Consider the following 576716-nt stretch of genomic DNA (forward strand, 5'->3'; position numbering starts at 1 on the left):
CCCAGGTTTTCTGCACCAACCCCTGGAAAGGTGGTCGAGGAATTGCTCCGTGCATCCCAAGCCTAAGAGCCTTTGCGATGGACTTTACAATTCAAGCCTGAGGAGTCACCAGCCTACAACCCTGAGCCAGAAACCTCTTGAGATTGGTTCTGGTTCTCCTTCTGACTCTTGTAAGCTGGATCCCTACTCTCTGTGTTACACTATAACTGCCAGTAGTGGCCACCCCTACCTAAAGTACCACTTCACCCAAAAGACAGGCAAAATAATTTTCTGCTGGTGGAAGCACAAATCAGGTGAAAGCAAAAATTCCAACTGGTCCAGAAAGGGAGGCCAGCTAGTCTCATACTATATCCAAGAGTGGGGGAGCTGGGGTACATAGTCTCCCAGTATCCAAATGCCAGCTTTGATGCTTGCATGCAACAGGCTTTGCAGTTCCCCCTGTAGCCCTGCTTGCATAATACAGCAGGTGGGCTGCACTTTTGGAATAGAAACAAAATTGTTGCATTATTTGTGATTTGTCTACTATGGAAATGAAGCCCATTAGAGTTCTCTTATATTATCTTTTTGATTTCATAGAGATAAAACGGCAGGCTCCGCAATCATGAGGGCCCAAACTTTTGTGCAGCTCCAGCTTACTGTAGCTGTTTCTGGCATCAGAATGGAAGAGAAAGAAATATAGAAACCAATGACAGGCTAAGTGCTTTCTGCTGCATACCAGCACATTGAGAAGATTGATTCAAATGTCAGAGCAGTAAGATACTCAACTGTTAATGCTGAAGAACACTTAAGAAGGAGGTTTATGTTCGGATAACTCTCTGTAGCCACTCCACTGTGCTTGCCAAGTCACCTCAATTAAATATACCCAGCTCTCCACAACCAGCAGAACTGTGAGTTCCAGAAATGTATAGTTTAGCATCTAGGGGCTATGACAACTAATTATGACAAATAATAATTGGATTTTATTTTAGTCACTGTTCACATATTCTTTAGCCTGGCATCGTTTGTGGAAAATCAGCCAGACCTTGGAGCATGCTCAGGGTTAACTTATCTACACAGACTTTTAGCCACAAGGTGGTAGTGACATGAACCTGTCCAACAGACTGAATGGTGATTGAGGGATCTGTTGCTGCACAGATCCACCAACCTCTGGTCCCAAGCACATGCCATGAGATCAAATAATGCAACCATATTTCTGAAGCTACACAAGTGTGGTCTGGTCAATGCCTGAAGAACTCCTAGGACCACTACCATGGAAGAAGGTGGAATACAATAAAAAATAAATGAAGAATTTCACTGGCAACTTTTAAGAAGCTTGGCCATGGAAAAAGCTGTCTCAAGGAAAGCTGCAGCGAAAAGACTGACTGCTAGTGGGGGATTCCCACAGGTTTCTTTTTCTTCTTAGTCACCATGATCTCAGAGGCCTTAGCCTAGTTCCTTAAGGTATGCACTTGGGAGAGAATTGCTTCTCAGCATTGTCGGTCTATTCTGTATTCCTGTGGTAAAATGGAGACTCAGTTAACTGGGGCTGGCCTCGGGAGGGTTTCTTGATTTGCTTTTAACTCACTCAAATCTTTCAACGATTTCCAACATGGGCCCGGTGGAATTCTTCACTGGAGGAGACTTGATATGCTGACTCGGTCTGTACGTTAAAAGTCTACAATCATGTCTTGTTCATTTAGTGTTTGCGCTTAAATTCACGAGCTGTGCCTGCTTGTGCATTCTGATGTTTGTGTTTAAGGACAAAGAAACTGTCAGAGTGTTTTTGCTCTGGCTGCTATTATTGCGATTTGAGCCGTGCCTCGTAATAGCACTTATGAAAGACCAAATCTGAAATCTGTCTCTTAACATTGTTTTCCCGTGCGCTCCATGTGCACAGGTCTATTTTTTCCCATCAGCCTCTCATCATGACTGCTGATTCACTGAGCACCTTTCTGCTCGCAGATAAATCTTTTATTTATGAAACTGAGCACTGAACCATTTGTCTGAGAGGAAAAGTACAGGCACGCTCAATGTGTAAACTTAGCAACAAATTGAAGAAAAAAGGGCCATTCAGATTTTTGTGCTTGCTAACATGGAAAGGGAGAAATATGGTCTCTAGGAAATAGAAACCAATCCTATTTTCTCTTCTGTATGTTTGCAGCCATATGTGGGGGGGGGGGGAGGAAGGAGCTACTGAAATACATATTCGGGTTTGCCAATGATGACAGCAAATATGTGGTCAATGGAGGAAAAGTAAGCCAGTAGTCCTCAACAGAAGATATAGCAATCCCAGAAAACTCTAGGCACCACTAGAGCTTGTCCATGTCATTTCCTAAACCTGAAAGGAATCTGGAGTTCTATAAGTCCCCAATGCTCCATTTCCCAAATAGCAACATAAAGAGGATATGTTTAAACAGTCTGTTTTCTGAATGAAGCAGTTAAACTGTGTGCACTGCTCTTGATAGTTATGCGTATGATGGCTTGCCATGGATTTGGGTGTGTGGTCTTCCCTCTGCCTCAGTGTATTTTGAGACTATCCTAAAGAAGCCTTTTGCCTACTATACAGTTCAGAAGGAACAAAGGTGTAATAAAGACTCACCTTGCCCAGCCCCACTGGGCAGGAACTAAGTAGTGTTCCTTACAACTCTTTGTATACTGCAGTAGTGACAAGCATCACGCTTCTGCAGTGGTGGACTTTCCCCACCCCGCTCCTAGGGCAAAGGTTCACAATGCCACCCCCCACAAGAAACTGCCCCCTGAACACAACACAACACAACACAACACAACACAACACAACACAACACAACACAACACAACACAACACAACACAACACAACACAACACAACACAACACAACACAACACAACACAACACAACACAACACAACACAACACAACATTTGCCCCCTTTGCCCAGTGTTAGGTCCACTGCTGTGCTTCTGAAAGCAGTGCCTTAAATACCACCCTATGATGGAAAAGGGAGTGGGGTCTAGACATCTCTGTTAAGCAGAGTTTAAAAGCAGAAGACCCTTTTTCCTGAAGTAATTCACTAACCCTGCCCTCTCCCCTTCATGGAAAAGTAAGAATTAGGGCTGTTTTACTTTAAATATCAACTGTAAGATTTCTTCTCTCTTGACCTGGAGTGATTGAGCCTGTAAGTGGGAACTTTAAAGCATCTGTGAGGCTAAATGGGGAAGAGGGAGGGGTGAGTTATGTTACTTATAAAATCTCCCCCAGCTAGTAAGGGAGGAGCCAAGTTTTCCTGGGTTCTGTTGAGTCTCTTGTTGGGTGTAACTTAGATTGTATTGAGGAGAAAGATCTACTAGATGAGAACTAATGTTTTCTTATTAGTCTTTTATGCTGTGTTTGTATGTCATATTGTTATTCTGCACCTTCTTGATACTATGTGCTTAAAGTCATTGTATGGAAATAAATTACCCTTCTGTTACTGATGTTGGAATACTTTAGGTTCATTTGGGTCCTATTGTTAGTATCTGGAAGTTGGAGACCCTTACAACCACATGGTTGCCTGTTGTAGCAGAAGGGGGCAGACAGTGTGTGTAATATCCCCCCCCCCCCTTAGATTGCTGCTGGGGATAAAACAGGAACAGAGGCAGAAAGCAGTTTCAAAGAAAATATGGACTCACAGTTTAAAGGACATCCCTTTTGTAGTTGACATTGATCCTAAACTTGAAGAATAGAGTGTATGTTCCCTGTCCCCTTTGCATCTGTGTGATAGTCCTTGTCATGTGGGCCAGGTAAGCAGCACATAGAGGACATGTCTCTCTCACTGCAAGGGAGAAGGAGAAAGGAAGTCAGAGACACAACTCCCACAGATTAAAAAGGGACAAAGAGCTTGGGGAGGTAGTCTTTTAACCCTTGAGACAATACACTGCTCTCTCTGGTGTCCCATAGGCTGTGTAGTAGCTATTTTCCAACACCCAGACAATATCTGTATCACCTTCAGTTAGCTGCAGGAAAAGAATGGAGCGATCTAAGGACAGAAAAGACAACAGGATAACTCTTTTGTCTTTACTCTGACCATGGGAAATGCAACATTCTCAGGGTTCTAGCCAAGTCCCATCAAAGCCTTGTCAGAAGTGATGGTAGCTGTGAGAAAACCGTTTCTAGATTGCCTCAGCCCCAAAGGCCATCTCATTCAGAATCCTGTTTCCCTCAGTGGCCCACCAGCGAACTCTGGGAAGCTCTACCACATCTCCCACCAGAAGGAAATGAAGCCATCTTACTCTCCAGCTGTTGTTCCTGTGAAACTGGTAGAGACAAATAGCTGCTGAATCTGGAGATAGCACATATCATGACTAGCTTTTCTTATTTGAAAAGTGTCATTACCTTGTGTTGCACATTTGCATGTAGTGTGCATTTTGAACCACACTCCTTCCATCAGGCTGGAATCTTCTTGAATTTCTTGACTGATTCTTCTTAAAATCCCCTCCATAGTATTGTATGATACAGTTCTTGTGTCTACCCTAGCTGGTGAGTGAATAGTTTTAAAAAATATTGTCCAACTCGCTTCTGTCAGCCCTTTCCTTTGCATTTTTCTTTTCACATTTCCCCAGTAAGAAGCAAGCTTTAAATGTCTGTAATTTCACTTCAAGTAATAGCTTTGCATGCCCTGGGATATTCTGAAGACTTAATTGCTATAACAGAGGCACAGAGCTCAATAGGGTATCCTATCATCACATTTCAGTTTCTGGGGAAGGGGTTGAGTATTTCTGTACCTTTATCACAATGGGATATCTCTTTACTTTCCACCCTACTTTGCTTTACATAAAAGTTATTCCCATCTCTAGGCCTCTGTAGAGATTTATTTGGCAAGTGCCACAGATTGCAACCTTCTGTTCATTAGCACCTATGAAGGTGAGAGAAAATATCTTGGTACTGTAATGGCTGAGGATTTCAGCCTTCTTTCAGTGTGGGTACTTTGCACAACAAACCCGCCCACTCACCCCCTACTCTTTTAACTTCTGCAGCCTTTTCTGAGAGAGAAATTCTGCATTCATTATTTCCATGCTACTGGCCAGTGAAAAGATCTCATTACAGATGAGGTTACAGCCAAATGAGAGGGGAACATCCACTCTCTGTCTTTCCCCATAACCCCCAGCTGTAATAAGATCCTTTCATAGGCTGGGAGTACAAAAGTGATGAGGCAATGAGCCTTTTGTCTTTCCCACTCTTCTCTGTAAGACGAAGGATGCTGTGAATCTCTCCCATCAAGCCTGGAGCACGGCAAGCGAACAGCAATTCTGAACTTCACTAGAGAACTTCTTCTATTTTGTCATTGATGTTTTCTTTCTGAGGATGTGCAAAGTTATTCTCTGTTATGCAGTTTCTAATTCTTGACGATCAAGCATGCAGCCCCTTATCCTGTGTTGTACAGTGACTCTTAATGATGACCTAATTGACCCATCAGGCTGAATACAAACACATATATATTCCTCCTGAGTGTTTGGCAAAACAGGCAAAACAGAATTAATTGGTTTAGAACAGGAATGGGCAAATATTTTGGCAGGAGGGCCACATCATTTCTCTGACACTGAGATAGGAGAAAAAACCATTTCAAATTTGAATAAATTTACATAAATACATTAGAGATGGACTTTATATGAATGAATGAATTTTGCTGAGCTTATTCACATGAGAACTATAATACAGGCATGTAGAACCACATGAGAACTATGAACTGTGTGTCACACACCTCTTACACAGTGAAAACATACAGACTAAGCCCAAAACACATGGTTGTTCAGAGGCAGTGGGGGGGGGGAGGATTAAAATAATGCCCAGGGAAAAGCAGAAAACACAAGGAGACATGAATTGATGCACTTGGGACAATTATGGATGTGCTGTAGCCAGACATGCAGACCAAGCCAGAAAACCGAAGGGGGGTATAAATAACTCCTGAGCACACACCTGCAGCCTGAGCACACACCTCCAATATAAAGCACAGTCACGGGCCAGTGCAGGTTCCAACAGTCTCCAATGGGCCATAGGCTGGGGATCATGAAGACTGGGGGCTGCCTGCGGGCCAAATTGGGGGTCCCTGAGGACTGCAAATGGCCCGTGGACTGGAATTTGCCCACCCCAGTTTAGAATAAAGATACCTAAACATATTGTGAAAAATCTGGAGGTCACTATTTTAAGGTCAGTGACATGAATTGGTCCATGTTTCGGATAGTACAACTGAGCACCTTATCTGTTTGATGGTTTCAGTAGATTTTCATTGACTGTTTTCAGTGAATGGTAGCCATTTCCTAAATGCATAGTCATTCATACTGCAAGCTTGTTCCAGGTAGGCTTCACTCCCAGGTAGCCTTGCCAGCTGTTGAATTAACTCCTGTAACAGTGCCTTTAACAGCAGTTATAATTGCTGGCCCACTCCAATGCTCTCTTCACACTGGCAAAAAATGCATTCCGCCAGCACAGGTTATTGAAAAGCAGCCATAAAGTACGCTCTGGTATCTCACTGAGTAGTGCACTGCCCAAGTGCCAGTGGGAAGGCTGGAGCCTTCTAGCATGTGTCACCCAACTGCTGAACACCTGTTGGAGCAGGTAAGCCAGTAGGGGTAGGCAGGAGGCTACTGAAAAAACTCCACAGTCAGGGAATTAGAGGACAGGTCCTCTCATAGATTGAGAACTGGTTGAAGACCAGGAAACAGAGAGTGGGTATCAATGGGCAATTTTCACAATTTTCAGAAGTGAAAAGCGGTGTGCCCCAAGGATCTGTCCTGGGACCAGTGCTCTTCAACCTCTTCATAAATGACCTGGAGACAGGGTTGAGCAGTGAGGTGGCAAAATTTGCAGAAAACACCAAAGTTTTTCAAGTGGTGAAGACCAGAAGTGATTGTGAGGAGCTCCAGAAGGATCTCTCCAGACTGGCAGAATGGGCAGCAAAATGGCAGATGCGCTTCAATGTCAGTAAGTGTAAGGTCATGCACATTGGGCCAAAAAATCAAAACTTTACATATAGGCTGATGGGTTCTGAGCTGCCTGTGACAGATCAGGAGAGAGATCTTGGGGTGGTGGTGGACAGGACGATGAAAGTGTCGACCCAATGTGCGGCAGCAGTAAAGAAGGCCAATTCTTTGCTTGGGATCATTAGAAAAGGTATTGAGAACAAAACGGCTAATATTATAATGCCGTTGTACAAATCAATGGTAAGGCCACACCTGGAGTATTGTGTCCAGTTCTGGTCGCCGCATCTCAAAAAAGACATAGTGGCAGGGCTTTTTTTCTAATGGAACGCGGGGGAACGGAGTTCTGGCACCTTTTTGCAGGGGCCTCTCCCCTTCAGAGGCATTCCAGGAGGGAGGGAGCAAAACAGAGGCATTCACTGGGTGAGTGCTGGGGGGTGCAGGGAGAGCGGGCGCCTGGCCCCTGCCAACCGCACAATGACCCCCTCCTGCCCCCATCTCCAAGCTCTCGCCTGAGTCCAGCCCGCCCCCCCTCCCCCTGCGCTCTGCTTCCCTGCGCAGCTTCCAAGCCAGTGGAGGGTGCGGGGGACACGCTCCGACACTGAGGAGGAGGATGGATAGCCAGCCAGCCAGCCAGGGAGACAGGCTGTGGCACCCACGGAATGCCCAGGTGGAGGAGGAGGGGAAGGAAGCTGGCTGGTGCAGCCCCCCTCCTGTGCCAATCTGCAGCAGGAGCCTAGGCATGTCTACTCAGAAGTATCATTGTGCTCAATGGGGCTTGCTCCTGGGAAAGGGTGCATAGCCTTGCAGCCTGAGAGCCCAAGCCTATGCATGTCTACTCAGAAGTAAGTTCCACTGTGTTCAGTGGGGCTTACTCCCGGGAAAGTGTCATAACCTTGCAGCCTGAGCAGACAGGCAGAGGAAGGGCTCTGAGGCTGCAGTCCTCTCCACACTTTCCTGGGAGGAAGCCCCACTGCCTCTAATGGGACTGACCTCTGAGTAGACAGGCACAGGATTGGGCCCTGAGGCTGCCATCCTATCCACAGAAAGCCCCATTCACTAAAGTGGACTTCTGAGTAGACATGCATAGGATTGGGCTCTTAGACTGCAATCCTAGGCACTTTCCTGGGAGTAAGCTCCATTGACTAGAATGAGACTTACTTCAGAGTAGACATACCTAGGCTTGGGCTCTTAATCCTGGCAGAGATATATATCTGCACCCATTTTCACATGCTAAGGGCAGGCGAAAAGGGATTCTACGTGGGTGGGGCCGCTGTGAGATACAGGAAGCTGGACTAGATACAGGAAGTTGGACTAGATGGGCCTATGGCCTGATCCAGTGGGGCTGTTCTTATGTTCTTAACAAGGTAGTAACAGGGATGGGGGATTGTGGAATGGTGGAAAGGGAAGGCAGTGAGGCAAGGGATGGGTGAATTGGGCCTGGGAAGGGGGTGGGTTCAGTGACAGTTACACCTTCTGTATTCTGATGTCCTTCCTGGGGGATTCACCTGCATGCTGGCACATGTCTGAGTTGACCCATAGCAGCTGCTGGGTATTACCCCAGGGAAGGGGAACAAATGTTCCCTTACTCCAAGGAGGCCTCCAGAGGCCAACACTTTCCTGAGGGATTCCCACTGACTTTCCCTGCTGAAGCCTCCAGATCCCCCCACTGGACACACTACACCTGTTTTTGGTGTGGCTGCACTAGCTGGGGAGGGGGGATAGAACTGGTAATCCTCCTTAGAATTGCCTATACTCTTTGAATCCCAGAAAAAGGTATGGTTTACAGCACAGCTTTTGTTCTGTTTTCTTTTGTTTGGCTCACAAGACTCAACTTCCAGGTATATGTTCATCTGCTCATCTCTACACAGATCCCTTCTCCCTTTATGGTGAGAACATGGTCCTTTTTTCCTGCTCACCTTCTGCAGAGGCAGCTTCTTATTGCTTTCCTGGTCAACTATTTTACCAGTGGATTTTATTACATGGATACTTGAATATATTCCTCACGCTCCTGTTCCAGGAGATTAAAAATAGTAATAATAAAGTCAGCCACAAGGGTAACAAAAGCTCCAGTAAAACTTCCTTTTTTCTACATAACTGTTAAAAGCACAAGAGTATATCTCCATTTGTGTTTTGTGTTAGGAAATCACTGCTTGAAAATGACTTGGTATATTAGCTGCTTTGAAATTGAGGCTATTCCTATTCCACTTTCCTGAAAGTAAGCCTCATTGAACATAATGGGACATACTTCTGAGTAAGCATGTCTAGGGTTGGGCTGTAAATTGTATTAATGGTGTGCAAGAAACAAGAATTTTTTTTTCATTACACAATATGTTTACATCATTTAAAGACTGGTTTGGTTTGGTACTTATAAAATAAATAAAAATTTGTAATTTTTTGTTTCATTTAATTACTCTTTTTTTGTTTCATTTCTTGCAATTTTCCCCCCATTTCCCTTACCTTTCACCCCATATTTCTTGCTTTGTGCTGGTTGCTATTGCGTATGGTATCATGACGGGCAGCTGAAGTCCTCTATTGAGCCAATTTGTGGTAGCCACCATTTTATTTTCCCTATATGCCCTATATGTAGCATCAATCCAGGCCAGGGCACTGCAGGGAGAAAATGGAAGCTGCCTATTGGAGTCATGTTTTTGTGGTAGATTCCATTTTGTTTTCTCACAATGCCCTGATCTAATGCTGCAGTTGTTACTTACTGGAATATAAATGCCACAAAATTGCATCCATTTTTCCCCCTGCAGTTCCTTGAACCAATGCTGGATCTGATGCATTGCGAGAAAATAAAATGGTGCAGCTGGCACCTATACAGTCTACTTTCCCTGGACAAGTTGAGCATTCCCCACTTCCAAATGTGTGACAAAATGAATGGAAATGAACCCTTTTACTTAGTACCTGTTCATTGCACATCACATTCACTTCATAATAAAATGGAAAATTAATCAATGCACATCCATAGTTTGTATGAAGAAAATCTGATTAGGACCACAGTCCTCAGGATAATTAGTAATAAGATCCATTGAAAGTCAGTTATTTCTGAGTAAACATACTTAAGAACATACATACAGTAAGATAAAAAAAAATGTAAATTATTTTATTTCAACGGAAGCACCACTTTTTATTTTACACTTTTGATTAGTCTACTCTTAACTGTTTTCTCTCTCCTTGAGATGGTGTGCGCTGCTGCATTTTAAGAATGTGCAAGAATAGCATGTGCCAAAGTACACTGTCCCCTTAGGCTTCCACATTCTTTTTCTACAGTTTCTTGAAATGCAAATAAAACACATCAATCATGTACAGGCAATTATTTGACAGTTCCTGTAAAGCACAAAATGTACTTCCAACCATTCTTTAAAAAATCGTACTGAAAACAATTACACAAAGCACACATCATTTACAGTTTGGTCCATGAAAATGTACCAGAAACTCACTGCTTGTTTCACTGCTAGTCTATTCTACTGAGGATTTGGTGGGATGTGGAATTTAATGGTAGAGGTCCAGTAGAAGGAAGCCTCTCCTCTTTAGTTTCCAGGCAGGATGTAATAACAGCAGCCAGCAAATGTTACATCAACACTTCTTGCCAGCTCTGACCCTGCTGTACTATACTACAGGACCATGTGGCTTCAGAGAGGTTAGCCTGTAGAGCAGCATCCAGGAGCCCTTCTGTAGCTTTGTCTATCAGCACAGTCTGTGACTGGATTTTTCAATTGTACGGGGACAACGCACTTTTTAAACGGCAAGTGACACATTGCTAAACAACATTTGAAAAGGTATTTTTTGTTGCGACATTGGCTAAGACTGCAATCCTATCCACTCTTACCTGGGAATAAGCCCCATTGACTATAAAGGGGCTTATTACTGAGTAGACATGCATAGGACCGGGCTCTAAAGCTCCAAGGACAGCTTAATTCACAAAACAGGTTCATTATTATTTTACAGGGATGTGGATACTTCTGTAATTCTCACCCAAATCGCTCCCATGATTGTGGACTTCCAAATTATCTGGTATTGTTTCCAAAGCAGTGAGTCCCTGGGTTCTTAGAGCTCCTACCACCATCTTAGGACAGTGGTTTTCAACCAGTGATATGCATACCATGAGTGGTACACCGGGCAGTGTTGGGTGGTACACGTAGCACCCACTGCCTGGCAGTGAGATCGCGAAGGGAGCTTCCAACAGTGATAGGAAGCTAGAGCTGGTGGGCAGAACTCTAGTGCATGGTATTTGAGTGCACAAAAAAGCTCTTCTGCTAGCCCCGAGTCTCTTACTAACCTTGGAAGCTCCCGTTCAGTCTCCGAACCCGGAAGTACCTGGCGATGATATAACTGCCAGGTACTTCTGGTGGTACTTCCAAGAATAGCGCAATTCTACATCGGGGGAGCAGTGTTGAGAAACGCTGATTTAGGGGCTTCTTTCTGCCAAGCAAGTCAGTGCAGAACAGGACACAGACAACAGTGCTACGTTTCTGATGCACGTGTCTGTGTTACTGTTCTTAAGTAGTTGTTTATTATTGCATCAATAAGATGGATTGTCTAACATAAAAACAAAGATGAGACTCAACTATGGAAAAATAATTCTGCAGTAGATGTCAATAAGCTGAACTCCATCAGCTTCAGAAGAAGTTACTGGCTGAAGCTCACTGAGAAGCTAGAGATAAATACATATCAAAACAGATTCACTGGTGCCCTTGTCAACACTACTGGGAGAAAAGGTAAAGAGTAAAAATCAGTTTGCAAGAGGGTTCTGTTACAAGAAAATGAAACTGGATAATGGCCACTTGCTGCATCAGCATTTCCCCCTTCTTTTTTTTCTTCTCTCTTTATATTTACCACCCCCCCCCCCCCCCAGTAAGTAAGCCTTCTTCCTTGACTTTGGTCATTATCATACTTTGAGAGGCAGTTATTCTGGGGAGTGTTGGCTGTGGGTGAGCCCTGTTTGCTTAACGGGTGACTGGAGGTGCATGAAATGGAGCAGATGCTTGTAGAAATGGGTGTGGCAATGGGTGGTGAGGCATCTGGTGAGTGTTACTGCAGTGGTTGCCCTCTTCAGAAACAAAAGGCCAAGCTGCTGCAGTCTGTCTACTAGGGCCACTGCTCTTGCTTGAGCACCAGGTTTTCAATCAGCCTACTCTGTCCTCTCCATCACATCATGAGTTTTCACCTAGGCAATGCATTTGTGACTATGGGGTTTGGGAGGACAGGGAATTGATGAGTGGCCCAGACTCTTATTTTTTCCACCTTATGCCAGGTCTTAGCTGGGCTAGGTGGAATGCCTTCTCTCATCCTTAATGGGTTTATTAGACTTGTGGCCAGGTCTGGCAGGAGTCTTCCACCTTTTCCCCCAGTCCCCACAGAACTAATCTTACAGTGAAATTGCCCTTCCACTGGGTGGGTATCTCATCCAGCAATCAAGGGAAAAAAATGGAGGTGTGAGTGCATCAATATATTTAGGCTGCTCCATTAGGAGCTTGAGACTTTTCAGGGCTGATAAGCTAAGGAGGGATCAGGAAACAGCTTGAAAGTGGATGATTGACTGCAGCTGGGCTATCTGGCTCTCAGGGTCTACCATACACATGGGTCTTGTCTTGCAGGTTTGTACTAGCAAGGCCACATCCCTTCACATGGTCTTTCGTGGTAATTCTGGATTGTCTTATGTGGACACTTTTGACATGTCTGTGCAATCTCATGGTGGGCCATAACATCAGCTGTGCACTTGGGTTTGCACTTCTGGTTATAGTTCTTACATAATTTCAGTGGGATGTCTTTCTGATGGGCAGAACAGCTCCTAGAGGCTAAGTTCCAGGTTCATGGGTGGAATGGGTGTTGGGGTGCACTTCAAGGGATGCTGGTGTTACACAAATGGTCAAGTGAGTGGATTCACTGGGCATCACTGCAGATCTTACATTTATGGAATTGTTTTCCATTGTGGTTGCTGTCCACATTTGGGGAAAGAGTTCAGGAATTCAATAGTGCATTTTTAGTATGATAACCATGCTGTTATCTTTGTTGTCAACCAACAAATATCTAGATCTGCAAGAGTAATGAAGATAGTCAAGGTCTTTGCACAGCACTTCAGTGGCCAGGCACGGTTCAAGTTTGCAAAATGGAATTGCCAATGAAGAGGTGCCAATTTTTCAAGAATTGGTACCATTTGCACATCTAGACCAGGAAGTGCCAGCTCAGTGGCTCTGGAGCCTTGGCTCACTAAGACACATAGAGATGTTTGGGAGTCCTTAGCACCCAGCCAGCTGTACAAGGAAAGTGCAGGAATTGTGTGCATTTCTATGTTGGTTTTGGGGGAAATTGTTGGTTCCTCCTGTGCACCTGATGCAATTTCTGGTCAACTGAAGGGAGCAGGTAAACTGTGGGTATGCTGGTTATCTGGAAGTGCTTGCTTTCTATTCTAAGGTTTTTTAGATTCATCAGGTGATTTCATGGTGAGGAGGATGCCTGAAGAGTGGGCCAGTGGTTACAAAAACCCACGGTGGATAATGTCCTGGTGCTCTACAGATATTAGCAAGTCTGTATGAGATCTTTGGTGCACTTAATTCTTCTGACCATGAGATTGCACTGTTTGAGGCAGCAGCTCTGGTTGCATGCTTCGGACTTTTCAACCTGGGGACTACCTCAGTAGGAGCAAGCAAGACACCTCTGATTCTGCTTTTCAAGTCAATTACCTCACTTCGGTGCTGGGTGGGATGGTTGGAACTTTGATTACAGCATTCAAAGATGGATCAGCAGGTTCATGCAAAAATTCCAGGTTCAATTCCTGGAAAATCCAATTTAAAAGTCTCCCAAGGAGCAACTGAAAAGAACTTCTGCCTGAGACTCAGGTTAGTTACTGCTGGTCCAAAGAGACAGCATATGGTTTGGTGGACAATGATCTGATTCACTTTATAGCTCTTCTGGCTAACAGCCCAATACAATTGGGCTGATCTGCTGAGAGGGTGAGTGTTCTGCCAGCACTGTAAGAGACTGCCTTGCAGCAGTTGCAAAAGCCTCTCCAGCACTCCATGAAGCAAGTCTGCTGGAAGGGAAGCTGGAGCAGCCCTGCACATGGTGATGGATTGCTGAAGGCCTGCCAACCCAGATACGCCATTGGGGGGCGGGCAGAATGGGGTGGCAATGGGGGGTGGGGAGAATGGCAGTTCAGGTCTAAGAAGGGGATAGGTTTGGTCATATCTGCCAAACACAAACCCCCTTCCCGGACTCAATTCCCCAACCTAGATTCATGCTGACTTGTGTCAGTGATTTCATTGATGCAGGTCAGAGTAGACCTGGCCGGATTGGAGGCTTATGTCCAGATAAGGGAACAATTTTTCCCTTACCCAGAGGAGACCTCCCCCCCTTGCAGGATGAGCGCAAGCCTGTTTGCTGCAATTACATTGGGAGAAGGATAGAATTGGGCTGTATGAATTAATATTGTAATGTCACTCCAGTTCTGGAAAAGATCATTCTGCATTATGATACAAACCTACACCAAAAATAATTACAATTGGCTGTTACAATTAATTAATAATAATTAGATATAATTAAAAAAAAACCCATTACAGTAAAAACTCAAACTCCTGATGCAATGGAATGGAAAATTTCCCTGGAAATATATGAAACCACACACTTCATATGTCTACCACTTAGGGCTCTTGGAGAAAGAAATGGGTACAAACGTTACAAGGAAGTACATGTTATGGCAGATTTCTCTGAACATTGAGACTCTGTTAGACTCTATTAGACTTGTTATAAAAAAAAATGTTAAATGAATGGTAGGTCAAGCACTGCAGTTTTGTTAATTTGTCATGAAGCCGAAAAGTGTGGCACCAGTTCGAAAACCTGCCATGCTTTCAGTAAATGTCCTTACTAGACATGGATGTCATATTCACATCCTTGCACAATTTCAACCTTCAGATTCACAACTACTCTCACAACATCCACAATATTTTGCGTCTTGAATTAAATCATTTTTATACTCACTGGTTTCAACCAGCCCTGTTATTTTTTGCAATATTTTCATTAGTCTGGAACCAGAGCATCTTTGGTCTCACGCACCAAAACAAAACAAAAACCTACAAACATATGTGAGAATGACTGTGCACCTTTGCAACTGTAATCAACCCTAGGGTGCAATGTGTGTGAGAGAAAAATGCATATAAAAACAACAGACGGCTGAAGGGAGGCATTCATAAGAATGAAAGAATTGCAGGGCAAACAGACATGGCCAGATCTCAAATAGGCAGATGGATTGACTGGGAACCGATTCCCTGATTCCAGCCTAGAGCCAGATCCAGCTTAGAAGTAGTACTAAAATCCAGGCATATGCAAAAATGACAATTCTGTAGAGTTGACTAGGGAAAGGTGTGGAAATGGGACAATAGGTGATATGGATGGGATTGACCAGTCAGGATTGACCAAATACTTATTTGGAATTCACACAGGGCTCACATAGAGGAAGAGATTGAACGGTATTGCAGGGGAAAAAAGTCAATTTTTTGAAACCAGTTGCAAGTGTTCTACCATAAAAAAAAGACTTTGAGAAAAGCTCAGAGCTACTGGTGAGTAAAAACCCTGTCTCATGCTGTGACTAACCTTTTATTTCACACAAGGGACTCTCCACCAAAGGCCACTGTCAAACCAAGTTGTAGCATTCATCTTCAGTAGCGTATTCCCTTCTGCTTGGGATTTAAAGGAAGCTGCTTTAGTTGCTGGTATATTATGCCACTAGGTGGGGGCAAACCAAAGGTCAGCCTATGCAGGGACTTCCTTTTCCCTTTTATGGTATGGTATTGTGTCCACATGGAGATTCCCTATTGTACAAACACATCGAAGAGGAAGTGCTTGCATCCATATAGTGGCTGCCATATACGGTCCACATCAAAGACTAACAAATAAAACACAACTGAGAGACATTCTTTCCCCCTACTGTAAATATGATACTTTATAATTGTTATGAGGAAACATTTTTGACAGCATATCATCATCCAGTTAGCTCCAAAAACAAGCAATTAAAAAATAAGAAAACAACCATTTGCAATACTTCCAGTTCCATTAGTAACTTTGAAGGCACTTATGCCTCTCTCTTCTACACATTATTAATATGTGGTACTAGAGAATAGCATCAACTCTCCTTTTGTGATTCATTCCCTTCCTGCACCATTTAAATACAGTAAATAGATTAGCATGTAAATCCAGACTCTAATATTAGTGTTCCCCTTCCCCAACTGATGAATGAATAGTCATTAGGGAATTTGATATTATCTGCATAAAGTCAGCTTTACAACGAATAGGACTTTATGTTTGTGAATACCATATGCAGAAATTTCGCAAGACACAGCTAATTATTTAGCCCATTTGGTTTTCTTTTGTGTTTTATTTAACTAAATATTTATATGCCCCTTTTTTCACTTTGCTGTCCTTGAAGTAGCTCATGACTATAAGATTCCTTAAAAAAAATCAGAGAACAGCCTTAGAACTAACAGTATAATCATAAAGTAATAAAAACAGAGAAAAGCAGCAGCAGAAAATTAAAGATTTAGGGCCCAATCCTAGCCAACTTTCCAGCTCCAGTGCAGCTGCAATGCAGCCCCGAGGTAAGGGAACAAATGTTCCCATACCTTGAGGAGGCCTCTGTGACTGCCTCCCCACCACAGGATGCAGTGCAGGCCCCATTGGCACAGCTGCACCAGCACTGGAAAATTGGATAGGACTGGGCCCTTAAAAAGATACTGCACAAACCAGCAATAAATAAGAAAAGCAGTAAAAATAGCAAGCACTGATTAAAATGACGGCACATAAACTAATCCTTGAACGCAATTAGTGAATAACAGCATGCTCCAAACTCCAGCTTCACAGCCCAGTGCTAAAGCTGGCAGCTCTGCCAGGTGCAGTGGCACAAAAATGGCTAGTGCTGCATCCAGCAGCACCACCGAGGCTGCCAGAGGTCTCCTTGGGGGAAGCCCCACAGTGGTGCTTCTCAGGTCCGCAGCAGCTATTTTGACAGTGCAGACTTGAGAGAAAACGCTGGTCGCACCCCATGCCACTCTTGCCCCAGTTCCTCCCCTGCACCCCGAGGCCCTCACCATTGCCTGGAGCTCTTACCTAACTCCTGGCAGTGTCCAGCCAGCGCTGAGCTCAGTGCCGACTGGTGCTGGGTCAGCGACGGAGCTGACTCCACACAGGGTGTCGTGGACATGTGTTATGGCCCATTTGTGACACCCAGCGCTGGCGCTGGAGTTCAGCACGAGTGCTGCACTCTTTAGGATTGGGTCCTCAGCCACCACAGCAGCCGCTGCACCAGCCAAAGATGTCACAACATGCCATAAAAATGTTTGCCATCCCTGGAGAGTATGCTGCACCAGTGGGGAGGCTGCTGCACTGGCTGCACTGGCCAAAGCTGGTGTTTGGATCATCTGGAATGAAGGATATTTTTTTCAGCAATACATCAAAAATTATACTCTTTGACTGATTTGTTCTTCCATCATCAGCACAGAGATGGCTACCTACTGTGGTTATTCTGAAATGTGTACATTCCCTTGCACTCCAAATATTGCTGTGCATTCATCATTTACAATAATTTTATCTCTGATACTAGTCATATGTTAAGCAGTGACATATTGGGAAATAGCTGTGCATCACGCCCCTCTGTACATACAATTACTGTTTTATTTTTAGATCAGTACTAGATGCTGAAACGTATGTATACTGTCATACCCATTCATTGTATTGATTAGCAATCAGCAGTTCCGGTGAGCCTTTTTTATACATACATCATAGCTACGCAAAAGATGCTTTTTTGAGTGAAAAAGATGTCAGCAGTGAGAAACGGAACAGGTTTTTTTGCATCAGGTCATAACGTGCAACATTTCAAGCTGCATTCAATATTGAATTCAATATTCATTCATATGCATTCGTAAAGGCAAACAATAATGTGCAAAACCTTTCAAACCTTGATCAGAATCATGTCCACATGGAAGCTTTAGGGCTACCTGAAGTGAGCCTGCCTCCTCTGCTGATGCCACCATCCCCTTGGCCATCTGGCTGCTTGGTAGAGCAACAAGGTAGGCATGAAAAGGCAGAGTGTGCCAATCCTGCCTCTAGCCTTGCCCCCTTGCACTGACTCTAGTGCAGTGGGTTCCTCCACATACGTCAATCTGTCCTGTTTTACACAAGTCTGGCACAGAGGAAGGGAGGCCATGCCAGAGCTGCAGGCAAGAGGCAGGATCAGGGATGGAATCACTTTTTTCCTCCTCTTTCTGCCTGCCTGGCTGCTTTACCAGGCACCCCTCACAGTCTGCCACTCCCTCCAACTCACTGCTCAATGTGACTGGTTCAGGCAGCTTATGGGCTGGCCAGCTCTGGTCTGAATCATGGAGAAAAGGAAAACCACTAGACACACAACAAAATATTGCTGGGGCCCATCTTATGGTTCATAAGGACTATACAAGCAGGGTTAGGCAAATACTCCCTGGCAAATGCTGGTCCCCTCGCCTGGTGACTACCTGGTCCTACCTGCTTCCCTTACCTGGTGTCTTACCTAGTCACATGCCAACTCCTCCTACTCCCCAGACCGGAAAACAAAGTGTTGAGGAGAGTGGTGGTTTAGAGCAACAAGCGTCTCTCTAGCACACCATTTCCCTCTCCTCCGCGAAACCCCTTCCGTTCTACCCCCTTTTCCAATCCAATGTACAGGAAGAGGCAAAGAAGCAGTAGAGGCAAGTGTGTGAATGGAGGTGGACTCCTTCTGCCATCTCTGAGCCCAAGCCTCTGTATGCCTTCTCCGAAGTAAGTCCCATTTTAATCAGTGGAGCTTACTCCCAGGTAAGTGTGGATAGGATTGCAGCATTAGGCAACTGCCTCATGAATGGACCAGCCCTGCACATAAGTCTCCCTGTAGAGATCTGTACACATGATATTGGGAAATACTAGCATAGGAGTGCTGGTACTATTGTGGTACAGATGGTGGGTAGACTGAAGTCTAGTAATCACTTGAGCAAAAACAGATATACCTTGTGTTACTGCTGGATCATTTTAACCTGGGTCAATGAGCTTCTTGCAGTAGCTCTTTAAATTCTGAGTTTAAAAAGACCCTCCTAAATATGGTGCAACATTTTTTTTGTTACAGGTATTAAAAAAAATACTTTTACCACTCACGAATGTCAAAACATGGCTGTTGAATAACACTTGACATTAAAGTGATACAAGTGTGGCATTAGATGAGCTTCAGATAACTGTAATAGTCTAGTTTTGGTGGGTGGATACTCAATGAAGTACACACAATTTCCTCAGATGATACTTGGTGGAAATGGTGAAGAGTAAGATATGTTTAAAAATTATTCGATGAAACAAGATTCAAATGAGATCATGAAATTTTCTCCACACCAGTTAAAGCACAGGGGGTGCATTTTGTCATCATTCCACAATATGTTGCTATCTTGAGCGAAGGGGTGGTGTTTTGGTTTTTCTTTATAAAGGGAAAAAAGTTAGGTGACAGAAATGTATAGTACTTTGACAGAAGGCCTGAGGCATCTACAGATCCTGACTGCTGCACGGATTATGGATTTATTTCTGCTCAGGGAAAATTTATTGCATATATAAAAAGTGGCGATATGCCAAGACCAAAGGATTTTTAGGTGCCATTTTCCATGCAATTTATCGTTTTGTATTGAAGAATGCTTTTTTCAGTCTCAAAGGCTGAGGGGGCTATGGTTACCAAATAAATATTGTTTCTGGAGAACTTGTGCAGCAGAAAAACTTGAGGTAGCTTTATAAGTGTTTTGCTCAATTAAAAATTTAGACATGATTACTTGAAATAGCTCAAAGGTTAAGTTATAAATCAGTACTTGGGTCAGTGCCTTACTGGAGTTAGGTTACACTGCATGTGTGTTGGGGAAAAGAGGATATTTATAACCAGTAGGACTGAGCTGTTAGTAAGATCTAAATGTCTTCCTGTATGGGAAAAATCAATATTTGTCTGGGCACCGTCCAATGAACACTCGAGACAACACACGTGGGAGAAAGGGCCACTTTATTAGCACTTTAATGCAGAAAAAGGCTGAGACCTGCAGTTGCAGGGGCAGCAAAACGCCTGTGTAGTGCGGAGGCGGGACCACTGGGCGGCCCTAGAACCAACTCTGTCCCCCAGGCAGGATGTGCACCCAACTCCAAGCTGCGCCCCGTTCTTTGGCAACACAGCCCATCCAGGTCTGTCCCTTAAGGGGAAGGCAGCCGGACCGCAGGCTGTGCCACCTCGAACCACTGAGCCTCTGAGGAGAACCCCTGTGGTCCCGGCCAGGGCCCCAGTCAATGCCCTCGTGCCGCTGAGCCCCTGAGGATGGCTACTGGGTTCTGCCCTGCCTATGCTGCCTGAAGGTGTACTCCAAAGTCCCAAGCACGCCTCTAACGCACCACCTGCCTGCATAAAGTGACCAATTATATTTATAGGGGCGCATCCCTGTACCCATGGCAGTCTGGGGTAGGCGAAAAAACTGCCTACCATCCTCCAATCTTGCCAGGCAGCAAAAAATTCCTACCCGGCCCCAAATGGCAACCAGCACAACTCAGACTGCGTAATGGGTGGGTGGGTGGGTGTCCACTTGGTGCCCACAAGCAAAGAAGGAAGAGGAGCTGTTGCTGTGTCCTTAAATTACCTCTGATCCCACCAGCCACAGCCCTCTGCCAATCCCCTCATGGAGATTAAGTTTCTCTTCTTCTAATGCCATTTTTTCCATTTTTCCTTTGAATTTTTTCATTTCTTTCAATTTTCTATTAGAAAGTGGAGGATGAGATTTCTTAGAACACAAATGCTCAAATATAACAAAGATGTTGTGACTATTATATAAGGAAAGGTACGCTGTTCTGCAGAATTGCTATGCATAAAATAATGACATTTTTACTGTATTGCAATACAAATGGTTCACCTTGTTGGTGTCCTCAGGAATCCAGGCTGTTCCAGGTTTGCAACTCAAGCTCAGTTTGGATTTTAAGTTTTCTATGAAACATGTACTGCAAAATGTTTCTTTGTCCATATGTACCTCGGCTGTCAGCTTGTTAAAATTCTGATTGAGAGTGCAGTGATACAATCAGGGCTGGCCTATCCATAAGGCTGACTAAAGCGGTCACCTCAGGCAGCAGATTGGCAAGGGACACACACCTTTGTCCACCCACTGTCCTCACACTGTTCAGTGTACCAAATATTCTTACTAGAGAGAGCAGAAAAAGTTACCATGAAGCTTGGCACTAGTGAAAGCTATTTTAGCACAACTGCTAAGAACCTGAGCAGGACTGGGACACAGTTTCCTCGTACCTGAAGGGGTACATAAGATACCTCCCCCTTTACCTGGTGGTGCTCTATGGTCTTCAACCTATTTCATTCTTGTAAGTTGCCGTGATCCAACAACTGAAGCTTCATGACCCCACTGGATCCCAACCCCAAGATTGAAGAACACTGCGCTGGTACATTATGTGGATAGGATTGGGTCGTAAGAGTCCCTCAGTCTTTTCCTCTGTAATTTGAACACTGACTCACTGCCCAATCCTGAACTGCCCGGTGCACGTGGTGCCAAAAATGACTGCTGCGGCATCCTAAGCGCAATCCAAGGAGCACGAGCATCCCCTTCCCCCGGGTAAGACACATAGCCCCACAATGGGGCTACTCAATTCTACAGCAACCCGTAGAATCTACGGCAATGCTATACTCGTAGAATCAAGAGCCTCCGTGTCAGGCAGATGGCCCAAAGCAGAGGCTCAGGATCCAGTGGAGTGGAGCTCCACCAGTCCCACCTCCCTCCCACCAGCTCCCTCCCCCAGCACGCCTTCTCCTTGCTGGTGCTAGTGCCTTACAAACATACCTTTGGCACATTTGCAACAGTGCTCGCCGGCAGTAAGCTGGCGTGCACTGGTTAGGACTGGGCCCTCAATCTGTTTGTCAGAACATCTGTCTACTCAGTGGTATTCAGTAACATATGCACCAAATAGTTAGAACTTTGTGAACTTAATCTTTAATACTAACAATGTTTTAAGACTTGCAGGATTTGATATTGTATCAATGGTTACAAATACTTGCCTGCCTAATTTGGGTGTTTATAGCATTGAATCTAATACCAAACACAGACAACTTCACATTCATAGCAACAGCTGATTTCCCCCCCCCCCCCTTAATAATAGCAGAGTCCATCAGAATATTCATTTTTTACTGCTCTTATGCTTCTGGCTAAGTCAAGGGTCAGCTTTCAACAGAAAACAGAAGAAGACTGGAGAGCAGTGAAACTGCCAAGAATCACAGTGAACAAGAGAATTTGCTATAGAATGGCATGATGCATTTAGACAGAGAATTGGGTCAAGATAACATGTAGGTTTAAAGAATGTGAACAGGGAATTCAGTGGACCTTCAACTGAAATTTAGAAATGTTCATCCATTTTCAGGAATGATTCCTGAACATTGTAAAGAAGAAAATACATTACTGGGGTATCGGCTGTCATTGAAAAAATAAAGATATGCTTCTCAGATTTAGAATGGAGGCTTCTATGATAAAACTACTCCTTATTATGAGACCCACTTGTCCTTTCTTTCATGTGTGTTTTGGTTTAAAATAATGTTACAGTCTTGAGACATTTTTTTCTTTTACCATAGTAGATAAATTGGTGGTAAAAATTTGAAAGGATTTTCAACCCTGACTTTGTAGCCTGCATGAATCAATTGAGAAGTTCACCTAAAACCCATGTATATTGCTAGGATCAATGAGGTGCTATAGTGAAAAGTTAAAGTGTTTTTCCTTGTTACTGACACCTGCAAAAATGGAAGAAATGTGTGCTTATGGTTTTAGGTTATTTTTTATCTCTGTTCTCTGATTTATTATATTGTGATGGTAGAACACAGTAGCACTTACTTCCAAGTAAATATATATAAAAGATAATGCTGTTGGGGTTGTCCTCAAGTGTAAGACCATAGGGTGTTACGGGCTTTAGTCTGTGTGTCCAGAAATGTTTTCTTCCTTCCAATTCCCCAAGATTTGATGGTTTTTCAACAAGAACTACTTCTAAGCCAGAGAGAGTGTGGACATCAGAATTAAAATGTCTACCCAGCTCTTTTCTTTGCTGTTATTGCTGATTCATGATTCTTGAAATGTGCTTGAAGGTCTATTGCTGTTTTGCCAGCATACTAAATGTGGCATTGATAATGTATAAGACATGGTGAACTTGCAGTTGTTGTTCTATTTTGTAAAAAATGTTGTACCAGTTGTTGCGCTTTGGCAAGTGACCAGTTTCCTATGATAAGTGCAGGTGATGCAGCATCTGGATTCACTGAGGTATGATCCAGGATTGGTGATGGATGGTTTAATTTCAGTTTAAGATTAGGAGACTGGTGGAAGGTGATGAGAGGTTCACTGATGGCTATAGCATGGTACGATGAGTTGGCTACCAAAGTGAATCACACATAGAGGACATCCCATCTTTAGAAGATGCTACTTACTTCATGTTGGTCTTGTAACCCAGGTGGAGTCTCGTTATTCGAGAGGGTTCTGTTCCCAGAACACACGTGGATAGCAAAAAATGCACTAAAACAAATCCATTTAAAAACAATGTCCTTTTGCTCAGCAATTTAAAAACAGCCTTGCTGACCTTTTTTAATGCACGCAGAGGTAATCCCTCCATTCCCCGGGAGCCCAGCACTTGGAAAGAATGGAGGAGGTGATAAATGACTTGCATTCTTTCATGTGCTCAGGGGGAAGGGGAGGGTCACTTGCCTAGGAGTGAAGCTGTTCCAGGTGCCTAGAGGGAGAATGATTGATGGATTGTCTACTGGCTGCCCTCTCCCGCATTAACAAGGCTTTTCTTTTTTCCCCTTTGATTTAAAGGGCCCTTCTCATCACATTGAGATAAAACAGTGGATGAAAAATCCTTGGATACTTAGGTTATACCTGTATTTATCCTTGTCATTGTACATAACATTGAATTTTTAGAATCAAGCTGCAGGCTATGTTCCCTTTTAAATGAAGCAGGTAGCAGGTACTCCAGACCAAGTAAATGGGAGCATCCATTGGTTTACAGTATAGATCTTGTTTTGCTCTGTTGTGAAGAGATTTCAAGGATGGGGTTTTGTGATTTCTCCATATGAATTTAATAACTAGATCGAAAGGGTTGATATACTTCTTAAATTGTCCCAAGCTTTCTTTGCCACTAACCCAGATTACAAAGACACCATCAATAAAATTTCACAGAAGCGGTTTTTTAAGAATTATCCAACTTGCCCATGAACCAATTGGCATAAAATGGAGCCATGCATATGCATGAAGCCACAGCTGTGCTTTATAAACAAACTTTTCTCTGGGCAGGAATAATGTTATTACTTATATAAAGGTACTCAGACAACAAAATCTGTCTAAAACGTATATCACAGCAGCAGGCTGCTCCTCTATTCTATGCCCGTGAGCTTCAGTGTTCTGCCCAAGCCCTGAAAGAGATGCTAGGAGCCCTGCAAGCAGCCATGGCAAGCAAACAAGGAACAGCTGTCAGCACAGAAGCTAACAGTGGTCTTTAAGTGGCTGGGGAGCATACAGAACGGGCAGGAGAAAGACAGGAGAGAGCGCAGGACAGGCAGAAGGAGAAAGACCCAGAAAAGAAGGGAAGCTGGCAGAAGCGGTCAGAAGGGAAGAGGTGAAAACACTAGAAAGAATGAGGCAAAGAGGAAGGGTGGACTGGAGAAGGACTGGAAGAGGGAACACTAGGAGAGAAGTAAAGGAGAACGTGAAAAGGAAGGAAGAGGGGAAATGTCCAGAACTCAAAGCCCTTCCTCAGGCAGTGAAAGAAGCCTGCATTGCTCAGGAGCCATTCTATGGTGGAAGGCTCTTGGTGGAAATGGAGGTTATTTATTTATTAATTGGCAGTGTCACCTGGGCTCAGCCCCGGTGGCCAGGCGTTCCTCAGGAGAAGGGGTCTCCTCATGGGTAGGGGCCTCCTCTGGGGGGGGGACTGGGCCCCCAGGCGGGACATCTCCCTGGGAGTAGGGCCCAGGGCCTCCTGGGAGCAGCAAACAGCCACATGGCCGGAAAGGGTGGGGCCGGCCAAGCCAGAGGCTGGCTTCATAAGGGGCCTAGGTAACCTGGGGAGAGGTCACTCCTCTCCAGGCAGCAGTAGTGCTGGAGGGAAGGCCAGAGGTGGTAGCAACCCTGGCCTTATTTGGATGATCCAGGACCCGAAAGGGATTTTGACTGCCTCAGCCATTGAGAGAGTGAGCCGGGACTGGGAGCTCCCAGACCCGGGACCCGCCTGGGCCCCTGGGGTGACCTCAGGAGATGCGAGGTTACAGACACGAGGACTCACAGTTAACTCTCCCCAATGGTGGCCAGCTGATCGAGGTGCAAACACTGAGGTACCTGGGGTCCTCCTGAGGACATCTGGGCTGACCCCAGACACCAGTACTGCAGCGCCCGGGAACCCATATCCCTGGGCAACAGGCACCAGCTGGAGAGCTCTGCCTGGAACCTCAAGGGGTCGGGAAGGGTCAGGGAACGATCCTATCGTGTGCCGTCGGCACATGTCTATGTAAGCCAAAAAGGGCCTGTGACATAACAGGGCCCATGAATGTCAAATGGTTGACTCAAGTAAACGGCCTGTGCAAAACGGCCATGTCTGTCTCTCGTTCTTCTCTCCATCGACAACAGCTCTTCATCGACAGGGTAAGCCCCCCCGTGCTCGGTCACTCACCAAGGAGCGGGGTCTCTGCCCGCCATGGACATTACAGGCAGCTAGGCTAGACAGCCCTTTCAGTCACATAAGAACATAAGAACATAAGAACAGCCCCACTGGATCAGGCCATAGGCCCATCTAGTCCAGCTTCCTGTATCTCACAGCGGCCCACCAAATGCCCCAGGGAGCACACCTGATAACAAGAGACCTCATCCTGGTGCTCTCCCCTACATCTGGCATTCTGACTTAACCCATTCCTAAAATCAGGAGGTTGCGCATACACATCATGGCTTGTACCCCATAATGGATTTTTCCTCCAGAAACTCATCCAATCCCCTTTTAAAGGCGTCTAGGCTAGACGCCAGCACCACATCCTGTGGCAAGGAATTCCACAGACCGACCACGCGCTGAGTAAAGAAATATTTTCTTTTGTCTGTCCTAACCCTCCCAACACTCAATTTTAGTGGATGTCCCCTGGTTCTGGTATTATGTGAGAGTGTAAAGAGCATCTCCCTATCCACTCTGTCCATCCCCTGCATAATTTTGTATGTCTCAATCATGTCCCCCCTCAAGCGTCTCTTTTCTAGGCTGAAGAGGCCCAAACGCCGTAGCCTTTCCTCATAAGGAAGGTGCCCCAGCCCCGTAATCATCTTAGTCGCTCTCTTTTGCACCTTTTCCATTTCCACTATGTCTTTTTTGAGATGCGGCGACCAGAACTGGACACAATACTCCAGGTGTGGCCTTACCATCGATTTGTACAACGGCATTATAATACTAACCGTTTTGTTCTCAATACCCTTCCTAATGATCCCAAGCATAGAATTGGCCTTCTTCACTGGGTCGACACTTTCATCAACCTGTCCACCACCACCCCAAGATCTCTCTCCTGATCTGTCACAGACAGCTCAGAACCCATCAGCCTATATCTAAAGTTTTGATTTTTTGCCCCAATGTGCATGACTTTACACTTACTGACATTGAAGCGCATCTGCCATTTTGCTGCCCATTCTGCTGCCCAGTCACACACCTCATGCGCCATCCCTTCCTTGTTCTTGATCCAACAGAAGAGCTATCTGACTGATAGCAAACTGACAGCAGTAATTCCTGCATCATCACAACATGATGAGCTTCTTTGAACAATATTCTGAAGCCACCATTGGTCCCTTGCAATTAAGGATGTGCATGCTTGCAGTACACACAGGACATTTAGCAGTGTGTGTAGAGGGGTTAATTGTTCAAACAGCCCCCCCCCCCAATTAAGAAAAATGGCCTAGATGTGAGGGGAGGATCAGGCAGCCCAATCCAAACTTGTGCTGGAACAGGCAGGCCGAGTGGCCTGCGCTGTATACAGCACAAGGTACATAATGGCTGGAGAGAAACTCAGGATGAGGTGATATTTCCCCTCATCTTGTTTTGTGCTCCAGAAATGGAGCCACCTCCTTTCTAAACTCTTGCCACACTCTCCCACCCTCAACGCTGAACTTGTGCAATCCAAGCGCTCCATTTGGATTGTGCTCTTAATTAAATGGAATAGTTGGATAGAACATTCATTCAAACTCACCCTATGTGAGGAATTGTGGGGGGGGGGGGAACAGGGGAGGTGGCAACTAAAATTTTGCTGATCCACTAAAAAAGAAATGAAAGCCAAGCTTAAGCCTTGCTTAAGTTCTCAAAACTGGGCTGGTCCTGGACTACTGTGAGCACAATATGCATTTTAAACAGAAGCAGCAGTAGTAGATTCATGTTGAAGATTTGAGAGAGTAATCCAGGAATGTATCGACTTGTCTCTTATTAAAGTTATTGTAGTCACCATTTAATTAATCTATATAGCACCATCAATAAAAGATCAAGCTGCAGAAGAAGGGCTTTTATTTCCTGTAGCAATTCTGCTGCATTGTATTAGCAGATTTTCCTCTGAAAAGCAGTGTGCTGCTAAGATCCATTCTGAAATGTAAAAGAAAGCTCTATATATAGGCTTAAAATGGAGGGAGGTTCAAAGGGAAAATAACATCAGAGTTTTTGCTATGACATGTACGGCAAGAATCACCCCATACCTGCCAGGGGCACCAAAAGGGTTTCTAGAGATTACGCCTGGTCAGGGCTTCAATTTTTATCTTATTCAAGAGGCAGCAAATGCTAAAAAGCAAGAAACGCCAGTGTGATATGCAAGGTACCCAATATGCAATAGCAATGCTATTCCCTGCAGCGCACAAGGTTACCTTATGAGGCCTCCTAGACAAACGATGTAATGCTAAAGATTGTATGATTTCTGTGAAGATCAGAACCTGGCATGTTACAACAATAGACCCTTACTTGTTTGAGAAGATGAGCAATTCACTCATGATTTTATATGAGCAAACAGACACCCTTCTCACAAACCGTACATACTTGAGTATTTCATGGGTAAGTTAAGGGGAGAGGTTGAGCCAAAATCATGGAATTATCTATGTGACCCTCGAATACATGGGGGGGGGGTGAAACTTAGGGGAGTGTGAAATTCTTTTAAAACGACTTACCAGGAATTGCTCTGAGGCAGCAGCAAAAAGCCAAAAAGAAAAAAAAAGAATCATTTTTTATTCTTCTCCAAACAAGAAGGAAGATGAAGGTGTATAGAACTGAACTTCAATAGCAGCAGCCCTCATACAGACTATAAGGGCCTAATCCGACCCAATTTTCCAATGCCAGTGTAGCTGTGCCAATGGGGCATGCACTGCATCCTGTGGTGGGGAGGCAGTCACACAGGCCTCCTCAAGGTATGGGAACATTAGTTCCCTTACCCAGGGGCTGCATTGTGGCTGCACAGGTGCTAGAAAGTTGGATAGGATTGGACCCCAAGTCCCCTAAGCACCTTCTCTTCCTGTTTGGAGAAAAAGCTAAAATGGCTAGCCTTTTCTGTTTGCTTTCTGTTGCTGTCTCAGAACAATTACTGGTAAGTAAAATTGCTCCTTCCCCCCTCACCCCCTGCATCCTGCTTCTCAGCCCAGTCCCACCCCCACCTCACCAGGCAGCTGCTACCAGAAGCTTCATATTGACCCGTAAGTCGACCAATGTTTTCAGGACTAAATTTAAGGCATAATTTTTTTACTTATATTATACACAAGTATATATAGTACACAAGTATATATATATATATCCCCTGGGAGCTGGGGATCAGAATAGGCCCTCGGTTTGGCTGTACTTGTCGTAAGAGGCGACTAAACAGCCACCGGGTAGATGGGACTCGTCAGCATGGGAAGGCAGCTCATCTGAGAGAAGGAAAACTCTGATCCCAAACCTCCACTGTCTTGTGGCTACATCCAGTTATGGAAAAGGCTTCAGGAGTCAATCTCGAGGCAAAATCCGGAGCCGGAGTCCCTGAGGCAGTTCATGGCTGAACACAATCACGTTCTGGCAACTCCTGCGACGCTGCTGGAACCAACCATATTGGCTTCTGCCTTTCCATTGGACCATTTCAGCGACGTGGAGAGGGGGGATTTGCTGCATGGCTAACAGCCTATCCTCCATACCTACTTTACCCAGGCTTCACGCACTGGAGAGGACACTCTGTTCCAGAGCCACCATTCTGAGCGTGACACCATGGTCTTCCAAGACTGAAGGATGCCAACAATATATAGTAAATATGTTATTGGCTAACACAGAATTTCCTCCCTCAATCTGAGGATTATTTAAGGGGAAACATTTCCCCTTACCCTGTGTCGCACTGCAGCAGCCCCAATGGATCTAATTGGACTTGTGCCACCTGACAAGGTGGCACACATCCAAGCAGCCTGGGACTGCCCTGGGCTGCCTGGGAACGAGGTCATGATCTGGCATAACTGCTGGGTCCTGGCCCCACCTCCTGCTCCCCGCCTGCCCGCATCAGCTGATGCAACTTAGCCTCTCACCAGGGACCGCGGCGGTGTGGGGAGGCCAGCACACGGCCTGTCTCCCAGAAGAGTGGTGCAAAAGTGCTTTATGGTACTTTTGCGACATTCCCAGACCGGCACAAGGGGCTTGCGTCAGCTTGAGTACTTCTCACGATTGTGTCCTAGGTTATACAGAACACTGATTGATAATGGTACATGCTAGTATAATTACTTATTGTTGCTGCATAAGAAAGTCAAAACCTTATTGTGATGCTTACTATATTCTTTAACTATCATTGCCATTTAAAAGAATATGTATTCCAGGGATACAATGAGGTGGGTGAATTAACATTCAACCTGCAACCTCCATGATTGTTCTGCTTCCTCTAAAGTATTGAACATGTAGCTTTAACCTGAATCACTTTATTGCGCTTAAATTATCACAGCATTTCCCGTCAGATAATAGCAATTGGAATAACTACCAGGAGAACAATCTGGAAACTATATCCTGCTATTTAAGCTGTCATTGTCTGTCTCATGTGTTTCTTTAATGAGGCTAAACTGTATAGGCAAGGAAAGCAAAATAAGTGAATGAGAGAACAATTTTGAATACTGGGGTGGGAAGTTGATTTGGCTTTACATTTCACAACCTTTGGAGCCACCTCCTGTGAAAGAATCTCCGACACACACTGGATATAGAAAAAGTAGCTTCCTCGAGATAGAGCTACTTTGCACTTTGAGATCCCATATGGCTGTTTCAATATGTCAGCTTAAGCCTAGTTAATCTCTTTATAATCAGGCTTCATCCTCCTGAGCAGTTAGTTAAAGAAAATGGTGTAGATCACGGTTGGGTTTTGCTTCCCCAGAGGCAGATGTTCTGTGTCGCAGTTTCTGAAACACAAATGAATGTGCACTCCAAAGATGCAGGTGTTGAAGGAGTGGATGTAAGTCATTTGTATTTATGCCTTACAGAATTCTTGGTGGACTATCACAAATCTCCCCATTTATATCACTTTCCTCTGCTGACTGAACTAATTAAAGAGGATCATCCGTGAGGAACTTGTGTAGATGGGGTAGGGCTATATTCTGATCAGACTATATTAGCTTCATCACAGCTTGTTTTATGACCCTTCATGTGGTGAATGTACATAAGTATATTCACTAATATGTCTCCTTAAGGTGGAAATTAAAGCACCATTGTCAGGTTGCTCCCAGCAACTGTAGGAGGCGGGGCAGATTTGCTGTCACCCTTCTATGAATGTAGTATGAAGCTGTGGACTGGAGCTGTACCACCCACTCAGCCAGTGAGGGAGGCACATGCAGAGAACCATGGTATGTGTTGGTACCAGCTCTTATGTCTCATGTCTCTTATGTGGCAACTGTTTAGAGGCGTTTCCCAGGAATCCCCAAAATAAACACATAAAACAGAATTATGGATTATAATTGGACCATATTTATTCATTCAATGCTAATCAACAAGATACTGTCAAAACCCCTGTAGCAGATCTCCCAAACGCTCCCCCCCTTTAGCACAGACACCTACCCTGGAGCAGAAAGCAAGCAACTGTTGATTCTGCCTTTGAGTGTTCCCACCCTGAGAATTGTCTTTTGATGATCCCCACCACCCAACATCACCCCCTGAAGGGATCAAGGGAGCTGAATGGTACTGCCTCTCCCAAGCCAGAAAACTTTTGAGGTCTATTTTTTTAATCCAAACCCAGAGGGTTACCAGCAGGGTTGGGAACTCAACTCAGATGACTCAGTCCTGAGTCATGAAAATGTGCATTTTTTGCTGATTCATGGACTCATGAGTCACATACGTGGAAGACTCGGAAAAACACTTGAGTCAGGAGCCCCCTGACTCACACTCATCCCCGTGGGTGCAGACTTGTGTTTGCCTGTATCTGGGTATGCTTGCTCACTGTCTTCGCAAGGTGAAAAACCTCATGGGACCATCATTCCAACCAAGCAAGCAGCAGGGAAGTTCCAGCCAGAAGGCAAAGAAGGGTTAATGCATCTGGGAGGGGGGCAGGAGTGAGTTTTTTTTGCCCATCTCTGATAGGAAGGAACCAATGATCATTGGACAAAGGATGGGTGTATCAATTTTCAAATTGTCAATGAAAATATCTGTTTTCATTGGCTGAGGGAAAGCAGGAGAAACAGATTCTTGCCTTATGATTGGCTGGAGAAGCCCAGAGAGGGGAGGGAGGAGGGAGAAAGTTCTTTTCCCCATCTCTGATAGGAAGGAAGGAGCCCACAATCATTGGATGCAGGATGGGAGGTTTGATATTTTCTTTGGCTAAGGGGGGGGGCAGGAGGATGAGCCCAAGTGGGTTCTTGCCTTAGGAATGGTTGGAGGGGGGAAAAGGGGGAAGGCGGTTCGTAGCAATCACAATTTCCAACCTTGTGGCTCCTTTTGACTCCCTTGTTACATGGGAAGGGGAACCCTCATTGAGTGACTGTCTGAAATGGGACCACTTCTGATCAGAGCTGCAATAGATTGGATTGTCCAGGTAAGCCTTGCAGCTGCTGGGTGTAACTCTCCTCCCTCTTGCTGCTTCTGTCCCACCTCTTCCATCCTGTTTACAGATGGGTGGGGACAGCAGGGGAGTATTAAAGGAGAACCCCCCCTCCACACACACACACACAGCAGCAGCAGCCCTGTCTTTTTCCACAGCAAGCTTTTTAAAGGGGGTGGGGCAACTCGAATCCAATGAAGTCACAAAAGGGTGACTCAGCAACTCAGAAAGTGCCATTATGACTTCGTTACAGGGGGGTGGTGACTCTAGACTTGACTCAAGTCAAGTTGCACTGGACCTTCCCATCCCTGGTGACCAGCCAGCATCTCCAAGTAAAAACATCTCTGGAGATCAGTCCTAGATCCTCCATGGAGTCTTGCTCAGGCTGCACACCAAAATTCTCTACTCCTGCTCCCTTTCCCACATTACACCTGCCACACAGGGCAGGGCTAGTCTGGAGCTTAGCACCACCATACAAGCTGTTAATTGGCCACAAATGCCCCTCTGCCTGCTCCCTTAAATACATGTCAGTACCCCCAATGCAGAGAAATGGACAACATCTAGCTATGAGACAGCTGTATTCTCAGCACCTCTGACAGAGTTTGGCCTCATACTGTCAGCAGATTGATGAAGGACACACCTAACCAACTTTACAACACTGACATAGCTGTGCCAATGTGGCGTGCACACATTGGCGTGGGGAGGTAGTCAAAGGGTCCTCCTCAAGCTAAGGGCATGTTTATTGCCTTACCTTGGGGGCTGAATTGCTGCTAAGTCAGTGCTGGAAAGTTGGTTAGGATTGCACCCAAAGTCAGCAATGTCAGGTTGAAGGCAGTATATGGCAGCAACCTGGAAGCACCAGATAGTAGCAATTCAGCAGATGAGGATAAAGGTTGAGGGACCTCTCTTTAGTATCTTCTTTAGCTTGCCAGTATGGCCTCATACTTGGACAAGGGCCTAGGACAGAGAGCTACCTGCAGTGTAAACCTGGTGTGCTTTAAACTGTCCTAACTTGCACTGCTTATTGTAGCTGGTTTTTTTAAAAAAAAAATTCTCTTTTTACTTTATTTTTTCTTTCTTTTGTGTGGTAGTGGATTTGCTTTTGTCTATTTTCTTTTAATTCACCAATTAAGAAGACAAAAAAATAGGATCAAGGTCTGATTCAGACCTCCCCCACTAGGCACATATTTAGATGCATGAAGCCCTTCTTTAAGCATAACTGTTCTAACTTGGGAGAACCATTGATGGGGTAAGGGGCACCCATAGTAGTAGCACACGGAGCAGGTATGTAGCAGTATGTATGTAGCAGATATGTAGCATACCTGTATGCTACAGTATGTAGCAGGTATGTAGCAGCACTGGGTAGATGAGACTCGTCAGCCTGGGAAGGCAGCTCATCTGAGAGAAGGAAAACTCTGATCCCAAACCTCCACTGCCTTGTGGCTACATACAATTATGGAAAAGGCTTCAGGAGTCAACCTCGAGGCAAAATCTGGAGCCGGAGTCCCTGAGGCAGTTCATGGCTGAACACAGTCACATTCTGGCAACTCCTGCGACGCCGCTGGAACCAACCGTATTGGCCTCTGCCTTTCCATTGGACCATTTCAGGGATGTGGAGAGGGGAGATTTGCTGCATGGGTAACAGCCTATCCTCCATACCTACTTTACCCTGGCTTCGCGCACTGGAGAGGACACTCTGTTCCAGAACCACCATTCAGAGCGTGACACCATAGTCTTCCGAGACTGAAGGATGCCAACAACAAATTATGTAGCAATGGGAAGGAAAGATATGACTTTGGCATTAACTCAGGGGTGGCCAACCTATCAACTTTAGGCCTCCAACCTTTAACAATTGTATAGAAGAGGCCATTTCACAGGTGCAGCTTGTCAGCTCACAGACCACAAGCTGCACCTGCTGACATTCCTGTCTCTACACAATTATTAAAGGTTCAGGAGCCCTAAATTTGAAAGGTTGGCCATGCTTGCATTAGCCATGCTTGCATAACCTGCCTGAACCATTGGTACAAGCTATAGGGTAGTATTCAATGTACAAGGGTCACCCAGAAAGTAATGCACCACATTTTTTTCTCAGCCTACAGTAATGGTACGAATGTGAAACTTTAGATATACATTATTTGCATTTTCAGGAGTACACACACAAATTTTTGGTTTTTTCAGACAGATAGCGTAGCTGCAGCAGTGTTTTGAAATGGCGTCTGTAAGTGATGTACGTTACAAGCAGCATGTCGTCATTGAATTTCTCACTGCGGAGAAAGAAACTGTTGGGAACATTCACAAACGTCTGTGTACAGTTTATGGAGAATCTGCAGTCGACAGAAGTACGGTTAGTCACTGGACACAGAGGGTGAGGCCATTAGAAGGCGGTTCAGCAGAGCTCCAAGATTTGCAGCGTTCGGGGCGGCCATCCACAGCTGTCACACCTGACAAGACGCAGCTTGCTGATGTGCTCATTCGCGAGGACCGACGCATAACGACTAGGCAGTTGGCGCTGAAGCTGTCAATCAGCAAAGGAAGTGTGGATGCAATCATCCGTGCTCTTGATTACTCAAAAGTGTGTGCACGATGGGTTCCGCGCTGTCTTACGGTGGACCACAAATCTCTCAGAAAAAACATTTCTTCTGAGTTGCTGAAACGTTTTGAAGATGAGGGGGAAGCGTTCTTGTCCAGGATTGTGACAGGTGATGAAACCTGGGTTCACCATTTTGAGCCCGAAACAAAACAACAGTCGATGGAATGGCGTCATCCTCAATCTCCACAGAAGAAAAAATTCAAAGCAACTGCTTCTGCCGGTAAGGTCATGATCACTGTGTTTTGGGACTGTGAGGGCGTCATACTCATTGATGTGATGCCAAGAGGCAGCACCATTAATTCTGAAGCTTATGTGAAGACATTAACCAAACTCAAGAAGCGCTTCCAGTCACTTCGGCGCCATAACAACCCAGGTGAATGTTTGATTCAACATGATAACACTCGGCCTCACACAAGTTTGAGGACTTCGGAACACATCACTAAACAGGGTTGGACTGTGTTACCCCATCCACCCTACAGCCCTGACCTAGCTCCCTCAGACTTCCACTTGTTTGGGCCATTAAAGGATGCCATTCGCGGAAGACATTTTGAGGATGACGAAGAGGTGATTCGCACAGTGCAGAAATGGCTTCGTGACCAGAACAAGGAGTGGTACCAACAGGGCATACATGCCCTTGTGTCTCGCTGGAGGAAGGCCATAGAACTGGACGGAGATTATGTGGAAAAATAGGGAGTGTAGAAGAAACATCATTCTTTCTTGTGTGTAAGTTTCATTGTGTTCAATAAATAATAGTTGAAGAAAAAAAAATGTGGTGCATTACTTTCTGGGCGACCCTCGTACCTTCAGGAAGGAGGGTGGAAGGTGCCACAAAGGGTAAAATGAAGCACTTTACCCCCGAGTCCCCAATACCCATGTAACTATTTGCGAGATTATTTGTTTAAGGCTAGGTCTGAGGTTAAGTTATTTCAAGCTCTTCTGCCCTTATGGATAATCATATATTAACAAATAAATTAGTATTTGCATTGGGTTAACTTTTAATTTGCATTTATATACTTTTTAAAAAATCCTTACCTCTTGATCTTTACGGTGACTTCATGCAAATTCCAATCCATACATACGTAATGGGGGTGAACGCATTGCAAATGCTGATTTATCCACTATGGCAAATGTTTGGAAAAATCTTTCCGGGCAGCTGTGATGCCTTCTGAATGATTTAGTTTATATTTATGTTGTATTTATGCTGCTGTTTATGCTGTGTGATACGATGGATCCTGTCGTACATTTTTTTTCTGTTAAAGAGGTCTGTCAAGCAAAATATAAGCTGTGATTTATGAGGATTCCAGACTTTAGCAGTGGGTTGCCAAGATGAATGTATCATGCAGAGTTTAAAAAAAAATACTCTGTTGTATCCTAGCTTCGATTTTCATGAACAGATGACACTTCCGCTCTGCCTGCTCAAAAGGGGGGGATTTTTGCCTATGTCTCTTTCTCCCCCTACGTTTCTTTCCATCTTTCTGAAGAGGTCCCTCAATCCTGAGAGATGCCTTTTGGGAGCCACAGGGGACTGATGATGGAAGGAATGGGTGGGAAAGTCACTATGTGAGAGATTTCTTTCAGGTATGGAAGGATTAGCATGACGCCTTCTGTAAGTGAAGTTTAATTTAGGATAGGATGGATGAGGCAAGTTCTCAGATGGAATTTTGCAATTCGAAATCTACTTAGAAACATTCGAAAATCTCAAGAGTATTCTAGTTTATCTTGTTGGGTTATTAGAAGCAAGGTTAAAGAATCACCTGTGATATACTGGTCCTTCTGTTCTTAGGCAATCGCTGCAGTGTTGCAAGGAAGAAGCCTTATATTATTAAGGCTTGTTTATATGAGTTGTTTTTGGCAGATCAGAATAATGAAGACCTTTGAAAAACACTGAAATATGTTGGCAAAATAAATTACTATTTTCTAGCACTCACTGGTGATCTACCTCTTTTTTTGGTTTCTTTAGCTCCCCCCCCCCCATTCTACCCTGTTCCTTCTTTCCATACAAAATATGGTGAGAGAGGAACACATGTCACTATGTTGATTCCTCTTGGACATGCACCATACTGCTGTCATGCACATGCTAGGGAATTAAAAAAACATAATTCTGACTCAGCAAAGCATCTTGCCTAAGAGGAGCCTCTAGAGTAGATTTTAATGGAAATCTTCCTTCAATCTCTAGCTCAGTGATTTTCAGTCTTTTTCATCGTGTGGCACACTGTCAAGGCACTAAAATTGTCAAGGCACACAATCAGGTTTTTGACAACTGAGAAGGCTCACCATGCTGCCAGTGGGGGTCTCGCATCCCCACTGGCCACACTAATAAATGATCTTCCCCCAAATTCCTGTGGCACACCTGTGGACCACTCACGGCACGCTAGCCTGCCACAGCACAGTAGTTGAAAATGGCTGCTCTAGCTTAACTTATTTTTTTCAGCCCACGGGTGTACACATTTGGTCCCTGCTGCGTATATGCAACGTTAGACAGAAATAGCTTAAGGCAGTGGTTCTCAAACTTTTAATACTGGGACACATTTTTTAGAATGAGAATCTGTCAGGACCATGATGTCATGACTGGAAATGACATCAAGCAGGACAATTTTTCAACCATCCTAGGCTGCAATCCTACCCACACTTACCCAGGAGTAAGTCCCATTTACTATCATTATTCAAAGCATATACATAGCAGCCTGTTAAAAGTACAGATCTGTAACATTTCCCCAGGTATGCAGTCACATACCATGGTAGCATCAAGTCTAATATATTAAAAATAAAATATTGAAATGAATGGGGACCCACCTGAAAGTTTGAGACCCAACCCACAGTTTGAGAAACACTGACTTAAGGTTTGTACCACCAGCCTTTGCTCCTCTCAATGCACACTTTATTGTTCATGTATTCATTGCCACTGTGTTCTGGCAGTGGCTTTCTATGATACGCAAGAGATCTATGCCATATATCACTCTGTTCACAGTCTAGAGTGTTTACTAGGTGGAATCTGTTCTAGCCAGCCTTCTGGTTCTAATGTGTAAACCAGACCTCAGAAATGGTACTGCAGACAGGGTTGATATTAATTAAACTCAAGATGGAGTATTCAAGTAAGATCACAGGATAATAACCCTGAAATCTAAAAATGCCCAGTACCCAAAGCCTTTAGAATATTAAATAGAAATGTAAAAACACTCTCTTTCTCCTTCTTTCACAACACACAACCAAGAGATACAACTTGAAAACAACTAATTAACCCTTGTGTAGGATTAAAAACAAAAACAAATGAAAAGCAAAGGACAAGTGTGAAATTAACTTTGTGGATAAGGCAGAGAAAGTACAATAGAATATAATTAGCATCTCTTGCAATTTAGTCACACCACTAATTAATATTATCCAAATACCATTGAAGAAAAAAAAGCCATCTGTGAGACTTCTCTTTGACTACATTTCACTCACAGCTTTGGCTATGTTCAGTTGTCTGAACCTTGACTGCTTTGAAATCATTCTCATTTTTTTTTCCTCAAGTGGGATTCCATCCACTGTTTTCTCCTCCAACTGCTATGCATTTCTCATCTTAGAGCCCATGTATGCACAGAAAAGGTGACAGGAAATTTGTGATTGGATCCTACCTGTTTTTTAAAGGGTAAATGCAGTGGCGTCACTAGGGTTTGCGTCACTCGGTGCGGGAGGCCAGCGCATCACCCCCCATAATGGACCTCCTCCCATGCAATGACCCTGAGGAGTGGATGTGGTGATGCATCATTGCCCCACCCCCCACATCATTAAAATTGCACCTTTAAATTACAATATCATACACACTGCCTAATGTACACATTTCTGGAACTGAACTTGATTCAGCTTCAACAGGTTTATTCTACTGGCTTCAATAGAGAACACGTTTATTCTATACACACATATTCTGGTTCTCAATGCTTTCTGTGTGAAATCATACTATAAGCAATGTTCAACGTAAGCTGAAGAGTCACCACAGGATGTCACATGGAGAATCACAGAAATCAGAGTTGGGACCTTCAAGAGCATCAAGTTCAACCCTCTGCCAGTGCAGAGTGTCCACAGCTACAGCATTCCAGATAGAGGCTAACCTCTGCTTAAAGACACACTGGGTCACTCTTTTCTAAAGTTTCCAAAACTACAGCAGTTCTCAGCTCCAGGAGATCTGAGTTCCTGTTTCATTATTTCCCTACCAATAGTACTAGCTTGAATAGCATCACTCCTTGTTCTTCCCTAGCTCTGCCCTCAACAAAACAGAAATCAAAACATCTTGAATAATTCCCAGTTTTGCAATTGGAGCACAGTATGCAAATCCTGCGAAATATATATGCAATTGTGCAAATGCTGCTCTGTGATATACCCTACAACAACTTCCAGTGCTCAGTTTCAATCAAAGGAGGAGACTGCAATCCCACACATCCTTACTTGGGAGTAAGTTCAGTTGAATACACAGAGGCTAACTCCTAAGTAAGCATGGATAGAATTGCATTGTAACCCTTGTAGTACTGCCCTGATCCTGATCCTGCTGGGATGCAATATTACAGAGGCAGGCATTTCCAGGCTTCCCCCCCCCCTTCTCCAGCTTCTGACTCTCTTGCAACCCTATCTACAGATATCCCCCCTTTTGTTCTGTTCTATCTATCTGGGGTGGGAAAGAACAGTGGGGGGGGGGAGAGGGAAAGGAAGTTTTAAAATGTAGAAAATGTTGGAGAAGGCAGTAATCTTCAAAATATACAGAGTGAGGGACAAAGGGAAGGGAAGAAGCCCAAGGATGAGGTAAATTTGCTGTTGGTTTTGCAAATGTCTCCCCTCCCAGACACAGCATCAGGGCTACAACTAGCTCAGTCCTTTGCTCCAACCTTCATGCAGTTGGTGAGCAACAGGGGATCTCCACCTCCCCTTCTACTTTTGCAGAGCATGATTTCAGATTTCCAGTGGCTGCCTTTTTTTGGGCAACAAACTTTTTTGCCCCTCTCCATGATCAATGGTGGGGGGAGGAAATCCTCCCCTCCCATTCATCACTGTCCTTGTCCTCTCTCTGGGCTGCTGAATGCAGCCTGCAGTCGGGGTGCATCCAGCCACCCAGAAAAAGGGTAGTTTCAACCCCCCCCCCCCAAACAGGGGTCAAAGGCAGAACTGAACCCTCCCTTCCAAACAGGCAATTCACTGGGTGTGCAGAAAGCAGGCTTTGTTTTTAAAGGGACAGCAGCCCTTCCATGCTTTCCTGGGAGTAAGCCCCATTGACAGAACCAGGGGACATCCACTAAAATTGAGTGTTGGGCGGGTTAGGACAGACAAAAGAAAATATTTCTTTACTCAGCGCGTGGTTGGTCTGTGGAACTCCTTGCCACAGGATGTGGTGCTGGCGTCTAGCCTAGACGCCTTTAAAAGGGGATTGGACGAGTTTCTGGAGGAAAAATCCATTATGGGGTACAAGCCATGATGTGTATGCGCAACCTCCTGATTTTAGGAATGGGTTAAGTCAGAATGCCAGATGTAGGGGAGGGCACCAGGATGAGGTCTCTTGTTATCTGGTGTGCTCCCTGGGGCATTTGGTGGGCCGCTGTGAGATACAGGAAGCTGGACTAGATGGGCCTATGGCCTGATCCAGTGGGGCTGTTCTTATGTTCTTATGTTCTTATGTTCTTATGTTCTTATGACTGTGATGGGACTGACTTCTGAGTAGACATACAGAGGATTGGGCTGGGAGGGCTGCTGTCCCTTTAAAAACAAAGCCTGCTTCTTGCAAGCAGGTGTAGTTGCAAAAAGCAGTCATTTGCAAAGACAAAGCAAATGCCAGGCAGGCTAGAGGAGCCTGTTTCCCTGCAGGCAGCAGTAACTCCCCTTACCTGGCGCACAAAGAGGAGCAGGGAACGTGCAAACCCCCATTGGTGCTGCGGGGCTCCCTGGCTGTTCGGGAGAGGGCTGGGAGGAAAGAGAGGAGCGTGATGCCCCAGCAACCTCCACCCTTCCTTTGCACACATTGCCCGCAGGTGTGAGGCTTGCACATGCATGCAGCGCCTCAGAAACCTCCGAACTCAGGCAGGAGGCTTCTGCAGCATCACACACACTTGCGAGGCTGGACTTCAGAGTGGGAGGTTCCTTTGGGGGGGGTAATTGGCGCGTCACCCTCCCCCAGCGAGTCACCTGGTGTGGCCTGCACCCCCCGCACCCCCTTAGAGATGCCACTGGGTGAATGAAGCTGTGGAAGGGCCAGTTCAGATCAGGTCAGGTCACCACCTCTCTCTCTGGGGGAAGGAGGGCTTTAATTAGGTCTCTCCCCCCCCCTGCTGTTTTCCTGATCTAAACAGTCCACGTGGAGCTCCGATTTGCCCAATGGGTCAAGATATACAGTCTATCTATTTCTCTACGAATGTAACAGCAAGGTAGTGATATACTAGTTCATTATCATTGAGAAATATCTGGTGTCTACCTTGTGCATTAAAGAGTGAATAACTGTGATATATTTTCCGAAAGGCTCATTCTTCTAAATCAAGCACGTGTTACTGCTAATACTACTACATTTATTTAGTATGAACAGTGTGGTATGCACAAGACGTATGAGTGATATTCCAAATACAACCCAGACAAAAGTGAATAGAAATGGGTCTTGCAGAGTGCTCCCAGCATATTTGCTGTCTGAACTGGGGCAGATTTGCTGCCTCTGCTAGCTGCAACTTCCCCCTTTTTATGTAGCATATACGTAGTATATACGTACATACCCCAATTTGGCTGCACTTGCTGCAGCTCCTCTTTCAGCCCAATCCTATGTAAGACTGGGCCAGCACAAGGGGTGTGTGATGACATTGGAACAGTGTTCTGCAGGTGTAAAATAGTTGTTGATCGCTGAAGGTCTGCTGCTGGATGTCACTGCCATTGTTGGAGCCAGTAAAGCAGCATGGGGGGATGGGTTGGAGAGAGATGGAAGGGGGTGGGGAGGGGAAGAATAGGGTGGAGATGGGGGCAGGGAGGAGGATAGATGAAAGTGGGGAAGAGGGTAGTTATCAGCGGCAGCAGCGCCACCGATATACTATCTCCCTTCCTAGCCCTGATCCATCTTCCTGAGTCCACTCAGACTTGTATATATAGCTGATGCAGATCTGGGTAGACCCAGTAGGGTGGCAAGGGCTTACCTTGGGGCAAATATTCCCTTATCTTGAGTAAGTGTTTGCAGCCCAAAACTGCCCCGCAGGATGCCGCATACTCCCCATTGGCACAGCTACATCACTTCATGGGGAGTTAGGTAGGATGGGACTGTTTGCCTGCCCAGCTGCTTAGGGAAAAAAGCCCGATGGGTAAGGAGATAGGGGCAAGGTGGAGTGCTGTGAGCACAGCTATCATGGGTGATCAGAATAGAATCACCTAAGCTGCTGCAGCAGCTTCTTGCAGCAACTCCACCACAACCATTTCCAGTAGCAGAACTGGAGGATCCCGATCACCCAATTAAAGAGGTGGTCGGAGTTTGTTTGGCCTGGCCTGGACACGAGAGTCCAGCCCCTCCCCAAGGGGGAGGTGAAGGGGGCGTGGTCTGGCAGCCACGGCAAACCTTTTAAAAGGGGACAAGACCCAGCCCTCTTCCTCCTTGTGCATGTGGGCACCGTGGGAATACCCGCCCGCCCGCCCTAGAGGCAGTCTGAGTTTAACTGGTCACCGTTTGGGGCCGGGTAGGAATTTTTTGCTGCCTGCCAAGATTGGCCGAGAGGCAGGCAGTTTTTTCACCTACCCCAGACTCTTATGGGCCTGGGGGTTACATCCCCCCCTGTTTGCAAACTGCCATTGGTCACTTTAAGAGGGCAGGTGGTGCGGGTTAGGAGGCGTGAATGGGACTTCCCGCACATTTAGATGTATGAAGTTGGTCTCTCATCTCTTAGACCTCTTATTATTACACTTTTGTAGGAACAATGATTAAGAATATCAATACAGTTCATGGTAATACTGTTAAGTAATAGAGTATTGATCCAATGTTTTCATAATTGCTTCATTTGTAGAAACCGTGCAGTACAAACAATATGTGATATGATCCCATTTTGTCTATTAACACCTTGCTCAAGAGAGATTAATGGTCAGTCTGATGCCCTTAATTCAAAAACCCTAGTTTATTAAAACTAGGTTATGCTGTATCATCCTGATGTGAACCCTGTCAGAAGAACTGAGAATGCTAAAGCTAAGGTAATATGTTCTTTTCAACACATAACACTGCATGAAATGAAAGCATACAGGTGCTTCCTAAAATCAATTATCATTCTGAAAATGTTTTCTGCAAGACAGAACAACATTCGTATTTCTATGGAGTTTCAGATTATATTGCTAGCATGACTTGGTTGACTTGGCAAGTCGTCCCTGTTGCCCAAACGGCAACACCACCACCACATAGGAAATGTCTGACAAAGAAACAGGCAGTTTAGTTCAGATTATATCATCTGAACAGGCCCCATTGCCACATGACAAGACTGTGATTGCACCATGAGCACTCTTGTCCCAACTTGGTTTAAACTGCCCCTGCAGACCATTCCCATAGGTCTTTTGATGATGACGTCAAGGGGTGCTCCAGTTCATTCTCCTTCCCAGTTGTCATTCCCTGCCTCTCAAGAAGGCTGAGCCAGATCCCATGGAGAGAGAGAGAGAGAGAGAGAGAGAGAGAGAGAAGTGGGTAGTCTGGCCTACCATTTTAGGGCCCAGACCTATCCAACTTACCAGTGCTGATGCAGCCACAATGCAGCCCCGAGGTAAGGGAATAAATGTTCTCTTACCTTGAGTAGGCCTCTGTGACTGCTCCCCCCCATGCAGGATGCAGTGCATGTCCACCATTGGCATGGCTGCGTTAGCGCAGAAGAATTGGATAGGATTGGGCCCGTATCCTCTTCAGCAGTCTTCAAGCAATTTAGCATGTAATGGACTCTGTCAAGCTGGGAATAAGGAGGAAGGGATTTAACTTTAGAACTCAGCCTTCCCCTGACCAAGGCTTTTGGTTAAATCTTACATTCTGAAATGTATGGGGCAGCCAGGCTTGACGATGGAGGCATGGCTATAATGGGGATGTCATGAAGAGCTCTTCAGTATTTACCATAACACTGCTACCAACAAGTAATCAACAGTACTGTCAGGCCTGGGACACGGGGACCCCCAGGGTCACAGGAGGTGGCAGCAGCAGGGCACCTCAGACTGGCAAGCAAGGGGGGAACAGCGAGCCCTGGAGCTTTGAGCTGTCTGCTGGAGGTCCGTCCAGTCGGTCAAGGACTGGCTTGGTCCCCCACGGTCCCAGCGCCGGGCTCAGGAACAGGTGAAGTTTACCACTGAGTGCCCAGCCGCAGCTTGCCATGGCTTGCTTCCAGGAGTCTGCAGGCCAATCCCCTCTGGCCTTGCTACTGCCCCCCCAGTCGGTGTGAGGGTGTGCCCGTGGCCACCCCACGGCCCTATTTCCCCTGCCAGCCTCAGGGGCTGAGGCAGGCTCTCTCCTCCCGCTGCTGTGGCTACTCGGCCTGGAGACTTGCTCCTGGGTGGCTCTACTCTCAGGTAAGTCAGGGGAACCCTGACAAGTAAATTGAAGAAGTATGACAACTGCCATCCTGCAGTACAGGTTGACTGTGTTTACTGCTGACTCGGATGAGTCAAACAGACTAATAGTGTGCAGGACTGCAGCCCAACAGCCCAATCCTGAATGGGTCTACTCAAAAGTAAATCCCATTATGTCCAATGGGGCTTGCTCCCAGGAAAGTGTGCATAGGATTGTAGCCCAAGACAATACAATTAATATTAGAGTATGTTTCTGACACCCATAAATGGATAGTCCAAGGAGTAGTTCTTTTGTGAAGCAGGACTGGCATATGTCACAAGGCTAGAGTGTAGCACAGACATGCTAATCATGTCTACTTGCTGCTGTGTCTTGTTTTCTCCATCCAATGAAACCTCTTTGCCTTGTTACTGGTTCCTGACTGCTGCGTGGTCCCTCTGGTGTTGGGAACCTGTTGGTCAATGAACCATTTTGTACTTACTTTTCTAAGCATCCCTTCTCTGTTGGCAACCTTCAGTCTCGAAAGACTATGGTATCACGCTCTGAATGGTGGTTCTGGCACAGCGTCTAGTGTGGCTGAAAAGGCCGATTCAGGAGTGACAATCCCTTCCACACTGGGAGCAAGTGTAGTGTGTCCCTGGTCTGTCTCCCTGGCTATGGGCCTTCCTTCTTTGCCTCTTTGCCTCAGCCTGTTGGCCAAGTGTCTCTTCAAACTGGGAAAGGCCATGCTGCACAGCCTGCCTCCAAGCAGGCCGCTCAGAGGCCAGGGTTTCCCACTTGTTGAGGTCCACTCCTAAGGCCTTCAGATCCCTCTTGCAGATGTCCTTGTATCGCAGATGTGTATCGCAGCATGAACTGGAGGTTGTCCATGACTTTGTGTATCTTGGCTCAATGATCTCCGACACCCTTTCTCTCAATACCGAGCTAAACAAGCGCATTGGTAAAGCAGCCACCACAAAGAGAGTCTGGTCCAACAAGAAGCTGACGGAACATACCAAGATCCAGGTCTACAGAGCTTGCGTCCTGAGTACACTTCTGTACTACAGCGAGTCATGGACTCTTCGCTCACAACAGGAGAGGAAACTGAATGCATTCCACATGCGCTGCCTCCAACGCATTCTCGGCATCACCTGGCAGGACAAAGTTCCTAACAACACAGTCCTGGAACGAGCTGTAATCCCTAGCATGTATGCACTGCTGAAACAGAGATGCCTGCGTTGGCTCGGTCATGTCGTGAGAATGGATGATGGCCGGATCCCAAAGGATCTCCTCTATGGAGAACTCGTGCAAGGAAAGCGCCCTACAGGTAGACCACAGCTGCGAAGCATCCCTTATAAGTGGTCTAAAAGAATATTGAGGCTTTAGTACCACATGCACAGGATCAAGTGAAAAGAAATAAATTCTATACTTCATACAAATAAGAACTGAAAAGCCTACTTCTAGATTTTCTTTTGTTGAACAAGGAAAATACAGATTGGTCTCTACTGTTTCTGCTTCTTCTTCCTAAACTTTGTTTGGACTTCAGCTTTCTTGCTTTCAGGTTTGATCCTCCCTAAGCCACAAGATTCAGGCTCTCCTTTATTTTTGTAAAGGGTTTTTGCATAATTGGGGTCTTTCATCTCACAAACCAGCCTCCACTATACTGTTTTTGCTTGGACTTAAAAGGTAAGTGTCTCTCCTTGGGAAATTGAAACATAGCACTGAATGTAGCTTGTGTCTAGAGGGAGTGGGTGGACTGTTTTCTATTTGCTGTTTCCATGATGCATGACCCCACAGGAAATCTCCTGTTCCAAGTGGGAGAGTGGGTGAGAACAATATTGTGTGCCAAGAGAGATCCTGTTTCCATTGACAATGAATAATGCCACTGGAGAAATTTGTCCTTTAATTTCAAGCATCTCACTCTCAACTGTGACATATGTTTGCAAAGCCCAATGATGTTTCTTTTATGGAACAGCTCCTTCAATGATGGCAAGAGTCTTTGCTTCAGTGCTGAGGCATAACACAAGCCAGGCATTACCCAATAGCCGTGCTGTCACAAACAGATGAGAACTTTGCATCAAACTGTAGAGGATATCACAGCACTTATGAATGATGGCTAAATACAGTAGAGAGAAAATATGGAACGAAACCATCACTTAGAAAGCATTAGAGGTTAGCATTTAATTTAGCAATTCAAAATTCTAGTATACATTCCATTGCTTGACTGAAACTCTGTAGAGTGAATTGTGTTTTTAAATGGATAATCAACACCTACCTATATTTTATCCAGTATTTTATCTTTACTGTAAACCATTCAGCTGACTGTGTTCAATTTAAAAATGCCAATATGTGATTAATACTAGGCCATATATTTCCAACAGAAGCTCCCTGGTGGGAAGAGTGCATTGCTTGATGTCTCAAATGAAGCACCATATTATTTTACATAACACTGAAACAAATGGGCTTTGATTTACTGGCGGTTCTTAATGACAAATTTGAGATTTGCTTTCCAGCTAAATAGTAAGTTCTGTGCCCGCTGGTTAAAAGGAGCTGTAATGATTAATGGGGAAAGGTTTATGAGGGCTAAATGTGATGAACACAAAAAGAGGGGCTGACAACCGCCTGATGCTCTGCAGTCATAATTTCCAATTATTCCCTCACTTTTAATTATTTGTCATCTTCATCTTTTCTGACTGTTTGCTAGATTCTTCCATCACTCGGCACCCTGTACCCTTACACTTTGCCTCTCCTGTGATGGAATGTGCCACAAAACAGAATAGTTGGTCGTTAGCAAGAATAATCATTTATCTTATTACAGTGTCCGGCCATCTCCCATTAGTCAGTAATAATGATTGGCAGTGCAATTTCTTGGCAATAAAACCAATTAATATGCAGCTCCTTGCTGGCAGTGGAGGTGGTTCACTAGCTTCCAAACTTATTCATTCCTGTTTATTGGTAGCCATAAAAACAAGTGCATGAACCAGACTGCAATTCACAATTCGTGTGCAATTTAAAATGCATGCATGTACCAATGTGTAGGGAAATGGCAATGGAAGTGGCAGCTGTATTGGCTGCGTTCAGTTGGAAAAGACTAAGGGTGCAATCCAGAGCACCCCTTTGGCTGGCACAAGTCCCTTGAGCAGGCTGAAGTGTGACACGAATGTGCCGTAAAGCACTTTTGCACCACTCTTGGAGTAGACAGGCTAGCCTCCCTGTGCTGATTTGAAGCCCAGAGCCCGGTAAGTTTGCACTGGCTGAGCTCAGATGGTGTAGGAGTCTGGGGAGGCCTTTCGGGGTGGGGGGGAGGGTGGCAGTGGGTGTTCCTGGGGTGGGCGGGCAGTGAGTGGGAGGCTGGGTCAGGATCTGGCACTTATGCCAGATCGTAGCCCCATTCCTGGGCAGCCTAGGGCAGATCCAGGCTGCTCGGATTTGTGCCACTGATTTCAGTGGCACAGATTTGTACAGCCCCATTGGGGCTGCTGTGGCTCTCCCTGGAGTAAGGGGAAAAGTTTCCCCTTTCCTTGGGCTGAGCCTAAGACAACCCCAAAACTTGCACTGGATACGACACAGGTCCATTGGCCTGTCTGTTCCAGTGCAAGTTAGGATTGCACTGTAAAAAACATAGAAATCAAATATGATCCTTGTACAGGCAGGAATATTTCTGACAGCCTTCCCACTAGATATTTTGTAGTAGAAAAGCTGCAGCCCACAATTTGAACATGGTATATCAACAAGAAGAGATGATTATATGATTTCAAAGTACTTTGAGAAATATAGTCTGGGTCTTGAGAAAGAGAAATCTTACTCATCAAGCTAACCTTACAATAATTCAACACTAACATAAACTTAGCACATTACAGTGCCATTCCATTTATCTGAACAGTCTCTGTGACATCTGAAACATTCAGATAATCAGAGGAACCGGATCGATGGGAATATTTTCATGGTGTTACACAGGCATGGAACTACACAGGGGACGCACTAAACTCCTAAGGCCAGGCATTTCAGATGTGAACAGATTCCATTTTTTAAGTCCTCCACCACTAGGGGATAAATTAGCAGGAAAAGAAGTGGAAAGGTTTATAAGTTATGGGAAGGAAATACCACGCAAGCATGAACTTGAGGTTTTCGATGAATGCTGAACAGGAAGCCCAATTCTTCTCTTCACAAGGTCTAAAGCAATGCACAATGAATGCATAGAAGGAACGAGGGATTGAGTCTGTTCTCCTGCCATGCCTGCTCTCCATGCATTCAGGTTGTATGCGCATGAGCACATTGGCTCTGTGGGTGCAGAAGTGATTAATTCATGCAAGCTGGGGGAAAGAACAGTGGGTGCAATCCAGCTCCCTCACTGGGTATTCATTATTTATGGTCTCGGGCAGTGTGAGAAGGGCTAAAAAGATTTGGGAGTTCACAGGATGAGATGAATTAGTTGAGACAATTCAAAATTACTCTCACAACAATTATCAAAGGCACTTCTGTTTTATATTGTTTAAGAAATAAAGTGGTATGACTCACTATTGCCCTTGATTCCTGAACCATGAAAAGGTAAATATGAGACATTTCATAGGAAACTTTTGTTTTTTGAAAGTATTAACCATTTCTGAAATGCAATATGTTGGAAAACCCATATTGAACACATGTGCTCTTTCTTCATGTCACCTGAATTCTCCATATGCCCACCATATTCCACAAAACCACTTATGAAAACTTAAGAGCTTGATAAGCTTGAGCAAGTTTGCTAAAGACCCAGTCTTATCCTCGAGGTATCTGGCAAATCTTGGCATATAGCAGTACAACAACAACTCTGCTGGTGTTGAAGTTTGTCTACTGATGGAAGCTCACAGCAAGTCAGCACAACAGAAAAAACCAGAGCCAGGATGGTATAGTAGATCAGGAGTCCTGGAAGATCAAACCCTTCCCCCTTAGCCATGAAGCTTCCTAGGTGAACTTGAGCCAGTCACTACTTCTCAGCCTCACCTACGTCAGAGGGTTGTTATGAGGACAAAAGGAGGAGAGGAGCTAAACTCCCTGGAAGCAGGGCAGTCTAAAAATGTGAAAAATAAATAAAATTAAAATGTCATGACAATATAGCGTACAGTGCAATCCTAACTTGCACTGGAGTAGGCAAGCCGGTAGGCCTGTGCTGCATCCAACCCAAGTTTGGTGCTAGAATTGGCTCAACCCAAGTCAAGGGGAAAACTCCCCCATTACCCTGTGTCATGCTGTATGGGCCCTCCCCCACCCTGAAACACCGTCCTCCTGTCTCCTCCCTGCCTCTTCCCCGCCCTTTTCAGACCCTTGTGTCGCAAACTCACCTTCCCTGGGGCCCAAGATGGCCGGCAAAGTCCCTTGTGCCGGCCAAACTGCCTCCAGGGTGGTGCAAAAGTGCTTGATGGCACTTTTGTGACACTCCTGGGCCGATGCAAGGGACTTGCACTGGCCCAACTGCATTCTAGGATTGTGCCCTTAGACATTATATAAATTATATATTATATAATAGAGGAACTGTTATGTAAATTATATAATAGAGTAATGTAAATTATATATTATGTAAATTATATAACAGAGGAACTAGCCTCACAAAAGCTTTGCTTTGAATGGGAGATTCTAAAAAGGGGGTCAGTTTTTCCTAAGATGATTACGGGGCTGGGGCACCTTCCGTATGAGGAAAGGCTATGGCGTTTGGGCCTCTTCAGTCTAGAAAAGAGGTGCCTCAGGGGGGACATGATTGAGACATACAAAATTATGCATGGGAAGGATCAAGTGGATAGAGAGAAGCACTTTACACTCTCACATAACACCAGAACCAGGGGACATTCACTAAAATTAAGTGTTGGGAGAGTTAGGACAGACAAAAGAAAATATTTCTTTACTCAGCTTGTGGTTGATCTGTGGAACTCCTTACCAAAGGATGTGGTGATGGCATCTGGCCTGGATGCCTTTAAAAGGGGATTGGACAAGTTTCTGGAGGAAAAATCCATTACGGGTTACAAGCCATGATGTGTATGTGCAACTTCCTGATTTTAGAAATGGGCTATGTCAGATGCAAGGGAGGGCACCAGGATGCAAGTCTCTTGTTATCAGGTGTGCTCCCTGGGGCATTTGGTGGGCCGCTGTGAGATACAGGAAGCTGGACTAGATGGACCTATGTCCTGATCCAGTGGGGCTGTTCTTATGTTCTTATGTTCTCTTACATTTAGTCTGGGAAGTTGGTCAAGTTCCAGTCAGATCATGGAAGCTCAGTTGCAAGTTCAGTTGGCACTCTGAGAAAACTGCCATCGAGAATCCCGATCGCCCACTTATAGCAGGGAGATCACAGTTTGTATGACCTGACCAGAACACACGAGCCCCTTCCCATGAGGAGATTGGCGGAGGGCTGTGGCTGGTGGGAACAGGGGTAATTTAAGGACACAGCAACAGCTCCTCTTCCTTCTTTGCTCGTGGGCACCAAGCAGACACCCACCCACCCACCCACCCATTACGCAGTCTGAGTTGTGCTGGTCGCCGTTTGGAGCAGGGTAGGAATTTTTTGCTGCCTGGCAAGACTGGACGATGGTAGGCAGTTTTTTCGCCTACCCCAGACTGCCATGGGTACGGGGATGTGCCCCTATAAATATAATTGGTCACTTTATGCTGGCAGGTGGTGCGGTAGAGGCGTGCTTGGGACTTTGGAGTGCACCTTCAGACAGCATAGGCAGGGCAGAACCCAATAGCCATCCTCAGTGGCTCAGCGGCACAAGGGCATTGACTGGGGCCAGTTTCACAGGACTGATTAATTTCATGCAATCTGGCTAGTGCTGACCAGAGCCATTGTTTGCTCTAATTTTAGGGAAGGTCTGAGTTTGAGATCCTGTATTATGTAGATTTCACACAAGCTATTACATTCATCAATCATGAATACTGTAGCAAAGGCTTTATTCTGGAAGCGCTCTCAAATGGAGCATTTTGACAATCACACAGCACACATTCAATGTCATGAACAGTCAGTTACCTGTAATATGGTTTCTTCTACTTGAATAAATAACTATGCATTAACGGGGGGGGGGGGGAAATGAATAAATAAAGAGCACCAAAACACAAGCTTATAACTAAAGCAAGTTATTTTCTATGCAGTTGTGGAATTTGTGCTGTGCGAATAACCATTCCCAGAACAATTTTGAGCACAAAAGATCTATTCATGCGAATAAGTGTGAAGGGCTAGCACAAAGAGGAATAAACATGGACCAGATAATCAGCCATTCAGAATTCAAGCAACTGTTCACAAATACTGATATGTACAGAAGTTGTAGACTGCGGTTCAAAGAGATTTGTTGCAATGTTTGCTACAGTATCTGCCACCAACCTCCCCAAGAGCGGAACTCTGCATCTCTAGCAAGTTTTACATCCAGTGGGATTCAAATACATTCATTCATTACCCATTATAAAATGTTTTTTTGAAATATAGCTCCAAATTCAATCTTCCAAGTTTCAAACAAAATCTTCCAAGTTCCTAACAGGAATGTCAAAATATAAAGGGCACAATCTAACCAAAGTAAAGCACTTTTTAATCTAGATTTAATTAGGCAGTCCACACAGACATCAATGAAACTTTTTTTTTAAAAAAAGCAGATTTTGGCAGGTTTGTGCGCAATATGTTTATGCAATCTTCAAAGACAGAATTGTCATTGTGTGCTCAGCAATAATCTTAATGGCTTGACTCCCAAGCACTGTGAGAAGAGAACAGCTTGCAGACTGAAGTTTTCTATTCTCGCCTCACTTCATCTCCCCTCCCACCATTCAATAGACCTACTCCAATGAAGTAGAATGTGCTGGAGGTGAGAGTGGGCTGGGGAGCTGGTAGGAAAAGATCCTCCTACAGCTTGTTTTATCTGGAATTCAGAGCCCAATCCTATGCAGGATGGAGCACAGAGTGCTAAGTCATCGGCCATTGGCTCCAGGTCTATAGCTGGAGCTGCCTACACCTGCTGAAGCAGGTTGTGTATGGCGTGCTATAATTTCCAGTGACCCACTCTATAGAAGCTCACTTCGATTGGAAGAAAAACCTTCAATCCATTGAAAAGAATTACAGTCAAGTGTGATGCATTAATCCAAAGGTTCCCAAACTGGGACATGCCCCAGCCAGGGAAACTCTGCAGCTACCCCCTCAAGGGGCAGGGCGACAGGGACTGCAGCAACACGATCAGGATGATCACACTGCTGCTGGGAAGAGGGTTTTCCAACTTATCTGGGTGACTCTATGGCTCTCTGGAGGGACTCCCTCTGTAGCTTCCTCCTGGCGGTTTCAAACAGCTCTGAAAAAACAAAAAAACAAAAATCATATCATGTTTTTGATTGCGTTGCCACCAGAGGGGTACTAAACTTAGAGTATAAAGGTAGTAGTATACTGGCATATAATTGCAGTAGTATCTTTGCAAAACTTTGTAATGGCAGCTAGAGTAGGAACAGAAGTTATTATTCTTAACAGTATTTATTATTAACAGTATTTATATACTGCTTTTCAGCAAAAAAAGTTCACAAAGCGGTTTACAGAGAAAAATCAAATAACGAATGGCTCCCTGTCCCAAAAGGGCTCACAATCTAAAAGATGCAAAACACCAGCAGACAGCCACTAGAAAAGACACTGCTGGGGTGAGGCGGGCCAGCTACTCTCCCCTTGCTGAAAAGAGAAGCACCCACTTGAAAAAGTGCCTCTTACCCAGTTAGCAGGGGCTTACCCAGTTAGCAGGGGCTTAATAAAAAATTATATAGCTTTAAGGGTGCAATCCTATGTGCACTTCTCTGGGAGTAAGTTCCATTGAACTTGTATAGACCAGTGGTTCTCAAACTTTTTAGCATCAGGACCCACCTAAAAAAAAAGTTTCATTCTACCAACTGCTCAAGCCTCTGTGACTACGATGGTTGGGCAACAGTGCTCCCCTCCCAAGTAGCAGCTTGTTTAATCAGCTTGATGCAAATAGCCTAATCTATTGGGTTGTGGCCTACTGATGGACTACAGACCCACAGTTTGAGAATCACCGGTGTGGACAATTTTGAACTGGGGACCAATGGTTTGACTCAGTATACAGCACAGTTGCATATTTATATGTGTGTACGTGTGCAATAAAAATGCGAACACACCCATGTGCTTGACACAGAACGCAATCCACACTGTGTACTTGGCCAGTGCAGGTTCCCTGCGTTGGTCCAGGAGCGTCGCAAACGTGCCATAAAGTACATTTGCACTTCTTTGGGAGCTGGCAAAACTGGTGCAAGGATGTGTGCCAGTCTGCCAGTGCCGAATCTAGACCTGAATCCAGACCCAGAGGTGGTCATACAGGCCAAGGCAGGCACAGGGGATAGGAAAGAGTGGTGGAAGGGCGGAATGGAGGCAGGGAGGGGGCATTTTTGGACAGGGGAGAGTGTACCAAGAGGTGAATCAGGCCAGTTGGGGGCAGGATTGACTGCTGCAGCACAGTTTGAATCCTAACCCCCACTCCTAGTCCTTGCAGCCTTACACAGGCTGTTTGGATTTGTGCCAGCAAAATTGCTAACACAGACCCAAGTAGACCCATAGGGGTGGCTGGAGTGCTACACAGGGAAAGGAAGAAAATATCTCGTTACCCAGAGTTGCCCTCTGGCCAGCACCTACCTTGCACTGGATACAGCACAGGCAGTTCAGCCTGCCTTTTCCAGTGCAAGTTAGGACTGGGCTGAGAAACAAGCACACATTTCTGGCAATTGGAATATATTTAGAAGATGTTAGACATCACTTCAATAGATTCATGGGGTGACAAATATTTATCACACCATTGAAGCAGAAATTTTTCTTAATTCTGGCATCACTCAGTAGACAGTGAGGTCCATTGAATTCAAAGGGGGTATAATTCTGTATAGATGTGTAGAATTGTGTGGCAAACCAATTTTGAAAGCAACATTACAGTACAGGACTGCTCAGTTTCCATCCAGTGCTTAACAGCATTATTCTGTCTTCCACAGCAATTTTCAGCTACAATGCCATTGTACATTGGTGTGCCATGAATGATCTGCAGGTGTGCCACAAGAGTTTATGGGAGGGTCTTTGATTAGTAGGGTCACTGAGGGATGTGAGCCACCAGCCAGCAGTGAGGTGTTCCTTGTCAAATGTCAAAAAACAACTGATGGTGTGCCTTGACAATTTTAGTGCTTTCTCAGTGTTGAAAATTGCTGGTCCAGAGCATGACTATCACTGTGAGATTTTTTTTTTTTAAAAAAAAGTTGACAATTGCTGGTTTACCAGATGACATGACATGACTTGATGGTGGCCACATATCTCAAATCTTCATAAAATCACTCCTTAATCATCCAAAAATTTCATCTTTTTTTCCTATCCGACACTCCCTCCCTTTTCATTGATTTATGTACACAAGCGTGCCCTGTTAATATGAAGAAAGAAACAGATATTATCTGCTCCCGATCGATTTGGTACTGAAGTTGTCTTCATTTTAATGCTTAATTTTTTTCCCATTAGTTCAATAGCACACACAGTTCCCTCCAGGCAAGGCTTCCAGAAACAATGTTTTCGTTTTCCAGGACTGTGGATTTTTAGCTTATGTAGATTATTAGCAAAAGGTTCCCAAATGGATCATGAAATGTGCTGCAAGAAAATGACAAATTTGAAGGCAAACTGCTCAAGTCTAAAACAAAGGTTTGACCAGCACCTGGAATAGAAATGTTATATTCAATACCCAGAGGCTTTATTTGTAATATGAGTGAATTCAAGAAACCACATAGGGTGGTCATCCAGGAGTAATCATCAAGAAAAAAAATAGGGATGTTAGTTTTGGCTTACATAAAAAAAGCGCTGCTGGATCAGGCCAAAGGTTCATCAAGAGCAGCATCCTGGTTCCCACAATGGCCCATTGCATAGCCCAAAAGCAGGAGATGTTGCTTATAAATGTGAATTCCATGTCAATTTCTTACCTACAGCCCCTTCCTTTTCTTTAATTTTCTGGTTAATTTTTTTTTGCGCATTCTAGTTCCAATAAGGCAGACAAGGGCAACCCAATCCTGAGCTGCCCGGCACGCAGGGCTGCTGCTGCATCCAGCGCACCCCAGGCAGCCACCACCACCTCCTCAGGAGAAGGGGACTTTCATCCCCTTGCGCCAGGTAAAGTGAGTAGCCCCACAATGGGGCTACTCAATTATACGACAACCCAAGGATTGGCGTAGCGTTCAGAGCCTCCGTGTTGGGCGGACAGCCCAACACGAAGTCTCAGGATCTGGTGGAGTAAAGCTCCACAGTCCCGCCTCCCTTCCGTCCCACTACCTCCTCCCAGCACACCTCCTCCCTGCCCTCTCCCCATCTTCCCTCCACCTCCCCCCACCCCGGAACGCCTCCTCTCCGCCTTCTCCTGCACCCCCACCTACCTTTCCATTGCCAAGTGGTCCACAAGACCATTGAGCAGTGAAGCTCCAGTGCTCTGCTAGTGGTAGCTCAGTACCAGCCAGTGGTGGGCTAGCACTGGCACTCCTCCAGCACTAGGACCTGCAAACGTGCCTTACGGCAGCAGTGAGCTGGTGCAAGCTGAGTAGAATTGGGCCCTAAATCCAGTAACACTGTTCACTCAATTATTGTTCAGACCATTTGTTTAGCTCAGTGTGTGGGGACACCACATTGCAGGCTATATAAGCACAGCACTTGTTGCAATCTTTAGGGCCTAGGTCCAACACAGAAGAAAATTGCCCAAAGCACAAAAATCTGAATGGACCTCAACAGGTGGGAAACCCTGGCCTCTGAGTGGCCCGCTTGGAGGCAGGCTGTGCAGCATGGCCTTTCCCAGTTTGAAGAGACACTTGGCCAACAGGCTGAGGCAAAGAGGCAAAGAAGGAAGGCCCATAGCCAGGAAGACAGACCAGGGACACACTACACTTGCTCCCAGTGTGGAAGGGATTGTCACTCCTGAATCGGCCTTTTCAGCCACACTAGATGCTGTGCCAGAACCACCATCCAGAGCACGATACCATAGTCTTTCGAGACTGAAGGTTGCCAACAATATGTTGCAATCTTCTTCATGTGTGCTACTGAGCTCATCAAGCAATGCTTGACATGCAAGTGCTTTTTCAGGTATGGGAGTCCAACAAGCCCAAATTATGCTACTTGCTGGGATTTTCAAACATTTTTCCCACCAAGGATGTGATGCAATGGAGCTGATCCAGCAGGATCAGATATGGAGCCAAGAAGCTTGTAATGTTCTGGAGAACATGGCCAGCTCAGCCTCAGAGCAACCTGATATGGCTTGAGTCAGTGGCGGATGACAGGGAAGTGAGGGGGCAGTGGATTTTGGGGTGCACTTCAGCCCAAGTTTGCCTCTGCCTCTCTCCAGCTAACCACAGACCTAAACTGTATTCATCTGCTCCTCATTCAGTAAAACCAAATGAGAATAGGATCATTCATTTCCTTCCATGCCCTTCGTACTTCCACAGGGTTTAAAGTGAACACATCCTTCTAAATGCAGTGTAAAGAAGAAGAGCTTCATTATTGTTCTTCTTGCTCCACACTTGCATGGCTTTAAAGTTTTAAAGGAAGAGTTCCCTTTAAACCCAAGTGGACGGAGCAAATGGAGAGGCAGAAAAGCGCTCCTTCCTTATACAGTGTTGAAAGTTGAAAGAAGATGTGTGCGAGAACAGAGCATGGCAAGGAGATAAGAGGTTCTTTTTGGGGGGGGGGGGGCTGTGCACCCCAGTGCGGGTGGCAGCAGAAGTAATGGATATCATTGGACAATGGACCCAGTTCAGGGTGACCAGATGACACAACCTCAAGAGAGGACAATGTAGGACATCCAAGAAAAATGCAGGGCATGACAAAATAAAAGCTAAAAACACTTATATATTGATTTCCTTAATTTAACCACTATATTACTTATTATTAAATTTAAAATTATATTGCATATCATTTATTAATGACAAGAAAACTCTGCACTGCCTGCTCACAGGGAAAAGGACATTCAAGTTCTTTTCCAGGACATGGGGCTAAAAAAGAGGACATGTCCTGGAAAAAGAGGATGTCTGGTCACCCTGACCCAGTTGGTCCAGCTCTACTAGTGAAGCAATAGAAATACTCATGAGTCACACACCCACTGTAATATGTGCCTTGCCAGAGCTATTAACTGCCTTCTATTCCACTCACTCATTGAACAGTACTGGACAATGCAAAAGGGCTGTACAAGAACTGCAAGTCACATGTTGGCATTGCTGATAAAATGTTGGTCCCTGGCACTTTATCAAGTTTTGTAGGCATTTGTGCATGCATTGCTTGACTGAGAAAGTCAGTCTAAGCAATATGATGGAAATCAAGCATGAACAAGCCCGCCGGTTTGGAGCCCAACTCCCATCCATCCCCCAAGTGGCTGTGACACCCAGTGCAAATTATTTTTTCTAAGTTCCTTTTGATAAAACTTTCCCAGCATTATAGCTAAATGTCTCATTGATGTTACTCGCTTTGCAACATTCCTCAGAGGTAAAGGCTAACAGCCCAATCCTACCTAAATTCCTCCTGCTGATTCAGCTTTGCCAGTGGAGCATGTGCTGCATCCTATGGTGGTGGGGTTGTCACAGAAGTCTCCTCAACATTTGTTCCCTTACCCAGGAGTAAGCCCTCACTGCTCCACTGTAGCTGCTCTACATCTGTTCTACAGCTGTTGCTTTTGGCCACTTTTTGAAATCCTCTCTGCCTGATGTGCTGAATTGAACATATAATGCTCTTTCCATGCACATTGATTAGATACACACACAGTTACCTACGTACTATAAATTGTTAATTGGACCTCTGGCAGTAGAAACTGTTGACTCTGTTGTCATTCCAACATTCTAGAAACCTTACAGAGCCAGCAAATGATGCATAATGAGAGCTTCAGTTTGGGGATTAAAGATTGCTTCACTTGGCAAGGCTAAGATTACATTTCCTGTACTGCAAAAGTGGGCATCATCTATTCACTAATTTAAGTGATCCTTAGCGGCATTTGTGCTGATACAGAATCTGACAGTTTATCAGAGCCTTCAGTCAACTGACAGTTTAAAATCCTTTATTCACTGCTAGCAGAATGAATGGTTGCCATTCTCTTTGTGTGATTCTGCACACCACATGTGATCTTTGTAGCTTGAGATATCTGGCTATGTAAGAACACTGAAATGAGGCTGGCTCTAGGGTTTTATTGCCCAAGGCAAACTATAAATACTTGGCATCCCTCCAGCCACTTCCATATTGCTAAGACACCCTGTTGTCCTAAGTGAATACCTGCTTTTTCTTGTGGGTATTGCTGCTGAGGATCTCTCATAGCCATAGAAAACATGTAACACTTAAGTAAGATTTGACTGATGGGTAAAAAAAAAAAAAAAGGTGAACATTCTTTTGTGACCTCCTTTCATGAAAGTGTTCTCCTTTCATAGACTCTAAATAATTCTTCTCTCCATGTTCTCTCATAAAGGGGTTTGAATGGTGCTGAGAGAGACCCTGTTAGTAGATCCACAAAATTTTCCAAATTTCCAAAATGAGGGCGATCAGGGGTGGCCCAAAGATGAGATGACTCTTTCAGCTTGCATCAAGCTGCAAATTACAGTGAGTGGCAAAAAGACTGAGGATGCTTTTCATCCCAAGTAGTCCACTGCAAATGACGATGCTCCCAGTATATCCTGCAATTCCTGTTGTGTTTAAAAAAAACTGGGGAGAGGGAGAAAGGGAAAGAGGCAGAGACAGATTCACTGCCTTCCATGCAGTGGCATGGGGTGTGTGCTGCAGAGCTGGCACTGAGTGGCAGGTCACCTTCCACCCTCCCTGTAGAAGATTAACAGCCTAATCCTATCAAAAATCCTACCCTGCCAATTCAGCATCCTGGTGCTGTCTCCTGCAGGGGAGGGAAAGAGGGAATCTTACTGGTCTTCTCTAAGTAACTCCTAAACTTCATCCTCGAATGTTAAAAACTGTATACTATTTCTAGAAGAAAAGTCCATCACAGGTTACAAGCTGTAATGGGTATGTGCAACCTCCTGATTTTAAAAACAGGCTGCCTCAGAATGCCGGGTGCAAGGGTGTGACAATAGGATGCAGGTATTTTGTGGTCTTGTGTGTTCCCTGAGGTATCTGGTGGGCCACTGTGAGATAGAGGAAGCTGGACTAGATGGGCCTTTGGTCTGATCCAGTTGGACTCTTCTTATTTTCTTTTTATTGAGCCTTTGGGAACTTGAGTATGTAATAAAAGATTAATTAAAAGAGTTGGATATGAAATAACTAGGAACTGCCTATCTGTTCACATCACAGCAAACTTCAGGACCTTGTTGTTTACCCTAACTCCAGATTGTTTATGGACAAGTTACAAAGCACTAGTCCTACACAGATCCTTAAGTGAGGTCCCTTGAAGATCTGTCTTGAGACAGGTGCTATTTAACCTGTCCATAAATAGTCTGGAGTTAGGGATAAATTGTGAAGTTGCCAAGTTTACGGATGACACCAAACTATTCAGGGTGGTTAAAACCAAAGCAGATTATGAAGCGTTCATGAAAGATCTTTCCAGAATGAATGAATGGGCAACCAAATAGCAAATGTGGTTCAGTGTAGACAAATGTAAAATGATGCATGTCACAGCAAAAAAATCCCAGTTTCATAAATACATTGATGGCATCTGCGCTGTTAGTAATGAACTAGGAAAGAGATGTTAGGGTCATGGTAATAGTTCGATAAAAATGTTGAGTATGTATGCCAGCAGTGAAGAAAGCAAATTCTAAGCTAGGAGTAATTAGGAGTGGAATAAGAATCTATTGCTTCTATATAAATCTGTGGTGCAGCCACGTTTGGAATATTGTATGCAGTTTTGGTCTCCACACCTCAAAAAAGATACTGTAGAACTGGAAAAGGTGCCAAAAAGTGCAACCAAAATGATCAAAGGGCTAGAACAGCTTCCTAATGAGGTAATGCTACAACACTTAAGGACTTTTTAGCTTGGGAAAAGAGTGACTGTGGCAACATGACCCCACCGTCCTACGTGATACAGCAGTGCTGTCAGAGTGTGTCCTGCAACCAATGGTGAGGATGTGACTAGACAGCCAGGGGTGTTGGGGAATAGCAATACGGAGTACTACCAGCAGTAGAAGGAGCATCTGGTTCTTTGAACCAATACTTATCTAGTCCTTTTAATGGTCATTGCAAAGGGTGTGTCCTTGGCTGATTTTCTCTTTGTGTATATACAGCTTCCTTTTTGCTGACCTTTGTTGTACTGCAGATATGTGTTTCATAGTCTCTGGTTTTAATTACTGTTTTTATTATTATTGCATGCATCCAGGGGCAGCTTCTTAGGGCTCCTGGTTTTTTCAGCGTTGAGAACCTTGATGTGAGTGTCTGTGTGACCTTACATCAGATTGTAAGTAAACTTCCTTTCAGTCTTAACCTTTAAGTTTATTTTTGTGCCTTGGTTTGCAAGCAGCCTGGGCAAAAGAGTAATTCTTTTGGCTGATAACACACACATTTTGCTTTCTTAAACATTACACCAATTCCTGGGTATATTTGGGGTGCGGATTCAAAAAATGGCATCCATTTTGCCCTATCACATCTAGTTTTGGAGACACGGCATAGCCTCTTTAGTGAATGGTTCAAGCAGCTTCCTCATGAGGAAGCCTACACCATGGCTTCCTCATGAAGAAGCTGCTTGAACCATTCACTAAAGAGGCTATGCCATGTCTCCAAAACTAGACGTGATAGGGCAAAACAGATGCCATTTTTGGAATCGGCACCCCAAATGCATATCAAACCACCATAAAGTTTGGGAAAAACTTTTCTGACCCTCAATTTTGTAGGCCTGTGTAACCTTTTGCCCTGTTCTAACAAGGGAGGTAAGTAAAACTATTTCTTATTTACCAACAGATAGGCTGCCTAGCCACCAATGGGTCTCCTCACCCCCTTCCCCAACCCACTGCTGCCTTACTGCTCCAATGGCCACTGTGTGATCTGGTGATGGATGGGGGGTGCTGTCACCTCTTGCAAAAGTTCTCCTAAAATGGCCACAGAGTGCTCCCCATGCTGTTCGTGGCCATTTTGTACTCTGTACTACTGTTGCAGAGTGCTCCAGCTGGCAGCCCAATGTAGCCTGTTATTCCTATGACATCTCAAACTTTGCAAAAATGGCAGAAATTAATGATAGATTTTCTATAGCAATCCTATATAAGAAAACAAAGTGAAGATAGAAGAATGTAATAAAGAGGGATTGAGCTTCCTGTATATAGTGGTCTACTCTGCAGCAACTTGAATTAAAATAATTGTTCCAAGGTTGGACATGAATAAGAAACCTTTTTATATTGATCCAAGGAAGATTGTGTTGATGTGCCTTTGGACATTTTGCCTTGGAATTATAACAATTAATGGTAAGAAATTAAAAATGTGTTAAGATTTAATCCTATTATTTGGCCAGTATTAGGGAACTGGAATAAATTGGGTGGTCTATGCATACCATCCAAGTCCTTAATTTGACTTCCTTTGTGTATCACTGAATATTTAAATGTGCTAGTGACATAGTATAGAAATAACACAAGTTTACTAGATTAAAAATATTATGAAGGGGGGTAAATTTCTGATCTGTCAAGAAACAGTGTTTAAATTAGGTGGAGTTAATTTTCATTGGTTTCAATATTACCAATTGGTAAGTTTAATAGCTTCATGTTTTAGGAATAGGAGCTTAGCAAGAGGGTTATCAAAGGCTGAGTGGCTGATTTACAATATCAGAACATTTAAGGGACTGTTATTTATTATCTGTCATAGGAGTTAAAGAGGTAAACTTTAAAATTAGTGTAGGAATAAGTTAAAGTATAATATTACTAACTGTATTTGGTGAGAAATATTTCTTAAGATCCAGTCACCTCATCTTGTTTAAACTTATGTGACAAGCTGTGCAAGATTCTTCTTCAACAGTATTTAACAGTATTATGGCTTGTAAGAATATCTAAAAACAGTTCTGATGCTATTGGAAATGTTCAGAACTGACTGCAACATTTTTGCACTTTTGGTGGGAGTATGAAACTGTTAAGAAGTTCTGGGCAGAAGTGACTAAGATAATTAGTGAAATGATTGGTGATCACTATGTCACCATGGAATATTTTGTTACATTATATGGGGAATGCAATGCAGTCAAAACACAAGAGTCTTGTTAGCAGCCTATTAAGTGCCTTAAGAATTATAATCACCACTAAATGATGGAGCTGCAAGCTCTAGCAGTTAAACCTTTGTTATCAGAAGCATGACAACTGCTATTCTGATCAAGTTACTAGCACTTGTACAAGTGTGCCAGGATGCTGGGCAAACATTTTGAGTTATTCTGAGGACATTTATATATTTTATGAATAACAAGTATCCAGATGATTATTTACAAATATAGGCCTTTGCACAGATTGAATGCCCAATCCTATCCCCTGTCATTGGCACTGATGGCAGCTGCGCTAACTGGTGGGTGACTGATTGTGCTGATTAGTGGTTAGAGCAATCAGATAGCCAGCAGGAGGTAAGTAAAAAATTTGCTTTTTACTTACCCCCCACCCCCAAGAAGCTGCCTGATTGCCTATGAATCTCCTCAGACATATGCCAGCCATTTTGCTGGCCTATGTCTTGAGGAGAGAAATGGTGCATGGTGGCTTGAGAAAGAGGGAATAAGGTCTGGCGCACTCCAGTGCTGCTGAGATCCACCCCCTCTCTCATCTTCCACATCCGCAATATGTCTCTGTCCATGACCTTGAGGCTGCCATAGGTTCTGCAGGTCATTTTGGGGGTAGAATGGGTTGGGGTGGGCTGCATTTCAGGCTATCCCCACACAGCGTGTCAGATATGGTGTGGGTAGAAATTAGGCATAGGGATTGGTGCACATCCTGAGGAAGTGGGCTGCAGAAAGGGGGGTCACTGAAGTGGTCCTTATGAGGCTGTGCAGCTTAGAGATGCTGGTTGGGAGCCCTTTGTTCAAGAATTGTAAAGTCAACCTCAGAGACACCTCAGCCTAAATCTTTCTTGATAGCTTTGATGGGGTTGGCTTATAAACTGTGATCAGTGAGGCAATAATCAGTATAGACCCAGAATAGAAATGCTGACGGGGGGGGGGGGGGAAGGAATAGACATTAGCTGACTATCTCCCCAAACTAGGGAACTAACACTAAAAGGGGTGGAATTATAGATAGAACAAGACAACTGCAAGTTTTGTGTACTGTGTATGATCTCAATAAATTGTGGCCTGGTTTAAGCCCAGGTTGCTTAACTTGTGCTTTATTGGGGGGGGGGGGGGGAGTATGCAGGCAATAGAAGATTATGGGCTTTTGCATACCTCTTAGGTAACTACATGCACCTAATAAAGGTTTGCCAATTTTGTCGAAAGCCCCTTCACCACATCTAGTCTTCTTCCTTTAGAAGGTCTTCTGCAGGACTGCGAAGAACTGTAGCACCAAGGGAGAGGGATTGAAAAATCATGGGGTATACATGAAACATCCACAGGTGGGTTTTTTTGGGTTGTTTTTTTTTTGGAAGCCAGCTTATGGCTTCCATTTCTTTTCAGATCTTACTGAGAGACACAATATTGAAGCCATCTAAAACAGTACGGGATTGCCACTTATAACTTTAATGAAGAAAGCAGGATTTTTCAAAATCACGGTTCACTTTAATGCAAGTTTCATGGCATAAAAAATAGGTTTTTCTGCCAGAAGTAATTCTAAATCATTGGCCATCACACTAAAAGACGACTAAACACACATTTTAAATCAGTGGAGGAAACAATCTTCCAAGCAGGCAGTGGAAAGGAAGTGAGTATTCAAGGCTTTGCAATTGACTCCAACTAGAATTTATGAGAAATTATGAGCGTGTATAGCAATGTTTCTCTTAGAAAATGGAAGCTAGGCAGAGCAGTCATTTGTCTGAACACCTTATGGCTGCATAAAACAGTAAAGACTCTTGCCAGTGACTGGCAGCAAGCATCAAGGCTCAATCAGAAACTGAGTGGATACTTTCCGTAATTGCCGAAGGGCACATCTTGTAGGCTGCCTGACAACTCTGTGGAAAGCAGATGGCAAAAGCATTTGCAGCCTGAGTAGTAGCAGAAAAAAACATAAACTGAGGCTAATGGTCTTCTCCCTAAACAACCGTGCACTAATCCATCCAAGTTATTATATAGTGATTAGCTAATTAACTGCACTCAAACCCATTCTCTCAAATGCATTCTCAGTGCATCCTGGCTTACCTTAAAAGCCCACATGGTATTCACAGATGTACCCTTCTTCATTTCTTCTGTCAGTACCCACATGGTGGAACTGAAGACTCACTGCTTCTTTGCATCATCATTTCATTGTTACAGGCAACTCTTAGAGAGGCCAAGCAAAATTTTCTTTAAACAATGTTTACCTGTTCAAAATTTAGAGAAGTATGTTCACATTCAACTTCTCATTCATTTTTTTTAATTAATGGCAATGTATCATAGTATCTAAAGCTTTGTCAGTCATGTGCTTCTTAGTAATACCTCAACCCACAGGAGCATGCTTTATATAATCAAATGTTCTGAAAAATGTCAGGTCTGGTCTGCAGGTTTCTTGAGATTCAAACCCCTAGCTATAGCACAAGGGTGGTTCGCTCGTGCACATACATAACATCACTTCATTCCACAACACTTGATGACTTTTTTGCAGCTGAATGTGTGAACTGACTCACTTGAAAGCATTCTGACGGGCAGCCCAGTCCTGAGCTGCCCATCGTGCCAGGACTGCCATGGCGCCGAAACTGCTGCCTAGCGTCCTGTGCACAACAGGGCAGCCTGTTTTTGTCCACTTCCCCTCGGTAAGGGAAGTAGCCTCTTATGAGGCTACTATATTCTGTGGCAACCCTTGGACTGCCGCAGAATCTAGAGCCTCTGTGTCAGGCCCACAGCCTGTCACAGAGGCTCTGAATGTGGCGGAGCAGAGCTCTGCTGGTCCCACCTCCCTCCTGCCCTGCTCCCTCCCCCTGACATGCCCCCTCCCCACCCCAGAACACCTCCTCTCCACCTCCCCTCATGCCCCCACCCACCTCTTTGTTGCCCTACATTCCATTTGACCACTCAGCAGCAGAGCACTGGTGATCTACTGATGGTAGCCCAGTGCTGACTGGCGCTGAGCTACCTCCAGCACTGGGCTGGCATTGAAGGCCACGAACATGCTTTACGACAAGTTTGCAACACTCTCTGCCAGCGAAGCGCTACCAGTACAAGCTCATGATTCGGCTGAGTTACTATTAAGAATATTTATATACTGCTTTTCAACTGAAAAGTATACAAAACAGTTTACACAGCAACATAAATTGCCCCAAAAAGGATGCACAAATCAGTGAGCCACTAGAGATGATGCTATGCTGGGATGAAGTGGGACCAAGTTGTTGAGAGGTGCTGTGTAAAGTCTGTTTAAGATGTTTCATCTGGGGTGGCACATTCACACAGGCGCAAGTAGAACACTTGACACTGCAGATCAAGTTACAAATGTAGATGCTGAATCAGTTCCTGGTGGAGAAAAAACAAATTGGTGTTTCCACTTGTTGAGACACTTTCTGCGAAGACAACATTTGTTAAGAAACCAAACAATAACAATAAATCATAAACTAACAGACCAATCCTATGGGCTGCCCTATGAAAGTACATGGTTTTGTGATTGTGGTGGCAGCATTGGAGGAGTCCTGCTTTGGCCAGTGGACCAGCCGGTGTTGGTAAATCAGCATGGAGGAGGGCATATGGTAACGAGGATCGCGCCCTACAGAGAGGGTAGAACTCAAGGGCAAACATGCATACCGAATACAATCCCCCTTGGTTTGGCCCATGCTGCCTACTGACTCTCCTTGGACTTAAGCTAGATATAGGGCATCTCAACAAGACCTCATGATTCTCCCCCCCCCCACCCCGACATGGCTGCATTGGTGCAAGTGGCTGGATATAGGATTGGGCCATAAGTGATAAATCAGTAAGGTGTATATGTATACAGTGCATTTGAATTTTAAATAGACTAGGCTGTACTCTTAAATGGAAGGTGGTAGCAGAGACATTTTTATCTCACCTTTCTCCAACATAGAACTCATACATGAGCAACATACATGAGGTTCCCAGTCACCCATACCAACACTGACAGCGCCTAGATCTGCTTAACTTCAATAACATAGATGCATCATATGCCTTCATATATACTAGAGACATTAAGCTAGTAGACACCAAGCTCCATACAGGAATTTTTCACAAGTGAATGCTTCTCCTTTGGCCTATACAAATCACTGAATTATCTTCATGACAGTCATTCATGTTACATTCATTCTTGTCATTCAGCACATACTTCCTTGGGAATAAGTCCCACTGGATATAACTGACCTTACTCCTGATTTGACATGCATAATGTGTTTTAAAAATGATGATAGGTTATTTAAATATTTTCCAATAAATGTACTATGTTGTATAGGAAAAATGATTTTTGAGCATCACATATATATATAATAAACGCCCTCCAAGAAAACAAATTGCAATTAAACTCAAAAGGAATCATAATTTTTTACAACATTTACTGTTTAAGTAACCTTTTGTGAAGAAACTCAGAGGTCACCCTTGTGGAAACTTTCAGGGAAAGCAGATGTCACCAGAAATCATTTTAATGGAGCCTCATCTTCACATCCTATTGATTTATCTGTTAAGTATGAAGGAAAATCAATATGTAGAATAATTGTCAGTCTTTTAAACATTTATGCCAGTGAAGAAAATCCTATCAAGTACTAGCAGGCATCTCTGGTAAGAAAAAAACAAACACACACAACAATTGCAATTACTAGGTGTTAAATAATTTTTGTTCCTTTGTGTTACAGAGTTTCTCAATTCTTACTTAAGCTGGCTTGACCAGGGAGTTATAAACGATAATGTACCATGCAATCCTGCCTTGCACTGGAACAGGCAGGCCAGGAGGCCTGCACTGAATCCAGCGCAAGATAGGGCCCTGAAGTGGCTCAGTCGAGGTAAGGGGAAGCTCTTCTCCTTATCCCTGGTAAGCCACTGCAGCCTCAATGGGTCTCCTCAGACTTGTGCCACCTCCTGAGGTGGCATAATTCCTAGGAGAGTAGCATGGCTTGAAGCTGCTCCATGCTGCTCAGGAATGGGGGTTGGAATCCAGCATAAGAGCTGGGTTCCAGCCCTGCCTCCAGCTCCCTGCCTGCCTGCCCCCAAGACTGCCCTCCACCTGCCCTTCCCCTGCCCTGGAACACCTCTCTCATGCTTCCTCCCCGGCCGACAAGGCTCCACATGCCTGCCTGCCTGCCCCCAAGACTGCCCTCCACCTGCCCTTCCCCTGCCCTGGAACACCTCTCTCATGCTTCCTCCCCGGCCGGCAAGGCTCCCTCCTCAAGTTGGCACGGGAATGCATTCAGCCTCCGCAGGCTGGCGTGTGTTTATATGCTGGCCCAGATGACTCATGAGGAGGCACAAATGTGCTTTACGGAACGTTTACAACCCTCCTGGGCCGGTGCAAGGGACTTGCGCTGGCCAAACACCAGGTCAGGATTGTGCCCTTAGAATCTGTTCTCGTAAAGAAAAAGAGAAGCAAAATAATTGTGAGTGATTTCTTTTTCTTTTTTTTAACTTAAGTGGAAACCAGACTCTAATTTGCCAATGTTCCCATTGGGAGTAGAGGGGGTCAGACATTGTGGAACTGGGAAAAGAGAGGGGAGGGGTACAGCAGCATAGTGAATGTAGATAGCCCCTAGAACAGCCATTCTCAATGGGGGCCGTATTGCCCCCTGGAAAGCCCTGCTGCATTTGATGGAGCCACAAAATGAAAACTGTAAGAAAGGGAATTTTAGGTTTATCTATGCATGTTGTATCCTTGTTTGATGGGGGATCCTGGAACATCAGAAAAGCTCCTATGGGGCTGTAGCCAAAAATAAAAAAAGATTGAGAATGGCTGCCCTCGAGCATGGGACTTTCCTTAGGAGTCACATAATCCCTTGCATGCCTCATCCTTTTCCCAGCATCACAAGAAGCACACTGTAAGTGAATGTGGGTTGAAACTGTTTCACCCAATTCTGTTCATTTGGGCATTTAAATAAATGAGTTCATTGTGCTTTCCACATATTGTCCCTATAGGCAAGTTGATTCAATATCTATGGTTTATTGCAGGGGTGCCCAAACCCCGGCCCTGGGGCCACTTGCGGCCCTCGAGGCCTCTCAATGCGGCCCTCAGGGAGCCTCCAGTCTCCAATGAGCCTCTGGCCCTCCGGAGATTTGTTGAAGCCCGCACTGGCCCAATGCAACTTCTCCCAGCGTGAGGGCGACTGTTTGACCTCTCGTGTGAGCTGTGGAATCCACTGCTTGCTCTTTCACATCTGTGATGCAGCAGCGGTAGCAAAGGAAAGGCCAGCCTTGCTTTGTGCAAGGCCTTTTATAGGCATTGAGCTATTGCAAGACCTTCATTCATTCATATAAGTCCATCTTTAATATATTCATTTATGTAAACTTATGTAAATTTATTCAAATTTTCAATGTAAATTAATTCTTCCCCCCCCCCCCAGCACAGAGAGCTGATGTGGCCCTCCTGCCAAAAACTTTGGACACCCCTGGTTTATTGTAATGGTTATTGGTACTTGGTTATAGATTAAATGAGTAAAAACTCACAAAAGAGCTTTCCTCGGAGAATTTAATGGCACATGATCTGAACTGATCCTATGAAAGGGTGAGAGTAGCCAGCATTGACCTGCATCAGTCTCCGTCCCACACCATGTCCTTCTGAACCTTTGGACTGCAGCATAAAGTAGTGATGGATGAACCAAACTTGGCTTGATTTGGAATTGGATTTGATTCCATAAGCTTTCTCAGCAGGCTTTCAGCAAACATTCATTTTTCTTCTACATGATATGGTTGGCATGTACACTGTGCTTCATCGTATTGCTGCCTGGGAAAATGTAGTTTTGTTCCACCTATTCATGCACCTCCCCCACAGCATCAGTCGTAGCAAAGTCACTTGGAAAGCCAACTCCTTCCTTCTCTGAAACAATGACCTGGAAACATTTAGAGTTGAACAGCAAACACAGTAAACATTTATTAAGTCACCTTAAAGAGAATTAAACCAAGGAGCAAGGATACACACCAAACAAAAGCATGCTTGGTTGAATGGATTTGTTATGTAGTGCACGATAATTAACACCAGTTTTATCAAAAGCAAATGGTTAGCATTAAATAACTTCTGTATATGCTTTTCCTTTTTTAAAATAGCATCTAGTGCAGTTATTCAGAAAGTGTCAGGTAAACAAAGTTTGCCTGCCCACCCTACTCCTTCTGTTCCATACTTGTTGAGAATTTTTCCGTCATTAAGAATGTTGCCTGGTCCAGTGTTTCTCAAACTGTGGGACCCACTGGGTGAGTCGTGAACCAATTTTAGGTGGGTCCCCATTCATTTCAATATTTTATTTTTCATATGTTAGGCTTGATGCTACTATGGTATGTAACTGCATTTGAGGAAATGTTACAGATCTGTACTTTTAACAGGCTACTATAAAGATGCTTTTAACCATGAGGGTAAATGGGAAAGTGTGGGTAGGATTGCAGCTTAGGATTGCTAAAAATTTTCCTGCTGGATGATGTCACTACCGGTCATGACATCACTTCCACTGGGTCAGACAGATTCTCATTTTTAAAAGTGGGTCCCGGTGCTAATGTGTGAGAACCACTAATCTGGTCTATACATGCAGCCTGTATTATACTTGTTACAAATGCAGCAGAATGAGCTGGTAGCATTTTCAACATTTTGAGGTGCTAGACTGAGCTGCACCAATCTGGGCTGCAGGTTACTTGAGGGTGTCTGGAGTCAGCTAGGTTGGGTGCTAAGGGTTCATGTTTCTCCCTTGTACACTGGCTCTCTGTGAACTCTTTGTACTGGTAGCATCCAAGATACCATGGAGGGGGGTACCATGGAAGTCCAGTGAAAGCAAAGTTCTATTTAATCCTGAAATAACATTTTTGACCTCATATTATCCTACAGGAAGTGACTGGCTTACTATATTTTTCCACTACAGTCCTTCCTCTAATCTGGGTGAGAACCCAGGCTGAAGACAGATGGAAAGGAAAATATTGAAGGAAAGATCTTTTGATATACATATATTAAATGGTGTTAACCTCAGGTGCCTCTGATCATCAAGGTAATAAAATGGGCAATGTGGAAAAAACATGACAGATTTTTCTCTGTTCTCTCTATCTAAAACTCTAAAGTTCAATTACTCTCATCTGGCAGATGAAACAGCTTGCTAATTTCAAATTAGAATTTCAACATGAAGGACAGAGCTTCCTTGAGGCTTCCCAAACTGTATTACTATGAAATTTAAATCTTCCTGCACCTTCTCATCTTTGCAAATCTAATCATGTGTTTCTGCCAGTACTTCTTAGTATCACACACATCAAAGAAACCCTTGTTGTTGCCACTCTTTGCTACTCCAAGTGTGCACAGACTTGCACCTTTAAATTTAAGTTTATGATTCTTTTAGTGGAGCAGTGCATCTAGCATCTAACAGCTACAGTCTAACATCAAATGATTGCTAACTATCTGCATTTCCTGTATTTCTTCAGGAATACATTGCTCTCATAACATACAGGTGTGTGCCACTTAACGACAAGGATATGTTCTCCAGTCCCTGTTGTAATGTGGTTAGGTTGTTAAGCGAACATTCCACCCAATCTAGTGCCTTTGTTTTGTAAACAGATACTCTGCTGCAGGTTATGGGAGCCTTGATTGCCTCATTAAGAGCCTCTTTGTTGTACTTTGACCACCATCATATATGTGGACCGTCGTTATGCAGCCCGTTGTTAAGTGGCGCAAGCCTGTATACCAAAACAAAACTGTGCAGAGAAGGTTTCATCATATCCAGTTAATATACTAACTGCCTCTTTATGCATGCATGCATTGAATAACAGTGTGATCCAATGCAAGTCATCTTAAAGGAAGTCACATTGAATTTAATGGGACTTAGGTCCCAATCCTATCCAATTTTCCAGTGTCGGTGCTGCTGTGCCTATGGGGTATGCGCTGCTTCCTGTGTTGGGGGTGCAGTCACAGAGGCCTCCTCAAGGTATGGGAACATTTGTTCCCTTACCTCAGGGCTACATTGAGCCTGCACTGGTGCTGGAAAGTTGGATAGGATTGAGCCCTTACTCTCTGTTAAATGTTCAGGACTACTCCCTAAGATATGTGTTATTTGCTATGATTATAAATTTTAAAAAAGCACTTTAAAAATATGAAGCTGGATACAAAAGTTTTTTTTAATTTGAAAGGCAATGTTTTGATTAAATACCTACTTTTGCTTCTAGTGTATCTTATTTTATATCTTTATTCAATTATGGCTTTAATATTTGTCTCCTTGGGCAACTTTTGGTGAAAAATAGAGATATTGAATGGATTTTATTGTCTGAATGTTTATAACAGTCGGTTTGATTTTTTTTTTATCTAAATGGGTCTGTAACGTATTGAAAATAAAGCATAACAAACTAATCAATGACACCAAATTTTAAAAAGTTAAAATAAAAAAACTTTAATAACCCCAAAATACCGTCAGTCAGCATAATCCATGAAGGCAAATACCATTGATCCTGTTACGGAAGGAACAAAGTGGGGATTGAGCTTCATAATGTCATAGCACTATGCAACAGCTCCCTGTCTGTCCTGATAGAGCGGGAATGCAGAGCAGGGCCCCCACAGATTAAGTATGTGATTCATTCTTTAAAAGAAGGCAGGCCATGAGGTACACAGAGAGTAGCATACCAAGGGTGGGTGTGGGCGCAGTCCGCCCCGAACGTAAAAAAATATATATACTTACCTTCAAGTAAGCCCTTGCTGCCTGTTGGTCTCTTCAGACATACCCAACCAAAGTAGGGGCAGGGAGGTTTGTGAAAGCAGGGATAAAGCAGGGAAAGCAGAGAGCCAGGGTGGTGTAGTGGTCTGGGTATTGGACTTAGACCTGGAAGTTTAATTCTCCCCTTAGCTACAAAGCTTCCTGGGTGACCTTGGGCCAGTCACTTTCTCTCAGTCTCACCTACCTCACAGGGTTGTTGTGAGGACAAAAGGAGGGGAGCAGCCGTGTACACTGCCCTGACTCTTTGGATGAAGGGTGGTATAAAAATGTGAAAAATAAATAAATAAATAAATGACATCTGGCATGCACCACTGCTGCTCAATCCACGACCTCTGGCCTTCTCTTTGCCCTGGTTCCTCTTCCCTCCCTGCCTAGAAATGCCCCCTTCCTTCCCACCCCCTTTCCCTGCCAGCCTGCAGCCCGCATCCACTGCTGACATACCGATGCTGGGAGCTCCAGGGAGGCCCGTTGCCTGCCTACTGTTTGTGGCAGCAGCCAGGTTGCACTCTGTAGCACATTGCATTTTGTGACTGCTGTGAAGTACACTGAGCCACAGCAGACTCATAAGATTGGGCCATACACGTGAAGGAATCCTGCTGAGTCACTTTTCATTTGGGTGAACATTTTCTTCTGCACTTATTAATGCAGATGCCACTTTATCAGAACAGCTGTTCAAAGCAACTTAAAAAATTATTCTTATTTTTTATCAAAATAAGATAAATTATTGCCATAAAAGATTAAATAAAACATGAATTTAAAAGCAGAGAATATGACAAATGACAACATCCAAGAAAAGGCGGTAGTTAACCTAAGGGTAAGCCCACATTATAAAAGTAACCATACTGTTTCCCTAAAAGGGGCCTTGAGTTGTGGGGGTTGCACAGCAAGTGCGGGTTTGGCCAGGCAACCCCCATAAATGAGACAATGTCAGCTTTGGGGGTAAACAGGTCATGTTTATTGAATTATCACCACAGTAAGGACCATTTTGCAGCAGATCCTAAGTACATAAATTCTTCACCCATTTTAGTGCAGGCACCTACCCAAGGGGAATGCCTCTCCTTCGGGCATCTCCACCCTGACTCCAAGCTGTGTCACCAGCTTCCCAGTGCAACCCCTGGAATGAGAGTTGAGGCAATATTGCCTATAAGGGTTTGCAGTGCGTTGGACACTTGGGGTCTACGCATGGCAGGGTGGGGCATCTTCTGGCTTTCAGTGATGACTTCATGTGCTATTGTCAACTTTGGTTTAGCCGAGTTCAGAACTGGTCACCGTTCTGAGTGCAAGTCCATGTGGGTATGCAGTTTATTAGAAACAATGGGTTAAGGCAGCCAAATTGCTCAGGTTATCTGATGTCAGTCAGCCTTTGATGTGTCACCAACCTGCATCTCCAAGCCAGACAACTTCATGAGATTGGTTCTGGGTTTTCCTCAGACTCTTGCTTATGTCAGGGTGCACACCAGATCCTTAATCCTACCCCCTGTCCCACACTATACCTGCCAGTTGTGACTATCCTGGATTACCTATTGACTGAGTCAGACTGAGATTAGCACTCCCCACTCCCCCCCCCCCCCGCCAACAGCCAATCAAGCAGAAAGCAAACAATTCCTACCTGGGACCACAGTGACCAGCTACTCTGAAACTATCTTACCAGGCGGGTGGGTTGGGGATGCGATGCTGCTCAGAACTGAACTGCCAGGAAAGGGTCAACATTTTATGCAGCAATCTTGAGCACCAGTCCAGTTCCTACCAGGCCAACCTGACTTTTGCAGGGTCAGGCTGAGAAAAGGATACCTCTGCCCATAACAGACAGGCAGTGGAGCAGCATACAGCACAGTAGACCTTAGTAGGATGAACATAGCTATGGCATACCAGAATAGAAAGCTGACTGTCTCACATCCCCCAGATCTAACCTCTTTGCAAAGAGGATCAACGTAAGAGAGGTGACCGCCTCCATACAGGGTCATCTCTCTGAGACAAAGAGGTCCACTTTTCTCCTCCATAAGGCATTAGGGAAACACAAGGCATTTTCTTCCACTTCCCATTAGTGAAAGTGGGTGTGCTGATAGTGTAGTTATACCTTCAAAGCAAACTTGCACTCAGAGCGCTTCTCTTGTAATTGTTGGATTTCAGATACATATAATCACCATTAATTCTCCAGTCTTTTCCTTACTTCACAACAGGCCACTCAAACTCCTTGCTTACATCTAAAGTGAGACATATTCAAAGACTCCTCAGGCAAAGGCTGCAGAGGGAACTCAAATGATGTGTCAAATTACAATTGATAGATTTAAATGATAAATTACCATATAATCTTAACTGATAGTAATAAATTGGGTTTAACAATGTGAAATTATAGTCAAATCCACTTTTGCAGATAATTCACAAGACAAAGGATAACACCTTGAAGAGAACTTTTATACCAAGCTGTCACATCTATCACGCTGGCCATTATTCTTGGCAAGGGGAGCATAGAACATTTTCTCTTCAAAATGCTATTGAAATACGAGATACCTTCTTGTTTTGCATAGCAATCATCTTCACTTAGACCTAATGAACTCAGATGTATCTGTGTAGCTGTAATAAAAATCTTCTGAAGTATTTTTGAAGCTCTGTGTCCCCTTTGGGACAGAACCCAAAGGCACTGCGAGGCCGGTGTGGCTCTTGTAGGCCTTCCCTGGTGTGGTGCTCCAGGAGGCTGACACAACGCAGCCCAGAGGGTGGCGCCATCACCACCAGAGTCTTCAGTCCTTACCACGTTGTTGGTGACAAGGCCCAGAGTGGTGAGTGGAGATCCATTCTCAGATATTTTTCCATGCACTGGGAAGGGCCCTGCCACCCTCCCTTGCCTCCAACTGGCTCCAAATCAGGGCATTTCAGAAGTGGTTGGGGTGACAAAATGTCAGCCCTGAACTTCCAGAATGGTGGGCCTCTGCAACTAAAGCTCCCTACTTGAGTACTGCGCAGCCCAGCAACACCACTAGCCAAACCCTGTTCTGGGACAGCTCTTCATTCCTTTGAACTGTGTCTTGCATTTTGGTCCTCTGGATTTCCTCACTATTTCTGTTATTTGCAATGTTTCTTCATTCATTTTAATAGACTATTTTATTGCCTGCTTGAACTCGGTTCCTTGAACATGCTTCCCCAGCCCACTCAGCCCTATTTGTTTTGGTTTTGTGCAAGTGAGTTTCCCTCAGATTTTGGAAATCCCTTTAAACTCCAGGAGGGAGGGATCTGCGATGTCCCTGTCTGGTTGTTCCTGCATTCTGGAGGTGGCAGTCAAGATCTAACAAAGGTAATCCAGCTTGGAGAGGGAAGGGATAGGAAGCTGTCACTAACCTCTAGATGTTGAGCCTGTTTTACCTTCTTGCACCACAGAAGCTCTCTAAAGACCCAGTCCTGAAGCCACCCAGGGCTCCAGTAGCACCAAAATGGCAATGGCAGGATCCTGTGGACACCTCGGCTACTACTGGAGTCTTCTTGGGAGAAGCAAGGGTTCACTCCCTTCCTCCAGGCAGACAGCAGCTGGCAGCAATGGGTCCTCTCAGCTCTGTGCCCATGTTTTAAGGGGTGCAGAGTCGAGGAGGCCTGTCTCGGGCTGCCCAGCTCTCAGGGACGGGATTGGTTTCAGGATGCAGCAGCAGATGCTGCCACCATCTCCATCCCCCTTGCAGACCTGATCCTTCCCTCCCTCCCTCAGTTCCTCCCTCCCCATGCCTTCTCTCTGCCCTTTTCTCATCAAAAAACTGCACCACCACACAGCAGTCTTGCTTACCTCTGCCAGCAATGCAGCAACCTCTTTGTGGTGCTAAGGCTTAGTGCCGACTGGTGCTGGCCCAGTGCCAGTGCTCACACCTTGCTGGGTAACATGAACGTGCTTTATGGCGTGTTCACAGTACCCAGAGCCAGCGCTGAGGCTCAGTGCTGGCTTCAAGTTTGGGCAGCTCAGCGTAATCATATCCCCTCCCAGTTTCTCAGTAGAGAGGAGCTTTCATCTATACACCCTCTCTATATCATGCATAAATTTTTAGGTCTCAATCATGTGCCCCCTTTAATCAACGTTTTTTTTCCCAAATTAAAACACCCTAAACATAGTGAACCCTTGATTTTACAGATCTTGATTTAACTGACTTTGGAAACAATGGATGTTTTCTGCATCCAGTTTTTGCAATCGGTTGAAAGAAAATTATGATTTGAAGACCATAGCCCATTTTCTCACAGCCGTTCTGTAAACCTCAGTCTAATTTTTAAGTAAGTGGATTGTGATCTGTGTAACTAAGTTTACATAATCACAAATGTTTTAAACAGATGCTCAGCTCTGCCTAAAAAAAAAAAATCTATATATTACAGGATGTTTGCTTGTTGACTCACAGGAATGAAAATCAGCATTAAAAGAGAAAAAAGAATAAGATTTTTAAATCCATATTTGTGAGTTGAAAATCTGAAGTTAATGTTCATTTTAAGATACAGCTATCAAGGGTCAGTTACCTGACAACAATCATACAGTGCAGACTTTTCCCCCTATCTTATCAAGGAATGAGTCTTATGTTGCAAATCTTCTGCATACTTACTTGAAAATTAGACCACTGAAAAAAGAATGACGCTTCCCAGAAAGTTTGCATAGGATTGAAATTTATGATGCATCAACAGTGCAATACTGTATATGGCTACTCAGAAGTAGGTCCAACTGTGTGCTTACTCCAAGGAAGGTGTGCATAGGGAATGGGCGCAAAGCCTTATGGCCCAATTTTATTCGCACCTAGTGCCACCAGAATGAGCGTTCTGGAGGCACACTACTCTGGCAGTTGCAAAATGTGATACACCAGAGCATGTCTGCTGGCTGCTACCAAAAGCAGTGAGTGGCCAGTTCTGCATGCCAGCAAGCATTGGATTCCCACCAGGCAAGACTCCATATGAGGTGGGGGGAGGCAGGGGAAAGGTAGAATGGGGTGGAGGTAGGTGCAATCGGGTGGTGACAGAGATGGGGGGAAAGGGCAGATTGGAACAGGGAAGAGGGTGGGTTAAAGCAGCAGCAGTGTCCACCAAATCCAAGCACCCTTCCCAAGCTCAATCCTCCTTTATGGGTGCATGTGGACATGTGCCAGCAATATCTCTGGTGCAGGCTGAACTGACCCACCAGGCTGGCAGGAGCTTACCCTAGGGAAAGGGAACAAATATTCCTTTGCCCCATGAAGTCCTCTGGGCCGAAAGTCCCTACAGGATGAAGTGGCATTTGGACTGCTGCATCACCATGCAGGGAGTTACTGTGGGATGGGCTGTTAGTCCAAGTTAAGATTGTATAGGATTGCCTAAAGCTGCAATTCTATAACACTCCTAGGAGTAAGTTCCATTCAATTCATTGGAGCGTATTTCTGACTAGACGTGCATAGGATTGCATTGTAAGATACCCAAAGCTTACATTTACTTTGACAGCGTTAGAATTAAACCCAGGAATTCCATGATTTACGAAGGTGCACATTCCATCACTGGTCTGTATGTTATGTGTCTTTGATCCACCAATATACGTATTTATACTATAGCCTATATTAAATTTAAAACTACGGTTTCAAATTGAAATTATACATGAGATGTGTTCTCTCCCCTACAGATCACTTACAGCCCAATCCTAATCCCCCTCCCCCCCACCACCACCAATGCAATGTATCTGGCTATGCCAATGTATCTGGCAGGGAGGAGCAGTCTGGAAGTCTCCAGAAGGTAAGGGAACTTTTGTTGGGATACCCCCATGCGTCTCCTCAGATCTGTGTCAGCTATTTTACTGGTACAGAACCCAAAACAGTAAGGGAGAAGAAATGGGGGAAGGAATTAGGATCCTGGAACATGCTGGGACCACCAGCATCCACCCCTCCCTCTCCTATTCTGCCTCCTACCCACACCCTCCCTGGCCAGACATTCCCCTATTCCTCTCCATCCCCACCTTGTTCCGCCCACCCCTTGCACTGGCTTACCTGAACTTCTGTTGGTAGCTGGCTCAGTTGACCGGGCCACTAACACCCCCACCATTTGCAACGGCAGTTCCAGAATGGCAGGCGACAGTGTACTGGATCTGCTGCCATATAGCCATTTACTACAGTGGAATTGCTCTTCTGCTGTCATAAAGCCCACTTGAGACTTGACTGTTAGAAAGCAAAAACATTTCCATATTTGAATAAAACAGTATAAGAAAGACTGGGAGGGGGGAGGAAATGCATGCCTAAATATCAACAGTGCTTGTTGTTGTACTCAGAATATCTGTGTACTTTGAACATTTATACCTACAATACTCTTTGTGAAATGCTTCATTTGTAACTGTTTTTATCTAATTTTAATGGAAGCGGACAAAGTTATGAGTACTGTATTTCTCTTAACTACAAACTGGGGCTGTGAACTTGAGGGATAAAAATGCAGCTTAGCTGTACTCCTGCCACAAGGAACGAAGTCCCAAGAATAGCCACAGCTGAGGATATCTGAGCACCAGAATGGGCAAGGTCATGGTGGAGCGTCCTTCAGCCCAAGCATCAGTGCCAGCAGTGAATGAATAAGGATGACATTGATTGCCTTGGAACTGGAAGGCAGACAAAAGCTCCATTCTCTAGAGTGAGACGAGGTAGGAAGAGAAGAGGGAGAATGACCAATATTTCTTACTAAAATAAGAAATATTCCTTCTGCAGCCAGAGGTCAGCTACTGCAAGGCAAGTAAGTGGAGGACAAAGATTGCACCTGAAAGCTAGTAAGCTCCCTGCAGATATTCCTTGTCCCATCTGATCTGAAGCTCAGATTTGCTTGTATTCACTTTAGATATCTTAAATTACTTCTGAAATAGCAGGTAAAAGGAGATATTCAAATTAGCAATGGTCATATATACAGGCTTCTTTTTCTTTGGCATAGAAGCAATTACTGTACATACAAATACCTAAATAAGGGTATATAGGATACATAATGTCAGGTCAGAAGCACATTCCCTTATCAAATAAAGTTGTCTGCCTAGTGCAGGTCTCAATTATTTTACTAAATAAATTTTGTCATAAAGCATTTGCCTGCAGGTTAATGAGCAGACTCAGAGTTATTAGAAACCTTCAATATCGGTGAATACAGAGATGGTTTTGAATAGAACTCATTTCTGAATGTATACTATTAAGCATCTAGCCCTGTCTAATGAATCTTTATACCTAAATTTTTAAATGCCTAGAACAATTTTTTTTTAATGTGCTGCACATTAGGGTTGCCATCACTGTTAAAGGAGGAAAACACACAGGTGAATGTATTAAATAATGCAAATATATGTACACAGAATTACTTTTTTCTCAGGCTGAGGCTGGATGCTTTTAAAAAGGCACTCTGAAGCAATCAGCTGAGAAGTCCGCTCTGTTCCCCTTTCAGAAACCTTCTGAAAAACCTGGATAGCTTCTTCTGCCAATAAAATGAATTAAATAGAAAATGATGGATTTGTCCCTCTGCAATTGTACCCACCCAATACATGAAGTTTAATGGGCCAGAGAGAAAGTGCTCCCATGCTGTTTTTCCAGTCCACCTAAAGATTAAGTTGCAGCTAATATGTCATGTCTTCTTTCACATATTCTTTCATTACACCTAGGATTAAAGTTCTGTCACCTGATTAAAGTTGAGTTAACTGTATGAGTTTTACAGCTCAGTCTTATCTTTTTCCCCACCATAACATGCAACAACAATAAAGCAGGATGTGCTGCATGATATGGTGGTGGTGGGGAACTGATTGGGTGACTTGGGAGAGTTCGTAAGACCCGTGATCATTCCTTTGAAATTCCACCAGCTCTTTAGCTGGCACAAGTCCAAGGAGACAAAGGGGGTGTGTCAGCAGGCTCCAGAGGTGATTGCACCTGGCTCAAATCACTCATGCTGGGCGTCACTACCTACAACATGCCCCAAGCCTCCCCTTTTCTGCCCCATTTCACCCACTCCCTCCAACTTACCAATACTGGTGGGACCTCTCCTTGCTGTCACCACACACAGGATCCTCTGTGTAACATGCACTCCATCACCAGAATTCTAGCTCCAGTGGTGGAGCACATGGTTAGGATTCAGTCATCAATGCATTACTTCAACAATCTCTATTTGAATATGCATATGAATAAAACAATAGACCTGAAATAAAAGACATTCTTTCTTTGATTTTAGATAATGTATACATGTTGCAGCAGGCACCATATCAGATGAGGCATTTCTACCTATTTGTGCATGTCATCTGTTTTTTAAATAAGTATTTGTATTAAAAATACGGAACATTGTGACATGTCCAATTAATCTTGGCTATTCTTTAATTTATCAAATGGTTCTATTTTATTAACATATTAGCTGCCAAAACATTGAAATCCTAATAATATTAGATAGGAGTATCTAATACTCCTAATAATACTGTCTAATAATATTAGATAGGAGTATCGATGATGCCTCCTCTCCTTTGTACATACAGGTACAAAGTACGCTGTTAAAATTCTTCATCTTATCACCCCAAAGGCAGAAAAGTATCTCCAAGTTATTTGACTGTCAAACAAATGACTTCAGATGGTGATTTTTGGTCTCTTTCCTCTGACTCACTACTCCCCAACATGTTATTTTCAAACATTACCAACATGGCTTCGGGATAAATTCAGCATGGCAGCACACAACGCTAATTATGTGCAATGTGCATTCAGTAAACATATGTTAAAAAGAAGGCAATCAAGTAGAATAACTGCATATACTACACAGTCTGGTATTTATTTGCATATATATGTTGATAAAACAGCCCCAGCTCCAAGATGCTGGGCCCTCTCAAGAGCACTGATGAAATACAATGCATAAAGGAGAATGAAAGGAACAAAGATGAGTTGATATTAGTGGCATTTTATGAACTGTAGCCCTGTAACTATCTGAGAGGCCAATCCTATGTAAGACTACTCAGAAGTAAGTCCCATTTTAGCCAGTGAGACTTACTTCCAGAGAGAGAGGAAAAGAGTGAGTGGAAGCCCTCTCTTATAAGGGGTTGGGAGACAGTGCCTATGTGCTGAGCTGGATGGTAGCTTGATTGCTAACACAAAGCTTTGTGCTTGGTGTAATGCTTTCAGTTATCAGCAAAATTCAATCAGGGGGTCAATGGCTAGCTTCCTAAAAGGGGGAACTTAACAAAGACTGTGGAAAAAATACAGGATGTAGGTACAATACAATGAATCAGCAACACCAAAATCATGGAAGGCAATTCAAGTTTGCATACAGTAGTGTAGGAGATGCTTAAACAGTGATTGAATTAAGTCACAAGACTTCCTTGCATAATGTGTGACTATGGGGGGTGGTGGTTGTGTAACCATGAGCTTGTGGCTTGACCAGAGTCCTGGAAATGTGGCCTGTATGCTGGGAGAACAGTTTAGCTCTCATGATATTATAGTCCATAATAGCATAACCATATAGAGAGAAAATCACAGCTAAAAGGCATAAAGGGGGATTTCCACATAACAGCAAGATCACACACCCCCAAGTGCACAGACCAGTAGAATTTCTCTTCAACCTCACCTCTGTCCAGAGTTGGCCCAAGCATGAGGACACCTGAAATGTTCACGTGGAGCAGTACCCTTGAATGGGCAGTGAATGGACAGTAACAGCAATGAGCGGGAGATGCTGTTTGGTTCAGCTGGCACCTGCACATTGCTGTTGCTGCCTGGAATGGTTCTGACAATGAGTGGGAGAGGCCACTTACATAGCACACTGTGGTGCCTGCATTATTTACCATTTTGTTCCTCCTCTAGCTACACTACTGTTTGCACCTACCTATTGGGACTTTGTCATGATTGGCTCTTGCTGGTTTGTGCCCATTAGAATTGACTTTGCATTCAAATGGAAAAGAACATGTTTTGCTTGCAGTTGTTTTGTTATGCACTCTGAATAGGGTCATATGGAGATGAGAAAGAGAGTGAAAAGAGATGGAGAAAGATATAAAGAAAGACCTTAAGATCAAATGATCTATTCTAGGAGTCTATTTTTGGAAGATTCACAGTTTCAAAGTAATGCTGTTCTTTCATATTACAAGTGTTCCACAGCGAGTGATTCTAAACACAGCTTCATTTGACAAATAACACCCAGCAGAAACACAAACTACTGAAAAGGGAGAAGAGAAAACATAAATTCACGCTGCCACTGTTTTGATTTCAGAGTGGCACCATGAGGAATTGGATGTGGACCCACTAGATTGCTTGAGACTAACATTAATATTTAGTTGATGCTTTCTTTGCAATGCTCTGCTCTAACTCAACCCAGCAGGATTTATTGCAGATGAAGTGAGCTGCATTAAGGATAGATTTTCAGCATTATACTCCTATTGATTTGCCCTCCATTGGCAAGCCTAAATTGGATCCTTAGCATTGCCTTAAAAATGCATTTTGTGACTTAATTATATTAGTGGGAAACATCAAATTATAGGCCACTTCTTTTCATTGCTTAGAAAGGGGGGAAAAAAGCACTGCTAGTGAAATTAAAGTGTAACTGTTCAGAATAAAGGAATAAAAATATGATGGAGCAGAGTGAAAATTGTTATCTGTCCTCAGATGAAGTCAAAATTCACTACATTAATGTTAGATCACAGAGTAATTTTATTTGCCTGTAACAAATCAAGTAAAATGTTTAGGTACCAGCAGACTGCTTTCTGCTGGAACAAACTTCTAACACAAGCTTGTGACACATGCTTCACAAATAATTCCAAGTGTTGTCATTACTCTTTTGGAACAGTTTGCCTATCAAAAATTCCTCCAAGAGTGTCAGAATGCAATGCACAACACAGACTGTCCTATCTAATGGTCCAATCCTAAGGACGTGATATGCCAGCAGAACATGCATTCCGCCAGCATAGTATGCATTCCGACTGTTGCAAACATGACTCAGCCAGACAGCATGGCCTGGCCACCACCAGAAGCAGTGAGCACCTGGCATCCTCGTGGCAAAAGACCACAGATACCCACAGTTGCAGGTAAGTGTGGATCTCCTTGGCACTAGTGCATGTCAGATCCTATCCCCAATTTCCCAGCCCAACATGCCCTGTGCCTCTCCTCAAACCAGCAAAATAGCTAACGTAGCTCTGAGGAGACCCACTGATGGCCAGACAGCCATACCGTGCAACACACACTCCAGCAGCACAGCTACATCTCATAGGATGGTGGAAGATAGGTTGATAGCATCAGTATCAAGAGCCACTCCATCAGTCTTGCAGAAGATCTTTTTAAAAAAAAAATTACTAAACATATTGTTATCAGCATCAATGATACTATCAATGGAGTCACAGCTAGTGAGGGGCCGGGACAATGTCTGGGTGATAATTATTAAGTTACACAACACTTGGGACTCAGAAAGATTCAGCTGCATCCAAAGAGATCAGACACACAATGCTCAACTAGGTTTTGCATTCTGCTTGTCCACCCTTCTCATTCCTGTGTCCCTTTGTGAGATATTTTACTTAAGACTCCGTAGAAAAAGTAATTGGAGAGCTGTCTGTGATTGAGAGCCCAGCAGGTACGTAAATTTTATAAAGCAATATTTCCCCTTTTTGGATACTTTTAAAAGGCAAAAATCTAATAGCAGTTTTTCACCCTGCTGCATCTCCCTTTTGTTGTCTTGTAAAATCTTGCTGGATAAAGTTAATACCTTAAGCACACAAAAGTAGACTCGGAAAGGATATCAGCAGTGAAATTTCAAAACTGGGAAACAACAACTGGCCTTACAGTAATACAGAAGAAAAAGTATTTAATAGGCAGGTGCCAAAACTACCCCGTTCCTTTGCCCAATGGCATCCAGGCAGCAGGTGCAAAGTACTTCTTTTCCTTCCCTTTAATAATAATAACAATATTTATATACCGCTTTTCAACAAAAAGTTCACGAAGTGGTTCCCCTTGGTTCACTCAATTTGAAAATAGAGGGACACAGCGATAGGAGAAGTGGAGGAGGGTAGAGTGGAACAGGAAGTGGTCTCCCTACCAACTCCCTTTTCCTCTACTTGCTGTTCTGCCGAGTTGCCATTCCTTCTCACATTTGAAGGAGAGGACTTGCTCTCTTTCCCCTTTTTGATGCCAGGTAGTGGTGGTGTTGACTACGATTGCATGACAAGCCCTTTTTATTTAATGCATGCAGCTTAGCACACGTGTATACCTTTGTATTTGATGAGGGTGCCTTCCAGGGGAGCATATCCCATGACAGTAGAGAGATTTTAAGCCATTTCTGCCTAACGTTGCATACACACAACAGGGACCAAATGTGTACACCTGCGGGCCAGGCAAAAATGGGTAAAAGCAGGACAGATAACAAGAGTCCTCAGATCCCATGGTCCAAGTGGAAGGCCACACTTAATCAGAGCAATTGCCGTCACCCACTCGATCAGGCTGACTTGGAGGAAGCTTTGCCCGACTTCTGGAAAATTCCATGACTGACCATACCTTGCTTGCACAGCATATTTGATCCTGTGAACCAAAGCCGAGTCCTGGGAGCTTCCTGAGATGGAGTAAAAAGAGACATTAGCAACACAAAAGAAGGGTCCCCAACTCCAGATGCCCTTCACTAGCTACACAGCCAGATTCAATCAAGGAGCCCTGCTAACTACTGCACTCTTAGCATCATGCAAAACAATAGCATCACCCATTTAGAGCCATGGATAAGCCGTCCAGGGCCATGAAGCCACAAAAGAAGGTTCCTTGATGAAACATGATGTGAGATAAAGATATAAAATATGGCTCACCAGGGCCTTTTGTCCATAACTCATCTGTCTGCCTTGCTGTTCATTCATTTGACCTGCTGGTGCCTCATGAGGCCTCCTTCATTCCAGTTGCAACCCAAGAACCACCGCACCATGCTGACAGCCAGGAGCCGTAACTCCTGCTCACTTCTTTCCCCCAGCTGTCCCCACCTTCTCTTCCCCAAGCACAGACAATGGATGCTGTGGTGGTACTCTTTGGACAGGCGTCCTTTGTGTGCCACCTTGCGACGTGTCCCATCTCCTGGGAAAGCAGCTAAGGCTCTCTTGCCCTATGGTTTCCTTTCCTGGAGCTCACTTTGGCTACTGCCTACCTCTTGGCACTTGCCTCAGAGCCCTCCTTCCACTTTGAACAAAACCGCTTTGTCTTGGCATCCTAGCTCCACAGCTGCACCATGGAAACAGCTGTAACTGAGCAGTAGCTTTGGTCCTTAGTGCATCATTCACTTCCAAAACTCTCCTCTATCTTTCTTCATCTCCTCATGTGCAGTCAAACTGACAGCACACTTAGAGGGATCACATTTTCTTTCTTTATGTGATATGCGTGTTTATTTTTCAACTGTTTGGGTGCAGGCCTGAGACCAGCCCCAGGTCTCTGTGCTAAGTTAACACCTCTAACCATCCTTCCAGCTCCTCAAACTGCTCGAGTTGCCTCCCTCTGAGCAACTGTGGTGCTGGTTGGGAGTGTTTGCCCAGTGGGAGGGTTGGGAGAGAATTCCCAGTGGATTAAAAAAAAAAATCAGTAGATATCAAATCAGTGGGAAAATAGCTTTATAGACCTACTTCCAGGTTTCTTGCTCTTCCATTGCCGCCCTAGAATGCATTGGTATAGACCCTATACCACATTCAGCTACTAGATGGGGTGAATAATGGAATCCATTAGAATGAAATTATATTTAACAGCGCAAAGGTAGGAAATGGGATTTTGGTGCTTTTTTTACTTGTTAGAATGCATTTAAAGGTGGACCCTGGTATTAGTGGTGAGTCAAATCAGTGGATGCTAAATCAGTGGATGCTAAATCAGTCGATACCAAGGTCCCACCTGTACATCCTTTTCTCTCCCTACTTCTCCCACTCTATTCTTGCACCATTACACACTTCTTTCCTTTTGAAGAATTTCCTCTTCTCTTCCTCTGTCTCCTGTAAGCAATTTGCTATGTAATTTTAGGACCTTCTTGTAAGGACTAAGAAACAACTAAGTCCCTTATAGTTTTGATTCCCCTTCCTTCACATTGTTAAATTACCCCCCATAAAGATTGTTTGGTGCACATGTGGTGCACCTCATCTTTCCCCACCAAACTTCTGATCTGTGCCACTGGTCACTATTTAGGGTCCCAGCACACAAGAATAGATTTCCCCTATGTGTGCTGTGCAGGCTAACACATGTTTACAAGCATACCCAGTAACACTAGACAATCTAGCCCATCAATTTCCTTCTGTTAGGCATGTAGAAGTAGCTGCTGTTATTCCACATTCCTGACCATCTGCCACCAGAAATGACCTCTGTCCCTCCAATCCCATGCCAGGTTTATTCTTCCTCTCTCCCTCTGATTCCACCACTGACATGCAATGTCTTGTGTATGCCCCAGGATCTTTAGCAATGTTGCATCTCTTTCAGATTACATGGTGCTGCAAGTGCTGGGGGCAGGAAAAATATTGTCAGTCAGTCTTCCTAGCTTTCTCAATTATTCTTCCACGGACTCTGCAGACTCACAAAAAATGATTTTATTTCACTGACAGTGAGGCAGAATGAGGCAAAGAGGAGGACTAACAACAAAAGAAGGCTGCAGGGAGCTGAGGAACTCCATCAATCGCATGTTGTCATAATTTTTCCTGGCACTTTTCAGACATGCTTATGTATCGCACATTTGTATTCCAGCATTTCTCCAAGAAGCTCACGGCTATCCCATTTTGTCACCCTAACCAACTCTGAGGCAGCTTCAGTCAAGAGTCAATAACAATCCAGTTCTCCCCTGTTTAGTACTTTGTCCACTACAGGTTGAGACTAATTATTCGCATGTGTTCCCTTCCAAGCACTCATGTGGATAACAAAAAACGCACTATAGCAAATCAATTTTAAAAACAAAGTTTCTTCGCTCACGTGATTTAAAAACAGCCTTGCTGACCTCCCTGATGTAAGATAAGAGTCATTAGAAAGACAATCCATCAATGCTTCACTCAGCCGCTCCCTTCACCAATGCAAAATGATCACCTTTCTTTCACTGGGGGTGCTGGGGGAAGGGAGGGGTCCACAGGAGAGAGAAGGATTAATGGATGGTCAGCCTGCTGCCCCCTCTCTCTCTCAATGAGAGGCTATTGATAAAGGGCTGTTCGGTTTTTTAAACTGATTTTAAAGGGGTGCATTTTTCCCCTTCTCCAGGGACCAGCACATTCCTTCTCATTTGCAGGGGCAATTCGTGTTGAGTCAAATCCGTGTATAAAAAATCCATGTATAAATAGGCTGGACCTGTACTTCACATTAGTTTTCCCTTACAAGAAACACAGGATCAGGAAGACACAAAGCTTCTCTCACCCGAAAGAGCACAAAGTGTAATCACGTGCCTTGGGCAGTCAGTTAACTAGCAATGTGAAGCTGCGATGCATTACAGCCCTATCTTGTAGACTGTATGGTTTCGTCTGTTCTCAGAGAATCTTTGCTTAAATCCATATGCTCTAGAGCTTTGACCTAGCCATGAAAAGTGTATTTGCACATGCAGGTCAGGTGAATGAACATCTAGCTAACAAGCGTAAGCTGGAAAAGGCTGAGAAAACCTCAAATCCAATTAACCCAGAACCAAATATTAGACCCCGACAAGACTGGGCATGAATCTTACATAAATCATGAATGAAATAATCACACTCTGAAATTTAGAATGTGCAGGCCAGTTATGTTTCATAAGCTTGCATTAGCCGTTGAAGCAAAAACTGTGGAGTCATTCATCACTTAAGTCTAAAATCTGGATATAGCATTATATTTATTTGACAATATACAGTGCAGCCCGATGCACAGTACAGAAGACCAGTAAAATTTCTGCCAGCATATTAGCTCCAACTGCACATTGAGCCCATTGAATTTATACCTATACTATTTACAGAACCTTAATAAAAGCTGATAGATCACTGCTGGAGATCTAATTCAGTGTCTAAGACCGTGAACTGTGACTTGTGAAATCCACTGGTTGCTATGCCACAGCTGGCAAAGCTAACTAACTGAACTATTATAGTTCAGCTGACTCATCCTGCTACACGAGAGTTAAAGAATTAGGGTGAAAATCAAACATTGGTCCATTCAAAATCACAACATAATTAAAGCATCCCTGAAGATATAGCATATCTGTTATGTACTGTGAGGCCAGGTATTACATCCCAAGAATTTGATTCTGCCTGGCTGCTTCAGAGGGAGAGGGAAGATAGTAAATCCCTCCACCAGAACCGCTGGGACCAACAGTCATGTAGTTCCTTCCAGAATTGTATCCATCAGTATCCAGTCTGCTTGGTTGCTTGGAAGGGAGAGATATGATCATGAGGCATTCATCAGCTCAGCTAAAACTAACTGCTGTTTGACTCCTCATAGGGTGGTCTCTTGCACTGCCATTCCACTTGATCGTTATTTAACCTTTATTAATTGTTCATATGTGCTGGATCCAGGACAGTGTTCCTGGATCCCCTCCCCTTCAAGGCAACCCTGTGAAGTAAGTTAGGCTGAGCAGAGATTTAAACCTGTACCTTCCAGGCACAAGCACAACACACTGTAACCACAACACTGACCCTTTTGTTCGACTTTGGCCCAATCCTAACCAACTTTCCAGCACTGACATAGCTGTGCCTATGGGACATGTGTAGCATCCTGCAGTCAGATGGCACTCACAGAGGCCTCCTCAAAGTAAGAAAATATTTGTTCCCTTTGGTTGAACTGCATTGCCCTTATGTCAGTGCTGGAAAGTGGATTGCTCCCTTTGTTATTTAGGCAACATTTTGCAAGAGTTGGAACCTGCACTTGCTAACTGATACTTTACGATACATTATTTTGGACTGAAACTACTGTACCTTGAGGTGTTGGCAAGCAAGAGGTTCATAAAAGTAGTCAACAAAAAATAAAACTAAATCAACTTGGGATTTTTAGCCAACACCAAGAATAATGAGGTGCTGTGCACATTTATATGAACAGAGGAAACTATTTTTCTGGGTATAACTATCATCACCAAAGTGCTTGTTTATAAATGTTTCCATTACAAGTTGTGTTCAACTCACTGGTCTTCTTCAAAAACTAATATCCATAATAAATCCATAAGGTGAATCCAAGCAAATTATCTATCTCCCAGGTACAAGGGGAAGGCAAAAATTAAATTACAGAACGCCTCTCGTATAGAATCATCTTCCTTTACAGGTCTTCCTTTTTCTTAATTTATGTGCTGTTCATTTTGTTCCATCGTTCTTCCTGTAGCAGCATGTATTTCTTGTTTATCAAGTATGAACATGTCTCTGACAGAAGTTTCCTCAGGAGGAAAAAAAGGATACTCACAAAGACATTGTTTGATTTCTTTCCCAGAGGTAAGCGCTTACTACTCCAATGGCTGCAAGAAAAATAAAAATTACAGGCTCGTTTTTCTAGACAATGTGCTAGAATCCTATATAAGATTCATTAGCCAGAACAGAAGACTATAAAACTTCTTGTTCCCTGTCAGATTTAATTCTATGTTATTTCTAATGAATTCTATAGCCAAATTCTTCCAGAACGGAGTCCTTATTCAGTGGTTCTCAAACTTTTAGCACCAGGACTCACTTTTTAGAATGAGAATATGTCAGGATCTACTGGAAGTGATGTCATGACCAGAAGTGACATCATCAAGTAGGAAAATTTTTAACAATCCTACCCACACTTATCCAGGAGTAAGTCCCATTTACTATCATTGTTAAAAGCATATACATGTTGTTGCATCCTTTAGTCTCGGAAGACTATGGTATTGCGCTCTGAATGGTGGTTCTGGAAAAGTGTCCTCTCCAGTGCGCAAAGCCTGGTTAGAGTAGATATGGAGGATAGACTGTTACCTATGCAGCAAATCCCCCCTCTCCACATCGCTGAAATGGTCCAATGGAAAGGCAGAGGCCAATATGGTTGGTTCCAGCGGCATTGCAGGAGTTGCCAGAACGTGACTGTGTTCAGCCATGAACTGCCTCCGGGACTCCGGCTCCGGATTTTGCCTCGAGGTTGACTCCTGAAGCCTTTTCCATAACTGGATGTAGCCACAAGGCAGTGGAGATTTGGGATCAGAGTTTTCCTTCTCTCAGATGAGCTGCCTTCCCAAGCTGACAAGTCCCATCTACTCGGTGGCTGTTTAGTCACCTCTTACGACTAGTACAGCCAAACTGAGGGCCTATTCTTATCCCCCAGCCCCCAGGGGTCATATACATAGTAGCCTGTTAAAAGTCCAGATCTGTAACATTTCCCCAAATGCAGTCACATACCTTGGTAGCATCAAATCTAATATATTAAAGATAAAATATTGAAGTGAATGGGGACCTACCTGAAACTGGCTCATGACCCACCTAGTGGGTCCTGACCCACAGTTTGAGAAACACTACCTTATACCATAATAGTGAAGACTACATCAGTTACAGGTTTTGTGATGGTTTATTATCCTTGTGATAATTATATCCCTCCTGTCTCTCTTGTTACCACAAACATTGGATGTCGACTTGGACTGACAGTGCATCACCATGACATGGTAACAATAACGGTGGTTCAATGGTTGATAGGTTGATGTGGCAACCTGCATTTCTTTAGGTACCAGAGTTCATATAGGGCCTTATAGGTCAGCGCCAGAAATTTAAATTGGGCTCAGAAATAGATCAAAATACAGTAGAGCTCTTTCCAGCTTGCTGAGATATGCTCCTAACATGTAGTCTTGGTTAAAATCTATGGCACAGCATTTTGCATTAACAGTTATTTCTAGCCAATCTTTCAAGGTGTAAAGCATTACTATAATCTAAGGCTACAATGCTATACATCCTAACCTGAGAGTTACAGCCCAATCTTACTGCATGGCTGCTGTTCTCTTCTGGGTCGCAGACTGTAAAGCAGTTAGCTCTAGTCGCAAAAAGTGCTCTGTCAGCGTGCCAATTTAGCATGTTGCTGGGAGTGCTGGTGGAAAGGGCTGCCTGTTCCTGCTTTTATCATTGCATCTTCCACCATTTGCAGGTGATAGTGAGTCAGTGGGAGAGGTGGCAGGAGGGTGGAACAGGACAGCAGGAGGTTGCAGAGGGGGTGGACAATGGGCAGATTGGGGCTGGGTGAGGTGCAGGATCAGCAGCACTGGTGGTACTGATATCCAAACACCCTTCCTGAACCCATTTCTGCGGCTCAGGTTCACACAGACCTGGGCCACCAATTTGCTATCACAGGTGTGAGCAGACCCCCTCCCCAGTGGCATCACTAGGGAGATGCGGGGGCTGCGGGCTGCACCAGGTGATCCGCACAGGGGGGTGACGTGCACTGGGGGGGTGACACGCTAAAATCGCGATGGTTAGGAGTAACCCCATCATATTATATACCGTTGGATGTGGAATTTTGAGTGGAATGCAATGCAAAAAACCAGAGTGAAATATCTCATTTCAATCAAAAGTTATGACCAAAAAACCGGAGAACAAAAAATGCATGGATCCTTATGGAAAGTGAAAGTGATATCACACGTTTACTCGTGAGTAGGTGACCTTGCCTTAGTCCTTTGGAAAGGGCAGGCTGAGAGGAATCCAACAACACCAGAATGGTCCCGATCCAATGAATGCAGCCCTCAAAAACACCTGAGAAGGAAGTCCCTCCCTCCAAGGAGATGAATGTATTGAGACCTATGGAAAGCGAAACTAAGCCTCACGGTCGCGTTTACTCGCGAGTAAGCAAACGTGCCTTGGCTGGTGTGGAAGATCAGGTGAAGGAGAGTGCAAGGCTATCAGAATGGTCCTGATCCTATGCACCTGGAGCTAAACAAGTGCTCCAAAAGGCAGTCTCCCCCCCCCCCCCCACTAAAAAGGATCAAAACAGAGGCTTCTGCTGATAAGGTGAACTTTTTTGAGACTTGCAAAGCCAGGTGGATCTTGACAGTGATCTGGTTGAAACAGAAGTTCTTAAATTGAACTGGGCACTGGGTAGGGCTGAAAACCTTACTGATTTTGGAGGGGGGTGTTACTGCAGGCAGGCTACAGAGGAAATTCACTTGGTGGAACAGGGCTGGCTTCTGCTTATTTAATTATTTGTTTTACTTTACTTATTTATACTTATTTATTTTAATTTTCCTGATGGTGTCACTTCCACCATGACATCACTTCTGGTGGGTCTTGGACAGATTGTCATTCTAAAAAGTGGGTCTCAGTGCTAAAAGTTTGAGGACTGCTACAAAAAGTTGACACCCTGGGGTGTGTGTGTGTGTGTGTGTGTGTGTGTGTGTATGTGTGTGTGTATGTGACACCACTAGTGACCAAAATCACAGTTTGTAGGAATAATACCATTATGTTATGTATCAATCAATGCGTAATTTCATACAGAATGTGTTCTAACTTTGTTCTATCAAAAGGTACAGCCAAAAAACCAGTGGGAGTGAGTGATGGTACATCACCACGCCCACCACCTGCGGTGTTACCCCACCCACTGCATGGGAAGGTGACGCGCTGGCATCCTGCACCAGGTGAGGCAAACCCTAGTGACGCCACTGCCCCTCCCCATACCACAGAGGCTTATCCCTCTTCCCTGGTGTAAGGCAGCAAATATTACCTTACCAGAGGAGATGTCCACTACTGCCCCCCACCACCACCATAGGATGCAGCTGTCACCATTTTTGTGCTGCTGCAGTGACAGGATGGTGATGAATAGGATTGGGCTATAAGGGCCATTGAATTCAGTATCAACTTGTGTGTAGATATGCATAGGATTGTGCTGTAAAAGAGATTGAGCCTAGACAACCATGTTCTGTCTAGAAGACAGGAGAGTGTTCTATCCATGAGAGTGGCAGACCAGCCAAAGTTGATTAAAGGTGCTGCATGACACTACTGGCACTTGGGTTACCATGCTGGATTTAAGAGTACCACTAGACTGTGGACACTTTTAGGGTCTAAATCTGGATTCTTTGCCAGATCAAGGCAGCACATGGATGGTCCAAAGGTCTATGAGCAGTTCTAGTCATTGTACCCAATATATATTACCTAGTCACCTTTATACAAATTGATTGTATTAAATTCACAACAAATGTTTCTAGCTCTATACATCAAATAGAGACTCCCTATATGTGAATGTATCAAAAGAAACAAACTGATTTGATTGTGTTTTTTTTTTCTTTTCCATTCTGGCACAATTTTCCCTCAGACTCAGTGAATATTACATGCCTTTACATGCATTACTTAAGGTAAGCCTACTTTGATGTTGGGAAGTTTTTTAAAGAAGCATCCATCAAAATGAAATCTGCATTTCTACTGATGTTACATTGAATTATCCTTCAGCTGAAGGCAGTGGCGTAGCTAAGGGGGTGCAGGGGGTAGCAGCTGCACCAGGCATCAAGCTTTAGGGGGGGGCAACAAGCTGAGCTTGACACTAGTGACCAAAATTGTGAAAATCTTGGTATGTATGAATAATACCACCAGGTTATATATCATTGGAAAGGTAATTTAATGCAGAATGCAATGAAGCAAACAGCATTGGAATATTTGGATTCTATCAAAAGTTATGGCCAATTAACCAGAACTTGAAAACACAACTGCCTTATGGAACAAGTGGATTTGCTTAACTCAAAACTGACCTATGAGACTGATTGTTCTGAGACCCAATGAGATGTTATGATACAGCATGGATCCAATAACTTTTTATTTATTTACTTAATTAAATTTGATTTTGTTATGGAGGGCGAACTACAAAACCTTCTTTGATCCCAGGCAGCAGATAGATGCCTTCACCATGCCACTGACCAGGGAGAGGAAGCAGAGCAAGTGGGTGGTGAGCTGCTGGGGGGAGCAGGCGGGTTCCAATTTTCACTTTCTAAAAAGCCTGGGCGTGATGTCACTTCCGGTTGTGACATCACTTCCGGGGCAACATTTTGAGCTTGGCACCGGGCTACACGATCATTAGCTACACCACTGGCTGAAGGTACAGTGAAATAATCCATTTCCCACAGTTTCCATGTTCATTTTCAAAACAGCCTTCCTGGCATCCTTTCAAAGCACCTCATCACCCATACTTACTTGCAGAAGGGAAAATAAGGCTCCATCTTTAACAAGTTTGTGGATTTCCACTGGTATAACAAATGGGCATCTGTCATTCAGGAATGTTGAGACTCTTGTCTGCAAAATCTTGTCTTCTGTTATTTATACTTGAGCCTCATGTCCAACCAGCAGGCAACCAGTCAACTACTAAGCCATCATCATTTACATAGAACATTTTCCTTTTTGATGAATTTATTCCTGCTCAGGTCAGCATAAACTCTGAAGAAATGAAAGATTTGTTTTGAATCTGAATAGTATTTTTTTGTTATTTTATATGGCCCTCAAAGCCATTCAGGCAGCAACAGACTTCAAGGTCGAGTGGGAGGAGCTGCTTACACATGTGTTCAAGAACTTACACTACTTATTATTTTGCACTGCTCCAGCTATGCTATTGCATGGGGGGGAGCAGTTTCAAAGCTAAGCATTCAGCACATGGCGGCAATTTCACTGGTGCAAATCGAAGTGGAACTGGGAAGACAAATTGAGGCACAGAAGGGGCATAGGCTATCGGCATTGCTGATACCTTCCCCTTCCAGCCCTCGTTCAGTTCCCCATTGTATTGTTTCAGAACGCACCAGTGCGGGAGTGGTGCGGGGGGTGTGGGCCGCACCGGGTGACGCGCTGGGGGGTGACACTCACTGGGGGGATGACATGCTAACATCACGGCATTAGGTGCTACCCTCTCATGCCATACATCGTTGGATGCGGAATGTCCAGCAGAATGCAATGCAAAAAACATAGTTGAAGTAGCTCCTTTCCTTCAAAGGTTATGGCCAAAAAAACAGAAAGAAAAAATGAATGGATCCCTATGGCTATCTTGAGAGTTTTCGGTGAGGCCTGAAAACACTGTTGTTTAAGCAAGCCTTCTGATTTTCTGGCCTTCTTAACATTTTTATACATCTTTTAGTTTTTTACAGGCTTGATTCCTCGGTGACTTGCTCTTTTATTCTGTCTTTTAATCTGACTACTGTTTTTATGCCCTCTGTAATGTGTTTTTAAATGTTTTTATCTGCTATGTATTAATGTTTTTAAAATCTGTTGTTTTTTTTTAATATGTTGTTAGCCGCCCTGGGTCCCATTAGGGAGAAGGGCGGGATAAAAATAAAGTTTTATTATTATTATTATTATTATTATTATTATTATTATTATTATTATATTGAGCCGTATCGCACGTTTACTCATGAATAGGTGTACTTGCCATAGTCCGTCGGAAAGGGCAGGCTGAGAGGAATCCAACAACACCAGAATGTTCCCGATCCAATGAATGCAGCCCCAAAAAACAACTGAGTAGGAGGTCCCTCCCTTCCAGCTGCGAGTCTATCGAGCCCTATGGAAAGCAAAGCAGCCTCACGTCGCGTTTACTCGTGAGTAGGCAGACATGCCTTGGCTGGTGGTCAGACCAAGCAAAGGGGAATGTGAGGACACCTGAATGGTCCCAATCCGATGGAACTGGAGCGCAACAAATGCTCCAGAAGGCAGCCTCCCCCCACACACTAAGAAGGACAAAAAACAGGCTTGAACTGGTAAGGGGAATGTTTTCTATTTTGCACTTGTAAAGTCAGGTGGGTCTTTGTATTGATATGCTTGAAATAGAAGAACTTTAAACTGGGCACTGGGGAGGGCTGCAAATCTTCCTGATTCTTTTTGGGGGGTTGTTATTGCAGGCAGACTACAGAGTTAGCTCCATTGACCACTATGGGACTTCAGAGTAGACATGCATAGGCTTGAGCTCACAGGCTGCAATCCTACCCACGCTTTCCTGAGAGTAAGCCCCATTGACCACAATAGGACTTACTTCAGAGTAGATTCACTTGGTGGAACAGGACTGGCTCCCCCTTATTTAATTATTTCTTTTATTTTAATTTAATAATTTATAATTATTTATTTTAATTTGCTTGATGATGTCTCTTCTGGCCATGACATCACTTCCAATGGGTCCTGGACAGACTGTCATTCTAAAAAGTGGGTCCCAGTGCTAAAAGTTTGAGAACTGCTGCAAAAAGTTGTTAGTAAGTTGACACGGGTGTGTGTGTGTGTTAGACTCTACAAGTTTTCAAAATCACTAAAATCAGAATTTGGAGGAATAATACCATCATGTTATATATCAATCAATGCATAATTTCATGCAGAATGCAATGAAACAAACCACATTGAAATATGTGTTCTAACAAAAGGTACAACCAAAAAACCAGTGAGGATGGGGTGATGGTACATCACCACACCCATCACCTGGGGCATTGCCCCACCCACTGCATGGGGTGATGCGCAGGCCTCCTGCACCGGGTGATGTGAATCCTAGTGACGCCACTGGAACACAGCATCTTAGCACTACAGCACATCAGCTCTCAGAGCTCTTAACCATTGACCTTCTTGGGAGTTCTGGTGTTTAGTCAGTTAAGTCTTGGCCTAGGGCCCATACCACTGAGTTAAACATAGTCCACTCGCCATGTATTGTGACCTGATAATTGCAGGACAACCTCTCTGCCTTGTTTTTGTTTTTGTTTTTTTGTTTTGTTTTTTTTTGCAGCCACAACAAGGCAGCAAAATTTAAAGTTCTTGGTAGATTGCATTCCATTTGCTGGGTCAAGCTAGACAGGCCTGATGTAAATTTAGATATTCAGTAGAAGCTTATAAGGCAGTGCAGCTTTGCTCAGAGGTGACTGAGAGGGAGGGGGGTGTCCATATCTAAAAGGATAGGCAGCTACTGCCCAAGAGGAGGCAACAGGCAAGGATCAATTAATGCAAGCATCATGCAAGCTCACAGTCAAGGACTGCATATGCACCTTTAACACTGGTTGCTAAAATACTTTGATAGACATAAGGAAGATGAATCATTTTGCAATTATATCTCTGACCTTCTTATGCTTATTTAAAGCCTCCTGCTAGTTTCAGTATACTTGACAATGCTCGTAAACAACTGCAACCAGGGATCATGACTCCATTGTATATCATGCACAGCGCTTCTATAGAAGGAAACCATAATAAAACAATACATAAAAAAGAGTAACGTTTTGACACATGAGGAAGGTTCCCAAGAGTGCTTCCTGAGCGTTCTAATGAGGAACATCTCATCAGCATTCAGCACTTTGGTACTGAAGGGGAAGACAACAGAAACATGAAAGAAACAAGATCTGTGATGGGTGATGAGAGGAAATGCAATACTCCATATTTTAGCGAAGGACTCCTCTTCTATGAGAACCCTGTTCAATGTATTCCATGAAAAGTAACTCAGAGTTGAAGGTAGATCCTCCCAGGAACATCTGAGCAGTGCCTGGCATGCCTTGGTTGATTTCAAGCCAGCAGCTGGGTGTTTGGGGCATCATCAGCTAGAGAACAAGCCCTTGCCAGGAACAGAAATACTAGAAGCAGTGTTCTCTGCATCATTCCTTGTCAGATTTATTTAGAGAACAAAAGACTAGGAGCTCAGTTTTAGCATCATTAAGGAGACTCCTGCTGCCCTAAATGCTGCCAGGAGAGCTGTACATTTGCCCAATTGTGCTGAGGCACTGGGAAAAAAAGATGTCTAATCCCATCCTAATGAGACTTCCAGTCAGAGTTCAGAGAGCCAGGGAAGTTTATGAGTCAGCTTGTAGAATGTGTCTACAAGCAGGTGGCCTCTTACATGCAGACTGCTGGGGGCCTTGTCTTGTTTGGGAGCAGGGATATGCACAGTTTTGTCTTTCACATCAAAGAAAATAGCTTCATTGTTGCTACCTGTAGGAGAAGCGTGGGGTGCGCAGTAAGTACAGCAGGCTCTGCAATGCGCCATGTAATCAGTTCCACCACTCGCCATCAGAGCCATTCAGGACAAGTTGTTGACGCTGCCCCGAATGGCTCCTACAGCAAGTGGGAATGGCTGCTTACACAGCGTGCTGCCCCCCTCTGGCTATACTAGAGCCAAATCCTATCCAGTGCCTGTGCAGCCTCAAGGTAAAGGAACAAACGTTCCCTTACCTTGAGCAGGCCTCTGCCACGACTTTCCTACAGGATGCAGCCCACACCCCACTGGTATGGTTGCAGTGGTGCTGGAAAGTCGGATAGGATTGGACCCCTAGTGACCTGTAGTATTCTGCTGTCTCACTGGTACACCCCCCATATTGTATATTATTACTTATCTACCCCATCTTCATTTCATCAAGGAAATTAAGGTATACCGATTTCCCAGCAATCTTCCTTCCCCGCTGATCTCTACAAATGTTGTGGCTCACCCAGGGAGCACTGCTGGTTGGCACTCAAAAAACAAAAGAAGTGAAAATAAAGAAGTCATCACTTTCCCGTAAGAGAGGCATAAACAATTAGTCAATGAAGCCCAAATGAGGTCCATAAAAGTAAATCGCTATGGAACGAGTACAAACAACTTGTTAAGGTTAGGGTAATGCCGAATCCCACTTATCATTAAGCGCAGTAGTTACTGCAGTGATGATAAATGAGACTGTAAATGCCCAAATTAATTTACCATGCAAAATTCTGACTTGGATTTTCCCTCCAAACAGAGTCGTTTATTCAAAAGACATCCGCAAATCTCTCTGAATAGCATTGGTTGTACAATTAATTAGCTGTAAATACCATGAAATCTTGATTTTAGCTTCTAGGAGGGCTGCCAGCATCCCATTGTTCCTCTTAAGAGCTAATTACCAAAATGTTATCTTACAGATTGTCTTCTACAAAGGTTCTTGTATTGCTTCCATCATGCAGTGTTCCCTCTCATTGAATTTATGGCCATTGTACACATTGGTATACAATGTAGACATGCACAGATAACCTTCAAAAGGTACAATAGCAGCTAAAGAGTGTTTGTATCCCTCTGTTACCTCGCCAAGTCTATTAAAAACAAAATTTGCATTTACTTGTGTATAGATGTCAGTCAAGTAAATATATTTGATTAACAGCATAAAAGGTACTCTACAATATTCATGCAGTCACCAGCAGCTCTGAAAAGTTAAGTCCTTAACGTTCTCCTCAAATTTCAAAGGCTATTATGTTGTCTATCCATCCAATGGCTTTCTGAATAACAGCTGAATATATTTTCTTGACCAGATGACACTGCCCTAGTAAGCTTATACTCAAATTCATGCTTGGCACTGTTCTGAAGCTTCCTTGTTCCCAAGGTAGAGGAGAACATGAACAGATGAAACTGCCACATATTGAGGCAAATGAAAACCATTCAGTTCACTAGTGTCTATAACGATTGACAATTGGCCTGATCCTAATAGGATGTTACACTGCCAGAACTAATGTTCCAGCACAGTATGGTCCTTCACAGCTGTCACATAGCAAGGCATGCCATTCAGCACAGCCTGGCCACCATTGCAAGCGGCAAGAGACCAGAGATGCCCACCAGTGGGCCATATTTAGAAATGTCAGAGATTGAATCTGGGAAGTTCTGTTCACAAAACATGTGCTCTACTCCTTAGTTAGAGCTTATTTCCTAAGGAGGAACTTGAGGTGTTGGGAAAGGAAGAGAACTCCATATTGTTTAGTACTATTCACTTCATCAATTCTGACAATCTCATAGTAAGGTTATCTTTTCCTACCAGCAGAAAGGAGTGACATTGTAGTGAAGTGAAGTATTGCACATATTTGGAGCCCACCAGAGCAATGAGGTGCCTAGTTAATGATAAAGTGAAGAGTGCCATTACTGTCAGTACAGCTGGGTCATCCTTGAATTGCTAATTCAAGTAGGTAGACATGTTCACCTGCCCACTGCCATTCTTGACAGCTGCCCTGGCACCAACCAAAACACCAACACATCTTTGGCACCAGAGATTCATCTTCTTGTCAGGAAGCCATACCCTTACTCTAAGTAGACTTCCATACCCTTGTCATGAAGCCATACCCTTACTCTAAGTAGACAATATCATTTAGCCAATCACAAATGCAAATCAGAATGAGGACACACCAAATGGAAAAAAATATTTTTCTTGTTTTGAACCACCTACCCAACAAATATTAAAACAGAAGAAGGTTTTTGTGTGTGTGTGACTGGTGAAGTTGTTCATGAAGAACAAGCTCTTCATTTTGGATCAACTCTAGTAAAAGCATTCCATTAAGAATTAGTAATGAGACTATCTTCATTCACATTAACCTTGAAGCAAATTGCAAATATACAATCTGATCAGGAAGGGAGGGAGAGAGGAGGAGGTTTCTTCAGGTTCCAGTTAGGTAATCCTTAGCAATGGGATCGCTGCTTCATGATACATCCAATATTTATTGGGAACCTTGGCAAGAATTTTGAATCTTTTTATAGCCTTATCAATTTTATATGTTTGAATTGCAGGTGCTGCATTTCAAGTAAGACCTTGCAGTGTTCTTGGCAAAGGGGAAACTGGGCCTGCCAGATTTCTATCCATATATATATTATTTAGCATTTTTCATGCTCCCAATTGTTAGGCGGTTTTTGTACTCGCAGCATATAGCGGCATATCATCTTCACTCATTTCAAATGCAAGTGACCGAAAACTCTCACATATGGAAACTCAACAGTGCTTAGTGGGAGCACATTATGTACAGAAACATGAAGTCCAGATCGTGAAATTTGGAACACTACTTCTGCCACATTGCGGACTGTGAAAAGAGATGGTATTGCAGCATGTTTGCAGGTTGTCACAAGTTCATGAGCAAGTGCCACACAGTCATCCATTAATATTGAGCATTAATAATAATAAACACCATTAATAATTATCCTAAACAATATCAAGAGCCATAAGAAACAGGGTAAGTTTCTTGCTTTCAGTGAGGGTTCAAGAGAAGAATTGGGGCAGCGGTGACTTCTCTCTGCTGCAAGCAATCATGATGGCAAAGTTGGAAAAAGAAGCAGCAGGGCAGAAGCAAGGGCTGCTTCCAGGATAATGAGCAATACAGGAGGACTCCTCTTCTGCCAGTTCATTCTTGCTTAGCTGCTTGTACAAACAGGTGAAACCAGAATGTTTGTCTGATGAAGCAGCTTGGTGCACAAGGACGAGATGGCAGAGGCAAAGCAAGTCCCCTATTGTATTTATTTCCCCCTCCAAATCTCCTTGTTCCACCCAACCACTCCATCAAAATGGCTACATGGAGCATGCTGGAAATGGATGGAAGAGGATTCTACTCCCAGTATACTCAGCCCATTCTGCTTGTTTGGAAAAGGCAGAGGTAGAAGTAAGAGGGGCCATGGTGCTTCAGCGATGCCCCCTACTTACCTGCCTGTCTCTAAGCAGGTTGGACAGGCATGCTCAAAGCCCAGCCTGTTCTGAAGAAATGAATTGGAGGGAAAGGAGGAAATAGAGGACAAGGGTGGTTGGGACCCAGAAAACTTAGGGTGTCACATCAGTCCCTACATTGATTTGGGTCAGGCCTGCCAATCTCTGATACCTAATGTGCAGGCTCAAAAGCATTCCAGTGACTGTTTTTAGCAATCACATCAGTTCTCCTGTTTCATGCCATACCCCTCCCATATCTTTTGACTGCAAACTTGTAATTTAATGACAATCCAACAGACTTGAAGAGGCCATGAGCTGGAGGGGAAATGGTTACACTCTCCCAGCAAATCATTCTGAATTTGTGAGTATGCAGAATGGCTATGTCAAGGGATAAGCAAACTGTACTTGTCCTGTGCTCTAAGCGCTATGCAGAATTAGTGCTTCGCATGTCTTCTGTCAGTACTGCTGGGGAGACCACATTTCCCAGCACATCAAGTGCTTTGCTCATTGCCCTTAGCTACATAACAGGTACAGGTTGTGGCTCATTATCCACTGGGGTTCCGTTCCAGAATCCTCAATAGAATTAAAAAAAAATATGTGGATACCAAATCAGTGGAAAAATAGTTTTAAAGACCATTCCAGGTTTCTTGCTTCTCCATTGTTGCCCCAGAATGCATTGGTATAGACGCCATACCACATTCAGCCATTAGATGAGATTAATAATGGAATCTAGTGGAATGAAATTATAATTCTTTAACAGCACAAAGATAGGAAATTGGATTTTGATCCTTTTTTCCTTGTTACAAGGCATTTAAAGGTGGGCCTTGGTATCAGTGGTGAGGCAAATCAGTGGATACCAAATCAGTGGATAACAAAACATGACCTGTAACTGAAAAATAAGGAAGAGACCTTTCTCCCTTCTGTATCCAACTTTTGCAGTGAGTAGTAAGTTGTAAAATATTTTTACTTATCTGACCCAAGGTGACTGGTCAACACCCCCACCCACAGAGTGTGCACTCTAGCAGCATGGTTGCATCAGGTAGGATGGTAGGGGGATAGGATTGGAGCATAAATGCACTTAAGTGTGTGTTGAATCATGAGCATCTTGTAGGTTTGGATCTTAGCTATCGACTTCAGATTTTCATCTGCAGGCCGATAAATCCAGATAAACATCAAAAGAAATGTCTTTTCTATGTGGACACAGAATTGCCCCTTCATTAAAATGAGCATTTTGCTGTCTTACCACTTTTTCTTCATATATTTCTCCCGCGGTACCTATTGCTAAAGTAATGTGGCCATTCAATATTTCATGACATAATTTTTAGTTTTTAAATGAGATAATTCATTTTTTTATTACTGACCAAGCATGCAGAATGAATAATCACTGCCTCCTACTCTGGCCTCCGAAGCAAAATAACCTGAAAGAGATATTAAGATCCTGAAAAGTAAACGACATAGTGTGTATTTTTAATGCAAATTGTGCCTGAAGAACTTTAAATGGATGGGGCAGGAGATCTGGCTCAGTTGGTAGAGCTGCCGCCTTGTATGCCTGAAGATCTGAGGCTGCCAGTTCAAGACAACCGGAAGTACCCGAGAACTGACGACACGCTGATATATTGATGAGCTGACCCTCAGTGGCAGAGAGGAGTTGCCATCAAGTGGAGCATGGGAGGTGAAGGGCCAGAGAGAGGCCAGACCGGGAAGGAATGCAGCTGGAATGAAGAGTTCGATGAAAGACTAGAATTATTCAATTGTAAAAATCCCTACGGGGGTTTAGAACAGCCTGCCTTTGTAAACCGCCTTGGATTAAAGACTGAGGAAAAATCTGACGACCAAAGAAAGACGGTATATAAATACCTGTATTAAATAAATAAATAAATAAATAAATAAATAAATAAATATTGGGTTTGTAACTTAAAAAATTCACCTAACCTATAGTTGACCTGAAATGCCCCTCCTGTTTTCTTCAGATGGACTTCTTCTGGTTGGCATTTCAAATGTGTGTTTTATCAGCTACATTATGATTTAGTGATTTTATGAATGATTTTGGAGATTGTTTTACAATTTTATATTTGGTATGTTGGTGTATAAGTTGTAAGCTGCCTTGAGATCCTTTGCTGAGGAAAGATAAGGTATAAATCTGTTCACAAACAAACAAATAATGTAAGGAACATTATATGTCCCAGAATCATTTCTCCCCTGATTTAAGACAGCAGACCCGAAGAGATCTCTGCCCAATACTCGTGGATCCAAGTTTCCAATACATGGAAACTTCCATACAACAAGGAGATTCCACAGCTCCTCATAGGTTTATTTTTCATGTGACCCAAATAAATTCATATAATTCTGTGAAGGTTTTCTAGCTGAAATTTTAAGAACAGCTGGTGTTCCATAAAGGTATCTTGCACACTTTGTACCATCTTAACTACAACAAACATTTTACTTGCAAATACAGTACATTGCACAATGCTTATGAGGAACTTCCACATTCAGAGGTAATAAATCCCTGAGTACCACTTGCTGGAGGTAGAGCTGTTGCCTTCATACTCGGCTTGTGGCTTCCTGGAGACAATGTCACTGGGTGGGTCTGTTCAGAACTGGTAGAGTTATCCTCCGCTCCAGCCAAGAGTAAAAGCAGGTCAAAACTCCTTGGATTCACTACTCTCCTATTATTTTCCCAGTAGGATCAGAAATTGATAATGGGTTCAATGTTCTCTAGCCTACAATATGGATTCCTTTACAATATAGGAGTGCAATATTCCATTTTTAAAGCAGTTTTGTTTTCTGTATTGAAATTGTCAGAAATGGTTAGAAAATAAGAGTCATTCTAGACAAGACATTCTTTAATTTAAAGAGGAAGGATCAAAGAAGGAAGAATCTGTGTTCAGAGGAAGAGGGGTACTGGCAAGGGAGAAGAGTCAAATAAGGAAGGGGTGTGGTAAGAGGAGAAAGACCAAAGGCAATGATATTCTGGTGTCCAAAATCCTGATGCCTGCCTTACAGGCCATCAAATGAATGAAACAAAGAGGGAATTAACATAGCAGGGAATCAACATAGCAGGCACTAATTGGGCACTATCGTCCTTACATTCTTCATCACAAAACTGTATGTATGTATGTATGTATGTATGTATGTATTTATTTATTTATTTCATTCCCTGTTAAATAGAATGTATTGAGTTTTTAAAATATGAAGCAGCAGAATCCTATCTAGCCCCTCCCCCGCCTCCACATCAATGCAGTGGGGCGAGTGTGGGCCACAATGCATTATGTAGGGGAATTTGGAAGGCTGTCAGGCTCCTTGACGTAAGGGGACATTCTGGGGTAAGTCCCAGCCTGCACACATAGCTGATCTGCAAGTCCGAGTGGATCTATGTTAGCAGATCAGGCCCAGGGATGGGATACAGTGCACTCCATCCCCACCAGAACCACCCACCTCCTGGGACTGATCTGCCCATCCCAATTTTCTGGCTTAATTTCAGATCAGTGGTTTTCAAACGGTGGGTTGGGACCCACCAGTGGATTGCAACCCAATTTTTGGTGGGTTGCAAAACTGACAAGATGATAGATGACAAGGAAAATGAACTTAGCCCTATGGAAACCAATACAGAACAGCAGGTGCGTATTTATTCATGAGTAGAGAAACATGCCTTGGTCCACTTTGAAGGACAAGCCAAGGAGGATGCGACTCCACCAGAATGGCCCCAATCTGATGAAAATAGACCTCAACAAACTTTCAAGAAGGAAATTCCCCTTCAACTAGCAAGGAAAATGAATTGAGCCCTACGAACAGCGAAACCTAGCCACACGTGCATTTACTTGCAAGTAGGTGAATGTGTCCCAATCCACTGCGAAGGGGAATGCTAGGCCACTAGAATGGTCCCACTGCAATCAACGTGGAGCTCAACAAATGTTTCAGAAGGCACTCCCCCCTCCCCATAAAAAAGGTAAAAACAAACTTGAGTAGTTGGTAAAATGAAACTTTAACAAAAAGATCTCATAAAGCTTGGTGGGTCCTAATAGAGTGTCATTTTAAAAAGTGAGTCCTGGTGCTAAAAAGTTTGGAAACCACTGCCTTAGATGAACCCTATTCAATGATGTCACCATTCCACATGATTACTTGACTTCTAACCTCTACCAGATGGTCAGGGACAGCAGTACTACTATGAGCAGCAGCAACCAGGGCAGAGATGCTTCATGAACTACTTCTGATGAAAAGCAGCATCTAAACATTCTTTAAAATAATAAATACATATTTCTAAATTCATACTGAGGAGCTGTGGTTAAGAGGATACGGCTTGCTTAAGACAATATAGGGCAGTGATACTCAAACTGGTGGGTCGCAACTCACCAGTTCATGTAAAGGTTACCCCAACCCTTTAAGGAGTGGGGGAAGGGGAGAGGCTAAGAGGGGATGAGAGAGGTGCTTTTACTCATTTAGGGTTGCAACAGGCTTCAAGAGGTGCAGGGAGCCCCACGCAGCCCTCCGAAGGGCTCCCCAATGCTTAGAATGCTGAAAACAAAGTGATTGCAAAGTACTTCCTGTTTGTGAATCCTGTTTGCGATCATGTTTACGATGCATTTTTCCTGTGATCCTGTGGATGCATTTTTCTCAACATTCCAAACTTCAGGGAGTCCTGCGGAGGACTGAGTAGGGCTCCCTGCACCTTCTGGCACCTGCTGCAGCCCTATGTTGGCAAAAGCACCTTCTTGTCCCCTTTAGCAACATGATTCGGGGGACTGTGTCGCTGCCATTGTCCCTCCCCCACAAAGACATACATCGAGAATAAATCTCCCGAAAGGTTTGAGAATCACTGATGTAGGAATTTATGACTGTGGCCAAAAGTTTGATTCAGGGCTCAGATTCTTGACCGCTGTGCTACACCTGCCCTTGAAAGCTCATCACTGCTACTATTTGCCACTCATTACCAAGGATTGTTTCTCTTGATTGCTGTTATTTTCTTACTTCTTCCACTGTTCAAAAATCCAAGTTAAAACAAAGTGAGGCCTGGTCATTCTGCCTTTAATACTGCAAGCATAGACCTGACAGAAGCAGTTACCCTGCTGGTAACTTCAGCTAACTACATATTCTGGAGCAGGGGTGTCCAAACCTTGGCCCGGGGGCCACTTGCGGCCCTTGGGGGCTCCCAATCAGGCCCTCAAGGAGCCCCCAGTCTCCAATGAGTCTCTGGCCCTCCGGAGACTTGCTGGAGCCCGTGCTGGCCCAATGCAACTGCTCTCAGTATGAGGACAATTGTTCGACTCTTGCCTGAGCTGTGGGACGAGGGCTCCCTCCACTATTTGCTGTTTCACATCTGTGATGCAGCAGTGGCAGCAAAGGAAAAGCTGGCCTTGCTTAGTGCAAGGCCTTTTATAGGCCTTGAGCTGCTGCAAGACCTTCATTCGTTCATATAAGTCCCATCTCTAATATTCATTTATGTAAATTTATTCAAATTTTAATGCAAATTAATTCTTTTTTTTTTTTTCTCGGCCCCCAACACAGTGTCAGAGAGATGATGTGGCCCTCCTGCCCAAAAGTTTGGACACCCCTGCTCTGGAGCAATATGGAAAAGAAGGAAAAGTAGCCAAGAGAAAATGATCACTTAAGTGTGGTGTTGTAGTCCCTGCACTTTACATTTATACATGGACTGGAAGGAATATTGATTTTTAAAAACCTGAGAATGTAAAGTGCAGCTCAAGAATTGCTCGCAGGAAAGAATTTTATCTCTAAGCCTCCAGATTTCTGTTGCAAGAAGTTGTGGCCGAGTCTATGAGGAATTCATTTACAGGAATGGACCTGGCAAAAATCCAAACAACAACTGAAATTGCAGATATCCTGTGACCTTAATTTGTTAGACTCTGATGTTTCCAGCTTAACATCTCCACAGGCTCAAAAAAGAAATTATACTATATACTCATTAAGACAAAGGTCACCTGCAATGCTCATTTGGATGCACCTGCAAGGAAAGTCTGATTTTGTTAAAGAGATACCTTTTAGTCTCACCTGACATACAAAGGTCACATTCTGCATTAGGGATTTCCTTTCTCCAAACCAACCCACTAATTGATGAGTGCAAATATATTTCAAGAGTCTCATCTCCCCAGGAAGTCAAACATAAATTGTGCCTGTCACTTAATGAATGATACCTTCCCACTGCTTCAGATTACATAGTTTTGAATGATGTTGTTGATGAAGATGATAATAATGGAAAAGGATTTGTACTGGGATACTTTCCATCAAAGAGTTTCAAAGTCCTTTGCAAACAAAAAGAAAAAGACTTCCAGCAGCAATGAAGCTTTACAACAGTCATGAAGCAGATGGGAGGAAAATGAACCATAATAATGTTGATAGACCTATTCAAGGTCGTCCTGGCAAGTTTGTGACTCAACAACTAGTAACAGATGAAGAAAGTTGGTCTTATCTTTCATTTGCATTTCTAACAACAAAAGCTGCTTTAGTCAGAAAATACTCTTGATTTTTATACACACAAGAAAACAATATTAAAAGGTTAGTAATTTTAAAAAGAAAGGTTTTAATCCCGATCACATGCTTTTATTTTACAGTATATAGAAGCAATACTGAGACAAGCAAAAGTTGCTCTAGTCAGAAACAAAAACACCCTTGATTTTTACATACATAAGAAAACAATAATATAAAAAGGTGAAAAGGTCAGAAGAAAAGCTTTAATTCTGATCACATGCTTTTATTTTACAGTGTATAGAAGCAAATTAGAAAAAGATGCATTAAGACCTAAATTCAAATAAATGGATTGTACAGGTTAACCTTTACAGTTGGTAGGGGTGGCTAGAATTAGAATTATTGCAATGAAATTGAATGTAGGTATGAAAGTGCTTTCAAAAGGGACTGCAGATGAAAACAAAAGCAAAAAAGCCACGAAGAACTGTTAAATAATCAAGTAGCAAAATAGAAGCTGAAAAAAGAAAACAGCCATCCATTTTTTCCTTGATCTCTAATGGTGGGAGATCAACAGTTCTTGTTGGAAATGTTGCATTTTTGCTTATAGTAAAAGCAAAAGCTAGCATGACCCAGGTCGGGGAGGGTGGTGGTGGAATGAGATGGTGACAGGGGAGGATGAAACTGAGGCAATGGGGTGGGGATGGACAGATGTGATCCAGGACGGGATGGGTGGCAGTGAGATGCAAGTATTTTGTGATCTTGTGTGAGCTCCCTGAGGCATCTGGTTGGCTGCTGTGAGATACAGGAAGCTGGACTAGATGGGCCCTGGGCCTGATCCAGCAGGGCTCTTCTTATGTTCTTATGAGTGTGGCAGCCACAGCAACTTCCAAAATTCCAGCCCTTTCCCAGGTGTGTGCCAGTGAATTTGCAAGTGCAGTTCTGAGTAGATGCCCACGCTACGAATGTTCACTTACCAGGAGGCAACCTTCACTATGCCCTCCCCCTTGCAGGATACAGCAGTAGCCATTTTGGTGTCAAAATGAATCGGCAATGAATCAAAATGAATTCCTGAATCGGCAGGGAGGGAAGAATAGAATTGGGCTGTTAGTTGAAGAGCAGTTTGGTAATTGAAGCCCAGACCCCTTGAATGATCACGGAACCCTCTGCAGGGTACTGAAAGTAGGTACCCATCTGAAACTGGGGATGAACCATCAAGGACCATCAAGCAATAAAAGGAAGGTGCTTGATGAGGTCACCCCACATCACCTCATCACCACCTGCCTTTTTATTGCTGCTGTCTGTGAATTACTCTGAGATTCACTAATGCTGCATCAAGCACCCTTGTACCTCCCCTATTGCAAAATACCACAGTATAAAATGTTTCTTCCACCTATTTTATAATGGCACCCTCCCCCCCCCAAATTTGCACTTTATTGCTTCCTTTTGGGGATCGGCAAATAACTTTGTTTATGATTTACTAGACCACTTAAAAGATTTCTCCCACCACTTTCCTATGGCATGAGACAGTATAGACCATATGGTATTATGTAGTACTTCCTCCTGTTTCCTTCTCTATATGAAATTTGCAGCCCAGTCCTATCCAAAGCACCCCTCTGGCGGAACAAGCATTCCACAGACGGAAGCATCAAGATCCAAGGGGAAGTGACTGCACCTGGTGCGTGTTCTGCAGTATTGTCACACTCAGCAATACCACCGGCGAGTCCAACAAGGTTGTCAGTACAATTACAGGCAGATGCACATGCGGGCTGGTGGTAAGGCCACTGTTTGTGGACACCAGGCGAGTCAGTAGTGGGGGAAGCAGTGGAAGGGGTGGGGATGTTTCTGGACGGTGAAGGGGGCAGGAAGGGAGGTGCAATTGGGTGAGAGGGGCAGGATCAGCAGTATTCAAGTGTGGCCATATCCTCTCCTCCTTTCCTCTTCCTTATTCTCCTCTATTCTGTGCCAGCAAAATAGCTGGCACAGAACCAACGAGATTCATCAGGACAGTGGAGGCTTTCCCCAGGGCAAGGGAATGAAAATTCCCTTACCCTGAGGAGACCTCTGCAACCTCCCCCCATCATAGGATGCAGCATGCACTTTCCTGGCACATATGCACCAACAGGAAGGATTTGAGAAGGATTGGGGCCTTCCTTTTCCTCAGCAATGTGCTTTGGAAAATCTCCTTGGTCTGTTTAAGATACATCCTAGAGGTGTCCCCTCCCCCATTTTTTTTTTCACGTTCATATTTCAGTCTGTTATTAGTACCTGGCAACAGACCTTCAATTGAACATGTTTCCCCCTTTCTTTACTAAGGGCATTGCTTCATATTTTGCTAATGGGGGGGGGGGGAGGTGTGGATGGATAGGAACACATGTTAATGTTTTTAAATACATGTTTTCTTCACTAAGGGTTTAGTCCAGGGGTCTCCAAACCCTGGCCCAGGGGCCAGATGTGGCCCGCGACAAGCCTCTGTCCAGCCCGTGGCAAGCCGCTGGACCCCTGCAAGCCTCTGGCCCGCTCAACTTATTGTGACCAGAGCTGTGCTCCTGTTTGCATCTGGAGGACTGGGGAGGTCATGCGCCTGCCCTCAGAATGCCTTCTAAAGGCCTAAAAATATCATTTCTTGGTTTTCCTGAAAAAGCAGAAGTGACTTTTTGGGCCATCTGAAGGCCTTAGGCTTTCTGAAGCTTCCTAATGTATTTATTTAAATTTTATTTATTTTTCTGGCCCTCAACACCATGTCAGATATTTGATGTGGGCCTCTGGGCTAAAAGTTTAGGGACCTCTGGTTTAGTCCTAAGAGATGCAGGGATCTGCAAAGGGAAAAAAAGTGAAAAGCACCTCTACCCATCTACAAATGGTGCAAATAGAAGGAATTTTAATTTTAATGGAATGCAATTCTAAAGCTTCAGTCCTATGCACACTCAGTGGGATTGACTTCTGAATAAACTTGCATAGGATTGTGCTGTAAGTTCATTGTGTGAATTTTCTTTTCTTCAATATAGGCATTTTCTTTCTTTTTCTTCAATATCGGCACTGCTTTCAACACTTTTTTCCTCCAAGAATTAATATTTTTGTATTCAGATGCTACATTATCATTCTCCTTACCAAAGCCAGAACGTCTTTTCTAAAGTGAAATAATTGCCACCATTAGAGTTTGAACATTGTATCTATAGTTTGCTAACTGACAATGGCTTATTTTCTTCCTCTTTTTCTTTTCTTATAAGCACAATGTTTTCATCTTCCTATTATAATTTTGCTCTCTCCATTTTTTTCCCCATTTGTATGATTTTCTTGTTGCTGTTCTTCCCTATGGACTATTGCCTGCTTCACATCCCTCTACTACATCTATTTTAGTCTTTGTCTCAAAATTTAGTCTATGTGGCAGCCTGTAACATCCTTTTTTGTCTGAAAACTTACAACAGTTGTGAACCATTTTTCAGATTAACGGTCACTTTCTACATAATCGACAGTGATGTGCTTTGCTCATCTCCCCCAACTTGTATTTGAATGCTGAGATTTCTTTCTTCACTTGCATTCCACTGAGCCTTTCTCTTTCCCATCCCTGACTTATAATGAGATCAGATAATATTTGGGCAGCCCAATCCTAACTTGTGCTGGAACAGGCGGGCCGGTGGCCTGCGCTGTATCCAGGGCAAGTTTTAGGCTGCTTGTGGGTTAGCCAGAGGCAGGGGGAGGCTTTTCCCCTTACCCCGGAGAGCCACAGCAGCCCCCATGGGGCTACTTGGATCTGCACCACCTAAAGAGGTGGTCAAATCCAAGCAGCCTGGAACTGCCCACGGCCGCCAGGGAATGGGGCTAGGATCCACCTTCCACTTCCTGTGCCATCGCCCTGCCCCCACTGGTCTTCTGGCTGTACCTTTTGATAGAACACATATCTTTCAATGTGGTTTGTTTCATTGCATTCTGCATGAAATTACACATTGATTGATATATAACATGATGGTGTTATTCCCCCAACTTCTGATTTTAGTGATTTTGAAAACTTGTAGAGTCTCTCACACACACACACCCGTGTCAACTTACTAACACCTTTTTGCAGCAGTTCTCAAACTTTTAGCACTGGGACCCACTTTTTAGAATGACAGTCTGTCCAGGATCCATTGGAAGTGATGTCATGGCCAGAAGTGACATCATCAAGCAAATTAAAATAAATAATTATAAATAATTAAACTAAATTAAAAGAAATAATTAAATAAGGGGGAGCCAGTCCTGTTCCACCACGTGAATCTAATCAGAAGTAAGTCCTATTGTGGTCAATGGGGCTTACTCTCAGGAAAGCGTGGGTAAGATTGCAGCCTGTGAGCTCAAGCCTATGCATGTCTACTCTGAAGTAAGTCCCATAGCCGTCAATGGGGCTTACTCTGTAGTCTGCCTGTAATAACAATCCCCCAAAAAGAATCAGGGAGATTTTCAGCCCTCCCCAGTGCCCAGTTTAAAGTTCTTCTATTTCAGGCATATCAAGATAAAGACCCACCTGGTTTTGCAAGTGCAAAATAGAAAACTTTCCCCTTACCAGTTCAAGCCTCTTTTTTGGTCCTTTTTAGTTAGATAGAGAGGCTGCCTTCTGGAACATATGTTGAGCTTCAGTTCCATCAGATCGGGACCATTCTGGTCTCCTCACATTCCCCTTTGCCTGGCCTGACCACCAGCCAAAGCTCGTCTGCCTACTCGCGAGACCGTAAGGCCGCTTTGCTTTCCATAGGGCTCAATAGACTCGCAGCTGGGAGGGAGGGACCTCCTTCCTTTTGTGTTTTTGGGGGCTTCATTCATTGGATCAGGACCATTCTGATGTCCTTGGAGTCCTCTCAGTCCTTGCCTGGACTAGGGCAAGTTCGCCTACTAGTGAGTAAATGCAACTATGTGGCTTCGTTTCGGGCTCAATAGATGCAGCTGGGAGGGAGGCAGGGACCTCCTCATGTTTTGGGGGCTGCATTCATTGGATTGGGACCATTGTGGTGTCGTTGGATTCCTCTCAGTCTGCCCTTTCCAATGCACTAAGGCAAGTATGCCTACTTGTGAGTAAACACACGATATAGCTCACTTTCACTTTCCATAGTGATCCATTCATTTTTTCTTTCTGGTTTTTTGGCCATAACTTTTGAAGGAAAGGAGCTATTTCATTTTGCGTTGCACTCCACTGGACATTCCGCATCCAATGGTGTATGGCATGCCGGGGTAGCTCCAAAAGCTGCGAAGTTAGTGCGTCCTCCCCCAGGGCACGTCACCCCCCCAGTGCGTCACCCAGTACGGCCCGTACCCCCTGCACCTCCCTAGCGATGCCGGTGTTGTTAGCCACCTTAAGTCCACTTTGGTGTGGAAGAAAGGTGGGATAAAAATATGACAGACAGACAGACAGACAGACAGACAGACAGACAGACAGACAGATGTGCTACTCTCTTGTCAGGGCAGGAAACCATTTTTTCTATTTTTCCCAGCTCTTCCACCTTTCTTGTCACTTAACTCTGAACTCAGCTTCTTGCTCCATTTCTGTTTTTGACACTCTCCATATCAGTTGTAGAATCAGAAGAAATGTTAATTTTCTCATGTGGTGCTGATGCTTTCATGTGGTTTGCATGGTCATCTGAATGCAGTTTGTTCCACATGGATATTTTCATCTGCGGTTTGTTCTTCCACAGAGCTGACAGGATTCCTTTTCTCCACTCTAAACCGCTATTGTGTTCCTTTTTACTTTGTTCAAATTATGTTTGACAGAGAATTTTTCTGGTAATATGTTCAGCATATCTGAATAGTTTCACAAGATACCTGACACACAGACAGGGACAGAACCTGAGTGAAATGTCCCATGGTTGAACAACTATGAGCATTTGAGTGCATTTTCCCAGTTGAGTAAACTCCCACACCCCAAATGAATGCTTGTTTTGGCTCTACGCCTTAGGTATCTGAGCTGCCAAAATGCCTTTATGCAAGCAGAGATTCTAGCATTTTATCATCACATTCCAACCACTTAAGCTTACTATTTATCTCTGGTGATACTTGGCTTGGTTTAATCATCCATCTCTTGAACTTACACTCACCCTGTGCTGCTGGTTGATCCTTGGTTTGTGCAGTTTGACTCCTGGCACAGTCTACCATCTACAACTTACAACATTACAGAGCTCCATAATGGGCACTAAAGACATGGTTTTTTTTACCCAGGATTAATGCCAGGAGAGCATGAAGCTCAGGCATAGTTAAAGCCCTTTTAAATTTTTTTCCCCTCTTCCTCTTTATCCCAAGAAAAACCACACAGAACATGGAATTTTCCAAAGTTGATTGATGGTTATGTTAAAGCCCTGCTTGGGTGAAATAGGTACGGCACAAAAGTTGTGACATCTTGCCATCAATGTCTGTTTAGAACAGGGTGATCCAACACATGGCTTGTGGGCCACATGGGGCCACAAGGCCTTTTTTTGGCAACCCTCAGAAAGCCCCACCGCATCCACAGTCTGCAGCAGCTTTTCAATCTCCCTCCTGAGCCATTCCGGCTTCTCCATGCAGGAGAGGTTGTGCCATTTCCACATCATTCTGGCTTGGCAGAGAGATTGAAAAGCCTCGCCACACCCACCACCTCTACCTGCTTCTCCTGCTGCCTGCTTCTCCTGCCATCTCCTCCTGACACAGCTCAGAGGCCAGGGGTAATTGGCAGTGACATCATCACATCACCACCAATCCCAAATGGACTCACAACAAGATGCAGACCAGAAAAGCCATTGGAAAAGACACTGTGCTGGGGTGAAGAGGGGCAGTTGGCTGGCTATCCCCTGGCTAAATAAAAGACAAGCACCAGTTGAAAAGGTGCCTCTTTACCCAATTAGCAGGGGGTAACTTCTTGTCATCCACATATCTCCTTTTTAAATCCCATTGTCCTCTTTTGCCTTAAAAAGTTACTCAGCAGGTAAAGATGATCAGGAAATAGGGAGACAGAAGAGTTCCAGAAAATTTTGGAGGGATAGATGACCTTTGAGCACCTGGAACTCACTCACTTCACCTACAAAAAGGCAATCATTACTCTGATTTGGATATCCCAATTCAAATTCTTGTCTCACTCTGTGCAGAGGTGTGTGAGATTCCTGCTGCCTTGTGTTTATTTATCCATGTATTTATAACCCAACTTCCTGACTCTGAAGAGACCCCCCAAGATGGCTTACAACTTTTTAAAAGTACAATACAGTAGTTAAACTCTCAGGTAACTGCTGGTTTCTATAGGGAGCTCCCTCTAGCCTGGCCCCCACTCTTCTCCCTTTCCCTGGGAGGAAATCAGGGTCCCTTTAGGAAGAAGGGCTGGATATAAATAAAGTTTATTATTTTATTTTATTATTATTATTCCCTCAGGACGCACAAATCTTAGACCCTGGGGAGATGGGTGGACCAGCTACCCCTCAATGCTCTCAGGCCAGTGCTTGTGTCTATAGAGTTGGTGTTGCAAGCACCTTCTGAATGGACACTTCTTAATGCACCTCCTCTCACTCAGACTTCTCAGTGATTGCACTGAACAGCTGCCACAAGGAAAAGTATGCAGCATGCCTCTAGTATCTTTACTCTTACAAGGCTGGTCTATACCTCTGTGCCTCTTCTGCCTGTTCAGCTGAAAATGTATTGAGTTCCATTGCACCTGCTTGCCCCATCGCTAATATAGTAATTGATCCTTCAATAACTCAGTATTGGTTTGTTGCAGTTAGGAATCTGAGGGTCCAATCCTATCCAACTTTCCAGCAACAGTACAATGCCAATGCAGCCCTGAAATAAGGGAACAAATGTTTCCACGCCTGGAGGAGGCCTCTGTCACTGCCCCACCACAATAGGATGCAGTGCATGCCCCATTGGCGTGGCTGCACCGGCACTGGAAAATTGGATAGAATTGGGCCCTAATTCTTCTATCCCATCAAGTACACAACAGTATGGCTGTGCCACGAGACAAAGATCTGACCACATGTATTTGGGGAAGCTTGTGCATGCTAATATACATGTCCCAGAACACGTGTGGGTTACTGACCCACACCTACCACTTGGAAGTACTACTCATATCCTGATTACTGAGACATAATACACTGAATTTAACTGGAAACTTTTGTTTAGAAATGTACTGTTAGAAGAGATGAAAGTATTGTATACTGTGTACAGTTGACAGATTAAATACTTGTCTTTAGACATGACAAGTACAAAAGTAATTGAGGGAAAATCTTTTCTTCTGTTGCTTTCATGCATCTAAACAATGACAGTCTCCCACAGATTACTCTGATTTATTTTGATTGGCATCAAATTGAGTTTATCTCCTCAGAAGTAAATTAAAAACAGGTATGAGAAAATATAGCTGCCAAACTATACTGACAATTCAGTTTGTTCTTTAAAACAAAATGCGTAGCACCAGTATTGTAATCTGTAATCGTAGTTCAGATTGCATTTAATTCACAAGCTGTAATAGGCACTACAAAATTGTCAGAGTAAGAAACCGAGCACTTGTTAACATACTGAATTGGTTGCTCTCCATGATACCAAGTTAATCAGCCAAACAGGCCTCTGAAACTCAGTGACTGTGATCCAGTGACCCCAATTGCATGTGTTAAGACCCATATTTTCAAGGATTTTTTTTCATCTTTTATGAGAAGGATTTCCTCAAGTAACGAGAAGTGCCTTGAAATACAAAGGATTTTTTTTTTTTTTAGTATTTATTCATAGGAATCATCTGGTGGACATAATGCAAAGCAGCAAAATGGTACAAGTCTTGGTTCATGCACTTTCTGCCTTGCATGGACTGACCGTACCAGGCCCCCTCCAATCTCATGAAGCTGTTATACAAACTCTAGGAAGCCATGTTATCTTGGTCCTGTGGGTGAATGGCTGCCTTTGGTTGGTATTCTCAACACTTCCCCTTAGTCCAGCTCAGTTGTGTAGCTAGGGCGTCTGGCAACTGGGGTCCATAAATTTTTAACACTCCCATACCCACCCACCATACTCCCCACCCAGACCTCAGAAGAGCTCCAGGAGCCCATGTGAGATTCAGGGAAGCCTCCAAAAGGGACCCCCTTGACACCCTCTCAAGGCATCGTGCTTGGGGTAATGAACTCCCTCAGTCTCCCCTTAGCTATGCTACTGGTCTGACTCTGGATTCTGGTTGGTTGGCAAGCTTCAGTCTCGGAAGACTATGGTATAAGCCTACAGCACACGGTATTCCCAGGCGGTCTCCCATCCAAGTACTAACCAGGCCTGACCCTGCTTAGCTTCTGAGATCAGAAGAAATCATCTGCATGGGCAGGGTCACAATTGCTGCTCAGACCAAAGCAGTAATTACCTGTGCTCCTAGTTTTTGACCTTGTGGCCTTCCTTGTCAGCAGCTTCATCAGTCTCATGGCCTTCCTCTCAGTGGGGGCAGCTTTGGGAACCCTGTCACTGGCAGAGGTATATTCCAGGTTCTCTTTCATGATGGCTGTAGCATGAGAGGTGTCATGAGAAGCACTTGAAAATGTGCCACTGCAAGTTTGGCCCTGTACCTGAGATCCTCATTAAGAAAGATGCCATTGATTGAAGCTGAAGCATGTTTTTTTGCCATGGTGTTATGCGTTCTCTTAACTATTTTATAAGCAATATTTTATAGCCATTGATAGTTCTAGAGACACAGCTGCTTAGGGAAGGGGAAAAAAAGCCCAATGCACACTATATATTTGGGACCTGAGCGTAACAGGAGCTGGCTGTATCCCAGAATTGCAGCAGCATTAGAATCTCATTGCTCAATGACATTTTGACATAAAAACTGCTTGCAGGCCTCAAAATATATGTATGTCTAGAAGAACACATTGGTTAAGAATGGTGGAGCAAAAAGAAAAGTCTTTATTTACTGCTTCAAATGTTTTCCTCACATACTTTAGGAACCCAGAGGTCATTTATTGTGGTTGTAACTAACACAGTCATATCTACTGAGAATAATAAACATTGCAAATTAAGTTGAATAATGACTCTACTATCTGTTTCATTTCCACAGGAGAAGTGCACTTGGGACTCAATGTAAGACACTATTTATAATGCAATATATAAGTTTCATTCAAAGATGGAATTGCAGGGAATGTCACTAACATATATTTATTGTTATGGCTGCTGGAAACAGAAAAACTTGCACAGACCGCTGTGGGCAGAGCGGATACTAAAAAATGAACAATTTTTCTAGTCATTTATATCTTTTCTGAAGGAGAGTCTAGAGATTTCTGAAGAGCAAAAATGGGGGGGGGGGATGAACCACAGGCAGCACAGACAGATCAAAAATGCTGGTTGACTTGGATTTAACTAGACCAGAAATGAATTACTTCAATTTACATGCAGCTTTAAAATATTCCTAACAAGAATAATGGCAGAGTTGAGAACAAAATCACATCTAGTTTTGGCAGCAGAGAATGAATGGGAAAACAGTCTGTCATTGCCATAAATAAGCATCTGCAATGCCAACTCTCTGGTGTGTTCTAGGCTGACATGTAACTCGGTGTTCTCTGTTCAGTTTCCAAGATTTGTGATGACATAAATGGAGTGCACAAAAGCTATAGACCCACTCTTCAAAGTATTTAGGTATGTTAAGCAGGCCTGTGATGAATGACTTTCCGTTTGTGCCGGGGCTATAGATCAGAAAGAGAAAATGTAGATTATATTACAGGAGGTTCAACTAAACTTCTGAATGAGGTAAATTGAGAAAAGGCATTCGACTAGCACTGGAGGAAGAGAAGGACTTGGCATAAAGAAGAAAGAAAAAGATAAGGCTGTCATGCATAACAGAATTATATTGCTGAACACCCAAGAGAGCGTCATGCCTTTATTGGGATCATGGGAAGAAGCAAGACGTCAAACAGCAAGCTTTCAAATTCCATCGGTTTCTTTATTAAGTTAGGTGGGCAGAAGAATTGGGCAGAAATAAAAACAGTAGAAATGTGTTCCAGCTTCCCCAACAATTTATAAAACCAAAAGATAGAATTTAGGAAGTTTATGTGTAACTTTGAATTAGCCTCTGAAGGGTACAAGACCATTTTATTACAGTCACCTGCAATGTTGTAAATTCACGAGCAGCCCAACCCTATCCAGCCCAGGAGCGGCGGCTCCAAGTGCCTACCACTGGATCCTGTGCTGGATCCAAGCAGGCTGAAGGTCTCCTCAAGGGAAGGGGACATTCATCCCCTTTCCCTGAGTAAAGCTCCACACTGCTCAATGGGGCTTCTCGAGTCTATGCCAGCAATTTCACTGGCGCAGACTCAAGAAGCCCTGTGTGAGTCTTCCAAGCCCAACACACGGCAGTTAGGATTCAGCAGAGAAGGCCTCTGCTGGTTCCACCACCCTCCCAGGCCTGTCACTCTCCCCATTCCACCCTCACCCCGCCCTCCTCCACCCATAAATGCCTCCCCATGCCCTCCTGCCACCCTCCCCACACCTGAACACCACGTGGCACTTGCCTCATCTCTGCTGGTGGCTGGGGCTCCCATGCAGCATCGATGGGGTGGTGCAGGTCTCTCCACCTCCAGGGTGGGGGCTGGGGCTGCAGCACTAGCACTGAGGCCCCGAAGGACTGAGCTGCCCACTTGCATCAAGTACACACTTACCTGTAAGCCCTTTTCAACTCAATAGGACTTCAGTTAAGCCGCAAGTTTTCTACATACGCTTTCCTCTTTTGAGGTTGCATTGGAAAGAGATCTTGCACTATCTTTGCCATCTGACATCAGGTGGATGCTGTGAATTTGGCTTTTAATTCCTAAAATATTTGACAGTACTCTTGCTTGTGTTTGGTGTGTGTGTGTGTGTGTGTGTGTGTGTGTGTGTGTGAGAGAGAGAGAGAGAGAGAGAGAGAGAGAGAGAGAGAGAGAGAGATGTTCATCCTTAATTTACAGTAGCCAATGGGTGACAGTGGTGGTCAACATTTTTGGCAAACATGCCACAAGTTCAATTATTAAATATCTTTCTGGTGCACATAGTTCATATACAGCCCAACCATTCCTTAGGGTAGTGTTGCCTACAATATACTGACCAATGACCAGGCAAGGTTGCAGACAGACAAGAGTATGGGCCTGTAAGTATTATGCCATAGACAGACTCCCAGTTCCTATACAGATATGTCCCAATCTGCCACTTCTTATACCAGTTATGGCCACCATTCCACAAACTGACTACCCATATATCAAAGGTTCATTATTGAATACCCACCAGAGATCTGTGGGGGGTTCTATCTCCCTTAACTAACAACTCACCACCCCAGTCCTGTGGGTTTGCCTTAACGCTAGGATGATGTCATCCCAATTGCCAGTCTACTCAGGTGAATCCACTCTGGCTCAGTGCAATGGACCTGCCTTCTGCAGTCTCACCTTTACAGTTAAGGACATCCCATAGCCACGTTATCTTCCCCAAGTCAGTCAGCCTTTTGAATTACAATGCTGGCCAGACCTGAATGAAGCCCATATCCCTTCCTTGTACCATAGAATCTTGGGAACCCCATGTATACTACCCTGAGTTCCAGGATGGAAGAAAGGAGGGTTACCAATATAACAAATACTGCAAATCACATTGGTATAATTCATCAGTGGAAAACTACATATCAAATTTGGGCTGGAAAATATATTTTAAATGCAAACTAATTTTATGTTGGAAAAAATGGAAAAATCTGGTTTCTGAATATACATTTAGCAATAAGGGTTCACACATTGTTGCCAAAAGGCAGTGAAGTGTTTGCCCTGCTCTTCCTCTTTGCCTTCCCTCAGCTCACTGCTTTCTGTGCTTCCCAGCATCAGTCTCCTAAGATGAAAAATAGAAACACTAAAGGAATTTCCTTGTTTGGTCGCTGTCTGTTTCTGCCGTGAGCAGGCGGGAGAGCTGGGAAAGTAGTTTCATAACATTGTCTCCTGGGAGATGGCGCTTCAGCAGTGGGAAAGAGTTCACAGTGCCCCTCACCCTTCCTTCGAAGCACCTCCTAATTTTCATTCCTTCAGTGCTCAGAATGAAACTTGAAGAAGCTAAAGGCTGTTAAGGTGTCATTGACCTTCAGCTCAAGTGTGTTCCCTTCTCCCAGTGTAGTGCTGATGCAGAGCCAGGGCCTTTTATTATACAACCAGGGATAAACTTGGCAGCACTCATAGTTCAGAGTGCTGTTTCTGCAAGAATATACCTTCCTCTTGCTCACACACATAACCCCAAAATGTCAGACCCAGCCATGTGCATAAGGTGATAAATATGCTGCAAATGCCATTGAGTGTTGATGTGCGTTTTTAGGATCTATTTGTGCTATGACTTTAGTGCCAAGAGAAATTCGGGATGGGAGAAGGGTCACATTTTGCTGATGCTTAAAGACACCGTGCACCTGTCATGGAAGGCAGTCTTTATGTGCAGTAAGGCTTTTAGAGACTCACATATCTCTCAGCACATCAAAATTGGCCATCATTAGCACACCATGGGATCACACCATAGGGAAGTGGCAATTATTCCACCTCACTAATGGGCCCACAGCTACTCTTGAAAGAGTGACTTTCACCATGTCATCTCATATTTACCACAGATAGATCACTCAGGGATTATTCAAATGACATTTTAACTGGGATGGAGGGGTAAGAATTGGATGATGTGATTGGATTCATACAAGGATTCATCCACTTCATTTACCCATGTTCCCCTCCCCCATATAGGGATGTACAGTGTTGGTGTGGCAGGTGGGGCAGAACCACCCCACTGTAGTCCATGGAAAAGCACCACAGCTGCCCTGCCTGCTTACACATGAGGAGGCTATCCTTACACCTGAGAAAGGGAATGTAAGGAGAGCCTCCTTGGGTTAAGGAGAGCCTCCTTGGGTGTAAGCAGACTGGGCAGGTGTGGTGCGTTTCCATGTACTGCAATGGGGTGGGACCTCATTGCAAGTCCCTGCTCCATATATCTGGGATTGACCATGGCTAAAATCTCTATCTTAGGCCCAAATCCTAACCAACTTTCCAGCACTGGCATAGTGGTGCCAATGGGACGTGTGCTGCATCCTGCAGTTGGGTGGAACTCACAGAGGCCTCCTCAAAGAAAGGGAATATTTATTCCCTTACCTTGGAGTTGCATTGTTCTTATGTCGGTGCTGGAAAGTGGATTAGGATTGTGCCCTTAGAACCTGTGGCCTGCTCCTAACCCCTTAAACTGTGAGCCTTTACCAACTTTAGAATTGAACTCTTCTAGTTGTTAGTCTTTCTCCTTTTTCTGTAAGCCTTTGTGTTTCCATGGAAAAGTGACAATGACACCTCATAACTATGCCACTTGCAGAACAAGCAATTTTGTGCAAGAAGGGAGGAATCTCTGTTTTGTCACAACTGAGGATTGAGAGTGCAGGATTTGCCCTGGTGCTTACAGATGGTTAGATATTCCTAGATTTATTTTGGAAAGTGTGCCAGCACGTCATCAGCCTCTTTAACATGTTTTGATTTTAACATGAGAACCATTGGGGAAAGCAGAGCATGTCCTCAAATAGCTTATTTAGAGGGAGGTTGCTTGAAATTCTGGTTTTTATTTGGTGAATGACAAAGCTTTGCTAATACCAGTCTTCATTTCTTCTCATGGGAGCTAACTGTGTAATAAGATGATTATGGATTTCTAACACATTACAAGATAGTTGGGAATTCATTTGGTATTTTGAGTCCATAAAGAATTTGCATATGTTTTAAGTATCCATTTCTTTTGGTCTGGAAACAAAGAGATCTCTGGAGGCACAAATCTCACAGATGCTTAATGAATATGTGAAGGGTCAGTGTGCATACTAATACAGACTTATCACAGCTTGTCACAAGAGAAGACAATCGTTTAAGCTAAGCAATTTTGGCTGGGTGTTAGATATTGCACAAAAGTTTTCATTTTTAAACAGCTGTAGAAGAATACCTAGCAAGCTCTTTTTTTCTCGGTTCAGTTATGATGCCGATTAAAAAAAATGGATCAGTTACATTTTCAAAAAAATCCAGCACAATGTTTGACAGGCTGGATCCTGTGTACTGTGTTGAATAGTCCATGATTAACTAGCTTGAGATCTTCACAGTACCACACAGCATAGGAGCAACTTTTTCACTCTGCAGTCCAGGGCTAGCTCAGGTGCCCTTGCAGATTGCCCACCCTGGGATCCACCCTATCTGGCTTCCCCTAAGGTTCGTGGAAGGATAGACTTCTGGGGGCACCAGCAGAACCTCAGCCCATGCCAAATTATGTTGTCCCTGAGGTGGCCCCTGCTTCAATCCCACACAGCTAGGGAGTCTGTAGAAATAAACAGCCATTCATTGTTTGGGTTTTTCTTACATGATCATAACCCTGTCAGGATAAAGGGTGATGAATGGTTGAGAAAGCACGATGCAATTGGTTTTGGCATTTGCACACTCTGCCCAGTGGGTTTGCACATTGCAGAAGTGACTGCCTGTGTATGAGTAAGTCAACTCACACCTTACACATATTTTACTTATGCAAATTCATGCGTACATGCTCTGCAAGGAAACAAAAGAGAGAAACAGTCATTTAAACAGCACAGGCGATTCCTCCTGCCATTCTAGTCACTGAGTATGGCTCCCAGAGTAAGCCTGAGCTAGGAGGATGAATCTGCTGTTCCCTCACTTGCCTCAGTTTTTTCATGTCTCTTGTAGTGTGAGTTCAGTTTTTAAAGAGACACTACAGTTTTTTTTGAAGTTCTGACTAAATGCAGTTTTTGACTTGCATAAGATGTGGGCTGACTGTAGATGCATGGCCCAAGAAGGCCCTACCCTTTTTAAAAGTTCTCTGAGCATTTGTATGCCACTACTTCATCTCCTAGGAGGTCCTCAAGGTAGCTCACATTCAGTTAAAAACACAGTTTAGGAAGTGCAATAGGTAGAAGTGGTGATTCTTGCCTTGTTGGCTTTCCTCTCTTCCTCCTCCTCCTCACTGGGCAGTTGCTGTTTCTCTGTCTGAAGGGAGTGTCGCCTTGTCCCTACGGCACCACTTTCAACACCTGAAACTTCCTCACCCTCTTGTACCAGGCAGCAGTGGTGTAGCTAAGGGGGTGCAGAGGGTAGCAGCTGCACTGGGCATCAAGCTTTAGGGGGACAACAAGCTGAGCTTGACACTAGTGACAAAAATTGTGAAAATCTTGGTATGTATGAATCATGTTATATCATGTTATATATCATTGGAAAGGTAATTTAATGCAGAATGCAATGAAATAAACGACACTGGAATATCTGTTTTCTATCAAACGTTATGGCCAATTAACCAGAAAATGAAAACACAACTGACTTATGGAACAAAAAGTGGATTTGCTTAACTCCAAACTAGCCTATGAGACTGTATGTTCTGAGTGCCAATGAGATGTTATTATGATTCAGCATGGAACCAATAACTTTTTATTTATTTACTTAATTAAATTTGATTTTGTCATGCAGGGGGGCTACAAGATCTTCTTTGACAGATAGTTGCAGATAGATGCCTTAGTTATGCCACTAACTGGGTAGGAGGCAGCAGAGCAAGTGGGTGGTGAGCTGCTGTGGGGAGGAGGTGGGTTCCTCCCAATTTTCACTTTTTAAAAAGCCTGGGTGTGATGTCACTTCCGGTTGTGACACCGGGTCCCTTTTTGGGAGAAGGGCGGGATAAAAATAAAGTTTTATTATTATTATATTATTGTGACATCACTTCTGAGGCAACATTTTGAGCTTGGCACTGGGCTACATGATCATTAGCTACGCCACTGCCAGGCAGAGTTCTTACTTTCCTGAAACCTGTCTGTGGTATATCTACTGTGGTATTGATTCTCTCTCTCTCTCTCTCTCTCTCTCTCTCTCTCTCTCTCTCTCTCTCTGTTTTGCTTCTATCTCTATCCACTTTTCAACCACAGAAAGTTCACAAAATGGTTCACCTAGCGAAAGGAATGAGAAGATGATGGTCTAAAAAGACACAAGACACAAAAGGAAGATTCCAGTGAACAGTCACTGAGAGGGATGGTGTGTGGGCACAAATAGAAGGAGTTGTTCTCTCTCTCTCTCTCTCTCTCTCTCTCTCTCTCTCTCTCTCTCTCTCTCTCTCTCTGCTATATGTAAGAAACTTTAAAGGTGCCTCTGCAAAGGTCCCTCACTCTTTAGCTCTGTGATCTTGATAGGTATGGTCTTATTGTTTCCTGTTGTTTTATGCTGGGGTTCAAGTATTTTTATTCCTCCTTATTTCTAGTCAGAAGTAAATCCAGTCCAGTGAGGCTTGTTGAGAGAGAGAGAGAGAGAGAGAGAGAGAGAGAGAGAGAGAGAGAGAGAGAGAGAGAGAGAGATGTTCTTTATGTTCTTATTGAGAGATATTGTTGAGAGAGAGATGTTCTGGCAGGAGGTCTGGCCTAGAGGGTAGAGCCTCCATTTGACTGAAGATAACATCCACAGGTTGCCAGTTCGAGGCCACCGGCACCTTGAATGGTGAGACCTTGAAGCAGCTGACAAGCTGAGCAGAGTTACTCCACCTGCTCTTCGGTGTGAGCGAAGAAGCGTCTTGGCTGCCCTCCATGTGAGAGATGAAGGAGCTGCTTGTCAGCTTGCGTGGGAGGAAATTGGAGGCCAGAATGTGATACCAGATCAAAAAGATCCATCTGAAATGTTGTGGTTCTTGAAAGATAGAACCTTTCTTTGATTGTAAAAATCCCTACAAGGATTTAGAACAGCCTGTCCATGTAAACCGCCTTGAATAAAGTCTGAGGAGAAATCTGACGACCGAGAAAGGTGGTATATAAATACCTGTATTATTATTATTATTATTATTATTATTATTATTATTATTATTATTATTATTATTAATGGATCAGCTGTTTGAGCTCCATAGTCTGATGTGCCCCAGTATTAACTAGTTGCACTGAAAGTGCCTTAGATGTGAACCTGCTGCTTTTCTGTATGCAAGGACTCTTACTGTTCTTGTGTTTACACCTTTGCCATCGTTAGAGCTGAGCTAATGTAATTCTTCAGTGAGACCAGAGAGCCTCCATTTAGCTGACGATCAGAAACGGCAATCCTTGCTTTCTCAATGAGGTTTTCTTTCTCACTGATGCCTATAAATGAAATGGAGGAAGAGCCTTTTTTCCCCATGACTGGCTAAAGGATCCATGGAAAGATGCCCATGCAGAGCAAATGTTGCGATAAAAGGCTCACTGAGTTTGCACATCCCTCCTCAATTTTCTAAATGGGCAGGCTGGCATGTCTTAGAAAGCACCAGCTGTGAGAGTGTTATGGGAAATGGAGATGGTGCTGAGTGGATGCCCACCCAGGGAGTGTCCATATGCTTTATAAAATAGACATTTAGTTATTTTAATACAGAAATTTCTGAATTAATGTAAGAAGCTTAAGGCAGCTGAAATGCCGGCTTTGTTTTCATTCTCTTTTACTGCCTTGCAATTACAGCGTGCAGTCACAGTTTCCTGGGATTATTCAGAAGCAGAAAATGGCAGCTTTCTTATTCTTTCTGTGCTTGTTGTTCAGACTCTGTGCAGTGTAGCTCATCTCATCATTGACAATGAGAGGTGCCAATGATAAAGGCACATGAAAGGAAGTTGAAATTGCTGTCACGGAGAAGCAGAACTTCACATTTGTGTGCACCCAAATAAAATTTGATATTCATATTGCATTATTGAGTGCTTTGGATATGTGGCCATAGAAACACCAGTCACCCTGTGAGAAGGAGGAGGAGGAGGAGGAGGAAAAGTGACCCACCACCATCACTTCCAGTTGCAACTGCCTCCTTGAGCATGGGTTGTTCCCTCCCCTCTTTCAGTGGCCTCAGAAATAGCCCTGTGGGGACAATGATTTTATAGGGATTAGTTAGACTTTTATTTTGATAATAACTTGACTTTCATCTACCGTACTTAACTTTTGTCACTTTGCTCTTTCAGCTGTTTTCAATTGTAAACACATTTCAAATTTCATCTACCTGCTCTCCTCATTCATCCAATTTCATCCAACCTTCCAGGACATTCACCAATGTTCCTATGTTTATTTTTCTTTTATTTCGGCTTCCTTAGGTTTTGCATGCATTCACATGTGTATATGGTTAGTTATTTGCATATATACTGGTAACACACTGTTCCCTTGTGAGGCTGAAAACAGACTGTGGAGTTTTCAGCCATGCTCAGAGTTTTACCTCCTTCCCCCATCCCATCTTGTTGCACATCCAGCCTGATGAAGGACTCAAGAAAAAGTGAAAGCTTGCTCAAGACTTTAAGACATACTTTATTGGGTTCTTAAAAAAATTATTCTCATCTTCATCAAGCTTGCTTTAGAGTAAAACTCCCAATGAAATCAAAGGACTGACTTTAGATTCAGCAAGGGTAGGACTGAGTTGTACTGAGTCCTGTAGAGGTCTGCCTTACTGGTGCCTCTATCTGTAGGTCAGTTAGTAGTGAAACGATTTGTCAAAAGCCCAAATCACTATCCATCTATACATTTCACTCTCAGCTCCATTAGCACCCTGACCTGGTTTCTGAAAGTCTGCAATGATGCTGTGAATTTCCCAGCATGTCATTCATGAGCAATTACAGCCCCAGTGGCCTAAACCTAAGGGAGGTACAAGAATAGGATGAAATGCCATTTAGCCAGTGACTGCTTCAGCACCTTTGAAGTCAGAAGTAAAAGGCACTCTCCTTCAGGAGTGTTTGCATGATCAGATTCTGAGAGATTAGAACTTAATCCTTGTGCTGGTGTTTACCCTTATGCACTGTGAATGGACCTGTTGAAAATCAATAGATTTACTATGACTGTTAAGCGCCCAAGGAAGTCTGCAAAATGAAGGACTGCTATTCAAGAGTCAAATTCGAACCATTCTGCATTCCTTCAGAACACATTCTCTATGCCAATGCAAGAAAAGAATAAATATTAATTTCCTGATGTAGAATTTTGGCAGTGAATGAAGCAAGATGAATAGGCCAAAAAATTCTAGAAATGAAAAGAAATCAGTAACACACATGCTAATGAACTAATTAATGGAACTGGCCACATGGCGCCAACCTCTCTTGAGACCCTACCACTGGTAAGTCGGAGGTGGCGATGGGTTGTAGGCAGTGAAGGCAAAGGAGTAGAAGGATTGGGGATGTGAGCAGGAGGGAGGCCAGAAGTAATGGCACAAACCAGATCTTATTCCTGCCTTTTAAAACTTCCCTGCCCCCTTTCCCTCCTTGGACTTAAGCCACCAATATAGGTGTATGTCTGAGGAGACCCATTGGTGATCAGGCAGCCTACCAGGAGGTAAGTGCAAAATGTTTCCACTTACCTCCAGTAGGCTGCCGCCACCACCGTAGGATGCAGTGTGTGTGTCTTTTTGATGTGGCTGCATTGCCACCAGTGGTGGGGCATACGATCGGACTGAAAGACGCATAAAGAGCTACTAATTTTATTGTAGAAGAGTTGTAGAGAACTGCAAATATAATAAACAAAAAGTAGCTGACAACCTGCAGGGACAGCTTAGTAGGATATAAGAACTTGATGAGACTTTAACTTGTATTTTCCAGGGTCAGTCCAAAACAAAATGAAACCCCTCAAAAGAAATGACTTTGTACTCTCATGTGTGCTGTAATGTTAGCTGGCAAGAAGGGGGGGGGCACTGATTTTAAAAGAGTTCGCTTTAGCTTGACAAACAAGTGAACTACTCCGAGGACATCTTTAATCGAGCTTCTACAATGGATAGAAAACATCTTCCAATCATTTATTTTTTGTGGATATTCATGCCTTCCAAAACACTGACATCGCATGTTTAGGTCAATGTTTATGGATATGTGATTTTCAGCATTCTCCAATAGCAGCTTTGCTTTGTTATTCATAATATGTGTGCAGCAGAGCACTAGTGTAGCTAGAGGGAGGGGCGGAGCACTAAGTTTTGCAGGGATCCTCCCTGCAAGTGGCTCCTCCCCTCCCCTTTGGAGCCATGGGGGGGGAGCAAAATGGAGGCAAATGGCTCCCAAGGGGAGGGGCCGCTTGCATGCTGCAGGGAGGCTCTCTGCAAAACTTAGTGCCCTGCCCCCCTCTAGCTACGACAGTGCAGTACAGTTTTTCAAGTGTCATTCCATGGAGAGCAGCTGGTTTTTGCGCATCCACCTACTTCTAACATACATCATCATCACCTTTCAAATCAAAGACCTGCTTGCTACCACATAAGTGTAATTGTGGCTTAAGCCCACCATGACAAGAAGTGACAACTGCCTTGATACATCTTGTTTCCTAAGAAATGGGGGGGGGGGGAGAGAATGATTTGCCCAATGTCTGAGCTGTTTTCATGCTTGGACTGTTGACCTTTTGATTTATGTCGCTGCAACCTTTGGCAGAGAGACAGTATTTAGCTGTTTGCATGGAAACCAACAGGAAAGAATGTTGTTAAGGTTACCAGATTCAAAGCTTGCTTAATTTAATTACATATAAATATACAGTGGCAGCTTTGACTAGAATTTATAGGTCACCTGAATATGGTAGAACTCCACTGGCACTGAAATAAATAAAGGTCTGGTGTCACACACACCCGTAGAAGGACATACAGCCCAGTCCTGTACTCACTGGTCGCTACCAGCACTCCTCTTCCACTGTCGTTGATTGCCATAATGCACTCAGAGCCAGTCATAAAAGCTGCTCTGGCAACGCCCAAAACTATGTGCTGTTGGAGTGCCAGTGGGAAGCATGTAATGGAAATGCGCAAGATACCTCAAGGAGATAGGATGTTGTGTCAGCAGTGGCCCCTTTAAGGGTTAAGGCCTGGGCATTCAGCAGAGGGTGTGCTGCACAGCTCAGCCAAAAGAGGCAATGAGGTCTCTAGGGATATAAGGAGCACCTGATGCAGGAAGGGTTTGTAGGTAGTAGGAGGAGGAAAGCAGGACAGAGGAATGAATGGGTGATGGACTAACTGACTGAAGGACAGGTGGGTGAATAGACTTTGGAGACCACTGGAGATTGATGTGTGGCTGCCATGCCCAAGACCTACTGAGGACCAAGGTGCTGCTGTAGTGGTGGGAGGAGCTGCTGGCAGAAGAGAGGAGGACCTCTGCAGGTTGAACAGGTGAGCTACCCTGGTGGTGGGGTCCAGCAGTGCTGCAGGGCAGAACTAAGGCCATTGTTGGAGAACACAGGGGAGCTAATTAGCTTAAAGTAGGCATGAGTTTTCTAAGTGAAGTCTGGAATGGGGATCTGGTAAAACACAGCATGAGGATGATGTAAGTTGGGGGGAGGCAGGGAAGGGTAGAATGGGTTGGGGATGGGAGGACAGAATGGGGCAGCAACAGGAGCAATGGATGAGCAGATTGGATCTGGGAAAGGGGGTGGTTTTTGCAGCATTGGCAGCCCCTGAATCCTAACCCCCTTACTGGAATCCCATCCCATGGCACTGGATGCTGCAATAACCATGACCAAATTTACTGGCATGAGATCATGACACATAAACTCCCCATAGCCAAATTCAGTTTGGTATGGCTCTGTGTTTACAAGCTTTCTTAGCAAGCATTCAGAAAATGCTCATGTATTCCCAAGTGTTATGTCTTTATACTCTTATGTGCATGCCCAGAGTGAGTGCATGGATGTTTCTTATTATATGAACCTGCAACATCCACCCAATAATACCAGCTGAGGGCATCTTATCCAAAATCTGACGTCTTCTGTTGTCCTGAGATCTTGATCCTAAATACGTGGATGCACAAAATACTGCAAGGTTACCACACAATTTCTACATACTGTTTGGGATGTAACACTGTCGTATTTATTCACAAGCTTCATCTTACGTGTCTTATATTCTGTTACAACCAGAAAGAGAAATGAGCTAATAATACGTAAGTCTTTTGAGCCTACCCAGATACTGTGTGGCATTAATGGTTCAGTTCTATCCATGGGATATGCTGGTGAACCACATGGTTTGACATTGTATTCTATGAGCTGCCATTTGAGCAAGACCTCTGGGCCTCAGCAGTGCTCCACAGACCCACCACCAGCAGTTGTCAGCATCATTGGATTGGGGTGGTTCAGGAGCAGTTTGGGAGGGGGCAGGCTAGGGAGGATCTCAGCAGCACTAGCGCATGCTGGATCCTAATCCCCCCATCTCAACCCAGACCTCCTCCTAGAGGCTTCTCAGAGCTACACCGGAGCTGGCACATAACTGAGAACACCTGGCAGCCACAGGAGAGGGAAGTAAAAAAAGCTCTCTTAGCTGGCCTGGTCCTCCAGCTTGTACAGAGGATTCAGCAGATGCTACCTCACCAGCAGTGCACAATCTGGGCTGGCAGAGGATGGGATTAGGCTGCAACTGAGTCAAAACATGCTTTTGCATTCCAAATCTTTGCTTTAACTTCACCTGCACCAGCTAATCATTCTTTTTACAAAGAGATACTGTGAGCATGAATTTGGCCACGCAGAAACATTTTGCAAAACATTTTGAAATCATACGCCAGGGATTCCCTGTTAAGATGCCCATGAATTTACTAAGCCCTCTTGCCCCATATCCCTAAACTCCAGAAGCCTGTCATTACCATGCAGTGGATCATCTGCTAAACCTGTAATTGAAAGAACTTTTGGTGCATGGAAAATGAGATTCAGGTGTGTGAAGAAAATCTGATGGGACTTCACAGCTGAGTCCCTTTCAAATGTAGTAGGTTCCCTCTGTCTTCTTCCAGCTCTGTGTGACATTGCTGTAGAAAGAGTTAGACTGAGGGCAAGCGTATAGCAAATGATCCAATAACAATGATTGATTTAGTTGACAGTGCACTCAAAGGACCAGGTCCTAAGTGGGTAGAACTTGGCATAACACCATTACATTCTGCATCTCATCTTGGCGTTATAAATATATCAAAAGGCAACTACTCCTGTTGTAAGTAGGTCATATTTCAATGGACAGACCAGGATCCATCTTTTGCCTGAAATGTACAGAACTTCACTGAATTCCAAGGAAGCAGCTCATATGAAGCACCAATAACCTGTCCATTCTGAATATGAAGCAGTCAAAAATGCAAACAAAATAAGATACCTTCAGAAGTTAAATATGTAGTTATAATTTATCTTAGTGGACAATTGGGCTTAGTTTAAGTGAGGTTTCAACCCAGAATATGTTTTCAATGCCAGGGGTCATTTCTAAAACATTTGCAGAATAAATAGTATTTTTTTCAATACTGCAAACACTTTCTGGGATACTGTAGCTCCAGTTATGAAGCCAAAGTAATAACCTCTAAAACTGCAGATTATCAATAGTATATCTAAATAGTTCAAGTAAGTTTATTAGATAAACTTTATCCCAAGGTGAAAAAAATAAGGCCTTTGGGCTGGATATGGACCTCAGAAGCTTTTTATCTGGCCTCCATGATAATTGGGCTCCCGCAGCAACACAAACAGCTGCTCTCAACATCTGAGCTTCAAAGTGGCACTACTGAAAGGGCAGCAGTTGGAGGTCCCAATTATCATGCAGGTCACCCCTTCAGCAGTGCCACTTGTGCTGAGTGTCATTGCTGAAAGGGCAACCTGCATGATATTTGGACCCAACACTGCCCTTTTAGCAGCACCGCTTCTGCGAAGGTACTGGGAGGGAGGGACAGAAGGAGTCCTCAGAAGGTAAGGAAGAGTACTTGGGGGAGGCGCAGATCAAGAGAGGTGAGAGAGGGAGAAGGAAGGCAGGTGCTGGGAAAGCCTAATTAGCATGCAGGTCACGCTTACAGCAGTACTACTCCTGCCGTGGTATCACTTTGCACAGCACTTCTCAACTGCTGAGCTGCAAAGTAATGCCTCAGCGGAAGCAGCACTGCTGAAAGGGTGGAGGGCATAACTGACCTTTCCATATCTTGAAAATATGATCACAATTTGCATATTTTCTCTTCAGTCATTTGCAGCTAATGAGTTCCTAAGTGAGAACAAATTCTGGTCATCACTTGCTTAATGATGTCAGTTCCTGCTTAATGACATCACTTCTGGCCCTCAGCAGGCATCATGAATGCTATGAAATGAGTTTGACATCCCTGGTTTTCTCCTAGCGATAAACACTAGCAGTTTCTATGAATTGATGAGCAATGAAGTTGTATATTTTACCAGCATTGGGGACAGCACGGCTGGTTCATTTTTTTCCCCCTTGTTATCTCTTTATTTTACTCTCATCTCTGCTCCCCATTTTATGTCTAGGTCTTCTTCTCCCGTAAACTTAGCCAGGAGTGAAATCACATTAAGAAAACATAACTAATGATGACAATAATATTCCATGAGGGTCAGATCAAAACTGCAAATAGAACGGCTCCAAGGTTTCTATGGGGCATTGTAGTATTTCAATTACTCTTGCTTTTCATGAAATGAGAATCCATGCACATTTGTATTAGCTTTTCATTCCTGATTTCCCCAATGGGCCCAGGCTGTAGTATAAATACTTTGTCACAATATTTGCTGCTTGGAAGAAGAGTCACATTTGCATTTATTTTGGTTCAATCAATGAAATTAATCAAAAGTTGCTTTTGAATGATTTTCAAACTCTGGAGGACAAAAAAGAAATTTCCACTTATTTAGAGCCCTGTGTTTACAGCCTTGAGCAAAGAGATTCGAGATGGAGTGATTTTCCCATTCATTTCTATGGAGTTGGCAGCCTTATTAATGCATTTTTTCTACATGCACAGAACTGCTTGAACTATGGGTGTGAGTGTGGACATCCTTATGGATGGGAAAACGCTATAAACTCCTGGAAACAACCCCTTGAAGGAATCATTTGTCTATGCTCTGTTACTTTGTACTTTCTTCTTCAGAAATGAAATGTGGCTACATCATTTGTTTTGCAAACAGAAACCTCTAAGCATCTACTCTCTGCACATATTCATTTCACTACTAACCACAGTACATTCCAGAGGCAGAATATAGCTGTCTTCCTGCACTATTGGGACAGTCCTTGCTTGTTTCCCTACTTTCAAAAATCAAATACGTAAAATCGACTTCTTTCAGCAGACTGTTTTCAGTGACATGCAGGAAGCCTGCTTAATGATTTGCAGGCATAAATGTGACAGATATGTCAGTAAACTAATTCTGGCATTAGAAGGAATGCTCAGCCCCATCTCTTATCAGAACGCTCACAAGATGCCATCTCAAGAGATTTTCATATTGATATTTCTACATTCCCTCCCTCTGTGATTCATTTGCCAGCCATATGCCCAAACAATCATCCTTGGGAGGCAATGCCCTTTGCAGGATACCCAAAAGAAATTGGAGTTTTTAGAACGTAGTACAACAGAATATTCCTGATTTCAAAACATCTGCCTGACTGAAAGGTAAAAAGTTGAGATGTTGGACACCTAGTTTTGACCCTTCTTGAGCACTGTTGAATCATAGTTTCATGTTCAATGTATTCCCTTCAGAACACTGTCCATCCTACTGGAGGTCTGCAGTGCTTCGCACAGGACCTTTAACTGAAGCAAGAGGCAGACGGAAAGTGATGGGATGCTTGATGGTTTATCCTTGCAATTGTATGTGTGTTCTTGGATGCTATTAAGCTCACTGAAACAATATTAAATATGCAATCCAAGTATAGCTGTTATAACTTGTTTGGAAGGACGACTTTCTTCTACCAAAGCACGTGCAAAACCATGTCTTTTTAGGTTACCTAGTTCTGCTCCCTTACCCTGAAAATCCAGCCTTCCAGATGACATAAAAATCCTCTGTAGTGATAGTAAGAAGATATCCATTCTCACATTCATAGCGCCTTTCTATTCTTAAAAGGGGTGGGATGAGTTGTGCGCTCCTGCGCAGGTGACAGGGAGTGCAGACCCTCTAAATATTTATGGTAAGTTTTAAAAAGATTAAAAATGGAAAATGTTTAGAGATTGCAGACAAGAGAACTAGAGAACCTTGCTGTTTATTTCAAATGCAACATTTTTGAACAAATTAAAAAGCATTGTGCCCATTGCAGAATCTTGGGGGACTCCACCTGACTCCTCTCCACTGTGAAAATTCGCCAGTTATTCATCCTCCTTGCTTCCTGTCTTTTAATGGTTACCAGTCCATCAAAGGACCAGTGATCATATTCCAAGAGTGCTAAGTTAACACCCTCAAAGAACTCTCAGTGGTTAATGAGGCAAAAATTACCTTGTAATGTGGGCTTCTGAGGGCCTACCTTGTAGTTTGACAGAATGCAAGATTATTGGTGTTTTTTCTTTTTTTAAACTGGGTTTCTTCATAAAATCCAAGGCAGTTACAACAGCTAGGTGGGGGGAAAAAATTGCATCTGCCAGAAGGCAGCCACTGGAGAGAACATCGGCACACCTCTGAAACAGTTCGGAAAAGGCAAAACAGTTTGCCAGTCTGCCATGCTACAAATTAAGCCTCCATTCTCCTCCCCTTTCCAACTAAAAATGAATGGTACCACAGCAATAGGAACTATTTGTCCAAAATGAATAAGAATTTAAGGGATGTTTGATGAAACAAATGGGGGCTTAAACAATCAAAGACATGGAAGACAATCCCCAAAATATATTGTACAATCCCAATGCTTTGCATTTCTCCATAGCAGAAACTGAGCATATGGTACGGTGCATAGAAATCACACTGCAGTGCCAATGAAAACAAGGGCAAATAAATAGCGTTCCTCATGCAAACAGAATCAAGGTATTCACTTTGATACATATGCACGAAGGCGACCGCAGAAGGCATATGCTGTTAGTTTCTCAAGTTCAGTCAAGAATGGCAAAGCATTGGGCAGCTCAGTCAGGTTGTAAATATGCCTTCAAGACTTGCCTTTCCTGCTTTTGATGTTCTTTTAAAGTTTGATGTATCTTCGCTACAAAGGCAGACACCTGCCATTGTGTTGATTTTTCACCCGCAGATAACAAGGAGGTTACCTGTAGGCACAACAGTTCAATTCATTAATGATTTTCTTTCATCTGCTAGGAAGCAGAGAAAACCAGAACTGTTAGCTGCTACAGTCGCTTGTCTGTTCTGATCAGCATTTACTGAAGCTTATATCCAAATGTGAAAGGGGGCCTCAATCAAATTCCCCATGTACCACCCTCTGGCATGCTGGCTTGGTACCAGCTACCCTGTTCAATTGGCAGCCAGGAAACCTGCTTAGGTTAAGTTCCACATTTGTTCTTGACATTGTCATTGTTTCTAAATGTACCTGCACACTTGCATGCCAGCTATGATCATATACCATGCAGAATTTCGTTTATCATTGGGAAAACAGTTCATCTTGCATACTGGCATTCATATATGAAGGCCTGTTAAATGTTTCTTTATCAAATTAGCATAACTAGAAATAACATAAAATGGGGGGGGGGGTTTACTTGCAACAAGTCTGTGCTGACATTCTTGTTTAATGGCAATTGGAGAAGAAATGTTTGCCTAGGGAAGTGACCAACACTATTGCCTTGTTTCTTGCTTTATTACTTGCATTTATTATTGTGTAAGCAATTCATATTTTTTTAGTGTAAATTGATTTGGGTTTCTTAGCTAGAAACTGAGAAACACATTTAAATAAGAAACATGCCATATGTCCATATTAAACCCACATGGTTTTGTAGACAATGTCATTATATGAGACACTGCACATTAACAGGAAAATGGAGACCATAAACACAAGAAATGAGCTTCCACTGTTGATTAGAAGATTGGAATGCAAGCATGAAGCCGGGGTCCAGTAGCATACTAAGGGGAGCAGGGGCAGTCTGCCCCAGGCACCAGCCATAAGAGGAGTACCAGCAACACGTGTCTATCACATTGCATGTCGCTGGCTGGCACAAAATTTGTAGCACATCATTGTGCTTTGACGTGCTGGCGTTAAGGGGGGGAGTGCCCACAACACCTGCATGTAAATAAAACCGATCCTCCTATTGGCTCAGTGCTGTTGCTTTCATCTGGCCCCTTCTCTTTCAGCCACAAAGTAGCTCAGGAGTAAAGGTGTTCCAGCTGGGTATGGATATTCAAACAGAGGGTAGACATGACTTCTACCAGAGGGAGGGAAATATCAAAGTAGAGGCCCCTCGGTAGACCTGACCACCCTGGGTGAGATAAGGTCTACCTGCAACTTTGAATGCTGGGTAGACCTGTACTCTACTGGGATAACTCAAAGTAGAGACCAGTTCTACCCAGGTCTTCCAGCAGCCAAGGGCAAGGCAGTGGGAGCAGTCTATCTTGGGTATGAGTGGTGCTAGCTACACCACTGCCAAAGATAGTGGGGACGAAGACAGGTGAAACTGGTACCAAATAAAACCAAATGCCTGGAGGAGAAAAGGGCATCAAATAGCATTGAAGCTAGTACAAATTTTGGAAAGGTGAATATTATGTGATTTGTTCAGTGATTTCAAATGTGCTAATTTTAAGCAAATACTGAAATTGGACAGTATTTGGTGCTCCTCTTATTTTGGGGCCTAATTTCCTCAGTCTGCCTGTTTGTATTTTCATTCAATGCATGCTATGGGGAATTGCCACATTGCATGGACTGCTGAGTTCAGATGTTAATTCCTCAGTTTCCTTCAGTGCAGAATAAAGAGTTTTTGTATTTAATTTTGAAGCTGGAATAAGACATTCTACCAAAGTGTGAAATGAATTCAGCCATCGCTAATGAGCACTTTAGCAAGACAAAAGCTAAACTTTTCACAACTCATTTGATTTGTGCTATTGCCTTTTGATTCTTGAATGCACAAGGGCACAAGCTTTTACCTGCTATCCAAAGAATTTAAATAGCATAAATGTTAATCATCAAAACAAACATCATTATCTGCTTGAGAGAATATCTGCTCTGGTAAAGAAAACATCCAAGCCAGCAGCTATTGAACTTGCAATTCCTTTGGAATTTCACTAGGGGCTTTTTGTACACATTCTGAATCTAATTTCCATATATCGCATATAAACATGCAGAAGGAAGGGAAAGAGGCTAAGTGAAGTACTCTGTTTGTCCTTTGCCCATCAGTCTCCAGGAAATAGATGCACAAATCTTTTCCTTATATTTTAGCAGGGGTGATAAAAGGATGAACAAGAGCCACAACATTATAAGATCTTATTTACTTAGAAATCATTGTTTAACTGTAATAATAGGTTGTGGATGCTGGTCGAGCAAATAACTTGGTTTTATTAGGCACTAATGACTATAGTGCGAAGGTGGGTGCAATCCTAACCCCTTATGTCAGTACTTTCCAGCACTGGCATAGCGGTGCCAATAGGACATGTGCTACATCCTGCAGCTGGGTGTCACTCACAGAGGCCTCCTCAAAGTAAGGGAATGTTTGTTCCCTTACCTCAGAGCTGCATTGCCCTTATGTCAGTGCTGGAAAGCACTAACATAAGGGGTTAGGATTGCGCCCACCTTTGCACTATAGTCATTAGTGCCTAATAAAACCAAACCTTCTGGGAGTTAACACTGCTGTGGAGTCAGGAACTTTTGCTCATGATGAACTTCGAATAGAACTAGAGATCTTGCCAAGCTTCGGAGATCTGGTTCAAAAATAAACTCACCCAACTAAAAAATGTTTCTGACAATTTTGGTTCATCTCATAATTAGTTCAGCTTCTCACCAGACATTTCCAGCTTTGTTACCAGTTCCCTTCCCTTTTCATTCTGATGATCAATGACATTTCTCCTGTACCAGCAGTAGCATGGACCAATGGGTGAGAGGGAAAGCAGGCTTCTTAAATCCCCTTCTTGCTCCTCCCCTTCCATAGACTTCCCTGCTGCTACCAAGGAAACCATTTTGCTTAAAATCCAGTCACTGGACCAGTCCTGAGTAGTAAGTACTTGACTATGAGTAGAAATGTTTGAAAATGGTGTCCTTTACTTTACTCAGAAGTAAGCCTATTGTGTTCGGTAAGACTTAGGCTGCAATCCTAACCACACTTTCCTGAGAGTAAGCTCCATTGAACAAACTAGGACTTACTTCTGAGTAGACCTGGTTAGGATTGTGCCCTTAGGTCAGTGGTATTCAAACTAGGGCGTTGCAATGCCCCAGCCTGAGGGTCCTGGTCCCTTTCCCCTTAAGGGGTGGGGGCAACCAAGAGGCAGGGAGGAGGCTTCCTCTGCAAAATGGGAAGCGGAGCACGATCACCCCACACTCACTTTCCCTGACCCGAGGAGCCCTGCAGGCACTCATACCTGGCTCCCCACAGCCAGGGACGGCTGCTGCAGGGACTGGAGGGTGCACCCCAGTCCCTGCAGCCCGGTCAAAAGTGGAAGAAGAGCTATCGCACACCACTTCCAGTTTAGTGGAGCAGGGCGCGATCACTCCGCTGTCACCTTTCCTGACCCGGGGAGCCCTGCCGATGGTTGCACAGGTCTCCCCGCACCCCGGGGGGCTGCAGGGGGCTTGGGCAAGTGCACCAAGCCCCTGCAGCCCCCCTGAGCAGCACGATCCCCAGCCTAAGGGTAAGTTGTTTTTAAGGGTAAAACAACTTCAGGAGGCCAGAGTGACAGGATGCAAGGCTAAGAGTTCTGCTTCTTCAGCCACAGAGAGGCAGAAACTCAGCAAAAGAGTCATGTGGAGCACTGTATAACCTCCTCCTTGCTCATACCAGCATGGAGGCAACAGGAAAGGTCAGTGTGAAGCTCCATATGAGGTCAATGGGCCTTCCCACAGTCAGCAGTGGCAGTTCTGTGAGTTCAATGGGAGGGAGAAATGCCACTTTCAACCTGGACTTAGGGACATGAGGAAACCCACACCCATTAAAAATATATGTGTGCATCAATCCAACTAGGGACACTGCATTTGTGGAAGTAAGCATCCAAATGTTTCAAGGGGGATGGGGAACTGCATGTTGTTACTACCTCCCATCAAACTGCATAGGGAACATGTGTAGAGGCCCATTCTGAGAGGTTTAAATGATGCCATCCAGATGTTCATGGAAAAAACTGGATGGATGCAGTGTCCTGCTATCCATGTCGCCTTCCTTGCCAAATACTGGATCAACTGGATTTTAAGGAGTTTGAAAGGGTTCCACACACACAGTTCCAATTGTCCACAAACACTATTTGTTGGTTTTGAAACTGTATGAAATAATTTTCAGAGATGACGTTTACAGGAAACCCATAAATCTGGGTGGTGTTAAGGGTAGAGAGAAAAGAAAGTCACAATGTAGAAAAATTAAGGTGTGGGATGAACATTTTGAAGGATGATATAAGTTATCAGTAATGTTATGTATGCAAGTTATACAGGATTGAAATCCTGCATAACCGATTGGCCCAGTCTTATGGCTGGCCAATCCGGTGATAGATTGAAATCCTACCATCCTATTGGCTTTCTAGTTAATGTTTCAATTGCACCAATCATGGGGAGTTTGGGTGGAGCTAAAGGATATAAAAGCCAGGGGTGTTTGCCTTGTGTCAGATTCATTGCCATGTTCTGTTCTGCAGATGGAAGAAATGTATTGAGCTGTTATCTCTATAACTTCCTTTATTCACATGGACCCGCTACATAACAAGTGACCATCCAAGGCCAGAGGACTATAAGGAGAGGACCAGGGATGAGAGAGGGCTGGCAGAGGGCTGGAGACAAAGTGGAAAGGACTAGTCTCGCAGAACCTTGTGAGGCTGGAGATGTCCTTGAGACTGAGGGGGTGTAGAAACTGTAAACTACCTTCCTAATTCTGCTCTGGGGCCCCAGGTGAAGAAGAAGAAGAAGAAAAGCCAGGTGGGTGTGGCCCTGGAGGACCAATATGGGCTGCTGCCCTGATCTGCCCCAAATGATGAACAGGAGCCCAATACCCCCGTTTCTCTGCACCCCAGACAGTATGTGATATGTGTTTATATTTTATTGCTTAATATCTGCGTTTATGTGTATATATCTATAATAGGCTCACTGGGGCTATTCGTTTGTGACCGAGGCAAGGGGGCAGGAGTGACTGGCTGGCTATGGCTCCTTTGCAGAAGTGGGTGGCTTCACTCCCTCCTCCATCGTGGAAGGAGAAGCAAGAGCCCGGAGGCCCCTTTTGCACCTTTGCTCAGTGCTGTCTTGACCTGTGGAGGATGGCAGGGCGGCTCCTGGCCTGCATGCTGGACTGTGGCTCTGGGTATACCAAACTGGGATATGCTGGAAATACAGAGCCACAGTTCATCATTCCTTCATGTATTGCCATTAAGGAATCCACCAAAGTTGGTGATCAACCACAAAGAAGGGTCATGAAAGGTGTGGATGACCTAGACTGCTTAACTGATGATGAAGCAATAGAAAAACCAACATATGCAACAAAGTGGCCCATTCGTCATGATATAGTTGAAGACTGGGACCTGATGGAAAGGTTTATGAAATATCTTTAAATATTTAAGGGCAGAACCTGAAGATCATTTTTTTCTGTTGACTGAACCTCCTGAATACTGGACTCCTGAATACTGAATATTGGACTGAATACTTTAGAAAACAGGAAATATACTGCTGAAATCATGTTTCAATCCTTCAATGTTCCTGGGCTTTACATTACTGTTCAGGCCATCCTTGCCTTAGCTGCTTTTTGGGCCTCAAGACAAGTAGGAGAGCGGACGTTGACTGGAACAGTTATAGAGAGTGGGGATGGTGTCACTCATGTCTTTCCTGTGGCTGAAGGTTATGTGATTGGTAGCTGTATCAAACATATTCCAATTGCAGGAGGAGATATAACATACTTTATTCAACAGTTGCTCAGAGCACAGGAAGTAGGAATCTCGCCTGAGCAGTCATTGGAAACTGCTAAAGCGGTGAAGGAATGCTTTAGTTATGCCTGCCCTGATTTAGTAAAAGACTTTAACAAATATGATACAGATGATATCAAGTGGATTAAACAATATACTGAAATCAACGCAATCTCAAAGAGAGAATTTACCATTGATGTTGGTTATGAGAGATTCTTGGGGCCAGAAATCTTTTTCCATCCTGAGTTTGCTAATCCAGATTTCACACAGCCTATCTCAGAAGTAGTAGATGAAATTATTCAGAACTGTCCCATTGATGTTAGTTGTCCACTATTTAAGAATATTGTCCTCTCTGGAGGCTCAATGTTCACGGACTTTGATCGTCATCTACAATGAGACTTGAAAAGGACTGTTGAGGACTGTTGAAACTCAGCAAAGGACTGAGCGGTGGCAGACTGAAGCCCAAGCCAATTGATGTACAAGTTATCACACACCATATGCAAAGATACACAGTCTGGTTTGGAGGATCAATCCTGGCTTCCACACCTGAATTCTACCAAGTATGCCACACCAAAAAAGATTATGAAGAAATTGGTTCAAGCATCTGTCATCACAACCCCATTTTTGGAGTTATGTCTTAAATCTGACCTTTTGAGGAGTGAGATCTAGGGAGTCAGGGAGATGGGGAGTCTTTCTCAATACTTGTTTGTCTGGATGGCCGGTATAAGATAACAAAACATGACTTGAAAATAAGAAAAAAAAGACCAAACACAATTAAACAGGAATATTTTAATAAGTGTCTCAACATGCAGGTGTAGTGGGAAGCCAAACTGATTCAAAGTGTTCTTTCTTTTCTTTCAATGGAATATTTGAACCTGTGTGTAACAAAAAAAGAAGTGGATTTTTGTTCTTTCCGTGCCCTGATATTTTGTATATTAATGGAATATCCAAGATTTGATGGGACTTGATGGTGTGTAAATCGTCAGCTCTATAATTCTTCAATTGTACTCTTACATGTATACAGTGCCAGAGCTTGTTTATATTTCATACTTTTTATACGTTGAGAAAAAAATCAGTGAAAGTTGTGTAATATTTGACAAGACAAATAGTGACCAATTTGACGTAAATTAAAAGCAAAAAAATTGCCCATTTGAATCATGTGCAGTAACTTCAAATTATGACCAATCTTCCACTTGGGTTCCACATAATGTAACTTGGCAAGTGCTTTTGGAACTAAGGAGCTAGTATCTTGGATTAACCAATGCCTGCTATAATATTGATTGTTTCTATAGATACTCCCTTGATAAGGATTTTATTGAGGCTTTAGTTGCACTCAACATCACCCAGTATGTCTTCTCCAGTTTAGAACAGTTCTTATAGTTTTAAATTGATATTGATTCTAGTTCATCTTCCACCAAAGGCATCAAAGAGAAATGATAATGGGCACTACATGAACAGTGACCATTTCATCCTTTAATTTTAGTTAACATGTCAAAACATTATAAAATTGAGTTGCCAGCCACTTCTGCTGTTTCTAGAAGGGTGTACCAGTATCATGTTGGAGTGAAGGCTAATAATTACACAGTAAGGGCACTGAAAGTGATAAGTGGCAACATTTGCACATGGCAAAGATAAAGGGAACCGCTTGACTCATCTGCAGTGCAACCTCCAGAAAGGATATTGATTCATCTGCCAATTGGATGCCTTTGATCTTCAGGTGAATGCCTGACTTTTGCATCTGTAGGTGTTATTTTACAAGCACTTTGATGAGCATGTTCAGGCCTGGGAGATATCACAGCTAGAATTTGCTCCACTTCCCTTCTTCTCTCTCTCACTGTAAAAATAAGTTACAGGGTGAGGAGGTGGTGGATCCCAGCACGTGCTAGGAGCCTATCCCCCTTTTCAAACCTGCCCTGCCCCTTTTCTCTTGGACATGCCAGCTGTGTAGCTGATGTAGTTCCAAGGAGGCCCATAGGCCACTAGGAGGCCTGGGCAGAGGTAAGTAGAAAATACCTTTACTTACCTCTACCTTCTAATTGCTCCCCTATCATTGGATGCAGCTTGTAGCTGCATAATCATTAATGGTGAGGGAATTGGATTAGGCAAGAGTGGCTGTATGTTTAACCATTGTATAGAAAAGGGAATCTTGGCAGGTGCAACTCAACATGAACGGGTTTAAAAAGCTGCACCTGCCAAGATGCCCTCTGCTATACAATGGTTAAAGGTATAGGCACTCTATTTTGTCTGGTCACCCTGGCTGTAATACACTACCAAGCCACCAAAATGGTGCTATTCAAATGAGACCAGAGTCTAATATCACGGTAGTCAAACTTCTTTGAGATGGCCCATGGTAGAAAGTAAATCTAATGGAAGGAAAAAGCCAATGTTCCAGATCAAAGTTAAGGCTATATAAAAGATAGGCTGTTGTTGAAAGAGAAAATCTCATTGCTAATTCTTTATTGCTCTCCCTGTGACATCTTAGAGATGTTTACTCAGTCCCTACCCATGTTCAGGGAAGGGAAATGAACAAGGGCTGTACTGAAACCCACTAAGTGATATGATGTGATCACACTGTCAGATGTCCTATCTACAAGCAGCCAAGGAAGAGGGAACTCATACAGCCCAATCCGAACTAGCAGTTATGACAGTGGAACAGAGGTTCTGTTGTCATAAATGGTCATACAGGAGCACACACACTCGTGAACTGCTGGTGGCCATTTTAGTGCTGCCAGCAAAATAGCTGGCATTGATCTGAGGAAACCCACTAGGGAAGTGGAGGGATACCTTGAGGAAGCTTTTGTGGCTGCACCCCTCCCCCCACTGCAAGATGAGGTGCATGTCCTGTTTGCATGGCTGCATCTGTGTTGGAGGAGTTAGTAATGGGCTCACAGTGTGGTAATTGTATCAAATCAGGAGGTGACTTTATTTTAGAACATTCTGACTCATCTTTGTTGCTTGTGGGAACCCAAGGCAGCTAATGAACGAAAGATAAAAACATCCCCACACAGTTTCTCCAAATCGTTACTGGAAAAATGTGAAGAAATAAACACAGGACTGCCATTTTTACTAGCAGTCACCATGTCAACTGTTTCATCTGCATTTAATGATATTGAACATCAGTTTTCACTTCAACAAGTTAGCCCCATTTCAAACATCTATAATTTTCAAATATTTCCACACACAGGGAAACAGGAAAACAATTTCCTACCGCCTTATGACTAAAAATATTCAGGCTATTTTTGACACCCAAGCTGATTCCAAAACAACAGAACAACTTGCAGGAAATGCCACTTTTTTTTATTCTTGTAGCAAAAGGGCTTCAGCTCTCCTGACATCAAAAGGGACAGATCCAATTAAATATGTTGAAAATGCACTGACACTCTTAATGTTCCTTATTCTGTTAAGGCTTGGGGTACAAAGAATTATTTGCAGAGATCACATTTTACTCTCTTAAATTACAGACTTCTACTTTCTTAAGGTGCTATTCTCTTGTTGCATATCACACCAGAACACATTTGCATGCTCTCAGTAATGTGTTGAAAACATCAACATTTTTGCTCCGATAACATAGTAACACACAGTAGCGGCATGATGGAAGACCCACTTTGTCACAGGCTCCAGCATTCTTGTGCCCTATTTTTTATGGAATGAGCAACATTTCCAATTATTTAATGTTATATTAACTTCCAGTTTGCCTCATCCAACTCTGATTTATTGTACAGCACCTTGCCAGAATAGCTGATTCCCTATAAATCATTGCATGCAAATCAATAAAGTGAAATCAAACAAATCAAGGGACCCAACAATATTTCATTACATCAATTTTTACTGTTTCATATAAACTTAATTAAGGTTTCAGATTAATTAAGTTTAGTTGTCATTGATGCTGCTGCATATAAATGGCTTTGCTTCCAGTTCTTCAGCAGAACTCCGCACATATTTTATCATGAGCTATTATTCCTCAAAAGAAACAAGGCTGAGAATGTTAGAAGCAAGTTCTATTTTGGTCTCAGGGTAGACTGCATAGAAGCCTAGCACATGCATTCTACACTGGGACAACAAGTCTCAGTGTCACGCATACCTCCCACAGCAAAGTCTGATGCAGTGTATGTCGGGTCATGTGCAGATATGGCAGTATGAGCTGTCTGCTGCAAGAAAAGGCGTGTACACATTGTTGGGACTGGGAATATGCAAGGCAGATCATTTAAGAAGTTCTATGCTCAAAATTAATCCCCATCCCCAATAACATGCAGACTCTATATAGCTGGACATGTGTGACTGACAGCCCAATCTTATCCAACCTCCCCCCCCCCTCCACCACCAATGCAGCTGTGTCAATGAAGTGCAGGGGGGCAGCTGGGATTGGAAGACCACCTTAGGGTAAGTGAACTATTGTGGAAAGCCTCCACCACCAGCATGGGACTCTTCAGATCTACTCCTGTTATTTTGCAGGCATAAGCAAGGCATGTAACAGTGGCAGAAAGGGAGAAGGAAGGACGGGGCTAAGATATGGAGGTACATGTGTGTTGCTTGTTCTGCACTGGGTCCCTTCTCTCCCACCCCCATCCTGCCTGGGAACTCCCCTATTCCAACCTCCCACCCTGTTCTGCCTCCATCACTGTCAGTCTTACCTTTTCCGGGTCAGTGGCAGGCCTCCTACGCTGCCACTTGAGGCAGCACATGCAAAATGGCTGCTGGTGGCATTCTGTGCACACTCCAGAAACCATTTTATGACTGTGGAACTCTGTCCTGCTTTCATAAACCCCTTCACACACTGGCTCAGTCCTGGATAGGATTGTCCTGTCAACCTTGTTATACAGTTCACTGAGGTCCAAAAGAGAATTTCTCCATATTATTTTTAGCATTCTTTTGTCCCAGACAGCAAAAACAGCAGCCAGTGTATATGAGACATTACAGTATGTAGAGTATGTATGTAGAGACAGACCGAACATTTGACTTTTAAGAAATACAGTTTGGATCATGGTGAAAGTCCCTCTGCCAACTGTCATATTTCATCAATAAAGAATGTGTCCTATATATGACTGACTCTTGTTCTGACTTTCCTTATTGAGTTGAATACTCACTTAATTTCATGACACTTTACTGCATTGTCGCTGTTCTCTCAACTGTGGCTCCCTGTTAGGTACGTTGTTTACACTGATCTGTGTGCCTGAAGAGTACTGCCTTTTTCCGTCTTGAACTAAAGGCTGTGTTTTACATTCTAGATTTGCGGTAATTTCTTGGGAGATATGGAAGTGGTTTAGAATACCAGCTGGACTCCCAACATGTTCAGCAAGAGTGAAATGCCCTCTTTTCTGTTGCTGCTGTTGTTATTAGATGGCCCTCTCAGCATGAACGTTTCAGTCATCACATTCAGTCATCAGATAATCATCCTCATGAAAGTAAGTGATTATTTCCATTTTACACAATGTTGAAAAGATTCTCAACAAGAATTGCCTAGGAAGGCTATCTAGTGCTTTGACTGACAATTAGCTTGTCTTGCAGAGCAACACAGAGCCCTGGGCTGGCAACTGGCTGAACCTCTCCTAACAAAAATGTTGTCTGAACTCTAAAAAAGCCTCTCTTGTATTCACAAGGTTGCTGCTCCAATGACTGTTTTAACTGTATATGTACAATACTCGGGGCCGGCTTTAGCCTGATTGCACCAGTTCCGCACAATTAGGCCCCACGCACAGGGGCTTACACACTGTGGCAGAGAGTGGGTCATCCACAGCTGCCGCCAGGACTTTAAATAGAGATAAGTCTTTAAATGGGGCCTAACCATACCTGGGTCTGACTGAACCAAAATCAGTCCCCTGGAAGCAGTTGGCTGTGATGTCATCGCGCCACCACCATCTACTTCTAGGTGCTTCACTTTGAGTGGGGTGCTATTGGCCCTGGTTCACAAGGAGGGCCTGCAGGGGTATGGACCTGCAAAAATGTTTGGCATTTATGTAGGCATGTGTGATTATTTAGAATGAGCTTGTAATTTTGTTGTCATTAAAACTTCAGCTGCAACCCTCAGCCTGATTCAGTTACTGAAATCACATTGCCCTGCACCCTAAATACAACCTATTGTTGGGAGGTAGAGATAATGGCTACGAAGCCTGCAGTACTGAATCATCTGTGATGAATCTCTGAACTTAAATCTTTCCCTAGACCTTCTCTTAGCCTTTAATAGCCTAGCCTTCACTGTAACAACGAAATAGAAGTTCCTCACACAAGAGTCAGTTCAACAGGATCAAGTTAAGCTGCCTGGGGAGGTCTGTGGAAATAAATGCACTGAGAGAGCAGTCAGATATTCCCTCCGTTTTCCAGGAACTGTACATTTGCTATACTTAGTTGTGTTAGTGGATTTAATTTGGTCCTGCAAATGTTAGAAAGCTGTGCAAATACTACCACCATTTGCTGACAGTTCTTCTCATTTAGTGCTATTTGTTTTATCACCAAGTTCTTCTAGCTTTAAAATTGCCCTATATGTACATGCAAATACAGACCAGGAAGCAAACACAGCAACTGTCCATCAATATGAATTTGAAAAACTGGGTGTTGGGGAGCGTTTTGAGGAAATTTTTTGTGTGTGTGCTCCAGAAATGAGATGGGTTTTAAATATCAGAGTTCAACACTTTTTAAATGTTGACAAGATGATTGCAATTTCATCTCCTCTTCCAGCTCCATACTTGCAATTAAAAAAAAAGTTCATAATGCTGGATAATTCTGTCCTTCATGTTTCTCTGCTTTTCTTCATCCTTACTTCCCATCTTTCCAAAACACCAACGGTTGGTTACTGACCTTCAAGAGAGAGCAAATGACTCAACTACATCTTATACACTCAGTTAACACTTATACACTGCTTATACACTTATAACCCCTGCTAATTGGGTAAGAGGCACTCTTTCAAGTGGGTGCTCCTCTTTTTAGCAGGGGGAGAGTAACTGGCCCACCTCACCCCAGCCGTGTCTTTTCTAGTGGCTGCCTGCTGGTGTTGCATCTTTTTAGATTGTGAGCCCTTTTGGGACAGGGAGCCATTAGTCATTTGATTTTTTTCTGTAAACCGCTTTGTGAACTTCTAGTTGAAAAGCGGTATATAAATACTGTAAATAATAATAATAATAATACACTGGCATGTTCCAGGTATCCTGGTCCCTGCTTTTACTGGAGAGTAAGGCTGCAATCCTATCCACACCTACCTGGGAGCAAGCCCCACTGACTAGAATGGGACTTACTTTTGAGTAGACTGCATTGGATTGGGCTCTGAGTACTGTATGCCTGTTACCAATGGAGCTGGTTGTAGGGGAATTCGCACAGCACCATTAGAACAGGGATCTAAGACTGGGCAACAAATCAACATATAGCAGAAAATCCCTCTTCCTTAAGAAAGGGGACAGTCCTGTCCAACTTTCCAGTACAGATGCAGCCATGCCAATGGGGCATGTCACTGGCATAGCTAGAGAGGGGGTGGCGCACTAAATTTTGCAGGGAGCCTCCCTGCAGTGTGCAAGCAGCCCCTCCCCCATGGAGCCATATGGGGGGGCAAAATGGATGCGAATGGCTCCCAAGGGAAGGGGGAGGGGCTGCTTGCACACTTTAGGGATAGGTTTCTTTGCCCTAAAATTATGGTGGTGGTTGCATGTAATGCAGAGTGTATTTGGTGCATCCAAAGAAATCAGGAAGAAGGGCCACTTGAAGGGAAAGGATTTTTAGGAGTCCCTGTTCTTCTATCCCAGGTGCTAGCCACTAGAGACAGGGAGAGAAGAGGGAAAGGGGCCAGTGGCAAAGAAGGAAAATAAAAGGATCCCAAGTGCAATATAGCTATCTGATTCCTGAAGGGGATTTTGGAGGAAGTTTCCTTGCAGGGATTCAATGGTTCTGAGCAGCATGGAGATCCTGTCCAGGTGCAACACACACAGGGGATGGTTGCACACAGGAAAAATAACAGTTTGCTTTTCAAGTAACTTCTATATTTAAGGAGTTTTAGAATTGCTGCTATGTGCAACTCTGGGGATAAGCCAGTTAAGTCCACTATCAGGATGGAAGAATAGGGTCTGTCTGAAATAGCCTGATTTAGCGTGCAGATGTGTGACTTGGTAGCTAAATGGGTTTGAGATAAGGGCTAATGTGCCTGTTCCTGGCCCACAATTAAGTGGAATCAGAATGTGGAAGGGGATATTGGCAAAGGCTGGATACTGGGAATTACTGGCATTCCATGACAGGGACAAAACACTAAGTTGTGCAGGCTCCCGAACAGTGGTGTAAAGCTGCTTCTCCTCACCTTCAGAGCCAATTGCAGCTGCAGAAACCACAGGGTATATGGAAAGAGATGGACATCTGCCCACTTGCTTAAGTGACATGGAGACACTTCCCCCGCTCCCACCTTGGACAGAGGATGTCCGCCTTCAGTTCTTCTTAAGTTACAACAGAAGGGAATGAAACCTCATAGTCAGTGAAAGAAACTGTGAAAACACAGAAGTTACATAATTTTGGAACCCTAATTGTTCCAGGAGTCACATTAGAGAACAAGAATGGGTTATTTACAGGAATTGCATCTTCTTGGTCTATCTTCTTTGCTGTCACTGGAAGAAGCCTTGATTTTGTTTGTAGTCATTATTAAAAATTGAAATGGCAGGGAGTCCCATATGTGTCTGAAGTGGGCACCTAGACTGGATGGATACTTGTAGTGTTAATGATGCAATTGAGAGAGATCTTTTTTTGCACTAGAAAAAAAAACCAGACTTGCAATATGATTGAGTCTGTGTAATATTTTGTGTCCAAGAGAGGAGAAAACAGAGCTGAAAACATCAGCAGGAGATGTTTACCAGAGATTGTCCTGGCACCGTCCAATGAACACTCGAGACAACACACATGGGAGAAAGGGCCACTTTATTAGTATTTAATACAGAAAAAGGAGGCTGAGTCCTGCAGTTGCAGGGGCAGCGAAAACCCCTTTGTGGTGCGGAGGCGGGACCACTGGGCGGCCCCAGAACCAAATCTGTCCCCCAGGCTGGATGTGCACCCGACTCCAAGCTGCGCCCCGTTCTTGGGCGACGCAGCTCATCCAGGTCTGTCCCATAAGGGGAAGGCAGCCGGGCTGTGCCGCCGCTGAGCCTCTGAGGAGGACCCCCGCGGTCCCGGCCAGGGCCCCAGTCAATGCCCTTGTGCCGCTGAGCCACTGAGGTTGGCTATTGGGTTCTGCCCTGCCTATGCCGCCTGAAGGTGCACTCCAAAGTCCCAAGCACGCCTCTACCGCACCACCTGCCAGCATAAAGTGACCAATTATATTTATAGGGGCGCAGCCCCGTACCCATGGCAGTCTGGGGTAGGCAAAAAAAACTGCCTGTTGTCGTCCAATCTTGACAAGCAGCAAAAAATTCCTACCCGGCCCCAAACAGCAACCAGTAAAACTCAGACTGCGTAACTCAGTCCGCTTGGTGCCCATGAGAAAAGAAGGAAGGGGGGCTGTTGCTGTGTCCTTAAAATACCTCTGCGCCCCCCCCCCCCCAGTCACAGCCCTCCACCAATTCCCTCGCAGGGGAAGGGGCTCGCGTGTTCCGGCCAGACCATACAAACTCTGATCTCCCTGCTTGTAATTGGGTGATCGGGATAATGGGGCTGAAACTGACAAAAGCTTAAGGATGAGCACTTATTTTAAAAGTTTACCTGTTTCATCTTCCTGTGATCCCTCTGTGTGAGTGAAAGTCCTTCAAAGGCATTCTAATCCCTTAAGCAGGTGAGTTTTTGCACTTAAAATTTGGGATAGTTGTTTTTAGAAGCTGCAGCAAGGATGGTATGTTCAGGGATGTGCGGAAAAATCCTACACAAAGTAGCATATTTGGCCAGTACCTTATGCAAAGTGATTTGATGGAAATCATTGAGAGTAGATTTAGGACCTAATGTTAATTTCCTTAACTGACTAGGCCAATTTTGAGTCACAGTAAAATTAAGTGGTGGACGGAGAAAAGCTCATTTCTCAAGATCCTTCTCTGATTAAGTAGGAACATTAATTTCAGTCCTAAAAGGTTTGGCCCATGTGGAATCTATTGATAGAAGTGTGCCAAATTTATTGAAAATTGATTAGGTCAAAGAAGAAAAGAAGCTACAAATGAAACTCCTTCCATTTTGTTATTTTCAAGCGAATCACCTGGAAGGTCAAACTAAGATTCAAATTTATCTTGACAGCATCAATCTGTGGGCCCATACCAACAAGATGAGGTTCAATGGAGGCAAACAAGTTCTCCATGTAGGAATAAAAGGATAAAAGGGCACAAGTACGGGATGAGGGAAACCTGGCTTGGAAGCACCATATGTGAATAAGAACTAGGTGTCTTATGGCCCAATCCTATACTTACTATAAAGTAGTTAGCACTTGTAAAAGGTGCTCAGCCAGCATGCTGCTCAACACATTGCTGGAGATGCCAGCACCAGTGGATCTGGAGCTGATCTGATTCTAATGGCACCCCACAAGAGGGAGGGAGGGGTAGAAAAAGGTTGCTTGCTTTCATTGCTTCTGTGGCCTCTGCTCTGCTACCAGAGAAGTGTAAGAGGATGTAGAGGGGAGAAAGGAAGATGGAAGAAGATTAAGGAGGCCATGTTTTTGGAGATGGATAAGGACAATAAGCTGTTACAAGCCTACAGCTAGTTTGTATAGCAATATTGTGCCATATGTTGTCATCCCCCCCCCAGTAAACATGTGAGAGAAATCATTTGGTATGGAAGTGGTAGTGCACCACCTTCCCCAAAAGCATTTGGGGTTGACTTTGCAATCCAAGCCCGAGGGATTGCCAGCCAACCTCCCAGAGCCAGGGCTTGGTACTCTGGTCCTGTTACATTGGCATGTAGTCCAAAAATCCCTTCTCCTACCTCTCATGCCCTGGTGGGGCAAAAAAAGCATACAAGTGGCAGGAGAAAGTGTACCTCCTAATGGCTCTGAAGCCATGCCCCCAAAAAGCTCAATAGGGCACCTCTGTTTCCCTCCCTTGCCTCATTTCATGGCTCAGCAAGGCAAGAATACCCCCACTCCCCTAAGTGGAGGTGGAAGATGGCATTCTCATTGCAGCAGTACATTGTCACAGCGATGCCACTGCTACACTGTAAAACTACAGTGTAGTTGGGGGAGTCCTGCCCCCAAGCAAGGCTAGAGCAATGTGCTGGCAGTCAGTTGGTGCTTTTGAGGCTCCAGGGGAAGTACAAACCGATTCCCTGAGTGCTGGGCTTGCACTGGTCACTCTGGAGCTGACTGCATCACAAACTTGTATCATAGGGATTAGGGATTTTGTATAAAACCTGAGTCACCGAGGAAACAGGACTGGTCTCAAGAGGCTCTCTGGGTCTGCCATGCAGACTGAGGCCTCATGGGCTTGCACTGGGGAGTTTATCAAAAAGGCTGCCTGGCTTGGGAGGGGTTGAACAACTCGGGTGCCAACTCCTTTTCCTGGAGTTGGCATGGACAAGTTGTGGTGGCATTTGGTAACCCCAGGTTTGAGTCAGGGTACTAACATCCAAGGCAGAAACAACAGAACTTCTGTTTCTTCCTCCACACTTTGGAGGGTGGAGTCCTCAGTAGCATAGCGGGAGGGGGGCAGAGGACTACAGGCACTGCAATGCACCATTCAAGCTGTACTTCCTACTCACCATTGGGGCCATTTCAGGCAGTGATAGCAATGAGCAGGAGACACCGTTTGGTTTGGCAAGGGCTTGTGCATTGACGTTGCTGCCCAGAATGGCCCTGGTGTCAGTGAGTGGGAGGGGCTGCTTACATGGCATGTTGTAGTGCCCCCTCTATATACACTATTGGGAGCCCCTTATTTAGAACCTACTGCTCAATCATTGATGTTAATGAATACAGTGGCCAACCTGAGCAATGAAAGTGACCGGGATTCAAGAAGGAACAAGTACTCAATGAGCAGGCATGAAAGCTGTCAAGCGTGTGCCCCAGAGGCTTTGACATCTTTGTCAGGCATATCATTGGCTTCTAAGAAATAGAAAAGTTCTTCAGCAGAAACTACCAAAGCCATGCTAATATAAGAAAGCAAAAGCCAAGTCCTAACCCTCAATCACGACTGGTTCTTTTGTCAATCAGAGGGAGTGGCTGGGGGGCCCTGGAATTGTTCTCCAGTTCAAAGCTTCTGCTTTCATGGGACCTTAGCCTGAGCTTATATTTTCAGGTGCTATTTTAAAAGAACAGTTTTAAATTGCACAGATATCAACTGAAACACATCAATTCCTATCCAGTTAGAACCTTTATGGCTTTAAAGACCTTGAAGTCTGGACTTTGTTTTCTGATTTCTGAAACAGGGATGTTCAATAAGCAAGTGAACGATTGTAGTGTACCATTAACAGCTTTGATACAAAACTACCCATTTCAAAGCACTAGCAACAGCAGCAGGAATCTAAATTCTTGACTGTGTTAATTCTTCTCGACTGGATCGAGGCTTTTGCCCGAAACCTTTCAATTCACCCACAGCTTTTCCTGCTAAATTTTCTTTGAATAATAATGAAAGCGGAATGAGATGACAGATCCTCTTCTACCATCTTCATTTTTCTCACCTTAATTATATTTATAATGGCCCAATCCTATGCATGCCACCCACTGGAGGCACTCCCTCTGCACGAGTCTTAAAGGGTGCTCCTACAGTGTGCTAATCACCGCACTGGGGGGAATGCTGGTGGGAAGGCCTGTACCTTTCCGCCCACACCATCACTTCCCCCCCGCCACTTCAAGAGCAAGTAAGTCAGCAGGAGGAGTGGGGGAGGAGGTAGGGAGGGAGGGGAGCAGATCAGGCCAGGAAGGGGGCAGTTTCAGTGCCAGCAATGATGACCAAATCCTAACCTCATTTCTGGGCTGAATCCCACTGCGAGGATCCATTCGGTCCAGTACCAGCTATTTAGCTAGTGCAGCTCTGAGCAGACACCCCCATGCTGCAGAGGCTTATGCCTGGGTAAAAGAATGATTGTTCCCTTACTCAGAAGAGAACTCTTCAACTGTCCCCCCACACACACATAGGATGCAGTGGTAGCCATTTTGCTGCCACTGAATCAACGATGGAGGGGAAGGATAGGACTGGGCCTTGAGTAATACATCCACACATACATAATTACATGCATGCACCAAGATGGCCCTAAGAACTGCACAGGAAACAGTCACCACCCTGGCAGTGGCATACATGATGAGCCTTGCTCCTCCTGTACTACACCTTCCGTAAATGGAGGTCTTGAACTGAGGAGGAGAATAAAAAGGAACATAAACTGTGGCAAAAGAAATGTAAGAAGGTGATACGGGAGGCCAAGAGAGACTATGAGGAACGCATGGCCAGCAGCATTAAGGGGAATAATAAAAGCTTCTTCAAATATGTCAGAAGCAGGAAACCCGCCAGAGAAGCGGTTGGCCCTCTGGATGGTGAGGGAGGGAAAGGGGAGATAAAAGGAGACTTAGAGATGGCAGAGAAATTAAATGAGTTCTTTGCATCTGTCTTCACGGCAGAAGACCTCGGGCAGATACCGCTGCCCGAACGGCCCCTCCTGACTGAGGAGTTAAGTCAGATAGAGGTTAAAAGAGAAGATGTTTCAGACCTCATTTATAAATTAAAGATCAATAAGTCACCGGGCCCTGATGGCATCCACCCAAGAGTTATTAAGCAATTGAAGAGTGAAGTTGCTGATCTCTTGACTAAAATATGCAACTTGTCCCTCAAAACGGCCACTGTGTCAGAGGATTGGAGGATAGCAAATGTCACACCGTTTTTTAAAAAGGAAAGGAGAGGGGATCCAGGTAATTATAGGCCGGTCAACCTAACATCCATACCGGGTAAGATGGTGGAATGCCTCATCAAAGATAGAATTTCAAAACACATAGACGAACAGGCCTTGCTGAGGGAGAATCAGTATGGCTTCTGTAAGGGTAAGTCTTGCTTCACGAACCTTATAGAATTCTTTGAAAAGGTCAACAGGCATGTGTATGTGGGAGAACCCGTGGACATTATATGTCTGGACTTTCAGAAGGCATTTGACACGGTCCCTCACCAAAGGCTACTGAAAAAACTCTACAGTCAGGGAATTAGAGGACAGGTCCTCTCATGGATTAAGAACTGGTTGAAGACCAGGAAACAGCGAGTGGGTGGCAATGGGCAATTTTCACAATGGAGAGAGGTGAAAAGCGGTGTGCCCAAGGATCTGTCCTAGGACCGGTGCTTTTCAACCTCTTCATAAATGACCTGGAGACAGTGTTGAGCAGTGAGGTGGCTAAGTTTGCAGATGACACCAAACGTTTCTGAGTGGTGAAGACCAGAAGTGATTGTGAGGAGCTCCAGAAGGATCTCTCCAAACTGGCAGAATGGGCAGCAAAATGGCAGATGCGCTTCAATGTCAGTAAGTGTAAAGTCATGCACATTGGGGCAAAAAATCAAAACTTCACATATAGGCTGATGGGTTCTGAGCTGTCTGTGACAGATCAGGAGAGAGATCTTGGGGTGGTGGTGGACAAGTCAATGAAAGTGTCGACCCAATGTGCGGCAGCAGTTAAGAAAGCCAATTCTGCTTGGGAGCATTAGGAAAGGTATTGAGAACAAAACGGCTAATATTATAATGCCGTTGTACAAATCTATGGTAAGGCCACACCTGGAGTATTGTGTCCAGTTCTGGTCGCCGCATCTCAAAAAAGACATAGTGGAAATGGAAAAGGTGCAAAAGAGAGCAACTAAGATGATTACTGGGCTGGGGCACCTTCCTTATGAGGAAAGGCTATGGCATTTGGGCCTCTTCAGCCTAGAAAAGAGACGCCTGAGGGGAGGACATGATTGAGACATACAAAATTATGCATGGGAAGGATAAAGTGGATAGAGAGATGCTCTTTACTCTCACACAACACCAGAACCTGGGGACATTCACTAAAACTGAGTGTTGGAAGGGTTAGGACAGACAAAAGAAAATATTTCTTTACTCAGCATGTGGTTGGTCTGTGGAATTCCTTGCCACAGGATGTGGTGATGGCATCTTGCCTATATGCCTTTAAAAGGGGATTGGACAAGTTTCTGGAGGAAAAATCCATTACAGGTTACAAGCCATGATGTGTATGCGCAACCTCCTGATTTTAGAAATGGGCTATGTCAGATGCAAGGAAGGGCACCAGGATGCAGGTCTCTTGTTATTAGGTGTGCTCCCTGGGGCATTTGGTGGGCCGCTGTGAGATACAGGAAGCTGGGCTAGATGGGCCTATGGCCTGATCCAGTGGGGCTGTTCTTATGTTCACCTTTAGTTACTCTGCTATGTCTAACACTCCTATTGAGAGTGAAAGTCATGCTGCCATTGTGTTCTTCAAAGCCACTGGCACAAATGGTCAGAGGTCCTGCATGCACACAAGTGGCTTTCAGAAGTTCCATTGAAACAGGTAAGGCGGCAGTGGTGGTAGTATGGGGGAGAATTGGGAAAGGGACCAGGTTGAACCAGGGGCAGTTTGGAGACAGAATAGAAGGGATCTTATCAACAGCAATGAATGCCAAGCTCCCATCCCCCTTTCCTAGGCTCAACATGCACCCTGAGGCATAGGTCTGAGGAGACCCATTAGTGTCCAAGTAGCTTTAAGGGAGGTAAGTAAAAATCTTACTTATCTCTCCCAGGCCATCTGTGATATTTTCATTTGGTTCATTTAGTGTGTGTGTAAGTGTAATAAAAGCAATCATGGAAGTTTTTATAGTGTGGTGTGTAGTTTTCTATATGGTGTCAGGTCTTGACCAGGTGAGGCACTCACCAAGGACTAAAACCAGCCTCTGAACTCAGCACCAGTGGTAGCAGTAGTACTCAATTTGACCTTGGAGCACAGGTGGGGGGGCATTATGGGGACCAAGTTCATATCTTTGTCGCAGGGCACCCAGCGCCCTGGCGCTGTGTTGGAGGAGGTCACTAGATATAGCCACCTTGCAGAAGTGGAGATCTGGAAGTTTTTTATTTTAGCAAAACTGAAAAGTGAAGCAGGAGGCTTTTTCATCTACATGGATTTGAATTTGTAAGTCAGGAGGGATCTCATAAAAATGTCCTCATTAGAAAGTGAAGGTCATCGGGGGAGGGGTTTCAAATTGAACCCCTTGCTCTTCAGGGGCAAGAGCACCTGCAACATCCTTCACAGATGTCTGTTTCACAGTCAGCCTGCAAATGTTATAAGGGCATCGTTGTTCCATCTGTTTCAATCAACCAGCAAAATAGTGACAGTAACTGGCTGCTAAGTGTAGGTTGTGATGTACACCTAGTTGGAAAACTGAACAATTGAGAATTTTGTGAGCATTTTTTTTTCCTATGAGCATAAGAATTTTGTTCTTCCCCTGGGACAGTGTTCCTTTTCTGGGTACCAACATAATGTAGAGAGATTTGAAAAACAATGGACACATTGCATGCATGCCTTTAATCTGTGTTACTCTTGTATTCTATTGGGACACATTAGATAAAGAATTGTTCTCAGTTTCTAGTGAGAATTACTTGCTAATATTCAGAGAAGAGCTAATTGCTTTTCACACACTGTGGCAATGGATGATCTTTGTTTAGGAGAGGCTATTAAAAGAAAGTGATTCTTGACCAAGAAAACATATTTCTTGCTGCAGTTTATCTTCTGGGTCTTACAGCAGAGACATTTCCTCTTCCAGATACATGTAATGGGCCTCCAAAGTTTGAATTTATGTAAACAAGTATTTTTCAGTGCAGTCGGGTCTAGCAAAATGGAAACAAATTTACACAGATTCAAGCTTTGGAAAATAACTTATTAACACGGAAAAAAAACTTCACGTTGTAATATGCACAAGCCTGCATCAATTGGAACCAAATAAATTATTGTTACCTTTCATCTGATTCATTCTAGCCTGGGAATGTGTTCAGAAATTGTCAACTAAATATATGCTTTTTCTTGGGGTCATAGCAATTCACCTCCTTGATTGACTTTGTCTAGATAACAATGGCAGCAGATCTAAGCCATGTGTTCTAACCTCCAGAGTTAACCCCTATTTGGCACACAGTTTTTCTGTGAGTATTTTTCATGGTCACTATACTTAATCCCCTCACTGAAGTTTTCATTATTTATAGCCTCTTACTTATCTTTGCAATTTCATGCTCTAAGCACTTAAAAAATAATTTTCTATCACAAGTGTCACTTTACTCACCTGAATGCACCCAAGAAAATTAGATGCTACAACCTCCACCTTAAAACACGACGAAGATAACATTTCAGACATTAAATAAATTAGCTGCTTATTACTCCAAGTTACCTGTATTTTCTTAGAATCATTTGAAACCCACTTTGGCATTTTTAAAGAGACAAGTGTCCGGATTCATTTGAATGGCAAACCACCTGCACAAGCTGGTCTTGCGTACATTCTTCCCTAGCCTAGTCCCATAGCAAGGCTTATAAGAATTTAAGAAGAGCCCTGCTGCATCTAGCCAAAAGCCCATCTAGTCCAGCTTCCTGGATCTCACATTGGCCCACCAGATGCCTCAGGGAGCTCTCAAGACAACAACATACCTGCCTTCTTGTGCCGTTCCCTTGCACCTGGCATTCTGAAGGACTGATTTCTAAAACCAGGAGCCACATACCCATCACAGCTTGTAACCTGCGGTGGACTTCTAGAAATCTGTCCAATCCTTTTAAAGGCATTCAGGCCAGAGGAGTACAGAGCCCTTTCAATAAGATTAAAATTGCACCAATCGGCTATCCAAGAGGCAAAATGGGAGGTTGGATTCAGTCCTCTTCCTTGCAAACAACTGATTGGTGGGTTTTTACCTTTTGGAAAAGGCGTGATGCATGCAGCCCCAGCAGGTCCACATACTGCCTTTGGTATGGAACATGGCATCTCTAGTTAAAGGACTTCAGATACATCTGAAGAAACATCTTCATGATAAGAAAGATTTATCATGGGATGTTTGTGAATGACTACAAGCCAGAAAAGGCAATAGTGGGCTAGGCGCCAAAGTTCCTTAAACTATGGCTTAAGGGTGCAATCCTATCCTACAGTCCAGAGTATGCAGCACATGCTCTGGCAGGGGCACTGTGTACTATGGACTATAGGCCCAGGAGAGGTAAATAAAACTTTACTTACCGTACATCCTGGAAGGCTGCCGGGCCTCTAATGGGTCTCGTCAGATCTATCTATGCCACTATTTAGCTGGTCCGGAGAAACTCAGGGAGAGGGTCTGAGCAGGAAAAGGGAAATAGGGTCTTGGTGCGCATGGCTGCTGCTGGGAGCCTTACCCTCCTAACCCTGAACTGTCCCCACTGCTTCTCACTGCTCTTGCACTGACCTACATCTCCAGCAGAGAAGAAGGGAGATTCTACAGGCCCACGGCATCCATGCCATATATGCTGGTGTGCCCAGTCCACAAACCTAAAGAAATCTATGGTCTGTGTGCATTCTCTTCTCTGTGGGCATCATAAGAACATAAGAACAGCCCCACTGGAACAGGCCATAGGCCCATCTAGTCCAGCTTCCTGTATCTCACAGCGGCCCACCAAATGCCCCAGGGAGCACACCAGATAGCAAGAGACCTCATCCTGGTGCCCTCCCTTGCATCTGGCATTCTGACATAACCCACTTCTAAAATCAGGAGGTTGCGCATATACATCATCTGAAGTGTACTGAAACCAAGTCTAGAGCAAACCATTGATCTATATGGAGAGGTGAAACAACCTTAAGTAGATTTTCTGGATATTAAACAAGGTGTACATCTTCAAATAGTCATGAGAATGCACTAATATAGAGTGATTTTTTGAAACAGACACTTAAAGAGGGAACTGATAATTTGAACGGTCAGTCAATCCATCCAGAGAGCCTTCTGAGGGCACAGTCAATTGTCTGCACCTCCATTTTAAACGGAGTGTGGCCTTTTGGAGTTGATGGAAGCCTTCTAATTGCTCAAGGCACTTTGTTGGGATATTTTTCAACCCTAATTGTCCTGTCATTTACAATTAGGGATGTTAATGCAGCTGTTAAATGTCACAAAATAGCTTGCAGCTTTGGCTCCCTGCTTGGCAAATTGGAATGTCCGGCTGCTCATTTGATTTGGAAAGATTTTGATGTGTTTTAAAAGTTCAATGACAAGTTAATCAATGTTCTGCTATAATAAAGAGTACATTACGGAGGGTTTTTTTTTTTTTCCCCTGTTGAATACATTCAGCGGCTTTTACCTTTGGTGTTCATCCCTGATAATGTGCAGGGAAACTTCATTTCGTTAAGATGGCAGGTAAATTGGGTGGGACAAAAATGAAAAAGAAGAGCATCTTATATACTTTGTGCCAAAACTGAAAATATGGCTAATAGTTACTTCTCCAAGAAGACCACATCTTCTTGTGATGTGGTCACCAACCAGTATTCAAATGTATCCACTTAAATCCCTCAGAGGGAACATTTTCTGATTGTTTCTGGACAGCTGTAATTTTGTTCCACCAGAATAAATACTTATGTTCTCTCTAAGAGCAATTAAATCTGCAATTCAAAGTAAATTTACTCAGAAATAAGTCCTGTTTAGCTCAATGGAGCTTATTCTTCCGTCGGTGTGCTTAAGATTGCTGCCCAAGTTTTGGTAAATTTGAAAATTATATATTTGATTGCAAAGTCAGAAGTGAGAACCAAGAAGAAATGCACTTCCTATAGAGTGAATGCTGTCTGTATACACCTCCCTGATGTGAATTCCAGATTGCAAATCTGACACTGAGGAATGGAGTATACACTTTGGCTGTTTAAGACAGGGACCTATGGTATCGGGGTAGCAGGTGAGGCAGAACTGCCTCGTCCTTGTCCATGAAAAAGCTATGGGTTACGATGGGGCAGTCTGCACGTCCCTGGTTTAAAATATTCAAAATCTTCAATGACAGAAGCTGAAGTCTTTAAAAATCAAGCAAATCCAGCCCAACATTCCAGTGTAAGAAATATAGAGAGAACAAAGGAGAGCTTTCTCTACAGCTGCTCTAATGCTGTTGAATTTTCACACCACAGAGAAGCCTGCTGGAGTTGATTTCAAATCCCAGCTCAGCATGAAGCTTACTGGGTGCTCTTGCACTAATCACTATCTAACCTACAGCATAACCTACCTCACAGGGTTGTTGTGAGGATAAGCATATTGGGACTGTGCACCACCTGAGCTCCGAAGCGGAAGGGTGGGGTAAAAGTGTAACAAGCACATCTGAAAATATAGTGTATGACTGTTTCAAACAAGAATTTCACAGGTTTATGTCTCCAATTCCACTTTTCCAATAGAAATTAATTTGGCCTACCTTGGGAAGAACTTGTACTTTGGTTTGAACGTCACCTTTTAAAAACTGCAATAATTTCTAATTTTAATAATTAGCCAATTCAAATTTTTTGCAAATCTCTAAAAAGCACACTGTGCATCACCAAAATATAATGTATGTCGTGGTCCTTTTTAAAGCAGTAAAGTTTTCAGTGTTTGCATTTTCATTTATATAGTTTGTGTGCTTTTATTTTCATACCTATTTTCAAGCTTCAGGGATGATTCACACATGTACATCTCAAACACATAACTCAACGTCTCACAGGTTGAAACCACTTCCCCTGAAAAGTGCTGTGGCTGAGTTTCTGTTAGGTTCTATGAAAAGTGTGTTTATTGTTTGGTCTGCGGTGGTAATTTAGCGCATGGATGTAATAATACAAGTGATGTATAGCATGTATATAGCATAGCATTTCAAGTGCTCAAAATGCATCATGAACTCTATCATAGCAGTGCCTCCAGCAATCTTGTATTATTTGCCTTACATTAGAAATGGGGTTGAGATGGGCTGAAGCCTTGAGACAATGACTTGCCTGGCAGCCCAGTCCTAAGAGTTATGACAATGGAACAGAGGTTCTACTGTTGTAAATGCCTATATGGTGGCATGCACAGCGTTCTACTGGTGGCCATTTTGGAACTACCCCCACAAATAGGAGCGGTATTGGTAACCTGATGCTGCTGCTACTGACTACCCCGGGAGTGCAGATAATCTGGTGCAGGGAGTGGATGGTGGGAGGAATGGGGAATCTGGGTGGGGAAGGAGGGGTGAGAGGCAGAAAGGGGAAGGGACAAAGTGGACATTCCCTCTCATTTTCCTTCTCCCTCACTTTCCTTGGGTTTGTACCAGCTGGTGCAGATATGAGGATACCCACTTAGGCAGCAGAAGCTTTCTCCAAGATGAGAGAACAAATGTTCCCTTACCATGAGGACACGTCTGTGACTGCCCCCCACCATGAAATGCAGTGTGTGCTCCTCCATTGGCATGGTTGCATCAGTTGGGAGATTGGTTGTTGGGTAAGAAATGGGCTGTAAGACTATCTATTGAGTTCATGTCTATGGTCAAGATAAGATTTTCACCCAGAACGTCCTAGCACATTGCTCATGCTCATGTTCTCATGCTGGAAATGACCTGGTGTTACAGTCAAAGAATGACAAATGTGATCACACCTCCACCCTATCTATAATCTATCTTCTTGGCTCTGCTTCATTTAGCAATTGATGGGCTTTATTACACATGGAAACTCATGGTCAGAGGAACGACCTCCACTGATATCTTTTGTGCTTGTTATCTGAGGTTAGCTGAAAGTCTGTGTTGTGTATAACAGCAAGATTTAGATTTCAGATAATTCAGCATTTGTCTTGGAAATTCCAAGTCCCAGGAGCTATCCAGGAAATTCCCAGGAGCTATCTTAGTATCATGTCCTTACTACATTGTATTCAATGCATAGAAAACAAAAACATATTGAATATATGCAATATATGTATGTTAAATGGCATATATGTGTGCTACGCATGGGAGTTTTTCTAATCTACAAACAGGAAGAAAGAGGAAAGGGCTTGTGGGATTATACTCTTTTTGAGAGCTCCTACAATGAATGTAGCTCTCACAAAGATGATAAATCCCACAAGCCCTTTTACCTTTCTTGCTTCCTGTTTGGATAGAAAAAAATAACCTTGTGTAGCGCACATTAGACTTGCTATACTGTCGCCACAACAGTACGGCAGAGAGTAATGAACTCCCCAATACCTATGGGGTAGGTTAAGGGTGTTTTTAAGGAGTTAAGTGTGGTGGGAAGGGCTGGTGAAATGGAACTAAGATGCTTTAAGATCTGGCTCAGAAGTTACATTTGGGAATGCATGTGCCCTTTGGGCATATGTTGAGCAGAAATTTAGAACTTCATTTTAAACTTCATTTCTGAACACAAATTTGGAGGATGTTGGTGCTAGCTCTATTAAGAACCATTAACAAATGGATTCAATGAGCACCAGACAGTACACCAAACTATGTCTTGGGGAATCGTAAAGACTACAAATGCAAATTTAAAGTCTTGTGGTTGTTTTTGCTGCAATTGTTTAATGTGGCTACTACTCTAATAAAATAGCTCTCCAAGCAGTATGCTCACCATTCCTGATAGACTATGCTAGAAAATAACAGAAGCGATTCACAAAGTAGCTGATACAAAGAAATCAGAGTATTTATCTCTTCAGGATGGTAGGATGAGTCATGGCTAAGCCACCCCCCTCCCCCTTGTTCCAAAAGATGGACCAATATTAACAACCAAATCCAATTTGGACCTTGCGTAGCCAGAGCTCAAGGCCCTTGCGGCAACACAAAGCCCAGGTCACCATTATGAATTTTTGAATTGCTGCATCAGTATTGCCTCTGGGAGGCACCACTGGTGTCAGTAAGTTGGCTGTGGGGGGTGGAAAGTTTGAGGTTCAGGAACATTCTGGAGGCGGGGAGGAGAGAGGGCAGAGTGAGGGGAGCAGCCTGGAGATGGAGGATATTAATGGCAAAGACACATGCCAGATCCTATCCCCCATTTTTCAGCCTTCCTCACCCCCGTTCTCTCCTCAAAAGAGCTAAATATCTGGCTTATGCTAGCTAAATAGGTGGCTTGGGTCTGTTTACTGTTTGTTGGGCTTCTGGTCACCTGCCCCTACCTGTTGGATGCAGCACATGCTTCATCACTACAGCTGCATCATCAACAATGGTGGATTGGACTGTAAAGATCACAGCTCGGTGAGGAAGTGAGAAACATCTTTAGAATAAGTTGCTTTAGAATAAGTGCTTGCCCTATTGTCTCCACTTGTCCATTTGCTCAGATTTTGTGAACATCAATCTCATCTCAAAACTTCTTCAAATATGTTATTTAAGTAGGAAGAACAAAGGTTACCTTTCTTGTGAACTGCAGTGCAAGCAAACCAGATTACAAAGAAGACTGTCTCTGGTTCTCTGGGAAGCAGAATGATTAATATATTCTTTTAGGCTGCAATCCTATTCACACTTTCCTGAGAGTAAGACCCATTGAATACAATAGGACTTACTTCTGAGAAGACATGCATAGGATTGTGTCCTTAGTTGAAGAAAAGGTCACTGTAGGTTATGCTGATGCCTCCTTTGGACACAATAGGCATTACATGAATACTGAAGCATCCAGCCATTAAAGGTCAATGTGCCTGCTTGAACAGAGACCCTGGGCCCAGGGCTGCTCCCACCAATTTGAAACCTGGTATTGCCGTATAATTGTCTTTGGTCTAGTGACTGCAGCAACAAAGGGCACAATCCAGAGGTGTGCAAGCCCCTTGCGGTGGTCCAGGAGGGCCAGGTCCTCCTCGGGAGGCAGCCAGGCCAGTGCACAGAGGTGTGCTGGCCTGCAGAGGATGACACAAGCCTCCGCACTGGCTTCCCCGGTGAGGCTTGTGTCGGCCCAACTGGATTTATGCAAACCTCAGGGGTGGGCAGGGAGGAGGCGGGAGGGAGGTGTTCCTGGGTGGGGGGAGGGTGGGCAAAGGGCGGCCACAGGGGTGGCAGGGCTGGGATCTAGCACTTATACTGGATCCCTACCCTCGTTCTCAGGGAGTTCGGAGGGGCTTGAATCTGCTTCGCTCTCCTTGGACTTGTGTCACCTCAGGAGGTGGCACAAGCCCAAGGAGACCCATAGGGGCAAGGGCACTTACCCAGAGGTAAGAGGAAAGGTTTTCCCTTGCCTCTGGCTGAATTGCCTTGTGCCCCTATCCTGCGCTGGATACAGCGCAAGTCTCTTGGCTTGCCTGTTCCAGTGCAGGGTAGGATTGTGCCCTAAGACACATACACACTGCTCCATATATCTGCCACTTCCACAACTTAGGTTGAAATCCTAACCAACTTTCCAGCAATGGCAGAGCGGTGCCAATGGGGCATGTGCTGCATTCTGCAGTTGGGGGGCACTCACAGAGGCCTCTTCAAGGTAACGGAATGTTTGTTCCCTTACCTCAGAGCTGCATTGCCCTTATCTCAGTGCTAGAAAGTTGCTTAGGATTGTGCCATTACATTCCTTTGTCCCTTCTCAATCAAATATTGCTGCAGTTTTCAAACTCTCAGGGAGTTTGAAGACCGCAATAAGTCCTTGCAGGGGAGGGGTTGGAGAGCGTAGGGGCAGGGGGAAGGCAGCGATGCGATCCCCAGAATCGTGTTGCTAAGGGGGAGCTGCAGGGACTAGGATGCACTCACCAGTCCCTGCAGAAGCCCGTCGGAGGTGTGGGGTGCCCTGCGTGGCTCCCCAGCCTTCCAAAAGTGAAAGTGGAGTGATCGCGCTCCACTTCTGGTTTTGCAGAGGTGGAGCGCAATTGTTCCACTTTCACTTTTGGAAGGCTGGGGAGCCACGCAGGGCACCCCACACCCGCGACGGGCTGCTGCAGGAACTGGTGAGTACACCCCAGTCCCTCCTTGACCACCCGCTCCCCACCCACCCCTATTGCCTACCCACTGACATCAGTAGATGCAGTTGGCTCAGCTGGTCAACATGCTGGGCCATCACCAATTGCACTGGTGGCCTCACAGTGCTCAAGGGTGGAAGTAACATATGCAGGCATCCTCCTCCTTCTGTCAGCAGAATGCCCTATTCCATTGGTGGAGCAGCCCAAGAGGATCGGGTTGAAGATCTGAGAGTTCAGACTCCCAGTTTGCTCAGTAGTCAGATGTTTGCTCAACATCTTTGGTGACAACCAAATCAGTGGGTGCAAGGAAAAGTAATCTTGCTTATTCTTCTTGGATTTCTGGGCAGCTGCATCAGAGTCACTTCGAAAAGTCTTGAGTCACAAAGATTGCAAGGCAAAAACAGCTAAGAGCATAATCCCAGATTGTGCTTAAGCCAGTGTAAGGGTCCTTTGCTCTGGTTTCTGGGTGTTGTGAACATGTATGCATAAGCATGTTGTGAACATGTATGCAAGTATGAACATGCATAAGCATGTATGTGCCATCACAGGAGTTGGGGAGGCTAGCACAAGGACACGTGCCAGCCTCCCTACACCAGATCAAGCCCCAGCAAAGGTAAGTCTGCACTGGCAATGAGCTGCTGGTGTGAGAGTTTGGGGAGGGTAGAGGGAAGGCATTCTGAGGCAGGGGAGGGTGGGCTGGGCCCAGGAGAGGGGTGGGTCCAGCCTCCAGCACTTAGGCCAGATCCTAATCCCCCTCCTGAGTAATCCAGCCTAACATCAGGCTGCTCGGATCTGCACCATTCAGCTGGCACAGATCTGAGTAGCCACATTACAGTGGCTAGGGCAGTGCTTGAGGTAAGGGGAATAATATCCTCTTGCCTTGAGTTGTGCCACAGCCACCAGTTGGCCTGCCTGTTCCAGTGCTGGCCAGGACTGGGCTGTAAGTTACCAAAGCAACTTCAGGCACACAGAGGCAGTGTGGTCACCCTGTGCTTCACAGATGCAGCCTGTTCCCTACTCATTGGAAGGAGGAGCAAGAAGACCAGCTCTCCTCCTCCTCACATATCATGGAAACCGAGCTGTCACGTTCACCAGTACCAGAGCTCTAACAGGTTGCTTATGTTGCATACAAACAGATGAGGCATGACATACGGGGAAGAGGAGTCACAGATGAGGAAACAAGATAAGTCCCTAGATGGTCACTGAGCCAAGCCAAAGCTGATCAGCCATAGCTGATCAGTTACAGCCTCTAGATACTGCAACTGTTTGAATGGCACCGTTCTGGCAGACGTATCCCTCAATGAATGGGGTGGACTTAGTCCAACTCAATCAGCTATGAATTGGCTGAGGAGAGACATCTGTTCCGGAACTAGCTATAATTGCCAAAGAACTCACCCACGAATGCTCATAGATGACTAGATGCTGATTCCGGACATGAGCATAAAGGGCTTGCCATCCTGAGCAATGAAGTTGTCATGATCCAGATAGGCAATTTGGATGTAAATGTTATGATAATCAGGACTTCATGCAGAATGTGAGCATGAGCTTCATTACACAAACTAAAACAGCACTAGTAATGTTGTTGTGGGCACATTTATACAGGAATGATGAAAAGGAGTATCAGAACCAGGATCGCAGAGCATAAGAAGCATTGCAGATTAGGACAAGGGAATCAGTGTTAGCAGAGCATACCGTGAAAACAGAAACCACTGAAATATTTAAACATAAACAACATATAAATAGGAAGGCGGTTTCCTATAAATAGGAAGGAGTTCTCCAGCGCTCTGCTGCTCAGTGCTTGTGTGGACCTCCAGGCAGCAGACCCTATGCTGACCCTCAGGTAAACATAGAATTGAGTAGCCCAATTGCAGGGCTACTCAGCTTACATGGGGGAAGGGGACAAAAGTCCCCTAGCACCTTTTCTTCTTTCATGGAAACAGATGCTCTCCCACACTTTGCCCTTTGAAAACTCTTCAGTGCTTCAAAACTGTTGTAATTACCTTTTAAAAGTTAGCAGGACTTTTGATCTGTTTCTTGAAACTCCCGCACTGATGCAACTGCATCAGGTGTGCGCTGTATCCTATGGTGGGGAGAGCAATTGAAGATGGTGACCAAACATCCTCTTTTTCCAGGACATGTCCTCTTTTTTAGTCTCGTGTCCTGGCAAAGAACTTAAACATCCTTCTTTTCCCTGGGAGTGGCCCCTGCGGGCAGCACATAGCCTTCTTTGAATTAAGAAATTATATGTAATAAATTATATGTAATATTGTTTTAAATTTAATAATAACTAAAACAGTGTTTAAATTAACCACATCAAATCAGTATATGTTTTTATATCCTACATTTTTCTTGGATGTCCTACATTTTGGGGTGCCTTGTTCTCTTTTGTGGTTATGACATCTGGTCACCCTGTTAGGATGTTTGGGAATTTTTTAAAAAACAGATCAGCAATGTTTGGTAGGCTTAGGAGGGCTTTTCTTTATTTTAAATACATTTTCAAACTTATACTTATGGTAAACTTTTCATTTACTTAATTGATTTTTGTTGTATGGGGGGGGTGTTAAAAATTTTCCTTCTTGATGATGTCACTTCTGGCCATGACATCACTTCCAGGTTAATGACATCACTTCCAGTGGGTCCTGACAGATTTTCATTCTAAAAAGAAAGTGGGTCCCGGCCCTAAAATGTTTGAGAGCCACTGCCCTATGGGATGCCTTGGTCATGTACCAGCCATTCTGCCTGGTGTAGGACCAAGGTGTGTGACTGAGAGAGAGGGAAAGGATTTGGCCATGTGCTCCAGCTACTGGACCCGTTCTCTCCCTTCCTGCATCCCTCCCAGCCCTCCTCCCCACCCAGAAATTCCCCTGTTCCACCTCTCCCACTCCTGCTGCTCCCACTGCTATGTTGAATTGTGCTGGTGATGGTAGCCTAGTCACCAGGCCATGTGCACAACCGCCAGTGATTGCGCTGGTGGTCTTGCTGTGCTGGCCTGCGGTGTCAGAGCACATTGCAATGTTGCTAAAATTCCAGAGGAATCCAAGCATTTCTGCTTGGATCCTGCCAGTTCCGCTGGCGGAATGTTGAACATTGAACATTCCACCGCATGTTCAAATACAGGCATATGGTGGGTGGAGATTGATTATGAGAACCAGATCATGATGCTTTATTAGACAGGTGGAGGGTGAACAATTATTACCCCATGTCCCAATATCTGAAATTATATTTGTACCTTTCTCATATAAATTTGTCCATGACTTTTTATTGTCACTGCTGAAGAAAGTCATCCCTTTTCATCTTTGTGACTACCTGTGTATGTGTGTCATCCAGCATAAATTGTCAAACTATTCAAATATTCAAAATTCAAGTTTTAAATATTTTCCATTCCGAACACAAATGTGTGCCAAAAAGCTTTGGTTGTTGCAGAAAAAATGAACTAAGAAGAAAATATGAATCCAAAAAGTACACATGAAGATCAGTTCTCTGACTGCATTCCACTGGGAAAAAAATCAAGCAAAAAAGGAAAATAACTCAATGGCTGAGCTATGCCCTTGAATTTGCTTACAAATAATATTGTTGTTATTAAAAATATAATAAATTATGAATTTTCAATAAAATATATCTGAAGTTGCTTTTTAAAAGATGGTAATATAATATTACCCTTGGGAAAACAACAAGGTTTCATTCAATCGGGAAAGTGTTAATTGAAGACTGTTGGAAACAGAAACAAAAATTATCTTGAAATTGCACAACAGTGGTGAGCATCTTGCAGCCTTTTTTTTTTTTTTTTACAGTATCTAAAACTGAATACCACGCTTGTCTTCTATCATGGAAGGTAACATTCTCATAGCCAAAGTTGACTGGGTTGTTTATTTCATAGTGTCACTGTCTAGGACTATAATTCACCTTGACAATACACGGATGCACTTCAAGTCTTCACCTGAATAAAATAATAAAATTTAATTTATCATGAGACTTCCTTGGCAACTAAATGAAAAAAGTCATTTCCCAGTTACTCTACTAAATTTAAATCTTCCCTGTAACAGGCTTAATGGGCATCTGTGAAAAACCAAATAAAACCTGACAGACTGTTCTGTGATGTGCTACTGCAGTACACATTAGAAGTTCAGAATGGAATCTCAGTCCATTCTGGGAAAAGAGAAAAGGCAAGAACCACCTTCACAAAAGGTTTCATTATTAGAGGAGTAGAGTATTACTCAATAGCATTACATTGTTAATAAAATTTCTTTATCTGAAACTATAATTTAATATTCATGTATCTAATTTACATGTGACAAAGTAGCATATTCTAAAATTAAGAGTGTAACCGGCAAACTATCAACTACTGTAAACAATACGAAAAACACAACCAAAACATTTCTTAGTAAATCAAAGGATACAAGTTTTTACCGGAATTATTTTAGTTGCTGATACTGGTTTAAACGTAGCTGTAATTATGGCTTGAAAAAATTGTTCAAGCACACAAACATCTTCTGTGGAAGGAGTCTTGTGTATATACATAAAGTCCAAGAGTATAGTACCCAAATCCTGCTTAATGATTTACAGTAGATACAGTGTCAATAGTGAATGCCTGAAATTTGGGGGATCAAAATCAAACAAATACTAATTCTTGTTATCTGACCCACCTGATATTATTTTTCCCATGTAAATCAAAAGAAAATGCTATTTCCTTTATTAACCCAATATTTTGATGCTTAACAGTGAAAGAATTGCACTTATTGTAAACTTACAATAGAGTGTTAGATTGCAGCTCCCCTGCTCAAAGATTAGTGGATTTAATACTTGTGACAGATTGTGCATTATGCTGAAATTGAGAAATGATATGCATTTTAAATAAAAACAGAGCAACTATGTACAGAACAAACAGTGAATCTTAACAGAATCAACATGCACTAACCCTACTCTTATGCAAAATTAATTTCTTCCAGAAAACTGCAACCAACCATTGGCCTTCCACATAGGTCTAAGTTTTGTCCCTTGGTAATACATTTGGACTTTTGTATTCAAATTCCAGTTTATTAGCTCATTGTCACAAAATGTGCTGTTCCACTGGTATATCCTTTAGCTGCCCTTGGGCTTCCGTAGAATCTGCCATCTTATAGTCACTTCCATTAATGCTTTCAGTGAACCTCACTGTAAGTCTCCTCAGTTCTGTACAAATAGCCTTCCTTATTCATCTTCTTCTGGTTCCTGTGATAAAATAGGTGCTTCCTGCTTTAAACAAGCACTGAAGAAGCCAAGGATTGTGCTATAAAGGTGATATTTACTCTTCTCTGATGTGATGTAATGACCTTCATCTGGATAGATCTGAGAAGAAAAAAATAAATATGCTGTAAAAATCAGATGGCAAAGGATCTCGTTTTGTCTCTTTGATTTTGAAGCACAAATCCTTTTGCATCAACACAGAATATGAGAATATGAAACAATGTTACAGCTTCAGTGAAAGGTCAGAACCAAAATTCATACCAACCATTTTCAACCACTGTGCCATGGCACACTGCTACTGCAGGTGTGCCACAGGAATTTGGGAGAAGGTCATTTATTAATAGGGCCAATGGGAGATGTGAGCCCCCACTGCCAGCACGGTGTGCCTTGTCAATTGTCAAAAACCTGGTGGTGTGCCTTGACCATTTTAGTGCCTTGTCAGTGTGCCATGAGATGAAAAAGGTTGAAAATCACTGATTCATACAGTTAAACAAGCATTTCATAACTACATCACAAGCTTTAGTACTATTTAAGGCTATTTTTACATTTTCATTAAAATGGCCTTTCTGATTAGGATTTTCAAGATGGTTGAGAAAATACATTCCTAGCCTGCAATCTTGTACACACTTACTGAGACTAAGCCCCATTGAACTCAGAGGGACTTACTTCTGAGTAGACATGAGCAGAATTGTGCTGTTAGTTCTATCAAATATTATCAGAAACAACTACAAGTCTTGGTTCCGACTGATATACAATATGATATGGATATCATATGAATTGTAAACTGATCCAGAGGTTTTCAGTGTTTCATTACCTGTCACAAAATTGTGTAGCTATTTCTTTCTCAGAATCTCATCCTATCACCATCTGACCTTCCAGCAAGGACAGGAATAATTCATTGAACAGCTATGCGTATAGAATCTTACTTCTGTTTCTGACAAAGGTATGGAGAGTTAGCAGACCGTGCAGGAAAGGTGAGGCCATGTTGCTTCAGATCTGCAATTCCAGTTTTCTAGCACTAGATTTTCTACCCACAGAGTTGATATCAGTGTTATGATAGCAATAAAAACATGGTCAAACCAGCTACATCTACAACTTACAGAATATGCAACAGGATTGAAAAACATAATAAAAACAATCCCAGGCCAGCAAAACCAAGACTAAAATGTACCATGTTGACTTTCCCCAACAACCATCTTATTTCTTTCACAATTAAATAATTTTCCTCAAAGTGCATACAAGTGTAGCTTTATTGCCATTTTAAACAACAACTTGCTTATGCCTTGAGTAAAATCTGTGGGCCCAATCCTATCCAACTTTCCAGCACTGATGCAGTCATGCCGGTGGGGCGTCTGCTTCATCCTGCAGCAAGGGGCAGTCATGGAGGCCTCCTCAAGGGAAGGAAACATTTGTTCCCTTACCTCAGGGCTGCATTGCAGCTGTATCGGCACTGGAAAGTTGGATAGGATTGGGCCCTGTGTTATACAAATTATTTGCCTTCCATTCAATGTCTTCTGCCCCATTTCACTCACTAGTAATATTTCCGTTTACTTCAAATCAGATGAATCATCACTTGGGATATTTATGACCTTGAATAAGTGCTTAATAAATAAAATGAGAGCTTCCAAAGTTCAGATCTACCTCCATTCCAAAGTATACATTATGGAGAGATGTGGACATCACCAAACTGCAACTTATCCTGCATTCTCCTGGAAATGCATGGTTAAAAAATATTTGAAGTCACATTCCTTGCTCCAGTTCATTCTGCTACATGTATTGTGAGTCTTTTAGATTGTGAGCCCTTTTGGGACAGCGAGCCATTAGTTATTTGATTTTTCTCTGTAAACCGCTTTGTGAACTTTTAGTTGAAAAGCGGTTTATAAATACTGTTAATAATTAAAAATAATGTATGTTCCTGAGTATTGGCTAAATGCATATAAGAATTTATGTGTATAAGGAAATGCTAATATGATGTCATGTTATATCATGGTTTTTAAACACATGTTATTAAAGAGATATGGTGCTGTCTACTGGTTCCAAACATCTCTCTGTGATAATTTGGGTTCCAATCTTAAATGGGTCTCTGTAACTTGTAACATATGGAGCAATGTAAGTTCATCAGAAAAGTATCTGGTCTTAATAGCTCAGAAACATGGTTCGATCATCTCAGATGCATGGATGCTTCCACCAGTCACTCAACAAACCCAGAAACACTATGCTTAGGATTTTTCTCAGATTCAAAACAACTAATTGAGAGCCCAATTCTATCCCCCCCCCCCCGATGCAACTGTGACAAACTGGAAAGCACTGTATCCGGGGGGGGGGGGGATGGGAGGCTTCTGGAGGGGGAAGGGGGAAATAAGGCACCCCATTATTACATACCTGCATAGTATAATTCACTCCGGCTTTTATTAGATGTTTAATTAGTTCTGCAGAATGCTGGAAATGGACTTTAGCTATGAGACAACAACATCTGAGTGTTAGTGAAAGGCATTATGAACATGGATCAGAGACTACAAACTAGCTACTAGACACAGTCTAGTCTTCAATGCAAACATTCTGTCTGTTAAGCAACTGTTCTAAAATTCAGGCATACCATGTCAGATATGCATGATATAATATTGTTTCCTAGCACTGTAGAGAGTATCTTTCTCCTTCTTCATAAAAACTACTGCATAGTGGCCAAGTGTTTGGGCTGTGATCTTTAAAGTCACTGGCTCAAATCACACCTAGGCTGTGAATGCATTAGGTGGTTAGGAAAGCAAGGGTTCCTCATTCCTGTCCTAAGAACATAAAAAGAGCCCTGCTAGATCAGTCAAAGTCCAGCTTCCTGTATCTCACAGTGGCCCACCAGATGCCTCAGGGAACCCACAAGATACCTACATCTGGTTGCCACTCCCTTGCACCTGGCATTCAGAGATAGCATCTGGCATTCAGAGAGGACCGTGCTCCATGGAGACTGACTGACCTTACTGCGTTGCTGTAAAGTTTACTGAGATAATCTGTGTGAAGCATTTTGAACACTCAAAAAAAAAAAAAAAACCTGTATAAACACAGTTACTATTCCTTTAACGTGCTCTTTGCAGAGATTCAATAGAATGTACAATAAATGTCAGTAAGCTAAAGTATGGAACAGTTATAATACATTTCTTCCATGATCCCACAGACATGAGACCTTCATCTCCTGCATATTATCTTTTGCCTTGCTTTTCATGGAATGCAATTAAACTTTAATTCTATTATGATATGTAGGAAAGGGTAGTTTAACAGGAAAGACATTTCAACAGCTGTTTATATGGTAATGTGAAATGTACACATTTTGCTTGAAGCACACAAGTTTTAGACTGTTATTTTGATCAAAGAAATCTTAGTGGGGTTGCTTAATGTACTCCCCAAAAAGTCAAGCATGTACATGTAGTTCTATCTATTACATAAATGTTCAGGACTGTCACTAACACCCACATTGAGAAAAAGGAAGAAGTTTGAAAAGGTTCATGAAAGATAACATATTTGTGCCCAAGCATAATGAATTTCTACATCCTGTGATAGAAGATCATCAGGCTATGACACAAGAGACCCTCTTGTTTTTCATTTAAAAATAAGGTATTTGTTGTGCTATGTTGGATTAGGATGTTATATGTTGGGCTCCTCTTTATCTCAGATATAGCCATCAGCAATAGCTGCACTGACACATCTTCAGTCTATATATTAGATGGGGATTTCCAAAGACAATCTTTAAAACTTATTAGATAAATCCTTCTGAGAAGCTTCAGTACTTTTCTTGTTTGCTCAGATGAATAATATCTCCCATGCTGGACAAGATTAGAATAAAGGGATTTATTTGGATCTCTCTTCCTAAAGTGGCCTTGCTAAGCCAAACTCTAACATACCTTGTTCATTTACCCATTGAGCTTACCTTAGAAGTCAGAAAGAGGTACAGTTCTGTTACTGGTCAGACTTTATTCAACTAATCAACTGAAGGGCAAACTTGTAGGTTTGGCTAATCCCCCAGAAACACACATTTTTTTCTGACCCTTGTAGCTTTATCTATAAATTTGCCTTAGTTGCTGTAATCAGACAGCCCAATCCTGAGCTGCCAGAGGCATGCAATGGGGCTACTCACCAAAAGGTCGGCGGTAAAGTAAAACGTTCATGTAGGGCACCAAGCCCTACATGAACGGACAGCATTCAGTGCAGCTGAGCTCCACCAGACCTGCCTCCTGCCTCCCCACTCCCTCCCCCGGCATGCCTCCCGCCCGCCTTCTCTCCGCCCGCACCATGCCTCTCCCCTCTCTGGAACGCATCCTCTCTGCCCCCACTTACTGTGCCGCGGCTCGGCTCAGCAATCTGTGAGACCGCCGAGCAGTGGAGGATGGGCACCCGCCCAGCACTAGCCCAGTGCCGCCCAGCGCTGGGCTAGCATGGGCACTGGCCTGGCGGTAACCCTCGCAGGCATGCCTTATGGCACGTTTGCGACAGTGCGCTGTTGGAAAGCCAGAGCACTGAGCTCAGGATTGGGCTCTGCGTCTTCCCCTGAAATTGACATTTTATGATGTCCAATGACAATATTGCAAGTGATATACAGGAGAGGGGAGAAAAAAAATAATGAAGGCAGTAATTCCCATTGAACGCAGTAGCACTTACTTTTGAGTAGACATTGATAGGCTGTCTATAGGGCTTTGATCCTATATGCCTTTACCTGGGAGAAAGACCCACTGAACTCAAAGAAGCTTACTTCTGAGTAGATATGCATAGAATTGCGTTGCTAGTTATTTAGTACCATGACACTTAAAGGGGGGGACCTGCAGGGACAGCCACAATGACAGCACGAAAAAAAAAATAGCTCATCATAGTTGTAAGTTTGTATCAAAGTAAATATTAATCTTAAAGGGTTAATTTCCTATAAATGATTATATGCCATTGTTTTTGCTGACACCAAATTTTTTTTGCCAGTGGTGGAATGTGGATTAATTTCAAAAGTGATTAAAAATTAATGTTGTCAATTATTAATATGCATTGCCCCCTGCAAATGATGATGTTTCATAAGATTAAACAAATTGGAAGCTGCAGCTGGTAGGAGTTACAAGTATTCAGTTAAGAAGAGTGTCATCTGTTCAGATCTAAAACTGTCAATTGAGTCTGACAATGAGATCTCTAGGGGCAGACAAAGCTCAGTATTATCAAAAAATGCACCGACTTGCTCTCAGCCTGTGTTTCACTGAACTTCTTTTGTGTGACAAGCTGCAACAGAAAATTGAACTGTTTTTGTAAATACTTACTATCTGCTGTCCCGTGAACGATTAACAAATTTTCTTCCTTGAAGCCGTGAATGTTGTGCAGTACACTGGATGCCTTCAGGAAAGAAATGCACACATCTGTGACTGATTTACATTTCAACCTTTACAAGCATATCCCCTTACATTCAAGCTCTTCGGTACAGCTAGCTTACCTGATAAGCGTTTTCTTCTTTCAACGGAATGCCCAAGTACCTTTCTGAAAAAGCAGATGCTGTACATGGAACACAGGAATCACATTACTACATTTCTTTAAAATCTTATTTCAAATTGTTTCCAAATTAGGTGTGTTGACATTTATGGGCTTACGTTATATGTGACTAAGAACTGAAGCTAAAAGGGTTCAGAAGCTACCAAATCCTCTATTTCCAGTGGCAAAGACTCCCCCAGCTAGAGGCATTGTAAATATAATGTCTAAACAATTCCATAGAGCAGCAGTTCCCAAAATTGCCATGGTCACAGTACCATTCTTTCACGATAGGCTGCAGGACGACTTTGGCACTCCCCTGTGATCTTGCAAAATTGAGCAAGATCTCACTAGAATAGCTTGATCTTGGTCCAACTGAGATGGTGGCACTCAGCTGGGAAGAAGAGGCCTTCACGGACATCCCACGGTGTCCCAGTGAGTTTACTGCAGCTCCCCAGGGTGTTGTGGCACGCAGCTTCAGAACATTGCCATAGGGATATGGAAAACTATGCAAGCCAATGTGGTGTAGTGGTTAAACTGGGTTTGGGGAGATCTGAGTTCAAATCCTCTCCACCTAAGAAGCTTCCTAGTTAACTCACTTGCAGACAGTCACTAAAGGCAACACAACATGTGATTTTAACCATGTCATTGAACCTGGAATGCTTGAGTTTTTGTCTTCTATGACAAGCATTCCTGGAGAAGGGGAATCCACTTAGTGACCACGGGTAGACAAGGGGCTTTAACCCAACATTCCATCACAGTCCCAGTCAAGATCAGGACCTCATGCTGTTGGTGTCCCCCTCACACAATGGAACATCCCCTTCCCAGTGCATATTATTTCCAGAGACAAAAAAAAGCAGTGATTAAAATCACATCTAGTTTGACCCCAGTTCCAGCACAATTTATTTCACAGAGTTGCTTTATGAGCACAATGGGGTCAAGTGGGAGAACTATGAGCCCACTCCTGGGCTCGGCGTGCCGGTTCACTGCCGGCACGCACTGTCGCAAACGTGCCATAAGGCACATTTGCAGGCCCTACCACTGGTGGTAGCCTAGTGCTGGCCAGCACTGGGCTACTGCTGGGTGGGCACCTGACCTCCACTGCTCTATGGTTGCGTGGACCGCCGAGCAGCAGAGGGGTAAGTGGATGCATGGGGGGAGGTGGGAAGGAAGCGTTACGGGGAGGTGGGGAGTGGGTGGGAGGGAGGTGTGCTGGGGGAGGGAGCGGGTAGAGAGGGAGGTGGAACTGGATCCAGAGCCTCCGTGTTGGGCTCGCCGCCCTACAGAGGCTCTTGATTCAAATAGCCCTATTGTGGAGCTATTCTTTTTACCTGGGGGAAGGAGACAGAAGTCCCCTTCTCCCTAGGAGCCGCCAGTGGCTGCCTGAAGCGTGCAGGATGCAGCGGCAGCCATTTTCTGTGCTGCCGCAGCTGTGTCCCCTGGGCTCAGGATTGGGCTGCCCGCCACTACCCTGACATGGCTGCTCTGGAAAAAGGGTGGCATATAAAATGCAACAAATACATTAATACCTTTCTGTGAATACCCTGGGTAAAGCAAAATACTCACCATACAGTCTCATGTCTGTAATTGGTGCAACCACAGCTCCACACCTGAAAAGTCTTTCATTGGACTTCAGAATCATTGATGCAATGTATCCTCCATAGCCCTACAAAACAAGTTTATGTAAGTTAAATTGTGCCTATACTTAATGAAACACTGTTCCATAACACTATCATCTAGTTTTGATGACTTTCTGACCTTCTATGAACCATAAATGCACAATTAAGAGAGAACCAAGTGTTTTTACGTTGGTTTGACTCTAAAGGTACAGTTTTGAATGAATGTATACAGGTCGTCCCTCATTAACCACTAGGGCTCCGTTCTGGAAACCCTCAAGGATAAAAAAATCTGTGCATAAAAAAGTCGTGAATAAAAAAGGTGGAAAAATAGATTTAATGACCCACTTCCAGGTTTCTTACCCCTCCATTGCTCCTACTGGAATAAGGTTGTGCCTCAACATCCTCAGGGGTTTGATTCTGGAACTCCCTGCTGATACCATAAAATGCGTTAAATAAAAGCTGTTTAAAAAAAATTAAAAAGTGTATCCCTTTACAACTGTGGTTTAAAACGGCTTTTCTTTCTGTTGTAGAGAGGCAGTCAGAAATGCATAGGACCACCTGTCTTTGCCTGCTCAGCTGAAGGTTGGAATGATTGTTTGCACGACTGTCACTCTACAACAGTATGAAAAGCAGTTTTTTAAACTATGATTTTAAAGGGATGGATTTTTCCCCTTCTCCAGGGATCAGCACATTCCTTCTCATTTGCAGGGGCTATTCATGTTAAGTCAAATCTGTGTATAAAACAATCCGTGTATAACAAGGTTGAACCTATAATAGTGTGAGAAGAGTATGAGCACTGAAATTGTTCTCAGCTCGTTTCAAGGAGTAAATATGACTTTCCAGTGTTGCAGCCTTACTCAGTACTATTGTACAAGTTGAGCCTCATTATTCACGTGGGTTCCGTTCCCAGAACTCATGTGGATGGCAAAAAACGAACTATAGCAAATCAATTTAAAAAACAAAGTGTCTTTGCTCCGTTCCCAGAACTCATGTGGATGGCAAAAAACGAACTATAGCAAATCAATTTAAAAAACAAAGTGTCTTTGCTCCAGTGATTTAAAAACAGCCCTGCTGACCTTTGTGATGTAAGATAAGAGTCCTTAAGAAGACAATCCATCAATCAGTTGTCCTCCAAGTGCTTAGAAATGTGCTTCACTCACCGGTGAACAGTGCAACGGACTTGCGACAGCCCAAGTGCAGTTTAGGAATGCGCTGCACAGCAATTTTTATCACTAACATAAGAACATAAGAACATAAGAACAGCCCCACTGGATCAGGCCATAGGCCCATCTAGTCCAGCTTCCTGTATCTCACAGCGGCCCACCAAATGCCCCAGGGAGCACACCAGATAACAAGAGACCTCATCCTGGTGCTCTCCCCTACATCTGGCATTCTGACTTAACCCATTCCTAAAATCAGGAGGTTGCGCATACACATCATGGCTTGTACCCCATAATGGATTTTTCCTCCAGAAACTCGTCCAATCCCCTTTTAAAGGCGTCTAGGCTAGACGCCAGCACCACATCCTGTGGCAAGGAGTTCCACAGACCGACCACGCGCTGAGTAAAGAAATATTTTCTTTTGTCTGTCCTAACCCGCCCAACACTCAATTTTAGTGGATGTCCCCTGGTTCTGGTATTATGTGAGAGTGTAAAGAGCATCTCCCTATCCACTCTGTCCATCCCCTGCATAATTTTGTATGTCTCAATCATGTCCCCCCTCAAGCGTCTCTTTTCTAGGCTGAAGAGGCCCAAACGCCGTAGCCTTTCCTCATAAGGAAGGTGCCCCAGCCCCGTAATCATCTTAGTCGCTCTCTTTTGCACCTTTTCCATTTCCACTATGTCTTTTTTGAGATGCGGCGACCAGAACTGGACACAATACTCCAGGTGTGGCCTTACCATCGATTTGTACAACGGCATTATAATACTAACCGTTTTGTTCTCAATACCCTTCCTAATGATCCCAAGCATAGAATTGGCCTTCTTCACTGCCGCCGCACATTGTGTCGACACTTTCATCGACCTGTCCACCACCACCCCAAGATCTCTCTCCTGATCTGTCACAGACAGCTCAGAACCCATCAGCCTATATCTAAAGTTTTGATTTTTTGCCCCAATGTGCATGACTTTACACTTACTGACATTGAAGCGCATCTGCCATTTTGCTGCCCATTCTGCCAGTCTGGAGAGATCCTTCTGGAGCTCCTCACAATCACTTCTGGTCTTTACCACTCGGAAAAGTTTGGTGTCGTCTGCAAACTTAGCCACTTCACTGCTCAACCCTGTCTCCAGGTCATTTATGAAGAGGTTGAAAAGCACCGGTCCCAGGACAGATCCTTGGGGCACACCGCTTTTCACCTCTCTCCATTGTGAAAATTGCCCATTGACACCCACTCTCTGCTTCCTGGCCTCCAACCAGTTCTCAATCCACGAGAGGACCTGTCCTCTAATTCCCTGACTGTGGAGTTTTTTCAGTAGCCTTTGGTGAGGGACCGTGTCAAACGCCTTCTGAAAGTCCAGATATATAATGTCCACGGGTTCTCCCGCATCCACATGCCTGTTGACCTTTTCAAAGAATTCTATAAGGTTTGTGAGGCAAGACTTACCCTTACAGAAGCCATGCTGACTCTCCCTCAGCAAGGCCTGTTCGTCTATGTGTTTTGAGATCCTATCTTTGATGAGGCATTCCACCATCTTACCCGGTATGGATGTTAGGCTGACCGGCCTATAGTTTCCCGGGTCCCCCCTCTTTCCCTTTTTAAAAATAGGCGTGACATTTGCTATCCTCCAATCTTCTGGCACCGTGGCCGTTTTGAGGGACAAGTTGCATACCTTAGTCAAGAGATCTGCAACTTCATTCTTCAATTCCTTAATAACCCTTGGGTGTATGCCATCAGGGCCCGGTGACTTATTGATCTTTAATTTATCAATGAGGTCTGAAACATCTTCTCTTTTAACCTCTATCTGACTTAACTCCTCGGTCAGGAGGGGCCGTTCGGGCAGCGGTATCTGCCCGAGGTCTTCTGCCGTGAAGACAGATGCAAAGAACTCATTTAATTTCTCTGCCATCTCTAAGTCTCCTTTTATCTCCCCTTTCCCTCCCTCACCATCCAGAGGGCCAACCGCTTCTCTGGCGGGTTTCCTGCTTCTAACATATTTGAAGAAGCTTTTATTATTCCCCTTAATGTTGCTGGCCATGCGTTCCTCATAGTCTCGCTTGGCCTCCCCTATCACCTTCTTACATTTCTTTTGCCACAGTTTATGTTCCTTTTTATTCTCTACATCAGGGCAAGACTTCCATTTACGGAAGGAAGCTTCCTTGCCCTTCACAGCCTCTCTAACTTGGCTGGTTAGCCATGCGGGCACTCTCCTGGATTTAGTGGAACCCTTCTTTCTTTGCGGTATACACCTCTGCTGGGCCTCTATTACTGTTGTTTTAAGCAGCCTCCATGCATTCTGGAGAGACTGGACTCTTTTTACCCTCCCTTTCAACCTCCTTCTAACCAGCCTCCTCATTTGAGGGAAGTCCGCCCGTCGGAAGTCAAGGGTTTTTGTTAGAGATTTGCCTGGTATTCTTCCCCCAACGTGCACGTCAAAACGGATCGCAGCATGATCACTGTTCCCCAATGGCTCAGTAACGTTTACATCTCTAACCAGGTCCTGCGTACCGCACAAAATTAAATCCAGAGTCACCTGTCCTCTGGTGGGCTCCGTGACTAGCTGATCTAAGCCACAGTCATTCAGCACGTCAAGAAATCCGGTTTCCTTATCGTGACCAGAACACAAATTGACCCAGTCAATATGAGGATAATTGAAGTCCCCCATGATTACAACCCTGTCCTTCCTTGTCACCTCCCTGATCTGTTTCCTCATTTCAAGGTCCCCATCAGATTTCTGGTCTGGAGGACGATAGCACGCCCCCAGTATTACATCGCTGCACAAGCCTGGTAATTTAACCCACAGAGATTCTACGGTGGAGTCGGACCCACCTTCAATCTCTACTTTGCTGGATTCTATCCCTTCCTTAACATAAAGGGCCACCCCACCTCCAACACGCCCCTGCCTGTCCCTCCTGTAGAGTTTATAGCCCGGGATTGCGGTATCCCACTGATTCTCCGCATTCCACCAGGTTTCCGTTATGCCCACTATGTCAATATTTTCCCTTGTCACCAGACATTCCAGTTCTCCCACCTTTGCTCGTAGACTTCGGGCATTCACATAAAAGCATTTATACACGGAATGCCCCAGGATGGGCTGCTTATTCGCTCCTTTGTCCCCGCATCCTCTCATTGTGCCAAACCGTCTATCACATCCCATCTCCCTAACTTTCCCAATTTCTTCTCCTACCCTGCCTTTGTCTTGTTGTTCTCTAACCTCCCCATCCTCGTCCCATAGGGATGAGGAGTCCCGAACCGGATGCCCCTCGGCTCCTGTCGGCCTTCCCCCAGGGATCAGTTTAAAAGCTGCTCTGCCACCTTTTTAATGTTACGCGCCAGCAGTCTGGTTCCATTCTGGTTCAAATGGAGCCCGTCCCTCTTGTACAGGCCCCGCTTGTCCCAAAACGTTCCCCAGTGCCTAACGAATCTAAACCCCTCCTCCCTACACCACCGTCTCATCCACGCATTGAGACCCCTGATCTCCGCCTGCCTAGCTGGCCCTGCGCGTGGAACAGGTAGCACTTCAGAGAACGCTACCTTTGAGGTCCTGGCTTTCAGCTTCCTGCCTAAAAGCCTAAATTTGGCCTCCAGGACCTCCCAGCTACACTTGCCCACATCGTTGGTGCCGACATGCACCACAGCCGCTACCTCTCCCCCAGCACTGTCTACCAGCCTGTCTAGACGAGAAGTGATGTCCGCAACCTTTGCACCAGGCAGGCAAGTCACCATGCGGTCCTCACATCCGTCGCAAACCCCCCTCTCTATGTTTCTAATAATCGAATCCCCCACTACAAGAAGCCCCTGACCCCCCTCCTGCCGAGGAGTATCCCGAGTGCGCTCGGATACGGGCCCATCCCCTGGAGAAGGGATCCCTCCTAGGGGATTGTTTCCCTCCTCTCCAGGATGACGTCCTCCAGTCCCAAGACTTCCCACCCGGGCAGCCGAGGAGCTGCACGCCTGAGGTTGGGACGAAGCCTGATCGTCCCCGGAAGTCTCCCCACGGTCCTCCTCTGGCTGCCTGCGCTTCTCCAGGTCGGCCACCAAGGCTTCAAGGGAGCGGACGCGTTCCCTGAGAGCCTGGAGCTCCTTGCAGCGAGGACACACCCATGACTTATGCCCCAGAGGCATATAATCATACATGTGGCACTCGATGCAGAACACTGGATAGCCCCCACCCTGCTGCTGGCTGTCTGAGTGCATAGCTTTTTTGTTGTTGTTGTTGTTTTATTTAGGGGTCCTTTAAAAAACCGTACACTGGATAGCAGCCCTCTTCTCAAGGGAAGAGGAAGGGCAGTGTATGGGGCCCTGGCCTCCTCGCCCTGCTGCTGAACTCGCCCAGATGCTAAACTCTTGTGCCTTACCTGGCACTTAGTTCCCAGAGGCCACACGCGTCTGCAGAGAGCCTCACGCGATGGCCTGCCTAGCTTTATACTCCTGGCTGGCTCCTCCCCCCTCCTTCCTTCCTGATTGAAAGGGGGCTGGCCTTCCCAGGTGAGTTTACAAAAGCTCAGGAAGGCAAATGGCTGCTGATGGGCGTGACCTACTCTGCAGGCTCCTGAATGGACTGCTTGGATTAGCCTACTGGGGCTCTTAATGGGTTGGGAATTGGCCCTTCCTAGGTCCTTTCCCTCCTAGTTCTGTTCTCTTAGGCTGGACTGTTTTTGTAACCTCAAGCTAGTTTTTATTTGGGTTTGTTTAATTATTTATTGCTCTCTAGATCCTGTGTCCCAATTTACTGACCTGTTTAGGTTATGTTCTAACTTAGATTAGGTTTAACCTGGGTTAAGTATAGGTTTAATTTAAACAAGTAGAAAACCTGCTTTTCACTTTATCCTCCTCCCTTCCTTCGATTAAGTGCTACCTTAGGTGCAGCTAACTTTCAATTTTGATTTAAATGCCTGACCCTTGGGCACTTACTCACGAGTAGGACGCTGCTCTTACTCACGAGTAGGACTCTGCTCTTACTCACGAGTAGCCCTATGTACCTCCCTTAGGTGCTAACTTTCAATTTTGATTTAAGGTTGCTTTAAAGGTAAGGTTAAGGTTAGAAGACAGGGAGTTAGAAAGACAAAGCGTTAGAATGAGTACACTTACCTCCTCCTCCTCCTGCTCCTCCTCCTCTCCTTCTCCAAAACTCAGAGATCTCCTTGCCTTCTCCTCGCCCAGATGCTAAACTCTTGTGCCTTACCTGGCACTTAGTTCCCAGAGGCACTTGGTGTCCCAGAGGCCACACGCGTCTGCAGAGAGCCTCACGCGATGGCCTGCCTAGCTTTATACTCCTGGCTGGCTCCTCCCCCCTCCTTCCTTCCTGATTGAAAGGGGGCTGGCCTTCCCAGGTGAGTTTACAAAAGCTCAGGAAGGCAAATGGCTGCTGATGGGCGTGACCTACTCTGCAGGCTCCTGAATGGACTGCTTGGATTAGCCTACTGGGGCTCTTAATGGGTTGGGAATTGGCCCTTCCTAGGTCCTTTCCCTCCTAGTTCTGTTCTCTTAGGCTGGACTGTTTTTGTAACCTCAAGCTAGTTTTTATTTGGGTTTGTTTAATTATTTATTGCTCTCTAGATCCTGTGTCCCAATTTACTGACCTGTTTAGGTTATGTTCTAACTTAGATTAGGTTTAACCTGGGTTAAGTATAGGTTTAATTTAAACAAGTAGAAAACCTGCTTTTCACTTTATCCTCCTCCCTTCCTTCGATTAAGTGCTACCTTAGGTGCAGCTAACTTTCAATTTTGATTTAAATGCCTGACCCTTGGGCACTTACTCACGAGTAGGACGCTGCTCTTACTCATGAGTAGGACTCTGCTCCTGCTCAGAGTAGCCCTATGTACCTCCCTTAGGTGCTAACTTTCAATTTTGATTTAAGGTTGCTTTAAAGGTAAGGTTAAGGTTAGAGGACAGGGAGTTAGAAAGACAAAGCGTTAGAATGAGTACACTTACCTCCTCCTCCTCCTGCTCCTCCTCCTCTCCTTCTCCAAAACTCAGAGATCTCCTTGCCTTCTCCTCGCCCAGATGCTAAACTCTTGTGCCTTACCTGGCACTTAGTTCCCAGAGGCACTTGGTGTCCCAGAGGCCACACGCGTCTGCAGAGAGCCTCACGCGATGGCCTGCCTAGCTTTATACTCCTGGCTGGCTCCTCCCCCCTCCTTCCTTCCTGATTGAAAGGGGGCTGGCCTTCCCAGGTGAGTTTACAAAAGCTCAGGAAGGCAAATGGCTGCTGATGGGCGTGACCTACTCTGCAGGCTCCTGAATGGACTGCTTGGATTAGCCTACTGGGGCTCTTAATGGGTTGGGAATTGGCCCTTCCTAGGTCCTTTCCCTCCTAGTTCTGTTCTCTTAGGCTGGACTGTTTTTGTAACCTCAAGCTAGTTTTTATTTGGGTTTGTTTAATTATTTATTGCTCTCTAGATCCTGTGTCCCAATTTACTGACCTGTTTAGGTTATGTTCTAACTTAGATTAGGTTTAACCTAACTAGATAACTCTGGGTTAATTTCCCAATAGTCAGAGTGGAACTAAGAATTGAACTATAGGTTTAGAAATATATATGGTACAGCCTTTTGCACTACCAGCTCAGACTGTACATGGGGTAACTTCATGTTGGAATAATCACTTGTGTAAAAAAAAAAAAGTACTTAGAAAATTAGTGCATCAGGAAGAGAATGCTTTTATCTGAGAGATGCTAGTTTTCCTTGGACACTGATTTTTTTATTTGAAGGCAATAATCAGATATTTGACCCTGTACCTGATTCTGAAGTCATATAATCTCAGGAATGCTGTACAACATGATATTTCTGGAGATATAATGAGGGTCTAAGAGAGTAACCATTGGATTGCTATGTGGAAATTACTTCCAATATCACAAATGCCATGATGACACATGTGCCTTTTGGACAGCACTCTGTTGCTGTCATTCTGTACCCTCAGAATATGTAATTAATTGGCAGTTTGATGAAGAAGAAAAATGTTGAGATAGCTCGTAAAAAAAAAAAATTCAAGATTTTTTTTAAGTGATCAGCTGATCAGACCAATCCATATAAAATATTTGCAGATTGATTCCACAGTTCTGACAAATTGAGTTCAAGGTCTAGCAATCCTAATTTAAAATGTATACTACAAACAATAGGTTTTTGTTTTCTTTAAAGCTATCATCTTCTTCTCTTTTTCCATCCTTGCTGGGAAAAATATCACCCCTTTTAAAGTGAATACGTAGAGATACACTCACAACCATGAAGTCACCTGATGGTGCTTGCATCAGATCACTGTGGATATGAGAGATTGGCAGATTCAGGTTACCCTTCATCCCTAGTCTGCCACCACCTCCCTTAAGCCTGCCATGGGTATGAGCTGCACTGATCTGTTTCCCACTCATTCAAGCAAGAAGTGGGTTTTCATTGCTCCATTCACACAATCCCTTTAAGTAAAACTGTAAGTCTTGCACTTCTGCATTTGTGAAAACCTTGTGATAGAGCATGGAAAGGGGACTGCTTTCCATCAGAGTACCGAAGCACTGGGCAATGCTCCAGGTCAAAACAATTCCTCCCTATGTATAAATATAAAAACTGGTAACTAAAAACCATAATTTTTTTTCATAGTCTTCACTTCCCTTGTGTGATCTAAGAATGTCTCTGTATACAAATACCTGTTGTTTAGTTCTAAATAAACTCATTTTTCAAGAATCATAGAATCTTCTAAAATCCATTAACTTTGTCTGAAAGGAATAGAAATTAAACAAAACAATTTCTATGCCTTTCAGACAAAGTTAATGGATTATAGAATTAAGACTGAAATCCTATGCACACTTATCCAGTGTCACCCAGCGTGCCAACCCCAGGCCAAGCCCCTTTCAGTCTCGCTCTGGTCTCATCCTCTTATGAGAACGGGGCCAGCTCTCCAGACCAGACACCTGCTGCAGCTCTCCTGGGTCTGCCTGCCGTAGTGCCTCCAGTGTCAGCCCCTCCAGTGGTGTCACCTGGTGCAGTTCACAACTGGCTAGTTATACCACTTCCTGGAAGTAAATCCCATTGAGTTAAATGAGACTTACTTTTGAGTAGATATGCATAGGATTGGGCTGTACGTTACAGAATTAATCATAAGCAAAGTAACTTTTTAAAACCTGGGCTTGGCATGGTTGTGGTCAGGCTTGTGTGATTTACCACAACTTAAAGTCAGCATCAATAATTATATTGCATTATGCAAAACATGGTCAATAGAACAAACTGTGCTACAGCCATTTTCTGTCCATAACATGGTGGGGGTGATGGTTGACCAACCCCTAGAACCATCTCCTACAGTGCTAGACACATAGGAGGACCTTAAATTCAAATTCTATACTTTCCACACAGACTTCAGGATCCTTCCTATCTCCCCACCACCTGTAGTAGCAATCTGGAAGAGCGTATAATTTATACTGCACAGGCTACAAAGGGAATGATGCCCCTGGATGATCCTGTATATGTATGTAATTCAAGGCTTACGTGACATTATGCGAATGGTACTTGCAGACATAGTGCTTTCTATGTATTCCTGGATATATCCAGGGAAAATGTGCTACTGCTGTCTGCATGACATGGACTGAGTTTTCATCAACAGCTCTATACCCTGGACAATTTGGTGTGGAGCACAAAAGAAAGGGAGAGTGGCAATGGGACAGAGAAAAGTAAGGAAAAGAGAAAGGAAGAAATAAAGGAAGGAGGAAAGAGTGTTCAGAGAATGGAGGAAAGAGACAAGGGAAAAGGCAATTGTCTGGTGAGAATGGAATAGATTGGTTTTCAGTCCAGTTCCAGCACCCAATGCAATTTCCCAATTTGCTTTACTGTTCTGTTTTCAGTTTAATTAATGAGGTACAGCTTAATTTCAAAAAAGTTTTCTAACAGCGGCAAATGATTAGTGATTAGAGGGAAATAGAAGTGGTTGCTAATAATCCTGTACAACTCAGCTCCTTTGCACCTCTATCAATTTTATTGATAGGGCAGGAGGTCTGGTCTAGAGGGTAGAGCCTCCGTTTGCCTGAAGATAACATCCGAAGGTCGCCAGTTCGAGGCCACCGGCACCGTGAATGACGAGACCTTGAAGCAGCTGACAAGCCTAGCCGAGTTATTCCACCTGCTCTTTGGCTGCTGTCAGCCTGTGTGGGAGGAATGTGATACCAGATCATAAAAGATCCATCTGTAATGTTGTGGTTCTTGAAAGACAGAACCTTCTTCAATTGTAAAAATCCCTATTGGAATTTAGTATAGCCTGCCTATGTAAACCGCCTTGAATTAAACCGCAAAGTCTGAGGCGAAATCTGATGACCAAGAAAGGCGGTATATAAATACCTGTATTTATTATTATTATTATTATTTACACAGAATCCTCATATTTTCCAACAGTTTTTTTAAAAAATTAAATTGCTGTATAGGGGGATATAAACTTCTGAATATAGGCATTTATGATTGTAGACAGGATGAAATTTTTTTTTTTTAAAAAAGGTCTCCTTTACAGGCAGGCTGTATAATGAATACTTTATCTATTTCTGTTGTGTAAGTAGAACCATCATTTGAAATGAATATGGTATGTCAGGAACTTGTGCTAGTCTTTCATAACATCAGCATCATGGGTAGAGAGTAAGGGTACTGACTGATCTGTACTTCAGATAATGTGTTTCATTTGATATGAAATGTGTAACATCTATTACTGTACTTGGGTATGTATATGCTCAAAAACTTCTGAACCATTAATTGAAAGCTTTGAATCTAGGAAAAGGACAAAAATGTTTCTCTCTTATATCTTTAAGAAGCAAAAATCACTGAAAACTATAACACTTTTCTTAGTTAAGTTCTAAAAGGTGTTTGAGAGAGAGAGAGAGAGAGAGAGAGAGAGAGAGAGAGAGAGAGAGAGAGAGCGAGCACTGTAAACATCTATTTAACTTTCCACTAAAGGTGAAACCATTTGTCTGGCTCTTCTATTTAATGCCAAAGGCAATAGCATCCAACAGCTGACAGACTAGGCAAAGGATACCTTGAACAGATGGCATAGAAAGGGATGTTACTCATAGCACAATAGACTGCAAACGGGTTTGCATGTTAAAAGGGACACTATGAAATTAATAGTAAACCACCTTTACAGTTCTGAAAGGATGGTTTTGGTTCAAAAAAGATCAAAACAAATGTATCTGCATAGTTAACTGGATAAATCCAAATTCAGGAAGGTATCCATAACCTTTAAACATGCTGTCACTAACACAGCACTTCTGTACCAAGCCTGAATATAAAAATTCCTGGAACATAAGATTAAAAAAAAAAGAATAAAAGGAAGAAAGTGAACTACATGATTCACTGGTAATTGTTCAGATAGTAATTAAAATGAACCTCAAATAATTATATAAAGACAGGATTCAGCCAAACATAGCAATTTAAAGTTCCTTCAATTTTCATGAGAGTATTGAGCATCTCTTTAAATCTGCCATTGAAATCAATGGGGCTTAAAGGGCTTGTTTTCAATTGGATCAGGTCCAACTGTTACAAACTTTAAAGGATATTCAATGATTTGGCTTCTTATTTTCCCTTTTCAGGGTCAGTCCTCAATCCAGCTGACTCTGGAAATTTTGATGGCAACAGTCAGAAATATGACTTGTTAACCTTGCCTAATACTGGCATATACATAACATTTATTTTTTAAAAAAAACAAAAACAAAAAAAAGATCAAGGGAGATTCAGAAATAGGAAGCACATCTATAACGGGGGCAGCCATGCATTTTATGATTCCAGAATGTTACCTTTCCAAATATGCTTAGTCTGTTAGAGTCAACAAATGGTTGTTTCAGCAAGGTTCTGCAAGAGAGAAGGCAACATCACATTACAAAAAGTCATATGTTTCATGAATGATATTTCCTGCAATAATGTTCGTAATTATTGTTACTATGCAGAAAAGTGTTAGAAACAGAATATTAAATAAAATATGTATTATTTGGCTTAAGGCATGGAAATGTCTCCTTGATCCCATTAATCATACCTGCTGGTAGCTGGAAGTCTTCTTCTAACAACTTTCAAAATATGCATTTATCTCCTACAGAAAAATTCATTAGCAATATGTATGGGATGATAAAACTTTAAAGAGATTTTGTAAGCCTAAAGCATAATTCTTGTTGCTCCTGCATGCCCCCCAAAGAAAAAGGGTATTGGAACAATCTTTTCCATATATTAGAACAAAACAGGATCAAAGCATGACACATATTGTATTGGCAACCTTCAGTCTCGAAAAACTATGGTATAAGCATGACACAATCACAGAACTTTTATGGAAGTCAAATACATCAGAAAATTTAAATAATCCCAAGGATAGGTGGCAAACTTTCCTGTTTTTCAAATTTTTCAACAGGCCAAATTTCACATTTGCATACTTAAATGACCATGTAGAGTTCATTCATTCCTCTTGTGATGGCTATTATCATGATAACCATCTTACAGGTAAAGTTGGAGACTGTACAATATTCCAGCTTCTTACATGTTACAGTACTGTATTGTGCAATCAAACCCCTGCTAATTGGGTAAGAGGCACTTTTTCAAGTGGGTGCTCCTTTTTTTTTAGCAGGGGGAGAGTAACTGGCCCACCTCACCCCAGCACTGTCTGTTCTAGTGGCTCTCATGCTGGTATTCATTTGCATCTTTTTAGATTGTGAGCCCTTTTGGGACAGGGAGCCATTTAGTTATTTGATTTTTCTCTGTAAACCGCTTTGTGAACTTTTAGTTGAAAAGCGGTATATAAATACTGTTAATAATAATAATAATAATAATAATAATAATAATAATAATAATAATAATAGGGAGGACTATGTGGAGTTTGTTAATCTTTTCTACCATGAGCCCATTCCAACTCCTAAGGTGGGTAAACTGGCAATAGGGCCAAGAAGTGATAGGAGCTTGTGTGTTTACCACTTAATGGAAATACATTTCACAGGGTGGCATGCTAGGCACCTTTGCCTATACCAGCACATCTGTGTTTGGTGTGGACTTTTGTCACCCAAGCAGCAACTACCTGTGTGATAAGGGGATCAGACACAGAGGCAGGGAACAAGGTGTTTGCAGGGTGAAGGCAGTCCAGTGTCTCAAATTGGATGAGGGATTTGGCCCAATTATGGTGAACCAGATGGTGAACCAGGTGGAATTTGTGGGCATTCCAGTGTTTTGGGCCCCCAAGAGAGTAAGCTGCCCAGGACTGGCAGCAGCTGGGCCTTGGAGAGGGGTCAGGGGAAGCTGCGTGTCCAGATGCAGCGGCATCCAGCCAATGTCTGCCATGATTCTAGAATGCCAAATGTAAAACCCTCTCTCCAGGTACCTCTGACCCATTTAACTGAGAATGACAGAGGACAGGTTTGGCCTTCAGGCAATGGGCATGTAGGTATCTCACCATCAACAACAATGGATTCCTAGAGTATTCCTAGAGTAGTTACTGGCCAGATCTTTTACAGAGTAGAGTCTGGCAGGGTATGACAGTAGTCTCAGGATCAACAGAGCTAGGGGGAAAAATTAATAGGGACATGGGAAGGGCAAAGTTGGCCAGGGATGGACAAGTCAGCCATTGTATTTTAAAGTGGACAATGGCAACTCTTTGGGTGATTTGCAGTGGGACCAATGACCCTTCATAGGCTCATGTGGGGTGGGGGATACTAAACTCCAACCTATGTGGATTGTATAGCGTGAAGAGGGAACACAATTATGGATTAGGTGTGCACCCTGAGGTAAGCAAGAGCTAGGAGAGAGCCAGGGGAGAATCTGAATTCCAAGAGGCTGTCTGGCTCTAGGATGCAGGCTGATGACCCCTCAGCCTTAAACTGTGGTCTATCTCAAGGCTGTCAGGCTTGTAATAGGTGAAAGAATTCTTCTGCCTTGATCCTCTTTCCAAAAGTTAGCATGGAGAAGCCGGGGACATCGGGAGCCAACCTCAGGTTGGAGCCAGGGTGGCAATGCTCCTTTAGGATAGGTACCCAAACTTAGAGAGGAGGAGTCTTGGTATAGATCAAGACCTACTACAAAGAATATTACATTGATTTTATTATTCAATAAACTTGGTCCATTTACCTAAAACTGATCTTGTCTCATGTGATGGGGGCTGGGTTTCCAGTCAGGGAAATATTACTTTTTTCTCATTTACTTAAGTCTTGTGAATTAGTTTTAGTTGCAAAAAGTGTTGTTAGTGACATATTATTCTGAAGGAACATTCTGTGGAAGTGGGGCACAGTAAGGGAAATATATTTTCATATCTTTCCATTCTTTAGTTGCTCAACGGACCTTATACATTGTAAGTATTTATGCACAGCACCTGGAATTTACTCTCTGTCATGCATGTTTCAGTTAAAATGATATAAAGGTCAATACATTCCTATCTGATGTATCAAACTAAGAATGAATTAATTTTTTAAAAAATACAATAAATGTTTTCACATACGTACTCTACAGCTGCTATCTGGTCCTTCACTTCTACAGAGCCTAAGGAACGGTGGACTTCCTGCAGAATCTTTAGACCTTGAAATCCACTCCCTCGTCCATCAAACCGAGCTACGATGACATTATCAGAGTTGACAAGCACAGAATCCCAGTCAATGTGAAACTTATCTGTAACCAACTGGCTGCCTGGAGCTTCATCGCTGTAAATACCAACACACCAGACACAAACGGAGGCTATTGACAATGTGATGCACTTTGCAGTTCTTCAATATTTTATTTAACCTAGACAGCAGAGTTCAGCCAGAGTTACGCAATCCAGCTGAATTATTGTCAGTTTAATCTATAATAGCACATTAACCACTGGTGTTATCCCTTATGGGAGCAGTAAGCAAAAATAACTTCTTGAACTGTACTGAAATATACTGTTGAGATTAACATGTTGTTTGCCAATGTAATAGCAAAAAAAAAAAAAAAAGACTTGCAGATGCAGTGGGGCTGATATATGAGTGTGTGTATAGAAAAATAAAGAGAAGTAATACGTTAATTTGAAATGGAAGTAAAAAGGTAGCAAACATCTTAAAATACAATCAATTAGAGAGCCTAGTGATCTGTGGTGATTTAAGAGAACTGAAACATTAATACTTAAAAAAAAAAATCTGAGCACTCTTTGCAAGCGGCTGGCCGTGCAAGGGGAAGAGAGGTAAAGGAAATTTGCTTGCTTTAAAACAATCCACATAAAACCTGTATTACAAGTAAGAATTGATACATCTTCCATTTCTGAGATAGTCAGGAATGGGGACCTCAGCACATGTACTTCTTCCAAGAATATGTTCCTAATATGTGTGCTCTCAGGTTCATGCATCTCTCCATGAAGAAAAAAAAATGCAAACTTCCCCTTTGCAGAGGACACCAGGTGTTTCGAAAGAAGATACATGAATTATGTCATGTGTTTTAATGCCAATAAAGGTTTTCAGACTTGTCATGTGTCCTTTGTCATCGCTCCTGTCTCACTTGCCAAACCACCCTTATTTTTGATGAGTTCTTTCGACTTAAGCACAATAATAGTGTGGAGGATTTGGAGCCAGAGAGGCTTATAACTGGGTTCTTTCATGCATCTCTGACTCTCAGTAGCTAAATGCTTGGAAGCTTAAAGACATACATAATTAAACTCTGGGGAAACCTTTCTTGATTTCAATATTTTAAGTTTCTAAAAAAAGTACCTGGATAAAGAAAAATTCTAAGTGAGACACATTTGTAGTAGACTGGCAAGTTTTTTTAAACCACTAGAGATAGTATTTTTTTCAGTGACAATGAAGTCGGCTAATAGAATTATTTGAGAATTATTTTTTTAACCATAAACACCAGCAAGAGAGTGAACTAGCAAGAGACAGATAGTGTAAAATATCTCAGTGAGAATTATATGCCAGTAGAATTACAATTTGTGCAAAATTGCTTGCACACTGTCTGGAAATTAGATTGGTCAGCATCTATAAGAAGAATGCCGGTTAAGGTTCATGAATGGTGGAGACAGCTATAACTTGCAAAGGAAGTCTAACTTTAACAGACATAGGGTGCAATCCTATCCTGCGCTGGAACAGGCAAGCCAGGAGGCTTGCACTGTATCCAGCGCAGGATAGTGGCAATAAGTGGCTCAGTCAGAGGCAAGGAGAAACTTCCCCTTGCCTCTCGGTTAGGGCCGATGGCCCCTATGGGTCTCCTTGGACTTGCGCCACGTTTTGAGGCGGCACAAGTCCAAGGAGAGCGGAGCAACGAAGCAGCTCCATCTCCCCAGGAACGGGGGTTGGGATTCGGCATAACTGTTCGATCCCAGCGCCGCCTCCCGCTCCCCACCTGCCCAACCCTGGGACCACTCCCCGCTTGCCCTCCCCGACCCAGGAATGCCTCCCTTCCGTCTTCTCCCTGCTTCCCCCCCCCCACACCTTTGGTCCTTGCGTTGGCACATCCAAGCTGACGCAAGGTGTTCGGAGGAAGCTGACACGGAGGCTTCCATCAAGCTCCAATTCTATGCTTGGGATCATTAGGAAGGGTATTGAGAACAAAATGGCTAGTATTATAATGCCGTTGTACAAATCGATGGTAAGGCCACACCTGGAGTATTGTGTCCAGTTCTGGACGCATCTCAAAAAAGACATAGTGGAAATGGAAAAGGTGCAAAAGAGAGTGACTAAGATGATTACGGGGCTGGGGCACCTTCCTTATGAGGAAAGGCTACGGCGTTTGGGCCTCTTCAGCCTAGAAAAGAGACGCTTGAGGGGGGACATGATTGAGACATACAAAATTATGCAGGGGATGGACAGAGTGGATAGGGAGATGCTCTTTACACTCTCACATAATACCAGAACCAGGGGACATCCACTAAAATTGAGTGTTGGGCGGGTTAGGACAGACAAAAGAAAATATTTCTTTACTCAGCGTGTGGTCGGTCTGTGGAACTCCTTGCCACAGGATGTGGTGCTGGCGTCTAGCCTAGACGCCTTTAAAAGGGGATTGGACAAGTTTCTGGAGGAAAAATCCATTATGGGGTACAAGCCATGATGAGTATGCGCAACCTCCTGATTTTAGGAATGGGTTAAGTCAGAATGCCAGATGTAGGGGAGGGCACCAGGATGAGGTCTCTTGTTATCTGGTGTGCTCCCTGGGGCATTTGGTGGGCCGCTGTGAGATACAGGAAGCTGGACTAGATGGGCCTATGGCCTGATCCAGTGGGGCTGTTCTTATGTTCTTATGTTCTCCACAGGCCAGCGCTTCTCTGAGTGCCGGCCTGGCTTCCTCCTGAGGAGGCGCGAGTCAAGGGCAGGATTGCGCCCATAGAGATAAAATAAACAAGAGTCTTCACTGTTGTATCTGGGAGGTTTTTAACTGCTGAACTAGGCAGAGATAATCTGACAGTGTTGCTTTGCTAATTTACAGCAAGACACGTTTCTGGCCTACCATGATGTTTTCATAGCAGATGACAGTCCCACTAGATCATAATCTTTTTAAACCACCTCCTAAGAATAATGGCAGCCCAACCCTAAATTACCCTGGAGCAGGTAGGCCAGCTGGCCTGCAATGCAACCAGAACAGGGCTGGGCCAGATTCCAGTGCAACTTGGAGTAAGGGGAGTTCATTCCCCTTACCCCATGCCACATGGCAGCTACTGCATGGGGCTACTTAAAACTGCGCCAGCTAAATTAGTGGCACAGATCCAAGCAGCCCAATGTATGGCCAGGCCACTCAGGAAGAAGGTTAGAATTCAGTCTAATGCTAGATCCTGATCCCGCCCCCCTCCAGGGCCCAGCCCTCCCACCGGCCCACCTATCACCTTCCCCTGGAACATACCTGAAATGCCCTCCACAGACCCCTGTGTTGGTGGCCCTCCATGGGTGCAGACTTATCTTGAGCCAGCTCACCAGAGGCCGTATTCTGCCTCCAGTGCATCTCTGTGCACCAGCCTGCTGACTCTCCTGGTGGCGCAGAGGTACTTTTGCAACACCTGGAGACTGGCGCAAGGGATTTGCACTGGTCCAACAGCGTCCTAGGCTCTCAGTTTCTGTTTATAAGCATAGGTTTGGAGCATAACCTTTCATTACCATAGTTTCATAATCCAGTCTGTGACAAAAATAGACTTTATGTGAGAGGAAACTACTTTTCAGTTTCATAATGTCTTGGTTGGTCCATTGCCTGTGCTTTTCATTTTTAGGGATCTCTGCATCTGATGATGTAATTCTCTGTATGTAGTATCTTGCACTAGAGCAGCCATTTTCAACCACTGTGCCATGGCACACTGGTGTGCTGCAAATGGTTTGCAAGTGTGCTATGGTTGTTTGGGGGAGGGTGATTTATTAGTAGGTCCATTGGGGGATGTGAGCTGTTGTCCCCACCAACAGCATGGTGTGCCTTGTCAATTGTCAAAAAACTGATGGTGTGCCTTGACAATTTTAGTACCTTGTCAGTGTCATAATATGAAAATGGTTGAAAATCACTGCACTAGAGATTTAGGGTATAACTAAACATATATGTAATTATGCAATGTGGGTGGATGGATGGGGGCGGCTTAGTTTTATTTATAAACAGCAAGAGGAGAGACCATGAAACATGATGAAAGTACAGTATTGTTGGTACTTTGCTCCCACCATGGTTCTGATCGCAATTGTGGCCTCCAAGTATTCTATTTTTAACATTTAAAGAAATGGTTGAAAGCCAATGGAACTAAAAATAGCTCACGGAGAGGGCACAGTCAGGATCAAAAGGTAGCAGGGCAAAGAGCTAAAGCCCCCACCCCCACCCCTGCTTTGCTACAGTTTTTCATTCTTGCATGGTCCCTCCCTTGCTATTTATAAACAAAACTAACTCCTCTATTGAATCACACTTAGCAACTAGGCACTCATGGAGTGTGATCCTTAGTGTGACAGAGCATATACAAATATAAGTATCGAAACCAGAAACCTACATCAAGCTAAAAATTAGGGAGACCATAGATCTCCGTCATTCACCCCCAAACTTATTGTGAAATTCTGAGTCCTAGCTTGGGTATTCACATGCATGTTTGCCTCTTGTTGATTTTAGTATATTCTACCATAAACAGAACTTTTCTATCATCCATTTCATTTCAAATGCAATACTATTTGAAATACCTAAATACCTAAATGCAAGCAGTATACACATTCAACAGCATTCACCAAATGCTGACTACCCAAAGGAATGAAAGGTCAATCAAAGTATATGTATAGCCCTTAGCTATACTAGAGAGCCACAAGTGGCTTCAATACCAGGAAACAGCCACAGTAATTCCAATTTCACTGATGATTTCACTTTCTAACAAATTCTAAACTTCTATGATGCATTCTAATAAATTTCAAAGTCGAACAAACTGAAGGGGGAAATACCAATCACACCACCTGTTTCCAATTTCTATGAACCAATTTTTGCAGCAGAAGCTAAAGCTTCCATATTTTGCCATATCCTTACCAAGTCTCAGTTGTTTCTACTTCTGCATTGGGAGTACATGAGTCAGTGCAGTTCTATATCTGTTCCTTGGCCTACAAAGGTAACATCTACCAAGTCAGTGCTTGCAGATATTAATGATACATGTCTTATGAACTTGCAGCGGTAGCAGGATTTTTAGGATTTGAAAACTCTGCTGAAGCTTATGCACCTTTTAAACAGACAGAAGATACCAATTATAGTCCAAAATGATGGACCTCAGCAGCCAATTCATGTTTCCTGCAGTATAGTCCCACATACCTCAGACTTTCGGGGCAAAAGGCAGCCCAAGTCCATCATTTGGATGTTAGATTTTCAAACAAATCTTTTCATTTGGCGTGTGGAGTCATGAGACTTTAACCATCACCCATGCTTAGACTTCACAGAGGAATACGGACTTCTTTACTACAAAGAATACAGCAGCTATGACAGTTCAGGACTTCATTTCTTTACCATTGTACATAAGAAGAATGCAAGCAAATCACTCCATCTCTTTCCTCAAAACTAAATTACTTTTTATAGCTATGTGATCTCCCTGAAAGTGGCAAAAAAAAAATCTAAAACAAAAAACCCCAAACTTTATAAGAGCTGGAAGAGTAAATTGCTAACTTCAATTCACAGTTTCAAAAGTATCTCTTGGCTTTCTCTTAATGTTCTTTACAAGATTTGGTAAAGAATGAACTCTATTCAATTTTATCTTTTTGTGGTTCACTAATAGACATGTCTATTAACAAGATGGTGCCATAAAACTAATACCACTTTGTGAACTTTTTGTTGAAAGCGGTATATAAATACTGTTAATAATAATAATAATAATAATACAAAATATTCCTAATTATAATGCAATTTAAGTAAACTTGTGCATTCCCTACTACACACAAGTTCTTCCAAACATCTAATACTACCGTGTTTCCCCCAAAATAAGACACTGTCTTATATTTTTTTTTTTGGCTCAAAAAAACACACTAGGTCTTATTTTTGGGGTAGGTCTTTTTTCTTTTTTTAATGTACAACAATCCACAGTCATTCATGTACAAAAATATACCTTACAAAAATATCCCATCAGCACCCAGGAGGATCCTTGCCTGTCTGTCTACTCAGAAGTCAGTCCCTTTATAGTTAATGGGACTTACTCCCTGGAAGGTGTGGAGAGTGTGTTCTCTAAGCGCCCAGGTGGATTCCTGCCTGCCTGTCTACTCAGAAGTCAGTCTCTTTATAGTTAATGGGACTTACTCCCTGGAAAGTGTGGAGAGCCTCAGAGCCTGGTAGGCAGGGTTGCCTCGCTTGCTGCTTCCCGCCTCAGCTTCTCCTCAGCGTCCTCTGCCCAAGGCAGCACAGCAGGTGCTTTCTAGGTGGTGGGCACGTGAGTGCAGCTTTCCTGGCCACTTGTCCACCCACCCCCACCCCCGCTCAATGACCCCTTCCACGCCCCCCCGCCCCCGTCCTGGCCCCAATCAGAACTAGGTGTTATTTTCAGGGTAGGTCTTATTTTCGGGGAAAAACGGTAGTACTCATATTATTATTATTATTATTATTATTATTATTATTATTAATAATAATAATAATAATAATAATAAACAGTATTTATATACCACTTTTCAACAAAAAGTTCACAAAGAGGTTTACAGAAAAATTCAAATAACTAATGGCTCCCTGTCCCAAAAGGGCTCACAATCTAAAAAGATGCAACACCAGCAGACAGCCACTAGAAAAGACACTGCTGGGGTGAGGCAGGCCAGTTACTTTCTCCCTCCTAAATAAAAGAGGAGCACCCACTTGAGAAAGTGCCTCTTAACCAGTTAGTAGGAGTTTCTAGTATTACCTATTTATTTTCCACATTTTTATACTATCCTTCCTTCAAGGTGATCAGAGTGGTGTACATAGTTCCTTCCCTCCTTTTGTCCTCACAACAACCCTGTGAGGTAGGTTAGGCTGACAGATAATGCCTGGCCCATGGTCACGCAGGAATCTTCATCGCTGAGCAGGGATTGAACCTGGATCTTCCAGGTCTAAGTCCAACTCCTATTTGAAATAGGTCATCATCTGGTATGGTAAATGGTTGAAAAATTCTGAACAGTTATATTGTATGCCCAACAAATGCCATGTATGGTTACAGAAAGAAAGAGGGTTCTGTCTGGTTTGTTTTAAATAAATTGGTTTTTTGTTTGTTTGTTTTTTTGTTTCACATGCATATTTATAGCTTTGTCTTGGATTTTTAAAAAGCTTGATAATGAGAAATGTAAATCTGCACATATCAAAATGAATGTGGAAATGGCTTATTTTAAAAAAATTCTAGAGCAGTTGGTAATCCAAAACCAATTCATTACTCTGCTTGCTGGAAAAACTTCAAAAAAGCAGCACTTGCAGGTCCCCCCCCCTCCCCATGTTCCATGTTTTTCTAGTTTGCAGAAATATAGGATTTTGTACAATGGAAAGACAAGGTCTACTGTAACTTTATACTGCACCATGTGGCCATATATTGTTCTGTCATTATCACATGCATTGCATATTGATCAAAACTAAGAATATCTCTACAGCAAATAGAGCTAGCAGAAATCAGTAAATATTAGAGTGCTACACCTAAAGTCAAATAGCAGTCAGGACAGTTTAGAGTTTCTAAGAACTTCCTCCTGTTCATGTTTGACATGGCATAGTCTACCCTGCTATTCTAGGCAGCTAAAAATTCACTGTAGTCTGTTCATTTTTTTTTCCAGCAGAATATGGATTAGTTGTCAATTTACCTTGGTAACCAATAACCCCATCAGACATAACTTCAGTGATAATTCCAGTAATTCTTCTACATAAGAACACAAAAGAGAATTGTCTACTCAGAGAACAACAACTTTATTGAGGTATACGGAGGTGATTAGTGCATACTTGTCCTCATTCAGTTCCACCATATCTACTAAGAGCTTCTACAATTGCAAATAGTATAAAATAAGGGATGCTGACATTTAAGATGCATTATCAACAAATTGGAAAGAAAAGAGGATAATTGTGTTGGAGAAAAAAAGAATGATCATCACCTTTCACTTTTATTACACAGATTAAATGCAATAGTCTTCACACTACTTAATCATTTCCTGCATGATACCAGTGAGTGTATTTTCCAAGTCTCTAAATGAATAAGGTGAACATTAATGAGGAAAATCAGAGATCTAAAAGTTAAACTTTGATCCTTAATTATATAGCAAAGAGATAATAATCACTCTTTCAGGCTATTATGGTACATCTCTAATATATAGACTACACTGTATGCAATGTAGTTAAAGGAAGATAAGTATGAAGTATATTGGTATGAAAGGAACAAATGGAAAAATCTGCAATCTTACAGTCTACTTTGCATTTTATAGTGTATGCAGCACAACTTGTATGCAAACAAGTAGTAAGGACTGACCATGACAACAGGGTGAGCCAAAGCCTTTGTTATAGGGTGATAGATTTCTCTTAACCATTCTTGTGTCCTGTGCAACAGCAATCTTATCTAGAACTAGAACAGGTGGGCCAGGAGGCCTGCGCTGTATCCAGTGCAAGATAGAGCCCTGAAGTGGCTCAGCCAGAGGTAAGGGGAAACTCTTCCCCTTGCCCCTGGGTAAGCCGCTGCAGCCCAATGGGTCTCCTGAGACTTCTGCCACTTCCTGAGGTGGCATAAGTCCGAGGAGAGCAGAGCAGCTTGAAGCCGCTCCGTGCTACTCAGGAACGGAGTTGGGATGTGGCATAACTGCTGGGTCCCAGCCCCGCCTCCTGTTCCCTGCCCACCCACCCTGGGATGGCCCTCTGCCTCACCCTGGAACCCTTCCCTCCTGCCTCATCCCTCCCCACCCAAGAGCCTTGCATTGGCCAAGCTCGGCAACGCAAGGCTTCGTCCTGGAATCAGCGTGGAGGCTGGTTTCAGCCTCCGTGGGCCAGCACATATCTGTGCACTGGCCAAGCCGACTCATGAGGAGGTGCAAACATGCTCTATGGCATGCTTGTGATCCTTCTGGACCAGCACAAGGGCACAACCCCAGATCAGGATTGCTCCCTAAATCACTTATGCTCGAGCAGCCTTCTGCTTAAAGAATCCCTGAGAAACACTAATGGGCAGCCCAATCCTGAGCTGCCCGGTGCACGGGGCTGCAATGGTGCATAAAATGGATGCTGTTGCATCCAATATGCCCTAGACAGCTGCCGCTGCCTCCCCAGGAGAAGGGGACTTTCATCCTCTTCCCCCGGGTAAGGCAAGTAATGGGGCTACTCTATTTTATGGCGACCCAAGGGTCAGGATTGAATTAAGCAAAGCTCCACCAATCCTGCCTCCCTCCTGCCCTGCCCCCTCCCCTGGCACGCCTCCTCCTCACTTCCTCCCACATCCCCACCTACCTCTCCCCTGCCCAGTGGTCTGTGCAACAGCTGAGCGGCAAAGCTCCAGTACTCCACTGGTGCTAGCCTAGCGCCAGCCACCACTAAACTAGCACCGGTGCTCCACCGGCACTGGGGCCTGCAAACATGCCTTATGGCACGTTTTTGACAGTGCATGCCAGCAGTAAGCCGACACGCACTCTTTAGGATTGGGCCCTAAGAATCTGATCCTTATCGGATGCACACAACTGCCACTGCATTCCATAATACACAACTGTCACTCCATATCTTGAGGCAGCCACATCCTGCAGCTGGAAAAATCAGCAAGGCCCTAGTACCTGAGGGAGACTTGCTGGGGCTATTCAAGAGCAATATGAGACTCTGGCTGATAAATGACCAAATGGAGTAGCAACAAAAAACCTTGTAAGGGATTAGATGTCACAACATCAATACTATTAAAGCAGCAACTTTTCCTCCTTTGCCATGCTTTCCCCTTCCCATCAAATCTGCATGTCTTCTATCATTGATATAAAATGCCTCAAAAGTTATTCATATGCACAGCATAATATCATCCTTTAGGATTCTAAAGACACTTGTTCCCAGTTAGACCCACCAATAGGTGGGTACTACTGATACCAGTACATATCCTAACTGTGTCAAGTAGGATGCAGTGAACAGAACTTCAGCTACACTTGCCTTCCACACAAACACACCTCTTTCAGAAAGACATTGGGAGTTATACAGATGTCCCATGCTATCCATGGGGTTCTGTTCCCGGAATCCCTGTGGATGTCAAAACCTGCAGATAATGCAGGGTGGCCAGATAAAATGGAGGACAGAATGCCTATATCTTTGACCATTCTATAGAAGAGGGAAATTTGGCAGGTGCAGCTATTTAAACCCTTCTATATTGAGCTGCACCTGCTAAAATTCCCTCTTCTACACAATGGTTAAAGGTACAGGCATTCTGTCCTCCATTGCATCTGGGATAATGAAATCTGTGGGTCTGGGCACCTGAAAGCCTCCAGAGGCGATGGGGGTTGTGCTCCCATCACCTCCAGAGGGTGTTCCGAGGCCCATGGCGGCAGCATGTGGCCTCCACATAAGGCCTTCTAAAGCCTTTGGGAGGCCTTAGAAGGTCCTTTCCGGTTTTTGGGGGAAAACTGGAAGTGATTTTTTAGGCCCTTATACGGCCCGGAGAAGCTTCCAGGTTACAACTATCCAGGCCTGCAGATTTCATTATCTGTGGATTTCGGCATCTGTGGGGATTCTGGGAACAGAATCCCTACGGATAATGGGGGACACCAGTATAACTCCCACTGTCTTTCTGAAAGAGGTGTGTGTGTGTGTGTGTGGACGGCAAGTGTAGCTTAAGTTCTGTTCATTGCATCCTACTTGGCACAGTTAGGATATGTACTGGTATCAACAGCAGCCACCTATTGGTGGGTCTTAATTGGGCAACAAATTGTCTTTAGAATCCTACAGGTATCTTATGAATATTATGTGCTGCTCCCATTGCCTCCAGAAGGTCCATGTTGGGCCAATCCCGCAGATTCAGGACCCACGAATAATCAAATCTGTGGGTCCCGAATCTGCAGGTAACAAGGGCCCACTGTATAAGACTCATTTGGTGTTTCCAGGCCTCTCCAAAGATAAGTAGATAGTGACTAATGAGAGTGTATTGTAGTGTTTAAAACTGGTACAAAACTTTAGGTTCAAATTGTTACTCAGATCATTAAAGTGACCAAATGCACTCTCTCTTACCCTAACCTTTCCAAATCACATGGCTGATGAAGGTTAAAATGGGACTATACAATGTATATCACCCTTCATTCCTTGGAAGAAATATGGGATAAGAATGTACAGACTTCCCCCTGTATCTGCAGATCCAATATCCAAAGATTCAGTAGTCCATGGATTTGCAGATCCGCCCCCCCCCCCCGGTGCCTATTAATGTTGTTTAAGGTTTCCTTTTCTGGATCCTATAAGCATGCAAGCTTATAGTGTTTGCAGGCAGCCTGAATGCTTGAAGAGAACAGATTGAACCTTAACAGGAAGCAGTTGACTTCCTGCTTCCTGTTAAAATTCAATATAGTTTCTTCAAGCATTTAGGCTGCCTGCATCCTGCCTGCACATGTTATAAGCTTGCATGTTTAAAGCATCTTGTAAAAATAAGAAACATTTCACCATGGTAAGCCTCTAAGCGTTAATGGGCATGAAGGGCCATGGAGATAAGGTTCTCCTTTATCCACTTTTAATATTTAAATGTTAATTCATTTTTTTAAATGTCATTCTTATTTTTTTAGTTTGAGAGCCATGTTAGTCTATTGCAGCAAAAACAACAGTATTATGTAGCATCTTAAAGACTAACGGTATCTGATGCATATTCATCAGATCCTCACAGAACAATCCTGTGCATCTCAAAATAAGTCCAATTTTGTTCTGAAGATTGTATCCTAAATAGTACAAGTACAAAGATGCTTACACTACTTATCTTCCCTTTCTTATGGAAGCTTCCCAAACTCCCAAGAAAAAAAGCCATTCTTGAAGTCAGGGAAACTCCTGGAAATGAATGATATTGAATGCAGCATGAGAGGGCTATGGTGAGAGTGGAAATTGATGAAAGTTGCACAGAGAGAATCTGCCTCTGAAAGAACTCTGTTCACAAAGGATATCCTTTGCAAGATTTTCAGCGATCCATCAGTTTCCAGTGATCTAGTACCTGAAGTTCTTGGCGCCCCACAAGTGACTTTTTGGAGTGTTTGAAGAGCTTCCTCTAGGATGGAAGGAAGTAACTGACTTTGCACTACTTAGAATACAATCCTAACCAATTCATTTTAGCATGAAGGTTCATGGTTTGCATTCCACTTTATCAGATGCATGGTCAGAAGTCCATGAAACCTTAATACTAAATAAACGATCTTAAAGGTGCTATAAGATACTTTATTGCTTTTATCCCTATTAGGGATAACTGGATTTTTTCTCTCTCATTCCCAGCTGTTCCCATTTCTATTCCCATTTCCCATTTCCATTTCTCTCATTCACCACACCCCCACTCCTTGAAATGGCCATACCCATATTCTTTGTGACATAGCGTCATCACAGAGCAAAGTGGATGGAAAACATGCCACCACCATGAAAAAGGCAACCTCCCTCAACTGACACTGAGTGGAAATGAACGGGGATTCCAAAAATGAACTATTTTAATGTGATTTATTCATTTAAAAATACATAGAAATGGGTAAATGGTGTCCATTCATATCTTATTTTTACTCATTTCAGCGCACATGCCTAATTCTTTTTTTTTTTAAATTCCAAACAGAAAGATAGAACCTTATTAATGTCTCATATGTTCACCGTCCACATCTAGAGGTAATATATTTAATTCATTTTCACCTTAGCAATTCCACCACCAAACTAATAGGAAAAAAAAATCACCAGCAACACTGTGAGTTCTAAAAATGCTTGCACTTTAGTATACAGGGTAGGGTGTTGTGCTGAAAACAAATGAAGAATTCCAAGTGTAGAATTAGAATTCTTTTCCAGTATCCATCATTTTATACTGATTTTTTAGAAGGAACAAAACATCCTCGAATATCACTCGCAGATAGTATTAACTGCCTCATGTGCACAGGATGAAAAATGATTGGCAATCCAACCTCTGTTTTACTGTTTCTAACTGAATGTGAAATTGGCTATGCTCCTTTAGAAATGTGTGTTATGGGGCCCTGTGTCGATTCTAGAACTACCACTTTCAGGATGTAGGATTTTTGTAATTGACATCATAAAAAGCAACTATATCAGCATTACCTGAAACAGCATGATGTCCTTCCTGAAAGTACAGTATTGCTTTTTAGAGGTGGCATTTCTGGTGATGAAAAGAAGGAAGATGTCACTGGTTGGACGAGTTATTTTTGGTGTTTTTCCCCCTTTTAAGTGTAGAATTACAGCTTCCCAGGAAACAGAGCTTAGCACACAGTTAATGGACTTAATGCTACATTCATTCTAGATACAAAAACCATGTTGACCTCAGAGATAGTTCTGTATTCTCGGGTAGCATTATGGCTTATCTTTAATTATAAGAGGAGACTAATTTAGCAGTTTCAGGGTAGCAAATTGGATTGAGGATTACCACCTCCTGCTCTCCTGAAGGATCCAAGACAAATTAAATCAGCCCCAAAAAGTCTCTCTTGACAGATTTTCAGTATTGACATTTCATTATATTGTGAAGAGATTTCTAAAAATAACTTCTGTTAACACCAAAAGTGGAAATACTGCTCTGAAAAGGTTCAGAAGAAAGAAGAAGAGGTTCGTGTAAGAGAAATATAGAAAGTTGAATGTGGTTTTTTACCCCACTACGATGTGTCTTCTTTCTTCTTAGAATTAGACACAAAGTAATCACCAGCTATTTCCTTTTGCTAATATTCCATTTTCACCTGGACTCTGAAATTTGCACCCTTGAAATCAAGTAGTCTTTACCAGTCTTTCATTATTCCGAATGTATAAACTCTCTTTTTCTAGACCCCCCCTCTCATGACAGTACCATCTCCCCAGCCTGTCACTTCAAAGCGGTGTTTTGGCCTGCTTCATCTGTGGACTGTCCTTCTAATGGGGCATGATGCATAAGACCAAAGCTCACATCAGGATTCCACTAACACTTCTGCTCACTTCTTCTGTTACAAATAATTGTTCATATGATGAGATAAACCTTTCCTTTTTCAGGTACTTTGCATCATGCTTTCTCTTGAACGGCTATGTTGTTCCAGTATTTAATACTTGTGCAATTACAAATCCTGCAAATTAAAATATATACAGGTTGGCCCTTTTTATCTGCTGATTCAGTACCCACAGATGTGATCATCCGGGTTCCAAACTCGCAGGGTGGCCTGACCTGGAACCTCTGAACATGAATGGAGCTGTGCTCAGAGAATGTTCTGAGGGCCAGAGAGGACATGCATGGCTTCCCCGACCCTCAGAATGCCCCTTTTGGGCAAAAAAACCACAACTTTCCGTTTCTCGGAGGAAACTGAAAGTGATGTTTTTATGCCCTTATAAGGCATTTTGAGGGCCATGGAAGCCCTGAATGGCCTTCAGAAGGTTTTTGGTGCCCTAATCCATGGATTTGATCATCTGTGGATTTTGGTACCTTGAAGGTTCCAGAAATTGAACCTCCAGTGATAACAAGGGCCCACTGTATATATAAAAATAAGCCAGCATCCACAAATCTGAATAATAATCCCAATTAGTCAGCATAATCAAAGGGATTATAAGGGAGAAGGAAAAATAAAAGGGATAGAGTACTGAAAACAGCGTGGATAGAATATTAGAAATGAGAAAAAGATGCAAGGCAAATTTCCTAGAAGCAATGCAAACTACAAGTGCACAAAATGCAACCTGCAGGGCAAACTGTCTTATTAAATTATGCTGTTCAAAAGAAAAAAAGGTATAATGTATCCTGCCTTATTAATAATCAAAGGTTACATTTTTAGCAGATTGCTGAAGATTTAGCTGTGCACTTCCCATTCATGTTAATGAGATTCCTTGCTAATTGCTAATTCTTTACATACTGTCACACCGGGAAAAAAAAATCTTTACACACTCAGTGACATTATGCAACCCTTAGATGTGCAATTTTCAGTTTCATTAATTAGAATTTCATGTGCAGTCTAAAAGCTCATGAAAAAGACATACTCAGGACTTCAGCAGAATCTATGTTATGCCAAGATATTTCAAATGCCTTATTCTGAGTGCACACACAGTCCAGAAAACTACAGCACACTTATTTCTATGGCTTCTAGCAGCAGAGAATGAGGATAATTCCCCTCTTCCCTTTTTGGATGCGTAGCTTACCAAGGAAACACCTTGGTAAACTGAATCTGCTGCCACCAGGCCAGGTAATCAGGCTAGCAAGAGAGGCTCCCTGGGCAGAACTTCTCTCCTAGAACAATACTAGATTCTTGATTAGTGCAATATGACACCCATTCAAACTTTTACCTGAAGCAACAGACATTCTTTTTACCAAAGAAATCTGAACTTCATTCTCATTGCAATAAGTACTATATCAGTCTTCTTCAGACTTCATATTTGAGGCATTAAAAAACGAAGAACACCTTTGTGGGCAAATTGTTCCAGCCATTTGAATAAAATACTTCACACAAATTAGGTGATTGTTAACTTCAGCAAATCCCTCTTTTCCAGCAAGTGTTGCTAATGTGGTTGAAATTACTCAAACCACATAAGAAGCCACTTCACAATCATTCTACACCAAAGGGCTCCTGTGTTCACTCCGTTTTTCATCATGCTACAGAAATAAACGTTTAGATGTAAACGTTTTTAGACCCTTTGAGACCCCTTTCTGAGCGTAAGAGGTGGAACAAAAACTAAAGTTAGGTGAGTGGAAACCACTTCTGCTTCTGCAAAGCCACCTTACAAGATCTCACATTTTTTTTCGTTCCCCTTACCTTTGCAGTCCACTGCAGAGCTTCTAAACTGTTCCTGGGGTTAGTAGATCCTCTCAAACAACATGGGACATGGCACAGGAGAAGGGGCTAAAGTAGAAGTAAATAACTGAGGGGGCAAGGGTTATGCCTTGCATGAACTGAAATGGTTTCCACTTACGAAGGCATCTTTGGATCCAAGCCTATGTTAGTTCTAACCCCGAACACCAGTGCCGAGGCAGCCAGCCAAAAAGTCACGCACTGCAGTGTTGTCGGGGGGGGGCAGTCCCAAGGGCCATATAAATCCTGGGCTGCCTATGGGTCTCCTGGGACATACACCACCTATTTTGCTGGCATGTTTCAAAGGAGAGAAAATGGATGGGGAAGTTTAAAATGGAGGGGATAAGATCTGGTGTGTGCCAGTGCCACTGGATCCACCCTTTCCGCCTCCTCCTCACCCCTTCTTCTCCCTCCATGCCCAGTCATGCCCCCAATCCTCTCACCCTATCCCCCTCCCCACCCACAGTCCACTCCTGCCTCAATGTACTGGCACTGGGGGCTCCAGGCAAGTTGCTGCCCCACAGCTGGCGTCACTTGCCATTTCTGGAGGCAGCCCAGTAATGCGCTATACACCATTGCATTTTACAGTGCAGTAGGTTGGGCTGCTAGTTCATAAGACTGAGCAGTTAAAAACCTAATCAGAAGCAGGTTTAAGTCACGTCAAGATATTCCTAATTTAGCTATTCTTAGGGTATGCTCAAACTACAAAATATTCATTCTTTGAGCTGGAGGAACCACATTTGCAGGCTGCAAGCACAGATGGGAATGACTTTCTACTGTAGAATTGCTACCAATCGGGTTTTTGTAAGTAGGTTTGTGGGCCAAGGAAGAGTTCTGTGAACTGCATCTAGCGAAGCGGACACATTGTCAATAAACATACTTTAGTCAACGAACCCTAGATGAAAGCTTGCTAATATAGATAGAACTAATGGTCATCTCAGGTATGGTTAAACTGATTCTGTACATGTTCACAGCTCCAGACATTTTCATCACACTTCCACAACAGTGACCTAAATATGCACTACCTGTGCCCAAAGAAGAGACCTCTTGCGGTAAGAAGATACTTAACTAAAAAGAGACATCTTATTTCTTCCAATAATACAAAGGATGTTTGAACCATGTACTTCTTGGTAAATTATCATCCAATCCTATCCTTTCCCTGCTGGTGTGGCTGTGCCACACCCTTCGGCATGCTGTATGCAGTGGGGGGGGAGGGGCTGATTGGGAGGCTTCAGCAGGGAAAGGCAATTTTAAAATCTCCTATCTCTTGCTCCACAATGGGTCTTCTCAGACCTGTGCTAGTGATTTTGCCCCATTATGTCCTCCTCCCTGCCTGGTTTTGCTCCCTCCTTGCTCTCATTATGCCCTCCTTCAATCCCCTCCCACCTATCTCCCTGGCCTACTTGCTGTGGCAGACAGCGGAAGAGCCAATGATGCTTGTGGGAAAACTCCAGCCTCCCCGCTGGAGATCTGGCAGCACACTACTCAGTGCAGTGCCAGAAAGTGCTTTATTGCACTTTTGCAGCAGCTGCCACCAGTGGAATGCATGTTTTGCTGTTGGTGTGGCCCAATAAGATTCGGCCATCAAACTATTTATTTTTAGATTAGCAAAGTGCAGTAAAAGTGGCATGTTTACCTCAGTGACCCAACGACCTCCACTGACTTTTGAATCAGGCACTTCGGTTATCTCTTATGCAGCTCTGCTGTCACATGGCCCAGTCCTAACCTATTTTCCAGCCCCAGTGCATAGCTTGAGGAGGCTTCTATGACTGCCTCCCCACCACAGGATGCAGTGCACGCCCTATTGGCACACCTGCACTGGCACTGGAAAATTGGTCATCCATGAACCCTACTTACAGCCCAATAAGCTTGCAAGCTGGTGGAACAAGTTTCCACCAGCATAGACTGCCTTATGGGAATTCTGTACTGCTGGAGCACTGGGAAGCCAGAGAATTCATCTGCACACTGATGGATCCGCGAAGACCCACCAACACAGGTAGAATGATTCCAGAACAAACAATTTTACATCTCAAAAAATGCAGAATTTCAAGACAGACTTGCTGTCTAATCACCCGACAGCTCAAGTTTTGTAACTTGATTTTTATGTGCTTCTTTTATATGCAAGTGGCAACTGACATGGTCCTCTTACATTTCATAGGGAGGAATTGAATGTTCCTATTCATTCCAGTATAGCAGATTTTCTAATGGCTGTGAGCCCTTCCGGATAAATTTATTTATTCAATTATTTTTGTTTATAAACCAGTTCAGTTGAAAATTTTTTTTGAAAAGAAGTATTCATATATACAGGTGGACCCTCGTTATCCATGAGGTTCCATTCCTGGACCCCTTGTGGATACCGAATTTTGTGTGATATCAAATCACGCAGATATCAAATCACGCAGATTTTAGGGTCCACTGAGCTCCGAACGCGACCCCTTGCTCTAGTTGCCTCTGGAGCTATTCTAAGGCCCATGGAGTCCATGCTCAGCCTCCATGGGCCTCAGAATGGCCCCCCAAAAGTGTTGGAAGGCCACCAAAAGCATCAGAAGGCAAAACTGGAAATCGCCTTCCAATGCTTGTGGGGGCCTCAGAAAGGCCTCTGGAGGTCCTAGAAGGGCACTTCTAGAAGGGCACTGGTTTTCGACCTGTAAAATTGCATGCAGCCTCTATGGGCCTCAGAAGACCCTCCAGAGGAGACCGGAGCACAGCTCTGGTCACCTTTGGAGGTTTCAGGTTGGGCCGAATGTGACTCAACAGGGGTCCAGAGGCCCCTATTGAGCCAAATCTGTGGATCAAAAATCTGTGGATAAGCAGACTCAATGTGTACTACCATATACATTTCAATATAAGTCTATCAGAGCAGGTTTAAAGCCAAAAATCACAGAATTTGCTAAGATCTGTGGACAAGTTGAGGGTAAAACTTAGGGGTATATGAAATTCTTTGAATTCTTGAAAATGACTTACCAGTAATTGTTCTGAGGCAGCAACAGAAAAAAAAAGGAGCCAATTTTTTTCTCCCAACAGGAAGATGCTTATGGAGGTGTAGCCTTTGTGAGGAATATATTATAGTCTTCCATAGCAAGACTACAAATTCCCATAAACGCCTTCACATCTCTTCCTATTTGGAGAAGAAACTAAAATGGCTACCTTTTTTGTTAGCTTTCTGTTGCTGCTTCAGAATAATAATAATAATAATAATAATAATAATAATAATAATAATAATAATAATAATAATAATAATAATAATAATAACAACTTTATGTTTACCCCGCCTTTCTCCCCGGACTCAAGGCGGCTTACAACTAGTTAAAACAGATTAAAAAACATAATTTAAAACAAATAAAAACATATTAACACATATCATAAAAAACAGCAGTCAGATAAAAAATAGTCAGGTAAAAAGAGCATAGAGCAACAGCAAATCATAAAAGAATCAGGCCTGTAAAAAATATTAAAAGATGTTAAAAAGATGTTAAAAAGGCCAAGAACTCAGAAGGCTTGTTTAAACAGAAGGGTCTTCAGGCATCGCTGAAAAGTCTCAAGAGAGGGAGCCATTCTTAAGTCAAGGGGAAGGGAGTTCCATAGTGTTGGTGCCACTACTGAGAAGGCGCTATTTCTTGTGGCCACCCCACGTACCTCCCTAGGCGGCGGCACTTGCAAAAAGGCCTTCTCTGATGACCTAAGAGGACGAGCCGGATTGTACGGGAGTAGGAGATCTCTAAGATACCCTGGCCCAGAGCGGTATAGGGCTTTAAAGGTCAAAACCAGCACCTTGAATTGGGCCCGGAAACGAATGGGCAGCCAATGCAGCCGCTGGAGAAGCGGACTGACAGAGTCAAAATGCCTACCTCCAATAACCACACGGGCAGCCGCATTCTGCACTAGTTGCATTTTCTGAACCGTCTTCAAGGGCAGCCCCACATAGAGCGCGTTATAGTAATTTAACCTCGATGTCACCGAGGCATGGATCACTGTGGCCAGGTCTGCACGATCCAAGTACGGCCGCAGCTGGCGCAACAGCCGAAGCTGAGCGAAGGCCCCCCTAGCCACAGCCGCCACCTGGGAATCTAGGAGCAGCTGCGAGTTCAGGTGGACCCCCAAGCTGCGGACCTGCTCCTTCAGGGGGAGTGCAACCCCATTCAGCACAAGCTGATAATCCAGCACCTGCATCGAGGATTTCCGAACCAGGAGAGCCTCTGTCTTATCTGGATTTAATTTCAGCTTGTTAGCCCCCATCCAGATCCTCACTGCCTCCAGACAGCACTCCAGGCCCTCAACTGCCACCCTTGAGTCAGGAGGAAAGGAGAGAGAGAGCTGGGTGTCATCGGCATATTGATGGCACCCCACTCCAAACCCCCGGATGACTTCTTTTCATGTAAATGTTAAATAGCATGGGGTACAGAATTGAGCCCTGTGGCACCCCGCACCTCAAGGGCCAGAGTGTCGAACAGGCATCCCCCAGCACCACCATCTGAGACCGATCCTCCAAGTAGGAGCGGAACCACCACAAAACAGTGTCTCCAACTCCCAACTCGGCCAATCGGCCCAGGAGGATACCATGGTCGATGGTATCGACAGCCGCTGAGAGGTCCAGCAGGACCAACAGGGACGCACTCCCCCTGTCCAGTCCCCGGCGTAGGTCATCCACCAAGGCGACCAAGGCAGTTTCCATCCCAAAGCCCAGCCTGAAACCAGATTGAAAAGGATCCAGATAATCCACTTCATCCAAGACCCTCTGGAGTTGGGACGCCACCACCTGCTCTATTACCTTGCCCAGAAATGGGATGTTGGAGACTGGCTGGTAGTTATCCAACACAGTGGAATCCAGGGAGGGCTTCTTCAGGAGGGGGCGAACCACTGCCCATTTCAAAGCGAGTGGTAACGTCCCCTCCATCAAGGAAGAGTTGACACCCTCCCTGTCCACTCAGCCAGTCCACCCTGGGCAGCTCTTATCAGCCAAGCCGGGCAAGGGTCAAGCAGGCAGGCAGATGGCCTCACACTCCAAAGGAGTCTGTCCGCATCCTCAGGCTGTACAAGCTTAAACAATCCCACAACAATCCCACAAAGGAACAGTAACAGATGCCTCCATCTTTTTACCCACCCACCCCTGTGTCCTGCTTCTCAGTCCAGTCCCCCCACCTCACCAAACAGCTACTCTTAGAAGCTTTATTGACCATATAAACCTGTGTATAAGTAAACCCATGTTTACAGGGTCAATCTTAAGGCATTTTTAAAGTTATACATACGGTAATTAGTTTCTTTTTGAATATTTGCAAGTCATAACTGATAAACATAATTCTGTAAATTTGGATGTAATCATGAAAATCTGATAAGGTGATTTACCCCAAACATGCTAACAACCCAGAGACTACACAGCACAGCCAATCCAACTCTTTCAAACTACATGACTAGGTTTACAGTGGTTTTCCAATAGTGGTTAGAGTGCTAGATTGTCTATAACTGAGAAGACCTTTTCACTAAAGGTCGCTGTCCCATAGCCTAACCTACATCATAAGACTGCTCTGAAAACAAAGAGAAAACTAAGTATACTGTGTATAAGTGTAGTAGCTCCTTGGAAGAAAGGGAGGTTAATAATAATACAGGTGTGCCCCGTATCCACAGATATGGAAATAGTGGATATGGGGGATGCCTGTTTTAATGGGGAACCCCATGCATATTAAACACTTTGACTAAACACTGAATACTTGATTAAACTAGCTCTAATGCTAAACAGGGTTAACTTCCGCTTTCTGTACAATGTTAGAGCTAGTTGAATTAAGTGCAAGGCTGCTGTCAGCCTGTTCACATTGCACTATAAGCTTAAATGCTTATAGGGACCTGTTTAAACAAGATACATATCACCCCGGTAAGCTTTTAAACAATTTTAATGAGTGTAGGGGCCCACTTCACAGATAACATAATCTGTGGATACGGAATCTGCAGATATGGGGCCCTGCCTATAACATCCTCCACATTTTAGAGAAAATGTTTTTCTGTGACACTGAAAGCTTGGCCACCTCTAGTTCTTAGAAAGCCAATATGTGCCTATATCATTCCAACATAGCAGGATTAATGGATCACACCCTGAAATTTTCTTTTGTATAGAGTAAAATAATATATTTGTATGGTCAGAAAGCAAGCAAACAAATCCTAATGTCATAAATCATTTTAACTAATTTTAATAATACCAGTTTATACTTACATTAGTAACAGAAGTGGATATGCATTCCTATCTGTGAAATCCTTTGGAAATGACAACTGTAAAGGAAGGTCTTTTAAGAAAAGGGTAAAACATTAAAGGCTGGTAATTTCAAAGATGAAAAAATGTATATATATATATATTTATATATCTTTGAAATATATTTAGTTTCAATAACTTCCAGAAATATTTACCATAGTCATCAATATGAAGTATTTTAATTTCTGTCCGGACTTTTTTTTTCTTTACAATAGCTTCTTTTAATGCAGAATTGCTTTCCAATATATAAAATTCTGTAGGAACAATAAAAAGTGAAATGGAATAACAATATATAAGTTTGGGAAGCATTATTACATGTATGTGTCTGTCAAGACATTTTTCCGAGGTACTGTGAAGAACCTTTAGTGTTATATGGCATTGCTTTACATCTTCTAAAATACTCTTTAGATTAGATCAGGGGTCTCCAAACCCCAGCCCGGGGGCCAGATGTGGCCCACAGCGAGCCTCTATCCAGCCCGCAGCCAGCCTCTTGTCCCCTGAAAACCTCTGGCCCACTTGACTGAACATGACCAGAGCTGTGCTCTGATTGCATCTGGATGGTGTTCTGAGGGCCAGCGGCGCTGAGTGAATGAGCCCACTCATTCATTTATTCATTCATCTAAGTTCCATCTCTAATTTATTTACTTAAATTTTACATTTACATTTTTTTCCGGCCCTCAGCACTGCATCAGATATTTCATGTGGCCCTCTGTCAAAAAAGTTTGGAGACCCCTGGATTAGATAAAAAGATGCCATCAACATACATAAGATCTCTCTCATGACCTGTTGAACAAATTCAGCCATTTATATGTGCATCTTTGCTCAGTTTTAAAAGAATAAAGGAGACCTTTCCAATGCTTCAGCCAGGAAGCTGCAAAACCTAAAAATTATACTGATATTTGAAGTAATATTCCGAATCCACCTGTATTTGGCTTGAATGGTTTTCTCTTAGCTTCCAATCTTCCTTGATTAATTAAAAAAAAAATAATTCCTCATTTAGGGCAACAAGGGATAATCTAGCAATTTCTGGGCAGTCAACCAAAATATTGTAATAATTGTTTCAGATAATGAAATTGAAACAAATTTCCATCATGTGTGATCTGCTTTATTAATAGAACAGATTATCTAATCTTGTATTCAAGCATTGGATACATCCCTCATTTTATTTTTAACTGTAAACAGTAATCTCTAGCCATTACCTAATTTTCTTTCCAAAATGTTCAGTACAAATGAATTGTTGCTTTGATACTTTGCAGATGGAAATTCTAAAAAGGATTAGAGGAATTTGTTCTCTCTTTCTTCAAATATCAAACCATTACACTGACAATTGCTTAGTCCAATGACTATGGGCAAGAATATTTGTACTATTTTATTTAGAGAATACTAAAAAGGCATGCACAAGGGAGCCTTTGAACTGAAGTCTTTCCTCAATTAAACTGCACAGTTAAATTATCAAAAAGATGCGTATTGGAATGGAGTAGGCTCTTTTGGTCAGAATAATACTGTAGTGTAGAAGTAAAGACATTCCCTTAGATGTGCGAGATGCACTTTTATTTGTTTAGATGTCCAGTAGCTGGGACTGTACATTGTGGATGATTTTGCCATTTCAGCGGTATTGAACACCATCAATTATGGTGTCCTCCTGTGACGGTTGATTGAGTTAGGGATTGTAGGCACTGATTTACAGTGATTCCACCTTCTTGGCCAACATATCTCAGATGGTGATGCTAGAAGATGCCTGCTTAGCACCCTGTGGGGTGTTTGAGCTGTGGGGTGCTGCAGGTTTCCATTTTATCCCCATGCTGTTTAATGTCTACATAAATCTGCAGGGAGAGGTCACCTGTGGATTAGGAGCTGGCTGTCACCAATATGCAAATGATTCCCAGTTCTATTTCCCCTTCCTCCATCTTTGTGGGTGACAGTTGAGGTTCTGGGGCATTGCCTGGAGACTGTTTGGAACTGGATGGGTGCTAATAAGTTGAAACTAGATCTGGACAAGACAGAGGACTTCTTGTTCAGAGAGGTTTGATACAGGTGTGAGAACCCAAATGGGGCCTTGGCTTACTCAGCCAGAGTTCTGCCATTTTGGGACTCTATGAGCTCTTTCAAAAAGCATTGCTCTGCTAGTTTGGGGATGGTTAGCTTAATAAGTATGGAGGGGAAGCAGTGGAGTGGAGGCAAGGCTGGCATCTGCAGCAACAGATGCCAGCCGTCAGCTTTCAATTCTCTGAGGTCCCAGACAGATAAAAGGAAACAAGTAACAACAACAACAGTATTTATATACCGCTTTTCAACAAAAAGTTCACAAAGCGGTTTACAGAGAAAATCAAATATCTAATGGTACTAATATCTTAAGTACAATAAAGATAGTCTTTTGATTTTAGCCAGCTGGTTTGAAAGATGATTCAATGGCAGGCAGCCACACCCACTTTGCCCACTGATCACCCCTATTGACACCCCCTGAGGGAGCAAATGCCCAATAGTGAGCCAGAAGGGAGTAGGGATGGCAAAGGGGCTGAGACTGAATAAAAAGGGGTTGCAAACCAAGATTCAGGGTCTCTATCTTTCCATCCCCTGAGGGGCCCACCTCAAGGTTGACAGGGTGATCCATCACCATGGTAACAGCTAGCTTGACTAATATTGTCTGTATTATCTGATTGTGTGCATATCAGTCAGGGGACCATAAAAGAATTTCCATCTCCTTCTGTGTTGCGCTTTGTGTTCTAAGTAAAACTTCAGTTTGCTTTATTAAAGAGTCTGAGTGTATTTATTTCCACCAAGACAAGTGATATCCTGCTTACATCTTGCAACATGGGGAAAGGCCATTCCTGTGATGAGACAGGGAAGCCTAAAGAGACAGAGGCTAACCTTTCCCTGGCCACAGGGCCCATTTTCTAACACAGGTACTGTATCATAAGACTGCTCTGAACAGAGTTGAACTCCACACACAGTCTCCCCACGTCTCGGAGGGCTTGCTGGAGGCCTCTAAGATGCACTTCCAGTTTTCCAGTTTTTCACTTCCAGATGCACTGGAAGTCCTCTAAGGATCCACTTGCGGATCCTGTTCCTAGGAATGGAAACCCTGTGGATGCTGAGGGCTGACTGCATTGGTATAAATTATAGAAGATCTTTTTCATACAAGGTTTAAAGAAGACACTATATAGTAAGAGCAACTGTGGACTGCAGAAGTTTAAGCAAAAAAAGAATTTAGGTTAACTGCAGTTTGAATTAGACAAGTGGCACTTGGAAGCCAGCACCTTAATCCAAACTAATTGGATTGCAGCTTCAAAGCATTTTAAAGCATACCTCAGAAGTGCTATAAGATAAATTCAATTTACATAGTTAGTGAAAGGGATCATGCCATTGTGCAGCCTAATTAATGCACGTATTAATAGGAAATAAAAGATATGCATCTAGTATAACATAAGCCTCAGAAATCCCTGCATGTTATAGTCACTTGATTAATTTCTCTTTGTTTTTATCACTTAAAGGCATGTTTATTATACACCATAATTAAGATGGCCTTATAGAAATTAAGTCCTTAAAAGTCTAAAAAGAAAGAGGGAAAGCCACAAGGAGATCCCTAATGAACTGATGTACACTTACTTTCAGGATTACTTGTACTGTGCACACTGACAACTGGAGCACCAGGTCCTGTTTGAACAAAAAAGCCCCAACATTATTCAAGGTAAATGTACTAATATATATTCTGCAGCACTTCAATAGAAGACAAGCATCTGGGGATGCACTTTAGCAGCTCTAAACTCCATTCGCAAAACAATTAATGCATGTGCTTTAACGCTAAGCACATGAGTAGTCCTGCTAATGCCACGGCATCACTGGGACGCTCTCCTGGGGAATGATACAAGTTTGAGGTATTATTATTATCATCTCAATTTTACAGTTGAGAAACTGACACACAGAGCGATTAATATTCTGATTATAAAAAGTATGGAGCACCTGCAGCTACTATTAAATCAGAAGAGAATGGTGAATATTCAGCACTTTTCAAAGTCATTTAGAGGCCACTAGAGCAGTGCTTTCCAAACTTTGTAGCAACGTGACCCACTTTTTGCAATGACAATCTGTCAGGACCCACCTAATTTTTACCAGAGAAAAAGAGTCTAGATAAATAAATAAATAAATTTAAATATTTATTTATTTATTTATTTATTTATTTATTTATTTATTTATTATGGTTGAGAATGAATTTATTTCCCATAATTTTCTCTGGGGTAAAAATTTTTCAACCTAAATCACAACTCACAGTTTGGGAACTGCTGCAATAGAGCAACGAGAATAACTGCAGGGATGGAGGATTAGTCTTAGGAGTGGAGGGTAACATGCTCAGCCTGTGTAACTTTGTTTTGTTTAAAGGGAAGATAATAGCATCCATGTGTAACAGCTCCCTACATTTCGGATGTGGCACTTTAGAACTATATTAGAAATGTGTGAAGAATTCTTCTACAAGTAGAGATGCAATGTGATATGGGAGAATCCTGTTCCTGCTTTGGCATCTGAGGGCCCAATCCTATCCAACTTTTCAGCTCCGGTGTAGCCACAATGCAGCCCCGTGGTAAAGGAACAAGTGTTCCCGTACCTTGAGAAGTCCCCAGTGACTGCCCCTCCACCACAGGATGCAGCGCACACCCCATTGCTACAACTGCATCAGAACGGGAAAACTGGATAGAATTGGGCCCACAGTTGGCCTCGTCTGCAGTGCAGATAGAGGGGAGACGACAGGTATGGTGTGTACTGAGGAGGACACACAGCATGTGGAGCAGAGAAGTTGGCTGTACATGGGATGGGCATTCACCACCTTTCCCAGGAGTAAAACACTGCAGATGTGTTCTAAGGAGCGATACCACTACTCCCTAAAATTTCTTATGACAGATGGGAACATTGTGAAGGATTCCTCTACAGAAAAAATAGTATTATACATTTTGGTTTACATTATTTAAACAGCACTGATTTTGAGAAAAAAAATTCAGCATGAGTGTCCCAAACACTCATGAGAGACATGGGCTTCTCCATGCTGGTACTATTTGAGTCATAATTCAGCAGAGAGAGGTATGCCTGAATCCATTGATTACAGTAAGCTGAGTGGAGCAATCTCACAGCAAAAACACAGTTGTCAGTGAGAACATGAGGAGACAAGGCCTGAAGTGGGCAAAGGACCCCCAAGCAGAGGCCTGGGCAGTGGTTTTACATGAAAAGCGGCTCTAGGCCTTGTTGCTTTGTGTTCTCACTGATGAGCAACAAAATCATGCATGTCAGCGAGAGCAGGAGGTGATGAGGCTCGGAGTGGGCTGAAGACTGCCTAGCAGAGGCTTGGGGCAGGCTTATTATGGCCTACCAAAATCAGGTTCACTGGTGGGTCAAAAATAGGTATAGGGAACCACTGCACTTGAGAATTCTCAAAGATCTCAACAGAAATGTGCACTGTTTCAGACCACATGAGATAACTGGTTCAAGGGCCACAGAACAAGTAAAAATGCAAGTAAAATTATCCACCTTGCTTGATCCTTTGTTTTGCTAACACCAATAGCCTCATGGGTTGGAGCATGGCTTCAGCATATATGCCAATGAGTAAAGAAACAAAATGAGAAGGAAGGAGTACTCTCATATCATGTGCAACAAAGGGAAAGCAAACCTCTTATGGGACATTGCAATCATATATTGCATATGTAGTTTTATATGTTATATGTAGTTTTAAGTTATAATCAGAATGAAATTTATTATCGTTCTTTAAAGAGTTTGTTGAGGTCTAAACCCAGTGAAATCACTCAGGTCCTGTGCAGAGGAGGAAATGTGACAAGCACTATGTTTGAATAGCCTGTCTGTAGCATGTAGCAGCTGTTACTGATTGCTAACTCTGTGCACCTGATTGTGGGCGTGCCTTGTGCATAATACAAGCCAGCAGACAAACGCTCAAGGGGGGGGGGGACATAGGAATCGAGAAGCCGTATGTATGGTGCTGTATGTTCAACCATGTTATGGTAAATATCCTTTGTATATAATATACCTTGGTGATGGAACCCAGCTTTTCGTGTCGAGTGCTTCTTTGCAATTTACAAGCCTCCTGAAGGACTGCCTTGGACATTAGCCTCGAGTTTCTGCTGCGCTGCCGTTTGTTTTGTTTCGCTCTGCTAGAAACTCCTACACCCTACCACAACAGAGTTTCCTTTCTTCCATTCTGCTTATAGCAAGGTGTAAGCCTGATACAAAATGCAAGGTTTGATATTTAAAGTAATCCAAAGCCTTATAATATTAAATTGGTAAAGGTTGGCTTACCTTTACATTGTAGAATGAAGTACTTGATTGCAGGGCTAAACTTTGCATTGAAATATGTGCACTGATCTTTCATGAAATTGCATGAAAGGCACTGACGATTCAACAAATTAACTGTTGACACGCTGGCAAAAAAATAAGGCAAACAGAAAAAATGAGCAAATATAGGTTAGAAGTATATTACTATTTGCAGTTAAATATATGCATATTTCCCACCAATGTGAAGATCAGTAATGCTAACATATCATGTGACTAAGAGCCCAATCTGGAGCTTGGCACGCTGGCTTACTGCTAATGTGCACTGTCACAAATGTGCCATAAAGCAGCAGACAGGACGGAGCGGGCAGAGGGTGGGCGGAGGGCAGGGAGGAGTTGTGGTGGGAGGAGGGACTGGGGCAGTAGGGGGACAGGACTGACGGAGCCAGAGCCCCGTTTTGGACCACGCAGTCCAACACAGAACTCTTCAATTCTGAGCCAGATTGAGAGCCGCTGCAGAATCGAGTAGCCCCATTACGGGGCTACTTCCCTTACTCAGGGGAATGGGACAAAAGTCACCCGAGGTGGTGGCTGCCTGGGGTGCGCTAGATGCCGCAGCCGCCATTTTAGCACTGTGGCATCCCTGTGTGCCAGGCAGCTCAGGATTGGGCTATAGTAGTTCTAAAACTGTGGGTCTGGGACCCATTAGTGGGTTGTAACCCAATTTTTGGTAGTTTGCAAAACTTACAGGGCAGATTAATAAGCTGCTACTTGAGTGGGAAGGAAGCACTGCTTTCCAATCACAATTATAGCCACACTCTCTGGCATTTCTAAATCAGGCAGCAGCCTCTAGGGTCTCTAAGAAGTTGGGGAACCACTGAACTAACTTATGGGATAAGATTGATTTTAATTCCTTCAATTTTCAATGCTTTCTCATTTACCAAACTTTTTCAAATTGTACAAAATTCCAGATTGTCTAAGGATCAGACTGAGAAGAATGTTGAGGGACTCCTTTTTTCACATAAACAGCATATCTATGAATATCCTTTGTAGGTTCACAGTTTAATTTGAAAAGTGTTATCAAGTCACTCATAGCACCTGATCAGAAGTGCATGGATATTCCTTATAACACTGTCTGCAGTGCAATCCTTTGCCTGTCTGCCAAGCAGTAAGTCCAACTGAGTTTGTGGACTTATTCCCAGGAAAGTGCTTATAGGATTGCAGCCTATAACAGGTCTTTTTTGAACAAGGAGGAAAAAGTCCTGTAAAACTTGCTGGAACCGTGCCACTGCTACTCCACTTACCTGTGTAGCTGTCTTCCTCTTGGTGAATTCTCAGTACTTAAAAAATAACTAGGAAAAAAAGGAAAAGGAAAATAGAATACTTTAAAATCCAAGTAATATTATTCACAGTAACAATAAACATATTTATTATCATAGGTAAGATTTTCAAAAGCTGGACAGTTGTGAGTCAACAGTCCTTATAAACTTTTCCCTAATAAACTGATTCACAGCCCAATCGTAACTAAATTCTCCCCTGCTGATGCAGCTGCTCCAATGGAGCCCACCTTGCCTCCTATGGGGAGGAAGACTACTGGAAGTCTCCTCACAGTAAGGAGACCTTTACCCTGGGGAAATCCTCCACTGCCCCAATGGATCTCCACAGATCTGTACCAGCCATTTTGCTGGTGCAGAATCAAGGAGAGTAAGGGAGAGGGAAGAGGAAACAAGGAAAGGATTTTGGTGCACATCAAAGCTGCCAGGATCCACCATTTCACTCTCCTGTTCCACCTGCCTCCCCATGCCCCGACACTTCTCTGTTCCTTCCACTGCCTGTCCTCTGCATTGGCTTACCTGTGTTCCAGCTGGTAGCTAGCTGTGGCAATGTATCACCATTTACAAGAGCAAAACGTCTATAATGCTTTCATAAACCTTTTTAGGATTGGGTCAAATATATAGTGGTACAATATCTATGTCCTGGGGGGGGGGGACATACCAGGGGTCTCCTCCAGGTAATGGAACATTTATTACCTTGCCCAGAAGTAAGCCATCATTGTCCCACTGATTCCACATGGACCTGCGCCAGCTATATAGCTGATGCAAGTCCAAGTGCACTCAGGAAGACTGATGAAGGCTGGGAAGCTGGACAGGATATCGGTGGCAGTATTGTGCCACTTCCCAGCCTCAAGCTGCTCCTCTCCCTGCCCCAGTCTCCTCCCAGTTCCTCCATCTCCCAACTCTTTTAAACATCAAAATATTGGTGGGAGATTATCAACAAATTACCATAACACTGAACACTTTTATGCACAATACAAAAAACCTGAAAACCTGATTAATACTTACTGAGAATTTAACTGAGCTGATTAATTCATTATTCAGCTTGATTCAGTACATTCAGGGCAATTGATACATGAGGTTGTTTTTAAGTGGTGCTTACATTTACTTACAGTATGCTTGCTTACTAAGAGGTAAAACCCACTGTCTTCAATGGAGCATACTTCCAGGAATGTGTAAGTAAAATTATAGCCTTTTGTATTGGTAGGTGTACTGAAGAATACTTCTAGGAACCAGTAATTTCTCTGAATTTATTTTCTTCATAATGCCTAAACGTAAAATGGAACTTCTCTCATACAGCTCCTGGTATTGAAGTAAAACTGCATAATGATTGTTAGTATACAGTTGGGCCTTGTTACCCACAGATTCAGGACCCATGGATTTGATTATCCACAGGTTGGAGTTGTGCTCTCATTGCTTCTGAAGGGTGTTCTAAGGCCTGTGGAATCTGCATGTGACCTCCATGGGCCTCAGAACCTTCTAAGGCCTTCGGGAGACCTTAGAAGGTCACTTTCTGTTTTTGGGGGAAGACCTGAAAAGATTGGTTGAAAGGCCTTAAAAGGCCTTTGGAAGGCTGGGGTGGGGGGCTTCCTAAAGGTCTTAGAAGACATTCTGAGGGCAGGAGAGGCTTCGTGTGGCTCCCATTGCCTCTGCAGGGTTAGATGTGCCAAGACTCATGGATTTCATTATTTGTGGGTTTCAGTATACATGGGGGTCCTGGAAGGATCCCCAGTGGATACTGAGGGCCCCCTGTAGTCAAGTGACCATGTCATAGATCATGCCAAATTCTACCCTCAGGATTCTATTTGTTGCAACTATAGCTAAGTTAGTACTAACTGCGATATAAAAGAAAATTGTTTAAAAGTGTAATCCCATACACATTTACTCAGAAGTAAGTCCTACTGAGTTCTGTGGGGCTTACTCCCCAGTAAGTGTGCTTAGAATTGCAGCCTTAGAGTTCTAAAGAAGTAACAATTACAACCCAATCCTATCCCCTCTACCCTCCACTGGAATTAGTGTTCTGGTGGTGAGGTGCACTTTACGGACATCTCAAAAGGCCTTCTGAAAGTGCATGGAGTCATGCATTTCTGGAATGCCACCAGAGAGTCCAAATGGCCCTGCATGTTGTGGTGGGAAAGGAACACCCATGGTCTCAATCTGTCTTCCCAGGTCCTCTCAAACCTGCACCAGTCAAATTGCTGGTGCAGGTCCAAGTAGACCCATGCAGGTGGTGGAGTCTTATGCCAGGGCATGAGAACAAATGTCCCTTTATGGGAAGGAGGAGATCCCCTTACCTTACTCTCTTTATGAGGAGACCTTTGATACTGTCTCCCCATGGGATGCCTGTCCCAGTAATACAGCTGCATTAGTGGAAGAGGGTGGGGGTTTGACAGGATTGGGCTGATTAGAGAATAGAATTAAGCTTATTCTATATCTTTTTACTCTGTATATCCATATATAGAGTTTGTTGAGTTTTTCTACTCTATCCATAAAAATCTTTTTCTTTTTTTTTAGTATACTTTGTTAGCTTCCACTTTAGATACTGATAACTGATCAGTGCACTATCTTTTCACACAGAATAAAACCCTATGCAATGGAAAATAAAATGGAAGGAACTCCACAATTTTGTCCAAGAAACAGCCTTGTAAGAAAGTTTGAGATATATGATCTTGTTGAAAATCCTGGGGACCAGTCTAAAGCCTTTAAAAGATATCTAATTTACATCCATAAACACTCTAATGAACAAAATCAATCTGTGGAAGATTAAGGCCGCAATCCTAACCAATTTTTCAGCACTGACATAAGGACAATGCAACTCCAAGGTAAGGGAACAAACATTGTCCTACATTGAGGAGTAGTCCTCCATGACTGCCCTTCCAACTTCAGGATGCAGCACATGCCCCAGTGGCACAACTATGCCAGTGCTGGAAAGTTGGTTAGGATTGTGCCCTATGAGTTTAAAGCAATATATTTATTTTATAACTATAAATGATATCCAATTTCTTTAGATCTCATGAAAAGCCCTTCAAAAGTTTACTGTCCTGATACTGGGTTTTTAAAGGTCAACATTAATGCAATCAGTTGGCAGATGATAGAGATAACTGAAATGAGTTATTTCAGTACATTGACAGATCGAATGGATAAAACCTCTTTGGCTGTAGCTTATTTCAGTGCTTGAAAATGAAATAAATGACTATGTAATGTTAATGTTATATGCAGAAAAAAATTATTCAGTCTTGATAACACATAGGTATTTTACCTGAACAGACAAAGAAAAATAATGCTCACATCTTTTGTGTATTTTCATCATATGCCAAGATTTTGATAACTTCCCAGTTTCCAGATGTCAGATGTCGTATATCAAATTGTTCACTATTACTCTGTAGGAAGCAAAACACTTAATCAGAAACACTGCTTCCTATATTTTCTCTCCAGGATTGCTTGGACATCCTGGTGAGTAAAACATTTTATATATTTTTTAATTTGAATATACAATTTTAAAAAAAGATCTACTTTAGGAAAATGGTTGTCATTATTTTGTGCATTCAATATACAGGTCCAACCTTGTTATACACAGATTTTTATGCGCGGATTTGACTCAACACAAATGGCCACTGCAAATGAGAAGGAATGTGCTGATCCCTGGAGAAGGGAATCCCCTCCGTTTCCCCTGAACAAAGAAATATAATCCTTTCTAAGCGCCTGGAGAGAGACTGATTGTTGATTGTCATCTTAAATATTCTATCTTAACATCACAAAGGTCAGCAAGGCTGTTTTTAAATCACCTGAGTAAAGAGACTTTGTTTTTTAAAGTGATTTGCTATAGTTCGATTTTTGCCATCCAGTGATTTCTGGGACTGGAACCCACTCAAATAATGAGACTCAACCTGTATAAACATTATATGCATGGAGTCTTAACATATGAACTTGATGCAAAGATGCATAGGAGCTCTAACAACTTTGTGACTTATCTTTACAATCACTACAACAGTGAGCAGAAAAGAGATTGGTTCGCAAACTGTAAACTGGCCAGTTTGCAGTGGGCCAACTAGTACTTGATGGTTGCTGGGATTCTTACAAAGAATTTTGGACCAGACAGGTCTTGCTCTGATCCAACATAAGAACATAAGAACAGCCCCACTGATCAGGCCAGAGGCCCATCTAGTCCAGCTTCCTGTATTTCACAGCGGCCCACCAAAGGGGGGCCAGCAAACCATTTCTTACATTCTTAAGCAAAAATAATACAACACATATTAATATGCCCTCAGTATTATGAGATTGGTGTCCCAGTCCCTCCCCCTACTCTCCAATATGCTGCTGGAGTATACATTGCACCCAATGGAGGGAGGGTGACCATTTGGCTCAGCAGAGGTAAGTAAAAGTATTAATTTCCTTCCAGTAGGCTGCCAATGGGTCTCCTTGGACCTGTGCCAGCTCCTTCGATTGTATAAGTTCAAGAAAAGTCAGGGTGTGTGTCCTGGCTGAGAAGGGCATAGGAATCTGGAATGCACTGCAGCAGCCAAAATCCACCCCCTCCTTCCCCCTCTTTCTCCTTGCCTGGCCTGGTCACTGCCCTGATCTTCTATCACACTGTCCCCTTCTTGCTGTTTGGAATCCACTGGCAGGATCTGGATGTTTACACCGGTAGCTCCAGAGCATATGATGGAAGTACACTTTTCACACTGTAAGGGGGCAGTCTTTGTGACCCCAGTCTGTAAGGGGTCACAACCCACCAGCCCATGTAACACTGCCCCTTTCCTTTTAAGGGGCAGGGGGAAAGCAGTGACACATCCCAGGATCATGCCACTGTGGGGGAAAGGGGGCTATTTTCAGACTCAACTTATGTGCTGCCAGGGTCCGGGGTGTGTGGGATGCACCGTGGAGAGCTCTGCAGGGCTCCCCACAACTTGTAAAAAGTGAAAGTTGTGATCATGACCCACTTCCGGTTGCTACCTTCCCCCTCCCCTGCAAAGACTTATCTCGAGAGATTTACACCTAATAAGTTTGAGTACCAGTGGTCTAGTGTGGAAATCAACCTCTAGTCATGCAACTCTGCATCCACCTAATTACAGTCTTATATTATTGTAAACTTGGAAAAATAAACTTACCCGAACATTAAACATTGCAATATGGTGGAATTCACCACGGCCACCTTGTTTAACAGGGACTGTCATAAAGAACTTACTGCCATCTTTGGAAAAAACTGGCTCCTCATTCTGTAAGATGAAATAGAATTCTGAAACTCTGTGCAAAACACTACTTCATACAAATGACCATTATTATTAGTGAAAGTGAAAGGGCAAAGCATTGAAAAGGAATAATATGCTGCGGTAAAAATGGTAGACTTTAGGGGAGTTACAGCCAAATCTGTTTGGTCTCGTATGCTGGCGGAACAAACATTCCACCAGCACAATGGCAGCACTCCAGCACTGCTGGAGCCTTCCCCTGCTGACACAAGTAGGATGGCATATTATTGAGATGTGGATGACATTTCTGACCCAATCCTATTCCCCACTTGTGCCAGTGGAGCATGTGGTCCACCAGCGCACAGTTGTAAAAGTGCTGTAAAATGCTTTATGACAGAGCAGCTTCCAGCAGCACCAGAGTAGCTTTCAGGTCGAAGACTTCCCACCAGTTCTGGCATGCTGAGGAATGCCTGCTGGAACAGGTAAGTCTGACACAGGGGAAGGGAGGATGGGAAGTGGGTGTAACAGGGTAAGGGTAAGTGGAGGTGGGCGGAGGTGGGTAGATCAGGCCAAGGAGGGGCAGAATTGGGCCCTAATCTATTCCCTTTCCGGGCCTGATCTGCCAACACAGATCAACGTAGACCTGTGCCAGCTATGGAGCTGGTACAAGTCTGAGCTGACCTGTTGTGGCTTCTGGGGCTTATCCCAGGGCAAGAGGACAAATGCTATCTTACCATGAGAAGACCTCCAGCAGCCAAATTTCCACTGTGAGATGGAGAGCCCCCCCCCCCCCGGGGCTGCTGTATCGCTGCATGGGAGTTTAGTTAGGATCGGGCTGTTCATATGAGATATATGCAACTTCTCAATTTTATAACTGTACTTGTAGCTTTTGTTGCAAAATGAAATCACTTTATTGAAGTCACCCCCCCCCCCAAAAAAAATCCAAACTTGGAAATTAGTGTCCAGTCCAAATCCATTCAGAAACAGACAGTGCGTACATTAAAACAACATAGGGTTGTGGCTCCTTAAGGACAAATAAATGTATTATTGTATAAAGCTAACAGTCTACCATCTGCATCCATAACATTTGTTTGTTGGTATTTCATCATCAGTCACATTGATATCAAATTTTTTGAGTCTTTTCTTTTTTTCTGATGCTTTTAAAGTGAAACCATTTGGCAGAAATCTTTTTCTGTATCATTATACATGAAATGCAACATGAATTCTTTTCTGAGTCATTAAAAGCTACTGAGAACCGACTTGTGAATACATCTGGCATTTATCCTAGCATTTGTGCTAGAAAATCTGTCTGAGACATCATCCAAGGTAGCCATGGTTTTAAGATATTTCAATTTCCCTGCAGGTGCCTCTATGTTTTAAACAACTGATCCATTTAAATTACATTTACAAATTAATTTACATTGAATGCTCAACTATTAAACATAGTATTATTTAAAATGTAAAGAAGTACAACTTCGAATTTGATTAACACACACACCAACTTACACAATGTAATGTACTTCCTATTACAGATAATACAGTACCTGTTTAGAAAGCCACACTTCAGATGTAGAGTCATATTTCTAAAAAGAAAATTACAGCTATGAAATACATACAAATGGGAATATGCTTCAAACGTTTATCAATTTATTCTTGGTTTCTTTCCCTGCCAAATAAATTTAATGAACAATACACCTAAATTTACAGGATTACTGCTATTGTAATGTAGTCCCATATATACGTATGTATTACAAAAATAATATGCAATTTAGTGCACAATCCTAAGGTGCCCTTTGGCCAGTGCAAGTCACTTGGGCCAGCCCAGGAGGGTCACAAACGTTCTGTAAGGCACATTTGCGCCTCCTTGAGAGTCGGTTTGCCCAGCGCAGGGACATGCTCCAGCTCGTGGAGGCTGAATCCAGCCTCTGCGCCAATCTCAACATGGAGAACTTGGCCGACGCAAGGGTCTGGGGAAGGTGCGGAGGAGGCAGAGCAGAGGCAGGGAGGAGGCAGGAGGGAGGCATTCCAGGGCGGGGGGAGGGTGGTCCCAGGGGTGGGCGGGCAGGGAGCGAGATGCGGGACTGCGACTTGGCAGATATGCCGGATCCTAGCCCCCGCTCCCAAGCAGTGCAGAGCAGCTTCAAGCCACTCTGCTCTCCTTGGATTTATGCCACCTCAGGAGGTGGTGCAGGTCCACGGAGACCCATTGGGGCTGCAGTGGTTTACCTGGGGGTAAGGGGAAGAGTTACCTTACCTCCAGCTGAGCCACTTTGGGCCCCAATCTTGTGCTGGATACAGCGCAGGCCTCCTGGCCTGCCTGTTCCAGTGCAAGATAGGGTTTCGCTGTTAATTAATTAAGCACTACTATCCCAATTAAAGTCTTATTGGGTGAAGATTACACATAATCTCTATAATGAATTGTTTATATAAATGGAATTTCCACCGTAAACAATGCGTATGAGTACATACTTGGATAATGTTTCTAATAAATATTTTTTGACTGTTTCATTAGTGAGGCTGGAGTGTGTGATATCCTATATGATTTTAAATTCTCGGCCTTACTCTAAGAGTTCAACTTTAAAGTGTTGCTTTGGTATAAATTAGATTGATTGCAATAAGCCCAATTATACTCTTGTGGTTACCAGCATTGCCAGAAACCAGACTGCCTGTTATTACTGCTGCTGTTTTTGCTGGCACAGTGCTACCTGCTGAGAACTCAAACAGCTTCTATATTGAGTTTGGACAGGTAGGGAACTGCATAAAACATATCTTTGTTCAACACGTGTTCTGTTGCCCACTCTCCCATGATCACAGAGCCCAGCGTTTGAAATGTAATGAAAGAATGATATAGGGAAAGCTTTTTATACATGTTGAACTAATTCCAAATGTCTTCCACATCATTTCCAGAGGAAGGTAATCTTCAAATGACACCTCTTGAAAGACTGTCATACGAACCAGCCTCAAAATAAAGCCCCAGGCTATGCTTTCCATACAGGTGAATAGTGATCTTTAATGTACTCTTAGAAAATGATAAACAAGAATTTGCTTACCATGCTACAAGCACCAGTTGTTGTCTCACACACGGTAAGGATGGACAGGTTCTGAGGTCTGTTTAACCACCGCACCACAGTCTTTGTATTACTGACCCACTTCACCATCATAATGTAATACTCTCTGTGATTGAAATAGATTTTAAAGCATTAGCAGTTGTGTTATTCTTTTGCCACATTACCCAAACACTTCCAATAAGACATGGGACAAAATATTTGAGTATAAATAGGTCACACCTTCATTGAAGGATAACATACTGCCCTTTACGGCTCGGGTCTGGGGTATTTGAGGGACCGCCTCCTTCCCTACAATTCGGCCCGTGCTCTTAGATCTTCTGGGGGGGGCCCTTTTGACTGTGCCGCCACTAAGAGATGTGAGAGGGGTGGCGGCCAGGAAGAGGGCCTTCTCAGTGGTGGCCCCCGAACTGTGGAATACCCTCCCCTTAGAACTGAGAACTGCTCCCTCGTTGCTAATGTTTCGGCGTGGACTGAAGACCTTTTTATTTCAAAAAGCTTTTAATTGTTGACAGGCTGGCTGGCGTTCTTGCTTCTTGCTTTTTATATGAAAATCCACGGGGTTTGTTTTGTTTTTAACCTTTTAATCATTGTAAATTGTTTTTAACTGTTTTTCATGTTGTATTTTTAAATTGTTTGTTAGCCGCCTTGTGTGCCCGTTGGGCAAAAAGGAGGGGTACAAATTAATAAAATAATAATAATAATAATTAATAATACTGTAATCGGTAATAACTAACCTTGCTCACCACCCCAATTTTCACCCTGGAATAACTAGGAGTTGTCAAGAAGCAATCTTTGGTTGGAGCTAGATTACTACCACCCAAAGGGAAAGTGGCAGTTTCATCTGTCTCCCTCAGGCAGGTGCCTGCACTAAAGGGTAGGAGTTTGCTATAAGTAACCACTCAGGATTTAATTTGAATTTGGACTGTAATTAATAAAGTGGCCCATTTCTAACAATGAGCTGACCTTGCCTCATGTCATTTATGAGGGGTGTCGAGCAATCAGACCTTATGTTGTTATTAGCTTGCTATGACTTATATTTAAGGCCTCATATTTAATATGTAAGTTAAACTTTGGAACAACTATACAAACAAAAATGTTTTCAGTACTGTGAAGTTCCCAGGCATAATTTAAAATGTCAAGGACTTCCCCGCAAGTACTCTGTGCAGAAAGAAGAGCAGACAAAACAGAACAGTTAGTGGCTTCCATGAAAAAGAATAAATGTGTTCTCTTCCCAAACAAACAATCTTCAAATTAGCTAAATAAGGAAATTCTATACATAAACTTTTATCAATGGCACAGACAATTCTCTCTCCTCCTACAAGCCCTGTGAAGATTGTCATGCAGAAGTTGTTACTAAGAAGACATGCTGCAATCTGTCACAACCAGGAAGTTTGCCATACATAATTTAGTAAACTGCACATGGTAGTTGACAGAAGCTTTCAGTTCAGTAGTGTTCAGAATTAATGTTAAGCTATTCAAGTAATCTGGACTGCAACTCTCAAGTCATTGAATGTGGCAAAATATTATAAATTTAAGGCCCAAATCCTAACAAACTTTCCAGCACAGGCATAGCGATGCCAATGGAACATGTGCTGCATGGGTGGCACTCACGGAGGCCTCCTCCAAGTAAGGGAATGTTTGTTCCCTTACCTCAGAGCGTATTGCCCTTATGTTGGTGCTGGAAAGTGGGTTAGGATTGTGCCCTAAATGACACTACTCTGGATTCAGGGACTCAAGTGCTTAAGGTTGCAATCTACGTACACTCACAAGGAATAAAAACCTATTCAACTCACTGAGTACGCATGCACAGGATTGCACTGCAGGTGGAGCTTAAGTTAGCCTTATACAAGGACACAGTTAATTAACCATTAATGTTGATTTCATGCAATGTTAATTCTTGTTTCCTAAAGCATATTTAGCTATATCTAAATACAAACACCCAATTTGTAGGAAATCCATCATATTAGACACATGCACACTAATGGCAGACACTAAAGGGTCTGTTCTGTGCACAACTGCTCTTCCATTTTTGCCATTTAGGAATATTTTCCTATACATCTTAGTAGATGCTTAGTTCCTATCCTACTGGCAACAAATTTTAAAAAGCCATCCTAAGAAACACAATCCATTGGGTAATTATGTTTTTATGCTATTATTTCCTTTTCATGTAGTGGTCCAAAGTGGTGGCATTACAAGCTTTCCAATACAATTATTATTATGATTCAACATGTATGATTCCTCCTTTCTTACTTATGAATTTTGAAATTCTACAGAACCTGTTATAAGAATTATCTTACTGACTGCTATGAAAAGTGCTTAGCAAAGTCAACAGAGACAGTAAGCTGAACAAAGAAAAGGGATTTGCATTATTACCCTGGAAGCATAGATATATTTCATAATCTAAATTAACCTTGAGGAATGGCTTACAGTTAAATTAGAACTGTCTTAGTCTTAAGCATCATCATTATAATTTTTATAATACGTAGAGTACAAAGTGATTTGCAACCATCCTTATAGCAGTTCTTTGAGCAAAAACATTATGATTTTAGTAATGGAGAATTCAGACAGGAGGATTAGAAAAAAGTGGCTTGCCCAAGGCCACCTAACTGAGTCTATGGACAAACTGGAATTTAAACTTTAGACTTCAGGTTTCACATATCTAGTACATCAGTCACTGAGTGTCAGACTTGACCTTGTCTTTAGAAGATGAGGTCATATTTAGAAGGATGATGTCATGTGACATAATGGACACAGTGACTAAATAGCACCAAGTGGCAAAGTTGTCCACCCATTGACAATGCCTCTTGTATTCAATACTAATGAAAACATATTATAGCTTCCATTTTATTTGAACAGTTTGACTGAAGGAAGAGGTCACACCTTGACAAAATGGAGTATTACAGAATGCTACTGCCATGTTTCTTTGCCTACTTCTTTTACTTTTAGAGCTGCCATTGGGTAAGCAAAACCCCAGTGGCACAGAGCAGAAACCATGACACATACCAACGTGGATACAGATCATGGAACAACAGGAAAAGGTGTGTGTGTGTGTGTGTGTGTGTGTGTGTGTGTGTGAGAGAGAGAGAGAGAGAGAGAGAGAGAGAGAGAGAGGCACTTACATTTTTAAAAAATATACATTTGATTTATAGTGCATTTTAGCAGTCAAGTTCCAATTTTTTTTAATAATTAGGGCAAATTGCTTTTGTAGGTAAAATTGAAATTAAAATTGATTTTTCTAGGAGTGCACATGCTTCTTCAGAGTTCTGTGATATGAGAGAAGAATGAATATTTTAAACTATCTACAACCAAAAGATAATAGAGAGAATGCATGACATTTTTAAATAAACCTATAGAATCCATAGATTTAAAAACAAAACAATGAAATAATTGTTCACTCAGATGTGCAACATTCTTGTCCATTGTATAGCCCATGGGGCAATGTCTGTCATGTATGCACACGTTGTAGAAATGACAGGAGCTGATATTTTATTTTTATGGGACAGAATGGTTTGTCTAAAAGGTATTCAAAATCATGATATCAGTGTGTCAGTCTCCACGGCTAAAAGAAGACAGGAAGCCCAATCCTGAAAGTGGTGGCTCTGCCAGGTGCAGCGGTGCCAAAACGTCTACTGCTGCATCCAGTGGCACCACCAAGGCCACCAGAGGTCACCTTGGGGAAGGGGACATTTACTCCCTTCACCTGGCAAAAGCACCAAGCCCTGTAATAGGGCTTCTCAAGTCTATGTCAGCTATTTTGCCTTCTGGTCCAACACAGAGTTCGGAATCCCCTCCCAACCCAGTTCCTCCCTCCGCCCCACTCTCACCCCGACCAGGAACGCCTCCCCCTGCCCTCAAGGCCCTCACTGCTGTCCAGAGTTCTTACCTAGCTCTGGGTGGTGTCCGGCTGATGCCAACTCTGGTTGGTGTCCGGGTGGTGTCAACTGGAGCTGGTCTGGCGCCAGCACTGACTACATGCAATGGGCATGCCTTACGGCACATTTGAGACACCCAGCACTGGCATTGTGCGTCTTTAAGGATTGGCCCTAAACCATTCACACAATCAAGTATTTTATATACACCTTATAAAAGTATTTTATATACACTGGAATATAAACCTTTGAGGTTCTATTTACCCAGAGTGTTGATTTTGGACATTGAAGTGCCCCAAAAATTCTCCCATGCCCAAGTGGGAAAAAAAATGAAGGAGAAAATTCCAAATTTTCTCTCAGTGGCTGTGGTCCCCTGAAACTGCTTATGATACACAGAAAACCTGGCCAAAAGATTATGCAGAAAGTATTGCATCAAATTTCCAGTTGCTGCACTTATCTCCTTACCTGCTTCAAGCACTTTAATAAAGATTTGATCTACTTAATTCAGATTGATAATTCTAGTCTTCTTTCCAGTTGCATGCACAAATATGCCACTTCTGCAGGATATTTATATTTTACAAAAAAAAACAAAACACATAAAAAATGTTGCACTGAAATCAAGAGATCCCAGTAACAAAAACAGTTGCAGTACTGTGACCTTAAATCAAGATTTAATTTGATTACATTTTATTTGGGTATGTAGAGAGCAGTGGATTACTAAAATTCAATAATCTAACTATGTTAAACTAAAATCAGCTTCCAAATTCCTTACCTTGATTTAAAACTGTCCGGTGGCATGAGTTCCAAGGTATGTGTTGGTCCATATAGATTTACTACATATAGTTTCACCGTTGGATTCACTTGACCTGCCTTTGAAAATAATACATTAATAAGCTTAATATGTTTCTGTAGAAACACAGAAAAAGAATAGCAGCTCAATGAATGAAACCATTAAACCAGCCATTTTCAACCTTTTTCATCTCATGGCACACTGACAAGGCCACTAAAATTATCAAGGCACACCATTAGGTTTTTTACAGTTAACAAGGCACACCATGCTGCCAGTGAAGGGCTCACATCCCCATTTGCCCTATTAATAAATCACCTTCCCCCAAATTCCAGTGGCACACATGTGGAACACTCGTGGCACACCAGTGTGCCATGGCACAGTGGTTGAAAATGGCTTCATTAAACACTGACTGCATAGCTGTTTAATTCATTTACCATGCACATTAGTTAGGTTCACATGTCATTAGAGGTGAGTATGATCAACTTTTCCTTCTGTCACGAGACCATGAGTTACCATGGTACTGACAATATGTGTTTCTTCAGACAAGATACTTCACATATTACATCAGTGGTTGTCAAACTCATAACTGCTGTGCAACAAAAAAGCGGTCCCCATTCAGGCCCGCTCTTACCGTTCCGCTATGCCACAGCTCTTCAGGGCACCAGATCTGGATGATGTGATGCTCTGGGCAGTTGTGTCTATGTTCCAATGCCCCAGCAGGCACTGAGCCTGGATTTCTGGGCAGACACAACTGCCCAGAGCATTGCACCAACTAGATCTGTGGTGTGGTGGAACTGTCAGAGCTGCTCACAGGGAAAGGACTCTCCCAAACCTCAGAACTGGCCCATGGGACAGGGTTTGGAGAGACCTGGATTACATAAATGAAGTAAAATCATTTCAAATTTTAAAATATAGTTATTTAATGGTTGTATAATGTAGATACAAAATGTAGGTACACTGAATCACATCATTTAAAATATAGGCCTGCCCCTTCCCTCTCTCTCTCTCTCTCTCTCTCTCTCTCTCTCTCTCTGTATAAAAACTAGTATTTTCAAGTATTTTCAATGTAAAATGTTGACATTTGAGTAGTTTGTGTGTATACATATTAATAGCCCCTTCAAAAACTGTAGCAATATGTTGAGGGCCAGTGTAAACAGCCAACAGGACTGGGCTGTCAATTGCTATGGTTTGCTATATTATGGAATAAGCATCTGTTCCAAATCCTCTTTTGGATAAGACTGAATTCAAGCTAGGGAATGTATTCCCCCTCACTCCCATCTGTTGAGCCTTCCTTGCAAGACAAACACACCTCTGTACATCCTTTTCCTCCCCATATGTATTGGGTAGATGTGAGGAAAAGCAGTGAGATCCTGTGAGGTATGAGAATGTCTTCAATACCTGTTGTATGAAATGGCCAAAAAAAAGAATCCAAGACATGATGAACCCTTGGAAATATACTTTTCCCATGGTAACTAAGTTAACTCACAGATAAGTAAGTTAAAAAAGGGGGTATTGGGGGGTCAGAAGGGAAAGTATTTGGACTCCTTTGTATATTTGAAGATTTCACTCAAAGAACAAAAAGGCCATTATACTTAAAATAAAAAAATAAAAAAATGCCAGGTTTCAATTTCTTTGGAAAATAGCTTTCTGAGCCCAGTTCTGAATTAAACTGGAGGGAATTCAACCACAACTAATTGATTTCACTAGGAGAGTTAAAAGCATGCCTAACTTTCTTCCATTTAAATTAATGAGACATAAAATTGCTTAACTTTGGCTTGATCACACTCACGGTAACACTGCTATTGCAACCCAGATTTCTGAAACCTTAATTAAGCACCCATGCAACTTGCTGCTAGTCTAGTTCTGTTCCCATCTATAGGAACAGTAAACATTTTTCAATCTGATTGATTTCCATGACAGACAACTAAGCACATGCTTCACAATCGAAATGAATGGGACAAATGACCCAATTAAACACAGGTCCAGCCCAGAGTGTGTAGTGCTGCTGATGCAGCATGTGCCTCATGCTATGGCACAGCCAGGAACCAGGCCTGGGTGAGGTAAATAAAAAGAAAAATTATTTACCTCCCCATAGGCTGCCTGGTCCCTTATGGGCCTTGTCAGACTTATGCCAGACCTCAGACCTCTGGCTGGCGAAAGACTGAAGAGCCTCTCAGAGTCCAGGCTGGGAAAAAGGATAGGAACTGGTGTGCATGGCTGCCACTGAGATCCACCCCCCCTGCCCCTACCACAGCCCGATCCCTGCCTCAATCCACCATCCCCCACCAACCTACTGGGACAACAGAGGTTCTGAAGCCTGCTGCTGCCCATGAAGGGCTTACCAGCTGCCATGCCATTGGCGCAAACGCCATAGGATTGGGCCTAAGACTGTATTTAATGTTTCCTTACCTTAGGATATGGGTACTGCTTTCCTCTGGGATACAGACCTCCAGTAAACCGTGGAATTACCATGTTTGGTACCAATGAGTCATTTATCATTAGAAAGGCCAGCCTCTCTCCATCAGGTGACCACCAATGAGTTATGTGAGAATGAAGGATCTCCTCTGGGAGAAAAAAAAAAATTCTTAAAAACCATGAAATTAGCAAATGAGATTTCTCATTTCTCAGTATACTATTTCTCAAGTTTCTCAATATGCTATTATTTAACAAACTTTTTCTTTTTGGTCTTTGGAATTCCACTGAAAGTCATTTGAGGCACTTTTAGGCATTTTTACCTAAGCACATTGCTGCTGATAGCAAATCTTGTTTTTATATTATAGGAAATAAAACAAAGAACCAAAACCCCCCCTATACTGTGGAGGCTTATCCTGGTTAAGGGATCAAATGTCCCCGTATCCAGACCTCTATCACTGCCCCCTCCACAAAGAATGCAGCAGGCACCATTTTGGCACCACTGTATTGACAGGGTGGTGGTGGATAGGATTGGGCTATAAGACTTATTAAATCAATTTTGAATCCGTTAAAAACAATTTGAAATATTTTTAAAATAGGACTTATTCCTATATAATATTTTCAGAGATGTTTATGAAAAATAAGTAGAATAATTTTCAGGCCTCTTAGAATGAAGTTTTTTTTCCCTTCTTTTTCCTTATCCAGTTGTTTTCCCTTGAAAATAAAGAGGATTTTGACAATGATTGTTCACAAAAAACCTAGCTTCTTCAACAAGCATAATTATACCTTTGTTAAAACTACAGAAAATTTTGCAAGAAAACATCTTAAGTAAAAGAACATATCAACAGCATTGTTCCGGGAAGAACAGATTTCTCCTAGAGAATCTGAACATAGGGGAATTGTTTGTACTCATAAAAAGGTTGTTTATAAGTAACTTACCTTCATATAACCAGTCTGCAATTCCATTAAATATAAATCCTTCTTTTCCAGATGATGTCAGTCGCAATGAGCTACTCTTTACATCAGGCTGGTAGTAGATGTTATTTTCAAAAATATAAATCTACATTAAGTAAACAGGATAGAGATTTAGGTAGATGTCAATGGCTATTTTTATGACAGGAACAGAATCACAATTTGCACAGTTCAATGTAATATCAAGGATCAATCTGCACCACTTTTCTTCAAGCATTTCCTTGTGATTCTGAAGTGTACTTTTGGGCACTGTCAGAAAATGAAAGCAGATTAAGCCTGGATAAGACACATACAGTTACCAAGCTCAGCCTGATCAACTCTCTCGCAACTCCAAAATCCTCCTCTTCACTGAGGAAAGGAGTAAGACATTTTGTTGTTTGATGCTATTCCTGGGTAGGTCCAGGTTCTGTTTGCGATTTTCCATTCCTTTTTGAGCTGCCTAATCCTAGCCATGTCCACTCAGGAGTAAATTTATTCCATGGGCAACCCAATCCAAACAGGGATTTGAGCCAGCATGCAACTGTCCTTGCATCAGATTTGACTGTTTCAAATGTGCCTTAAGATACATTTGCTCCAACTCCAGAGCCGACATTGTGGGCACAAGGACGTGGGTCAGCCTGTTGGCGCCAAATCCAGACCTGGCTGGCACAGGTAAGTGTGCAGGATATGGGTGGCGGGAGAGTGTTCTGGAGGTGGGGAGTGGGCATTTCTGGACAGGGAGGACGGAACAGGGGAGGATCAGGCCTGCTGGGGTAGGATCAGCGGCAGTAGTGCAAGCCATATCCTAACCACCTTCTTGGCCAGCCAGGCATTACACCAGGCTTCTTGGATTTGTGCTGGCTAAATAGCTGGCGCAGATGCACGAAAATCCACAGGGATGGCTTACCATGAGGTGACCTCCAACAACCTCCTACCCAGGCTGAACTGGTGCAGGGTTAGGACTGTGCTGTGAGTTGAGTGGGGGCTTACTTACTTTCATTATTATTATTATTATTATTATTATTATTATTATTATTATTATTATTATTATTAACAGTATTTATATACTGCTTTTGAACTAAAAGTTCACAAAGCGGTTTACAGAAAAAAATCAAATAACTAAATGGCTCCCTGTCCCAAAAGGGCTCACAATCTAAAAAAATGCAAATGAATACCAGCAGATTGCAGCTTTTGAAAACTTAAGCTTAACAAAAAGTACACTATGAAAGGATACTTCACATTTTCAGTGTGGAGAACTCAGGTGCAGCACAGATTCCAGAACATTAAGAAGCTTCCCATTCTTTTATTGGGAGAAAACTATGCACTTCTTAGGTACTTGGTATTGCACTGACTTGTGTATCAATGTAACAGATATCTAAGAACTTCTCTCCTGATGTGTGGGCTGTACACATTCAGTACTGTTGGGACCTATGTGTTGAGTTGCCTAATGAACAGGCCTTGATATGCATACACATACAAAGTCCTCCATCATACTTTTTTTTTTTTTTTTTGGCAATCACATGTTATTTCACCCTCATTTGGACTGTGAATTTCACAGTAATTTTGTCTTCCTCTGTGTACTTGTAAACAGCCATGAGCAGCTGTGTTTTCACAGAACAATTACTTTTTACTATGAGCAGGGACTGTAAGAGTATCATAGACATGGCAGTGTTAAAAGGACAATCCTTGCTTTTCAGATAATCTAAGAAGGTACAGGTATGTATCATTTTCTTTCTGCCACAAAACAAACAACCCTTTTAAAGCTTACCCTGCTAAATGCCACAAACTGTTTAACTGTATTTTCTCTGCTAAATATTTGTAGAACCTTTGATCCTCCAACTTAATCGTTTTCAGGACTTAGCAGGAGAAGCTTCTGGGAAAATCTGTGATTGGATACCACATCTTATTTTTAAATTTCACAGAAGCCAGTGGTGGGGCTGAATCAGATTTAGGGAATTGCACTTGGGAAGGGTTGTTTGCTTTTCCATAGTGGGCAACTGGTATGGTTTCTCCATAGCAGCTTTGGGGAACAAGAAGATCAGGAAATGCCACAAAGAAAAAGGATTAAATCACAGCCCAGAGTTCTGCTCCTCTTTGATTTCTCCTTCCTGCCAATGACTGCTGTGAACGAAAGAAAACCCCAAATCTACAGAAGATCTGTGATATTGGAGCATCTTATCTAATGTGGTCCTCAGGCATTTAAAAAACCCTCTCTTTTAAACTAATCCAATGTTTTTCTCATGAACACTATCCTAGAAATTTCTTCTCAGAATACTAGTTTTTGTCACATCTCTCTCTCTCTCTCTCTCGCTCATTTCATATCCTTCCAAAAACAAACTTTTCTTCCAAAAATAAAACTACATGTACTTCCAAAACTGAAACAAAACTATGGTTTGTTTGCAAACCATACGTGCACTTTCTGCTCCATCGTAAAGATGCAGGCATAGATTATAAGCTCACTTCGACAGAGATCTGAATTGGCATCATTAAATTAACCTGAAGTAATGAACAGTAATTATACATATATTTCAAATATTCACATTGGATATAGTACACATGAATGTGACAACATGACCCAATTTTTAAAGAGTAGGAATGGTGTAGGAATGTTAATGATGCCAATTTTTTTTAAGAGCCATGAGAAATATGAGTTCTGCAGATATTTAATAATAGATTATAGCCCAAGTTCTAATGCCAAGAATAAAGGCCCAATGCTTTTCCTCACCAGCTGTCAGAACATAGAACTTCTGACAGCATTGCACCTGGCCCGTCTGAGCAACCAGACCAGCAACCACACCCTTCAGCTTGATCCATGCCTTGCACTCGCCTTCTCTGCCAAAATCTTCTCGAACCTTCTCCACCATTTTATCTGGGTCAATGGAGCAGTGGCGTACCTGGGGAGGAGGCAATGGGGACAAATGCCTTGGGGGCCACCCAGATGGGGACAGTGCCGCAACCCATTTCCCCACCACCACTAGTGGCACGATCCTGCGCCAATCTGAGGGATGCCCTAATCTCCTCCCCTCTCTTTAAAGGGGAGGAGAAGAGGGTGGTCCTCAGACCAGCAGGGAACCATAGCCACTCCCGTAGGCACTGTCGGCGTGATTCTGAACTGTGTATGAGGACAGCCCTCTTCTCCTGCCCTTGAAAGAAAGGGGAGAAAAAGAGGGTGGCTCTCAGACTGGTTGGATAACCATGCCGTGTCCAGCTTTGATGCTGCTTTCATGCTGCTGCTGACACTGGCTTACTCCAATGTCGGAGGAGGCAAGCACAGCTAGAAGCGATGGTAGCCTCCTCGGAGGCAGGTGCTGCTTCTGGCAGAGCGAAAAAATTCTGATGGCGCCTTAGCCACCTCCTTCTTCCCCTCCTTTTCATTAAAGGGGGAAAGAAGGAGGTGGTGCAGAAGTAACTGTGACATAGTGATGTAACAGCAATTACTTCTGGGTCAGGGGCAGCAGATGGGGCAACCAGCAGCACGAGAAGCTCCAGGACCGCCATTGCAGTGGAGTACCCAGGCAACTCTGGCACACGTGGAGCATCTGGCCATTTCCACCAGTGACTCCATCATGCACAACAGTGGCATGTCTTTAGCACTGATGCAACAGTGCCTATGGCAGTCCATTGCAAGATCTGCTGCCATAGGCCCTTGATAGGATTGGGCCATTAGTAATAAAAAAGTAAACATTGTTTAATTTGACAACACCATTAAACAGTCCAATGGTGAGTCCAAAAAGAGTCACCATTGGCTAAATGGAACTTAGCCTGGGTAAAAGGAGTTATCTGGCTCCAAGATTATCCTGAAATATTGGATACTCCAGAATAGGATTTGCTGCGTCATAAGGGGTTACAGCCAGAGGGGCAAGTTGAAATGCTTTCTGTTCATCATGTGGCATTCTTTGGATCTTGCAAATTGTACATCCTAATACTGTACAGCCACACAAATGTGTACATACACAGGAAAGAGCACAGTAACAGCTAAAATTTGCTCTCAAAAGCAAAGAATTGATGAAACAAAAATCTTTTTCTACATTATAACCATTTAGAAGTGCTGGTATTCACTAACGTAGCTAGAATGTCTTTGAAGGGAATGGAAAACTATTTTTAATTAATGCTTCAAAGTTCAGATATGATCCCCATTTACTGAGTTGCGTGAATGAAAACAGCAGGTTAAGTACAATAAGCTATCGAAAATAATTGAGTTATTCAGTGTAAGTTACAAGAGCAGTAAGACATGAGACAGTCTGCACACTGGATGTAACAACTTCCTTAAGTTCAATGTTCTAGAGCAGTGATTTTCAACCAGTGTGCCGCGGCACACTGGTGTGCTGTGAATGGTCCGTAGATGTACTGCAGAAGTTTGGGGGAGGGTCATTTATTGGTAGAGCCATTGGGGGTTGTAAGCTCCCAGCCGGCAATACAGTGTGCCTTATCAACTGTCAAAAAACTGACGGTGTGCCTTGACAATTTTAGTGCCTTTTCAACGTGCCGTGAGATGGAAAAAGGATGAAAATCACTGTTCTAGACAACAACTCTCCAGTGTCTCAATCCAATGAGAAACACAAGTGTCCATACCTGACTGTGTATGTTTCTGTGTTTGGCAGTATATATCTAGGTTAAACGACATACCTGATGTTATTAATTTTCTATTATTCTACTTATGCTTGTGTTCTTCACAGGCACTTTACAATTAGGTTTGAACATGTATTTCTATATTGGTTTATCCTTGCTGTTTTACAGCATCTTCATGACAGGGCCAGCTACCTATTCCATTTGGACTATGCAATTTGGACCTCAGCAATCGGCCCATAATGGTAGTATGGGTCCACTTTCATGGGTGTAAGGACCCTACTTGAAGGAAAGTACTGGCAACCGAACATAGTGTGGTGGTAACTATCTGCAGTTCTCTGTGTAATTCAGGTCTGTTATTGAATGTAATTCAATGGTATCCTGCCCACCTGGATAAATACATTTCTTTTTTGCTGTTCTCTATACGGCATGGGGTATCATTTCCATGTACTTGCTTCATGTATTGTTCCAGTCATGTAAAATTTTTACAAAAAAACAATTTTTGAGACAGCACCATATGATTACACAACACTGAAAAAAAAATGGGTCAATCAAAGTATGAATGATGAAGCAAAGCCAACATATATCAGGACATATTAAACTGAGTTTCCGTGATAGTATCAAGAGTTTGTTAGAACAATTATGACATGTTTCAGCTGTTAATTCCAGATGGATAACCCATCAAACTGGATTGTTGGATTATAGAAATTAGATGGCCAGCCCAGTCCTAATCTGTGCTGGAACAGGCAGGCCGTCTGGCCTGCACTGTGCCCAGCGCAGGTTTGAAGGAGAAGGAAGCACAACTTGGAGTAAGGGGATTATGTCCCCTTACCCTGAGTAATGCCCAGACTCCTCAGTGGTGCTACTTGGATCTGTGCCAGTGGAAATGCCCCTGTTCAGCACTCTCCTGCCCACCCCAACCCCCTGCACCGGCCTCCCCAGGCGAGCATGAACTCACCCCTGCCCAGCAGGGGTATGGTGTAGGAAAGCCGGCATGTGTCCTTGCACTGGCCTTCTTGACTCCTCTAAAGAAGCATGTTTGTGACACTCCTGGGCCAGGGCAAGGGACTTGCACCGGCCCAACAAGCACTCAGGATTGTGCTCTAATTCAGTGCAAAATGTATTTATTCCCCATGTTTATTGGTTATAAGTAACTCAAGATGGCCTACAGTTGATAAAGAACATATCATACAAATAAAATATCTCTGGTGGGGCACTTGCAGTCCTGCCACCATTTGCACTGCCCCTCCCCCTCTTCATGCTAGGTAGAGGCAGGAAAATACAGGCAGGCAATTGGCTGCTTGTTGGAGCTGAGAGGCATGGCGGTTGCTGGGTCTGTGCTGGCCAGCTGCCTTGACCCTTTGGGGTTGGCCGTGATAGGATAACTCAGTCCTCGACTGAATGACGCCTTGAGTCAGGATGTGACGCCTAGCTGGGGTTAGGGGGAGGTAGATGGCCAGTGCCATTTCGCCCAAGCAATTAGATGCCAGCACGCTGGAGGATTTTAGTTATATTTTTCCCTGCTGCAGATTTGTTGTTTACTAATAAAATTTAAATCATTCCAAGCCTATGTCTCATGTGCTTCTTTGAGGAGTGCCAGTGAAATTTTTTTTTAAAAAAAATACAGGAGTATCTCAAACAATCTAGTCCATAGCAACAACAACAAAAAAACTACAGCGGTAACATCCAAACAACACCATGCACAGCTAATCATCCACTATATGTGAAACAAAAAAGCCAAGGTGTTTTTTTTTTTTTTACAGAGTCTGATGGGGGTAAGGGTCAGTTAGGAGATATGCCACATGGTCAGTGCCACCAACAAAAAAGTCATGCTCCTAGCAGATATCTGACATGACTCAGAAGGCAAAGATACCCAGAGCAAGACTTCAGCTAATGATTGAAGTGCATAAGAAGATACATAAAGGATGAATATATATCCTTAAGCTATCCAGTTCCCAAACCATTTAAAAGTCATAACTAGCACCTTGGAGTGCGGTCACAGCCTGAATGCTTAGATGTGCATGGAAGTACTCAATTTTAATGTTTCTTTTTAAACAAGTAGTGCAGTGGAGAAATATGAAATGGAGCTATAGTGCAGCGAGGAGTAGAAGACCTTAGGACCCACCCTATGGGCCATGGCACTGGCGCTCTTCCGGCACTGCTGGCCTGTGCTGTTGCAAAAAGTGCCTTTTGCACCAGCAGAACTGATGTGTGCTAGTGCTCTGCCAGTACTGCTGGCCTGGACTGTGGCAAAAAATACTTCTGCACCAGCAGAACCGATGTGCCACCGGCACTGAGCCCAGCGCCAGTTGGTTGCTGGGCATCAATGCCAAAAGATTGCCGCTGAGAGCTCCTCGTGGTAGGAATGGCTGCCAGCCGGCCTCAGGACTTTTAGGGATTAAGGAGGGCAGGAAGGGGGTAGAACTGAGCGGAGGAGTGCAGGGGGAGGGGAAGAGCAAGCCAGGGAAGGGGTGGAAATGGCAGCAGGCTCTGCTGCTGTATCCTGGCCCCCCTTCCAGGCCAGGAGATCCGACCAGGTCTTCTGTGCCAGCTCAATAGCAGGTGCAGATCTGAGGAGACCCAATGGGGCCGCCTGGGTCTTACTCAGAGTAAGAGAATGTTTGTTCCCTTACCCTGAGGAGACCTGGCGCTGCTTTCCTGCTCCACAGGATATAGCGGTTGCCATTTTGGCACCGCTGTAGGCCCAGGCGCTAGGGAAGCAGTGAATTGGACTGTTGCTGCTGCTGAATCAGCCCCACCTGCTGCTAGTTCTCAGTTAGTTCTTAGTTAGTTAGTTCTCAGCCCCTGCTAGACTGATCATGTATCACTATTTGTACAAGCTTATTTGTACAAGTTCAACACAACTGAATAGATAAAACACACAAGCAGGTTTGTATTATGCAATTGAGCCAGGAAACACATGGGGGCTCAGTGCGAAAATTCCCCTAACTTCCCACTGTGATTCTGAAGTCATTTTTCATTTAATTTTTTTTTTTTTTTCATTTTTCATTCATGCTATTTTTAAAAAGAAAAAATATTCCAGGGTGTCAAAAGCACACGTGTGTGTGTGTGTGTGTGTGTGTGTGTGTGTGTGTGTGGATTAATATTTAAATTCAGCTCCATCAAGGGGCAAGCCTTTTCTCTGATGTCCCATGCACCACAACAAAAAGAACGATGTGTTGAAGAACACTGTATGGGTGGAACAAAATGCACACAAAATGAATGTCCATTTCGCTCAAGCCTGTAGATTCCTTTGTCCTAACCTAAACCTCTGAATTCCCATGAGGTTTGAATCTAGATATTCTACAAAATACTGTGAAAATTGGAAATAAGAGATCAAAATATGACTTTTTTTGAGTTGTATGTATTATTTTTGTTTTCACTTAATAATAATAAATAATAATAATAAAACTTTATTTTTATCCCGCCCTTCTCCCAAAAAGGGACCCAGGGCGGCTAACAACATATAAAACAAATTAAAACATAATTTCACAGATAAAAACATATTAAAAAACACATTAGCAGAACCCATAAAAACAGTAGTCAGAAGAGTCAGAATAAAAGAGCATAAAACAGCAGTTCTTAGAGGAATCGGGCCTGTAAAAAAGCAACTAAAAGATATATAAAAGATGTTAAAAAGGCCAGAACGTCAGAAGGCTTGGTTAAACAACAAGGTCTTCAGGCCTCGCCGAAAGGACTCAAGAGAGGGAGCCATTCTCAAGTCAAGGGGAAGGGAGTTCCACAACGTTGGTGCCACTACTGAGAAGGCCCTATTTCTTGCCGCCGCCCCACGTACCTCCTTAGGCGGCGGCACTTGTAGAAAGGCCTTCTCTGATGACCTGAGAGGACGAGCCGGATTGTATGGGAGTAGGCGATCTCTAAGATAACCTGGCCCAGAGCAGTATAGGGCTTTAAAGGTCAAAACCAGCACCTTGAATTGGGCCCGGAAACGAATGGGCAGCCAATGTAGCCCCCGGAGAAGCGGGCTGACAGAGATAGGTGGTAAGTAGGCACAGGAAACACAAGTTATTTGTTCAAGATCACATCATAATTGAATGGCAGATCCAAATGCTTATGTTACATAAAATTCATTGCAATACATATCCACTCCATTTTGGAACAGGAATTAGCGACTACTTATGCAGTGATATACAGTATGCTGATTTCCAGAAATCATTTGCAGAAAAAAGATATGGTCAACCACAATCTGCTGATACTCAGGAATGCAGCTCATACCTCATTTCATATTTAGCTAATTAGCTAAATGATTTAGCCTTTAACATGTTTTCCCATATGGGATAGTTGTGTATCCATTTGTTCTTTCGTCTGTTATTGCTGATGATACTAACAATTTAAAAAAAAAGAAAATAAAGAAATTAAGAATCTACAGATATACTTGATCACATAGAGCCCAATCCTGAGCTCTGCCAGCGCACACTGTCGCAAATGCGCTGTAAGGCACATTTGCGAGCCCTAATGCTGGGCGAGTGCCTGTGCTAGCCCAGCGTTGGGCTAGCGCCGGGTGGGCGCCTGGCCTCCACCACTCGGTGGTCACATGAACTGCCAAGCAGTGGAGAGGAAAGCAGGGATGTGAGGGGAGGCGGGGAGGAGACAGGGAGGAGTCTCACCGCCCGACACGGAGGCTTTTACCTCACCGCCAACTTTTTGGTGAATCGAGTGGTCCCATTGCAGGGCTACTCCCTTTACAAAAGTCCCCTTCTCCCAAGGTGCCGTCCGCGGCTGTCCTGCGCATGCCGGATGTGGCAGCAGCCTTTTTTGGTGCCTCTGCAGCTGCGCACCCGAGCAGCTCAGGTTTGGGTTGATAATCAATAAAAGACCATTAGTTAAATTTTTTGTCTATTATTTTTCATTAAAAGTGCTTCTATTCCACGTTTTGGCCCCCTATGGACCCAAGTGTATTGTATGTTAATTGCATTATGATAATGCTTTTATGAGTTTGCATTTGTTTTGTTAGGATTCATTTTAATTTGTCATATCTCTGAAATATCATCTGTGTTGATTATGATTTATCACAGAAGGGACGGGCACAGGGACAGAGAAATGTCTAAATAAGAGCCCAATCCTATCCTTCCCTCCACACCATGCCAATATGCAGTGTGCTGTATCCAGTGAGGGGTGCAAACTGGGACTCTTGAGCATATGCGACCATGTGGCTAGGATTTGGAAGTCAGGCAGCCTGCCTACTCACCCAACTTGTAGGAATAGTGTGGAATTAGTTGGATGCCATTTGGGACTGAATAAGAATATCTTACTTACAGACTGGCTCAAGGTCAGGGTTTGCTTTTTTGTTTTTGTTTTGTTTTGTTTCTTTAGTTAGCATTGTTGGTTACAGCTAGCAGGTGCAGTGTAGTCTGGGTAAAGAGTATGAGATAATTATGAATATCAGTGCTTTCTTATCAGTGAAGGCAGGGTGCTAGGCCACTGGTCACTGTAAATAAAATGGGATGGGACTGCTTGTAAGCACTGGGCATATTGCAGATCTCAAAGGCTTGATGGATCGAGAGAGATATAAAACCCTGACCTTTCTTGACCTTGAAAACAAATTTAGAGACAGAATGCAGAGTACACACACTAGCCCTTTACCCATCTTATACTATAATAATAATAATAATAATAATAATAATAATAATAATAATACAGGTATTTATATACCGCCTTTCTTGGTCTTTATTCAAGACTTTATTCAAGGTGATTTACATAGGCAGGCTGATTAAATCTCCGTAGGCATTTTTACAATTGAAAGAAGGTTTTATCTTTCAAGAACCACAACAGTCCAGATGTTTCACTCTGATCTGGTTTCACATTCTGGCCTCCATCCTCCCACGCTCAGAGCAGATGGAATAGCTCGGCTTCAGCTTGTCAGCTGCTTCAAGGTCGCACGATGCCGGTGGCCTCGAACTGGCGACCTTGTGGATGTTATCTTCAGGCAAATGGAGGCTCTACCCTCTAGACCAGACCTCCTGCCCTGGCCCCCAAACCCCAAATCCTTGGCCCCCAAACCCCATATCCAGTGTTTGTCTCCAATCACAGGGAGAAACAATCAGCCATTGCATCTGCAAAAAAACACTTGAATTTGACGACAGCAGGAGCAGAATGAAGTAGCACATCATTGGTGGGGCAGGGTTAAGCTACATGTTCTAGAGAAGTCCCTCATGCATTGTCCCTCACGCCTCTCCAGACGCATGTGGCCTCTGGGAACCCTAAGTGCCACTGGGACCCCAAGTGCCAGGTAAACTGAGAGTTTAGCATCTGGGCGAGTTCAGTAGCAGGGCGAGGAGGCCAGGGCCCCATACACTGCCCTTCCTCTTCCCTTGAGAAGAGGGCTGCTAACCAGTGTAGGGTTTATAAAAGTACCCCTAAATAAAAGAACAACAAAAAAGCTATGCAGTCAGACAGCCAGCAGCAGGGAGGGGGCTATCCAGTGTTCTGCACTGAGTGCCACATGTATGATTATATGCTTCTGGGGCATAAGTCATGGGTGTGTCCTCGGTGCAAGGAGCTCCAGGGTCTCAGGGAACGCGACCGCTCCCATGAAGCCTTGGTGGCCGACCTGGAGAAGCGCAGGCAGGCAGAGGAGGACCGTGGGGAGACTTCCGGGGACGATCAGGCTTCGTCCCAACCTCAGGCGTGCAGCTCCTCGGCTGCCCGGGTGGGAAGTCTCGGGGCTGGAGGACGTCATCCTGGAGAGGAGGGAAACAATCCCCTAGGGGAGACCACTTCTCCAGGGGATGGGCCCATATCCGAACGCACTCAGGATACTCCTCGGCGGGAGGGGGGTCGGGGGCTTCTTGTAGTGGGAGATTCGATTATTAGAAACATAGAGAGGGGGGTTTGTGACGGATGTGAGGACAGCATGGTGACTTGCCTGCCTGGTGCGAAGATTGCGGACATCACTTCTCGTCTAGACAGGCTAGTAGACAGTGCTGGGGGAGAGGTAGCGGCTGTGGTGAATGTCGGCACCAACGATGTGGGCAAGTGTAGTTGGGAGGTCCTGGAGGCCAAATTTAGGCTTTTAGGCAGGAAGCTGAAAGCCAGGACCTCAAAGGTATCGTTCTCTGAAGTGCTACCTGTTCCACACGCAGGGCCAGCTAGGCAGGCGGAGATCAGGGGTTTCAATGCATGGATGAGACAGTGGTGTAGGGAGGAGGGGTTTAGATTTGTTAGGCTCTGGGGAACGTTTTGGGACAAGCGGGGCCTGTACAAGAGGGACGGGCTCCACTTGAACCAGAATGGAACCAGACTGCTGGCGCATAACATTAAAAAGGTGACAGAGCAGCTTTTAAACTGATCCCTGGGGAAAGGCCGACAGGAGACGAGGGGCATCCGGTTCGGGACTCCTTATCCCTATGGGATGAGGATGGGGAGGTTAGAGAACAACAAGACAAAGGCAGAGTAGGAGAAGAAATTGGGAAAGGTAGCGTGATGGGATGTGATAGATGGTTTGGCACACTGAGAGGATGCGGGGACAAAGGAGCGAATAAGCAGCCCATCCTGGGGCATTCCATGTACAAATGCTTTTATGCGAATGCCCGAAGTCTACGAGCAAAGGTGGGAGAACTGGAATGTCTGGTGACAAGGGAAAACATTGACAAAGTGGGCATAACGGAAACCTGGTGGAATGCAGAGAATCAGTGGGATACCGCAATCCTGGGCTATAAACTCTACAGGAGGGACAGGCAGGGGCATGTTGGAGGTGGGGTGGCCCTTTATGTTAAGGAAGGGATAGAATCCAGCAAAGTAGAGATTGAAGGTGGGTCCGACTCCACCGTAGAATCTCTGTGGGTTAAATTACCAGCCTTGTGCAGCGATGTAATACTGGGGGCGTGCTATCGTCCTCCAGACCAGAAATCGGATGGGGACCTTGAAATGAGGAAACAGATCAGAGAGGTGACAAGGAGGGACAGGGTTGTAATCATGGGGGGCTTCAATTATCCTCATATTGACTGGGTCAATTTGTGTTCTGGTCACGATAAGGAAACCGGATTTCTTGACGTGCTAAATGACTGTGGCTTAGAGCAGCTAGTCATAGAGCCCACCAGAGGACAGGTGACTCTGGATTTAATATTGTGCAGTATGCAGGACCTGGTTAGAGATGTAAACATTACTGTGCCATTGGGGAACAGTGATCATGCTGCGATCCGTTTTGACATGCACGTTGGGGGAAGAATACCAGGCAAATCTCTAACAAAAACCCTTGACTTCCGACGGGCAAACTTCCCCCAAATGAGGAGGCTGGTTAGAAAGAGGTTGAAAGGGAGGGTAAAAAGAGTCCAATCTCTCCAGAGTGCATGGAGGCTGCTTAAAACAACAGTAATAGAGGCCCAGCAGAGGTGTATACTGCAAAGAAAGAAGGGTTCCACTAAATCTAGGAGGGTGCCCGCATGGCTAACCAGCCAAGTTAGAGAGGCTGTGAAGGGCAAGGAAGCTTCCTTCCGTAAATGGAAGTCTTGCCCTAATGAGGAGAATAAAAAGGAACATAAACTGTGGCAAAAGAAATGTAAGAAGGTGATATGGGAGGCCAAGCAAGACTATGAGGAACACATGGCTAGCAACATTAAGGAGAATAATAAAAGCTTCTTCAAATATGTTAGAAGCAGGAAACCCGCCAGAGAAGCGGTTGGCCCTCTGGATGGTGAGGGAGGGAAAGGGGAGATAAAAGGAGACTTAGAGATGGCAGAGAAATTAAATGAGTTCTTTGCATCTGTCTTCACGGCAGAAGACCTCGGGCAGATACCGCTGCCCGAACGGCCCCTCCTGACCGAGGAGTTAAGTCAGATACAGGTTAAAAGAGAAGATGTTTCAGACCTCATTGATAAATTAAAGATCAATAAGTCACCGGGCCCTGATGGCATCCACCCAAGAGTTATTAAGGAATTGAAGAATGAAGTTGCAGATCTCTTGACTAAGGTATGCAACTTGTCCCTCAAAACGGCCACGGTGCCAGAAGATTGGAGGATAGCAAATGTCATGCCTATTTTTAAAAAGGGAAAGAGGGGGGACCCGGGAAACTATAGGCCGGTCAGCCTAACATCCATACCGGGTAAGATGGTGGAATGCCTCATCAAAGATAGGATCTCAAAACACATAGAGGAACAGGCCTTGCTGAGGGAGAGTCAGCATGGCTTCTGTAAGGGTAAGTCTTGCCTCACGAACCTTATAGAATTCTTTGAAAAGGTCAACAGACATGTGGATGTGGGAGAACCCGTGGACATTATATATCTGGACTTTCAAAAGGCGTTTGACACGGTCCCTCACCAAAGGCTACCGAAAAAACTCCACAGTCAGGGAATTAGAGGACAGGTCCTCTCATGGATTGAGAACTGGTTGGAGGCCAGGAAGCAGAGAGTGGGTGTCAATTGGCAATTTTCACAATGGAGAGAGGTGAAAAGCGGTGTGTCCCAAGGATCTGTCCTGGGACCGGTGCTTTTCAACCTCTTCATAAATGACCTGGAGACAGGGTTGAGCAGTGAAGTGGCTAAGTTTGCAGACAACACCAAACTTTTCCGAGTGGTGAAGACCAGAAGTGATTGTGAGGAGCTCCAGAAGGATCTCTCCAGACTGGCAGAATGGGCAGCAAAATGGCAGATGCGCTTCAATGTCAGTAAGTGTAAAGTCATGCACATTGGGGCAAAAAATCAAAACTTTAGCTATAGGCTGATGGGTTCTGAGCTGTCTGTGACAGATCAGGAGAGAGATCTTGGGGTGGTGGTGGACAGGTCGATGAAAGTGTCGACCCAATGTGCGGCGGCAGTGAAGAAGGCCAATTCTATGCTTGGGATCATTAGGAAGGGTATTGAGAACAAAACGGCTAGTATTATAATGCCGTTTGACAAATCTATGGTAAGGCCACACCTGGAGTATTGTGTCCAGTTCTGGTCGCCGAATCTCAAAAAAGACTAAGATGATTACGGGGCTGGGGCACCTTCCTTATGAGGAAAGGCTACGGCGTTTGGGCCTCTTCAGCCTAGAAAAGAGACGCCTGAGGGGGGACATGATTGAGACATACAAAATTATGCAGGGGATGGACAGAGTGGATAGGGAGATGCTCTTTACACTCTCACATAATACCAGAACCAGGGGACATCCACTAAAATTGAGTGTTGGGCGGGTTAGGACAGACAAAAGAAAATATTTCTTTACTCAGCGTGTGGTTGGTCTGTGGAACTCCTTGCCACAGGATGTGGTGCTGGCGTCTAGTCTAGAAGCCTTTAAAAGGGGATTGGACAAGTTTCTGGAGGAAAAATCCATTATGGGGTACAAGCCATGATGTGTATGCGCAACTTCCTGATTTTATAAATGGGTTATGTCAGAATGCCAGATGCAAGGGAGGGCACCAGGATGAGGTCTCTTGTTATCTGGTGTGCTCCATGGGGCATTTGGTGGGCCGCTGTGAGATACAGGAAGCTGGACTAGATGGGCCTATGGCCTGATCCAGTGGGGCTGTTCTTATGTTCTTATGCATTCCTTTTCCATATGAGAGAGCCTGCCTAGGGTTTGCCAGGAGCAGAGATTAGATTGTGGCAGATATGCTGCTCAAATCTAAGGCAGATCTCTCAACAGGGAGTACTGCATACTATGGCACAGCCAAGGACCAGGCAGTGACAAACAGGTAGCAACTTACATATTCTTCTGGTGCCTTATGGGCAAGGCCTGAATAGGATTGTGATATGATATCACACACACACACACACACACACACACACACACCCTACCTAGTTTAGAAATAATAGTTCAGTTGTCTATCTGAAGCAAAAAGTGTGAGAATGCAATCTGCCACTGGAATGAAAACAATTCTTTCTTTGGTAACAGTCTGACTGCCATTTTACTAAATTTGTAGGAAAGTTTATTGTGCCTGTCCTTCGCTAAAATTTATTCTAGGCATCATACAAAATAACCGCAGTTTTAAGCAGAATTAAACTGTCTTCTTTCTAGTGTTCACACTGGAATATGGGGAACAGGTCATTAAGGCATGTCTTGCTAGATGTTTCCTCTGAAGGAACACTGAAGAAGGGGGGTCTTGGACCTCCCAGTGATTCTGCGGGAAGTTAGCAATTCCTAATACAATTCTGTGACTGAACATCATACCTCATCTTCTTTGGAAGTACAGATGGGAAAATCACCTCCTACCACTCCTTCTGTGTGGAATGCTCACAAAAACATGAAAGGAAAGAAGGCATATCGAGGTAGAATTTAGAAAGAAACATACGTAACCACTATTTATCTTAAAACCAGTGGGGAAGATATAGTTTTCCTTAAGTTTTATGAGAAACTTAATTTTCTTTAAGTTTTATTCAGCAGGTTTGCTGACGAATAAAGTTAAAACTAAGAAAGAGATAGTTCTTTAGGAGCCCAATCCTGAGTTTGGCGCACTGGCTCATCGCAAGCACACACTGTCACAAACATGCCAGAAGACACGTTTGCGGGCCCTAGCGCTGGGCAAACACCAATGGTAGCCTAGCACTGGTCGGTGCTGGGCTACTGTCGGGTGGGCATCTGAGCTCTTCCACTTGGCAGTCGCACGGACCACCAAGCAGCAGCAAGGTAATTAGGCACATGGGGAGAGGCAGGGAGGAGGTATTCTGGGGAAGGTGAGAGGAATGTGGGCGGAAGGGAGGGAGGAGGCAATATGGGGAGGTAGGAGGTGGCTAGAGGGCTGGAAGGAGGTGCGCCAGGGGAGGGAGCAGGTAGGGAGGGAGGCAGGACTGGCGGAGTGACGTCTACTGGATTCAAAGCCTCTGTGAGCCTCAGGCTCACCACCTGACATGGAGGCTTTCGATTCACCGCTGACCTTTTGCTCGGTGGTATAACGAGTAGCCCCATTGCAGTACTACTCTCTTTACCCGGGGGAAGGGAACAAAAGTCCTCTTCTCCCAGGGAGCCACTGGCGGGTGCCAAAAGTGTGCAGGATGCGGCAGCAGCCATTTTCAGTGACGCCGCAGCCCCGCATCCCAGGCAGCTCAGGATTGGGCTGTAGGTTAGCTGGGATAGCAGTTCAGGTTTGCACGTGAGTTAAAAAAAAAACCCATCAACAAAAACTGCTGGAATCTCAGAAAATGCCTTCTCTTGGCACAGGCACAAACTTTAAAAGACCTTTAAGGCAAATTTAACTTCTGAATCAACGAAACAAGTCCCAAGTGCAAAAGAAATCATCTTGAGATGTGTGATCAACATACTGTTTGTCATGACAACTGAAATAATATAATGTTAGAGAACTGTCCTCCTTGTCTTCTTTGAAAACTTTATCCAACACTATAAATGAAATAACTATCAAACAATAATACACGATCATAATAAATGCCAACAATTACTACATCTGTTGTCCAAAGCTGTTGATTTTCTTAGCCATGTGAATGACAGGCATGAGGATTGTCACAGGAGGTGTGCTTAATTAGAACAAAAAATGTTAAAAAAGTATTTGGGACTGAGATGTATTCAGATATGCTCATTAAAGGCATGTTGTTTCATTTGTAAGTGTTACAATCTCACATGAATCCTGTTCAAATGTGGTGGAAGAAAGCACAGTACATACAATCTTAAGGAAAAGGAATAGAGCTCTTGTAATCTCTCTGCTCTACCGGAGTTGCAGTCATGCCATTCTTTGAATGCAGTGCTCTGGTATTATAATTTTTACAACTGCATATTACCTAGAGAACTATTACATCTTAATTGATGTTTAATTGGATAATCTACATATCCAGTGTACTGAATGCCACATATTAATCAGAACACAGCCCGAGCGTCTCCTTACAGACCTGTGCCTATGCTGACTTATGGCACACATTGACGTAAAATAGGTCCTACGTGGTTTCAAAATTGCTCATGCAAATAAATATGCTTGGAACACTGGAGATGTTGGGAGAAATGGCCAACATTTTTATAGCCATAACACTGTTTCCTTCGTAATGAGATGGTGTATGTTCTCATCTAATGTGAAACAGCAGATTCATGCCTACATTAGATGTGCAATAATTCCATGACAAAATGCATCTGTGAGTCATGTCTGTGAGTCACATGGGATTTGTGACCATATATTCACTGAAATTCTGAGGTTTCTTCATGGCAAAAGCCACACTATTTCATCTTTCACGGCTGCCAATCATCATTTATCAGCCTTCCTGCATCTGCTTGAACCCAGCAGGACTTGCCTGCTGAAAGGGTTGGAAGATTCCCTCCAAGGGTTTTCCTTTCTAAAGGCAGAAAACTTTCAGGTTCAGGCATATTGTGTGATTTGCTACTTGAACTTTCAAAGAAGAGTTCCCCCCCCTTCATTATTCAGTTCTGTTTTTTTAAACCAAGTATGTGGGGTTTCCCCCCCTTGCCAAAAGTTTGGGTCCCTGCCTGCTTCCATATGCAGGAAGGTTCCCAATAATTGATTAGCCATGCCAGCCAATTGCTGCTCATCACGACAACCTATCCGGGCTGGAACCAGGGAATGGAGTCTACCAGAGACACAGTAATACAATCAAAGGGCATGCTACAACGGATCAATTTATTTCAGCTGAATGGCAGCCAGACAAGCATGTTCCTATGTTTTCCCCAACACTTTCTGAATCTCTCTCTCTCTGTCTGAAACCTTTATTGGCATATCAACACAACACTTTCAGAATCTTAAAGTTCTGGAGACCACAACAAAAGAGAACCAGTTTTCAACTGGTTTCAGTTGACCATTCTCATAGGCTCACATTTTCAAAGGCAGACTGAACATGAACAACATTTTTCAATAAGGTTTTTACAAGAATTGTTCCATGAGAAAATCTCATAGAACCCTCATTTCTGCAGATGCTTCCCTTCAAAGTGTAGCCATCGTTCAGGCTGCCAAGACTTGTGCCCTCCAAACTGCTGCAGGTAGCTGCAGACAAAGCATGTGACCAGTTCTCAATATGTTGACCATTTTTTTGCTGGTTGATTCTTCCACAGTCTTCCACAATCCTCCACAGAGATATGTCAGCAGCTTCTTACAGTGTCTCAAAGTCTCTCTGTTTCTCTTCCAGGCAGCTAATCCTGCTTAGCTTTTTCAGGCAAGCTCAACTTCCAGACCACATCCCCTACCATTTCCATAATATATGCGTTTCCATAATTGTATGTTTGAAATTTTTTTTTTTTTATAATTGCATATCTCACAGGATCAGCTCATGCAATTGTGATCATGAAATGGCAACCTGATATTCCCACAATCTCTGTAACTAGCAGATAAAAAGTGGTGACAAGAATTACCTCATAACAATGGTTTAGATGGAATATTTTTTCTATATTCAATTTGGACATCCCTTTTCCAAAGTGCTTGGGGCCAGAAGAATTTTGGATTTAAGATTTTTCCACTTTTTAGAATACTTGCATATATAGAGAGATCTTGAGGATGGGGCTCAAGCCTAAACACAAAATTCATTTGTTTCATATACCTCTTTTCACATAGCCTGTAGGTTATGTTATACAATATTTTTTAAAATAATTTTGTGCATGAAACACAGTTTGTGATTTTATTTCTTTAGGCTTTATTTATTTATTTCCTGGTTGGAGGCCAGGAAGCAGAGAGTGGGTGTCAATGGGCAATTTTCACAATGGAGAGAGGTGAAAAGCGGTGTGCCCCAAGGATCTGTCCTGGGACCGGTGCTTTTCAACCTCTTCATAAATGACCTGGCAACAGGGTTGAGCAGTGAGGTGGCTAAGTTTACAGATGACACCAAAATTTTCCGAGTGGTGAAGACCAGAAGTGATTGTGAGGAGCTCCAGAAGGATCTCTCCAGACTGGCAGAATGGGCAGCAAAATGACAGATGCGCTTCAATGTCAGTAAGTGTAAAGTCATGCACATTGGGGCAAAAAATCAAAACTTTAGATATAGGCTGATGGGTTCTGAGCTGCCTGTGACAGATCAGGAGAGAGATCTTGGGGTGGTGGTGGACAGGTCCATGAAAGTGTCGACCCAATGTGCGGCGGCAGTGAAGAAGGCCAATTCTATGCTTGGGATCATTAGGAAGGGTATTGAGAACAAAACGGCTAATATTATAATGCTGTTGTACAAATCTATGGTTAGGCCACATCTGGAGTATTGTGTCCAGTTCTGGTCGCCGCATCTCAAAAAAGACATAGTGGAAATGGAAAAGGTGCAAATGAGAGCGACTAAGATGATTACGGGGCTGGGGCACATTCCTTATGAGGAAAGGCTACGGCGTTTGGGCCTCTTCAGCCTAGAAAAGAGACGCCCGAAGGGGGACATGATTGAGACATAAAAATTATGCAGGGGATGGACAGAGTGGATAGGGAGATGCTCTTTACACTCTCACATAATACCAGAACCAGGGGACATCCACTAAAATTGAGTGTTGGGCGGGTTAGGACAGACAAAAGAAAATATTTCTTTACTCAGCGTGTGGTCGGTCTGTGGAACTCCTTGCCACAGGATGTGGTGCTGGTGTCTAGCCTAGACGCCTTTAAAAGGGGATTGGACAAGTTTCTGGAGGAAAAATCTATTACGGGGTACAAGCCATGATGTGTATGCGCAACCTCCTGATTTTAGAAATGGGTTATGTCAGAATGCCAGATGCAAGGGAGGGCACCAGGATGAGGTCTCTTGTTACCTGGTGTGCTCCCTGGGGCATTTGGTGGGCCGCTGTGAGATACGGGAAGCTGGACTAGATGGGCCTATGGCCTGATCCAGTGGGGCTGTTCTTATGTTCTAGGTAAAAAAAAGTTTAAAAAAGTCATGTTGGTGCTCAAAAAAGTTCCATATTGCAGAATATTCTGTATTTTGGAATTCTGGATAAGGGATGCCCAGCCTGTACCAGAGACAGTTTGGTAATACTGAGTGGTGACTATTCATGACTCTAAGGGCGCAATCCAAAGCACCCACTTGGCCAGCACAAGTGCCTTGTACCAGCTGATGAGTGTCGCAAAAGAGCTATAAAGCACTTTTGTGCCATTCTTGGAGGAGACAGGCTAGCGCACGGAACTACCCTGGCTGACGTGGGCCTCAGAGCAGGGTGAGTTTGGCCGGTTGAGCTCAGCCAGCGTGGGGGACTGGGGGGGACATGGGGAGTGCGGGAAGAAGGCAGAAGGGAGGCGTTTTGAAGGAGGGCAGGCAGTGGGTGGTTCTGTGGGCGGGAGAGCAGGGAGCGGGAGGCAGGGCCAGGTTCTGGCACTTATGCCGGATCCTAGCCCTATTTCTGGGCAGCCTGGGCCAGCCCCAGGCTGCTCGGATTTGCGCCACTGATTTAGGTGGCATAGATCCAAGTAGCCTCATGGGACTGCTGCAGTGTTACCCGGGGTAAGTGGAATTTTTTCCCCATGACCCAGGCTGGCCTGCAGTCAGTTCCAAACTTGCACTGCATACAGTGCAGGCCTGCTGGCCTGCCTGTTCCAGCACAAGTTAGGGTAGCACTGTAAGGCTTATACTGTATGCTGGCAACTACGGAGTTATAGGAGTTTCAAACTGTGAAGCTTCCATCTTCTCTCTCTTCTTATTGTCATAACAGTGCCAAAGCAATTTTTTAAAAGTTTTTTTCCAATTCAGTTAATGTCACAATAAAGACTCAAAAGGGTGGGAAGTTCAGTCTGTAAAATTTTCTCGTCTCATCCCACTTCAATATCCCACAATCTTCTCATAAATAGTATCTTGCAATTTTAGCTTGTATTCCTTGAGCACACTTCAAACTGGATGTAATATAAAACCATCTGCAATTTCCTTTCCTTGTGTATTGATGCTTCCTTTTCTGTGACAAATCAACCTCAGAGTCAAATCTAACTGTTCATTCAATTGCTTATACTCAAAAGCTGATATGGCCTTGCATCTATAAGTCTTCTGTACCTAAGTATCTATAAGTCTTCTGTACCTTAGTGAACACATTTTCAGTCTTTACTCAGCATGAGACACAGAAGGATAGATCAGATTACTAAATAAAACACCTTAGCAAATTATCCAGATTTGAGACAGCGTTTTCCTGGAGATTTTCATGATGGAAGTAGGTGATTTACTGCATTCTTTCATATCAGAACATTCAAATGGATCCCCAAGATAGCTTGACACTACAATCCCAAAGACATTACTTATGTGCAACTAAGGGCACATTCCTAAACTATGATGGTTTGGTGTGGCCAGGGGTGCAACTCAGAGTAAGGGAATTTCAGTTCCCTTACCCTGAGCAACACCCCAGGAAGTCCTATGGGGCTACTCAGATCAGCACCCACAATTTCGCGAGCGGAAATTCAAGCAGCCCAAATAATGCCACTTGGGCTGGGGAGGGGACAGGATTGTGCTGTAAGACTTTTTTTTTTTTTCCCAGGACTCAGCCTTGGAAGCTATTTTTATAGTTTTATAAACTTTTTAAAACTATTTTTAATGCTAGGAAGGAGCTCTGAAATAAATAAAACAAAAATTAAAATGCCTCAGAGAGTATGTGTGGTTTTTTTCATCATTGAAGATCAAATAGCATATGATGTTCAAAGTGTTATTGCCCTGATGGCCTTAGTTTTCTTTAGTCAATAACTATATCTAGATTCCTGAGAGATCAGAACGGTTTAGAGCAGATTGCTGTGGTCCTGATCTTCAGAGACTCTAATCCAATTGCTGTTGACGAAAGAAAAACTAAGAGCTCAATTGTATCCTTCCCCACTTCCATTGTTGCTGCCGTGCCAAAGACAGGCATGCTGTATCCAGCAGAGGGGGCAAACTGGGAGGCTTCAAAGGTGAAATGGGATCCCCTTACACCTCTGTAAACCTCCCACTCCGTAATGGATCTCCTTGGACAGGCACTAGCAATTTCACTAGTGTACGTTCAAGGAGAGAATGGAAGCAGGGAGGTTGCAGGAAAGAGGGATAAGATCCGGTGCACACCATCACTGCTGGATCCACCTCCTCTTGCAGCCTTCCAGCCCCAGTTTTGCCCCTCCCCACTCCGTTGTACCCTCCCTTCACCCCTATTCATATGTTGCCTAAATATGGCATATAGAAACTATTCTGTTACTTTCTGTTAAAATGAAAGCTTATATTAAAATATGAAACTTATGTCATTTAGCAAGTAAACAACACATTCATGCCTGGATGATTTTGATGTATCTGAAAGGAGCAGATACAAACTCCTTAGGGGTTAATATTAGGTGAAACTTCCTCATTTAACTATGAATTACTTATCACAAATAATCCCACAGTTGCCCCAATAAGTGACATGCAAAGACAAGTGCACACAAATGCAATTAGGCTGCATGGTGAACACTGTTTAGTCACATCCATTAAAAAGAATTCCTAATTACACCTCAGTTATCAACACATGGTTTTCAACACATATAATAGGAAGCATTTTACCTTGCTGTCAATGTTATTACTATTTGTCTCATTAGGGCTAGAATTAAAAGGAAGTATACAGAAAATCTCAGATAGGTCTGACCATGACTTGGAGTTGTTTCATCCTGCAGTTTAGTGAGTCAGATGAGGAAAAGGCTTTGAAACAGCACAAATAAAAATAGCACCTCTAATATACTTACTTATAAGAGGCCTTCATTATCATTAATTAAGCTCCCACTTGGCTCACTGACAGATTTTTGTTCCCCCGTCTTTAAATTTCAAGTAACATTTCACCAAGAGAAGTTGCTATATATTTAAGGGTACTAAATGCTAATTATCTTGATATAAACACATAACTCAATCTCCTCCCAAACACAACTGCATTACATTGTATGACAATTACATTTTTCAAAAGGCGGTATGTAGTATGGCAAATAGGAAACATCCTTCAACACTTGACCTATTATCTCAAGAAGTTCATTCATAAGATTGTGTATATTTAGGTATCCCTACCTGCCTTTTGTCCCCAACAAGAACCACAAGGATGGATTATAAAAATGTAATAAAATAATAACAGAATTCAGCCTATTTGTCACATTACAAGCTGAAAAGAAACAAATGCCTAACATTTAGGAGAGAATGAATGTGCTCTCAAGAAATCAGAGAGGAGCAGCAGGGATGAGATAAATCTTAACTGGAATTTGCATGCGTCTTTTCAGCAGAAGGGCAGAAAGAGGAGGAGCCAATAATTCCTTCTTCAGTCTGACAAAGGTTATGAAGTTTTACAGAGCTGCCATACAAAGGAATTAAATATTGCCCTGAGAATCTCGATCCCTGCTGTTACTTGTGCGGGGATCACCTCTGCAAGGCCTCCACATTACATGAGACCTCAGTATGCAATCCCATTGAGGGCTGCATGCAGTGGAGGTGGAGCCTGGCCTTATATAGTTACGCTGAGCCGTCCACAGCAGCCATTCTGCACATGTTCTGGATCGGTGATTTACAAACTTTTTCATCTCACAGCGCACTGAAAAGGCGTTAAAATTTTCAAGGCACACCATTGGTTTTTTGACAATTGACAAGGCACACCGCACTGCTGGCATAGGGCTCACATCTCCAATAGCCCTACTAATAAATTACACTGTCCCAAACTCCTGTGGCACACCTGCAGACCATTTGTGACACACCAATGTGCCATGGCACAGTGGTTGAAAACTGCTGTTCTGGATCCTCAGCTAGTCTCAGTGTGGAAACTCTGCAGGGGAGGAAAGAGGGTCTTCTCTGCTATTAGGTTTCAGAGTCAGCACCATCCTCACTCCTTGGGCTCCAGTATGTGTGTGGAGATAGCCCCTCATTGTTGACAAGCTGTCTGTTTTATGTTGCCATGATGTATAAGTAGAGGTGTTTGAAATGGTGTTTGTTGTTGTTGTTGTTGTTTTGAAAATTTGTTGAAGTAAAATGCAAAATGTGGTGTTTTTATTCACAACTGAATATATGATTCCAGTGTTCCTTACTCATTACCTGTGGACAGAGGTGTTTGAAAAATGTGGTATTTTGTGTTTTTGATTACTTATCCACAAAAATAAACATCTACGTATAAGGCACACAGTTGTGGGTGGGACAGAATTAAGGAAGTGAATGATGGCTATACGGGGGCTGCTGTGTAACTGATACTAGCAATAATAGAAAGGGCATGGGGTGTGTATGTGGTGCTAAAAAGGTGGTTTTGCTGCAATAGAAGTCCTGTGTCATATGCAAGCCCCATGAAGTAAATTCAAATTCAATTCAATGATTGGTTCATGAAGTGCTCCCTTTGATTGTTCCAGTTGCTATAGACTCCCAGCCAGGTGTGCCTGTCAATGGTGCTTCAGTGGTGCTGTGGGATTTAAATGCCCCATGAGGTGCTCTTTGCAGATCTTTTACCGTAACTGAGCCTTTCCCCTTGGCCCTTTGTGCTGAGCAAGCATAGGTTATGATGGACATTTCTCAGACATTGCATCAGCACAGATGCTGGTGCTACTTGGGTATAAGGTTGCATGTTAGGCTGCAATACAGTGCAACTTACTTGGAAGTAACACAGTGGAACTGAACACAGTGGGACTTACTTCTGAATAAACATTCATAGGATATAAAGCCATTAAAGCATTGCATCTGTTATCCCAGCAAACAATTACACTGTGTTTTCATTAAAATGCAACGTCACATACTTGACATTTATCCATACTTTTTGTCAGACTAAACATCACTTAAATCTTTACATCAAACCCACCTTTATACAAATTTCATGTGTCTTATCTTTTAAGCTGTTTCTGCCCAACGTTGCATATACTCAACAGGGATCAAATGTGTATACCTGTGGGCTGGGCAGAAATGGGTTAAGCTTTATACAGCCCTATTCCACTGCTGCAAACAGGCAACTGAGAGTATTAACACTTTTTTTCCATTGCTGCCCATAGGCTTGAAGATAGGCTCTATGCTTCTTATTGCTTGTTAGAACTTATGTTCATATTTATTTTTTAATCACAAAGGAATTCCACAAATTTGCAAATGCTATGACATCTACAATAAAGAATGTATTTCATTTGGATTTTATTCCTGTCTTATCAGTTTGCTTAGAACTCACAGCAGGTGAAATTGAAATTACTGTTCTTACCAATTGCTGGCCTTGTACACCCCACGCCGCATACTGTAAAACTGAGTCCTCTACTTCTGGAGGGTTTAACTCCCAAACTTCCCTTGAAAAAATGTAAACATTTTACTTGAACACATTTGCACCATTATATGGTACAGAACAGACACTGTATAACTTTATCTTACCTTGTATGTATGTTATATATCACATATGAAGCCGTATAAGAATAATGAAAAACCTGTAACACAAGAAAGAAGAGATCATAATTATGGATATCTTCTGAAACCTGGAGTTAGACACACAGTCAGAAGACAACCTGTACTTATTATTCAGGATGTCCCATTGTTCAAAATGATATGTGTGGTTGACTGAATATTTTTTGACACTAAGTAGTCCCGTCCCCCCGATTTAGAATCACATCCTAAATCAGGGGGGAACGTGTTCTTAAGAAGAACATAGGATGGCAAGTTCTGCCCCCTCCAAGAAGAAAGTAGTGAAGGCCAACATGAAACAGCTCCTCTTGATAGAGGAATCTAACTGACTGCAGATTAGCTCCATGAAGAGGCAAGGAACACACTCTTTCAAAGAACTGATTGGGACAAAGAGAGAGAGAGAGAGAGAGAGAGAGAGAGAGAGAGAGACAGAGAGAGAGAGAGCCTCCAATCAAAAAGATAAAATGTTTACTGTAAAAGAACAGGCATCAAAAATAACGTACACCAAAAAAATACCCTTTCACCAATGATTCAGTAACAATTCAAGTAAGACAGTGTTTCTCAAACTGTGGGTCAGGGCCCACTAGGTGTGCCACAAGCCAATTTCAGGTGGGTTCCCATTCATTTCAATGTATATTTTATTTTTAATATATTAGGCTTGATACTACCATATTATGTGACTGCATTAGAGGAAATGTTACAGACCTGTCCTTTTAACAGGCTACTATGTACATGCTTTTACAGTGATAGTCCTGGGTAACTGTGGATAGGACTGCAGCCTTTAGGATGCTTGGAGAATTTTTTTTTTTTTTTTAAAGATCAGCAAATGCTTGGGAGGGTTAGGAGGGTTCTTTATTTTAAATAAATGTTTAAACTTATACTTATTGCAAACTTTTAGTTTACTTAGGCTGCAATCCTAACCACACTTTCCTGAGAGTAAGCCCCATTGAACAAAATCGGACTTACTTCTGAGTAGACCTGGTTAGGATTGTGCCCACAATTGATTAATTTGATTGTATGAGGGTGTTAAAAAATTTCCTGCTTGATAATGTCATTTCTGGCCATGGCATAACTTCCAGGTTAATGATGTCATTTCCAGTGGGTCCCAACAGACTGTCATTCAGAGAAGTGGAACCTGGTACTAAAAAGTTTGAGCACCACTGCAGTAAAAAAAATATCTATCAGCTGTTGTTTCTCTTAAGCTGTGCAACCACATGCTACACAGCAGAAAACCCAGTCGAGCTCTGCATTCCGAGAAGTCTGGTGGTGATGAATGACATCACCAGGTGTCTGGAAACACTGCAGACCTGCCATGCAGCTGGCCATAACAAATGTGTATGTGTGCCTGGCTTGTGGTGGATGCATGCTTGCAATGTCCATGTGGTGCTTCAGGAAAGACTAAGAAAAATGGATGAAGGAACTCAAGGGAGCCTTCCTCTTTTGGTCCAAACTGTTATCTTAAGGGGGTGGGAAAGAGAGAGGGGGGGGGGTGGTTGAGAGGAAAGAGAAAGAATTGAAAGTGCATTTATAGCTACCTTCCTGAAGACTGCTTGCCCAGTCTTGGTGCTTGATTTGAAGCAGCTTTTTCGAGATCCAAGAATGATACTAGGACATGGGGAGAGGAGTCTTTGCCTCACTTTTGGATCACAAAATCAATTGGGTAGGCTCTCAATATTTATGGAAGTCTGGGGGAATGTATATATGCTGGTTGAGGAATGGGCAGCAGAACTATCTATTGTGTTCCTAGAATCATGACCGATTAATCAGTTATTTAGGGATGTGATTCTTTGTGCAGCAGAAACAGTTATTTAGGAATGTGGTCCTTTGTGTGTTCCTTATCTGCTCATTTTCCTGACCCTCAGACTAATCAATGTGTGCATTATTTGTCCTTGATATCTGACAGGAACAGTATTATATCAGTACATTAGCACTCTGCAATCTTAACTTCTTCCCCAGTATATATGACCTGAGGAGGCTGGTATCTTGGTAGCAGGGGTCAAGAGTTTTGAGAGCTATGTTTCAGAAAGAGCAGTGTCCATAATTCATATTATTGTCCACTGATGCATATTGGCATGCTCCCTAAGTGAACTTATATGAATATGAAAGAATAATACAAAATAATAGAAAAACAGGTGGATATAATCATACTACATATCCCCTTCTGTATGGTTTCCATACTCCAGACATTACCAGCATAGGTCATGTCTATATTTGAAACATGCAGAAGGTGAGATTATGCTTGTCAGGTAATAAAAGAACAGGAACTAAATATCACATAACTATAGGTTTGTTCATGTTAATTCAGATATACCACAACATCACTGCAGTGGTCCATGCAACCCTGCAACAGTGTCTTTGTGGTGTGCTGAGATTTCATGAGATCAGGCACAACGAAGTCTCAGAGGATCTCGCAAGAACCTAGAGTCTCATGATGGCAGCCGCTGGAAGGTGAGAGCAGAAGGCTGGGGTGAGTTATGAGGAGGACAAAAGAAATAAGGGAGAGGCAGAGATGAGAGAAGGGGGACATCAGGGCCAGGAAAAAAAGAAGAGGGAAGACAAGGAGATAGCACACAAACTAAGAAAAGAGGGGAAAGCCTTCAAGGAGACTGACGAAGAGAAAGGGAGACAGACCCAGCAATTCAGGGAGCAAACCTAGAGTTGAAGCCATCTTGTTTGGGGATAGGGAAGAGGGCTCAGTCAGAATCAAAGACACTGTGTGATTTGGGAGGGAGCTGCCGCCAGGTATAGTGGCACCAGAATGGCTACCACTGTATCCAGTTGCACCACTGAGGCCACTGGAGGTCTTCTCAAGGGAAGCCCCAAGCCCCACAATGGGGCTTCTCAAGTGGGGCTGGCTATTTTGCCGGCACAGACTTGAGAATCTCCATGTCAAGCTTTTCAGTCTGAGACAGAGGATAGGATACAGTTCTGCCAGTGCCACTCCCTTCCCACTCCAGTTCCTCCCCCCACTCTGCCCTCCTCCCACCCCAGAATGCCTTCCCCACCTCAAAAGTCCTTTCTGCTACCCAGAGCTCTTCCCTTGCTCCGGGTGGCATCCAAGCAGTGCTGGGCACAGCGCCAACTGGTGCTGGCGCCAGCATTCTCTCCTCTCTGGGTGTCCTGGACATGCCTTACGGCACATTTGCATTACCCAGTGCCAGTGCTGGAGCTCAGCGTTGGTGCTAGAAGTCCATAGGATTGGGCCCTGAGAGATCTTGACGGCACGAAATTGGAACTAAACTAATGAATTTGGATTGTGACTTTGGATTGTGAGACCTCAATTATGTCACAAATAAGCAACTCCACTAAGCATGATGGCAGCAACATTAGACCAACAAGTTTATTTTCAATCTTAAAAATGTAACACATTTCAGGTCTGATCCTATTCAGGTGCCGTAACAATCACTCGTGGATGCGGATGCAATTCGTGTTATCCTTAGCTGATCCAGCAGTGTCATACCAAAGCTGGCACAACAAGGTTGAAAAACACCAAGATTGTCCTAGCATAGCAACACTGACTCAATCCTTCCCAGTAAGAATTGTTGTGTCCATGGAAACAGAGACATAACTCATTATCCATGGAGTAGCATCCTTACATCAGCACCTCATTGCCATGATGGCGTTTAATCAACAAGTCCTCATGACATCAGCTGTGACATTGGTGTGTCATTGCTGTAATATCTAAGAAGCCAATAACCACATTCAATCAGTCTCAAGGCTGGTAGCCAAAGAAGCATCACCAGGGTCAACTGAGCAGAGGATAAGGATAGGTGCAAGTCCACTAAGTGGTCAATGCTGGGGAGACAAACCCTTCCAGCCAACAGGAATGAGCAACACAAGAGCAGGAACCACCCCCAACCATGAGGAGATGTCCCAAAGACACTGTACACACATATGCGCACATATACACTTACAGCTCAATCCTAACTGCACGTTAGGCTGGCACAAGTCCCTTGCACCAGCGCATGGAAGGTCGCAAACGTGCCATAAAGGATGTTTGCGCCTCCTCGTGAACAAGCTGCGCCAGCGCACAGAGGTGCACTGGCATACGGAGGCTGAATCCTGCCTCCATGGCGGCTCATGGGGTGAGCTGTGTGTTGGCCCAGCTGGGCTGATGTAAGGCTCTGGGGTGGGCAGGGAGGAGGCAGGTTGAAGGCAGGGGCAGGTTGAAGGTTCCGGGGCAGGGGGAGAGTGGGTGGTGGGCGGCTCCAGAGGGGAGCAGGGGCAGAGTGGAAGGCAGGCTGGGATCCAGCAGTTGTGCCAGATTCCAACCCCCCATTCCCAGGGAGTTTGGAGCATAAGAACATAAGAACAGCCCCACTGGATCAGGCCATAGGCCCATCTAGTCCAGCTTCCTGTATCTCACAGCGGCCCACCAAATGCCCCAGGGAGCACACCAGATAACAAGAGACCTCATCCTGGTGCCCTCCCTTGCATCTGGCATTCTGACATAACCCATTTCTAAAATCAGGAGGTTGCGCATACACATCATGGCTTGTACCCCATAATGGATTTTTCCTCCAGAAACTTGTCCAATCCCCTTTTAAAGGTATCTAGGCTAGACGCCAGCACCACATCCTGTGGCAAGGAGTTCCACAGACCGACCACACGCTGAGTAAAGAAATATTTTCTTTTGTCTGTCCTAACCCGCCCAACACTCAATTTTAGTGGATGTCCCCTGGTTCTGGTATTATGTGAGAGTGTAAAGAGCATCTCCCTATCCACTCTGTCCATCCCCTGCATAATTTTGTATGTCTCAGTCATGTCCCCCCTCAGGCATCTCTTTTCTAGGCTGAAGAGGTCCAAACACCGTAGCCTTTCCTCATAAGGAAGGTGCCCCAGCCCCGTAATCATCTTAGTCTTTTTTGAGATGCGGCGACCAGAACTGGACACAATACTCCAGCTGTGGCCTTACCATAGATTTGTCAAACGGCATTATAATACTAGCCGTTTTGTTCTCAATACCCTTCCTAATGATCCCAAGCATAGAATTGGCCTTCTTCACTGCCGCCGCACATTGGGTCGACACTTTCATCGACCTGTCCACCACCACCCCAAGATCTCTCTCCTGATCTGTCACAGACAGCTCAGAACCCATCAGCCTATATCTAAAGTTTTGATTTTTTGCCCCAATGTGCATGACTTTACACTTACTGACATTGAAGCGCATCTGCCATTTTGCTGCCCATTCTGCCAGTCTGGAGAGATCCTTCTGGAGCTCCTCACAATCACTTCTGGTCTTCACCACTCGGAAAAGTTTGGTGTTGTCTGCAAACTTAGCCACTTCACTGCTCAACCCTGTCTCCAGGTCATTTATGAAGAGGTTGAAAAGCACCGGTCCCAGGACAGATCCTTGGGGCACACCGCTTTTCACCTCTTTCCATTGTGAAAATTGCCCCCACTCTCTGACATTGACACCCACTCTCTGCTTCCTGGCCTCCAACCAGTTCTCAATCCACGAGAGGACCTGTCCTCTAATTCCCTGACTGTGGAGTTTTTTCAGTAGCCTTTGGTGAGGGACCGTGTCAAACGCCTTCTGAAAGTCCAGATATATAATGTCCACGGGTTCTCCCGCATCCACATGCCTGTTGACCTTTTCAAAGAATTCTATAAGGTTCGTGAGGCAAGACTTACCCTTACAGAAGCCATGCTGACTCTCCCTCAGCAAGGCCTGTTCGTCTATGTGTTTTGAGATCCTATCTTTGATGAGGCATTCCACCATCTTACCCGGTATGGATGTTAGGCTGACCGGCCTATAGTTTCCTGGGTCCCCCCTCTTTCCCTTTTTAAAAATAGTTGTGACATTTGCTATCCTCCAATCTTCTGGCACCGTGGCCATTTTGAGGGACAAGTTGCATACCTTAGTCAAGAGACCTGCAACTTCATTCTTCAATTCCTTAATAACCCTTGGGTGGATGCCATCAGGGCCTGGTGACTTATTGATCTTTAATTTATCAATGAGGTCTGAAACATCTTCTCTTTTAACCTCTATCTGACTTAACTTCTCGGTCAGGAAGGGCCGTTCGGGCAGCGGTATCTGCCCGAGGTCTTCTGCCGTGAAGACAGATGCAAAGAACTCATTTAATTTCTCTGCCATCTCTAAGTCTCCTTTTATCTCCCCTTTCCCTCCCTCACCATCCAGAGGGCCAATCGCTTCTCTGGGGGGTTTCCTGCTTCTAACATATTTGAAGAAGCTTTTATTATTCCCCTTAATGTTGCTAGCCATGCGTTCCTCATAGTCTTGCTTGGCCTCCCGTATCACCTTCTTACATTTCTTTTGCCACAGCTTATGTTCCTTTTTATTCTCCTCATTAGGGCAAGACTTCCATTTATGGAAGGAAGCTTCCTTGCCCTTCACAGCCTCTCTAACTTGGCTGGTTAGCCATGTGGGCACCCTCCTGGATTTAGTGGAACCCTACTTTCTTTGCGGTATACAACTCTGCTGGGCCTCTATTACTGTTGTTTTAAGCAGCCTCCATGCACTCTGGAGAGATTGGACTCTTTTTACCCTCCCTTTCAACCTCCTTCTAACCAGCCTCATTTGGGGGAAGTCTGCCCGTCGGAAGTCAAGGGTTTTTGTGAGAGATTTGCCTGGTATTCTTCCCCCAACGTGCATGTCAAAACGGATCGCAGCATGATCACTGTTCCCCAATGGCTCAGTAACGTTTACATCTCTAACCAGGTCCTGCATACCGCACAATATTAAATCCAGAGTCACCTGTCCTCTGGTGGGCTCCGTGACTAGCTGCTCTAAGCCACAGTCATTTAGCACGTCAAGAAATCCGGTTTCCTTATCGTGACCAGAACACAAATTGACCCAGTCAATGTGAGGATAATTGAAGTCCCCCATGATTACAACCCTGTCCCTCCTTGTCACCTCCCTGATCTGTTTCCTCATTTCAAGGTCCCCATCCGATTTCTGGTCTGGAGGATGATAGCACGCCCCCAGTATTACATCTCTGCACAAGGCTGGTAATTTAACCCACAGAGATTCTACGGTGGAGTCAGACCCACCTTCAATCTCTACTTTGCTGGATTCTATCCCTTCCTTAACATAAATGGCCACCCCACCTCCAACACGCCCCTGCCTGTCCCTCCTGTAGAGTTTATAGCCCGGGATTGCGGTATCCCACTTGTTGTTGGCATCCTTCAGTCTCGGAAGACTATGGTATCGCGCTCTGAATGGTGGTTCTGGAACAGAGTGTCCTCTCCAGTGCACGAAGCCTGGGTAAAGTAGATATGGAGGATAGACTATTTCCCATGCAGCAAATCCCCCCTCTCCACGTCACTGAAATGGTCCAATGGAAAGGCAGAGGCCAATACGGTTGGTTCCAGCGGCGTCGTAGGAGTTGCCAGAACGTGACTGTGTTCAGCCATGAACTGCCTCAGGGACTCCAGCTCCAGATTTTGCCTCGAGGCTGACTCCTGAAGCCTTTTCCATAACTGGATATAGCCACAAGGCAGTGGAGGTTTGGGATCAGAGTTTTTCTTCTCTCAGATGAGCTGCCTTCCCAGGCTAACGAGTCCCATCTATCCGGTGGCTGTTTAGTCGTCTCTTACGACAAGTACAGCCAAACTGAGGGCCTATTCTTATCCCCAGCCCCCAGTGCGGTATCCCACTGATTCTCCGCATTCCACCAGGTTTCCATTATGCCCACTATGTCAATGTTTTACCTTGTCACCAGACATTCCAGTTCTCCCACCTTTGCTCGTAGACTTCGGGCATTCGCATAAAAGCATTTGTACACGGAATGCCCTAGGATGGGCTGCTTATTCGCTCCTTTGTCCCCGCATCCTCTCATTGTGCCAAACCGTCTATCACATCCCATCACACTACCTTTCCCAATTTCTTCTCCTACTCTGCCTTTGTCTTGTTGTTCTCTAACCTCCCCATCCTCATCCCATAGGGATGAGGAGTCCCGAACCAGATGCCCCTCGGCTCCTGTCGGCCTTCCCCCAGGGATCAGTTTAAAAGCTGCTCTGCCACCTTTTTAATGTTATGCACCAGCAGTCTGGTTCCATTCTCGTTCAAGTGGAGCCCGTCCCTCTTGTATAGGCCCCGCTTGTCCCAAAATGTTCCCCAGTGCCTAACGAATCTAAACCCCTCCTCCCTACACCACCGTCTCATCCACGCATTGAGACCCCTGATCTCCGCCTGCCTAGCTGGCCCTGCGCGTGAAACAGGTAGCACTTCAGAGAACGCTACCTTTGAGGTCCTGGCTTGCAGCTTCCTGCCTAAAAGCCTAAATTTGGCCTCCAGGACCTCCCAGCTACACTTGCCCATGTCGTTGGTGCCGACATGCACCACAGCCGCTACTTCTCCCCCAGCACTGTCTACTAGCCTGTCTAGACAAGAAGTGATGTCCGCAATCTTCGCACCAGGCAGGCAAGTCACCATGCGGTCCTCACATCCGTCACAAACCCCCCTCTCTATGTTTCTAATAATCGAATCCCCCACTACAAGAAGCCCCCGACCCCCCTCCCGCCGAGGAGTATTCTGAGTGCGTTCGGATACGGGCCCATCCCCTGGAGAAGGGGTCCCCCCTAGGGGATTGTTTCCCTCCTCTCCAGGATGACGTCCTCCAGTCCCGAGACTTCCCACCCGGGCAGCAGAGAAGCTGCATGCCTGAGGTTGGGACGAAGCCTGATCGTCCCTGGAAGTCTCCCCACGGTCCTCCTCTGCCTGCCTGCACTTCTCCAGGTCGGCCACCAAGGCTTCAAGGGAGCGGTCGCGTTCCCTGAGACCCTGGAGCTCCTTGCACCGAGGACACACCCATGACTTATGCCCCAGAGGCATATAATCATACATGTGGCACTCAATGCAGAACACTGGATAGCCCCCACCCCGCTGCTGGCTGTCTGACTACATAGCTTTTTTGTTGTTGTTGTTGTTTTATTTAGGGGTACTTTTAAAAACCCTACACTGGTTAGCAGCCCTCTTCTCAAGGGAAGAGGAAGGGCAGTGTATGGGGCCCTGGCCTCCTCGCCCTGCTACTGAACTCGCCCAGATGCTAAACTCTCAGTTTACCTGGCACTTGGGGTCCCAGTGGCACTTAGGGTTCCCAGAGGCCACACGCGTCTGGAGAGAGCCTCACGCGATGGCAGGCCTAGCTTTATACTCCTGGCTGGCCCCTTCTCCCTTCCTGATTGAAAGGGGGGCTGGTCTTCCTAGGTGAGTTTACAAAAGCTCAGGAAGACAAAAGGCTGCTGATGGGCGTAACCTACTCTGCAGGTTCCTGAATGGAGTGCTTGGATTAGCCTAATGGGGCTCTTATCACCTCCTAAGGTGGTGACGCTGAAATTCTAAAATGGACTATGCCTGGGTGGTTGGGAATTGGCCTTTATTAGGTTCTTTCCCTCCTAGTTCTGTTCTCTTAGGCTGGACTGTTTTGTAACCTCAAGCTAGTTTTTATTTGAGTTTGTTTAATTATTTATTGCTTTCTAGATCCTGTGTCCCAATTTACTGAACTGTTTAGGCTATGTTCTAACTTAGATTAAGTTTAACTTGGGTTAAGTATAGGGTTAATTTAAAACAAAGTAGAAAAACCTGCTTTCCACTGCTTTCCACCTGCTTTGAAGCTTTCTGGAGCAGCTTCAAGCACTCCGCTCTCCTTGGACTTGTGCCACCTCAGGAGGTGGCGCAGGTCCAAGGAGACCCATAGAGGCCAGGGTGGCTTATCTGGAGGTAAGGGGAAATGTTTCCCCTTACCTCTAGCTGAGCCACTTTGGTCACCTATCCTGTGCTGGATACAGTGCAAGCCTCCTGGCTTGCCTGTTCCAGCGCAAGATAGGATCGCACCCTTAGACACACACACACACACACCCCCCACGGCAGAAGGCTGCCACAGCACTTTCTACCTTCTACAGAAGTTACAGTAGCAAAGGGGTACAAGTAAAGAATTACTAATAGCTCTTGTACCCAGGGTTCAAGTTCCCCTTTCCCACTCATAGGAATATCTTTCTGAGCAGAACAGAGCAAGATTAGAAAGATAGTTCCCTCAGAAGAGGGCTGTCTGTCTTGTGAAACAAGCACACAAGTCTCTCCATGGGAAGTGTTTGAGTCCTGAGAGGATTCATTCACCAGCTACAAGGAAACATTTTCCCAGGAGATGGTGGGATGTCACAAGGGTAGCCCTCAGCAGCACTGAAACAAAGGAGGGTGCAGGTAATTCACTGCACAAAGCCACAGGTTTGTTATGTTAAAGCAACATTGTCACTTCTTCCTCACTGATGTCGTAAGCCGAAGCCTTTGCAAACTCTTCTCCAACTTTGACTTGCTGTTTTTACAGCAGTGTAAAAAGAGAACTAAATACCATCATGGCTGTCATAAGTTTCAAGAAGACCTTCATAAGCCTGTTTGCCTGGCAGAGCTGTGAACAATGTTGTAAATATATAAATAATCCCTAGACAAGGAGAAATGGAATAGTATCCATAAGATAGATAGCTTCAGTCAAAACACACTGAAATAATCTATTATTGGTAAAAGAGTCAACTATGAAAAAATACACATATCTTTCACACTGAGCTCTATCAGATGACACATTGTCCTGGTTTTAGCAATGCCCTTCATTTTATATTTTTCAGTGTAATCAAATTTCTCTTGGGGCTGCTAAAACTGATATATTGTATCACATATAGCCCAGCAAAATATGAAAAAGAAAGTTATGTTCATATTCTAAATAATTGGCATCCTTCAGTCTCGGGAGACTATGGTATCGTGCTCTGATAAGTGGTTCTGGAACAGCGTCTAATTGTGGCTGAAGAGGCCAATTCAGGAGTGGCCCGACACTGAGAGCAAATGCAGTCCATGGCTGGTCTGTCTCCCTGGCTGTGGGTCTATCTCTTTGCCTCAGTCTGTTGGGCAAGTGCCTCTTCAAACTGGGAGAGGTCATGCTGCACAGCCTGTCTCCAAGGGGGACGCTCAGAGGCCAAGGTTTCCCATCTGTTGAGGTCCATTCCTAAGACCTTCAGATCCCTCTTGCAGATATAATTGTAGCATAGCTGTGGTCTACCTGTAGGGTGCTTTCCCTGCACAAGTTCTCCATAGAGGAGATCATTTGGGATCCGGCCATCGCCCACTCTCACGACATGACCGAGCCAATGCAGGCATCTCTGTTTCAGCAGTGCATACATGCTGGGGATTCCAGCTCATTCCAGGACTGTATTGTTTGGAACGTTATCCTGCCAGGTGATACCAAGGATGTGTCAGAGGCAGCGCATGTGGAAAGCATTCAGCTTCTTCTCCTGTTGTGTGCAAAGAGTCCATGACTCGCTGCAGTACAGAAGTGTACTCAAGACGCAAGCTCTGTAGACTGGATCTTGGTATGTTCCGTCAGCTTCTTGTTGGACCAGACTCTCTTTGTGAGTCTGGAAAACGTGGTAGCTGCTCTACCGATGTGTCTGTTTAGCTCAGTATCGAGAGAAAGAGTGTCAGAGATCGTTGAGCCAAGGTACACAAAGTCATGGACAACCTCTAGTTCAGGTGCAGAGATTGTAATGCAGGGAGGTGAGTCCACATCCTGAACCATGACCTGTGTTTTCTTCAGGCTGATTGTCAGTCCAAAGTCTTGGTAGGCCTTGCTAAAACAGTTCATGAACTGCTGGAGATCTTTGGCAGAGTGGGCGGTGACAGCTGCATCGTCGGCAAAGAGGAAGTCACGCAGACATTTCAGCTGGACTTCGCTCTCAGTTTCTCTCAGTTTCTCAGAGTTTGCTTCTCAGTTTCTTTGCTCTCATATTCTAAATGCACATGGCATTTTAGTTTTGCAAAGGTGAAGAGGATCCAGTTAAGAAAATCTATCATACCAATGCCTTTTAACTTCTTGACACTCACTCTGACTAGATAAGTCTCAGAGTGTTACAAGATTTACCTATTATACTGCCTAAATACACAGTTGAAAGGCAATGCCAATAAGCATGAACTAGTGCAACAGTTCTGAAAAGCACCCCATATTCCTATGACACTTTTTTGAAACATTACAGATGAAATTTTCAGTAACTGCACAAATAAGAATGTCGTGGAAATGAGTCACCATAATATCCATATTACAGGAAAATGAGTCCAGTGTGTCCGAATTGTTTAGCCTTGCTAAATTGATTGTGGAAATCATTTTCCAGACCTTTTTAATGTTATATCCTAAGACCCTCTGTTGCCTGACACATTTTCCTGTATATGGATGCACGATACATTTGTTTTCATGGATATGTGATCCTGAGTAGAGGCCAGGAGTACATGATCCAGACCAGTCTCAAGGCATTTAAACTAGACTGAAGGCAAGAGGCCTCAGGTCCCACAGGTCTCAAAGAAGATCAACACTTTGGCTCGTCAAATTAATCACCACCACCACCAGGGTGGCTTAATTGAAGCTTTGCCTTTCTTTCATTTATTTTGGGACAATTTTCAAGACTGTTCTGCAGTCACAGCAAATTTGTTGCTGTAAACAAAAGCCACATTTGGGGAGCTTCCTGACTTGAAGCCAAGTCATTAGCAACACAAAAGAACAGTCACCAACTCTCAACACTTCCCTCATCAATACTATGACCAAATATACTCAGAGGTGGAATGCTAATTAAGGCCCTGGTTTCCAGAGCAAGTCAAGAGTTCATTGCTCTACCTTGGCAGCATGCAGTGATTTTCAACCTTTTTTGTCTCAGGACACACTGATAAGGTACTAAAATTTGACAACTGACAAGGCGCATAATGCTGTTAGTGGGCGGCTCACATCCTGCAATGGAAACTTGGGGGGACACAAGTGGGAGTGTACGTTTTGCCACCACTCACAACGTGCACATCCAGAGCCTCTTCAAAGAGGCTTCCAAACTCACCAGCTCACAGACTCATATAGCAAATACCATGAGTACAGAAGTTTCCAAAGTAGTAATTCCACTTATACACTACTCAGCACTCTCAGCTCTTACAATTTCAACAAAACACACAGTGAACAGGCTTTTGCAACAACGGGCATATACTCTGTACTGGCCACATACATTCAAGCATAATGGTCAATCTCATAGATAGGTTGAGGGCAAGTTTGGAGCCAAAATCCAGACATTTTCTATGACCTGTAGATAAGTTGTGTTTGGGGAGGTTATTTCCTCTGTGGAGGCTACTCCAGAAGGGCTATGCCACTGAAGTTCCATTCCATTCAGACTTTTTCCTCCCTTCAATTTACCCAGGCTGGTGTAACTGCATCAAGTTTGATGCTGCTTAAGTTTATAGGCTTGTTCCCTCCCTTCAACCTAACAAGGTTGGTGTAGCTGCAACACAGTCTGTGCAGCTCAAAAAATGGAGGTGGGTACTTTTGTAATGGTGTTCTCTCTCTCTCTCTCTCTCTCTCTCTCTCTATCTATCTATCTATCTATCTCAAAACTCTGAGATTCACTACCAGATTAACAGTATACACTCGTGTATAAGTCAACTCAGGATCATTTTAAAACCTAAATTTCTCAACTTACACACAGATACATCAGGTATTCGAATCCCGAATGGATTTTATTGGCAATCATTACAGTAATTACACCAATCAAAAATCAAATGTATTGTCATAAAGGAAACATTATCAACCTCCTAATGCTGTCACCACAAAAGTCATCCTCTCAAGCTAACCGGGTGAAAAGTAATTTATATTAACACCTTGCTCATAGTTTAGTACTGATGTATTATGTTGCTCCATTTTTATATAAATACAAAGACAAACCCAGTTCAACATCTTCAATAACGTTTTGCATGCTATGATCCTTAAAACAATATAAGTTTTTTTTTGGTTTATAGTCTTTAGAAAGTTTTGCCAGTGTGATGTTTTTATAAATGTATACCATAGACTTATATGAAGAATAAATTTACCATATCTGTCCCTAAGAATATATTGGCCCACTCTAGTCTATTCATACGACACAGCAATATTCTTTACTTATTCAGCTTTAACTTATAGATATGTGACACTGCTAACACTGCAGTATAAAGAAAATAGAATCAGTACTTAATTTACCCAAAGAATTTTCAAGTAGCAATAAAAATGACTTATTCTTTTCTTTACTCTGTGCAAGGGAGATCTGTAGCTTTCCTGTTACTAAAACATTGGGTGCAGTTAATAAACTGAAATTAGTAGCAGCATGTCAGTTGCCTATGGCAATGTAGAATTGATGGATGGTAAAAAGAACATCTTTAGTCTGTTTCACAGTGTATCTGCTAAATAAATTAGTAGGCCCATCAATAACACTACTAAAGTTAAAATTCACTTGATGCTGAAGCATCATTATCATTACAAAATTTGGCTTTTGGAATGGTCAGCCTTCATTGAAACAACAGCCCTATGGATTCTGCAAGCATGCCTGAAATTAGATATTGTATGTAAGAGGAAGAGCCTCGTGCACACCTATCTTTGGTGAACTTGTGAACTCCACAAAGACATTTGGTTTGCCAGATATCAACTAAATGCTCCAGGTTGCTGACAATATACTACACCGTTACAGAATCAGGAACCAATCGAAAACTGAAAGTGGGCTCCGATCAGTGGTAGGAGCTACTTGAAGCAGCGGGGAGGCCAGCAGAGGCTCTGTGAGTGTCCCACACCCTGTAGGAGGCCAGCGTAACCCCCCAGGTATGTTTAAAAGTTCCTTGGTCCTGGCAGCATCGTGATCGCTGCAGCGCCGTCAAGGTACTCTTCCAATTCCCTTGGTGGGTTGCGACCCACCAGTGGGAACCACTGTGCTATACTGTAGCAATTCCAAACAGGTACAGTGAAGTTAAGTGACAAGGTCATAACTTCCTAAAGCACCATATTTATTTTATTCAATCAACATCAATTACTTGTCATGATTTATTGCAACCATTGCATATCATGGGATAGAATTTATGGATAGTATTAACACTTTTGGCTGTGAAATATTACCACCATAACAAGGATATGCTGCCAAGTCAAAATAAATATAAGAGAGAGACATTTCTAGACATCTAATTCATCTAACAAGAAAAAAGGCTGTCAACCAGGACTAAACAAAAAAGCACATCTAGAAAATCTTCTTGGGCTTATGCCACTCTACTTATCATTTTTCACTAAGATTAATTATCTCATGAAAAAGTCATCTGCTGTGGAGTGTTAATAAATTCACAATCAATTATACTCAATGCAGCTAACCAAGAGTTGAAATGTGATACACCCTGCAGTTGAGCCCTGTTCTGGGGGTTGGGGGGGGATGGGACTCATGCTTGTCACTATCAACAACACTGAGAATCCCAGTCCTATGTTTGGAGACATATTTCAATCATTCTTTTAGTACCTAAACATTTAGGATGAGTGAATTACTCAAAAAAAAATGCTTCCCATTACTACATTTGAAAGTCTCATACATCACTGTCATTGAGAATTCTCTTATTACATTATCTTTTGAACATGGGCCTCTTTTGGAATCTTGAGGCAGGAAAAAAATAAAACTATAAGTTATAGGATTCTATAAGATTCTCGAATAGGATTATATAGATAATGCAACCAATAGCAACATCCGCAGGTCTCTCCAGTTATCCCTTGGCATTCCTGGTTTTGATTTGGTTCATATATTTGTTGCTTTGTTGTTGGAGTTTTTTTTTTTTTCTTTTGTGGGAGGGGGGAAGTATCAGGATTCACTAATTAGCAAGGATATGCCAGAGTCATAGGGCTGAGTGACAAATCAAGTCCCAAATCTATGTTCTCCTTGACTTGAGTCACAAACTAGTCATAATGGTAGGCCATCATTACTCATCCAGAGCTGTTTTTTGTGTCATTTTGACTCAAGTAAGAGTCTTTTCAAGAAACGAGTCAAGTTGCGAAAGCAGCAAACAAACACAAAACAGAGTTGCAAGCACACATAAAAGCAAGTCTTGATTCAAGTTTTTTCTGAGTCATGAGTGTTTTCCAAGACCCTTGCACGGGTCAGCCCCATGTCATTGGTGTGCGTGACACGTTTACCATGAGTTGTAAAAAAAAGGTTTTTTCATGATTTGAATCAGAGTGTCAGATGCAAATTCTCATCTCTGTAAATTAGAACTATCCATTTTTCTAAGAAACTTCTTTGTTAAAGTGGAAGAAAACCATACCTATGGAGGAATGGTAATTTTTTCCTCTATCTTAGGAAAACCACATTTTTATAGATGATTCTAATGATTCCATAAGGTTCTAATGATTAAGGTTAATAGAGTCTGAGGTTAACTTTGGGGGGGGGGTAGTCACTTTCAAACAACCTAATGAATTTAAACCCTTACTACCAAAACCACTGTGTTGTCCACACACTAAGGGCACAATCCTATCCCGCGCTGGAACAGTCAAACCAAGAGGCATGTGCTGTATTCAGTACAGGATAGGCGACCAAAGTGACTCAGCCAGAGGTAAAAGGAAACTTTTCCCCTTTCCTCTGGGTAAGGCAACCTGGCCCCAATGGGTCTCCTTGGACTTGTGCCGCCTCCTGAGGTGGCACAAGTCCAAGGAGAACGGAGCAACTTGAAGCTGCTCCAAACTCCCCGGGAATGGGGGTTTGGATCTAGCATAACTGCTGGATCCCAGCCCCACGTCCTTCTTCCCACCCACCCACCCCTGGGACAGCCCACCGCCTGCCCTCCTCTCACCCCAGAACGCCTCCTCCCCGCCCACCCCAGAGTCTTGCGTCGGCCGAGCTCGGCTGACGCAAGACCCAGTACCTCCGTCAGCACAGAGACTTGTGCCAGCCTCCCAAGGCTCCCTCTTCTCCAGATCCCGTAGACTTCCATGGCAGCTGAAGAGTTGTTATCCTGAAGGCGGGACAATATCTTCACATTACTGGAAGTCTCAGTGAGATCCTTCTCTGCCTTTCTTTGCTTTTCCAGGTCAGCTAACTGGACTTCAAGGGAGCAAGTCTGTTCCCTTAGAGGTCTTTGCTCTGAGCACATACCCACAATTTATGTCCACGAGGCATACAGTCTCACATATGACACTTTGTGAAGTAAACTGGAAAGCCTCCACTCCTCTGCAGGCTTTTTACCTTCATAATTTTGTTGTGATGCTCTACTTTTCTGGTTGAGTTTAGCAAAGGAAGTTTAAAGTAATTGGAATTTTTTAAAAGTATGTCCTGCGCAGTTATGGTAATTAAGGGGTTTTCGTACTCTACTTCTCCACAAAAGGGGAGTCTTTGTTCCCTTTAATTCAATTCCAGGTAAAATTCGGTAACATTCTGATGAGGCTAGTCAGATCACATACGTCAAAATTCTAGATTTTTGAGGAGGAACCTGGTAATGGTGGGGGTTCGGTGATATCACAAAATTGCTAACACTTGACAGATGAGAAAACCACTGGTACCGGAGAAAACAATTGGCGGTAGTCAAAGGGTGGAAACAAGCAGCAATCCCCAAATAGTCTGAGATTAATCTTTTTATACCCATACATCATCTTCAAAAATGGAAAAACATGTCAGAGAAACAATCATTCTTGTCAAAACTAACCAGAACAGCCTACCCTAATCAGAATTGAACGAACCTTTCAAAATTTTAACCACAGTCATTCACAGCACACTCCTAACTTCCCCTGGAACAGGCAGGCCAGCGGGCCTGTGCTGTATTCAGCGCAAGTTTGGGGCTGACTGCAGACCAGCCTAGGGCAAGGGGAAATACTTTCCTTTACCCTGGGTAACACTGCAGCAGCCCCAATGGGGCTACTCAGATCCGACCCACCTAAATTGGTGGCGCAAATCCAAAGAGCCCAGAGCTGACCCAGGCTGCCCAGGAATGGGGCTAGGATCCGGCATAAGTGCTTGGATCCTGGCCCCACCTACCCCTCCCCCACCCCAAAACATATCCTCCCCACTCTCCCCATACCACCCCCAGACCCCTGAACTGGCCTGGAACAGCCATCGCAAACTCACCCTTCCCAGGTGAGGCCAGTGCATAACCTTGTGCCAGCCTCCCCAACCCGAACGGAGACACAAACGTGCTTTATGGCATATTTGTAACCTTCCCAGGCTGGCACAAGGGACTTGCACTGGCCCAAGGGTGCTTCAGGATCGTGCCCTAAGGGTCCAATTCTATCAAACTTTCCAGCGCCAATGCAGCACCAAGGCAAGGAAACAAACATTCCAGTATCTTGAGGAGATCTCCATGACTGCCCCATCACCACAGGATGCAGTGCATGTCCCTTTTGCATGACTGTATCAGCACTGGAAAGTTGGGTAGGATTGGGCCTTAAGTCAGTAACCATGGAATAAGCAAACTTCCAAGGATAGATGCCATGTTCGTACTATACAGAATGAAAAAAGTCAATCTTCATCATCATCATTTTCAATGATAAGTTTGAGAATTGCAACTGTTGTGATTAATCATTAAACAGCAAGAGATTAAAAATGTAATAGGAATGCAATGTTAGGTAATTAGGTGAATAGTTCTGCCTTTAGATCCATCTCTTCTGACTCTGTCATTAGCTGCTCTTATTTGTACAAACAGTAATAGCCACAAAATGTGAAGAAATATGAGTTGCCCAGAGAGGAGTGAAAATAAAGAACAAAAGCAGAAACCATAACAAAAATATAATCTGTCCAGATGAAGAAATGTGTCGGGCAGGAAAGAAAACAGAGCTATTTGACAACAGTAGAAAATGAACACGGTACACAAGCAGAAGTAGTGAGCAAGCAAAAGCAAAAACCACAAGGGTGCCAAAGCTGTATGTACTGGGAAAGGAAACCTATAACTGGGAGGGGGGATGGCAAGCAGAAGAATAAGCTGAGTGAAGCCAATTAAAATGCTGCAAGTGAAAGGAGGAGAAAATCAATAGGATCAAAGAATAGCACACCTGAGAGAGAGGGTTAGAGCCTCAAAGGGGAGGAACAAATGAACAGCAGGAAGGGAGGGAGGGAGTAGGACTGGTGAGCGCTGCAGCTGAAGCACACAGTCACAGCGAAAGCTGCAGTGACCCAAGAAAGAAGGCTGCCTGCACAACATGAGTGTCAAATCCTGTGTTTGTGGACAAACAAGATTGAAAGTTGAGCCAGTGATCGATCTCTCTCTCTCTCTCTCTCTCTCTCACACACACACACACACACACACACACACACTCTGAATCAGTCACTTTTTCTTGATCACTTTCAAATAACTGAAATTTGGCATTGAAGTACAATCCACAAAGCTGCTTCACCAGGCTGCATAACAGTTTGAGAAATGCTTCCATACCACTAAGTTTAGGGCAACAACTTACATATTTTATCTTCCTTACATACACAGGTTGGGAAATGCTAAGAGTGCAATCCTAAATTACCTCTCTGCTCATGAAGCTGCTGTTCTGACAACCTAGAGCAGGGGTGTCAAACTCGTTTCATATAGAGGGCTGAAGTCTGAGGCAAAGAGGCAAAGAAGGAAGGCCCATAGCCAGGGAGACAGACCAGGGACAGACTGCACTTGCTCCCAGTGTGGAAGGGATTGTCACTCCCAAATTGGCCTTTTCAGCCACACTAGATGCTGTTCCAGAAGCACCATTCAGAGCGTGATACCATAGTCTTCTGAGACTGAAGGTTGCCAACACCATTTTTTTTTCCATGTGATGCCCCTATGGTTGCCATGATTGATCCAGACTCTTTAAGAATCATCAACAATCTCCAAGTGACAAACAATCCTGGGGATTTGAACAGGGTTCTAGGAACTTCAAAACTTCCATCATGTTGGGGGGGGGGGGAAATCTTAAGGAGTAGCTTCAGTAGGAGTTGGCAATCCTAGACATCCCCTACCTCTAACAGTTACGGCTCTCACATAACACAGGTAATATGAGAATAGGCTCCAAGACTGACTTATGACTTATAAGTTATGACCGAATTCTAACTAAACTTTAAAGCAGTATAACGGACGTTCAGTGGTTGTAAATGGCTATAAGGCAGCATGTGCATATGGTGGTGGTGGCCTCCTACCCCATCTGGCTATCCACAAGATGACAGGTAAGTTGGCAAATGGCTGGAGAAACAGGGCAGTGAGGAAGAAGAATGTGGGAGTGTCTGGGCAGGAAAGGGACAGGTGGGAGGCAGAATGCAGGAGCAAGAGGGTGGATCCTGACATCACCATGGTGCACCAGAACCCCACCTCCATTCCATCCCCTCTTCCCTTATTCTCCTTGGTTCTGTGCCAGCAAAGTGGCTGGCACAGATTTGAGCAGACCCATTTGGATAGCAGAGTCTCGCCCCAGAGGAAGGGGACAAATGCTCCCTCAGCATGAGGAGACCTCTGTGATTAACCCCACCCCTCAGATACAGCCCATACTCCATTGGTATGGCTGCATCAGCTGGTTTTTTTTTTTCTTTTAAGTTAGGATTGGGCTGTTAATGTCTTAGGATTTCTATACATGTTTATCCTATCTACAATAACACAAAAAGTCTTATTGTACCATAAATCTATTTCAGTATAAGCTTTCATGGACTACAGTCCACTTCATCTCACTCTGAAAACACTTTTCCATTCCTATTTATTTCCAAAAATAGCGTGGCTTTATAATCTTGACCGGTTGATATTACCGTGAGGGCTATGAATCTGTCTATGAAATTTGCCTAGATTTTTTTCCCCATCTGACCCATAAAATAATTAATTTATGCTCTTTGGCCTTTACCGTTCTTTTCTTCAACCTCAGATTCATTCTTTCACACAGTGTGATAACAGCTGAGGTGGAGTAATCCAGTTATAACACATAAGAGCACATATGTACAATGTACCAGATCAGCCTCAGGAATTGCTGTTGCAAGCAGAGAATGATGCAGAAAGAGCCAGAGCTTTGTCCTTGAATGTGAGAGCGGCAATACCCCTGACTGTCTTCAGCGTAAATGTAACACTTGGGAACAAACTTCATTAACATAAATAATAGAACATATACACTCTGTACTTGAAATTATTATAGGATCAAATGGACAGATGGCGGTGCTTGATATGCTCAGCATGATCATTGAAATGCCTAGGTGACTGAGCTAATTGGAGCACATGTGCCAGCCCCCTTCTATGATCCTCTTCTCATCTCTTAACCCCAAGACTGTATTTTTTTCTTTCCTATTTTTGTGTGGCTTGGATTCTACTGTGTGAATGATTCTTTTATCTGTCTCATTTTTATCCCATTACAGCTAATATCTAAATGGCCCACTCCTTACTAGCCAAGAGGCCCACTCCTAACTAGCTTACACTTAGCAGCAGCCTACAATTTTCAACCAGTCTTGTAAGCTAACATGGCACCTGGTGCCAGTGCACTTGGTGCCAGTGTTATGTTGATGCTCAGATCTGTTTGGAGTGCTATCCTCTACTACTAGATGTGCTTGTACACTGTTTTTGACTCTGGGCCTAGATGAGAAGTATAATCTCAGAGGCCCACTCTTAACTAGCCAGCATGTCATGCAATGCTAATCCACATAGCCATGTCCATAACTCCATGACTGTAATATCCAGTGACAAACTGACTGTGTGAAACAGCTGACACTCGTCAAGCACCAAGACATGCACAGGTTAGTGCTCGTAAATGTGTTTCTGTGGAGCAATGAATGCTTCTCAATGTTGGTTGTTTGCACGTGTATCTGTGAGTATCAAATGATATGGAAACTGCTCTTTTGGACATATGAAATAACCAATCAGGAGCTCTAAAATCAAGATGGAGAAAGTGTAACTAATACAACACAAACCAAACATTTTTCTTTAACATGCAGCATATTTCTATATCTTTGCTGCATAAAAACTTTCTTCTAGTAGATCTGAAATAAAAGGGCTTAGCTCCACATTTCAAAGCTTTCTATAAAGTTTTGTACAATTTTTTTTTTTTTTTTTTTTTTTGCTTATCTCTAGCACAGAATACAGAATTACTCTTTGGGGAATCTGCTATTCAACAGTTTCTCTTTCAACTTCTCACTTCTGTATATTCAGGTATGCACTGTTTAGAAATGCAGTCATAAAAGTACATATTGGGATCCCTTTTTGTGAATGTTCTTTTATTCTAACAAATATGGGGGGAAAACTGCTGTCTACCATTAAGCAGATAGAAAGGCTGCTGGAGCATTGAAGACCTTCCCATTACTTAAAAGAGGTTGGTTTACACAATGAACAAGTATTTGCTCTATACAAAGAAATCTAGGAGACAGAAAAGCCAGGATGATAAATGTCTGTCAAATGCCATAATATGCCTGGAGTAACATTGTCTGTACACTATAATCTCTATCTTATTCTTCAAATCAGGTTCTTCTTTTGAAACATTTTATACATCCCATAGAAGTCATAAGATTCAGAATAATTTATTTGTCCCACCATATCCCAAATGGTTTTAGTATACTACATAACTTCAGTTATATTCAGACATCACTGGCTTCAGTTAAGAATATGTTAAATAAGACATTTGCTATACTGCCAGTCTACTATGATTTACCTAATCAAAAATTTGTTGTCTCAATGTATCTCTGAGGAAAAATTTTTGAAGGGGGAAAAAATGTGTTATGTTTGACCTAGGTAGGCCAAATAAACTTCTCCAGATTATGGTGGAATTTGGGTCCATGCCAAGCAGAGGGTCAGCCAGGCCAATCTCTGAACACTCAGTACTGGTGGCCATAGTAGCTCTCAATATACTGTCAAGAGATAGGCAGCAAGTGCCTGGGATGGCTGAGAGCTGGGATTTGACCCAGGACCTCCAGCAAACTGATATCCAAAGCTTATACTCCATAAACAGATGGTGCTTCTGTTCATGCATTCATGGAATCTTTCTATGAACCGAACATGGAGAAAAATGTTTTGGTATCACCCCATAAATATACAATACAGTTTGTATCAGTGCATAATGATCATTATGTTAGATTTGATGTACCAAATACCACAAACATATCCTTGGCTGAACTAAAAGAAATACACTGAAATTAGATATCCCAGTTCACTTTACATTTGATGCGGTATTTTGGTTCAGTCATTTTCAAAGCAACTTAATAAAAAGCTAAACACAGAATACAGCTACTGGGAAAACAGATGAATTTTGTAACAAGTTAGATCTAGAATGTTTTTGTGTGGTTTGTTTCAGAACATGCCCAGAATAAATTGTAATAGCTGTTCTAAGCTTCCATGATTTATTCTAGAGCATCGGTGGAGCAAAACAGATGTTTTGTATTCTCCATTAAAAATCTGTGGTGGAACCACTAGGTTCTGCTCAACAATAACTACTTCAGAGTAATAATTTGGATAATCTCCTCCAAGTTCTGCAGTCTTAAGGGCCACTCTGTTTATTGCCCGGGGCAAAGAAAGTGCAGCTCATTCTCTTCCTCTTTTGGGGTGGGCTTCAGAAGATTTGAAAAGGTCACACAGTCATGAGAAAGCTCCTTCTGAGGAGAAGTTTGCCTATGGTCAGCTGTTTGATTCCCAACTGAAAAGTTTTAAGTAACAATAAAAATAATAAAACTTTATTTTTATCCCGCCCTTCTCCCTAACGGGACCCAGGGCAGCTAAACATGAATAGAGGGGTAACAACATGAATAGAGGGGGTTCTAACACCATGCCGCCTCTCTGGGTTCCCAAAACAGTTTGAATCACCCTGTCATATGCAAATGAGGAGGGTAATTTTAAGCCTTTAGAACATCAGAGACAGATTAAAAGAGCAGAACATGCATTGAATGAATGAGTTCCAGGTATAACTAAAATGTGTTGAAAGAGCAGATCATTGGAAAATGAACCATCAGAAAGCGGGGGATGCCTGTATTACTGCTGTACTTAGTATATACTAAGTTACACTAAGTAGTATTACATTTAAATATTATTTACAACAGCCAAAGGAGGCATGTAACATTAAATTAGGGAATTGTATTTCTTCAAAATTTTGATAAGTCCTTCAGAAGTCAGAAATTTTGCTTTTGGACAGTATGTGGCCCATGAGCATTCCTGATCTACACTTTACAAGTTGATAAAACGCAAAATGATTCTTAGCATTTGTCGTTTCTGAGACATCTGTGACGATTTACTCCATCTATTGCCTTTTCAAGCCAGGGACAAAGGCGATTTCAAGTCTCAGAGCATGAGTTTCTGAAGAATGGAACAACTGTCTACATTTTGTTGTGCTTTCATGTTATTTGGTTTTGAATGCGTTATATCAGAAGTGTAGGTCATAGGTTTTTCAGCACAAATTGATAGTACAGATGGTGCAGCCTGTATTAAGACAGGGCTCCAGAGAATTAACTTTATTTTGCTTGTGTTCCATTGTCTTTCAACATTTTGTAATTTTGTTGATGTATTTATATAATTTGAATTTCCCATCTGTCAACATGTTGGTTTCCTTGTCTCCATAAGGTGAAATTGGTTCCAAGTACATTATTACAGCTCTTTTATGAAGCCATGCTCTGCACAACAAGAGACTTTTCTAATACCTACCAAGTCATTGGCTACTATCCTCTTCAATATCCAAGAGAGTTTTAAAGTACCTATATTTATGAAATAACTAAAAATATTTCATGATATTTGATTCTAAGAGGGATCTCAAGGTTACTCCACTGAATAAGAAAAAAATAAATCAAAGCTATTTTGCTGATTACTTTTGAAAAATAATTTGCAATCCTCTGCCTCATAAACCTGCAGTATGAGTTTTAGTTTTAAAAAATTTTAAGCTTAAAACATTTTAAGTAGTTTCTGAGAGTGCAACCCTATGTGTATCTACTCAGAAGCAGGCACTGTTATATTCAATAAGGCTTACTCCCAGGAAAGTATGCAGAGGACTGTACAATGGATTCAATTTTCAGAAACAATACAGAATTTTTTTCCCTTGCATGGCCTTACTTCCAAGTTAATGATTGATGTCTTCACAATGACATAATCTTTCCCAACTGAAGAGTCTCTAAATGTAGGCATCAGGTCACCACTAGGTGAGCGCACACAATGGAAAAGTGAGGAGTTTGGTTGAGACATACAGAATGGAAAATAGAACAGTTTTGCAATTATTTATTCAATAAACAGACAATTGCAGATACCATTATAACTCACAAGCTACATTTCTATATTATCTATCTGCACATAGCCAGGCCGATGCACAGCAATCAGAGGCAAGGATGTGCCTCAACCAATGACTATGTGACATGGTCACCCAGTGACCATGGAGACCAGCTTTTCTGACACTATTGCCTTCTTCATTCAACAAGATTCCTGTGCCTTTCAGAAATAAAAGCAGATGGCAACATAACAGATGCCAGATGGAGGTATAAGGAAGAGGAAACATGTACCTATTACTCATCTGCTTGTCATGCAACTTTAAAAGGAACAGGATCAAGTTAAAACAAGAAGGCTGGAAAACCCATTCCTCTGTAATGGGTTTTCCAAGTAGCACAATAATCACAAAACTATTATGAATAAATTTAAACAAACAAACAAAACAAACAAACAAAACACTGCTTTAGGAATTCATAAACACCTAGATAACTTAGGCAGTCTATAAAAGTTTCCCAGTACAGTTGCACGTCTGATCTCTAAATCAGTTGTTAGGACTGGATAAAGTTAGAACTGTTTACTCAGTTTGAAAACCATTGTTTATAAGATTGGTTGCATTTTTAATTTTTCTATTGACTTGTTAGATTTTGTTTTGATTTAGTCATATATTTTCATTTGGATTTGTCTGGATTTATATTAGATCAATATTATTGTGATTACTGTACTTAGCCTTGCATTCTCTATTTTTTAAGGTGTTGATTGAGAGCTGCACCATGCTAGGGGTTGAGAAACTGTATCTTGATCATTGCCTTGCCTTGCCACTGAAACAGAATGTGATGGACAAAGGATCTGACAATTAAATGTTCACCTGGATTCCTCCTTTCCTGATATATATGATAATAAATCAAGCAATACTGCTCCAAGAGGTGTGCACAAATATGTGTGGTGGTGGTGGTGGTGATGATAAGATTAGCTTGAAGAATAACCAGTAGAAACTGGGGATTGACCAGATGTGGAAGAAATGTGGGATGAAGACACTGAGCAAACAGAGGACTACTGAGCCATGAACAAATGAACGATACCCAACAGTGCAATCAGAAGTCCTATTCAACTCAATGGGAAAGGACTGCAGCCTGGCAGCCCACTCTTGTGCTCCCGGCGCCCAGGCCTAGAGGCGCCGAAAATGGCTGCCGCTGCATCCTGCGTGCTCCGCAGGTAGTGCCAGCGGCTCCTCAGGAGAAGGGGCCTTTCATCCCCTTCCCCAGGTAAGCTGAGTAGCCCCGCAATGGGGCTACTCAATTCTATGTTGACCCAAGGGTCAGCATAGAATTTTGAGCCTCCATGTTGGGCCGGCGGCCCGAAACAGAGGCTCAGGATCCAATGGAATGAAGTTCCACTGGTCCCATCTTCATCCCACCCCACACTCTCCCCCCAGCATGCCTCCTCTCCCTGCCCTCCGCCCTCCGCCCTCCTCCCAGACTCCCCCTACACCCCCACCTACCTCTCCGCTGTTCGGTGGTCCACACAACCACCAAGCAGCAGAGAACTGGTGCTTGCCTAGTGCTAGCCCAGCGCTGGGATTACCAGTGCTCCACCAGTGCTAGGGTCTGCAAATGTGCCTTATAGCACATTTGCAACAGTGTACGCCAGTGTTGAGCCAGCACACACTTTATAGGATTGGGCCCTAAGGCTATTCATCCACATACCTGTGACCAATTGTCATTTCACTTCACCCCACTTTCAAAAAGTGAACTACTTTTTGATGAATTGATTTATAAATATTCTATAATAGTCTATATTATGTATTCTACACTATTCTATAAGATTCTATAAATATTCTATCCTATCCAACTTTCCAGCACTGATGCAGCTAGAAGGCTTCCAGGACTGCTCCTTCACTGCAGGATGCAGCACAAACCTTGTTGGCACAGAAGCAGAGGTGCTGGAAAGTTGGATAGGATTGGGACCCCCAAGTCCCTCACTGCCAGGAACATTCCTTAGGTTTCACTGGGTTGTTTTTTTTAATATGAGATTTTGCAAAGACATTACTGCAGCAGATGAGATCATAATACCAGTCAGAGAACATAAGTCCTTTCGTTGTGCCATCCATCTCAACTTCTGAAAGGAGAGAGTTAGTTCTTGGAAAAAACATTATTGGCAAACACATCCATAGTAGGTTACCATAGATACTCGCCTATATGGCGATAAATTTGTGGCCCAAACTCACAGGAGAATAGCCCCCTCGTCTTATCTCCGCAGTCACCCAGCGGACGGAGGGGGCGAGGGGGCCATTTGCATGGGCAGGGGCTTGGTAGGAGGATGGGCAGCTGCACCTCCCCCCAGCCTGCACCCTCCCTGTCACGCCTGGAACCCGGGAGGAGGCAGGGCATGGGGGTCAGCCTGCCCACTGGCGCTCCCCCACACCCTCTCAGAGCCCTCCGCGTGCACACCCCGCCACAACCCTGCAGCCCGCAGGGGCAGGGGACAGAGCAGGGGTGTCCTGGCTGCCGCCGCCACCGCCAGACCAACAGATCATCCTGTGCTGCTCATTCCCTGCCAGGTGCTCTCTGGCGCCTCCCTCACTGCTGGCTGTAGGGCAGCGCAGGTCATTCCCTGAGTGCTCCCTGCTCTCCATTGGTCCGGTGAGCAGCGGCAGTTGCCAGAACGCACCAGCCCCGCTCCCTTCCCCCACAGGCAGCGGGACTGTGGTGGGGAGTGCAGAAGGAGGGCTGTGAGAGGCGAAGGAGCATCGCTGGTAGGCTGCCCTCACATGCCCTGTCCCCTTAGGGGCTCCTCCGAGGCTCCAGGCGCAACTGGCCAGGTGCAGGCTGGGGGGAGGCACAGCTGCCCATCCTCCTACTAAGTCCCCCACCCACTCAAGTGCAAATGGCTCTCTCTGTCTGCCTGGGTGACTGCCCCGCATGCCCTGGCTCTTCCAGTTCCAGGAACAATGAGAGGAGCGGCTGGGTGTAGGCTAGCAGGAGGTGTAGTTGCCAGGAACGCCACAGAGGGTCTACTTCCAAGTAAATCAGGTGCAACTATGTGCAGCTACACCTGCACAGTCACTCCTTATTGCTTGTCTCTGCTGCAAACTGCATTGCACACTCCCAGTTGTGTGTTCTATGTTGTGTATTCTACATAGAGCCTTTGGGTTAAGGCACCAGGCACTTTAAAGGAGCATTTCATTAATGGTTCTACTGGTATGCTGTTTCCAGTGTACTTAGAGAACAATCCTAGGCTTGCCTACTCAGAAGTAAGTCCCATTAAAGTCAATGAGGCTTACTCCCAGGAAAGCGTGGATGGGATTGTGGCCTTACTCTGATAGTGTTTACAAATGGTTGTTAAGAGTACAATTTTAAAAATTAGTGAATAAAAATGTATCTTATGATCTATGAGATGGATCATAGTTTTTAAAAAATTAGAGACTATTTTTAATACTGTTTTTGCTATAGTATGTATACTGTTTTGCATAGTATGTATACATAGTATAGCAAAAACAGTATTAAAAATAGTGCATGTATGTATATATACATACTACGTATACAATGTATGTATAGATGTATACATACTATGTATGTATACTGTGTTTTTAATACTATGTTTTTAATAAATTAGTGACTGTACAGTTCTTAGGAAACAATTACTGGTAGGTTATTTTTCAGGATCTGGCTTGGGTAAAATGAGACAAAATTAGTCAGACTCAGACACCCCCCTAAGTTTAACCACTGACTTATCCAAGGGTCATATAAAATCCCATGATTTTTTAATCAAAGCCTACCCTCAACTTATCTGTGGGATTGACTTATAGGCGAGTATCTGCAGTATGTTTCAAATTATTCAGTTAAATATTTCTGAGCGTACTCTGCAGAATTGCCGATGGTGTCCACCACTCAAGTTTGGCTTTGATTTTGATGCTATAACACTTGAATTAAAATTGCCCAAAAGGTTAATCATTTTTTTCCCTGGGATTTCCAGTTTATTTAAGTTACTGAAGACAGTATGTTTGCATGGCAGGATATGAGTGTCATGAAGCTTGAATTATTAATAGGATTTGGTGGTGATAATTTCCAACATGTCTTTTGGAGATGAACTTGATACATATTAAAGGCTAAAAGACACTGCAATGGTACATTTATGTTGAAAGCCATAATATAAATGCATGGATACTTTCATTTCCATACACTAGCCAGAAAAATGCTTATCTTTACACCTCAGTTAGGAAAAAAAAAACAATGATGAACTCTTGAAAAATATAAAATAATGCAGTATTATGTTAGTCAGAATTTGCCTGGCTGTTAAGCATAAGTGCTGAAGTCGATTTTGATTATTACACCTGTCAATGAGACATTTAAGTCTTTTATTCCTTTCAAATGCTGACTATTGCTACACTTGCATAACTTGCATATCTATGGATGCTAAACCAAAGGATTGGTTTAAAACAGAATACTTCAAGATGAAGAAATGTTCTCAGTTACTTTACCAGCACATAGTTTCAGAATTTATCAGCCATTCAGATAGGGTTTCTTTTTCATTACAGGTATTAACTATTATAAACATGCTAAGGTTTTCATGGCTGGAATCCATATTGAACTATAAATAGTTTTTCAGGCTGGGTGCCAGGGTATAGCTTTCTTACCTAATGAGCCTAAACCAATCCTGAAAGGGGGGGGCTAACTATAGCCACACAGGCAGTCCAATCCTGAGCTGCCCACAGCGCCCAGGTTCAGCGGCTCCATGGCGAGCTCCTGTCGGATCCTGCGCCACCTGCGCTACCACGGGAGGCTCCTCGGGAGAAGGGGACATTCGTCCTCTTCCCTCAAGTAAGGGAAGCAGCCCCACAATGGGGCTACTCACTTTAGCAGTAACCTTTCAGTCGCTGCTAAAGTAAAGGCACTCGTGTAGGGTGAGCAGCCCTGCTCGAGTGCCTTGGATCCTACGGAGCTCGGCTCCGCAGATCCGCCTCTCCATGACACACCTCCCCCTCCCCGGAACGCCTCCCCCACGCTCCTGGCCACGCCCCCACCCCCCGTTCCACAGCCCAGAGGTCCAGGAGACTGCTGAGCTGCAGAACCCAGGTACCTGCTGCAGGCCAGCCCAGCGCTGGCCAGCGCTGGGCTAGCTCTGGCATAAAGCACGTTTGCGACTGTGGCTCTACAACTAAGTGAAAAACTGAAAACTAAAAATAACAGGAAAACTCAACTGTAAGGTACACAGTTTGCGACTGTGGCTCTAAAACTAAGTTAAAAACTGAAAACTAAAAATAACAGGTAAAACTCAACCTAAAAAGCTAAACACTAAAACCAAGCCAAAAACTCTTTAAAAATAAAAAAAATAAAAACCAAAACCACACTTGAAGTTAAAATAATTAAGGATTAAAATTGAAAACTAAACATCAATAGAAACTAGAACTAAAAAGACTGGAACAGGAAGCTAAAAACTGAAACCTGAAGTTTCACCCACAGCTTTGGTGAGCTTCCTCAGAGGCCACAGTTTTCCTCAGGCACTAGAACTTGGTGCTGTTCTTTTACAGATTGTAGCTGATTGCCCATTGAATTAAGGAACATTGTTGTCAGCTCTACCGGCTCCTTACTCTCTGAGTAACATTTTTCAGGGCTGGTAGCCATACATTATCAACTTTCTTTGTTTCTTCTTTCTTATTCAGATTGTTTTGATGCTTATATATTCCAACTGCTTCTCTATACATACGTGCATGGTAATGTATAATATTAGACAACAACTCAGTGTGTTCAAAATCCACTTTATGTCCTGTTGTCACTGAGTGTTCTGCAATTGCTGATTTTTCAATCTGTTTTAAGCGACTGTGTCTTTCATGTGCCTTGAGTTTGGTCTATATACTCTTTTTTCATAGTGCCAAAATATACGTTCCCACAGTAACATGGGAACCAATATACCCCTGTCTATAAACATGGATCTCTTTCTTTTGGTGGTCGCAGGATCTGCTGTAGCTTGACTGTTGGTTTGTAAGTTGTCCTGATATTTACCTTCTACAGCAGTCTTCCTATACAATCTGTGACATGTTTGATATAGGGGAGAAAGGCCCTGGCCTTTGCTGCTAGTGACTCCCCTTCTTTTTGAGATTAATTCCTTTGTCTTTGTCAGGAAGCTCTTTTAAACTCTTGCTTTGTGTAACCGTTAGCTTGTAAGGTTCGTTCCAAATGAAGCATTTCTTCACCTAGGTACTGTGGCTCTGGAATTTCCTTGGCTCTATCCATTAATGTTTTCATGACCCCCCTCTTCTGTCTTGGATGATGATTGGAAGCTTTATTTAAATACCTGTTTGTATACTTTCTGTATACTTTATGTCCCAACAAACCATCCTCCTTTTTAATAATCGAGACATCTAAAAAAGGCAATTGTCCCTCTTTTTCTTTTTCCATAGTGATTTTCTTTTTCCGAGTGGTGGTGCTTTGGTGTCCACCCAGCGGTAGCCCAGCACTGGCCAGACCTAGGCTACCACTGGCGCTTACCTGGAGGTAGAGCCCGCAAAGTGCCTTATGGCACGTTTGTGACAGTGCATGCCAGCGGTAAGCCGGCACGCACTGTTCAGGATTGAGTCTTAAGTTTCCCCCATCAGACAAAAATATGTAAGCAAAAAAGGCACCTTCTTCTAATGCACACTTCACATGAGCATGTTATTCTATTGTTATCCTCCACATGCATACAGACTGATTGCTTTATTACCCACTTCACAAAAGAATCCCACTGTGAGGTTAAAGAAGGTGATATGTAATTTTCAGATTCTGTCAGTATTGTCTGAGTGACATCCATTTTGTTTTTCTCCTTTTAAATATTTATTTCCACTTTGTGTCTTTCTACATTTCTCAAGTTCCCTGTTGCCTGATATCACTAAGTGCTATCATTCCCTGGTCTTTTTTTGACACTTATTTTCCTTTAATCTTCTTCGGAAGGTAAATAATTATTTTATCTTAAAGGAAGTTATATTTTAAGGATTTCTGGGAATTAACAGGAGGCTTATAAATTATATATAATCATCTTTAGTAGTAATAGTAGGTATCAGGGATGGGCAAATCCAGTACAACTTGACTCAAGTCGAGTCATGAGTCTCTGCCCCCTGCGACTCGAGTAGAAAATGAGTCCTAACGGGGGCACTTTCCAAGTCACCCACAGCGTTTCATGACACTAAGAGACTCGAGTCATGAGTAGTTCACTTTAAAAAATCAGCTGTGGGGAAAAATGTGGCTGCTTCCAGGGTGTGTGTGTGAGAAGGTTCTCTTTAAACACTCCCCTACTGTTCCATCCCATCTGTAAACAAGGTGGGAGAGGATGAGATGGACCACAAGAGAGCAGGGACAGAAGCAGCAAGAGGGAAGAGGATCATGTCAATCAGCTGCAAGGTTTACCAGGATGACCCAAAACTTTGCAGCTCTACTCAGAAGTAGTCCCACTGTGGCTGGTCATTCAATGGGGCTTCCTCCTCCCAAGTAACAACAGAGCCAAGCAGTTGGCAACCATTATCACTACGAACCACCTCCTCCCCTTCCCCCTCCCTGGGCTTCTCCAACCAATCCCAAGGCAAGAATTCTGTTGGGCTCCTGTCCTACCTCAGCCAAATAAAATATCAGACCACCCATCCTTCATCCAGCAATCATCAGTTCTTCCAGAGATGGGTAAGAGAGCCTGCTTCCACCTCCCTCCCCTTCCCTGGGCTTCTCCAGCCAATCGTAAAGCAAGAACCCCCTTGGGCTCCTCCTTCTTCCCTGCCTCAGTCAAAGAAAATATCAGATTCCCCATCCTTCGTCCAATGATCATTGGTTCTTTCAGAGATGGGCAAGACAGCCTGCTTCCACCTCCCTCCCCTGTCCTGGGCTTCTCCAGCTAATCCCAAGGCAAGAACCCCCTTGGACTCCTCCTCCTGTTTTATCTCAGCCAAAGAAAATATAAAGACTGTTTCTAACAATGGTATCATGAAATAATTTGTGTACAATGGATTCAATATAGCAAATGCTAATTCCTACTCAGATGCATTCAAACTAGCACACAACAAAAAGGCAAATAAGAAGAAGAAGAAGAAGAAAAAGTTCAGCTTAATAGAGAGCCTGGAAGCATTTCCCCCCCAGTATCAACCATTCTACTTACACTGAAATTCAAATGAGCAAATGACATTTATCCGCTGATAGATTATTAATCAAACGGAAATATTCAACTGAAGTTTCTCATTATAATTAAACTTTCACTTTGCATAATATGCCATTTACTCCATATCTGCAGTTGCAATCACAGCTACATAAAGGAAATGTCAACTTCAAAGCTAACATTGCATTCATATTATATATTCTGCTTCCATGAATTATCATTAAGTGTTGCTGACACTTAAAATAAGGTGCATTGGATGAATTACATTTTTGATTGCATCCAATGTACATTATCCCCATCCATCCAAGATGGTATCATTATCTATGACCTTTTAGACATTCAAATTAAAAATAACATACACTTATCAAGCAGGTGGTATCTGTCTGAAGCTAACACATAATAAAAAGACCCAAACATGAACATATCGTATGTTATTTTCCATAGGCCTATGTTACTAAGCAAGGGAAATGTGAAATCAGTGAGGTACATCTTGACTCGTTTATCGTGAATGCAAATGGAATTAATTCTGATAAAATTAATAGAACTACTTTAAAATAAAGGGCTTAAAGAATTAGACATAAAAGTGAGTATACAAATTGTGAGAAGTTTTATGCGTTGACGCACGTGTTAGCAGAAATGATCAACGCCAACAAAGAGTAGAGCTGATATGGGAAATAACAACACAGTAACCACATAGGTCACATACCACTGCAGCTAACATACATACTGAGTCTAATTATACATTCTACACATGATGCAAGCGATATTACAACAGTTTACGGCCCAATCCTATTCATGATTGGGTTGTGGGGGGTGGTGGTGGTGGTGGTGGAAGCATTTATAACAGTGGAACACATTTATGACAGTGGAACACAGTTCTGCTATTGTAAAATGGTTTTTGGCACTGCCAGCAATTTTAGGAGTGCTGTTGGAAACAGTAACAGTACAGGAAGCCCACTGCTAGATCAAGCAACTGCAACAGGGGCGAGGGTGGGTGGATCAGGTCCAGGAGGGGGCAGAATCGGTGACAGTGACACATACCATAGCCGCCCTTGGTCCCTTTTTGGGAGAAGGGCGGGATAAAAATAAAGTTTTATTATTATTATTATTATTATTATTATTATTATTATTATTATTATTATTATTATTATTATTATTATTACCATATCCCATCCCAGTGTTTCTCAACCAGTGGTACTCGTACCACCGGTGGTACTTGAGGTGGTGTCTGGTAGTATGCATGGGACCTCCATCGTGCGGCAGCAAGACCAGCAATGCAATGCGACAAGCAGCAGTAGGAGGCTAGGCTCAGCAGGCAGAGCTCCAGTGTGCACTTTTTGCAAGCTCAAAAAAGCCCTCCCATCCACCCTGAGCCTATGACTGGTGCTTTTTGGGTTGCGTGGCTTCCTAATCCAGAAGTAACTGTCAATGATGCCATCACCAGTTGTTTCTGGTAGTACTTCCAATAGGTGGACCATGTGAAGTAGTACAACACAGGGCAAACATTAAGAACTGCTGTCCCATCCCCCTTCCCAGGCCCAATTCACCAATATAGGTGCATGTGGACTTATACATGGAATTATCCAGCAAAAAGTTAAAGATTACTATTCCTATTCAATATTCACTTACCAGTGGTACTTCTTTTACATGCATTTGTTTTTCACATGTTAGAATGTGAACTCCTCAAGCAAATGAAAAAAAATTTAATTCCCTGTGGGCCAAAATGCACATCACAACAGCAGAGCATTACATCGAACAAAAGAACGTTCCACAGTAGCCAAATAGATTAATGTTAATGTTAATTATTTTATTTTATGTTACTTATTTTTATACCTATTGTAAGCTAAGTTGGTTATTAAGAGAAAGGTGGGAACCTTCACAACATGAATTTAAAATTCATTAAAATAAAATATTAATTTCTCTCTCTTACACACACACACACACACACACACACACACGCAAGATCTAACCATGCAGTCAAAATGATCATATCAACAAGAAAAAAAAAGAAAAATATAGGCCTTCTAATGACTATTCAACCTCTTTCAAAAAAAAAAAAAAAAAAAAACTGAAGGGAGGGAGAATCTTCTGCAGGGTGGTATTTCACAAGGAAGGGTCATCACCAATGCATCACCTGCACAACCCCATAAGTTCTGCAGAGGGTACACAATAGCACCTCCGCAAACAATTTCAATGTATGAATAGACTCATGTGAGGGGAGGGCAGTCCTTCAGGTGCATAAGTCCTGAGCCATTTTGAGCTTTAAAGATCACAATCAGTACCTTCAATTGTGTCCAGAAGCAAACTATGAGAAACTATGATTTCAGGTTAAAGACTAAGACATTCAGCACTCTTTTCTAAGAGTGTCTGTACCACAGTGCTGCCGGGATCGGAAACAATTCAGACAACCTTTTCCCCATTTGACTCAAATCACTTTAAAAAGGTACAGTAATAACTGCATGTGAAATTCTTAACTAAAATTATATGTTTCTCTGTATTTCTCCATGGGATAAAGACTCTCACAGCATGCACAGAGCAAATCTCTCTTTCCTTTATTTTAGCATGTAAGCAAAATAAACACTCTTTATATACAGAGAAACCATGAAACCATACACTGCTTTTTTTGCTACTTTTATTCACAGCAGCTTACTCAGATTTCCCACCACACAGTCAAAATAAACCCTTCATGGTAGCAATAATATCCATATCAAACACTTTAAATAATTTCCCAGGGTATATATCAATAGGCAAGATGGATTCTAATCAATACAAATGCTTACCCCCTGCCCCTCGTTCTCTTTTGTATCCTGGCGTTACATTTTTTAAAAAATATTTTGAATTCTATTCCAATGTCATATTTTTAGATTAGATTTGTTTCAAAGTGCAGTGGGTAAAATGGGGAAATATGAACTTATTGGTGAATTCCCCTTCTCTGTGTTCCTGAGGTGGCTGAGTCTTTGACTGCTAGAAACTTTTTCTAAACCAGTGGTTCCCAAACTCCAATGGAAAAGTTGGGAAGCACTTAAGTGTTTGCGGAGGCAGTGCAATGGCAGCAATGTGCTCCCCAAGACTGCGCCGCTGCCATGGGTAAAAAGGGTTTTTTTAACTTGCAGATGTCTGTGCTGGCCTACAAGGGTGCGGGGAGCCCCACAGGCACCTCAGCAGGGCTCCCCAAGCCTCTGGTTCAGTAAAAATAACAATCAAAAACCACTTCCAGTTTTCAATTGTGAAACAAAGTGGTTTCCAATTGTTATTTTTACTGAATCGGAGACTTGGGGAGCCCTGCAGAGGCACCTGTGGGATTCCCCACACCCCCTAGAGGCAGCACAAACACCTGTAAGTAAAAACACTCCCCCCCTTTGACCCCAGCAGCAGTATGATCCTGGGTATTGCATTGCTGCCCTTGCTCTGCCCCGCCCCATAAGGGACTAGAGAGCAGTGCTTCCCTGGCTGGTGGGTTGTAACCCACCAGTTTGGGAACCACTGTTCACAGGTATGGTCATGTGCAGATTAACACCAATCGAAGGAGCTTCCCCTGATCTCCAGACTGGATTGACAACTTGGAAATCCCCTAATGAAGCAATATACACAATTACCTAACTGTAATTACAGAGAAAACGTATTATTTAATTATTTATTTTATTTTTCACATTTTTATAATCATAGGATTCAAATTACCTATCCATGAAACCATGTCAGTGACCCAAAACCACAAAGAGGAAGAACTCTTCACCATCTTCTAAAGAGTTTCTGTCAAAGGCAATGTCAACTGAGGCAAAAGGCCAATACAGGTTGAGACTAATTATTCCTGTGGGTTTCAAGCACTCAGGATGGCAAAAAAACACACTATAGCAAATCAAGTTGAAAAACAAAGTTTCTTTGCTCCAGTGATTTAAACAACAGCCTTGCTGACATTTGTGATGTTAAGATAGAGTCATTAAGAAGACAATCCAACAATCAGTCTCTCTCAAGGTGCTTAGAAATGCTTCACTCTGACCCCTTCCTTCACCAATGCAAAGTATCTTTCTTTCTTGCTCAGGGGGAAGGGAGGAGTTGCTGGAGAGAAGGATTGTCAGCCAGCTGCCCCCCCCCCCCCCCGCATTAAGGAGGCTATTGTTAAAGGACTGTTCAGTTTTTTAAACTGATTTTAAAGGGGTGCATTTTTCCCCTTCTCCAGGGATCAGCACATTCCTTCTCATTTACAGGGGCCATTTGTGTTGAGTCAAATCTGTGTATAAAAAATCAGTGTATAAATAGGCTGGACCAGTATGATAATGCCTAATGAAGTTGTGGACTGATCACGTTGCTGTTTTGCCAACAATTCCAAGATGCAGATAGCGGCTGTAGGACAGAGCAGTAGTTGCTCTCTGTAAAAAGGTGCCATAATGCTCAAGGAATCTAACAAAATCCTGGAGCATATAGTCTTCCCTAATACTATCTCTCAACCATTTAGAAAAGGTAGCCTGGACACAATATTTCCCATATTCTCTTGTTTCTAATCATTGACAGATAAAACCCAAGGGCTCTGTGGATATCTAGATGTGCCAATCCCTTTCTGTAGGATTTGAAGCATCACTGCAAAGAAAAGGCAAAATAATATCCTAAGTGGTGGAAACTTGAATTTTGTCAAGGTATAAAGTTTAGCTGGGTCAGTCCTAAGCATGACTTTGTTCTCATACAAGATGCACAACTTTCTGTTCACTAGTAAGACACTGAGCTCCAACACCCTTCAAGCAGAAGTGATACCCACTAAAAAGGATGCTTTGAGGGTTAGCATCCAGATGGAACATATGGTCATAGGTTCAAGGAGATGCCTTTTCAGGATCTTGAGGACTGTTAAGATACATCCCAGGAAGGGAGCATGAACTGTTGATGGATTCAAGAAGACTGACCCTTCAAAAATCCCAGATATGCACACGAGTGGATAGAGCCCAGTCCTTCATCTGGTCTAGCAAAGGGCTGAAATCTGATGTTTAAACAGGGTGGTGCTTAGGCTAGGACATCCTGAAGGAACTTCGGAAGATGCTGGTTACCCAGAGAGTTATACCGGACTGGTTTAGTCTAGCACTAGGAGGTCATATTGCCTTGTCATGAGACTTCAACAGCCAGGTCATATTGCCCACTCGGTTGACGAAAGAGTAAAGTCTTAGGTCCAAATCCTAACCAACTTTCCAGCACTAGCATAGCTGAACCAGTGGGACATGTGAAGCATTCTGCATGTTGAGTGGCACTCATGGAGGCCTCCTCAAAGTTAGGGAATGTTTGTTCCCTTACCTCGGAGCTGCATTACTTGTCTGCATTACTTATGTCGGTGCTGGAAAGTGGATTAGGATTGCACCCTTAGTGACTGCCTCTGAGTAGCCTAAGGCTGAGATATTGTTGCTCAACCTCCACACTCTAAAATGTAACATCTCTGGTTAGTGAAGAACTGGTTGCTACACCCTCTTTTCAGAGAAGTTGCCAAGGAGGTTGCAATGTCATTTTATTCACCAACGCCTGGGCCAATGTGGTGTGATGAGGACCACTTCAGGTAGAAGAAAGGAGAGAAATATAGCATTAATCAGGTCAAGGCTCAGTCTGTGCATCCACTTCATAGAACTGATCTAGAATGCACTCTCAAGCTTCTGTGAGAAGAATCTCTCAATTTGGTGGGTCCTGAATGATGCAAACAGATCCAAGAGCATTGCCCCAAAGTGTTTGTGGACAAATCAGAGTACTGCTGGTTTCATCTACCACTCTGATTAATCCAATGTCTGCCAGCTGAGCCTGAGATTCTGGTTTTTATGGAGTTCTGCTTTTATGGAGATTTCAAGAGATTCTTTATCTCCTTGTGAAATGACAGCAACTTTGTTCCCCCTGCCTGTTCATATATGAACGCTTAGTATTTCCTGCAGATAGTGGGATGCTGGAATGAAAGCAGGGATTTTAGCACCTATGCATGGAAGGAGTCTCAAGATATCATACCTTGGCAAGACCCTGCAAGATAACTGTGACTTTGTGACTGGATGGCAGTAATGGAAGATGCCCCCCCCCCCCGGCGGGAGAGGAAAGTACCCCAACTCAATGTCACTCACCTTGCAGAGATACATTTCTAGAAGTCATGTTCTCCCCTTTCCTTCCCTTCACCTTCCCCTATGAATACCCTCCAGAAAGCACTTAGAAAATTTTAGGGGTCTAACACTAATACCACTAACATGAAATTATCTGAATGGCAGCACAGTTGTCACTATGGCAACTTTTATCTTCAATATTTGTATTAAAATGTGCTTTTCATTCCAATTCTATCCTATACTGCAAACCATGTTGTGACAAAGGAAGGCATTACTACTGTTGCAAAATGGCAGCGGACAGCGCGCAGTGGCAGTGCTCCACCTCCACTGCCAGACCCCACCATGCCTATCTGAGAAGGTAAGGATGTGGTGGGGGCAGGGCATAGTTAGAGGGGTGCAAAACGCTACGTATTTCATAGTACCTGACTGTGCCATGGAAGTGCCCCTCCCACTCACTGCTAGAGCTAGTCAGGGTGGTGGAAAAAATGTTGTTTTCAATGGCCTGACTGGCTCATGTGGCAAGGGGGGGGCAGCTTACACAGCATGGGTGCCATGAAATATTTAGCAGTTTGCAACCCTCTAACTATGCTGCTGGGGTGGGGGTACGCAGGAACAGAGCAAAATTGGGTGGGAAGGGGGAGAAATGGGCTGGGACACCGTGGGAGAGGACGGATCCAGCAGCAATGGTGCATGCTGGATCTTACCCGTTTTACAAGCATCCCCCCTCTGTCTCCCTGAGCACGCACCAGCCACAGAGCTGGTGCAGGTCCAAGGAAACTCATTGCAGAGTGGGAAGCTTACAGAGGGGTAAAGATAATTCCCCTTTTCATCCAAAGCCTCCTGAGCTAACCCCCCGCCCCGAGAACTGTGTGCTCATTTTTGGCCCGGTTGCATCAAAGGGGAGGGGGTAGGACTGGGCTCTTTATGAAGAATACTTACCCATCCATTATTATATTCTGGAAATATTATAAACAAAACAAAATGATTCTTACTCTTGTGTTTGCATGTATTGCATGTATATTTGTGACTGATTGCATTTTTGGAGGGAAATGTGTTTTGAAAGAACAGTATATTTGAAGATTTGTTTTCTCTTCAGATTTCTAAATCCCGAAGGTCGCACTGCATCCTGAATGACCTACTTGAGCTGCATAGCCCTGGTATCACTAATGGCACATTGATGGGGAAAATCAGCACTATGTATCATGGATTGACAGCATTATCTAGATTATAGGCAATTCTATAGATTCAGTTTGTGGAGCCAATGCTCTTTGATGTGTACAGGATCCAAGCTGACTTGATTCTGCAATGCTGTTTTAGTTTAATATTTCTTTATATTATTCCTATATGCCTTTTCTGTCAAGTTGTTCTTGCGCGTCTTACCTTGACAATAGTTAGCTCTAACAATGAAGGTGGAAAAAGCTTCACTTCTGGACCTCTGCTAATTTTTTTTTAAGCTGGCAGGATTCCCAAAGGGGAGATAATTATGAGCAAGGACATGATAAATTATGCTTCCTAATCATTATAGTATACAGGAATATGTTATTTTCAGGATTTTGCTCTTTTTAAGTCACTGCCACTAACAGTTCTGTGGGTTGAATATAAATAGAAGGAAATACCATTAACTTAATGCTAGCAAACATTCTTCATATAAAAACTTAGGGAATTTTAGAACATAATGATACTGTATCTTAAGACACATCATATTTAAAGAGAGGATCCACCAATGAGATGTTTAACCAATCTTTATCATGTTTATTAACAACTAAACTCCTCTGATTTCAATTACATTTACAAACAAATGCAAACATTTATTTACAAAGAGAAAAATATTACATAAAAATGACTGCTACAGTCCTCTGCTGACTGTCGCCATCTCCTTCTTTATGAATTAATGTTTAATGAAATTGTAACCCATACTTTTTTATATATGTGACTGCTTGCCTGAAATCACTTGTTTCCAAATTTTATATTTAACTTTAAGGTTTCTTAAACCTCAGAAGCAATAGTTCCTACTTCATTACTTTTTTTATTCAGATAACTTTCCCAGAGAGCCCAAGCCTATGGGCTCATAGTGCTGGTGGAACTCCTATTCCACCATTGCTACCTGCCTTACAGAAGTCATGAAAGCACTTTTTGCAGTGCACAGACTCAGGTACTGCTGGAGCACTGGTGGGAAGGCCAAAGCATTCCTGCGTACACCGGGGCAGTGGAGAAGAGACTGCTAATGAAAGTAAGGCAATGGGAAAGACAGGATAGGGTCAGAGGAGACAGAACAGGGCTGGGGAGGGCAGAATGAGATAACAATGGAGGTGGGGGAGGGCAGAACAGGAAGGTGACAGGGTGGGGAAGGGCAGTTTGGGTCTGTGAAGGTGGCAAATTTGACAGTTTTGTGTGCTGTCAGTGGCTGAAGTATCTTGCTCTGTTGCAATCCTGTAGAACTGGGCTGTGAATTCATTAAGCTCATGAGTATATGTGCATTTCTGAGTATATGTGCATTGGGATTGCACTGTAACATTTATTTCTTGAAGCACCACAAGTTATCAATGGATCAGCAACTCTGAGCACTGAATGGATGCCCAGGAAATTCACTATGAGATCCTGGATATAATGCTTTCGTATGGTGCTGCTGATGATTTGTAACTTGTATGAAAACCATAAATACAGGCTGATTGATTCAGGCTGGCCTTGTTGTATCTCTGCCTTCCAAATGCAATGAACCAACACAAAATAAAGCTAATGGATATTTTGAATGAATCAGGAGTATGAGAATAGAATAAGCTCATGTTGTAGAAGTAGAACAGAAAGCTTCAAACACTGCTTAGTAATAACTATTGCTTCCTCTTCTATGCTATGTTCTTCCATAAAAAAATAAAGTAACTAATAGCCCAATCCGAAGCTGGCTACCATCAGCAGAACTGAGTGCGTACACTGTCGCAAATGTGCTGTAAGGCACACTGCAGCAGTGCGGAGGATCCTAGCGCTGGTGGAAAGACCTGCACCGTGCCAGTCAGAGACCTGCCAGTGCCAGTCAGAGGCCAGCATTCACAGGGACAGGTAGACACTCCATGGGCCAGTAGGGGAAGGGTGGGACGGAGGTGTGGAGGGAGTGTAATGGGATGTATCCCATCTCCCCTCCGAGACCTGAGTACCTGACACAATGCTTTTCGGACATGTGCCAGTAATTTTGCTGGCACAAGCCCTAGTAGCCCCACAGCAGTGTCTTGTGCCTAACCTTCCCTTGGGGAGCGCTCCAGCAGCCACAATGGATGCAGCGGAGGCTGCACTGGCACCATTGCATAGCAGTGCGGGACTTGATTAGGACTAGGCTGTAAGTTCTAACTCCAAAAATCTAGAAGTCTTAGAATTAATACATAAATCAAAACTCTGGTTGAGAATGTGATTACTATGACAAGCTTGTCATTCACAAAGCTTTAATTAAGACTGTATGAACATTTGCAATATAATACTTTCTTTGAGAAGCTTATTATGTCTTCCAGTACATTCCTTTGAGACCATAACCTGGCAGCTAGAGGGAAATTTTATTCTTTTATTTATTGATCTGACAGGTAAAAATCAATACAAAAAATATTTTCCTTTGCAGTACAATAAAAATTTTTTACAACTGAATACTATGTAAACAGGAGCAGAAAGAAGAAGGCGGTGTCCTATTCAGCATACTGGGAAGTTAGACTGAGGGGCTTCAGTAACACCAATACATTGGAAACCACCTGTAACTTAAAAAAGAGTTATAGAGAAAAGTTATACAATTCAGCAATTTGCTAACACTTTGCTCTATTTGCTAATGGTACAAAAAGGTCCCTAGAGACAAATATATGAAGAAGCAGGAGGCAATTTTAATCTTGGTAAGATGTCTAAATGACATCTCCATCATTAACTGCTTGGGCACAAGGGCTTTTGCAGCTCACCTTCAAATTAACTTTGGAGAATAAAAGTCTAGTAATTAAAAGGGGGGAAAAGTCTAGGAAACTTTTTTTTCAATAGTGTTTTTCATTATATTGCATTTTTTATTATACAGAAAAATGTAGATTAAACTCCTAAATAACTCCTAAATAGTTGAGTGTTGGGAGAGTTAGGACAGACAAAAGAAAATATTTCTTTACCCAGCATGTAATTAGTCTGTTGGTTAGTCTGTTGTAATTAGTCTGGAATTAATTTCCAGCTCTGCTCCCAGATACAGATAGCAGCTGACACGGGCAACATCAAGGGGATGTATGACGGTATCAAGCAGGCCCTAGGTCCAACGCAGAAGAAAATTGCCCCTCTGAAGTCTGCCACAGGCGAGGTCATCCAGGATCGGACGCAGCAGGTGGAATGCTGGGTGTAGCACTACTCTGAGCTATATTCCAGAGAAAATGTAGTCACCGAAGAAGCGCTGAACAACATTGAATGCCTGCCTGCGCTTTCCACATGCGCTGCCTCCGACGCATTCTCGGCATCACCTGGCAGGACAAAGTTCCAAACAACACAATCCTGGAACGTGCTGGAATCCCTAACATGTATGCACTGCTGAAACAGAGACGCCTGCGTTGGCTCAGTCATGTTGTGAGAATGGATGATGGCCGGATCCCAAAGGATCTCCTCTAGGGAGAACTTGTGCAAGGAAAGCGCCCTACAGGTAGACCACAGCTGCGATACAAAGACATCTGCAAGAGGGATCTGAAGGCCTTAGGAGTGGACCTCAACAAGTGGGAAACCCTGGCCTCTGAGCAGCCCGCTTAGAGGCAGGCTGTGCAGCATGGCCTTTCCCAGTTTGAAGAGACACTTGACCAACAGTTTGAGGCTAAGAGGCAAAGAAGGAAGGCCCATAGCCAGGGAGACAGACCAGGGACAGAATGTACTTGCTCCCAGTGTGGAAGGGATTGTCACTCCCGAATTGGCCTTTTCAGCCACACTAGACGCTGTTCCAGAACCACCTTTCAGAGCGCGATACCATAGTCTTTCGAGACTGAAGGTTGCCAACATGTAATTAGTCTGTGGAACTCCTTGCCACAGGAAGTAGTGATGGCATCTTGCCTAGATGCCTTTAAGAGGGGATTGGACAAATTTCTGGAGGAAAAGTTAATCACGGGTTACAAGCCAAGGTAGGTATGTGTGAGCTCCTGGTTTTAGAGGTAGGCTGCTGAGGTAGGTATCTGATTGCCAGATGCAGGGGAGGGCACCAGGATGCAGGTTGTCTTGTGTGCTCCCTGAAGCATTTGGTGGACCACTATGAGATACAGGAAGCTGGACTAGATGAGCCTTTGGCCTGATCTAGTAGGGTGGTTCTTATGTTCCTAAAAATACGAGAAAATTGTAGTATTCTACCTTGTATTGTATTGAATTGTAGTATTCTCGTACAATGTTCAGTAAGGCAGTCTTGTGCTAGTAAACTACAACAGACAAAAGTATTACAGAAAAGATTCTAGTTTTGTTTCATTTATCACTTGGAACAATCAAATCAAAATATGCAATATGGTAGATAAGATTTGATGAAATTGTTTTGTATTATATTTGCATTATCTGAATTGTCTGCTTGATAACCTTTGTTTAAAAGCTATCAGTGGTAACTGTAACATATTAAGGGCGCAATCCAAACTGCGCTTTGGGCCATAAGGCACGTTTGCACCTCCTCAAGAATCAGCTGGGCTGGCGCATGGACACTCACTGATCCGCGAAGGCTGAATCCAGCCTCTGCGCCGACTTCAAAGGGGAGGCTTGCGTCGGCCAAGGTCAACTGACACAAGGGTCTGGGGAGGGCAGGAAGGAGGCTAGGAGGAGGCGGGAGGGAGGTGTACCGGGGCAGGCGAGGGCAGGCGGAGGACAGTCCCATGGGTAGGTGGGGAGCAGGAGGCGAGGGTGGAACCTGGCAGATATGCTGGATCCTAGCTCCCATTCCCTAACGTTGCGGAGCGGCTCTAAGCTGCTCTAAGCAGCTCCGCTCTCCTCAGACTTATGCCACCTCCAGAGGTGGCGCAAGTCCAAGGAGACCCCTTGGGGCTGCATTGGTTTACCTGGGGGTAAGGGGAAGAGTTTCTCCTTAACTCCGGCTGAGTCACTTTGGGCCCTTATCTTGCACTGGATACAGCACAGGCCTCCTGGTCTGCCTGTTCCAGCACATGATAGGATTGTGCTGCACCATGTTAAACAACAAATTAAAGCATATGTGCTGTATCTTGTGGGGGAGATCTTCTCAAGGTAAGCATCTGCTGCTTCAATGGGTCTCCTCGAAACTGCGCCACTTTTCTGCTGGCACACGTCCAAGGAGAGCAAGGGAGAGGAAAGAGGACAGGAAATTGGGTTAAAACCCAGTGCATGCTGGTGCTGTTGAGATCCACTTCCTCCCTCTTCTATTCCACCCCTGCCTGGCCCCTCACTACCCAGAAACTCCTCTGTTCCTTCCTCTCCTTGCTCTATTCTGCCCTATCTTAGCTTTTCTCTGTCCCTGCCACAATCTTATAGCCATTACAACAGCAGAACCATGTTCTACTGACATAAAGGGCAGCCCAGTCAGGATTTATCTGCCTGGCTCTTAAAAATGATGATGTTATCCTGTTTTCATATTTAAACTGCATTTCCAATGTTAGTAGCTGGAATGAAAATATCACAAATGCTCTTGGTTTTATGCTCTTTTATGATCTTGGTTAAATACAGGTTATTTTATTATTATTATTTTATTAATTTATACCCCGCCTTTTTGCCCAACAGGCACACAACGCGGCTTACAACACTTTAAAAAATATAACATTAAAAACAATCATTAACAGCAATTTACAATAATTAAAAAATCTAAAAACAATCTAACAATCTAAAAACAAACAAACAAACCCTGTGGATTTTCATATAAAGCCTTTTAATTTTCTTTAGCTTTAGTTAAAGCTTCTTTAGCTTTAGCTTCTTTAGCTCTAAAGTTTTAATTTTTAATTTTAATTTTAAAAGCTTTTTATATTCCTAGGCCTAAGATGGGAGTTAGTTAAACCAACAAGCATCTAAAGAAACCTCACAATAACTCAAATTATTCTAAAACTGCTTGGCTAGATATTATAGCTAACACATGAAATATTTTGTTATTACAGAGCTCTCCTTAGAATCTGTGTATCAGAAGTGGGGAAAAAAAATATTTGCAGCTAGTCTGGAGTTAAATGCTATACAGGTGACCCATAGGAGTAGGGATAGGAAGCTTTCATTAAAACATTGTTCTACTATCCAATTTTACTTATTCCACAGTATAAAAACAAGATGTTGGAAATTTTTTCCCATATGCTCTAAAGCAGGGGTCTCCAAACTTTTTAGCCAGAGGGCCGCATTAAATATCTGGTGTGGTATGGAAGGCCAGAAAAAAATTTAAATAAATGAATTAGTGATGGAACTTAGATGAGTGAATAAATGAATGAATGGGCTCATTCATTCAACCTCCCTGGCCCTCAGAACACCCTCCAGACACAATCAGAGCAGAGTTCTTGTCATGTTCAGTTGAGTGGGCCAGAGGCTTTCAGGGGACAAGAGGTTGGCCGAGGGCCAGAGAGAGGCTTGCTGCGGGCCACATCTGGCCCCCGTGCCGGGGTTTGGAGACCCCTGCTCTAAAGGTTTGCAAGACTGAAAACATAACCACTGCCTCTTGACATGCAATAAGAGATATAAGCTATAAAGGGCTGACTTATAAGCACCAAAATAACCTGTGATTAATTTCGAAGAAATTCAGGCTCTGAGAAGCAAATTCTTTACACTGTGAAATTTTAAGGTACCGTATTTTTCGCTCCATAAGACACACCTGACCATAAGACACACCTAGTTTTTAGAGGAGGAAAACTTACTTTTAAAGTAAGCCTGCCCTCCCCCTGTGGCACCTGTCCAAATGAGGACCTTGCCCCCGGTGCGGACCTTGCCCCCTTTGTTCTCCGCCTGCCCTCCCCCTGTGGCGCCTGTCCAAATGAGGACCTTGCCCCCGGTGCGGAATTTGCCCCCTTTGTTCTCCGCCTGCCCTCCCCCTGTGGCGCCTGTCCAAATGAGGACCTTGCCCCCAGTGCGGACCTTGCCCCCAGTGCGGACCTTGCCCCCAGTATTCGCTCCACAAGACGCACACACTTTCCCCCCCACTTTTTTGGGGGGAAAAAGTGCGTCTTACGGAGTGAAAAATACGGTAATTATACTGCATTTATGGGAATAAACTTTATAGAGTCTTAAAAACAAACAAAAAACTCAACTGCAGATATACAGCCTAACCGTATACAAGTTTCCATTTTCCACTGGGTTTAATGGAATTTTGTTCCCAAGCAATTGTGCAAAAGATAGTTTAATGCAGTCTCAGATTAATGGGTATTCTAGCACTACTCAAGATCATCTTCAAAGCACAGTGCAAACCTTTGGTGCATCTCCCAATGTGAGCTAAACAGAGTTCAAAATACTGTCTTGAAGCAATTCAGGGCTATCCAACACAATTTTTGGTATATGAAATGGAATTTATAACTTCTTCAGTAGTGCTATGAATTTCAGATTCTGTAGTTCTACATGGCAGAACACAGTAATGGTCTTAACACCTCTGTTGCCAACATACTGCTTCTGTATAATACAATCCAGTCATTTTCTCTGTATGAAGCAAATTCAATAGGCAGTTCTGAATAAACCAGAGGATAAGAGGAACTTTTTCCACCAAAAGAATTTCACAACTGCTACTTTACAACTGAATCTTCTTACATCTTAACAAATGCGAATAATTTGATCTTTGCAAGTTACTGAAGCATTTCTAAAAGATTTCAACTTTTAGAAATTATTATTTTAATCAGGCTCCATTAAGTCCTACTTCATATGACACCACAGCATGTTGCCTTAGTGAGTTCATACTCAGAATAAAGAATACAACTTCTTACTTTTCTTTTGAAAGATATCTAGTTTCAAAAAAGTTCAATCAATTAAAACAATTCTTATCTCTCACAGGACCTAAAAACAAATCCAAAATCTATTGTTATAAAGTATTGCCTGTGAAAGAATTTTAAAAAGCGACAATACTTGCTGTATTCTGCTTTATGCTACAGTGAACTCTGTACTTTTTGCACTCGGTTTGAAATAAATTCTTTAACAACCAGGCAGTCCAAACCTAACCCACGCTGGAACAGACAGGCCATCTGGCCTGCTCTGTATCCAGCGTGGGGTTGGGGTTGGCTGCAGCTCAACCCGGGCTTACCACGGGTAACCCAAATGGGGCTACTTGGATCTGAGCCACCTAAAGAAATGGTGCAGATTCAAGCAGTGAAGGGAGTTAGGATCCAGGCACAACCCCCTCCTGAGTCCAGCCCTCCCACAGCCTGCCTACTGCCATCCTTCTCTCTGCCCTGGAATGCTCCAGTTCTGCTTTCCCCCGTCCTCCCCAGACCCCCGAGCTGGCCTGAGTCTGCCAGCGTGAACTCACCAGGCCCAGAGCTTGCTCCGGCCTCCTAATTCTTTGCACCAGTCTCTTGACTCCTAACTCATCACATATGTGCCTTATGGCATATTTGCGACACTCCTCAGCTGGTGCAAGGGACTTACACCGGCCAATAGAGCACTTGAGATTGTGTTCTCAGTGCCTTTCTCAAAATGAACAATCAATTGCCTTCATTTGAGTGAAAGCTTAGAAAAATTTCAATCTAGTTATTTCTCATGAGCACAGGATCTCCTACTTTGTGGCCATATTGGATTCCAGTTCATTTACAGAGACAACAGCTTCACACCTATATGGATACAGCAGAGAGCTTTGCTTCCCTTCCCTTTAAATGAATGGGGAAGTTTTGAAGCTGTATTTAATCAAAGTATGATTATTTGGTATTTGTAAATGTGGAAACATTCAGAAAAAAATATCAGGCAATTGATACTTAACAATATCCTAGTGTCATACGTAAGGACAACACATCAGAAAATTACACATTTATGATAGAGTGTGTGACATAAGCATAGTCAACTTTCACTTCGTGCCATTGTATTCAATGCCCTGAGCCAATTAGTACTTATTACATTTCAAGCGAAGTGAGAACATCATGAAGATCTATCACCTTCAATAACCATTACATTTTATGCTAATTTAATATACTATTATACATATCCTCTGAAGGTTAAATGGAAAAAAAAAAATCCTTCAAACATTTCTGAAGGAGATTTATTCTGTGTGCTGAATTTCCATTGTACATGCATATCATCCTCACTAGTGACAGCTAATGAAAGTCCGCAGGTCTTCCAAGTAAGTTGATGTAAAATAATTTATTCCTCCCACTGAAAAATAAATCTCTGTATTTCAATCCTATTCCAGTGTTTTGCCCTATTGTAATATCAACAAAAATAGCAGAAACTTCTCTAGTCTCTTTAAGAACCCCTGTAAGACTAAGCCCAGCTACTACTCCCCCTAAAAACTTCAGGTAGTTAAAGAAAAAAGAAAATATAAACAGAGAGGCACTGCAGCAGAAGAGATGGAAAAAATATACATACACACACATGCAAACTTTTGGAAAATATAGGATTTTGAGAGTGAATGACCCACTAGTTTTAGACAATTCAGAAACTTTTACAAATTCAGTTTCACTGGGGTTGACATGTGTTCATATAATATTTAGATTAAAATCACAGAGGTATAGAACATTACAAATTCAAGGAATAGGTTTCCCCCAATCTGAATAAAACAGTCTGGTATACCTCCCCCCCCCCCCCAATTATAATATTGAAAAAATACACTTTTGTATATTATAAAAAACAGAAATATAAATGTTGAAAAAATACAACACAGGCATGTATGTATGTATGCACTAGATTTAAATACAGATAAATACAAATGTGCAAATTTTGTTTCCTTAACTTTTATGGAAAATGGTTATAATTTTGGGATATAGTAAAATAGTAATAAGTAACAATTTACATAGGATGAATAACATAGCACAAGCCTATATACACTCAGACGTAAGCCTCATTGAGTTCATTGGGCCTTACTCTCAAGAAAGTGTGCATAGGAAACTTCCATATAGATAGGCGAGTATGGCTATGCTAAACATTTACCCTGATATATCTGATTGGTGGGATTTGGGCAGCCCAATTCTATTCTCCCTGGCAGCGCTAGGTACAGTGGTGCCAAAATAGGGAAGAGCAGCTTACACGGCACTTTGAGACACACTGCAAAACATAGTTATATATTTAAATATAAAAACATATAGGTAAATATAAAAAACTAATATTTTATTTCTTTTTAACAAATTCTATTCAACCTTTCTTGCCTTTCAAGACAACACAAGGTGTGTGTGTTTTTCAAATCATTTCTTGAAACTCACTTTTTCAATATGGCCTAACAGCCCAATTCCTATCCCCAATGTTCCAGCACCAAAACAACCATGCCAAAAGGGTGCACACTGAATCCTATGGTGGTGGTGGGGTGATAGGACAGCCTGCTGGAGGTAAGTAAAAACATTATGTTCTTAACTAAGAACATAAGAACAGCCCCGCTGGATCAGGCCATAGGCCCATCTAGTCTAGCTTCCTGTATCTCACAGTGACCCACCAAATGCCCCAGGGAGCACACCAGATAACAAGAGACCTCATCCTGGTGCCCTCCCTTGCATCTGACATAACCCATTTCTAAAATCAGGAGGTTACACATACACATCATGGCTTGTAACCCGTAATGGATTTTTCCTCCAGAAACTTGTCCAATCCCCTTTTAAAGGCATCCAGGCCAGATGCCGTCACCACATCCTGCAGCAAGGAGTTCCACAGACCGACCACACGCTGAGTAAAGAAATATTTTCTTTTGTCTTTCCTAACCCTCCCAACACTCAATTTTAGTGGATGTCCCCTGGTTCTGGTGTTATGTGAGAGTGTAACTAATGGTAGGTTGCCCAATTGCTAATGCGTTTCCATGGAGGAAAGGGCAGTAAGATGATAAAAGGAGGGAATAAGACCTGGCGTATGCCACTGCCACAGGATCCACTGTCTTTTACCTCCTCCCTACCCCTGGTTCTCCCCCCTACCCAGAAATGCCTCTTTCCTCCCACTCCCTCCTGTTCTTCCCACATCTCACCCCCCACTACTGCTTTACCTGCCCTAGCCTTGCCTGCCCTGGCGGACAGAGGCCTTGCCACCATTCCTAGCTGTCAACCGCACTGGTGGCCTTGTTGCACTCAGCAGTGGTGTCAATTAGCATGACAACGTGCATAATATGTGCTAGGATCCAGGTACTTCTGGCCTTGTGGCACTTAGCAGTGGTGTCAATTAGCATGACAACGTGCATAATATGTGCTAGGATCCAGGTACTTCTGGCCTTGTGGCACTCAGCAGTGGTGTCAGCATGACAATGTGCAGAACATGCACTGGGATCCAGGCACTTCTGCCAGGATCTTGGGACTTCCATCAGAAGAATAATCATTTCTTCAAATCATTCCACTGTTGGCAGACTGGGGAATAGGACTGGGCTTTTAGTCTTGTTTCACTCCTGTAACTAATAGCACAATCCTATGCACATCTACTCAGAAGTAATTTCCATTAAGTCCAGTGGGACTTTCAAGTAGGTGTGTACCGGATTGCAGCCTATGCTTAAGTATAAGTAAATGAAATAATTGCAAATTCTTCTCTGCCTTTCCCTGTTTCATTTCTTTCCCTTTCTTCTGTTGTGTCCCTTTTGTCTATTTAGATTGTGAGTCCCTTGTGGTAGTAGTCTGCCTTTGCATTCTATGTAAAGTGCTGTGTACAGGGATGGCACTATATAAATAAACAATAATATAGAAGAATTTATGTTAGTTGTTGTATCAAATTACAGAATGATGCTAACCAAAACAAATTTAAAACAGAAACTTCACAGGGCTAGTGCTTGATTTGCCATGCAGATTTTTCTTCTTTAAATGCAAATCCCATTACGAACTCAATACCAATACTACTAGCCAATGCTGTTTCTTAAAATGTAATTCATAGCATCTTGAGGTACAAAATTCACACTTGGCAATAAACTCATGACTGTCAGCAATGCATTGTTGTTTGTTAAAGTTCAGAGTACTGTGATCAATGCCTATTTTAAGAGTAAGTGTTCATTTGCAGCTGAATTCATCAATACTAATGACATCTTCTTTAAATATTTAATGAATGAGAGACAGTACAATATACAGCAGAACATTCACCGTGGAAACCAACTACAGAACTTCAGCAACAAAACAGTCATGACTGGTATATTGAATTAAAGAGAACATTTTCTAAATAATTAGATTTTTTTAAATGTTTTTTTTTAAATGTTTTGAACATGTAACGTGCTGGGGTGTGTGTGTGTATTTTCTAGGGTTACCTGGATTTCTGATTGCAGATAACAGGAATGCGTTTATGGTGATCATTAAAATTAGTTAAGGACTCCATGAAGAGATTCTGCATGCATAAGTGGCAGGGCTGGCTCAGCCATATCAGTGGCAGGTTTGGGATGTCCCTCATCCTGAGTCTGCCAAAGCCTTGCTCCAGTCCCCATGGACATGAGCTGTCTTGATCTGCACTTTGCTTGCTAAAAGAGAGTAGGAACCAGCTTCCCTCCATCCTTGTGTGGTGATCAAACTTTAAAGGACTGTGTTCCCTTAAACTTTAAATACAGAGCAAGGAAAGGGATTAGTAAAGTGCTCTACCTTCCTGCAGCATGTAAGGGTTAAAAGGATGTGTTGCCTTTATGTCCTGTGAGAGGATGGTGCATGGTGAAGTAATAAGAGGCTTTTTTTTTAGGGAGGGGTACCCAGCAGAGGCAGCAGCAGCAAGGAAGGGCAGCATCAGGAAGTGGACCTGGTGGGGCCACCCTGAGCTAAAAGCAGATCCCTTCTTCCTGTACATGCTGCTCTTGAAAATCAGGAGGATTCCAGGAGTTGCTTCTGATTCCCAATGCAGGCATAACTCTAATTAAATCATGTACTTCCTTCCAACAGTCCATTTTTTCTAGGCTTTATAGGACAATGTAGAGACACTACAATAAACATTAAATCTGATTGATTTATTCATTAGCATTATTCATTAAATTTGAATTTGGCTTTGGATTTCTGAATCTCAAGTGCAACATACACCATTTTGTTATTTAATATAACAATCATATAATCATATATCATATATACATATATAACAATCATATAATGCAGTAAGATGTTCAGTGTTTACAGGGTGTACTGCTTTGTATAGTGCACTGCAGAAGCTATCCATTCAAAATAGCAAATTACTTTATGTCATTTCCTTGAAGGTGACAATAATTATAAATATAGACATGTTCAAATGTACATGAATGGAGAGAGCAGTACTAGGCACACAGAGGCAGAGTTCACTTGGATTTATGAAGGTTTGGAGATCTGAAGAGCAAACCAACACATACAGCTGTCTTCTAGTAGAACCCTCTCCATACAAGGACAGATGCTGTCTTCACAATTGCACAATTGCATATAGAAAGACTTATACATGTACAGTTGTAGTGGAAAGGTCTTTATATTTATGTTAAGGTCTTTATATATGTTAAGGAAGGGATAGAATCCAGCAAAGTAGAGATTGAAGGTGGGTCCGACTCCACCGTAGAATCTCTGTGGGTTAAATTACCAGGCTTGTGCAGCGATGTAATACTGGGGGCGTTCTATCGTCCTCCAGACCAGAAATCTGATGGGGACCTTGAAATGAGGAAACAGATCAGGGAGGTGACAAGGAAGGACAGGGTTGTAATCATGGGGGACTTCAATTATCCTCATATTGACTGGGTCAATTTGTGTTCTGGTCACGATAAGGAAACCGGATTTCTTGATGTGCTGAATGACTGTGGCTTAGATCAGCTAGTCACGGAGCCCACCAGAGGACAGGTGACTCTGGATTTAATTTTGTGCGGTACGCAGGACCTGGTTAGAGATGTAAACGTTACTGAGCCATTGGGGAACAGTGATCATGCTGCGATCCGTTTTGATGTGCACGTTGGGGGAAGAATACCAGGCAAATCTCTAACAAAAACCCTTGACTTCCGACGCGCGGACTTCCCTCAAATGAGGAGGCTGGTTAGAAGGAGGTTGAAAGGGAGGGTAAAAAGAGTCCAGTCTCTCCAGAATGCATGGAGGCTGCTTAAAACAACAGTAATAGAGGCCCAGCAGAGGTGTATACCGCAAAGAAAGAAGGGTTCCACTAAATCCAGGAGAGTGCCCGCATGGCTAACCAGCCAAGTTAGAGAGGCTGTGAAGGGCAAGGAAGCTTCCTTCCGTAAATGGAAGTCTTGCCCTAATGAAGAGAATAAAAAGGAACATAAACTGTGGCAAAAGAAATGTAAGAAGGTGATAGGGGAGGCCAAGCGAGACTATGAGGAACGCATGGCCAGCAACATTAAGGGGAATAATAAAAGCTTCTTCAAATATGTTAGAAGCAGGAAACCCCCCAGAGAAGCGGTTGGCCCTCTGGATGGTGAGGGAGGGAAAGGGGAGATAAAAGGAGACTTAGAGATGGCAGAGAAATTAAATGAGTTCTTTGCATCTGTCTTCACGGCAGAAGACCTCGGGCAGATACCGCTACCCGAACGGCCCCTCCTAACCGAGGAGTTAAGTCAGATAGAGGTTAAAAGAGAAGATGTTTCAGACTTCATTGATAAATTAAAGATCAATAAGTCACCGGGCCCTGATGGCATCCACCCAAGGGTTATTAAGGAATTGAAGAATGAAGTTGCAGATCTCTTGACTAAGGTATGCAACTTGTCCCTCAAAACGGCCACGGTGCCAGAAGATTGGAGGATAGCAAATGTCACGCCTATCTTTAAAAAGGGAAAGAGGGGGGACCCGGGAAACTATAGGCCGGTCAGCCTAACATCCATACCGGGTAAGATGGTGGAATGCCTCATCAAAGATAGGATCTCAAAACACATAGACAAACAGGCCTTGCTGAGGGAGAGTCAGCATGGCTTCTGTAAGGGTAAGTCTTGCCTCACGAACCTTATAGAATTCTTTGAAAAGGTCAACAGGCATGTGGATGCGGGAGAACCCGTGGACATTATATATCTGGACTTTCAGAAGGCGTTTGACACGGTCCCTCACCAAAGGCTACTGAAAAAACTCCACAGTCAGGGAATTAGAGGACAGGTCCTCTCGTGGATTGAGAACTGGTTGGAGGCCAGGAAGCAGAGAGTGGGTGTCAATGGGCAATTTTCACAATGGAGAGAGGTGAAAAGCGGTGTGCCCCAAGGATCTGTCCTGGGACCGGTGCTTTTCAACCTCTTCATAAATGACCTGGAGACAGGGTTGAGCAGTGAAGTGGCTAAGTTTGCAGACGACACCAAACTTTTCCGAGTGGTAAAGACCAGAAGTGATTGTGAGGAGCTCCAGAAGGATCTCTCCAGACTGGCAGAATGGGCAGCAAAATGGCAGATGCGCTTCAATGTCAGTAAGTGTAAAGTCATGCACATTGGGGCAAAAAATCAAAACTTTAGATATAGGCTGATGGGTTCTGAGCTGTCTGTGACAGATCAGGAGAGAGATCTTGGGGTGGTGGTGGACAGGTCGATGAAAGTGTCGACCCAATGTGCGGTGGCAGTGAAGAAGGCCAATTCTATGCTTGGGATCATTAGGAAGGGTATTGAGAACAAAACGGTTAGTATTATAATGCCGTTGTACAAATCGATGGTAAGGCCACACCTGGAGTATTGTGTCCAGTTCTGGTCACCGCATCTCAAAAAAGACATAGTGGAAATGGAAAAGGTGCAAAAGAGAGCGACTAAGATGATTACGGGGCTGGGGCACCTTCCTTATGAGGAAAGGCTACGGCGTTTGGGCCTCTTCAGCCTAGAAAAGAGACGCTTGAGGGGGGACATGATTGAGACATACAAAATTATGCAGGGGATGGACAGAGTGGATAGGGAGATGCTCTTTACACTCTCACATAATACCAGAACCAGGGGACATCCACTAAAATTGAGTGTTGGGCGGGTTAGGACAGACAAAAGAAAATATTTCTTTACTCAGCGCGTGGTCGGTCTGTGGAACTCCTTGCCACAGGATGTGGTGCTGGCGTCTAGCCTAGACGCCTTTAAAAAGGGATTGGACGAGTTTCTGGAGGAAAAATCCATTAATGGGTACAAGCCATGATGTGTATGCGCAACCTCCTGATTTTAGGAATGGGTTAAGTCAGAATGCCAGATGTAGGGGAGAGCACCAGGATGAGGTCTCTTGTTATCTGGTGTGCTCCCTGGGGCATTTGGTGGGCCGCTGTGAGATACAGGAAGCTGGACTAGATGGGCCTATGGCCTGATCCAGTGGGGCTGTTCTTATGTTCTTATGTTCTTATATTTCAGATTAATGTGTCAGTCATAGCACAGACTGCCATCCAGTACTGTGCGCACTGATTTGAACATGTGAAAGCTGGTTGGTACTGCAAATTTTAATGCCCAACTCCAACCAATGAGATCTATAAATATAAGTGAGTGCCACATGTATATCACTTTCTGGATCAGGAGCTACAAATCAGCACAAATCAAATGCACATCCAAATAGGCAAATAGGCATAAGTGGTATCTATTCATATTCAGTGGCATCACTAGGATTCGTGTCATCCGGTGCGGGAGGCCTGTGCATCACCCCATGCAGTGGGTGGGGCAACACCCCAGGTCGTGGGTGTGGTAATGTACCATTGCCCCGCCCCCATTGGTTTTTGGCTGTACCTTTTGACAGAACACAGATCTTTCAATGTGGTTTGTTTCATTGCATTCTGCATGAAATTACACATTGATTGATATATAACATGATGGTATTATTCCTCCAGACTCTGATTTTAGTGATTTTGAAAACTTGTAGGGTCACACACACACACACACACACCCGTGTCAACTTACTAACACCTTATTGCAGCAGTTCTCTTACGTTTAAACACTTGGACCCACTTTTTAAAATGACAATCTGTCTAGGAACCATTGGAAGTGATGTCATGGCCAGAAGTGACATCACCAAGCAAATTAAAATAAATAATTATAAATAGTTAAATTAAAATGAAAGAGATAATTAAATAAGGGGGAGCCAGTCCTGTTCCACCAAGTGAGTTTTCTCTGTGGGCTGCCTGCAATAACCACCACCCCCCCCCGCCCCCAAGAATCAGTGAGATCTTCAGCCCTCCTCAGTGGCCAGTTTAAAGTCCTTCTATTTCAAGCACATCAGTACAAAGACCCACCTGGCTTTACAAGTCTGAGAGCCCAATCCTATGCCTATCTACTCAGAAGTAAGTCCCAATATAGTCAGTTGGGCTTACTCCCAGGAAAGTGTGGGTAGGATTCAGCTGTGAGGGAAACTGCAAGTGCAAAACAGAAAACATTCCCCTTACCAGTTCAAGCCTCTTTGTTGGTCCTTTCTAGTGGGAGGGAGGCTGCCTTCTGGGGCTTTTGTTGCACTCCAGTCCCATCAGATAGGGACCATTCTGTTGTCCTCACTTTTCCCTTTGCCTGGCCTGACGACCACCCAAGGAACGTCTGCCTACTCATGAGAAGACGCGACCTTGAGGCTGCTTCGCTTCCCATAGGGCTCCATACACTCGCAGTTGGGGGGAGGGACCTCCTCCTTGGGTGTTTTTGGGGGCTGCATTCATTGGATCAGGACCATTCTGAGTTGGAGTCCTCTCAGCCTGCCCTTTTCTACGGAGCAAGGCAAGGTTGCCTACTCGTGAGTAAACGCGGCACGTGGCTCCCTTCCCATAGAGCTGAATATACTCGCAGCTGGGAGGGGGAACCTCCTTCTCGGGTGTTTTTTGGGGGCTGCATTTACTGGATCGGGACCATTCAGGTGTCGTTCGATTCCTCTCAGCCTGCCCTTTCCGATGCACTAAGGCATGTTTGCCTACTCATGAGTAAACACTTGATATGGCTCACTTTCACTTTCCATAGGGCTCCGAGCATTTTTTTCTTCCGGTTTTTTGGCCATAACTTTTGAAGGAAAGGAGCTATCTCCTAGCAACGGGGTTTTTTGCATTGTGTTCCGCTGGACATTCCGCATCCAACAGTGTATGGCATGACGCGGTAGCTCCTAATGGCGCAATTTTAGCGTGTCACCCCCCCAGGGCGCATCACCCCCTGGCGCGTCACCCGGTGCAGCCCGCACCCCCCGCACCCCCTAGCAATGATATTGTTCATATTACCTTGTTTTCAATGAGATGCCCATCAACGTAACCCCTATTCATATTCTAGTCCATTACACACACACATGCACACCTTCTACTTTTAATCAAGAACTAGATAAGGGTATTATCTGATTAGTGGTGGAGAGAAATTTTAATAATTGAAGATATTTCTGACAGGTCACACTTGTCCAGTGGGGCTGTTCTTATGTTCATTTTAAGGCTATTTTAGTTCTGGAGTAAGATTGTGTGTTGCCCTAATTGGAAATAAAAATATTCAATTGTCCTCTCTCCCCGCCAGGAATACATTGTAACTTTGGTTTATTAATACAGTTTATTAATTTCAAAAAAGCGGTTAAGCATTTCAAGTGGTTAAGGGCGCAATCCAGAGAGGCAGGTAGACAAGTGCAAATTCCTTGTGCCAATCCAGCAAGGTACCAAAGGTGCTGGAAAGCAAGTTTGTGTCTTCTTGTAAGCAGGTTAGGTCAGCGCAAGGATACACACAAGCCTCCTGGGACCAGATCCAGCAACAGATCTGAGGAATTTGTGCTGGCTTAGGGAGGCTAGCATGCAGGGTTGGAGAGGCTGGTGGGAAGATGTAACAGGCATTTTGTGTGGAAGGTGGGTGAGGACAGGCCAGTGATGGGACCAGACTGGGCCTGGGAGGGCAGTGGGACCTGCCTCAGCAATTTAGGCTAGATCCTAACCCCCACCCCTGGCTTGATTGGCCTTACACAACTGCTTGGATTTCACCAGCGATTTCACTGGTGCAGATTTGAGTAGCCCCTGGGGTGGCTTACTCTGAGTTGTGCCACAGTCATCTCCTAACTGTTTGTGCACAGGTTCAAATTGGGCTCTTATTTATTTTTCACATTTTTATACCACGCTTCCTTCAAGGAGCTCAGGATGATGTACATAGTTCCTCCCCTCCTTTTGTCCTCACAACAACCCAGTGGGATGGTTAGCAAAGTTTTGGTTACATGCATATTTATTTAATTGATAGGCAACTAATCAGTAAAATATTTTCGTATTGCTTTACAACCCTAATGACAGTCAATAATGTTCTTTTTCTGATGTTATTCTGTCATTACTGAAAAACATGTATTGACAGAACCATTTGCACAACTGCAAGAAACAGGTCGTGAAAACTGGCATGGGTTTCAAAACAAGGCCATAGCTTCAGCACATCTCTGCTAAAGTGGTATCCATGGAAATGGAATTGCTGTGCATGAATTTGACATTGTTCAATGTTATCCTTTTTTCTTAGGGAGATAAATACAGAATGTGCACAGATTTTTGCTTTAGCCCAGAGAAACATCTGCAAAACAGCACTGGAGACTCTTTGATGAAATAAACAGATTTGAGAAGTCACCTTATTTAAATGCATACTTTCCACTTTTATATCTTGGTAAATATGGTCACTACATAGATCATTGCTACTTTCAAATACAGCTGGGTATTGCTTAGCGACAGGGATGCGGACCGGCCGTGCTCCCCTCATCTCCGGAGGCTTTTCTGAGCATCAGAGAGACAGTGCACATCCACACGCTAACTCTCCAAGACTCAGAATGCCCGTTACAGGCACTTCCTGGAAGTCTGGTGTTTTCAGTCGAAACAGCCAGTCTGAGCTTTGGAGAGGCAGCACTTTGATGCGCACTGCCTCTCCAAGGCTCAGAAAAGCCTCTGGAGGTGAGGGGAGCATAGCTCCCCTTGGCTTTGGAGGCTGAGTGGAGTAAACAGGAAACAGTGGTGGCCGTCGCATATGCAGGCTGTTGATGACCAGAGCGCCGCTAAATGACGCTCACTTGTATATATCATAAGTTCCAATTCTCCTTCAGTGGAAAATCAAAAAACTGCCAAAGTCATCTTGAAGGCAAGATGAACCTTGTCATGTGCTCAATATGGAGAAGGAATGTGACATTTCCCCTGTAATGAATTCCGCAATCAACCTTTACATTCAATTGAGCTGGCCTTGGTAATGAGAGAGTAACTCAGAGCCCAATCCTGAGCTGCTCAGGCGCGTGGCTGCGGCGGCACTGAAAACGGCTGCTGCCAATCCTGCATGCCCAAGGCAGCCACGGGCAACACCTCGGGAGAAGGGACTTTCATCCCTTCCCCCAGGTAAAGGGAGTAGCCCCGCAATGGGGCTAAAGAAGGAAGGAAAAAGCCTCCGTGTCAGGTGCCGAGACTGATGCGGAGGCCCAGGATCCAGTGAAGCAAACCTCCACCGGTTCCGCCTCCCTCCCTCTCTGCTCCCTTCCCCTGCCCTCTCCCCACCTCCCGGTCATGCCTTCTCCCCGTCCTCTGCCTGCCTCCTCCCTCACCAGAATGCCTCCTCCACACCTCCGCCCACGCCCCCGCTTTCCTCTCCACTGTTCGGCAGTCCGTGCAACCACTGAGTGGCAGAGGCAGGGCACTTGCCCGGTGACAGTTCGTGCCGGCGGTAAGCCGGCCTGTGGAGCTCAGGATTGAGCTCTCAGTGTCCTGTCTGGGTGCCACTACTTCAGCAGGAAGGAGAACAGTGTGCCTCCTGCTCCACAGAGGCTGCACAGAAATGCCTCAGGCAGATTGTCTTGTCTTGAGGTGGCATGGGAGAGATTAGACAAAGATTGTGTTCCTGTACCAGACCAATTTGACAAGACCTTTTAATCTGTAAAATCTGATGGCATATTGCTATTTACAGTATAAATTGATGTGAATGGACAAATTAGTATTCACAGAAATAGTTTCTATAAACAAATTATTCTGACATTTAAGTAAGTTCTTTCCTACTTCAGAGAAGTGGACCTGTAATATTATCAAGTTTGAGTAATGTAATTGCAGATTTATTATTGGGTGTGGAACGTGACTCAAATATATTTTAGAGAGTGTTTTGTAGCTTAGAATGCCTGTCAATATGATTGAAAGTAAATTCTTGTTCTGCCAATAGGCTGTTTAAAAGAGGCATTTTATAGAATTTATCTTTGATGAATAACAAATAGGTTTTGGATAGCTAAAAATTTCACCTTAGTTCACCTTAGACCTGTGCCAGCTCTGTAACTGGAGCAAGTCTGAGGAGACTTGCAAAAGAGGGGATAGGTTCCATCTCCCCCCCGCAGCCTCCCTACTCCATTTCTTCTCCTTCCTACCCAGATTTGCCTCTTCCCCACCCTATTCTCACTCATGCCCACCCCCACTGCTGCCTTCTCTGGCAGGTGCAGCAGGGTCTGTCAGCAGAGTTGGAGCACTACCACCTCCTGCAGCGCTTGTAAAATGGCCACTGACAGAGCACTGTGCATTGTAAATGTTTCCACAGTAAAGCCCAACAGCCCAATCCACAACAGGGCTGCAACCCTATGGATTCTTTCCTGGAGTAAGACCCACGCAACAAAAGGAGAATTCCTTCGGTATAGGCATGCATAGGATTGTGCTATCAGAGTAGTAGGAGGAAAGAAAGATAAATAACCAAGAACTGTCCTTTTCCAGCCTGTTTCAATGGTCTCATTAGCTATTGCGTACTGCAGTGGTTCCTAAACCTTTTCAAGCAGCAGCACCCTTGACCTACTGGGCCATTGACTGTGACTCCCCATTAGGGCTACAATCCTATACATTGTGTAGGATGGCAGATTTTCTGCAAGGATTCTGCAGCTCCCCGATGAGCCACAGTTCACAGTTTGGGAACTACTGGTGTATTGAATCACAGATATAAGCACTTCTGAAGCCTGATCACACAGAATCTGAAGAATGAGGGTTCAATTACCTCTCTCTGTCCTATCCAACTGACACTGTACATGACTGCTACTGTCTGGAGCAGATGGCTTCAGACTCATTCATTCAAAGGAAAATGACAATGCGATTATTGCCATCATGTCTACACTCACTTGAACATCAGAACAATTAAATTCAACAATACGTAACATGTGATAAATTTTACAGCCATGATCAAAATCATTTATGAGGACTAATGCAGCATGTCAAGGACCCATATGAAGGATTACATCAATAAATTTTTTTTCTAGTAAATTTTCTGTACCTCACAGCCCATCTTACTAGAGTACCGCCCTAAGTTGAATGTGACTGTGTGAACAATTCTCAGGAATTCTTAGACAAAATAATAAAAATACTGTGCTGAAAAACTCAGTAACAGATTCAAAATATTAACTTTTTTCCTTGAGAGTTTCTTCTAGTATTCCAAGTTTATGGAGAAATATCACAACAGCTGTTGAAGCTCACATCTAACAGTTTTCCTTATACAATTCAGCATGATTTAAACAATTCATTCAATTATTACTTTTGTATTCAACAACAGCTTATTTTCATGCAAATTTACATCCCATTATGCATAAAGGATATTCTTAATTGTGCTGAAACAACTGCAAATTTAATTAAAGTTTGCTATTCCAAGCATAAAATAGATTAAAGAAACTGCTGACAACAGAAAAATAAATATCCAGCTATTTAATTTAACTCCGCATTTATTTTTAATCCAAACATTCAAATAACCATGGGTCTAATTACATGGCAAATGTTGAATGAAATGTGTGATCTTATTTTTTCTTCAGTCTCTTTAAAGGCCGCTAACTTCTTTGTGCAAAATTTTCTGCTCTAAATGCCAAAATGTTTTAATTTTGTTTTAATGCCAAAATTTTCTGCTCTAAAATTATATGCATTCAACCAGGGGAAAAAATAAAATAAACTTCCACATTTCCAAACTGTGAAAATAAGAAAGCAAGCAAGCGACCAAGGAAGAGCTATTACTTTGTAAGAAGTTGACATCTACTAAAGTACTACCATCTCCTCTTTAATAATAGTTAGCCTCTGAAGAACACACACTGCTTCTAAACAGTCTGTTACTGAGAACTCTAACTCTAACTAGGTTCTGTCTGTCAGACGTTCTATAGGATCATAAATACTTTTGACAATCCTGAATAAGAAACTATCTGGGAATTCTGGAAGTTGTAGACCACGCTGAGTTTATTGGGGAAATGACAGAAGGAAATTTAACAAATGAAAGAACGAGAAACCAACAAGAAAAATTCCTCTTGCAGTTCTCTTTTCTTGGTCACTGAGTGGCCCAGTCCTATCCAGGACTTCCACTGACAGAACTTGTGTTCCATCAATGGAAGGCGTGGACCTCTGGAGTGGCAGCTGCAGTGATGGCACATGGAACAGGCCACTAGCACAAATGACTGGTGAGCACATGTGTAGCCCCAGCCACTGCCACCAAGTTGATGGTGGGGATGAACTGTGGAAAGGGAGATGGAAGTTCAGGGTGGGGGTCGGAGCTGCCTGGGTACATTCTGGGGGACGGAAAGTGGTTGATATTGGTGCCAACAGCATTATTGATTTCCTATGCTCCCTTCCTGGCCTCAACATGCCCCCTTGGGCCCACTCAGACTTATGCCGGCAGAAGGGCCGCACAGATCCAAGTAGGCCCACTGAGAACCATAGCATAATGGAGTAGTACAGTAAAAAATTCTTTTAGTTCTCCATTTATTTATTTCTTTTTTATTGGAGCAACATAGCAACAACCAGGGACATATGATATGAGCCATATCTCATGCTACATAGTATGCACAATTGGCTCCATTCTGTTTCTTTATAGAAAGACTTGCCCTATATATATTTAACGTTAGGGGTATATATATTTCATAAGAAAAGAAATCAATGAAACTTTATTTCCTTATTTGCATGTTTATAACTTAGGCTTTAACACATTCATTTCTTTATCAATTGGATCTCTTCCAAAGGCCTGTCATTTTAAACTGACTCAAGCTGCATTCGCATACACACTTTCCTGAAAATAAGCCCCCTGAACACAATGGGAATTACTTCTGAATAGACGTGTATAGGATTGTGGTGTTACTCACTTTAAGATACAGTACATCACTTTCTTATTTAAAACACTTGTCCATGGTGTCTCAGTGTCTGTTCTTCCAGACTCTGCCTCCTCTTCTATTTCCACTCCTGGTAGCTTCTTGATTTAATCTATTTAGGGTGCAATCCTAACCGCTTATGTCAGTGCTTTCTAGCACTGACATAAGGGCAATGCAGCTCTGAGGGAAGGGAACAAACATTCTCTTACTTTGAAGAGGCCTCTGTGGGTAACACCCAACTGCAGGATGCAGCACACGTCCCATTGGCACCGCTATGCCAGTGCTGGAAAGCACTGACATAAGGGGTTAGGATTGTGCCCTTAATTGATTTAAGTGACCCAACCATGATGAAAGGTGCCACTTAAGGTGGCAAGCTGGGGGATGTAGCAAGCTGGTAGGAGATACCCCAAGCCCCACACCTGCCTGAAACCTCCCCCATGCCAGCTGTCTGGCCACTTCACCCAGCTGCCTCACTTCTAATGCATTTGGAGAACCCACAAGCTCTGCCACTGCTTCTTATAAAGTGGCCAACACAGAAAATGCTGCAAGCAGAAAGGTGCACACTGCTGTTGTAGGCAGAAGCGGAGCTAGAGAGAGGGCAGCATGGCAAGTACAACATGCTCCGCAACACTTCGGTTAACAGTCCCTTCCCCCTCAGCATCGGAGCCATTGGGGGCAGCAATGGTATGTTGCCATCACTACGGCATGACAATGACTCTGACATTGATGGAGAGGTGCCACTTACGTGATACATTGCAGGGAATGCTATACTTACCTCACCCACCCACCCCTTCTAGTTCTGCTTCTGGTTGTAGGATGTGGTGGTAGAAGAGGTAGGGGAATGATCAGCAGAATTCTGGAGGAGTGGTAAAACTGGGGGGAGGTTGGGCAGCAGATCAGATAGGACTATTCCTGATTCTGCACATTGGTTCATAGAACATTATTTCTGTTCTCACCAGCTTCCTACACTCTTCTATGATCAATTTACAGCACAATCCAATGCATGTATACTCAAAAGCAAATCCAATTGTGCTCAGCAGGGCTTACTCCCAGGAATGTGTGCACAGGACTGCAGCCTTAGACCCCTTATTTAATTTTATACACATACATTTTAATGCACCTCCCTCTCTCCCTTTATTCTCCAGCCGTCCCCTGGTTGTTCCTGATGTCTGAGCAGAAGGGCTCCCCTTACAACTAAAAACAAGGTAACACCATCATAACATCAGCTCACTGACTCTGGGCCCAATCCTATCCAATTTTCCAGTGCTGGTGCAACTGTGTCAATGGGACATGCACTGCATCTTGTAGTGGGGCAGCGGTCACAGAGACCTCCTTAAGGTACGGGAACATTTGTTCCCTTACCTTGTGGCTACATTGTGGCTGCACCGGTGCTGGAAAATTAGATAGGATTGGGCCCTCTGTCTCTGGTCTTAAAATGCTTGTTAGCAAAAAGCTATGAGCTACTCCTCACCCAGTGCCTTTGTTATAGAGATAACACAGTCTCAGGAGCCAGCTTTGCAAAACAACACCTCAGAGCAGGTTCAGTTTACCTCAATTGGTGTAGTAAGCTTTGTTATCTTGCAAATGCACTGCAGCTAAAACTCTATGGGGCAAAGCATGGAGTGATGGCTGGAGGGTGGAGGGATTGGGCAGAGAAGAGTGGAATTTTACTGGACCCTTGCTCATATGCTTGCCTATGTTTGAAATGACTATAAAAAGCTAGCAGCGTCTAGTGACATTCTGCACATGATCTGAGGCTAACACCTCCTTGCTACCTTGCTTTGGTACTAGCAATTAACAAACTGATTTCTGCTAAACCTTTCCTTGATGTGTTTAATTAGTGGACCGTGGTTCGCCAGGTAATGAACCTCACACTGCCTTTGGGGATCAAAGGCAACATTCCTTTAATACCATTCTTGTTAAACCTTGTATAAATATTATCTACTAGGGTGACATTGTTTCATTACACAAATACAGATGAACAGTGATTGGTTACTACTGATGCAAAGGGTAAAGATCAGTTTTCTTAGCTCTGAACAATGCTTCAGGATTAGTTATCCAATTGCTTTGGAACTTGCTCTTATCCAGGATGGAGAAGCCTTCTAGAAAGGCTTTCCCCTGCTATCCAGTTTGAAAAAAGAGCATGTAAACCTCATTAATTTGAACAACATCCCCTGGACAACCTTGATTAATCTGAGAAACTGAATCATCTTCAGATCAACCTCAATCCAGAATGTAACTATTCTTACAGTAAGAGAAAGGTAGCTTGATTTGAATAAGAGCTATCTCCCATAATTAATGTTTTCATGTAATGTTCAATATATAGCTGCTTAGACTTCATAGACTTCATTCCACTAGTACCCTTTCCAACCACTAGCTTACCTGTTTGATGTCATATGCAAGGAGAACATATTTTAAATCTGGAGACACTGAATATCTTGATGCTTTGAAAGTTACCTGAGAAGAGAAAATAGTGTAAGTAATCTTGTTACATATAGTGCACAATATCTCCGCATTTATAAATACTTGATAAAGGTAGTTATTAAAAAAAAAACAAGTGGCCCAATACTTTCCTTCTGGTATGCAAACAAATAATGATGTATGCCATTGCATCAAGCTCTCTACCAATCTGTGGAGTATCCAACATATCCAAAACCCTGTCAGGCTCCTCAAATCTGTGCCAGCAAAAAAGCTGGCACAGATCTGAGGAGTCCCATAGGGCAGTGGTTTCCAACATTTTTTCACTTGTGTACCCCTTGGCAGTCCACTTCCATAAATTGTATTCCTTGTATTTGCCCCACAAGGTATTCTAATGCCAGCCCTGCAAGGCATTCTAATACAGACCTGCCTTTTTCTGCCAAGTTGCACCAATGACCCTGCATCCTGTGCTCTAGCATGCGATAGGATTGGGCTGAAAGAAACTAAACAAACTCAACCAAATAAGAACATTGTGGAAGTGTAAATATCAGTTTGTGATATGACAGGACAGCCTGTTGTATGTATGTATGTATGTATGTATGTATGTATGTATGTATGTATGTATGAAAGAAAGAAAGAAAGAAAGAAAGAAAGAAAGAAAGAAAGAAAGAAAGAAAGAAAGAAAGAAAGAAAGAAAGAAAGAAAGAAAGAAAGAAAGAAAGAAAGGGTTAAAAATTGCACAAGGTGCATGCAAGACTTTAGATTTGTCCTCATGTTAACTCTTTGGATAACTCCAATCTATATTTTTTAGTTTTAAATGAAACATACATGTTTCATTTAAAACTAAAAAATATAGATTGGAGTTATCCAAAGAGTATGATAGGTGGGTATCCTATCCATATACCTATCCTATGATAGGTGGGTAGAACAGCTGTCCCTTATTTTACGAGGGTCGCCCAGAAAGTAATGCACCACATTTTTTTCTCAGCCTACAGTAATGGTACGAATGCAAAACTTTAGATATACATTATTTGAATTTTCAGGAGTGTGCACACAAATTTTTGGTTTCTTCAGACAGATAGCGTAGCTGCAGCAGTGTTTCGAAATGGTGTCTGTAAGTGATGTACGTTACAAGCAGCGTGTCGTCATTGAATTTCTCACTGCAGAGAAAGAAACTGTTGGGAACATTCACAAACATTTGTGTACAGTTTATGGAGAATCTGCAGTCGACAGAAGTATGGTTAGTCGCTGGGCACAGAGGGTGAGGCCATTAGAAGGCGGTTCAGCAGAGCTCCAAGATTTGCAGCGTTCGGGGCGGCCATCCACGGCTGTCACACCTGACAAGACGCAGCTTGCTGATGTGCTCATTCGTGAGGACCGACGCATAACGACTAGGCAGTTGGCACTGAAGCTGTCAATCAGCAAAGGAAGTATGGATGCAATCATCCGTGCTCTTGATTACTCAAAAGTGTGTGCACGATGGGTTCTGCGCTGTCTTACGGTGGACCACAAATCTCTCAGAAAAAACATTTCTTCTGAGTTGCTGAAACGTTTTGAAGATGAGGGGGAAGCGTTCTTGTCCAGGATTGTGACAGGTGATGAAACCTGGGTTCACCATTTTGAGCCCGAAACAAAACGACAGTTGATGGAATGGCGTCATCCTCAATCTCCACAGAAGAAAAAATTCAAAGCAACTGCTTCCACCGGTAAGGTCATGATCACTGTGTTTTGGGACTGTGAGGGCATCATACTCATTGATGTGATGCCAAGAGGCAGCATCATTAATTCTGAAGCTTATGTGAAGACATTAACCAAACTCAAGAAGCGCTTGCAGCGACTTCGGCGCCATAACAACCCAGGTGAATGTTTGATTCAACATGATAATGCTTGGCCTCACACAAGTTTGAGGACTTCGGAACACATCACTAAACAGGGTTGGACTGTGTTACCCCATCCACCCTACAGCCCTGACCTAGCTCCCTCAGACTTCCACTTGTTTGGGCCATTAAAGAATGCCATTCGCGGAAGACATTTTGAGGATGACGAAGAGGTGATTCGCACAGTGCAGAAATGGCTTCGTGACCAGAACAAGGAGTGGTACCAACAGGGCATACATGCCCTTGTGTCTCGCTGGAGGAAGGCCATAGAACTGGACGGAGATTATGTGGAAAAATAGGGAGTGTAGAAGAAACATCATTCTTTCTTCTGTGTAAGTTTCATTGTGTTCAATAAATAATTGTTGAAGAAAAAAAATGTGGTGCATTATTTTCTGGGTGAGCCAATATGTTCAAACCTCCCTTGCCATAAAGAAATTATTCTGCAGAAGGAGGCAGCACAATCTCTGAGAGATTATCTACAGCATAAAAGTGTGATGCATATTTACTAAAAATTCAGTCCCACTGTGTTTAATGGGACTTACTCTTAGGAAAGAGTTGATAGGACTGTAGCCCTATACAACTGCAGCCATGTGTGATTTTCAGTGCTTATATATGTTTCTTTTCTTTTTCCAAGCTCTTCACAGAACAACTTGCATATTCATATAATTTTTTTAACTTTTACAAAAAATTTAAAATCTTCTGTGGTGTGGCATACATAGTAGAAGAGAAAAAAGCATTATCAAACCAATAACGCATTATGTCAAGATAAGAATACATGACACCCAATTGAATTCAGAGCTATAATTTAATCAAGAGGTAATGGTGGTGTCAGAAAGAATTTAATGGATCTGATGCAGAGGAAGGATCAGAGTGTACTTGAAGCAACACAGTAACTGAAGGGAATTATTTTATGTGAACCTAGAGGTACTTTCTATTCAAAGAACAAAAGGGTCAAGCATGAGGCATTTCAAAAATGCTGGAAGGAGTGCCTTTAGTTGAACTGCTGGCAGTAGTAGTATAAAATTTTTTTTTTTAAATGTTATGCTCACAAGTGTGTTCATGTCCTCCATTTCTCCCCATTTCTGAAAGGGCATTTGGGATATGCAAAAGGATATTTTAAAGAACATGTTCAAATTAATTTCATATCACATTGTGTATTCTGCTACAACTTTAATTATTCCCTAAGCAGTGTTTCTCAAACTGTGGGTCAGGACCCACTAGGAGGGTCGCAAGCCAATTTCAGGTGGGTCCCCACTCATTTCAATTTTTTATTTTTAATATATTAGACTTGATACTACCATGGTATGTGACTGCATTTGGAGACTTGTACTTTTAACAAGCTACTATGTATATTCTTTTAACAATGGTAGTAAATGGGACTTACTCCTGGATAAGTTTGGGTAGGATTGCAGCCTAGGATTCTTAAAAATTTCTTGCTTGATGATGTCTCTTCTGGTCATGACATCACTTCAGGTGGGCCCTGACAGATTCTCAATCTAAAAAGTGGGCCCTGGTGCTAAATGTGTGAGAACCAATGCCCTGAAGTATAATCCTTCTTTTTGGATTAAGTCCTCACATCCTTCTTGTCCTATCTTTCTATATACATCACAATCCTATGCATGTTTACTCATAAGTAAGCTCTATTGAGTGCAAGGGAACTTGTTTCAAAGTAACTAAACATATACCACCAAAGAGGGGGTGTATTTTTGAGGACACCCATTGCCACACATGCAACTTACCAGGAGGTAAGAAGATTTCTACTTACCTCCTGCAGGCTTCTCAAATACCCTCCCTCACCATAAGATGCAGTGCATATCATTTTGCATGTGCATTGGCGCTGGTGGTGTGGTATAGAATTGGGCCCTAAGTCTTTAAGCACAATATGAAATCACTTGAGGAGGATGAAGAACCCATTTCCATATTGATGATCAGTTACTACATACACATACTGAGACAGCTACAACACTTGGAATTCACTTGGGTGGGTGGTCCTGGGGGGTGGTCCTGGGGAGTGGGAGGCGGGATGGGATCCACCACTTATCCTGGACCCAAACCCCATTCCCGGGGAGTTCGGAGCAGTTTCAAGTCACTCCGCTTTCCCCAGACTTGTCCCACCTCAGGAGGTGGTGCAGGACTGAGGAGACCCATAGGGGCCAGCGTGCCTTACCCAAAGGTAAGGAGAAAACTTTCCCCTTACCGCTGGCTGAGCCACTTTCGGCCCCTATCCTACACTGGATACAGTGCAAACATTTTGGCTTTCCTGTTCCAGCACAGCATAAGACTGTGCCCTTAATCTCTAATTTTCCCAGTGCATGATGTCTCTTCCTTTATGATGGTTCCCCTGTCCACGTATTTCCCCAACTATCTAATGTGGAAATCTTTCTTTATGAGATGCAGGACCTTTTTTGTGGTAGCCCCAGAATTTTGGAATGCCCTTCCACAGGAGATCCTGAAGCTTCCTTCTATGCTATCTTTATAAAAGCATGGTACAGTTTTCCTTTTCTTGTACGCTTTTGAAAATTATGCATGCTGTTTTTCACCATTTCATTAAACTCTGATTTAATTGCTGCATTTAATGTTGTTCACTCTTCTGAAAATTAAATTGAAAGTTATAAAAATCCGATGAATACACATATACATTTTAATATTATACAGTAAGAGATAAATATTAAAACATTTTTTCCCCTAGCTGAGGAAGCTTTCAGAGAAGTGCTTTGGAGATTGGATTGGACTTGGACTGGAGGCTTTGGACCTTTAACCACTGAGTTAAGTGGAGTTTTGGGGAGGGAAAGCCTCTGGACAAGAGGACTTGCAGGGAGTGTCTGTGTTTATTGCAATAAATTTGGTTAGTTGCTATAGATAAGGAGTTCTGTGTTCATTCCATTGCACACCACAGCTGTTGTTTCTTGGAAAAGGAGGGTGTTAATTAGCCAAAAAGGTGGCATGAGAAGGGAGTTGAGAATTTGGCAGAACAGCGTGCCAGGGAGGGAGTGGGGAGGGAGGAGTGAAGCTCCTCCAGATCCAAAGTCTCTGTGTCAGAATCATTGCCTAACATGGAGGTTCTTGATTCGCTACCAACCTTTTGGTTGACAGTGAATCGAGTAGCTCTATTGCAGGGCTACTTGTTTTACCTGGGGGAAGGGGACAAAACCCCTTCTTCCAAGTTGCTGCCGGCAGCTGCCTGAAGTGCAGTGGATGCATTAACAGCCATTTTTGGCACCACTGCACACCATGCCCTGGGCAGCTCAGGATTGGGCTGTGAGACTCTAATCCTATACACACTTACCAGATAGCAAGCCCCACAGTGGGATTTACTTCTGAATATACATCCATAAGATTGCACTGTGAATGCCTAACAGTCCAACCCTATTCTCATAGGATGCTATCATGGCAGTCTTGCCAACAGTCTGTGGAGTGCTGCCACCAATGCAAAGGCAGAAGGCCACGTGCTACCAGCGGTTCCATGTAGACCAGCCACTGATAAATTTCTGCTGGCAAAGAGGCCAAAAAGCGGGAGAGATGGGGTGGATCAGGGAGTGGCAACAGTGCCTGCTGCATCTAAACCCCCATCATCAGGCAATTTAGAATCTCAAAATCTGGGGAGAAATTCAAACGGGAAGAAATTCATAAACATAAATTCTTACCCATACATTACAGGGTGCTTGAAAAGCAATGGTGGAAAAAAGCAACTGTTCTTAGATGAGAGAACCAATCTTTGGCAGACATGTTACAAGTGGCTCACACAGTCCATGTTTGCCTGGGAAAAGAGCACTGCATGGAGCACCTTCTTTTCCTCTACAATTCCAATTCAGAAGCACACAGAAGAGTGGGTGCCCACTGTCAGTCTGCCAAAAACTGACTGAGTAGATAATGACAAAGACTGTGTGCAGCACTCCTGGGAGAACATGTGCTTCTTAGCAGAACAGGAATGGAAATTCCCTGAAAGCCTTTGCAACCCTAGGTAAGACATATATGCACATAAGAGGAAGGCAATGGTATGGGTTATGGGCATGGTGAAATTGTGACAGTTAATCAGTATCTTTCTCACTTTATTTTACAAATTGTACATACATACATACATACATACATATACTGTATGTATGTGTAAGACTTTCACTCTTTGGGAGAGTCAGGGAGAAAGGTGATATAGAAATACTGTATAATAATATACATACACATACTGTATACTTATATAAACACACACATATATTCTCTCTGGGATTTTTTTCCCAAATTTGTTTTTGTAATATGGCTTCTTGGTGATATTCCTGGGCTGTTTCAATCCAGAATTATCCCCTTTATTTCATCCTTTAAAAAAGTCTTTAATCCAGTCATTTAATTAGCACTGGTAAATTTAGAATCATATCATTTTTTTTAAAGTGTAAAACAGCTAACCCTTTGGTGTGTGTGTTTTTGACCTATGTGTTCCACTGACTGAAGAACTGGGCATAACTATATAAAGCAAGTAGCAGATTCAATTTCTTGCTTTCTCTGGAGAAACTGCCTTTCGTGACCTGAGTTTTGATTCTCTAGCTGACAGTGATACATGAGAATGTGATGCTCCTTGGACAAGCAGCGCCAGCCTCTTCTCTATGCCCAGGAATGCACTTGACAACCATGACCACAAGTATTGTCACTACCACAGATTACAAAGGTGATAGCCAAATTGAGATGGAATGATACAACACCACACTGCAGGCCTTCCCCCTTCTCCCCCACCCCTGAGCACAACCCATCTTCAATATTTGTTGCTTGCACATAAGCATTGGTTTTTGCCAAAGGTAAGGTTATATTTTGTTTCTCACTAATCTATCTGAATGCAACTGACCCTTGAGAGTAAAGGGCTATGCAATGAAACAGGTGACAGAGACAGAGTAACTCTGCTGTAAACTGTAATTCAAAAATGTCCTTAGGCATTTATTATTGGCAAAACTAGCTGTTAATATTATTAAAGGACATTTTTATCGTGCTTACTGTATATACAAGAGCTTTTTATTGTGTTCTTTTCATGGTTGATAAATACTGATTGCCCGACACCTCATGTGCAATTATTGTTCTGCCAAGAGATAGCATAATTAAGTCAATATTGCTACAATTTTGTTGTCGTGTTAGGTGTCAAGTTGAGGCAAATTCTCCAATATCTGATAAAAAATCAGTGTCAACCTTCAACTGAACCTGTAAAAGCTGCTCAGCCCTAGCCTTTCTGTCCTGCTTGTAGTTTCTAACTAAAAAAGAAAAACCCATAGCTTTTGTTGATACTGATGTGAAGGTGACGCCCTTTCATCTTTGTTCAATAGTCTCATTTGCTATGCACTCATTTGCTACATGAATTTTAATTGCTTTTGTTATACATTTAGTGCTCCCTTTCTTCTTTCAACAGTGCATAAGAGCACAGGAAACACGAATGGGGAGGAATCAAAGCATACAATTACATGCAATCTGGCTAAATGGAAACACGGGCTAGTTTCTAAAATACATTCATTCATGTTGTAGTTTTGAACCTGTTTAAACCCAAGAATCACCTTCTTCCCCAGCTTGTAACATTATTGTTTGTCCGTCCCCAGCTTTTTCACTTTAAACCACTCTAAACAATATAAGATAATTCTGATGCTTCTGTTGCAACCTTCACAGATTACTGTGGATTCCCACTTTCAAACTGTTGAAAAGTCAATCTTCTAAAGCAGAGGTTCTTAACCTCTTGCACCTCATGCACTTCTAGGAGAATTTTGAACTACTCACACAACCCCATCCCAAATATATTTTATTGCTTATTTATTTTATTTCAATTATTCATATTTGCTGCTTTTTTCTGAAATTACACTGAACATATATGGCAAAAAAGTGGAACTTCAAAAAACAATCATATTGTTTCAATTATATGAATTTCATATAAAATTTCAATCATAGGGGGGAAAAGTTGTTCTTAGAACTTTAAAACATCAAAAAAAATTTCAAGTAAAATCAATGAGAAGATGGAAATAAAAAAATATTCCAGTCAATAAGAATATATTATTGGCTTTAGGGCCAAATTTAAAACAAATTCAATATTTTTTTAAATTATCCTTATCTAGCCAAAAAGTGAGTATCAAAGTAATATTTTTCTTAATTCTGCAAGCACCTCAGGCAGCCCCCTGGACCCACTAGTGGTGTGAGCCCACAGTTAAAAACTCTGTTCTAAAGCAATTCTAGCACTTTCTGCAGAATAGTCTTACATACTGCGCTCAGTTCATTTATTTTAAAGTGCAGATGAGGAATTTCTTTGCTCTTTGTTTCAATATATATAACATCAATCATCCTTTTGCACTATATTCAGCCACTCCCACATCCACCTCTTTGCTTCAATTACCAGGCACCTTTGGTCCCAGAGCCAGCTCTCCCATCATTTTCTCTTCAATTGATGCCCTAAAGCAGAGCTATTCAAACTGGGGTGTTGCGACGCCCCAGCCTGACAACCTGGCCTCTGCCCCCTTATGGGGCAGGGGCAGGGTGAGGATAGTGACGTGATCCCCAAGATCGTGTCACTAAGGGGGCTACAGGAACTGGGATGTATTCACCAATTCCTGCAGCTGCCTGTCAGGGGTGCAGGGAGCCCTGTGCGAGCAAAACTGGAAGTGGAGTGTGAACGCTCCACTTTCACTTTTAGAAGGCTGGGGAGCCCTGCAGATGCTTGCACAGGGCTCTCCGCACCCCCAACAAGCTGCTGCAGGGACTGGTGTGTACATCCCAGTCCCTGCATCTCCCCTTAGCCTGGGGATCATGTTGCTGCCTCCCTCCCGTCCCCTGTAAGGACTTACTGCGGTCCTCAAACTCCCTGAGAGTTTGAAAACCGCAGCCCTAAAGTACTGTTTTTCAGGTATATCACACAAGGCTGTTGAGGCAAGGAAAATTAAATTGACATTTCTCTAGGTTAGGGGGCCAAGTCTAAAGCTTTTTTTTTAGAGGGGTGTTTGTGTGTGTGTGTGTGTGTGTGTGTGAGTGTGTGTGTGTGTGAGAGAGAGAGAGAGAGAGAGAGCTACTTCCATTTAAAGCAACAATGTGTTATATGGACTTTGACTAGATATGGGCAGCCTAATCCTAACTAACTTTTCGTGTGGCGATGTGATGCAGCAGTACCAAAACTGCCTTCGCTGTATCCAGCATGGAAGGAGAGGCTGCTGGAGGTCTCCTCAAGAAAGGGAACATTTGTCCCCTCCCCCTCCCCAGGTAAGCTCCAGCAGCTGCTATGCCCTGTGCTGGCGTCTTGCTCCATTTCAAAGCAGCCCAAAAAAACCTGCAAAAAGACTGCATCTCCACAGGCACAGAAATAGCCCTGGAGCCATGGAAGAGGCTCCGTAAGATTGTGTGCCTTGCAAATGAACAGTAAGACTCCTTGGAGACCCCAAGATATGAAAGAGGCAAGCGCAGAAGACTCAGCAAGAATCAATGGGAATCTTTAACAATTGTTTTCATGGGTAATGGAGTCGGGAGTGGAAGAGGGGAAGCCAAGGGAAAAAACAAGGGAAAAATGGGTGCAGCAAAGAGTAGCGCTTCCCCCCCACACACACACAGAGGGTGTTTTCACACTGGCTTGTTTTATTTGCCTTTCTAAGAGCCAAAAATGAGAAGGAAAACTAGACACCCTTTCTGCCGAATTCCCCCCTCCTTCACAGTGAGATGGTGCAAGCAAAATAAGTCTTCCGAACAAACCGAAGAATTAGATTTAGGCTACAATCCTATGCACACTTTCCTGGGAGTAAGCTCCATTGACTAGAATGGGACTTACTTCTGAGTAGACAGGCATAGGCCTGGGCTCTAAGGCTACAATCCTATCTACACTTTCCTGGGACTAAGCCCCATTGACTACAATGGGACTTACTTCTAAGTAGACATGCATAGGACTGGGCTTTTAAAAGTTCAGCATCCCACAGCGAAACAAGCAGGGACAGCAGGCAACAGGGGAGGGCTGTGTACGGGAATGGGATGTGCTGAGGGGCGGAAGCAATTGAGAACCGCTGTCTTAGTTTTCTTCCATCCTGAAGTGTCAGGCTGTAGCGCTAATTGCTTAACTGTATGTAATTTGCATAACTCTATGCAAATGATGTGTAAAATCATGATTTGTGTAAAAAAGGCAGCAGTCCAGCGGTAAGCCTTGCAACGTAAGGCATGTGCCTTACAACAGTGCGCCCCACTGGAAAGCGATGAGCTCAGGATTGGGCTCAGAGTCAGTAGAAGAAGCCATGATATTACCAATATTTCTAACTGGAAAAGTAATCTATTTCCATTTCTGGAAAATATCTTAATCACCAAAATGTAGTGTTTTGTGTTTTTATGTCATTATCAACAAAAATAAACACTTCTACCCATGGTATTCCATTCTCAGCTTTTGCCACTATCTGATGGAACTTAGATTTGCAGGATATGCTGGGCTCTGCACAATGATATACTCATTAAATAGTGCACTGAGAAAACTTAATGGATTCCACTGATTGTTTTAGCAAACTCTTTGGTTCATCAGTCTAAGCAGCCTGTTGAAACTTAGGGCCCAATCCTATCCAATTTTCCAGCACTGGGGCAGCTGCAATGTAGCCCTGAGGTAAGGGAACAAATGTTCCCACACCTTGAGGAGGCCTCCAAGACTGCTTCCCCAACACAGCAGCATCAGCACTGGAAAATTGGATAGGATTGGGCCCTTAGTTGTTCCTAAAATAGCAGGCTGACAGAGGATCAAATTAGGTGAAATGATAGGAAATTTGTTACCAGAACACTTCACATTCAAACAGCCATGGATGGTCCCTATTCAGACTGGGGTAAAGATCAATTCTGTCCTCCTGAGTCATTTTTCTCAATAGAAATCCTGAAGCTGCTATCTACCACAAAAGACAGAAGGTATAGGTTTTTTATTATCATCATGAATCTCACCATAATCTTATCTACTTTGGCCACCAGAAATATACAAAATCTCTTTCTTATCCTAGCCAATACTACAGCACCAATGCAGCCATGCTAAAGGGGCATGCACTGCATCCCACGGTGGGGCAGAGAATGGGATGGGCTCCTCAAGGTAAGGGAACATTTATTCCCATTCTGTGGGGCTGTAATGCGGCCACATTGGCATTGGAAAGCTGGACAGGATTGGGTCCTTATATGTATTTTCTGTGTTCACTAATTGAGAATGTGTAATACTTAAAAGCAGATTATAAATTTCTGAAATAATTTTACAGTTATTAAGATTGCATGTTTATTTACTGTTGCTTAATGCAGTTATGATTATAAAGTCTTCAATAAATGTATTGCAGGAAAAATCTTAAATTAAATGTAGCCATGTAAACAAGTATTGCAATTAAACCTGCATTAGTCACTGAGAGAAATATAATTGCACTAAAATGCTGAATTGAGTTTCCAGTGAAGAAGGAAAAGGGGTGGGATTGCATGGAGAAAATACAGGAAAGTTCACTTAGAGCGCAATCCTGAGCTCGGCACTCTGGTTTTCCACCAGAGCGCAGTTACAAACGTGCCATAAGGCACGTCTGAGAGGCTTACCACTGGTCCAGTGCCCGTGCTAGCCAAGCGCTGGCTGGCACTGGGCTAGCGCTGGGCGGGCACCCATCTTCTACTGCTTGGCGGTCTCATGGACCGCTGAGTCGCGGCACGGTAAGCAGGGGCGGGGAGAAGGCGTTCCAGGGAGGGGGAAGGCAGGCGGAGGGCAGAGAGGAGGAGTGATGGGGAGGCGGGGGGGTGGAGAAAGGGCGGGCGGGTGGGAGGCGTGCCGGGGGGGAGGGAGGTGGGTCCCATGGAGCTGGATCCAAGGGATTCATGTGGGGCTCAGCGCCCTACACAAACACTTTCACCTTATTGCCAACCTTTGGGTCGGTGGTAAAGTGAGTAGCCCCATTGCAGGGCTGCTTCCCTTAACCGGGAGGATGAAATTCCCCTTCTCCCGAGGCGCCTCCCACGGTAGGCTGAGGCACGCAGGATGCGGCAGCAGCCGTTCTCAGCGCCATTGCAGCCGCGCGCCCTGGGCAGCTCAGGATTGGGCTCCCTGGGAGCTATGAAAATATTGCAAAATATTAAGTGGCAAAAAACTCTGTAGATATTACAGTTCCAAGTCTGTGCTTTTGGCTGCATAGCCCCAACTTTCACATGGCCTAATCAAGATAAATGAGCCAAAACACTTTTAGCTTTGCTCACTCATCTGACACTATCCCTTAATTCTTCTCGACCAGCACACATGCAAAAAATAGGACCAAATAAGAGAGCTGAAATGTGAAGTGAAAGAAGCAACTAAAAACTAAGATGCAATAGGTGGATAACACCCAGAATTGAAAGTCACTTTGTACTGATTCAGTGTGAGCAAATTTGTCACATTCCTATATGTGTAGTATGTCAATAAAATGAATATGCACCAAACCTGATCACACAATCAGTCATCATGGCAAAGAAATTCCATGTGACCAGTTCTTGAGTCTGTCATTAACCATGCTGGGAATTAAAATTGACAATCAATGAATTTACATGTGTTACAACAAATTCCAGAAGACTTATACTTTTTTTTGTTTAAATTCAATTATTCATCTCAACACTACAGCTAGTATTTGACCATATGAACTGAAGAAGCACCAAAATTTAGCTGGGTGGAAATATTTTTTCCCCCTAAGAGGTCTTAAAGTGACACATACTATTGATAATAACTATTAAGCTGCCAAATTTGCAAATTCATCTACTCTGCATTCAACATTGAGGTTTCTGGGAGGAAAGTCTTATTGCTAGCTAAGACATAAAGGAAATATAGGCTAGGAATAGTGCTAAGAGACTGTAAGAAAAGCCTTTGCAAATACTATAGGATCTTTCTCTGAAGACAAGACAAGATCAGGGATTGCACAGCTACTTTTCTTCAAAGCTCAGAAGCATCCTTAGGCTTGCCCCCTGGTCCAAGAGCATGAAAAATCAGTCCTGTGGGTGGGGAGGATTTACTCAGCACTGTCTGAATTGATATTTTGTCTAGAGCTTTGACCAAAAAAAAAAAAAGAAGCACAAATGATACAATATACCTACAAACTTTGTAAGACTTAGAAGAATTTCTAATTTTTATTTTGATGCTGTTCTCTACTGTAAAGTGCATGGAAGTTATCACATTGCTACAATTAGTGAGATTGTGTGTGTGAACAAGCTCACACTTGGTTTCATCTCTTAAAGTACTCGTATCTTGCCACACTATAGCACATCTCATATGGTAAAGAAAGAAGGTGAAGGCATACATAGCAGTGTTGTCTTCTATACTGCTTTTGAAATTGTGCCTTCTCCATTTCATGAGGTATGAGACTGCTGTCCAAAGGCCTGCTAGGTACTCAGCTAGATGTGTAATTTACAGCCCATTGCAATCCAGGGCTTTTGCAGACACAGGGAGTAGCTTCAATCCAATTGGACCAATTTTTCCCAACTTGGCCCTGCACCTAAGGGGCCTTTCGCTAGTGTAATCTGGTTTTGTCAAATACACTCAACAACACATTGCAATGGACACCTAACACCACATTGCAGGTTTTATAGAGGACAGCAAGGATTTTTATTTTCTTCTGAAGACTTAAAAATTCAGAAGCATTTGTTTATACTGTTTATAACTTGAAAGTACAATATTTACTTTTCAAAGGTAATCTATACTTTTTTTTTTACTTTTAGGCTTAAATGCAATTTTATATTAAAATGTGCTTAGCATGCAGCACACACTGTCAGCAGCACTAGATAACCGTTTTAATAAAAATTCATAGAAAACTTAATATGCATATAAGTACATATAATATGCATATAAGTAATAAGCATATATTAATAATAAAGAATTAGTACTTACAAAAGTTGCATTTTCCAGCAATAATGTTGTTGTATTTGTTTCTACATTCAGTTTAACAACATGTCCATGCCTGTTTTTATACACCACTTCTGTGTCTGTTAATAGAAAGATGAATTAAGAATTAGAAGAAGCAAAACAAGTTCTGTGATAGTGTCCTACGGCCCAATTCCATCCTACTTTCCAGCACCACTATAGCCGTGCCAACTGGGTATGCACTGCATCCTGCAGTGGGAAAGCCATCACAGAGGCTTCCTCAAGGTAAGAGAATATTTGTTCCCTTGCCTCGGGGCTGCACTGTGGCTGCATTGGCACTGGAAAGTTGAATAGGATGTGGCCCTTTGTTAATGAACCTATTGAACATCAACAAAAAATACACCACTGATCAGCCAATACATTAAAATGAGATAACAGCTTCATGAGTGGCATCTGTTGCTTTGTCCAAGAAAGTTGGAAAGCATCCTACTTAGTCATGCTGACATTTCTGATAAAGTGTTGGAATTTGGATGCAATGGCACTTGCGGGACTCTACCCAGTCACTTGAGACCTCTTCACCTGATCCCTCTATGGTGCAGGAGGTATGGTCTTTAATACTATTTCCTTCCCCCCCGTCTCACATTCTCTCCTCTCTCCAGACCATCACAGGAGAAGAATGGCCTCCTTGCTGACAGGTCATCCTCACCAGACTTCTACACACAGGGAACAGCTCTAGGGTTCTCTGTTCGAAAGTATTAAGCAGGGGTGTCAAACTTGTTTCATATAGTAGCCCAAATAGCATTCATGGTGCCTGCTGAGGGCCGGAAGTGACATCATTAAGCAGACGGTTGCCAGAAATAAGCACTTTGTTCTCGCATAGAAACTCATTAGCTGCAAATGACAGAAGAGGAAATGTACAAATCTTGTTCATATTTTCAAGATATGAGAGATCCCGATTATCATGCTGGAAATGCCCAATTATAACAGGGGCTTGATAAATTGCATCTGTTCTGTGGGCATTATGATTGACACTCCTGTACTAGGGCCTCTGATCACTTCAGAAGCTGTATGTAAGCAACTATGAACTGTGAGTAAAGTATTTCTTTTTAAACCTTTACCAGCTTCCACTCTTGTGGAATGCTGTATGTTTCAGCATACAGTTTTCAGCATACAGCATACAGGAATCAGTATGTTTACTGATAGCAACAAGTTCTGGTACATAAGAACATAAGAACAGCCCCACTGGATCAGGCCATAGGCCCATCTAGTCCAGCTTCCTGTATCTCACAGCGGCCCACCAAATGCCCCAGGGAGCACACCAGATAACAAGAGACCTCATCCTGGTGCCCTCCCTTGCATTTGCCATTCTGACATAACCCATTTCTAAAATCAGGAGGTTGCGCATACACATCATGGCTTGTACCCCATAATGGATTTTTCCTCCAGAAACTTGTCCAATCCCCTTTTAAAGGCGTCTAGGCTAGACGCCAGCACCACATCCTGTGGCAAGGAGTTCCACAGACCGACCACACGCTGAGTAAAGAAATATTTTCTTTTGTCTGTCCGAACAAAATGGTAGGAATGTCCTAACAAAATGGTGGTAGGATATTCTTGCCAGCAGAAGAGGGTGCTTTCACCGATTACTCTGCTCTCCTCTATTCCAACATATAGTACTATGTCTTTGTGTAAGTAACAATTGCCCTGTGAAAGAGCCTATCATTGACCATGATTTCAACCCTGAAATCCTTATTTGGTTAGATTGTTGTTCATCATGGATTCATAAGACACTAGAAACTTGTATGAGAAGAGAGTCACATAAATGTGTGCAAGAACTTTTAGCTACAACGTTTCATTAAACCCCTTCCTTCTTCTTTTAAGGAAAGTATTTTTAACATTCTGTCTACTATTTTTTGAAGTTCTGCCTATGATTTTATCATCCAAACCCTACAAAGGCACCACAGCATATTCCATGCAGTATTTCTGTACTTTGAAGGGCACAATCCAAACTGCACCCTAGGCCGTCACAAGTCCCTTGTGCGGCCTCCAGGTGTCACAAAAGTGCCTTAGGACACTTTTGCGCCACCTCAGGAGTCAGAAGGCTGAATCTGGTCCCACTGCGCCAGCGGACAGGTGAGTTCACACTGGCTGAGTCAGGCTGGTGCAGGGCAGGTGGATAGCAGGCAGCCAGTGGGGCAGGCCCACAAGGGGGTGGTATCAGGTTTTGGCACTTTGGCCTGATTCTAACCCCCCCTCCCAGGTTGCCTGGCCTAGCACCAGCTTGCTCGAATCTCCACCACCGCTTTAGGTGAGGCTAGCCGCTGCCACAACATGGGGTAAGGGGAAGGGACTCTCCTTGCCCCAGGCTGCGCTGCAGCCAGTCCCAATCCTGTTCCAGTGCAGGATAGGATTGGGGGGTAATTATATAGCTCTGGCCACTTCAGCCAAGCGACACTTGTGGTAGCAAAAGGAAATGATTTCATACCAATCAAACCACTAAAAAATTAATATGCAGAAGAAAGAAAATTACAGGAACAATGCTGTAATGTAACAGCCTCTTAACTAGAGACATACTGTGTATACAAGCACTACAAATGTGTATTAGTTCTAGCATCAACTTAGCATCAACTTTAGTATGCCAGCTGATATTCTGTGTATTGAAAGTGGTATAGGAAAATGTAGACACTATACCTGATTTTTTTTTTTTTTTTTTGCAAAGTTTTATTATGGGATATATTTACTCAGTAGTTTCTTGTACTTTTCCTCCTGTATTTGACTAGTGATTTTTAAAAGAGAAAAAAAAAATATCACTAAAAAGCCAATTCTTAACTGAAAAATATAATGATTGCAAACTTAGTATTTGCCTTCAGAAAAATTCAATGCATGGACTCTGCTTTCAGGTATCCATCTCTATACAAGGTGCAAAGTTGCACATTTTGCATGAGGGTGGAATGCTAGTATAGATAAATGCCCATAAAGTACTTTGAGATCCTAAAATAAAACTGTACATGAACATGAGTACTATGTAAGTGTTGCGGGTAAGGATAGTAATCATGAGTAATCATTGTAATTTCTAGTAAAGTGTCAATCCAATGAATGACACTTTTCGTGATCAAAAAGAACACTTCTTAGACAGAATAATGATGCATTTGATGGCCACTTGACAAAATGATGGGATTTATTAAATAAAAAATCAGCAGAAAATTCATAGGCAAATTCTACAGTTTGTTATATACAGGATGTCCACAAAAACACTCCCTGATTTCAAACAGGTATAACATGCAAATCAGGGAGTGTTTTGTGGACACCCTGTATATTATTTGGGAACAGAGGAAGAAAAGTGGTCATGGCTACCCAGGTTTTGCATTTGCACTACAGAGCACTAGTTTCCCTCTGTTTCTGCTGCCAACATGTAACATGATCTATCTATCAATCAATTCTATAATGCTTTTGGCCAAAGGTATTTGCAACATATTGTTTCAATAGAACGGCCTCCTCACATTCCTTGGTTGCCAATCAGTGTAGTCAACAATCTCTACTCTTTGTGCAAACATAGTCACAGATGAAAATAATCTCGCAGAATATTTTAAGCCAAACACAAAAAAATGAACATTTCTTTGGGCTACAAATACAAAAAAATCTCCAACAAAGGGTACATAGTGGTAACCACAAAGCCAATCTACAGCCCCAACTGATCTAACACAACATTCCCTAGTAAGAAGATGAACCTCATATTTTGAGAACCATTCTCCTGAAACATGCTCTGATATACAGAAAACAAGAAAGCGAGGAATGTACAAGTACACATGAAAAATCACAGCCCAATTCTACCTAAATCCCCACAAGGCAATGCAGTGGTGCCAGTGCAGGCTACACTGGATCACACAGGTGGTTTTTGGCTGCTGGAGGTCAGTGGCAGACTTGTTATGTGAAAATCCCCTTTTTCCTTTTAGTTGTAATTTTCTCTCTATATCTGGTTATGTTACTAAAATATCATGCAGACTAAACTTCTCCCAGCACACTTTTCCAAAACTCTGGTCACGTCACAAGCTCATGGTTACAGAACAACCACCTCCCCATGGTCACACATTATGAGAAGAAGTCTGCTATCTTAAATCCACCTCCCTATGGTCACACATTATGGGAGGAAGTCTGGCATCTTAAATCATTGCTTAAGTGTCTCCTACATTACTGTATTCATTGTATTGTTTTAACCCAATCACTGTTTATGCAAACTTGAACTGCCTTCTTATTCATTGTATTGTTTCTAGGAAGCCAGCCATAGACCCCATTGATTTTGCTAATAACTGATCCTTTCAATGTTTTACTTATTCCCAAGTACCCTACTGTGTGGTAGTAAGCAAGCTACAATCCAGCTCAGACAATCAGCGAACCCCTTTTTAAGAGAGGGCTTCCTCCCACATGCTCTCTCTCTGGCTCGCTCTCCAAGGACCAACACATCTGTGTCGTGTCACAGGGTCCCCTTCACAGGACTCCCCCCCCCCAACCGCTCTACCGGACAGGTAACTATCTTGTGCCTGAAACTCTTTTCCTTCTTCCCCTCCCCCTTTTTTTCTCCCTTCTCTCCCCATCTTTAGTTAGCAGCTGGGTTTGGCAGATCAGGGACCCCTAAAATCCTTCGCTACAACCTTTCCCTTTTCTAATTTCCTCGGATGCACCAAATACTCTTTACATGCAACCACCATAAAAGCTAGATACACTAGATTCAAATACTAGGACCAAGAAACATATACTTATCATTTTTCCATGTGCATTATGTTTACCTTTGTGCTTTTGTAATAAAACTATAATCTTTTATTAAAAGTTATATTTCTCTCAGTTTCCTCTTTAAGCTAAAAAGGGAATTTCTCTGCATTACACCGTCTTGTTACCCAGCCTGCGATCCTGAGGTTCCAATAAGGGCAGTATAATAATTCCCCTAAACAAAACAGCCCTTTTGGTAACAGACTTGCCATTAAATGAACGAGGCAAATGCCCTGGGTGCAGAGCCCCAGCATCCGCAATGTGTCAGCTCTGACTTGCACTAGAGATATAACTGGCGCAAGTCTACATTGATCCATGCAGGTGGATCAGGCATGGGAAGGGGATTTAGATAAGGCATGTGCTGGCACCACTGATACTGATCACCTCCCAGGCCTGACCCGCCCCCACCTCCTCCCCATCACCTCATTCTGACCTCCCCTCACCCAGTTCCACCCTCTTATCACCCTCCCACCACACCTGCACTGGCTTACCTGCTCTGCTGGGCTTCCCAACAATTGTTAGGGCCGGTGAGGAGGCTCTGGCCTTCCTGTTAGCGCTCCTGGGCCTTCTACTGTTGCAAAGTGCTCAGTGGTGATTTGCAACAGTGCACACTGGCAGAATGCATGTTCTACCAGTGCAGGCCCTTGTTAAGACTGGGTCATCACTCATCTCTCAAGAACAAGTCAAGGCCACAGGACAATGTTTGGTCATTCTCCCACCCCAGTCTGTGCTCTGTGTTGGAATAACACAGTATGAAACTTTCTAAATATGACCATGGAAGTTGGGTTGCTGGGTGCTCTGAATTCCTTGAAGTATGCTTCTTGGACTTCTATCAACTTCCAAGAAACTTTAACAATGACTTCTTCTCTTTACCTGTCTAATTTTCAGTGCATCATTTTGCTGAAGACTAGTGTGTGCTGTTAAAGCTTGGATTTTATTTATATGGTTATCCTCCATATAGTTCTCTATAATAGTTTGCACTCTGCTTACTGAACACAGAGCCAGACTGAAACAACATGGATTGTTAGAGTTTATAACCAGGGGTTCGTACTCAGTAAAAAGCATCTATATAACATAGCAGCTCCTTTTAAAATGATGTCTTCTTAAATAGACTTTGCAAATCAGTGCACAGGCATTGAATGCATCAATTTAAATATGCTGCTTTCCATTCAGGGTACATTACTCCTGTAAAGGAAACTCCTTTACAGCTGGCCAATTATTTTTAAATGCTGTCTAAAAATATGTTTACATGTAAAACAAAAACAATACAAATATTTACAAGACCTAAACAAAATAGTCATTGTCCATGTTTACTGCATGCTTCCATGAAATTGTTTCAGCTCGACCTGCAGAAAGTTCCTTGATAGCCCAATCCTATGGACACCAGTTGGCAGCAGAAGCTCTGTTGCACTGCCAGCCACTGTTGAAAAAGTGCTGGGAGCACAACCAACTCAGTAGTATTCTGGTGACTGCTGCTGGACTCTGAGACTGGGTAGTTGACCCAAGGGGAGCACAGTACTTGCAGTGATGTGAATTAAACCACTGTATGTGCACTATAGTTAAGGGATGGTTCATTGTTATGCTGCAGATCTTTTGTTCAGTTGTTAATAAGGTTCAGCCAGTCATCTTGTTTCTTTATTTTATGTGTAGGAGCAACCAAATTGAGAAGGAAAATGATGCAAACATAACTACAAAAGTTTGGCCCATCTGTTAATTAATGTGCAAAATAAGCAGAAAGCACTACAGTGCTTTATTAGTTCATATTTCATTTTGTTTTAATAAACTCTTACAATGGAAAATACTTTTTGTCATTTTACAAGAAATATATGCATTGAAATGGGATCATAGATGTATATTACAGGTGTGCCCCGGTATCTGCGGGGCTTCCATTCCTGAACCCCCCCCCTCCATGGTTACATGGAACTGCGGATACCAGGGAACACTCCCCACCCTCCAGAGGTAGGGGGAGCAAAGGGGAGGGTCTTCAGAGTCCAGGACGCATCCGCCCCAGGCTCAGAATGATGATTAGAAGTAAAAAAAAAAAAAAAAAGGTCACTGTTTTGTAGGCTACCACAGTTTACTATGAAATATACAAAACAAGGAAAAAAAGACATGTTTACTAGAGATATCAGTTACTTTACTTAAAAGATTTGTAACATGAACTTAGATGGTTGCCAATGAAAGAAAATATTGTATAAGCTCAATTTTGGAGAGGCTCGAATGTATACATGGTGCTGGGTGCCTGCCTGGAGGGCATGACCCAGGTCACTCCTGCAACCTGAGGATAAAAGGGTTCAGAACCCACAGTACTCAAAGAAAGCCCCACTATGGCCTACATTGGGTGCATCCACCCACACTATTCTAGCTGAATGGCTTGTGAGAAGTCTTCATGACTTGGATAAACGAAGTCACTAGTGGCCAAATTCAAACAAAGAGTTAATGCTAATGAAGCAAGTGGCTCCCAGAGCTTGTAATGAGTTCATTGTTGCATGCTTGGTAGAACATAAAATAACAGCAGCACCATTCAGAGCTGGAAATGAGCAATCAAAAGCCAGGAAGACTCAAAGAAAGGTAATTGATGGGCTCACTCCACAAAAGAACCCATACAGGAATTCAGGGTATAAAAAGTTGGATGACAGGCTCCTCACATTCATCACTCTTCGTTTACCCTTCTGCCTTGATATTTGTAATGTTGTTCATGGACCCATAGATAAATATTTATTTTTCACATTTTTAAACCACCCTTCCTCAAAGGAGCTCAGGATGGTATACATAGTTATTCCCCTCCTTTTGTCCTCACAACAACACTATGAGGTACACAAGGCTGAGAGATTGTGACTGGCCCATCACCTAAGAAGCTTCAGGACTGAGTGGGAATTTGAACCTGAATCTTCCAGGCCTAAGTCCAACTTCAGAATCACTACATCATCCTGGCTATAATATGAAGGGCCTAGGAGAGGGGGGTAATTTGTACCTGGGCACAGGGTCAAAAAAAGGGGCCCAGGAGCAAAAGGAAGGGGTCCAAAAACATCCTGGGATCTGACATTTTCCTATCTACTCAGATTTGTTGCCTGCAATGCTGGGGACACTACTATGAGTGTGCGACTGCAGCTACTGGCAAGCCATATATGCTGGGCTGAAGAATGCCTCCATGACACTCCTTGTCAAATCTGGGAGGAATGGCCTGCTAAGGTAGCTCTTTAACTTGTGGATCTGCTTACCATGAAGGAGTGTATGGGACCTCAGGGACACAGCTGCAGGACTACAGCTGCTGCAGAAAGAAGTTTTGGTACACCCAGGCCACTTTCTAGTTTGGGCTTAAATATGATGATGCTAATTTTCTGCATGATTTTCTATACTGAAAAGATTTTAAAGAGACTTAGGAGTGTTTGGTTTTCCATATATTTATCTAGCTGCTGATGCCACATGGGTGGGTACACCTGGGCTCCAAAGTCTCCAGCTGTCTCCCCCCCACCCTGTTTAGCCCCTCCCTGCTCCCATTCTGCTCACCCATTACCATCCTCCCTCACTCCATTTTACCCCTCCCCTTTTTAAAGGGGCCCAAAAGAAACTTTGGACCCCCTAATAAAATTATTTTATTATAGAATAATATTATAAAACTTTTCAGTATAGAAAATCATGCAGAAAATTAGCATCATCATATTTAGGCCCAAACTAGAAAGTGGCTTGGTATGTGTTTCAGCAGGAAAAGCAGTTATAGCCTACAGAATATACTATAACATACTTATGTATTATACATATATCATTATATATGCTGAAACACATACCAGTATTGATTACTACTAGCATAAACAATAACCAAAATACATTAGGTGCTGAGAGTTGAATAATTATTCTATAAATTATTTTACCTTAATCACTTCTCAGAGCTTTCATATAGCCCTGTTTTGCAATACAGGTGCAACCTATTTATCCACAGATTTTTTTTATCTGCAGATTTGTCTCAACTTGAATGAGATGGGGGGAACTGAAAGTCACACACTCCTTTGCCCTGCGCTGGCTTCCAGGCAGCCCAAAACACTGCAAAAAGGCTCCACCTTGCACAGGCAGGGAAAGGCAGCCCTGGAAGAGGTTCCCCTTTCAAAGGAACAGTAACACTCTTGGAGCCCCTGAGCCAGTAAAGAGAGGGAAGGGGGGTGGGAAACCTCTGTAGCCAGAGCATGTGCAGCAAGATGGAGCACTCACTGTCACACACACACATACAGGAGCAGGTGCGGTAGCAACAGAGAGGACTGCTTTAAAAAACCCAGGGACTGTTTGCCAAATTCTCCCCCCCCCCATGGTGCAGGCTCTCCGTGCTCCAGACTACCAAAACAAGTCTTTCCAGCAAGCAAAGCATGAGATTTAGGCTACAATCCTCTTCATACTTTCCTGGGAGTAAGCCCCATTGACTGGAATTGGACTTACTTCTGAGTAGAAACACATAGGACTGAACTCTTAAAAGCTCAGCATCCCACCTGTGAAAGAAGCAGGACAGCTGGCAACAGGAGGGCTGAGCTGAGGAGGGGGAGGCAGAGGGGAGGGGATTGATAACAGCTGCCTTAGTTTCCTTCCAGCCCCAAGCATCAGGCTGCAGCTTATTTGCTTAACTCTATGGAATTTAGCACAACACGTTTTTTCTTAATTTGTGATGAGTCACGGAACAGAACTAACATGGATGAACAGACTCCACCTGTAGTTCCTGATGATGTGGAAGTTCTCAACACGGCTTGTATGCTATAGAACAATGTTTCTCAGACTGTGGGTCAGGACCCACTACATGGGTCATGAGCCAATTTCAGGTGGGTCCCCATTCATGTCAACATTTTATTTTTAATATAAGCTGCTCAAAACAATAAAGAGAACACTTAAACAACACATCTGAGATCTGAATGAACGAAATATTCCTATTAAATGCTTTGTTCCTGACATAGTTGAATGTGCTGACAACAAAATCACACAACAATCATCAATGGAAATCACATTTATTAACCCATGGAGGTCTAGGTTTGGTGTCATACTCAAAATTGAAGTGGAAAAAAACACTACAGGCTGATCCAACTTCGATGTAATGTCCATACAGCAAGTCAAAATGAGGCTCAGTAGTGTGTGTGGCCTCCACGTGCCTGTATGACCTCCCTACAATGCCTGGGCATGCTCCTGATGAGGTGGCGGATAGTCTCCTGAGGGATCGCCTCCCAGACCTGGACTAAAGCATCCGCCAACTCCTGGACAGTCTGTGGTGCAACGTGGCGCTGGTGGATGGAGCGAGACATGATGTCCCAGTTGTGCTCAATTGGATTCAGGTCTGGGGAACGGGCGGGCCAGTCCATAGCATCAATGCCTTCATCTTGCAGGAACTGCTGACTCACTCAAAAGAAAAAGGAAAACCTTTCTCCACACCTCTTCCACTAGGTAATGAAAGCAGCAACAAGCAATAACTTGAAGGTGAAATGTCTTGAAAAGTAGTTAGACACCCACACACATAAATAAAATAAATTGATAGAAACACAGTACTGAAGACAACACAAACATAATGCTTCTGAAATATGAGGTTTACAATTTCTCCAATTTGTTATTTATTTACTTATTTTGTGTGTGTGTGTGTGTGTGTGTGTGTGTGTGCATTTGCATTTCTTGCATATCAGGTCTTTTAGAATGCCACACATAAATCTCTCCAGTAAATAGATAAAAATGCAACCCCAATGCTGTGAGGTATGCTCTGTCATTCACTGTCACCAGGGCCGGGCCCTGGTGACACTGGCTACTGGAGAGGAAGGTGTTCCTCAGGAGTAAGGAACTCCTCAGCCATCAGGCAACCTGGGCTGGGTAACTATCAACACCGTGTGGCAGCCATCTGGGGGGCTAGCCCCCAAGCAACCCCAGAAGTGCCCCGTAAACCCTGGGCGGCGATGTCAAAGATCCTGCTAAAGCCCCAACTTCTTACCTGGAGATTGTGGACTTACCTATAGGCCATGGACTTTTGTATGCCCTGCCTGTAGGGCTTGTACCTTGCCTGCGAGCAAGGTGCAGGTCCTGTGAAGGAATCAGGACCTGATGGATGTTAAGCATTTGACCCGAATAAACAGGTTTTGCCAAGACACCCATCGGTCCCTGTGATTACTGCCGAAGCTGGGTAAGTGGAACGTATCTCGAATTTACCCCAGACAACCTGTAGACACCCCCCCCCGGGTGGACGGTGGGATCCCACCATGGTGCAACATTCACACAAATGTTTATGATTTATGGGTGTAACTTTTCATGGCTATTTTGTGATCTCCTTTCTTTCTTCAAAGATTTTAAATGACATGCAATAGACTGTGGAAATGTGCTAATGGGCAGGGTCCATAACTTGTTTTGATAGTTAATTTTAATTCCATTATGTAGAATTATAATTTGTGGCTGTATCCCAATAAGGCCCCAATCCTATGCCTTACCACCAGCACCAATGCAGCCAAATCAAAAAGACATGTGCTGCATCCAATGGAGGGGATGACTGAATGGCAAATGGGAGGTAAATAAAAATTAGTTTTAGTTACCTCCACATAAACCCTGGGACCACCTATGGGTCTCCTTGGACATACAATGCTTATTTTGGTGGCATATGTCCAAAGAGAGAAAAGGGGCAGGGAAGTTTAAAATGGAAGCAGTGTCTGATGTGCGCCATTGCCACCATATTCACCTTACACTTCCTTCCCACCTCCAGTTCCTCCCCTCTCCGCACTCAGTTACACCCTTCAGTCATCCTGCTCCCTCTCCCTCTCCACCCACAGCCTGCCCCCACTGCTGACTTACCACTGCCGAAGACTCTGGGCAGGCCACTGTTATGTGGGATGCACTGCTTGCCAATTCCAGCAGCACAGTCGTGCACTATATGGCATCATGTTTTGCGATGCCATCGGTTGAACTAGTGTTCTGGCAGCACAGCCCAATCATAGGATTAGGCTACAAGTACATCAAATAATATGCCTACCAGGGAAACAAAAGCATTCCTATTTCATAGATGAAGAGTAACTCAAAAATCAGTACATATCTTGGCATTTGTTTATCAGTGCCATGGTAACTTTACATCTTTGTATCAATGACTTCATGGGAAATTACAAGTTCAAACGTTATGACTGCTATCTGGAGGTTGCAGGAAATTCTTCAGTATGAGGGCAGTCCCACCTATAGGAGCCAATGTTTGAAAGCTTTGTCCAAAGCACAGTAAGTCTCTTGATGCCACAGAACAGGGGTGTCCAAAGTTTTTGGTAGGAGGGCCACATCATCTCTCTGACACTGTGTCGGGGGCCGGGGGAAAAAATAATTAATTTACATTTAAAATTTGAATAAATTTACATAAGTTTACATAAATGACTATATTAAAGATGAAGTTATATGAATGAATGAAGGTCTTGCAATAGCTCAAGGCCTGTAAAAGGTCTAGCACAAAGCAAGGCTGGCCTTTCCTTTGCTGCCGCTACTGCATCACAGACATGAAACAGCAAGCAGTGGAGGGAGCCCTCATCCCACAGCTCACACAACAGGTCAAACAGTGGCCCTCATGCTGAGAGCAGTTGCGTCAGGCCAGTGCGGGCTCCAACAAATCTCTGGAGAGCCAGAGTCTCACTGGAGACTGGGGGCTCCCTGAGGGCCACATTGAGAGGCCTCGAGGGCCGCATGTGGCCCCAGGGCCGGGGTTTGGGCACCCCTGCCATAGAATCACACAGTTCTTGTAACTGCTGGTTGAAAGACTGAAACACTCCATGCACTAAGGTAATGCAGATTGTCTATAACTTTTAACGTAACATTATGTGCCTGTGTGAAGCCACTCAATACTATTCAACATTATAGCAGAAGCCATAATATCTGAAATGGTCCTTAGATGTCTTTGATAATAAAGCTTGCTAAAAATTTCATTTAACACTACTACTGTGAAAGAAACTTTAATTATGTCAAAAATGTATAGGGTTGGAAGACAACTGTAGAGCAGCCATTCCCAAACCATGTTCCACAGACCACAGGAGGTTCATGGGAACACAGGAGGTGGTCTGTGAGCCAGCTGGCCCTGGCAAGTTGACAGGCAAGTGGAGCGCCGTGTACTAGCTTCATCACTGACACTTGCATGGACTCTCCCTTGAGTCCAACTGGCCGAAAACTGGGACAATCCAGCAACCATTGGGGATGGTGCGATGACATCATCATGCCATCACCACATCCTCCTGCAGTTGTGTACTCAGAGTTCTGCAACAAATCTGAATATAGGTATAATGCTTCACAGTCACCGGAAAGTAGGGAACTGCTGCTGTAGATAATATTTTTTTAAAAGCCTTTGTAAAAACTGATTAGATTGAAGAGAATGCTCTCTGGTGCTCAGCTCAGGCAAACTCAGGGTTCATACAGCCCTTTTGTTCTAAGGCAGGGTGACCAGATACAATGGAGGACAGAGTGCCTATACCTTTAACCATTGTATAGAAGAGGGAATTTTGGCAGGTGCAGCTAAAACTTGGGTTTAAAAAGTGGCATCTGCCAAAATTCCCTCTTCTATACAATGGCTAAAGGTATTGGCACTCTGACCTCTATTGTATCTGGTCACCCTGTACTAAGGCTCTGGATTTCCTGGGCTTTGCTATCAGTTTCTAGGACCCTTTAAAATCCTTTACTGGAGGCATTTGCTAGGCTTAGTTTGAGCTGTAATTAGCATCCAAGAAAGAGGAAAAAAAATGACAGTTGGTCAATATGATAGTGCAGTAGAACCAGGATTCAGTTTAGAACAGTGTGGTTTTGTCTTTAGAGTTCTATAAAGGCATCTGTAATTGCTGTAATTGCTGAATTCAGAATTGACTCAAATGGCATAAGTATCAATGAGTCTAGAACAGGGGTGGCCAACCTTTCAACTTTAGGGCTGCTGGACTTTTAGCAATCGTGTAGAAGCGGAATCTCAGTATGTGTAGCTTGTCAGATGACAAGCTGCATTTGTTGAAATTCCCTCTTCTACAAAATTGTTAAAGGTCCAGCAGCCCTAAAGTTGAAAGGTTGGTCACCCCTGGTCTAGAATATATTATCCTTCTATATATCTAATCCCAGATGTCCACCCCGGCAACACAACAGCAAAAATGTTGCAAATAGATTGATCAACTAGCAATTACCCTGTATTGTGTGGCTAATATTGATATGGCTGACAGACGTGCCCACACACTGATTTAATATTGTTCAGTGATCCTGAAAAAGGAGTTTATTACAGTTACAATGAATCCTAATGACAGTCATCTAAAACCATTTTCCAACACATTCAATTGTTGTGGTGTTCTTCAGAGAGAAAAAGAGTTCAAACAATCACTAAATATCTTGCCTCTTGCCCACAACCCCTAAAAACTGGGGCTGATGGGGCTGTGCTATCTTCTGAATATTGCTCTGAATAATTTTGACTAAAATGTTGTTGTACACCAGCAATAAATATTCAGGACAAAACAAACAGCTAAAGAGTAGGAATGACTTTGACTTTGGAAGGACAGAGCATGGTATTTGGGTAAATTGAGGATAACAAGAATGCTTTCACATTAATTAATTTGCATGGCTCATTAAGCACATCCAGACTTACATAAACCTGTGGAAGATGTAGCCTTTATAGATCATTCTAATGTAGGCTTAAACTTAGCATCATGATATGTTTTCATGGAAGATTTCTGTATATGTTTATTGTTCCAAAGTTCATGTTCAGTTGAAGGCATTTGATTCACAACCATGATGAAAAGATCTTAATTTCTGCTTTTGTGTATTGCTCTTTATAAGAAACAAAGCTGTGAGGAGTTCAGTACTGACAACCCAACCAAAACAAGGACCTGCGTCAGCAGAATACATGTTCTTCCAGTGCACACTATCGCAAAAGTGCTGTAAAGTACTTTACAATAGTGAAAGATATAGGCATGCCGACTGGAAGGCCGTAGCCTTCCCCACTGTTGCTGGCAGTCACTAGGAGGCCCACCAGAGCAGGTAAGTCTAGGTCAGGAGTAGAGAGAAGGTCAGGGAAGGGGAAGGAGACTGAACATCACTTCTCGTCTAGACAGGCTAGTAGACAGTGCTGGGGGAGAGGTAGCGGCTGTGGTGCATGTCGGCACCAACAACATGGGCAAGTGTAGCTGGGAGGCCAAATTTAGGCTTTTAGGCAGGAAGCTGAAAGCCAGGACCTCAAAGGTAGCGTTCTCTGAAGTGCTACCTGTTCCACGCGCAGGGCCAGCTAGGCAGGCGGAGATCAGGGGTCTCAATGCGTGGATGAGACAGTGGTGTAGGGAGGAGGGGTTTAGATTCGTTAGGCACTGGGGAACGTTTTGGGACAAGCGGGGCCTGTACAAGAGGGACGGGCTCCACTTGAACCAGAATGGAACCAGACTGCTGGCGCATAACATTAAAAAGGTGGCAGAGCAGCTTTTAAACTGATCCCTGGGGGAAGGCCAACAGGAGCCGAGGGGCATCTGGTTCGGGACTCCTCATCCCTATGGGATGAGGATGGGGAGGTTAGAGAACAACAAGACAAAGGCAGAGTAGGAGAAGAAATTGGAAAAGGTAGCGTGATGGGATGTGATAGACGGTTTGGCACAATGAGAGGATGCGGGGACAAAGGAGCGAATAAGCAGCCCATCCTGGGGCATTCCATGTACAAATGCTTTTATGTGAATGCCCGAAGTCTACGAGCAAAGGTGGGAGAACTGGAATGTCTGGTGACAAGGGAAAACATTGACATAGTGGGCATAATGGAAACCTGGTGGAATGCGGAGAATCAGTGGGATACCACAATCCTGGGCTATAAACTCTACAGGAGGGACAGGCAGGGGCGTGTTGGAGGTGGGATGGCCCTTTATGTTAAGGAAGGGATAGAATCCAGCAAAGTAGAGATTGAAGGTGGGTCCGACTCCACCATAGAATCTCTGTGGGTTAAATTACCAGGCTTGTGCAGCGATGTAATACTGGGGGCGTGCTATCGTCCTCCAGACCAGAAATCGGATGGGGACCTTGAAATGAGGAAACAGATCAGGGAGGTGACAAGGAGGGACAGGGTTGTAATCATGGGGGACTTCAATTATCCTCATATTGACTGGGTCAATTTGTGTTCTGGTCACGATAAGGAGACCGGATCTCTTGACAACCTAAATGACTGTGGCTTAGAGCAGCTAGTCACGGAGCCCACCAGAGGACAGGTGACTCTGGATTTAATATTGTGCGGTACGCAGGACCTGGTTAGAGATGTAAACGTTACTGAGCCATTGGGGAACAGTGATCATGCTGCGATCCGTTTTGACATGCATGTTGGGGGAAGAATACCAGGCAAATCTCTAACAAAAACCCTTGACGTCCGACGGGCGGACTTCCCCCAAATGAGGAGGCTGGTTAGAAGGAGGTTGAAAGGGAGGGTAAAAAGAGTCCAATCTCTCCAGAGTGCATGGAGGCTGCTTAAAACAACAGTAATAGAGGCCCAGCAGAGGTGTATACCGCAAAGAAAGAAGGGTTCCACTAAATCCAGGAGGGTGCCCGCATGGCTAACCAGCCAAGTTAGAGAGGCTGTGAAGGGCAAGGAAGCTTCCTTCTGTAAATGGAAGTCTTGCCCTAATGAGGAGAGTAAAAAGGAACATAAACTGTGGCAAAAGAAATGTAAGAAGGTGATACGGGAGGCCAAGCGAGACTATGAGGAACGCATGGCCAGCAACACTAAGGGGAATAATAAAAGCTTCTTCAAATATGTTAGAAGCAGGAAACCCGCCAGAGAAGCGATTGGTCCTCTGGATGGTGAGAGAGTGAAAGGCGAGATAAAAGGAGACTTAGAGATAGCAGAGAAATTAAATGAGTTCTTTGCATCTATCTTCACGGCAGAAGACCTCGGGCAGATACCGCTGCCCGAACGGCCCCTCCTGACCGAGGAGTTAAGTCAGATACAGGTTAAAAGAGAAGATGTTTCAGACCTCATTGATAAATTAAAGATCAATAAGTCACTGGGCCCTGATGGCATCCACCCAAGAATTATTAAGGAATTGAAGAATGAAGTTGCAGATCTCTTGACTAAGGTATGCAACTTGTCCTTCAAAATGGCCACGGTGCCAGAAGATTGGAGGATAGCAAATGTCACGCCTATCTTTAAAAAGGGAAAGAGGGGGGACCTGGGAAACTATAGGCCGGTCAGCCTAACATCCTTACCGGATAAGATGGTAGAATGCCTCATCAAAGATAGGATCTCAAAACACATAGACGAACAGGCCTTGCTGAGGGAGAGTCAGCATGGCTTCTTTAAGGGTAAGTCTTGCCTCACGAACCTTATAGAATTCTTTGAAAAGGTCAACAGGCATGTGGATGTGGGAGAACCCGTGGACATTATATATCTGGACTTTCAGAAGGCGTTTGACACGGTCCCTCACCAAAGGCTACTGAAAAAACTCCACAGTCAGGGAATTAGAGGACAGGTCCTCTCCTGGATTGAGAACTGGTTGGAGGCCAGGAAACAGAGAGTGGGTGTCAATGGGCAATTTTCACAATGGAGAGAGGTGAAAAGCGGTGTGCCCCAAGGATCTGTCCTGGGACCGGTGCTTTTCAACCCCTTCATAAATGACCTGGAGACAGGGTTGAGCAGTGAAGTGGCTAAGTTTGCAGACGACACCAAACTTTTCCGAGTGGTGAAGACCAGAAGTGATTGTGAGGAGCTCCAGAAGGATCTCTCCAAACTGGCAGAATGGGCAGCAAAATGGCAGATGCGCTTCAATGTCAGTAAGTGTAAAGTCATGCACATTGGGGCAAAAAATCAAAACTTTAGATATAGGCTGATGGGTTCTGAGCTGTCTGTGACAGATCAGGAGAGAGATCATGGGGTGGTGGTGGACAGGTCGATTAAAGTGTCGACCCAATGTGCGGCAGCAGTGAAGAAGGCCAAATCTATGCTTGGGATCATTAGGAAGGGTATTGAGAACAAAACGGCTAGTATTATAATGCCGTTGTACAAATCTATGGTAAGGCCACACCTGGAATATTGTGTCCAGTTCTGGTCGCCGCATCTCAAAAAAGACATAGTAGAAATGGAAAAGGTGCAAAAGAGAGCGACTAAGATGATTACGGGGCTGGGGCATCTTCCTTATGAGGAAAGGCTACGGCGTTTGGGCCTCTTCAGCCTAGAAAAGAGACGCCTGAGGGGGGACATGATTGAGACATACAAAATTATGCAGGGGATGGACAGAGTGGATAGGGAGATGCTCTTTACACTCTCACATAATACCAGAACCAGGGGACATCCACTAAAATTGAGTGTTGGGCGGGTTAGGACAAACAAAAGAAAATATTTCTTTACTCAGCATGTGGTCGGTCTGTGGAACTCCTTGCCACAGGATGTGGTGCTGGCGTCTAGCCTAGATGCCTTTAAAAGGGGATTGGACAAGTTTCTGGAGGAAAAATCCATTATGGGGTACAAGCCATGATGTGTATGCGCAACCTCCTGATTTTAGAAATGGGTTATGTCAGAATGCCAGATGCAAGGGAGGGCACCAGGATTAGGTCTCTTGTTACCTGGTGTGCTCCCTGGGGCATTTGGTGGGCCGCTGTGAGATACGGGAAGCTGGACTAGATGGGCCTGTGGCCTGATCCAGTGGGGCTGTTCTTATGTTCTAACAGATGGAAGAGGGTAGAACAGGGTGATAACAGGGGTGGGGAGTAGGCAAGCTGGGTGGAGGGGGGGTAGGATTGGCAGTCCCAGTACATGTCATATTCAAAACCTCTTCCTGGGCCTGATCTGCCTGCACAGATCAATGAGGACTTGCACCAGCGATATGACTGGTTCAAGCTCAAGTTGACCCACAGTGGCTGCTGCGGCTTACCCCAAGCAGACCTCCAGGAACCAAAAATTCCCTCATGGGATGCAGCATAGCTTGCACTGGCACCACTGCATCACTGGCATTCTGGTGTGTGTGTGTGTGTGTGTGTGTGTGTGCGCGCGCGCACGCTAAATGCTAAGTTTTTCAGATGCCCGAACACCGGCGTAAAGCAGCCTTTCTCCCTCACCTGCAGAAGCATTCAGAGCAGCGAGAGTGAAACAGAGACCTCTGCTTCACTCTCACTGATCTGAATGGCTCATACAACAGGAAAAAAACCAAAGGATACTATTTTATTGTGTTCCCATATGTACATTATGTTATGGTAAATGTTAGAAATTATGTGAATGATGGTTGCCCTTTTCCTTTTTACTTAGAACATCAGAGTGTATGGTCATAAATTCTAACATGATCTCAGAGCTGACTAAGAGCCCAATCCTGAGCTCCACACGCCAGGTTATTGCTGGTGCATACTGTTGTAAATGTGCCTTAAGGCTCGTTTGCAAGCTCTAACACCAGGCAAGCGCCCATGCTAGCCCAGGTTGGCTGGCACTGGGCTAGCATCGGGCGGGCACCCAGCCTTCACGGCTCGGCAGTCATATGGACTGCCGAGCAGCAGAGAGGAAAGCAGGAGCATGGGGGAGGGGGGAGGCAGGCAGAGGGTGGGAAGGAGGCATGCCAGAGGAAGGGAGGGAGGCAGGACCGGTGGAGCTTTGCTCCACCAAAGCCTCTGTGTCAGGCTCACCACCTGACATAGAGGTTTTTACTACACCACCGACCTTTTGCTCGGTGGCAAATCAAGTAGCCCCATTGTGCAGCTACTAAATGTGCTCTACCCCTTCAATTTCCACCCCTTCTCCTCGGCCGCCACCACAGCTTCCACTTCTTTAAAACTGGTTGGATAGGAAGGATCCTGGGAACTCCCTGGATCCCACCCACAAATGGCCTGCTCTGAAGAAGCAGCAGATGAGAGAGAGAGAGAGGCAGGTTCAAGCAAGTGAAAAGAGTATGGAGAGTGAAGATAGGCAGGAAGTGCACTGAAGCAGGACACAAGGTGTGTGTAGGTCACTGTCCCACGCTGCCATTCAAACTAGTCCCTTCATCTGTCTTAGGGCTTGTAATGGAATCACAGAAGATATGGCAAAGAGATAGGATGTAGTGTCTGCAGTGGCCCTTTGCTCTGGTGAATCTGGGAAACATGGGGTTAAGACCTGGGCTTTCAGCAGAGGGTGTGCTACACAGCTGCAGCCACTTGAAGCTGTCAGGCTGTGAGGTGCACCTGACCTGAAGGGAGAGTTTGTAGGTTGAGAGTTGGATGGAGAGTGGAGGAAGAAGAGGAGACTTGCTGGCTAAATGAATTGATTTTTTGGCTAAACTGACCTACTGGCCTGTTGACCCATAGCTCTACTTATTGGACTGACTTTCTGGCATATTAATTCATGGACTGGCAAACAAATAACTTCCTGGCACACCGACTCATTGACTGGAGGACAAACAACAACCTGGCACCCTGACTGACAAACTGGAGAACAGACCATGAACTGGCACATTGACTAACGGACTAACTCAACATAGACTACCAAGTGGTGGGGAGCTCAGTTGGTGCTACTATACCTGAAAGGTCTGCTGCTTGAAGAACTGGGAGGAGGGGCCCTGCAGACCTGCAGGCAAACCATCTACTAGTCTCCTTCCTGCTGGTGCTGAGGTACAGTGGTAGTTTTTGCAGTCTGCTAGATCTAGCTGTGGTTAAGCTGGGGGAACTAATTAATGTAAAATGGGCGTAAGTTCTTTATGCAAAGCTCAGAACAGGAATTTGGCAAAACAGGGCCCAATCCTAAACTGTTCTGGTCTGGCACTGGCTCTGGGTGCCATAAACATGCCATAAAGCATGAGCAGGGAGTGCTGGCACTGGGCCTGCACCAGTCAGGTACTGGGCCCAGTGCCAGCAGGATGTGCTGCTGCTGGGATTAAGAACAATCACTAGGTGGCAGTGAAGGTGGCAGGAGGGTGAAATGAGGGTGGGAGAAGGGCAATGTGGGGGATGAACTGGGGCAGGAGGGGGGGTGGGATTGGAGGAGATCTGCTCTGCTGGATCTGAACTCCGTGTTGGGCTGGAAGGTTCAATATGGAGTCTCTCAAGTCTGTGCCGGCAAAATGCCTGGCATAGACTTGAGAAGCCACATTACGGGGCTTGGGGTTTTCTCTGGAGGAACAGTCCCTTTCCCCCAAGGAGACCTCTGGCTGCTTTCTGGTACTTGCTGGATACAGTGGTAGCTGCTTTGGCACTGCTGCTCCAGTGGGCACTGGGCTCAGCATTAGGCAGTAGACGAGCTGGTTCTAATAACCTGGTAAAACTCAAGAAGCACCTTTTGGTTAATAACCAAAAGTCAATCTCATAATTTACAGATAAATGATAATGTTCACCCTGGTAAGTTGATAAATTTCCTTTAAAATTATAATTTGCTTTAAATTCATAATTTTTATTAAAATTATAATTCAGACAAGTGCTTCCATTCCTCCAAGCACTAAAAAAAGTCATTGGAAAATGAGCATCCTGAAAAGCATTGTAAATAACACTTCAAACTGGCACTTATGAGGCAGATAACAAAAGAAACAAAAGAAAAAGAAACTACACAGAACTTGCAGAAGAGTGCAGAAACATAAAGGATGCATCAATATGTGAAAAAATGCAATTCAAAAACAATCATTTATGAAAGCATATATAATGTATCCACAATTAATATTTTATTTCAACTAACAGGCACTCCCCATATCTCAATCACTCTACCAAATCCTGAACTTTATTACTTTCCATTCTAGTCTTAAGAGTAATTCCTATTATTCACATCCTTTTGTTCCCCCTCTGATACAGCTCCCTCAGAAAATAGAATTTTTGACTAGTAACAGTGGGAACTGGCCATCATCACTCAGGGAGAGCAACAAAAGAGGCAACAGTTGAACTATACCAGGATGATGAAATATCTCCACAAGTGAACTATGCTATTAAATCATTGGGAGAATATTAAGGACTGTCACAAGCTATTTTGAGTGGCACAGTATTGCTTCAGTTCCTGATATACTACAGGTCTTTTCCAGCCACAAGAGGACTTCTGACTTTATCATCTGTAGGCAAGGGGTTGACTTGAGGCACTGGCATCGCTGAGGAGGTGCGGGGGGTGCGGGCTGCACCGGGTGACACATCCTGGGGGGGGTGACGCGCCCTTGGGGAGGACGTGCTAACGTGGCGTTAGGAGCTACCATGTCATGCCATACACTGTTGGATATGGAATGGCCAACAGAGTGCAGTCAAAAAACAGAATTGAAATCACTCCTTTTGTTCAAAAGTTATGGCCAAAAAACCGGAAGGAAAAAAATGAATGGATTCCTATGGAAAGTGAGCTGTATTGCATGCTTACTCATGAGTAGGTGTACTTGCCATAGTCCATCGGAAAGGGCAGGCTGAGAGGAATCCAAAGACACCTGAATAGTCCTGATCCAATGAACGCAGCCCAAAAAACACCCGAGAAGGAGGTCCCTCCCTACCAGCTGCTAGTCTATGGAGCTCTATGGAAAGTGAAGCAGCCTCATGTCATGTTTACTTGTGAGTAGGCAGACGTGCCTTGGCTGGTGGTCAGGCCTGGCAAACGGGAATGTGAGGACACCAGAATGGTCCTGATCTGATGGAGCTGAAGTGCAACAAATGCTCCAGAAGGCAGCCCCCCCCCCACTAAAAAGGACAAAGAAAGAGGCTTCAACTGGTAAGAGGAAAGTTTTCTATTTTGCACTTGTATAGCTAGGTGGGTCTTTGTGTTGATATGCCTGAAATAGAAGAACTTTAAACTGGGCACTGGGGAGGGCTGGAAATCTCACGGATATTTTTTTTTGGGGGGGGGGGTTGTTATTGCAGGCAGGCTACAGAGTAAGCTCCATTGACCACTATGGGACTTACTTCTGAGTAGACAAGCATAGGCTTGAGCTCACAGGTTGCAATCCTACCCACACTTTCCTGAGAGTAAGCCCCATTAACCACTATGGGACTTACTTCAGAGTAGATTACTTACTGGAACAGGACTGGCTCCCCCTTATTTATTACTTTTATTTTAATTTAATTATTTATAATTTATTTTAATTTGCTTGATGATGTCACTTCTGGTCATGACATCACTTCCAATGGGTCCTCGGCAGATTGTCATTCTAAAAAGTTGGTCCCAGTGCTAAAAGTTTGAGAACTGCTGCCATAAGGTGTTAGTAAGTTGACATGGGTGTGTGTGTGTATGTGTGTGTGTGAGTGAGAGAGAGAGAGAGAGAGATACTACAAGTTTTCAAAATCACTAAAATCAGGATTTGGGGGAATAACACCATGTTATATATCAATCAATGCATAATTTCATGCAGAATGCAATGAAACAAACCACATTGAAATATCTGTTCTAACAAAAGGTACAGCCAAAAAAATCAGTGGGGGCGGGGCAATTGTACATCACCACGCCCACCTGGGGCATTGCCCTGCCCACTACATGGGGTGACATGCAGGCCTCCTGCACCAGATGACGCAAATCCTAGTGATGCCACTGACTTGAGGACAACAGGTGTTTTTTTTAAAAAATGAATTGTGCAGTGAAATCTACAGCATTCCCCTCAAACTCCATGCAATGGTAAAAAGAAAATGGAAGTCAGTTTATATCAGGGATGTCAAACTTGTTTCATACAGAGGGCTGAAGGCATTCATGGTGCCTGCTGAGGGCTGGAAGTGACATCATTAAGCATATAGTGACTTAAGCAGATGATGTCCAGAAATAAGCACTTTAACTGCAAATGACAGAAAAGAAAATGTACAAATCTTGTTTATAATTCCCAAGATATGAGACAGCCCAATTATCAAGCTGGGAGAGCCCAATTATAATGGGGGCCAGATAAATTGCTTCCGGGGGCCACATTCAGCCTGCAGGCCTTATGTTTGACACCCTTGGCTTATATCTTCCTCCTTTTTAATTACTTTTAACAAAAACCATAAAGTGCAAGGAGGTTACCACTTAATTCAGGGTAATTGAGAGCCCAATACTATCCAAATTTCTAGCAGCGAAGCAGCTGCGCCAACAGGACCTACACTGCATCCTGCAGTGGGGGAAGTCACCGAGGCTTCCTCAAGATAAGGAATGTTTGTTCCCTTACACTTTGAGTGGAATTGCAACTGCATAAGCTGGATAGGATTGGGTCCTGAGGCTGCAAGCCTATATATTTACTTGTAAGTAGATCCCATGGAACTGAATAGGGCTTACTTCTGAGTAGACTGGCATAGGCTTGCACTGTGAATCTATGATAAATGGGCTGATTGTGCCCTGTTTATCTCTGGAGCCATTGGGCCATGCTGGAAATATGTATATATATATCCCTTTCCTTTCCAATATGGGAAGGAAAAATTCAGACATTCTTCTTTCTACTGCACAAAGCTCTTCTTTCTCATCAAACAACTTTTAGAATCATAATTTTGTGATGTCCCTGAGCAGCATTTAATTATACACAGATGTGTTTACTAACAGCTTCTGCTTACTGCTGTCAATTTTTATGCAAATGAATCCAAAAATGAGATATAGATGACAGTGCATGCTGAAGTACTTATTTCATTTTCAATTTAGGGGTTGAAATAACAGCAGCGTGACCACACATATCATTGATTTACCAAAAATGACCATAAAAATTTGCACTAGAGTCTGCCTGGCTCCTGTCCTGAGAGATCAAAAGACTAGAATTGGAAATTACAATATTTACTCCCTTGTGGGAATTTAGTGAATGTAACAACAACAAAAACTCCAAAACCAACATCCGGCTTTTAGAGAGCAAATGAGAAGTACTATTAATTTCAATATGCTAAACGTACTTTTTGCAACAAAATACCACAGCATTATGTGATTGACAGGGACAATTTCAAATTCTAAAAAATGCTACTGATGTAAACTAAAGGCAATTTGTTCTCCACATGTCTAATTATTTAACAAGATTTTTTTAAAAAATAACAGGTGTCTCATTGTGACTTATGAGCAAACATTTTATTAAATGAGGCTCATTAGTCCACAGGAATTAGCCAACCAGTCAGCATACAAGCAGAACAAAAGTTTATAAAAAAAACACTGTAAAATCATTTTAAGCTTACACCTTTTTTTATTAAATTGAAGTAACTACTCAAAGATTGTTTTCTCCTATTACCCATGGAATACAGAAGGCAGGACATTTAACCTTTTATTTAGCCCTTCTCATCCATCTTGAGGTGCCCAATTAAAGTACTCAAAAAGGACTGGAAGCTGAAACATTGTGCATGTGCCCCCCTCCCATTCCAACCATAGCATTAGAACTGTAATCTTGACTACTACAAGTAACCTGGCAAATCAATATAGTGTTGCATGTTTTGTGTCAATGTAGAGTGTCAGGTTTTGGATCATAGGGTCCTAGGTTCAAATTCCTCTTTATCCACAAAGTGCTTTGGAAAGTCAGGTGAAAGTCAATGGCTCTCACTAATTAATTTCCCACACTACTTATGAAGTTGAAGTACTGCTCTGGGCAGGGCCATATTAACCCACGGCTGGGACCCTAGGCTTTCAGATATTTTGAGTCCCCTTCGGCACTTCAATCTCTCACCACACTACAGCTGACGGCCTGACCCTGGCATTAAATATAAGCCCCCCAGGGCTTTCCTGGGCTCCTAATGCCCAGGTATTAAAAGGTCATTTCTTGTTTCTCTTTGAAACCAGAAATCATGTTATTTCTCATGCAGAGTTCAGTCTGAGCTCGACAGAGACCAGGAACAGACATCCTCAGCATCTGCAGAGTTCAGAAGCCCCTTCAAAGAGCTCCCTTTGCCTCTAGAGGGAGCAAGTGGGAGGGCCCAGACAAGATATATGGATAACTGAATCTGCAGATACTGGATCCGCAGATATGAGCCCCCCTGTAGTATGAGAGTATATACGTATATGGTCAATATGTCTGTACACATATTGCTATTGTGCAAAGTGCCTTTAACCATTGCAGCCCTAGGACGCAGGTAACAGTGCCTAACAAAAAGAAATGACGGGCCCCTGCAGGGTCTCTAGTCCCTTCGGGGCCCCTAGGCTTTAACTTTGTCAGTCTTATGAATAATACAGCCCTGGCTTGGCCTTTCCCAGTTTGAAGAAACACTTGCCCAACAGACCGAGGCAAAGAGGCAAAGAAGGAAGGCCCATAGCCAGGGAGACAGACCAGGGACGCACTACACTTGCTCCCAGTGTGGAAGGGATTGTCATTCCCGAATCGGCCTTTTCAGCCACACTAGATGCTGTGCCAGAACCACCATCCAGAGCGCAATACCATAGTCTTTCGAGACTGAAGGTTGCCAACAGTGGCTCTAGACCCCGTGAGAATGAAAGAGAAAAGTTATTAATTACCATTTTGCCAAGCTGCTCTTTGTAGGTCTAATCCTGTGATAATAAATTCATGATAATAAATATCAGCAAACCACTCAGTTCATCTCTCAAACAACAAATTCCAATATTTTTTCTTTTGGAATATTTTTAATTTGGCTCTAACTTCCTGACACCAGGTCTGCCTGTAGTAACTCCATCTTGGTTTTTTTTTTGTTTTTGTTTTTTTAAGGAGAAATTGCTAAAACCATCACTTATACTACCCAAGTGTCTGAAATGACATCACTCAAGCCCTCATGACTCAATTTATTTTCTTTTACTTCTCAGTGCTCTCAATTCCCACAACCATTTCTCTAGTGTTGTAGTAGAAAACATGTCTCCCAGAAGAAAGCCCAGTTGTATTATTTTCAGTAATGGAAAAATACCTTCATAAAACTGCATCTAATATAGATCAAAGCGGTAAGGAGGCTACACAAATGGAAACTGAGTTCTGTCTATTCAGAACAGTGTTGCACTGAGGAAAAAGTTCTCCCATGAGCCACAAAAAGACGATACCAAGGAAAACACAGAATGATTGGAAGCATGCAAGAAAACAAAACGCAAACAGAGCCTATGCTACCTAATTCCCTGCATGACGATCCAGCGGCATCAATGCAGCCCTCATTGCATCCTGTGGAGGAGTTTTGCTTGCTGGAGGTCTCTGGGGTGAGGGGAAATTTGTCCACTTGTCCTGGGATAAGCCCCAGCAGCTGCTATAGGTCAAGTCAGACCTGCACCAGCGATATTGTTGACCTGTGAAAGTGGATCAGGGTCGAGAAGGGGTTTGGATTCGGTAGGCGCTCATGCTATTAAACTCACCTCCTCCCAGGATCGATCTGCCCACCTCCACCTGCTCCCTGGTCTGTTATCAAAATCACTGATAATCTCAGAGCGCAATCCTATTCTGACAATCCACTGGTGCAGCAGTACCTGCACTGGCAGAGGGTCTCACGTTGAGACATTTTGCAACATCCAGAGAGTAAGCAGCATCAGTGGGAAGGCCTAGGCTGTCCCACTGCTGTTTAGAGGCTTTCTGCTTGATTGTGCAGATAAGGTAATGACCAGTGGCGGAGGGGCAGTGGGAGGGTGGTTCGGAGGTGGGAGGGGGTGTTTGGGGGAGGGAAAAGCTGAGGGCAGGAGGTCTGGTCTAGAGGGTAGAGCCTCCATTTGCCTGAAGATAACATCCGCAGGTCGCCAGTACGAGGCCACCTGCACCATGAATGGTGAGACCTTGAAGCAGCTGACAAGCTGAGCCAAGTTATCCCACCTACTCTTCAGTGTGAGCGAAGAAGCGTCTTGGCTGCCCTCCACGTGAGAGATGAAGGAGCTGCTTGTCAGCTTGCGTGGGAGGAAACTGGAGGCCAGAATGTGATACCAGGTCAGAAAGATCCATCTGAAATGTTGTGGTTCTTGAAAGATAGAACCTTTCTTCAATTGTAAAAATCCCTACGTGGATTTAGAACAGCCTGTCCATGTAAACCACCTTGAATAAAGTCTGAGGAGAAATCTGATGACCAAGAAAAGTGGTAAATAAATACCTGTATTATTATTATTATTTATAGATATTTGATTTTCTCTGTAAACCTCTTTGTGAACTTTTTGTTGAAAAGCAGTATATAAATACTGTTGTTGTTATTATTATTATTAATAAATAATAATAATATTAATGGGGAGAGGATCAGACCCAGGAGGGGGATGGGATAGATGAAGGCATCCTTTGCTGTATCTCTCTCCCAGATCTGGCAGTCTTACACTTGGCCTTACACAAGCCTTGCTGCTTGGACTTCCCACAGCTAGACAGCTGGCAGAAATCTGAGTAGCCCACTGAGTAGTAGGGTAAGGGGAAAAATATCCCCTTATCCTGAGGAGACCTCCAGCCTGCTCTTAAGCTGAGGGATGCAACAGAGGTTGTGCTGCCCCACTGCATCAGCACAGGTTATGATTCTGCTGGTTGTGATTTAGGAATAGTGTTTCTGGAGAGTTGAATCTCCAGAGTACACACAGAATACCAAAAGCTAAAAAAAAAAAAAAATCAAGTATGCTGTGACACTTGCAGCCCAATCCTAATTAAATAATTAGAAGTGTGGAGAGAAGTGTATCCTGCGGGGCTAGGGAGACAGTGTAAGGTCTCCTTGCAATAAGGATCATTAGTTGAGCCCCAACCTGCCTAATGGAGCTGCTCAGATCAGGACCTATTCAAAAGCTGGTGCAGAAAAGCTCAGCCCTATGTAGGAATTTCAGGTTCAGGATAGGGGTTAAGATCCAGTGAAGGACTCTTTTGCCATCCCAGCCCCCCTTCCAGGTCAGAACTCCTACCCACCCTACTTCTGCCCAGTTTCTCTGTCTCTTCACCTTCTCCCACTCTCTCCCTGCCCCAGAACTCCTCCCCACTGCTTGGTGGGGGAACTTACGGGCAACGGCTCCTGGGGCTCGTCCAACTAACGCGCAAGCCCAGTACTTGCACTTGTTATTCTGGCCACCACGAAGTGCCTTACAGCTCTTTCATGATGGCAGTCTCTTGAGCAGAATGTGGGAGACTGGAGCTGCCCCAGGATTGGATCAGGTCCTAACTGGTACATGACACCAGTAAAACTGGTAAAAATGAATTGGAACATACCAAAAAATTGTTGGAAGTCTAAATGTGAAGAAGGGACATTTTATCATATGTGGTGGACATGTAGAAAAATGCAAGTATATTGGAAAATGGTAAGGAATCTAATACAAGAGATTGTTGGATTTATGATACCGCTGAAACCAGAGTTATTTTTGCTTATTATTACCTTAGATATTATAGATAAAGAAAATGATGTGTATTTAGTTATTATGCTATTAACTGCTGCAAGGATTTTATATGCTAGATACTGGAAAGATATTAAAGTTCCAACGAAAGATGAATTAATAGAGAGAATAATGAATGTGGCAGAAATGGATAGACTTACAGAGATTTTGGATCAACAGCGCAAACCGACACAGAGCAATGGACCATTCTATGCTTGGTTGAAAATGAAGTTGTAGATGTATAAGAAAGGGCATTTAGATGAATATATTGTATACATGATATATTATATAGGATATGATATGATAGATAAATGATATTAAGAGGCTAAACTAGAAGAGGAACAAGATTAGAAGATATGTATTGATAGATTACATATATTCATATATGATTGCCTGCACCCTCCAAACATGCATGTTTTTATCTAAAAAATGGAAAGTGTATGTCTCCAGAGCATATGTGTTAAGTAATTTCCATGGTGTGTTAACAGTATAAAGCAAACCATGATGTACTAGGACTGCAATTCTGAACACACTCTTCTGAAAGCAAGCCTTACTGAACACCATGGTATCTACTTTGAGTGGACATTCTATAGCAGTGCACTATAAGTACAGCTGTCCTACATGGTAATATTTTTAGGAATATTCAATATATACCATAGAAAACAGTAGTTCCCAACAAAGACAAAATAAGCAATTATCTAGCATTTTGTTGGAAATATAACTTGAAACTACAGTATTTAGTCAAGCTTACTGCATACAGTCATTTGCATAATATTCATTATGCATAGCACAGTAATTTTTCTTTGCAGGGTCTGGAATAGAGTGTCTTTTTTATGACACACACAGCAGATATATAGGTATAGCTTTATCTCCGGGTACAAGAAAAGAAAAAGAAGCACAGCTCTGACAATAAATGTACTGCTACTATAATGTACTACTTACATTCCTGGCTTCGTTTTTAAAGGGAGCAAACTGATAAAGGGGATGAATGTCTACATTAAATTCTAGCAACTCGCATCTCACATCTCCTGATGTAGGGATTTATCTCAAGTGATTATAGTTGCCATTAAGCAGAACGGTCAAAAAGTACAAATGGCAAGATTGTGTCTGAACACATAAGAAGCGGATATACGCTCTTGATATATCTTTAGAATGTGCCAAATGGAGCATGATAGTCTCTGTAGATCAGCTCTGTAGCATCAAGGTTGTATTATAGTTCTAATCTATTTTATTTCTAAATAAATTTATACATATAGTAATAGTACAGCACAGTGATCCGATCATATCCCTAGTCTCAGTCACGTCCTTTGGCAAAATATTCTGGATTCGCTGAAAAACTACAGAGAACCACAAACATCACTTATATGTTCATGTGTAGGCACCTGAGAACCCAATCCTGTGGTCTGCAGCACATCTCCATGCTGTGGACCACAGTCGCAAACGTGCCATAAGGCACATTTGTGGGGCTCACTGCCAGGCTCCCACCAGAGCTAGCCCAGCGCCGGCCAGAGCTTGGCTAGCGCGCGGCGGTCACCCAGGTTCTGTGGCTTGGTGGTCTCCTGGACCGCCAGGCTGTGGAACAGGAGGCGGGGGCATGGCCGAGGGTATGGGGGAGGCGTTCCGGGGAGGGGGTTCCTTTTGGTCAGCACTAAAGAGTTAGCCCCGTTATGGGGCTGCTTCCCTTACTCGGGAGAAGGGGACAAACGTCCCCTTCTCCAGAGGTGCCTCCCGTGGTAGCACGGGAGGCACAGGATTCAGTGGCAGCCCTCCTAGGAGCCACCAAGCCTGGGTGCTGCAGGCAGCTCAGGGTTAGGCTATCTGTCCATATCATCTCTAAGGACCAAAGCACTAGTTATTTTAAATGCATGTGCTGCACACACAAAGGGATAGGCAGGGCCAGATTAAACTAGTGCAGAGCCTATAGCATATATTATAAAGGGGCTCTAAGTTTTAAAAAAATACACATAAATATTAAAACAAATTATTTACTTGCATCACAAACTAATTCAATTTTTTTTTTCATTTGTTTTACATTTGCTGAAATGCGTACTAGACTTCTGAGTAGGCATGAATAGGATTTCAGTGGATTTGCCCCTCACCTTAAGGGCAAAGCACAAAAAAATAAACCAATTGAGGATGCATCTCATCATTTACTTGTGCAGAATGTGGACATTTTGTGGGTGCATAATCGCCCACCACCTTAATGGCAGAGGTCCAAGTGGTGAACCCACTGAAGAAGCCATTCACTCAACAGAGGTCAAAGAGTCAGAGCCATCAGAATGGCTCTACATAAAGTTCTAAGCAAGAAAAAAAGGTTGGGGAAATAACTGGCTGGCTGCGGGGAAAGCAAAAAGCAAGAGGCTAAGCTGCAGTTGCACGCCTATGTCCTTCTGCCCGCTTGCCTGGAAGGCCTTCAATGCTGCTAGGAAGCTGATGAAGGGCCCTCGAAAATGTGGGGCCCATAGCCACTGGTGTAGCTAAAGGGGTGGAGAGGGTAGTGCACCAAGCAACAAGTTTTATGGGGGCAACTAGCTGAGCTTTACTCGAGTGGCCAAAATTGTGAAAATTGGTATGTATGGATAATATATATATTAGAGGCCTTTGGCTCAATCCTGAGCCATGGTGACTTGGATGAATGATCTATAGGAAGATCAATCAAGTGCAAGACTAGAGAGGTCTGCCAGGGTCTTCTTTGTCCTTGTGATTGTGCTGAGCCATCACGCTGCTGGTCTTCCTCTTGGTCTCATTCCTTCTGTTCCTCCAACCATGATCTCCTCCTCTATTGTTTGTTCTCTCGGAATGATATGTCCAAAGTAAGCAAGTTATAGCTTGGTGATTCTTGATTCAAGTGACATTTCCAGCTTAATTTGTTCCAAAATCATTGTTAATACAAATAGGAAGTGCTTTTCACTCACATTTTCCCAACATTCTAAGACTCGGGGAGCCCTGCAGAGGGCTGCATGGGACTCTCTGCTTCTCCTGCAATGTCCTGCACACATCAGTAGGTAGAAGCACCCCCTTCCACCCCTGTTAGCAAAGCAATCCTGGGGACTGCATCGCTGCCCTCACCCCCTCCCCCACCACTTAAAGGGACTGGGGGAGCTTTACATGAGCTGGTGAGTCGCCAACCACCAGTTTGAGAACCACTGTTCTACAGTGAATGCTTTTGCCTCTGGTCCAGGAACACAACAGATTCTGTGGTATGCCCTCACCCAGGAATACTCCAATTCCTCTTCTTGTCCTTCCTAAAAACCTGCTGCCCTATACTATGTACAGGATTATATACATTGCCTCCCCACTCCTCCTGCAACATCCTCCACACTCAGTAAGTAAAAGCACCCCTCTTCTATCCCCATTAGCTGCCCTTGTCCCCTCCCCCACAAAGACCCCAGGAATAAAGCTCCTGGGAAGTTTGAGAACCATTGCTGTAGTAGCTTCAGCTGTGCCCTTGAGCAATAGTCTCATATATTTAAACTCATACATATTGCAATTTTTAAAATTCTCTTAGGGCAGAATTCAGAGGTGCCCTTGGGCCAACGCAAGACCCTTGCACTGGACCAGAAGGGTCGCAAACACACTGTAAGGCACGTTTGCACCTTCTCAAGAGGAAGCCAGACTGGCGCTCCAAGAAGCACTGGTCCACAGAGGCAGACGCGAGCCTCCGTGCCAGCTTCCTCGTCGACTCTTTTCAGCCCGGCTGGTCCAACACAAGGAGAAAAGGTAGGCAGGGAGGAGGCGGGAGAGAGGCCCTGGAGACAGGGAGTGAGATGCAGGGCTGGGATCCTGCAGTTATGCCGGATCCCAACCCCCCTTTCCCAAGGAGAACAGAGTGGCTCCAAGCCGCTCCGCTCTCCTCTGACTTGTGCCACCTCAAGAGTTAGCGCAAGTCTGAGGAGACCCATAGGGGCCAGCCGCCCTTACCCAGGGGTAAAGGGAAAAGTTTTCCTTTGCCTCTGTCTGAACAGCTTATGGCCACAATCCTACACTAGCTACAGCGCAAGCCTCTTGGCTTACCTGTTCCAGCACAGGATAGGATTGTGCCCTTAATTTCTTAATTAATAAAACTTCATTTTGCCATATGGGGGAATGCTAAAATTTTCTGTTACTCCAGGCAGCAGATAGCTTAGGTTCACAACAGGTTACTGTGAGTTCTTTCTTCAAATAAAACTTTATTGGCTTTATATCTTTTTTTACTTCTAAGTTTTAAATTGAGTGATATTAGCCACTTTGGGTGTTTTCCAAAACAAGTCAGAAAAGATGAATCAAAGCATTTTGCATAAACACAGTTTATGACTGAGTACTGTCACTACAATGGAAATCGAGGCTGAATACAACACAACTCATATATTGTTGGTTGTGGATTAATTTTAAAGTTGGTTGTTGAATGTGTATCTGAAAGTTTTTGGTGTTCCCAAAACATACTAAATTAATTTATAATGTTTAAACAAATCTTACTGCAGCATTCTACTTGTTTTTCCTGAAGAGTACTGCAGGCAGAAACCACTATAACTTTTGCAACAGACCAAATGTTATGAGCTTCTGAAATGTGAATCGCAGTAAAAGATCTAATCAACAGAATCATTTAGATCAGGGGTGCTCAAACTTTCAACTTTAGGGATGCTGGACCTTTAACAAGTGTATAGAAGAGAGAATTTCAGCAGGTGCAGCTTGTCATCTGTGGGATGACAAGTTGCACCTGCTGCAATTCTCTCTTCTATACACTTGTTAAAGGTCCAGCATCCCTAAAGTTGAAAGTTTGAGCACCCCTGATTTAGATGAATCTATTAATCTAATAATTGGGCTCACCATGGCCCATACCTTGCCAGAACACAGGATGCATGGAAGGTCACAGTGTTTGGCTTGGATTCAGTGCTGCCAATTCAGAAAAAAGAGTACCTTTAAGTACCTGGCCTCCTGCCCTTGAGAGTCTTCATTCCTCAAATTTTTGGCAGCATTCCCTGACTTATCCTGGTACTTTTTTAAAACATGCTCTTAGTTTTCATTGCTTCCCATTTCAGGGTTTGCCATAATTATTGTACAGAGGGAGTTCAATAATTTCAATAAAATTTCTTCTCCAATGCACTATTTTACTTAGGGAGACTACGAGCCTTGGCTAAGTACATACAGTTGGGCCTACTTAAGATCTCCATACATAATGTGGACAGCTGCCTTTTAGCGTCCACATTTTTAGTAACTTTTAAAGCTGCAGGCTGTTGCTGCCACGATTCCCTTTAATTCACAGCATGGTTGGCTCAGTGTTTGAAAGGGTGGTGGGAACTTGAGTAGCTGCTAGGAAACCATCCAAATGTGCCTTATCATTTCCTGATCCAATTGAAATTGACAGGGGATGCTTGGATAATTGCCTAGCAGCTAGCCCATGATCCTTTCCACTTCCTCTGTCTCTTCTCAGAATGCCCTGCATTAGAGCAGGGAGCCAGCTGCTCTGTAAGTAAGGGGGCAGCAGCAGTTATAGTTCAGGAAATGTTAACCGGTCATTTACATAAGCAGCTAGTTTGGGCAGCCAAATTTTGCAGGCAAAATTATCTTGTACACTTGCAAACACTGTACAAGTGTTGCAATGTACTCCAGTGTTGAAACAAGAAAAGCAACCTAGATGAATGTTTAACAGTAAGTAGGAAAGGAACACTTCATCCTAAGGACTAGGGCATTTTGTACCATAACCCAAAGCTATGTTAGTCTAAAACACGATGCTGTATTTAATCATGACTAGACTGTTCTAACTATTTTTCCCTTCCTTCCTAAAAATATTAATCTCTGTATTTAAGCATTATTAGGCCCCAATCCTAACCCCCCAACATCCTACATGATGCAGCTGTGCTGCCAGAGTGCATGTTGTATGGGGGGGGGGGATTCAGATGGCCTGGGAGAAGTAAACAGAAATATTTTTTACTAGCATCTCCATAGACCACCTGGACATCGATGGGCCTGCTTGGATCAATGCCAGCTATTTTGCTGGAGTAAGTTCAAGGAGGATCAGGAGGCATGTTGGGCTGCAAAAACAGAGATAGGATCCCAACAGTGCACTGCTGCTGAGATCCAACCCTCCTGCCCGCTCTCCAGCCTGCTCCCCTCCCTGAGCCTTTTCCAGTGTCCAGGAGCCACTGGCACACATGAGGGACCTCTGGCCATTTTTACTGGCAGCCCTACAGTGCATGACAGTGGCATGCTGTTTACAACACTTTAGGATATCCATTGCTATAAGACTGGGATGGCCATACTGTAAATTTCTAGTGTAAGTGCATCTTTTTAGGTAGCAAGCAACATCTTTCATATTCAGTTTAGGTCTGAGATGTACGCGTCATCTATGCAATTATCATTCAATTCTATTGCACAATATTTAAAAAGTTAATCCGCAATGTTATCCAGAAAACATGCAACAATTTTATGCTGCCTTTTTCATTGCATTTGCACAAGACATTGGTCTAATTTTACTGATCAAGGTTTCACAATTTTTTAAAAATTCTGTAACGTGAGAGCAATGGAGCAATTAGATCAAAAACTCATATATAGTATAATAGAATGTCTGACATCATATAGGAAAGTTCAGTTTAAAGTTTTACTCACCCTTGAAGTAGTGGCAATGGTTTCAGAGGCCATAACAATTCATTATCACATACTTCAAATAATGTGATAAACCAACAGACCAATCCTACCTAACTCCATCACCAACCAATGTATGTGCTCCAATGGAATATGTCGTACATCCTAGGAAGGGGGCAGTTGGAGAGATCTCCTCAGGATACGTGAACGTTTCTTCACTTGTCCTCAGGACAGTCTCTCCAAAGGTTCTCCTCAAATCTGGGGTTAGCTATTTTGCTGGTGCATGACTAAGAGCAAAATACTGAGATTTTGGGCTGGCATAAGTTCCTTACGCCAGTCTGGGAGTGTCACAAACATCCTGAGATTTTGTCTCAGGAGTGTCCAAAATCCTGAGATTTTGGGCTGGCATAAGTTCCTTAGGCCAGTCTGGGAGTGTCACAAACATCCTGAGATTTTGTCTCAGGAGTGTCCAAAATCCTGAGATTTTGGGCTGGCATAAGTTCTTTACGCCAGTCTGGGAGTGTCACAAACATGCTGTAAAGGACGCTTGTGCCTCCTCCAGAATCAGCCGGGCTGGTGCACAGATGTGCACTGGCCCACAGAGGCCCAATCCAGCCTCTGCACTGAAAGGAAGGGGTGACTTTGCAGTGGCCGAGTCAGGCTGGCATGAGAGTTTGGAGGAACTGTGGAGAGGGCAGGTGCAAAGTATTATTTTGTGGTGTTTATATACTATACTAGGCACAGATAGTAAGGACCAACAGATGCTGCTGTGCCAAACAAAAATGGAACTGCATTGTTATGTTTACATTTCAAGTCTAGCAAACTAAAGTGACAACAGTTTCCTTCACTTCCTCAACTGTATTTTTTTTGGGGGGGGGGAGGGGAGAGAGGACACGGGTACAATGATCTAGAAATGTATATGCTGTTGTATATACACATCTCTGTATTTGCTTCTTAGCTAATGCAATGATTTATTAGTCCTGTTCTTTCAGTTCATCCCACAAAAATAAATTATCTTTTGAAGACACGGCATTGCCTGAATACCTTACTTTAAAAAGTTGCCATCTGAGCTTCACCATCGTCTGAGTTTTCTACAGTTCAGTCTCCTTGTAATGATGGGTGTCTGAGACTGATATAGACTTGATTGAGAAATGATGATGGAAGGAAAATGACTCAGCTGTAATTCAGCTGCAGATGAATGATCTCAACAGCCAGTGCTAATAACCTTGGATACTGAAATTTTTTATTGCTTTTAAGTTCAGTATAAATGACAAAACAGTACACAAGTTAATCTGAGGAACTATTACCACTTTATTTATGCTTCACTTTTTATTTTAAATGATTTCACACTAAATTCAATCCTCATAAATAGAAAGGAAATAACCACTGAGACTTCTGTGAACAACGTTTCTATCTTAACAATGCAAAGCAGATACTTTTAAAATCATGTGGCACTTTGACAATATAATAGTGCCCTTTAAAGTTAACAGTCAAGGAATTTTTCTTTTCTAAATGAGTTAAAATTGTATGTATATGAGAAGACATGTAAACACCATGGAAGTATGACAGGAATCAGAATACATGGAATAAGCAGTGTTTATTTAATGGGTAGTTGTAGTCACATCTTATTCCACCTTCCTTCTAAGGACTGCAGGATAATGTACACCAGGTAATCACATTTTATTATCAAAACAACCTTGTGAGATATAGATATATCATAACTTATAGAACATTTTGACTGAGCAAGAATTTCAAAGAAGGTCTCCTTAGATAAGATCCACCACTTGAGCCACTGCACTACACTTTAGCACTATCGCTCCAATAGCAGGTTTTAGATTTCATGGCCAGGAACTGAAGCATGGAAGAAATCTGCATAGTATAGAACAGTGGTTCCCAAACTCTCCGGGAGAGCTGTGTGCTATGCAAGTTGCTGAGAGGGTAGGACAATGGCAGCAATAGCATCTGCTGGATCACACCACTGCAACAAAAAAGAGTTTTATTTATTTATTGGAGGCAGTGCCAAAGGGTGCAAGATGAAAACCTGAAGTGGGTCACAATCACTTAAGGGAGCTGTTTTGAGATGGGGAGGCCCACATAGGGGTCCGCAGGCTCCCCACTGGATGGCTGGCACTGCCTCCAGTAGTTAAAAAAAACTTTTTTGTGGCAGTGCCATGATTTTTGGGGGGGCGGGTATCTGAACCAGCATCAGCAGTGCTTTACACCATAGTACAAAAACTATATAACTGCAGATACTTGCCTATAAGGCAATCTCACAGATAAGGCGAGGACAGGTTTTCAGCCCCAAATCACAGAATGTTCCATGACTCTCAGATAAGTTGGGGGGGAAACTTAGGGAAAGCTGCTTGTGTGAGAGAGCTGCAGCTTGCCTTGGAGTCTGATTGAACAGAGGGAAAGAATCTGAACTGTGCCACTGTTTTCGAAGATATTAACAAGGTACTTATGCAGTACTGTGTGCCATTACCCACTTCTGTGTAATGGAACAGCTCAGAGCAGAGGTGTCCAAAGTTTTTGACAAGAGGGCCACATCATCTCTCTGACACTGTGTCGGGGGCCGGGGGGAAAAAAGAATCAATTTACAGTTTAAATTTGAATAAATTCACATAAGTTTACATAAATGAATATATTAAAGATGAACTTTTATGAATGAATGAAGGTCTTGCAATAGCTCAAGGCCTATAAAAGGCCTTGCAAAAAGCAAGGCTGGCCTTTCCTTTGCTGCTGCTACTGCATCACAGACATGAAACAGCAAGTAGTGGAGGAAGCCCTCATTCCACTGCTCACGTGAGAGGTCAAACAGTCGCCCTCACACTGAAAGCAGTTGTGTCGGGTCAGTGTGGACTCCAGCAATACTCCAGAGGGCCAGAGGCTCATTGGAGACTGGGGGCTCCCTGAGGGCCGCATTGGAAGTCCTCAAGGGCTGCAAGTGGCCCCAGGGCTGGGGTTTAGGTACCCCTGGCCCAAAGGGAGGGAAAAAGTGAAGGGAGTTTTTATGATCTGTAGTTGTACTGACTTTGTAGATAGCAGGCTTTAAGTCCCAGTGCCTGCCTGCCTGCCAAGTCACATGCTGGTAAAGTCTTGCCCTGCAAAAGGGAGCTATTGGGAGAGCCAAACCATGGACAGCCAGAGCTGAACTGGTCTCTGCCACTTTTCCCTGCCTATAGGCTTTAGAGGAAAGCCTATTAGAGCTTAATCCTAATGCTCCTTTCAGCCAGCACAAGTCCATTGTACTGGTCACAGAGTGTGGCAAAAGTGCCGTAAAGCACTTTTGCATCACTTTGAGGGGAGCTAAACCGGCATACAGATGTGCACCAGCTTCCCCGTGCCGACGTGAACCCTGGGAAGAGGTGAGTTTGTGCTGGCTGAACTGCTCCAGTGCAAGTTATGATTGGGCTATTAGTTCCCAATGGGAGAATTTAAAATAATTGTGCATCCTGTCTTGATTCAATTTGGTTTGCTTCAGAGAACTGGAGGATAGCATATTATCTGCTAAATCAGCACATTACAATAGCCATTGCTAAAACAATGATGCTTTAAATTGAAGTTTGGTAACTGATCACTTTTTCCTCACCAACTGTTTTGAATTAACCTTGTTTAGTTTGTAATTAGAATATTATATCATAGTGATTTCTTGTTAGAATAAAAGAACAATTACATTACTGATTAACAATCTGCATACTGCAATAATCTGGAAATAATTTCTTTCCATAAGGTGCTCAGATCTCTGCTCTTGCTATATCATTGTTGGGGCGGGGGGGGGGAGGTTATTTTTTGCTACCTGTGACAAGGTAGTATTCATTTTTTTCCCCATCCCTCTCCACTTTTGTGAGATATTAGTGCATTTTCACCTTAATGTTAGCATTTTCCTGCACCAATTGTGTGCGGGGTGATCAGATATAACAGACGGAGATTCTTGCTACAGGCAGGATTGCCAGATCCTAGAACTTTAAACTTCCCTCTAATTTTACAAGCTCTATGACAACAAAAAGAGCTGCAGCTATTCCACTTTTCCAGTTCTTTTACCCACTTAATTTTTTTTTCACCACTGCAGAATGAGCTAATGACGTGGGATGCATAGTGGCTGCATACTCTGTTGCTGGGTGATTCAGGGCCCAATCTTATTCACTACGAGTGCTGGTGCTGAGCTCCAGCACTGGTGCTGGCACCGGCTGCTGTAAATGTGCTGTAAAGCATGTTTACGGCACCCAGAGTCTCTGGAGGCTCAATGCCAGTCCAGCACACAGTCAGCACTGAGCTCAGCACTGGACAGATGCTGCCTGGAATAAGGGAATACCACTGCCTTACCAGGCAGTGGTAAGGTCTGTGGGGGCGGGGGGAGGCATTCTGGGGTGGGGGGATGAATCAGAGTGAGGGGGTGGTACCAGCGGAGCCCTGCTCCACCTGATCCTATGCTCCGTGTCAGGCTGGAAAGCCCAACACAGAGCCCTTCCCGTCTGCTTCGGCAAAATAGCTAGCGCAGATTGGAGGAGACCCATTGAGGCCCCTGTGCCTTTACTTGGGGTAAAGGTATGAAAGTCGCCTTCCCCTGAGGAGTCCTCTGGCAGCCCAGGCAGTAACACTGGATGCAGCAGTAGCCATTCTGGTGCCGCTGCCTGACACCCCAAAAGTACTGACACAAATCCAAGTTAAAACTATCTATAAGTGGTGCCAAAAAGGGGCAAGCACCTTTCTAACAAGTAACTCAGCTCCTTCACTGCTAGATCGTTTGCTGACTCGTATACTGCGAATTAAAACAAAGCTGTAATAGGCTAACACTTTGACTGGATTCTAACCCCATCCCAAACAGCCTGGCATTGCACTGGGTTGCTCATATCTTGCTGGCACAGATCCAAGTAGCCCTATTGGGGTGGCTTAAGCATTACTCAGGGTAAGGGGTTAAAAAATATCCCAGGTTGCACTCCAGCAACCTCCAACCCTGCGCTAGATACAACACAGGCCAGCTTGCTTGTTCCAGCACAGGATAGGATTGCCCACTATCAAGAATTTGTGGCATAAAATGCTTAATACAGCACACAATTTGAACTGTATATAAAAAATGAGTTGAACCGACATACATATGCATATATCCTCAAGATAATGTATGGCAAGAAGTGCACAATGTAGTATCTATTTTTGAGTTGATTGTATATGCTCTGTTTTTGGCACATACATTTGGAAATAAGGCACACCAGCCTCTGTCTATAACCCAGGTATAATGTGATTTTGTACAATTTTAAAAAAATTCTCTTCTAATAAAATTATATATCAAATTGAAAAAAAAGTTTGTACATTGACCTGTTTTTCACAGGTAAGACTTGAACAATGCTCCTTTATTTTTGTTATTTTATAACAGATTTATTATTTATTATATAATAATATTATATAATATTTATTATATAGTTTATTTACTATATATTTATAATAAATATAACAGATTATATTATATTATAATATATTTATTATTATAAAATAATAAATATCTTTATTTTTATTATAAATATCTTTATCTTTATTATAACAGATATTTTTATCTGTTCCGGTTTCTCTGTCCTCACCATTCTTCCTTCCCTTTGTGCCTCCAACTTTTTTCCTTTCCTTTTCTAATAAAACCTTTTATGGATAACCTTTGGAGAAGAAACTGGAAAGGGCTTATAGGCATAGATCTAAAAGGATAAAACAGGAAGGCTCATTTTGGAACAGATAAAGATTTATGACAATATATAATTCTAAGATACAAGAAAGCCAGTTTCTAAGATCTATTCCTGTCATGCTCTAGAGATATATTCTAGTGTATGATGAACAAACAAAGTGGGTTATGCATAGGATCAGGTCCGATTTTCAGTTACTTGTAATGTTTCATGAATAACAGCCCAATCCTATGCTTCCTAGTGGAGCAGTGGCACCGAAAGCGGCTACTGCTGTATCTTTGGAAGGGGGGACTTTGTTCCTTTCCCTCAAAGAAAGCCCCAGCACTGTCAATGGGTCTCCATGCATCTGCATCTGCTGGCACAGATACAAGAGCCTCAATGTCAGGCCTTCCGGCTCAACACGGAGTTCAGAATTCAGTAGAGGAGGACTCTGCTGGTCCCACACCTCTCCTGCCCCGATTCCTCTCCCCCCCACCCTTGTTCTGCTCCCAGAGGCCACTCTGCCGCCTAGCAGTGTCACTTACACCTGGGGGCGGAGTCTCCTCCTCCTCCTCCTGCTGGCATAGGTCCAACGCCAGCGCTCCCTACTCTCCAGGTGCTGTAAATGTGTTTTATGGCAGCGTGGAGGACAAGAAAATGCAGAGGTAACCTGCCCTCACCAAATAACTTACTAAGTATCCCTGCCAACTATTGCACTATCATCTTTCAACTTGTATTCATCAGCTGGGATCCAGTTCATAACTGATCAAAAGTAACTTTTCAACGTACCCACAAAATGGAATGATGCCAACTATAATAGGAAATAAAAACAAGTTGTGGCTTCCCATATACTGTGGTTTAGTATATGCTGTCAAATCAGTGCTCACCATGTGACAGTGGATTGTTTTTGTATGTCAATGAACAAGAACAAGGCAAAACTATTTAAAGACAATGGCCAGCACTGTAAAGTTAAACTTGTATATTTTATATCATAAAAAGAAAACAAATAATAAAGAAAATTCCCTAGTATAAATGCAATGTATCATTAAAATGTAAAAAGAGGTGCCAATTTAAGTTTTTTTTTCCCCCATATAACCTAGTTCATAACCACCTAACCCAGCATTCAGGCTGGGTCCGTCACCAAGGCAGTTTCAGTGACCAGTTTGAAAGGCACTAAAGTTTTCAGTACATTTCTGTATTTCTTACATTTGAAGTTATTTACACTATGACATTTATGGGGCAAAGGTCTATTGTTTCTTTCAATTGATTTGAACTGTTTATATCTAGCCCTTTATATCTGACTGAAGATAAAATTCTAGTACTACAGAAAGTGGAAAAAATCTGGGATATAAGTTTACTGGATCCCAACAAGTATTTTGAGCTAATCATTAATGCCAAGCAATCTTTTTTCTTTCTTTTTTTTCTTTCGGATTTGTTCCAATAGTGCATTTAGCTAGGGACAAATTTTGTCAGTTACTGATTCTGAGTCCATGACAGTCCATTTATTTTCTGCTTAGAAAACAGTTCTTCCCTGAGTACTAACAGCAAACTACATGATTTCCTACAGGTTCAGGTGTATTGAGGAAGACAGAAAGAACAATTCAAAAGATGATTTTAAAAAAGAAAAAAGCTCTTTTATTTAAATAGATGAAACCAGCATTCAAAAAACAGAAGTAGCCTAGAAATCAGTACTGAATCACTGGCTTAAAAATATTCCTTAATCCCTTTAATCCAGGTTTACCCATTTATGTTAATGAAAATACTCCAAAATACATTAGCATGTCGGGAGCCACTTTTTAAATGGGTTCATATAATATTTAAAGTTCTGCAACCAGATTGGCAGGACTAATCACATGGGTCTTTATAGAACTGGCATTTTCCCATGGAGATTGTGTGGCAAACCCAATACAATTAGGAGCCTTTAAAAATTACATTAGTGTGGGGATGAATTCAAGGAGAAGTGCTCTCAAAAGCATGACTTATGATATATGTTTGAAGTCCTCCTAGATAAGAGATAGTGACAGATCAAAAAGAGCTGTTTTCTTTCCAATTAGTGAAGTTTTAATTGCAGGCCCTAATTTCTGTCTATTGCAGGCTTTGATTCTTTCCCTTCTCTCTCTGTAAAAATACTCCTCCCTTTCCCAAGAGTCAGAGAAGGTGAACAAGAATATAAGTAGACAATGTGAGCATGAAAGTAAGAAGAAATGTAAGCTGGAATGTAAGTAGTATGTGCACACATTTATGTATGCGAGCAGATTGCTTCCATCAACTGATGAATTAGAAATGACTTAGAGTGCAATCCTGACACACACTTTGGTGCAAGTCCTTTGCACTGGCTGGGGAGTGTCGCAAATGCGCCACAAGGCACGTTTGCACCTCTGGGAGAGTCGGCTGGATTGGCACAAGGATGTGCGCTGGCTCACAATGGCCACATCCAGCCTCCATGCTAGATAAGGCCAATAGATAACGAGATAAGTTTGCACAGGCCTGGGGAGGCTAACACAGGAGGGGGTTAGGGAGGATGGGGGGGGTTGTTTCGGAGTTGGGGGAAGGAGGGCAGTGGGTTAACCAGCTCTGTGGGACCAGCCTCTGGCACTTAGGCCAGATCTTAACTCCCCTCCCAAGTAGCCTGGCATTACACCGGCATGCTTAGAACCAAGTAGCCCCATTGTGGTGGCTGGGGCATTACTCAGGGTAAGGGGACATGTCCCCTTATTCCGAGTTGTGTTTCTTTCATCTCCTATCCTGTGCTGGATGTGGTGCAGGTCAGTTGGCCTGCTTATTCTAGAGCAGTTTAGGGTGGCGGTGTGGTAATGTTCAGAAAAAGTGATGGCTCGGATAATCAGTGCTTACATGACAAAGAAAGCACTTCAGTGGTAAGCAATATGCACATATTAAGAATATATTTTGAGGACAAAAAAATTAGAGGATGATATTCAGGGGTGTCAAACTCATTTCATCCTGGGGGCCACATCGGAGTCATGGCAGCTGCTGAGGACCAAACCCCAAATGTGGCCTACAGAAGTGACATGAACACCAGAAGCGACATCACAAGTGACGTCATTTCCGGTGTTTTTAAAAACTGGGGAACTCAGTCCCCCTCGCTCTGCTGCCTCCCTCCACCCCAGCCCCTCCATCTACCCCTGCCAAGACCCAGTAACCCCCCCAGCCCCTGGAGCAAGGGAAATGAACATGCAGAGGTTGTATTCACTACCCTCATTTGCAAAAAGTTTGTTTTTTTTCTCTCTCTAGGAAAAAAAAATACCAAACTTTTTGCAAGCAGAGGTGGCAAATGCAGCCTCTGCCCACTCTTTCCCACTGCTTCCTCCCATATCCCATCAGCAATGTCCCCCTCCCACCTGATCCCCAAGCAACAGAAAGGAGCAGGCAGAGGCTGCATTAGCTGCTCCCACTTGCAAAAAGTTTGGGGACTTTTTTCCTCTGGAAAAGGCAGCAAACGAAGTCTCTGCCTGCTCACTTTCACTGCTTTCCCCACCTCCCACCAGCAACATCCCCCTTCCACCAGAACAAGTGAAAAGAGTGACTCCCAGAACAAGTGAAAGGACAGAGGTTGCATGAGCCACCGCTGCCATGAAAAAAGTTTGGGGGCTTTTTTCTATTTTAAAAAAAACCCAACTTTTTGCAAGCAGAGGCAGAAATGCATCCTCTGCCCATCACTCCCACTGCTCCCCCACCTCCCACCAGCAACCTCCTGCCTGCCCACCAGCCATGGTCCTTGGTTATTCCCAAGCTCCAATCTACCTGCAGCTGCAGCTATCTCTTCCTTCATGCTGACTTCCTCGAACATAGAGCTCCAGTCACCTCCAGAGGGTGTTCTGAGGGCCATGAGGGCTGGGGATGCCACATGCAGCATCCCCAGCCCTTAGACTGCCCCTCCAGATGGGACTGGAACTGAGGTGAGCTCCAGTTGCACCCGGAGGGAGGGCCAGGGATTCCTCACACAGCACCAGTTTCTCTTGCCCACCCTCTCTCCTCCCTCCCCATGCCTCCCCCTCCCCAGAACGCCTCCCCTCCGCCCCTCCCTACTGCCGCTTACCGTGCCGCGTCTCCATGAGATCGCCGAGCAGCAGACAATGGGCGCCCCCCCCCCGGTGCTAGCCCAGCGCCAGCCAGCACTGAGCTAGCACAGGTGCTGGCCTGGTGGTAAGCCTCGCAGACGTGCCCAATGGCACATTTGCGACAGTGCGCTCCGGCACAAAGCTGGAGCACCGAGCTCAGGATTGGGCTCTAAATCAGCACTGAATTCACAGATTAATACACCTGAAGATATTAAGAATGTCAAACACGATCTAATAAGATATGCAGAAACACATGGCCCACTTCATTACATTGGCATAGACATTATATTGAAACAGCGCTTGAAAGAATGAATGCAATAGCCCATGCTTGCTTTGTTTTATTCCCCCAATACCCTTCCTTCTTTCATCTATATGGTTTTCAATTCTCAGAAAATTGAAATTCTGGGTCATGCCTATGAACTATTTCTCCCCCAGGCATAGAAATGGTATCATCTAAAATAAAACAAGAAGCAGTTGAGGAAACATTGCTTGTCAGTGTACTTTTTAAAAAATGCTAGGTGCTGTCAAGAAAAGCCTGATCTCAAGTTAACCATGAAATTGATAACTTTAATGGAACAGTTATTTATCTGTCAGCTAAAGGCAAACAGAATAAAGGCAGGCAGGTGGTAGGCTAGATAACCCATGAAAATTTGAGCTAGATTCATGCTGACTTTAACTATAAATGGGTTACAATGTGGTTTAAATCAAGCACTGTATAAGTATTTGCAAGATTTTCTGAAATATGTCACTCAGCATTAGCATAAAGGAATCATGAAGGAATGGAGAACAGAGGAGGAAAATCAAACACATTTAAACACTCCATGGGAAAATATCCTAAAACAACATTATTCATAGCTACTGTAAAGAGTTGCTATTAATTAACAGCCTGATCTAAACCGGCACTTGAGACAACACCCCTGCACTGCTTCCTGAGTGTCACAAATGTGCTGTAATGGCCAATGCCTCTGCAGGGCGGTGGGTGGGAGAGGGCGGTGGACGGGTGTTCCAGAGGTGGTAAGGGGCATTTTTGGGCAGGAAGGACAGAACAGGGAAGAACTGGACCTGAGAGGGGGGTGGAATCAGCAGTGCTTACTGTATCCTAACCTCTGTCCCTGGCATGAGCAGCCTTACATGGTCTGCTCAGATTTGCATCAGCTAAATAGATGGTGCAAATCTGAGTAGTAGCCCCAATAGGGTAGGCTGGTGCTCAACACTAGGTAAGGGGAAAAATATCTCCTTACCTCAGGGTGATCTGCAGCAGACTCCTAACCTGCACTGGATACAACACAGACCACTTCGGTCTGGCTGTACCGGCGCAGGTTAGGAGACTGCACCCTAAGTAGTCAATTCAGAAACTGTTCCATTAACATTGGAAGCATTCAAAAGGGATGCCATTCCCTAATCAGTGTCAGGGCCACTTCCCTAATCACTGTCAGGATACTACATTATTATTCAGTTATCCTGCTCAAGCAATGCACCTAAGAACAAAAGTCTGAATATATTTAAATTTGAATTGTGATCTTTGGAAACAATAAGAGAAAAAGAATGCAGGAAAATCAGTTCACATCATAAACTGGAACCAATTTACTGCAACAAAATATAATTAGTTTCATAATTGAGGTCTGCCATTTTCTTTTTAAAAAAAAACACTCCACCACCACAACCTACCATTCAAAAACCTTTTAACCATCACAAACAATCATTCAAAAACCTTTTAAGCACTAAATACATAACAAGAGATATTCTATCCTTGGCTTTCTCTCTCAAATTTCCACTCCCACTCAACAGCCAGTAGATTGTGTTCAAGCCATCTTAATAATTTGTTTTCACTGTTTCTTTAAAATAAGAAGCAATACCCATAATTGAAATTATAACCAAATTTTTATCAACAAAAATGTGGAGGGGTGCTGTTTGCCTTTATTCCTCAGTACCAAGTCTTTAGAAAAGTGATTTTAGAAGTTAAAGGCTTCACTACAATCCTATAGATGTATATCCATTGACCAGCAGAGCTTATTCTCAAATAACTGACTGTAGGTTGCAGCCTTTGACTATGAAGAAATGAGTTTTTTCAGCTATAGCTCTTGATTCAACTTCTGCTTTGGGAGCTTTGATTCACCTTTTCACCTTAAGGTTTTCTCTCTGTTTGAAGAACTATAGGGGTTTACTCCCTAGGAAAACAGCCTTTTCTTTTTCTATGTATTTTAAATAATCTTTCTGGGATTAAACAATGTTTGACATCAACCAGAAGGGTGGTTAAGTGACTGGAGAAGAATACTTTGTTTCAAAATAATGGATGGAACATATGAGAATCAAAGAGGTCAGTAATAAACTTGCTTTTAGATCAAAGGTAGATCACCATTACCTTTGGTCTTAGAAATTTAGGAAAGAGTTTTAGAATGTTGCTGAGATATTTTAATTTTGCCAACTCTTGGGAAACATATATAAATGTAAATTGTGTAGCCTTAGCAACTCTGAAGGGAAACAATGCACACACATCTCACACCTCCCTCTGACTTGGGGCAAATTTTCAACTGCTGAGATAATATTTGTGTTGAGAATTTAACTCTGTTTGAGATAATGAAATTTGGTTGAATTTAACTCTGAGAATTTAACTCTGGTTGAGACCTTAGAAATTTTTAATCATGGTCACTGAATGATATAACTATGTTCCTTGAATTCTCTGTCCGATCTGTTATGATTCTATGCTATTTCTTATATTTTGAAAGACTAAACTAAATGTTGAGTAGAACCTCTGCAGTGAGTTATTGATATAAACCTGTCATGCTATACCGTGGGTCTGAGCCCCTGGGAACAGAAGAGGTATATTTTTTCTCATAAAATGGTTACCTGAGTTTATGGGTAACCACAAACTCAGGTAACAAGTTTAAGGGTTTATGGCTGATTGAAATACCAGGGACCTGACTTTCTTATCAATGTTTTGCATACAAAAGTTCCCAGATTCAGTCCTTGCTGTTGGTAGATAGGACAGAGAATGACGCCTCTCTGAAAACTTGAAGATCTGTGGCCAGTCAGTGCATTTAACTAGCCAGCCACTTGGAATAAGGTAGCTACTGTACATATTTTCATTTGCTGAACCCAAGCCAAGAAAATGTGATGACATCTGGCCTAGATGTCTTTCGAGGGGAATTGATCAGATTTGGAGGAAAAGTCCATCACAGCCATGATGACCTGTTCTTAGATTTTTTTAGAAACTACTATCATTGTAATTGTAATGATTATCAAAGCGATAGGGGTTTTGAATCACACTTATCAAGAAGCTCATTAGACCAGTCACGCCTTTCTCTCAACCTACATCATAGGGTCAGTATGAAGAAATATGGGATAATTTTAATGTAAACTAACACGAACGCCTTGGAGAAGGCAAATGTGAGAAATAAGCTATAAATATCAGCTCATAATAACACTTAAGGGAAACATTTAATCATTTTTGAAGCCTCTTAGAATTCTCAACCTAACAAAAATTTAGCTTCCAGGACAAATGCTTTTTGCACAACTCATTGGGATGAACACAGCAACATATGTGACTGAAATAAGAGATCAGAATGATCAGAATAAATTTTAAACATGAAAAGCTAGAAAAGTAGCTCTAACAGCCCAATTCCATGCATTTTGCCCCATAACATGCAGCCACTGCAAAATAGCTGTGTTTCATGCTATGGTGCAGGGGGCTGATTTTCAGTTTTAAGTACACACTGCTCCCCTGTCTAATTTTTCTTTTGATGTGCAGATCAATTAATGGCTGTCTTTGCTTCTTCAACTTCTCTGTCCTTCTCTATTACACATTTCAATTTGCAGTAGAATACATTGGGAGCCCAGAGATCTGCCTTCACCTTGGTGAGATGGTGTACCTTGAGTGACTAAGCATGACTAAGAACACTGTCAGGGAACCCCTGACTTACCTGCTGGTGGCTCAGGAGGTATAGACTCTGAAGGGGGAAGCAGCAGCCCCATGGTGACCACCTTTTCTTTGGGGAGGCTTGAACAGACGGGTCTGCAGGCCCAGGGCCTCCACAGGGCAGGAGGGACCTGGGACTGCTGCTTTAAAACCTTGGGGAAGGAAGGAAGGGCAGGGCCAGCAGGGGCCAGTTCAGGCATAAAAGCTGGCCCAGCCAGGGATGACTAAGGAAAGACAGGCTGTCAGGGACTGGGGAGCCTCTGCCAGTAGGGAGAAGGAATGGGGTGGAGCAACCTCCTTCCCCCACATACCCTTCTGAGGCAACTTGGGGTCAGCTGATTGCCACTGGAGCTAGAGCCACTCTTGGCCCCTGCCATTGCCTTGTGAAACATAGTGGGCCCCCAGGGGCTCACAAACACATACAGAAAAATGAGGTACCTTGATTTTTTCTACCTCCACTCATCAAGAAAGCTCGGCTGCGAGAAATAGCCTTTCCTCATCCATGATTGGTTGCCTTAAAGCCTAAGAGCCCAATCCTATCCAACTTTCCAGCACTGATGCAGCCATGCCAGTGGGGCACACGCTGCATCCTGCAGTAGGGAAGCAGTCACAGAGGCCTCCTTGAGGTAAGGGAACATTTATTCCTTTACCTTGGTGTTGCATTGGCGCTGGAAAGTTGGATAGGATTGGGTTCCAATTTGCACCCTCCATAAGCGTTTCTAGCACTGACCTTGAACAAAAAGGTGTGCCAGACAGAGGTGCAGTCCCACATGATCGGTTCCCACATATGGTAATCCAGTTTACATGCATACCCCTACAGTGTACATGACATGTTGGATATGCTATGCCAGGGGTGTCAACCATAAGGCTTGGGGTCGGATGTGGCCCGCATAAGCTTTTTATCTGGCCCTCAGGCTCTCATCTGCTTAGCAGTGCTGAGGTGGCACTGCTGAAAAGGCAGCCCACATGAAAATTGGGCTCTCCCATTTCTTGAAATATGATCAAGATTTGCATATATTCTCTTCTGTCATTTGTAGCTAATGAGTTCCTAAGTGAGAAAAAGTGCTTATTTTTTAATGACCTGTTTAATGACATCATTTCCTGCCTAATGACATCACTTCCAGCCCTCAGCAGGCATCATGAATGCTATTTGGCCCTTGATATGAAACAAATTTGACACCCCTGTGCTATACAGTGCATGTGTGAAGGGTTCTTAGGTTTAGCTGAAACTTCAAGAGAGTTCAGAGTTAGGAGTATGTAGTGGTTGGAGCAGTTTAGCAACTGAAAAGTGTCAGACTTTGAAAGCTTTCTCATCATGGGTCATCAAGAACAAAACAGACATAATTTTAAAAGAAAAACTCTGAATGTAAATCAAGTCCAATTTGTATGGAAGGCCAATATATTAACTTAGGCCAAAACCTGATTATTTTTTTCTTGATTTCCATGTTTAGCAATTTTATTTCAACAAAATGCCCAGAATTTAATTATCTCACTGGAGAGTATATGGGTTGTGTAGCCCCATTAATGAATGGAAATCAATCTACATTTACTTATTTGGCAAAGAGATACATGGTTGCTATAATCATTACTAGCTGGCAAATATCTCCCACAAATTGCCTGGAAACTTTGTCAGAGTAGGATAAACAAACGCACACCAATTGCCCATGATTCAATTTAACAGCTCTGAAATGAGTAAGTATGTCTGCCACGTTCAACTTTTGCAGCAGTAAATTAAAAATGTAATTAAGTCACACCATCAAAAATGTAATCAACCCCAGCTCATAGTACTTATTTTGTTGTTGCTGCATATATTCCTAACCAAGGGCTAAACTACATCTGTAAGTCCAAGTCTTGACTATATGGGGTGTGATGCCTAAGCAGCATTTCCTTCAGACACTTGGATGCAAAGAGTATAGAGAAAATAAATTATTGTACAACTGCGTTTAGAAGTTCTCCAACATGCCGTTATTCATGGAAACATACCCTCAAAACTCTAGGCACTTTGAGTATTCAATGGTGGCAAAATATAAGGATATCTTGCTACGACTTACAGCATACTTATCATTTCCAAGCTGTTTTATTTCCTTCCAGTATGTATGTGAGGGAAACTCCAGTGTGTACAGTAACATAAGTACACCTGCTCTTCAGAAGTTATTGGAGGCATGTTATTGTCCTGACACAATAAAATATTTATGTCGATGGGTGGTAGAGATTAAAGTCACCTTTACATACACTGTACACATAGCATAATGGAAAAACCTGCTTGTAATTGGATTGGGAGAATTCTCCATGTACTCATAAGGGAGGCAGCTTATAATAATTCTCTCTCTCTCTCTCTCTCTCTCTCTCTCTCTCTCTCTCTCTCTCTCTCACCCTGGCTTTGTCCTCATGGTGATAACATAAAATACTTATTTTGGCCCTGGCATGGGGTAGATTAAAGATAAGGCTTTCCAATGACACTTTCTTAGCAAACGAAACTCCTGAAAATGCATGCATAAACCAAATGCATCACTAGAGGCAATGGCATCCAGGGTAACATCATATGACATCAAGATGTCACTTCCAGGTTCTCCTGGAGGAGGTGATGGCGCCTTTGCAAGACTGCTGCCACCTTGTTCCTTCTCCCTTAGAGGGTCACACAGAAGCCACAGAAACACAAAGAGGCAGCAGTGGCAGCTTTGTGACCCTGCTGCTGCCCCGTTACAGCAACGGGGCCTTTGAGCCTCCAAAGAAGAAGAAACAGGGGCTGCAGAGAGACTGCAAAACTGCTGAAACACAAGGAGGAGGAGGAGGAAGTGGAGGCCTCGGCAACCCCTACACACCTCCGACCATGCTGCTGCTGCTTCTCCTGCTGTCGTCACCTTGACTACACCTCTCATTGCACCCCCTTCTGACCTGGTACATGGGGTGGACTGCCCCCCACACCCACTTGCTATGACAATACTATAAAATACTAATCATCAATTGTTAATCTTCCACCTACAACACAGAAACAGGTAGTACTACCTAGAGCAGGGGTGCTCAATAGGTGGATCGCGATCTACTGGTAGATCGTGAGGCAAAATGAGTAGATCGCAGAGTGCCAACCGCCCCCCTTCAGGTGCCTCTGGGAGGAAACACCGGGAGTAAGGCCCATTGTACTCAATGGGGCTTACTCCCAGGTAAGTGTGGCTAGGGTTGCAGCCTCACAGCCTAATCCTAGGCATGTCTACTCAGGAGTAAGTCCTGTTATACTCAGTGGGGCTCAAGGTACACCAACATACATTGTACACATAAATGTTATATGTTATGATGGCGCGAACATTGTAAAAAAAACTCTGGTAGATCTCCAGGCCTTGCTGGGTTTCAAAGTAGCTCTTGAGCCAAAAAAGTGTGAGCACCCCTGACCTAGAGGTTTTACAGCATCTGCTCTTACATTGTGTATAAAGGATGTAGACCAATTGAATTGTTCAACATCTTTGACCCTCTGAGCCATCTATTTATATGTTATTTATCATTGTTGCATGTCCTAGGTTTACAATCTAATAATCTGCCCATCAAAAAACCTTGGAATTTATAAGCACTCAGAGTGCAGAGCATTCACTTTATTTTGGTTTTCCTCTTCTTCCTCAACTCTCCTACTATTACCCCTAAACTCAGTTTCAAACAATACCTAATTCTAAGCATTCTTTTCTACTGCCCACATCTGTGCACATGGATGATGAAGGAAAAGAGAGAAGTTTGTCTACCAATGTAAGCCAATAGCCTAATTCCATTTTTTAAATTTTTATTTTATGGCTTTCTTGTTTCTTACATTTTTTTTTAACAATTCAGACAAATTACAAACTTAGAAGATGAATACTACCACTGGGATAAGTGAAGGAGTCAGTAGAAGAATGAGGAGGGAACTGACTCCTGACTTGAGGAAATATCTTATTTCATTCAGTATATTTATTAATCAAGGTCAACAAGAATTTCTGGTTTATAATGGGAAGTGAAAGAGGCTGTTGACAATAAATCTTTCTCTTCACAAATAACAATCCTTTCATAGATATATGGACTCTGTTTCTTTCTCCTACACATTCACTATATCTTCAAAAAGAATTTTGTGGCCTCCTTTAAGAAGTTAATGGCTTCCCAAGCTTGGCATTCCTGGAAGGGGGGGGGGGCAAAATGCCAAGTTTTTCAGGTGCCTGGACTCCTGTGTAAAGTGGCCCCTCCCCCTAGACTTCAGAGTCATTCACGATTGAGAAAGCAAAGAAGAGGCATCTCTTCTGCTTTCCTTTCACAGCCAAAAATGGCTCTGAAGCTGAGGTTGAGGGGCCTCTTTACACAGGCATTCAGGTGCCTGAAAAGCTAAGCATTCTGCTTCCTCCTCCAAGAATGCAAGTGCTTCCCATATAGCTATTCAATATGTTCAATATATTCAAAAATCTTACCTACGTAAGCTCATGTTTGGTCTCCTTTGCTAAGCTGAATGATTGTCACATATGCAGAAAACAACTAGAGCAGCAGTTCCCAAAATCCTCCTCAAGAGGAGTGAACCACTTATGTTTCTGCAAGGGTGGGGGGATGGCAGCAACTCAATCCCCAGGATCGCACTGCTGCGGGGGCTGGTGGGGGATTTTACCTACCTTCCACAGCACAGGCCTCCAGGGGGTGCAGAAAGCCCCACAGAGCCCTCTGCAGGGCTCCCCAAGCCTCTGTAAGTGTAAAAAACATGATCAGAAACACTTCTGTTTTCCAATCAGAAGTGGTTTCTGAGGGGCTCCCCACAACCCCCTCCCCAGAGGCTGGCACTGTGGAAGGTAAGCCCCAAAGCAGCACATTCCTGAGGATTGTGTTGCTACCATCCCCCTGTTGTCACCCCTTAAAGGGCCAGAGCAGAGTCCTTCCCAGGCTGGTGGGTTGCAACCCACCAGTTTGGGAACCACTGAACTAGGGGAAGAACTGCAATAAGAGGAACAATGTGACACTTGTCTTATTTCATGCATCATGCAGTAATGTTCAAGTAGTTCAAATGAAGACCATGGCTAAGAATTAGGAGAGACCTCCCCCAGAGGCCTGACTGCAGTTATTCTTTTTCTCCTGAGATAGTTTCTGCCATGGTTAGTGCCTTTGTCTCTCTTTGTTCCTCTGTTTATGAAAAGTGGTGGTTTTTTTCTGCTGCTGCTACCATAGTCTTTTTGGGAGCCTTTTACCTGGCAAGGTTTTCGCCAAAACTAAGAAAGATCAGTCTGGTTATACTCTGCAAGTGACAGATGGGGAGTTTTATGGCCTTGACAAAGTGAGTAATAAGTTTAGGCACTTTAAGAATAATGGGTGGGGCTGATTGTACAGCTTCAAGCTGCACCTAGTTCTGTCATTTGCCCCGTGTGAAGCAAAGAAAGTTTTAAGGAAGTTTTTCATAAGACAAGGTTTAAAAGTTAATGATTTCAGATTGCATTCATTTCTAACTAGAGCAGCCATTGTAGCAGTGAAGCTGGAACTTGGTGAATCTAATATTAAGTGAACTGGGTCAAAAGTTCAGCTGCAGATTCTATACGTTTATAATAATAATCTGTGGCTTGTTTAACCCACACCACCTTGTCTGTGTTTTATTGGGAGTATGTGAGCAATGATGCATATGAAAACACTGTGTGCACTGAAGAAAGTGATTATTTTGCTTAAAATAAATATATATACAGGGTGACCCAAAAGTAGGTGGACAGTAGGTGGAATAAATGTTATTATTTATATATATAAAGTGTTATTATTTATATACATGTATAGTATAGTACATTATAGACTATATATATAGTATTGTATGCTAATGCTACCAAAAATGGAAAAAAGCTCTCACAAGGGGACTACCTTGGGTCACCCTGTGTGTGTGTGTGTGTGTGTGTGTGTGTGTGTGTGTGTGGTATAGACCAGGGGTCAGCAACCTTAAACACTCAAAGAGCCATTTGGACCCATTTTCCAGAGGAAAAAAAAACCTCAGGAGCCACAAAACCCTTTTGACATCTAAAATGAAGATAATACTGCATATATAGTTTTTTTCACCTTTATGCTCTTATAGGTCCCATTTTAATGATGTAGCCCCCTCTTGTAGCTTGTAGTTAGTTTTGTCATACATTCTTGTCCTGTGTTTTCAGACGCCTGGTCCTCTATGGTGTTTTGCCTGATTCCAAAGCCATTCTCTGCCTGGAGAATTAGGCCCACTTTAAGCAAATTAGCTCCCCTTCTTTCCCCCAACAAATGACCCTGGTTCTGCCCTGCAGTCCTGCTAGACCCCACTTCCAGGGTAGTTCGCCTGTTCAAACTGCAGAGGTCCGCTCTCCTGCCAGCAGCCTCCCACCACTACAGCAGACCCTGGGTCCTCAGCAGGTCTTGGGCACAGCAGCCACACACCAAACTCCAGTGTCTTCAGCAGTCCATTAGTCACAAAGTCAGTCAGAGCATCCAGGGCAGAGGCCAAAGTCAATAAGACAAGTCACAGTCCAAGATCAGATTCCAAAGTAAGTCAGTCAAATCAGTCAGAGCATCCAAGTCAAAGTAGCCTAGCCTAGCCTAGCCCAGCCCAGCCCAGCCCAGCCCAGCCCTCGCCTCCTCTCCTCCAACCTGCACTCCTTCTACAACCCACACCCCCTTCCTCAGGTGTTCCTTATATCCCTGAGGGCCCTATTGCCTTCAAGTGGCTGCAGCTGTGCAGCACACTCTGCTGGATGCCCAGGCCTTACCCTTAAAGGGGCCACTGCTGACACCACATCTACCTACTCACCAGATCTTCCAGGATTCCAATACATATGGCGGTTATGACATCTGCTTATCTTACATGGATACTAAAGAACTCCCCTCACCTTCCAGAGGCACCCTGCTGGAAGGAAAAAAGGACACAGACTCCAGAAAAGAAGCCATAGCTGGGGGGGAAGGTGGGGGGGCAAGTACAGGCCAGCTTCTGCCCTGCCTGCCTGCCTGACCTCACTCAGGCTGCAACCCTCTCCACACTTTCCTGGGAGGAAGCCTCACTGACTACTTGTGAGTAGACCTGCATAGGAGGGGGCTGAGGCTGCAGCCCTCCACACCTTCCTGGGAGGAAGCCCCACTGACTACAGTGGGGCTTACTTGTGAGTAGACCTGCACAGGAGGAGGCTGAGGCTACAGCCCTCCACACCTTCCTAGGAGTAGCCCAGGGACTACATCAGGGCTTACTCTGGAACAGACCTGCGCGGGCTCCCACTCACCCATCCTTGCGCTTGACCTTGAGCAGGCTTCAAAGCTGCCATTCCAGGCACCCTTTCCTGGGAGTAAGCTTCATCCTCTGCAATGGGGCTTACAACTGAGTAGACACACGTAGGAGCAGGTGCCAAGGCTGCCATCCCAGGCACCCTTTCCTGGGAGTAAGCTTCATCCACTGTAACGGGACTTACAACTGAGTAGACACACAGGCTATCTCCTCTGCTGTGGAGGAAAAGCCTCTCCTTGCACTGAGTGGGGACCTGCTCAGGGAAAGATGGGCTGCAAGGGCTGAGGAGGAGGGCGGCTCAGGATTGGCTGGTGGTCAGCCAGTGAAGGGCCCTGAGCCATTCCAACAGAAAAAGCCAGGAGCCTGCTGGATGCTGATTGGCTGAGCCTGCTGGAGAGTTGGGGAAGGGGAAAACAGGGACCTTAAGCCTGCAGAGCGGGCAAAATTGGAAAGGGAAACGAATGCGGGGCAGGTGGGGGTGAAGGGAGAGGAGGGCAGTGAGCTCAGGGAGCGGAGGGAAGCAGCCTGCACTCCCAACACAGGTGCCTCCTGTTAACCCCTTTGCCACTTTCACCTGGAGGAGCCGCAGCAGACAGCTGAAAGAGCCACATGCAGCTCTAGAGCCGCAGGTTGCCGACCCCTGGTATAGACTATATACATATATAGTATTGTATTGTATGGTAATGCTACCAAAAATGGAAAAAAGCTCCCACAAGGGAACCAGCTCACCACTTGCCTCCCAGAGCAATCCCAAAACATGGTCCTTGAAAATCTATTCCTGATGGTTCTCCAGAGCAGCATGAGATGCAGTGCAGGGAGAGGAATCAGTGATTTGCATACAATAAATTATCTTCTGATAGCAGAGCACAACCTATACAAAGGTTGTGTAAAGGTTGCAGTATTTAATAAAATGAAAGAAGCAACAGAAAGATTGTGAACTATATAATAGCTAATCACCTGTTGTGATTAAACCTGACATGTTGAACAAAATTATGCATACACATTTACAGAACAGTAAGACAACGTGCAAATAATGTGGTTAGGTCTGCCAAAAAATATACTTTCTCTCAACCTAATAAAAGTAGTGTGTATGTACAAAGCTCAACATCTAATAGTGCTGAGAAGAGTTACGAACTCGTAGAACTGGCAGTCAGAGAAATTACTGCATAAAGCAAAATAAAATATCAAGATAATATGATTGAATATGGCAGTCATTCTTTGGGTACGCAATGTGTCATATGAGATTTATGGAACGACCAGTCTCATTCTCTTTTTTTCCCCTTTAAAAGAAAAAAAAGTCTATTCCATTCATTTTAAGCGAGGAGGATGGGCACTATGAACATTTCTTTTGCCTTGTCATATTACTATTATTACAATTCTAATATTGCATTATAATACTTTGAAAAAGATCACCTACAATTTATATATGTCAAAGTAGAATAAAGGTCAGTATGGGTGGTTATATTGCATCTATATTCTTTAGTTAATTTGGAACTTTAAAAAAATTTATTTTATGATGTTTGAAATGTGTATATTGCAACTTCTATCCCTTTCTGAATTAACTCAAGGTTCTTTTGTTTAGCACATCTATGTCATATCTACAATGCCTTTATCCATGGGGGTTCTGTTCTGGAACCCACTGTGGATACCTGAATATGCAGATACAGAGGACGCCCTCATCTCCAGAGGGTCTTTGATGTTGGGTCATGGCTACGGGTGTCCGCCCATGGCTTCCGTGGACTTCAGAATGACTATTACAAGTGAAAAAGTCACTTCCAGACTTTTGGCAAAACCAGAAGTGATATTTTTTGCCTTTAAAAGGCTTTATGAGGGCCAGGGAAGCCCTGGAGGACTCTGGAGGATACAGGGGGCCCACACGCACCCGCAGTTAACAGAAATCATGTATTATTATTATTATCATTATTAACAGTATTTTTATACTGCTTTTCAAGTTCACAAAGCGGTTTACAGAGAAAATCAAACAACTAATGTATACAGGATCCGCAGATATGGGGGCTCCCCCATACGTATTTCTGAACAATCTAAACTCCCTACTATGGTCAGGGGCCTATTGAAACTGTAACTGTCATCTCAGTCCTGTCTAAATTTTTATTTAACTCCCTCCTCCATCACACCGCCCCACAGAGACTAAGGACAGACACCACTAACAGTCTTATGTGAATCCTAAATCTTTTGCTTAGAGCAGCCATTTTCAACCACTGTACCATGGCACTGGTCTGCAGGTGTGCCGTGGGAGCTTGGGGGAGGGTCATTTATTATTGGGGAAATTTGGAAATGTGAGCCCCCCACCAATAGTATGGTGTGCCTTGTCAATTGTCAAAAAACAGATGGTGTGCTTTGACTATTTTAGTGTCTTGTCAGTGTGCCATGAGACAAAAAAGATTGAAAATCACTGCATAGAGTGTCTATCCAAAACCCAGAAAATGATCCCTTTCATTTATCCAAGGCATCCCTCCCCAAAAGCAACTATTGGGTTAGGATTTGGTCTAGACCAATGTTTCTCAAACTGTGGGTTTGAGAAACCCACTAGGTGCACCGCGAGCCAATTTCAGGTGGGTCCCCATTCATTTCAATGTGTATTTTATTTTTAATATATTAGACTTGATGCTACCATGGTACATGACTGCATTTGGGGAATTGTTACTGATCTGTACTTTAAACAGGCTACAACGTATATGCTTTTAACAATGATAGTCAATGGGACTTACTCCCTGGTAAGTGTAGATAGGATTTCAATCTTTGGGATGTTTAGGGAATTTTTTTAAACAGATCAGCAACTGCTTAGGAGGGTTCTTTATTTTGAATAAATGTTTAAACTTATACTTATATAAATTTTACTAACTTAATTGATTTGATTTCATAATATGGGGTGTTAAATTTTCCTGTTTGATAATGTCACTTCTGGCCATGAATCACTTCCGGTGGGTCCTGACAGATTGTCATTCTAAAAAAGTGGGTCCCGTGTGAGAACCACTGGTCTAGACTGAGTTCACTTTTCCTTCCTTTGAGTTCACTTTCCCTTCCTTCTACAGTTGCTTCACAAGGAAATAGAAGACTTAGGGCCCAATCCTATCCAACTTTCCAGCTCCTGTGCAATTGCAATGCAGCCTTGAGGTAAGGGAACAAATGTTCCCATACCTTGAGGAAACCTCTGTGACTGCCTCCCCACCACAGGAGGCAGTGCACACCCCATTGGCACTGCTGCACCAGCTCTGAAAAATTGGATAGGATCGGCCCTAAGGCTGCAATCCTAACCACACTTTCCTGTGAGTAAGCTCCATTGAACAAAATAGGACTTACTTCTGAGTATACCTGGTTAGGATTGTGCCCTAAGCTATACGTTACAAGACGGAAAAAGCAGTTTTTTTGCAATGCTTTTGTTGAGCCCTTTTCAGAGCTGGATTCATGCTATCCTGTCTTACAGGAATCTGTCCCTGGCAGCAAAGGCAGCACAGCATTTTTCACCAAGTTTCTGAATGTCAGAATCAGTACATTTGAAATGCAATTAGATTAAGCAAGGATAGAAAAATATTCAGGCTTGCAGACAAGATTCTATATATTTCACAGATGACTGAAACTGAAATTGGCCCAACATTCCAAAAAAGTTGATAGAAAATATGCAAGGTGTTTCTCTAGGGGAGTTTAAGCGATTGGGACAGAGTCATGGAAAGGTAAATTACGAGTTCACAATGCATACCTGTGAAGTTCTTTAAGTACAGAGGTTATTTTAACAGTACATCTCCATAAAAGCATATTTGTCCCTAGTTACATCTTAATTATGCCTGAATGATTTCATTATTATATAATGACAGCTTAAGCTAATTTTCTTCTGCATGCAAGCCTAATGTGTGGCCATGATTACCCTGGTTTAGGAAAATAGTGTTAAAAGTTAACAGAATAAGGAGAATTTGCATGCATAATGGATCCGTTTTCTCATGCTGTGCTCATTGTGCAAAAAGAAGGAATTTGCTATGATGAAGACATATATGTTGGATGAATTTTGATACCCCAGGTATCTATAAATCACCTCAAAGTGGATAAAAGATTGCCATGGGGCATGTTACCTTCCAGGAATCAGCAAAATGCTTCTGGCAGCAGTCTGACACATATTATCTCATCCAACAAAATATACAACCTGCTTGCCTGATAATTATTCAGCTAAGGAAAATTATTAATTAATATCTCTTTTCTGATAGACAGTTATCCGTTTCCATTCTATCTGCCTATTGTAATTAACCGAATATCTAGAAGGGCTAACTTTCAGTCAACTTTTGCATTGGCTGATTGCAAATCTGCAAATCCTGATTTCCATGCATATTGGCTAAGAGCACCAAAGCAAATCCATTTGCTTTTATCCATTTGAAAAATAAGATGCTTTTCTTGACCATGCTTTATGTTGAAATGTCAGTATTCTAGCCTAATAAATTTACACATTAAATCCAGTTCAGCAAACTTCGGCAGAGCCAGAATAGAGAAGTTGGAATTATTTTTGTTAATCTTTTTTTAAAAAATTGCCTATATTTGATGGTGCCCTCATCTCTTCATAGTTATCTAAATATATACTACTTTTTTGTTTAAATCCCTTGAACTGGTTCATTTCTGAAGATTAATAATAACGAAATATATCTAGATACTCAAGAAAAGTTATCACTTATAGAATATAAGGTTTAAATATGATGTTGTGTGAAGTGCTGTAACTTTTAAGCATATTATTATAGCCTCCATAAGTCTGTGAAGTTCAAAACAGCCTTTGAGAAAACCAGACTGGAAATATATATATATATATATTCCTTGGAAATATATATTCCTCCTAAATATATGTACAAGAATACTAAAAAAGTGTTAGAGATACATTAAAGGTCAGTTTCTCCTGTGGGCTAATGGGCATGGACAGGTAAGTCTTGAAATGACTTTCAATCACTACATTATACCATAGATCAGTGTTTCTCAAACTGTGGGTCAGGACCCACTAGGTGGGTTGCGAGTCAATTTCAGGTGGGTCCCCATTCATTTCAATATTTTATTTTTAATAAAAAAAATAGACTTGATGCTACCATGTTATGTGACTGCATTTGGGGAAATGTTATGTACAGGAAAGACATGTACTTTTAATAAGCTACTATATATATTCTTTTAACAATGATAATAAAGGAAACTTACTCCTGCGTAAGTGTGGGTAGGATTGCAGCCTAGGACTGTTAAAAATTTTCCTGCTTGATGACGTCACTTCCAGTCATGACATCGCTTCCGGCGGGTCCCGGTAAGGCGCAGTGACCTTTGACCCCAGACTGTAACCCACAAGTAAAGGCCACTGGATAGCCCAGTATAAAGCACAGCAATACACAGAATGATAAAAAAAACTGCTTGGTGTTAAGAAAGAATCATTTTGCAAGTCTGATTAGAAGTCTGAAAGAAGCAGGCTGAAGCCTCAGCTCAGGGTGTTTACACTTTATAGCTCAAGAGATAGCAGGTGCTAGCCAGCTACTGAAGAGGAATGAGCTCACTCCTTGGCAAGGGATAAAGGCAAAAGTTAAAACACACCTATATCTATCAGGAAAACTCTGTAGCTTTTATACTTTATGCTTTCAGAGCAAAAGCATACATGTGTAATATGGAGACCAAGTGACCCTTGATACCAAATCGTATCCAAGGTAACTGGTCACAATAGTTAAAAACCAAAATACTTGCTTTTAGTAAAGCTTTTAAAAACCTCTTTAATAAAAGGAACCAAAAGCTACTTTGCTGTGTTACAGAAAGCCTTGGCTTTGCAAACTGGGCCCCACATTGTTTACATTAAGCAACAGGTATAAAGATAACACTAGGCAACTGTATCAGGCCACCCTAATTAGGATGAGTCTGAGGGGGATGTATGCCAAGTAATGGTTTATCACTTGTGATTTATCTTGCTTTCTACCTAAGCTTGAATATTTGTAACATACTGTACTCTACCGGCATCCAGAAACTTTTTACTTGTCTGAGTTTAAAGATGAAATCCCACCTATTTCCATCTTTAATGCAAATATAATCTGAAATATACCTATGAGGTAAATTGTACCTTATCTGTAACCTATTAGGTGTTATCCCCATCTCTGATGTAAAATTTCAGCCAATGGGAAGTCTGGATTTTGGGACAAAGAGCCAAAAATTGTATAAAAGTTGAAATCAATATTGGGAATTGCTCTCACGCTTTGGACATTAGTCCCGTGAGATGCCTGGAGCACGACCTGCCTTTTTCTGCCATTATTCCATTTTTTTTCAAGTACCCCTAAAGGTCCTGTTGAGTGTCCCTGGGAGTACATGAATACCAGGTTGAGAAAGACAGTTATACTGATATGTTGTTTACAGTGCACTTTACTCTGATAGTGTTTACAAAAAGGTGGTGAAGACCAGAATTTAAAAAGAATAAAAATGTATCTTATGATCTTTTACTATGTTTTTAATAAATTAGAGACTGTACAGTTCTTAGGTAATAATTAGTGGTAGGTTATTTTTCGGGATCTGGCCTCGGGTAAAATCAGACAAAATTATAGTCAGACACCCCCCTAAGTTTAACCCCCGACTTATCCGAGGGTCATAGAAAATTCCATTATTGCTAGCTCAAAACCTGCCCTCGACTTATCTGTGGGGTCAACTTATGGGCTGGTGGGTTTCTTTTCAGGCACATGTGTGTTGATGATAAATATGAATGTTAATGATAAATATGTGTGTGAGCTGATATGGTATTATTTACTGATCAAGTGTTTTTTCAATGTTCCAACAGTAAATTGGCTAAAGCACTTCTAAAAGATAGGAGCTACTGTCCTCATAGAATAGTGGCATCCAAATGAAGAGCACATACACAATAACGCAGAGGAACCATGATTAATCCTAGTGCTTGGACAACTGGCAGGAGTCAACACTGCTCATGGATGCAGGGTCAGGTCCTAAGGTGAAACCGACATCCCTTTCATTTCAAAGTATCATTTCCACATCTATACCAATTAGCTGTACTTTAGCATGAATTTTGCAACTGTATTTACATGCATTCCTCTAATTTCCTACCATTTTTGTAATTTTAAGAGCCCAATCCTCTGCTGATGGAAATGGCTACCATTGCATCCTGAGGTGGGGGGCAATCCAGGAGTTCTCCTCTGGCAAAGGGATCACATAGGAGAAAAGCCTCGAGGGGGGACGGACGGACTACACAGACCTGTACTAGCTAAATAGCACAGGTCCATTGTGCACCGCACACTTGGTTCTGGGAAGGGGGTTAGGATTCAGTGGCTGCTGCTGCTACCAAACCTACTCCCTTCCTGAACCCATTCTACTCATCCCCCACCATATCGCTGCCCTGTTCCACCCTCCCCATCACTGTTCCATCTTCCTCCCACCTCCCCGCCAAATTACTTCCGTTGTTGTCTACGCACTGCTCCAAAGCGAGGAGGAAGGCTCTGGCCTTCCCACTGGCACTACAGCAGTGTGTGGCTTTATACACTGCCATAGCATCTTTTACGACTGGGGCTGACTGCTTTACGGCAGAAGAGGAATGTTGCCAGCAGCCAGTGAGTAAACGATTGGGCCATTAATCTTCTGATAACCATTTTAATGCTTCAGCATTAAATACAGTACTGTAATTGAAGCAAATTAAGGCCATTTCCTCCTATTTCTACTTATGTGGCACTTCTCATCCTTCTTTTTCAATGTCCTCTTAATCTTAAACATTTTGTATCACACACTTGCAACATTTTAAATTTTCACTTTTTATTAAACGTTGAAAATCAATACTACTAAAAATAAATGCATTCCCATTTAACATCCTCAAAGGCCTGACTGTTATCTAGACCTCTTTTCAGAATCACATTAGAGAACAGTGGCTGATCTGACTGAATTTAATTATCGCATAAAAGACATAGGCCACAATCCAGAGAGCCCACTTATGTGATCTCAAGCAATTGTGCATGCAGAGCCTGACTTTCTGTGTCTTTGTTTCACCACATAAGACCAGCAATTCAATTGTAAAAAGACCTTAACTGCACGTCTGCCTTGTGCTGGTGCAACCCTTCCTGAGCTGGCTCAGAGCATTGCAAACATTCTGTAAGGCATGTTTGCAGATACTCAAGAGCAGGCTGTTGGCCTGCTGGAGCTGTATCCCATCTCTGCACCTGCTGGCACCGATAAAGTTGTGCCAGGCAGTGGAGAGCTGGGAGACGGTGGTGGGAGGGCATATTGGAGGTGGGAGGAGGTGTTTTGGGGAAGAATGAGGGGAGGATTGGGCCTGGGAAGGGTAAGATTGGCTACTTCAAAACCCCATTCCCACACTGGATAGCCCTAGATGGGGCTTCCTGGATTTGCGCCAGTAATGTAGCTGGTGTGGATACAAGAAGCCCTAAAGAGGTGGCTGGGGCTTACTCAGGAAAGGGGAAATATATCCCCTTACCCTGAGGTGACCGCCAGCTGCTGCCTGAGCTGCACTGGATGCAGCGCAGTCTATGCAGCCTGGCTGTAGCAGTCAGTTTAGGATTGAGCTGCCCTGAGTTCTTTTTCATTACAGCCAAGATACTGTGATATCAAGGATGCTGTGTAGAAATTAATAAGGACACCTCAGTTGAACATGAAATTCTGATACGCGTACACCTCTAGATTACTGTGATCATGACGCACTTAAAAAAAACACATTTTGAAAATATGGAGAATTTTCAACTACTACTACTACTACTAGGAGAATAAATTCTCTCTCTTAAATAAAGATGGTGAGATTTAACATTTGCAGAATTATAAGGGTTCTTGCCAGAGACACTTCGATAAAACCTAAACTTTATTGGGGTGTATCTGGAATTTTTGTGGTAGGACTTCTGCTGCAGGGGGGAGATCCCTTGTGGAAAAGCTAGAAAAAGGGGAAAGTATGTGGAACAGAGTATCTATGGTATTCTCCTCAGCATTATAAATATGTCATATGTACAGGTATTGTGAACTGCTTTCATCAGAGAGCTTATCCAACACTGGAAAAGTTCTTGAATGAGATATTCCTTCTTGCATTCACAAGGTATATCCAAAAGGGTCTGGATTTCTTACTTTTTTCTCAGACCAATATCTTGTACTAAGGGCGCAATCCTAACCCCTTATGTCAGTGCTTTCCAGCACTGGCATAGCGGTGCCAATTGGACATGTGCTGCATCTTGCAGTTGGGGGGCATTCACAGAGGCCTCCACAAAGTTAGAGAATGTTTGTTCCCTTACCTCAGTGCTGCATTGCCCTTATGCCAGTGCTGGAAGGCACTGACATAAGGGGTTAGGATTGCACCCTAATTCTGAAATGGTTCTTCTGCAAGCGCAAGTGTTTTTCCATCCCTTTGGATACAATTCATTATATTTTTGGCATACTTCTAAAGATCATCCAATTTCATTATCTAATTTACACTCACATCCTCCACACACCTTTCACTATATGATACTCAACAACTGCAAACTGCCACTTGCCAAATGCCACTTTTCTTCTCCCATAAATAGCCCTTCCATGCATGGAGAACCATGTTCATGGGAGGGCTGTGGTCACCTAATGGAAAGCATAGAGGACTATACCCTTGGAGAGAAAGAAAAGCACATATTTAAGTGGCTATTCAATACATTTTTTCTCTTCTTTTATACATCACCACAGTTGTTCATACAATTAATGCCACAACTACAATAGCAAATTATAAATATTTAATAGATTATACATACATAATAACTCTAGCATTTAGATGTTATTGAGTGATCAAGTTACAGCATGGTCACCTGAAGTTCCTTTTCAGCACTGAGGCCCAGTTCCATATTGCTCCTATATTATAAAATCAACACCAGGTGAATGAATTGGTTAGCATAGCACAGGGTTTTACCACTAACTTTTCACAGTGCAATCCTATCTAGCGCTGGAACAGGCAGGCCAGGAGGCCTATCCAGCGCAAGATAGGTGCCCAAAGTCGTTTGGTCGGAGGTAAGGGAAAACTCTTCCCCTTACCCTCAGGTAAGCCACTGCAGCCCCAATGGGTCTTTTTGAACTTGCGCCACCTCAGGAGGTGGCATAAGTTCAAGCAGAGCGGAGAGGCTTGCAGCTATTCCATGCCGCTCGGGAAGGGGGCTAAGATCCAGCATATCTGCTGAGTCCCAGCCCCGCCTCCAGCTCCCCGCCCACCTACCCCTGGACCACCCTCCCCCACCCTCCCTCCACCCCGGAACACCTCCCTCCCAGCCTCCTTCCCATCCTCCCCAGACCTCCTCCCATCAGCTGAGCTTGGCCGATGCAAGCCTCCTGTCAAGTTGACACAGAGCCTGGATTTAGCCTCTGCAGGCTGGTACGCGTCCCTGCACCGGCCCAGTCGACTCTTGAGGAGGAGCAAACGTACCTTACAGTTTGGATTGTGCCCTTAGTTCCCTAACTTTCTGCTCAAAACAAATGTTTAACGGGCAACGTACCATTAATCCATTTGGCTTCTGGATTGTGAATTATAAACTCTTTTCTGAAGAGATCTTCTAAAGACAATCTGGTTTCTGATGAATTTGACAGTTCATCTAAAGTAAAAAGAAAATATGAACATCAAATTACAAACAGCAATGCAGCAGTTGATGAAATACACAAGGCCCATACTGGGCACAGAATTTTTCCCATAGATAGAAAAATGTAAATATATGTTATTAAAAAATTACATAATTCAATGTAACTTGCACTATTTGCAGATATGTTTTATATTCAAATTTACTACCTATAATGCCTGACATTAATAAAAAATGAATTTATGAGCCTCACCCTCTAACCTCATGAAGCCACACTGCCAAAGCACACACTGCATGGTATGGTGAGGGGAGCACTCAGACAGTCAGCAAAAGATATGTACTTTTTAAGTATTCTGCCTGCGTTTCTCCTCAGCCCCACGCCAGCTATTTTGTTGGTGTAAGTATGATGGGAGAAAGGGAATGGGTGGGTTGGAAAACTGGGAACAGGATCCAGCATTCACTTTTGCTGCCAAGATCCATCCCCATTAGTCCTCCCAATCCCTGCCCCAAACATGCCCTTGGCCACACATTAATCAACCCTTAACTGGACTGTTGGAATATCCAGGTGAAGATGGACCATATGAAGCCACTGGCTATTTCCACATGCAAGGATAGTGCAATGTCACAGGGCCATTTACAACAAGCGGATCTACAGATCCACTGTCATGAATGACCCATAGGACTGGGCTGTCAGTCTTTCAGTGCCATTTTTAAAATCACAATAGGATCCATTTTTAAATTCACAATAGGAAGTCGTTGCCCCCCCCCCCTACAATGCTGATTATTGCAAAGAAAGATGAGAAACACAGGAAAAGCTTGTGTGGTGCCTCTCTTTGCAGCCCTTCCTGTTACAAATGCAAGAAGAAGAATGCAAGTAGAGAGACTACTAGAGAATGCTAACAGAAAGTAGGAAGCTTCCCATTTGCATTCTGGCTGTCTCCCTCCTCTAGTGTTTTGGCTGACTGCTTCTTTATCTTTCTGTAACAGGAAGGGCTGCAAAGGAAGAGACATGAGAAAAAACAGACCACAGTAAGTCTAAGGTTCCCTGTTATCCTCTGTTTCATTATCTGTGGTGCGTGGGAACATATCCCCTATAGATAGGGGGGAACCACTTTATATAGAAACTGCATATGTGCCCATTTCAAATTCCGTTTCAGAAACAGCCCAAGTTTAACATAAGATAGGTGGAGTGAAATGTGGGACAGAAGAAATTCATAGAAGAATAACTGATTAAAAGCGGAAATCTACAACAAATTTGGACATTTCTTCTTATACAAGATGGTTGTAAAAAGTCTGAGAAAAATTTAAAACACTTTTACATCTTAATTTTTTGAATTTAAATTTTAAGATCTGTTAAATTTCAGTCTGTATTAACAATAAAAACCATCTAGAATGGAAATCTCCAAACTGAAATGATGTGATGCTATTTTTTAATTTAAATTTTTAGCCAAACCATATAAGACAATTGATCACATACGCTGCAGAAACCAAAATTAAAATTAGATCATAAAATATAAATTATTGTACACTTTCAACTCTTTCCTTTCTACGTATTTCCACCTCAAACTCCTCACTTCTTGGTTTGAAAGACTTCACACCCGATTGGGTGTTTATAAATGGACCTCTTCTCTAATCCTTAACATTCCAACTACAACAGTCTAGAGCAGTGTTTCTCAAACTGTGAGTCAGGACCTACTAGGTAGTTCACGAGCCAATTTCAGGTGGCTGCCCATTCATTTCAATATTTTATTTTTAATATACTCGACTTGATGCTACCCTGGTAAGTGACTGCATTTGAGGAAAAGTCACAGATCTGTATGTTTAACAGGCTACCATGAAGATGCTTTTCACAATGATAGTCAATGGGACTTACTCCTGGGTAAGTGCGGGTAGAATTACAGCCTAAGACTGTTGAAAATTTTCCTGCTCGGTGATGTCACTTCCTGTCATGACATTGCTTCTGGTGGGTCCTGACAGATTCTCATTCTATAAAGTTGGTCCCGGTGCTAAAGGAGTGAGAACCACTGGTCTAAAGAAGTATTACTACTCTTCTAGCAATTTAGGGTATTTGCAATGGCTGTTGAGGCAAATCATTGTCAGACTATTCATTTCCACTAGTAGGAAAGCTGCTGAATAGGGACAGAGGAATCAGATTAGAATCTTAAGGCTGTGATGGAAGAAATTTGGAGTGCTGCTTTACCACTGTGGATGCACAGAGTTCCTGAGTAAACAGCAGCACCTTACACAGGTCATTGACATCATCATCCATGTCCATGCTCAGTACTATTACTGACTACACAGTGTGCCTACATAGTGCTAAATTAGCAGGCCATGTATCTGATGCACTTGGAGTAAGGGCATTGGGTTCCTTTTCCAGATTTAATGATTCTGCCACTTTTGCCTTACACCTCAAGCAGCATTCAATAAATATTTTTGCTATGTAATAGATTTTACACCTCGGCAACATTTGCTGTGTATCCTGTTCAACTTGTTGTAATAATGAAAATTCATTTGTTAAACACTAAACATTAAATAAAACTGTCACTAGTTTCAAACTGTGAAGAAACATAATTCTGAGGTAAATTTTTAAAAGGAGAAGATGAGACAGTGAAAGAGTTTGGTTGGCTGTATTTGTTACTGGAATTCAAGAAGCAATGTTGCCATGAAGTAAAGGTAGAAGACATGCAGACCAGGAGAAGAACTTGTGGTTAATAATCACCAAAGATTTTGGGGGGATGAAGTGAGAGCTTAAGAAAATCTTTTCAGAAGCTCCTTCTACATGAAGAGCCAGGAGCTTGCTAATTGAAAGAACCACCCTGAACTCCTTGGAAGAAGAGTAAAAAATGTGAAAATAAATAAAACTTGGTCGCAGCTTTGGAAGGTGATTTAGCAAGAATGCAAGGGTCTTGAGGGAAGATATCAAGAATTAGCTTCTAGCGTCCTAAATCTTTCTAAAGTGTGGAACCAGACTGTCTTCCTGGGAAGACCCTCCAGTGTGTAAGTGTGACAATTAGATTGAAAGGGGTAATTGATTATCCAAATACAGAACATCTAAATATATAAAGCAACCTGTTGTGTGATTACTCCCATACTTATGTATATCTTTCCAAGTTACCAGAGGAAAGTATATGGAAAGTATGTTATTTGGAAACAGCAGGGATTAAGAAAGGAGCACGTGGTAGAGAATAAAGGGGCAAGGTTTTTGTAGGAGTCCATTCTCCATCATCATTAAAAATAAGTGTCCTTACATGTGATTAAGGCATGAGGGTTTTTCAAATCCCCTCATGGTATCATTTAAAGAAAGATGGGAGAGATTTAACAGGTAGAGTGATGGGTTCTGCCTGACCTGGCTATTTAATCCATCTGCACTATCCACACATTCCCTCATCCACATCTTACAAACTGTAAATATATCACTTTATAACGTTAGAAAGAATGTTTAAACTTTCAACTAAATATGCAGCATATTGAATGGCATAGGTAAGAAAAGATGTATCTGCTTTGTTCAGGATTCTAACAAGTCTCAGAAACATGTACCATTCCTGAACAGTACATTGTCATACCATTTACCTCAATAAGGTACTTTTTTCTGTATGTGCAACACCAGAAAATCACATAACACTACCACCCAACACCTGGTCTTTAGAATTGAATCTCAGCACTTATATGATGTTACTTTCTTGTAATAATTCAATAAATGTTCTCAGGCTTCAGAAAATCTAAGAAATTCATAATGCTTGGTTCCTGCACAGCAAGAAAAACATCATTTTTCACTGCATAATCTTTGTGAATATTGCAACTAGGGGACTTTTCATATCCTTACGAATTCATATGCATTCATACTTTTTGCTTCTTAGTAAAGCTTATCCTTTCCTGTTTATTTTCACATTTCACAATATGCTATACCTTTTCCATCTCCATAAAAATTATATTGAGTTATTTATTGACAATATGACATTTCCCAATTCCTTAAATAACTAATGGATTTTCACATTTGTAGTTAAGATGCAGATGCTGAGTACAGATTGCAAGTCAAAGTTGAATTCTGAATTGTAAAAATCTCTAGAGAATTCCAAATTACAGATTATTATAAAGAACCACACAGGAAGTGCAATTAGAAACAGACAGTTTCTGTTGACAAACAGAAGTTGACAAACAGAAATTTCTGTATCTGGGCCTTGTACTGCCAGAACTTCCCACTCTATGGATTGGAAAAGAAAGAAAAAGTGTGAAGAGGAAAGGAGTGATAGGTTAGAGCAGCAGTGTCCAAACTTTTCAGCACGAGGACCACACTGTATATCTGATATGGTATTGAGGACCAGAAATTAAATAGAGTCAGAAAGAGGGGGATGAATTTTGAAAAAGGATTGGGGGACAGAGGGCAAAATTGATTTACATAGGAAGAGGGAGAGGATTTTGAAAAGGAAAATTGATTTTGGGAGAGTGAATTCTTGAAAGGAGGAATATGGTAGGAAATCAATGTTTTGGGAAAAAATATTTTTTGAAGGGAAATTGTTTGGAGGGATTGGGGAGAGAATTACAGCCCCATCCTATGCATGTCTACTCAGAAGTAAGTTCCATTAGAGTCAATGGGGCTTACTCCCAGGAAAGTGTGGACAGACTTGGGCTGTTAATGTGTTGCAGAGATAAAAAGCTGGGGAACAACTGAGTAATAAGTAAAGTTGGGAGAAATCTAAGAAATGAATTAATTTGTAAAGAGCAAACATGCTTTCAGTATGTTTTGGATAGACGGTGCTGATTGGCCAGCAGTCTGATCAGGGTACTGAATGTATCTGGAACAAGAATCAGGCAGAAGTTACTCTTGCTGTTTGACTCCCCCCCCCCCCACAAACACTCCAGCCCTCCATTCTCCTGTGCTCCATATTTCCTCTTCTGCTCCACCCTCCCTTCCTTTTCCAATCTTGTCAGTAGGGAGTGCAAAGGTTTTTACATCACCAGGAAAGTGGAAGACAAGAAGTCTTGGGCAGGGTATGCAGGGGACATTGTTCTGAAGGCTAAGAACATCAAGAAACATCTCGGTTGTTCTGTCAAAGATCTGACCTCTTTCAGACAACACTTCAGCAAATCCATAGTAATAACTCATTCTAGGAGCAGTCTAAAAGTGTAAAATGGAATAACACCATTATAAGCAAAATTGGGCTTATAAAAACAATAAAATGCAAAATCTTGCTCAATTAACAAAATAACACCGACATGTACCTATTAAAGTGGCTACAGAGTGTCTGTGGAATGTCCCGAATGCTTCTGACTGTGTTTCTAAGCCCCTAACTCCCTCGGAGCTCTGTTGCTTTGACTGGCTGTAGAGTCTTCTGAGCATGCTCAGAAACTGCCATGGAAAATGCATGGAGCCCTATGGAAAGTGAAACCGAGTCACAGTGTGTGTTTATTCACGAATAGGTGACCATGCCTTGATCCATTGGAAAGGGCAGGCCAAGAGGAATGGAACATCACCCAAAGGGTCACGATCCTATGAACGCAGGCCCCAAAAACACTCAAAAAAGGTCTCTCCCTCCAAGCTGATAAATGTTGAACCTATGGAAAGCTAAACTTTTGCATTTAGTCTCAAGAAAGTAAATGTTTAATGGTTCCTTGCTATATTGGTGTGGTTTTTTTTTTCCTACACTTTACAACCAGTTTGTTTCCATAACAAGTCAATGCTATGTTCAATTCTGTTAGTTTTAATTTGTCAATGTTTTAATTTGTTTGTGTTTGGCAGCAGTTGTTCATACAAGTAGCATTCAAATCTTAAATGGCTTCTGTAAGTTTAAGGCTCCTGACTACGTAGTTGTGCTCTGTGTGTGTGTGTGTGTGTGTGTGTGTGTGTGTGTGAGAGAGAGAGAGAGAGAGAGAGAGAGAGAGAGAGAGAGAGAGAGAGAGAGAAATGCATTCCATGCCTTCCTGTGGCTATGTCTGCCAACAGCCACAGACATAAAACACATACAGTCTGTTCTCATTATCCACTAGGGTTAGATTCCTGGAAACCCTCGGAGATAGCAAATTCGCAGATAATTAACCATTGATCTCATGGGATCAATGGGGTTAGGTACAAGGGGTATCTTCCCTACCATCAGAAGAATCTAGCAGGGACCCTAAAGAAGCCAGCAGAGTGCAGTAGGAAGTGCCAGAAGGTCTCTGAATGCTGCAGACACCTTTGAAAGGCTGCAAGGATCTTCAGAATGGCACCTGTAACTAGCACAAACCACTTTAAAATGCTTCCACTGGCCATTTTAAAGGAGTCCGCGCTGGTCACAGGTGCCTTTCTGAAGGTCCCTACAGCCTCCAGAAGTTTCCCGTATAGCAGGTAATGAGAACAGAGGTGCAGGTAACAAAAATAGCAGTTCTGCCTCTCACAGATAAGTGAATTCCCTGATAGTGAATTTGCATATAAAGAGAACTTACTGTATATACCACCTATATGACAGTGATTACACTTGATAAAGTGCTTTAAAATTGATTAAAATATTAGGGCCCAATCCTACCCAACTTTCCAGCACCGGTGGAACTGAAATGCAGTCCCAATGTGTAGTCCCCACAAATGTTCCCATACCGTGAGGAGACCTCTGTGTCTGCCTCCCCACCACAGGATGCAGTGTATGTCCCACTGGTACGGCTGCACTGGCACTAGAAAATTGGACAGGAATGGGCCCTTAATCTGGAATAAAAACACATAACACTGCTTTCAGCCCCCCCCCTTTTTTTGGGATAACACTGCCATCCATGAAAAAATAAGACCATTTTAGACTGCCTCTACTCATTTACCATAAACCACTCTGAAACAGCTATTATTAGAGTTGCCGCTATTTTCTAATGAGCAAATGATGCCAGCAACTGTGTCACTTGAAGAAGCAAGCACCTTTGTCCCTTACTAGGATTTCATGAATGTTGCTTTCTCATTGCTTGTTTGAAGGAAGTAGGGAAATGAACACTTCTTGATATTCTAGCCTCTTCCAGCTAACAGCAGCACAGCTCCCCAACCACCGACTTCAAATGAGTGCTAAATAGGAGGTAATATATCTCACACCTTGTGCTGATCCTCCATTGATGGAGATTAATGAGAAAGTACTGAAGTACTGGAGATTAACCCCAAGTTACACCACCTACCAAACATATCACTTTTAAGAACATACAGTGATGCCTCTCAAGACGAAATTAATTAGTTCCGCGAGTCGTTTCGTATTGCAAAAATTTCGTCTTGCGAAGCTAAACCAAACACACACAAAAAAAAATTGCAAAAAAATTTGTCTTGCAAAGCACAGCCATAGAAAAATTCGTATTGCGAGTCACCAAAAAAAATCGCAAAACACTTTCGTCTTGCGAGTTTTCTGTTGCGCGAGGCATTCGTCTTGTGAGGCATCACTGTATATTAACTTGTGGGTGAGTACTGGCATTCTCCCTCTTGCTGGGACTTGCTTATCTCCAGGAGGCAATAAGATGGAGTACATCTGAACAACTCAATGACATTTATTTTGTCCTAAGTACATTCAGGTAAGTTCATGCAGTTGTTTGCAGTATTAAGGGGTGTTTATTTCAATAATATTTGAAATTCTAACCCTACATGAATCTCATAGCACCAAGTTTCTCTTATGCATATTTTGCAAAGAATTCAGTGCCGAAGTGTCATCATGGTTTAAATACACAGGACAAATAAGTCACTGGACGGCAGTAGCTAAAGGGGGGGAACAGTAAGTACTGTAGTCACCGCAACGTGCAGTGTGAGCAGCCCCTCACCCTTACCATTGGAGACATTCTGGGCAGCCATGGTAACATGCGAACGCTTGTCGAACCGAACAGCATCTCCTGTGCATTGCCACTGCTGCCTGGAATGGGTTCAACGGCGAGTGAGAGGGGCAGCTTTCACAGTGCATTGTGGTGCCTGCAGTCCTTACCATTTTGACCCCTTCTACCTACACTACTGTTGAAAGGAATACAGTTTGCAACAAAATACAAAAAGTGGAACAGATTCTGTATATAAGTTTTTATATTACTCTGATAATGATTATGACAATGATGATGATCCTACCTGGTGTTAAAAGAATTACAGACATTGTGATGAGTGAACATACAACAAGAATCACCAGTAGCGCAATAGCTATTCCCTTCCAGTTTCTCTGTGGTGGGCTGTTGCTTCCAAGTTCCTGTGGGAATAAAAAAAAGAAAGAAAGAAAGAAAGAAAGAAAGAAAGAAAGAAAGAAAGAAAGAAAGAAAGAAAGAAAGAAAGAAAGAAAGAAAGAAAGAAATTGTTCCATAATTACATATATTTGCAAAATATTATCAATAAAATAAATTTAATGCATAGTTAAAATCTCAGTACAATATCAGGTTTTCTCCCTCAGCAGTTCATACAATTCTTAAAAAATGATTCCATCTTCTTAAAAAAAAATACATATCACTTTTTCTTGATAGACACCCACACCTGCACACTTAGAGATCATCACTTGAGCTTATAGAACTTGTCCAAAATATGGCTGGAGCTTTAATGGATTGAGGATAAACTTTAGGACAATACGAACTGGCATTTTACAAGATAATTAGGGAAATAAAATATAGCAATTTACTGTAATTCCATGTAAAGTGGCACGGGCCATAAAGGTTTAAATACACATAGTTTTAATGTGCAACATTATACTACCAATTCAGAACTGAAACCATTTACAAACTGCCAGAGGCTCTGGTTATTCCATTTTGAACAGAACAGCATTTCTTTCTCTGTATAGTAATATGTTCATAAAATGCTCCCCTATTACTCATAAAAAATCAACATCACCCTGTAGCAGCATTAAACAAATGCTTCTAGAATTGCCAGCACGTTTTAAGAACATAACCTCCCTTAGGATACATATGTACCCCAACTCCTATCTACAGTAGGCAGATGGTGATTTAACTTCTTCAGTAGAAGACATATAAACTATATTCTGATTTGTTTTTAATTCACAATATTTACTAAGAGAACAGAAAACTAAGTCCATGCGAAAACCATATTCTCATACAGTACGAAAAATCGGAGTGGGTCATCAAAATATGTTCATTCTTCTGTGGGCTGACTCACAAGTATGATTGAGCATGTTGCAATCCACAGATGACATTATAAGTAGACAGGGTAGGAAGGAGCATCACAATTGTTGGCCCAGGCCCAAGATTCAGGATTGAGACTGGCTGGCAGCCTCTCTATATGAAGAGTGTATGGCAGCTGCCTGGTTGAAAGTAGCAATTTCAATGTTTTCTTCTGAGCTTCATTCTCATCCCTCAGCCTAGTAGGCCAAGATGGATAAGACAATGTCTTGTTGTATGTGTGTGTTTGTGTTTCCCTTTAAAAAAGTATCTGTGGGGGTAGGTGAAGATCCAGATCAGAACTGCAGGTCAGGTGTCATCTTTTCCCAGCCAGTTTCCTGACAAAATTCTCATAGCAGCTATTTGCCAAAGTATTCCCAAAGTATTTCCCTTCTCAAGGCTGTAACCCTGCACTTATGCTACACAGGTTCTAAGTTCTCTTTATGTCAGTCAAACGTGGGACAATAATGCAATATTATTATTTAAATAGACACAGATTACATGGTTAAAACAAAAACAAAAACACCTCATTTTGAAGTCACACTGCAGCCATTATGGAATCCATTAATTACCCATTATGGAAAAGTAAAGTATGGCCATAAAATCCATGCTATTCAAATGCCAACTTTTACAAATGAAGTTCTATTAGTTTTATTCAAATTTAACATAAATAAATGATGTTACCATAGGAGCATCATGTTTTGAAAATATTTGTGCCATAATTCTTGAACACCAGGATGCAAAAACTGAACTATGGGTTTGGTTTACTAACAGTAACAACTGCTACTACCTCAGTATACCTTCCAAATATTTCCATCACCATTACACAGACTGACCATTGCTGAAACTCTCCAGGCATGCTTAAAAGGTTGGGAAAAGATGAGTCATAACAATAGCAGTACAGGCTTCAACAAACTGAGCCTTTTTTATGTAAACAAAAGCTATGCTATTATCCAAGTGAATGTAGAAGTGCAGAAAAGTGATTGGTTCCATACAAACCCCAGGAAAGACACCCCCCATCCACATCACAACTCCTGATTCCGCCTTCAGAAGGAGCACTGAGCATCACACCACAGACCAACTGGGAGGTATCTGAGCTCGGCAAGGCAGGAGGGAACAGACAGCGTGAGAGGACAAAAGTGGCAGGGTCACCCACAGCAGTTGGGAGGTTTATGACTCAAATCTTTGCAGGTCTACTCAGAAGCTCCATTGTGTTCCACCTTCTGGACCCCTACTAACTGGGTAAGAGGCGCTTTTTCAAGTGGGTACTCCTCTTTTATTTATCAGGGAGAGAGTAACTGGCCCACCTCACCCCAGCACTGTCTGTTCTAGTGGCTGTCTGCTGGTATTCTTTTGCACCTTTTTAGATTGTGAGCCCTTTTGGGACAGGGAGCCATTAGTTATCTGATTTTCTCTGTAAAACTGCTTTGTGAACTTTTTGTTGAAAAGCAGTATAATTATAATAATAATAATAATAATAATAATAATAATAATAATAATAATAATAATAATAATAATTCTCCCCTCTCTAGTACAGAAAAATTAGGTCTTCTATTCATTCAATCATCCATTTCTAGATCACCAAGAAAGCCCCCTCCCTTGTGTCCTGGCTACCCCCACCTTCTTCAGGGTCCTCCTCCCAGCCTCGTGCAGCCAAAAAAAAAAAAAAAAATTCTGAAGCCTTCCCCTCCCCCTCTACCCCCATCCCCCACCTCCTGAAGTCATCTTACCCTCCTCCCACCACATCCCCTGTTGCTGTCAATCTGAATGCCAGGTCACCTCCAAGGTCTTTGGTGCAACGTGGAAGCATGAAAAGAAGTAAGCAAGCACAGACACACACACACAAAAAACAGAGTTTCAAGAACACACAAAAAGTGAGTCATTACTCAAGTCAGTTCAAGTTATAACTCATTTCCAAGTCACTGGCTGCAAGTCGCAAGTTGGGTTCAAATCAGTGACATTCGTGACTCAAGTTGACCTGAGACATGAAAAATCAGTGCTTTCACAACTTGAATTGAGTCGTCATGACTGAAGTGCCCATCCCTGCTGTTACATTCAGGGCCTATCCAACTTTTCAGCACCAATATAGCCACAGTGCAGTCCTGAGGAAAGGGAACAAATGTTCCCTTACCTTGATGAGGCCTCCATGACTGTCCCTCCACTGTAGGATGCAGTGCACACCTCATTGGCATGGCTGCATCAGCACTGGATAGAGTTAGTGCAAGGTCAGAGGGCTCAGGCCTTTTTGAGAAGCAGTATCTGAAAAGAACCAAGCAAGAGAATGGATCATAGTTAGAATTTCATAACCATTTCTTCTCCATCTCAAAAGTAGAGCAAGTGAACTGAAAAGCAAACTATTCAACACAACTATAGGGTTCTTTTCTTTACATCTTTGTTTCTTTAGAGACAATGTGAAAGCTGAGTGAAGTCTGGAACAAATTAATTTTACCAACTTGCAAGGGACTAAATTCAAATTAAGGCATGTTTACATTTGCAACTAGATGGATTGCTTTACTGCTGCAAATTTTGAAGTTCATTAAAGGTATTTATTATTCTTGTGAGCATAATTTGCTTTTGCTTAATCAGGCTGGGACCATGAATTCTGTTAATATAACCTGTAGTTTGATGAATATCCCAGCTGCTGCAGCACGAAAAAGAAAATGTCAGTTTTAACTGTATGTTCTTAAAATAGGATTGCCATCTCTTTTTTAAAAAAAATCAGCCTGGACAGTATCCCTTTGGGGCTGCCTATCAGACAATTGTACATGTGTGTGTGTGTGTGTGTGTGTGAGCATGTTTTAAGTATAGAAAACTAATTTTTGTTTCTCAGTAAAATTTTAGTTGTTCATTATTAATTTCTTGGGAGGCTTTTTCGAGTGTGTACAGTACAGCCAGAACATGAAATTGGAAGTAAACAAGAGAAGGAATCAGGCTGTATTTGGCCGAACTTGATTTAGGGAACTGATGGGTTTGCTGTGGAAGTCCACTACCAAGCAATCCACAGAGAAGAGGACACAGAAGAGGAGAAAGCAGTTGGTGAGGATGCAGACAGCTTTACTTAGGGAGGTCTTGCCAAGCAGCTGATAGTGGGCTTGTGACAGGGAGAGCATCTGTGGCTACTTGTCTGAGACTTCTGCCAAGCTGTACAGCTCAGTGGTTGTGGAAGCATCCCAATGCAGCATCCCAATCACTACATACCAGTCAGAAACAGGATGTTTATATATAGGAATGAAGAAGTGGTACATAGAATAATGTGTGAAAGAGGGAGTATGGCATCAGTAAATATTTTCCACATTCCTACTTCTTTGACAGCAGCATATGATGACTTAATATGTAATGTGTGGCTAAGCCAGCGCTCTTATCTTTTGAGTTCTCTGATTTGCATTGAGCTTTGAGTTCTCAGCCATCAATTCACTATGGCCCTTCAGTTTCTGCTTCCATAATTCTCATCTATCAAATAGATAAACATAGTCTAGAATGTCTTCTACGAGTAATACAACTTAGGGCACAATCCTAACCAGGTCTACTCAGAAGTAAGTCCTATTTTGTTCAATGGGGCTTACTCTCAGGAAACTGTGGTTAGGATTTCAGCCTAAATTTCTTAATAATACATGTGTTACACATATGATGGTTTGTAGTGAAAATCTGACATCTTGATTTTCTTGAATTATGCATTTCATGTCCTTTTGCTGTGGTTGTAACAGTTGGATGTGGAATTGTGTAAGGTTGATTTGTGTTAGCCTGGTATCATGTGACTGATATTTTGTAGTAGCAGTGGATTTGTAAGTACGTGGGATAATTATACAACTTCAATGTGCAGTATTTATTTATTCATTCATTCATTCTATTTAAAACATTTATATAATGCCTTTCTGTCCCTGAAGGGATTACCAAAGTAGCCATTACATGACTGAAATGGACACTTTGAATGATGAGTTGTGGGACTGTGGTGAACTCATGAGGGGTGTCGCATACCCCACACCTTCCCATCACCACTCTTCCACCCCACCATTCACCCACTGGCTTTACTTGCCTCTTCAATCCTCTTTTCACTCATTGAAAGTGATCAGGAAAAGGATGGAGGCAGCAGCAGCCTAAATCTTTGTTCAGATCCTCTGCTGCAGTCAATTGTGATGGCAGACCTGCTGAAGCAGCCACAGGATGATCCTGTTCTGAACATTAATTTTTGCAAGACAGGGCTTTTCAAACTGGGACATCATGATGCCCTAGCCAGAGGGCCCTGGCCTCTTTCCCCTTAAGGGGCGGGGCAGAGGGAGTCAGCAACACGATCCCCAGGATTGCGTCACTAAGGGGGCTGCGGGGACTGGCATGTACTCACCAGTCCCTGCAGCAGCCTTCCTGGGGTGTGGGGAGCCCTGCGCGTGCATCTGCAGGGCTCCCCAAAGTTGAAAAGTGAAAGCACAACGATCGCACTCCACTTCTGGTTTTTCCACTTCCCCTGCCTTATTACAAAGTTCTGTATTTATCTCTCTGCCACTGCTTGGTCCCTGGTTGGCCCAACAGTGTGCTGTGGAGAGTCTGTCACCACCGCTGCAAACTGGGCTTGCCAAGAATAGGATTGGGCCATTAGGGAGCTTATTGCAAATGAAAGATTTGAACTAGGGAACTCCTGGTCCTCCTAGCCACTATGCAACACTACTTGTCTTTTATTACCTTTATCACATAAGGCTGGTACTTGGGATTTTTCCTCTCTGTGGATATTCGTCTCTCATAGAAATATAACTGTAATATTCAATTTCTTTTGGGCAGTTTGTTTTTCTCTAGATACTGTATAGTCTTCCACTAGAACCAATTATGAAGCATACTGTAAGGGGAAAAAATATTTCTGTAAGAAGACTTTATGGATTTTTCCCATGTTCCAAAGAAATTTACTATGCAGAGGAAAACATCTTTCCTTTCTAGAAAGACAACTTTGTGAATAAAAATACAATTCTATATATGTGAAACAAACCATTATATGAAAACATTAATATTATTGTAAGAGTTTAAGGCTTAAAATGGAATTGTTGGAGAATTTCAAAAGCATTTCACATACACTGAAAAAGAACAATATGTCATTCGTATGTCAAAATGTGCCACTTCAATCTAGGCAAGAAAGCCTGGGGAATTTTAAATAATGGGAAATGGAGACAGTCACTAGAGGCAGAAAAGATTTTGTTCCATATATGTACCCTTAGGCTCACTGTTTTGTTCTTTCATCCACTCTCATGGAAATAGCAAATGAGACTTATGTAATATTTATATAATATAGCTCACTTGGTACCTATACTACACACCAAATGGTTTATATCCAGACCTTCTATTTTGCAAGTGATATGTCAAGCTTTCACAGCAGGGGAAGGGGCAATTTTTTTTTGCAATAATAATAATAATAATAATAATAATAATAATAATAATAATAATAATAATAATAATAATAAACTTTATTTATATCCCGCCCTTCTCCCTAAAAGGGACCAATCTCCTTCTAACCATCTGAACCAGTGACTCCTGTGGGGGGGTGGTCTACAGGTACAAGTGACCCTGGGTGGCACAGCTGGGGGGCGCCGCCGCCACCACCACCCTGTCGTGCTACCCCAAGAGCCGCCCATGTCCACTGCCTCCCTCCTGGAGGCATTCTGAGCACCAGATAGGTCATGGGCAGCCTCCCCAGCCCTCAGATGGCCTTCTGAGGTCTCTGGAGGGCCTTTAAATGTCACTTTCGATTTTCAGCTGAAAACTGGAAGTAACATTTAAAGGCCTCCGGAGGCATTAGAAGGCCTTCTGAGAACCAGGAAGGCTGCACGCAGTCTCTCCAACACTCGGAACACCTCCAGGGGAGGCAGTGAGCATGGGGGCGGCACCCCTTGAGCTGTGCCCCTGGGTGCCACAGTGGCCAGGACCACCACTGCCAGAACCTCTCCTCATGTGCTTCCTCCAAACCTGAAGGTTGGGAGATCCACAGAACCAAGATGCTCTGCAACATGGGATACTGGAGAAAGGAGGAAATCACCAAAATCACAACTCTTTACTTTGCAAATGAGAGTCTGAATGTATGATGTATTTCAAGGTAATTTAATAATTCTCATAAAAAACACAGCCACTAACTGAAATTCCCAATGTGCGTATTAATGCCTCCTCTCTGGTGATCTCCTGAAAACTCTTCTCTTCCAGAAGACTATTGCTGTTTTAAATTTCCCCTTTCTTGTTTTTGTATTTTGTTGCTGCTCTTAATTGTTTATCTATTTTTTTAATATGTCATAAGCTGCTTTGAGTGCAGAAGCAGAAGAATGGGGTATACACTATATATTTTAAATAAATAAATATTCACTTTTTCATATTTATTCTACACTGATGCCCATATTTACCGACAGTTAATATCAGGAACCAAACAAAGTTTTATTTATATAATAGTAATCTTAATAATATTGCTCTTAAGCTTGGGATGAGGCTTCCTGTAACTCTGATTTAAAGTCATTTCAGATGTCAATGTTTGATATTAAAGTCCTACAGAGTGATTTTCCCCACTTCAGTATATTCTCACATGGCGAAGTAATATTTGAAAAGTCAGTGTTAAAAAACCATAAATTACACAGGCCTAGAGAGAGAGAGAGAGAGAGAGAGAGAGAGAGACCTGGGGGGGGGGCTGCCAAGGATGTTTGAATGAATTTAGGATATTTTTGAAATGCTGAATCCAAAAACAGTATCCGTTTTGCCCAATTGACTCTAGTTTTCGGGGTACAGCATTGCCACCTTATGGTGATTCAAGCAGCTTTCTCATGAGAAAGCCGATGTGGCATCCTCTCAAGGAAGCTGCTTGAATCAGTATATAAGGTAGTTACGCTGTACTAGAGCCAATTGGGCAGAACCCAATGCCATTTTAGGATTCAGCACCCCAAATATAACTAATAAAAATAACTTTTAAGACAACAAAATGTGTGCAGACCTGTGTTATCATTGCTGGGGGGGGGGGCCTCAAGATGTAACATGCAACCTTATATGAATACTATTTTAGGATGATTTTAAAGAAAGACAATGTGTAGGTTGGTTCAACTGCTGTTCCCAAGTCTGAGATGGCTAGTCCAAATGCCACTTCTGCCTCCTCTTGTGCCTGCCCTGTCAATTTCCTTGCTCCCTCCATCTCCACTTCTCACTATTCCAGCTATTTTTAGAAAGCAGGAAGAAAAAAGGGTGACCTAAAGCATTTTCCCAGAGTTACTAAGGGCAGGCATGGGGTGAGAATGTGACTACCTGGTGCCTATCTTGTCTCAAAAACTTTTGTCTTGATTTGCTGTTATTTTTATTTTATTCATATTTTAGCAACCCTAGCAGAACTATTCCTATCATGGCTCCTTTCTCTCCATCATTTACAGCGAAATAGTTATCTTCCGTCAGTAGAAGCAGACTATTAAGAAACAACAATGCTGGATTCTATTGATCAAACTTGAGGGAAAAGTGACTTTTGTCCTTTTGAAGAATAGTCTTTTCAGAACTGACAGTCATGCTGGTTGCTGCCAGGCAAACTTCCAAAGTAGTAAAGTACAAGCACATTTAAAGGTTAAATATATTGACCCAGAAAAAAGGGAATATTTATTTCCTTCTCTCCTGAGTCTAAGATGAAGAAAAACATTTTATAAAATTGACTTTTTTGCAAAAAGGTTTTAGGCCTTGGGTTGTTTTGTAGCAAACAATACATAGCCAAGAGATCATTTAAGTTTGTTTTTCAATGATGCCTTAGTTTTAGAAAGCAAGTATTTGTGAATTTTTATGTAATTATTATAAGAAAAGTGATAAAAGATAAAAGGCTCAATCCTATATGTACTTCTCTGGGACTAAGCACCACTGAACACACTGGAACGTACAGCTGAGTAGACATGCCTCAGATTATGCTATAAGTGTTGCAGCAAGATTTGGGCAAAGGAGGGTAACCCACTGGGGTGTGCAGTGCTAGGCTGGATCTGGTCATCTGTCTGGGCTTTCTTTAGGTTATACTTCTCAGGCTTTCTGTTTACAACACTGCTCCCTTTCTATCGGTCATAGAGTGGGGATGCGGGCTCAAGATATACCACCTTTCAGGACTGGCAAGTCTGCATCTTTGTTTGCCATTTGACACGGAAGACTCACACTTGAGTCTCAAAACACGTGTTTTCACTGACGTGTGCACATACTTCACAACTTTAGGTGAGTTGGGCTGCCCTGAGCCCATATGGCACCTTTGTGAGCAGTAGAAAAAGCCACCCCTTCCTCTTCACCCAAAGTGACATTCTGCCAGCATCCTCCTCCTTCCCTCCATTCAGTTGTCTGAAGGGCGTCCCCTTAGATGTGACACCCTTGTGCAGTGCACAACCTACACAACAATACAGGGTGGTCCTATTGGAAAATGATGCAATTCTAACATTACAGTGCTAGGCAATTATAATGACTTGCTAACAATGTGTACATTTATTTATTAGGCTTTCAATATTGTGTGCCTTCCCCCCAAGGAGCAAGTGCACTCTCAAAGTTTAGCATGCAGGTTGACATGTGCCTTTCATGAGTGCTAGCAACGCATAATATTTATGCACAGAGTACGTATCAGGGAAGGAAAGCACACTGCAAGGTTCTCACTGCAGAGTGAGAGAAAATAAGGACTGGCCTAGTTTTTGCTTCACATCAACTACTGCATGACTACCTCCTAGTGCGACCAACAACCTCGATATCTGTAGGTCCTCCCCCTATCCCCACTACCAGAGTATAACAATGGTGGCTTGGCAGTTCAGGAATCCCTGGCTATAATTTCAGAACAAAACATGGACCAGCATAATGATGGAGAATCAGTAGTGAATAAAGATATTGTACAGTTCTTTTCTTACCAAGCACTGTAGAAACATATTCAGAGCACTTAGCTCCACAGCACTCTATATGAAGTGACAGTATATTATAAAACAAATCGTATGAAATGTATTCTATCATTAGACATTGTAGAGACCCCATCATGAACTGTAATACCAAAAGGGCAAAGGGCTGCGAAGCAGGATAACCCCTTGTTCCTCCTTTGTCTTCCCGAGAAGGGTAAATAAGTAGATTAAGGAATGACTCCTACTGCCTCAGGAGCAAACACAGTCAGTAGTCAATGGAAGATTTAGCGAAGAGCTTTGTGTTGCAAGATTATAAGGGGCTGCAAGAAGCAACATGCTAACTGTCTATCAAACAGTTAATTGGGGGCATTGACTGAGTTTAGGTATCCTTCCTGGTAGACAACAGAAGGACCCCAGGTAACAGAGATGTTGAGATATTATTAGTCTACCAAGGAAAAGACAAGATATAACCTAAGAAGCAACTATGTACAAACAATACATTAAGAATGTGATGCATGGACCTTTTGAATGTATAAAAAGCTGGTGAAAGAGATGGTTGGCACGCAAGCTTTTTAGGTACACGCCGACTTGCGTCCTTATATTGCAATATAAGATTTTAAAACCCAGCGCTGGTATTTTTCTTTATTTCTTCCCTCACACCGGGCTAAGTCCTTTCTGCTCAGCCCACCAAGCAGACCTCTGTTTCTCACAACACTAAGCACTACATTTCCAATATGCTCTTTATCTTTTTAACTGATGGCTAGAGGTGGGTGAAAAATGGTTTTATTTTTTTCATGGATTTCAATATTTTCCAAAAGTTAGAAGTGCAGAAAGCAGTGTTACATGTTTTTATTCAAAATTTATATCTTAATCAATTGTAAAACATTTTTATCAATTGAAATCAACACAATATAGGCAGAACAGGGACAATGTAAGATTTGCATGTTGTTGCTCAACTATATCACAGTCAAATTTGCTCTTAAAGTAACACAGAAAGAGCCCAAGCGGTTCAATGAACCAAATGCTTCCAGACACCAAGGCTATCAAGGGAGTGGGGGGGACGGACAGGTACTACAGCCACAGAACCCACAACCCTACTTGTTTTAAACTGCTTGAAAGCCTTCAATAAGAGCATCAAATTATTGAAGCCCACAATCCATAACCCTACTTGCTTTTCCAAATTGCTTCAAAAAGGCTTGAATAATAAATACAACATGAACATAACAACATTGAAACCTAGAACCCAGCTTTCTTTTTAAAAGTTCTTTAAAAACTGCAAGTAAGGAACAGTTCAATAGCTTGCTTTACTTCCATGTTTGCTAACTTTGATTAAACCGAATGAAAAATACAGGTGTCTTCGCAGTCTTCAAACCCGGTGCAAAAGGCAATATTTATTTCCTTTTGCTTTGGAACAGCGAGAACTTAGACTGATATACTGGTCCAGCCTTGTTATACACGGATTTTTTATACATGGATTTGACTCAACACGAATGGCCACTGCAAGTGTGAAGGAATGTGCTGATCCCTGGAGAAAGGGAAAAATGTATCCCTTTAAAATCAGTTTTAAAAACTGAACAGTCCTTTAACAATAGCCTCATTAATGAGAGGGGGGGCAGCTGGCTGACAATCCATCAATCCTTCTCTCTCCAGGCGACCCCTCCCTTCCCATTGAGCATGTGAAAGAAAGGTGATCACTTTGCATTGGTGAAGGGAGGGGCTAAGTGAAGCGCCTTTCTAAGCTTGGAGGACAACTGATTGATGGATTGTCTTCTTAATGACTCTTATTTTACATCACAAAGAAGGCTGTTTTTAAATCACCAGAGCAAAGTAACTTTGTTTTTTAAATTGATTTGCTGTAGTGTGTTTTTTGCCATCCACACAAATAATGAGGCGCAACCTGTACATAGATGCATTTATTTATTTTTCACACCACCCTTCCTCCAAAGAGGGTAGTGTACACAACTGCTCCCCTCCCTTTGTCCTCACAACAAGCTTTTATACACTGATTTTTTATACACGGATTTGACTCAGCACGAATCAAATGAGAAAGAATGTGCTGATCCCTGGAGAAGGGGAAAAATACATCCCTTTAAAATCAGTTTTAAAAACTGAACAGTCCTTTAACAACAGCCTCCTTAATGAGAGGGGGGGGGCAGCTGGCTGACAATCCATCAATCCTTCTCTCTCTAGGCGACCCCTCCCTTCCCCCAGCACATGAAAGAAATCTGATCATTTTGCATTAGTGAAGGGAGGGGCTGAGTGAAGTGCTAATGAATTGTCTTCTTAATGACTCTTATCTTAGAGTCAAAAGGTCGGCAAGGCTGTTTTTCAATCACTGGAGCAAAGAAACTTTGTTTTTTAAATTGATTTGCTATAGTTGCAAATCAGTTGTTGTTTTTTTTCTATGTGAGTGCTTGGAACAGAACCCATGTGAATAATTAGTCTCAATCTGTATAACCAGCTGTGGGGGGCGGGGGAGGACACACTCCTGGTTTCTAGCTAATTCTCTAGTAGTAGTAGTAGTAGTAGTAGTAGTAGTAGTAGTAGCAGCAGCAGTAGTAGTAGTAGTAACTTTATTGTCATTTTGCTACAGCACAATGAAATTTATGCACCTTTGAGACACAAGCATAAATATATACAACATTTCCAACAATCACATTCTGCGCACTCACCCACACATTCTATACAACATGCATAATAATATAAAAACAATATAACAGACCATAATGCCCAGGAGCATGGTAACAACTATATCACCTTATTCAACGTAATTATGGCTATGGGATAAAAACTGTTCAGGAATCATGTGGTGCGTGCTCTAATAGTTCTGTATCGTCTCTACCCAAAGGCAACAGTTCAAAGAACATATAAGCTGGATGGAAGGGGTCTCTCAGAATACTATGAGACTTTGCAGACAGCAAGATGTATAGATGTCCTCCAAAGCTGGTAGATGAAAGTTGATGATGTGCTGCGCAACCTTAATAATTCTCTGCAGAGCTTTTTTGTCACCTACAGAGCAATTTCCGTACCACACCAAGATATCATAGGTTAGGACACTCTCAATGGTGCAACGATAGTAAGACACAAGCAGCTGCTGTGACAAATTTAACCTCCCAAGCTTCCTCAGAAAATATAACCGCTTTTGTACCTTTTTTATCAACATGCTGGTGTTAATAGTCCATGAGAGGTCCTCTGTAATGTAAATACCTAGGAATTTGAAACTAGCAACCCTCTCCACCTCCTCACCATTTATGTATAATGGTGTGTGTACAACTCTATGGCTGACACCACATTTTAGTGCCTTTTGGATGGCATATAAGGTGGGCAAGTTTGGTGTGCTTAGGATTATTCTGCCTGATGAGCCATGCAAGTATTGTGTAAGAGTCTGACTACTATTTGCTTGTCCTAGTAATGCTGTTTTTCTTGGACAGGAGGCAGCTGAAGCAGGTAGCACAGAGGAGATGTAAAGGCATTCCATTGTTTTTCAACCTACAAGAGAGCAAACACCACCAGCATTAACCCACAGCAGGACCTTGGAGGTCTAGCCATTGCAACTGGGAAGAGGCATGGGATGGTTTGGAATCTGTTGCTGTCAATGGTTGTGGAATATGTCAAGCAAATCCCCACTCCCCTGACCTTCAATTATAACCTTGAGACACATGCCAATAATCATTTGACTCTCATACTGGCATGATTCCCTGGATTGGTCAGACTTTGTCTGACCTTCTCCAGTATAGCGGTGGGGGGTGGGGGGGAGGTTAGAATCCTGGTAAAGTCTAGGAGCAAGTGTAATCAGGATTTCGGAAATGTGGTAGTAGAATTGGAGTGGCAATTCCTGATCACTTGATCACAGTTCACTCCAGGTCTTTCTACATAGGTGGTAGAGTGCATGTTTTCTTTTTTGAGCACTGATTGTTCTTGCAGCAAAGGAAACTTGTTCTTGCAGGGGAAACTTGCAGCAAAGCCTGCATGACGTTGCTGGTAGGTGGGGTGGAGGAAAACTAAGCTCCAGCCTAGGGCCACCCCATGAGGCAAGTATAGTATGAAACAGGGATTAAGAATCCCTGTGGGCACCCTGAGATGTGGATTGCTGAAGGGGGTCACAGAACCAACCTCTAGAAGCCACAGCCTCAACCTTCATCTTGAGGATGCAGTCCGGGAACCCTTTAATCATGGATTGCAAAGTCAGCCTTGTCAGAGGGCAGGGAAGCATCAGCAAGCCCCCTGGAGAAAGAGCAGCAGGAAAACCAGGAGGAAGACATGCAGGAAGGGGTGAGGCAGGCTTCCCTGGCCCTCAGAATGCCTTTTAAAGGCATATAAAATGGTGCTTCCAGTTCCCACAAGAAACTGGGAGTTGCTGTTTTTTTGCCTGATACGGACATTCTGAGGCTACAGATGCTACAGGTGTACATGCACAGCTTCTGTGGGTCTCAGAACACCCTCTGAAGGTGACCAGAGCACAACTCCAGTCGCCTTTGGAGGGTCCAGGTGGGCTTTCCCCCAAGGGTTCAGAACCAGCAGATTATGAAATCTGTGGATACCAGATAATGAGGGCTGTCTGTATATCATTTGGAATGTTGAAATACAGCTAGATAAAAATAAAAGAATACAAAATAAACGGGGAAAAATGTCTAGGCACATACTTCGATATATAGGGATAGTTCCTTTTAACGGGAAAACTATGCATTACGTTAAGCACATCATACGAGAGAGAGAGAGACTGTACAGGCACTGTTTCTGTGCACACCTCCCCTTAGATAGGTCAGCAAATCAATATCTTTAAATTCACAAATTTAAATTCTTCATGGTTTCAGTTTATAAACATTTAAATAACACTTTGTTTAGGATTTTTCAAGAAGAGAAAAAATGTGTTCAGACATAGCATTCTTTGAAGGCAAATATAAAATTGCAGAGGCAAAAAACAGGCTGCTTTACTGTGCAGCGATAAGACCAAAATTCCATTCCAAGTGTCTAATATGGTTTTCTTTGTTCTTCTCAAAAGCAAACTTTAAATATTACTTCTTGCCAATATGCTGGCTGCAGTCCCTCACAACTAGAAATCCAAAAGGAAAAAAATCATGAATGCTCAAAAGAATTACCTGCCAAAAATCATCAATTGAGACTCAAGAGGTCCCTTGCAGGACCAGTTCAAATCCCCCCGCCACACCTGAGGTTGCAAGGCCACTTCTGTGACATAGCATCTTGCCGCCCCCTGTTGCCCTGGCTCCCTGTGCATGTTCCAGCATGCCACTGATACACTCTTCCTCCTTATCTCCCTGCTCTTTGGATGGTTTTAAAAAGGAAGAGTGTCAGAAACGAAAGAGTTCTAGCCTAGATCATCTCCAGGAATCAACCCTGTACTCTAGGCCTTCTTTCTTTCTTTCGTTCTTTCTTTCTTTCATAAAGTTGACCTGGAGAGTTGAAAAAGTAGGAAGAAGAAAAGGAGTGATAGTGGCAGCTGCTACTGCCATCAGCCAGGTCAGGCTGGCAGACTGAAACAGGTTGCAGAGAGCTAGAGAGAACAGGAAGATTGGCAAAAGGTAGAGACAGGACTGTCTTTGCAAATCAGTTGTTTTTTTTTTTTCTATGTGAGTGCTTGGAACAGAACCCACGCGAATAATTAGTCTCAACCTGTATAACAGGACTGTCTTTACTTTGACTGTCAAAAGGACTGTCAAGAGATGGTATGGTTTGCATATGGGTCACCTACCAGTTCATTTCCTGAGGTGACCACTTCACTGGCCTCATCAGCAGGCTGCTCTTGATTCCTTGTATGAATAGAAGGCACTTCTGCTTGTGCAAGGCATGCCTGCCAATTTTCAGCTTTCTCCTATTTCTACAGCCCTTTCACAGTATGCCACAATAGGAATTGTTCTGGAAATAACTGCAGAACACCCTGAAATTCCTTTATAACCTTCCAGAATAAACCTTTTCACCCTGAAATTCTCAGTCCTGACAGCATAGATGCTTCCCTGGGGCATTTGGTGGGCCGCTGTGAGATACAGGAATCTGGACTAGATGAGCCTTTGGCCTGATCCAGCGGGGCTGTTCTTATGTTCTTATGTACTGGACATAAGAATGGAGGACTCCATTCTCTCCTTTGCTACATGTCCCTAAATGCCCTTTCTGAGGAGTTTCTAAGCTATAGGCTCAAGGGTCAGGCTATGTGTCTTTGTGGCTGAGGGCACGTAACGGAAATGCGCAAGATGCCTCGAGGAGATAGGGTGTGGTGGCATAGTGGCCCCATGCTCTGGCAGGCAAGCATGGGGTTAATACCAGGGCCTTAGATCAGGGGTCTCCAAACTTTTTAGCCAGAGGGCTGCATTATATATCTGGCGCGGTGTAGAGGGCCAGAAAAACAATTTAAATATAAAATTTATATAAAATTAGAGATGGAACTTAGATGAGTGAATAAATGAATGAATGGGCTCATTCATTCAACCTCTCTGGTCCTTAGAACACCCTCCAGATGCAACCAGAGCACAGCTCCAATCATGTTCAGCCAAGTGGGCCAGAGGCTTTCAGGGACAAGAGGCTGGCCGCAGGCCAGATAGAGGCTGGCCGCGGGCCGCATCTGGCCCCCAGGCTGGGGTTTGGAGACCCCTGCCTTAGATTATAGTGAGTGTGCCAGCCAGCTGCAGCCACTTGGAGGCAAAAAGGCTCTCAGAATTAAAAGCAGCACCTGCAGGAAGGAAAGGAGTGTAGGTAGGAGGAGGAGGAAAGCTAGGAGGGAGCTTACTAACTAAAGGCGCAATCCTATCCTGTGCTGGAACAGGCAAACCAAGAGACTTGCGCTGTATCCAGCGCAGGATAGGGGTCAGAATTGACTCAGCCAGAGGCAAGGGGAAACTTCCCCCTTACCCCTGGGCAAGATGCCCTGGCCCCTTTTGCTCTCCTTGGACCTGTGCCTCAGGAGGTGGCACAAGTCTGAGGAGAGCAGAGCAGCTTCAAGCTGCTCCAACCTCCCCAGGAAAGGGGGTTGAGATTTGGCATAACTGCCAGGTATCAGCCCCACCTCCTGCTCCCCACCTGCCTCCAGGGCCACCCACCGCACCCATCCTCCCGCCCCAGAATGCCTCTCTCCTGCCTCCTCCCCACCCACCCCAGAATTCTGTATTGGCTGAGCTCGGCTGACGCAAGACTCAGTCTCTCAGTAAGTGCAAAGGCTTGTTCCAGCCTCCACAGGCCAGTGCACCTCTGTATCCAGCTCAGGACAGGGGCCAGAACCAGCTCAGCCAGAGGCAAGGGGAAACTCTTCCCCTTACCCCTGGGTAAGGCACCCTGGCCCCAATGGGTCTCCTCAGACTTGCACCATCTCCTGAGCTGAGCAGAGAGGCTGCTCCAACCTCCCTGGAAAAGGGATTGGGAACTGCCAGATCCCAGCCCTGCCTCCCGCTCCCCGTCTGCCCACCCACGGGGCCACCCGCTGCCCACTCTCCTCCCGCCCAGGAACGCCTCCCTCCCACCCCTTCCCCACCTTCTCCCCTTAGTGCTGCAGTGTAGAACTGAGGCCATTGTTGGGGAGCTAATTGCTTAAATTTGGCAAAACGGGGCACAACCATTGTCCTACTCAAGAACTTGAACATTATTGGTATCATACCAGTTGCAAAGATACAAGAAAGATCCAATTAAAAATTTGTATCCATTCATACCAGGAATTGGCAACATTTGAAGTTCTTTTAGACAGGAATGTCAACAATCATTAATAAGCCTTCAATAATAGATCTTCAGCTCATTTTCAAATATGTGTTTTCAATGCTTTTACAAAATAACATCCTTTTAAAATAGCACTTCTATGCCCAGATACTCAAGAACTTTTGGGGGAGAGGTGCCTGAGGCTCAGTTCATAGTCATAGGCAAAGCCTTTAACATGGACTTGTTTTGATAATGGAGGAAATAAGATCAAAGTTGAATAGACTTTTGTGCTATTGAAAACATATATTTGTAAAACAAAATACTTTTTTGGAGCAAAGTTAGACTGTATAAGACAGTAATATTTTGTACAGGTTGAAGTTAGTTGAAAAATTATCTCAACATAAACATCATGAAGAATGAATATTCTAGCAACTTTCTATAATTGTTTAGGTCCATCCAACTAGAGAAAGCCAATTTGCTGCCTGTATCACTCCTGAGACGACATACCTTTTCATCCATAGAAACTGATGGGAACGCAGTAGGAAACAAATTTCAAATTGACAAGTACACTGAAAAGGGAGAAGTTCATACAGAGATATTTTTGCACAGTGACCTTTTAGGGCAAACAAGATTTTTTCAATCACCATTGATCTACACTCCAATGAATGTTAGCAAGATTCTATGTATATTTTTCATTCTTACTCACTCTGGAAAAATATATAGTATGTCCATCACCAAATTAGTTTACAAAAAGAAAAAAAGAAATGTTGAACAGAGGCTATGCATGGACAGTATGTAGATATTATTCCTAAAATAAATATTACAGATACTCCTGGTCTTAAAAATTGAATGTGCAACTTGAATTCAACTATGCCATTTGTGATTGGAAAAAGCAAGACTTTTTTTTGACTAAATCATGGAACAATTTTGCCTAGTGTACGCTGAAAATATTTGTCTGAATGTGGATTCAAAGCATGTTCATAATCAAGTGCTACGAAGCGTGTTCACAGCCAAGTGGTTCACAATCCTGAGCTGACCGGGGCACAGAGCTGCAACGGTGCCAAAAATGGCTGCCGCCGCATCCTGCACACTCCAGGCAGCTGCTGGCAGTTCTTCGGGAGAAGGGGACTTTCGTCCCCTTCCCCAGGGAAAAGCGAGTAGCTCCACAATGGGCTACTTGATTCACCGCTGACCCAAAGATTGGCAGTGAATCAAGAACCTCCGTGTCGGGCAGTGAGCAGCGGAGCTCTGGTGGCCGCCCAGCGGTAGCCCAGTGCCAGCCAGCTCTGGGTTACCACCGGCTCTCACCCAGCAGTAGGGCCCGCAAATGTGCCTTATGGCATGTTTGCAACAGTGCATGCCAGTGGTAAGCCGGCGCGCACTGTTAAGGATTGGGCCCTAAGTCAGTTGTGCAGTGATAAATTTTGAATTGTAGAAGATTTTCATGAAATCTTCATGTCCTCATAGCCCATCCCATATCCAAGCCATGATCCATCACCAAAAAACCAAGTAAGATTTTTTTTTTTTTTTTTTTGGGGGGGGGGGGGTTAGGTGTAATGAGGGAACTATTTTAGTCACTGGGTCAATAGCAAGAGAAGGATGTTTTCATGATACATTCAACATCTTCCACCCTTTCCTGTTCCTGGAGCAGATAACCTTCTTGTCCCACTTTGTACTCTTGGTTTAGAGCTGGTTACCAGCACCAGTAGAGATATAGAAATAAACCTGAGGAGGCAGCAAGTTTACTGGAGATGTTCTTGCTGCATGCCCACCTGCTGCATTACCTGGTGCTCCAACTGGCAGCCCTGGACTCAAAATTTGTAGGATAGGGAGAGTTGATAGCAGGGGTTCCCAAAGTGTATGTTGCAGAACACTCACAGTGCTGCTGTGAGATGTATCCAGTGGCTTCTTTTATCTGTTCCCATGGGTGCCACCACCTTAAATCTCATGAAATCTCACTATATTAGGGTACCACCATCTTGGATCCCACAAAATTTCTGGAGATCCAAGATGGCGGCACCCATCTGAGCTGGGAAGAGCAGCCACTGCTTATCAGCTTCACATGCCTTCCCCATATCCAGCTGAAAGCAGCTCAAACTGGGGCAAGAAGCATCACTTCCCCTTACCCTGGGGAGAGCCACTGCATCCCCATGGGTCTACTCAGATCTATGCCACCTAAAGTGGTGGCACAGATCTGAGCAGTCCGGAGCTGGCTGGGCTGCTCAGGAACGGGGTCAGGATCCAGCGTAACTGCCAGGTTCTGGCCCCACCCCCACATCTCCCACCTGACCACAGGCGCACCCACCCTCCCCCTGCTCCAGAATGCTCCTCCCCACACACCCCAGACACTCACGCCACTCGAGCTTGGCCGGGACAGACTCACCTTCCTCCACTGCCATGGAGGCTGGATCCGGCCTTCATGGGCTGGCGCATCTCTGTGTGCTGGTGCAGCTGACTTTTGAGGAGGCACAAATGTGCTTTATGGCACATTTGTGACTCTCCTGGGCCAGCACAAGGACTTGCACCGACCCAGTGCAATCTTAGGATTGTGCCTTCAGTTTCCTAACGTCAGTATTCAATGAGGCTTACTCCCAGGTATTTTGCCTTCCAGAAAGTCGTGTTTTGTTCCACAAGACTTTCTTTGGAGCATAAATGTATAAAATTGCACTACCTAAGAATTAGAAAACAAAGTCCAATCTGAAAACACACAAAGGTTCTCTCTGTTCCTCCTACTGAGTTTGCTGCACACAGAAGAACACAAGACCTACATCCTAGAGCAGTGGCAGCTAACCTATGGCACACGTGCCAGGGAGGGCACATAGAACCATCTCTGTGGGCACACACGCCCTCACCCCAGCTGCCAGGTACGCCACCCCGGGAGGCGGCAGCAGCTGCGGCACGTCTGCCTGAGGAGCCCACACAGACACAAAGCAAGCCTCCTCCTGCTCAGTAGCAGACGGGGCAAAGGAGGGAGGGGTGAGGCCAAGGGGGGAAGGAACGGACAGCAGGGGGAAAAGGGAGATGGGGGGCTGACACCAAAGACCCAGGCGTGCTCCCAAGGTGCCCCATCTAGCCAGGCCACCCAGCTGAGAGGCTCTGTGAGGGGACCTTTCTCATATCACCCCCCCTTCTGCCCAGCAGCCCAATGGGTGCACTTCCTCCCTCCCCTGTCTGGGGTAAGGCAGGCGGCTCACATGTGGCATGTGGGCGCAGCCTGTGGGCGGGCACAGCAAAGCTACTGCTGTGGTCTTTGGGGTGCCAGCCCTGCACTTGGTGCTGGTCCTGACTTACTCAGGAGTCAGTCCCATTATAGTCAATGGGGCTTGCTACCAGGAAAGCATGGCTAGGATTGCAGCCTGAGAGCCCGCTCATCTGCACATCTACTCAGGAGTCAGTCCCATTATAGTCAATGGGGCTTGCTACCAGGAAAGCATGGCTAGGATTGCAGCCTGAGAGCCCGCTCATCTGCACATCTACTCAGGAGTCAGTCCCATTATAGTCAATGGGGCTTGCTCCCAGGAAAGTGTGGCTAGGATTGCAGCCTTGGAGCCCACTCCTGTGCATGTCTACTCAGAAGTAAGCCCCATTACAGTGGATGAGGCTTATTCCCAAGAAAGGGTGGCTGGCACTGCAGCCTTGGAGCCTGCTCCTGTGTGTGTCTACTCAGAAGTAAGCCCCATTACAGTGGATGAGGCTTATTCCTAAGAAAGGGTGGCTGGCATTGCAGCCTTGGAGCCCATTTCTGTGGGTGGGCTTCTTTAAAAAAAACATTTTCTTGTTTGAGAAAATGAGCAGTGGAAGGTCTTGCAGCCACCCCTTCCCTGCCAATATTTCTTTACCTGGCATGTAATTAGTCTGTGGAACTCTTTGCCACAGGAAGCAGTGATGACAACTTGCCTAGATGCCTTTAAGAAGGGATTCGACAAATTTCTAGAGGAAAAGTTCATTATGGGTTACAAGTAATAGTAGGTAAAAGATGTTAATGTATGAGTTGTTTTTTTCTAAACTAAAACCTCAGTATTCAGGTTAAATTGCCGTGTTGGCACTTTGCGATAAATAAGTGGGTTTTGGGTTGCAGTTTGGGCACTCGGTCTCTAAAAGGTTTGCCATCACTGTCCTAGAGTCACTGCTAATAGGAGATTCACTGCTTAATCTTTGCCAAGTTCTCCCCTTTTGAGTTTTAAAAAGCAACATAGCACTTGAGAAACAAACAGAGGTTTTGCTGGATTATTCTTGGTCACGAAATAGTGAAAGAGTTAATTGTTCTCCCCATGCACCAGGTTCGTAATCTCATTTGGGTTTGTTCAGTTAAAGAGAAAAAAAACTTCCTCATTTAAGTGCGCCTCTTAGGGCCCAATCCTATCCAATTTTCCAGTGCTGGTGCAGTTGTGCCAGAAGGGTGTGCGCTGCATCTTGTGGTGGAGGGGCAGTCGTTGGGGCTTTCTTAAGGTATGGGAACATGTGTTCCCTTATCATGGGGCTGCATTGTGGCTATACCGGAGCTGGAAAGTTGGATAGGATTGGGCCCTTAAGCATACAATTACAAGAATGTGTAGTTTGCTCCTAATTTTTGAGGGAATTTGACATCCTCATTACAGTTATTTGACTTTGTATTACAGCATAAGATATTCTCATGCAGAATTACTGCTTAAGACTAAGAAAGTAATAAGCCTGGCATGGCAGTTGGGGGTGCTGCCTCACAACAGCACTGTAAAGGCTTACATGGGATGATAGGAAAGAATATATTTGGCTCTCTAATATGTTTTCTAAGAAGAAAATGTCAGAGGAGAAAGGGAGCTGAAGACACTTCTGCCAGTCTTGTCAATAAAGTATATGGCTTCTGTCAAGCACATCTCTCCTAGTCATATCATTGCCATTTGAGAATCTAAGAAGAAAAGACCTAAGACAGTCAGATGATGATACACTTCCACTCCTGAACAACTGAGCTCAACATTTTTCTGTTGAAGTGTGCACACAAATGTACTCTGCTATTTTATAATCTAAGTCATGGAAATGGTTACTTCCAATAATAAAATAAAATAATACAAGCTACCACGTTCACCACATATACACTGTTCAGGATTAACACATTTGTATACTAGAGCCACCTAAGACAGACTTCTTGCATACCTTTTTTTTTACAAATGATATTTGTTTATTTGTGTATGATATCTACCTCCCATTTAACCTAGGGTGCCCCCCAGCATAGGAAGCGGCACACACCTTTTTTGGCATGGCTGCACCAGCACTGGTGGTATAGGATAATATCCTCTGTTAATAACACAATAAAACATGAAGTAATTTTGAACATCTTTCTGGAATAAAAACATTGAAAAATAAATTGACGATCATTTCACCTATCAAAAATTGCCAAGACAACATAGCAGTGCAAAAAGGCAGCCGTGTGTGTGTGTGTGTGTGTGTGTGTGTGTGTGTGAGAGAGAGAGAGAGAGAGAGAGAGAGAGAGAATATGCATGTGTATGAATGATCAGTTGCTGTTGAATTTCTAAGAAATCTGGAAGACCACTTCATAACAAACAAAAGAATTATTAATGTTGCCCAGAAACAAGATTATTTTTTTTCTGAATTTCCCAAACATGTCATAATATTTCTGTTAATAGAAATGAGAACATTTCATTGAGTATCTAATACAACTTTGGCCAAAATCCATTTGAACAATGAGTTGTGCAAAGAGCAAATGGCCTAATTAACTTATGTCAAATTAATACTTTCTTAGTAGATAATGTACCTGTCCTCGTGAAAAATAAGACAGGTGTGTTCAGTTATTTTTATTTTCTAGAAGTGACTACATAGCTTGCTGCATAGTTTTTTTTGTTTTTGTTTTTGTTTTTAAATCTCATATTAGATCATTGCTTCAAGGTCCAACACCTGCAGTTGAGGTATTTGAAGGTTTTTATCTCTTACTAATGTTAGGCATAGTAGGCATAAAGAAGAAACTTTGAGCCCATTATCAATGAGCATCAGTGTAGACCAGGGGTGTCCAAACTTTTTGACAGGAGGGCCACATCATCTCTCTGACACTGTGTTGGGGGCTGGGGTAAAAAAAAAAAAGAATTAATTTACATTTCAAATTTGAATAAATTTACATAAATGAATATATTAGAGATGGAACTTGTATGAATGAATGAAGGTCTTGCAGTAGCTCAAGGCCTCTAAAAGGCCTTGCACAAAGCAAGGCCAGCCTTTCCTTTGCTGTCGCTGCTGTATCACAGATGTGATACAGAAAGCGCTGGAGGGAGCTCTCGTTCCACAGCTCATGCGAGAGATTAGCCATCATGCTGACAGCAGTTGCATCAGACCAGTTGCATCAGGCCCGCTCCAGCAAGTTGCTGGAGGGCCAGAGGCTCATTGGAGACTGGGGGCTCCCTGAGGGCCAGATTGGGAGTCCTTGAGGGCCACAAGTGGCCCGAGGGCCAGGGTTTGGGCACCCCTGGTGTAGACCAAGGGTCTCCAAAACCGGCCCAGGGGCCAGATGCAACCTGCAACAATTATATTCCTGGCATTAGAACCTATTCGTTCCTATGTATTATACTCAATCTCACCAAGCCAGTATTGAGTCATTCTTCTACAGGTCTCACCTAACTATATGAGAAACAGAAGTTTTTATGGAGTGGCCTGTGTTTGTAGATTTTTGTGAAGTTTGTCCTTCACCTGAAGTACTATAGCAAAGGAATAAAATATTTCCAAGCAAATGAACCCGTTTTTCATGTCATCAACTGACTGACACTTCACAGTGGACTATTTTCTACCCCCCTAAAATGGTGCCCCTTCATTTTTTGGAAGATAAGTAAAATTAATTTCCTATAATGCAATCACCAAATGCATCTCAACAGACTAAGGGCTCTTTCTCTTTCATCTTTCCAATACCTAATGCCATGCATGAAAGTTTCCTACTGACGAACTTTGCCCATTGGCTACCCTCCTATGTGCAGAGCTGTGTTTTCCTAACAATTAGTAAATGTAATGAACTGACTATGAGAACAATCCTAAGCAAGGTTTGCAGTGGTGGAGGGAGTGCTCAGCAGATACATGCTGTTCCAAACCACCATCTGGGCCTGGTGGTGGGAAGGCTGAAGTTCGTGCTGTATCCTATCCCTCTTCCCAGGCCTGATCTACCAACACGGATCAACACGACATGGACTTGTGTCAATTATTTCACTGATACAGGTCAGAGTAGCCCTGTTGTCCTGGTTGGAGCTTTGGGGAAGACTTCTAGCATGCAAAATTCCCCCATGGGATGCAGCACAAGCCATACTGGTGCCACTATATCACCACCAGTGGCGAACCTCCCATTATAGACAATGGGACAAATGCCCCAGGTGTGAGCCTTTAGAACCTTGCAGAAGCCTCTCTGAGGCTCCCAACGGTGTTGAAAACTGTGCTTCCCTGACACAGTCTAGGGCTGCATGACACTCCGTAAGCTTCAGGTAAGTGGGAGGGGGACGGATTTGCGAGTGGGGTGGCGACATCCTTTGGAAAGGAAGCCATCGTAGACCTTTGCCCTGGGGCATGGAGCTGGGGAGGTCCACCACAGATCACCATGGGGAAATTTGAGCTGGATTGGGTTGTTAAACACTCCCTATATGTGGTTTTGCAACATACAATATGTGACTGAGATTCAAACAATCAAATGTCTATACACACAGTGGAGTCTGACGTTTCAAAGAAGGCATTAGAATTTGATAGACATGTTAGGACAAAACAGTCAAATTAGGAGCAGTGGTCTAGGGGTCTCCAAACATTTTGGCCAGAGAGCCACATGAAATATCTGGCAGTGTTGGGGGCCGGAAAAAAAAAATTTAAATATAAAATTTATATAAATAAATTAGAGATGGAACTTAGATGAGTGAATAAATGAATGGGCTTATTACTTCAAACTCTCTGGCCCTTAGAACACCCTGTAGACGCAACCAGAGCACAGTTCCAGTCATGTTTGGCCAAGTGGGCCAGAGGCTTTCAGGGGACAAGAGGCAGGCCGCATCTGGCCCCTGGGTTGGGGTTTGGAGATCCCTGGTCTAGACTCAGAGAGCAGTTTTAAAGCAACTCCTAATTTGCAGTTTTAAACCAACTCTCCATGGTGCTGTACAGAGTCCCAAGTGCATATTTTGTGTTCTACTGTGCCCCATGAATATTAGTGATAGTTATGTTTCAGTGCATTATTACAAGACAATATTTCTTCCTTGTTCTTGCACTATGAGACAGAAAAAGTTCCAGTTAATCAACCTGATTTTCATTAATAAGCAAGGGAAAAACATTATTACAAATGATTAATAAGTTGTGTTGTTTGTTTCCTGGAATTCTCCTTGCACAATAATCAGTGCAAAATGTGGCACCCCCATGCCATCCTGCCCAGACTAGCGCAAACACACCCTCACTGCCACTGGATCTGGAGCCAGCAGTCCTTGCATCACTTACGTGCTTTACACCATGTTCATGACATTCATAGGTTGGCACAGGGGGTCTGCACCAGCCAAGTGAGTACTTTGAATTGTGCTCCTAGGGCCCAATCCTAAAGAGTGTGTGCCATCTCGCTGCCAGCGTGCACTGCTGCAAACGTGCCATAAGGTCATCATAGTCGGGTCATTGTAGAATTGAGTAGCCGCATTGCAGGGCAACTTGCCTTACCCGGGGGAAGTCCCCTTCTCCCCTTCGAGGAAAGTCCCCTTCTCCCAAGGAGGCGGTGGCTGCCTGGGATGTGCTGGAAGCAGTGGCAACCATTTTCAGTCCTTTGCAGCCCCGCACTCTGGGCAGCTCAGGATTGGGCTGCTAGTTATCTACAACTCAGAGACAGAGTAAGTCGTAGTTCCTCAAATTCTGTACAAACTACAAGAAAGCAGAACCAAAATTATTCTTTAAAAAAAAAATTGTGGACACACAAAATAAATATTTTTCATTGTTTTGGCACCATGCTTAATAAGTTTCATTCGTATTTATCTATGTTTTGAATTCCAGAACACTGCTGTCATGATCAATCACATCATCTATAGTTATAATGTAATGAGTGGCATGTGTTAAGGCAAACTCAGGTTCAGTTATACAATTTTATTTATGATGTTCACTGAGGTGACTGTATTGCATCATACATCACAGTGTTATAACAGCTAATTATGGTGTGCCTTATTATTAGATGTGTAGACAAACTGAACCTTATTTGTACACAATGTGCAGACATATAGAACTTTATTTGTAAAAGTAACTGCCAAAATAAAGACAAAAGGTCAGACACCATAGGGGCCTCTAAATGCAATCACAGGGAAAGGACTGATTTCCACTTTGGGCTGCAGTATCTTTCACTACTTGAAATGTCATTACTAAGCACCTATCCGTCAGCAGTGCCTTTTTAGGGGACCAAGATTTGTGTCAGGAGAATCAATGAAGCCTCTTATGTGCATCTAGAACACCATACTTGGTTGTGTGAATGTCAGTCAGAAAAATAGTAGTGGGAAAAAAATGGAATGATATGAACTCACAAAAATACTACACTGTCCAAAAATATATAAATATAGATACATAAAAATTGGCATCTTTATTAATTTGGTTTAGTGTTAGGTATTATTTCCTAAATTATTTTTAAAAAATAATTTCTAGAAATTGTTTTAAATTTCTAAATAATACAACATACATTAATTCTTCTAATGTTACAATGTAACGCTAGCAAAATCACAAAAAAGCCTGATGTGTGCATTTTTGCAGTGGTATATTCTCAGTTTATGTAAACAAGCACCTGTCCTCATGATTCAAGCACTATTTGTCATTTCCTATTATCCTGGAAAAAATATATCTTTAGCCAAAAACCTAACCAGCTTTCCCAAATTGACACAGCTGTGCCAATGGGGCATGTGGCTGTATCCTGCAGTTGGATGGCAGTCACAGAGGGCTCCTCAAATTAAGGGAATGTTTGTTCCCTTCCCTCAAAGCTGCATTGCCCTGACCTCAGTGCTGGAAAATTGGTTAGACTTGCGCTCTTTATGACACACGGCACTTAAAATATTCAATATGTGTAGCAAATCTATATACCCAGAGGGAATTGAAATGATTTTCTAAAGTTCACTGCAATGTTGTGATTTACAGAACTCTAGTTACGATATTTTTAAATGTCTATACCAGCCATTTTCAACCATTGTGCCGTGGTACACTGGTGTGCCGCAAATGGTCCTCAGGTGTGCCATGGGAATTTGGAAGAGGGTCATTTATTAGTAGAGCCATTGGGGAATATGAGCCCTGCATTGTCAGCAGAGTGTGCCTTGTCAATTGTCAAAAAACAAATGGTGTACCTTGACCATTCTAGTGCCTTGCCAGTGTGCCATGAGATGAAAAAGATTGAAAATCTCTGGTCTATACAGTATCATATTTCACAAGTTACGTAGCCTGAAAATATAGAAAACTAGGGTTATTATCAAGGTGATTTCTTCCTGAAATTAATGATGGAACACATGGTTCTTGACCTCTCTCACTCAGCAGACTGTAGAAGAACAGACTTGCAATTTTGTGGAAAAATACATTTAAATAGGTACTTTGCAACATATTACAACACCAATTGTTGTATAATGCATAAAAATACTTTGTAAAAAGATATATTTAAATATGGATTTTGTCCAGTGACATAAAATATTGGAGTGTTTCAGGGAGAAAGGGAAATAAAAGGGACCAGCAGAAAATCTGGATGAGACCAATTCATTCCTGTCTTCTCTCTTCCTCCTACATAATACGCAAACATAGTAATATGCACACACATGAGAGGGAAAGGGCCCAGTCCTAACAGGCCATTGGAACTTGCGTTTCAGTGACACACAAGCCTTTTGAAGCATCACACAATGTGATGCGCTTTCTCATGCAACCGGAACACCACTGGAATTGGCAAACAGTGGCAGCCATGCGACAGCAGCCTTCCAGGATGCCCTACATTTGGGAAGTTGGCCTGGAGGGGTGGGCAGAACTTAAGCAGAATGGGAAAAACAGGGGGCACTGGGGTGGAGAGAGGGTATGTCAGAGTCGAAAGTTGGCTCTGCTGATATCATACCCAGACTCAATTCACCTCCCTGGGTCCAAAGTTCTGGCTCAGGTCCCAAGTAGACCTATTGCTGCCATTGATACTGCCCCCATATCAGCCTTGATCAGATCTCCTCCTCCTCCCATTCTCCTCCTCGTTCTGGCTTCTACTTGCCCCATTCCACCCACCCCCTCCCATCGCTTAAACTGATTTCTGGCACTGGGAATTGCTGATGGGCCTCTAGTACGCATGTTGCCTTTTGTGTCAGCTGTAAAGGACTTTGCATAGGATTGGGGCCTTAATCCTGTTCCTGTGATGCTAGCAGAATTCACCAATTGTCTATAAAGAATACTGGAGTTCATTGTTCCAAATGTATTAGTAACATCCAGTTATGCCAAATGACTCAGCTAATATTTGCATGAACTGCTGACCTTTCAACTTTCTAATTAATCATCATCCCCTAAAGCTATTTTCAAGTTACCTACATCCATGCCAAAGACTCTCTTCATCTGTGATCTCCACTTCTATTAATACTGCATATGCTGAATGTAGCAAACCCTTCAGAAATTTCTAAACATAATGAATAGTAAGCCATTTCACAGAAAAGTGGTAATTAGTCGCAAACTGGCAGTGAACACATTTAAACTAATTCACAGTCTATCATGTCTCTAGGTGCTAGCTAGTACTGTATACAATATCACTTCCAAAGTTCTGTCCTCATATTTCTGTTGACTTTATTGCTGTATGATTTTTCTGCTTCTGCAGTTTAGAGTACCATAAGTTACCAATTCTCTGTTGAATAGTATCTTTGAATAATGCATTAAGCAGGTGCCTCCATGGTGTAAAAGTTTTATTAGTGTTTTTGGCAACAAGGTTATTTTGCAAATCATCACCCTGGAACACTGGACAGCTATAAAGTTCCCTATAGAGTTAAGAATTTGAACAGCACTTTTCAGAAAGACCAAAGTGCTACAAGAACTACAAAATGAACAATGTACAACAAAGGAAAAAAAATGTCGCTGCTAATATTGTTATAAGTTATTTGATAATACATACCATTTAAAAAGTGGATCTAACTGATATTGACCATGATTATTATTGTTTGGGTCCAGACTCACCTGAAAGCAGCTGGCAGCACCCCACTTCCCACAGTATAGGCTGCTCTGAAAGCGTAGGACCCAACTGAATCTGTGGCAGACACTGTGCCGCTCCCTACATTACTAGGCATGGCCAAATGGGCTAAAGGCTTGCCAATGATGACCAGGGTGGCCTTCACATCAGCCACAGAGATGCCCACGAAGCCTGACAATGGCATGGAGGTGGGTGGGATGGACCTGCTGGCCAAAATGCTCACAATCTAACAAAGATGCAGACCACTAGGCAACAACTGCTGAAGAAAATTATATTCTGAGGTGAATAAGGACACTAATAGCCAAATCTTATCAGGCTTTGACACTGTAATGCTAGTTACAATGTCACAAAGGCCTTACAGCATCAGCCAGAGTAGGCTGCTGGCTGCCATTCTGGATCCACCAGCTGAAACAGCAGCGGTAGTGGTGTTCTGCTCCAGCACCTGGCTCCAGACGGGAATGCCCGTAAACCAGAGGGGTGGGCAGAAGAAGCAGAAACTAAGGAGGGGATGAGGTATGTCAGGAGCAGGAGGGGGTATGCAGCCTGCACAAGGAAATCCTTCCTTGCTACTCAAAATGCCCTCTTTCTTTCCTCAGACTTGCATCAGCTGAAGATCCGACACAGGTCTGAGGAGGCTCAGAGGACCCAGCTTTGGGGGTGGGGGGCATTAAGGCATAATATTTTTCCTTGCCTGGCGCAATTCTACCAATCTCCCCCCACCATGGCATGCAGCACAGTCTGTTCCGATGCAGTTGCATGCTATGGTGGGAGAAGGACAGGACTTGGCTGTAACTCTTCTCTGCTAAATACAAAAGGAGCACCACTTCAAAACAGTGCCACTTTTTTGGCACTGAGAAATATATGAGAATTTCACTTGCTGAGGAAATGGAAGACAGACAATCTTGAATTATTTAGTTCATAAATGATATAAGGAACAAACTAAGCATGACCCTAAATGCATTGCTTCCTCTTTTTGGCATCTTTAAAAAAAAAAGAAATAGATTACGGATAGCTCAGTCCAGAGCTGCCTGGGGTGCACAGCTTCAGTAGCACCAAAAATGGCTGCTGTCGCATTCTGCATGTCTCGGGCTGCTACTTTCATCCCCTTCTCCATTCTACACGAACGGACAGGATTCGGTGTAGCTCTGCTCCACCGGACCCACCTCTCTGCCTCTCCGCTCCTTCCCCCTGGCACGCCTCCCGTCCGCCCTCTCCCTGTCTTCCCATCACGCCTCCTCCCTCCCCTCTCGCCACCCTCTGCCCACCTCGCCCCTCCCCGGATACCAACTGAATTCCCGCCAATTCCTATTAAATTAGTTATCAATGGTTGTTTGGATAGGAATGGGTTAAGTCAGAATGCCAGATGTAGGGGAGAGCACCAGGATGAGGTCTCTTGTTATCTGGTGTGCTCCCTGGGGCATTTGGTGGGCCGCTGTGAGATACAGGAAGCTGGACTAGATGGGCCTATGGCCTGATCCAGTGGGGCTGTTCTTATGTTCTTATGTTTCTTCCATAGCTCTCCTTTCCAACTCTTCAGTGAGATAATTTCTCTCAAGTCTGATTTGTATAACACTTTTAGCCCTTCTGTATAGCCTCTGGACCCGTTTTTGACATACTGTAGATATTTGAGCCATCTTTTTAGTTGTATATAAAAAAACTATGAATCACTAAAGCCTTACAGCCCAATCCTATGCATGTCTACTCAGACATAAGTCCCATTAGTGTCAATGGAGCTTACTCCAGGAAAGTGTGGATAGGATTGGGTTGTCAAGCTCTGTCAGAGGACCAGTAGCTTGACCTATTAGTGTTATAACAGAAGAAAAGTGCTGTACAGAAAAATCTGGAACCAATTAGGTCTAATTTTATAAAGTTCTTTAAAAAGATCTTCACAAGAGACAGGAGTTGACCCCTTATACCAGTGGTTCTCAAACTCTGCTGGGGAGGCAGCAGAGGTGGGGGAAGGCAGCAGCGCGATCCCCAGGATCCCCAGGATCACACTGCTCAGGGGGGCTGCAGGGGCTTGGGTACACGTACCCAAGCCCCTGCAGCCTCCCAGGGGTATTATGCTCCCCACAGCAGTATTATGCTCCCCACAGCAGAATTACAGTGATGCCTTGCAAGAAGAAATTAATTCGTTCCACGAGTCGTTTCGTATTGTGAAAATTTCGTCTTGCGAAGCACGATTTAAAACAAACCAAAACAAAAAAAAATGCAAAAAAATTCGTCTTGCGAAGCACGGCCATAGAAAAATTTGTCTTGCGAGTCACCAAAAAATTGCAAAACGCTTTCGTCTTGCGAGTTTTTTGGTGCGCGAGGCATTCGTCTTGCGGGGCATCACTGTATTATGCTCCCCACAGCGAAATATGTCTGTGGGGGTATTATTCTCAGGTAACTGTGCATAAGACTGCAGCTTTGCATGTGTAGCTTTAAAATTGCTGTACTTAGGTATTTTTAAAGTAATCAGAACAGTATGCACAAAACCTTTGCTTCTTTCTTGCCTCGTAGCAATGGTGAAATAGCAGACAAGTGGAAAAGTCAACATTCTCCTCAGGTCTGGCACAGGCTGAACCTGGAACAACATCAGATTTCCCCACAGCTCCCCATTTATTAATCACGTGTCCTCCCACCCATTGTCACCTCTTCCTCCACAATGACCGCCTTACTACTCCAACAGATTTCTTACGATTAATCAGTGCTGTGGATACACAAAATAATCACAATGAGGTCATTTCTCTCAGCTTGCCAATCTAAACATACCTCTGATTAGCATCAAATAAGAGCATCATAATAATTTGCACATTGACTCTGAAGTTCCAATGTGTTCAGTGTGGCTTATTCCCAGATCAGAGTGCCTAACAGTATATCTACTCAGAAATAAATCCCATTGCATTCAGTGAAGATTATGCCCAGGTAGGTGTGCAAAGGTTTGCAGCTTTACAGCCCAGCACTATGTGGGCCTTGTGCCACTGGATCACTTGCTCCAGAGGTGTTCCAGAGATGTGCCACTGGATCACTTGTTTCAGAGGATCACTTGTTTTGGCTGTCACAAAAGGCAACAAGCCATTTAGTGTGTCCTGGCTGCCACTGCAAGATAGAAGTGGCTGGGTCTCTGTACCAACGGACCAGGGATACCCACTGGCATCAATAAGTTGGCTCAGGTGAGAGATAGTGAGGCAGGGTCAGAACGGGGTGGGGAGGGGGAGGAATGTGGAGCAGAGGGTGGCAGGATGGGGGGGCGGATTGAGACCGGGAAGGGGGTGGCGTTGGCAGAAGCAGCATACATCAAGAGAGTTATGTAGCATTGGGGTGGTAATGCCTTCTACTAACCTCAGCACACTTCCTTGGAAGCCCACTAATATCAACAAAGTTTATTTCCAAGTACATTTTTTTTATTATCTTAGCATTACATAGCTTGTTTTGCAAGGAAAAAGGGGTTTGATCTTATTTTATGCTCTCAAACACCTTTTTCTGAAACTCATAAAAGCACTGAGTAATTTGTATCTAATGCAAAATCTAGTCTGCTAGTTCCAGGAAAAAAAAAAAAGCTTTAATTCCTTGAAGCCAGGAACAGTGATGCGACATGACATTACTGTCCAGTGATATATGCTGTTTCACTAGCAGTAGCACTAAAACTCCATATGCTGCAGCCATTAAAGCTAGATAATCAGGCAGCACTCCAAATAAATAATTCTGATCACTGATTCCCCATAACTTTTTGGAAAATTGCTGAGTTGGGTACCAAAATTAAGCTTTTCTAAGTCCCATTGATTTCAGGGAGAGTATTAAGATCTTGGAGGATTACAGCTTATTAAGCGATAAGTACCGAAATGTAAGTACCATAAGTAGTTAAAGATATAATTAACTATGTATGGATAGTGTCCCAAGTTTCATTATGACAAATTTTGTTTATAGAAACAAATAATGAAATAGGCACCTAAATAACATGATTATGACTCTTTTGAAACAAACAACTTTTTTATTTCTGATAACAATTCTCAAATTACATATGATGGCAAGGTTCACACATAAAGGCACATCTGCACGCACACACGCACACACACATCAACCACTGTAATTAATTACTATACTGTTAATGACACACAGAAGATTTACAGGGAACTGTATTAAGAATCACCCTTTTAGCTCGGTTAAGTGAGCAAGAGCAATTCTGCATTGCTATTTGTTAAGCTCAGTGATTCTTCCATTGAAACAGAAAACTGTTTGTACTAACTCATAACTGATCATAAAAGCCAGAGGTGTCAAACATAAGGCATGTAGTCTATATCCAGTCCCCAGAAGTACTTCGTCTGACCCATCAAAGTTCTTCACAATGTAGCTGTGGAGATTTGCATGACCAAGTTTTGGAGGCCTCCAATACTGTCCCAAGGTCTGAAAAAACTTTAGAACCAAAGATCTTGAGGAATCATTTCCCTAACCATACTGGAAGATGTTACATCATATATATCATGGAGTACCATTTGCTGTCTTTCAGGCATCATCAAGTTGCTGACCTATAGTTACATTATGACCGATCAAGATTTGTGTATTTTCTCCTCTGCCACTTGCAGCTTATGAGTTCTTAGGTGAGAACAAAGTGCTTATTTCCAGTTACTACCTGCTTAATGACATCACTTCTAGCCCTCATCAGGTGCCACGGAAGCATTCGTCCTGCTGTATGAAATGAGTTTGACACCTCTGAATTGTAAAGTATGAAATTACAGTGCTGTGGACATGATTCTGCATTAAAATTAAGTCAGGTTTTTTTGCATGCTGTAACTGGATGCAATTCTTCACCTGGTGTTATGCAAGGATGTTAATGATGTCACTGGTGGCTCAATCCTATTTGGCCTTGAGCTGCCAGAATGCTTCTTCTGGCAGTGTAAGGCACTTTATAGCTGTCACAAAAGGCAACAAGCTATTCAGCATGACCTGGCTGCTGCCACAAGTGGTGAGCGGCTGGCTCCACGTGCCTGTGAACTTGGGATGTCCACTGGCACTAGCAAGCACAAGGGGTGGAGGGAAAGAGAGGACTATGTTATCATCAGTCAGCACACACACATATCACCAGCACCCACCTTAACATCAACATTGTCATCCTCATTTTTCACTAGCTGACTGCTTTATAAGAAGCTCAAGGGGAGGAAATGCTGAAGCTCTTTTCGACTCAAAAGCGTGCTCTAGAAATGGCTCACCATGTCAGCATAGAGTAGGAAGAAGAGCTGAGCAGTCCTACTTCTGAAGCAATGCTGTCCATGCACATGAGAAGAGGATGGGGCAGTCAAGTGGCAAGGCAAGGCAGGTAGCAGGCTGGGGAAAATGACAGGTGAGCATAAGCCACTAGTTCTCTGGTACTCTCTGGTAGCATTTGAGGGCCTGTAAGACCTTGCATGGGTGGGAGGAAGGCAGCAGGGGGGGTGGAGGAGGCAGGGACGTGAGGCCCAGCATCGTGCTGCTGTGGAGGGGCACAGGGGCGCACTTGCACTCACCCCCACCACAACAGCCTCTTGGGGATTAGAAGAGTCCGGCACCAGCCTCAGCAAGACTCTCCATGCAGCGCAGACCCCTGTAGAATGTGATCATGACCACTTCCTATATCTCTATCATGAAACCAGAAGTGGTCGCGGTCGCATTCTGCAGGGTTCTGTGCTGCATGAAGAGCCTTGCTGAGGCTGGTGCCCAGGCTCTTCCGACCCCTGGAAGGCTGCTGCAGGCGAGAGTGAGTGGAAGTGCCCCTGCACCCTGATCAGAGGCATGATTCAGGGGATGGTTAGTGGAGGTGCCTGTTGCTGTGATGCTAATTTCCCAGTGGCTGGCATGGTGTTAATTACCCCCCCCCCGTCATGGGCTACTCACTGGCCCTTAACTTTTCCTGCCTTTTGGTCCATTCACGCTGGGGTGCTTCTCTGACCACTGGCATTGGGGTTTGGTGGATGCAGAGATTGGTCTCTTGGACATCATGGATGTCACGGATGTCATGCCAATCACAAGTCTATGTCAGGGCACTGCTCTGTGGATGATGGGCTATGTTGGAGTTTGTGTGGATGCTGTTGGCATTGCTGAGAAGAGTTGCAGCAGCATTACTGGGAGGGCTGTGCTGGTGAGACACTGTCTGGAAGGAAAAGGAATATGTTGGACATTATGCTAGCATCTATGTGATGTTGGTGCAGTGTCTGAATAGGATTGAGAAGTCTTATAAACAGATTATAGGGCAGCAGTTATTTGACAGAAGGCAGAAATTGGGTTTTATTTGTTTTGTTTCATCAGGCTGAAACCACAAATTAAAGCTGCCTAATAGCATGAGCAATCACATATTTCCATAGAAATATCACTGTCATTGTCATCTCTGAATGTTGGAATTTCTACTACCACTTTTTACCAGCAGCTCCATCGCAGCCAAATTCTTCTTTTAACTGAAAATATTAAATGATTTAGCATTCATCTGTTCTTACAATTGCAAGTATCATCTGCTTCATCGCGGAGTATACAAACAATATCAGAACTTAAAATGGTTGTAAATAGTTTCATTTTGTCAAGATGACAAATCTTAAATAAGTAGACCACAATAATTGTCAGATGAAAGACTAAATTGCAATAGTAAACACATATTTGAATTACACAATGTCAGTTTAATCTGCTGTCGAAAACTATTTGTTTTTTCAACATGAAACTGAACAATGACATTGTAGTTTCTTAAGTGCTACAGAAATGCGAATATGAATGTTTATAAACTAGAAAAAGATGCTTAAATTATTGTCCAATGCACAGCCTGGAATCTTATAAATTGCCATAAACATACAAGACACAAATGAAGTGGATAAGAGGGTTACCAATGACTAAAAAAAAAACAACAACTAGCTAGTTCTGGTTTTACTCCGGTAAAAGAAGTTGAATAAAATAGAAAAGCTGAAGACAAGAAGGCAGCTACCCAAACCAGATACCAAACCAGTTCCTGACTATTATTTTATTGTTGTTAATTTGGTTTTAGCTCATTGGTATGAAAATAATGCAACAAACCATATTTATGTAGAAAAATGCAATGTTCTATTGAAGTTTAATTGGAATTAGTTTTTGTTATCTCCCTACATAAAGGACTACATAAAGTTCATTAAAGGACTACAGAGAACTAGAAAACTGGAGAACTAGAGATACGTGGTTCAATGGAAAAAAAAAACCTCAGCTGAGATCCACAGAAGTACTATTTCATATTTCAGAGGCAGGGGCATAAGATATTTTCATTGGGAAAGGCAAGATTCAGCAAGATCCAAGGAACGACACTTGGATATATTCAAACTGCAAAACACATACTGACACACTTTAAGCCATTTCTGCTCAACGTTGCATATACGCAACAGGGACCAAATGTGTACACCTGGCAAAATGTGTACACCTGGCCTGGCAAAAATGGGTTAAAAAGCCAGTGCATTTTATTACTGCCTTTTGAATGCATGCTTAATACATATGCCTAATAAGTATATAGAAGCAATCTATTCACCAAAAATCAGTGTCCTTGAGGAATAGTCACAATTGGTTTGAAACACCAGGGTGGGAGAACTGCCCTCTTGAACTCCATTCCCTCCCTTGCTTTGACATTCATCATGTTCTTCCAGTTTGACATCAAATACAAGTGTGGGTGAATGGAGCCTAATTTGTAAACCCAGTATAATATACAAGACTGTACATTTTACTGCTTAGATGGTACAGAAACTGAGGTAAGCATATTAATTTTTCAGTTCTCATGATTTTTGGAGCATGAGAGAAAATTGTAACCACCTTAAAACTTATTGATTTTAATCTGAAGGATTTATTTTTAAATATTTGAATATTCCATAAAATGCCTGCCCATGCCTGAGCTCCCAGGGCACGTGGCTGCAGTGGCACAAAAAATGGCTGCCGCTGCATCCTGTGTGCCATCGGCAGCTGCGGGCAGCACCTCAGGAGAAGGGGACTTTCATCTCCTTCTCCCGGGTAAGGGAAGTAGCCCTGCAGTGGGGCTACTCGACCACCCTCAGCGGTGAGGAAAGAGTGTTCATGTTGGGCACTGAGCCCCACACGAACGCTCTGGGTGCAGTGGAGCTCTGCTCCACCAGACCCACCTCCCTCCCAGTCCCTCCCCCCAGCACGCCTTCCGCCTGCCCTCTCCCTGTCTCCCCCTCCCTGGAATGCCTCCTCCCCACCTCCCCCCTCGCTTTCCTCTCTGCAGCTCGGCACGCCATGTGACCACCAAGCAGCAGAGGCCAAGCGCCCACCCAGTGCTAGCCCAGCGGTGGGCTAGCACGGGCGCTCGCCGGGCAGTAAGCCTCACAAACTCACAGTAAGCTGGTGCAACGAGCCCAGGCTTGGGCAGTAAAAGGGCCCAATCCTATCCAATTTTCCAAGGCTGGTGCAGTTGCGCCAGTGGGGTGGGCGCTGCATCCTGTGGTGGAGGAGCAGTCAATGGGATCTTCTCAAGGTATAGGAACATATGTTCCCTTACCACGAGGCTGCACTGTGGCTACACCAGAGTGGGAAAGTTGGATAGGATTGGGCCATAAGGTTGCAATCCTAACCAACTTTCCAGCACTGACATAAGCGAAATGCAACTCCAAGGTAAGGGAACAAACCTTGAGGAGCCCTCCGTGACTGCCAGCCCACAATTGCAGGATGCAGCACATGCCCCACTTGCACAGCTATGTCTGTGCTGGAAAGTTGGTTAGGATTGTGCCCTAAATGCTCTTGATCCTTAAAACAATTTCACTCTTTCTCCATTATTGACCCTTACACTGTACCTGGGACTGCTTCCCAGGATACTATGTGATACCACCTTTCTCAAAATACACCCTTTTTCAGGAAGCTTTTGACACTGGGCACCGTGTTTCACTGGAGACTGTTTATTTGCTATTATTGAAGTCTCCTAAATTAAACATTTGCAAAATATTGGAGCATCATATTCAAGATCACTATTTCAGAATGGGCAATGGTAAAACTGCTAGTTAATATAGGCCAGGGCTGTCCAAAGTTTTTGGCAGGAGGGCCACATCGTCTCTCTGACACTGTGTCGGGGGCCGGGGAAAAAAAGAAGAATTAATTTACAGTTTAAATTTGAATAAATTTACATAAGTTTACATAAATGAATATATTAAAGATGAACTTATATGAATGAATGAAGGTCTTGCAATACCTCAAGGCCTATAAAAGGCCTTGCACAAAGCAAGGCTGGCCTTTCCTTTGCTGCTGCTACTGCATCACAGACGTGAAACAACAAGCAGTGGAGGGAGCTCTCATCCCACAGCTCACGCAAGAGGTCAAACAGTTGCCCTCACGCTGAGAGCAGTTGCATCGGGCCAGTGCGGGCTCCAACAAATCTCCAGAGGCTCATCGGAGACTGGGGGCTCCCTGAGGGCCACATTGAGAGGCCTTGAGGTCCGCAAGTAGCCCCAGGGCCAGGGTTTGGGCACCCCTGAATAGGCCTTTGATTAATATCCTTAACTGTAAATTGGTGCAATGCCAGAGACATAGCTACTGGAACTAAGACAATGAGTATAAAAGGATAATGATCAGCACCCTGAGATGTCCCATGGTGACTGGCTGAACTATCCCGTGTTTAGTTTAGCCAGTGTAAGACTGGCTGAACTATCCATCGTTATCCAGTGTTTTGCATCGAGAGGCACATGTATGACTATATGCTTCTGGGGCATAAGCCATGGGTGTGCCCTTGGTGCAAGGAGCTCTAGGGACTCAGGGAATGCGTCCACTCCCTTGAAGCCTTGGTGGCCAACCTGGAGAAGCAGAGGCAGGCAGAGAAAGACTATGGGGAGACTTCCGGGGACGATCAGGCTTCGTCCCAACCTCAGGCATGCAGCTCCTCAGCTGCCCAGGTGGGAAGTCTTGGGGGGAATCCCCTAGGTGGGAATCCAGGTGGGAATCCCCTAGGGGGACCCCTTCTCCAGGGGATAGGCCTGTATCCAAACGCACTCAGGATACTCGGTGGGAGGGGGGGTCGGGGGCTTCTTGTAGTGGGGGATTCGATTATTAGAAACAAAGAGGGGGGGGTTGGATGTGAGGACTGCATGGTGACTTGCCTGCCTGGTGCGAAGGTTGCAGACATCACTTCTCGTCTAGACAGGTTGGTAGACAGTGCTGGGGAGGAGGTAGTGGTTGTGGTGCATGTCGGCACCAACGACATGGGCAAGTGTAGCCAGGAGGTCCTGGAGGCCAAATTTAGGCTATTAGGTAGGAAGTTGAAAGCCAGGACCTCAAAGGTAGCGTTTTCTGAAGTGCTACCTGTTCCAAGCGCAGGGCCAGCTAGGCAGGTAGAGATCAGGGTCTCAATGCGTGGATGAGATGGTGGTATAGGGTGGAGGGGTTTAGATTCGATAGACACTGGGGAACGTTTTGGGACAAGCAGAGCCTGTACAAGAGGGACGGGCTTCACCTGAACCAGAATGGAACCAGACTGCTGGCGCATAACATTTAAAAGGTGACAGAGCACCTTTTAAACTGATCCCTGGGGGAAAGCCGACAGGAACCGAGGGGCATCTGGTTCGGGACTCCTCATCCCTATGGGACAAGGATAGGGAGGTTAGAGAACAACAAGGTAAAAGCAGAGTAGGAGAAGACATTGGGAATGGTAGCATGATGGGATGTGATAGATGGTTTGGCACAGTGAGTGGATGCGGGGACAAAGGAGCAAAGGACAAGGCAAAAGCAGAGTAGGAGAAGAAATTGGGAGTGGTAGCATGATGGGATGTGATAGATGGTTTGGCACAGTGAGTGGATGCGGGGACAAAGGAGCTAATAAGCATTCCATGTACAAATGCTTTTATGCAAATGCCCGAAGTCTGCGAGCAAAGATGGGAGAACTGGAATGTTTGGTGACTGGGGAAAACATTGACATAGTGGGCATAACGGAAACCTGGTGGAATGCGGAAAATCAGTGGGATACTGCAATCCCGGGCTATAAACTCTACAGGAGGGACAGGGAGGGGCGTGTTAGAGACGAGGTGGCTATTTACATTAAAGAAGGGATAGAATCCAGTAAAGTAAAGATTGAAGGCGGGTCAGACACTACCATAGAATCTCTGTGGGTTAAATTACCAGGCCTGAGGAGCGATGTAATACTGGGGGTGTACTATCGTCCTCCAGACCAGAAATCGGATGGGGACCTTTAAATGAGGAAACAGATCAGGGAGGTGACAAGGAGGGACAGGGTTGTAATCATGGGGGACTTCAATTATCCTCATATATATTGGGTCAATTTGTGTTCTGGTCATGAAAAGGAGACCAGATTCCTTGACATGCTAGATGACTGTGGCTTGGAGCAGCTAGTCGTGGAGCCCACCAGAGGACAGGTGACTCTGGATTTAATATTATGCAGTACTCAGGACCTGGTTAGAGATGTCAATGTTACTGAGCTGTTGGGGAACAGTGATCATGCTGCAATCCGTTTCAACATGCACACCGGGGGACGAATACCGGGTAAATCTCTCACAAAAACCCTTAACTTCCGACCAGCAGACTTCCCTCAAATGAGGAGGCTGGTTAGAAGGAGGTTGAAAAGGAAGGTAAAAAGAATCCAATCTCTCCAGAGTGCATGGAGGCTGCTTAAAACAGTAATGGAGGCCCAGCGGAAGTGTATACCACAAAGAAAGAAGGGCTCCACTAAATCCAGGAGGGTGCCCGCATGGCTAACGAGCCAAGTTAGAGAGGCCATAAAGGGCAAGGAAGCTTCCTTCCATAAATGGAAGTCTTCCCCTAATGAGGAGAATAAAAAGGAACATAAACGGTGGCAAAAGAAATGTAAGAAGGTGATACGGGAGGCCAAGCGAGACTATGAGGAACGCATGGCCAGCAACATTAAGGGGAATAATAAAAGCTTCTTTAAATATGTTAGAAGCAGGAAACCCGCCAGAGAAGCGGTTGGCCTTCTGGATGGTGAGGGAAGGAAAGGGGAGATAAAAGGAGAGATGGCAGAGAAATTAAATGAGTTCTTTGCATCTGTCTTCACTGCAGAAGACCTCGGGGAGATACTGCTGCCCGAACGTCCCCTCCTAACCAAGAAATTAAGTCAGATAGAGGTTAAAAGAGAAGATGTTTCATACCTCATTGATAAATTAAAGATCAATAAGTCACTGGGCCCTGATGGCATCTACCCAAGAGTTATTAAGGAATTGAAGAATGAAGTTGCTGATCTCTTGACTAAAATATGCAACTTGTCCCTCAAAATGGCCACAGTGCCAGAGGATTGGAGGATAACAAACATCATGCCGATCTTTTAAAAGGGAAAGAGGGGGGACCCGGGAAACTATAGGCCGGTCAGCCTAACATATACGCTGGGTAAAATGGTGGAATGCCTCATCAAAGATAGAATCTCAAAACACAGATGAGCAAACCTTGCTGAGGGAGAATCAGCATGGCTTCTGTAAGGGTAAGTCTTGCCTCACAAACCTTATAGAATTCTTTCAAAAGGTCAACAGGCATGAGGATGCAGGAGAACCCGTGGACATTTTATATCTGGACTTTCAGACAGCGTTTGACACGGTCCTCACCAAAGGCTACTGAAAAAACTCCACAGTCAGGGAAACAGTCAGGTCCTCTCCTGGACTGAGACCTGGTTGAAGACCAGGAAACAGAGAGTGGGTGTCAATGGGCAATTTTCACAATGGAGAGAGGTGAAAAGTGGTGTGCCCCAAGGATCTGTCCTGGGACCAGTGCTGTTCAACCTATTCATAAATGACCTGGAGACAGGAGTGGGCAGTGAAGTGGCTAAGTTTGCAGATAACACCAAACTTTTCTGAGTGGTGAAGACCAGAAGTGACTGTGAGGAGCTCCTGAAGGATCTCTCCAAACTGGCAGAATGGGCAGCAAAATGGCAGGTGAGTTTCAATGTAAGTAAGTGTAAAGTCATGCACATTGGGGCAAAAAATCAAAACTTTAGATATAGGCTGATGGGTTCTGAGCTGTCTGTGACAGATCAGGAGAGAGATCTTGGGGTGGTGGTGGACAAGTCGATGAAAGTGTCGACCCAATGTGCGGCGGCAGTAAAGAAGGCCAATTCTATGCTTGGGATCATTAGGAAATATATTGAGAACAAAACGGCTAATATAATGCCATTGTACAAATCTATGGTAAGGCCACACCTGGAGTATTGTGTCCAGTTCTGGTTGCCACATCTCAAAAAGGATATAGTGGAAATGGAAAAGGTGCAAAAGAGAACAACTAAGATGATTAGGCACCTTCCTTATGAGGAAAGGCTACGGCATTTGGGCCTCTTCAGTCTAGAAAGGAGACGCCTGAGGGGGGACATGATTGAGACATACAAAATTATGCATGGGAAGGTTAAAGTAGATAGAGAGATGCTCTTTACACTCTCTCATAACACCAGAACCAGGGGACGTCCACTAAAATTGAGTGTTGGGAGAGTTAGGACAGACAAAATAAAATATTTCTTTACTCGGTGTGTGGTTGGTCTGTGGAACTCCTTGCCACAGGATGTGGTGACAGCATCTGGCCTGTATGCCTTTAAAAGGGGATTGGACAAGTTTCTGGAGGAAAAATCCATTACAGGTTACCAGCCATGATGTGTATGTGTAAACTCCTGATTTTAGAAATGGGCTATGTCAGAATGCCAGATGCAAGGGAGGGCACCAGAATGAGGTCTCTTGTTATCAGGTGTGCTCCCTGGGGCATTTGGTGGGCCACTGTGAGATACAGGAAGCTGGACTAGATGGGCCTATGGCCTGATCCAGTGGGGCTGTTCTTATGTTCTTATGAACTGTTATGAACAACCAACTTCAGGAACATCAGTTACCACTTGGGCTCTAATGACTCATTGATGTCACATACCAGCTTATTGGCAATGATGCGTTTCTAACAGCCCAAAGCTATACTTCCAGTAAACTGTACTCCCAGGGGTTACTCTGAGATCACTGTATATAGGACTGCAGCCTCAGCTCATGTGTGTGAGAGTGACCCTATACAGTGGTCACTAAGTGACAGCTAAGAAATCAATGTTGAGCTTTTGTGCCTTGGACCTCGCTGAAAATATGGTTCATGAGATAAGAAACCCAGTAGCCAATTTCTCAAAGAAAAATAATCAAAATGACCTCTGTCTTGGCAGAGCAGAGTTCAATTTCAAAGAGGTTCAGTACAGTAAAGCAATAACTTTATATCAGCCTAATATGATCAAATCACAGAAAATTGTATCCAACGTGCATCTGCTTCTAGAAGCAAGCAATAAACACAGTGACTGTTTTGTTAAGGATGGCACTTGAAACTATGAAAAAGCACCACATACTATACAAAACATAGGAACTGACAATAAATTATTCTTAGCTATTGGGGGGGAAAGCAACAGAGCATTTTATCATATTCTCTAAAGCAGAGGTTCTCAAACTGTGGGTCACGACCCACCAAGTGGGTCGCACAGGCCGGCGAGAAGGAGGCTGGAGGGGCACCCTGGAGTGGACTCCATGGAAGGCGGTGGCAGCAGCAGCAGCAGCATCTGCACCTTTCCCTGACCAGGGAGAGGTGTGAATGCTGCCGCTGCCGCCTCCTGTGGGCTCCGCTCCAGGGCTCCCCTCCAGGCTTTCTCTCACCTCCCATGGGCTCCACGGGCGGTGACAGGCACAGGCAGGTGAGGAGGCTGGGGGGATGCTCCCCTGCTCCATAACCAGGTGCCAGGGTGCCTCTCGCCTGCTGCTGGTGGCGATAGTCCTCGCAGCCCCCCAGCCCACCCCTGTCCCTCCCTCCTCTGCCAAGTTGACCCACTGCAGCTCTTCCCCCACATGGCAGGTTTGCTCCCCTGCCCCCTCCTCCTTCTCTTCAGCCCTCTTTTCAGCATGGAGCTGCTGAGGTAAGCCTAGGATGGGAATGGGTGCCATCCCCTCCCCCGTGTGCTTGTAACTTGCCAGCCAGGCAGTCATGGAGGCCACCTCACCCTGGCAAAGGTGAAGGAGAACGCTGTCACCATTGCCACCTTGCCACCTCTCACAGCCACAACAGGTGAGCGCTCCCTTCCAATGAAGCTACCTGACTGTTTGGCTTCTTTTAGCAGCTGGGAGGGGAACAGTGCATGCCTGTCTTCCTCCCTCAGTAGTGAGGGGGATGCTCCACCACTCCCTGACATTTCTCTGATGCACACCATTAGAAGTAGTCAAACAGATACGATGCATCCCTCCAAGTGCCTTGGCCATCTCTGCTGCACTGAGAATAGGTCTGAGAAACTACAGACAGGGGGTTGGACTAGATGACCTTTTACGTAGTTTCCAGTTCCATGATTTTGGTGATCTTTGGGGTTGTATGTGAAACTGACTGAAAGTGAGGTCAGAGCCTGTGGCTGAGAGCAGTTTAATGATCTTCTCCAGGGATCTTCTCTGTATGTGAAATGGGGGTTGGACTAGATGACTTTTTCCATGATTTTTGTGATCTTCAGGGTTGTACGTGAAATGGGCTGAAAGTAAGTACTGAGCATATGTCACAAATATTTTGTTCCAGATGTTTTATTTTTATTCTTTTTGCTTGATAGAAATGATAGCAGAGGAGGAGAATTATAAGAAGCTTCTGAGCTGGAATATTTTCTCTTGTCATTTACAGTGTGAGTTCCTAGGTAAGAACAGTGATGTCACTTCCTGCCTGATGATATCACTTCTGGTTCTGGCATCACAGTGATGTCACTTCCTGTTTGATGATGTCACTTCTGACCATGACATCACTTCCAATTTGATGACATCACTTCCAGTGGGTCATTCTTGTGAATGACAACCCTCCCCCATTTGTTTTACAAGGTCAAAATTTCACTCATATTTGGCAAGCTCTTTTTAAAGTTTTATTTACAATTTTTCCTAGAAGCACTAAAGATTAAAACTCTCATCATCTCACAGTACAATGTGTTCAGTGCTGTACATGAAAATAAACAATCCCTGCCCAAATAAGCAATTATTTGCAAATCATTATTCATTTTTCCCCTAACTGCACATTAATCTACAAGCAACAGGAAAACCCAGTATTGGAATCATGGAATCACTGTTCAATTCCGTGAAAGGCCAAATGTCCTACTTTGGGAGTGCTTTACTTCCTACAACCTGTCTTCTGTGTCAGAAAATTAGTCTAGAAAAGATCTGCTTTGGTATTCTACCACTGCTACACTTGATTCAGAACAGTTTCATACCTAAACTTCTAAGAGTAAACAGTTTCAGTTTAAAAGAAGGATTTTAGAGCCCAATCCTATCCAGTACAGAGCAGCTCCTAAATAGAATGGGATGATCCCTTGTGAAGCAAGAGGCAGCTGTATCTGTAGGGATCACAAGGGCAAAGGGTTCAATACAGGTATTTTGACTCTTTCACAATATCTTTGTTTAGTGTTTGGGAAGAAATGAAAAATTTTCTCCCAGGTCTGTTTTCACTGTAGTTGGAATGTTGTTCAAGTCTGACAGTCAACTACATTTCAAAATTAAGGCCACAGGTATATTCAGACTTCTACACTCAGTCTGACTAAAGGCAATTGTCAAAAGTTTCAACTTGCTTTCAAAAATATTAGGAAGCAGTTCTACATGAAACAATATTTGTTACTGATATAACATGCAGTATGTGACTTTGTGACATTCTTCAGAAATAGAAAGGTGGATTAGATTTAAACAAACAATGCCAGCAATTTGGCAAATGAGTACAACCAGAATTCTGAATGCCCAAGCCACACACCATTAACTAGGTTTTTCTAATAAACTAGGTCAGGGGTAGGCAACCTTAAATGCTCAAAGAGCCATCTGGACCCATTTCCTGGAAGAAAAAAACCTCAGGAGCCACAAAACCCTTTTGACATCTAAAATGAAGATAACACTGCATATATAGTTGTTGTTGTTTTTTTACCTTTATGCTCTTATAGGTCCCATTTTTATAATGTAGCCCCCTCTTGTAGCTTTTAGTTAGTTTTGTCATACATTCTTGTCCTGTGTTTTCAGACACCTGGTCCTCTATGGTGTTTTGCCTGATTCCAAGGCCATTCTCTGCCTGGAGAATTATGCCCACTTTAAGCAAATTAGCTCCCCTTCTTTCCCCCAACAAATGACCCTGGTTCTGCCCTGCAGTTCTGCTGGACCCCACCTCCAGGGTAGCTCGCTTGTTCAACCTGCAGAGGTCCTTTCTCCTGCCAGCAGCCTCCCACCACTACAGCAGACCCTGGGTCATCAGCAGATCTTGGGCACAGCAGCCACACTTCAAACTCCAGTGTCTCCAGCAGTCCATTAGTCACAAAGTCAGTCAGAGTATCCAGGGCAGAGTCCAAAGTCAATAAGCCAAGTCACAGTCCAAGGTCAAATTCCAAAGTAAGTCAGTCTCCTCTCCAACCTGCACTCCTTCTACAACCCACAGCCCCTTCCCGCCTCAGGTACTCCTTATATCCCTGAGGGCCCTATTGCCATCAAGTGGCTGCAGCTGTGCAGCACACTCTGCTGGATGCCCAGGCCTTACCCTTAAAGGGGCCACTGCTGACACCACAGCCTACCTCCTCACTAGATCTTCCAGGATTCCAATACATATGGTGGTTATGACATCTGCTTATCTTACATGGATACTAAAGAACTCCCCCCACCTTCCAGAGGCACCCTGCTGGAAGGAAAAAAGGACACAGAGGTGGGGAAGAGAAGAAGCCAGACCTGGGGGGGGGGGAAGGGGGCAGCCACAGGCCAGCTTCTGCCCTGCCTGCCTGCCCTCCCTCACTCAGACTGCAACTCTCTCCACACTATCCTGGGAGTAAGCCCCATTGACTACAATGGGACTTCTGAGCAGACAAGTTGGTTGGAGCTCTCAGGTTGCAGTCCTCTCCACACTTTCCTAGGTGACTACTTGTGAGTAGACCTGCATAGGAGGGGGCTGAGACTGCAGCCCTCCACACCTTCCTGGGAGGAAGCCCCACTGACTACAGTGGGGCTTACTTGTGAGTAGACCTGCACAGTAGGGGGCTGAGGCTACAGCCCTCCACACCTTCCTGGGAGCAGCCCAGGGACTACATTGGGGCTTGCTCGCAAACAGATCTGCCGGGCGCAGGCTCCTACTCACCCGTCCTTGCGCTTGGCCTTGAGCAGGCTCCAAGGCTGCCATCCCAGGCACCCTTTCCTGGGAGTAAGCCTCATCCGCTATAATGGGGCTTACAACTGAATAGACACACAGGATATCTCCTCTGCTGTGGAGGAAAAGCCACTCCTTGCACTGAGTGGGGACCTGCTCAGGGAAAGGCAGGCTGCAAGGGCTCGCAATGGCTGAGGAGGAGCGCGTCCTGCTGGAGAGTTGGGGAAGGGAAAAACAGGGAGCTTTAGCCTGCAGAGCGGGCAAAATTGAAAAGGGAAACCAATGCGGGGCAGGTGGGGGTGAAGGGAGAGGAGAGCAGTGAGCTCAGGGGGTGGAGGGAAGCAGCCTGCCCTCCCAACACAGGTGCCTCCTGTCACCCCCTTTGCCACTTTCACCCGGAGGAGCCGCAGCAGACAGCTGAAAGAGCCGCATGCGGCTCCAGAGCCGTGGGTTGCCGACCCCTGAACTAGGTATTTCCTCTGGGTGTCAGTGTCAGTGTCAGGGTGGGCAAATACACTGGCACTGTCCATCAGTCAACACCTAGAAGTTCTTTTAAAGAACAGAGTACTTTTTAGGTTCTATATCTGACCATGGCAACGAAAGCCCACTGGGTAAAATCTGCAACAAATAGACTGCATCCTACCCAGACATACTCCTCATATTTTGTGAAGTGAATACACAAGATGCAGTGTGCAAGGCAGACAGAGATACAAGTATCCTTAGCTTGGCACAGCTCTGAGGAGACCCACTGCACAGTGGGAGGCTTATAGGGGGATGATTTAAATCACCTTTCTGAAGCTTCCTGATCTCTCCCCTTGCTGGATGCAGTATGCGAGTTTTCCAGTGAGGGTGAGGAAGAATAGGGTAGGACTCTAAGTTTAACTAGAAGGCAGTAAAACCGACCATGCGATGTTCACATTGCTTTGGCTCAAAGATTTATCAATTCATCTCCTATTTCCTGTTAAATTAGAAAGCTGAAATTTAGCATGGCTCATACTTATGGATTACTAACAAAAACTACATTGTGAGACAGATTGTGTTTTATGTAGAAGGCAGTAAAACTGCTCATGCAGTGTTCAGTTGATGCAATGATAAACACAGATCAGATAGTGAACTACCCTGTTGAATTCCTCAACACACTGAATCCCAACTGCCTTACTTCAAAGGCTGGTGCCCTTGTAATGTTATTACATAATTTGAATCTGCCAAAACTTTGTAATGGTACAAGGCTTCAAACCAAGGTCCTCAGGTGCAATGTCATCCAGGTTTTTATTGGATGTGCAGAAGGTGGGACCATATTCTTCCATGCATCCCATCCTGTCAGATTATCTTTTTTAAAATTTAGAAGATTGCAATTCCCACCCATAGCATGCTTTGCAATGGCTATCTATAAGACCCAATCTTTAAAACATGCTGGCATCATTTAAGGCAAGACTTCTTATCTCACAGGCAATTTTATGTAGTATGTTCAAGAACTAGTAAACCAAGTAAGGGCGCAATCCTAACCCCTTATGTCAGTGCTTTCCAGCACTGGGAAACCCTTCCTTTCCAGCACTGACATAAGGCAATGCAGCTCTGAGGTAAGGGAACAAACCTTCCCTTACTTTGACGAGGCCTCCATGAGTGACACCCAACTGCAGGATGAAGCATATGTCCCATTGGCACCGCTGTGCCAGTGCTGAAAAGCAATGACATAAGGGGTTAGGATTGCACCCTAACTTGGTGGTATTAGTGCAGAAGAACACACAAATAGTCAAATCTGCAAGTACTGAATCCACGGATAACAAGGGCCCACATTTTGATCCATTCAAAGAACAGTACTTCAGCTAGTATACTCTCTGTATAATGCTGTTGTCATTTTAATTGTTATGTTTTCCTTGTTGTTTTTATCATTACTGTATGCATATGACTTATACTACTGTATGTTGTTGTTTTTTTTAACCAAAAAGGTGGGATAGAAAAATTTAAAATAAAATGAATTTGCTTAATTATTTGTCCCCCAAGCCAATGATATTTATCAGCCTTACCTCCCAAACACATACGACAAACAAACTGAATAGATGTACTTTTTAGGTGAGGACTAATAAACTGAAACAATCGAGGTAAGATGGAAGTGCTGTGACTAGGTGTTGTCGTTCACTATTGAGGTGGTGTTCTAGATGGAGTTTCACTTCCCTTACAGATCAGTCTCTGCTGGTGCTTTGAGGTCAAATTCTGGCTACCAAAGCCCAAAAGGCAAGAAACTCAAAGCATTTTGCACCAGCTTAATTTGATGTGCCAGCTGCATTGCTTTCCAGACAGTGATGATCTTACCACAGTTGTTCATGCCTTGGTAGCATCCAAGTTGGATTATTATAATGTGTAGTATCTTAAGGACCAATCCTAAACTGGTCCAGTGCCAGCGCTAAGCCTTAACGCCAACAATGGATACCGTAAATATGCTATAAGGCACATTTGCGGCATTCAGAGAGCAGGGAGTGCAGGCACTGGGCCCATGATAGTCAAGAGCTGGGCTCGGCACCGGCAGGAAGACATTGCAGCCAGGGATGAGTACAACTGCAGAGCAATGATGAAGTCTCTAGGAGGTTGGGAGAGAGTGGGGTGGGACTGACAGAGTTCAGCTCCGCCATATCCTGAACTTTGTGTTGGGTCCAACACAAGAGTCTTTCAAGTCTGCACCAGTAAATTAGCTAGCTGCTTCCTGGCACCCACTGCATACAGTGGTAGCCGCTTTGGTGCTACTGCTCCAGCAGGCGCCGGGGAGCTCAGGATTGGCCTGCCCCTCCAATAGCACTCTCTGAAGAACATTTAGAAATTTTAGCTGACTCACAGCCCAGTCCTAATGGGCAGCCCAATCCTGAGCTGCCCGGGGCGCCCCCGCTCGGCGACACCACAAGGGCTGCCGCCGAATCCAGTGCTTTCCACGCTACTGTGGGTGGCACCTCAGGAATAGGGGACGTTTGTCCCCTTCCCCTGGGTAAGGAAGGCAGCCCAACAATGGGGTTACTAAAGTCAAAGGGCGCCGCTAAAGTAAAGGCGCTTGTGTACGGCACGCAGCCTCCACGAGCACCTAGGATCCTGCGGAGTGGAGCTCCGCGGATCCTCCTCCCGCCCACCCCCAGGCACGCCTCTGGCACGCCCCCCTCCCTGCGTCATGCCAGCCTCCCCGCCCCTCCCCGTGTCACACTGGCCTCCCTCCTCCCTGGAACGCTCCCATCCCCGCCCCGTTTGCTGTTCTGCACCCCGGCAGTCGCAGGCACCACCGAGCTGTGGAATGCAGGCGCCCGCCGGGTGGTGGCTCAGCGCCAGTCGAAGCTGAGCCACCTCTGGCGGGAGCCCTGAGCTAAGCCCCGCAAACGTGCCTTACAGCACATTTTTGACTGTGGTCTGCGCTGCAGAGGCGCGGTGTGGACCATAGGATTGGGCCCTCAGAATATTGTCTGTTACACCATACTGAATATAACACAAAATGGCCTCAAGGTTTGTACTGCATTTCAGTTCGTCACGGGACACAATTCCAAGTGTTATTTGATCTACAATAGTCTCAGTGCTGTGTGTAATGCTGCGTTTTCTGGTTTGAACCTGCCCTTCCATTGTGGTGATCACCAAAGGCCCTGGTTCAATTATCCAACTTCAGAGATTCCAGTAGGAGCACCTTGATTATGGATAACCCATTAAGCAAGGACCCTTTTATCTTTTTGCGTTCTTGGAACTTTGGACAAGACCACAATCATCTTGTCATTTACTGCCTGCCATTTTAGTGGCTGATGGTTTGCTACTGTCTTGTATGTTTTTAGACTGATTAAATATTTTATGTGTATTTTAATTTTGGACTGTATGTCACTTTAGAGTCTTGCAGTAAAAGGCAAGGTATAGTTTTAAAAAATGAATTAAATAGTAGCACTGGTGAAATTTGCTCACCTTTACATTTCATCTTTATGAAGCTGGTTCAAATGAAGCTGGTTCAATGACTGATGGAGGCAGAGTCTATCAAATCTTAGCACTTTAAAGATGCTATTTGTACAACACCAGCGCCAAGTTGCTGTTGGCCCTGGGGTAAAGCCCCATGGCCCCATGGCCTCTGCAGCCAGTGGATACTAATGCCTCAGGGAGTGGGCCCTTAGCCAGTGCACCATCTGCAGACTGCACTACCCCTGCACTTGGGAAATGAAGGCAATGTTTGCAACTGTTACCCTGCATTTGCCTGATCTCATCTGATCTTGGAAGCTATGCAGGGTCAGGCCTGGTTAGTACTTGGATGGGAGACCACCTTGGAATACCGGGTGCTGTAGGCTTATACCATAGTCTTTCGAGACTGAAGGTTGCCAACCACCACCACCAGTTTGTACTTCAATGGGCACAATCCTAACCCCTTATGTCAGTGTTTTCCAGCACTAGCATAGCGGTGCCAATGGGATGTGTGCTGCATCCTGCAGTTGGGTGTCATTCACAGAGTCCTCCTCAAAGTAAGGGAATGTTTGTTCCCTTGCGTCAGAGCTGCATTGCCCTTATATCAGTGCTGGAAAGCACTGACATAAGGGGTTAGGATTGCGCCCAATGTTAATTTATACAAGCAACCCCAAAATATTTGACATTTAATAAATACCGAATTGCAAGTTAAAAACTCCCAGCTCATTGTTTTATCAACACACAGTCTTTTTTATGCATTCCAGTATATTGGGCAGTCCAATCCAAACCAGCATTTGAGTTGGTGTAGTAGTCCCTGCACGGGCTCAGACTGTTGCAAATCTGCCATAAAGTATGCTTGTGCCAACTCAAGAGCTAGCTGGGCCAGTGCAGAGAACTGTGCTGGCTTGGCCAGACTGGATCCTGACCCTGCACCAGCTGGATTGAGCCGGGCAGCACGGGGGATGGGAGATGGTGGCAGGAGAGCAGTTCAGAGGGGGAGATGGCGTACTTTGGGGCAGGGGAGAGCAGAACATGGGGAAGACTAGGCTTGGGAGGGGACAAGATCGGTGGCAGCAGTGCATGCCATATCCTACCCTGCCTCCCGGATGACTTGGAGTTACACCAGGCTTCTCAGTTTTGCTCCAGCTAAACTGCTGGTGCAGATCCAAGAAACCTAAAGGGGTGGCTGCAGTATGACACGTGGTACAAGGAAATATATCCCCTTACCCCAAGGTGACTTCCTGCCGCCTCCTACCTTGTGCAGTGCAGGCCTGGCTGTGCTGGCGCAGGGTTCAGATTGAGCTGTAAGCTACATATGTGTAACAGAAACAATTGCACATGCTTCCCTTTTTTACCCCTACCTTCACCACTCTTCTCTCCCCCTATTGTCTCTCTGGGCAGGGTCCTGTCTTTTCACTCTGTGTAAAGTGTGGTGTACATTGATGGCACTATATAAATACAAAATAAAGAGCAACAACTTTTAGAAGCTAGTCTCCTAGTGGATCAATACAACAATACTCAAAGGGACATGTATTCAGGTGCCAGAAAGCAAGTAGAAAGGCTGCTTTTCTTGGCAAACTGAGGTTCCTTCAAGTGTGTTCTTATTTCTTCACAAAGTAGTCAGCAAGAACAAGAGGTCATACATAGCTATATTTGGCAATAATAAATCGCCTGCTGGTTAATGGAAAAAAGCAGAGTACTATATGTTAAAAATGGCACATTCTTTCACTATTAGTTTCTATTAAAAATTTGAAATTATTTTAATGTTAAAATCCCATATATTAATCATCGTTAGTTTTCTATTTCAATGAAGTCAACAGAAATTCTCCACCAAGTTCAAAGACAGCTGGAGCAGGTTCAAAACCAATGAATCCAAGTATGAAATGAATACAAAACATAATAAAATGATGGCTAATGCCAATACCTCTTCTGCTGGTTGCTCTGGAAACACAAGAGGTTCTAGTGAGCTCTTTGAAGGTACAATATTTATGCCATGCTCTTTATTCATATTCAGAACATTCAGCCATATTAATCAGCCTCAACAAATAGTTCTATCAGAAAGCTCTGGGCAATCCTTTGATGCACAATCTGGTTTTGTGAAGAAAGTGCCTTGGGGGACTGAATTTAAGATTTTTTTAAATAGAATCCATACAGAGAAGGCAGCTGTGCTAAACTGCTTAAGCAACAATGCTTATGGGAAAGTTACATTCCAGACCATGATTTTTCTGAGGCCCCAGAGACAGGTAGATACTGACATCAAAGAAACTTTGCAACTTGTGAACTGGTATCAGCACTGCTGCAAAATGAGCAAGTCACTGCCAAGATATTTAACAGGGTTCAAAATTCTCTTGCTTCATCCATTTTAATTAAATTTTATCACAGAGATTTACTGAGTGCTATTCAGATTCTCAGCACTGTCATGTATTTACCTTAGATCCACTTATCCCTATCACTTTCTGGTTAAGAATTTGAAATACAAAGATGCAGCAAAAGTACAAGGTCAAGAATATGCATGAATACAAGTACCGTATTTTTCGCTCCATAAGACGCACTTTTTCCCCCCAAAAAAGTGGGGGGAAAAGTGTGTGCGTCTTATGGAGCAAATACTGCAAAAAACAAACAAACAAAAAATCCGCCCCCCCCAGCCCAGCCCCCTGCCCGCTCTGCTCTGCTCGGCTTCCCAGGAAAGTGTGGGTGGGATGGCAGTCTTGCTGAGCAAGCCCTCCTGTCTACTCAGAAGTAAGTCTCAGAGTCACTGGGGCTCACTCCCAGGAAAGCGTGGGTGGGGTGGCAGTCTTGCTGAGCAAGCCCCTAGAGCAGGGGTGCTCATTATGTCAATCGAGAGCTACCAGTCGATCTCCAGGCGAAATGAGTCAATCGCAGGCTTCTCTCCCGTCCACGCATCCCTAGGAGTGAGCCCCTGGCAGGCTTGTGAGCCCAGGGAGTGAGCCCAGGGAGTGAGTCCAGGAAGCCTAGGGAGTGAGCCCAGGGAGTGAGTCCAGGGAGTCTAGAGAGTGAGCCCAGGGAGGGAGCGAGCACCTGAAGGTTCTGTGTGGTTCTGTGTGCAAGGGGTTTTGCACTGATCTTGCTGTGATGTCTATACAGAGATCTTCCCTCCCCCACACCTTTCCCCTGCTTTTGCACTGGTATGTATGGAGATCTGCGCCCCCCCCTTCCATCTGTTGGTTCGGTGTGCAAGGGGTCTTGCACTGGTCTTGCTGTGATGTCTATACAGAGATCTTCCCTCCCGCACACCTTTCCCCTGCTTTTGCACTGGTATGTATGGAGATCTGCCCCCCCCCAACTTCCATCTGTTGGTTCTGTGTGCAAGGGGGTTTGCACTGGTCTTGCTGTGATGTCTATACAGAGATCTTCCCTCCCCCACACCTTTCCCCTGTTTTTGCACTGATCTGTATAGAGATCTGCTTCCCCCCCCCTTGTATTGGAATCGAGGAAGATCTGGTGAGGACGTAGATGTGGTGTCAGCAGTGGCCCCTTTAAGGGTAAGGCCTGGGCATCCAGCAGAGTGTGCTGCACAGCTGCAGCCACTTGAAGGCAATAGGGCCCTCAGGGATATAAGGGCTCCACTTATTTATGTGAGTCAGCCTTTTCCTATGTGAAGATCATTAAGTCCAAGTACCGTTCCACCATGACTGATGAACATTTGGAAGTGTGCTTGAGGCTGGCTGTCAGCAGCTTCTGTCTGGACCAGGGGTGCTCAAACGTTCAACTTTAGGGATGTTGGACCTTCAACAAGTGTATGGAAGAGAGAATTTCAGCAGGTGCAACTTGTCATCCCACAGATGACAAGCTGCACCTGCTGAAATTCTCTCTTCTATACACTTGTTGAAGGTCCAGCATCCTTAAAGTTGAAAGTTTGAGCACCCCTGGTCTGGACTATGCATCCTTGGCTGATTCACTTCAGTGCAAGTCATCAAAGTAAACTCAAGTAATTACAAAAAATGTTTATAGTTAATTATGTTGTGTTGTGCAATATTGGCTCATGCAGTTATAAATGTTATATGTTATGATGGTGTGAACATTGTAAAAAAACTCTGGTAGATTTCCGGGCCTTGCTGGGTTTCAAAGTAGCTCTCCAGCCAAAAAAGTGTGAGCACCCCTGCCCTATAGCATCACAGACTTTTCCCTCCCCCCAAGCCTGGAGCATCACAACTCTGCAACACAAACACTTTCCCCCTCTCTCACACACACAGGCTGCCCCCTTCACTTACACACACAGATGCTCTGCCCCCCCTCACAGCAGGGGAGGGGCACTTTCACTCACCTCATCTGGCATCTGAATGTAAGCCCCCCCCCATCACAAAGGAAAAACTGTCTCCTTGGTCAGAATGCCAGTGTTTGCTTATTGCACAAGCTCCAGGTAAGGCTCGGTTCTCACCATAAATCCAGAGGTTTGTTGTGTCTTGAGAATTCAAGTTGTGGTTGGACTTTCCACTTGTTCATTTGTATTGGAATCACAGAAAAACTGGCGAGGAGGTAGATGTGGTGTCAGCAGTGGCCCCTTTAAGGGTAAGGCCTGGGCATCCAGCAGAGTGTGCTGCACAGCTGCAGCCACTGGAAGGCAATAGGGCCCTCAGGAATATAAGGAGCACCTGAGGCAGGAAGGGGGGGTGTGGGTTGGAGAAGGAGTGCAGGTTGGAGAGAATGATTGGGTTTATTGAATTTGGAATCTGACTGGATTGTGACTGGACTTGGATACCCTGATGGATTTGACTGACCTATCTAGAACCTGACCTTGGACTGTAATTTGGCTTATTGGCTCTGGACTCTGATTTGGTAACTCTGATGGGACTGATTTACATGGCATCTGTGGACTGGAACTGGACTCACTTTTGCTTGCTGCACTGGTGAGTTGCACAAGTGGAACTATCAGTCTTAAGCAGGCACGAGGCCCAGTGGTTTGGAATTTGGCAGAACATCATTGTAGCAGAAAGATAGTGTGATCCCCTATTTGTGTGCACCTGCTTTTGTGAGCTTCATAAATTCTGGGTTTCCAGAAAACTAGAGTACTCAAACCTTTAAGTCTCTCCATTTGTTAATGACAGTGATAATGGTTCTTAATGCCACTGTTGACTGCTATTCACTTCACATGGTTCAAATGTTATTCTGTATAGTTTATTAAATATTTTATTACACTATTTGGTTCAGAATATTTTTTTCCTTGTTTTCCTCCTCTAAAAACTAGGTGCGTCTTATGGTCAGGTGCGTCTTATGGAGCGAAAAATACAGTAGGTCACATGGGTCCAATCCTGTCTTAACTTTTCAGCTGCAATGCAGCTGCAATGCAGCACCAATGTAAGGAAACAAACATTCCCTTATCTTGAGGAGGCCTCCGGGACTGCCCCCTATCCCCAGGATGCAGCACATGCCCTACTGGTGCGGCTGCATCAGTGCTGGAAATTTGGATAAGATTGAGCCCTGTGTTTAATCGCAAAATACGGTGATACTGAAAACAGTATATATACTAAATTGAAAATCCAGTCAAACAAGTATTTCGCACCTTTATAACACATAATATCCAAATTGCTAACACTTTGTGCTCTGCAACTTAATTAGCATCAGCAAAAGTTTTAAGATGAGATTTTCAATAAAAATTTAGCAGAGGTAGTGATTCCTCCACTCTGGCATGTGTGTTCTTATTGAAATTTAACAAGAATTAATTTGGGGCAAATGTGCTTGGGATTCGCATGGGCATTTTTCATAAATTCAAAATAAGGACTAAGGAACAACCATAGTTGCTTACAGAATATATGGAACCATTCAAAGAGCATGGTGCTAACCTATCCCAAGTGTGGCTCCTACCTTACTAACAGGCGAATTCTATCCTTCCCCAGCAGGGCCTGGGCTTCCAGGGGGTCATGACAAAAACTATACAGTACAAAACAAATTTATTTATTGGGAAGAGGGGGCTTAATCAGGCATCTTGCCCCGGGCCCAATGTCAGCTCTCGACGGCCCTGCTCCTCTGACTTCCCGTCCCACTTCCATTTTTTGATAAAATGACTTGGTGGAAAAACCTCTCTGCTTTCAGCAATCTCTCCAACAGTCACACTTGACAAAAAGCAGTGAAGCTGGAGTTCAGAGGAACATGAGGCAGGCCCTCTTCATCTGTCTTTCATGCACCCTACAACTGCCCAAAATAGGATGGGGCTGTCTGGTAGGCCAGCCCGGAAGGGAGGTGGGACCACTGGATCCTATGCTGCATGTCAGACTCGTAAGCTTCTCAAGTCTCCAGCAGGGGTTTAGCTGGTTCAGACCAAGTAGCCCCATTGTGAGTTTTACTCAGGGTAAGGGGATGGATGTCCCCCTCCCCTGAGTAGACCTCTGGTGGCTTCCCTGGCCCAACAGGATACATTGCCAGTCAAACATCGCTGTAGCCTGCAGTACTGGGAGGTAGAGGACTGACTGTTAGTCTTCCATTTTAACCTTCTTAAAATATATAGATTAATAATACTTTACTGCAATTGGAGATATGCGTACAGGCAGCTTATGTTTGCAACAGTAAACTAGGATTAACACAAAGACAGGCCAACCCTTGAAGGAAAATGTCTGAAAGGTTCATCTTGCTGCTTTCCCCTCCTTCAGTATTTTGTTCCTAGTTGCTGTGTTGTTGTTTTTTTACAGAAGAAACAGCAGCTGTGCTCTGAGCCTTCAGTATGATGTTCTGGCAGGTAGTACAGGATGAATCAGTACAAATTCCCCTTTGAGAATGTATCCAGTGTTTAGAAGAGAAAGGTACTCATAACAATTTCATCTTAATACATGTACAAATTCTGACTGGGTGTCACAACTTGAAAGATAATGAACCTCTTCGCTATTGCCCTACCAAAGCTTACATAATAAGTTAAGACTTTTAAAACAACAGTTTCAGCCCAATCATAACTGGGATTTACAACAGCAGAACAGATGTTCCACTGTTTTAAATGGTTATGTGGTGGCATGCACAGTGTGCCACTGTCAGCAATTCCAGAACTGCCACTGCAAATGGAAGCTCTAGCAGAGGCCTACTGCTGCAGCTAACTACATGTGAGACCACAGCCCAGGGGTCCGGTGGTGGGAGGAATGGGGTGGGGAAGAGAAGTAATGGGGAAGTGTCTAGAAAGGGAGGGCAGGAGGTGAAAAGGGGGCATATGGATCTCAGCATGCGCCAGAATCGTACCCCGTTCCTCTCCCTTTCCCTCTCCTTTACACTCTGTAGTTCTATGCTAGCAAAATAGCTGGCACAGAACTGAAGAAATAAATATTCCCTTACTCTGAGACATTTGCAACTGCCCCCCTACAGGATGCAGTGCACACACCACTGGAGTAACTGTGGCTCAAATCCTAACCAATTTTCTAGCACTGACTTAGCTGTGCCAATGGGGCATGTACTACATCCTGCAGTTGAGTGGCAATCATGGAGGCCTCTTCAAGATAAGGGAATGTTTGTTCCCTTACCTCGAAGCTGCATTGCCCTTACCTCAGTACTGGAAAGTTGGTTAGAATTGTGCCCTATGTCAGTTGGGGCTTAGGATTGGACTGTTAATTTCTAAAGTTTATTTTCAATTAACAATTACCATTGCTTACAGTACAAAAAAAACAATTACACTTCTCTGATATATTTCCTCACATCATCAAAGATAAAAGATGGAATCAATAAACATCACTTACCTGAGAATGTAATCAGTGCACAGAGTAATTCTATTTTGGTGCACATTTTAAGCTTTTCCAAGTGCACATGTAAGGTTTAAACATTTACAGCCCAATCCTAACTGGGTTTTATGAGAATAGGACAAAAGATTCCACTGTCGTAAATGGCCATAGGCAGCCATTCTTGAACTGCTGCTGCAAATGTGGCAGTGTCGGAGGCTCACTGCCGCAGCCAGCTATGTACAGGATCCCAGATAAGTCAATGCAGGAGGCAAAAATTGGCTCTTATCACCAATAGGAGCTATTCAGAGAAGCTTGGAGGCCCGCAGAGGGGGCTGCAAGCATCCCGGAGCCCAGCGTGAGCCCTCCCTCCCGGTAAGTTTTTTAAAAAACCCTTGCTGTTGGCACTGCCATGATAGCTGTAGAGCTGTTGGGGCACCCATTTCTGGGCCACTCCCCTTAAGGGGGAATGGCCTGGTTCTCTCAGTGGGTCATGATCCACCAGTTTGGGAACCACCAAACTATGTCTTACCCTTGAATGTTCGTAGTGTCATCATATTATACACAGAGAACTCAACAAGGCTTGTGGATAATAGAATGTATACCCTAAATTGCACAGAGGATAATATGGATTTCGCAGAGGTTCATCTGAGTTTCAAATATCACTCACTTTCTACTTCAATTTTATTAAACTAGTATTTGAAAAAACACCCTGCAGCTCATGCGTCAAGAGAAAAAAATTGCAAGTGATATTTTTCATTTCCTCCTAACCATCTTAAAATTACTACTGCTGCAAGTTCCACCATACATTTGTAAAATAAGTAAAATACAGAATAAGATAGATGATTAGTTGGTGAACAGCTGCAAAGCTGTTGGATAAAAACTTTAAAACATACAATTCTTTAAAATAATAGTATATTTTCCAATGGTCCATTCTTCCCATTCTTAAGATTGGGGCAGTCTAGCTCAGGTAAATACCCCCTGATTAACAGGCAAGGAGGTCATGATATCTCAGGGAGGAGGTTCCCTTCAGGTCCAAGACTGAATCCAGAGAATGGAAGAACATTTCTCATTCCTTGAGTGAGACATCCAGGGGGGCAAAAGGCCTTTTGCTTATGTTCCCATCTCTGTTTTTATTTTCTTTTAATATAGCAATGCAAAAACTGCACCAACCAGAAACCCAATAAAGGAAATTATAGTAACTTCAAATCTTTCTTCTTTTGTGACTCAAGACTGAGGCAATCTTTATTCTGGAATATGTAAAAGCAGTTCATCAAGATGGTAAAATTACATTGTCTCTTTTGCTACAAACAGCTTTTTGGAGAACACATCAATAAAAGGCTGTATTTGCAAAGCCCATGTATCTGTATAATAGTAACTACTAAATGTGAACTTCCAGATAGCTGCCCTTTACACTGGCTCAGTTGAAGGGAAGCCCTATCAATTATAGAGGTAGCAGAACATCACAAAGAATTTGCTTTGATACGTTACGGCAGAGAATAAGTTGGGGCCTGAAAAAGCAAATATCTCTTCTCTATCTAGCTACCACTGAAGTAAAAATCTGGAACCAAAAGACTCTCTGACAGTGTTTTTCAAAGTGTGCTCCCAGGAGCCCTGGGGCTCCCTGAGGCACCTTCAGGGGCTCAACAAGCACAACATAAGTGGCCACCATTAACATAACATAATTTTTAGAGTTGAAACTGGGACCAATTAGAGTATCACCAGGTGAGGCACTGGGTAGAGGGGTATGAAAAAAAGAGGAGAAAAGGGGAGATGTTTCACCAAGTGAATTTATTTAGCAGGTAGGCTACAGAGAGAGAGAGAGAGAGGTGGCGAAGGCAACCCTGTTCCACCAAGTGAATAAGAGGGACATAAAAGGGGATTGTGACTTGGGGGGGGGGGCAGCAAGTTTGGGAATGGAAAGGGGCTGTCTACTCCTGGGGCTGCAGGTGTGTTTCTCTTGGGGTTTGCTGGGACTTTCTCACAGCTGTCTCTCCCCTCCCCCCACTTGTTATCAGGTGTAAAGAGGGTGCCAGGCTTGAAGTGTCAGCAGGCAGTAAGCAGGGTAAGGGTAGAAGGCAACTGTGTTCCAAAGGTGGAAATGGCCAGAGGTGCCCCCAGAACTGGGCTGTGGCACCCACCTTGCCTCTTGCCACTTGGCGGGAGGCATCTGGATTCTGTGCTGAATGAGAGCCAGCCTGCCTCAAGATCCAAGCTGTGGTGCTCTTCTCCCCACACCCCTTCAAGCCTGCTTGGGGGCAAGAGACAGGGGAGAGTAAAAGAAGGATCTGAGCAGAAAGAGATGGACAGATGACTGGGGGGGGAGGGTAACTAACCAGAAGGAATGCAGAGCAACTCTAGTGGGATGGAAGGCGAGAAGCAAACCATCTTCTTCATAAGGTGGGGGTGCCGGTCCTGTGCACACTTAGCCAGGAGGGCTCCTAATGGGGCTGAATGGGATTACTTGTAGGTAAGAGCGCATAGTGTGGCGCTAGAAGGCTGCAGCACTTTGGCCCCTTAGTGCACTTTGTGGAACACAAACGCATGCACGTGCTCCTTCGAATGCACCTGTGCCCCAATCCTCCCCTGCAGCTCCTTATCTCCCTGGCGCTTACACTTGCCTAACAGTGTGCCTGTTCCCTCCATTGCAGTTTTGATGCCTCTCTGTTTGGCACCTCTCTTTATACACTGCCCAGGGCAAAGAGCAACAGAATTTCTAACTGGGCAGGACACCAGGACAATGCTGCTAAACCAGGACAATTCTAGTCAAACCGGAAGGTATGGTAACCCTAACCATCTGCCCTCTGCCCAGTCTGCTTGTACATCCCTCCCACTTCCCTGTTCATGACTCACCTTCCTCATTCCCCTTCTGTTCCAGCTTTTCAGCAGTATTCAGCATTAGGTTTGGTGCTGCACCACTCTACACATGCACTGGTGCCCTGGGGCTCCCCAAGATTCCATGCATGTGTTAGCAGAATTCTCTAGACTCCTTTTAGGAGTGTAAAAGGTTCCAGATACCACTGGAACGGAGAGGCAATGCACATTCCCACATTTAAAAAAACAAGGACACAATTAGCACATTGGAAAAACAAGAATTTGCTGGCTTATTAAAACAACATTTTCTATTTGCACTGATTTCAAGAATTCTCACTATTCTGAACTTTTAATATAACAAATATGGCATTTCAAGGACAGAGAAACTACTATTAAAGGACTTCGCAATCTACTAAAATTGTGCTGAAAAGTTTGGAATAGTTTTTAAGTTCTTGGTCTTTTCAGCCTAAAGGTGAAAGGAGGTTTCTAAGGGCGCAACCCTAACCTTTACCTCTATGGCAAATGTGCTGTAGAGCACATTTGCACCTCCTCGAGAGTTGGCTGGGCTGGCACAGGGATGCGCGCTAGCCCACGGAAGCTGTATCCAGCCTCTGCATCGACTTGGAGAGGGAGAATTGCATTGGCTGAGCTTGGCCAATGCAGGGGTCTGGGGAGGGTGGGGAGGAGGCAGGAGGGAGGGAAGCATTCTGGGGCAGGGGGCGGGTGGTGGGCAGTCCCAGGGGTGGGCAGCTGGGGAGCGGGAGGTGGGGATGTGACCCAGCTGTTATGCCTGATCCCAACCCTGTTCCCTGAGCAATGCAGAACGACTTGAAGCCGCTCCATTCTCCTTAGACTTGTGCCACCTCCTGAGGAGGCGCAAGTTCAAGGAGACCCATTGGGGCCATGGTGCCTGTAATGGAAGATCAGAAGATCATCAGGTGGATGATGTGGTGTTGACAGTGATTCCATGTTTTGACAGCTGGTTGACAGCTCAGGGAAGGGCAGGGCTGGCTCCACAGCTGTAATCAATCAAGGCCAATGGAGACCTGGTTGGACACCTGAGCTTCATTTGACATTGATGGGGCTTTGAATGAGCTAAGGAGGTATAGCTCACAGATGAGCTGTATTTGCACTTAATGGGACACAAAGGATAAAAAGCAGCTTCAGAAGGACCAAAGCAGCAGGACGCTGACCAGGCCGGGAGCTAGATGCTGACCCAGAGGGAGAGCCGGAAGCGGGACGCTGACCCAGAGGGAAACCCGGACCCTGACCCTGACCCAGAGGGAGATGCTACCTGACCTGGAGGGAACCAGACCAAGAGGGCTACCTGACCCAGACCTACAGGAGAAGGGGACTGCCAGGACTCTGCTGGAGGACACAGAAGACTGGGAAGACTGGACTGTGCTTTGGAGACCGGATTGGACTTGAATTGGAGGCTTCAGACCTTTGCCCACTGAGTTAAGTGGAGTTTTGGGGAGGGAAAGCCTCTGGACAAGAGGACTTGCAGGGAGTGTCAGTGTTCATAGCAATAAATTTGGGTAGTTGCTATAGATGAGGAGTTCTGTGTTCATTCCTTTGCACACCACAGCGGTTGTTCTAGAGATAAAGAGGGTGTTAATTAGCCAAAAAGCAGGCATTAGAAGGGAGTTGAGATATTTGGACGGGACAAATTGACGTAGTCGGCAGGAGTCGAAAATTAGGATAGGACAGTGGCTTACCCAGGGGTAAGGAGAAGAGTTTCCCCTTGCCTCTGGCTGAGGCACTTCTGGCCCCAATCTTGCGCTGGATACAGCACAGGTGTCCTGTTCCAACACAAAATAGGATTGTGCTGCACATCTCTTGTGTAAAGCCACACCATGTCAGCAAGCTGACAAGTACCTGAAAAAAAATTGCTATGGTTTTGAAAATGGTGAATGAAAAATATAGAAAACGTGGTTACCAGTTTAAAAACTCAAACAGCTGTACTAAACACCATTAGTAATTTCACTCAGGGCACATTCCTAACCTGCACTGCTACAACCAGACTGCAGTAGACTGTACCATATCCTAAACTGGTTAGAAGCAAGATGTAGGTCACCTCATGAAATTATATTCACCTTATTCCATATAACACCCTAGCCTGCCCTATGAGGCTACTCAGATCTGCGCAAATCCAAGAAGCCTGTATAGGGCTCTGAGGCCCAGCAGTGGGCAATAGGATATGGCATGCATAGCTGCCGCTGATCCCATCCCTTCCCAGGTCTGTTTCCCCACACCCCCCCCATTCTGCCCTCACACTCCCAGAAAAACTCCATCCCCACCCATGGCATGCCCTCCCACCACCCTCTCCTATCCCCTGTACTGCCCGGTGCAAACTCACCTGCTCCAGTCAGCACAGGGATGGAATCTTGAACCACCAGGCTGGCTTGTACCAACATAGCTGGCTCTCAAGTTAGTGCAAACGTGCCTTATGGCACATTTGTGTCACAAGAGAGCCAACGCAGGGGGCCTATGCCAGTGCAAGTAAGAGTTAGGATTGGGCTGCCCAGCTAGTTTTCCTGGGAGTAGGCCCATTGAAAACATTGGGACTTACCCCTGAGTAGACTTGCATAGGATTGGTCAGGCTAATTAAATTAGCTGATCATTACATTTTATATTAAAGATGGTATCATACCAAAAGGAAAAGTCAATCTTTTAAAAAGTGGATCTTTGCAAACTCAAAAATATTTTCCAGACAGCAACTGAAACTCATTTTCAACAGAAAAGCATTAATATGTTGGATGCATTATTTGTTATGTTATCAATGCCATAAATTAAAATTCTAGTGTGCCCTTCAAATCAGTTCTTTGCCAGAAGGAAAAATGTACTACAGTCAGATAGTATATCTGAGGCTTTTCTGCATGGTCTATTCCTTGTCCTTAAATCTATTGACAGCCACTTGAGGAAATGGAGCCAAAAATATAAACATTCTGTATGTATGTGTTTGTCTGTGTTCTGTATGGCAAACGATGCTCCACACCAGGAACATAAGAAATATTACTGTTCACTTTTTCTCAGTGAACCTCCCTTAATCATACTTTAATCAACTTCCATTCTAATTTGTATGCACAGAAGATTGAACACCCAAAGTTGCAATTACTTAAATAATGCATACTGAATAATTTACTTTTGCTACACAACGCTTTTTTTTTATTTTAAACATTCATACCTCACCCCTCTATCCCCAAAGAAACCACCAAGGTGTATGACAGCTTAATTTAAAAACAACCCAATAATCAATTAAAACAATAATGAAAATCCAAAAGCAGGAAGGCAATAAACAAATATTAAACAAATCAGCAAAAACCAAAGAGCAGAAAAAACACATGAAACCAAAGAACAAAGAAAAACATTATAAACATCAGTGAAATGCCAAGTTAAACAAGTGTTTTCTCCCTGGCCATTTAAACACAGTTACCAGGCCAGCCAGACATGTTCATAGAACAAAAAAGCTCTGATATGGGCAAAGTCCTTCAATTTTGGGCCTCTGGAGCTCTACAAGATCTCTACCAGAAATATTTGTTTCAATATAAATTCAAACAAAAATATTTCATTAAATACATCTTTGTTCACACAATTCAAGCTCACAGCACAGCTTTAGATTTCTTTTAAAAAAAACAACTGGTTAGTTTACACAATTCCAAACCTAGCATTTTACTGCCAACATTCAATTCTATTGTATGACCTATTTCAGTTGGTCATGTTGCATTAAACAGCCAGTATTAATAAAACAAATTTATGTTAAAAAATGGGGAAATGGTCTGAGAAAATATTCCAAATAATTATTTTTTTCTTCACATTTTTATACCACCTTTGCTCCAAGGAACTCGGTTTAGTATACGGGGGGCCCCTAGTATCTGTGGATCCTGTATCCACGGATTCAGTTACCCACACATCAGGTCCACAGCCTCCCATGCGCACCCCCCCATGTGCATGCCCCCTCTGCAGGGCTGCTCAAGTCCCCATAAGTCTGTAAAAAAAGGAAAAGGAAGCATGTCTTGTTTTGCCCATTTTTTCCTATTTTTCAGACTTACAGAGGCTTGGGGAGCCCTGCATCTGGCAATCAGAGGCAGCTTGCCTCTAAAACCAAGAGCTTGCACATACCTACTATGACTTGTAACCCATAATGAAAATTTCCTCCAGAAATTTGTCCAATCCCCTCTTAAAGGCATCCAGGCAAGATGCCATCACTACTTCCTGTGGCAAAGAGTTCCACAAACTAACTACACGCTGGGTAAAGATATATTTTCTTCTGTCTGTCCTAACTCTCCCAAGACTCAACTTCCATGGATGTCCCCTGGTTCTGGTGTTATGTGAGAGTGTAAAGAGCATCTCTCTATCCACTTAATCTTTCCCATGCATAATTTTATATGTCTCAATCATGTTTCCCCTCAGGCACCTCTTTTCTAGACTGAAGAGGCCCAAACACCGTAACCTTTCCTCATAAGGGAGGTGCCCCAGCCCCGTAATCATCTTAGTCGCTCTCTTTTGCACCTTTTCCATTTCCACTATGCCTTTTTTGAGATGCGGCGACCAGAACTGGATGCAATACTCCAGGTGCGGCCTTACCATAGATTTGTACAACGGCATTATAATATTAGCCATTTTGTTCTCAATACCTTTTCTAATGATTCCAAGCATAGAATTGGCCTTTTTTACTGCCGCCGCACATTGGGTCGACACTTTCATTGACCTGTCCACCACCACCCCAAGATCTCTCTCCTGATCTGTCACTGACAGTTCATAACCCATTAGTCTATATGTGAAGTTTTGGTTTTTTGCCCCAATGTGCATGACTTTACACTTACTGACATTGGAACGCATCTGCCATTTTGCTGCCCATTCTCCCAGTTTGGAGAGATCCTTCTGGGGCTCCTCACAATCACTTCTGATCTTCACCACTAGGAAAAGTTTGCTGTCATCTGCAAATTTAGCCACCTCACTACTCAGCCCTTTCTCCAAGTCATTTATGAAGAGGTTGAAAAGCACCGGTCCCAGGACAGATCCTTGGGGCACACCACTTTTCACCTCTCTCTATTGTGAAAATTGTCCATTGACACCCACTCTCTGTTTCCTAATCTTCAACCAGTTCCCAAACCATGAGAGGACCTGTCCTCTAATTCCTTTATAATTCTCTAATTTTTTCAGTAGCCTTTGGTGGGGAACCATATCAAACGCCTTAAGTCCAGATATATAATGTCCATGGGTTCTCCCGCATCCACATGCCTGTTGACCTTTTGAATTCAAAAAGGTTCATGAGGCAAGATTTACCCTTGTGCATCTTGCTGATTCACTCTCAGCAAGGCTTGTGCATCTATGTGTTTTGAGATTCTATCTCTGATGAGGCATTCCACCATCTTACCTGGAATAAATATTAGGCTGACCGGCCTATAGTTTCCCAGGTCCCCTCTCCTTCCCTTTTTAAAGTTTGGTGTGACATTTGCTATCCTCTAATCCTCTGGCACCATGGCCATTTTAAGAGACAAGTTGCATATTCTAATCAAGAGATCAGCAACTTCATTCTTCCGTTCCTTAATAACTCTTAGGTGGATGCCATCAGGGCCCAGTGACTTATTGATCTTTAATTTGTCAATTAGGACTGAAACATCTTCTCTTTTCACCTCTATCTAACAATTTCTTGGTCATTAGGGGCCGTTCGGGCAGCAGTATGCCTGAGGCCTTCAGCCATGAAGACAGATGCAAAGAACTCATTGAATTTCTCTGCCATCTCAGGCAGCCCAATCCTGAGCTGACCAGAGCTGCAGGACCCAGCAGCTCCACAAAAGGCTCCCGCTGGACCCAGTGCCTCCTGCCCTACCACGGGAGGCTCCTCAGGAGAAGGGGACATTCGTCCCCTTCCCCCGAGTAAGAGAAACAGCCCCGCAATGGGGCTACTCACTTTAGCAGTGACTGTTTGGCCGCCGCTAAAGTGAAGGTGCTCATGTAGGGCGAGCAGCCCTGCCCGAGCGCCCTGGATCCTGTGGAGCTTGGCTCCCCCATGCACCCGACCACGCCTCCAACTCCTGTTCCACAGCCCGGTGGTCACAGAGACCACCGAGCTGCGGAACCTGGGCGCTCGCCACGCACTGGCTCAGCACTGGCCGGAGCTAAGTCAGCTCCGGCGGGAGCCCAGCAGTAAGCCCCAAAAATGTGCCTTATGGCACGTTTGCCACTATGGTCCTTTTATCTCCCCTTTCCCTCCCTCACCATCCAGAGGGTCAACCACTTCTCTAGCGGGTTTCCTGCTTCTAACATATTTGAAGTTTTTATTATTCCCCTTAATGTTGCTGGCCATGTGTTCCTCATAGTCTCTCTTGGCCTCCCGTATCACCTTCTTACATTTCTTTTGCCACTTTTCCTCATTTCAAGATCCTCTTCTGGTTTCTGGTTCAGAGGACAATAGCATGCCCTAAGTATTACATCGCTCCTCGAACCTAGTAATTTAATCCACAGTGATTAAACATTAATCGCATAACATTAAAAAGGTGGCAGATCAGCTTTTAAACTGATCCCTGGGGGAAGGCCGACAGGAGCCGAGGGGCATCTGGTTCGGGACTCCTCATCCTTATGGGATGAGGATGGGGAGGTTAGAGAACAACAAGACAAAGGCAGAGTAGGAGAAGAAATTGGGAAAGGTAGGGTGATGGGATGTGATAGACGGTTTGGCACAATGAGAGGATGCGGGGACAAAGGAGCGAATAAGCAGCGCATCCTGGGGTATTCTGTGTATAAATGCTTTTATGCGAATGCCCGAAGTCTACGAGCAAAGGTGGGAGAACTGGAATGTCTGGTGACAAGGGAAAATATTGACATAGTGGGCATAACGGAAACCTGGTGGAATGCGGAGAATCAGTGGGATACTGCAATCCCGGGCTATAAACTCTACAGGAGGGACAGGCAGGGGCGTGTTGGAGGTGGGGTGGCCGTTTATGTTAAGGAAGGGATAGAATCCAGCAAAGTAGAGATTGAAGGTGGGTCCGACTCCACCGTAGAATCTCTGTGGGTTAAATTACCAGGCTTGTGCAGCGATGTAATACTGGGGGCGTGCTATCGTCCTCCAGACCAGAAATCGGATGGGGACCTTGAAATGAGGAAACAGATCAGGGAGGTGACAAGGAGGGACAGGGTTGTAATCATGGGGGACTTCAATTATCCTCATATAGACTGGGTCAATTTGTGTTCTGGTAATGATAAGGATACCAGATTTCTTGACGTGCTAAATGACTGTGGCTTAGATCAGCTAGTCACGGAGCCCACCAGAGGACAGGTGACTCTGGATTTAATATTGTGTGGTACGCAGGACCTGGTTAGAAATGTAAACGTTACTGAGCCATTGGGGAACAGTGATCATGCTGCGATCCGTTTTGACGTGCACATTGGGGGAAGAATACCAGGCAAATCTCTAACAAAAACCCTTGACTTCCGACGGGCGGACTTCCCTCAGATGAGGAGGCTGGTTAGAAGGAGGTTGAAAGGGAGGGTAAAAAGAGTCCAATCTCTCCAGAGTGCATGAAGGCTGCTTAAAACAACAGTAATAGAGGCCCAGCAGAGGTGTATACCACAAAGAAAGAAGGGTTCCACTAAATCCAGGAGGGTGCCTGCATGGCTAACCAGCCAAGTTAGAGAGGCTGTGAAGGGCAAGGAAGCTTACTTCCGTAAATGGAAGTCTTGCCCTAATGAGGAGAATAAAAAGGAACATAAACTGTGGCAAAAGAAATGTAAGAAGGTGATACTGGAGGCCAAGCGAGACTATGAGGAACACATGGCCGGCAACATTAAGGGGAATAATAAAAGCTTCTTCAAATATGTTAGAAGCAGGAAACCCGCCAGAGAAGCGGTTGGCCCTCTGGATGGTGAGGGAGGGAAAGGGGAGATAAAAGGAGACTTAGAGATGGCAGAGAAATTAAATGAGTTCTTTGCATCTGTCTTCACGGCAGAAGACCTCGGGCAGATACCGCTGACCGAACGGCCCCTCCTGACCGAGGAGTTAAGTCAGATAGAGGTTAAAAGAGAGGATGTTTCAGACCTCATTGAGAAATTAAAGATCAATAAGTCACCGGGCCCTGATGGCATCCACCCAAGGGTTATTAAGGAATTGAAGAATGAAGTTGCAGGTCTCTTGACTAAGGTATGCAACTTGTCCCTCAAAACGGCCATGGTGCCAGAAGATTGGAGGATAGCAAATGTCATGCCTATTTTTAAAAAGGGAAAGAGGGGGGACCTGGGAAACTATAGGCCGGTCAGCCTAACATCCATACCGGGTAAGATGGTGGAATGCCTTATCAAAGATAGGATCTCAAAACACATAGATGAACAGGCCTTGCTGAGGGAGAGTCAGCATGGCTTCTGTAAGGGTAAGTCTTGCCTCACAAACCTTTTTGAATTCTTTCAAAAGGTCAACAGGCATGAGGATGCAGGAGAACCCGTGGACATTATATATCTGGACTTTCAGAAAGCATCTGACACGGTCCTCACCAAAGGCTACTGAAAAAACTCCACAGTCAGGGAAACAGTCAGGTCCTCTCCTGGACTGAGACCTGGTTGAAGACCAGGAAACAGAGAGTGGGTGTCAATGGGCAATTTTCACAATGGAGAGAGGTGAAAAGCGGTGTGCCCCAAGGATCTGTCCTGGGATCAGTGCTGTTCAACCTATTCATAAATGACCTGGAGACAGGAGTGGGCAGTGAAGTGGCTAAGTTTGCAGATGACACCAAACTTTTCTGAGTAGTGAAGACCAGAAGTGACTGTGAGGAGCTCCTGAAGGATCTCTCCAAACTGGCAGAATGGGCAGCAAAATGGCAGGTGAGTTTCAATGTCAGTAAGTGTAAAGTCATGCACATTGGGGCAAAAAATCAAAACTTTAGATATAGGCTGATGGGTTCTGAGCTGTCTGTGACAGATCAGGAGAGAGATCTTGGGGTGGTGGTGGACAGGTCGATGAAAGTGTCGACCCAATGTGCGGTGGCAGTGAAGAAGGCCAATTCTATGCTTGGGATCATTAGGAAGGGTATTGAGAACAAAACGGTTAGTATTATAATGCCGTTGTACAAATCTATGGTAAGGCCACACCTGGGGTATTGTGTCCAGTTCTGGTTGCCGCATCTCAAAAAAGACATAGTGGAAATGGAAAAGGTGCAAAAGAGAGCGACTAAGATGATTACAGGGCTGGGGCACCTTCCTTATGAGGAAAGGCTATGGCGTTTGGGCCTCTTCAGCCTAGAAAAGCTTGAGGGGGGACATGATTGAGACATACAAAATTATGCAGGGAATGGACAGAGTGGATAGGGAGATGCTCTTTACACTCTCACATAATACCAGAACCAGGGGACATCCACTAAAATTGAGTGTTGGGTGTGTTAGTACAGACAAAAGAAAATATTTCTTTACTCAGCGTGTGGTCGGTCTGTGGAACTCCTTGCCCCAGGATGTAGTGCTGGCGTCTAGCCTAGACGCCTTTAAAAGGGGATTGGACAAGTTTCTGGAGGAAAAATCCTTTATGGGGTACAAGCCATGATGTGTATGCGCAACCTCCTGATTTTAGAAATGGGTTATGTCAGAATGCCAGATGCAGGGGAGGGCACCAGGATGAGGTCTCTTGTTATCTGGTGTGCTCCCTGGGGCATTTGGTGGGCCGCTGTGAGATACAGGAAGCTGGACTAGATGGGCCTATGGCCTGATCCAGTGGGGCTGTTCTTATGTTCTTATTCTATGGTGGAGTCAGACCCACCTTCAATCTCTACTTTGCTGGATTCCACCCCTTCTTTAACATAAATGGCTACTCCACCATCAACACGCCCATCCCTGTCCCTCCTGTAGAGTTTATAGCCTGGGATTGCGGTATCCCACTGGTTCTCTGCATTCCACCATGTTTCCGTTATGCCCACTATGTCAATGTTTTCCCTAGTCACCAGACATTCCAGTTTTCCCATCTTTGCTCGGAGACTTCGGGCATTTGCATAAAAGCACTTGTATATGGTCCCCCAAGATAGGTTGCTTATTCTTTCCTTTATCCTTGCAGTCTCTCATTTTGATGGATGGGCTATTTAATCCCATCATGTTTCCGCTCTCAGTTCCTACTCCTGCTCTGTCCCTGCCTTGTTGTTCTCTAACCTCCCTTTCCTCATTCCATACGGATGAGAAATCCTGAACCGGATGCCCCTCGGCTCCTGTCGGCTTTCCCCCAGGGATCAGTTTAAAAGCTGCTCTGCCACCTTTTTAATGTTATGCGCTAGAATGGTTCCATTCTGGTTCAAGTGGAGCCTGTTCCTCTTGTACAGGCCCCACTTGTCCCAAAACGATCCCCACTGCCTAATGAATCTAAATCCCTCCTCCCTACACCACCGTCTCTCATCCACATACTGAGACCCCTGATCTCTGCCTGCCTAGCTGACCCTGCACATGGAACAGGTAGCACTTTCGAGAATGCTACCTTTGGGATCCTGGCTTTCGGCTTCCAACCTAATAGCCTAAATTTGGCCTCCAGAACCTCCCCATTACACTTCCCCACGTCATTGAAGCCAACATGCACCACAATGGCTACCTCCTCCCCAGCACTATCTACCAGCCTGTCTAGACAAGAAGTGATGTCCGCAACCTTCGCACCAGGCAGGCAAGTCACCATGCGGTCCTCACATCCGTCGCAAACCCCCCTCTCTATGTTTCTGATAATTGAATCCCTCATGACAAGAAGCCCCCAACCCCCCTCCCACCAAGGAGTATCTTGAGTGCGCTTGGATACGGGCCCATCCCCTGAAGAAGGGGTCCCCCCCAGGGGATTGTTTCCCTCCTCTTCAGGATGACGTCCTCCAGCCCGGAGACTTCCCACCTGGGCAGCTGAAGAGCTGCATGCCTGAAGGTGGGATGAAGCCTTATCATCCGCGGAAGTCTCCCCATGGTCCTTCTCTGCCTGCCTCTGCTTCTCCAGGTCAGCTTCAAGGGAGGAAACGCGTTCCCTGAGTCCCTGGAGCACCTTGCACCGAGGACACACCCATGACTTATTTCCCAGAGGCATATACTCATACATGTGGCACTCGACGCAAAACACTGGATAGCCCCCACCCTGCTGCTGGCTGGCTGACTGCATCGTTGTTTGTTTGTTTGTTTGTTTGTTTGTTTGTTTGTTTAGGGGTACTTAAAAACCTTATACTGGTTTGCTGCCCCTCTTCTCAGGGTTTCTGGGGCCCCAGCTTCAGCCCTGGCTTTCTCGCCCTGCTGCTGAACTCACACAGATGCTAAACTTGCTCTGCCTTACCCTGGCACTTTGTTCCCAGAGGCCACATGCCTGTCGTGCAGAGAGCGTCTCTGTCTCTGTAACATGGGCCATATTAGGCTTCCCCTCTTGAGTTTCAGCAGTTTCTCTCCTTAGTATTTTCTGAATACTAGGCTTTTTCCTCTCCTTCTCCTATTCAAATTCAAGTTTCAAGCACCCCATCTGTTCAACAATCATACTATTGAATATCAGTTCTGGTGGCGGGTGTCTGGATATGACCAATCTCATCTTCACTGGTGTTCTCTATGTTACCGGGCTGTACCATTGTGATAGAAGCCCCAACAGGGTTCAGAATCAAAAATTTTTGGATCCTAGGATTTGATTCAAATCATATATTTCAGTACATCATTTTGTTATAGCAATATTAAGAAACTAAAGCAGTGGTTCTCTCACATTTAGCAGCAGGACCCACTTTTTAGAATGAGAATCTGTGAGGACTCACCAGAAGTGATGTCATGACCGGAAGTGACATCATCAAGCAGGAAAATTTAACAATCCTAGGCTGCAATTCTACCCACACTGACACAGGAGTAAGTCCCATTGACTATCATTGTTAAAAGAATATACATAGTAGCTTGTTAAAAGTACAGATCTGTGATTTCCCCAAATGCAGTCACATACCATAGTAACATCAAGTCTAATATAGTAAAAATAAAATATTGAAATTGGCTCGCAACCCACCTAGTGGGTCCCAACCCACAGTTTGAGAAACACTGACCTAGAGAATAAGGTGTATCAAGCCAAGTTTGTTTTCACACCAGAATACAGTTTTTCCTGTAATAATCAAAAATTGGACTGCACCACAAGCATCATAAGTCACACAGTGGTCTCCCATCAGCTAACAGAGACTGACAAGCCTGTCTGTTCTTTGCCTCTATCATTCCATTGCCCAGCATGCAGAACATTATCTCTGTCTACCTTGAAGGTAAAATAGGAACAAATGGCCCTAAGAAATTAGTTGGGGTTTGAACTTACTTCAACTTTGTAGGGAAATAACAATCAGACCATACAGAAGGTCAAATGCTTTGAAATATATTCTCTGCACTTTTCCTTCAAGCACCGTATTATTTTAGCAAGAGCACAAGTAAATCCTTTGGGCTCTGATGTCTTAAAACAACTGCTTTGCTCTGCAACTTTAAAAATATACAGTATGCTTTTCTACATGTTGGCGGGATGCACACATTGTATATTTTGACAACACCTAAAAATAAGTTTCCAAACAAAATAGGCTTAACTGTATTCATTTTCTTTTAAACTAAAATCAAATTGATTATTCTGCCCTTTATAGGATGACAGATACCAAATGAGGTATTTTTCCCCCCACTACACTTCTCTGGTACCTTACCAAAGTCTGAGTTGTATTCCCCCACCCCAAACATTGTGTGTTAAACCAACAGTCTCTTGCACACAAAATTTGCTGTAAATATTGGACATTATAAAGAACCAAAAAATAAAAACACTATCAGAAACAGTATCATACAGGACAGGCTTCTGCAATACATTTCTTAACCACATTAAGAATGATTAAGGAAGGATTTTAGCTTTGGCTCCTGAGACTGTAGGTCATCCAATTGTCTTTTGTAATGGATAAATGCAGTAATTTATCATCATCAGTCACCATAAGCATTCTTTTTTTTATTATCTTATATTCATGAATATTATTCGATCTAGCTTAGTGGAGCATAAAAGAACTGCATGTTTAAAAGTTAAAAGGTACAAAGATTGAGACAGCTCATGTTTCATGACCACTTGCATGGCTGTGAAAAGTGACACAGGCCTTCTAAGGGTGAGAAAGTGTCTGTTATCAAATTATAACCATTCCCTGTCAGGAGACAAAAGGGAAACAGTGGCAATGGATGTGAAAGTGACTTCTCACCTCCTGTCAAACTCTTTCACTGCAAATATAATATATATGAGAGAATCTGTAATAGTGAGAAATAAAGGTTGGATGTACTACAGTGTACTCACTGCATTAAAGAAAACTCTTATGGTCGGATTAAGAACCCCATGGAACTTCAATCACCATTAATTTCCTAAATATTTATACCAAGCCCATTGTGTCCACTTAGTGACAGCATAAGCATCAACCAATTTAACCACTATGAAATGGTCTTACTTATGGTTTTCCATTCCATCTCTGAAGACAAAGTATGTTGGATGCAATAAGCAAAATGAAAAATGCACTTAGGCAACAATACAATTCATCTTGGTCCTCCATTTTGAATATCAAAGATATAAAAGGTATTACTTATTATGCTTAAATGCTCAATGCTAATGTGTAAATTATGTGTGTAAAATGTATTTATGTGAACCATGTGATCATTGTTACTTAGTATCTGCAGCTCATAGCCTGCACAGAGAAAAGCATTTTCTTCACATCATGTGGTCCTGAATGAATGAATTATTTTTTCCTTCTCCTTACCTGTGGAAGTTGAGAAAAGGAAATGTGTTTTGGTACTCAAAGACCAAATCAAAGTCCAAAATCAAAAAAGGCACCAAGAATAAGTCAAATGTGCAGAGGTATTCATTTACAGCCCAATCCTATCCATTCCACATTGTATCCAGCACTGGTTAGGAGCAGGCTGGAGGTCTCCTCCAAGTAAAGAAACATATGTTCCCTTACCCATGTAGAGCCCCAACCTGCTGGCATAAGTCCAAGAAGCCTTGAGTTAGGAGGAAAGGCTCAGGAGGGGGAATAGGATATGGCAAAAGTTAGTGCTGCTGATCCTGCACCTTTCCCAGGCCTGATCCCTCTCTCCACCTTCCCCCTGCCCCATTACACCTCCTCCCCACCCATTCCACCCTCCCCTGCACTGCTTGGAGTAACTACTACTATACCTGCTCCATCTGCTCTGGATCTGGTGCTGGTGGGATGGCAAAGGACGTCCCGCCAGCACAATGTTTGCAGCAGCTCTCTGAGTGCCACAAACATGCTTTATGGTACATTGCTACATCCTAGGTAAGCGCAGTGAAAGGAATATGATTGTGCTATAAACGACTGTGTCCTAGAATAGGACCAGTTCCACACTGGTCTTGGAACTGACCAGTATGGAGATGACCCTAGATATAATCCTATGTAGTGTCCAGGACCTTGTGCAAGATACATGTTCCTGAACCGATATAGATAATTTCCAAGAAAATCCAACAGTATTTCCTTTGACTTCAAAGAAGGAGACTTCTAAAAAATGAAAAGTCTAGTAAAAATAAAACTGAAAGGGAAAGTCAGTAATGCATGGTGGTTATTTAAAACCACAATTACAAAAGCTAGAATGTATACCATTAAGTAGGAAAGGTGCCATCAGGTGCAAAACAACACCAGCATAGCTCATATCAAGCTATAAAAAGATGAAAAGGCTTTCCACACAAAACTGAAGTTGGAGAAGAAAAAGAAAATAAACCATGACAGAGGAAATGTAATGTGACAATAAGAGTTTTCAAAAAAACCAAAAAATTAATGAGGAGCAAGTGGCTAAAAATTTATGTGACTGAATGCCAGGGTAAGCTGGTGGAAAGCATAATTAACAATAAAATTAAAAATATAGATAAATAGCATCACAGAAGGAGAATCATCATGGTTTCTTCAAAGGTTTCTTGCTTCACTAATTTCTGAGTCACTCTGGGGAAACAGAATACTGAACAAGAAGGGTTTTTGACCTGATCTATCACTGATTTTCTTATTTAAACTGCTATCTAACTTCCTATCTATGGGCTGGAAAGAAACTCACACATAGGGATATTTCCTGCGACCTCCTTCCCTTAGCAATCCTGCCTGCTTGCTCATAAAATCTTCATCTGATGGTTGGTGGAGGCTCTGGAAAGGGTTAGAAGATGACATTTAGGCTACAGAAGGAGGGGAGATCCTCAGAATCCAAGACACCTTCAATGACCTGCCCTCTGAGATGACTTCACTCCATTTTGAAGAATTATGCTTCCCCCCCCCCCCACTGCCTTATTCCATTCCTTTTCTGAGAGGGTCCTCAACACTCAAGCAAGTCCGTTCCAAAATCTGCAGGGGAACGGAATGATATGTTTCATTCCACTCACGTAAGTTAAAATACAACCCTGTGTGTATCTCTAAAATAGAATAAATATTCCATTATTAATTTTCTACAAAAGCAATAGGAATTAATGAATTGCTGCCACAGAAGTACTGAGGGCCCAATCCTATCCAACTTTTCAGTGCTGATGCAGCCATGGCAATGGGGTGTGCGCTGCATTCTGAAGAGAGGGTCAGTCATGAAGGCCTCCTCACAGCATGAGAACATTTGTTCTCTTACCTCAGGGCTGCTTTGCGGCTGCTTCAGCACTGGAAAGTTGGATAGGATTGGGCCCCTAGACTCCATAAGATAGGAACTACAGTGCACAACAAAGAAAGACAAACAGAAACACACGATCAATCAGTATTCCTTCCATTAAACACGCACACACAGAGATGACTTGAATCAATTAAAAATACACAAAACTCATTAACCTATGTTTTATTAGTCTGAGGCCCAAATCCTAACCAATTTTCCAGCACTGACACAGCTGTACAAATGGGGCATGTGATACATCTTGCAACTGACGGGCAGTCACAGTGGCCTCCTCAGGGTAAGTAAATGTTTGTTCCCTTACCTCAGAGCTGCATTGCCCTGACCTCAGTGCTGGAAAATTGATTAGGATTGCACCCTTAAACACATCAAGATTAAGTTTATAGCTTAAGTAGCTCTTAGATGTTAGCTCATAAGATGTTAGCTCTTATGAGTGTTTAGTACACACCAAGAACATTGCAATTGAATACTATTACATAAATTATATGGCTTACCTCACTCATGTGACCTAGTTATTTGAAAAACAGAAATAGATATTTAGATCTTATGGAGCATCTTTCCTACCAAATTATTCCTTGCTTTCTGACAGCTTTAGCACAATACACTATTTCAGTGTTTATGACAATTTATAATCTCAATGGTGTGGATTAATCTTGGGAAGGTGAAGAAAACTCTTGCAATAGTGTGGAAAGTTAACACTAGATTACCTTTGAACCACTTTGAAACGTAACAATTCTTTGACAACTTATGCTCAGTTACTCATTCACCTTTTAACTTTTAAGACTCTGAAATGTGTCTGAAAGTATCAGGCATTTGTCAAGAAATGGATGATTCATGGCAGAAGGAGGTATTAAAACATTCATTTGATCTATGGAAGTCTTTAATATTTCATTCTAGCACTTGGAGGCTGGTAGGCCTACTTCTATTCTTGTAGTAACGCCATTAATGGAACAGCTTGCTGGCTTATTTGAAATACAGATATCATTTGTGCTCTTGGGTCATGAAATACAAGGTGTTAACATTTATACACCTAGAATGGAAGAAGAAATTGAATCTAAGAATTGTCCCTAAAAATAAAGTTATTTGTTTTCACGGTTCTTCATTTTCTAAATATACAGCTATATCAGAATTTGCAAACCATAAAAAACCCAAATGTTTTTGAAAAAGCCAAGTAATATTATCAGTCAAATATTCTGTTAGAGAACGCACAAAAATGCAAAAGCAGTTTTGCTTTTGCACTGCAATATTACTTCTTGTTTCAAGTGTATGCAAATAGAAAAACAGAATAAAACAGAGCATATAGAAACTGTTCCTAAGGCAACTGTTAACCCAGCCGAATGGTTACATACAGTAATGAATGTATTGAACAAGGCAGAATAGTACTTGCTGTAATTAAACATGCAGTTTACTAAGAAGCAAAGTGACTAAAAAGTATATCTAGTACATGTTATAAAATGTCACGTTCAGTGCTCCCAAGCAGACAGGCAATTATTACAAGTTGGGACTGGCTATAGTTCGAGATCAATTTTTAGCAAACAACAAAAAAGGCCTAAACCTATTAAAGAGTTGTGCTGCCAAAACCTGTGTTCCAGCAACATAACGTGCTTTCTGGCAGTTGCAAATGAGAAACACTGAAGAGCACTGACTGGCCATTGCTGGAAGTGGCAAACAGCCAGATCCACACAGAAACAGACATGGATGCCCACCACACCAGGTAGGATCACTAAGGGGTTGAGAGGGAGGCAGGGAAGGGTAGAATTAGGTGGGGGTGGGCAAAACTGAGTGCAAATGAGGGTGAGGACCTATGGTGACTCATGCCTGGGAAGGGGGAAGCATCTGATGAATCTTCCCTTCCTAGACCTTTGCAGGCCCACATGGACTGGTGCCCGCAATAATGCTGGTGTAGCTCCTTGTTGACCCACTGGGCCAGTAGGGGCTTACTTGGGTGAAGGTGCAAATGTTCCCCCAAGGAGGTATCCAGAGGCCAAAACTGCCCCATGGAATACAGCGGATGCCATGCTGGCACCGACACATCATTGTATGAGGAGCTGAGTAGGATTGGGCTGTTAGATACACAAATACTAAATATTGTAACTTATGATCCAATCCTACTTAACTTCCCACATGGTGATACAATGGTAGCAGCACAGCCTCTGCTATCCCATGGGGTAGTTTTGGCTGCTGGAGGTCTCCTAAGGGTAAGGAGACATTTGTCCTCTTGCCCTGGGGTAAGCCCCATCAGCTGCAATAGGTCAACTTGGATCTGCACCAGCTATATAGCTGGTACAAATCCAAGTTGATCCATGCAGGTGGATCAGGTTTGGGAATGGGGTTTGGATTCAGTGTGCGCCACCCCCCAGTGCTCTGCCCCCTGCCAGGCCCAATATGCCCACCAACCACCCCATCTTCTCCCTATTCCCTATTAAATTTCCTCCACCCTGTTCTGCCTTCTGCTCCAGCAGGTCTTCTGGGTTCATTGCTAAATGCAAGAAAGCTCAGGCCTTCCCACCCACATGCCAGCAGCTTGTGTTGGCATCCAGCACTTTATGGTTGCTTTTCACCAGCCATCACTTGGGCAACACATGTTCTCCTGGTGTGGCAGTCAAATAGGATTGGGCTTTCAGGGTGTGTCCCAGGGAAGACTGGTTCCCAAACTTTTTATCACCAGGACCCACTTTTTAAAATGACACTCTACTGGGACCTACATAGGTTTATGAGACTTTTAAAAAATCTAGAAAGAAATAATCATTTATTTAATTACACATAATAATAACCAGAAAAAAGATAATAATAATAATAATATACAGTATTTATATACCGCCTTTCTTGGTCTTTATTCAAGACTTTATTCAAGGCGGTTTACACAGGCAGGCTTATTAAATCCACGCAGGGATTTTTACAAATTGAAAGAAGGTTCTCTCTTTCAAGAACCACCACATTCAAGATGTTACGCTCCGATCTGGTTTAACATTCTGGCCTCCATACTCCCACGCTCCGAGCAGATGGAACAGCTCAGCTGCAGCTTGCCAGCTGCTTCAAGGTCGCACGGTGCCGGTGGCCTCGAACTGGCGACCTTGTGGATGTTAATCTTCAGGCAAATGGAGGCTCTACCCTCTAGACCAGACCTCCTGCCCAGAAAAAAGATGCTCCAGCATTTATCTCCCTATATTTAAAAATGCTTGTAAACTGCAGGAGCTGTTTGCAGAGCAATTAGCAGTTATCTAATTTCTGAAAAGCCTCAAGGCTTGAGGCCAAAAACTATCTGATCCTTCCATCATCTGTGTTTGCATTGGAAGCTCTGCTTGGTTGCTATGGGAACCACCAAAAATCAGGACACAACCCACCAGTGGATCCCAACTCACAGTTTAGGAACCACTGGTGTACAGGTTTATAGACTGTTACATATACCACTGATACAAAGCCTAAGGGTGCAATCCTAACCTGCGCTGGAGCAGGCAAGCCTGGAAGCTTGCGCTGTATCCAACATGGGATTGCAGCAAGCAGTGGCTCAGCCACGGGTAAGGGGAAGCTCTTCCTCTTACCCGTGGGTAAGGCTGCGCACCCCTATGAGTCTCCTTGAACCTGTGCCACCTCCGGAGGTGGCGCAAGTCCGAGAGGAGCGGAGCGGCTTGAAGACGTGCCGCTCGCCTCAGGGACAGGGGTTGGGATCCAGCATAACCATCGGGTCCCAGCCCTGGCCCCCCACGTGCCCATCCCTGGGCCCGCTCGCCCCCCGCCCAGTAACACCCCCTCCTGCCCCCTCCCCATGCCTACCTTTGCCGCTTATGTTGGCACTCTCGCGCCGACTCAAGCAGCGGCGCGGGAGCCGCGGCAGAGGCTTCTGCCTCCATCCGCCCGTCGGTGTATCTGAATGCACCTATGCAGCACCTGCCTAAGGAGGCACAAATGTGCTTAATGGCACATTTGCGACCCTCCAGGGTCACCTATACCAGCATAACTGCTGGTTAGGATTGCGCCCTTAGTCTCATAATAATGGCTTGCAACAATGTGTTGAATTTCATACAGTACAATCCTCTGCATGGCTACTCAGAAGTAAGTATCATTGTGTTCAGTTCGGCTTATTCCAGGAAAGTATGTACTGCTGTGCACCTTAAATGCTTAAACTCAATCCTCATCTCATCATCAATTTGGCAAAATACTTCAAGCTCTCTGATGAACCAACAACCCACTTCCAAGCAAAACTATAATACCAGATAATGTCACTATTGTATTTAAATGTCAGAACTAGCAAAAGTACTTTTTAGACATCATAACATAAACTCAACAAGAGGGAATTCAGTGACCCAAAATATCAAGGAAGCATTCAGTCCCCAGTCCAGGTAGAAAAAGAGTAATTTGTAACAATAACTCAATAATTTAAATAATTGTATCATTTCTCGCCTGAGTAATGAATATAACCCCATAACTCTCTGCCACAGTTATAGTAAATAACTTTGACAACAGTTGCCATATATATCTAGCAATTTCTAGTAATTTGTTGCAAATCATTTCTTATGAAATTTTCTTGGAATGTGAATGAGTTACTTTTTTATGAATTAAACCTCTGACACCCCAGTCATATTCAATCCTATACAAATGCAGAGCTGTGACAGGAGAAAGCCTCCCTTTGCCAAGGAAGCTACAGTTGCAATCTATGGTTGGCAACTGGGTCACATCCATCCTACTGTGCTGTCCATCTGTTGTAAATGGTTACTAAAACTTGGTTTAGTTGGTTGGTTGGTTGGTTTCTGCCACTACACAACTGGTTATGGCCCAAGGATAAAATGTCCTGAAGACACATCATAAATAAAGTATCCCTGGTGTTTCCCCATTATGTCTCCATCTTTCTACTTAGGTGCTATGCAACAGCTTTGCATAATGCCATTGGACTTCTTCCAGCAACTGTGATTGTTCATGAGAAACTAGCAACAATCTGGGTTGGATATGCTAACACAGCATCCTAAACTAACAACAGAGTGAAATACAACAAGTGGAGCAAAATTGATTTGTCCTAAATTCAAAGGAACCACTAGTTCAGTAACAGTGCACACAACCAGACCACTACAATACAGTACATGTTTTCTACAAAGATATGCTAGTGCCATAATCTGAAAGTATAATCCATTACAAACTTTTCCTGCCACAAGTCCAATCACAGTAGAATTCTCAGTTTCTAAGTAGATTGCCTTGGGAAAGAATTATTTCATAAAATATCATCTAAAGTCACTGGACTTTGTTTTTCTATTCAATTTTTCTACATCAGTGGTTCTCACACTTTTAGCACCGGGACTCACTTTTTAGAATGAGAATCTGTCAGGACCCACCAGAAGTGATGTAGTAACCGGAAGTGACATCATCAAGCAGGAAAATTTTTAACAATCCTAGGCTGCAAACCTACCCACACTTACCCAGAAGTAAGTCCTATTGACTATCATTGTTAAAAGAATACAGGTTGAGCCTCATTATTGGTTCCGTTCCAAGCACTCAGGTGGATGGCAAAAAAAAAAGCACTATAGCAAATCAATTTAAAAAACAAAGTTTCTTTACTCTGGTGATTTAAAAACAGCCTTGCTGACTTTTGTGATGTAAGATAAGAGTCATTAAGAAGACAATCCATCAATCAGTACTCCGCTTCACTCAGTCCCTCCCTTCACCAATGCAAAGTGATCACCTTTCTTTCATGTTCTCAGGGGGAAGGGAGGGGTCGCCTGGAGAGAGAAGAATTGATGGATTGTCAGCCAGCTGCTCTCTCTCTCTCTCTCTCTCTCTCTCTCTCTCTCTCTCTCATTAAGGAGGCTATTGTTAAAGGATTGGTCAGTTTTTAAAACTGATTTTAAAGGGATGCATTTTTCCCCTTCTCCAGGGATCAGCACATTCCTTCTCATTTGCAGGGGCGATTCGTGTTGAGTCAATTCTGTGTATTAAAAATCTGTGTATAACTAGGCTGGACCTGTATACATAGTAGCTTCTTAAAAGTACAGATCTGTAACATTTACTCAAATGTAGCCACATACCATGGTAGCATCAGGTCTAATATAATAAAAATAAAATATTGAAATTAATGGGGACCCACATGAAATTGGTTCGCAACCCACCTAGTGGGTCCCAACCCACAGGTTGAGAAACGCTGTTCTACATGATTATCTTGTAAAGCTGAACTCAGACAAGAAGAGGATTTTTTTTGTTGTTTTTTTTTTCTTTTTGTTTTTTTGCTGATGCAGATATTTCCATCTGTCCCTAAGTGCCTGCTTGCATGAGCAATAATGTATGAGCATGGTGATTACAGTTATGGGCTGATAGCAACTTATATTACCCTGGAAGCTGCAAAATGCCTCTGCAATCATGGAAGCTGCTACAGACCAATAATAGCAATTGGGTGGCATGTCTGGGATAGACAACACATTGCAAATTTGCAGCATCACTCCTCTGATTGGCAAGCACATCAACACTGAGACTGGCTGGGACTGTCTTGAATGTCAGTTCTTGAAAGTAAGAACAAGCAAAAGTCCCTTTCAGTGTGGAATTCAGCAGTACATCTTTGCAAACAATAAACCCCCAAAATAATTTAAAGACAACCTGGGACTGTCACTGAATACTAAGCCTGAAGGTCACATAAGCCATGTAAAAACAGTAACCTCCAGCACAATCCTATCTCGTGCTGAAAAAGGAAGGCAGGAGGCCTGCACTGTATCCGGTGCAAGACAGGGCTCCAAAGTGGCTCACCCAGAGGTAAGGGGAAATTCTTCCCCTTACTCCCAGGTAAGCCACTGCAGTCCCAATGGGCCCCCTTGGACTTGCACCATCTCCTGAGATGGCATAAGTCCAAGGAGAGAGGGGCAGCTTAAAGCCCTCCCCCCACCCCAGAACGCCTCCCACCTCCTCCCTACCTCCTCCCTGCCCACCCCAGAGCCTTGGCATTGGCCGAGCTTGACTGAAGCAACGCTCCCTTCCCACATCGGTGGGGAGGCTGAATTCAGCCTCCATGTGCCGGCCTAGCTGACTTAGGAGGCACAGAACATGCTTTATGGCACGTTTGCGACCCTCCTGGGCCAGTGCAAGGGACTGCTGGCCCAACCCCAGGTCAGAATTGTACCTTTCATTACTTACTTTTCATACGATTTTTCACGAATAGTTTCCTAGAGTAGTTTGTATATAAAATTCACCTAAATTTAATACCATGTAAAATCCAAGAGGAAAGCATTAGAAATGCAAAACTACTTACTTGCCTTTAAAAAAAACAAAACAAAAAAAAAACATTGGCATGCATAAATAGCAAGAACCAGCACAAGATGCTTTTTTTTGTAAACAAACCAGAATTCTTACTATATTCATACCTGTAGGAATTATGTGAATATTTTTATCTGTGGAAAAATAAAAGCATTTATCAACTAGCATCCATGTGGGTACATTATAGTTTTTTTTTTCTCTTTCAAATCTGTTGTGTCTGCAGACTATAAAATGTCTGTGGTTTCTCTTATAGCTCATTAAGAGCTATTGTCTGAGACACTGTAGAAAGTTGCTACAAATTGCAGCCTGATAAATGCCATTTGATGAATTCTTCAAGCAGGCTGAGAAAGCTCATTTAGGTTTAGCAGGAAGCTTTTAGGTATTTTATGGCTTTTTTTTTTTTAGAACTCCACTGAAGTTAGAATCAGTGGTGTAGCTATGAGGGTGCAGAGGGCAGCAGTTGCACTGGGCAACAAGCTTTAGGGGGGCAACAAGCTGAGCTTGACACTAGTGGCCAAAATTGAGAAAATCTTGGTATGCACGAATAATACCAAAATGTTATATATCATTGGAAAGGTAATTTAATGCAGAATACAATGAAACAAACCACTTTAGAATATCTGTATTCTATCAAACGTTATGGCCAATTAACCAGAAAACGAAAACACAACTGCCTTAAGGAACAAAAAGTGGAGTTCTTTAACTCAAAACTGACCTATGGGACTAATTGTTCTGAGAGTCAATGAGACGTTATTATGATACAGCATGGAACCAATAAGGTCTTAATATGAGTCAGCTGTCATTTCCATGTATTCCTGCTAACTGGTAAAGAGGCATTTTTTAAGTGGAATCCCTCTTATATTTAGCAGGAAGAGAATTACCATTTCTCTTCACCCCAGCACAGTGTCTCTAACCAGTAAGGGGCATACTTTTTATTTATTTACTTAATTAAATTAGACTATGTCAAGGGGGGGCTACAAAATCTTCTTTGATCCCAGGTAGCAGATAGATGCTATATGCCACTGGCTGAGGGGAGGTGGCAGATCAAGTAGGAGGTGAACTGCTGAGGGGAGGAAGCAGGTTTCCTCCCAATTCGCACTTTTTAAAAAGCTTGGGCTTGATGTCACTTCCGGTTGTGACATCACTTCCGGGGAATCATTTTGAGCTCTGCAGCGGGCTACATGTTCATTAGCTATGCCACTGGTCAGAATGATATAAAGTGGTTGTGCATTTGCAAGAGACTTGTGTGTTCTATTTGTTTTCTTCACTAGAATTCCCTATCATCTGATGTGATCTAAATGTTTTAAAAGAATGATATCAGGATCTCTTAATTGTTAGGGCAGATCTGTGCCAACTGATCCTGACTTATATTTACTTGGGGGTGTAAGAAGCACCTTTCTAGAGCAGGCCAAGGTCCAGCAAGGCACTACATGGTCCACTGGAAACTGGATAGCCTACCTCAGTATATCTCAAGGTTTGTCCTCTGCTGTACCTCTTCACATTATCTATCTATTTGAAGTACCACCAGAAGTGATTGATGATAACATCATCGCCAGTTACTTCTAGGTTTGGAGGCCAGATGCAACATGACAAACTACAATAAGAGGCTTAAGGTGGACAGGAGGGCTTTCTTAAGTGTGGAAAAAGCATGCTTTGGAGCTCTGCCCGCTGAGTTGAGCCTCCTACCGCTGTTTGTATCACTGTTTGACCTACCCTGGTCTTGCTGCAGGGTGACAGGCATTCAGGGTTCTTTCGAATACCACCAGACACCACCTCAAGTACCAATGGTGGTACCCGTACCACTGGTTGAGAAACAATGGTCTACCTTATTCCAAACCTTTATGCACAGCGTACATATTGTATCAATTTACTGATGTATCCATTTCCATTATGGATATATTTGATGGAAACATTTCATATATTCATTTACTGATACATGAAAATGTCATGTATGTTACATCATAAGATGGAAAAATTTTGCCTTTTGAATAGTTACCCATTACATTTTATAAATGTACAGTGTCAGTTTTATAGTGTATTATTTGTATCAATCGTATAGTGTATTATTTTAATCACTCCTGAACTGAGCTAAGATTCTCAGAGAGCACTGTGGAGAACTCTATATATTCAGTCAAAGTATTTCATGATATATGTATCACAAAATGTACATGTTGCATGTGTGCAATGTTTCATTATCCTCTACTGCAGCACTTCCCAATCTTTCATGACACCCCCCAGTGCTACAAACACAGGGCACAAGTCTCAAAAGTGACTGGTGATGACATCAACAGTTACTTCTGGATTCAGAGACCACATTCAAAGCTGCCTAGGGTGGCAAAAAGACAGGTGAGAGGGCCTTTCTAAGTGCATGAAAACCACATGCAGGGGCACAGCCAGCCAAGCTGAGCCTCTTACCATCCTTTGCAGCCTCACATCACAGTTTTGCTGCTGGCCTGTGATGCCCTGTGAAGTTCCACGCAACACCCTGGGGCATCATGATGCATGGTTTGGGAACCCTTGTTCTACTGTATATGGTCAATGTGTAGGTGAATATGCAGATGGCAGGTGCAGGAAATTAAATTTTTGGTACTTTTTTCAGCATCTCTCTCTCTCTCTCTCTCTCTCTCATACACACACACACGCGCGCGCACACACATACACACACTCCCCTGTGTGTATTCTTGGTATCTACAATTCCACTGATGAATCAAAACGTGTGATACATGACATGGAATTAGGCATCCCAGCAACTTCAGTATCATTTGGGGGGGGGGGGGGAGCAACAACTATAACATAGACAACAATGAGACAGTATGAGGTGCTTCTCTGCATAAGCAGGGCAGCTGCATGGGAAAAGTTGATGCTTAATGTGTAAATAATAAATTTGTATTTGCAGAGTAGGTTTTTTTGAGCAAATGAGCATACCTAGTGGATCAGGCTAGAGCCTCTGAGATTAATTTCTTTTTTGAAAAGTGTCTGTGGAAAAGGGTCTTGAAATTTGGGCCCCGCACTGCCTTCTGAATCTAACTGCCACAATGTGAAAGTCAGGAGTCCTCAACCCAGGGCTCCCTCGTTTTACTATACCATCCCTGGCTTGCTGTCCCAACCTTGCAGCAGCTCAGGGGCTCACATGTCCAATTTAATTCATTCATTCATTCCACCTTTATTGGCATAAACAATCCATCAAGTAAACAAAATTAAAACATTCAAGGTTGCAACCAGTCATTGATCAGGAATAGAAATACAGGTTGAGACTAATTATTCGTGTGGGTTCCATTCCAAGCACTCACTTGGATAAAAAAAATGCACTATAGCAAATCAATTTAAAAAACAAAGTTTCTTTGCTCCAGTGATTGAAAAACAGCCTTGCTGACCTTTTGACTCTAAGATCATTAAGAAGACAATCCATCAGCACTTCACTCTGACTCCCCCCTTCACCAATGCAAAGTATCTTTCTTTCACATGCTCAGGGGGAAGGGAGGAGTTGCCTGGAGAGAGAAGGACTGATGGATTGTTAGCCTGCTGCCCTCTCTCTCTCTCATTAAGGAGGCTGTTGTTAAAGGACTGTTCAGTTTTTAAAACTGATTTTAAAGGGATGCATTGTTCCCCTTCTCCAGGGATCAGCACATTCTTTCTCATTTGCAGGGGCCATTCCTGTTGAGTCAAATCCGTGTATAAAAAATCCATGTATAAATAGACTGGACCTGTAAAGAGGAATTTGCGCCTTGACATTACCTTAAATAAATATTTTGCAACATTTTATAATTGGCACTCATTTCTCCCATCCAGCAAGTACTGGACCATGTTCATATCTGAACCATGAAAGTTTTCCAGAAATGGGAATAGAAATTGATGGCGTAAATCAATATAGTGGATACAATACGATAATACATGGGTCTCTTTTGAGGTCAGATCACAAGAACATGACTGGGGACTCTCCAATGGTCTATTAAATCTTGCTCTCACCAGGTTCATAGGTGAGATATTAAGCCTACCCAGCATAAAGGCTCTACGAATCTGAGGTGAACACGTGAACAATAGATAGCTTGAACCCAAATCAGAGGGCCATGAAAGACCACAATACAGAGGCGAACAAGACTTACGGGCTGCAGCTTGCAAATCCTGTTTCTCTATATTGAATAGTCAGGTTCAAATAAGATTGTAAGTAGCAGACATGGCTAATCCTCCTATCAGATCAGGTGATAAACCTAGCAACTGGAGCCTTTTGTGAAATAAAGTTAGACCAGGGGAAAAAGAAACATCAGCAAGAATATTGGTAAGCATGGTGTTCTGATTTGCCTCAAAGCCGACCCTTAGCCAAAATCTCAAGAATCTCAGCCGGGCGCCAATTTAGTTCTTAGGTTATCCATCATTCAAGGGATCTTAACTCACACTTGAGGGTGAGAGCTACTGTTCTGTATTTAGGTTCTGTGCTCTCTCAGGGGGACACAATAAACCCAGATATATCAGGGCACAGTTCTTAGCCAAAATAAACTGAACACAGAATACAAGGTTCTTAAGCATAGGCACAATCACAGGCAAGTCATGTGAGTACGCCATTCCTGGGGCAACAAGGCCCTCTATCTGGTAATACTGCCACCACCCTGGATATGCCTTTCCCTCAGCTCCAGGGCAGCTGAGGACCTACAAGCTTCTCCAAGCTCTTTCAGACCCTGGACTCGCTCTCCGTGTAGGGACCCATGTCTCAAGAATCTGGTATATATTTTGGTAGCAAGCTGAGCAGCTAGGCTGCACTAGCTGATTTTCTGTTCCTTGGCACTCATGACCACGCTCATGGCTGTAAAATATACACTGTACTGGTTTATTAAAAATAATGATGTGGTTACACATAGTCAAAAGGCATTAAGTATTTGAGAGACAAGAGTTACAACACACAGCAGTGTAAACAATGAAGCTTGTTTCCTAGTTCTAGTGATTCCTATCTCTCACCTGGTTATCCCAAACTTCTGAGAATAGGCAAGACGGCTCCCATGCTACCTGTTGGGCCAGGCACCCATGATGGAATGAAGAGAGCAGCCAGCCCCTCCCTACTGATGGGTCCTTCTTATTCCTTAGACCATTGATTCTCAAACTTTCCAGGAATTCGAGAATCAGGGTCAGTCTTTGCAGGGGCAGGATGGAAAGCAGTGATGCAATCCCCAGGATCATGTCACTGCAAGGAAAGAGGGGGCTGTTTTTTAACCTTACTGACTTGCTGCTGAAGCCTGGGGGTGCAGGAAACCCCACAGAGTGCTCTGCAGGGCTCCCCGCAGCTAGTAGAATGTTTAAAAAAAAATGATCACAACTCACTTCCTGGTTGCAATCACTAAACCAGAAATGGACTGCTATCATTTTTTAAACATTCTACAAGCCACAGGGAGCCCTGCAGAGCACTCTGTGGGGTTCCCTGCACCCCCAGACCCAGCAGCAAGTCAGTTAAGGTAAAAAAAAAAACAGCCCCCTTCCCCGAGAACCACTGTCTTAGATGATGCCGTCAGCCAACCAGAAAAGCTGTATCCAAATGTGACTAAACAAAAGTTCATATAATGCCTTTACAGTTTTGCTATCCCATTTGCTATTTTACATTTTTCCTTTTCCTAATAATTGCCAACCCTGAAGGTACAACGGGATGTGACACAGGAGATATGTGATCATGACTCCCACTTCCTGTTTTTGCTTTACTGATTAATAGTCCCACGTGGCTACTTTGAAGAATATATAGCCCTGGGGCAAGGAATTCTAACACATTAATAGTTCCTCCCAATCTGTTTCCCCAGTCTACATTGCACCCTTACCACGTTGGAAAACATGCATGTGATGGTTACTCCCATAAATATGATTTCTGAGAAGAAGTGCAATTTGGAATAGGAAAACAAAATGTGTGGATATGATTAAGCAACCCTTGCCCCCAGTGCCACTGTCCTAACCTTAGAAGTAATTGGTTGTTGGCATCCTTCAGTCTCGGAAGACTATGGTGTCACGCTCTGAATGGTGGTTCTGGAACAGAGTGTCCTCTCCAGTGCGTGAAGCCTGGGTAAATTAGGTATGGAGGACAGACTGTTACCCATGCAGCAAATCCCTCCTCTCCACGTCGCTGAAATGGTCCAATGGAAAGGCAGAGGCCAATACGGTTGGTTCCAGCGGCGTCGCAGGAGTTGCCAGAACGTGACTGTGTTCAGCCATGAACTGCCTCAGGGACTCCGGCTCCGGCTCCGGATTTTGCCTCGAGGTTGACTCCTGAAGCCTTTTCCATAACTGGATGTAGCCACAAGGCAGTGGAGGTTTGGGATCAGAGTTTTCCTTCTCTCAGATGAGCTGCCTTCCCAGGCTGAGGAGTCCCATCTACCCGGTGGCTGTTTAGTCGCCTCTTAGGACAAGTACAGCCAAACTGAGGGCCTATTCTTATCCCCAGTCCCCAGGGGATAAGTAATTACTTAGAAGTAATTATATGCAGTTGCTAAGTAGTTTTGAAAGACACAGAATATTCTTCAAGGATCCTCCACATCATATCAAATTACTTTTAGCCCTGAATCTACCTCTTTCACTGCTACAGCATACTTAGTTGATGTTTTCAGCAAGTCATCGAGCACACCTTCAACACTGTCTTCTGTTTATACCTATCAGCAAATATAAATACTTCTAATTTTCTTCCTTCACAGGAAGTTACCTCTTGATCCAGAGAAAGGAAACCTTAGGATCCAATCCACTGTTTTCTGGTCCAATGCAAATCAGTTTGCACTTATTTAATTATTTAGTTGCCATTTCATTCAGTTTGGAGATATCTTTTAAGAAATATTCAGAGTTCTGCTTGGGCTTTCACCACCCTGAATAATATCATTCATGATCTTTATCTCCAATTATTTACCAAAGATTTAATAGCACTGTCTCAGAGTCATCCAGGATTATGCTACTTAGTTCAGTGTGAAACCTGTTGTTTGCTATCACTTTTCAATGCAGAAGAGAGTGGACGAAGGAATACTGGAGCATGTGTATGTGCACATGTTTTGTGTTATCTGTGCAACAATACAATAGCAACTAGAATCAAATCTAAATTCTAAAGCAGCATTTCTCAAAGTCTGTCCCCACCAAACCACTTCTCATGATCCACCTACAGAAAGTATCACAGGAAGTAATTGATGATGATGTCATTGCAAGTTATTTCCAAATTGGGAAGTCAGATGTGACATGACAATCACCAGTAAGAGGCTCAAGGTGGATGGGAGAGCTGTGAAAAGCATACTTTGGAACTCTGCCTGCCAATCCAAGCCTCCTACCACTGTGTGTTGCATCATGTTGCTGATCAGCAGGTGTCCAGGAGTTCCACAAGTACCACTAGACACTACATCAAGTACCACTGGTAGTACCCATACCACTGATTGAGAAACACTGTTCTAAAGGCATTAGATGAAGATAAGTTCTCCTGAGTTCCAGGAAAATGAAGGTGATTTTCACATTTCAGTAAGGCGCCTAGGCTCAAATTATGACACATTTTATTCATAGTGTATATATCTGCTAGTGTCTTTTCACTAGATAGCTTGCTTAAGTCAGTATCACGTATCTCAATGCTCTGCCTCTTTTACTTGGAAGTAGACACAATCTTTTCAATGGGTCTTACTCTCTAGTAAAGTTGCAATCCTATAACACTTTCCTGGGAATAAGTCTCACTGAACAAAATGAGACTCATTTCTGAGTAGATGTGCATAGAATTGTGCTGTGTGTTTGATGCTAATTTAGCCTGCAGAATCGAATTGTGACCAATGTAACAATAGAAGAACTATTATCAGTGCAGACTGAAAAACCTGAATAAATTCACTACGAAGAACAAAGTGTGGTGATTCATTTAAAATAAAGAGTTATATAAAACTTTTTTAAAAGTCATACTAATTGACTTGTTTTTTTCTCCAAAAATGCACATTAAGTACTGATTGCCACAATCCAATCATTCTCTCCCAAACAAGTTTAATTAATGCATTGATTTTAAGTATACTGGAAGATTACTCACAACAGAATTAAAACTTACTAATTAAGTTTAGCATTTTAGAAACAATACTACATAATTGTAGGATAGGGTCCTCACACTTAGAAATCTTATTCATGTATGAACTTTACTTTTTGTAATAATTCAATGATGAAATTAAAAATGTAGTCCTGTACTCTAGGCTAGTACTTCTTCAGGATCTTCTAGTATGAGCTCTAGAAAGATCTACCATTTTTAATAAAAAATTTCCCCCATGGGAAATGAAAGTGGGAACAATACTGGCAAATATGACCCCCCCCAACTGAATTATTTCTATTTTTTAAAGGCTTGAATTTGAAATATGCTTTGAAGACAACATTGAGCTAGAGTTACCAGCTATGCATTGATAAGACCAGACCTATTTCTAGGTCTAATATGTCCTGTTTGGCTCCCTGCTTCCTCACCATCTCAACCTCTGAAATGCCCAACCAGGTGGTGTTTCAGGTTAACAATAAGAGTTTTTTTTCCCCCATGAAGAACCTATAGGACAATGGATTGCTAATGAATTTATTTCCATTATCCATGAACCACTATTCTCAGGAATAATGTTGTGACATGCAACAGTCAATTGTCAATGCAACCTAGGGTATTAGTGAATGATAAAAAAACTATTTCTACAGATATTCTAGTTTGTTCTCATTTTATAGTGGGAATTGCATTAATTCTTGCGTTCTCAAAAAATGGTAGTAAGACATTTTACTGTTTTAATAAACCCAGTTTACAAATACACACATGAAGTCACAGAAAGGGGGAGAAAGATAAGATAGGCTTACAGGTCTAAAGTAGAAGAGATAATCTGATCTATAGTTTTGATAATAAGCACTTTGTTGGGTAAATACTCCCTCTCACCTCTATGGCATAAGACAATGAATACTTTGCAAAGTGGAATGGAGACCAGAAGGCAAACAAAGTGCTGAAGCCCCAAAACAAGCCCAGAAGAAGCAACAACCTCTCCTTACTGTCTTCTAGTGTGAGCTTTCAGCTGGCACAAGTTGCCAGATCTCCTCCTCTCCCACCAGTTATTTAACTCCTTTCCTCCCTGCTTCCAGCAACAGAGAAGCTGACAATTTCACTGTTTCTTTCAGTATAAGCTGAGAGCACAGCACCATCTCTGGTAGTAGCAGCCTGTTCGTCTTTCTCCTGAATGCTACTATTAACCAGTGACCTAACAGCTGACTTACTTGAGGCTATGAATTGATGTAAACATGACACTTTAAAAAAAAAAAAAAAGCTCCATATTTTCCATCTGCTGGTTTTGTTTAGTGCAAGTTACAGAACAACAACAAAAATGCTGGGAACTCCAAAGAAGGAAGGTAAATGGGAAGAGAACAGTGAACATTCCTTCGGAGAACAGTGCGCTCTGAGAAAGGATGATAGACAATATCCTCCTTGAATTTCCTGACATTCTCTGCCCTCTCTTCTTTCCCACTGCACAGGCACATTTCCTAGGAGCCTCTCTCAATGTGTGTGTGTGTGTGTGTGAGAGAGAGAGAGAGAGAGAGAGAGAGAGAGAGAGATCACTTCCTCCAAGATCCCTTCCAGAGGACTAACCCCGGGGCTGCACGCCTTAAAGCCTGCCTGTGTTTGTCACCGCTTCATGCGAGCCCACGGCGGGCTGGCTCTCGGCTGGCATGGGCTGCACTCCCTCTCCCTCCCGCTCATTAAAGGTCAGCGCTTTTCGAGGAGCGTTATTCGAGGCATCTCAAAGCCTGGCTCCCCCCAAGTCCTGCCGGGGAGGAGGAAAAAGCACGATCGGGACGGGTCTCCCTCGTGCGTGCGCCCGTCCCCGCACCTCCTGCCACACGTTCTCCCGTGCCCGCCCTCGCCTTCCAGCGCAGCTTTCCCAGCCGCGAAGCCCCGTCCCAAAGTGCCTCCCCACGAGGCAGGCGGCGGCAGCACCTGCGCCCTCCTCGGAGAGGAGCTGAGGAGGTCGGAGGCAGCAGCAGCCTCTCGCCCCTCCCCTCCCAGTCCCTGGCACTTGGGAAGCCGGCCGGCGATGCCCACACGGCCGTGCTGGTCCCAGCTGCGGCTGCAGTGCCGGGAGGAAGCGCCATTGACTTCCCTCGGAGCAGGCAGGCAGGCAGGCAGGGGCTTGGGCTGGCAGGGGGGGCAGCCGAGTTGCGGGCAACTCCTACCTGGTCTTGCTGCTGCGCCAGGCTTCCCCGGCCGGCCGCGTTGGGCTGCGCCTGCTGCTGCTCCTTCATGGCTGTCATGGTCCGGGGGGGCTTGGCTCGAGCTCTTCCCTTCACGGGTCCTGCAGTCGGAGAGCCCCTTCCCCGGGGCCCGGGCGCATGACACGAGCGCGCCGCCCTCCTTCCCCCGGCGGGCAGCAGGAAAGGGAGGCAGGGAGGGCGCGCAAAGAGCCCCGCGAGGAGGCTGGGGCGGCACCAGCGTGTGTGTGGAGTGTGCGCGCGCGAGCGTCTGGCTGGCTGGCCACCGCAATCCCCCCTCGGGCTGAAGCCAAGTGAAGGGGGAGAGAAAAGCGCGCCCAAAAGACCGTGGGAACAGCTCCGGGCGGGGGGGGGCGGGGAAGGGCTACGACAGCCTCCAGCCAGCGGCCACCTGCGTCTTCTGGGCTTGTGGCTTCCCCACGCGGGGACGGCCTGGCATCGCTGCAGTCCGGGTGGGCGCCCTGGAGAGCAGGACCACTGCGAGTGGCGGCGGCGGCTGCGCCCACAAGAGCTCCCCGCGGCGGAACAGGTGAAGGAGGGAAAGGCAGGCGAGCCCGGGGCGCGCGCGCGCAAAAGCGCACTGGCGCGCTCTCCGGCTGGCTGGCTGGCCAAGTGTTCCGTATCCCGCAGCCCACCGCCGCTAGCTGGGCTCCACAGCCGGAGCGGAGGCAAGGCAGCAACCCAGCTGCTCTTCAAGCAGGCACACTGGCTTGCCCTCCTCTGCTGGCGCGGACCATTCGGAACGCCAGGGATGGGGGACGCTGCTGGCCCACCTGCCTGCTTCCACGGCTTCTGGACCCTCCCCGTCTCCCACCCCCACCCCCACGCCCGGCTCTCCTTGGTTCGCACGACTTCCGAAGGATTCCGCCTCAGATGGGGGAATTGAATCCTGGAGCAGGCAGGGCTGCGGGGCTGGGAAGGCTGGCAGGCAGGCAGGCAGCGGGCGGTGGAGTGGAGCTCGGGCTGGCACACAGAACCCTCCCGAACGTGCAGCCACAGCCGCGCACACAAACTGGTCAAGTTAAAGATCTGCCTGGAGAGCTGCGCACGGAAATGAAACGTGCCTGGTGGGGGGCTAATGAGCAATCCATAGGAAAGGCTTTCTGACTCCCATTCCTTCAGACCGAAAACACACTTCAAAGGGATTGCTGCTGAGTGCATCTAGCTGGATCTGGTGGGGCATCTCTCTCTCCTTCCTCCCCCCTCCCTATGAGATGCCGAGATCAGCGTGGGGGGGGGGGAGTTCGTCATCTTTCTTGGAGACCATCAAGATGAGCCATTTCAGGAACTCTCCTTGTTCATCTGTTCTGTCTCAGACCTCTGCCTGAAGGCTTTGGGGGTGGGCAGAAAAATTGGATCTTCTAAGGAGCAACATGTAGATGATGGGAACATTTTTTGCAGGGTGGAATAGTGTGTGTGTGTGTGTGTGTGTGAGAGAGAGAGAGAGAGAGAGAGAGAGAGAGAGAGAGAGACTTCACAACCGAAAAGAGTTTCCATCACAGCTGCAAGAAAAGCTGTACCCTGTTCACTCACATGTGGCCCCTTTGAAGCGAGGAACAGAATGCTAGCAATAGACTTTGCCGATTTACATAAGTTAATTTACTCTGAGATTTGCAGTTTTTTAAACTGCATATTGCCTTTGCAATGGAGGGCGTGAGGCAAAGAAAGCAAATTGAACAGGCAAAGCAACAGCAAACCCTCTTTTTATGAAATAAGCCCTTTCCCTCTTTTCTTTCAGTGGTCAGGTTCATATCTGGGTCCGTGGCATGGTCTGTAGTGAGTGACCTTGATAGAGCCACTTTACTAAAACTAAGCAGATCTATCTGGCATGGTCTGAAGTCTGACCTTGACAGAGCCACCTTACTAAAACTAAGCAGATCTAACTGGTCTGGTCAGCAGGGCCATCTATCTTCTATCTAGGCAAATTTCCTAGGTGTTCCCATCCAGGACCTAGGAAATTTATGGATGTAGTTCCATCATGAAAGACAGGCAGCACAAAACTGAATTAATTGCATTTCATAAAGCATAGCTTGTTTTCTACATTTCCTGATGAATACTGTACTCCAGCTCTGATAAGTTCTGCATCAACACCTAAACATATACAGACAAGTTCAGTATTTAGAATCACAACCTTAGGTGCTTTGAAAATTTTTGGGAGACTTAACGTATGTAAAATGCAGTACAGATTGAGTATCCCTTATCCAAAAATCCAAAATCCAAAACATTTTGACCACTGACAAGAGGAAAACTGACCTGACCTCAAGTAACAGGTCACAATCTAAATACAGGCACCAACAGACAGTTTATTTAGCATCCTCAAGGGAAAAAAGTGCCTTCAGGATAAGTGTATAAGGGGTATATGAGACATATATGAATTTTGTACTTAGACTTGAGTCCCATCCCCAAGAAATCTCATTATGCAAACATTCCAAAATAATCCAAAATTGGAAACACCTCTGATCCTAAGCATTTTTGATAAGGGATATTCAACCTGTACTATCTATGTGTCTCACCTTGTTAACTGGGCAAAAGACACTGCTTAATGTAGTACTATAGTTAGGACATGAATAGGACAGCAACTGTCCTATTCATCCGAGCACAGCGTCTTTTCTGGTAGTAGTTTGCTAGTATTCTTTTTGCATCTTTTGTTATTGTGAGCCCTTTTGAGACAGAGCTTATGGATTTATTTTGCTATGTAAACTATTTGGTGAACGTTTTTGTAGAAAAGTGGTATATAAATATTCATTATCGTAATCATGTCTGTTTCTCATGGTCTTACAGAGTATTAAGTACTCCTTAAACTAATCTAATCTACAGGCACCTTAGTAATATCAAAGATTGGTGTTCCATCACATCCCAAGTCCACACACCAAACTTATCTAGGATTATAACCTGTGCACCTATTGTCACAAAAGCTTCCTAAAATTTTACTGTGACACCTTGATCTCTTGAAGGATGATAATTAAAGATCCAAGAGCTGAATTAGCATCCATAAAAACAAAGCAGCCATTCATCTAACCATGGCTCCACAAATGAGACTTGGATAAGATATGGATATAGATGGTTGGTAAAAATAAGTGCTTTCTTTCTTTTGTTCACTGACTTAGAGAAATAGTCTTAGAGATTTAGAGAAATAGTCTAGCAATTGAGAAAGTCACTAAGAAAGTCAGCGTATTTTAGCTTCAGTTCCTGACATTTGCCACTAGTGCTAGAAAATGATTTATTTTGACACCAGTTACAACTGTAAGAGTATGCAATGCATCATCAGAGGGATGTGGCAGGGAGAGGAGACATTCATCCCCTAAAAGTGCTGCCACTGGAGCAGCAAGCCAAGTAAGCAGGTGGATGAGAGGGGGAAGGGAGAAATGCTGGAATGTAGATGGCTGAAAGATGAAGGGAGAAGGTTTAGAACAGGGGTGTCAAACATAAGGCCCAGGGGCCAGATGTGGCCCACGGAAGCTTTTTATCTGGCCCTCAGGCTCTCAGCTTCTGAGCAGTGCTGAGGTGTTACTGCTAAAAGGGAGCCCCCACAAAAATGGCTCTCCCATGTCTTGAAAGATCTGCGTGTTTTCTCCTCTGTCATTTGCAGTGAATGAATTCCTAAGTGAGAAAAAGTACTAATTTTTGGTTATTAGTTGTTTAATGACATCACTTCCTGCCTAACAACATCACTTCCGTCCCTCAGCAGGCATTATGAATGCCATTCGGCCCTCGTTATGAAATGAGTTTGACATCCCTGATTTAGAGGCTTACTGGTTGGGAGAAGGGATAGATGAAGTTAGATTCTTGATGACATAATTGGTTGCCAGGTGGGATGCAACTGAACTCAGAAAATTATTCCATCTTCTGAACCAATTTGTGGGGTTCACCCAATCACTATTACGAATATCTTCCAACAGAGTTCTTCTACTGTCTACATGGGTCAATTTGTACAAAGAATACGGTGATATAAATCTGAAATAAGAGATGGCAGCATTCAGAAACCAGGAGGAGAACATTTCAGTACCTTGTGACACTCTGCTGCTGATCTGGAAGTCATCATACCTCAGCACAAAAGCACTTCAAAGAGACACTCCCAGTTTCTCCCATAATTGCTGGATTATAATTTGATAAATTTGATTCAGTAAATTTGATTCAGTTCAGAATAAAATTCTGCTACCATAACCAGTAAGAGAGCATTACCATCAGTGATTTCTATTAGGGATGGATCACTCTTTTCATATCTTGCATACGTTTCTTCTCAGTGTGGAAATCACAGACCCATTTCCTGTAATTTTGCATTTTGTGACCTTTTAGCTCCACCAATTGCATTTTTTCTTCTGTACTCATATGTGTGCAATATGCATGTATGCAGGCCAACTGAGCAATATGTGCATTGGACAAAGTCAGATCAAGTACATGAAAACTTATTCTACGACAGAGTAAGGTTAGAGCCTCTTGAAGTCATAGTACATTTAGCTTTACTTGCAGCATGTTGATTGCAGCTGTATACTCATCAATGACAATATTGCACACTAAAGGCACAATCCATAGTCGCCCTTGGGCTGGTGCAAGTCCCTTGCACTGGCCCAGAGGTGTTGCAAAAGTGCCATAAGGTACTTTTATGCCACGTCAAGAGTTGGGAGGCCGCCTCCAGCACCATTGTGCTGGAGGACAGACAAGTTCATGCTGGCTGTGTGTCGGGCCAGCGTGGGGGTCTGGGGAGGGTGGGAGGAGGGTGGAACAGAGGTGTTCTGGGGCAGGGGGAGGGCGGGCAGGTCTGTGGGTGCCTTGGAGCTGAGCAGGGTATCAGGCCAGATTCCAGCACTTAGGTCAGATACTTACCCCACTTCTGAGTGACCTAGCCCTCTGGGCCTAGGAGAGGGGGGGTAAAGGGGATAATTTGTACCCAGGCCCAGGGTCAAAAGGGGAGCCCAAGAGCCCAAGGAGGGGCCCAGAAATTTCCTGAGATCTTACATTTTCCTGTCTACTCAGACTTATTGCCTGCATGGGATGCTAGGCACACTATCATGACTGGGGATGCTGGGGACACTACTGATGCCACATGGGTGGGTAGACCTGGGCTTTAAAGACTTTTCCAGCTGTCTCTACCCACTCTGTTTCATCCCTACCTGCCCCTATTCTGCTCACCCGTCACCTCCCTCCCCTGTTCTGTTTCACCCCTCCCCCTTTGCAAAGAGGCCCCAAAGAAACTTTGTACCCCCTGATAAAATTCCTCTCAGAGACCTTGCTGGCCCAGCACCAGGCTACTTGGATCTGTGCCACCTCTTTAGGTGGCGCAGATCTGAGTAGCCCCATTTGTGGCTGCTGCAGCTTTACTTGTGGTAAGGGGAATCAAGTCCCCTTGTCCCAGGCTGAGCTGAAGCCAGCCCCAACCCCACGCTGGATACAGAGCAGGTTAGCTGGCTTGACAGTGCCAGCGTCGGTAAGGATTGGGCTGTAATTGCTTATCACTTTCGTAGGTTAAGATTTGTGGCCTTACATTTGTTATACAGGAAGTATACTACCCTTGCAGATAAGTAGCTTGTCATTGGGTCAAAAGTTATATAAGCAAGTAAGAAGGAAGACCAATTCTATACAGGCAATTGCTGACATATATTATATCTAAATTTTGCAAAGAATTCTGTAGATTGACCGTTTTTGAGATCCATGATCTGAAATCAAAAACCGCATCCTGCAAACCTGTTGCATTGCATTTTATGTCTGTCCTCATGCACAAAATAACCTCTATCGAAATAATGTGAAGCCTTGTTTGTCACATGGTTTATTAGATCAGTATGTCAGAGGAAGTAGGTATTGTCTGCAAAATCTCAAGACATAATGTCAGCTAAGTCCTCTAACACTTTTCCGCAACTACAGGATTAAAACATAAACATGGAGTTGTTCTATGGAGTTCACCCTTTCACAGGTTTTATCAGTTCTATCAAGCCTTTATTATTTGTACTATGAGATTGTTTATGCTTAATAACTTTATGCTCAGTGTTCATATTGCATTTTGTTGTAATATGTCAAACTTTGTCAAACATTTTAGCACTGGGAGCCACTTTTTAGAATGACAATCTGTCAGGACCCACTGAAAGTGATGTAATTAACCTGGAAGTGATGTCATGGCTGAAAGTGACATAATCAATTTAGGCTTCAAACCTAAGCCACAATCAGCCAAAGGTTCCTTTACATAGCTTGGAATGCAAACATTCCAGTTAGGAAATCAAAGCAGGATGCAAACTTGGATCCTTCTTTAACCAAACAGCTCCCCCCCCCTTTCCAGCATCCCACCTTCCCATCTATTCAGGCAAAGCATCCTGCCTGTCCCCCCACTGGGTGCCTGCCTTGCCACACAGTTGTGTACCCTGTGTTTTCTGCTCTATATTTTCAATGGCAGCTGAGACAGGTGCTACGCGAACCACCTGAAATTGGCTCACAACCCACCTAGTGGGTCCCAACTCAGTTTTGAAAACACTGTTATATGATTTTTGGCTGCTACAAGGTTTTTTCATCTGAAGAAAGGCATATACATTATGAAAACCAATCAACCAATAAAATCAAAACTTCTATATTCACTTTAATGTAGGGTATAGCTTCCCATGTACATCCTTTGCTGAAGATGGAATCATACTGTTGTACATGGAAGCACTGGCATACCTGGGGGGGGGGAAGGGTTCAAATACCCCATGCCACAAATTTAGGTGCTTGGGGGGGCAACACCGTGACCCGCTCCCCCGCCACTAGTTTCTGGTGCGATCTGGAACTGCATGGTTGGCACGGTCCTGCACTGATCTGAGGGTCGCCCTCTTCCCCTCCCCTTTCTCTAAAGGGGAGGAGAGGAGGGCGGCCCTCGGATCAGAGGGGAACCCTGTCTAGAGTGCCTGTGCTCCTGCAGCCACTCTAGGTGTGGTTTCCGACTGCATCTGAGGGACGCCCTCCTCTCTTCCCCCTTAAAGAAAGGGGAGGAGAGGATAGCCCTTAGAACAGCCAGGGAGCTGGCCTAGCCAGAAGCAATGCTTGTCTCCTCCTGGGTTTTTTGCAATGCTGGTAGGAACCCAGGAGGTCATGAATGTTGTGTGCTAGCAGTGGCGTAGAAGGCGCCATCAAAGCCTGGACTGCCTCTTCCCCCCTTTTTTTCAAAGGGGCAACAGAGGATGCAGGGGTATGGCAGTAACTGTGGTAACAATGACATCACCGCAATTACTTCCAGATGAGGGGGCAGCGAATGGGTGAGTGGCCCCAGGGGAAACTGTCAGGACAGCCACTGCATGGAAGATTTCTGTTTACGCATTAGAGCACAAGTAGCAGAATTTAATTGGGGCATCATCAGCCACTGATGATAGCAGTCAGTGTCCTCTCACAGAAATAAGATCCCTGAAATGTAATACATTAGACATAAAAGTGGTTTCCTTTTTCCATTTGGAATTCAAGAAACTACTTGATTTATCTAAATGTTTATCTGTGGTAAGTTATGAAACGTTCCTTAGAATCTGACTAAGATGCAATAACTCATTGAAGGAAAGGAAAGACACAAATATATATTCAAAATGCTACAGTTTTTATCCTCCCACCCAAGAGCCATTAGTGTCAGTATGGAAAACATCTTTCATATCATGTAACGTTTGAGGACCTGGAATAAATGACAGCTGCAGAAGGAGCTTGCTTTTTATCTTACTTAGAAAAATGGCTAAAATAGTCTGCCTATCCTTAATTTGCATATCCATTTTCTGTGAAGACTCTGGTACCATCTTCACCTCTTCACTACTCTAAGGCTGCAATCTTATGCACACTCCTCTGGGAGTACTGGTAACTCCCATTGCATTTAATGGAACTTCTAAGTAGACATGCATAGGATTGTGCTGGGTGTTAAGTATATATGATGGAAAGAAACCACATATACTTCTCCTCTTTACCCTAGCCCTCTTCCCCTCCCTGCACTGTCTCCCTTGCGGCAATATCTAGACTGAAAGCTCCCTGGGAGAGGGTCCTGCCTTTTCATTCTACATAGAATATCATGCATATTGGTGGTTCTAAACAGACAACAACAACAATAATGCATTTATAGAATGCATGCAATGGTAGTTTCTGTAATACACTCTTTTCTTTAGTCAAGATGGCTGTAGCCATTTGTGTTCAGATTACTTGTGCTCTTAATATGGTGATAATATAGATGGAAGGTTGATTTCATCCAATTGACAATAATTTAATTCATAATTGACTCAATTATTTCATAAATGGTTTGGAATATAATATCCTTTTAATAGATCTTCAGTTATCCAACAATTACACTCTGCGGGGTGCTCTAACTAAGCACGTCAGTGATAGAGCAGAAAGCTGAGAAACTTTAGCAGATCATTCATCTAAATTGATTTGTTGAGCAGACACCTGGTTCTATGGATATGCATTGTGCAGTAGGCATGCAGAGTGGCCAAAGGCTAGTTTGTCTTGCTGTGGTGACTGATGTTTGGAATGCTTGTGTTTACAGAGTTTTGTGCCTTACGTTAGGTGCATACACAGATGGATTAGTGGATGACGAATTGCCTTTAGGATAGTATGGAAATGGCTTGATTCGATTTCATTTTCATTTTGTTTTCTATGAAACCACTTGTGAATTTCTTTTATTGGAAAGTATTATGTAAATATTATTATTAATAATAATACCTTTATTCTGTTGTCATGCAAACAGTGGCATAACTAAGGCATCTGGCACTCAGGGCCACAAAAATTTTTACACCCCCCATACCCGATACCCCCATAATACCCTGTTCAAAATTGTTAACGCCCCCAGCATATGACATCTTAGAGGCTTCTGAAAGGCACTTCTGATTTTCACCAAAAACCAGAAGTGCCTTTCAGAGGCCTCTGACACCCCGTCAAGGCGTGGCACCCAGTGCAATGTACCCCCCCCCACTCTCCTTAGCTATGCCATGGCATGTATACTCCAAGATATACACATGCAATCACACATGTACCAGAATACCACATTAAAAAAAGAACAGTGCAGGGTTATTTTCAGGGAAGGTCAGTATAAGAAAACAGGAGAAAACAGTATAAGAAAACAGTATAAGAAAACAGGACTGGCAACCTTCAGTCTCGAAAGACTATGGTATAAGCCTACAGCACCTGGTATTCCCAGAGGGTCTCCCATCCAAGTACTAACCAGGCCTGACCCTGCTTAGCTTCTGAGATCAGACGAGATTAGGCATGTACAGGGTAACAGTAACACATGTGGCTGATATTTGCCTCAATACAACCTCAGCTGGGGCCCAGAGGTCACAGGCTGCTCCCAGGGCTGCCAACCCTTTGCAGTGGTGGCTCCAGCCCATGCACTGCCAAAGCAGCTGCCTCATCAGTGGCTGCCACACCAGCAGCTCAGGCCTTGCACTGAGAGTACACAAGTTCCATCAGCACAAGTCCCACATAGGATTGCCTTTATCAGAGAAGCCACTGATTCCTGCCATGAAGCCAGGTTAGGGTTTATCAATGAGCTGGGATGCGGATGGTGGAAAAGATGTTGCCACCAAAGAACTTGTAGCGACCTGCATGGGCTTGGGGTTTATTAAGGTCATGGCTAATTACCAGTTAATTATTGCAAATCCTTTGATTCAATAAAATTGTGGCCTTTTATTTCATTCAGTAACAAAGTTGCCTCTTTGTTACTGTGTGCAGAGCAATGTGCTCACAATGCCACAAGTCCTGACACATCCTAAACAATTGTTTGCTAGTGTGTTGTCAGATAAGCCAGGGCTGTCAGTGTCCAATTAATCTGTTTTGTACCTCTTAACACATGTGCCAATATCCCTTCCCAAAGGTTTTTTTTCTTGTAGCTCAGGCACTATCATACATGCGTTTTGGATGAAATGCCAAACCTGAGTTGTTTCCAGTGAGCGAGTGCTGACATGAAGTCAGCATTTATCTTAGTTAACACTAGATGTAATAAACGGCAGACTGACATGTACTACAGCATGCGTGTTGTAGCAGCTAATAATGTGAAGAAGAAACATGAATTTTCTGGGTGAATGCCTGTTCTTTTTTGCAGCAGTATATTAAAATGCATGTAATGTTCTCAAATAAAGAACATTTTTTTTTTATATGCAAGGCTTGGTCCTGAAGCTATAAAGGTCCTCACTTGGGTCTTACTTTAGTCTTTAAAAAATTCTGTTGAGTTCAACATACTATCAATGGAAGAATAATAGCCACTAGCACTGTTCCAGCACAAGCACATGCCCAAGAGCTTGCACAAAAATTCATTCAATGCTATAGTACAATTATTCTATAGCAGTTTCATGATTTTGCTTGTGCATGAGGTTGAAGTTCTTGAAGAAAACCTTGCACAAAACATACTATCTTTAGGCTGAATTTCACTTTTCTTGCACAACAAAACAGAAGTGGACAAACATTTTGGCAGAAGGGCCACATCATCTCTCTGCCACTGTGTGGGAGGCCGGAATTAATTTACATTTCAAATTTGAAAAAAATTTACTTACATGAATACCTTAGAGATGGAACTTATCTTTGGAAAATGAAAATTACTGAGCTTATTTATAATACACATGAGAACTATAATACAGGCATGTAGAACTACATGAGGACTATGAACTGTTTACTATACACCTCTTGCACAGTGAAAACATACAGAAAAATCCAGAAACACATGGAGACATAAATTGTTCAGAGGCAATGTGGGGGGGAGAGGGTTTAAAATAATGCCCAGGGAAAAGCAGAAAACACATGGAGACTATAAAAGGCCTTGGTCTAACTTGGCCAGCAGCTTGTGACAAGCAGTCATGACCAGCAGTCAGAGGCCAGCATGGGCTTCAACAGTCATCGGTGGGCCAGAGGCTTACTGGAGACTGGAGGCTCCCAGGAGCCCAAATTGGGGGTCCCTGAGGGCTGCAAATGGTTCACGGGCCGGGGTTTGCCCACCCCTGATCTAGCATAAACTGTAAAGAAGTTGTTCTGTGAGCAGGAGACAACTTATGCACAGGAAAGGGACACCCTTATATCCAATCCACAGATGTCGAATACAATACCAAGACACCTCATGCAAGAGATTATTAATGGTGTCTTCCTCATATATTCCCCACTTGTTCCCTTCTCATCAGTGATCCTTTTTACAGCCTGCTAATTTCACACCTTTCAGATCTTACACAACTAAGAAATTGATTTCTAGCAGAGGACAGCAGAATTCCAGTGTTGGCTGACAGAGTAGTAGTAGTGGCAGCAGGCCCGACCCAAAACCAAGGAACCCTTGAGGCAGGGTGTAAGTTCTACCACCTTGGTGGATGCTACTGCCTCACTCTCCTAGCGCACACCAGGCTACCTGGGAAATCAATCCAGTGTGGGCTAAGTGAAGGAGGTGCTGCATGATGATCCATAGGCCTCACCCTGTTGCCTTAGCTTTGGCTGCCCTTGGTGAGTCCTCCTTGGTCTATGCACATCAGATTAACAGAAAACATGGAGCATGCAGGGAATCCATCATGTTCCTCACTTCTTGTTCATTTGAAACAGGAGCCATGAAGAGATCGATTCGGTGAGAGCTCAAAACATGTCTGTTTGGTCTGGATTTGAGTAATGTGCCTCTGTAATAGTGCTATGGCTTGGCTGCTTCTCTCCTGACCAAATAGTTCTCCCCCTCCCCACAATCTACAAAAGAATGCTTAGTTCAGTAAGGGATGAATGCTTCAATTCTACTGCCAACCATAGTTTCATATCTAACCATGTGTTTACGGTACAGCATCAAGCAGGTAGCCAAAATGCACATAAATATTGTAACCCATCTATGGCAAAGTTGGCAAAATTATAGCATTTGAAATGTAAAAATTATATCAGCATCTGTTATTAAAGCTGTTTGCCACAGCAAATGATTTTTCAAATGTTTCCGTAGGAGTGATAAAAAACTAGAAGTATTTTCCACAAATAACTCCCTCTCAGCATATGTGCTGTTAAGTGCTCACTGAATTGTCTCATTTTTTATTAGAGAAAAATGATAACTACATATTTTCATTTCAAGTGGATGTATACTCGTAGACTTCATAGCCTTGTGCTATGAGCAAGAGCTAGCAGCTATGCCCCCTTCATACATTTTACACATATATTTAATCAAAATATTAAACATAAGAACATAAGATCAGCCCCACTGGATCAGGCCAAAGGCCCATCTAGTCCAGCTTCCTGTATCTCACAGCGGCCCACCAAATGCCCCAGGGAGCACACCAGATAACAAGCAACCTCATCCTGGTGCCCTCCCTTGCATCTGGCATTCTGACATAGCCCATTTCTAAAATCAGGAGGTTGCGCATACACATCATGGCTTGTAACCCACAATGGATTTTTTTTTTTATAGGTATTTATATACCGCCTTTCTTGGTCTTTATTCAAGACTTTATTCAAGGCGGTTTACATAGGCAGGCTTATTTAAATCCCCATAGGGATTTTTACAAATGAAAGAAGGTTCTTTCTTTCAAGAACCACAACATTCAGGTGTTTCTCTCTGATCTGGTTTCACATTCTGGCCTCCATCCTCCCACGCTCAGAGCAGATGGAATAGCTCGGCTTCAGCTTGTCAGCTGCTTCAAGGTTGCACGGTGCCAGAGGCCTCGAACTGGCGACCTTGTGGATATTATCTTCAGGCAAATGGAGGCTCTACCCTCTAGACCAGACCTCCTGCCCCATTTTTTTCTGGATTTTTCCTCCAGAAACTTGTCAAATCCCCTTTTAAAGGCATTCAGGCCAGACATCCTGTGGCAAGGAGTTCCACAGACCAACCACACGCTGAGTAAAGAAATATTTTCTTTTGTCTGTTCTAACTCTCCCAACACTCAATTTTAGTGGATGTCCTCTGGTTCTGGTGTTATGTGAGAGTGTAAAGAGCATCTCTCTATCCACTCTGTCCATCCCCTGCATAATTTTGTATGACTCAATCATGTCCCCCCTCAGGCGCCTCTTTTCTAGGCTGAAGAGGCCCAAACGCCGTAGCCTTTCCTCATAAGGAAGGTGCCCCAGCCCAGTAATCATCTTAGTCGCTCTCTTTTGCACCTTTTCCATTTCCACTATGTCTTTTTGGAGATGTGGCGACCAGAACTGGACACAATACTCCAGGTGTGGCCTTACCATCGATTTGTACAACAGCATTATAATATTAACCGTTTTGTTCTCAATACCATTTCTAATGATCCCAAGCATAGAATTGGCCTTCTTTACTGCTGCCGCACATTGGGTCGACACTTTCATCGACCTGTCCACCACCACCCCAAGATCTCTCTCCTGATCTGTCACAGACAGCTCAGAACCCATCAGCCTATATCTAAAGTTTTGATTTTTTGCCCCAATGTGCATGACTTTACACTTACTGACATTGAAGCGCATCTGCCATTTTGCTGCCCATTCTGCCAGTCTGGAGAGATCCTTCTGGAGCTCCTCACAATCACTTCTAGTCTTCACCACTAGGAAAAGTTTGGTGTCATCTGCAAACTTAGCCACCTCACTGCTCAACCCTGTCTCCAGATCATTTATGAAGAGGTTGAAAAGCACTGGTCCCAGGACAGATCCTTGGGGCACACCGCTTTTCACTTCCCTCCATTGTGAAAATTGCCCATTGACACCCACCCTCTGTTTCCTGATCTTCAACCAGTTCATAATCCATGAGAGGACCTGTCCTCTAATTCCCTGACTGTGGAGTTTTTTTAGTAGCCTTTGGTGGGGGACCATGTCGAACGCCTTCTGAAAGTCCAGATATATAATGCCCATGGGTTCTCCCGCATCCACATGCCTGTTGACCTTTCCAAAGAATTCTATTCCACCCCTGCTAACTAGTAAGAGGCACTTCTTCAAGTGGGTGCTCCTCTTTTATTTAGCAGGGGGAGAGTAACTGGCCCACCTCCCCCCAGCAGTGTCTTTTCTAGTGGCTGTCTGCTGGTGTTCTTTTGCATATTTTTAGATTGTAAGCCCTTTTGGGACAGGGAGCCATTAGTTATTTGATTTTTTTTCTGTAAACTGCTTTGGGAACTTTTTGTTAAAAAGTGGTATATAAATAGTTATTATTATTATTATTATTATTATTATTATTATTATTATTATTATTATTATTATTATTATAAGGTTCGTGAGGCAAGACTTACCCTTACAGAAGCCATGCTGATTCTCCCTCAGCAAGGCCTGTTCATCTATGTGTTTTGAGATCCTATCTTTGATGAGGCATTCCACCATCTTACCCGGTATAGATGTTAGGCTGACCGGCCTATAGTTTCCCGGGTCCCCCCTCTTTCCCTTTTTAAAGATAGGCGTGACATTTGCTATCCTCCAATCTTCTGGCACCATGACCGTTTTGAGGGACAAGCTGCATATCTTAGTCAAGAGATCAGCAACTTCATTCTTCAATTTCTTAATAACTCTTGGGTGGATGCCCGGTGACTTATTGATCTTTAATTTATCAATGAGGTCTGAAACATCTTCTCTTTTAACCTCTAAGTCAGAGGTTCACAAACTTTTTAGTACCAGGAGCCACAATTTAAAATGACATTCTATTGGGACCCGCCTAGGTTTGTGAGACTTTAAAAAATCTAGAAAGAAATGATCTTTTTTATTTATTTACACATAATAATAACAAAAAAAAAAGATGCTCCAATGTTTATCTCCCTATATTTACAAATGCTTGTAAACTGCTGGAGCTGTTTAATGGGCAGTTAGTAGCTATCTGATTTTCAAAAAGCCTCAAGTTTGAGGCAGTTGGTTATCTGATCCCACCATCACCTATGTTTTCATTGGAAGCTCTGCTTGGCTGCTAAGAGACCCACCAGTGAGTCCCAACCCACAGTTTGGAAACCACTGTTTTAAATGTATTCCTATGTAGTCAGGAAAGATCCAATGTAATGAAAATTGTGATGTTTTAGGAGCTTGTGAGCTACTCAGCTGGCTGATTTGTGCTGACCAGCTCCAACACCAAGCCCACATTCTGCCGTCCGATGCTTGCCCAGACCGCCAGAGAGGTGAGTGAGGGTGTGGAGGGAGGCAGGAAGAGGTGTACCGGGGCAGGGGAGGTGGGGAGAGGGCGGGGGGAGGCGTAGCGGGGGAGGAAGCAGAGTGGGAGGAGGCTAGAACCAGCAGAGCTCAGCTTCATCGAATCCTGAGTCCAGTGTTGGGCCACGTGACCTGACACAGGACTCCTTGATTCTGCACTGGCTCAAGAGCTGCTGCAGAATCAAGTAGCCCCATTGTGGGACTACTTCACTTATCCAGGGGAAGGGGAAGAAAGTCTCCTTCCCCTGAGAAGCTGCTGTGGACTGCCCGTTGCACGCTGGATGCTACAGTAGGCATTTTGGCAACATGGCAGCCTTGTGTGCCGGGCAGCTCAGGATTGGGCTGCCCACCAAGTAACATTTTCATTATGATATAAAATCACAAACTGATAAATTTCAAAGTAAGGAAACCTTTATGATGTGACACTTCAAACATGATCATTTTTTGTTGTTGTTTTTTGCACTGAAGTATCTCGCGTGTAGAAAAATGCATGAATGTTATCTGCAGTTCGTCAAGTCATGAACAAGCAACTATTGCACTATTTTGCATTATAGGAAGCCACAACTTGCAGTGGCTTTTCCTCTATGAAACAGATGTGTGTGCACTGGCTATTCATGATTCTCTACTTATGGAATTCATGCAATTTCTGGGTCTTTCTCTGTATGAAATTTCGTCTTGTGTAGCATAGTTCTATGAAGCTGTGAACACTGTTATGGGATAATAAAGAGCATTAAAGTCAAGGCACTTACAGGATACGATGGTTGATAAAACTTAGCAGACAATGATAAGGGGTGGGAATCGCCCAGACCTTTCTCTGAATAGTGTTTCATGATGTCAGCATGAAGGTACTACAGAAATGTTAAGTTTAGTTCCTTCTCTTCTGTATATGGTTGTGTATGTGCATGCTTGGGATGGAGGCAGGGGCATAACTAAGGTGTGGCAAGACAGGGCATTTGACCTGGGCGCCACTGAAGGCCCTGCTGGGCTTGAACATACCTGGACATACCTGAGCAGTAGCGGCACAGCCTATCCATGGCACTTCAAGTGGTTCTCAGCCTCTCTGTGGGGGCCATGCTCCTTTTCTGCAGATAAGCCACCCACCCTCCCAAGGATCCATTTGAGTCTGAAATTGAGCCCTTCCGGGAGGAAGGTATGATGCGCAGGTGCAGGGGGGTCATGTTGCCGTGGCACCACATTGCCCTGCCCTAGGTGCCATTAGGCTCCAGGATGTGGCTGGATGGAAGAGATTCCCCTGGGTGCTGATTGGTTCGCCCCCTCTGGCTTTCCTTGCTGTGGTGGGTGCCACAACTGTGGCTGCACTTCAGTCCAGTTCTCAGTCCCTTTGACTTGGTTCCTAATCAGAGCTGGTCAGGATAGATTTTTTTCCCTGCCCTTTCCAGAGCTTCCAGATGGGCAAAGCAATTTAATGACATTTACATTTATAGCCTGGTTCATGCATGTTTATTTAAAACGAAGTCCTGCTGTGTCGGATTGGGCTCGTATCAATGCAAGTCTGCAAAATCTAGAAGTGAAGGACAGAGCAAGCTTCTTGCTTTCTGAGACACAGAAATGATCCATTGAAATGACTACTATGGTTCCTGCAGGGAAATAGTGGCACTACCTTAGAAGAATAAAATATGAAATGATATTTTTTTAAAAATAAACAGCAACCTTTCATAGGGAAGACTGTGTTTCAGGATATGAAATGACCATGGAAAATGAAATACATGGCAAGTAATGCAGAAATGCATTTCCAACCGCATCATCCAACTGCCTCATGGATCACTGTTCCTAGCAAATGCCTCGATTGCACTTTTTCTTGCCCACATCTGTGGACACAGATCTGTTACTATATTCTTTAAAAACTGAGTTTCTGTGGTCTAAAAAAGAGGCAAATGAAACATGGGTAAAACACACAGGCAAAGCATAAGGAGAGTGACAATTTGATGACAACATCTTTTAGTTGCCTTGTAAAAAATAAGTAAACAAAGATTTACAATTCCACAATAAATGCTGAGTGTTGAAGCAGCACTCCCAGTTTTATGCCCATTTCCCTTTAGTATTGTAAGAACAAAATATTTACTCCTTCTCCACCCTGTTTGGGTTATGAAATGAATTCAACACACAATAGGCTTCAGATCAAATGTACTTTCTTCCAATAAATGAAATGACATGCTATCATTTTATATGTCCACGTATTTTTAACCCATGGAACACGATTGTGCTTTGTGTCCATCATATTGCAAAACAAGAAGCAGAAAATGTAAAATAGAACTTTAAACACAATATGATCTTCAAAATAGGTGAGAATGGCAATGTCCTTCTGCTGTATTCAAGCACATCTCTGGCCCAGTTATTCTGCAAAATTTAAATAATTTTATAGTGATCAGTTTAGTAAGTCCATGTACAATGCATAGTTTGGAACGGAGGAAGGAAAAAGGTTGATTTATAGAGTTTAAGGAGCTAATACTGAAAAAGACTACCATTGTACTGTATAGTCAAGAATACATTTTGTTCAAACAGCTGTTCATTTGGAAGGCTGCTTTTGTGAATAAATTAATCCTTTTTTGTCTTCTTTCCTTTTTTTGAAAAAAGAAATAATAATCAGTGCAAACACTAAGTTAATACAATTAATGCAAATATATTCCAGCTAGGCAAAAAAAAAAAATAAATCATAGGACTTTTTAAATACTTCCACACATATTTCAGCATGAATGCAAACATCTAAGTTAGACTTCAGAAATAGCACTCGTTACCCAAAGTGCACAAGGAGCATACACAATTGTATGCCTTCAACAAGTGCTGGAAGGGATAATTTATTACTCAAGGCTTCGGAAGTCGCAGCTTCATTAACATGACATTTGCCTCTCATTAAATAAATAATGTATACATTCAGAAGAAATACTATATCATCTTTTGACAAGGAAAAAGCAATACAGAGCTAGACAGCAGCCTGATGAGAAAAGGATCCAGTGATTATTATTTGATTCAGGTGCATTCCATGTTCATACAAAAATCCCAGATAATTGTAGTGTCTGCCATTATTTGCAAAGGGAATTTTAATTATTTTACAGTCAACTCATTTTTTTTAGGCCACTTTGCAGAAATGGTGCAATATAAGAGAAGACAACATCTAGCAAAGAGCCCAAAGCTGATCTACTAGGAAAGTTCTTCATAATAATGAGGGCCTCCAAATATCACATCCATAGCAGAGAGAAATATAAAGACTGCCAGTGTCAGATTGTCCCTCATATACCTCCACACCTACCACTGCCACTGGGTACCGGGACTTCAAGGAGAGGTTAGGTGAACTTTGATGAGTGTGGTTCCTCAGCCGATGTGCCACTTGACTTAACCCAGCAAATGCCCTTGAATGCTACATTGTCAGTAACTAAGTTTACATAAGTTCCCTGTCCATGTTGGAACAGAGGAGGTCTTCACACAAAGTCTTCAGTTTCTCACTGTAGTAAAGGATAGGATAATCTGATTTGCACAGTATAAAGAACCGTATGGAACAGAAAGACTTTAGCTGTCAAGTGTTAACTGCAAGTCCAAAGAAGAGATAATGATTGCTTGTGACACTGTGAGAATTTTGAAGTTCCTGATTCATATCTCATTATGCCAAAGCAATTTCCCCTGCATATCCCCAAAATATACAAGACAAGGAGCTGTAGATAAAATCAACCACAATTTTATTAAGATTAATTTTATGTATCCTTCACTTTCCTTGCACTCCACTTCCATTTGGTGTGGATTCTTGCTTTGGACAGCATGCTACTGTCTATTCTCTCTTCCAGGCATTCCCACCCTGACTGAAAGTTGTAGATCATCTGTGGATAATCCCAGTTTATCCATACCAATTCCTGTGTTGGTTTGAGACAACTCTGAATCACATCCCTGTCTTCCCAAGTACAGAAGTCAACATCAAAGTTTTTCAGTCACTACTGAAGGGGGTCCCAGTCAGCATTCCTGAGCCAAGGAACCTCTGGGGTTTGGTTTCTGACCCTCCCTTGACCTTCACAGGGTGCACAGCAATTCCTATTTTTACTCCTTGTCTAGCATACGCTTGCCAGTTGAGACCAACCTGACAAAAGTACCGCACCCTCTCATATAGGGCAAAAATCCCTCCACCATGACCCAGTAAAATGATGAGCAAAAAATTCTTCTTTGGTGATCAACTAACTTCAGACTATACCCCTCGGATATACCCCTGGGATATACCCCTGGGATTTTCTCAGCAAGAAAATCACACCAAGCAGCAAACTACACTGAAACCCTAAGGGCTTCCTCTCTCCTTATGGCTCCATTTTATGGTCTTGCCTCGTGTGAGGGACAAGGGGCAAAGATGCCCCTGCACCGATGTCTTGGAGGATTGGCTTATTTTCCCAGTTCATTAGCAACACTGGATGCATATAGCTAGCAGTTACTAATGACCAAATTCAAGCTGTGGGATACTCTCGCAGACTGTACAGTTAGTCAGTGTATTCCACTGGCTGCTATAGAAGCAGTCACTCTGCCATTCTGCAGACTGCTACTGCTACTATAAGGCCCTCTGGGTCTCATGCTGTCAGCAGTGTTCCCCATACCTACCTCCAGTGGTTGTCATCTGGTGGCAAGGCCAGATTGGGGTGGATAGCATGGTGGGATGGGAAGGATCTCAGAGCCAGAAGGGCTGGCATAGATCTGCTGAAACCTAAAAGGGATAGGCAGCTGCCAGAGAGGTAAGTAAAATTTTTCTTTACCTCTCCCAGCCCAGGCTGTGTCAGCAGTGCTGCACCATTTAGACCAGCAAAGGATAAGGAAATGGGGTGGTTGATTTTCTGAAATGATATAATTCTGAAAGTGTCATTTCTTTTGGAACAGAAGCAATGGGGTCATCTAGCATCCCAAGTTTCCCCAGCAAAAATCAGTGAGCACCACTTCATAAAAGTAGTCAGTCTCAGTCAGTCAGTCAGTCAGTCAGAGGGGTACTCAATTCTCAAGCTCTGAGTAGACACCACATCAATAGTTTAACAAAGCATCAGGTATATGATCTGAGCTGCTTCAGTTACTATGCATAGGTCACACAAATAACCTATACATAAATGACTCGCTTTATACATTACATTTTTCAGGTTCAGCAACCCATAGAACAAAATACTTCTATGTCCATAATCAAAATACTAGAGAAGGCTCAATGATAACATTCATGACTATACTGTATTCTTTAACACACTGTTCTTATATTACTTTGCCAGGGTTATAGGAGAATATTATAAGGTAGACTTCCTCTACTCTACTCAGTGACTGAATCAGCCTTAAGCCATCCATTAGCTGTAGTGTATTATTTGGCTGTAGTGTATTATTTTCAGGATGCTGCTCTTACTTCCATTTCTTTACTGCTAAGCAGGTGCATTCAAAATGGATAGCATTTTAAAATGCTCATATGATTCAGTGTTTCTGATGGTTGAATGGGTACTTGCCCATATGTAGGAAATGCTTTTATAAATGACATTTAGACTGTTTCCAAAACTTAGTGCAATGTTTCTGCAGCTGTGCACATGCAAGCAAAGTGTGTTGCATATTTACAGACAAGACAAATTAAAGCTGGAAGAACATTTTTTAGCAATAACAGCAGTGCTTCCGAAGATACAGATAGAAATACCATGTGATTAGGCTTCAGTTTTTGTCAGCTCATGATAATGTCAGTGTGAAGGTGACAACACTGTTGAACTAAGAAGACCTGATCCCCATTCAGCCTTGAAGCATTCTGGGTGATCTTGGGTCAATACTATCTTGCAGCTTACTCTACCTTAAAGGATTACTAGGATTACTTTATATTATAAGGAGAAGGAGTCATGCACACTGACCTGATCATCTGACAAGGAGGGTAGTTATAAATGTGAACAAAAAATAAGTTCATATTTTTATTTTTCTTAATAATAGCTTAGTGTATCATGTGCATAGACACTGTTCCTGATTACTTCTCTTTCTGTATGGGGTAGTTTATTGGGTTTTTCATTCATTTCAGGAAAAGAAAAATATAGTGAGTAAGGGCAATCCAAGTGGAATGCATTTCAGTAGTCCAAATGTGATGCGAGTAGCGCGTGGATAACTGGCCAGATCTGCCTTCTGCCAGCTGAAACTGGGCAAATGTGCTTCTGGCTGCTGCCTAGTTTGCAAGGGTCAAAGCAGGATTTAGGAGCGCTCCCCAGCTGAGGGCCTGTTCAGAACATGCTGTAATTCCAGTCCCCAATTTAGAGCCCAATCCTGTGCTCGGCGGCATGGCTCTGTGCTGCCGAGCACTGTCGCAAATAATAATAATAATAATAATAATAATAATAATAATAATAATAATAATAATAATAATAATAATAATAATAATAATTTCTTGGTCCTCAGATTTCTCCTCAAACTTTATTCAAGGCGGTTTACATAGGCAGGCTATTTAAATCCCCATAGAGATTTTTACAATTAAAAGAAGGTTCTATCTTTCAAGAACCACAACAGTCCAGATGTTTCCTTCTGATCTGGTTTCACATTCTGGCCTCCATCCTCCCACACTCAGAGCAGATGGAATAACTCGGCTCAGCTTTGTCAGCTGCTTCAAGGTCGCACGGTGCCGGTGGCCTCGAACTGGCGACCTGAGGATGTTATCTTCAGGCAAACGGAGGCTCTACCCTCTAGACCAGACCTCCTGCCCGTACTGTACTGTACTATAAGGCACTGTAAGGCACGTTTACAAGTCTCACCACTGGATTCCCACCCATGCTAGCCCAGCGCTGGCCGGTGCTGGGCTAGTGCGGGGCGCTTGCCCAGCTTCCATGGTTCAGCGGTCTCCCGGACCACTGAGCCGTGGCACAGTATGTGGGGGTGGGGAGGAGGTGTTCTGGGGAGGGGGGAGGCCGGCAAGGGGTGGAGATAGGGCAGGGGGAGGTGTGCCAGGGGAGGGAGGGCGGCGTGCTAGGGGGAGGGAGGGAGGTGAGTTCGCGGAGCTCTGCTATGCAGGATGCAAGGCACTCAGGTAGGGCTCTGTGTGGGGCTGCTTACCTTACCTGGGGAGAAGGGGTTAGGGGTTAGGCATTGCGGGGCTGCTTACCACACCCGGGAGAAGGGGACAAAAGTCCCCTTCTCCCGAGGTGGCTCCTGCGGTAGCCCAGGAGGCGCAGGATCCGGTGGCAACCCTTCCCAGTGCTGCCAAGCCTGGGCGCCCCAGGCAGCTCAGGATTGGGCTGCTACTCTCCTACAAACCAACCGCAACTTTGTCTCTCTTGAATTAGCCCATAAAAAATCCTTCGACACAGCCAGGCACTGATTCAGAACATCTACAGGCTCCTGAAGAACCAGATGGGATCAGACAGAGCTGGTGTCAGCAGCAAATTGGTGACACTGTACTTCAAATCTCTGGATAACCTCTTCCAAAACCTTCATCTAGATATTAAACAGCAGGGGTGACAACATGAAGCCTTGTGAGACCTCATAGTCTTCTAATGCCAACTTCTGAAACCTTTCTGATAGGTAACAATATCTCCCCCTCCCCAGTCGATTACTGCAAAGTCACCTAGAATGATACTATTGTCAATTATACCCAAAGTCACTGAGGTGTCCAGCAGAACCAGCTGGGACACACTGCCCTGTCTGTTTGAAGCATAGACAGACAGCTAGGTTGACCAAAGTAATTTCCATCCTGAATTTTGTGCATATTCTTAATACTTTTGAAGGATGTGACAGTTTTTCTCGCCCAAACGTTGCAGAGCCTCTTGCTGGCCAAAGTCTGTCCCCAGGAAATTGGAACGCAGAGTCATCTGGGGTGACCAGCATCGGAAGCGGCTGCCTGGTGCGAGGCTTTGCAATGATAGGGCGAGAAGGATGGCTATGCACGGATGGCCTTGCCTGCATTCCCAATCTGGCCTGTGGTCTGCAGTTTGGAGGTCCCTGGTTTTGTGAATAGAGTATTCTGCTTTCACCAGAAAGGCACAGGATCTTATCCCCTCCCCCTTGGCCATGGAGCTCTCTGGGTGACCTTGGGCCACTGACAATTTTCAGCCTAACTCTTGAGGTTGTTCTGAGTATAAAAGAAAACTATCCATTCTACACGATGGTCCTTACAGGAAAGGCAGGGTAAAATATTCATAAATAACAGTAAAGGAAATATTGAGAACCTTTCCCTTAGGACAGTTTTTGGAGAGGAATAAGTATTATGACAAAGCAATACAAATTCCCATATCAAAATTCATGAGGCTGGGGTTTTAATAACAGTAGACCATTTTAAAAAGCAGCTTAGAAAGATGGAAATAAGAAAGGGTATTTTCAAATTATTGAGCAGACATTTCTGAAATCACACCATATAATAACTAGTAGGTGTAATATTTTTCATCTCCGTGGAACCACAAAGTATTGAGTAGAAATAAACCAACAAGCATTACAGGCCCATTATCCAGAAATGAAATACAATCTGTTCTGGATGAATCATGGCAATAGTTCAGTAGACTGAAAATCAAAGGTGACGAAATGTTTGTGGCACTGTTCATAGACTGTCTTCGATTCGGGTTACTATTTGTATTTCAGAACGTATAGTTTTATTTTAAAAAAAATAATTTCTCTACACCAAAGTATAAATAGGAATGTTATATATGTATGGATTTAGTACCATAGAAAGAGGAAAGGTCTTAGAATTTGAGCCCATTATTTAAGAATCCTTAGATCTGAGAGCCAGCCTCTTAATGAAGCAACCTGATGTGGTCATCTCAGGCAGCAGACTATCTGAGAGGAAAGAGAGTGCCCACCTGCATCACCTGTCCAGCATCAAAAGGCTTGAGTGCTGTATTTCAATGCTATCTCCCCTGCACATCATGAAAGACCTCACTTTCCCTCAGCTCTAGCACTGCTGCTGCCTGGCTCGAGAGAACTTCCCCACCACACAACACTCTTATTTGAAAAGGAGGGGAGCAGAGTAGAAAAAAATGATGGACTAAAGCAGGAGTGCCCAAACCCTGGCCAAACCCATGAGCCTCTGGCCCTCCGGAGATTTGTTGAAGCCCACACTGGCCCAATGCAACTGCTCTCAGCGTGAGGGCGACTGTCTGACCTCTTGCGTGAGCTGTGGGATGAGGGCTCCCTCCAATGCTTGTTGTTTCATGTCTGTGATGCAGTAGCGGCAGCAAAGGAAAGGCCAGCCTTGCTTTGTGCAAGGCCTTTTATAGGCTTTGAGCTATTGCAAGACCTTCATTCATTCATATAAGTTCATCTTTAATATTTTCATTTATGTAAACTTATGTAAATTTATTCAAATTTTAAATGTAAATTAATTCTTTTTTTTCCCCCTGCCCCCGACACAGTGTCAGAGAGATGATGTGGCCCTCCTGCCAAAAACTTTGGACACCCCTGGACTAAAGTGATGGAAATTCTTCTGTAGCTTCTTCCATCTCTTAGAATCTGGGACACCAACTGCCAAGGCTCAGAGGAGACTCCTCTGGACCAACATATCCCAAATTTTACTGTAGTTTTGAACGGGTTTTAATTGCATGTCACTTTAGAAGTCAGTCCTTCCTAGAAAGCAGTTTATAAATATATAAATTTTTTGCAATACATTTATGGCCCAATCCTATCTGCTGTAAGCGTCAGTACAGCCTTGCAAAAGCAATAGCACCATTGTGCACTCTGGGGCTGCCAGTGCAAATGGCTTGAGACCCCATGCATACACCAGTGGTTCCCAGACACTGTGCTGGTGTCGGTAAGGTGGCAGTGAGGATAGTTTGAGGGCAGAAGGAGAAGTAGGATTGGGAGTGGGGCAGGTAGGGGGTGGCTCGGGAGTGGAACTTAATGTTACTAGCACATGTCAGATCCTATCCTATCCTACAGGGCAGGAGGTCTGGTCTAGAGGGTAGAGCCTCCATTTGCCTGAAGATAACATCCACAAGGTTGCCAGTTCGAGGCCACTGGCAACGTGCGACCTTGAAGCAGCTGACAAGCTGAGCCGAGTTATTCCATCTGCTCTGAGCGTGGGAGGATGGAGGCCAGAATGTGAAACCAGATCAAGAAAGAAACATCTTGAATGTTGTGGTTCTTGAAAGATAGAACCTTCTTTCAATTGTAAAAATCCCTATGGGGATTTAAATTGCCTGCCTATGTAAACTGCCTTGAATAAAGTCTTGAACAAAGACCAAGAAAGGCGGTATATAAATACCTGTATTATTATTATTATTATTATTATTATTATTATTATTATTATTATTATTATTATCCCCATTTTCCTGACTTGACATGCCCCTTGCCTCTCCTTGGACTTACAAGGAAAATAGCTGTCATAGGTCCAAGGAGACTCATTGATGGCCTGGCGACCTATGAGAGGTCAGTAAAAATATTTTTACAGTTGGACCTCAGCATCTGCAAGGGTTCTGTTCTTGGAACCGCTATGGATGCCAAAAACCATGGATAATCAAATCCATGGTTAGCCTGCACGGGACCTTCAAACGCAACCAGAGCTATGTTCTGGTCATGTCTGGGGGCCTCCCTGCATCTCAGAACATCTGTGGGAGGTGTCTAAGATGTACTTTTGTTTAAAAAAAAATGGAAATGTGTCTCAGACTCCTCCCACAGGTGTTCTGAGAAGTGGAAAGGCCATGCACAACCTCCCCCCACCTCAGTACACCCTCTGGACATGACCAGAGCACTGCTGTGGCTGCTTTCAGAAGGTACAAGTTGGCCCTCAACACAGATTAGGGGACACACACACACATACACGCACTTTTTTCTGTATTTGCAAGATGCAGAATCACTTTCTACTTTCCTAATCTTGGTACACAGTTCTCTCCTTGGACAAATGCCCTTGCATTTAACACAAAAGGAACATTTTCAAGGAAATCATTCACCAGGGAAGGCGTACTAAAGTTTAAAAAAATTCACTTTCTTCCTTCTTTATCTAAAGGACAGTGTCTCTTGAAATTATCAGTAATGCTAAGCATTCCCAGCATCACTGTTAAAAGTGACATTATCAGTGACATGCAATTGACAAGAAGAATGGTAAAGCTGCAAAGAAGACAAAGTAATTTGCAAAAGTACAGTAGGCCATCACAATGATGCCAAAATAGCTTTCGGTGATGGAAATTATATGTATGCTGATGTATTAAACACTTTGAAGCAGCATCTCCCAGCTGATATCATGCTTTCGTCTGGCCTCAGTTTTCAAATTCATATGTGACATTTAAAGATCAAAATAAATGCCACATTTTACAACCCAAATGCAATTTTCTTTCAGAGGACTCCTTTATTCTAGCTTTTCTCTATCACCGCCTTGGGGTGGGGCAGGGAGAGAACCAAAGAGCTCTATGTCTGCAAAGCAACCAGGAATAAGGTTTCACGAGATGAATCTCAGCTTAAGAACATATATTTCTTAGGCTAATCATAGAAATGTGACTGGTAACATCTACCCCTTTTATTCAAAGTCATGTTACTGTATGTGTCACTTGGTAAGTTTCTGCCTCAGCTGCCTGGTGAAAGCAGATAAAACGCATACATAAAACCGCAGATGACAGCAGTTCTTCCAGCTTACAAGGTTCAAATAACTATTTTTAAAATATCCAACGAAAGTTTAAAAGCAAACTTTTAAAACATTCCTAGCTATAAACATTAGCAGAGCCAAATCAGAGGCAGTATCCATTGACCAGTTTACAATAGGAGCTCACAATGAATGGCTCTTCAGGTAGAAAACCTTAAATGCTTAGACTTTTTCAATCCTGGAGATGTTTAGAAAGCATCAAACTAAATTTGAGCACCCTAATCATGGCACAGTTTGAACCAGAACAGATGGGTCTGATACTGAGCCTTACATCTGTAGAGGTCTGCTCCCTCTGTCAGCACTACTTCTGTAGGATATCAAATGCTTAGGAAAGTCTTGTGAACAACCGAGGGCAAACACAGCAGCAGCCTCCCCAGTCCCGTGTCGAGGACTAAGGTCCACGATAGTGCCCCCCCTGCAGGTTATCACTGCCCCCCTGCACAAAAATCCACTCCCCTACTCACCTGAGGCTCATGGAGCCTCGCACAACCTCCACCCACATTGGGGCAACCTCTCTGAGGAACTACTGGGAAACCGGAAGCACAGTTTCTACCCCCATCGGGAACCTCAGAGAGGCTTTCGTGGGGCCCTTGCACCTTGCTCCTGGGGCTTTTGCCCCATCGGACTTTATGGTAGGTCCGCAACTGGGCAAACACATACATTTTTGCCCTGATATTCCCCACAAATGACATAATGCCAGCTATCTTTGGAAGAATGGGCCATTTCATTAACTAACATCAATTATTATGTAGAGGGTCTTGACTAAGGGGCTCCCCTCCATAAATGTGGGCATCTACTGTGGAAGAGAAGCCCATTCCTATGTTACTGTCTATCTTTTAACTTATTGGGCAGAACTTTTCTTTTCCAAGCAAATTCACTTAATCCACTGCTCAAGATCTCTAGAGGAGGAATGTGCAGTGTGGAAGCAGCAGGTGAAGCAGGACTTAGCTGTCATTGTCCATAGAAAAGTGCCACAGCTGCCCCACCTGCTTACATCTGAGGAGGATGTCCTTATACCTGACAAAATCTCCTTACACCTGAGAAAGTACAAAAGGTTACACTTTTGTAGCCCAGAATCTTCCATTTCTTCCCTTAGGTTCCTCTGGGAGACCCAATGCATCTGCCTTCATCCCTTATCCCTACAAATTCCCCTCCTTTGCCTTGCCCCTGTTATTTTTATAAATTTCCTCTCTCCTCCCCTCTCCTCCTCTCTGTCCTTCTTCTAACTGCTTTGTTTGGAGCTCTGTCATGCAAGTGGTAGAATTCCCCTCATACAGCTTTGAGTTATTGTGTCAGCATGGTGAATTCCAGTTCAAACTCCCTCTCTGGGGTTTTCAGTAAACTTTAGTACACCTTCACTTTTGCCTCAGTCATCTTGTTGGCTCAGTCAAAATTTTGCCTCACTTTTGCCTCAGTCATCTTGGCGGCTCAGTCAAAAATATTCTTGTTGCCCTTGAAAGATGAACTAAATTATTTCAGCAAAAGCTTTGGTGGATTACAGTCCATTCTATCAGATGCAGTAGACAGGGATAGAAAAACAGAAAAGAAATTATTGTGAATGTTAAGGTTAAAGAGCTATGGGTTCAAGAAGGTGAAATCAGTTCTTTTACAAAACCTGTACTCAAAATAGCAGTAATATCCTTTACTATACCAGTGCTTTTTTTGTAAAAGAAAAGGTGCAGGAACTCACAACTTGTTAATCTTTTATTTATTTATTTATTTATTTATTTATTTATTTATTTATTTATTTATTTATAAACCATTTTTTATTGGAGAAATAAAATATTTTTTATGTGCTTCCCCCCTAAAGATGAACTTACTTCTGAGTAGACATGCATAGGATTGGGCTGTCAATCTCCACATCCCCTTCCCCCTAGCTACTTTTTCTACACATGGGGAAAAATACTGTACAGGTGCACTTGTAGCGGGTAGTATGTAGGGTGGCACTACTTCGAGGAGAGGAAGCAGTGAATGGATTTCAAAAAATGGCTTACATGAGTTCCATGTAGTAAAATTACTCTAAGCAACTGTGGGAGTAAGAACAAAAAAGGACTTCTTACACGAGAGGGGTCCTTAGGTGCACATAGAAACAGCTATGTTTGCAAACAAGCTATTAAATATGGTTTAATTCAGATATCAGAATACTCTGCGTCTTTGGGAAGGCGATTGGCATGCAATTGTATGTTCTCTGCTGCCCTGAGCAGCTGCTGTGCATTGCTGGAGAGGAGCTGCAAACGCTGGCTGTCGGAGGGCATGCTTGTGGGGGAAGGATGAGGAGGATCTCTGGCAAGGCTGGACAGCACGTTGCACACACGTAGAATCCCTTTTCACCTGCCCTTAGCATGTGAAAACGGGTGCAGATAAATATCTCTGCCAAGATTAAGAGCCCAATCCTAGGTATGTCTACTCTGAAGTAAGTCTTGTTCTAGTCAATGGAGCTTACTCCCAGGAAAGTGCCTAGGATTGCAGCCTAAGAGCCCAATCCTATGCATGTCTACTCAGATGTCCACTTTAGTGAATGGGGCTTACTGTGGACAGGACTGCAGCCTCAGAGCCCTTCCTCTGCCTGTCTCCTCAGAAGTCAGTTCCAGTAGAGGCAGTGGGGCTTCCTCTCAGGAAAGTGTGGAGAGGACTGCAGCCCCAGAGCCCTTCCTCTGCCTGTCTACTCAGGCTGCAATGCTATGACACTTTCCCAGGAGTAAGCCCCATTGAACACAATGGAACTTACTTCTGAGTAGACATGCATAGGCTTAGGCTCTCAGGCTGCAAGGCTATGCACCCTTTCCCAGGAGCAAGCCCCATTGAGCACAATGAGACTTACTTCTGAGTAGACACGCCTAGGCTTGTGCTGCAGATTGGCACGGGGGCTGCAACAGCCAGCTTCCTTCCCCTCCTCCTCTGCCAAGCCAGTACCTGGGCGTTCTGTGGGTGCCACAGCCCGTCTCTGGCTGGCTGGCCGTCCTCCTCTGTATCAGTGCGTGTCCCCCACGGCCTCCACCGGCTGGGAAGCAGAGTGCGGGGGGAGGGGAGGCGGGCTGGGCTCAGGCGAGAGCTTGGAGATGGGGGCAGGAGGGGGTCGTTGTGCGGTCAGGCAGGGGCCAGGCGCCCGCCCGCCGCCTGCCCTGCACCCCCCAGCAACCACCCACGAATGCCTCTGTTTTGCTCCCTCCCCCTCCTGGAATGCCTCCAAAGGGGAGGGGCCCCTGCAAAAAGGTGCCGGAACTCCGTCCCCCCGCGTTCCATTAGAAAAAAAGCCCTGTGCTATACTGAGTGAATTGGAGTATTGAGGAGGAAGATGGGTCTAGTCATGATCACTACAAGGGTAGTGATTTCACTACTGCAGTGGTTCTCAAACTGAGGTGTCACAATACCCCTGCCAGAGAGCCCTGGCCTCTGCCCCCTTAAGGGGGGGAAGGCAGTGACGTGATCGCCAGAATCATATCATTGTGAATAGGCATAGGGGCTTGCCTGGACTCACCACAGCCTGCAGCAGCCTTTTGGGGGTGCAGGGAACCCCGCGCCAAGCTCTGCAGGGTTTCCCAACATGTGGAGACCATGCAGATAACGATTGGGACCCACTTCTGGTTTGCGATTGCAAAACTGGAAGTGGGTTGCGATCGTTATTTTGACTCTCTCCGCATGTTGGGGAGCCCTGCAGCGTCTGGCATGGGACTCCCCACACCCCCAGAAGGCTGCTACAGGCTGTGGTGAGTCCAGGCAAGTCCCTGCACCTCTCGACAGCAACGCGATTTGGCGATTGCGTCACTGTGTCCCCCCTCCCCCTCAAGAACTTACAGAAGGGCTCAAACTCCCTGCGAGTTTGATAACTGCTGCACTACTGTATATTAGGCAAGCACAGAAATTGTTTTACTACACAGCTCCGCGGTGACTGACCCATTTGCCCATGGTGAACTTAACACCCTCACATTACCTTAGTCTATGAGCCAATTATGTGGAAACTATGGGCCACTAAGGGAGTCTCCTCATTGACCCACTGTATATTTAAAGATGATTCCTTCCAGTTATTTCAGGACCTGTAAGCAGAATTTAATTTACCACCCCTGGCAGCTTAGCAATGCTTGCAACTTAAGTATCCAAGTTTGGCCCAGATGCAATTAGTCTAGCAGACTCTCCAGATGCACAGCACCTGTTCCTTTCAGCTGCAAAAGTAAGTCAGGCAAATATATATACATGATGTCTCAAAAAAAAAAAATAATAATGTACACATGTTTTAATGAGCTCTAATTCATACACACTTCATTGTAGAAAACCTGCAACACTCAAACATCTAAGAGAAGGCATGTGTGGAAACATTTTAGCACACATGCTGGTGGATGTCTGCAGATTCTTTAGTAACTATGGGCTTGATCCTCTCCAACTTTCTAGCTTCAGCGTAGCCACAATGCAGCTCCTTGGTAAGTGAAGACATGTTCCCATACCTTGGGAATGCCCCAGTGACTGCCCCTCCACCACAGGATGCAATGCACACCCCACTGGCACAACTGCACCAGCAGTGGAAAACTGGATAAGATTGGGCCCTTTTTCAGCAGTATATAGATGCCAATGGGGAATATTTTGAGCACTTCAAGTATTTGGTCTAATTCATTAACTAATCAATTAACTGATTAACTAGGGATTCAATCCAGACCTGACGCTGGGCTGGCACAAGTCCCTCGCATCTTGCAACTGCCATAAAGCATTTTCGCGCCACTCTGAAGGAAGCACGGACACTCACTGGCCTCCCTGTGCCACCGTCGGCCCCTGGGACAGGTAGGTTTTCATCAGCTGAGGTTGGCCAATGCAGGGGTCTAGGAAGGCATAGGGAGGGCGGAGAGGAGGTAAGAGAGAGGTGTTTGGGGGCGGGGGAGCCCAGGAAGTGGACACTCCCAGGAGCGGGTGGGCAGGGAGTGGGAGATGGGCCCAGGATCCAGCAGTTATGCTGGATCCTAACCCCATTCCCGGACAGCCCACGTCAGTCAGTCTGGAGGTGGCGCAGATCTGAGTAACCCCATTAGGTCTGCCGTGGCTCTCCCCAGGTTGAGGGGAAAAGATTTGCCTTGCCCCTGGCTGAGCCACCTTCATCCTGATCCTTGTGCTGGATACAGTGCTACTGGCCTGCCTGTTCCAGCATAAGTTTGGATTGTGCTGTAGGTTAAGCAACTGCTTCTGTGTACACCAGGGGAAAATATCCCCTTCCCTCAAGGTGACCTCCAGCAGCCTCTTAACCCACACTGGATATAGCGCAGGCCACTGAGACCTGGCTGTACCGGCACAGGTTAGGATTGCACTGTAAATATGTCACCTTAAATAGCAGTTGTGAGGGTCCAAGCAAGATGGAGAACTTGAATCATGGGAAGGAGTATTTCACCATATGTGCTGTGCTGTAGCCCTGACAAAACTTGCCTTCCCCACCAATCTGCCTCTCTGTTACTATTGCCTCTCTGCTTGGCAAGGTCAGTTTTCAATGGGAACATGGAACTGGGGAAAAGGATTTTACAAAGCTTTTCTCTCTGTTTCAGTTCTTATCAATCTCTTCCCCAGTACCTCTTTCAGCATTCTTTTTTCATTTTTTATTGAAGCATTAACAACATTTTAACAACATTTTAACATCATGTGTTCTTTGTTTCACAGTATAGGATTAATGCTACTTATATTTTTATATGAATCAGCCCACATGAAATGCCTACATTTCAGGCAGTTCTACATACATAACATGTTTTAATACTTTGCTCTTAATCACCCTGCTCATTGGGTAAGAGGCACTTTTTCTAGTGGGTGCTCCTCTTTTCTTTAGCAGGGAGAGAATAACTGGCCCACCTCACCCCAGCAGAGTCTTTTCTAGTGGCTGTCTGCTGGTGTTCTTTTGCATCTTTTTAGATTGTGAGCCCTTTTGGGACAGGGAGCCATTAGTTATTTGATTTATCTCTGTAAACAGCTTTGTGAACTTTTTGTTGAAAAGCAGTATGTAAATACTACTACTACTACTACTACTACTACTACTACTACTACGAGGGTTGCCCAGAAAGTAATGCACCACATTTTTTTTCTTCAACAACTATTTATTGAACACAATGAAACTTACACACAAGAAAGAATGATGTTTCTTCTACACTCCCTATTTTTCCACGTAATCTCCATCCAGTTCTATGGCCTTCCTCCAGCGAGACACAAGGGCATGTATGCCCTGTCGGTACCACTCCTTGTTCTGGTCACGAAGCCATTTCTGCACTGTGCGAATCACCTCTTCGTCATCCTCAAAATGTCTTCCGCGAATGGCATCCTTTAATGGCCCAAACAAGTGGAAGTCTGAGGGAGCTAGGTCAGGGCTATAGGGTGGATGGGGTAACACAGTTCAACCCTGTTTAGTGATGTGTTCCGAAGTCCTCAAACTTGTGTGAGGCCAAGCATTATCATGTTGAATCAAACATTCACCTGGGTTGTTATGGCGCCGAAGTCGCTGCAAGCGCTTCTTGAGTTTGGTTAATGTCTTCACATAAGCTTCAGAATTAATGATGCTGCCTCTTGGCATCACATCAATGAGTATGACGCCCTCACAGTCCCAAAACACAGTGATCATGACCTTACCGGCGGAAGCAGTTGCTTTGAATTTTTTCTTCTGTGGAGATTGAGGATGATGCCATTCCATCAACTGTCGTTTTGTTTCGGGCTCAAAATGGTGAACCCAGGTTTCATCACCTGTCACAATCCTGGACAAGAACGCTTCCCCCTCATCTTCAAAACGTTTCAGCAATTCAGAAGAAATGTTTATTCTGAGAGATTTGTGGTCCACCGTAAGACAGCGCAGAACCCATCATGCACACACTTTTTTGAGTAATCAAGAGCACAGATGATTGCTTTGCTGATTGACAGCTTCAGCGCCAACTGCCTAGTCGTTATGCGTCGGTCCTCGCGAATGAGCACATCAGCAAGTTGCGTCTTGTCAGGTGTGACAGCCATGGATGGCCGCTCCGAACGCTGCAAATCTTGGAGCTCTGCCGAACCGCCTTCTAATGGCCTCATCCTCTGTGCCCAGCGACTAACCGTACTTCTGTCGACTGCAGATTCTCCATAAACTGTACACAAACGTTTGTGAATGTTCCCAACAGTTTCTTTCTGTGCGCACTCCTGAAAATTCAAATAATGTATATCTAAAGTTTCGCATTCGTACCATTACTGTAGGCTGAGAAAAAAAATGTGGTGCATTACTTTCTGGGTGACCCTCGTATCATCATCATCATCATCATCATCAAGCAGAAAATGATATTTAAGCAGATGATGGCTAGAGATAAGCACTTTCTTCTCACATAGAAACTCATTGGCTGCAAATGGCAGAAGAGAAAAAGTGCAAATCTTGATCATATTTCCAACATACAGGAGTGCCCAATTATCATGTGGATAATTATCACGTGGATAATCTCAGCAGCATCACTTCAGAGCTCTGCAGCTGACAGGTGGTCTGTGAAGTGATGCTTCTGCAGAACCGGCACTGCTAAAAGGGCCGCACTGGGACATCTCAATTTTCATTGGGGGGGAGTGGATAAACAGCTTCAAGGGGCCACATCTGACCCATGAGACTTATGTATGAAACCCGTTTTACACCATTTTACTACAATCCTGTTTACAAAGACCACCATGCTGACCCCACATTCACCGTATTGCTGTCCCAGAAACTGTCCCAGGTTAGTCCCAGGAAACTGATGACATTCTGCGCATAACTACAGAGTATTTACTGGCTCATGATTTCATCAGGGAGTACTTCTCATCCCCATCTCAGTGCAATCTTTTAAGCTGATGGGCCTGCCACTAGTTTGAGTAACTATATCTGCACCCCAAATATCCATTTATGTTCTGCCTTCATGAATATAAAATATTGTAAAGGAACCGTAGAAGAAAAATAAAAGCACCACAATATAATCAGCAAACCCGTTTATGGTAATTTACTAGAATGTTACACTGATATATTGCCAAACATTTGTAAAAGCAATAATGCTTATGTGTAGGGAAAGCACAGATTTTATCCTCTTTGGTTTCCAAAGGACTATTTCTTAATTTGGAGAGGCTGGCAGGGCAAGCCTTGGCATGTTTATGCAGAAGTATGTCCCACTGTCTTCAACTGGGCTCACTACCAGGACAATGTAGGATTGCAGCCTGACAGCTCAATCCCAATGTCTTCATGACCTGGCTCATGAGTGTCGCTTTAACATGCCGTAAAGCACTTATGCGACTACTCATGAGATGACAGTGCCAGCTCAAAGGCCTGTGCTGGCCTGCTGGTGCTACATCCAGCAGCAGCACTGGCTTGACCAGGCAGAGTCAGGGGTGTGAGGAGGGTGGCAGGGAGGTGGGGAGGGGGTGTTTTGGGGCAGGAAGGAAGCAGAGCAGGCCCAGGATAGGGTGGGATTGGTGGAGTCTTCTTTCACTGTATCCTAACCCCCTTCCCGGCCATCCCAGCTACACCAGGCTTCCCGGATTTGCACCAGCCATGCCTGGCACAGATCTGAGAAACCCCATAGGGCAGGCTTGGGCTCAAAAAATATTCTCTTACCCCAAGGAGACATTCTGCGGCCTCTTAATCCGCACTAGATACAACACAGGTCATGTGGCCTGGCTGTGCTGGTACAGGTTAGGATTGGGCTGTAATATAATTCAAGCAGCTTAGTACCCAGGGCTGGAGACAGATGATGTGTTTAAAATAGCACAACAGAGACATCTCTGTCAACTGTGGTGGACTATACCGCTGGGAGAAAAAGCTGCATTGGCACTGAAATGTTGATAGAATCGGGCCCTCAATAATTTAGCTATTCTCTTTACATAACAGAAGAGAAAAATAACTTCTCACCTAGGCCAGAGACTTGCGGCAAGATCTGAAACTAAGAAATGGGGCTTACATTATGTTTCCCAGAGTTAAATCTGGCTAATAACTGGAATAACTACCCCCCCCCCCCAAAAAAAAAAAACACAAGAGAAAGTTATGAAAAGTGGAAAAATATGACTGAATATGGTGAATTTCACTCTTGTTCCTATGTCAGTTGCATTTGTGCCACAGTATGTTCCACAGCTGAATACAGATAAATACCTGTAATGGAAGGGCTGCAAACAAAGTGGATTCCAATTCCATTACCAAGTCCATTACCATAAAAATTGTGCCAATGTTTCATTTTTAATTACAATGGGAAGGGGGGATGTCCTGCAAACAATTCCAGTGCCTCAGTTTCCCTAAAATAGTGAACTTTGCCCTCTTTGGGCATAAAATGGGATGGCCTGATCACCCCGAAAACAGTTCAGAAAAAAAGTTTCAGTTTTCTACTTTCCACAGGGAAAAAAATCAGAAAAATTGGTAAGGACAAATTTTTGGTACTCACACTTGGTTTTTGTGTTTTTACAACTTTGGTATAAGATTGATTTTAACCTGTGTTTCTCATTTTTAAGCAATTGGTTGAAATCTCATGGCAGAGAACCATGGAGTAAGAGCTCTGCTTCATCACCAAATCTACCTTTGAAATATGGCATGCAGTTCTGGGTACTAGAGAGGATAAAGCTGGAAAAAGTGAGAAAAATGCCATCAAAATTAGCAAGAAATTGGTAAACATCCCTATGTTGGGATTTTAAAGCAATTGAGACTTTTTTTTGGCTTAGAAAAAGACAAGAGAAGACATAATAACAACATAAGAAAATCCCTTCTGGATCAGGCCATAGGCTCATCTCATCTAGTATCCTGTTTTCCACAGTGGCTCACCAGCTACCTCTGAAAAGCCCACAAGCAGGTGAGAAAAGACATTGTTTTACAGAGGTATATAAAATACATAGACTTTTTCTCCTTCTTCCATAATACTGAAACTCAGTCGCCCAAGAACATTGATTGACAGTCTGATCTAGTTTGGTCCTCAGTGAGACTTGAAAGGAGATGAGACAATTCCACGGAGGACAGTTCCAATAGTTATTGGTCTAAATAGAACCAATAAATGGCTGAATGGGACATCGATGTTCAGCAACAGAATGTCTCTAAATGCTAGTTACTGGGGAACAACAGTAAGGAAGACCCGGTTGTTGGTTGGCAACCTTCAGTCTCGAAAGACTATGGTATAAGCCTACAGCACCCGGTATTCCCAGGCGGTCTCCCATCCAAGTACTAACCAGGCCTGACCCTGCTTAGCTTCTGACATCAGACGAGATTGGGCATGTGCAGGGTACACAGTCCAATCCTATCAAGCATTGGGCAGCTGGCTGGGGATGCATTGCAACAGTGGAAGGCACATCTGCTGTCGCAAAATGATTTTCAGTGGCACATGCAGGACTCAATCCGTTGTACTTTTACACATGTTGCTGCAAGCTGCTGCAGCATCACAATGCCGCCGTCAGTTCCCACCACACCCACCAGACCAGGTAAGGTAGCAGCTGGGTAAGTGTGGATAGAGTGGAGTTGCAAATAGCTGGAGAGGGGGAGGAATGGGGTGGGGAGGCTCTAGGAGGGGGTGGATCTGGCAGCCGTGGCACACACTGGATCTTGTCCCTTATAAAATCTCCCAGTGCCTTTCTTCTCCTCAGTCTTGTGCCAGCTAAAGACTGAGGAGAGGTCTGAAGAGACCATTGGCATGCAAGATGCTTATTGAGAGGTAAGGGGAAATAAGTATGCTTTCTCCTCAGAGGTCTCCAAATCTGGCTCCCCCCCCCCCCCCCCACACACACACACACACTGGAAACAGCATATGCCTTTTTGGTATGCCTTTCTGGTGCGGCTGCATTGGCAGAGGGGGGAAAGAATAGAATTAGGCTCACAACTGCTTAATGTGTTTGGACTGTATCCTTAGTGGCTTGGTTTCCTAGAGTATAGACTAAGGTTACAACTAAACTTTGGTCTGATACACGAGGGCATTGTGAGTTGGAAAAGTACAGACTGGGACTGGATATTATTAACAAGCAAACCTCAGCCCTAAATTCTTTTGATTTCCTATTTCCTCACTGATGTTCTTGCTTGACCTGACCAACCAATTCATTTCGTTGTCTCCGATTCCTGTATAAATACTTAATAGCATATATTTCTTTCATGGGCATAATTGATTTATTAATTGATATTTGTGGGTGCCCTTAAGCAACAATGAGCAATCAACTATTTCAAATATATCACTCAGGATGTAACTGCATATTCCAGGAATATGAGAGCAAGCCAGAAGAGGATCATAGCTCCAACTGGAGGAGCTGGAGAGGATCCTTGGTTTTGCTATATAAAGTTGTTACCAAAAAAGGCACAGAAATAGAATTAGGATAGTTAGTAGATTATCAAAAGCCTGATTTTTTTCCAGACTGGCTAGCAGAAGTCTTCAGAGTGAACTATGTTGTACACATACTTCAAATATTGAGACTGAATGGATGGAGGAGAGGAACATTTTTGCCTTATTTGGAAAAAAAAAAAAAGAATCAAGCACTCCACCACTGTCATCTTTGTCAATGGCATAAGCCTACTTAAACAACTAGTGTCTAAATAAAATGTGGTGCATCTGTGTGTATAGCAGACTTTAGTGACTACAGAGTACACAGTTTCTTTGCTTTGAAGAAAACGTTTCCATTTCAGAACATCCACAGTGGTTGCTTATTTGATTGCTAGTTAAACTGTAAAGAACAATTGATTTGGCTTCATTTGTATTCAAATGCTATTCTTGGTTTCCATCACATACCAACTTAGTAAGGCTGTGCTCAAGGGAAAGTATTTGGATTCAAAGTATTAAAATTACTTATAGTTTGGAGACTATTATGAATCATCAAGAGGCTGCCAAGTTGCCATGTGGATGACTGATAAAGGCCTCTCTCTCTCTCTCTCTCTCTCTCTCTCTCTCTCACCCACCTACACATACACAGCACTGGAAAGCTGATTTTAAACTCTGCTGCTAGAGATTATGGAATACACACACACACCCTAAATGTATAGCATTTCAAGAGTTTGTTATAAAATAAATCACTTGTAGCTTTCTCAATTAATTTCATTCATTAGGATAATACAGCTTTTAAAACTAGCTCAACTGTCACATTGTCAACCAATCCTGATTACATCTCCGCTGATATGGCTGTGCCAATGAAGTGCACATTGTATCCTTGGGGGGAGGGGAGTTCTGGAGACATCCTCAGGGTAAACTGCCACTTCTTCAATAGTTCTACTTGGGCCTGCACTAGCTCTTTTATGAAATCCCAAGGGGAAGTGGTCCTGGGGAAGTGGATTGAGTCTGGAAAGGGGGATAGGTTATTGGTGGAACTGATGCCACTGTTAACCACCCCATTCCTGCCCTCAATACACCTCTATCCCTGCCCCATTCCCAGCTTCATTCTTGCTCCTTCCTGTCCTTTTCCATCTACCCCCACTCACTGTACACCCCCTAACTTGCCAGCACAAGGGCACCTTTGTGGGCCACTCTCCTGGAGGGTGAACCATTGGTGGGCACACCGTACCTCTAGCCATCTGTGCTAGCAGCTCTGGAATGTCTGACAGTGGTGCATCCTTCATGTCATTGAACTTAACTGAACTTAAAAACAGTGGTATGTGAGTTCCACTACTATAGGAATAGGATATGACAGTGAAATGCTACTTTTTCTTGCAAACGTAGAAAACAACAATAGGAACATTCCTATAGTTCCTATGTGCAATACAAATAGAAAATTAAGCAATACAAATAGCACATTAGACTAAATCAACTTTTGGGGGCTGGCTGTAGGTCCAGCTAAAATCACAGCAATGTACAATTGGGAAGAGAAAGATCTCAAAAATTCTTTAAAAAAAAAAATCTTATACAGGAAAAAAATGTTTTGCATTGGTACCTGCACTTGCAATAAGGATTGTTCAACAGAAACTAAATGCAGCTTATCTACTGAAAAAAAAACTATCAAATCAAGATTTAAAATGTTTTAACCTTTTTAATTAAGAGCTCTTTTATTCTCAGTAAAAGCAATTAGGATGCTCAGTGCACAAAAATAGCAATGAGTAGGATTTATCCATTTCTCTGCTTTGCACAGTATTTTCTCCACATGCTTACAGTTAATAGAATTGGCCCTCTCACTGTGTTCAGGCCACAACACAGTCTATTGTTAAGATCAACAAGGTGTAGAGCTGTCATAATGTATGACCATGTGAAACACTAACAAAGGAAGATGAAATATATTCCGGGCATACTGAAGGTGACACAGCAAATGATTTGGTAGTGGGTCCATCTTCAGGTGAACCATTAATGTGGACCACATCCTATGTGCTTATTCAGTTGTCTCAGAAAACACTGTGGGTTCCTGGCATTTCAGCCTTGCCATAGTGTCTGAAGTTACTTTTAAAGCAGAAGAATGAGCCACAAAAGCACAAAAAAAAAAAAAAAAAAAAAAGCAAGATGTGTGGAAGGAACTTGCAAAAGAGAAGCATCCATACATTATAAAGTACTGTATATGCAAGCAATTGTGTTTTTTTCCCCAAGCTTCTTCCAAGCCATTTGCACAAAACTTAGAATTCCAACATTTCATACTCATGCAAATTCTACCATTTCCTAAGGAAAGCTTGCTCTTGGAATTCTAATAAATACCATAATTATATTTCTGTATCTTTTTATGGTAATCATGTTACACAGCAAAAGGAAGGGGTCTTGAGAATTCAAAGTAACACATTTCTTTAATGTATTTATAACCTGCCCTATCCACTTAGTGTCAAGGCAGCCAACCAAATAGTAATAATAAAGCACAGCAATCAATAAAACACAAAAGAAACAACATACAAACAGTAGAAATGCAATAGCTTTGAAGAACATAGTAAACACTAAAAAGAATGCAGCTGGTTAAACTTACAGGTGTGAGCCACTTAACAAAGGGGACACGTTCTCCAATCCCTGTTATTATGCAATTAGGTTGTTAAGTGAACATACAGCCCAATCTAATACCTTTGTTGTGTGAATGAACACTCCCTGCCAGACACTTGCTGGCTGCACAGGCTACTGGAGATAGACTGTCTGTTCTTTGCATTAAGAGCCTCTCTGTTGTGTAAACAAACATTTTCCTGATGGCTATGGGAGACTTGATTGCCTCATTAAGAACCTCTTCATTGTGCTTTGACCACTGTCATATATTTGGTCTGTTGTTAAGTGGCACACACCTGTATTAAGCAGAAGACATAAAAACAAAAAGGGTCATCAAAGTTATAAATACCCAAGAAAACAGATTGGACTTTGGGTCCAAACTGGTAATGGTGAGAGTGCCAGGCACAGGATGTACGTCTATTTTGGGAGACAGCTCCTAAGTTTGGGGGCCACCATTGGAAAGATCTTTCTCCGGTTGCTCCAAATAGAGGTATTGCATAGGCCATATGAGCAGGAAGAAAGAGGTACCTTTAATCAAAGTTCCCCTTTGAGAGAACTGAGAGGTACAGGTCCATGCCACTCATTTTGTCATCTGAGCTGTAGTCTCCCTGGCAGGGGGTTATATGCTGCTGCTGGTGAGCTGTGATTGGCTGCCAAAATGTAAACTGTATTTATGCACAATTGCAGCAAAGTGGACAGGGAGGAGGGTAGCCATACACTTTTGTGGAGTTTTTCTCTATTCCCTTGTTCCCAGTGACATATCTAGAGTTTGGCAAACTAGGGCACGTGATATGGGTGCCACTTGAAGGGGGGCGCCAGCTGCTCCTATGAGTGTGTGCACACTCCAGTCACTTCCTGAGACAGGAAGTGACTGCAGCGTGTGGGCACTCACAGCAGCAGCGGGAGCAATTTTCAACCCCATTTGGCCTCTCCATTGATGGAATTGCATCCACACCTACGTTATGTCAAAGTGGTGTTTTTCTGGTGCTGCACAAACACGTGTGGAACATCTGCCAGCAGGTGGACATTGTGGTATCAGTGTATATGGAGATCTGAAGTATCTGGAGTTAGCCCTTAAGTAATTTATACTGTAAGCAGCTAGTTATGTGTTTGCCATCTAATAGTTCTTTTGTATGGGCTGTTGGATAAGACTGAGGAACCCAATGAGTTGGAAGAGCACAGAAAGATGAATGATCCTGGATGAATCAGGGCCGTTGAATTAGGAAACAATCTTAACCCACTTTCCAGCACCGACATAAGGGCAATGCAGCTCAGAGGTAAGGGAATAAAAATTCCCTTACTTTGAGTAGGCCTTTCGTGAGTGCCACCCAACTGCAGGATGCAGCACATGCCCCACTGGCACTGCTATGCCAATGCTGGAAAGTTGGTTGGAAAGTTGATTAGGATTAGGGCCTTAGTTACAGTCAATCCAGAGCCTTTTGTCTGAGTACTGAATCCAGAGAGAGTCAAACAGCAAAAGACAGATGGCAGCAGTAAAGACAGATGAATTGATTTATGATTCCGTTCCACACCACCCACTCTTCTAACGCACCATTTGTCTGTAACATTCTTTGGAGACAATTCTTCTGAAACATATTTTGACATGTGAGCTAATAAACTTTAATCATCTTTCAAATTGTTAGAATGATTAGCAAGAGAGAGGCAAAGATGGAGAATGGTAAAAGCCTATAAAGAAACTGACAATTCCTTATGTAAACTGTCAGTCAGAAATATGGGCACATCACTTTTTTAACTTTGCTGATTTTTTGGCTATATACACCTATCTGTTACAGGTTTTTGCATGTCCTTTTTCACAGGTGAGTAAAATCTTGATCATGGCAGCCAAAACATCTTACATGAAGTTGTTCAGCAAGTTTCAGAAGTGAAGCCCAAGGTTTTCCAAAACAGGTCTCTGTAGCTTACAGATTTACTGCTGCCACCACGTCATTCACACTAATAAGAATGTCACTGCGTAGTCAATGCTATTAGGATGCTATTAGTCAAGGCCTTAGGAGTGGACCGCAACAGGTGGGAAACCCTGGCCTCTGAGTGGCCCGCTTGGAGGCAGGCTGTGCAGCATGGCCTTTCCCAGTTTGAAGAGACACTTGGCCAACAGTCTGAGGCAAAGAGGCAAAGAAGGAAGGCCCATAGCCAGGGAGACAGACCAGGGACAGACTGCACTTGCTCCCGGTGTGGGACTGTCACTCCCGAATCGGCCTTTTCAGCCACACTAGACACTGTGCCAGAACCACCATTCAGAGCGCGATACCATAGTCTTTCGAGACTGAAGGTTGCCAACAGTAGTCAATGCTATGTACTTGTCTAAGAATCATGGGAAGAAAAAGAAAGTCAGTCACCAAGACTCTGGGGAGTGCCAGTGCTCACAAAATGTTTGTCAACAAATTCACATCTTTCTGCGCCTCTTAAAATTCCTGGGATGACCCATCCAACTTCACAGCATTTAAATGATATGGCAAAATTGTTTAGACCTTCTTTATCATTGTTAATGTACAGTAACCATACTTTTAGGGTGGTAGGGACAAGAATGGTATTGGTGTTTCCATGATCTCCTGAACACATTATTGGCTATGTGAGCACCACCTCCCAAAGTGCACATATACCTATTAACCCATGTAATTAAGAACACTGTATTCGACAAGCATAGATCATGAAAAATATTACAGTAATAGCTGCAATTGTCACTTTAGCATGTGAACCTCCTGCAACCATGCTGTCATTTTCACACCATACATTTATGGATTTAGACAAATTATAATCCACTTTTTAATACAGCCATTCTCAAGACAAGAAACAACAGTTAAAATCATACATACAGTTCTATAATAGCAGATAGAACCATCAGAAAAAAGATAAGCACAACTATATACCAGCTGATGTTTTAAAAATCCCAGTAATATGAAAAAGACACATAAATTGTATATACGCTTCTCTAAGGGCCAAATCAGGTGTGCATTTAATCAAATAACAGTCCAATTCAATGTGCTGCGTCTATGGTGGTGGTGATGGCGGCAGGATGACCAGATGTCATAACCGCAGAAGAGGACAAGGCAGACCAAAATGTAGGACATCTATGAAAAATATAGGACATGAGGAAATAAAAGCTAAAAACACTTGTATATTGATTTCATGTGGTTAATTTAATCACTATATTTCTTATTATTAAATTTAAAACTACAGGCTGAGACTATTTATTCGCGTGGGTTCCATTCCAAGCACTCACATGGATGGCAAAAAACTGCACTATAGCAAATCAATTTAAAAAACAAAGCTTCTTTGCTCCGGTGATTGAAAAACAGCCTTGCTGACCTTTTGACTCTAAGATAAGAGTCATTAAGAAGACAATCCATCAGCACTTCACTCTGACCCCTCCCTTCACCAATGCAAAGTATCTTCACTCAGGGGGAAGGGAGGGGTCCTAAGGAGAGAGAAGGATTGATGGATTGTCAGCCAGCTGCCCCCCCCCCTCATTAAGGAGGCTGTTGTTAAAGGACTGTTCAGTTTTTTAAACTGATTTTAAAGGGGTGCATTTTCCCCCGTCTCCAGGGATCAGCACATTCCTTATGTTCTTATGTTCTTATGCAGTGGCCACTCATATTGAGTCAAATCCGTGTATAAATAGGTTGGATCTGCATATTACATATAGGCCCAAATCCTAACTAAATTTCCAGCACTGGCACAGTGGTGCCAATGGGGCATGTGCTGCATCCTGCAGTTGGGTGATAGTCACAGAGGTCTCCTCAAGGTAAGGGAATGTTTGTTAATTAATTACAAGAAGGCTATGTGCTGCCTCCAGGGGCCCACTCACAGGAAAAAGGAAGACATTTAACTTCTTTTTCAGGATGTGAAGCTAAAAAAGAGGACATCTAATCACGCTGGGGTGGGATGACTGGACAGCCTACAGGAGGTAACAATATTTTACCTATCTCCTGGTAGGATGCCCAGTTGTCTATGGACATCCTTTGACCGGAACCATTTTGCTGGCCCAAATCTGAGAAGAGCCAGGGGGCATGTGAGATTAGACAACGGGGAATGGGAGCCAGCAAAAGTCACTGCTGCTAAATCCAACCACTCCCACCCTCAGCACACCACCAGTTCCACTCTCTCCTCACCCAAATATCCCCCTTACCCAAACCACTCTCTAGGCAACTCTAATTTGTTTGTTATACAGACATGCCCCAGTATCCGCCAGGGTTCCATTCTGGAACCCCCTGCAGATACCTGAATCCGTGAATACTGGGGACCCCCCTGCCTTGTGGAGATGAGGGGAGCTGTGCTTCCCCAGCCCTTCTAATGCCTTTTAAAGGCATAAAAACATCTTCCATGTTTATGAAAAAAGAAGTGACTTTTTTTGGCCTAAAAGGCCATTCCGAACCCCGCAGAGACTGCAGGCCGACACATAGATGAACAGGACTTGCTGAGGGAAAATCAGCATGGCTTCTGTAAGGGTAAGTCTCGCCTCACAAACCTTTTTAAATTCTTTGAAAAGGTCAACAGGCATGTGGATGCGGGAGAACCCGTAGACGTTATATATCTGGACTTTCAGAAGGTGTTCGACACGGTCCCTCACCAAAAGCTACTAAAAAAACTCCACAGTCAGGGAATTAGAGGACAGGTCCTCTCCTGGATTGAGAACTGGTTGAAGACCAGGAAACAGAAAGTGGGTGTCAATGGGCAATTTTCACAATGGAGAGGTGAAAAGCAGTGTGCCCCAAGGATCTGTTCTTGGGACCGGTGCTCTTCAACCTCTTTATAAATTACCTGAAGACGGGTGAGCAGTGAGGTGGCTAAGTTTGCAGATGACACCATACTTTTCCAAATGGTGAAGACCAGAAGTGATTGTGAGGAGCTCCAGAAGGATCTCTCCAGACTGGCAGAATGGGCAGCAAAATGGCAGATGCGCTTCAATGTCAGTAAGTGTAAAGTCATGCACACTGGGGCAAAAAATCAAAACTTCACATATAGGCTGATGGGTTCTGAGCTGTCTGTGACAGATCAGGAGAGAGATCTTGGGGTGGTGGTGGACAGGTCGATGAAAGTGTCAACCCAGTGTGCGGCGGCAGTGAAGAAGGCCAATTCTATGCTTGGGATCATTAGAAAAGGTATTGAGAACAAAATGGCTAATATTATAATGCCGTTGTACAAATCGATGGTAAAGCCACACCTGGAGTATTGTGTCCAGTTCCGGTCGCCACATCTCAAAAAAGACATAGTGGAAATGGAAAAGGTGCAAAAGAAAGCGACTAAGATGATTATGGGGCTGGGGCACTTTCCTTATGAGGAAAGGCTATCTTCAGCCTCTTTGGGCCTCGTTTGGGCCTCTTCAGCCTAGAAAAGAGGCTCCTGAGGGGGGACATGATTGAGACATACAAAATTATGCAGGGGATGGACAGAGTGGATAGAGAGATGCTCTTTACACTCTCACATAACACCAGAACCAGGGGACATCCACTAAAATTGAGTGTTGGGAGAGTTAGAACAGACAAAAGAAAATATTTCTTTACTCAGTATGTGGTTGGTCTGTGGAACTCCTTGCCACAGGATGTGGTGACGACGTCTGACCTGGACGCCTTTAAAAGGGGATTGGACAAGTTTCTGGAGGAAAAATCCATTATGGGTTACAAGCCATGATGCGTATGTGCAACCTCCTGATTTTAGAAATGGGCTATGTCAGATGCAAGGGAGGGCACCAGGATGCAGGTCTCTTGTTTATCTGGTGTGCTCCTTGGGGCATGTGGTGGGCCGCTGTGAGATAATAATAATAATAATAATAATAATAATAATAATAATAATAATAATAATAACTTTATTTTTATCCCGCCTTTCTCCCCAAAGGGACTCAAGGCGGCTTACAACATATAAAAACAGAATTTAAAAACAGATAAAAACATATTAACACATCATAAAAAACAGCAGTCAGAGTAAAAATAGGTAAAAAGAGCATAGAGCAGCAGCAAGTCATAAAAGAAACAGGCCTGTAAAAATATTAAAAGATGTTAAAAAGATGTTAAAAGGCCGAGAACTCAGAAGGCCTGTTTAAACAGAAGGGTCTTCAGGCCTCGCCGAAAGGTCTCAAGAGAGGGAGCCAGTCAGGGGGAAGGGAGTTCCATAGCGTTGGTGCCACTACTGAGAAGGCCCTATTTCTTGCAGCCGCCCCACGTACCTCCCTAGGCGGCAGCACTTGTAAAAAGGCCTTCTCTGATGACCTAAGAGGACGAGCCGGATTGTACGGGAGCAGGCGATCTCTAAGATACCCTGGTCCAGAGCAGTATAGGGCTTTAAAGGTCAATACCAGCACCTTGAATTGGGCCCGGAAACAAATGGGCAGCCAATGCAGCCGCTGGAGAAGCAGACTGACAGAGTCGAACCGCCTACCTCCAGTAACCACACTGGCCGCCGCATTCTGCACTAGTTGCAGTTTCCGAACCGTCTTCAAGGGCAGCCCCACATAGAGCGCATTACAGTAATCTAATCTCGATGTCACAGAGGCATGGATCACCGTGGCCAGGAAGCTGGACTTCCAGATACAGGAAGCTGGACTAGATGGGCCTATGGCCTGATCCAGTGGGGCTGTTCTTATGTTCTTATGTATGTTCTTGTGCAACCTCTGCAGGGCTCAGAAGAGCCTCCCCATGGGGCCTCCCCCCCATCCAAGGTTAAGTGAACTGGGATCTGTGAATATGGGGCCCCTGTATAAAGAAAAAGTAATCATGGGTGAATTCAAAAGGTGTCCTCATCTGTTGTCTTGCTAATTTTTCTGTAAGGAGTTTCTGAAAAGCTGTAAACATGCAGATTTGCAGTAGCAGATTACTCAACTGTTTACTTTTTTCCCCCCAATGAGAATTTTGTCTCACTTAAGTATTTGTTAAGTATTCTTATGTTCTAAGCACTAGCTGGTGCTTTTTCCACAGTTGAATGCATGTTTTTTTCTTGCTTCTCTATTAAACTGAATCTTATGTGATAAGGAACCTTGAAGATAGCATTAAATATCACTAAAAGACTTTCATATTACTTGCCACCTTCTTTCAGTTGAGTCAGTTCTCACTTTTAGGGAGGAGGTCTGGTCTAGAGGGTAGAGCCTCCATCTGCCTGAAGATAACATCCACAAGGTCGCCAGTTCGAGGCCATCGGCACCGTGCGACCTTGGAGCAGCTGACAAGCTGAAGCCGAGCTATTCCATCTGCTCTGAGCGTGGGAGGATGTAGGCCAGAATGTGTGACCAGATCAAGAAAGTAATACCTGAATGTTGTGGTTCTTGAAAGACAGAACCTTCTTTCAATTGTAAAAATCCCTATTTAATAAGGGATTTAAATAAGCCTGCCTATGTAAACCGCCTTGAATAAAGTCTTGAATAAAGACAAAGAAAAGCGGTATATAAATACCTGTTGTTGCTGTTGCTGTTGTTATTATTATTTTAACTCTAGGTCACAAAGGCTGCAATCCTATAAAAGCTTTTCTGGAGAAAGTCAGCCAAAATAGGTACTGTTTTAGAAGAATATTTTAGAAGAATAGGTACTGTTTTAGAAGAATAGGAGCTATGATTTAGCTAAAATTGGAGAGAATCAAGCTTGCGAATCTTTTTATGAGTCCCAGTACCTCTTTTTCCATAATTCAAGCAGTGCACCTTGCTGATGTTGTTTATTAAGGATCAACTATTTTCACACATTTCCAGTGTCAGATAATCTTTGTTTATTTAATGTTTAAGGCTTATTGAACATTTTCTAATGCCAAGAAAAAGAATATGTCTCCCAAACTTTCCCTCTCCTGCCCCCACCACTCTATGTTCATTTCTCTCAGAAGAAAGAGAAGGGGAAAAAAAGAAAGAAAAAACAACACTAGAATAATAAACACAATTCCTTTTCCCCAGGGATCCCAGAGTCCGGCTATGTCAAATTGCAGCTGAGCAGCTGCAGGAATGGAGGTGAGAGCTCTGAAGCCTGAGAGCTCTTACTCTCTAAGTGGGAGGTCAGATAGCAGGAGAGTGCTTGAAAGCACAACCCAGGGTTGCAATCTGGGACATTAAAGCCACTGCAGGTTCAGGATTTCACCTTGGATTAATGTATCATGGATACAGTTACATATGTTATCTTGCTCCTGTGGAGTTCTTGCCATAGATCGGTTGCCCATCGTCTACTCTTGGCTCTCAAAAAAAAAAAAAATTACTTGAGAGCTTTCCTTGAAGAGTAATCCCCTTATCAGCCTAGCAGGTCATCTAGCCTGCTATCTGTAGCTCTGTAATTTCAGCCAATTGGATGAAGCCCTTGGCTTTTGTCAAAAATTCCAAAAAATACTCTGCTTTCCCACAGTTAGTTTAGATCATGAGGACGAACTTGTGGAACTTACTTGTATGGTGGGGTGGCAGCAGTGACTTGGAGAATGTTGTGGTAGCTGCACTGGTCCAATGTTATTAAGCATCCTTATTCTATTGTTGAGCCTGCGTCATAGTTACACATCAAAGATGCAGAAACATTTCATTGTTGTTAAAAAAAAAAAAAAAAAAGATGATGATGGCTGCTGTGAAGTCTCTTGTATGACACCCAAAACCCCACTAGGCTTGGTGCCCATCAAGGTGCTTAGCCAAGGACTCTTCTGCATCCAGACTCAAATGGATGTTCTGGTTGCTATATATAGCAATTCTCAGAAAGAGTGGTAGCATACTAGAAAGTGGATAAGAAAAGGCTACCATAACACTTGAATGTACTGGAGACTGCTGATTCAATCATGTTTGAGGCTCTCTGGCAGTAGCATAGCTAGAGCGCTGCAAAATGGTAAGTAGTGCAGACTCCCAAATGTGAGTATAAGCAGCCCCTCCCACTTGCCCTCTGAGCCATTCAGGCAGCAACAGGGCTGTTGCTGCCCCGAATGGCTCTGAGGGCGAGTGAGAGGGGGGCTTACACTCATGTTTGGGAGCCTTCACTACTAACCATTTTGCACCCCTCTAGCTATGCTACTGCACTCTGGTGAACGTAAAACCACTGCATTCATATCTACACATAGCAGGAATCATGCAAAGCAATACGGTAAGAGTGTCCAAATGAATAAAAAACAAACCAAAGGTGTTTCCTTGCCTGTGCTGAATCTTTAGAAGCAAGCCACTGCCTACTATTTTCAATTCTTGTTTAGGTTACGACTTTCATCCGAGAGCTGCTTAATCCTACCTGGTATATTTCCTTCTCAGTGCAGATTTTATGCAGATTAACAGCCCAGTCCTATCCCTTTCCCTGCCATAGCATGCAGCCATGCCAAAAGAGGCTGCTCTACATGCTATGGGGGGGGGGGGCACAGTTGGAAGGCTTGGGAAGGGAAAGGGAAAAGATTTTTCCTTACTCCTTGGTAAGCCCCTTGACCAACAATGGATCTCCTTGGAACTGCACCAGCTCTTCAGCTGGTGCAAATCTGACAGGTGTGTTGGCAGGCACCAGAGGAGAAAGCATCAGACACAAGCTGCTCATGCCGGGTGCCCTTCTGCCTCCATCATGCTCCTGACCCTCCCCAACTCTGCCAGTCCTCCCACCCCCATTCTGCCCACTCCAATGATTTACCACTGTTGGTGGAACTCCTCTTTGTTGCAGCCATGCATGGGCTCATCCCTACTATCTGCAGCAGTGGACTGAAAAAGCACAGCTCTGCACATGTCCAGATCGGCATTTGTGACACCATAAAGCAGATACCACCACTGGGATGCTAGGTCTGGTGGCAGTAGCTATTACTTTCAATGTGTACATACCAAATGTGGACTTAAAGCCTGGAGAATCTAGAGGCGATACAAAGGAAACCACCTCTGGGCATATTTATGAGACTTAAACCTAGATTTACCCTATGTCAGGGCAACAACCGCTGTGCTGGCACATAGTGTCACAAATGTGCCATAAAGCATGTTGTGACAGCTCAAAAGATGAGGCAATGGTGGGAAAGCTTGTGCCATCCCACCAGTGCCAGTGCCAGGAAGAATGCATGCCAGAGCAGATAAGAGCTGTTCCAAGTGAAGAGGCGGTGGAAGGATGGGGGAAAAGCGGGGAAGGGAGTAAGAAGGCCAGGAAGGGTGGGGAGGGGTGGGGAATGGTAGGATAGAGTCCTGGGAGGGGGCAGGATCAGTGGCAGCCATGCACTCTGTATCCCATGCCCTCCCTGGACCTGAAATTCTAACACAGCTCAACTTGGACTTGCACTGGACTAGCAGGCACGGGTCCAAATTGAACCATTGTGCAAGCTGGGATTTTCTCCGGGGCAAGTTTGCTCACTTCCAGCATAGGATGCAGCAAAGTTGCAGTGGCCCTGCTGCATCAGTGCTGCTTAGGATTGGGCTGTAATCGGGCCCAGTTCTACCTCTCGCCAGTCCATAGCAAGCAGCGCCATTGACAGAGCACTTGCTGCATATTATGAGAGGGGACCATATGGCGCAGGACAGGTAAGGAAAAATAACATAACATAAAACCCATAATGCTCTTCTAGTCATAGCAAAGAATACACTTAAATGATTATGCATTGTTCTGACACTGGAATAGTTCATTCAAGCTTAACGATGCATTATCCCTAATATTTGAAGTCAAGAGCCAAACACTATCATGTATTTTGTTGCAATTTATTGTATCTGAATTAGTTTATGTGGTTCAAGACGGCAATAAATAATCCATTGGCCTTTAGGAGAACAGTGCTGGAGGTTAGGATTAATTGTTCAGTGTCAGCTATTTACACAGGACATTGATCAAAGGATGGGTTGTGGTCTACCTCTTGTGGATTCCAGTATAAAATAAGATGTGTTACAATACAGCTAAAGTTAAGTGCAAATAATATTTCTGTATGCTGATCAAAGTCCTGAGACTGTTAAGAATCAGTGAATAATATTTGCATAGCCAATGAGCATATAGAAATAAGAAAGAAGGGTAGAAGGGGAATGTCACATTTACATGAGATATTATCTTGTATAAATAGCTAATGTATTTCTCATTATCTACCTTTTATGAGTCAACGTTGTTGTCTTTTTAAAAAGCCTCATAATTTTCATATGATAGGTTATAAAAATAAAACCTTATTTGGATATTAAGCTCAAATGTTAATTGCATGTATAGTGGTACAGGCTATAAATTGGAGTGGAGATCACTAATGCATGTAGGATACATTTGTTCACACTATTAAAGCTCAGAGGAAAAAGACAGTGTTCAGCAGGGGGGAAAAATGAAGCCCTGGCATGGTGAACTTTTTGTACACTGTAAAAAGTCAGTTTTAACCTTCTGCAGAATGATGTGCCTTTCAGCATGCAAAAATCACCATTTAAAATAAACTGGATCTTCAATTGCTAAATATGAAAGCGCTAAGAAAAGAGAGCAATTTTGGAAGGCTGTAATACTTTGATGTCCTCCAAGAATGATGGCTGTGTTCATAGTGAGTTGTGTTGAACTGGTGTTTTTAAAAAAAGGGTTAATTAGGGAGACAGGGGACAAATCATGTCCACCACCTTGATATTTTTGGATGATAAGACGATAGGATGCAGAGGGACTATTGGTCCATCCATCTCAGTATTGTCAACACTAGCTACACTTCTGGTTTCCAGACAGAAAACTTTGTCTGCCATACCTGGAGATACCAGAAATTGAATCTGACACCTTCAGTGTGCAAAATAGGTGCTCTACCGCTCACCTACAGCCCCTCCCTATATAAATGTGAGAAATAAATGAAAACATGGAGCTATTTAGATTACACCATCCTAGCCAGTCACCTAATGCATGAACAGAATATGCTCACACACATTCCCAATTGCATAACGAAGGGGACACCTTAGATGTATTGTCAGGCAGCCCAGTCCTGAGCTGCTCCCTCCCTCCAGCATGCCTCCTCCTTGCCCTCTTCCCACCCTTCTTCTGCCTCCCTCCACCTGGAACGCTTCCTCCTTACCTCTCCCCATGTCCCCACCTACCTCTCTGCTGCTCAGCGGTCCACTTGACCTCCGAGCAGTGGAGCTCCGGTGCTCCACTGGCACTAGCCCAGTGCCAGCCAGTGCACGGACCCACAAATGCACCTTATAGTACATTTGCAGCAGTGTGCGCCAGCTAGGATGGCTAGGATTGCGCCCTGAATCAGCCCACAGTTGCTACAGTCAGATCTGACAGTAGTGATCTGTTATGGTGGAGCAACTGAATTAAGTGTGAACCTTCATCCAAAATGTATGAATGCAAAGCTCTGGTCAACACTTGCTTAATGACACCACTTCCGGCACTCAGCAGGCAATATAAATGCTATTCAGTTCACTGCATGAAACGAATTTGACAACTCTGATCTAGTCCCTTACCATAAAGTGCCAAAGTTTCATTTTTAAATACCATTGGGGGGGGGGGAACCCTGCGAACAGTTCCAGTGACTCTGTTTCCCTAAAATACTGATCTTTGGCCTCCTGGTTCATAAAAGTGGATGACCCTAACACTGCAAAAAATTCTGAAACACCCTTTCATGTCTCCACTTCACACAAAAAAACTTCAGAAGAATTGATGGTAGCAGTTTGTGAAGGAGGTGTATGGGATTTTAAGGCGAATTCGAATTATAAGGGATTATTTAATATATAAGAGGGCGATGGGACAGGTTAGGATAAAGTAACTGAGGAAGAGTACTTAACAGAGGGTAAACATGGGAAAGGAAGCTATGCCTTTGAAGTTAGAACTGCATAGTTAGGCAGAGTGATGGAGTGGAAAAGGTGTGAAGCAGCAGGAAGGGGGAGGAAGAGTTAACTTTGAAGTGGAAAACAAAAGAAATTCAGAAGGCCAGATGGCCTTGGGAATAAGAAAGGCAGCACCAGGGCCGGGAGATAATACACAGGTGCAATTGATGAGATCACGCTATGGAAGAGAAGTACATGCAGGGGTTCTGATTGGACTGATGGCAAAAGCGGACCCAAGTGTATGACTGGTTGAACAGCATAAGTGGAACGAGCATGACTCAGCAAGATTGTGAAATGATGATTGGCCGGGGGGAGGGGGCGTGAGATAAAGCTGCGCTGAGACTGAGCTCTTGGTCCCCTTTGGGGTTGGCAAATGTCAAGGGAGGATTCTGCTTCTCTGAACATCTAGAAGGAAAGACGATGTAAGTGTATGTGAGTAGAGTAGAATCAGTTAGCTTTCTTATTTTTCTGTAGCTATGTGTGTACTGACATTTCTAGCTGCTCTTAAGAAGCCCACTAGTTGGGTGGCAGCTACTTAAAGTACTAACCTCAGTTATCATAAAGAACTTTTACTCTGATTTTTGGAGTGTGTGTGCTCAGGGGCAGGCTTGGATGACTCAGGAGAACCCAAGAGGCTTGCGCGGGCAAGCAGCATGGGAGTTGGGGTGGCTCAATCCCTTCACACGGTTGTTGTTGTTTTTAAATTGAAACCCATCTCTTACCACCATTTTGAGAATGTAACTTTGGTAAAATATGCAGCAATCCTGCAGTATGCAGGGAGGGTATACTTAACTGTCTCCTAATGTGTCATGGCCCTGACAAAATTGATGCCAATGTAAGTTTCCCTTCTAGGTAAACAGCAGCAAAACTCACAACAATTTTTATTGGGATCATGACATGAAAGGCAAGAGCTAAATTCCCCTGAATGCCCTGGTACCTGATGCTGGTCCCTCCCCCTCTTACATCTGCTATTTATCCTAAAACAAAAAAAGTTGTGTGTCTGTATGCACGTGGATGAACTTTTAAACAGTATTTAATGTAACATATAGTTTGGTCCTGAATATCATGCTTAGGGCAAACTAAAACAGTTTGTGCCTTCATGTCATACATCAGGAGTTCCCAAAGTGTGTGTTGTGATGTCTTAGAGTGATATGGCACACTCATATAGGCACCAAGGGATGTCATTGGTGGCCCCTCCTATCCTGTTCTCCTGGGTAGCACCATCCTGGATCTTGTGAAATCTCGTGAGATGCAAGATGATGGTGTCCAAAACTCATGAGATTTGGGCGCCACAATCTTGGATCTCACAAAATCTCATGAGATTTGGGCACCGTTATCTTGCATCTCATGAGATTTTGTGAGTTTCAGGATGGTGGCACCTGACTGAGGAGGCTGCTCGGATGTCGTGACCCTGGTAAGTTTGGGAACCATTGCCCTACATGTGAGAATGATCTGACTGGCCACTATTGGGAAAAATGGACCCGTTTTATGATCCAGTTGGACTACTCTTGCGTACAATTTCTGAATAAAGTTTTATCTGAGTATCAACAGTCACGGAACTATAATAACAAATTTATATGCATAGGCTTCTACTCTAAGTTAGGAACACATGTTTTAAACTCCTTGTTAAGCCATAAGCAGAAAAAAAGGACTAATCCTTAGATTCCTGAGGAACCTAAATGTGAACCAGATTGAATGTGAGGGTTTGAAACAAATTTAATGAGCACATGTTGATGCTTCCAGACCTACAGGCCAGATGGCCTTATTTCTACAAAGCCCAAAGATGGAGAAAAAAAGAAATGCCTCCAGGTGCCTACTGTACATTTCAATCTGTGATAATAGTCAGAAAATGACGTTTGATAAATTGGAACCCCAGGAGGCGAAATCAAAAGCAAAGAAAATATATAGACAGGGTATAATTTATACAAAGAATCATGGATACAAAATGGAAATTAATGTTATCTTGGAGAGCATGGTGGAGAGGTGGAGAGGGATCGGAAGGAATTGTGGGAAATTTGCTGAATCAAAGGCGATTTAATTTTTCAGTTCTTTGCTAATCTAGAAGCAAGTGCCTTGCTCTACAAGGACAGCTGATCTTGAGTATTATTTTTTATCTTTACAATTTTTTACTTATTAGATAAGATTTGGAAATTGTTAATCCACCAAAAAGTTCTTTTCTTCAGGCAATCATGGATTCACCCTGGCTCAGGTTCTCCTAAGCACCAGCTGCACCAGTTTCTTCCTCTGCTCTCGCAAGATCAAGGTGGGATGAATGAGCGACCATCTGACAGAGAGGACTACTGAGGGAGAACACTAGTAGAAAACGCCATTGGGCCCCTGATTTGAATAAAGTAGGAGATTTAGGGCCCAATCCTGAACTCAGTGTGCTAAGCTCACACTGTTGCAAACATGCCATAAGGCACATTTGCAAGCATTACCACCAGCCCAAAGCTGCAGCTGGTCCAGTGCGAGCCTGTGATGGGACAGCGCCGGTGGGAGGATGGCAGTCCATCCCCCAGTGCTCACTCGGTGCGCTGGACAGCAGAGTGGTAAGTGGGGGTGTGGGGGAAGCAGAGGAATTTTGGGCAGGGGGAAAGAGGGGAGAAGGCATGGTGGGGGGGAGGAGTGGACTGGGAGGGGGCAGGACCAGCAGAGCTTAGCTTGCGGCCCAACATGAGACATCTTGACTCTGTGCTGGCTAAATAGCTGCTGTAGAGTTGAGAAGCCCCATTGCAAAGCCATTTCCCTTACCCTGGGGAACAGATGAATGTCACCTGCTCCTGAGGAGCCGCCACCAGCTACCTGGTACGCTCAGGACGCTGTGACAGCCATTTTGGTGTCACAGCAGTCCTGCACGCTGGGCAGCTCAGGATTGGGCTGCCCAGCTGCAATCCTATATGCTTACCCATGAACAAAATTAGGTTTACATCTAAGGAAGCGTGCATAGGATTGCACAGTTCATGAGTTAACCTGAACCTGGTTCAGTCTGACATTGAATTAATTCAATTGAGTTATGCCCAAACTGAGTAGAACATAAGAACATAAGAACATAAGAACAGCCCCACTGGATCAGGCCATAGGCCCATCTAGTCCAGCTTCCTGTATCTCACAGCAGCCCACCAAATGCCCCAGGGAGCACACCAGATAACAAGAGACCTCATCCTGGTGCCCTCCCTTGCAGCTGGCATTCTGACTTAACCCATTCCTAAAATCAGGAGGTTGCGCATACTCATCATGGCTTGTACCCCATAATGGATTTTTCCTCCAGAAACTCGTCCAATCCCCCTTTAAAGGCGTCTAGGCTAGAAGCCAGCACCACATCCTGTGGCAAGGAGTTCCACAGACCTACCACGCGCTGAGTAAAGAAATATTTTCTTTTGTCTGTCCTAACCCGCCCAACACTCAATTTTAGTGGATGTCCCCTGGTTCTGGTATTATGTGAGAGTGTAAAGAGCATCTCCCTATCCACTCTGTCCATCCCCTGCATAATTTTGTATGTCTCAATCATGTCCCCCCTCAAGCGTCTCTTTTCTAGGCTGAAGAGGCCCAAACGCCGTAGCCTTTCCTCATAAGGAAGGTGCCCCAGCCCCGTAATCATCTTAGTCGCTCTCTTTTGCACCTTTTCCATTTCCACTATGTCTTTTTTGAGATGCGGCGACCAGAACTGGACACAATACTCCAGGTGTGGCCTTACCATCGATTTGTACAACGGCATTATAATACTAACCGTTTTGTTCTCAATACCCTTCCTAATGATCCCAAGCATAGAATTGGCCTTCTTCACTGCCGCCGCACATTGGGTCGACACTTTCATCGACCTGTCCACCACCACCCCAAGGTCTCTCTCCTGATCTGTCACAGACAGCTCAGAACCCATCAGCCTATATGTGAAGTTTTGATTTTTTGCCCCAATGTGCATGACTTTACACTTACTGACATTGAAGCGCATCTGCCATTTGTAGGAGTCTGTAGGAGTCTGTAGGAGCTCGCCAAACATTGGTCTGAATATACATCCAAGTGCAGCATTTTGTGCGTAGTAGATTGTTAAAACAGCAAGCAACTATCCTTAGAGGGCTTTGAGCCTTTGATTGAGAAAGAGGTTTATTTTAAAGAAAAGATGTCCCATTTGCATATATTGCTCAGTTATTTTCCTGGGCTTACTATATGACAGCTGGAGAACTGCAGTCATAACAACTCAGTAAAGGAACTTCATCTGAAATGTTGTTTGATGCTGACATCTATGTGTGTTTAATATTAGAGAGAAATAAGAAGATGGGAGGTATACCATCCTTGCAATTTTCAAATGTATGACCAAGGCACACTCTACACTTTGCTGGAAATAAAAAAGTGGATCTGGGGGGTGGGTGGGGACATTTTCACCTGTGCTGGTCCTAAGATGTGATGCTTATAGATTAGTATTTGTGGCATGGTTGAGTTATTACAGGATCTGCAGTTCTTCCCAATCCATCTGCTGTATGTTGAATTGCTTTTGCATTTCAAATTCAGAGAACTGCAATTATAGATCACTAAATCATGCCGGGACCTAATTGTTATCCTTCTGTTTGCGACCATCAGACTTATGGTACAACGGAAAACAAAAGGGTTACAAAGAGCTCCTCTTGCTGTAGCCTTGCTTGCAAGGAGGGGGTGAGTGTGGGGAGAGAGCATTGGTCCTTCCTGGGGTGTGGAGAGCTAGGTTGTCAAAGGGAACAGGGGTGATTCAGTTTGTATTCAGGCAGGGAGAATAGGCTGCAGCACTTTGGCCATTGATAGAGTCTGGTAAAAAAAAAGTGACTAGGGAGACTGCCAAAATTATCAGCTGACTGCTGGTTAGATAGCCTGAAATTGTAACAAAAAAAAAAAATCCATACCTCTTTGGGAGGAATGGCATGCATTTCACTGACATGAAATCTGAAATATACTGTATCTGGTTCATTTGAGGAGAGGGCTGAAGTTCCATTTATAGTATTTTCTTAGGAATAGTCAGGCTGAGGCTGGCCCTCCTTGTGACTGGCTTGATCAGGTTTGACAAGGGAAGGATGACCCTTAGAGTGGGCCCAAGTTTATTGCAGTTGGTCAGAAGGAGAGCAGGAGGTTAATCATAGCCAAGGCTGGACAGCTCTTCAAGTGATTAGCAGCTCAATTCTATGCTTTCCTCCCTGCCAAAGCAAGTGTGCCAAACTGGCATCTTTTGGGAGGGGGGGCATTCTCCCAGACATAGTAAGCCTCCTTGGCACAGATCAAGGCTGACAAAATTTCTGACATGTGTCCATGTGAACCAAGGCCACTGAATCAGGTCTAGGAAGGGGTTTGGATTCAGTGGCTGCCATTGCCACAGAACACACCCCTTCCTGGACCCAATCCATCTTCCCCTTCTCTGTTGCTGCCCCAATCCACCCTCTTCATTCCACCTTTGTTCTGCCCTGTGCTGCTCTGTCCCACCTTTCTCACTGACTTACCTTCATTGATGGGCCTTATCCTGACCATCGGTCCACATGGGACCACTCCAGGCTTGCTGCCAGTGGGCCAGTAGCATGAAGCTTCACATGTTGCTGGGAGGCCATTTGTGACGGCCATAAAGCACTCCCTGCCACCCGTATGCTAGTTCCAGCAGCAGAGAAGGCACTTAGGATTGGGCTAAGTGGTGAGTGGTGAGGTGCTAAACCATGCTGGTGTGGCTATTTGTGCAGTTCAGTCACCTTGCCAATCTTTACCAGGAGTTTACATTGGATAGCGATGAGCACGGTAGCGGGGAGGGACATTACATAGTAGAATAGCCAGACCAGTTCCCCATGGCATGTTCACTCCATATTATTCTTATTATTGGTTAATTCTAATAAAGTGGTTATCCCTTAGTTTATCTCTTTTCTCCAGCATCTGACTCATCATTTTCCATGCAATTAATATGTGGCTGGTCTGCTAGAACCCGGAACACTATGATAATTTACAAGATCACTGCAGACATACAACACAGTGAGATAGTCTCTTCTCTGATGCTTAGCTTGAACATTATGTCTCCTTCAGAAATAGATACAGATTCTTTGTAAACCTGCAAATCACTCTTGTCTTTGGTGTATGTAAGACAGTCTGATGTGGAGTCTTGATTACTATGTATTCATTAAGAACAACCAAATTCTTTTTCTCTGTGATTAAAGTAACCTTTTCCACCTTTCCATTGTCTTGCCCTCCAGTTTCATTTTCTTTCATTTCCATTTTTCTTTGCAATAATGGTATGAGGTGCTGATTATTGTACTGTATTAATTTCATTGTAACTGTGGTGAGTTTTTTTAATGTTTATTCTTAACATTAACATAAGAAAGTTAAAAATAATAATAAAGCTGTAATACCATCCTAACTCCACCATGGAAGAGCCACCATTGTTTCCTGTCCCATCACTTAAATCAATTCCTTTTAAGTATTTTTTTTTAACAATTTATCAGCTCCATGCAGCATGGCCTTAAATGACATTACTGAAAATAAATAAAAATGGGGTTTTAAAAGTAATTAAATGCTAAGCATTTGGAAATTAATGTTGCGTGTGGGGGTGGGGGAGGAGAATGTGTCATGATTTATATGAACAAGGAGTTGTTCATTCCCATCCCTAGTATCTGAATCTGGTTCTGACCTCACTGATAGCCCTAAGGCAGTTATGTTCTGTGCAACTATTTGGGCATACAGTATTTATATACTTCATAGCAGAGTGGTATGAGAGCTGGTGTTAATGGGCAGCAGGCACTGGACAGCAACACAAGGCAACAGCTGAAGGGAAATTAAAAGGAAAGAAAATGCAGAAATTGAACTATTAGCATCTTTGTTGAAGCAGCACACTGAGTTCTGGTGCTGGTGTGGAAGATTAATCATGAGATACCTTTAGCATCTGCTTTACATTGAGAAGAGGAAATGGGGAAGGAGTGGGATGGACAGAGAAAACTTTCATGAAATGTTGTGACCATCGGATACTGACGATTGGTTTTTCCCTTTTTATTTTTCCTTCAACATTCCAAACTCTATTTGCTCAACATGGTGGCCACTAAAAAGGGAGGAGGAATTAGTTTTCCCAGCAAGGAAGACTAAGGCAGAGCTAAGAAAAATCAGAGACAAGCTCAAATGAAAGAACGGAGGACACTTGCCTCCTCTATATCTTCAGTAAGTTTATAGAGTGGCACAGTGAGCAGAAAAATATGCCTTCTACCTACTGCTCCAAAAGGGAGTGATTGACCCTTGTCAAGCTGATTGCACAGACATCAAGGAGACGGTTTGATTTATGGCTAGAAATAAAAATATTGTTTGCAGACCAGAACTTTATATTTATTATAGTATAGAGATACTATGTATGCAGGCCTTCTAATCCACTAAAGTTACTGGAAACATTTCAGCACACATCACACTTCTATTGTAATGAATGAGATGAATTATACAGAACAGGAATGCCCTCCTATTACTTCAATAGATGCATAACACCTGCATAAAGTTTGCCAGCATTTTCCTATATCAGCAAGTGTGATTCTACAGAGCTCAGAGCAAGTATCCTACCTTACACCATAAAATATTTTGGTTCTGCATTGTTTGGAATTTGAAAGGGGGAGGGGGAAATGGCTACACTGATTCACTGATTTAAGTCAATGTTGTTGGAGCCATGACACATCTAATTGAAAGTAGTAGAAGTAAGGTGCCCAGAGAGTGAGATATTTATTTTATGTCCTTAAGCAGGCAGGAAAATGCACTATCTAGTTTATTGAAAAGACCCATGTGGGCAATCCTATTCTAATCTTGGTGCTTTCAAGTTTCTATAGAGCAAGTTTTACAGTGTGTCATTTGTGCAGTGTATTTATTCTTTAGCCAAAAAAGCAATGCAATCCATAATAATTACAAACAAAGGGACATGTGGTAAAGGAGATTACTCTTCCCTTCATTCCTGTATTGGAACGGCAGAATTTATAGACAGGGTTACGATGTTTCATAAGATGAAGTATCGGTTTAGAGCTGAAAGGCAGAATAGTGTTATCAAGTGTTTTCAGAACATGTATAACATGCACACACAGGGGAAAAATACTGTGTGTGTGCTGGGACCACGTGCCAATGGCACAGCTCAGTGGTTCATCGGGGAAGGAAAAGGGAGGTGTAACAACAAAACTTTGATGTGGAAGTATTACTGCCATTATGAGGAAGGGGTTTTGTTCTGGAGCTTCAGAAATTAGAACTATTCTTGGATATATCTGAGGAGCTGATTCCAAAAATGGCATCTGTTCGGCTATATCAGCTCTAGCTTTGAAGACACGGCATGCTGCACCTTAGATGCTGACCAGTTTAATCAGCATATAAGTTTTGCTGTTATCAAGAGTGCAGCAGCTAGCTCTGGATGCCAGTTGTATGTGCTCGGATTGAATTTAGCCATGAAATTGGTGAAAGCAGCTTGAGTTCGGGACCTGTCTTTTGCATTGCTACTATCAAAACATTGTTTGTCTAAGTCAGGAAGATCCTAGGATATGGCTTTTGCTCACAGGTTCAAATGTGCTGTGCAAGCAAGGTGTGGCCACCCATTGAATTTTCCAACAAATAAAAGCCAGGCAAGCCTGCTCCCAAGCCAGCCACCTCCCAAGCCTGATAGAGTTGGGTGGGGGGTGGGAATTGATGGCTTTGACAAATTAAAAGGGTAGCCTTCTTCACAGCCTGTGGGATCTGAGATCTCTTCTCATCAGGCTAGTTCCACTGTGCATTACTGGCCTGGGTCATGCTCTCCTGGCTGGCAACCATTTCCACATATGTGCCTAGACAAGATTGTCATGTGTCACACATTCAAATGAAAGAAATAAAAAGGTTGTCAGGCAATAATAGGCCCAGCCATGGCCCTGTTTGAATTTAGTCTGTGTCAGCGGAGAAGAACATTTATTTTTAGCAGCCTTATTTCTAATGTGTGAATGAATACAAAAAGCCTCTTTCACTACTTATAGTGAATATTTTTAAAATAAACAGTCTCCTTGATTAAACTGGTGCCAGAATCCTTTGCAACATATTCAGGAATTCATATCCAAAGATTGATAAGAGTTCTTAGAAGATTGAAGCCACAATCCTCCCATATCTGGGAGTTAATCCCACTGCATTCAATAGATATAGCACTATTTTATGCATAACACCCAATCTTAACTAACCCAAGGCAACTGAACAATACTAAAAATCCTGACTTTTGGTTTTTAAAAATTTAATTAGGAATGGAAGTAATGGAAAGCTAAACGTACAACCAAAGCAGTAGAAAGAGGAAGGGGATACTTCACCTGTTTTTGACAGGTCATTTTTCCAATCAAAATTTCCCTCCTAAAGTTTTTGGGAATCTTTAATCCCAAAGATTACCCAAAATCAAAACTGCTTTTCTTTCTTCAGAGAAAAAAGTATGAGGAACCTCCGTTTTTTCTCCCACAGGTGAGAAAAGTAATTGTGGGAGGTAACTATTCATGCTTGCCTCACATTGGCCAGTTTGACCATCAGTCAATTTGTCTATCAAATCTTTCTAATTACAATAACTATTTTGGAAAATAATAATTAAAAAATAAAATAAAAAATAAAAA

The 576716-nt window shown here is 43.6% G+C and overlaps 1 protein-coding gene and 2 pseudogenes across 5 annotated transcripts; 1 reads left to right on the forward strand and 2 right to left on the reverse strand.

Moving 5' to 3' along the window:
- Positions 1–140377: 140377 nt before the first annotated feature.
- Positions 140378–141781, forward strand: LOC136658572 (actin-related protein 3-like; annotated as a pseudogene).
- Positions 141782–170875: 29094 nt separating this feature from the next.
- On the reverse strand, positions 170876–421856 carry DPP10 (dipeptidyl peptidase like 10). 5 transcript variants are annotated; one of them, XM_066632898.1, is made up of 27 exons: positions 419066–419174; positions 410947–411042; positions 344326–344420; positions 330584–330666; positions 299852–299862; positions 271984–271991; positions 264209–264309; positions 264045–264126; positions 238518–238638; positions 237576–237730; positions 235149–235246; positions 230490–230613; positions 228984–229022; positions 227362–227469; positions 225542–225633; positions 222224–222271; positions 220947–221068; positions 218259–218306; positions 214808–214906; positions 214617–214686; positions 192596–192790; positions 189923–189977; positions 177959–178058; positions 176361–176419; positions 176191–176263; positions 173294–173367; positions 170876–171013 (listed from the first exon to the last, which is right to left on the reverse strand). In XM_066632898.1, exons 1-27 carry the CDS (start codon positions 419088–419090, stop codon positions 170876–170878), a joined length of 2319 nt encoding a protein of 772 aa, XP_066488995.1. In that variant the 5' UTR covers positions 419091–419174. The 5 variants fall into 5 exon arrangements, with proteins under 5 accessions (XP_066488995.1, XP_066489004.1, XP_066489019.1 ...); XM_066632907.1 differs by lacking the exons at positions 271984–271991; positions 299852–299862 and adding an exon at positions 421824–421856 and having other exon boundaries at positions 264209–264261; positions 330592–330666; positions 419066–419180; XM_066632922.1 differs by lacking the exons at positions 271984–271991; positions 299852–299862; positions 410947–411042 and having other exon boundaries at positions 264209–264261; positions 330592–330666.
- A 101370-nt stretch (positions 421857–523226) lies between these two features.
- LOC136636984 (5S ribosomal RNA) lies at positions 523227–523345 on the reverse strand (annotated as a pseudogene).
- Between the last annotated feature and the right edge of the window lie 53371 nt (positions 523346–576716).

The sequence above is a fragment of the Tiliqua scincoides genome, chromosome 1, assembly GCF_035046505.1.
Source record: "Tiliqua scincoides isolate rTilSci1 chromosome 1, rTilSci1.hap2, whole genome shotgun sequence".
In the NCBI taxonomy this organism is placed as follows: Eukaryota; Metazoa; Chordata; class Lepidosauria; order Squamata; family Scincidae; genus Tiliqua; species Tiliqua scincoides.

Coding starts and splice junctions, on each gene's coding strand:
- DPP10 (XM_066632898.1), bottom strand. CDS start 419,090: ATGTCTGTAATTCTTTTAACACCAG. Junction 411,043..419,065: donor TGTAATTCTTTTAACACCAG/GTAGGATCATCA, acceptor TTTTTACTTTAG/ATGAACTGTCAAATTCATCA. Junction 214,687..214,807: donor ACTTCATATTGATGACTATG/GTAAATATTTCT, acceptor TTTTCTTAAAAG/ACCTTCCTTTACAGTTGTCA.